This window comes from Lissotriton helveticus, chromosome 8 (genome assembly GCF_964261635.1).
Source record: "Lissotriton helveticus chromosome 8, aLisHel1.1, whole genome shotgun sequence".
NCBI classification, from domain to species: domain Eukaryota; kingdom Metazoa; phylum Chordata; class Amphibia; order Caudata; family Salamandridae; genus Lissotriton; species Lissotriton helveticus.
In genome coordinates, this window is record NC_136069.1 from 1,172,404,863 (window position 1) to 1,172,981,578 (window position 576,716).

At 44.3% G+C, this 576,716-nt stretch overlaps 1 protein-coding gene across 1 annotated transcript; it reads right to left on the reverse strand.

Annotated features, from left to right (window-relative positions):
- Positions 1-60,142: 60,142 nt before the first annotated feature.
- On the reverse strand, positions 60,143-468,690 carry LOC144773203 (granulocyte-macrophage colony-stimulating factor receptor subunit alpha-like). The gene is made up of 11 exons (XM_078658092.1): positions 468,564-468,690; positions 323,145-323,250; positions 313,182-313,342; positions 285,578-285,707; positions 210,211-210,331; positions 209,944-210,125; positions 152,255-152,397; positions 100,892-101,048; positions 85,408-85,501; positions 66,072-66,162; positions 60,143-62,030 (listed from the first exon to the last, which is right to left on the reverse strand). The coding sequence occupies exons 1-11, from the start codon at positions 468,570-468,572 to the stop codon at positions 61,935-61,937; spliced, it is 1,290 nt and encodes a 429-aa protein (XP_078514218.1). The 5' UTR covers positions 468,573-468,690; the 3' UTR covers positions 60,143-61,934.
- Positions 468,691-576,716: the final 108,026 nt, after the last annotated feature.

The following is a 576,716-nucleotide window of genomic DNA, read 5'->3' on the forward strand; positions in this document are numbered from 1 at the left end:
AAAAATTAATTAACAATTAATTCAAAATAAATACCAATAAATAAATTAAAATATTTAATTACAATTAAATTACTTCCCACCCTATTCCCCTATAAATCCACAACCCGATATGGGAAATACATTTATAAAATTAACATAATTATCAATTAATCAATTAATAAAAATTAATTACCAATTAAAATTTAATTAATTACCAATTAACAATTATTTAACAATTAATCCAAGATAAATACCAATAAATAAATTAAAATATTTAATTAATTATAATTAAATTACTTCCCACCCTCTTCCCCTATAAACCCACAACCCGCTTTGGAAAATATATTAATAAAATTAACATAATTATCAATTAATAAATAAAGTTGAATTAATTGCCAATTAAAATTTAATTAATTACCAATTAAAAATGTATTAACAATGAATTAAAAATAAATACCAATAAATAAATTTAAATATTTAATTAATTGTTATTAAATTACTTCCCACCCTATTCCTCTATAAACCCACAACCTGCCACGGAATTAAATTACGCAAAAATTAAATAACATAAAATTCATTACTTAAAATAAATTATAAAATAAATATACACTTTTCACACATATACTAACATACAAAACACTTTAAAAAATTTGATATTATTAAACATTCGATATATTTAATACCTATATTATATACTTCGATATTTTGACTTTCTATATTTATGAAAATTTATATTAAATTACTTACCTTAAATTCGATATTTTTGTTGACTATATTCTGTCCATTCGATATTTTGTCCATTCTATATTTTCACTTCGATTTTAGTGCTATTCTACATTTATGATTCAATATTTTGTCTGTATACCCTTTTGTGATATATGGGGATAAGCCTTTTCATCTACATATAACCATTATTCACTCTGTCTTTCCGAACTTAAAAAAGCCTCTTTCAGAAGACTGTTAGGATTAAAAGAGTAACGCTATGATCCGTGTAAAGAGGGCGTGGTATTGTGATTCTCATTTCAAAATGGTTGGTCTGCATCATCCTTCTCAAGAGAGAGCTGAATAGGCCATGTCTTGTTACTGGGGGGCATATTTACAAGCCCCTTGCGCAGCCGATGCCTCACCTTTTGTTACACTCCAGCGGCGCAGTGTGATGCTCCATATTTGCAAGGTCACGTAAAGACACTCTACGTGGATTTCCATGGCCTTGTAAAGATGGCCCTATTCACGCAGCACTTTGTGTGAAAGGGGCGTGCCATGGGTGTTCCCATGAAACACCCATGGATTCTGACGTATTCCCAGATTTACAACATTTTTAAACCTGGAAATGCATCAGAATTCTACACCTCCCCAGGGGAGGCGCAACCAGGTGCAACAAGGAGAAATATTTCTCCTCTGTTTTTCCCCTTTCTATGCATGCTTCATTCTGCAGCATGCATTGAAAGAGGAAAACACCTCACCTGATTGTTTTTGTGCAGGAAGGTGTCCCTTCCTGCACAAAAACAATCTCCCTTAAAATGCAGACACCCTTGCACCATGACGCAAGGGTGCCTGCGTTGGCGCATGGCAGCCAGTTATATGCCAGCGCAGGGGAAAGCACAGGGAAACAACACATTGTTTTAAATATGATGCATTCCTGTGCTTTGAAAGTGAAGCAGCACGGTGCAGCCAAATGGCTTGCAATGCCGAGTTGCGTCACTTTCTTGTAAATAAGGCCCTGGGTTTTTTACTCATGCATTGGGTCCAGAGGAAGAAACATTACACTTTGACCATAGGCACCCCAATGAGAATCAGTGACTGCAGGTGATTAGATAAAGGCAGTATTTTGAAGTTATGGCTACTGCAGTGTCTCTCATCTCTGTTTTAACTTAAACAAATTCACACAGGCTGCTAAGAACTTGAGTTTTCTGCAGTACACAACCAGGGTAAAACGGCAAACAGAGTACACCACTGTTCCCAGGGTTAAGTTGGAGAGCAGGTGGCTCCAAATTTCCATCCACCACTCTGGTAGTCATGTTCTTGGCACTCTAGTATAGACCATAGTTTTTCTGGCTCAGGTATGAAGCATTGGCTTCTGGATCCAGGTGTGCTACAAATTTAGTAGGCCTCAGTTCTATTCCATTCATCCATAGTGACAGGCATGTCCAGAGAAACGTCCTGCTGTGCAATGGAGACTAAAGGTACATCTCAATGAGGAAGACCAACAAGGAAGATATATGTCTAGAGCTGCATATGTTTCTGTTCAAAGGAAATGTGGCTCGTCATTGTCTCGACTGTCATTTGTGGAAGACACCATAAGTAATTTGCTTATGGTTGGTCCCACTCTACCATGGCTCAGTGAGCAAAGAAATGTATGGAAGGGGGTGCTACTCAGAGTAATTTCAGTGGTAAAGGTTTAATAAATCATTGAACCCATCTTCACTAATCAAAGACAATGGCCTTCATTTTAGCTTCAGTAAAGATTCCTTCAAGGATCTACTCTGTTACAGGACCTCTCCAAGTCTAAGGCCATCAGGATAACCAGTTTCTCCTGAGCATGACCATGTTGACAAACCATACGATTTTCCAGAAGTCTATCTGTTGCATATCACCCGTAAATCCAACCTAAGTAGGTTCTATCTTAGAGGGCATCGATTTGTTTTCATATAAGGAGGCTATCATCTTGGTGATGAATTCTACATATACACTAGGAAGAGCAAATTATGTTTCAAGGCAAAGTCCTGAACATATTTTCTAGTGCTTGCTATGAGTAAAAGAGTGTGGCCTCCACCACAAAACAATAGGTACCTTATTTGACTTAAGTCAGTAGGAGCCTAATTCTAAGTTTGGTGGTCCTCCTGCGGGCCGCCACGCCAGCGCTCTGCCTGAGGACCGCAAGCCCAAAGTGAGACCGCCTGCGGATTACGATAGTAATCCTTGGCGGGCGCGTGGGTGGGCTGTGGAGGTGTCATGGCAGTGCCTGTCTAAGGCTCAAAGGAGAGCTTTAGACAGGCACACCCGTGACACCACCGCAGCACGTTCCTGCATGGTGCAGCACGTACCATGTAGTGCATGCTGCACCATGCAGGAACTGGGGTGCAAATCTACAGGGGGGCACAAAACGTGCCCCCTGCATGCCCCCTAGGCCCAGAGGCCCCCTTAGTTGCCTCAACGCCAACCTTTTCATGGTGATCCTGGATCCTTGGTGGTTTGGGGGGTTCAGTAGCAGTTTGACCACCACAGTTGCAATGCAAGGGCACGGTGGCAGTGGTCGGTCCGCCACCACAACTTCGGCAGCCCTTGGTTACCAAACATTTATCCCTATCATGGGATCTGGAATGAAAAGATATCAAAAATATGCCCGGATCCAAGGATTTGCTCATCCCTAAGATAATACTACAGATGAGGATACCAGGACCATCATTTGGCAATAGTGATTCTCTATTTATTATTATATCGAAACCCCCATAGCAGAGCATTTTTGAATGCTTATTACCTGTGGAGTCATTTGGCAAAACCAATGTTTGATTCATTCATATTGACTCAAGCCTGGGTGTTTTGTGAAGGCCCATTAAGGGAGATATATGGAGTGTTCTAAAAGTGCTGCACTCCATGTTCATTTCCATTGGCAAAAACTGTGACAGTTATAGAAGAAAACGCAACATGAATTTTAACAAAACTTGCACAAAGTTAAGTTGTCTGGTCCCACTTGCGATCCGTTTTTTGCTTTGTTGAAAATCAGTTGAGCAATTTTAGGAAACATTGCAAAAAAACTAAGGGTCAAAGTAGGTAAACCTGTCTTGAAAGCTAGGCAGCCTTATTGGATTAGCCAAAGATGTCAATCAAATTCTAAAAAAATAAATGAATCAATTTAGCCAAGAATGTTTTACCTCAGTCCAATGTACATTGGCAGATATTAAGTATTTCCAAAGATCTTGATAAAAATGTTGGAGGAAGGTGAAAATTGTATTCACAAAATGGGGTCGTACACTGCTAATACACCAGCGGGATCGCCCCTAAGGACCATGGTAATTGTAGTACCGTTTTCTGCGATGCATCTTCTTTCGTATTCTCACGTATCTTCAAATCTTCGCCATCCCTGTACACGTGTTTCTGGGTATTTACCCCTCGTCAGCAGGGATTAGGCTATCTTCTGGGGTTGCTGCGTGCTGCCAAATATTACCAGGTATAGTACCACACAAAGGCACGCAGGTGCGGGATCCCGAGCTCGTCAGCACACGGCTCCAAGGAGCATAAACATTCACAAAATGGGGTCGCACACTGCTAATACACCAGCGGGATCGCCCCTAAGGACCATGGTAATTGTAGTACCGTTTTCTGCGATGCATCTTCTTTCGAATTCTCACGTATGTTCAAATCTTCGCCATCCCTGTACACGTGTTTCGGGGTATTTACCCCTCGTCAGCAGGGATTAGGCTATCTTCTGGGGTTGCTGCTTGCTGCCAAATATTACCAGGTATAGTACCACACAAAGGCACGCATGCTGATGAGGGGTAAATACCCCGAAACACGTGTCCAGGGATGGCGAAGATAGCGAAGATAGCAGAGAATCGAAAGAAGATGCATCGCGGAACACAAACTACACTTATCACAGTCCTTAGGGGCGATCCCGCTGGTGTGTGAGTAGTGTGCGACCCCACCCCCATTTGTAATGTTAAAGCTCCCTTAAGCAGTTGGCTGACGAGCCTGGGACCCCGCACCTGCGTGCCTGAGTGGTACTAAACCAGGCAATATTTGGCAGCCACCGGCAACCCCAGAACACGGCCTAATCCCTGCTGATGAAGGGTAAATACCCCGAAACACGTGTCCAGGGATGGCGAAGATAGCGAAGATAGCAGAGAATCGAAAGAAGATGCATCGCGGAAACGAACTAGACTTACCACAGTCCTTAGGGTCGATCCCGCTGGTGCGTGAGTAGTGTGCGACCCCACCCCCATTTGTAATGTTAAAGCTCCCTTGAGCAGTTGGCTGACGAGCCTGGGACCCCGCACCTGCGCGCCTGAGTGGTACTAAACCTGGCAATATTTGGCAGCCACCGGCAACCCCAGAACACGGCCTAATCCCTGCTGATGAGGGGTAAATACCCCGAAACACGTGTCCAGGGATGGCGAAGATAGCGAAGATAGCAGAGAATCGAAAGAAGATGCATCGCGGAAAACTAACTACACTTACCACAGTCCTTAGGGGCGATCCCGCTGGTGTTTGAGTAGTGTGCGACCCCACCCCCATTTGTAATGTTAAAGCTCCCTTGAGCAGTTGGCTGACGAGCCTGGGACCCCGCACCTGTGCGCCTGAGTGGTACTAAATCTGGCAATATTTGGCAGCCACCGGCAACCCCAGAACACGGCCTAATCCCTGCTGATGAGGGGTAAATACCCTGAAACACGTGTCCAGGGATGGCGAAGATAGCGAAGATAGCAGAGAATCTAAAGAAGATGCATCGCGGAACACGAACTACACTTACCACAGTCCTTAGGTGCGATCCCGCTGGTGTGTGAGTAGTGTGCGACCCCACCCCCATTTGTAATGTTAAAGCTCCCTTGAGCAGTTGGCTGACGAGCCTGGGACCCCGACCTGCGCGCCTGAGTGGTACTAAACCTGGCAATATTTGGCAGCCACCGGCAACCCCAGAACACGGCCTAATCCCTGCTGATGAGGGTTAAATACCCCGAAACACGTGTCCAGGGATGGCGAAGACAGCTAAGATAGCAGAGAATCGAAAAAAGATGCATCGCGGAACACGAACTACACTTACCACAGTCCTTAGGGGCGATCCTGCTGGTGTGCGAGTAGTGTGCGACCCCACCCCCATTTTTAAGGTGAAAATTGTAATTACCACCTTTCAAGGAAGCGAGGTGTTGAAGCCTGAGTGCTGGGAAAAACAATCAGAGCACACATGAATGGGAGGAAGAGGATCTAATGACAACAGGGAGGATGCAAGCAGTGGTGCCAAAGGGGTAGGCACTGTCATAACATATTACAAATAATCCCTCATTTTAGTTGTGAGATTTGCAGATCTTCCATTTGAAACTTAAATTGGACAACTAAAGAAACTGGATCTTGAATCCAGGCCCAGATTAGAGGATTCTTATCTGTGGATGAGTATATAAAAAAAAAATGAAAACTCACAGTTGACCTTTGAGGAGACTGAGATTGTTGCAATCCCCGTGGCTAGGCACAGTGCATTTTGTACATAAGACTACCATAAGACTGTTGTTCCATTTGCCCACCAGATATTTATCATTGCTCTATTTCTAAATTTACAACAATGATATAGCTCTTAACTACAAGGTCAAATGTCATTCATAGCTCAACCACTCATACTGGTATTGATCTGTCAGACTAATGCGCAAATATTAATTTTTTTTCTGTGTGTAAGATTTGATGTCTAATTCAGGTTTGTACCTTCTGAACATTAGGTCACTACCACCTAAGAATGAATCTGTGCGGATTCCAAAACTGTTTGCATTCTAACAGCTGTGCTTTTTATTTTCACTCAGTCCAATAATAGTAATCACACCCCCAACAATAGGAGTGTTTATAGAATACAATGATTTCTTTCATCACTGTAATTGTTCTCCCATTTTGAGAAATGCATTCATTGAAGTGGCAACTTTTGACCTATTCCTAGATAGAGAAATATGCTTATTTATTTGGTCATTGGTGCACATACTTATGTTTTTAATGTAATATCTTAAAATAATGTCACAGGAAGGGCCTTTACGCAGGAAGTTGATTTCTCTTTGAAACCTAACAATTAAGCAATGCATGAATTTGCTCTAATGTGTTTCCCAATTCAATAAAAAAGGAACTTCACTTGACGACTCAACATATTTAAAAGTACAACTTACAATGTCATCATGACACATAATGTCTTATTTTGTCAACTACAGGGAAAAGTTGCATTACTTTCAGGCCTGTTGTCATGTCACTTCTCGGAACCGCCAGCCTTAAACAAGCGATGGCAAAGACAATACGTCTCAACATTTGGCTGGCATTCCTGATCTATTCGCCTTACCAGTGGTTTTTATCGCTGCTGTTCAGCATGTTGTTCAGCATTGGCAAAAAAGAAAAAAAATGTTTTTGCCAATGCAGCATCAGCCAAAAAAAGTGTAATAAAATCTATGCTCATGCATTGTCATGCATGCATATGTATACATATAGCAACCCGCTGCAATGACTTATATGTGCACATGCATCATCTCCACACATGCACATTCATAAATGACTCGGCTTACTTTTTTCAAAATGTACCGCTCAAAAATCGCAGATGTCAACCTTGAAGTGGTAAATACAAAAAAATGTAACTCTGTGTGAAAGTGCATTTTAAAAACGTACAGGCCCAACAGCAACGTGTAGCTCCTGTACTCTCATTTATTAAAAAAAATTTTTTTTTATTTTTTTAACGGATGCTAAAAAGCATAACTGGACTGCGGGTAAGAAACAGAGGTACTGAAGGGGGGAATTCAACTTGAGGGTGAGTGGGGAAGGGGAGGGAGGAGGAAAATGACAAAAAATAAAAGCAAAACAATGGCCAGGTAGGGGAGGCAATAGAGGAAGGGAACAATGCAGATGGTGCAATGGAGCAGCTATTTGAGCAGGGAAAGTTCACACAAGAGACAGAGCAAGAAAACACATGCACTCCCATGAAGTGCTGAAAGAAAGAGTAAAAAGTAGTTCCATGAAGTGAGCATTGGAAATACACAAGTCACCAAATCGGAACACAGTAAAGGGGAAATGCTCCAGAAGTGGGACAAATAAAGAGCAGGGGGGTAAGCCATCAAATAAAAAGCATGGGAATGAGACAGTCAAGAAAGCCATCCACTCAAAAGCAAGGGACTCACCCAAAGTTCACTATAAGTATGTGTTTTTTTTTTACTTTAAATATTTTATTTAAGATTTTTGCAGGATGCAAGAAACAGCATACCATAATCTCATATTAAAATACAGGGCATATTGAAAAGCAAAGAGTTGCAATTTAGTGATGTTAAAGGCGATAGGTGAAATCTAGATTGAGTAGATTCCTACTTCACAAGACACAAGTTTCTATATCTTAACTTTAAAATATTCATGTGAGGGCCTTTTTAGTCATCTGATGGCACATTTCCTTTTAGGCTATCCGATGAGGATTAACGACCCCATCCTTGATGTCCTTGGGCCTGTATGCACAGGTAGCACACCTCTAACTCCCCTATTTTCCCCTTCAGGACATGTTTTAAATGGGAACTAGGATTTTCCACATGCATTTAGTCTATCAGTAACCAGTGCTGTTAGTCTGTCCATTGTGTGAGTGTTCCAGACTTTCATCCGCAATACAGATAACAGCAGGGAATTAGCAGTCTTCCAAGCATGTTATATAGTACTGTTGTCAGCTAAACAGAAATGTGTTGGCCCTTAACCCCTGGTCCTGTGAGCAGCTCCCCCAATGCTGCGGCCTAGTTCCACGAGGAAGGACGCCGCTCCCAGCCCTCGAGGCCTCCAGTTTGGCCCACTGGCAGCCACATTCCTTCTGGTCCGAGTCTATTTTACCCTCTAGTGTGGTGTAAGACTTTTGTTTCTGGTTTTTTTACTTTGATGACTTTACATTATTTCTGGGTTTATTTCAGCTCTTGTTTTATTACTTTACCGCCCACCAGCTCCCGTCATTTTCCCGCTCCTGCCGTTTCCTGCTCCCCGCACTCCTGCCTCCTGGACAGCCCGTTCTACCTCCCAGGACTACTTAAGGAGGCCGAGCAAGGCCGCTGCGCGGCCGCACTGCTGGCGCATCGGAGACGCACCAAAGGCAAGGCTGTCTGTGCACGTTGGTGCCTGGGCCATGCCCAACACCAGGAACCCTGGCCCCCACACATTCCCACAGATACACCACCACAGATATCCATGCCCTGGACCCTAGACTCAACAAATACTGCTGCCTTGCATAGCCTCACTCCACAGTGGGTCCTTTCTCTTGTGCCCGCTGCCAGTTCACCACAACCCTAGGACCAACTGACATCACAGGAACCAGTGCCACGCCATCCCCAGCGGCCGCAACCCCCCCTCCCTCCCGGAATGACTCAGCTGTCTCCTGATGAATGCCAGGTTGCTGTTCAAACATGGCACTGAAGTCTGGGACACCATCTCCACCCTTGCCCCCGACATAACCTTCATCACAGAGACCGGGCTCACCCCGCATCCACCCCGGACATCGCCATCGCAACACCCATCAGCTACAAGATGAAACACTACGACCCCGCCAAATGACATGGAGGCGGCATCGCCAGCATACACATTGAATCGATCATCTGCACCACCACCAACGAGGAGACCATGCCGATCATGGAACACATGAACTTACAGCTCCACCCTGATGACAAAACTACCATCAAAGGTACCCTTGCCTACAGACTCCCAGGACCACAAACTAGCCTCAGCGACAACAACGCTGAATTCATCACCCACTCGGCATCGAATCAACACATTGCATTTTCCTAGGAGACCTCAACTTCTACCTGGACAACCCCACAAACACCAACTCCACCGGCATCCTGGAACTTTTGGACAACATTGACCTCAAGCAACTGGTCACAGTGCCCATGCACAAATGAAGGATACAGTCTGGACTCCATCTTCACGTCCAGTAATAGAACTGGGTACAGCCACACCACTGAACTCATCTGGTTGGGCCACTCATCATACACCACCCCCAACCATCACAGCGCCCGCTTCTTCAGCTGGACCAGATGAGTTCAGTGGTGTGGCCGCCATCTTGGGTTGGAACAAGGGTAGCGCTCCAGTCTTGCAGCGCCTCCCGCCCTCCCAGGTACAAAACAGGCACCCTCCCTCGCGCGCATATACTCAGTGTGCTTTTACTTCTCCCCTGATGCGGAAAGCCGGGGGTCAGGCTGATTACTTTAAAAATTGTTTAAATTGTGTTTCATTTGCGCCGTCTCTTTCTGGGAAGATTAACTTTCCCCTTTTTAATTACACTTACTCCTGCCAGCGCAGCACCTAGAACCCTGGTCCACGCGCAGCGATTGGCAGCTGACGCGATCGGACACAGGGACGGCCGCTATCTTGGGTTGGAACAAGGGTAGCGCTCCAGTCTTGCGACGCCTCCCGCCATCCCAGGTACAAAACAGGCACCCTCCCTCGCGCGCTTTTACTCAGTGTGCTTTTACTTCTCCCCTGAGGCGGAAAGCCGGGGGTCAGGCTGATTACTTTAAAAATTGTTTAAATTGTGTTTCATTTGCGCCGTCTCTTTCTGGGAAGATTAACTTTCCCCTTTTTAATTACACTTACTCCTGCCCGCGCAGCACCTAGAACCCTGGTCCACGCGCAGCGATTGGCAGCTGACGCAATCGGACACAGGGACGGCCGCCATCTTGGGTTGGAACAAGGGTAGCGCTCCAGTCTTGCGACGCCTCCCGCCCTCCCAGGCACAAAACAGGCACCCTCCCTCGCGCGCATATACTCAGTGTGCTTTTACTTCTCCCCTGAGGCGGAAAGCCGGGGGTCAGGCTGATTACTTTAAAAATTGTTTAAATTGTGTTTCATTTGCGCCGTCTCTTTCTGGGAAGATTAACTTTCCCCTTTTTAATTACACTTACTCCTGCCCGCGCAGCACCTAGAACCATGGTCCACGCGCAGTGATTGGCAGCTGACGCGATCGGACACAGGGACGGCCGCCATCTTGGGTTGGAACAAGGGTAGCGCTCCAGTCTTGCGACGCCTCCCTGAAGTATCCGGATTGTAAATGATTAATCACCTCAAGGAGTATTATTAAAGAAGGATTTATTGAAGAGTATAAAAGATGTCTTGACGAGCCCACGCCAACCGCTGCACAGGAATCTCTGGAATACCTAAGCATAGGATTCCACATTCCAGTGCATGCGGTGGAATAGATAACTACATGCACGAGGATACAACACATCCCTCTTTCTAGAAAAGAAAAGAATTAATCACAATATAAGATTCATTTTAGGTAAACTGTGAAAGAACAAATTAGTAACAATTTGACAACTGACCTTAATGAAAGAAAATTACATAGCAGTTTGTTAGTGAGAAATCATACATCAACATTGTAATCTTTGTGCCAAAAGGGGGGTCTTCTTAGACGGGGAGAGCTCACACCTCGGGTGTAATAGGGAACAGGCTGATGAGAATGAGAGGAAACAGGAGGACGACATGAACTGGGAAAAGGAAGTGAGGTCCTTGGTTGATTAGGAGGACTGGAACTACCTAGGTGAGGTGGAACTCTGACAACTTTGGAAAGACTCCACACATTTCCGTCAGATAACTCTACAACTTGTCTACCTACTCTAACTACTAATAATGGGTCAGAAAAATGTGATACACCAGATCTAAGAAAACCAGATTTCCTCACTCGTACCCAATCACCAACCTTGCATGGATTGTTGGAAGACGCAGACACTACAGGTGGACAACGTCTGAGACGCTTATCTTTTACTAGATTCCACATCCAGGGTTGGCTTAAGTTACACACACCTTTCCTCCCCCTCATTTTCTCAAAAGGAGACAGATCACCATCAGACTTTGGAGTGTTCCGATAACTCCATAAAAGCTTCCTAACTGCCTCGTAGCAATTCTCACCATTGCACACAGCAAGTTGTAAACCCTCCTTGAGCACTCTGATCCACCTTTCTACCATGCCGTTACCTTGAGGATAATATACTGACGAACGTTTGTGTAAAATGCCATGGTTGCTGCAAAAAGTTTTCATCTCAGCAGAAGTGAACTGTGTGCCATTATCAGACAGGATAGAAGTGGGGAAACTTTCTTTTTCAAAGACTGATTTTAAAAAGTCGATAACTACCCTAGAAGATACATGGGGTACAAATTTCACTTCTGGCCAACTGGAGAACTGGTCTATCAGCACTACAGCATAAACCGGACTGTGACCTAAAGACATCGGACCAGCAATATCTACTGAAACACACTCCCAGGGTTTTGAAGGTCTCGAGACAGAATCATGTTGATATTTTATGGGTTTCTGTGATTTATCGCTCACACAACACTCAACGCAAGATCTTACTTTTTCCTCAATCAACCTGTCGACTCCAGGCCACCAAAATTCACTCCTTATTCTCCTCTTCATGCTGGACATGCCCGGATGACCCTCATGTGCCATGTCTAGAATAGTGTTTCTCAAACTGTGCGGCACAACCAAAAGCAAACCCCTCAATAAAATTTCACCCTGGATAGATAATTCTTGAGCCACATGAAAGTACGGTAATACATTGGGGGATAAATTGTTCTTGGAAGGCCAACCATTTTTGATAAAAGATAAAACATCCAAGTAGTCAGGATCACTATTACAAGCCAAGATCCAATCTTCTTCACGGATGCACCCATTGGAAACTTCGCAAATTGATACCACTTTGTCAGGATCATTATCAGGAGCAACAAGATTATCATCTTCTACAGGTAATCTAGAAAGAAAGTCAGCTAGGATATTTTTTGCACCAGGAATATACTCAACTGAGAAGTGAAAATCTTGTAATTTGTACTGCCATCTTGCAATTCTGGAGGTGGCTTTACTACATCCCTTGGTTGTAAAAAGGTCTACAAGGGGGCGATGGTCAGATCGTACAACAAAATCTGTGCCGTACACATATCTGCGAAAGTACTCAATACCCCACCAGCAAGCTAATGCTTCTTTTTCAAGAGTGGAATATTTTGATTCAGCACCCCGTAATGGTCTTGATGCGAAAGCAATTGTGACCAGAACACCACATTGCTTCTGCATCAGAACTGCCCCAATGCCAACATTGCTTGCATCTGTGACAATAAATGATTTACAATTTGTGTCAAACGGGGATAAGGCGGGAGCAGAGATAATAAATTTTTTTATAAAATTAAATTGACATTTGCAATGGTCATCCCAAATAAATTGTTGTTGGTTTTTCATCAACCTACGTAAGTGAGACGTTTTATCAGAGAATGTAGGAATGAACTTGGCATAATACTCAGCTAAACCGAGGAAAGATCTAAGTTGATCTTTATTAGCAGGTTCGGGTGCATTTTCTATTGCCTTAATTAAACTAGATTTGGGAGAGATGCCCTTTTTACTGATGGAATGGCCCAGGTAGTCTACAGAGTTTTTTCCAAACTTGCATTTTTCTTTGGTCAAAGTAAGACCATTGTCTTGTAAAATGGACAGAACTTTAAATAAAATCTCAGAGTGTTCGCATTCGTCTTTGCCAAAAACCAAGATGTCGTCTTGAAAATATAATACATTAGGGATATTTTTAAACATGTTGTGCATTACTCGCTGAAACACTGAGGACGCGGACACTAATCCGAAAGGCATTCTTTTATATCTGTAAGCACCCTCAGTGGTTATGAACGAAGTTAGATGTTTACTATCATCATGAAGGGCTATCTGATGGTATGCGTTGGATAAATCCAATGTGGTGAAAATAGATGCATCCTTAAGTTTAGAGAACATCTCTCCAATATTGGGTAGAGGATGTCTATCAACCCACACATTGGAATTTAAATCGCGCATATCCACACAAAGACGAATTTTTCCATTTGGTTTGTGCGCAACGACTACAGGCGAAAGCCACTCTGAGGATTCAATCTCTTCAATTACATCTAAGTCACATAATCTTTGAAGTTCTTTTTTTACAGATTCACGTAATGCTAAAGGTATGTTGCGTACTTTGTGTACTTTGGGAATGGCGTTATGTTTGAGGATGATTTTGTGCTTAAAATTTTTGAGCAAACCCAAATTGGGGGAAAAAACTTGTGGAAACAAAGTTTCCCATTTGTCGTCAGAAGTACCATCAACTGAATTAATGAAATCGGAATATCCTAACACTTGATCCGGATGGTTGGGATCAAGTTTCATCATTAATTCTCTCTGTTGTGGCCAACCTAATAAGCATGACCCATCTTTGGCAACATATACCTTAGCATGTATTGATTTGCCCTTAAATGACAAAGTGGAGGGAAAGTACCCAAATACTTCGATAGGTTTTTTACCATATCCCCTTAATTTTATGTCAGAGGGGAATAAAGATAAGACTTCAGGAAATTCTTTTAACAACACGTCATCTCCTATTAAAGTGTACTTAGCACCAGAATCTGCCATAACTTTTATAGATTTGGATCCAATCTGGAGCATGCAGAAAGGCGAGTCCTTTTTTTCTTCTCCAACTTCATAGATGGTGCAAATATCATCGTACTCGTCGTCATCAATGTCTACTGGTTGAACCTCCGAGAATCTAGGACGTCTATAGTTTGGATTAGAGTATCTTGGTTTGTTACGATTTTTGCACATTCTAGCGAAATGACCTCTGGATTTACAGTAATTGCAAAATTGTCCCATGGCGGGGCATCTCTTGTCTGTAGCCACGTGGCCTGGAAAACCACATTTGAAACAAACCACTTCTTTCCTGATATTTTGTTGTGAAGTAGAAGGAAACATTGGTTTGTTGGAAGGAAATTCAGATGGATTTTTCCTGAGATTCAGAATGGTCGAGACATTGGATTTTTCCAAAGAAGCATCTTTAGATTTCTTTTCGGTTAATTCCTTGATTCCCAATTTCATATCTTCAAATCGGTGTGCAATGTCGAGAGCCTTGGAGAGAGATAAATCTTTTGCATCGAGCAATTTCTCTTGGAGTTTCACGTCTGAGACGTTATGTACGAGCTGGTCCCTTACCATTTGATCGTGAAATTGTTGATAGTTGCACTTGGCAGCTAAAATCCTCAAATCTTTGACAAATGAATCAATTGGTTCAATGGGAAGTTGTTGTCTACTGAGAAATTTATGACGTGCCACGACCTCATTGACTTTTTTAATAAATTGTCTATCCAGTTGCATAATAGCATTTTCATACACGTCGGCTTCGTCTTCGGAGGAATTGTCTATATTTAAGGGAGGGAGATGAGAGAGCACCTGTCTTCCTTCTGCACCTAGTGAATGTTTGAGGATTGCAAGTTTGCGTTTGTCGGTATAATTCTCACCCCCAATGGCTTCTAGGTATGCTTCAAAACCTTCGCGCCACTGTTTCCATTCTAGGGGTGGTTCGCCAGGACTTGCTAAAAATGGAGGAGGAGCATTGAAACCCTCCATGAATTTAAGAACTATGAACAGAATGTAAGATGTTAATTTTATGAGTGAGACAGTGATGTCACAAATCACTATGATGTGAGTTCTTGAATAGTGGAAAAGAAAAACTTTTATATATTTTTTTTTTTTTTTTTTTTTTTATATGACAGTCATTGTGACATATTTGAAGTCTTTTGCAGGCTCAAGGTCGAGTTTTTCCTGAAGGATGGCTTTGTGACGTCACAAAGGCAGAAGAGTAATCAGCTTTGGAGCTTTCTGTGTTGGCGCCGCTTGCTTGTGCTGACGCTGCCGCTGCTCGCGCTGGGATTAGTGTTCTGAGCGCATGATGGTGCGCATGCGTCAACTCGCGCGCGTAGGCAAAGCGGAATACACACAAAAGTAATAAAATTCAGAACAGTCTCACCGCTTGTTCGTAGAAAAACGGGATTTTCAGCAGAGTGTGCCAGACTTCATGACGAGAGCTCCGCTGAAGTAAAGAAGGCTTTTCGGTAAGTGACGATGCCAACGGTATTCTTGGTCCGGAGTTACCGGGGCTGTGGGCTCATAAGGTCGCGTAGGTTCGTTTCTTCCTCCAAGTCGCCAGTGAAGTATCCGGATTGTAAATGATTAATCACCTCAAGGAGTATTATTAAAGAAGGATTTATTGAAGAGTATAAAAGATGTCTTGACGAGCCCACGCCAACCGCTGCACATGAATCTCTGGAATACCTAAGCATAGGTTTCCACATTCCAGTGCATGCGGTGGAATAGATAACTACATGCACGAGGATACAACACTCCCGCCCTCCCAGGTACAAAACAGGCACCCTCCCTCGCGCGCATATACTCAGTGTGCTTTTACTTCTCCCCTGAGGCGGAAAGCCAGGGGTCAGGCTGATTACTTTAAAAATTGTTTAAATTGAGTTTCATTTGCGCCGTCTCTTTCTGGGAAGATTAACTTTCCCCTTTTTAATTACACTTACTCCTGCCCGCGCAGCACCTAGAACCCTGGTCCACGCGCAGCGATTGGCAGCTGACGTGATCGGACACAGGGACGGCCACCATCTTGGGTTGGAACAAGGGTAGCGCTCCAGTCTTGCGACTCCTCCCGCCCTCCCAGGTACAAAACAGGCACCCTCCCTCGCGCGCATATACTCAGTGTGCTTTTACTTCTCCCCTGAGGTGGAAAGCCGGGGGTCAGGCTGATTACTTTAAAAATTGTTTAAATTGTGTTTCATTTGCGCCGTCTCTTTCTGGGAAGATTAACTTTCCCCTTTTTAATTACACTTACTCCTGCCCGCGCAGCACCTAGAACCCTGGTCCACGCGCAGCGATTGGCAGCTGACGCGATCGGACACAGGGACGGCCGCCATCTTGGGTTGGAACAAGGGTAGCGCTCCAGTCTTGCGACGCCTCCCGCCCTCCCAGGTACAAAACAGGCACCCTCCCTCGCGCGCATATACTCAGTGTGCTTTTACTTCTCCTCTGAGGCAGAAAGCCGGGGGTCAGGCTGATTACTTTAAAAATTGTTTAAATTGTGTTTCATTTGCGCCGTCTCTTTCTGGGAAGATTAACTTTCCCCTTTTTAATTACACGTACTCCTGCCCGCGCAGCACCGAGAACCCTGGTCCACGCGCAGCGATTGGCAGCTGACGCGATCGGACACAGGGACGGCCGCCATCTTGGGTTGGAACAAGGGTAGTGCTGCAGTCTTGCGACGCCTCCCACCCTCCTCCAGCAGTATATGAATAACAACAGGTCCCGTCCGCACAGAGGTCGGGCACAGCGGGCGCGACGATGGCGCGCCAAAGGCACGCCAAAGGAAAGCCCGTCTGCGCCCGTCCGGGCCAAGTTCGCGCCAGGCGTAGAAGGGGCTGGTCAATTCCAATCTGCCCGTCCTTACCAGGTAAGCGAGCTTATGAGATTCAATATGCCCATAGGCTGTCCTTGTAGGATTGATATGGTTAAAATCAGAGGACCATTCTCGTGCAGATCCTGTCAGTGGTCCTCACCCTGGGCTCCAGTCAAGACACAGTCCCCCCCAAATAATACTACTGCGACTACGTCACATTTCAAAGGGGGGCTGATAAACGCTCGCTCCATGGGCTGCCACAGTCAAGACCTAAATGATCTTATTGTAGACTCAAAATTAGACTGTCTCTTTATAACCGAGACATGGCTGACAGAGTCCAGCAACCCTGACGTATCAGTTGCTCTTCTACCTGGCTACACTATCTTCCGACAGGATAGATTGAAAGGAAAGGGAGGAGGAGTAGCGGTGGTGCTCAAAAGCCATATAAAATGTCACACCTTTACATTAGCTCCCCTAAAAGGGGTTGTAGGACTGGGCTTTTCGATCAAGCTAAATGAATCCTCTTCTTTTTCAGGCGGCTTGATTTATCGCCCTCCAGGTAGTGCCTTGGCGTTTTTAGACTCACTTAGTGACTCCTTAGGTCAATTCTTAGTTCGCTACCCACATTTTACATTTTTATGTGATTTTAACTTACAATTGGAATCTACATCTGATATATATGCACTGAATTTTCTCCAAACCTTGGAGATTTTCAACCTTCAACAAACAGTCACACAGCCCACCCATCAAGCCGGCCACACCTTGGACGGAATATGCACTAATTTTCCTCTCTTAGAGACTCAGCCGCCCGTCCCTCAGATTTGGTCAGACCACTTCTTGATTCCCTTTCACATTAAGCTCTCACAGCCCCAACCTTTAGTCAAACTGACTCATAATTTAGGGAACCATGTCAACTGGACACGAGTAGAGGCTAACTTTAAGCTCAACCCTATCGTTGATGCACTTATCCCCATCATGCCTGGTGACGTTGTCCAGGGCTCCAAATGCTTTCATACGTGGATGCAACAGGAGATTAAGGACAGAGTTCCACGCAATCGTCCCCAAGGAAAAGGGAAAAAAGGGAAGATAAATGCCCCCTGGTTCACACCTGAGCTAGCAAAAATCCATCTATTATGCAAAAAAAAGAACGTAGCTGGCGAAAAACCTATGACCCGACAGAAAGAAGTCTATACACCCGGCAGAGGAAAACTATCAAAATAGCCAAGAAGAATTTTTACATCAATGCTATCAATACAGCCAAACAAAAACAAAAAACGTTATTCTCCATTGTTAAGTCATTTACCCATCCTAGAGCCCTACAACCAGAAATCCCACCTTCCTTAGAGTTCTGCAATCAGATTGCGGATTTCTTTGAAGAAAAAATCTCATTAATACAAAAGGATTTCCAAGCTCCTTGTCAAGCCTTGTTTGCTATTCCACCGGACTGTGGAGAGAACCCGAAGGGCTGTCTTAGAACTTTTACCCCGGTTACGCTCCTCCAGACCCGGGAGGCAATCATGGCATGTAAATCGGGTGCCCCCTCGGATTCATGTCCCCCTAGAATCCTTCACCAATTAATTGAGGTTGTCAATCCCATCATAAATAAGATTGTTAATGCTTCCCTGAGTGCTGGCGTTGTGCCCAGCGAATGGAAACATGCAATCGTGAAACCTCTCATGAAAAAAGCAAATAAATTCCCTACAGACCTTACTAATTTACGCCCAATTTCACTCCTCCCCGTTCTGGGTAAGATCACCGAACAAATGGTCTATAAAGAATAAAAAAATTACGTTGACACACATCATATCCTTCACCTTCAGCAATCGGGTTTCCGTTCACACCACTCTACGGAATCTGCCCTGATTGAACTTACCGATTCAATAAAGCTATTACCAGATCAAGGGAAGAACGCCGTCCTGATCTTACTAGATCTCACGGCGGCGTTCGATACCATCTCCCACTCCCTACTGACAGACTTAGGGATATAGGAATTACAGATGTTGCATTGGATTGGATAATCTCCTTCCTGGCAGACAGATCCCAGACCATCTCTTTGGGCACTTTTCTTTCCAAAGAGAAGAAGGTACATTCTGGAGTCCCTCAGGGCTCAATATTAAGCCCTTTATTGTTCAACATCTATATGGTCCCTCTCATCTCTTTAATTGAGTCATACGGCATATTAGTGACATCATATGCCGATGACACTCAGCTTATTGTTCCCTTGGAGAACAACTCTACAGATGCTGAGCTGAATCTGAAGAAGTGTTTAAGAGATGTCTTCTGCTGGATGGATCACAACCATCTTAAATGCAACACCAGTAAGACGGAAATTCTCCCCATGGGTAAAAACCCCCAATTCTGCCCCAGCAAATGGTGGCCTGAGGACATCCCTGCACCGCCGCAAGTAGTTGCATCAGCGAGGAATTTTGGCGTCCTATTTGACGCCGAATTATCCTTCGACCAACATGTCAGGAATGTTGCAGGAAGCTGCTTTAATATCATTAAGTCACTGAAAAAGTTCTTTGACTTTCTACCCATAGATTCAAGAAAGGCAGTGGCTTTAATCCTTGCACGTCTTGATTACTGTGACGGTCTGATGGCAGGCGTTAAAAAGAAAAACACCCTCAGAAAAATCCAAGGCGTGCAGCACGCAGCGGCTAGACTTGTTCTCAAGCTACCCAGGAGATCATCTGCCTCGGCCGCCCTCAAAAGCCTTCGTTGGCTACCACTCCCCAAAAGAATATTGTTTAAAATCTTAATTATAGCTTTCCGTGCATTCAATTGCACTGGCCCGGCCTACCTTATTAAACGATTCCCACACTACAATCCTGTAAGGACCTTAAGATCCTCAGGTCAGAATCTGATCAAGCAGTTAAAATTCAAACTTAAGACTAAAGGAGGCAAGTCTTTATCATTTCTATCTGCCAAAGCGTGGAATTCAATTCCCAACCATCTCAGATCCCTAACTCAGGAAAACCAATTTAGAAAGCAACTTAAAACATGGATTTATTCTCTCCCTGACGATCACGTAATGTCCTTCATATAGTCTCCTATCCTTTCTGATTCTTGCTCACTGTTTATTTAGCGCCAGGATGCTCCTTTCGGAGCGATTGTTTGCGCTTTAGAAATATATAAATATACAAATATATATGTACAAATATACAAGGTCACTCAGCACCAATGGACTGACGCCCTCAGAATCACCCAGCCTAACGTCACCACAGACGTGAAAAAGGCAGTAGAGAACTTCAAAGCCTGGATCACTAGCACCACCGAGCAAGTCATTCCCACGAACCAGCTAGAATGCACAGATCCACCAAACAATCCAGCTGGTACACCCCAGAACTCGGCACATTGAAACGCAGATGCAAACAACTGGAAAGTAAGTGGCGAACTAGGAGGGAAAACATGGATCGAGCCACCTTCAAGTCGGCCTCAACAACTACCAATGCCAGCTCAAAGCTGTGAAAAAAGGAGGCTTGACACACCGGATCAAGACCAGTGCCAACCAAACCAAGGAACCCTTCACCATCGTCAGACAGTTCACCTGCCTGTCAGCCACTGAAAACTCAATCCAATCCTCACAGGAACTCTGCGACGCCCTCGCAGACCACTTCTACAACAAGATAACAACCATCCACAGAAACATTGATCCCCAACCCACCGAGGTCTGTGGTATATAAATAAATAATACCGGATCTAGGTTTTACTGGACATAGCAATAACAGATAGCTCAATAAATAAGAGTCAAGATTCGAGGTAGTAGGAGTTTGCAGGTTTAATACAGCATAAAGGACAGGAACAGGACAACCTGCACAGGAATGGGATGGCAGAGCCCGGCAGGGGGGCAGGATTGGACTGGCAAGGCCCGACAGCTGCCGGGGCTGGATCTGGGATGAGCGCGCTAACTTTAATAACAGTACACAAGCATATATACTAAAACAGTTGCATTACAATACATATGATAGGCGGAGCAGTGGGTGTGGTCAATAGCAGTCGCGAAAGATAAGGGTGAAAGTGGGTGTAACAAGAGGCGTATACATAGACATGTGATGTAAACGTAACAGAATATGTCATAAATGGGGCAGAAACATGGAGGGGGCTACCTAAGGAGCCGGGACCTCTAACCTAATGGTGCGCGCAAACTGACAATGACGTGTTACTAGGAGAAGCTGGGGGCTATGACTTCTGCGCTAGGAGCAGAGACTGAAGTCTGGAGAGTCAGGGCAACATGTACCTACCACTATCTAGTATCTGATGTTTAGAGAACATGTTGATATAAACTAAGAGTCAGGAGGGGAGAGGCTAACAGACTCTAAGACTGGAGCATGCATTATTCTACATGTAGTGCGTGATGAAGAATATTAAATGTCCATTAATACAGTATTTCTCTTACATGGAGACGTAAAGGCTAGACTGTGACGGAAACTATTGATGCGATTCAGTAGCTAAGGAATGCAGAGAAGGAGGGCTGGACTGATAACTAGAATCATAACATACTCTTGGCAGACTGGAGGCAGAGCCAGGCCGAACCGGGCACTGTGAGGCAGGAAGTAAGTGAAGGGTCAGGAATACAGGTGGGGGCTGTATCGCTCCTCAGCGAGGGCTCAGGAGACAGGAGCTGAATCTGGTGTCCGGGCCCTTTTGAGGCCTAGAAACGGGGACTTTACAATGAAATAACGTGCACACTGGGAAACGTGGCAACATAACTTTACATAGGCCTAATACTCGTAGTATTCACGAGAACTGGAAACTGGCATACTAGGGATGGACACAACTATAATTGCGTCTTTAATCGATCATGGGGAATACATATGCATATTAATCATGCACATACAACATAGGATGGGGAACACGTAGGGACACAGAACATGGCAAAATTTACTTTTCCACATTCCCTCCTTGTCACTACGTTTCCATCAGGAAACATCAATATTCATGATACCATCTATCATTTCATACAGTATCATTTGCTCGTCTCGAATCTTCTTGGAACGGGATTTAGAACGGGACTTGGGACTAGGAACACAAGAGGTAGCACAAATGCCACATATCGCAGGGCCACATTGTATACAGAGGCAGCAACTGAATATGATTGCTACTGCAATACCTAGAAAGGACAAGACTTTCCATCCCCAGGCGGAAATTATATTCCAGAACCAACCGGACCATGTCCAGGTGCCTGGATCCTGGTGTAACATATGGGCAATTTTATGGAGTCTGGTTATAGCTGAATAAACAGACGGCGTGTTATTTGGAATGAAAATGCAGCAACTAGATCCGATGACTCTACAAGCCCCGCCCCTATCGGCCAGTATGACGTCAAGGACGAGACGATTCTGTAGCACGACAATTCTCATAAAGGATTGTTCTTCGGTTAAGTTACTTAGAGCAGAAGTAGTCTCAATCACTACTGCTTCGAGAGTTCTGGTTAATCTACGTATCAGTTTACTATTTACAACAGTACCTAAATACGGGAAGACACCTTTATTGATATCTATATATTGTTCTAGAGCAGTTTCAGTGTAATCGACAATCGGGAGGTCTCTCTTGTGTCTAGTATGTACTAGGTGGGAATTCCTATGATAGTCAGGTGGGGCTAGGAAAACTGGAGGCAGTAGGAAGGCAATGTAACAGGTTCCCTCCCAATCGAGGGGCAGACGAACATATGCGGTCTGACCACAAACAAAATAAGAATAACGTGAAGCTTTAAAAATAGATTTCCTACTGTCACTATACTTGACAATAGTAGTACAATCACTATGTCCTACATGTACGGAACCATTCTTTCTGACACATAATTCGCCTTTAACTGGTAGTACTGACATAGCAGGTAAGTCTGGAGTAGTATCAGACTGGACATTCAGGACCATGAAATTCGAAGAATAATTACCTAAGTTATAAACTTCGTTCTCTAGATCTAACCCTGTTCTATGGGAAAGACCTTGCTTGTCTGGAAAACATGTACTGTTAAGAAAAGACATATCTGTTGAGGATGACGTTAACGTGGACCATGCTCCACATGAACCATTATGTGAAAATGGATAAGGAAAGAGTGGCAGAACTCCCTTCGGTGTCTGGAAAGGGGGGAGTCGACCACACACCCAACAATTGGTGGCATTGCTGGTCTGGTGTGAATAATGTAACATGCGGATAAAGGAATTATTACGCATAGCGAGACGATAAGAGAGTTCATGAGGAGGCAGATCACTAAACGTGTGCTCTACTGTAGCTGTAGCAATAGAAGACTTATTTACATGAGAAACTGGAAAATACAAATAAAAAGCATAACTTGTGCAGGTAGTCATAAGGCTGAGAAACAATATGAAACTTAGAAAAACGATACATCGGATTGAGTTTTGACTAACTCTCTCACTATGGGGGTCTATTTTATACATGTCAGAAACCGGTCTAACCGTTTCACCTAGGGGAGGACTTAGACAATCAAACTGGCTGACTTATTTTACTAGACCTTAACTTTTGCTTATACTCCTGTTGCGGAGTTTTCTCTAACAGGGAGGGTTCAGTATCATTGTCTTTTGCGGGACAGTCCTTGAGAACAGTACTTTGGCAATTTTTCAAATCTTCAGGAATGTTCTTGGACACAGTCTTTAAACCATAAATTTTTTTTCACATGAGACAGGTGGACCCAGCCCTTCCTGCCTTCCAGCTTGACGGCAGTACGGGTGGCCAAGAGGACCTGTCGTGGCTCTTTCCAACGAGGCTCCAGCGGACTTGAACGATCAAAGTTCCTCACAAGAACCAAACATCCGGGAACGATTTCATGCGGTGCCACCTCGGTATTGTCTGGAAATGCGGCAGCAACCTGTGAACGACAAGAGTGTAGGGCAGACATCAAGGAAGCTAGGTAATGTGTCAGCATATTACTTGAAACATCTGTAATACTTCGGGGTCTAGGTGTACCCCACATATTAGGGGGGCGGCCGAATACGACCTCATACGGGGACAGACCTGATCTGGAATGTGCGACCATGCGCATATAAAACAGAGCGACTGGCAGAGCTACTAGCCAGTCTACACCTTTTTCTTTACAAATCTTAGCAATACGGATTTTCAGGGTCTGGTTATGTCTCTCTACGAGACCGGCTGCTTCTGGATGGCGTACACAATGGAACTTCCACTGGTACCCTAACAAAAGGGAAACGTGTTTCATAAGCTCAGATGAGAATGGCTGGCCGTTATCAGAATATACGACCCTAGGGAGTCCATAACGGGGGAAGAACTCACGAACCAACTGCTTGGCAGTGGTCGCGGCTGTGTAATCTGGGACTGGATATGCTTCTGTCCACCTGGACAAAGCGCATACAACTACAAGGACATACTTGAAACCTCGACATCGCTCCATCTGAATATAATCCATCTGGAGGACTTCAAAAGGGTGGTCAGGGGGCTGAAATCCACCTCGTTCCACCGGGACACTTTTACCTGGATTGAACTGGCAACATATCATACAGGTACGGACTTTCTGCTTGGCTGCAGCTCGTAAATGCTTGTTGAACCAAATGTTCTGGATACTGTCTAACATAGCTTTTTCTCCTAAATGTGCTGGACTATGTGCGGTATTGATAATGACTTGAACCATAGAGTCGGGGAGAAACCATGTGGCTTTACCCTTCGTTACCCAACCCTGATCTGTCTGGACCCCTCCTTGTTCGGACCATTTCTTGATTTCATCGGGAGTAGCATGTAACTGGATATCTATGACATCTTGAGTAGGGTCCTTAACTGTCATGCATGTAGTCGGATCTGGAGTATGTGTCTGTGTCGGATTAACTGAAATGTCTGGAGTCTGTGCTGTAAGCTTGGCTGTGCGATCTGCTAGATCATTACCTTGGGAAACAATGTCTGTAACTTTCGTGTGTGCTTTGCATTTCATGATGGCAATGAATGTCGGTAAATGTATAGCATCTAACAGAGCTTGAATAAGGAGACCATGCTGAATCTTGGTTCCATGAGAAGTCATGAAACCTCTCTCCTGCCAGAGCACTCCGAAGTCGTGTACAACTCCAAATGCGTAGCGTGAATCTGTATAAACATTAACTTTCAGGTTCTTGGCGTGTATGCATGCTTGTGTCAGAGCAACTAGCTCTGCTGCTTGAGCAGACAGGGTGTCAATACGGTGTGTTTCTATAACTTCAGTGTCAGTAGTCACTGCATACGCGGCTACTAGTTCTCCTGTACTTGTTCTCATACATGAACCATCCACATAAAGTGTTAGGTCGGGATCTGGTAATGGAATATCTGTCAGATCTTGTCTTGGCTTGGTCATAATATTAACTACTTCCACACAGTCGTGTGTGGCAGGATTCGAATTAACTGACGGTAACAATGTAGCGGGATTTAGAACGTTGCAGCGTCTGATTTCTATGTGTGGCTGGAACAGTGTCAGTTCATAACCTGTTAAACGTGCAATTGTCAAGTGCTGAGTCTGTGTTCGGTTTAAAAGAACTTCCACAGAGTGTGGAACTTGTACTGTCAAGGAATGTCCTAATACTATGGAATCACTTTGTCTGATAGCTAGTGCTGTGGCTGCAACTGACTTAAGGCACGCAGGCAGAGCCTGGGCTACAGGATCTAGTGTGCTCGAAAAATAAGCACAAGGCTTGTATTGTCCTGCTTGATCTTGTGTGAGAACAGATAATGCTGTACCTTCACGTTCTGTGACGAAAAGTGTAAAAGGCTTACTGTAGTTCGGTGTAGCTAGAACTGGAGCTTGGCATAAAGCTTTCTTTAACTCATTGAAACTAAGTGTATGTTCAGATGTCCAAGGGAGAACAGTCGATACGGCTGCCTCCTGTGTCGTTAACTGTATTAGTGGTTTAGCTAGAAATGCATACTGAGGAATCCATTGTCTGCAATAAGAAGTGAGGCCGATAAAAGCACGTACCTCCTTCTGTGTCTTGGGCTGAGGAAGACTTGCTATTAACTGGATACGGTCTGGTGTCAACTGCCTACCCCACTTGGACAGTAAGTGGCCTAAGTAGATCACTTGCTGGACACAGAATTGAAGCTTCGAAGGGGACACCTTGTGCCCCATCTCGGCAAGGAAATACAAGACTGTAAGTGATGCTCGCTCGCAAGCACGTTCAGAACGGGCTGTGATCAGTAGATCATCGACATACTGGAGCAGGGCAGTGTCAGCTGGCATGTGAATGTTGTCTAGTTGTCTCTTAAGTGCTTGACTGTAAATACTAGGACTTTCTGTGAAACCTTGAGGAGCTCGTGTGAATTTATAGCTTCTTCCATTTAAACAAAATCCGAAAAGAAACTGGCTGTCTGGATGAATGGGGACACTGAAAAACGCGTTCTTGAGGTCTATGACTGTGAAAAATATTGCCTCGGAATCAATGGCTGTCAATAGGGAAGAAATATCTGGAACAACTGGGTACTGGGGAATAATACATTTATTGAGTTCTCGAAGGTCAATCACTAATCGATATACTGGGGGTGCATTTGGATCAGTACGTTTCATGACTGGAATGATCGGAGAATTACATACATTGGAGTCAGTTTCTACAACTACTCCTTGAGCCATGAGCTCGTCAATAATTTTGGATAAGGCTGCTACAGCCTCAGGTGGCAATCTGTATTGTCTGATTCGTGGTAACACTACACCTGGTTTGAGAGTCACACGATGGGGTGTGATTTGCATAAAGCCTACATCAGTTGGACCTTGCGCCCATAGATGCTGCGGGACATTAGACAATCTTGGATCAAAATCTCGTAATACATAGTGACCCTTGAAGTCACGTAAAAACAATCGTATTCCCTCTGGGGAGCAGCAAATAACTGCACCTAATTCTTTCAGTGTCTTAATGCCTAACAAATTTTCTGGACATGACTTAGTAAGTAATAGATCAGTAGTGCGGGACAATGGACCTACTTCTAGAGTAACTGGCTTAGATATCTCGTTTACAATAGGCTTTCCTGAAAATCCAAGGGAAATATTTCTAGAGCCTGAGAGCGGAGCCCCTGGAACTTCGGCGTGACTAATGGTCGTCCTACTTGCCCCTGTATCAATCAGAAACTTTCTGTCTTTCCCTAATACTTGACTATGAACATAGGGACCTTCTTGATCTACAGGAATCTCGATGAGAGGCAAGCCTACCTCCCTCTCTAGGCTGTTTCATGAATATGGCTGATACTCTGGGTACTCGGACTGTGCATACTGGTACATCTGCTGTGTAACATGCTGTGTTGCAGCAATAGGCTGCGGTGCTGGAACTGTCTGTTGTGCATTCTGTAGCTGAGAAGTCTGTGAAACTTGTTCTTGTCTAGGCGGACGTGGTCTTTCTTTAGTTTTACCAGTAGCTATATTGTGTTTCAGAACTGCACACTCGTTTATAAAATGACCTGGCTGTTTACAATAATTGCATGTCCCTTTAACGGGAGCTGCAGGATGACTGGCTTGAATCGGACCCCTCTTCTGACTGTCTTGAGGAACAGATTGTGCAACTAGTACTTTCATTTTCGTGTCTTTCATACGTTTTCTCTCGTGTTCTTGCTCTTCTCTGATTCTATTCTGGTGGTACTGGAGCATCTGTAACATCTGGGACGGGGTACTAGCTTGCCATGTACTTTCGACTTTCAAAACTCGATTCTTAACTTGTGGACTTGAATTCTCGACTAATTTGGTAACAAAAAGATGAGGGTATGACTCACTACTTGTCTTGAGGCCACTGTTTATAATAAAACATTTCTCAAATCTAGAATAAAAATCACTAGTGTCTTCGTCTTGTTTCTGTTTACAGGCTGAGATTGCATCCCAGTCTTCCTTTTTAGTGGCTAACAATCTGGGCAAAACTTGTATTAACAATTCAGGTAATTCTTTACATTTCTCTCCAAGACCGGTACCTGGTACTCGTATCTTATCTTCAGCTTCTAGAACTGTCCAATCGATCTTTTTCTCTCCCACCTCCCAGTCTTTTTCCTTGAGTTTCTCGTATACCCCTGCGGGCAACAGGACCTTTAACATTTTAATAATATCTGGATACGTGTATTCTCCCATACGAAGCATGTCTTTTAATTCTCGGTGGAACCCTGCTGGATCTTTGTCGTGACAGGGAATTAATTTCTTCATTTCTAAGAGTTCCATCTTTGTAATCGGGGTGTAAACAAACACTCGTTGCATTTCACCATCTGTTGTCCTGACTGGGTGTACTTCTCGTAACGGGTTCTGTCTATCTATGTAAAACGGTTTACTTTCTGGAGGTGAAACATGAACAAAATGCGGGTTCAAAAACATACTATATTTGTGACGCTGTTCTAGAATGACATTAATTAAATCGGTACCTAAACCTTTCCATCTATACTGGAGTAACTCGTTCAGGACATCATGTAACGGACCTGGATCAGAATGTTGACCCTCATACAGAGTAATGAGGTGCTGGACCATATACATACCCACCAGTCGTTGCTCGGCTGGGGGCAGTTTCAGAAACATTTGTGCCACTATTTCGTCTGGAAAAGTGGTAGAATCAGTAATCCATCGGACTGCTGATCGGGCTAGTTCTTGTTCATGCATAGTACTTAACTCACTATAACCGATTCGTGATTTCAGAATATGATCGGTAGCTTGAAATACTTGTTCTAGAGAACCTTGTTCTGGTGCTGGATGATGAAAAACTGACTTGTGTTCTAGGCGTAAATGGCGGTCTGGAAATCTAGATTTTCCTACATACGCTATTCTGGCGAGATTCTCGTCCTCTACCTCTTCAGTAGAAGAGTCATTCTCTTTCTCGCTTACTTGTGCTGCTTTACGTTGTTCGTGTAACTTTATTATTTCCTTACGGATTCTCTTGTACATACTCTCTATACTACTGATAGTTCTGTGTTTACCCTCGGCTATATTATCACTCCACCTTGTCAGGATTCTCATTTCGGCTGGATCTTTGGTCGGATAATCTTGTTCCCTTATTAAACAATTAATCAGAAACTTTAATAGCATGAGCTGGATCTCAGCTTTCCTTTGAGACATGGCTTCGCCAATACTTTCTGGATCATCCCCTGTACGGATGAAACGATATATTCTGTCTAGATCTTCTTTCATGTCTGGTAGGGTGTCCAAATACCCGGTCACCCGTCTTACACGTATGGAATATATGACTGTACTATCATCACCTGCGACTGGATCATAGCGGCATTCAGTAAGAGCTCGTCGGATATCTGCAACGGACTTATATTTGGGCGTACGCTGTAACGCACATTCATGTAACTCGACTAACGTTAAACGTTGGTGTGGTGGCGGGGTACCAGGAGGACCTCCTCCTGCGGCCCCTAAACTGGAATCGTCGACTGATACTCTTCGTGCTGGCAGAGTGGCGGGAAATTGTAATGTAGGCTGGACCGGGGGTACCGTAGCAGGTACTCCGGTGTCTGGAGGAGCAGGAATGGCATGATTTACAGGGACTGGCGGAACAGGATTTGCATATTCTGGGACTGTGTCGTCCAAATAGGACGAGATGAAAATATCAGCTGCGGTCGGTTTGTGACGCAGCTTGGTCGGAACTAATGGTGGCGGAAAATTACTGGATGCCTCCGGGGTCGCTTTTGGCAAGCCCTCGGCAAGAAGAGGATACATACCCTTAATAAGGGCATTTCTCTGTCTGTCTGACTGTTCGGTTTTAACTCGTTCACCTATCTCGATCAATTCCCTTTCATGGGCTCTTTCTAAGGATTCTCTACTTAATTCTGACTTCCTGATTTCTTTTTCGGTTCTTTTATGAGATTCTTTGCGCCATAACTCGATGGCATCTTTCTGTGACTGTCTGGCTTTCTTTTTCCATAATGCTTCTTCTACTCGCATGATGCACTCGGCATCCCACGTGCCTGATACAGGCCATCTATACTTTTCTTCTAACTCTTTGGTGTACTCTACCCATAAATCTAGATATAATATGGCACTTATGCCATGCTTCTGATACATAAAATGACCTGGACTGTCCCTAGGCGGGACAGGAACTGCTTCTTCTAACAGACCTTTTCTAGTTCTTAACTGACGTAGTTTGGAAAACCACGGCATGACTGGACTGTAATCTAGACACAATACAATACAAAATGAACACGATAATTACACCACTCTCATACCACGACATTAAAATACATGAAGAACATTTAAAATAACAGTTCGAACAGAATACTACCTGGAATACGGAAAACAGAATACATGAATTTCTCGAGAACAGAACTGACTTAGAACAGAAACTAGATGCACTGCTGAAACAGTACGAAACTTACCGGTCTCATAAAGAGACACGTCAGGACCCGCATCCACCGGAGTGGACACTTCGTTTTGGGATCTGTGTACCACCAAACCCCACGGACCAGAGACAATTAGATTGACCCTGTCTAGATACTACCCCAGCAACGGTACTCACCGGGCAGCAAGAACGGAAGGCCTCGGACTGGACTGGACTGCTTCGACGCCGGACGGACGAACTTCGGACTTCAGTTACGGGTGGGCCTCCGGATACCTCGGACCTTGGACTCTCGGCTTGGGCTCTGGTCGGGACTCGCCGCGTTCCTCCACCGCCTCGTCTGGATGCTGGACCGCAACCTCCGTCTCCTCCGTGGGCCTGAGGGATACTTGAAGCAGAAATATCTGCACGTGCACGGTATGGTTCCGTCACGGCTGCAGAGGATCAGGGGGCATACGTGGCTTCACCGGCGCGTGGGGAAAGGGCAAGTCCCTGTTCGGGCGCCATTATGTGGTATATAAATAAATAATACCGGATCTAGGTTTTACTGGACATAGCAATAACAGATAGCTCAATAAATAAGAGTCAAGATTCGAGGTAGTAGGAGTTTGCAGGTTTAATACAGCATAAAGGACAGGAACAGGACAACCTGCACAGGAATGGGATGGCAGAGCCCGGCAGGGGGGCAGGATTGGACTGGCAAGGCCCGACAGCTGCCGGGGCTGGATCTGGGATGAGCGCGCTAACTTTAATAACAGTACACAAGCATATATACTAAAACAGTTGCATTACAATACATATGATAGGCGGAGCAGTGGGTGTGGTCAATAGCAGTCGCGAAAGATAAGGGTGAAAGTGGGTGTAACAAGAGGCGTATACATAGACATGTGATGTAAACGTAACAGAATATGTCATAAATGGGGCGGAAACATGGAGGGGGCTACCTAAGGAGCCGGGACCTCTAACCTAATGGTGCGCGCAAACTGACAATGACGTGTTACTAGGAGAAGCTGGGGGCTATGACTTCTGCGCTAGGAGCAGAGACTGAAGTCTGGAGAGTCAGGGCAACATGTACCTACCACTATCTAGTATCTGATGTTTAGAGAACATGTTGATATAAACTAAGAGTCAGGAGGGGAGAGGCTAACAGACTCTAAGACTGGAGCATGCATTATTCTACATGTAGTGCGTGATGAAGAATATTAAATGACCATTAATACAGTATTTCTCTTACATGGAGACGTAAAGGCTAGACTGTGACGGAAACTATTGATGCGATTCAGTAGCTAAGGAATGCAGAGAAGGAGGGCTGGACTGATAACTAGAATCATAACATACTCTTAGCAGACTGGAGGCAGAGCCAGGCCGAACCGGGCACTGTGAGGCAGGAAGTAAGTGAAGGGTCAGGAATACAGGTGGGGGCTGTATTGCTCCTCAGCGAGGGCTCAGGAGACAGGAGCTGAATCTGGTGTCCGGGCCCTTTTGAGGCCTAGAAACGGGGACTTTACAATGAAATAACGTGCACACTGGGAAACGTGGCAACGTAACTTTACATAGGCCTAATACTCGTAGTATTCACGAGAACTGGAAACTGGCATACTAGGGATGGACACAACTATAATTGCGTCTTTAATCGATCATGGGGAATACATATGCATATTAATCATGCACATACAACATAGGATGGGGAACACGTAGGGACACAGAACATGGCAAAATTTACTTTTCCACAGGTCGATTGAGTGGCAATTCAACATTAGAAATTGCTCTGATATGGGATAACACTTCTTTTCAGAATGACTTTACGCCTATGCAGGGCCACCACATCTGAAAATAGGAGCCCCACTTGTCAAATTTCCTTCAGCAAAGATCTGAGATATTAAACACTGGGGCATATTTACTAGAAAATGTCAGAGCGCAGAGCTGCGCCAAATTTGGCAGCACTGCGCTCCGACATTTTCAAAATGCAGAGATGCTCCATATTTATAACAATATAGCACACCCCTGTGTTACCCTAGCGCTGGTGCTAAAATTAGCTGCCTAGCGCCAACGCAGGCAACCTTGCACTATAATGCAAGGGTGCCTATGTTGCAGGGAATTATTGTTTATGTGCAGGAAGGTGTCCCTTCCTGCACGTAAACAATCCATAATGGCTATTTGTTACTTCTCTGTGTGCTGCATTGAGCAGCACACATAGAAGTAGCCAATCATAATTTTTTAAGGATTGTTCATGTGCAGGAAGGGACACTTTCCTGCACATAAGCAATCATTAATGGGTTTTTGCTCTTTCTATGTGTGCTGAAGGATGCAGCACACATAGAAAAAACAAAAACAATGAGAAATACAACTATTTATTCTCATGCGCTATTCCAACGCCTGCTCTTGCATGTACCATTGCTTTTAATCTGACAGGGGTGAAACATTATCTAGTGAGTATTTTATAGACATAATCTTTGTACTGTGAACAGGTGGATATTTTGTTATCCATTTCCAAATTTATGTACATGTTTCCTCTGACAATTCATTGTGTAAGTCTTCCTCCCACTGTGATGTATAGCTATATTGAGTGTGAAGTGGTAAGTAGCCCAAAATGTATCTATTCAGGAGATTCCTTTCTTCTGAATGCACTGTGTGAAAATCTGTTCTAGTAGTGTTCTCTCATGACTTCCCCCTTCCTTCATCTTTGGCAAATTCATGCAAAGTAGTTCTGCCTGCCATGAAGCGTCGAAGGGCTGGACGGATGTCACCGTGTCCTTTTTTTCATTTTAATGAGAGTTCATTTTTGGTATAAGGAGAAAATCTTGGCAAAGGAGATCAGCATGACAGACTTCTATAGACATGGATTCTCGACAAAGTCGATCATTTTGTTTGCAAGCTCCTGAATCTTTATACATGGTATAGCTCAGCCTCACCCCCGGTACAACAGCTTTCGTAGCGTCCCATAAAATGGCAGGTGAAGCAGAGTACTGATTCTCCACCTAATGGTCTTGTCCCATTTGGATTTGACACATGTCAAAGACTTAATGCAGCAACAGTTCTGGTTTGGCTGTTGTGCCCAGAAGCACATATCAAGTGATATCCTGGAGCAGTGGTTCTTAACCTTTTGACTTCTGAAGACCCCCCCTGAATCATTACTGAAATCCCGGGACCCCCAATGAATTAATTCTAGAAGCCAGGGACAACCTACCTAAGCAAGTTTAACAATGTAAACCTCAAAACAATACACATAAATACAGAAACAAGTATACATCAAACAAATATTGCAATATTATATTTAATTCATTACAAAATGTAGAAAAAAAACAAAATTTTAATGGGATGGTTAGAACCTTTCTAAATGTTATATCTAGGTGGGATCCCAGTAGTGGGCTACAGCTGAACTATCCCCACCCTTCTATTTTCTGTTTTGTTTTTACTATGCCGTATTAATGTCAGTGTCTAGAATGAAGCTCAGAGAGCTGGTCGTGGCACTCAGGCGCACAGACCTGTGGGTCTGTGTTGTAACAATGAAGCAACCAAGCTGGTTAGGTTTAGGCCCCTGACAGGAAAGTCATAGCCATTGAGGTAGGCGAGGAAGGAAGGACGATGACAGAGCAGCTTCTTCATTCAGAAAATTCGTGGAATGAGGAAAGTTTTTTTAAATAAAGCACTATCAAGGGCTCCTTTGATGATAGTCATAGGACAGACCTGGTGACATGCCTGATATGGTTGAGTCTTCCCTAGGAGTAGTAAATTGCTACTTGAGAGGGAGCTACCCAGAGACTTAGGCCCCTGGGCTGGGCTACAAGATCTTTCTATGGGTAACTGTTTTAATTGGCTCCTGGTGGCTGGCTGAAAATTGGCGGCAAGTAGGATGGACAGCTTAGCTCCTAGGGCCTGATTAAGATTGCAATGTGCAAACCACTGCTTACAAATTGAGTACCAAGTTTTTGCAAATGTAAAAGATTTTTGTGAACCTGCCTATGTACTTACTACAAGGTGTCTCCTTTAACGTACTTGGGGCATTTTTGCTGAACCCTTGGTTGCTGTTAGCTGTTAGCCTTCTCGTGTCCCTGCCTGCAGCATCCCGCCGCCGCATTCAGATCATCACGGCCGCCGTAAGGAGGACTGCAATCTCCAGGGGGCAAAGCGGCACAAGCCGCGCACGTGATTTCCCGCGCCCGGAGGCGCTTATAATCGGACAGACTCCCGGTGGAGCGGGTGTCTCCTTCAACGTACTTGGGCCATTTTTGCTGAACCCTTGGTTGCTGTTAGCCTTCTCGTGTCCCTGCCTGAAGCCCTCCCGCCGCCGCATTCAGATCATCGCGGCCGCCGTAAGGAGGACTGCAATCTCCAGGGGGCAAAGCGGCACAAGCCGCACACGTGATTTCCCGCGCCCGGAGGCGCTTATAATCGGACAGACTCCCGGTGGAGCGGGTGTCTCCTTCAACGTACTTGGGGCATTTTTGCTGAACCCTTGGTTGCTGCTAGCCTTCTCGTGTCCCTGCCTGCAGCCCTCCCGCCGCGGCATTCAGATCATCGCGGCCGCCGTGAGGAGGACTGCAATCTCCAGGGGGCATAGCGGCACAAGCCGCGCACGCAATTTCCCGCGCCCGGAGGCGCTTAAAATCGGACACACTCCTCGCATCGCGGGAATGCGCATGGGACACGCCGGGCTAAGCCCGGGCAAAGGGCGGGCCGTCTGTGGCCGTCCGGGGCTGGCCAAGGCTGGCCTGGGCCATCTCTCTTGGTCCTATGATTTACTGGACTTACAGTAAGGCTTCTTATTGTGCAGTAATTGGTTTGATTTACGTTTGTACTGTTTACTAGACATTTATAGTGCTCAGTAATGAATACCATCCCGAGCTTAGGGCGGAAGTCATCAATTGGTGGCTCTGTCAGAGGGACACTAGATGCCTTCATCACAAGGGCTGCTTCAGTATTGGAGAAATAAATAGCCCTTACTGAGAGACGAATATCGACTGAATGGCAAACAAAACGTTCGTCCCTGGGGGCTATAAACCAAGCTAAAACGCCCACATATACAGTTGATAACAGTGATCAATCAAGAGATATAGGCATCCCTTTGCTATTGCAAGATTCTCCAGCCCACCCATTGATTCATAGGGATCCAATTTTGTCTGATACTACGTTAGACTCCTTATTGGAAACTTCACCGGAAGACTCATTGTGTGAAATTCTTAGCAATGGTACTTCTAAAAATACCATAAGCGATAAACATACAGGGACGGGTATTCCCCAAAAAAGGAAGAGGGGGGGCACAAAACAAAGGGGAAACAGAGCTAAATCCTGTAGATCCACCAATACCCCCAAGAAAAACAAAGGTTTTTCCTCAAGTGAAACGAATAAGGGGGATCTAATAACAGTCCCACTTCAAGATCTAATGAGCAATATAGAACACTTACTCAAAGCCCTGTTGCTACCCATAGTGGAAAGAGTCAGGTGTATAAACGAGCAACTTGGGTCCATTACTGATATTGTAACCACCAATTCTATCAAATTAAAGGGGTTGTTACCTAGACAATCCTCTTCAAAAGATTTGGAGGTGAGAGCAGGTCAGACTACTCTCACTAATAATAAAAATATCATTAAGCCAATTTCCAAAGTCCATGATAGAATAACCAGCACACAGATCCTGAACACGGCCCTAGATCTCACCAGACAAAAGGAAATAGTCAAAAATAGACCTCCTATAACAAAAGATAATAAAATCGAGGACAAAAAATCGAACACCCCCGATAATGATAGCCAGGTAGCGGGGCCTTCAATTTGCATTGATCTACCACCTGAGGCAGAACCTCTTGTAATTATACTGAGAGGAGTCCCTTTACTCCCTGCAGGGAAATTTGAGAGCTACCAGACCCTTAAGAAAAAAGCCATGTATTGGCTAAGGGCAAATAGACCACTTCCCCCTCACTTCCCCCTCACTTCGATGGCGATATTATAAATGTTAGAAGGGCGTCCTGGGTAGGGAGGAGGCCAAAAGACATTCCTGGAGATATTATTATAATAAACTTTCGAGACTGGAGAGTGATAAACCATATTTATGATTGGTATTGCGATGGCTATGAGGGGGGTATACCTGCAAGATCGTTGAGCTATATTTATCCGAGGTCCCTAGTGGCTAATCCATGGAGACATGGAAATTATGCCTCCCGCAACGCCAGGCCTCCCACATTTAACATCCCCATTCATAACAGATTCTCCTTACTTATGAGGATGGAGGGGGTTGATTGACTGCCATCTGAGAATACCAAGCTCATGGGGATCTTTAAGCCTCTCATAACCTGAGTCCCGAAGAAAGATCTAAAGGGAATCAATGTCACATTGACAAGCAGTAGTGTAGAGGAAGTAACAAACACTAATGAGGTCAGAACTATGGCGGTTACTCAAAAAATTCTATCTAGCAAATTACCTACTATACGTCAAGACCCGAGAGTGGAGACCTTGATTAATAGATTCTGCCACTCCAGAAAATAAAGTAACTCTCAAGACCTATTCATTGTCTCCTGGAACATTGCAGGATTAAATAGAAATTTGGTGGATCCAAATTGGCTTTCTTTTATAGAAACGTACGACATTATAATCCTACAGGAGACTTGGATGCTAGAAAACCCCCACATGGTAGGATATAAAATGTATGGGGTTGAGGCAAAACGTTCACCAAAAGGCAGACCTTCTGGAGGCCTAGTTATCTGGGCCCGTGTAACCGTGTAAGTTGAAATTACTCCTTTAGAGATTGATTCCCAAGATATACTGGGCCTAAAGTTTAGAAGCAAAGAAGACGAAGTTACATATCTCTTTAATGTTTATAATAGGCCATCGCCCTCACAGGGTCTCTCGAATGTTATCAACCAGCTTAATTGTGTCTTAGATACCCTGGGAGATAGCCCAAGGATATTCATTGCTGGTGACTTTAACTGTAACTTTGAGCCGGTATATGGATTTGATGATCTGATGGAGCAACAGGATCAGGCATACAACATTCCTCCTTTGGGGAGTGAAAAACAGGTCAAATGCACTGTAGCAGTGACTCAGCTTTTAGGACTAACCTTGGCCCATAATCTCAGATCTTGCAATGGCCGCCTTCCTTCTGATAGACCTAAGGCTTACACGTTTTCCAGAGGGATTTCTCAAAGTCATATAGATTATATGATGGTATCGTTAAGCTGTTGGAGCTGTTTGTTTGACTTTAAAATAGTCACTAGAACAGAGAGTGATCACTTATCCTTGACCTTGAGGACCTCCCCTGAACTCCTATCTATAGCGAATCCTATAATCAATAATTGCGGCACCTTAGATGACCAGATAATGTTAAAAAAGAATGACCGTGTTATAAAATGGCCCAACATCTTAGGGGATGAAGGGGCATTGACTAAAATTTACCTTGCCTTCTCAGAAACATTATCCAAGTATACCGAGGACAACTAAGCATTAATCCTAACATCTGATTTACATGGTGAGTTGGTAAAAGCACTCGGTCCTATACTTAGTAAAGTAATTCAAACTAAAAAGGGAAAGGCAAGTGGAAGGGTCAGTAATGGAAAACCCTGGTACTCTATAAGGATTGTCGTACAGCAAAGGCGGAGCTAATAGTAGCAATAAAAGGAAAAGATTTACCCAAAATTAAGTTACTAAGGTGTGCATACAATCAAACAATTGTTGCCGCCAAAAGAGCCTGGGATGAGGAGATATGGGAGGGGCTTATTAGAGTATCCAAGATAAAAGATCAGGCAGGGTTTTGGAATTTAATGATGAAAGGAAATAGGGCTGGTAGCAAACAGCGTGACCTATTTCTAGATGAGGACACCTGGGTCAATCATTTCTCCAAGCTCTACTCTGAACTAAAAAATAATGAATATGATGTCAACAATTTAGAGTTGACGGGGGACATGATTGAGTCAGCGAAGGCAGCCAACTTACATTTTACATTAAAGGAGACAAACTATGTTATTAAAACCTTAAAATCTGGTAAAGCTCCGGGAATAGACAAAATCTCCACAGATCTTCTAAAACATGATCTGGTAATCTGGGTCCCTTATATGAACGCCCTATGTAATGCCATAGCAAACTTTGACCCAATACCGAAATCATGGAGGGGGGCGGAGATGGTCGCAAATTTAAAAAGGAGAATAGACTGGATCCGGCGAACTATCGTCCGTTCAGTCTTATAGACATTCCACAAAAAATATATGCAAGACATATCTTGTTGCGCCTATCGTCCTGGATCGAAGAAGTGGACTTGCTAACAAAATATCAAGCAGGGTTCCGAAAAAAGATTAGTACAATCGACCAGGTCTTTAGGTTTTTATGTCTATGTTGGAAGTATGTTAAGGTCAGACACAGTTCATTGTATGTAGCATTCATGGACCTAAGATCTGCTTTCGATTTGGTTCCTAGAAACAAACTCTGGACCCACTTAAGCGACTTAGGAGTGCCCATTGAACTATTAGTACAAATAATTAGAATTCATGAAAATAATTTTGCAAAAGTGAGATGGGGCCCCGAGGAGAACTCACCAGAGAGATTCCGGTGAAGCGTGGAGTGCGACAAGGTTGCGTGCTCACGCCAACCTTGTTCTCCCTATACGTAAATGATATTCCCTCCTTCCTTGAAGAAAGCAACAGTGATTCGCCCAAGCTAGGGAGGGAGGCAATCCCTGCATTACTTTTTGCAGACGACACCATTCTAATATCACAAACTCCAAGTGGGTTCCAAAATTTGATAAACTCTTTCCACTTATACTGTACCAAAAAGGGTCTTGAGATCAATCCGAGCAAAACAAAGTATTTGTCTATCAACCCTCGTAAATCTTTTTTAAAAAAGTTGGAACTTCAAGGCCAAAGACTAGAATACGTAAATAGCTTTAATTATTTAGGTATCACGTTAGATTCTAAAATGACGTGGAAACCCCAACTAGAAAAAAACAAATTAATCCTGCTCCAAAATTCTATGCTGATAATGAAGAAACATGGAGGGAGTACCTCGAAGGCTATATCACCTGCCATTGAGGTCTACTAGTGCAAGGCACAATCTGCAGCCCTCTATGGAGCAGAACTTTGGGGCCCTAATAGCAAACGTAACTTTGAAGTGGGAGAGAATGACTTTTTGCGAAGGTTACTATTGTTACCAAGAAGAACACCATTGGTACCTGTCTTTTTGGATATTAACTTAAAACGCACTGATAGTCTAGTAGTGCTACGCCCCCTTATGTATTGGATTAGAATCTGGACCACCGATGAGCTTGTTCATTACAGACTGGGCCTACAAGAGTTAATGCCCTTTGGTATTTTAAAGGATATCCCTTGGCTTAAGCATATTGCCACCTGGTTTAAAAAAATAGGTCTATTAATTTACTGGGAAAAGCCGGAGGAGCTAACCAAATCCTGTAGTAAAATAGTAAAGAGACGATTTTGGGATTATCAATGCGAAACCCAACTACAGGATGCTAGTCTAGGACCTTTATCCTTGAGGTTCCTCCAGTTTAAAGATCAGCCTAAATTCAAATCTTTTTTAGATTAAGTTTTTCCCCCGGTGGCAAAATCTTTATACCTTAAATTTAGATACGGGGCCCTACAGACTAATGTTACAAAATCAAAATGGGGCAAAAAGTCTCTTGACAAAGACGCAGATAAATGCAGTTTCTGTAAAAACGTCACACTGGTAAAGGAAAATGTTCCACACATTTTATTTTTTTGCCCGGCATATAAACACTTGAGGGACAGGTGGATCAAACCCCTATGTAATAATCTTAAAATAAGACACTATAAGGAGGCTGAACGAATCCTTACATCTGATACTGCGCGACAGATAGTATTTTGTGTGTCTAGATTTCTTAGTTAGTGGATAGTATATAGACTGTTCCAACATTTGCTTCTAACATATAAATTGCGTCTATTAAATTGATTGACTGTTAAATAGTACATTTTCTGCATTTCCCAATTCACTGAATAGCAACAGTTTTTTAACTATAATAGGAATGTATGAATCAAAAACTTGATATACCCCCGTTTATTAACTATTCGATGTAAATATTTTAACGTTTTTTCTCTCTTAGCATTTTTAGAAATTCTTGATGGATTGTGTAAATCTCTCCCCCACCCATGATACAGGCTTTTGTCAACTACTTATAATCTTCTTGCTGTGATGATGATCTTTAATTTTTAATGTGATGTTCTTATATTATGTACTTTTATGGTTTAGAAAAAACCGAAATAACGTTTTTTGATTTGATTTGACTTACTACAAGGTCACTTCACAAAATTCCAAATAGTGGTTTGCATTCTGACCTCCCTGAACAATATGCATGAGGTAGACCACAAATTGCGACTCACTACGATTGGATGCCATCACAGGGATGGTAGCCTGCTGGTTTCAGCAGACCACTATGTCTTTGATCACAATTAAAGTACGCTTTTTAAAATGCAGCCAATATTTCTTAAAGGAACAGGGTTGCATTTAAAAAGAAAAGTTTAACTTTTGTGTGTATTTGAGTTGGAAGTGAACCCCTGGACCACTGCCTTATCTCCAACAAACTTTATTTATATTCACATGAGGAAGGGAGAGCTCTTCCAATACCTCTTCAAGTTTTTGCAGAAGCCCTTTTAGATACGCCAGAGTGATGCTCTACGACATTTGTAATATAGTACAAGCCGTAGGAGCAAACGTAGGCCGCAACTGAAACCTGTGTGGTATGGTATTTCTAACAATGTCCATTAGAGATATCAGTTTAAGGTGTATGTAGTCAGTCAGGTAATGTACTGAATAGAAATCGTCAGCTAGTAAATGACATCCAGTAGATAAAGAGTAAACAATTTTGCCCATGTATGCAGATTAATAGGCAAACATGTTTTAACCATAAGTATATAAAAGAGAAAAACATAGACATATAATTAGATAACTTTCTCAACAGAACACCATTCTAGTATTGACAATCAAATACGAAATGTAGTACAAAAGAACAAATTGGTATAGGCAATATACTTATAAACATTAAAAAAATCACAGAACAATAATTACTCAAGTCCATATAATTTAAGCATTGCACTGTGTTATAGCAAATATAACACTTAACTTTTGCTGTCTATATCTCCAACTGTGTTTAGGCCCAGACGCTAGTTGAAGGATCATCGTTAGAGAGGACAGTTTCGAGCGGAACGCTGGTAACGTTTATGTAACATAAACAATAATAGAACAATAGTTATTTGCAAGAAGTCACGGCCACCTGAAACAAAAAAAACAAATAAAAAAACAACTCAACGGATGAGAGAGGGACCTATAATTCCACTCACAATTCAAAGATACCTATAAAAATCAAATGAAAAAAACAGGGGGGTCTATTAGGAAGGCGGGCGGAAAACCTCCCCGATCGCTATGGTAGCGGGAAAAGACTGCCCGCAAGGACCCCGGCATGACCACGGGTCCAACTAGGATGGTCCGTAGTCAAAATTGGACCACAGTGGTCGGATTCTGGAGATTAAGACTGCGGCGGTTGCTGCTGCCAGCAGCACTGCCCGATGTTAGAAGAAGCATGTCCTGCATCTCCTTGCACTGCGTGACAGGCACTGCACAGTGCCTGCCACCTGGTACAGGGACATGTAGGGGTACCATGGGTAACCTCCAGTGCACCCACACACACCCCCCAACACATTGGGGGCCCGCAATGGGCCCCCGGAGACATTCTTCGAATGCTTTTCCATGGCGGTTCCACCACAGCGGAAAGGCTGGCTACCCCCGGCATCATAATCATGCCGGCGGTGCTTGGCCCTGATCCGCCACAATTGTACTGGTCCAGCTCTGCCCGCCAGACAAGCGGGCGGACTGCAACCGCCGGAAAAGTGGCGGGTGGTAAATCACACCGCTGCGGTCACAACCGCGATGCTAATCGGATAGGCGGTTTTCCGGGTTTCGATCGCGGGTGGATGGCCGCCATCTTAATTGACCCCCTACTGTGAATTTTTTTTATTTAAACCACATACGATTTAAAACACAAAATTGAAGGGTATTTACATGAGCAACCAAAGGAATGGAGAGATGAAAGTTACTAACTCCCACTCGACCCACATGAGGGGGAGGTAGCCATAAATCCTGAAAAAAAGGCAAGTAGACCATGAGAAAGTAGAAACCAAACCACATGCTAATTGAAAGAGTAATAATTTTGTGTTCCTTACAAATTAATGAAAAAACTAAATATGGTATGAATTTGAAGAAAAACGACAGAAAAGTTAGTCAAGGTGGTACCTGGACTGGAAATCCAATTGCAAGTCAGCAAACAGAAGAAATCTGGAACCATAAATGCGTGTAAACAAGTATGTAGACGCTGAGTTTCTCTGAAGCAGAGTGGTGGCAAAAGGTCCAATGCCTAGGAGTTCCCAAACAATGGGGACCAAAGTGAATAAGTGACAGTAAGTGAGTAGTGAAGTATTAGGTCAAAGCAGGAGGTGGTGGTGATTCTAGCTATGCGCTAGAGTCATTCCATAACTAAAACAAGCTTTGGTAAAACAATAGATTTGGACATGGCAAGATGGTGCAATGATTCATTTCTTTAGTGCAAACATATGCCACAAAAATAAAACTGAAATATGCTGTCAGTCAAACATGGCCGCAATATGCTTGCAATAAAAATTAACATTTAAATAACTTTAAAATAACAAGCCTTTAATTTGCACCCTTTGGTTAATAGTATTATTTGTGAAGGAGACCAGAAAAAAATCACTACCTAACCAGTCAGCAGTTACAATTTTACAATGTCACTTAAAGACTTTTGAACAGCAACTTTAAAAGAAGTCTGACAAAAAATCACTGTGAAATCTGGGCACCCTAAGTGCAGGCAAAATAAACAGCTGGTTTCTAAATCAAATTTAAACCTGCTTTGTCGCTAAAAAGAAAGGAACTATTTATAGGTGGAGTGAATCAGTGGGGATAGGCTCTGTGCAGTCACTCAAAGGGAAAGGAGCCAATTGGCGAAGTAGCCTGACCCATTGCCCCTTTCTGTATGCGGTGGATAGTGCAGCAAAATGTGATTGCAATTTAATAGATCACTGGATGAAGCCAACTGACCAAAGGCTATTCTATTTATGTGTATAAATAAAAATAGTCTGCCATAACAGCAAAGCTGTCTCAAAGGCCAGACCTTAACAAAAATAACACAATAGAGGGCTTGTAAGGCATTGTTGTGGTGTGACACTGGTTTGCAACCTTACAGTGAGGTGGATGGTTATGCCTCAGACTAGCCCATTATCTCAATCCAGTAGATGGGTAAGGAGGGGGACACTCATGCTAGAGGTATTGGCCCTGTTAGAAGAACTAATGAGTGGCAGGAGAAATATGGTGACTGCATTAGGCACCTGAGCAGATATTACATAATGGGTGCACTGTCCCTGTTTGCGCCACGGCACACTTTTAATCAGGTGTGCCGGCACAAATGGAAGCAGTGCGCCCTTTTACAAGCAATGTGCTACCCCCAGGGTAGCCTGAACGTACGCTGCACTAGTGCATTAGTGAAATACAGAGAGGCTGTTTCAATCAGCTGCTCCAGATTTCTCTGTGCAGGCAGTACCCACCTACACTTTTAAAGAGGAAACAGAGATTCTCCTGCTGATTGGTGCAGCGAATGACTGCAACCTCCTACAGGAAGATGTCTGGGTGCTCCCGTGCAGGGGTCGCACTCACAGCCTCTTTGCCTCTGTGCCCATGTCTATAAGAGTTGCAAAAAACACAGTTGATGGACAGAATGTAGAACAATGTCATACATTCACCCCAGTACAAAGATCTGGGCCTAAATCCATCGTTTTTTTGCACTCCACACCACCCTGGGTTAGACACTGGCTATATGCAAATCAGCTCTGACCCTGTGCCTCATGGGAACAGTCCAGTCCGAACTACCAAGCCATGTCTTTCCCAGACCGGAATCAAGCATCCAAGGACCGGTTTCTGGCTATCAGCCTTCATCAGCCTGGATAGCTTGACTCCAGTGGTGTGGAGAGCCTGGGACTCACGTCTGAGCATACCCAGCACACTCCGGGTGAAAATTGCAAAAAACATAGTTGATGGACAGAATGTAGAACAATGTCATACATTCACCCCAGTACAAAGATCTGGGCCTAAATCCGTCGTTTTTTTGCACTCCACACCACCCTGGGTTAGACACTGGCTATATGCAAATCAGCTCTGACCTTGTGCCTCATGGGAACAGTCCAGTCCGAACTACCAAGCCATGTCTTTCCCAGACCGGAATCAAGCATCCAAAGACCGGTTTCTGGCTATCAGCCTTCATCAGCCTGGATAGCTTGACTCCAGTGGTGTGGAGAGCCTGGGACTCACGTCTGAGCATACCCAGCACACTCCGGGTGAAAATTGCAAAAAACACAGTTGATGGACAGAATGTAGAACAATGTCATACATTCACCCCAGTACAAAGATCTGGGCCTAAATCCATCGTTTTTTTTCACTCCACACCACCCTGGGTTAGACACTGGCTAAATGCAAATCAGCTCTGACCCTGTGCCTCATGGGAACAGTCCAGTCCGAACTACCAAGCCATGTCTTTCCCAGACCGGAATCAAGCATCCAAGGACCGGTTTCTGGCTATCAGCCTTCATCAGCCTGGATAGCTTGACTCCAGTGGTGTGGAGAGCCTGGGACTCACGTCTGAGCATACCCAGCACACTCCGGGTGAAAATTGCAAAAAACACAGTTGATGGACAGAATGTAGAACAATGTCATACATTCACCCCAGTACAAAGATCTGGGCCTAAATCCATCGTTTTTTTCACTCCACACCACCCTGGGTTAGACACTGGCTATATGCAAATCAGCTCTGACCCTGTGCCTCATGGGAACAGTCCAGTCCGAACTACCAAGCCATGTCTTTCCCAGACCGGAATCAAGCATCCAAGGACCGGTTTCTGGCTATCAGCCTTCATCAGCCTGGATAGCTTGACTCCAGTGGTGTGGAGAGCCTGGGACTCACGTCTGAGCATACCCAGCACACTCCGGGTGAAAATTGCAAAAAACACAGTTGATGGACAGAATGTAGAACAATGTCATACATTCACCCCAGTACAAAGATCTGGGCCTAAATCCATCGTTTTTTTGCACTCCACACCACCCTGGGTTAGACACTGGCTATATGCAAATCAGCTCTGACCCTGTGCCTCATGGGAACAGTCCAGTCCGAACTACCAAGCCATGTCTTTCCCAGACCGGAATCAAGCATCCAAGGACCGGTTTCTGGCTATCAGCCTTCATCAGCCTGGATAGCTTGACTCCAGTGGTGTGGAGAGCCTGGGACTCACGTCTGAGCATGCCCAGCACACTCCGGGTGAAAATTGCAAAAAACACAGTTGATGGACAGAATGTAGAACAATGTCATACATTCACCCCAGTACAGAGATCTGGGCCAAAATCCATCGTTTTTTTGCACTCCACACCACCCTGGGTTAGACACTGGCTATATGCAAATCAGCTCTGACCCTGTGCCTCATGGGAACAGTCCAGTCCGAACTACCAAGCCATGTCTTTCCCAGACCGGAATCAAGCATCCAAGGACCGGTTTCTGGCTATCAGCCTTCATCAGCCTGGATAGCTTGACTCCAGTGGTGTGGAGAGCCTGGGACTCACGTCTGAGCATACCCAGCACACTCCGGGTGAAAATTGCAAAAAACACAGTTGATGGACAGAATGTAGAACAATGTCATACATTCACCCCAGTACAAAGATCTGGGCCTAAATCCATCGTTTTTTTGCACTCCACACCACCCTGGGTTAGACACTGGCTATATGCAAATCAGCTCTGACCCTGTGCCTCATGGGAACAGTCCAGTCCGAACTACCAAGCCATGTCTTTCCCAGACCGGAATCAAGCATCCAAGGACCGGTTTCTGGCTATCAGCCTTCATCAGCCTGGATAGCTTGACTCCAGTGGTGTGGAGAGCCTGGGACTCACGTCTGAGCATACCCAGCACACTCCGGGTGAAAATTGCAAAAAACACAGTTGATGGACAGAATGTAGAACAATGTCATACATTCACCCCAGTACCAAGATCTGGGCCTAAATCCATCGTTTTTTTGCACTCCACACCACCCTGGGTTAGACACTGGCTATATGCAAATCAGCTCTGACCCTGTGCCTCATGGGAACAGTCCGGTCCGAACTACCAAGCCATGTCTTTCCCAGACCGGAATCAAGCATCCAAGGACCGGTTTCTGGCTATCAGCCTTCATCAGCCTGGATAGCTTGACTCCAGTGGTGTGGAGAGCCTGGGACTCACGTCTGAGCATACCCAGCACACTCCGGGTGAAAATTGCAAAAAACACAGTTGATGGACAGAATGTAGAACAATGTCATACATTCACCCCAGTACAAAGATCACAATGTCTGAAATGGGGTGGCTGAGTGGGCTAAAGAATGGTGATGGTTTAAACCCAGATCAGTTGACTGGGGGTGGGTGTTTGATTTGCTCAAACGCTCCGTCCATCATATCCTTTTGTATCGCCATGTCTATAAGAGGGCGCAGGCCCAGAGGCAAAGTATCATGGGGCCACACCCCCACGCTAATGAGTGAACACCCCCTGATGATAGCCCCCCTCTCTATGTGCACCAGCACCATCTGAATTAAAGATAGTGTAAAATTGTCAGTGCCTTCTTCTCTAATATGACAGTGTCCCAAGGTGCCAAACATGGGTGCACATGCCAGTTGGGCTTCGAAGCACTGTTTGTATTCCGTCCCTTGGGACGCACAAAATGAAGAGGCAAAGTAAATGCTGCAAATTGAAGGGTGGATCCAAGCATCTATGTCCCACAGTGCTTAACGACCCTGCTAATGAAATTAATACGTTGTAAGACAATGCATGGTAATCAATATTAATCATCCTGAAAAAGGCCATCACAAGTAACCCACTTAATTGAGCAGACAAGCGCAGGAAATGAACAGGGGAATTGGAATTTTCCCTTTGCACAACTTTAGTGGGTTTTGTTCTGGTATCCTGGTCTTTTGATTCATATCTTCTAACCATGCAAGGGTGTTTGTACTACTGTCGGGCATAATTGGTTTTTATGGGTACCATCTGTCACTATTAGTTTTGATTATTGCATTTCAACACAAGTACCATCCCCCATCAAGGAGCATCCCCTCACTCAATTTTTGCTGGTCACTTTTTGATTTAATGCTCTATGTGTCTTTAGTCCCACTCCCCTTTTTAGGTCTCGCCTGCGATTACAGCGCGAAAAGCGCTGTCTCGCTGCGAGACCTATAGTCACCGGCTCAGCTTCCCAGGAGACAAGAGATGGCCACGCGCATCTTCAAGAATCGGATCGGAGCGGGCCGTGCGCGCGTGAACACGCGCTCCATTGAGCAGGCCGGAATTAGCTTACAATGCGCGCTTAGACAGTGAACTTTTGACGTTAGCTTTTTATTTTTTTTATTTTTAGCTTTCAGTTTCCTTAGCTTTCAGTTTCGTTCTTACTTCTGTCCAGCTGACTCTGTAAGGTTTATGGTGTCTAGTTAAAAGCAAGTGGCGCGTTGCTGGCACTAGTAAATGTCACACACACACACACGCACGCAACAGCCACACTCACGCATGCATGCACACACACACACACGCGCGCGCGCGCGCAGGCACACACACGCACACACACACACGGTCCTCATCGCTGCTGTTGGGGACAATCGCCGGGTCCTCGGCTCCCGATGGATGGGCCGGCGGGGGCGACGCGGCCAGGGGCTCCTGAGCAGGGACAGACTGACAACTTCCAGCCTGCTAACTTTCTGCTGCTCCGGCGGGACCTGCGGTGTGCTGCGGGAATGGCGGCTGCGGTGCACGGGTGGGGAAGGACGGCGGCTGCGCAGGATTCGTAGCCCCTGCCCTTCAGCCGCCTCTGGGGCTCCGCCCTGGTAGCACGCCATTGGCTGAGCGCCCCTCAGCGCTGGCTCATTTGTGAATGCATGAGCCCCCGTTGTCGCCTGTCTGGTTTTTCATTCTATTGTACCTGTGTGCACGAGACTGTGCTGTCAAATAATAAATATGAAAAATATATCGCAAAGCCACAAAGTTGTACTGTTGGCTCGTGTAATGGCCATTTGTTGGTTCTGAATAATGCTTGTGGAATTGTGTAGAAAACATCAACGACAGCCGTATTTAGGGTGTTTATATTTAGCCTGCCTTCTAACTGGGAAGCGATGTGGCCTTATACCTGCAGTGTTCCATGTGTCTGCTTACTAAGAAGGTATGGGCTGTGTTTGTCAAATAACATACGCTCGCGCAGCCTCCTCCCGCTCCATCAGAACAGAGGAGCACACGCGACGCACAGTTGCCCCAATCACATCGTGCGCGCTGCACTAATTGCCATCCGTGCGCACTTTTCTGGGGTCCCCGAGCAGTTGCTGAACTCAGGCTTCCATGCGGGTGGCAGTCGGTGACAGACTCGGCTCGGGGCGGGGACTCGCAGCCGCTGCGCGCTTCACAGCGCCGGAGATGCGCGATTTGGAGAGTGGGCGCAGCTGCCCGCAGGGCTCCTGATGACTGCCAGCCCCGCGCAGAGAAGGGGACAGTCACTGCCGTCACAGGGCACGGCGGGCACCAACATGACGGAGCTGAGCAGCAGGAAGGAATGCTTCAAGAAGCATCGATGGCTTTAGCTTCACCATCGGTAAGAAGTTTGCACCTGCTGCCGTCCCACTCTGCGGTGTTTAGTTGTTGTACTGCGTGGAACATGGCAACATGCATCGATTGACAGATGGTTTCGTGTGTAGTTTGTCTCAAAAATTGGCGCACTGCCAGCTTTTTTTGTGTGAGTTTTTCCATTTATTAAAGTTCAAATGAATATGTCGCTTCACCAGTGAATTTGTGTAAATCGCTGTTTGACAAGGATTAAACATGTTGCTTTGTTTACATTCTGCCCCCCATTAACCCTCTTATTTGAGCAGCCAATATTCTTATGCGCTCACCTGCATGTGTGAAATTTCTGCAAATGAAAACAACGAGCAGATTCCACAACCTCAAGCTGTTGAAATTACAGCCCTGTAATCAGACAGCAAATGTATGCGCACTGCCATCAGCCGTGCTTCCTGGGTGCCGTGGGCTAGGCGACTTTGCTCAGGCGGGCTAATGCTTAATGAAAAGCTGATGTTGATAAGGGCTTGATCATGTTTGGATGTATTACATTTATTAGTTGCCTGGAGCGCTTGTTTTAAACGTGACGCTTGATTGCTATTTTTTCCTTACTTATACGTCAGCCTCATTCGGGGTTTCGGGATAATTTATGCAAAGCAAATGATGTGTGAAACTTCCGTAACATGCTCTTTGGAGAGAACAACTACAAGGTATCACAAGGCTTGATTTGTGAAGCCAGAGCTGTATAGCTGTTGTTTTCAACAACATGTATGTTGAGTAGAGCTTCTGTGTTCGCCGCACGGTTTGTGGGTACCCTTTGGGGATAGCCTAGTTGAAGATGTCCAGCAGTTCCCTGCTCTACTGACCCATGGTGTAGTATCCTGTATATTATGTATATGCAGATTTCCCACTACTCCATCTGTAGAACACTCTGGTGTGATGTCATTTGGAGTGTTGATCTATGAAGCTGTCAGTTGGAGTAGGGCTGAGTACCTAGCTGGGTACTCCTGGTGGGGCTATCTACTGATGTACTACTGATCTCCATCTATCTTCAATAAATCTACATAAATATTACCAACTAGCGTGGAGTCAGTTACTACACATGGCAAGGGTGATCAGAATTTGAAAAACAAAACATTTCATAAACATAGAAGTAGGACTAAAGTTTCACATTAACTGTAGGGGACAGAAATGACTCAAGACACTGTACAAACGACCAGGCACTGAGGGGAATACATTAAATGCTACTTTTACTCAAAGCATCATCTGAGTTTATTACATTGTCTTCTGAAAAGGATGGTGGTAAATCCTGCACTGTAGCACATAAAAGCTTGCCCCTCTCTTTGTTGTATTGATCCTCTTTAAAACACAGAATATGTGCTGAATTTTGTAACATTTGCTAGGACAGATGGTGAAAGCCCTGCATTGTTCTGGCAAATCCGGGACATCTGGTCACCCTACCCATGGCATTCTGCTCGCCTGATGTGCACATTATGCATTGTCCACTAAAAACTGGAGAAACTCGCCTATATCTGTAGTATCATGCTCATGTGTGAGTGGCCTTCCTTGACCTACAGAAGCCAGTACATGTTGAGCTGATTATACAATGTATTTTTGGCAAATATCACTTTTTGTGCTTCATATCTACAAGTGAACTGGTGGTTTTGTTTTTATTTCTTTGGGCAACAATATGAAGTTGACCACTTCTAGGTACTTTTCACTGTTAATATTTCACTTCTGTTCTTGTTATTACCTTCCCTCGTTCTACTCAGTTAACTGGGTTACTCGTGGTCCCCTTTCTTGGATGGCTGTTCTTGTACAATGTATTATTTTGACCCTTTTTTAGCCAATAAAATATTGTCCGCTAGTTGGAGGGGTCTCTGAGAAATAATGCATCAGAGAGGGATAAGAATGTGGAAAGAGAGGAAATACTGAAGATTAAAGAGAGAGACAAGGGGCAGATTTACTGAGGTTTTGCGTTGGAGTTGCTTCATTTTTATGGCGCAGCTCGACACAAAATGATTTTTGGGCATTTGCCCAGCCACGCAAAGTCGCTTTGCATAGTTTAGTAAATACAATGTAAAATAAGACAGTGTATATTGCTCTCTTGAGTTAATGTGCATTGGGAAGGAGTTCCATGGGTGGAGCATGGGCGTTCCAATGAATCCACCCACATTTATTGGCTCATTCTCAGATTTACTAAAGATAGTAAACCTGGGGAGGTGCCAAAAAGAAAAAGAAACCTCCTTTGCAATTGCGGTAAATGCTGTTTAAAGATAGTGTTGAGGTTGTATTTTGTGAATTCCATTTTTATTTTACTGAGCAATAGCATCAGTTCATTTTGAATGCTTCTAGTTGCAGCACGTAGAAATTGTGGGAAACATCATTAACAACGCGGACAGTACACCCCGATGCTGTCACATCACGGTTGTTACAACAACCACGATGTTACCACGCTATGCCATTACAACGCAAGTCTTTACATCGACTTGCGCTAGATGGCGTGCTAACATTCAAATTGTGTAGTTTACTATCCCAACACCTTCCCAACTGATAAGTGGACTGGAGTTGGAATAGTAAATTACACTTTTATAATGTTAGCACGCCACCTAGCGCAAGTCGATGTAAAGACTTGCGTTGTAAAGGCATAGCGTGGTAACATCGCAGTCGTTGTAACGACCGCGATGTAACAGCACGCGTTGTAATAACACGCGTTGTAACATCATACATCCGAAATTGTAGTGTGTTCCATTGAAATAATTAGATTAAAAGCAACACTTTTTTATTTTCATTTTGAACAGGTAGAATAAAAATAACTGATACAATCATCAACACACTTTAATCACATTTCCAATAGTGACATTAAATACCGGTATACCCTTAACCTTATCACTTTAACCCTATACCATATACCCTGACCCCTATGCTTCAAACCCTTTGCCCAATATGGCACTCTCTTCACTCTATAACCTTAACCCTGTGCCCAATCTCTTTAACTCAATTCATAAACCAATGCCTTAATCAATATACTCTGTGCTATATACCCTTAACATTATACTCCTGTTCCGTTTTCTATAACACCTATTCTCTATACCCCAAAGCCCTAGCCCTTAACGCCTTCATTTATGTTAGTAAACACTTTATGAAGTGTTCTTTTATAAGAACTTTAAAGCTTGAGAAGTATTATTTTTAGATGAGTTATTTTCAAAGTTTTGAAGCAATACCATGTCAGTCAAAACAACAAGGCACCAAACTTCCCTTAAAAATCAGGAAGTAGTAAAACCAAGCAGAACAAGCAGAGCCAAGGAATGAGATCATCTGCTAGAAGTAAAAAAACATCAGGGACTCAAATGCATAGCAAATGAGCATAGAGTGCAACTTAAAATTAAATAATAAAATACGTTGCAACACATCACGTCTTTCCAAGAGCTGCCTTATATGTGCTTGAAACAGCAACTGACATCAAAGGAAGAAATTCTGCAACATCTTGAATTGAGTTACTCCGGTAACTTCCATTCGACTGACCACCACCTTGGGAAGGATGTATGACGATACGACGCGTACCGTCACAACGCGTGCTGTTACAACGCGTTTTTTACAACGCAAGTCGTGACAACGACTTGCGTTGGGGGGGGCGCGGATCGAGAATAGTTTAATTTACTATTCTAACACCTGTCCCCGTGGACACTAGGGAAGGTGTTGGAATAGTAAATATACTATTCTTAATCCTGTAGGGCCCTCCAGCGCAAGTCGTGGTTACGACTTGCGTTGTAAAGGACGCGTCGCAACAGCACTGCGTTGAAACATCCGCTGTGTAAAGGATGTTTCCCCCTTGGGAAGGGTAATTTTTTATGGTTCAGTTCCGCTCCTCTTTGAAAATTCATGGTGTTAGTTTCACCTCGAAGTTTGACATCCAGTGCACCATGCAGCATTCCGAATCCATGCTGCTGCTGCCCGTGCTCTGTGCTACTTGCAACCCTCTGGAAGACTCTCCAGGTCTGGACAAGTGTAGAAGCGATGGAGCTGCTATTGCTGTGAGGGAGTTCCACATCGGACTAGACACGGCGGGCTATATTTACAATCAATCAATCAATACATTTATAGAGCGCACTACTCACCCGTAGGGTCTCAAGGCGCTAGGAGGGGGGGGTGCCGTTACTGCTCGAACAGCCAGGTCTTGAGCTTCTTCCTGAAGGAGAGGTGGTCTTGGGTCAGGCGCAGGTCGGTCGGGAGGGAGTTCCAGGTCTTGGCGGCCAGGTAGGAGAAGGACCTTCCTCCTGTTGTCGCTCTTCGGATGCGTGGGACGGCGGCGAGTGCGTGGCTGGATGATCTGAGGTGGCGCTTGGGAGCGTAGAAGTTGATACGGTTGTTGAGGTAGCTCGGGCCTTGGTCGTGTAGGGCATTGTGTGCGTGGGTGAGGAGACGGAAGGTGATTCTTTTGCTGACGGGGAGCCAGTGCAGGTCTCTCAGATGTCCGGAGATGTGGCTGTTTCGTGGGATGTCGAGGATGAGTCTGGCTGAGGCGTTCTGGATCCGCTGGAGTCTCTTCTGGAGCTTGGCGGTGGTTCCGGCGTAGAGGGCGTTGCCGTAGTCCAGTCGGCTGGTGACGAGGGCCTGGGTGACAGTCTTCCTGGTCTCGGTGGGGATCCACCAGAAGATCTTCCGTAGCATGCGTAGGATGTTGAAGCATGACGAGGAGACGGCGTTGACTTGTCTGGTCATGGAGAGGGAGGAGTCCAGGATGAAGCCCAGGTTGCGTGCGTGGTCCGTCGGTTTGGGTGCGGTGCCCAGGGCGGGGGGCCACCAGGAGTCGTCCCAGGCGGAGGGCGAGGGGCCCAGGATGAGGACCTCCGTCTTGTCCGAGTTCAGTTTCAGGCGGCTGGTCGTCATCCACTCGGCTACATCTCTCATCCCTTCGTGCAGGTTGGCTCTGGCGGCGGCGGGGTCGTTGGTCAGGGAGAGGATCAGCTGGGTGTCGTCAGCGTAGGAGATTATGTTGAGGTTGTGTTGGCGTGCGATGGCCGCGAGGGGGCTCATGTAGACGTTGAAGAGGGTGGGACTCAACGAGGATCCTTGAGGGACGCCGCAGATGACTTCGGTGGCCTCTGATTTGTACGGTGGTAGGCGGACTCTCTGTGTTCTTCCGTCGAGGAAGGAGGTGATCCATTCCAGTGCCTTCTCCTGGATTCCGATGTTGCTGAGGCGCTGCACTAGGGTGCGGTGGCAGACAGTGTCGAATGCCGCGGAGAGGTCCAGGAGGATGAGGGCCGCTGTTTCTCCGTTGTCCATCAGGGTTCGGATGTCATCGGTGGCGGCGATGAGGGCGGGCTCGGTGCTGTGGTTGGCTCGGAAGCCGGACTGTGAGGGGTCGAGGGATCCATTCGTCTCGAGGAAGGCGGCCAGCTGCTTGTTGACGGTCTTTTCGATGACTTTGGCCGGGAACGGGAGGAGCGAGATGGGACGGTAATTCTTGAGTTCGGTTGGGTCCGCTGTAGGTTTCTTGAGTAGAGCGCTGAGCGCAATTAAAGTGACTCAGTGCGTGCCCTAAGCTATTTGGCTGCGCCGCACTGAGTCACTTTCAAAGCATGGTGCTGCCTTTCTGCTGTTAGCGCCGGGACGCCCCTTGGCTGGGGCAGCTGTTGCTCTCTACAAATGTTTTAAATAGAAATAGAAATTTACAACAATCTGTCGCATCCCTGTGCTTTCTCCTGTGCTGGTGCACAATCGACTGCCATGCACCGGCACATGCACCCTTGCACCATGATGCAAGGATGCCTGGGTTGTGGGAAGATTGTTTTTGTGCAGGAAGGGACACCTTCCTGCACAAAAACAATCAATTGAGGTGATTTCCTCTTTCCATCCATGCTGTAAAATGCAGCACGCAGTAAAAGAGAAAAAAACTAGGAGAAATGTAAATATTTCTCTTTGTTGCACCTCGCTACGCCACCCCTGGGGTGATGTAGCATTCTGACTTATTTGCAGGTCTGCGATTTCTCGTTAATCTGGAAATGCATCAGAATATATGGGTGTTGCGTGGGAACACCCTCAGCAACACCCATGTCACGCCCCTTACACACAAAGGGGTCCATTAGGATGGCGGGCGGACTTTGTCCGCCCACCACCCTAACGGAGATCGGGACCGCCCGCCATAAGGGCGGGGGTCCCGTTGTGGGTATTAGGATGTGCCCGCCACAGTGGCGGGCACATCCTATATGTTTTGCATTGTGGCGGGCGGTGCTCTCTGCACCGCCCGCCACTATGCAAAACATATGTTGACGCATTTCAAGATGCAAAGCGGCAGGCACCGCTTTGCATATGTACATGTGGGGGGGTACCATAGGTACCCCCCGTGTGCCCCCCGACAGTGTTGACAACCTGGGGGCCCTGCAGGGGGCCCCCGCAGCAATCTCCGCCTGCCTTTCCGTGGCGGCATTGCCGCCGCGGAAAGGCCCCTACTTTGTGCCATGGTAATATGGCTGGCGGTGTCCATTGGACACCGCCACCATATTAATCTATTACCGCGGCGGTAAAGCGGCAGACGGTCTTTCCGTCCGCCGCTGTCCCCTCCGCCATCCTAATCTGGCGGAGGGGAAAACGAGAGTGCTTGTCGGGCAGATTGCCTCCGCCAGGGTGGCGGTTGCCACCGCCACCCTGGCGGAGGCAATCCGCCCGACATACTAATGGACCCCAAAGTGTGGTGGCCAGCTAAAGCAGCGATAAGGGGCTTGATAATATGCCCTTGTGAATTCCCATAGAAGCCCAGGTTTGATGTCCTTCACACATGAACCTGGGCTTCTATCGGAATTCACAAGGACATATTACCAAGCCCTGTATTGCCGCTTTAGTGGTAGTTTCTGGCCGCTAAAGCAGAGATAATGTTATCGCCCTCTTGATAATATGGCCCTCTGAGTCTCATTACAAGTTGTATGGTACTGCTCTGGGATGGTAAATCCACATGCACCATTTACATTACCTTGATTAGTAACACTTCACCAGTACCGTGCAACTATGAGTTGAATCTCAAGGAATGGAGAGATCGAGTGAGGAACAGGATTTACTGGGCGTAAAACCACACAGAAATCCCAGTTCCATGGGGTTTACCAGATATATTTACCAGGTTCACTAAGCAGGTGGTAAATGTATGTCAGTGCGTATATGTGAGGTGGAGATGGAGCGTTGACGTGGGAGTAAGGGAGGGAAGAGGGAGATAACGTCTTAGTGGCTGAAGCATTAAATTCACCCCGATGCCAGAACAAAAATCAGCGAATGAGGGTTGTCTGTGGCTGCAGCCAAAGTCTGATTCGATTTTACCAGACAGAATGACTGCCAAGGAAAATTGAGCCCACTCGTGAGCAGGTGGATCAGAATTGCGTACGTTAATTCCTTTTCGCCAGACTCATAATCAGGGCCTTGGTCTCTGTTCTGAGGTTCTGAAGACACTGCTGGTTGCATATGCACCTTTCTACATACATAGAATATCCTGGCACTGCAAAGGATTGGATAGGGCAGAACCATTGTTCTGGTCTAGAGAAGAAAAATGCTGCAGAGAGAGCAAACCTAGGGTGACAACATCTGGGGTTCAGGTGTGAGCAGGAACAAGAGTCTAGTAAGTTGCACTTTTCAGACAAGCTGGGATTGGACTGTGGGTGATATTTTTCTGTCACTAGTATGTGGCAGAGCAAAATAAAATGACTACGTATCACCGGTGGAGTATGGTGCTTAGAGGGCTGATGCAACGTGTGCTTTTATTCCTTGTTTGACTGCTATGCTAATGCACCTTTTTCCTGATTTACAAAGTGTCCTAGTATCTTGTTGTAAACACCCTCACATCACTAAGAAAACCGATACAGCTTGACACATTTTAATGGGGAGTTAGAACACATCCAGTGCTTAATTTGAGCTGGTGGTTTTCAGTGCTCAGCACCAGCGCTTTTCATGAGCACCAGTTAAGGACACATTCATTTGCAGGGAGATTAAGTGATTTGCCCAGAACCTCAGGATGTTGAGCACAAGGCGAGATTCGAACCTGGTTCCCCAGCACAGACGTCGACACCACATCCTCTCTCCAATTTCATGTTTAGTAGTTGGTTCTGTTTTAGGCGGCACTAATAGGAAAAATGGGCAGGTGCATACTGCCTCCTGAGGAGAACCCTGGAACCTATTGTTTCACAAATTAACCACTGAACATATCACTCTTTCTGATAAGATAGCTTGAGTATTTAAAAGTTGCTTGCTGTGCTTCTTTCGGAGATCTATGGATAACCTCAGGTTCACATCCATACTCTACAGACTCAGTCTTTCATCCATCTGAGATCAATAAACTAAGAACAATTGATGATGTTAACAATGTCTGTCAGATCCCATCTTCATAACCTGCATTCTCTCGCCTCAGAATCTTTAACCAACAGTTAAAGCCATGGCTATCTTAAGACTTGACTTTGGCTCTGCCATCCCCATCAGTCTCCCAAAACACAGAATAACTGCAATCAGAGCTTATTTTCTTGATACAGCTGCTAGGCCTCTCACCAACACTAAAACAAGCATTGGCAAAGCCAGTAGGTCTGGCCTTTCGGATAGCTGCAGTACCCCAAGTCAGTGCTAGACTTCCCCCTCTACTCAGATGAGAAAACCTAAATATTCTTTCACATAGCTGTGGGAGTGTGGTTTTAAAATAAAAATGTACTTACACACTTCTGCTACTCTAATGAATGGCACTTTGTTTCTTCAGGATAAATTACTATGCAAATGTTGGTCAATATTGCAACTTTCAATAAATGTGTTGATTAATATGAAACACATGTGCCGACAATGATGGGTAGTTGCAGTCACTGGGGCTTTTCTGTGCCTTACGAAACTAGTTTTAAGTGGCACTCTAGGTGTGTTCCAGTGTATTGTATTTGCATATAATAAAGCCTGCCTATGGATGAACTGTGCTGATCCACAGCCTATGGTTGTAGGAAGAAGCAAAAGATCAACATTCTTTGGATAAACAATACAGACCTTTGATGAAAGGTCCTTTTATTCATGGATATGTAGGCTTTTTTTTTATCTTGAGGCTGACAAGACATTCACAAACCGGTATTTTCTCAATTCATTACTGGATGGCCCTCTCCAATCATATGCAAAAGCCGGAAAAGTCTTTCCCAAAGCTGTAGTACTTCAAGTGGTTAATAAGTGTCCCTCAAGTCAGATCTAACTACTTGAAGTCCTCACAAAGCTGCAGTATTTTAAGCTGTTACTAGTAGTAACTCTTGAGTAAGATGCTACTACTTGAAATGTTTTTCACAAAGTTGAGGAGAGTGGCTTCATCATATTCATTTGCATATACACTTTTGCTTCATTCTTGATGTGTTTTTCTGTTCCATAGGATAAAAAATGTCAAAATTGGTTTATGATGTTGTCAATATCTCAGCATTCAATACATTTCTTGATTGTTATTGAAGTACGCGATGACATCCTACTATACATAGGTACTAGCAGTTACTAGTAAAAACCAGTGCCTTTAAATTTCTAACCTATTTTTTTTTTAGGTAGGTGTATACATGTGGTCAAGCAAAATGCAGACCCTCAAAGTGATGTTATCCAGTAGCTGAAGTGGGTTGACCCATTGTCCTGTGCGTAGTGGGAGGAAACATAATATCAGTGACACTTAAGCATCTCAATGGATATAGGATGTTGACTAAAAGGTCCTCTATATTAATGTATTTTATTATTTTGTGGGGAAAAAATAATGATAGTGTGAGAGCATTTTACCATACAGAGGAAATAATGCACTTTATAATAAATGTACAGAATTAATGTGTAGGCTTTAATGAAAAAAGAAATGCGTTTAAATGCACAAATTGTAGTAGGCAACCCTATTTACTCATACTAGGCCTGAATAGCAGAAGCAACAATTCCCTCATGGGAAAGTAGTTTAAACAAAAGAATGAATCATGTGTAGTCCAGAAGAAGACGACTGCAAAGTGCAACATTGATAAAATGTGATGTCTACCTCTCCTATTTGGTTCACTTGTTCCACATTACTCTGAGACTCTACTGAGTTTTTTGGACGTCTCTTTATGAGAAGTTCTGCTTGATAGATTATTGTTTATTGAGCTTTATGCTTGTACTCTCTCTCGCTCTCTCTCTCAAACTAGAACTCTTTATGGGTTTTGACTGTCTGACACCTTTTCATCCCATTCCTAGAATAGTGACTCTTTCCTTTATTAAACATCTGTTAAACCTATTAATTTGATATATTGATGGCTATTTTTGATTATTGACAAAACTAATGATTGATATTGATGAAATTGAATGCTGATTCTAATAAAGATGAATGACTAAAATACTGTATTAATAAAAGCCTTTAACTCATAACAAACTCTCATTATTGACTAAAAATAGATTAGTGATTGTGATAATAATTTCATGGGATGATCAGCTCCTGATTAATCTAAGCCAATGTCAAAGATCCGGCGACCTAACTAGTGGGTATTTCTCCTGAATAGTTGGTACCTTATATCGAAAACCGATAATTCAACATATATTCCCTTTCCAGCAATAGCAAAAAAGCTAAGCCTGTCTTTAGGCCATATCTATAATGGTATCATATTGCCCACCTATTGCCTACCTCAAATGTCTCCTGATTGAGATTGCTGTTCCGTGAGATCAGCACATCCGACTTACAAATCTTGGAATATTCACACTTCCACTTTTATCTGTGTTTCAAGGTTCTTGCGCACTAAAAACCAAGTCAGAAGGCAAAATCTGGAAAGCCTGTCCTCCTCTCTTCAATTGTTGAGAGAATCTTAAAGAATATGCTACTTGTGAAACATCTGCTTCTAGATTCCTCGTCGCACAACATCTGCACACCTTGCAAAGCAGCTTCTTGCTCTCAGTTCTCCTGCTCCTGGGTGGGGATTGTCTCCTGTTAGACTTCTCTCTACTTATGGGCTGTTACCTCACTCCACATTATTTAACACTGCTTGTAAGGTTACTTTCTTGGTCTCATATTAATTGACTCGTTCCTTATCCTGGGCTTTTAACCAGATTAGACTCTCCCCACCCCTTTTAGCTCAACACTTGGCACTTCATGATGCCATTGGCCACTTTTGCTTATTGTTGTTTAGTGCCTTATATGACTGAATACTGCACTTTTTATTACCCTGCCAGAATGATAACAAATACATGTTACGTGTTGTAGATAGATAGATAGATAGATAGATAGATAGATAGATAGATAGATAGATAGACGCACGGACAGACCGACTGTCAGACAGACAGACAGACAGACAGATGTAGTTTTACTAAAACGAAAGTGATAAGCAGTGCTGTGAATATTTATAGATGGCACTCTATGCTCCACAAGGATGGAGAAAGCATGATTTCGTGTGTAAGCATGCTGGTAAGAAAAACATGAAGGAGGCAATGAAACTCACATTTTTTGCTAATGTAAGATTTTTATTAAATAAAAAAAGAATCTAACAAATGTTGTTAAATCTCCCTCCATGACCAGAATATACAACTCTAATAATACAACAACTGTATTCATATTTTTAGTTCTCTTGCATATTAATGAAATAATTATTCATTGTTTTCTTTCCGAGAAATAAAGTTTGACTTTTGTAAACTGATGATAAAAGACAAGGAAGCAGGAGGTGGATAGGGGAATATCAATCAGAAATTGTTCAGTCTAAGATTTAGGTCTCAACTTCCAGTCCAGATGAACTAACTCGGGGGTGAAAGAATATTTGGTTGCAATCTGCAGACAATTGCAGGTGACAGGTTGAATTCCAGTGAGTTGAATGAGGGGTCTAGGTGCCTGCTTCAGACATCGAAGTGTAATTTGCATGACCCATGCTCCACAGCCTGTAGATGGATGAGGTTGTTAACAAATCTGCAATGCAAATCAGGTGAGAAGTTGTAATGCTAGCAAGAGAGCTCAGATGCCTAATTTTGCATTGGATTTTCTGTTAACCCCTTGCCTGCGGGGCTAATTCCCCCGCTGTGCTTGGGGGGGGGGACGCACAGCGCCCCGGTGCTCATGACGAGCTCAGCTCGTCATGAGCCAAGGTGGCCGTGTGCTCATGACGAGCTGAGCTCGTCACGGCCACACCCGTTTCTTCAGAACGTTCAGCACAGCGGGGGAATTAGTACAGCGTGCGAGTGTTCTAACCTTATGACGAGCTGAGCTCGTCATGAGCAAACGGCCACCGTGGCTCATGACGAGCTGAGCTCGTCATGAGCATGGGAGGGGTTAAAGAAAACCCGTTTTTAAGATCGCTGCTGAAGCCAATGCATTTGTAGTGATGTCTGGTGAACTTTTTGTAATTTACCACCCTAACATGGTGAAGATGTGAAAAAGTGTGCACCTTGCAAAAAAAAAAAAGAAAGCATACAGTCCAGAGACACTTTGCAGCTGCTGGACCCTCAAAAGACCAGTAAAGAAAGACTAAAATATTAAAATGCGGTTGGGCGGGGAGTGGGACAGGGAACATTGAGGAGTTAGGAAGGAGAGTAAAAAGAGTGTGCTGTGGGTGAGAGTAAAGGAACAAATGGAAGAGAGTGGGGACAGGTACACTCCCATGTAGTCCTTTTCGCAGAAGAAAAAAGAGACTTCTTAAGTCAGCAGTGCAAGAATACGACTCATCCAGCGCTCCTAGTTGAGACAAACACAAAAATATGGAAGAATGTCATTGATCAAAAGCAGATAACCGAGACAGACAACGAAGGCATCCATTCCTGATCAAGGAATTGATCCAAAGCCCACTTTAATTACTTGCTATGTGTTGGAAATAATAGATCTACCACAGGTAGATAAAGCTTCCTATAGCTTGAGACCAAAAATGGCGGCTGAGTGAGGTCTGCTCAATGAGGGAATGACACGTGCAACAACCAATGGCAGTGTGAGGCCTGACCTTACACCTCTCTCTTTCTCTCTTTCTCTCTCTCTCTCTCTTTGGACAGCTCATAATTCCGCTTGGAGACAGCTGTACCCTACGTTTAGAGAACAAGGTTCATTACTGGCCCCTGCATTATCTCTATGTTCACAACACATCCAAATATAATTTACATATTTCCTCTCAAACACAGGCAAACAGCACAGAGGTGATGGATGTGAATGCGTGGATGAGTCGGAACCATGACACCTAGAATGAAAAGATAATTTTCTATAACTTAAATCTTCTGTGTCAAATGAATGGAATTGGAGTTGGCAAACTCCTCTGTCCTGTTAATTTTGCAGGCAAGTGTTTTCTTCGATCAATGTCAGAAAGGTTTCTTCTGGTTCATCTTTTTCAAGAAGTGATCCATGCGCCACATATTCATTCTGAAAGAAGGAAAAATCACATTACTCCCCATAGTAATAACCTGAAAGTTTATCTTCTTTAAGAGTCACTTTATATGGTTTAAAACAAACCGTGGCATAGCCTACAGTTCTGATGTTTCTATTGTCAAGAGATTGAAAGGAGGAAACAGAGGAAGGAAAAGAAGATGAGAAGAGGAAGCAAAGTGAGAACAGAAAGAGGGAAAAGGAAAGGGAATGCTAAGAAGAGAAGAACAAATGAGAAGGGTGAAAGAAAGCAGAGGGAGAGAAAATCAGGTATTTGGGAATCAAAGAGTCAAGAAGTGAAAAATAAAAATAAAAAAAGGAATAGAAAAAAGTGAAAAAGAAATAAAACATCGTCAGAAAGGGGTGTGGCCATGCTACGAGGAATGCTCCCAGTTTGCTGTGCTTCCTTCAGTGGGCTTGTGACAAACCCCAGCCTTTTTGTGACTTGTTTGTTTAGTGCTGACATGGTATGTCATGGGGGGAGGTGTGAAGGGTGGGTTGTTTGGACAAATCCAGGCTCCCTGTACTCAGAGCTAAGTGGTGCGGAGGCAAAGAGGTGGATGCTGCTGTTCTGCTGCTTGTCAGCAGAATCTGCTGGTCATGCCCTTTTAATGCACAAATGCAAAAATAACAATTGATGGACAGAATGCAGTGCAATGTCATACATGTACCCCAGTACAGAGATCTAGGTCTAAATCCATTGTTTTTTTGCTCCCCATGCCATTCCAGTTTGAACCCAGCCATATGCAAATCAGTCCTGACCCTGCGCCCAATGGGAACAGTCCAGCCCGAACTGGCAGGCCAGGTCCTCCCTGGACTGGAAACAAGTATCCTAGGACCAGTTTCAGGGTTTCACCCCTCATCAGCCAGGGTAGCAGATCTCTTCACTGGGGGTGAATGTTTGATTTGCTCTACATTCCGTCCATCATCTGTGTGTCTTTTGCTTTCTCGCCCTAAGTGTGCCGGGTATGCCCAGACGTGTGTCCCGGGTTCACTGTGCTACTGGATTCAAGCTAGCCTGGCTGATGAGGGGTGATGCCCCGAAAGTGGTCCCAGGATGCTTGTTTCTGGTCTAGGGTGGGAATGGTTTGGCAGTTTGGGCTGGACCGTTCCCAAGAGGCACAGGGTTAAGACTGATTTGCATATGGCTGGGTCTAAACTGACGTGGTATGGTTAGCAAAAGAATGATGGATTTAACTCAGATCTCTTGACTGGGGATGAATGTTTGATTTGCTCTGCATTCCGTCCATCATCTATGTGTCTTTTGCTTTTAATGCACAAGGCATGCCAATTACAGCACCTCTCTGTCATAGAATCACCTCAGTAGAACTGCTTTAGGGGCTTCATAACAATGTCTTTACACCTTCACTATGCTAGGATTTATATCTTTGGGAATGTGACAAGCCCCACATTGTCCATAGCTGTACATTTCTCTGAAAGACAGGGCAATGCTTCATGCTGTAAAATGATCAAGCCGTTCCTTCAGCCAAGTGATTTTAATCAGATCCTTGCGAAGGCCTTGGTGCTTTTGGGAATTGACTACCTGAACTTCATGTTGGTGGATATGCCTACTTATTTGCTAACCTCCACTCAGCAGCAAGGGCCTCAGTGTCATGCAAGTAGGATATACCAAAGAATCACTCCTGGACTTCCTTCCAATGCAAGTTCCCTGCCCTTTTGTCATGAGGTGAGGTGAAAGGGCTACCCACTCGAAATTAATGGGTCTTTGGGTGAAGTAGCTGTAAAAGTGATACGCTGCATGGGTTACAATGCCTTTCAAAAGTAGCTGGGTCCAGTGTTCATTTTCAACCACTGTATGGTGCAGAACAGACAACTGCGGATGGAATCATCTGTCATGAAATTTCAGAAAAGTGGGAAACTCATAATGTCTTGCAACTTGGAGAGACTACTATGATCAGAGATGCGAAAAATGTCTTCACTATTGCATTCCACACATCTGTAGCTTATCCAAGGTAGGATTTAAAACTACATACAGCCAAGGGTTGCAGATGAACCACCTCAACTGCAACATCTGTCAAAGAGGACCACTTTTGGTTCAGAAGGGTCTTTTGTAGCTTTTTTGTCAGTTGCAAGCACTTCTCTTGAACATCCTACTTCTGTGCCAGTACAAAGTGAGCAATATGAACATTTTGCCATCTGGGCACTATGATAGTCGTGCTGAGTGGTGATGTGATATTGTTGAACATGGACGTGACTCCCTTCAGCCTTGTTCATGTTCCTTTTTTGCTCTTTAGTGTTGACCTTTCTGCTTCTCAACCCATTTTTGGCACTTCCTTCAGCCACCTGCTTGTTTAAAAATAGAAGAGATGTATGAACGGTAGCCCTAGTCTTTTATATGTGTGTCTAGTGTTCGCAAAAATGTAACCTTTGATTTTTTTAAAAATGTTTATAAGCACCAAATGCAAAAAAACTGAACATCATTTTTAAATTTGATTGTGACAAAATGTTGGCTCTTAAAAGAGCCTGTAGGTGAGAAAAAGTATAGACAGTATGACTGAGGAAGAGCAGGATGCACACCATTTCTGCACTTCCTATATCTGTTAAGCAAATAACTCTCTTCTGAAGAAGTACTGTGTGTTGAAATGCAAGCTAAGTTGATTGGGACTGCTAAAACTGAAGTCACCAACGTGTGCAGTCATAATGAGGTTCTCCAAGACTGTTCTCCAAGCTATACCACTTAGCCTACTGTTGGCTCAAAAGATCAATGAATAACCCAAAATCCAACACATAGGAGCAATGACACAAAACATCTTGTGACATCCTTTGCAACTTCTAATGAAGAGAAGAAATGCATTTTTTTGGGGTGGGGGGAACACTTCAGAAATAAGCTGTGAAACACTGATTCCCACAAGTCACCTGACTGGCTCAATAGAATCCACATATGATAACAAACAACCCATTCACATAAGCTACATTGTGAGTGGTCATTCTAAACCAATGACTACTGCAAATGTATCAGTATACGAACCAGCAGATCACATTTTTATAAATATTCCAAATAGACATTGAAACTCTTTAAAAAAAAATTAAAGTTGAAGAGGTGTTAAGATTCAGCAAAATATAAAAAGACAGGAAATTCAAAAGCCTTCATCCTTACATTTCACCAATGACATACATATTCAAGCTTAACCTCCAGCCACATTACAGTGCCTGTAACATGCAATTGGATGGGAAATATGCATTTCAATTGTTCTTATTTTTTTTATGAGATATGCATTGTTTGATGAGGCATGATTATTTAATTTTGGTTGTTGTAATGGTTAATGTTGTAAAAGGTGTAAATTGGTGTCCAAATAATACTAATAAACTGATCAATAGTCAGAAATAATGTATCTATTACACAGTTTTATTATATATTGTTAGTTTTTTGTTTAGGGTGTGCCACAGTACTGTTGTAAAGGTCACTGTGGCATAAGCAGTTTCGGATCTGGCTTAAATATATGATTTTAATTGCCGGCATACAATTGTACCACTCTGTATGTAGAAATGAAATGTGAATTTCATTAAAATAATGTTTTGTGAAAAAATTTAATGCGCTGTGTATCAAAAAGTGACATTTTTGACACTGTGTAACATTTTGAATATGATGAGGAGAATAGAGGTAGGTGAAACCTGCTGTTTGGATGTGAGTATGAATATATGATAGATAATGATGTATAGAAGACCAAAATATCCATTTAATTGTATTACACATGTTTAATGGTATGTGTGGATGGGTATTAAAGGAGGACTTTAAATATATTTAGGTTAATGTTGCATAGAAGTTATATGGTTTTTAAATGTATACATTATTCATAGTATGGAATGAGAATTAAGAGTAGGTGACTATGTCAAAAGCAAAAGATAAGGGCAAAGGTTAACTTCTGCATTTCCTGTTTTTTGTAGGTCTTTAGCATAGCCAATGTCAATGTATTAGTCATTCTTAAGGCTCCTTCAGATTTAGTTTTTTAGATTTTATTTGTTCAGCACTGGGTTTTAATGGCAGCTTGAAGAAGATGCACAATCAGTATAGCATACCTGAAATTCCTTATCATAAAACTGAATAAGGTCTTTGAATCCCTTTTTGGGGTCTGGGATTGGTGGAAATAATTTCTGTTGTAACCGATACCTGAAGAAATGAAACAGATTTAGAAGGTGAAGTCACTGAATGTAGCATGTGGCTTCGTCACTTTCAATTTACTTCAATGTTTTGTTTCAAGTCTACTTCACATAGTTTCCTTTTCAAACTGTGTCAATAAATAACATCATGGTAACAACAAACTGACTTCTAATGCTTGTTGCACACTACTACAAACAATGAATATGTACCTTCCTCCATATACTTTATCTACTACTGCCATGCATGTTTTTTTCCAATGCCTTCCAGTGAGCATATCCACCACCACATGGCCTAGGATTATTAATATTACCCATGATGTGAATAGTGAAGTAAACAACACAAATACAGATGTCTACATGAATTATCTTCGCACATATCCAGCATGGGTCCTTTGCAGCATTTTGCCGACCAGGACTGGGACTCAAGGGCGTGGGGCAAGGGTTGGCCCCTTCAAGGAATGTCAGTGCCTCCCAAGTCCCATGGTAAAGCATAGGCCTTCTGATTGGCTGGCTGTAGCACTGATTCAGGCTCCTAAGCCCATGCTGAATTCAACCAATGAGAAGGTAGTTCACTTGTGTCCTGGCCCAATAAGTACAGTTGCCATTTTGTGCCCTGCATGATGTGTTATCTGTGATATTTCGGATTTCAGTTTTCATTTAGTCACGTACAATCAGAATTAAGTAATTGAAGAATGTAATAAGTCTAAAGAACATGGCAATAGGTATTTAACTGCTAATATACTGCAATGTCACTTCTTGGAGGCAAAAGGGTGATATCTCATAAATAAATGTTTCTGAGCTGTAGGCTTACGGTAAACACAAGGAGATGATGGACGAAGCGCTGAAACTTTTCAGACACTCACCCCCAGTCACAGATCTGGGTTGAATCCATCATCATTCTTTAGCACATTTCGCCACCCCAGTTCAGACACAGCTATATGCAAATCAGTCTTGGCCCTGTGCCTCGAGGGAACAGTCCAGCCCAAACTGCCAAGCCATGTCTTCCCTGGACCAGAAACAAGCATCCTGGGACCGGTTTCGGCGTAACATCCGTCTTCAACCAGGCTAGCTTGAATCCAGTGGCAAAGTGAGAAAGGGACCTATGTCTGGGCATACCCTGCCAACTTAGGGCGAACAAAGCAAACACAAGGAGATGATGGAGGGAGCGCTGAAACTTTTCAGACACTCACCCCCCAGTCACAGATCTGGGTTGAATCCATCATCATTCTTTAGCTCACTTCGCCACCCCAGTTCAGATACAGCTATAGGCAAATCAGTCTTGGCCCTGTGCCTCATGGGAACAGTCCAGCCTGAACTGCCAAGCTGGGCCGGAAACAAGCATCCTGGGACCGGTTTCAGAGTAGCACCCCTCTTCATCCAGGCTAGCTTGAATCCAGTTGTAAAGTGAGCAAGGGCGGTACAAAAGGGGGTGGTGATGGACGGAGCATCAGAACCAATCAAACACTCACACCCAGTCAAAAGATCTGGGTTTGATCCATCACCGTTTTTTAGCCCACTCTGCCACCCCAGTTCAGACATGGTTATATGCAAATCAGTCTGACCCTGTGCCTCATGGGAACAGTCCAGCCCGAAATGCCAAGCCATGCCTTCCCTGGACCGGAAACAAGCTTCCGAGGACCAGTTTCTGGCATTCCAGCCGTCTTCAGCCCGGCTTGCTTGAATCCAGTGGCAAAGTGAGCAAGGGACTCACGTCTGAGCATACCCTGCCACACTTATGGTGGCCAAAAGCTGTACAAAAGGGGGTGGTGATGGACGGAGCATCAGAACCAATCAAACACTCACACCCAGTCAAAAGATCTGGGTTTGATCCATCACCGTTCTTTGGCCCACTCTGCCACCCCAGTTCAGACATGGCTATATGCAAATCAGTCTGACCCTGTGACTCATGGGAACAGTCCAGCCCGAACTGCCAAGCCATGCTTTCCCTGGACCGGAAACAAGCTTCCGAGGACCGGTTTCTGGCATTCCAGCCGTCTTCAGCCCGGCTTGCTTGAATCCAGTGGCAAAGTGAGCAAGGGACTCACGTCTGAGCATACCCTGCCACACTTATGGCGGCCAAAAGCGGTACAAAAGAGGCTGGACTAATCCCATGAGGCACAGGGTCAGACTGATTTGCATATAGCCATGTCTGAACTAGGGTGGCATGGTGGGCTAAAAAACGGTAATGGATTAAACCCAGATCTTTTGACTGGGTGTGAGTGTTTGATTGGTTCAGATTCTCCGTCCATTACCACCCCCTTTTGTACCGCTTTTGGCCGCCATAAGTGTGGCAGGGTATGCTCAGACGTGAGTCCCTTGCTCACTTTGCCACTGGATTCAAGCAAGCCGGGCTGAAGACGGCTGCAATGCCAGAAACCGGTCCTCGGAAGCTTGTTTACGGTCCAGGGAAGGCATGGCTTGGCAGTTCGGGCTGGACTGTTCCCATGAGGCACAGGGTCAGACTGATTTGCATATAGCCATGTCTGAACTGGGGTGGCAGAGTGGGCTAAAAAACGGTAATGGATTAAACCCAGATCTTTTGACTGGGTGTGAGTGTTTGATTGGTTCAGATGCTCCGTCCATTACCACCCCCTTTTGTACTGCAAAGTGAGCAAGGGACCCACGTCTGGGCATACCCTGCCAACTTAGGGCGAACAAAGCAAACAAAAGGAGATGATGGACAGAGCGCTGAAACTTTTCAGACTCCCTTAATTTTATGCAGGTGCATCTGGTCAGGATTAGGGGTCATTTCAGTGTAGTTGGCTGAGAGGCAACTATTCTAGGAAAAATTTGCAAAGGAGATGACAAATGTTATTGTTTGCACAGATGTGACGACATCTAAACGGGAAAAGTTAATGTCAGAAGGAGGGGACAGGGGATTAAAAGAAAACAGATGAAGCTAGTGGCAGGCCATGCTGTAGCCAGAGAGAAGAGAATGATTGACCACAAGCGGAACCAGAGTATCAATGATTGGTTGTGCATGATGCAAACAAAGACGTCCCACAAAAGGAAGAAAATGAAACAGATGTGTAATATAATGTTCAAAACATAAGAGAGGCTAGCAAGTGTAAGTAAGAAAAAAGGTTTAGAGTGCTAAGATAAAGTGAAACCAATTGAGCAACAATTTTGGTAGAGTAGAGGGGGAGAAAAACAGAGTATAGATGGGAAAGGAGTGACAAAAACGATGTAGCAAAAGAGAGGAGACACAGAGATAGGATGCACGTTCCCTGTGTTTAAGTAGCTAATGGAGGGCTCCGAAACAGAATTCAGAAATCTGTGAGCCAAATTGGTACAATAATAAAGACAATCAGATAAAGGAGCAAAGAGGAGAGATGAGTGGTGTATGAGAGGATCCAGGGCAGAAGAAGTAGAATTGGCACCAGTGAGAAGTGGTCACTTGAGGTTCCAAACATGGAGCAAATGAGGGGCACAGTGAGGGGGGATGTTGAAGAAAAATGGTACAGGTAGAGTTAAAGAACAAAGGAAAAAAGGGTGAAAAAGGACAACCAGGTAAATCCAGTGTGGCGAGCCTAAAGTGAATGAGCAAGGGGCATGGAGGTGGATGCTGGTTAAATATATTGATGGCCAATGGTGGGTGAGAAGCAACAGAGAAAATATATTTATTGGAAATATAGTTGGTAAAAAAACACAGACAGAAAATGCAGCATACAAAAATGCAGTGTGAATTACAATTGCCATTGTAAGTAGCAATTGTCAGGTGAAAGGGATAGTGAGGGTGTGTTCCATTTCCCTTGCATTCAAAAGAATGTGATCAATGTTTTAACACTACTGTGGTTACACAGCACTGAATGGTTACTAAATGACGAGAGCAGATGGTAAATATTTGCAAAGTAGTAACGTTCTACTTACATTTTGTGAGCGACAACTGCGAGTATTAGTGAGGGGATGACAACAATCACAATGACAAGGCAAGCACAGGTATTGTTGCAAACCCACATTATGATTTGCAAAACCTGCTTGTGATTTCATGATGTCTGAGTAAATTGCAAACTAGTTTGTAGCACTCCATTGTACCCCAGTAACAAATGGAACGTACCTTTAATTGTTACTGGAGAACAATGTCAATGCAGCAAAAGACAGTATGAGTGAAACAAGAATGTGAGGGCGCCCTCTGTCAGTTGCAATCTGCTCTAATAGTCCTATTCATTAAACAAGGCCCTTGTGATATTGTTAAACCTAACATCCATGGTGTGGTATTCACCGAAAACATTTGCCTTCACTCCTCCTGTATGATGAATTAGTTTTTGGTGCGTTTAGGACTCTGATCACTTTACCACTACCATCCAGTCCTAAAGTGCTAGTACCCTCTTCCCAAAACATGGTAAAATTGGTTTACACCTAATAGGCACATTTAGCTTAGTTGTAAGTTTCTAATAAATGGTACTTCATGTACCCAGGGCCAGTAAATTAAATGCTACTAGTGGGCTGTAGCATTCAATATGCCACCCACTAAGGTAGCCTTTTAAAAGATGTCTCAGAACTGCCACTGCAGTCTGTTGTGCATTTCTAAACTACCATTTTGACTTTGAAAAATAAACCTTTTGCCAGACCCAAACCTTCCTTCTTAATACTTATAAGTCACCTGTAGGACAGGCTCTAAAGGGTCATAGAACAAGGTGCTATGTATTTAAAAAATAGAACATGTGTGCTTAAGTTGTGTATGTGCTGGGATAGTGAAAAACTCCTAAAGTTGTTTTTCACCATTTTAAAGCCTATCTCTCCCATTGACTAACATGAGGTACCTGATTACATGTAATTACTAAAGTTTGATTGGGAGCAGATAAAAATATAGTTTTTACACTCAAATGTGATAGAAAATCCTTTTTAATGGCAAAGTTGGATTTTAAGTCACAATTCTGAAAACTACACTTTTAGAAAGCTGGCATTATCTATGCAGTTGTGCCTTCTGCCAGCGTCCTGGGTCACATGATTGGGAATGGCTCTGCTGTTAGGATTTGCCTATTCCTGCCAGCCAATCAGACTAAGGGGACTGAAAGTAGACAAGATGGGCCATCCTGCCTATATGGTTGGGGGCAGAGCTGTTCTCTGCCATCCTTATACTTCAGAGGGCTTGCCTCCAGCACACATAAAGAAACCTGTCACCAGTTGTTTGTCACCAGAGACTTCTTGGAGACTTGATAGGGGAAGGGAACATTTTCCAGAACCAGATGTGTGGGTAGAAAAGTGACCTCCACTTCAAAGACCACCAGATCTAAATATTGGACTTCCAGAGCGTCTCCTTAGTACACTCCTCGACCTGTGGACATTACAGAGGAACAACTGCTTTGATCCCCAGAGGAATGTCCTGCTGCTTGAGGCCAGCCTTGCTCCCCAGAGGACTGCCAGGTTTCTGGAGCCCTCCATTGTTCCCCGGAGGATTGCCCTTCTGCTTGAGACCTGACTTATTTCCCACAGGACTGACCTGCTGCATGAGGCCTACCTTGTCCCCAGAGGACTGTCCTACTGCTTGAGGCCTGCCCTGATCTCTGAGAAGCAAGAATGGACCTGCTCCCTTCATCCCAAGGTAAGCTATGTGACGGCAAAGGTCAGTTGGCTGACCTTATGTTCTTATCTACAGGGACACAACAAACTACAGAAGGCTCCCTGCAACTGCCCAGCTGACCTGCTGTACTGGGCCTGTGCGAACCTGCAACTGGACCTACCTGTACCCTGTTGGCATCTGCTATAGTGAGTCCCTGATCCCAAAGAGGTGTCTCCCCAGGCCCTGGACCCTAGACTGGCATCAGAGTGCACTCCTCTTCATGAAAGGAAGAAATCCAGGCGCTTTATGCTCTTTTAATCGGGAACTGGCCTGTTGGTGCTGAGACTCTGCCGCCTGCGATGACCGCGAATGCATAGCTCTAGTGAGCCTGGCTCTTTGAGCTACAGCTACCACCAGCGATAACTGGCAATGCAAGATCTGCACTTCATGCTACAGCAACTACAGCCCACAGTGACTGCCAACTCTAAGCCCCAGCAATGACCATCTGTGATGCCCAACTATATTTTCACGCTGCAGCAACAAAGATCCATGACGCCAGGCCGGCTCTTCATGCTACAGTGATGACCATCCATGGCCCTCTCCCTGCTCCTATCAGCCTTCTCCACCACAAGCTGAACTCGTTGCACTGGACCTCGAGAAGGTAACTTTTTCAGCATGGCTAATATGGTCCCTCTATCCAGCCCACGCTCCAGTGTGGTCGAGCTGAACTTTTAGGTGCTATACCTACCTAACGCTTTGAAATTACATATCATATTTTTCGTGTGTTGTGTTTTCACTTTATTACGATTTCTGTGGTGCATAAATACTTTACACTTTGCCTCCAAGTTTAGCCTGACTGCTTTTGTGCCAAGCTACCAGAGGATTAAGCACAGGTTAATTTAGTGACTTTTGTGGTTCACCCTGACAAGGATTGTGGTTGCTGCTTGAGTAGAGTTTTCACTGCCCTCCCCCCACGAATAACTTGATTTCTTACTGATATATATCTGAAAAATAACCAGTATGGAAAGGAAAGACTTTCTACTCAACTAGAAAAGAAGCAGTTTCTAATGTTATTGTCTCGATCATTGCAGTTAACAGTGCACAATGACAGATCTTGTGCTATGTTGATAGGAGTCAGCTCATAAGAGCTGCTAGTGGGTGCAGAGGTAAAGTGATTTCCTCATTTGCATTAGGGCAAGATCCAAAGCAAATGAGGGAACACCCTCTCATAATAGCATTGGCACTATATGTGCCCTCAATATCACTAACGTTTACACACGAGTGTCTGCTGTGCCTCCTGAAATACCATAGTACCATTGGGGCCCAAAAAGTTGGTCCACATGAGTGTTGCCTCCCTGGGACATTATGCGTAATACAGCCCTGTATGTGTCACTAAGGTGGGGCCTGTTCTGTTACTAAAGGTATGTTCTTATTGCACTAACTAAAGGGCTTAGGAGCAGTAGTTCAATTATGACTTAGTTGGTCCATCACAAACCATATATAATATGTCTAGGAAACACTGTTGTGCTTTAATATTAGTTTTAATGGTGCATGTTGAAAACAATATACGTTTCAGGACCTGTTTGCAAAGTGTGGTAAAATATTTCACTGCCAAAGATATCAGCAAATTCTTCAGGACATATAAACCCTAGAACAAGTGCAGGGTATCTCCTAGGAAACCTTTGTATGCCCCAATATGTTTTGCCACCTTTGTATGTGAGACTCCAGCTGGGGAAATGTGAAACAATTACCCAAGCAGGGTCAAATTGAAGTAATCTGGACCTTTAAATATTGTGGGGCTCAAATAAGGTACTGCTCTCAGTATGAGAGAGGAGGGAGCTGGTACGAATGCAATGAGCTAGGCTTATAGGTCCTGAAAATTTGATCACAAAAGCATATACCTGCATTTGCAATATAATTATTGTATGCTATACATGTCCCAGAAGAATTTAATATGTCACATAGCAACCAGCCTTCAAGAGTAAGCCTGACTGTTCGATTTCACCGCCACTTAACATCAAAGGCTAAATGAGGTATATCAAAATTCAGTGAGTCAGGAATGCTATCTGACACTTGTTGTTTTAGAAACAACGGCAATACTTGTTGCAAGGAACTCTTAAGGGTATAATAACATGGGGATAGTGTCCAATGAACGTCACTTTTAGCAACGTTCTGGTGGCGCTATCCCCTGCTCCATATTTACAAAGTGTTGTTAAGCCACTTTTTGCAGGTTAACAGTGCCTTGTAAATACAGTCACTTTAGAACGCATCACTTAGCATGAAAGGGGCGTGCAATGGGTATTGCTGTGGAGGCTCCACCGCAACACCCATTGCTTTTTGGCACTGCCCCAGATGTACAAGGATCTGTAAATCTGAGCCAGGGCCAAAGACTAACACCATACAAAAGCAGGCGTTAGAATGATGAATCGAGGAGAAATACTTTTATTTCTCCTCATTTTTGCTTTTCTATGCGTGCTGCATTCTGTTGCACACGTGTAAAGAGCAAAATGCCATTAATGATTGTTTATGTGCAGGAAGGTGTCCCTTTCTGCACATAAACAATCATTAAGTAATGACGATTTACTACTATGTGTGCTGCATTCTACAGCACACTTAGAAGTAACAAATTGCCATTATGAATTGTTTATGTGCAGGAAGGGACACCTTCCTGCACATAAACAATCATTCCCTGCAACGTAGGCCCCTTGCACTATGGTGCAAGTTTGCCTGCGTTGGCACCAGGCAGCTAATTATAGTCCCAGCACCAGGGAAAACGCAGGGGTGCACCGTACCTTTGTAAATAAGATGCATCCCAGCGTTTTGGAAATTTCGGAGAGCGGCACTGCCAAATTTGGCGCAGCTCTGTGCTCTGACATTTCTTTGTAAATATGCCCCTTAGTTGCCCAGAATTCCCAAGTGCCCTAATAAACTATTAGTCTTGATTGATGGATTTCAGGGAAACTACTTGTCTTTCTATAGTGGGAAAGATACCATGCCTGGGGAGTCGGTCTAGATTCTGTAAACCTCTTGATGACGGGCTCCAGCTGGTCATAGCCCCACCATCCAGACTGCTCCACCCCCCACATCTCTCTCCTCTGTATACCCTCAATCTAATCCCTCTGGAAAGTGATCCTTTACTTTGTACCTAGGTTTCCACTAAATGCATCCCCAGGTACACCTAGATCATACCTTATTATTTATTGCTCTAAGAGAGGGACATTTTCTCTTTTAAGGAACAAGTACCCAGAAAGTCTGCAGAGTCAGGATATTTCAATGCATAACAAGTTATGCACATTATTTTGGAGCTGATGTTATTCACTGAGTGTTGGTGCACAGTACCAAATGTCACAGCAATAAGTAAACAAATCATTGTTGCTAGTGAGCCACATCACACATAACTGTCATTGTTTCATACGTTCCTCAGAGGCAAATATGCACTGGTAAAGGACAGCTCAGCATGAATTGTGATTCTAAAGAGATGTCCTTTGTAGCGGATCCCACACAAAAGATCAAGGGGTAGATTTTTTATTAAATACACGGAACGCAGCGTAGCACCCAAAGAGGCTGCACAGGGAGCAGGAGAGCTCCACATCTTCAGAGATATGGCTCTCTCCTCCCCTCTCCCTAGCACCGGTGCGCATTTCAGCTGCTGAGCGCCAGGCGCACACCTTAGCGCCATAGTGCTAGGGTGTGTGAGTGAGTCTATCATAGGTTTTGTACAGGAAGTGTGCTCTTCCTGTACAAAACACCATGCCTAGACAAGTTTAAAGCTTTTCCCACTTTGTATGTTTGCAGCACAGTGCAGCACGAATGTAAAGCGGGAAAAGAAAAACATTTCTCTTTTTTGTGGTGTTACCTTTTGGTGCAAAACCCTGTCTGCAATTCTTTGTAGGTAGGGTTTTGCGTCAAAAGGCATGGGTGGTTGCATGGGAACGCCCATGTAACCACCAGTGTAACGCCCGCTTGGCGCTAAGTAACGCAAAGCAGTGCTTTGCCTTCCTTTGTGCTACTTTTAAGGCACTTTCCAGCAGAAAACAAGTTTTGCGCTGGAAAGTAAATTCCCTTTGGTTAGTGTCACCTTTGTAACGCAACCCAGCGATTGATATTTGAAAATCTACCCCCAAGTTGTCATCAGGGAGCATGTATATATTATCCTCGCCGCGCAATTGGGAACCGTCAGAAGGTTAGAGTGATAGACTCATTCTAGTTTAATTTAGCACATCAGCGTTTTGACTCATAAAAAAGCTAATTTCTCAATGCAATTCTGCAGAGAAAGAATGGGTGAAGTAAGTGTCCTGCCCATCCATAGTGAGCACTTTGGGTCCGGTCAGCTTAACCCAGGGAAATATAGCTGAGCTTGAAAGCACACTGGTAGAGAACTGAGAAATGTTGCTCAAACAACTTCTATTTGATAAAGTGAAACAAAATCACTAATAGGGCGAAGAGTGATCTGGCACAAAAAGGCTATCAACTATAATTTACCTCATCACTATTCCTGATTCAGCACAGGCATGTGCACTCTGCAGCAATTATCTTTTACTGTGGGTATGGGGCCCCCAAATGGGAATGTGCTGCACTCCAACAGAGGACATTGGGGATCACTTTCAAAAGAATTAGCACTCCCAACCCCCCCAGAACTATTTTGGGGGCATTTAGCACATTTGCATTCATGCAAAAAATACCTATCTATTCCAGCCCCTAATGGAACGGATTGGTCCTACTGTCCTACACCAAGGATACTGCTGGGTTCTGTGCCAGCCCTGGGACATTCCTACCAGGCAAGGTCCTTTCCCAGGGTAGCCCCTTTCCACACCCAGGGTTTATAATCAAAAGGCTCCTTCAAGGCATCCTCCACTGCAGCATTCTCCATTCTGGCACATTCTTCCAGAACATTCTTTCTGCCACAGATCATGAAGCAGCTGCCCTACACTACCCTTTAGAGGAAGTATGCAGCACTTCCATCTAGAAGAGTCATAAGGAGCATGCACTCAGGTCTGGTACCCTATAAAGAGTGGCATCAACACCCATGGTCTGATAACAGCACTCACCAGAGCACTCCCTGTGGAGAGAGAGACAGGTTGAGAGAAAGAGAGACTTGTATCAAAAATAAATAGTGAGAAATTAAAGTTGAATAGCAACATGCATGTTACAGGGTGACACATTAGCTCAATCAGTAAACACAGAGATGAACAGACGAACTAGTTGATGTCAGAACCCTGTTCAGAGAGCCATGGGTGATGCAGGGGTTACTTGTCCCAACCGTGGGGTTTTAGGCATTTTACTCCTGATGTCTCGTGGCCTGATCTACTGTTGATTCTGAGCAACTCGGCCAAGTACGCTTTCAGCACTTGACTCTCAGGAGTAGCGTGCTTCGAACAGTACAAGGCTCCCTCAGTGGGGATGTGTGGATACAGGGGGTGAACACTGGCTCACAACTCAACACACACAGAGCTGCAGCCAGAAATGATTGTCCAGCCAAATACTTACTTCATGAAAAAAGAGTGTTTATGTTACCACTAACTACAAAGAGAAATATGACATTCACAAACAACTACACAGGCCCCCTGAGGTCAGGGCTCCTGGGTCCCACTCTCTCCTTGCTCATAGAAATGGTGGTTACTCCCCATTTACTATAGGCGACATTCAGGGTGTTAGAACTATCATCCTTAGGGTGGTCTTCGCCCCCAAACATTTTGACTTTGCCTCCCATTTCTTTGCTGTATCATTTTGTTGGTGTTAGGACTCGGCACACTTTACCACTACTAATGTGCTTCGCCCCTAAACTAGGTAACATTGGCATGTACTTAATTGGCATATTTAACTGACTTGTAAGTCCCTTGTACATTTGTATACCATACACCTAGGGCCTGTAAGCTAAATGCTACTAGTGGGCCTGCAGCCCTTATTGTGCCACCCACACCTGCCCCCTTTTCCAACCTGTCTCAGGCCTGCCATTGCAGGGCCTGTGTGTGCTGGTTACTGCCACTGCGACTTGGCATTTAAAACCACTTGCCAAGCTTCAATGTCCCCTTTTAGTGCCCATCAGTCACCCCCAAGATAGGCCCTACTTGACCCTAAGGGCATGGTGCTGTGTAACTAAATGGCAGGACATAAACTTGAATGCTTTACATGTTCTGGCAGAGAAAACAGCTAAATAAGTTGTTTACTGCTGTGAGATCTACCCCTCTCGTAGGCTAGTATTGGCAATTCCCTTATACATCTTTAAGTGGTAATTCCTTATCAGAGAGGAGTAGCTTTAATATGTTTGGTAGGTATGGTTGGAACAGTGATGATATATCCTCTTTAATGGTAATGTTGGATTTATTATTACCATTTTATAAATGCCACTTTTAGAAAGTGGAAATTTCTCTGCTCTTAACTTTGCTTTGTGTGCTGCAGCCTGTCTCCAATCCACATCAGGCCTGGGTGACAACTACACTTTGTGCATACTCGCTAGACACTCACAACACAGGAAGGGCTAGGTGTGACAGGGGATACATCTACATACTGATAGCCTTCCTGGGCAGGGAGGAGTTGCCTACACTCTTTGCAAAGTCAAACAGAGTCCCAACAGAATGATTAAAGCGTTTACATCGATAAGATATACAGGGCATCTACAAGCATTTAGAACCAAACATAATTCCTAGGCATTCCATTGATAGAGAAGGGGCCAGTTTTAGCTACTCTAGAACCACATATCATGTATTTAGTTTTAGAAATATGAATTTCCAAATCCGAATTGTCCATAAAGGCGACATAACTATCAATTAAAATACTCAAACAATTAGGGAAGCAAAACCTCAGACAGAATCATCTGCATAAAACAGGGCCTGTACTGAAACGGACTTAATATTGGGCAAATCCTTCCCCGAAGTTTGCAGGCAGTCGTTCAAGCCAATTATGTGAAGAAGAAACAAGATGGGCGCCAGGAGAGAGCTTTGGAGCTCACCTCACTGTAAGAAAACAACCAATTCAGCATCAAGCCCCGGGATTAATAGGATTTTTCATAATTTACTACTTTTAACTCTGTCAAAGGCACTGCTTAAATCCCTAAAATAAAGGATCAGCGCCCCCCTTGTCTGTTGCATATTTGTTAATAATAAAATAGAGGATAAAGCATTGTTCTATGGTACCAGGCCCCTCTCTGAACCCATATTGCAGTGGAGAAATCACTTGGTTTAGGCCAGCCCAGCCAGCCCAGCTCTCAATCCTACTGAGGATAATACACTGAATTATTTTGACCGTTGAGTCTAACAGAGAGATTGGCCTACAACAACAGGAATCTTGTCAACACCCTTTCTTATATACGGGAATGATCACAGTGGTATGCCAAGAACATGGGAAGCCACTAATGACGGCACGGTAAACCACATTGGTAATACCGGGTGCCCAAAACTCGATGTTCTCCTTGTAGAGATCCATCAGAACCCCATCAGGCCCGGGGGCCTTCTTCAATGGAATGGCCCTTATTGCCTCAGTCACCACAGTTAAATCAAATGTAATTTTTTATGGAAAAGACAGCGGTAATTTCTACAGGGCTACAACCTATAGAGCCCAAGTAGGAATACATGAATTTAAAATGCTTTATCCGGAACTCTGCACTAATATTTGCCCCTAATCCATCAGTCTGAGCTTCAATGATTTTAGGTCAATTATTGATTTTCCAGTAGCCCCTGGCGCCCTTTGCTGCTGTTGCTTGCACAAGCTTGTCCAAAATTTCTTGTTTGACTACCAATTTTCTGGCACAAATAGATTTTTTATACTCAACTTGACAAGCAGCCAATTTAACCCTGTTCTTAGGAACAGATTTAAGGGCTTCCTTTAGCCGTTTGTTAGCTGCCCTGCATTCCTCATTAAACCGATCTCGATTGAGTTTGTTACTAACAGGCACAGGACACAGTAGACTAGTCTTAAGGTTACTGTTCAGGGAGAGGAAAGCTTGAACAATCAAATCGCTAGACTGGTTTAACGACAGAAGATGTTCCATGAATAAGGGTAAATTTGTTTTGATAATTGCACCAAGAAATATGACGAGTCCGCATCTTGTCACCAGACCCGTAACCTATTATCATGTGAGGTAATACCCATTAGTCCATTTAGTGCAGGAGAGTGAACTGTTGCCAGGAGATTGGAAGAAAATTCAATGGGGTTATGATCACTAAAAACACTTGATGAAATAGCTACTGATTGAGCTAAAGTGCCCATAAGGGGAGGGATAAAGATATAATCTATGATCATATCCGACCCTTATTAGTAAAGGTAGGAGTTTCAGTGTCAATGTCTTCCGGTAATTCAACTGTGTTATACAACCCACATTCTAGTACGTACTTATATAGCTTTTCACCCCTTCGGTCAGTATTGCCGGTCATATAATCCTTCTGATATGCTTGAAAAGGCTGAAGCACTGTGTGGTTGTAGCCCAGTTTGGCATTAAAATCCCTCCCAATCAAAATATTTAAATGATTAAACCTTGAAAAAGAATGAACCACCCAGAGCATTTCTAAGCCTGCTTGATTTATAGGCACAGGAATAATCACAAGATCACAAGTTATTTGGATGAAAGCCATTAAACCTCCTTTTACTCTTCCTCTTCCTCTTTTGAATCTGTGGGATGAAATGCAAAAACTCTGGTTGCCGGTCCAAGTGAGATGTTCAAGCCACCAGGTTTCTTGAAGTAGGATAAGATCAACATTTTTAACATAGGTAATACAATTCTCATCGTCTAACTTGGACATCAAACCTGACACAATCCAACAAATCCGTTTCAGCAGGGGACCTGAGCTACCGCCCCTTATATGGCTGAGCAACGTAGTGATGGTGACTTGATTATCAGGCTGTGTGCAACTACGCCTCGCTGGACGAAGTTTTGTTTTTAACGAAAACATTGATTGTTGACGTGGACTGGGCACGTTATATCGGTCTTGTTCGCATTTCCAAACCGCAAAACAAGAAGGTTAATCGCAAGTATCTGTCACACATGAATCATACGATAGGTGACGACAATTGGACAAACAGGCGGTCACAATTCTGAAAAGATTGAAGGTCCTGAAGATAGCCTTAAGGATTTTTAACAAATATAAGGCTGAAACGTCGACTTTCCTGTTCACATCTCTTGACTCAGATTGGTTGTGTACAGCGATATCTTTGTGTACAGTCAGCAAGATAGGCTGTTATTTATTTATATAGAGTGGAACACAACGCAAGTGGATCTTAAGAAGAATTCATTTATTTCTTGTCCATTTGTTTATTGTAGATTTATTTTCATTGTTTTTTATAAAACTGTACCCTTCATGTTGAAAACTTTATATAAAATGAATTTTTCATAAAATCTATTTCCCGTGTAGCCCATTTGTCATTGAGTAGTTACCACTCTGTCAAAGTTGTAAGTGACATAACTAGTTGAATAACAGGTTTCAATTGATATAAGTTGCTCTCAAGTTGTTTAAATATTCATCGACCAATTACCTGTGACTTAGGTATTACTAAATAAATCCCCTTGCTGGCACCTTACTATATTGAATTTAAGCCCAAGCTCACAAGGGTATATTGGGTCACCCACCTCTATACAACTGTTTGCAGTTGCGGCTGCTCCCGCGAACCAGCAGTGGGCGGGGGGGAATGAGGGTGAGGAGGAGAAAACAAAAAATAAGAAAAATTACTTACATTTCGGCTGGCCAGTTGGCCGGCTGCCGCCTCTCTTCGGTCCTCTTCCAGGCTTTGTTGGAGCAGGAAGCAGGATAGGCTTCCCTAAGCCAATCACAATGCTGTAATGCATTGTTGTGATTAGTCTGAGCTCCGTGGTTCGGCGCTCAGATGGGGAATGGAGGCTTGGGAATGTTCTCCACCCTGGCTGTAAAGCAGCTGGGTGGAGAACATGCAAAGTGTGCATGATTGTTTGGCCGGCCCCAGAGGGCCGGCCAAACATTTGTGTGCACTAAGGAGGGTGCCAGCACTCATTTCCCCTGCACAGCCTAGTCCGGCCCGACAAAACTGCCCCAGCACAGAAAATTAAATTGATAATAACATCTCGTTATTATCATTTTATTTTTCCTTTTTTGCTGTGCTGAAAAAAGGCAATGGGGTGACGCACCTCTGCCTTAGCGGCGGAGCCTCACTTGGCTGTGTGACCTCTGTTAACTGACTGCAGGGGAATACTAAGGAGGCAGAAATGTCAGCGGCCTGCAAGTCTGGTTGGGATCTTTCGCTAAGGGATTCGGACCAACTATGCACAGTTGAAATAACCAATGCGCCAATGACATGAACCCATATCATTAAAATCCATCAGATGTGTAAAATGATAGTTACAAGGAATGCTAGGATCTTCTAACTGAGAAGGAGCTTGTGCCCTGAATAAAGAGGTAGGAGTCTAGCCCATTTGTAACTGTCTATAGAAAAAGCCCAAGGGCAAAAAGCTTATATTTTCCTCCATATCCAAAATCCAATGATGTTGGGAAAGCAACCGCTTGGCAAAGATCGAATGTCTAATGTTTATGATCATGCAATCACCACAAACTAACTTGGTTGCTGGCCCAATCCAGTCAGCCTTTCGTACCATAAGGGTATTGATGCAGTCCCAGACATTGAAATTCGACCGATCTATGAGCCAGTGAAAAACTTTTTTTTTTAAACGCATAGTAGACTCTGATTTAGATTCTCTAACTTCGCCATGTTGATCATGATGACAACAAAAGGACAGCTTTTAGGAGGGAGAATTATGCGCGGAAATAATGTTTCGGCCTTAGGTCAGAGGTAGGAAGTGGGTAGTTACAATCGGGTACATTAGCCACTCTGACAGAGGTAACAAGGGGAACATGCCTCTCAGGAGGCCTACAGAAAGATGTTTGAGTGATATAGTATCCAACTGAATAACACATCCACCACTCAAACTACTTTCATATTTCACTATGCTAATTTTCAACACTAATCCTTTATGGGTTACGGAGTAGCGTGCTACTCGCCAATAAAGTGCTTCAACACCCCCATCAGGGTTACAAGCACCATATAAATGCAAACCTTTTCCCTGTTCTACCTCTCCCCAACCCTTCTCAATCCAAATAACTGACTAACATATCCACCACTCAAATTACTTTCATATTTCACTATACTAATTCAACACTAATCCTCATGGGTTCCAGAGTAGCTTGTTACTCACCAAAAAAAGCGCTTCAAACACCATCAGGGGTAGCAAGCGCTATATAAATACAAACCTCTTCCCCTCTATTATCCTGCCGCAACCCTTCTTAATCCAAATAACTGAATAACATCCACCACTCAAATGACTTCATATTTCACTACACTCATTTTCAACACTAATCCTTTATGGGTTCCGGAGTAGCGTGCTACTTGCCAGAAAAGCCCTTCAACACCCATCAGGGGTAACAAGTGCTATATAAATGCAAACCTTTCTCCCCCTTCTATCCCTCCGCTATCCTTCTGACTCCAAATAACTGACTAATATCCACCACTCAAATTACTTTCATATTTTACCATACTAATTCACCACTAATCCTTTATGGGTTTCTGGAGTAGCGTGCTACTGCCCCACCCCCGCAAAAAAAAGGCGCTTCAACACCCCATCGGGGGTAACAAGCGCTATATAAATGCAACCTTTCTCCCCCTTCTATCCCTCCGCTATCCTTCTGACTCCAAATAACTGACTAATATCCACCACTCAAATTACTTTCATATTTTACCATACTAATTCACCACTAATCCTTTATGGGTTTCTGGAGTAGCGTGCTACTGCCCCACCCCCGCCAAAAAAAGGCGCTTCAACACCCCATCGGGGGTAACAAGCGCTATATAAATGCAAACCTTTTTTCCTCTTCTATCCTTCCGAATTCAAATAATTGACTAACCTATCCACCACTTAAATTACTTTCATATTTCACTATACTAATACAACACTAATCCTTTATGGGTCCCAGAGTAGCGTGCTACTCGCCGAAAAAACGATTTGACACCTCATCTGGGGTAGTAAGCGCTATATAAATGCAATTACAATTACAATATGCTTAACTGAAGTAGGTATACCCCCAGGTATATTGGACTTAGACTCAGATGTCAGCGCCACGGCTAGGGTAATAGAGGAAGATGTTTCGGCGGAGGAGGGCATAATATGGTGTTGACAGACTCTAGTAATCTTGGCAATTGCAGCATGAAGTTTAACACGTTTTTCCATGAGGGACGCAAGGCAATAATTAAGAACAGCTACATATTTGGAGAAAAACTGAGCCCATACAGAGTCATCATAGATGCTAGGGAGACGATAATCCATAGCAACAGGGAGGCCAGAGGTATTATTGAGCATCTCTTTGAGTCCAGACGTAATATGCTTAGATTTCCTCTTACACTTAGCGGCAGGGGTGCTAATATGACGCATCTGCTGAGCTGATGGTTCCTGGACAATACCAGAAGGCATAGAATTGGACAGTTCAACCACATTAGTCAAATGGGCCACAAGCTCCCCCTGGGCAACAGAACAAAGGTCAGTTGGCATAGACATATTTGCTGAGCCAGCTAAATCCAATGACAGACGCCTTTTCGCAAAATCTATTTCCCTACTAATAACACCGACTGCTCTAGCCAAGAAGGTGTCTATGGTCGAAGTGTTAAGGCCCAAAGTGGTTTTGGGGTTTAGGACATTGCTTTTTCATATGACATATACCGAAAAGCCCAACGGCAGGAAGGCCACACTCCAAACTGCGGGGAATGAGCAAGTAAACAGGCATGTAGATTGTACAGCAAAGCATAATACCAAAGCTTTCACTGGAGCCCCAAAAAAGTATCCCCGAACAGCATCAAAAAGAAAGCAAATAAGACACCTTACATCTTTAGGGCCATAGATAGAAAAGGCGTCTTATGAGAAAACCAAGAGGGTTGCCTGACCCAGCCTCCAGTGGCAACGGATGGGTGCAGACGGGCTCGCTTTCGGCCCAGTCTTTGATCGGCATGTGCCCGGGTGTGTCCCATACTGCAGGGGCTGCAGCATCCTTTAAATGCTGGCTCCCCAGCCTCCAACCAATCAGCGACCGGACTCCAAGTCCTCGGGACTTGGAGTCCGGTCGCAGGCTCATGGAAGAAGCAGGCTGGTGTGTAAATAGTGCTGTGAGGATTAGAAAAATCCTACCTGACATGCATGCAGATTGTATTTGATCAAATGATTATTCCTTTTTAAAGCGTTTTTGTATTTATTGTTTTATGTTATCTTTTATGATTATGAAATACTACTCGATTAAAGATTATTTGAACTTGAACAAATCATCATGTTATGCTTCATTTCCATGGCTAAAACTTTGACTCAAAGGTATATACTTCACCAGTTCCCACCCAGGGATATCAGTATTCATCACATGTGGTAAAAATTCTTCCACTCTCATAATGAGGGTTTGGATCGATTAAAACAAGACCAGAGTTGTCCCAGAGCTTTTAAAAGATGAAAGGTCAAAAGGTAAAGTACAACATTCAACAATATTAAAGCATCAGGCAAATCAAGGAGAAATGAAAAACAAAAGACACTTTGATGTCATGCTTAATGATTTATAGAAGAAACAAAGAGACATGCAGTTTGAAATTGAACAGATGAAACCTGACTAAGAAAAATTAGAAAAGAAGACAGGTTAGATTTTTAAACTGAGTTAAAATGTGTATGGAAACAATAAGATGCGTACAAGCAAAAACACAAAATACATCTGAATATGAAGAATACCACAGTAGGAGCAATTAATACATTTAAATAGCATGTTTGCTTACCTGCTACAGATGAAAGCAATGACCACTGATATTAGTACAATCCCAACTGCTAAGAGTATTAACATATGTGTGTAGTGGAAAGCTGAAGGATTACCTAGGAAAAACAATGAAGGAAATTGATATTAAACACTTTGATGGCAGATAATCCTAATCTAATTTACAGAACGATTAATACCTAATCAGGTTTACCAAAGCTTATTTCCCCAAAATAAAAGGACTGCGTTTAGCTAATTAATCAATGACCACTTGGGACACGCTTAAGGAAGAGAACAATAGACAGATCGAAAGGAGGAACTATTTTATTGCTAAGAAGTAGTTTTACTTACTGGTAATCTTCATTATCCCCAAGGCAGATGGTAGATACTCAAAACTATGATTCAAAGGAGTACGGTTTGGCATAATGATGATCATTGGTGGGTGATCAGACCCTTCTTTATCCCTCTTCTCACCATGTAAGATACATTGAACCACCAGAATCCACGCATGCTACAACACATCATAAATGTGGACAGGGGATTGACGGTAACACAAAATTCAGATTCTCTTAACCAAAATAACCAGCTACTTCAACCATGAAACATAATCCTTGTTGCACAATCAAGGTATTCGGATAAGACCATATGTGCATCAGCAAGCGGAACACTCTTTGTTTTTCCTCGTGCATCACTCCTTCATATTGTTGACCAATCCTTAATAGAGGAAGGAAACAAAACCTTTGTTAACAATGACCTTCTTCTCCTCATAGAAGTATCACATATGGGAGGAAAAGGCAAAGCAACAGCTCTGACTCTATGAACAAGGTATGGTCCGCACCCACAGAACCAGGAGGTCCATGAACTTCATGAAAAACAAGAAAAAGAGTTGTAGACAGTGGACTGTTACCAGCTTGTTTAGGAAAGATCCGAATTTCATACCTCATTCTTCCTCTGTACTACTTTTACTTAACTTTTATGTACATTAAATTACATATTTATAGAAAAGGGGTGCATATATCTACAATAAATCTAAGAAAATACATTAAATAAATAGTCAGGATTTGGTACAATGTGATTTATGGGTTCTCCAGTAAATATAGGAAAACATATAAATTACTAGTCAAAGAAACTACAAATTCGGTTGTTCTCTTACCGGGAATATCAGGGATATTATACGAATTATTTTTTTTATGCAATCTACAATTGTGTCAATCACATTGAGAACCTGCCATTTTCACTAGACCCACGTCCTCCTACTAAGGGTGAAAAAGATGACGTGCAAGGTGATAATCTAACACGAACGGATGCAAAATTGGTTAGTTGCAATTAGGGATATTCAGGAAGTTAAAGCAGCTCGGACTAGGAATCCTTCAATTTTTCTAGATCTCCTGCAAACGGGATTTGGAGTTTAGCCCAATATTTCTCCTAAAAAAATATGTCAAATCCAAATTGTGCGCCACTTCCCTGACCGCTACCAAGTATTTTTTCTAGCTATACGACACACTGGCTTCTCTGCAGAGGGCAATTATACTAGCAAAAGATTATCTGTTTCCCCAACAATAACATCTAGAGACATATTTACAAGAACTGACGCATCTGTATCAATGCATCAGATTTCTTATGCCTGCCGCAAATGCCCTAATGGCAACATGGATGCGCTGTATTTACAATGCAGTGCTTCATGGTCTTTAGACTGACGCAATTCCAACAATGCGTCAGAACACAGAGGCCAGTCCTATGTTAAAAGCTCTGCGTCAATATTTACGTCTGGTTTGAGAAGGCATAGGGATTTTGACGCAGTCAACTTGTAGAGTGATGCACTAAAACGTTGTACATTTCACTGCGTCAGTTCTACATGGCTTGTAATATGGGAACGCCAACCATGCCCACAATATACCTGGTGCAGGTACAATGTGATGTAGGCCTCTACAAACTGATGCATTGGGCCCAATGTGTCAGTTTGTAAATATGGTGGGTTATTTACAGGCCCCTTGAGTCATTGGTGCAACATACAAAATGGCATGCCGGCAGCACAAGGGGCTTGTACATAGCCTCATGGAGCAGAGTGGAGATTGTGCTGTAGCGTAGAAAATAATTACACTGCAGTGGTGCTGTCTCCTTGTACAAATGCCCAAATGTGTGTCTTGATGAAAGCAGCTGCATACTTTGGCCAAGCAAGCAACATGTCACATCCTCTGCAGATGAGAGACATTTCTGTTGATTTTTAACAAGTGTAGAATGCTTTTTAACCTTTGTATATTTGTTATGCCTGTACTATTTAATAGGAACTGTTCTATTCTTCAGCCAATTCTTTGCCATTTGATCAAATGCTATTTTCACCTGCCTTTTCATTTCACTCAGAGACTAATACACACCACACACACACACACACACACACACACACACACACACACACACACACACACACACACACACACACACACACACACACACACACACACACACACACACACACACACACACACACACACACACACACACACACACACACACACACACACACACACACACACACACACACACACACACACACACACACACACACACACACACACACACACACACACACACACACACACACACACACACACACACACACACACACACACACACACACACACACACACACACACACACACACACACACACACACACACACACACACACACACACACACACACACACACACACACACACACACACACACACACACACACACACACACACACACACACACACACACACATATATATAGTAGTTTAGGTTGCACAGTAAACAGGATTGTGGGTCAGCAGGACTACAATAACAGTAAAAGTGGCAGGATATACTATCAGCACATATAAAAAACATTAGGAAAAAACAGACTAGTGACATCTTGTAGGGTCTAAAGTAGAGGTGGGTATGTTTTTAGTACGCCCAAGTAATCAAACAAAATCATAGTATTTCATCCGGTAGAAAAAGTCAACTGAAGTTTCCAGACCCCACCTGATTCAATAAGGTGAAGTGAAGCTTCCTCACCCAGCGCGAGCTGAGCCTCCAGAAACAAGGAATCTTCATTACAGTTGCTTCCCTGTAGGCTGCCTCCAGCCCTAAGAGATGAGTGGAGGGGGGCAGCAAGACCTTCTTTGCTGGGGGTGGGTGTGTTGGGCAGAAGGACTTTGCCTCTGGTGGGTGTGATGGCAGTGGGACTTTGCCTTCCTTCAGTGTGAGAGTAGGTGGGTGTCAGTGAGCTGCTGTCGGATTTTATTGCCATTGGAGGGGAAGGTGTGTGTTATTGCTAGAGAAGTTGACCATTTGGGTCAGGATTGATTTGTGAGAATTCTAATATGGAATCTAATGTGCTATGTTTCGAAGGTTCCAGTTTCAGTGTTGGTTGAGAGTGAGCCATGTGCACTTCCCCATCTCTTTCTCTCCCCAATAAATATATGTCTCAACTACTCTGGCTTGGATTACATTGATACTACAATTATGATGATGACTCAGCTTTTACTGAGTAATCCCTGTGATGATAATTTACAGAGACTGAAGGTCTTTCAAGTAAATACTTTTATTCTCAAAGAAAGAATAAGGCACACAGGCCAACGCCACGGAAACAAAGTAACTCCACCTATCTCCCGATCGTTAAAACAAGCATTCTCAACATAAACCCTTTGAATGCAAGTTTAGAATCCTAAATTACTATGACGCATGCATGAGATCAATGACATTCCAAGAACAACACGTACTTGCCCCATGCAACAATCCCTCATGCTCCCAAGTACTGTACTTTCTCTGTGAATAGCTCTTTTTGCCTTAATTACAGCTACGGCTTGTACCATAGTACACAGGGGTTTGAGGATTGCTTCAAATTAGTGTATTGGGAGTCAAGGATTCTGTTGTATATTCTCACTTGGTTCAATATGACTACTTGGTGTCTGTAGTCCTTTCTTAGTGTTCCTACCTTCTCTATCTCCCATAGTACCTAAGTGTGTTCTATCTGATGTGTGGGGATTCCAACCTTGGCAGTTCATCTGGTCAGCTGTGGGGTTTTACTGCTCTGCTGTCTAACTTAATAAATATATCTTAAATAACCTGAAGACGTGTCCTGCTACCTACTTAATCTATTTACAACAGATTCATTACCTAATTTCGGTAATCCTGCGGTGTTGGGACTGTGTGCTCATTCTTGACCATTTCACCTGATTGGAGGTTCTGCTCGCGTTCCCTTCTTTCCACCATTGCTATTGTTTTGTGGTTGCTGAGCTGTGTGAGGCATGTGCAAGGTGTTGTATTTTTGGAGAGCGTGGGCTTCTTGTCTCCTAGCTTGCTTTGTTGATGATGTACACTGTTCTAGTTGGTCAAATCTGCAAGGTTCTTTCTGGCGCTAGCCTCACCTTCGGCCTTCCTGCAGCCTGTGGACTACCTACCGCACCATCTGGAGGATTCATATACATATAACAGTGGTTAATTTGTTAGAAACGAAGTGCTGGTGTTCTCGTCAGGAGGCAGCTTGCACCAGCCTATTCCTCCTGTTAGCCTGCCTAAATCAGAACCAACTGCTAACCATGAAAGTGCGGAGAGGATGTGGCATAATGACCAGAGCTGCAGACTTCAGAGCTGGGGAACCAGGTTTGAGTCTTGATTCGGGGAAAATATCTTAATCTCCCTGTAAATGAATGTGTCCTTAGCTGGTGCTCTTGAAAAGTGTCAGTGTTGATGATTAAGTGCCTGGTACTTACCACTGGCTCAAATTAAGCACTTCATATAGATTTATCTTCACTCAGTACTTATTATCTGCATCAACATAATGAGGCTCTTCTGGGCACAGCTACCAGAGCCTTCATGTCATGCAAACACAATGCCACACAAGGGTCACGTTTATTTTTTCTGACATGTAAAAATCTCCTGATATTTAAGTTCCTACTCTGTGTATCTCAAACCAAACTCTCTACAGCAGTGCTTCGCACAATCCACTTTTTAGTATGACAAACTTTTGCGACCTGCCTACCTTTAATGGACATGAATGCGTGAATTTTTTAATGCATCTACAGGACCGTGTGGTACTGCATTGTCATTTACAGACAGCATATTTTCAGTTGAAATGATCATTAAATGTGCACAGACATGCAGTTCTTCTGATAAAACTATATTCCACATAAATTATGCTGCTTAGAAATCAGTCACCAAGATAAGTGTTTTGATTTTTTCTGATCCTTTCAAAATCTTTGTTTCCATCGCTCTTCAGAATTACGCAAAATGTGCTTCATTCTTGCTTTCTTAACAGCTGAATATTAACAGTTCATTTACAAATATTTAGATTTTGTTGTATGTTATGAAAAAATCACACCCTACAGCCTTTCCTTTCACACTTCATGTACCCCAACAAGATAATCACATCATTCACTTTACTTTTCTTTCTCTGACTAAAAAGTGAGAGGAGGTTGTACACACCCATCCCATTTTCAAACAAGCATGGGCAAAGCCAATAGGTTATGCCAATGGAAAATCTATTGTCTTTTTCAATGTTTTCATAAATGTTGCCCACATGCTTTATTTACAGATACAGGTCTATACGACGCTGCACTGAGGAGGAGGAGGAATTCCAGTTCGTTTCAGAGACACAACTGGCAGAAAACAACACAATATTACCATTTTGCATGTACAACATTTTGTAGTGTAATGCTGCATACAGCTGCACTGTTCCCTCCGGGTTGATTCGTATCCATAAAGAAAGTAACTGACATTAAGCACAGCTGTAAGAGTGGGGAGGGGATGGGAGAAAATAAATCGACAGAACACACTCCAAATCTGAGCATTTCTGTATATCTGGTAGATGCTTAAAAAATCACAAAGATACAGCATAACCCAAGCAGGCAATAATCGGGTAAAGCTGACACTCCCTGCAAGTTTTGTGCAGCTCTCACAATGGTCATGTATCCGCCACACAAATTCCCTGCCTCGTGCAAGTGCACACCTCTGATGTGTGACACAGCCACGGTCGGCAAGGGCCCATGGTAGCCAGCGGCATTGACCACTATCCTACTGCCTGCCTTGAATTCTCAGGGCGAGGAACCGGGATGCATTTTAGTTGTAAAAATGTTTGCACAGAATCACAGAATGTTGAACAGACACCGAGATTCAAACCTGTTCTCCAATTTCAAAGTGACAGCTCTGACTGTAATGCCAAAACCTCTCTCCTTCCACGCCTGGTGTGATTTGGAGTTAAATTGCACTTTTTTTCAGATTTGGTCATTTATAAAACTCACCCAAAACAAAAGCAAGGTTCTGCACGTTTTTTTGCAGTTCTTTATATTGCTAAAAAAAAAAAACAGACTAATGCAAGATTTTCAAAATCCAGTGACAGTGTAATCGTATTTTGTACCTCGCACGACTATGCACAAACACAGACATCTAGCTGTAAAGCAAGACCTAGAGCTCTTACCCGAGCAGGCATCAAGTTCAAACTGCACTCACAAAGGGGCATATCTACAACAAACTGTGATAAACATCGCAGTGAGCGCTTAGGGCGAATTTGTTTAACGCCGGCTATCGTCGGATGTAATCGCCAAGAAAACGCGTTATAATCAACGCATATCTCAACAGCGATAAACAATCCGGCGAATGTGGGCATATGTGCAATTATTGCTGGAAATCCAGCGATAAAAGCACAGCGCAATGGCAAACCTTGTTAATAGGGCAGGGTGTGCTTATCCAGAGAATCCACCTCCCGTAGGAAATAATGGCTAGGTAAGATTAAAAGCAGGCGTAATGAAACCTGCGATAAGCGCAGTTAGCGCTACTTTTATAATCGCTTCGCAGGTTAGCGAGCAGATTGCTGATAGGAGAAATGTCTGTTAGCGACATTATCAACGTTATTTTGGTGAGGTACGCCCACTTTGCATATCATTAGAGATGCAAAGCCGGGCGATACGGGAAAGAGCGCAGAGGCATGGAACACGTGCTAGCGTGTCCTTGCTGATAGTGCGATACAATTATTGCCGCTTTTAGCCCAAAAACGGACGCTAAAGCGGCGATAATTGTATTGCGGCTCCTTGCTGATATGCCCCAAAGTGAGGGATTTGATAAAACCAAGCCCTGTGCAAACAAGGTATCAGCTTTCTCTCTTAGAACTAGGTGGGCTCTAGAAACAAAGCGCAAAGTGTTCTTAAAACTGAATGTTAGCTACATACACCGATAAGTGATGGCAGATTAATGGTGAAGAGAAAACTAATGTTAGGTAGGGGGGATCTGTGGATGAGACACCAACTGGAGGTGCTAGTTAGCAGTTAACTAAAGAAAGAACAAAGTGCAACACTTGGTATAAAAAAACAAGAAACAACTTACTAAGCTTAACGCTCAGTCTAAAACTATACGAAGAACTCGCACCCAAAAAATGAATGTTAAAAATATTCCAGAACTATATTTAAATTGTTAAGAAGCACATCAGAACAAAACTCATGCAGTCAGCCAACATGTTTGCTCAAAAAGTAAAAGTAGGTAAAAAAAAAGCAGATGAAAAGTTAATAAGCATTGGCAAAGCCAATAGGTCTGGACAATCTGAGAGCTGTAGGCGTTGTCAATGTTAATGCGTTTCAGTACTACCTATAATTAGAGGCAGTCCACAAAATAAATAACACAGTCAAGTCACAGAACTATCAGGGGCACACTTTCTTTTTGTTTCACACCAATTCTGGGTAGGTATAAGATCCAGAGTCAATAATGCACATGCATTGCACTGAATTGTGTTTTATGTTTTTTTTAGGTTTGACAAAGTCGACAGCGTTTATAATATTTTGAATACACACAAGACAGTGTGGGTTTTACTAAGCTGCTCTCGCGTATGTTAATAACCATTGAAGGGCTGCTGACAAATAGGCTAATGAAGCCGTATCTAAATACAAAATAATGATCTTTGTTCAATTTATTACTGTATTTAAGATAGAAATTCACATTTTAAGACAAAACAAGGTTAAAGGGGTACAGTATAGACATGAAGTGCTGAGGTGAAAATCAGTCATTGGAAAATGATATGATGCCATAGTGAAATACTGGACATATAGAACTGTTGCTGTGACAACATTGAGAAATGTGGTTACGAAATGAATAATGAACTATTGAGAGGAAAATAAAACTACATTGAAAATATAGCAGTAAAACACTCCAAGTACAAACATTTTAAGATTCTATAAACTTGGCCCTGGAAGCTGCTCTCTGTAGCCGCCATTTTGGGAAAACACTGCACTTCTAGCTGGGTGGCCAGTTGCTGGTCTCAGATACCAACTCTTAAACAGCAGACGAAGTCCAATAAAAAAAAGTAGTAAAACTATGATGCTGCATGCAATGGAGGCGGGGTCAGTGAGTGTGGGGGTAGGGTCAAAGGTGTTGCACAAAAAACAAAATATTCTATATGTTTTTTGGGGTGTTTCACCGTCTGGTAGCTACATATAAAATAATGTGCAGCTTAATTGAAAATTTTATTTTAAAACGTTGATACAGTGGTAAATGCACCATAGTACATTAAAAAACCTTTATTAGTTAATGCCCCTTAGACATTTGTGTGTAACCAGAGAGCCACAGAATTAAATCTTTGGTTGGGGAAGTGGAGAATAGTGACTTGTGTATTTTATAGTACAACGAGGCCGCAGCCAGTGACAGAAAGCACTGTGAACATGTAAGTCATTATTTTAAACTTGCATTACACACAGTACAGGATAGACTCCTACAAAATATAAAGAAAGGTTTAAGGTAAAATGCTTCTTCCAAAATAAAGATTTTAGTAATAAACTGACTGTGCATAATACAATTATTTTTATATAACTGTCCCTTCAACGCCTCAGGGGTAGTAAGTGCTACATAAATACAGTTATTAAAAGCTCACACTTCACGGGAAACATCCTTTACAACGAAACTTTTACAACGCAGTGCTTTTACAACGCAGGTTTTACAACGAAAACCATTACAACGCATTGCTCTGGGGGGCGCTCTAGGATAGGGAATAGATTTAATTTACTATCCAACACCTTCCCTAGTGTCCACATGGACTGGAATTAAATTAAACTATTCACTATCCAGCACCCCAAAGCGCTATGCGTTGTAAAGGTTTGCGTTGTAAAAACTGCGTTGTAACAACATGAGTGGTAAAAGCATGCGTTGTAACGTCATACATCCACACTTCACAGCTCAGTTGTTAGTTTTTTACACTACGACTTAAAAAAAAATGTTTGTCATCCCAAGGCTTCAAGTGATTTGATCAATTAAAGCCAGTACTTTATCCCAAGCATCCCTTACGTTTGCAGATTACCCTTTACATATGCAGATTAGCTTGTTAAGCACATTTGAATTTCTTTCTGGCAAGCAGGCACCCTGACAGGAAGGCTTGTTTAGCTGAATGTCCGGCTTTGGTTTCACAGCACAGGAGACTCCCTGAATAACACTTTAGCTGAAGCATTGAAACAATAGGAATTAAGCGTTCTGGGACAGTTGTCATTTTATAAAACGTAGGGGAACTTTTTTTCATAAATCAAAAAAGTCCCAATGAATAAATAAATAAATAGTAAGAAGCACTGTCTCACATTCCTCACAGATTATTTGGCAAAGAAAGTGGAGGTTAGCTTGTTTCTCGTTCTGAGACATAAACCATTACAGCATTATACATCGTGGCCTCGGTTCTTGGGCAAACAGCCTACCTCCCCCGATCCTCCAGCGGAGATAGCTTATTAGCAACATCTCATCAACACAGCTACTCTCTGCTCTGCTTTGTGCATCCTGTTAAAAATAAAAAACAAGCACTGCACGCTGTACAAAGAGCAGAACCATGTGCATGGCAGCATATGCAAAGTAACATCTAGGTGTGGGAGAGACGAGTAATCTGCTGGAGGGAACAACAAAAAGAGGTAAAGGGTGATGGAGGAGAGGTCAACAGCGAAGGAAGGGGAGAGGGAGTGCAAACAATGACGGGAAGCATCATGTCACTTAGTTGGCGAAGAAGAAAAGGTACTGTTTGCTATGAGGACAGAGAGGCTTGGTGGGCTAAGGGACTTATTTGTATGCAAGGAGGCTTCTCTCTGGGCCATCGCTACATTTACGCTTTTGAAAAGCAACAGAAAAACAACAAACCCAAATCACATGGGGCCTCATTTATGAGAAGTGTCGCATTGCTGTGACAAAGCAGCGATGCAACACATCTCAGTGCACCCTCCTTTGCGACACCAAGGATGCACAGTAGTTAGAGTACGGGGCATCGTGTTGCAAGGAGTAACCGATACGTCAGTATTACTGACGTATCTGTATGCGCAAAAGTTGCGGATTTCTGGGGTGTGTCTGAAAACAGACGCAACTCCAGCAATGTGTCCTTTCACATGGGGCAAGCCCCATTTCAATGCACCACTTCTATGAGGCTCTGATGCGGGGGAATGCCTGACGCAGGTATAATGTAGAGCAGGGTTATAGGAAGTGTCACTAAAAGTGTTGCAACGGCGGCGTAAATGTGAATCAAGTGCTCATAAATAAAGCCCTTAATATTTAATTGAATCAATGGAACAGCATCACATGCATTTCTCAGCTGTGAGCGAACAGATTATGCGGCACACATGCCAGGATTAGCCCGCCAACCCAAGTCCCCAGTTCTGGATTTCACTATGCACCTCTGTACAAAACCATGGAAGCAACACTTGCAGCAGCTTGGTGGGGTTAATGTTACGATATCGATACCTCAAATCGAAAGAAAATAAAGTTGGTGATCTGCTATTAAAAAGTTCTCAAGTTTGCTTTTCAAGTTAGCAATTCCGAATCTATGATCTCTAATGCTCAGAAACTGAAATCACCCAGAAGTAGGTAACCAAGGAACAGAGCACTACACAAAAACATTGACAAGTTTGGGTGAGAAGGGAGGCAGGAGGCGTTTTCCCGGCTGTTCGAAGAATGTAAACTAAGTAGCCGTGCACCCCGAGCAGCAGCAACACTAACATTTAAGCAATCACTTTGAAGTCAGAGAAAGAAAAAGTACTCTTGGAAAACAGCGTCTATCATTTGATCTCAGTCCTTCAATGCACCGCAAATGTGACAAAGGAAAAAAGAGTCCTGAAAACATTTCCTAAAATAAAAACATGGGATGGATATGAGTAATTGGTCCCTGCTCTCAGGGAGGGCTAAACACAGGAAGAGGAATGATGCAGGCATCTTTGAAGCGCAGCAAATGTGACGAGATAAATAATGAATTTAAAGGCATCTTTATTTATTGCGTGGACTTTTGCAACTCACCAAAAATTGGGCCAGTGGAACGCAACACCCCGGTGGGTTGCGACCCAGAGTTTGGGAAAAAGTGCTCTATAGAGATTTCAAAACTCTTACAAATTGTTCATCAAGTTAACCAATGTGTATACAATACAGCAATGTGTATACTTCAGCAGATTCTTTGGAATCAATCAGCATTAAGGATACTTCAATGGTGTACTGTACAGTGAACTGCACGCAATAAGAGGTTCCATGTGTTTCCTCAGTGACCTGCACAATTTACGGCATCTTCAAAGTCATAATGTTTTTTAATTCATGATCTTTGGTGTTTGTAAAGTACATTTCACTATTACATCAACGTGCAATCTGTCACACCTCCCGCACCATTTTTACATGATCCGTAGGAGCCACCGATGATGTGGCAATTTTGGATTGGCTCCTTTAATGCATATTTAAGCACTACAGAGGGTTACAGATATCAACATCACAGAAAAATAAATCTATTGTTCTAATAATTAGGAGAAGGGCATACTTGAACATGTGCCTGACTACACACCCACTCAAAATGAAGGCTTAGATGAATATCAGATTGTTAGTCAGCAATTTGAGTCATATTTTGAAGGGAAAAAGAACCTAGTTCTTTATCATCCCAAATTTCCACTACAGTATTAAGCCCCAATGAATGAATTGACTTATGTTACAAAAATGAATGAGTTTTGCCTTGCTCGCTGTGCCACTGGATTCAAGTTAGCCTGGCTGATGAGGGGGGTGATATCCTGAAACCGGTCATAGGAAGCTGCTTTTCGGTCCAGGTAGGACCTGACCTGGCAGCTCAGGCTGGACTGTTCCCATGAGGAGCAGAGTCAAGACTGATTTGCATATGGCTGAGTCCAAACTGGAGTGGCATAGTGAGCAAAAGAACTATGGATTAAATGCAAATCTCTTGACTGGAGGTGAGTGGCTGAAAAGTTCATCACTCTGTCCTTCATCTTGTTGTGTTGGCTATGTTCGCCCTAAGTGGCCACGGGTAGGTCCAGACGTGGGTCCCTTGCTCGCTATGCCACTGGATTCAGGCTAGCCTAGCTGTTGAGGGTTGATACCCTGAAACAAGTCCCAGGATGCATGTTTCAGGTCCTGGGAGGAGTTGGCCAGGCAGTTCGGCCTGGACTGTTCCAATAAGGAGAAGGGTCAAGACTGATTTGCATGTGGCTGAGTCCAAACTGGGGTGGCACAGTGAGCAAAAGAACGATGGATTAAACCCAGATCTCTTTACTGGGGGTGAGTGGCTGAAAAGTTCCAGCACTCCGTCCATCATCTTGTTGTGTTTGCTAAAATAAACCTTATGTCGCGCCCAAGCCTTCCTTTTTAATACCCTAGGGTAGGCCCTAGATAGCCCACAGGGCAGGGTGCAATGTATCTAAGGAGTTGGACATGTACTTTTAAGTTTTAGATGTCCTGGTAGTGACAAACTTTGAAATTCGTTTTCACTACTGCAAGGCCTAGCTCTGCATAGGATAACATAGGAGTTACCTTATTACATGGTATAAGTCTAATTTCCAAATGTGAGGAGATAACAAGTTCATGTCTGGTATCTCTGGAGTCACAATTTAAAATCCGAACTTATGTTGAAATCAGATTTAAAATTTTAATTCTGAAAATGCTACTTTTAGAAAGTTGGCATTTTCCTGCCTTAGCCATTTAGTGCCTGTAGCCTGTCTCTGGTCGCATGACTGGGTGTAGTTGACAATTGTACTTTTTGTATTCCTTCTAGACAGCCAAACACAATAGGGAACTTAGGTGTGCCTGGATGAGTTATTACTGGCAGGATGGAAGGGAGGAGCTGGGCAAAGCCTCTTTACACCTGAGTAGGCTGTGCCCTGCCTCCACACAAAGCGCAGCATACCCCATGTAGTTAGTCTAGAGCCAGGACAGGGAAGGTAGGATGCCTGGGGACTTCAAATATAAACCTCCAGAAGTTTCTCACCAGCTTCAAAGACACAAGACAAAAACAATAAAAATCACAAACTGAATTGGAAAAATAGAGTAGAATTGAATAAACAAAATGGCAAAAATCCAATAAGGGGAACTGTAGATAGGAATTGTTGAAGTTGTAAGTAGTAATAGTGCCAAGAAGCTTAAAGTACCAATGATAGTCAATGGCCAAGGTAGACTGGGGCCTAAATGCAATTTGAGGCTGGTTCTGGTGGACCCTGCGTCAGTCACTTATCCTTTGCGTCCTAGTCCACCACAGGAGTACACTTCTAAATCCCCCTGGATCACAGGGGAGGAACTTAGAGACTCACAAGGTGTCAGGCAGAGACGTGGGAGTGGTCAGAGGGCTGCTTCTTGGGTAGATTTTCTACTCGAGCTACAACAAAATCAACTTGCATGGCCACGTGCTTTTGCAAACCACGTGTTGCCATTAGTGCAGCTTTTCATCCCAGACTGCATTACTGGTGTTAAATTGCAGTGCAAACAACACAAAGTGCAATTTTTCTGTTACATAAAAACTTTGCAGAATTCCGCAGAGTAAGATTCTGTGAGCTCCGCCTATCCCCAATGGCTACACAAGAACTGTCTTGGCATCCTGTTCCCTTGCTTTCAAATGTGCCCGAATTGCAACATTAGGTTTAGCAGGCCTGTCAAGCATGTTTTGACAGTGTGGTGTCAACAGGATGGGCACATCCCCGCCATTCTGCTGATCTCAAAGGAGTCAATACTGTCCATTTAGGTTGACCTCTCAATCACAGTGACCTATTGCGGATTTCACATCTCAGTCACAACTAATTCAGATCACACACAGGCAGGGAGAAGCTGAAAAATTAGGCCTGGGCAGAGCTTTGATCACGCTAAAGTAATCAAAGTAATTTCAGTAATTCTGTGTTAGTCTGATGTAGAATTACCAATAAATAAGCAATCATTACTTTTCCTCACATAATTAAGAGTGATTGGGGAGAAAATCGAGCTTGCTATTTGTGTCCCATTGCATTTAGAGCTGTTTCTTAGCCCAAAACACATCCTTGTGTCCATTTTAGCTGCAAAAGGGCACTGTTGCACTAAGAAATAGCACTAAACGCAGAATTACTCTTCTCACATAATTCAACGTAATCGTGCTGAATTATTGAGTAATTCCATGTGATTACGCTACACGGAATTACGCGATTTATGCCCACCCCTAATTTTAATCTGGTTTTCTACATAGGACAGCTAAGGCTTCTGCAGCGAAAATAGCTTTTTGATGCTAGTCACTGCTAAGACATGTTAACATTATATTTTTACACATCCTACGTTTAAGTACCATGCACCCTGTCTTGTGGGTTACAAGGTATACTACCAAAGTCAGGCTACAATGGTATGCCTGAAGCCATGTTTGCACTGCCACGCTAGTGGAATGCACAGTAGGTGCTGTAGTCCATTAGTGGCTTCCCCACCATGGGTAAACCCTATACAATATACAAGGAACTTAAAGTTAATTAAATATGCCCAACTAGAGTTATGCCAATTCGGCCATGTTCAAAAGGGATATGTAGACACTTTCATACTGGTTAGAAGGGGTATAGTGCACAGAGTTCTAACACCAGCAAAAAGATAGGGTCCAGCAAAAGGCCAAAAATTTGGCATGACCACACAGAAAGGCAACTTTCCAACTCTGCTTCAATATGTTTCCCTATGCAAGAGGTGTTGCTTTCTTGACAAAAACAATCCTACATGTAATGGAGGCTCCCTTGCACCACAGCGCAAGGGTGCCTGTGTTGGCACTAGGCTGCAATGAATGCACCAGTGCAAGGAGTGGTCAGGAATGCGTTATATCTTGATTGATGTGGTGCATTCCTTCGCTTTCACGCAACGTAGTGCAACAGATTGTGTTGCTGCGTTGTGTGAAAAAATCATAACTCTGGGCCTTATTGTCTTTTCGCAAGCAACTGCATTCCTGCGTGATGACAAATGTGTCTCCATATTCACTGTCACCCCTAAGAGAGTCTAAGGGCAACTGTGTCCCTGAGTGAACCATTTACTGAGGCAGTCTTCCATACTTTAAAGCTCTTTCAGCTTGAAAAAAGGCAAATTGTATAACAAGTGATATATCAAGTGAATCCATAGAAGAACTAGGTACCAATCCCCTTCTAGTATTCTATATAGCACACATGATACCGATTCACAAAACAGAGTAAATGTCAATATCTAGAACAAATAAACGAATGTAAGATAAAGGTGTTTAGAGATAAGTGCAAACAGTTCTCCCTAAGATGAAAGGGGTGTTCAAACGTAGACCTTACCAAAAATAACTTCCTCGCTCCATTCACCCCATTCAAGAGCCATATCACAACCTTTTTCTTGAGTGGCTTGTCTTGCCCTCATTTGCAACACGTAGCTTTTAAGTATGTTAAAACCTTGAACTGTGAACTTTGTGTCCTTGCGTACTATGGTCTTTACCTAGAAAAGGAAATGAAATAACAGTGAATTGAATAGTTGTCGATTATTGTTAGTGTTGGGTGTGTATTCACAGTTTGTTAATCGCTTTAATTTAAAATGTTTGCATGTAAAGTAAACTCTATTTCTATTTTCTATTTCTCCTTACACAAGTATAGAAGAATGCAATGAAGCATCAAAAGATGGCAGCCAAGAAAAAGTGTTACTGCAATTGTAATTGAACTATATAGCGCTTACTACCCCTGATGAGACATTAAAGCGCGAAGGTGAAATACATGTAGCACACGCATCGTGTTAATTTAGATTTTATGAATTAAATCAGAATACTTACACATACATGTGTCCTACTATTGCATATTTAGGTACAATTCGGAAGGAAAGCAAAAGGCTTTATGAACTGTACTTTTAAACCAAAAAAATCAGAGAAACAACGATTTTAATAAATATATTTAAATTGGAAAACAGGAGACAGCAAAATATGTTGCTTTTGTGATCTACTCATAAAAGTATCCAGAGCAATATCAAAAGGAGACCAATTCTAAAACAATTAAAGTTGACCTACTTGTTTCTCGAAGTGAAATTGAAAACTTAACCTCAGTACATGGGCAAAGTTGATCTTCTGACATGGACGTACAGACAAATGTGTTAAGTTTGGTTTGACGAGGTGGGGAAAGACAGCCTTTTAAATATCATGTGAAATAGCTATAGTTTACCAATAAAAGCGTAATATTTGTAAGCGGGTATTTTGGTGAATTTTGACAAATGGAGAATTAAAGCACATTTTTGCTCAGACATTGCAACAGCTGACAAGTAGTATTCATCAACTCATATATTTTCTCTGGAAAACCAAAATTTTCTGAAAAGACAAGAATTGCCAACAGATTATTCCAAACCGACTGAGTAAACGGGAATTTAAAATAGTTTGTTGTACTCAAGAAAATATGTAAATTTGAAACCTTAAAATGGATATTTTCTAAATAGCATGGAATGTTAAATTGAAGGTGGTGTCATGGCAATTTGAGTGTTCTATCACCAATCACATTATTGTATAACCAATCTAATTTTTTTAAATCCTAATGACTGCCATTTATGGACGATGGGCATTGTAGTATGGATTTAAATTACTCACCCTTTGCCAGAGTCTACATTAACCTCTAAAAACACATTCAGAATGGGCATTCTTTCCAAATTGAACTTCTTATTCTGCTGTTTGCCCAACCGAAACATGTCCTTTTCAAAGAGCAAAAAAAGATTTGTAATAAAAATAAAAAATGTTTCAAAGCAGTATATTAAAATTATGTGTTTGTATCCCCAATAGATGATTGGAATTTTGACCTGCAGTTCAATATTTGAGTTTCTGAAGAAGAGGTTCATAATTTCAATCATAAAAGTGTCTAAGAGAAATCGAAACTGCTGTGCCAAGATTTCTCTTAGATTTCATGTTGACATAAATCCAAATATAATGGAAAAACACTATTTTAATTACAGTTATTGCTTGTATTTTATACAGTGTTTCGTCCTGCACTTCTGTCATTTCTATGCACCGTAAATGACAGGTGTGGTTATGTTCAAGTGTAATTGTGTGTAATCTATCAACATCTCGCGGATGGGAGACTGGGTGTGGTTTGCCAGGGTTTGAACATGTGAACCAAAGATCACTGGATGGCGTCAGGGATGAGCATTCATTTGTTGGCCCATCATGCTGACAAGTTAATTCTACTTTTAATAAACAGTAGGGTTTGTGCTCAGCGCTTAATTTATTTCTTGAGCCAAAGGTCTGTCTGTGTTTTCACAAAAATGTGTCAAGCCAAGATAACTCAGCTTTTGTGTTAAAGAATATACAGTTTATCGGGAAATGGTTTTTTTAGGGCACAGTCAAACATAACTTTAATTTTATTAGCATTTACTTCGTGTAGACTGAGTTTCATATATTCCTCTATCATTTGAACAACGTTTACCATATATTTTTTGTCATACTTTTATCAAACAAAGCAATATGTTCAGCTTGGAGTCTTATCTTGAGAAGCCAGCTCTTTTCACATCACTCTTGAACCTGAGGGGAAAGTCTGGTTTGTTTGTAACAGTTAAAGGCTTGGTAAATAGAGCCAATAGTAAGGGGAAGCCCAGCCAAGCCTGACTTAGCCCAAATGTTATTTGTCCTTTAATCACACCTTGAGTAAAGAAATTCTTTTGAAGAGTTTTTGGCAATTTGGTGAACTGGGAAGGAAATTACATATTTGGTGCACACACATACACCCACACAAACACACGCACATACACATACACATACACACGCACCCACACACACACACACTGCTTTTGCCTCTGGCCCATTCAACAAGCAAGGGCAGCACGTGATGAATGAGGACCTGCTGTGTGAATTTGCAAAAAGTGGTTGTAAATTGTGCACCAATTTGTTGTAACTGGAAAATAATTTCTTGAACTGACCTATGTACTAACAGGTTGGTTCACAAACTTGTAAATCATAATATGTCATAATCAGGTCTACTGCATCAATATTCATGAAGCTGTTTGCAAATTGGGACTCACTATTGATTGGATGCCATCACAGGGATTTCGGCCTGTTGGGGTCAGTAGAAAACGTGTCTGTGATCACATTTTAATAAAGTAAACTTTTATTTAAATGAAGCCCATTTACCTTCAAGGAAACTGGGTTGCATTTAAAAAGAAAGGTTTTTTTTTTAATTTGTGGGCAGTGGTAACCTTGAGTCCTTCCCTACCCAACTAGGAAGTCAGTAACCTTTCAATGTTTGCAACCAGATACAAAACAATGATACCTACTATAACGAATTGCTATTTAGAAGGGATGCTCTAACATGCCCCGTCCCAAATAGCAATCAATATGCCTTTCAAATTTGTGAATTGAGGGGGGCGTGGCCAGCAGCCAACGATGGCGGCGGTGTAAAAGGCGAGCTCCGTAGCTGAGGCGGCCTCCTTCACCATCCGATCACTTATCCGCCGAACAATTGACATTTCCGGGAAGGTGCCGACACCCAGGACCGGGCGGTGCAAGCGGAGACCAGCTACTTCCAAATCCGACGGTGTGGCAGTCGGTTCCGAGTGCGACCAGGTTGGGCCGCTGGTGCCTGTTGGAGCCGGGGAGTCGCCTGCGGTGCAGAGCGGACCGGAAGTCCGCCGCAGGAGGGGAGACGCCGCCGGAAGTGCCCGCTTGGAGACGGGAAACAGACCTGAAGGTGACCGGGAGGCGGCTGCAGCACCGGTGTGGTCTCCTCGGACGTAGCGGACGTGCAGCTGAGGGTCCCAGCTCTGGATGATCCTGTGCCGAGGGTGGCTCCCCTGCTCGCGTGGTCCCGGCGCTTGCGCCCGAGAGAGCGAGGGGGCTGCAGACGCTCCCCTGGGTGCCCGCCCCGCTGGGGCAAAGACTGGTTGACTCATTAGGCGGAGCGGACCGCTGTGAACCTGAAAGAGAGACAGTCGTCCCTGTGGGGGAGGGGTGTGCTGCCGGACGACGGGACCTTCTACGCCGCCATATTTACCGGCGCCTGGCACGCCGCAATCGCCACGTGCTGCCCCCTGGGGGCATACCCAGGTCCGGGAGGCCCAGTGTCCAGTTGGGAGCGGAGAGACACGGTGGTGGAGCGGGTCACACGGCGCAACGCAAAACGAGTTGATGGCCGGGCTGGGACAGCTCCGTTAGGGTTCGAGCACACACATAGCTCGTACCTCTGGTGGCGCCTGCCACTGAGACATTGAGAGGTCGATACCGGCTTTGACTACCGATACCGGGAGGCCCGAGGTTGGGGTGGAACGAAGGGCCCCGGACCGTGCGCACTCCGCTGCCCGCGGCTTACCCCCCGTAATACCAGTGGGCGATCAAAGGGACTACGGATAGCACTACAGGCCCGGCTGGCAAAGTATAGCAGCGTGGACACGACACGTCCCCAGGGGCTACCGCGGGAGCGACATATCACTGGATCCCACACTGCCGGAGGCTCTACAAGGGAAGAAGGTCTGCACACCCGTTGTCTCTGAGTCACAGACACACTCCGAATGGCTGGTAAGGGCGCCAAGGGCGGAGCAGCGCAAGCCAGGCTGGAAAAATATGCCTACGACCGGGCCTCCTCCTCCTCACAGGAGCCCAAGACACCACCGGGCAAGGCGGTGGAGGCGGCGGGCACCAAGAAGGCGACCATTGATGATGTCATGAAGGCCCTGGCCCAAGTTCAGATGACGGTGGGTTCTATATCGTCCGAAATCACACTCATAAGGGCGGACTTCCATAAGATGTCTGAGAAAGTGCAATCAATGGAGGTGGTGACCAAATCACTGGTGGAGGATGTCGCGGAACTACAAACGAGCATGGAGAGGATCACGAGGGAGAACAAGGCCCTACGCGACAAGCTGGATGATCAAGAAGGGCGCTCAAGACGGAACAACATTCGCATCGTCGGGGTTCCGGAGTCGGAGGGTACGAGAGCTATGGATCTGTATGTGGAGGAACTCATCCAAAAACACCTGCGACCAAAAGGACTCTCTACCTTCTTCACAGTAGAAAGAGCGCACCGGGTTCCCGGAGGCCGACCCAAACAGGGAGCTACCCCAAGACCAATAATAGCTCGCCTCTTCAACTTCAGAGACAGAGATGCGATCCTGCAGGCGGCCAGGAACTCCCCACCGGTCCGAATCCATAACACTACGGTTGCATTCTTCCCGGACTATACTGCGGAGGTCGCACGACGACGTAGAACCTTTTTTGAAGTAAAGAAAGAACTCAGAGCCAGAGAAATTCCCTATTCCATGCTTTTTCCTGCTAAACTCAGGATAGTGGCGAACAATAAGACTTGGTTCTTTGAATCACCCGAAACTGCGCAGAAATGGCTAGAGGGATGGAGGCCGGTGACCCGCCCGCGCCGATCCAACAGGACGACCATGCACAGCGATGACGATTCCCATCTGAATTCCCAGGCGTCTGGGGGAGAAAGTGAACGCCGTTCACCTCTGCACGATATTCCGGAAACAGACAACACGGAAGAATAATTCTGCCACACGAACGCCTTTTCCAGTTCAACTGCTTTGCTGGCCGGGCGTGCCGCCATGGACACTGGACGAGGGACCTCCGGAACTGAAAAAGGGGGTCGCTGACTACGGAGGGTCCTTCACCCCAGCGTGCAAGTACTATGTTTGGGGAAGGGTCCAAGCACTCTGCTGAGTTGGGGGGGCGGGCAGTTTTGAGTCCGTTGAGCAGGGGGGCAGGGTGGGGGGGAGTTGGGGGGGGGAGGTTTTTTGTTTTCAGGTTGGTCACACGGTTATAGATTGGAAATACATGGCATATGTGTATCGCTTAGCAGGTTTTAGGCAACACGATCGGGCTCCATCAGAGCATAGCGATTGTGAATACAGGAATGTACTCTATGGCGGAACGGTCTCAGGTTGATACTGGGAGGGGGGACGCGGAAGTGAGGCGGGTGCCACAATTGGGTGTCATGTCATGGAACGTACGGGGTTTGGGGGACAAAGTCAAGAGGGGGCTAGTACTGCAATGTATACGGCGCTTTAATCCAGCCTTGGTCCTACTGCAGGAGACATCTAACGGGCACGGCCACGCGGGCCCTGGACAGGAAGGGTTACAGTATGGTTGCCCATGCAGAGTTCACTAGGGGTTCCCGGGGTGCGGGTATCCTCATGCACCGATCCTCGGGATTCATCGTTCAATCCACGAAAACGGACTCGCAGGGCCGGTTTGCGGCTGTGCATGGTCAGTGGGAGGGGAGGCCATTGAATGCAGTCTCTGTCTATATTCCGCCGGCACTGCACGCGATTGCCCTTCCTGATTTAGGAAAATTTCTGCTAGAACTGCCTGAGGGTGATCTGATCTTGGGAGGGGACTTTAATGCTGTGGCACATAACACACGTGATAGATTTCCGGTGCGTGCGCAGGACCCTGGGCCCTCCCGCCTGCATGGTTTCCTGGAAGCACAAGGTCTGGTGGACCTCTGGAGGCACTTTCATCCGGAGGATCAACAATATACATTTCATTCGGCGGTCCATGACAGTCTGTCACGGATTGACTATCTCCTAACACTGGGACACAGCCTCCTCACTATTACTGATGTACATATTAGACCCAGGGGAGTTTCAGACCACTCACCATTGACACTAATCGTCTCCAACCCCGAGCGGACCCGAACACGCATATTCCCGATCTACCCCGGGTACCTTAAAGTGCCTCTGATAACCAAAAAGCTGAGGGAGGGTACTACAGCGTACTTTGCCGAGAACGAGGGATCAGTGGAATCTCCCACCACCCTATGGGAAGCCTATAAAACGGTCCTTAGGGGACAGGCCATTTCCATTATAGCTAGTCATAAACGTACACAAAAGCAGGAACTTGTAGCCCTTGAGAACGACCTAGACAGAGCTAACACCAACCATGCAACTAATCCGACCACTGACACGCGACATGCACTGCACTTATGTCAACGGCGTCACACTGATTATCTACGTAGTAGGGTGTTAGATAACTTAGCGGCCACAAACCAGAGAATATACGAAGTGGGCGACAAGGCCGGCAGACTCCTTGCATGGCTGGACAGGAAGAGAGGCGGACAAAAGAACATACTTCATCTGAAAGATAGCGAGGGTCTAGTGCAAACACACCCTTCTGTAATAGTTGAACTAATGGCTGACCACTTCCAAGCGGTCTACACACCTGACGTGGAGGTTACCCCGGAGATGGCAGAGACATCTCTTGTGGGGATACCTACCCGCACTCTGTCACAGGCCGACGTGGATGAACTGGAGATGGACTTGTCCTCTGGTGAGCTCCAAGCGGCTATAACAGCCCTGCATTCGGGAAAAGCTGTGGGTCCCAATGGGATACCAATAGAATGGTACAAGATAATGTCAGACACGCTCTCTACGCCCCTCCTCAATATGTTTCAGGACAGTTTGGAGCGAGGTCAACTACCGCCCGACCAGCGAGCGGCGACCATAGTAACAATTCCTAAACCCGGCAAGCCGCCTGAGAATTGCGGTTCGTACCGCCCGATTTCTCTCTTGAACGCCGAGACTAAAATCTTGGCAAAAGTACTGGCCAACCGGCTGCTGCCGCATCTCGAGCATTTGATCCATCCTGACCAATCAGGATTCATGCCACATAGAAGCACGGCGATGAACTTGAGGCGACTGCATGGGGTAATGGCGCGGGCGCCGATGTTGACAGAACCGGCGGCGATCCTCTCGCTCGACGCCAAGATGGCATTTGATATGGTAGAATGGAGTTACCTGTTTGCGGTCTTGGGACATATGGGATTTGGCCCGAAATTTATAGCGTGGATCAAATTACTGTACCAAGACCCAGTAGCGCGAGTATTGGCTAATGGTCGTCTCTCCAGAGAAATATCGCTGAAGAGGGGTACGAGGCAGGGCTGCCCGCTCTCACCGCTAATTTTTGCCTTGGTCCTGGAACCGTTGGCCACGGTCATTAGGACTACCCGACTGCTGAGAGGCGTGCGATGGGGGGATGGTTGGGAGGACAGGGTGTCATTATATGCGGATGACATGCTGGTCTATGTGATGGACTTGCCGATAAGTATACCGGCACTACTGGCGCTGTGCGAACAACATGGGAAGGCTTCGGGCTATACAATCAACTGGACGAAATCGATACTCTACATGCTCAATGGCGCGGCGCCGGACCTGGGTGACAGCTGTCCATTGTTACTGGCGGATGTAACCTTCCGCTATCTGGGGATCCATGTTACGCGGGACCATGGTACTTTCCGAAACCTGAACCTTCGACCGTTGCTCGAACGATTGAAATCAGATGTGCGCCATTGGAGCACCCTCCCCTTGACGCTCTTAGGGAGAGCAGCGCTGTTCAAGATGATGGCGCTGCCCCGTTTCCTTTATGTCCTAGAGAATACACCAGCGATAGTCCCGGTGCAGTTCTTCAGGCAGGTCTCTAATCAAATATCGAGCCTCCTGTGGGGGACCAAGCCAGCAAGAGTGGCACAATTGAAGTTGATCAGGGATTGGTACAGTGGGGGGATAGCACTCCCAAGCTTGGAACTCTACTACTGGGCGGCTCACCTTAAGGTGATTAACCGGTGGTTACATAGCCCGCAGGATGACCCGGCACTTTTAGCGGATAGGAAACAACTTGGAGCTGCCACCCTGCTGGCCCCACTCTATGATAAAGGGCTGCTTAAGAAACTGGTAGGACCCACTAGACACACAGTGACGCTGTGGCATAAAGCCCAAGCACGACTGAAATGGGATGGAGTGCTCACACGCATGACGCCGTTGTGGGACTCCAAAGCCCTGGGTAGCCTACGACACAGCAAGGGATTTGACCAATGGGACACCATCGGGATCTCAGCGGTTGGAGACCTGTGGGTGGGGGGGGAAGTGGTACCATTCGCGACGCTCAGGGAACAGTATGACATGGGAGCAACAGAGACTTACCGTTACATACAGATCCGGCACGCTTTGTTGGCAGCACTAGAACCCGGTGCCACGGTCCCAGAGTCGGCTCCCTTAGAGGACCGACTGTTGACAGATTACATGGAAAACAAGGCTACTTCACTCACCTATCGTAAATTACTGAACAACCTGCCAGACCCATTAAAGAAATTAAAAGAGGCATGGGAGGAGGACATAGGGGAATTAGATGAGAATTGCTGGAATGCCGCACTGGCATCCCCCAGGGAGGCCGGAATATCAGCAAGGTTTAGACTAGTGCAATTTAAGATACTACATCGAGTCTACTACACACGCACTCTGCTTCACAAAATACACAGGGCCGACCATCCGCACTGCCTGCGCAAATGCGGAGCGCTAGGGACCCTGTTCCACACACTTTGGGAATGCCCTCATGTAATGACATACTGGAGGAGAGTCACACGCACTATGGCTCAAACTCTACAGGTGACCATTGCACCTGAGCCCAGGCTCTGCTTACTTAATGTGTGGGGCCCTACTGATTTGTCGACATATGGGAGGCAGTGGGTAGGTATAGGTATGATGTTGGCAAAACGCGATATAGCGCAAAAGTGGGGGGCGGAGGCAACACCCACCCTGGCCCAATGGTGTAAGAATATGGACATGATCATGGTAACGGAAAGGGCGGTGTATAAACAAAGATCTAACCCACGCAAGTGGAATAAATTATGGCTGCCCTGGAATGCCTATAGAGGGGATACATGCGAGCCTCTACCAGAGGAAGAAGACATGGATAGCTCGGGGGAAGATGACGAGGAAAGCTAGAGCTGAGAGGAGATGTTGGGCGCTGGTAGTGGGTGGGATATGACATTTTGTGCATGCCTGTTGGAGATACCTTTCATAATAATCATATGACGTATAGCTTGTACTACTGCTTAGCTATTATACACTGTGATGTTGACTGTCGGAAATGATGCCGGATATCTACTCAGTGACCCTTTTTTTCTTAGTTCTTAGTTATTAAAACAGAAAATGTAAGGTGCATTCAAGGTTAATTATGGCTGAATGTTGAAGCCACATTGATAACTGTCGATAAGTCTCTTCGTGAATATTGCACTACAACAATAAAAATATTTAAAAAAAAAAAAATAATTGTGAATTGATGGCTTTGCAACCACAAAATTGCTTTGTACATCTGGCCTCTAATCTCTTAATAGTAAGCATTGTACTATTGATTTATGTCCTTTTGAACAGCTCAGTCATCTGGTGTTTCCTGTAAGTATGGTGGTCTTCTGTCCTTTGCATTGTTTCTGGTAAGCTGCTCCTTAGCTCTCATCTCCGGAACACAGCGGCAAGAATCTCATCTACCCCTTAGTATCAGGATGGTAGTATTCTAAATGACACACTGGTCCTCATCGACCTTGCTTGTCCATGCTTCACAAATACACCAAAGAGAGGCATTGCCTTTAAAGTACATGCTGGAAAAGACACAGTAATGTCCACCCTTTCGTCAGCGATAGCCAAAGCAGAATTGCCAACACCAGGGTTGTATGAATCAATGAATGAATACACACATATAGCGCATGGGTACCCGAGGGCATCCCAGCGCTTAATGTGGTGCCTCGGTCAACAGAACACACCTCAAGAGAAAAGGAAGGTTTTAAGCTGTTTCCTGAACCTAAAGTAGTTAGGATCCAGGCGGATATGCTCAGGGATTCGGTTCCATAACTTGGCTGCATTGTATGAGAACCACCGGCCTCCTGTACAAACTCGCTTAATCATGGGCACTATGAGTAAGCGTTTATGGTTAGATCTCAGCATCCTATTGGGGTGATAAAGTTGAACCATGGACTGGCTGAATGGGGAGCCTTTTGCAGAGATGGCTTTGTGAACAATGCACATCGCCTTAAAGCTAATTCTGGCCTGAATGGGGAGTCAGTGCAGACTGGTAAGGGCTGGTTTGGCTGAACTGCGTTTAGATATGTTTATTAATAGGCGGGCAGCACAGTTCTGAACAATTTGTAGTCTGTGGGGGTTCCCTGGGGTGCTCCTAGATACACTGCGTTTGCATAGTCCAGTCGCGAGAGTACCAGCACTTGGACTAACACCCGTCTAGCATCAAAAGGAAGAAGAGGAAGAATATGCCTTATCATCCTGATAAGTCCATAACAACTAGCTACAACTTTACGAGCCTGTACTTTTAAATCTAGCTTACAGTCGAGCCATATTCCCAGACTCTTAATCTGTTTTTTTGGTACAGGTGGGGGGCCCAGACAGCTGGGCCAGGATGCATCAATACTGGCAGGGACAGTATGCCCAAGGAGCATAAGGTCTGTTTTGGCTCCGTTCAGTTTCAAAAATGACTTATCCATCCATTCGGAGATATTTTCCAAGGATTATGTGAGACCCGGCTCAGATTTGTCCTTCTGACTAAGGGAAACCACTAATTGCATGTCGTTGGCGTAAGTGACGATCCGGATTCCCCAAGGATACACCAATTCAGCCAAAGAACTCATGTAAATGTTAAACATGGTGTGACTTAATGATGATCCTTGGGGAACTCCACACTGCAAAGGGATCTGCTCGGAGGCAGCTTCGCCTTCATAAACACAGAAGCAACGATTTTCGAGTAAGGACTCGAGCCAGTTCAACGCAACTTCTGCCACACCCGCCTCCTTAAGTCTTTGAACCATAAGTTGGCGGTTGACAGTGTTGAAGGCTGCGCTGAGTTTCGCTGCCCTGTTGGCATCTAAATCCTGTCTGAGAGGGATGCAGACACTTATTGTTTTCCAAGAATGGTGACAGGACCAAATTGACATATTTTTCAGCTAACTTGCTGATTCCTGGCAGCAAGGAAATGGGCCGATAATTAGCCCAATCCTCAGGGTCTTTTTTAATAGTGCCTTGACCCTAGACTGTTTCCAAAGAGGGGGCACCACTCCGCAAAGGAGGGAGGAGTTTATCACATCCCGTATGACTGGGGAAACTATTTCTGGAATTAGATTTAGAATAGACGGAGGAGCAGGGTCTGTGGGAGAGCCCGATTTCAATTGTCTGAGGAGTTCCTGCGTAGATGATAAGTAAAGAGGGGGCAACTCTTCCAACAGGGTTGGCTGTTTCGGGATAGCGCAGTCATTGATGGGATTGGGATGTAAAAAAGTCTTATAGATCTGTTGGACTTTGGCCGAGAAATATTCTGCAATTTCATCACACCATTGCTGGGAACTATCAGGGGCAGAAAAAGGGTTGGGAGGTGTGAGGAGAGCTTTTGTGATTTTAACATTTTCACCGGGGGAATTGGCTGCGAAGACAATCTTATTGTGGTAATAGTTCGATTGAGCAGCTTTTATTTCTTTTTTGTACAGTTTAATTGCCTCTCTGTATTTGGCTTTATTAATTGCAGAGAAATCAGTTCTCCAATCTCCTTTCACATTTTTTGCACGTTTGTTTAAGTTGCGTCCGTTTCTGAGAATACCAGGCTTTTTTATTAATTCCCACTCAATGGAAGGATTCTTTCCTGGAAAGCACTGTATCTAGAGAACATTCAAGCCAGTTATTATAATTAATATTGGCAATAATGGGGTTAACATGCGGTGAGGGGACTGAAATATTTAACTTGGTGATCCAATTTTCAACCGGTAATTTAGACCATGTGCGACTGCAGTTTTTTAAATTTTTGCAAAAGGCAACAGGGGGTCAGATAGTGCCCAAGTAATTGAAAGTAATAAATGGTCTGACCAGGGGACTAGAATAGGATCAGACACCGTAAGATTCTGTAAATTGGTAAAAATAGGGTGAAGCAAATGGCCTTAATCATGGGAAGGGCCATTCACTTTTTGCTTAAGTTGAAATGTGTCCAAGCCTTCAATAAGATCAAGAGTGGTGTTAGAAGACAGTTCATCGAAATGTATATTAAAATCACCCAGGATTGAAAAATGTGATAAGGGGCTCGCCAGATTGGCAGCAGTATCTGGGAGATCCTTACAAAAATGAGTATATACGCCTGGGGGACGATATATTAAAATTACTGAAAAGCTATTGGTAGGTGAAAAGCTGATTGAGAAAGCTAAACTCTCACAGTCAGGTAAGGTGCAATTAGTAGACCTGCATCTAAAAATATTTTTGTAAATGATGCTAATACCCCCACCTCGACTGCCCTCTCGGTCTTGCCTCAAAATGACATAGTTTGGAGGAAGAGCTCGGACAATGGCATGATCCGACTCCTTATTTAACTAAGTTTTGGTGAAAAACAGAACATCTGGGCTATTGTCCTCAATAAGTAAATGTATCTCAGTAGCGTGTTTAGGTAAGGATCGGCAATTCAGAAGTAACATTTTGATCTTATTGTTATCGTCCATAATTCCATGGGGTATAAGAGTGGGACAAAAGTTAAAATCACAGCGAGGGCAAGGAGAGCTCATCTTATCTGGCAGCAAAGCATGAGACCACTCACTTTTAGTCTTACCTCTAAGTTTGGTAAGCTGTTCCATGTTATAATTATGGCTGACTGAGGGGAATTCAACAGGGGTCCTGGCCCCTGGGCCCGGTCTGGCGTGGACGGGCGCTGACGGGCTTGCCATTGGCGCGCCAGCGGCGCGCTCGCTGGTGCCGTTTTTAATTTGTAGATTTCTCTGGCTGTCTGGTTTTAAAGATGCTGGGATCTCTGTGCAGTGAATTCCAGCAGCCCTTTTTAAACAGAGTTACATTATACGTGTCTCAACGGGTTGATAACTGCCAACACCATCCTCTGAACATCCTCTGGAAGTATTATTTAGCTATTCAGACATTTCATTACTCTTAGAATTTGAAAACAAACAAATGATAGGAAATGCAAATAATTTTAAGAAAGGTATACAGTCAGTCAACAATGTAAAAAATGCTATTCATCAACATTTAATCTTTTCAAAGTTCTCGCCTACAGACAGGTTGTTGAAGTCCTAATGTTTCTAATATATTGCAAATAATTTAGAGCGGGCTTTGGATCAGCCTCTTGCTCTAAATCGGAAGGCTTTGATGCCCATCTCACTTGCCTGCTCCAGCTTAAATGGCTTTACTCCCTATTCTTGTGTTCGTCCCGCCGACAATTATTTCAGTGTAACAGTGTTTCGTTTGGATGATGTATGATTGTATTATTGCATGGCTGATGTTAGACCTTGCTTTGCAGTGTTTAGGAGGGGCAATTTCCCATCCCTCTTGTTCTGCTTCTCCTCTTCTCCTATCCGACTCTCTTTAACTCCCCCATTCCCACCTACCATCCAGCCTCGCCTTGTCCAGACCCTTGCTCACTTTGCACCTCCTATCATACTATCAGTAGGCAGCCATCTTAATATACTTTTTTGACCATTTCAAAATGTCCGGCTTCACGAGTGTATGTGCACGCATGCACAGCGGGCATCTTTAAATGGCTATTGTTTTACTTTACCAAATCCCATGCAAAGGTGACTGCACCTGCACTCATGGTAGCCATCTTTTAATTATTTTTTTTTCAAGCGTTTTGAATAATCAATACAGAACAAAGATATTAAAGACAAGAGGAAAACCAAAACCAAGAATACATTAAAACTAAGATGAAATAATAAATACAAATAGGGAAAATTGCAGTCATAGCAGTATACATTACATTCAGTACATGTCTACATACTTATATTACATCTTGCATTGGCGGAAAACATTACATGTTAATCTCGTCCTGGGTGTCTATACTGTGGTTTCTTTTTTCGTTCATATTTCAGGCACATTACATCACGGTGAATTTGCCTAAAGTATAATCTGGCTGCGTTCTACATCTTGACTTTTTACTCCATCTGGGTATGTACAAAGCATAGTCACTCCTTTAACTCTGCTGTAAGCTGATATATCTATTCTTACTGTTGATTTCCTCATTCCCCTGCAACCTCCCGCCTCTCTGGTGTGTCTGGTATGGTCTCTGGAGTCGAGAGAAGATAAGTCTTCAGGGGCCTAGAGGAGGGTTCGAGTAATTTTGCATAAGTGAGAGCCCGCTCCTGCCATGTTATCATAACCAGGAGCCACTCTTTAACCCCTTGCGTGCTCGTGACGGAACCGTTCCGTCACGAGCCTCGGGTGGGCTGTGCTGGTGACGGAACGGTTCCGTCACGGCCCGCTCGTTGCGCCTGCGCGGCGCGAATTCCGCGCCTGCGCTGAGCATTCTATTAGGCGGGCGGGGCCGTGACGGAACCGTTCCGTCACAAGCACAGCCCACCCGAGGTGTAAGAAACCCGCCCATTCTAGTCCACAAGGTGCACGCCTGTTGTTATCGCTTAGGTGGAGCTTGTATAACCTGGCCGGTGTATAATACAATCGGTGTAGGAATTTCTAATGTATTATTCTTAGCCTGCTATTGGCCGAGATGCACCCCGTCTGTTTGCAGCAATATTCCCATTGCTTGACCGATGTTGGTGTGCCAAGTTCCTCCTCCCATGCTGTTGGGGATGATACCTGGGGTGTTTTTTTAGTGCTTTTTTTGTAAATATTTTTTATTGCCATTTTATATAATGATCGAGATTACACTCTCCACAGTTACATATCCATAGGAAGAGCATCCTATAACATATTGTACTCATCGGTTTCTGTTCACGATGCATTATTCATGCATCTCTGGGACATAACATGCATTGCCATCACAGTCTCTTTTTCAGAACTATTTATCTCCACAGTGACCATCCCCTCTAAGTCTGCTATACAAACAAATTGCTCAATGATTGCATAGGAGAAAATAAAAGCCATATAAAGAAAAAGGAAAAACAAAAGGAACAGATTCCATATCATCACACAAAAAAACACACAACTACAACTAATGATAAACTACCAGGGGTCTTCAATCAGCACAAACATCTGCCACAAGTTAACCAACGCTACTTTGAGATCGGGGGGTAGCCAAGGGGGCGGGGGGGGGGGGAATAAAAGGGAGATAAAGCCAATAAAGCTCCAAACCAACAGGGGCTACACCTAGTCCTTAATCCAATCAATGGTACATCCTATTCGTGGCCTGGTACAAGAGGGCCGACCTCTCCCGGTCTCTAAGAACTCCGACACACCTACTCATCTCACAACAGTCACCTAGCCTTTAAAGTGCGTGCACCTCTCCCAGCCCTACAGAATCAGTTGAAATAGTGTGTGAGGTCTGTTTGCGTACGTTCCATGTATCCCATGCCCTCACTATGTCCGCCCAAGGCTCTGCCAGTGGTTTACGCCGCTTTGTAATCGTATCTTCTTCAATCAAAGCCTTTTCTTCTGCTCTAGCCCAGCAGGAAACATCATCTTCCCAGTTCACCAATAAGGGAGACTGCTTCGCCTTCCATCTGAGAGCTATTCTCCTCTTAGCCAAGAGAAAAGCCAAATCTATAAATCTATGACCCAGTCTTTTGGATTTGGGGCTCAGGAATAGGCCTAAGAGGCAAACCTCCGGAGAGCACTTCAGATTCCAAGACAAAATCCTGTTAATCATGTCGACAATCTTAGGCCAATAATCTTTAAGCCCAGGATAGGCCCTAACCATGTGGTCAAAATCAGCATCCCTCTGTGAACATCTGGCACAGGCCTGGTCTTCACTCCCTTATATCACGTTTAGCCGGTGTGGGGTAAGATAGGTTCTATGGAGCATATTGAATTGTATAAACTTAAAAGCTGCATTCCTAGACAACTTTTTTGGGCCACCTAAAACCTTCTTCCACTCCCTCGGTGAGCTGCCTGTTCAAGGTACCCTCCCACCTCTCTTGCAGGCGAGGTAATGGTCGAAGCGTTATTTCCATTATTGCCAGATAGAGCCACTTCACCAGGTGTCCCGCAGAGCCAAACGACACCATTGCCTGAAGAGTCGCATGGGTGACTGACTCTTTCACATCTGACCCCCATAGTTCCACCAGTGCACCCGTACCTTATGGTAGTTCAGAAACTCGTGGTATTCCAGAAATTAATCCAACAGGAGAAATTCACCATCACGGTAACAGTCTCCAACCGTCTGTATTCCCGTGTCTTCCCAGCTCTGCCGCTGCCTCTGCGGAAGGGACCCATTCCTACCTGTGGGAGCCCCACAAGAGGAATACTTGGTGCATAGAGTGGCGCATCTTTGGACCATGCCGTACATCTATCCCAGCACTTCCCTGCCACCAAAAGTAGCTTCCCCATATGTTTGATCCTCTGGCAACGGTTGAGCATCCTAGGAAGCAGGACCATTTCTGCGGTGCCAGCGGGCAGTGATAATATATCTAATCCTCTTCCATCAAGCCACCTGGCCATCCATTGAAGCTGTGCCACCAAATAGTAGGCCTCCAAATCAGGGCCCCCAATCCTCCTCCCGCGAGTAGATTTCGCAAAGTCTGCAGAGATACTCTATTGCGTCCGCCATCCCACACCAGGTCCCTCAATATAGCATCCAAGGTCCTAAACCAACTCTTTGGTATCACCACCGGTAAATTAACAAAATAATATAGGAGTCATGGTAACACCACCATTTTTGACAGCGCCACCCTAGCCATAACTGGAAGTTTGAGCATGTGCCAATAGGCCACGTTCTCCCGTAGAGCTCTCAGAGCACTACCCAGGTTCCCCTCAAAAAGGTCCACCCGAGTATGATAAATCTGAATCTCCAGGTATTTAAAGGAGGCCGATGCCCATTCCAAGTCCAGGGGAGGGTCAGAGGCCTCGAACGGCAGGACGCAACAGGAACACATAGGTCTTTCTCTTATTAAGAAGTAATCCCAAAAGCTCAGCAAATTCCTCTAAGATGCGTAGCACTAACTGGATGCTGCTAGCCCCATCCCTTAGGTAAATTAGTACATCGTCTGCATATCGTGATACTATATGGCAGGTCCCATCAAGAGCCACCCCTCGTTTTTCACTTTCTTGCCTAAATCGTTCTGACAACTGACAACGGTTCCATTGCTAAAGCAAAGAGCAATGGCGTCAGTGGACATTCCTGGTGGGTTCCACTGTTAATGGAATAAGAGGCCGACAGTGTGCTGCCTGTGCGCACTCGAGCTCTAGGATTTGCATACAAGAGGCAAACCTAGTTTAACCACCCTACTCTCATCTGCATCTTCCCCATTACTCCTAGTAAAAAATCCCAGTGGAGGGAATCAAAGGCCTTTTCCAGGTCCACTGCCACCACCACTGCATCAGGGTAGTCTCCCAGGTACTTATGAAATAGGAAACTTATAGTCACCGCAGGTTATTAGATGTGGAATGTGAGGGGATAAAACCGCTTTGGTCTATGTGGACCAATCGCTGCATGTGCGGTAAGAGCCTGGTTGCCAATGCCCTGCTCAAAATTTTAAAATCCACGTTTAACATTGCCAAAGGCCTAAACTCTGTCACCTCTGCATGATCTTTCTTGGTCTTTGGTAAGGGAATCACCAGTGCTTCCCTAATGGAGGGCAGTAGTTGCTTCTCCTGGTGTGCAGCCGCATACATCCAATCCAACCTCGGGGCTAATATATCCACAAAGGCCGCATAAAATTAGTCCGGAAGGCCATCGGGCCCAGGTGTTTTCCCCGTGTCATTTCCTTGATGGCTGTCCTGATTTCATTTGCCTTAACTAGTAACGCCGAGTCCCGTGAGTCCCGGTCCAGTCCCTGTTACCACAGCCCATCTAAATATGCCTGTAATATGTCTCCTAGGTTAACTACAGGTGGCCCATAGAGTTTCTCATAATACTCCCGGAACACATCATTGATGGCTCTCGGAAAGCAGAGAACCTGTCCATCTATGTCTGTAATACTAGGAATTGGACTTCCCCTACCTTCTGGTCTAATCAACCAGGCCAAGAGCCTCCCTGCCTTACCCTCCTCTTCCTGTTGGTTTGCTTGGTAACTTCAAAAGTCTAGTGCCCGTAGCCTAACCCACATGGAATTGTAAAGGCTCCTCACATCCACTAATTTACTCGGTGCCTTAGTCCCTCTCTCTATCTTTCTATCCAATACCAGAATCTGAGCTTCCGGTTCTTCTAGCTCTTGGGGTAATCACTTTTCTAGCTCCCACCACCTGTCCCAAGCATTGCCCTCTGGCTACCACTTTAAATGCATCCCACTCCACCAAGGGGGAGCTAGTGGTACCCTGGTTCTCAGCAAAATAGGCGACTAGAGCTACAAACAGAAGTTGCCTAAATCCATCATCTTCCAACAGGGCAGGGTCCAATCTCCACATTGTGATTAGGGCCCTGTCTGGAGTAGGGGTGTTGGACCCGGCCTCGTGGCGTGGGCCGCCCCTGCTCCTCCGCACCCTGTTAGCGTAGCCCTGCACCCTGAGTTCCCTGCGCAGCACCCCGTTAGCATAGCCTGCACCCCGAGCCCTGGTCGTCCTGCTCCCTGTACGCCCAGACCCCGTAACCGACGACCAGCCCCGCTTATCCTGTCCCAGCTCCGAGCGCCTACAACCTGCATGCCCCACAAGGCCCGGCAGCCATTTTCCCTTCCAGAGATCCCTGTCTCCCTGGGCCTAGCGTGACCCCGGCCCCAGCGAAACCCAGACTCCAAGGGCGCGCCAGTCCCGGCTGGGGGGTAAAGGGCTCCCCGAGTGAGATAAGCCAGGGAGTTTCGATGGCACCTCCGGCCTCCCCTGAGAGACTGGTTTCTGTCACACCTCTGGCCTTCCCCTGGGGGCCAGTTTCGATTGCACCTCTGGCCTCCCCGAGTGCTGGCTCCAGACCCGCTGGGCGTCTGGGAATCCCCGGACGCATCTTCCAAAGAGATCAAAGAGCCAACCGCCGGACCTTGCCAAGGACCAGCCCCCAAGGCATGAGACCTCCCCCTGCGAGGGTCCGGACATCAAAGGGCTAATGGACTATATCAGGGCCCGCCCGACAACTAGCGGGCAGTTGTATCTTGGACCTGAAGCCTGCTGATCTGATTGCGGCTGACCCTAAGAGGAACTCATCTTGAATCGCTGAGCCCTGCTGACGCTGTCGCGGCTCCTTCTTCGCAACACAGAACTGAACCACCTGAGCCCTGCTGACGCTGTCTCGGCTCGAGCTTGAACTCGTAACCATCGAAGCCCTGCTGACGCTGTCGGGGCTCGTCCTCTCTAAGACCTCGGAGCCCTGCTGACGCTGTCGCGGCTCGAGCTTGAACTTGTGACCACCTGAGCCCTGCTGACGCTGTCGCGGCTCCTCAAGAACTTCTCCGGATCGAGCCCTGCTGACCTCGTCGCGGCTCGAGGAGTACTCTGGTCCGGCTGGACCATCGAGACCACCATCACGACCCAAGCCGACTCGACGTGAGAGAAGCCGCCAGTACGACCATCATCTACCGTATCCCCCAGCTCGAAGATTGAGAGCCGTGTGCAGGGTACGCCTCGTAATGGCCCAAAGGCTAAAAGACTGTCCCGCTTCCCTCTTCCCGAATCCTCAAAGACTTTGTGATCCCTTGATCATTTTGTACATAAGAGTGCTACTTTCTTTTACTGCTTATAAAGAACTTGTTACTTAAATCGAACGGTGTGGTGTCCGTTCGTAAGTGTGGTGTGAGCGCAGTGTGTACGATCCTAGACCCGAAGTCCTCCCCGGTGGGGACCTCACGATAATACTCGGCAAGATCTGTGGAAGAGGTGGGTCCCGGGGTCGTCGGGTGAGCACAACCTGGCCCTGTGAGATCGCCCCTTCCAACATTGGTGGCAGCGTTGCGATAAGAACCTACGTTTAGGGATCGTACAGTACTGACACACTACCCGAACGAAGAACAACCATGAGCCTCACGAACGACGAGACCACCTTCCGGATGGAGCTTCTGGGAGACTATTCGCACGGAGAGCTGAAGTAATTCTGCAAACATCACCACATCCCGACAACGGGATTAAGCACCAAAGAAGACTTTCAACAAGCCCTGACAGCCTGGGTGGAGGCCGGAACACAACCTCCACCGCCGACGGAAGTCGGTGGAGAGGGAGCGCCCCTGACCGAAACCCATGCCCCAGAGCATGAGAGAGCAGAATCCCCGACGCGGAGTCCCAGCATGGAGAGAGGTCTGTCCCAAGAAGAGATGACAGACCGAGAACGCAACCGAAACCACAAGCTAGAACTAGCGCGTCTGAAGATAGACGGAGAACTCAAGCTGGCTGAGAAGAAGCTAGCCATCGAGCAGCTGCGGCTGTAAGGAGAACTGGAGGAGAAGAAACTCCAGAGAGAACCCGAAGGGAAAAGACTCCAGCTGGAGCACGAGCGCGTCCTGAAGGAGATCGAACTGAAGGCCAGGAGCGACGACAACAGAACATCGGGGACCCGAGAGTCCGTTCCCCCGGTGGAACCCAAGGTCCACATCCCCAAGGATGTGGTTAAAGAATATTATAAGAACGATGATATCCAGCAGTGGTTTAAGGCCTACGAAGTTGCCATGGCCTCTCACCGAGTCCCGCGGACGGATTGGGGGGCCAGGCTGTGGGGTCGAATCCTGAGTGAAGGGAGAGACACCCTGCTCGATCTACCGTCCTCTGAACAAACCTCATACAGCCACATGAAAGAAGCCCTCCTCACAAGGTACGGGCTCACCCCAGAAATGTACCGACAAAGGTTTCGAGACTGCAAAAAGATCCCCGGCACCACATTGGTTGAATATGTGAATTTCTACAGACGGGCCCTGGAAGGGTGGATCAAGGGCAGCAAAGTATCCACCTTCGAGGGGCTCATCGACCTCATTGCTTACGAACATTTGTCCACCAATTGCTTTGTGGAACACCGGCAGCACCTCCTGGACAGCAAGTTGGCTGACCCCCGGAAACTGGCCGTCGAGGCCGATCGCTGGGTGAGCACCAGAGTGCCCCGGGGGCCCGGAGGAGACGCTGGTTGAAACTAACAGGGACCTTCCCGCCCGAGGGGAGGGGGGGTCAGAGTAGACAGAGGGGGTCCCAGGTAGGGTCCCCGCGCAGTCCCCCCAGAAACCAGCCAGGCACCTCGCCTCCCACAGCGCGCGCAGGGTTCCCTCCAGCCAAACCAGGGCACCGAGTCAGCCAAGCATGCTTTCATAGCCAGCAACCAGGGCACTATGCCAATGACCCCCGATGCCCCCTGTTCAAGAAACACGTTGCTGCGGGTCCCCCAGCACGCCAGATGGCCTCTGTAGCCCTAGAAGAGGAAGGGGAGGAGGAGTTTGAGGGGGCTGACCCCGCCGCAATGATGTTGGTCTCCCTGGGTAATAGGGAAATGGTCCCCGGAGCCCCCCTGGCAGACAACACGGAAAAGTACAGACAACAGGTGACCGTCAATGGCCATCACATAGGGGCGCTCCGAGACACCGGGGCCAGTATCACCGCAGTGAAATGTCACTTGGTCACCGAAGCCCAGATTGTTCCCCACATTTCCTGCAGGGTAATCGCAGCTGACAACTCCGTCCGCACCTGCCGGATCGCTCAGGTCCCGTTCGAGTGGGGGGGCGTCTCCGGAGAGTTGCGAGTAGCGGTCCGCACCGACATGCCCGTGGACCGCCTGCTCGGCAACGATCTAGAGAGTTCCCCATGGAAGCGGGTTGAACGAAAGACCCACCTGGAGATGGTGGGCCTGCCCGAATGGGCCTGTGTGAGCATCCGGTCCATGACCGCCCGGGTGGCCATCTCCGAGAGGGCGAACCCTGAGAATGCACAACCAGCCCCCGAGGACCCCGAGGTCCCCGAGTCTTCTGGAACCCCCGAGCTGTCCCCCGGAGAGAGCACTCCCCCCGACGCCGGTCCCCTCGGCCCGGACGTCGAACAGACCCCGAGCCTGGACGACCTTCCTGAGCTGGCCCAGTGGCGCCAGGAAGAAGGACCGTCCCGAGAAGAGTTTTGCCTCGAACAGACCTACTGTCCGTCCTTGGATGGGCCGCGGCAGCAGGCCGCCGCCCAGGCCGCCAGTGACCAGTCCGGCTCCCACCTTGTGTATTAGGAAAACGGCCTCCTCTACAGCGAGCAAAAGACTGCCGAGCTAGGGTCAGCCTGGGTGCTGGTGGTACCCCTACGCTTCTGCGGCTTCCTCCTGAACCTGGCCCACGACGTCCCCTTGGCAGGACACTTAGGGCAAGACAAGACGTATCACCGCCTGGTTACGCACTTCTACTGGCCGGGCATGCGCTCCGATGTGGAGGCCCACTGCAAATCCTGCCCCACGTGTCAGTCCAGCGGGAAGAGCGGAGGAAGGCGCAAGGCCCCCCTCCAACCCTTCCCCGTGGTCAGTACCCCCTTTGAATGGGTGGGAATCGATATCGGGGGCCCTCTCGACCCCCGGACCTCCCTAGGTCACCGATTTATCCTTGTCTTGGTGGACCATGCCACCCGCTACCCAGAAGCCATTCCCCTCCGAACGGTAACGGCCCCCGTAGTGGGGCGGGCCCTCATGGGGATATTCTCTCGGGTGGGATTCCCCCGAGAAGTCGTAAGCGACCGAGGGACCAACTTCATCTCGAAATACATGAAGTCCCTCTGGCAACAATGTGGGGTGACGTACAAGTTCACCACCCCATACCACCCCCAAGGTAACGGCCTGGTTGAACGATTCAACCGGACCCTCAAGGGAATGATCATGGGTCTCGAAGAGCCCCTGAGGCGTAAGTGGGACGTCCTCCTTCCCTGTCTCCTCTTCACGTACCAGGAAGTGCCCCAGAAATCCTTGGGGTTTAGCCCCTTCGAGCTGCTCTACGGGCACCCCGTCAGGGGGCCCCTCAGCCTGGTCAAGGAAGGATGGGAGACGGCGGCCCCAGAGCCCCCTCCGGATGTGTTTCGATACATCCTAGCCCTCAGGAACCAGACTCGGAAGTTCCGAGAACTGGCCGAGACAAACCTCGAGGCCAGTCAAGAAGAAATGAAACGGTGGTATGACCAGAATGCCACTCTGGTTGAGTTTCAGCCCGGACAGCAGGTCTGGGTGATGGCCCGCGTGGAACCCTGTGCCCTGCTAGACAAGTGGACAGGCCCCTTCAAAGTGGTGGAGCACAAGAGCCAGGTGACCTGTCTCATCGATGTGCAGTCCCCTAGGAACCCCTTGAGGGTCCTCCATGTGAACCGCCTCAAACCCCACTTCGCCCGGTCCGAGTTGAGCTTGCTCCTCGCCACGGACGATGGAGAGGAAGAGGAAATGGAGCCTCTACCCGATCTCCTGTGCGCCAAAGACAAAGATGGCTCCCTAGAGGGAGTGAGTCTCTCCTCCTCCCTCTCCTCCGAGCAGCGCGAGGACTGTCGCCAGTTACTGGGACAATTCTCTGACCTTTTTTCCCTCATCCCCGGCGTCACCAGCTGGTGCGTCCACGACGTGGACACCGGGGAAAGTCCACCGGTACGGCACAGAGCCTACCGCGTCCCCGACAGAGTCCGGGCCTGCATCAAGGCCGAGGTATCAAAGATGCTAGCCCTAGGAGTGGTCGAAGCCTCCGACAGCCCATGGGCTAGCCCCCTGGTCCTGGTTCCGAAGGCAGCCACCCCTGGTGCTGTTCCCGAGCTGAGGTTCTGCGTTGACTACCGCGGGCTCAATGCAGTCACCAGAACCGATGCGCATCCCATCCCCCGAGCAGACGAGCTTATTGATCGCCTGGGGGCTGCCCGCTTCCTCAGCACGGTCGACCTGACCAGCGGATACTGGCAGATCACCCTCACAGAAGGGGCTAGGGAGCGATCCGCTTTTTCCACCCCGGATGGTCACTACCATTTCGGGGTGATGCCCTTCGGGATGAAAAACGCCCCCGCCACCTTCCAGAGGCTGGTCAACCAGGTACTGGCTGGGTTGGAAGAGTTCAGCGCTGCGTATCTGGACGATATCGCAGTTTACAGTTCCCACTGGACCGAGCACCTCCAGCACCTCTGGGCGGTGCTGATGACCCTGAGGAGGGCCGGTCTCACCATTAAGGCGAGCAAGTGCCAGATCGGACAAGGGTCCGTAATCTACCTCGGGCACCAGGTCGGAAGCGGCCTCGTAGCCCCCCTACAGCCCAAGATCGATGCAATCGTGGCCTGGGAGGCACCCACGACCCAGACGGAAGTGCGGGCCTTCCTAGGGCTCACGGGGTACTACCGAAGGTTCATAAAAGGGTACGGCAGCATCATAGTCCCCCTCACGGAGTTAACCTCCAAAAGCTAGCCGAAGAAAGTCAGCTGGACCCCCGCCTGCCAAGAGGCGTTCGAAACCTTGAAAGACGCCATGTGTACTGCCCTAGTCCTACAGGCCCCCGACTACTCCCGAGAATTTGTAGTCCAGACGGACGCGTCCGAGCATGGCATCGGAGCCGTTCTGTCCCAGGTGAACGGGAGCGGCCTAGACCAACCAGTGGCATTCATTAGCCGGAGGCTACCTCCTCGAGAACAAAGGTGGAGCACCATCGAGCGGGAGGCCTTCGCGGTGGTTTGGGCCCTGAAGAAGCTGAGGCCCTACCTGTTCGGTACTCACTTCCGGGTCCAGACCGACCACCGACCCCTCCGGTGGCTAATGCAGATGAGAGGGGAGAATCCCAAATTGTTGCGCTGGTCCATCTCCCTCCAGGGGATGGATTTCACTGTTGAACACCGGCCGGGTGTTGACCACGCCAACGCAGACGGCCTGTCCCGATTTTTCCGCCTCAGCGAAGAGAACCCCCAAGAGGATGGGTAGTTCTCCCTGCCTTCAGCTGGGGGGGACGCGTGTTGGACCCGGCCTCGTGGCGTGGGCCGCCCCTGCTCCTCCGCACCCTGTTAGCGTAGCCCTGCACCCTGAGTTCCCTGCGCAGCACACCGTTAGCATAGCCTGCACCCCGAGCCCTGGTCGTCCTGCTCCCTGTACGCCCAGACCCCGTAACCGACGACCAGCCCCGCTTATCCCATCCCACTCCCGGCTCCGAGCGCCTACAACCTGCATGCCCAAAAGGCCCGGCAGCCATTTTCCCTTCCAGAGATCCCTGTCTCCCTGGGCCTAGCGTGACCCCGGCCCCAGCGAAACCCAGACTCCAAGGGCGCGCCAGTCCCGGCTGGGGGGTAAAGGGCTCCCCGAGTGAGATAAGCCTGGGAGTTTCGATGGCACCTCCGGCCTCCCCTGAGAGACTGATTTCTGTCACACCTCTGGCCTTCCCCTGGGGGCCAGTTCGATTGCACCTCTGGCCTCCCCGAGTGCTGGCTCCAGACCTGCTGGGCGTCTGGGAATCCCCGGACACATCTTCCAAAGAGATCAAAGAGCCAACCCCTGGACCTCGCCATGGACCAGCCCCCAAGGCATGAGACCTCCGCCTGCGAGGGTCCGGACATCAAAGGGCTAATGGACTATATCAGGGCCCGCCCGACAACTAGCGGGCAGTTGTATCTTGGACCTGAAGCCTGCTGATCTGATCGCGGCTGACCCTAAGAGGAACTCATCTTGAATCGCTGAGCCCTGCTGACGCTGTTGCGGCTCCTTCTTCGCAACACGGAACTGAACCACCTGAGCCCTGCTGACGCTGACGCGGCTCGAGCTTGAACTCGTAACCATCGAAGCCCTGCTGACGCTGTCGCGGCTCGTCCTCTCTAAGACCTCGGAGCCCTGCTGACGCTGTCGCGGCTCGAGCTTGAACTTGTGACCACCTGAGCCCTGCTGACGCTGTCGCGGCTCCTCAAGAACTTCTCCGGATCGAGCCCTGCTGACCTCGTCGTGGCTCGAGGAGTACTCTGGTCCGGCTGGACCATCGAGACCACCATCACGACCCAAGCTGACTCGACGTGAGAGAAGCCGCCAGTCCGACCATCATCTACCGTATCCCCCGGCTCGAGGATTGAGAGCCGTGCGCAGGGTACGCCTCGTACTGGCCCAATGGCTAAAAGACTGTCCCGCTTGCCTCTTCCCGAATCCTCAAAGACTTTGTGATCCCTCGATCATTTTGTACATAAGAGTGCTACTTTCTTTTACTGCTTATAAAGAACTTGTTACTGAAATCCAACGGTGTGGTGTCCGTTCGTAAGTGTGGTGTGAGCGCATTGTGTACGATCCTGGACCCGAAGTCCTCCCCGGTGGGGACCTCGCGATAATACTCGGCAAGATCTGTGGGAGAGGTGGGTCCCGGGGTGGTCGGGTGAGCACAACCTGGCCCTCTGAGATCGCCCCTTCCAACAAGGGGCAAATCATAGCAGTAAGGGACTATGTCAGAAAGAGATCTATCGAGGTATTCAGCCCCAGACAGCATCGGGACAAGGTTATCGCAACATATCTAGTTGTGTGTGCAAATCATATAGGTGGGAGTAGTAGGAGTATTCACTCTGTCAAGCATTATGAAGTCTCCAGAAGTCTATTAAGTCCCACCCCGCAGTCCAGTTCCTGAGTCCTCTAGCTATAGCGGCAACGAGTGTACCCCGTAGTGGAGGAGTGGTTCTATCCATCCTATATCGTACACACAATTAAAGTCTCCTCCTAGTATCAGGTCCTCATGTGCCACCCCTGATAGTGCTCCAGAAAGCAGTTCCAGGAAGGGAATCTGGTCACGGTTTGGTGCATATATGCTTCTCAATGTTAGTTCCCTGATCTTCAATTTGCCTTTGATCACAACAAACCTCACGTCTGCATCTATTATTTTCCGGGAGAGCTGGAAGGGGACCCCTGGCTTGACCCTAAGAGGAACTCATCTTGAATCGCTGAGCCCTGCTGACGCTGTCACGGCTCCTTCTTCGCAACACGGAACTGAACCACCTGAGCCCTGCTGACGCTGTCGCGGCTCGAGCTTGAACTCGTAACCATCGAAGCCCTGCTGACGCTGTCGCGGCTCATCCTCTCTAAGACCTCGGAGCCCTGCTGATGCTGTCGCGGCTCGAGCTTGAACTTGTGACCACCTGAGCCCTGCTGACGCTGTCGCGGCTCCTCGAGAACTTCTCCGGATCGAGCCCTGCTGACCTCGTCGCGCTCGAGGAGTACTCTGGTCCGGCTGGACCATCGAGACCACCATCACGACCCAAGCCGACTCGACGTGAGAGAAGCCGCCAGTACGACCATCATCTACCGTATCCCCCGGCTCGAGGATTGAGAGCCGTGCGCAGGGTACGCCTCGTACTGGCCGAAAGGCTAAAAGACTGTCCCGCTTCCCTCTTCCCGAATCCTCAAAGACTTTGTGATCCCTCGATCATTTTGTACATAAGAGTGCTACTTTCTTTTACTGCTTATAAAGAACTTGTTACTAAAATCCAACGGTGTGGTGTCCGTTCGAAAGTGTGGTGTGAGCGCAGTTTGTACGATCCTAGACCCGAAGTCCTCCCCGGTGGGGACCTCACGATAATACTCGGCAAGATCTGTGGGAGAGGTGGGTCCCGGGGTGGTCGGGTGAGCACAACCTGGCCCTCTGAGATCGCCCCTTCCAACAAGGGGCAAATCATAGCAGTAAGGGACTATGTCAGAAAGAGATCTATCGAGGTATTCAGCCCCAGACAGCATCGGGACAAGGTTATCGCAACATATCTAGTTGTGTGTGCAAATCATATAGGTGGGAGTAGTAGGAGTATTCACTCTGTCAAGCATTATGAAGTCTCCAGACGTCTATTAAGTCCCACCCCGCAGTCCAGTTCCTGAGTCCTCTAGCTATAGCGGCAACGAGTGTACCCCGTAGTGGAGGAGTGGTTCTATCCATCCTATATCGTACACACAATTAAAGTCTCCTCCTAGTATCAGGTCCTCATGTGCCACCCCTTGCTAGTGTTCCAGAAAGCAGTTCCAGGAAGGGAATCTGGTCACGGTTTGGTGCATATATGCTTCTCAATGTTAGTTCCCTGACCTTCAATTTGCCTTTGATCACAACAAACCTCACGTCTGCATCTATTATTTTCCGGGAGAGCTGGAAGGGGACCCCTGGCTTGATCCACACAAGCACACTTCTTGCAAAAGCCGAATAAGTAGTTGTGAATAGTTGCCCACTCTACCTCCGTCTCAACCTGGTTACCTCCAATTCTGTTAAATGGGTCTCTTGCAGCATTACCACATGTGTTCCCCTGCATCTGATATAGTGCAGGATACTGTAACGCTTGGAGGGCGAGCCCATACTCCAAACATTCCAAGTGAGGAGCTTAAACTCCTCAGCCTGACTAATATATCATGTCATCAATCAGCATAGTGTCCCCCCTGCACCCCCTCCAGAGCATCAGCTGGAAGAATAATCCCAGACCTCCTGGCATGTAACAGCAAACCCAACAATTCAACTCCCCAACCCATGAACGGAATGACAACGGTCAGCTGCCAAGTCTTGCAAAAAGATTGCATGATTCTAAACTACAGCAATTAAGGCCCAAAGCCACTAGCACAAGGATCTATGGGGGAGGGTGACTATCTCACGTAATACCCAACAAAATACAGATATGCATACTGGGCGCCTTAGCCTAGATTGGCCATTCCACCCAGTGCCCAAGAGTGCCTCCCGGCCACCCACCGCACCCCCTCTTTATATACTCCCACTGTGAGGAAGAAAAATCAGATGTGGCTAAAAACAACTCCGGAATATGGCCACCCGACTCAATAGAGCAGAAGAGGAAAGGATATAGGGGAAAGAAAGGGATCATCAGACACAAATCACTTCATTTCATCTGCTGTTTGAGGAATCACAACTGGTAAACAGACACTGCCACTACAGGACGTGTCTGAGTCTGAACCATCAGCTTCTCATTTCGACCCCGAACCTCTTTCCGACGACGACCTCCTGCTTCGCATCATGACAGCAACTGCCTGTAGCGCTTCTGAGCTCTCCGTCGCTGTTCGTGACAGGTTCAGCCTCCTAACAGTCCTCCACCTTTGGCGCCTCCGGAACCTCTTCCCAGTGTCTCTGGCTCTGATCGATCGACCCTCTCCCTGTTGTATGGGTTAACCTTCCGTTTTATAGGCCTCGATCCACTCTCAGGCAGACTTGGGGTCCGTACCGAACTGGGTTGTCTCCTCCAGCATGATCTTGAACCGGGCCGGCAACATCAGAGAATATTGGATCCCCTCCACATGCAGGGCCTTCTTGAGTTCAACGAACGTGGTACGGCGTCTCTGGACCACGAGTGTATAATCAGGGAACAGAGACACCTTATTGTTCTCAATTGTGTATGGCAACTCCGAGCATGCCCTCTGCAACAACAGATCTCTGTCTCAGAAGTGAAGCAGTCTGGCCATCACAGGGAGCAGCGGCCTTACTGGTGCAGCGGCCTGGTGGTCACAGGTGAGCTCTTTCCAGGGTATAGAACTGAGACAGCCCCTCTGGTGTCACCAACTCACGGAGCCATGCCTCCAGGTATTTGAACATGTCTTGGCCCTCTACTCCTTCTGGTAAACCTAGAACCCTCATGTTGTTTCTCTGGTTTCGCCTCTCTGCGTCTTCCGCTCACTGCTCCTGTAGGTTAACCCCACTGGAGAGTTCTCCCACCTGCTCAGTCAAGGCCTGCTGCGCTGTGGCGAGCACCTCCAGTGTTGATTCAGTTTGTTTCACTCTGGCCGCCAATTTGGCGGCCAGAGTTTCTGTGCAATTGTTCTTACCTGCACCTCTGAATGTGTTTCTATGTATCATGTGTTATGCTTTTATACCTATACCCCTAAATGTATTGTGATGCTTAGGTGGTTGTTCCTCCTAGTACAGGTGTTGCTAGTGAGTTCCTGGTTCCCTTCGTAATATTTTCCTAAGGTGGTTAGGGTTGCGTAGGTGGTACTTACCTGTTACCAGTGATTACTGGTTGTGTGCTCTTTTTTGTGCTACAAGTTATTATATGTGCAATGTCCTAAGTGCTAATTCTAACAAGTATCCTAGTTCTAAAAGTGCTTATTCCTGACAGTGGTCCATGTGGCCCTGTCCTGTACATACATCCCCTGTAAATTCTGCCCGTGCCTGTTGGCACATTGTAAAGTGTGTGTTTTTATCTAATGTGTTTGGTATAATACAAAGGCTATTTTTATATATAACCTTGTGTGGAGTTTCCTTTGTGGTGGGCCTTGGGTGTTGTTGCTGGGTGCGCGCGCAAACACTTAACTTACATTGCCTCCGGGATAAGCCTTACTGCTTGCGTCACGTTGCCTAGAGGGTGAGCAGGGGTAATCTTTGGCGTGTAACTCCCTTGCCCTGACTAGAGTGGTGGTTTCTACCTGGCTTTGGCGCAAGCCTCAGCCAACCGAAAAAATCCAATTTCTAACAGTGAGCATTTGCATCGTAGTGAGTCACAATAGCTGCAGGTACCTTCTCATCTCACCACCAGAAAGTCCTACGACAAAGTACCACCAAATTCACAGCATGGCAGAGAACAGCGCGGGCTGCAATCCCTGAAGAGGTTTCTTCAAGTTTTAGTTAAGTCTACGTGCCCCAGTTTAAAAGGAACATTCCTTTCACGAGCCTGCCTAGTGTTCAGTACACCTCCCTCACTCACCCAGTGGTGCGTCGCCCTGCCATGCCAAAGTCCTTCTTACCCCAGTCTTCCAGCTACTGGGCCGATCCGCCTCTTTGTGCAGCCAAGGAGTACGTACCAGTCTCCAGCGGTCCCCTTACATCCAGAGTCTCCTGCGGATTAACGTTGGTGCTGCCCAGCACCATTCACCCAGGCGGCACTGTCACTCCAGGCCGCCCAGCCAGCCAGTCAGATCTGACAGGAGGCGTCATCACTGTGGGCCTGGATGCCACCCGGCACAACTCATGTGGCCCGCAGTCGTAGCTGCCATTCACCAACCTGGGGCAAGGTAGGATCTGACAGATCTGCTCTCAGCACCACTCCACCTCCCACTGTCTTCGCTGTGTCAGTCCCACCTGCCTCCGCTCATCCTCCTGTCTATCTCCGCAATGAGCGGCAGGATAACCTGGCCTCACCGGCCGCACCAGTTGCTCATTGAGCTTTCGAGCAGCAACAAGGATCGGAGATCCACCTCTGAGCGCCACCACAGTCAGCAAGGAGGCCCAGGCAAGAACAGCCTCCTCCAACCAAAATATGAAGGAGGCTGTTGTATTGTCCGCAACAAGGTCCACTCCCGGGATCTTCCATGCCTCCTACACGGTAGCGTCTCTCCCAGGAAATACGAACAGGCCAATTACAGGCACCAAGTCTACCGCCTCAGCTGGCCCCAGCTGGACCCCGTTCACCAACAGTGCATTGAACAGTGCGTCAGGCTCCAGAATCCACGGCTCGTCCTCCGCAGGCAATATCCAACACCTGCCTCAGGCCACCTCTCATCTTCCTGCTCCGTCTCCACTGCAGGCCGCCATCTTTGCTGCAGCCTCGCCAACCCCGCGTCGCTCGGCCACCACTCCCTGCTCGTTGCTGGAACCGTAAAAGACAGGACCGGGGTCGGCACGCCACTGCTACCGCTGAAACCGCTTTCTTATCCTGGACCCATTTGAGTCAGCCACCGGTAAGAATCTCTGCTCTCTTGGGATTTCTCAGTCAGCCAGTGCATTTAATCTAGCCCCAGTCTCAATATGAGCCTTACATGTGCTTTTCACCTCTCTCCACCCTTACAACTGCGTGCACTAATTGGTGTGTACATTCAGCAACAGCCCTACGGGTAAGCATTTTTGCTTTCCTAATTTACCTAACCCGCCCTCGTCCCTTCCTTCCCCCCCAGACCCCTCCCCTCCTTGCCCCCCCCGCCCCCCTTACCCTTCATCTCCTTCGCCCGGCTACCATTCACTCCCCTCCCGGTTCCTCTTCCATTCCCCTACCCTCACCCCTTTCGAGCTACTTAACTTTGGTAAAATGGAACAACCTTTCCTTCACATTTATCAGATTAATTCCTGATTCTACAATGAAGACTTGTCCTCAATATTCAGACCTGGATTCTGCCTACCTAATTGAAAGGTAGAACCCTTTTTTTCGCTTTTGCTTTACTCTTCACGATCTTAATTCTTTTTCTTGGAATAAGGGTACTAAACTCTATCTATTCCTCTTCTTTTACTCTATAGAGCACAGAATTCCATTTAAGTAACCAATGTCCTGATGATGACCTAAAGTCATAAAGGTTGAAACGCCGTCGACCTTGCAACGCCAATTGCAGCTTTCCTTCTCTCCTTTTGTTTGGTCAATTTGTGAATAATAAATGTAATTTTTGTAGATATATGTAAATAGTGTATTTTGACCATTTGTATGCTAATTGTTTATCTTATGCCGCCTCACGTTGTCACATAATCACTTGTGTCACTGCGCCGTTCATTCACCTTCACTTTGCCAGTACACTCTTGGTTATTCTTGGTTACTGTAATTTATTTTGCCAAATGTGCTCTTTACATGCAAAATAATAATTTTGTATTACTCTTTGGTCTCCCTTGTCCCTTCTTTCCCTGTTGCATTGTGATTAATTCACCTGTAATTTGTCCGTCTATAAGATATCCTTGATGAGACACTGTATCATTGATATTACCACAGTCAGCAAGGCGGCCCAGGCAAGAACAGCCTCCTCCAATCAAAATATGAAGGAGGCTGTTGTATTGTCCGCAACAAGGTCCGCTCCCGGGATCTTCCATGCCTCCTACACGGTAGCATCTCTCCCAGGAAATACGAACAGGCCAATTACAGGCACCAAGTCTACCGCCTCAGCTGGCCCCAGCTGGACCCCGTTCACCAACAGTGCATTGAACACTGCGTCAGGCTCCAGAATCCACGGATCGTCCCCCGCAGGCAATATCCAACACCTGCCTCAGGCCGCCTCTCATCTTCCTGCTTCGTCTCCACTGCAGGCCGCTATCTTGCTGCAGCCTCGCCAACCCCGCGTCGCTCCGCCACCACTCCCTGCTCGTTGCTGGAACGGTAAAAGACAGGACCGGGATCCCCAGCACCTCCGGCAGGTCAGGCCCCCCGAAGCCCACCTCTGGGCACGGGCGTAATCAACAAAAAGTCAGGATAATTAGCCTGGCTGGCGCAGAGCTCTCAGCTCAGGCGTCCTCCATCAACGGCTCCTAAGCCCGCCCCTCGTGTTTTTATAGCACTTTCTGTATTATGATATATGCGCAAAGTCACATGTCAGGGTGGTTCGTTCTTCATCACAGCCTAGGTTTTGTTCTCCTTTACTGTCAATCTTAACCCCATAGTTGGGCCCTAGCGGGGCTCAGTTGTTTACCCTACACGCATAACTCTGTTTACCTGACCACAGCACTGCTTTTATGGGGCTATGGGCATGGATCCCATCTACTAGTTATAATCGATGCTGGTAACATTTGTGACATTGTCCTAAATTACTCTAAAACACTCCACCCACTTGGGGTTGGGGTCATAGTTAACGGGCATTTTTTATCCAGTTGACAATATGTTCCTGAATCCTTCTGAAACTTTTAATGCTTAGTATCTGTTCAGTGCATACAGGTAATTTACCTATGAAGCGCTTGCTCCTGTAGGACTGATTATGCACCACGTTGTCACTGCACCAGTCAGGGAACCTCTTTTACCACAATTTACCCCGTCATCGGGCCGGTACAGGCCCCCTGACTACTTGCACGTCTAATCCAGCATCCTTAACAACGTGGTAGCCACGCTCTACCACACCCCTTCTGAGTGTGATGGCGCTGGTCACGTGACGGTGTGACCACGCCTCCCATCACATACCTGGAAGAGCCCACTGCTGCCTCTCGGTTAAAACAGCGAGGAAATACCATTCTGGAGGATCCTCGGGTTGCCGATTCGGATCTTGAAATAGGCGAAGCCCAGTAACCCTCTGTTACTGGGCTTCACATAGTGAGTATTTCAGACACTATGCGGGTGAGCTCTGCTCTTCTCCACCTTTAACCCCTTTCTTTCTACGGGCTGCACGATCGCTCTAACATGCCATCCCGTTTACCTTTTCACCTGTGAATAGAGCCAGCACCTTGACCCCGGCTTCCATGAGGCACGTTATTTTGCGTTTCTAGTAAGCCCCCCTTTCTCCTCATTTACGATTCACGGCAGTTCCATTTTTACGCTCTTAACAAGCATGCATGCTTTTACTTGATTGTACGCTCTCACCATTTGTCTGAGAGCGTAGACACCCACTCTAAATGAATGTTGAATGTGGTTTGTAATTTGTCATTTGTATTCATGGACTGATCATGAATCCTGAGTGATTGTGCGACTGGCATAATATCACTTCATGGTGCCTCACATTTAGTCTAAGGGCGTAGACACCCACTTTAAATGAATGTTGATTGTGGGTTGCAATACATTATCATGGGCTGATTATGAATCCTGAGTGATTGTGCGACTGGCAAATATCACTCTATGGTGCCTTACTATTTGTGGGGCACACCACGTTGTTATTACTAGTAGTCACCAGACACATCTTGTGTATTTTCACATTCAATACACTGGATTGTGGATAAGAGGAGCACTCATTATTTTCTCTAAGGCACATTTTATGCAATTTATTTGTTTTGCATGTGATTGTTTGTTTGTCTTTCAGAAATTTCTCTTTCGACAATTGAAGAGAGGGTGTCTGGCTGTGAGTACATGGTTTGGTTCTGTAGTGATCAAGGGTAGGGTACACCTTAGCGTGTGTAGACCACCCGGGTCACGTCACCTGGTCCTGATGAAAACCTGGTATTATCACCATCAGGTTGAAACATGTAGACCATGTTTCACTTCTTATCACTATCAAGATAGCGGAGGTCAATTTAACCGAGTACGGCATCTCTACAAAATTTTTTATTTTGTCCAGTTGCTCCAGATTAAAGACTTTGACGGAGTTAAAGCTGGCCAATTTTTAATTCACCTTTTTCACTTACTTACACCATGAAAAAACCTGCTCCACTGTAATCAGGTGTTGAAGCACACCCGGATAGCACTCAGCTATTTGGGTGGGACCCCTATGAGGAAGCATGTCACCAACTAGATTGGTGAGTGAGGGGTCTTCTTAAAAAGAAGAAATTCTCCTTTTTGTGCACCTCCCCCTATACCTCTGAGACATTGTTGTGTCTCCAGGGTGTACTCCTTCAACTGTTTGCTAACTATACTATAAGGGGACCAGGAGTATTCCCTTCAAGAAAACCCTTTCTCTCTCCTTTGTTGTTTGATAGTCTGTGTGAAGTATGTCATGTAACAATGGGAGAGTCTGAGGCTCTTGTGGGAAGTCTGGGGTGATGGCCTGAGCGCTTTGTCTAAGTCTGACGAACATAAATAGTTCCATCGCAGTGGGGTTATTGTCACAGAAAAACAGTTCTTTTGTAAGGCACTCGCCAGCTACATAGATATCTCCCCACTTTTTAATCTGGACTGGTCCAAGACTTGTCTGTATAACCTTTCGTAAGTGACTTGTAAGTCTGAATGGTACTCTATTGGCAGGTGAGGGGAGTGTAGCATCTGCATATCTAGTCTGGCAGCTATTTTCATCCACACCATATTGGTACATGATACCATCAAGGGGTTGGCTTCTCGCTGTTTTGGCAGTGTAGAGATAAATCCTGACAGGAGCATGGGGTGCATGTAACCCATTTCTACTGCTAAACGTGGCATGAAGGGGGGTGGGTGAAACCAGTACACCGCGTAATGCGCTTGTGCGCAATGATAGTATAGTTCGAGATCGGATATCTCGAATCATCCTTGTGAGAATGGGAGAGTACTTCCCACTTACGTCTCGGTTGTTTGCCTCCCATGTCAATCAGATCATTTGAGTTCACAGAGCTTTGAAATATGCTTTTCCTGGGTTGTATGGGATGTTTGTGAAGAAATAAAGCATTTTGGCCAGTATGGCCATTTTTATTAGTGATATCCTTCCTGCCATGGACAGTGGCATCTCGATCCAGCGAGTTATAGAATCTGTTAGAGTGTCTAAGGTTTTGCCATAGTTTGTGCACATCAATTCACTTTTGTCCCTTGTAACCTTAATCCCAAAGTATTTTACTTCTGTCTCGTTCCATTCCAGGGGTAGTCCAGGGCATAGGGTGTGACCTTGTCAGTAAGGGGGAATATGCTTGACTTTGTCCAATTTATGTTTATGCCCGAATACTCCCAGAATTCAGTAATTTCTTTTAAAAGTGGATTCAGATTTTCCTGTGGGTCCTATGGTAGCCATCTTTGAAGGTTGAAGTTTCAAGTTTATTTATTATGCTTGATTAATTAAAACCGTTGCATACAAACGATAAAAAACATTCTTGTGTTAAAATTGTTCTATAATAAATGGTTTTACATCGTATTAAAATAGTACAAATTATTAAAACATTCTGTACATTAGCCTTGCTCATTACTAATATTATTTTGAGTATGGTTATTCTTGTTACGATCCATTCAGTTCATATGAAGCTTAGTCATTTTGCGGCTCTTTCTTTGACGGAGATTTGTTAAAATGTAACAAAATGCATTCAAAGATACTTCATTTTTTATGTGAGTATCTCACTAAAAGGAGATTTGGGTTTCAAGACAGCAGAATACATTTAAATCCTTCAATGGTCTCATTTAGAGCACTTCAGAGTTGTACTCTGTAACTTAGCCCTCTCCACAATTACCAGTAATGGGGTTATCAGTAACTTGGAGGGGCAGAGTGATTGGGTATTATATAAGGGACCCCGAGGGGCCCTGAATATAAGGAATTAGTTGAAGAATCTATAATTCACGTCTAGATTGCTCTAGTTTTTCATTATTTCCTATGCTTTTCACTTGGAGACTTTCTTTGCTACTAGCAGGAGGAAACTTTGCTTGAAAGACAGAAGATCCAGGTTACACAGCCCTCATCTCATTTTTTTTGTTTTGAAAATCGTTTTTATTAGTATTTCATTGTATAATGCAGTACATATGAATCAGTTTGTTGTAAACGTATTTAGGACCCTATTTAAATATTCCCGATGTATGCCCTTATGTGGTTATATCGAATCATATCCTTATAAAGGCATAAGAATCATACCCATATTAAGTCATAGCCAATGCAGTCCAAATACGGCAAGGCTACTCCCATAGACTCCTAGAAGGCACAACGCGTTCTTAAACAAACCAAGCCTCCAGCAGCCCGGGAATTCCCCCTGCTTCTGTATTGATTTGTCCTAGAACTCCTGGAGTCCTGAAAGAACTGCGAGTTCTTAGTGACTTCTTATGTCCAACCTTACGTCAAACTCGGCACCTTCCAGGTATAAATATACCAGCATCTGCCTTAGCAAAACACACGATGGTTTGAAGCAGATCGGCTATCTACTTGCCCGACGCCCTGCTGTAGCGAGTGCCGAAGGAAGCCGACCCTCCCATTGACACACTGAGAGAGACGCTGTCTTTTCTCCTGCTGAGAAATCCAGCTCCAGTGTTTCCAAGTCACCCTTGCGGGTTGCTGGGAGATCGAGTCCTGAGAGAGAGATACAAGACCTCCTTCATTCTATAACAAAGGTACGGAGCTGATTAGACCCTTAGAGAATTCTTGATTCAGATTCTTGGCAGGAACTATCGTAACTCAAACTGCAGCACACTTACTCCTTCCCACATACTAGGCTTAGGTTAGGTACACCGAGGTAGGCGCATCTTAGAAGCACCAGTTGAGTACATTTAGTCATGATTTTATCATTGTATATATTTGATCTATTTTAAATACCGTATGGCTCAGAAACCATACCATGCTTTTTCAGTATTATTTAATAATACTCCTTTTACTGTACGCACTTTACTTTATGACAAGTATTGCAATTGTAGCAATTCACTTCTCTTGCATGAGAAAGAAGACTGTTCAATAAATAACCTCTTTTATTGAAACCGCCCGTCTTTCTGTTCCTCTGCACTTCTGGTGAAACTAAGCATGCACGATTGACTGAGTAAAATAGCTATCTATTGTTTCCGCGACTCTGGAGGTATACTACGTATTCTGGAGGGAGCAAAGTTGTCATGTTTTTGCGGTTGTCAGAAACTAATCCCTTCTTGTGTACTCGAGAAAGTTTCTAGTGACCTCTGAGCTAGCTGGCATTCATAATTGAGTCTAACATATTCAATAGAGACCTAGTCGACCTAAGTCCTACGTCTAAGCTATTGTTTTTGTTATTCCAATGCGCAGAGCCTATTGGGAATATAGGAACTACACTACATGGCGCCCAACGTTTGGTAAGGCGATCATTTAATGCTAAATACTAGAGTAACTCAGTCGTGCTTTTCACACAGACCCCTTTTTCCCATAAAAACTCCAATAGACATCTGGAGTGGGTGAAAGGTTGTAATCCGCCAAAACTTAGTAGGACGAGAATCCTATGCATTAGTTTATGGTTTAGTCAACATTGAAGGATACAGTGTTCCAAAATATTGTGCACCTAATCTTTGTTTCCTTGAAACGTGCTCTGCAAACTTTCTGTCAGCAAAAATTAGCAGCTCAAGCAGTCTTAAATGACACAGCTCTCCAACAAAATGACCCGGATGCTATATTCATCCCGGCAAATATAAGGAAAACCATAACTATAAAACTTATAGAAAATGGAGTATCATCAAGAGGTGGTACAGTCATATTTGTGGTAGAGGCCCATGAATATCGGCAGACAGAGGTATTCTATTCATGGATAACTTTTCCAGCAGCAAATGCTGTGACACACGAGTTCCACTACTACAAAACAGAGGACCCTCCAGAGGAATACGTCCCTTTCGAGGACGTTGAAATTCCACTAACTTACCAAGAGCATCAGCTCTGGTTTAATGGCGCCCTAAAACATCAAAATCACATTACCAGGCTCGGTCCACTAGGTAGACCAGGAGCCACATGGCCGGTTCTAGACAGCTATACACCGCATCCTGACATTGAAAAAATGTCAAACGGAGAACTTTTAGTTCAGCTAAAACAATTAATCAAAATACATAGACAATTGGTCCAATATGTCATGCGGACTTTAACAGTTCAAACAGCAATAAAAATTCCACAGCACACCCCTCACCAGGGGAACACAAATAAAATTACACCACAGACTCTACTATCAGTCATTGGCAAATTACCAGCAAAACGGGAACAAATTCCGTTATGGTTAGCCTAGAAAATCACTCAAATAGAGGCGGTATTTCCTGATACTACACCTCATGTGAAACACAGAATTCTGACTATCTGTCTTCCAATGGGGATCTCACCACATGTGGGGGACTGTGACACTTGGGGCACAGTCTTTGCTTCGATTTACACAAAAACACATGGTGTTCCGTCCATGGCGGTTATACCAGACGTACTAAGACAGATTCAAAATGAATACGGTCCAGAACCTGCTTTAACTCTAGGTATGAAATTACTAAAAGACTTTAAGCAAGTCTCGGCTATATTACTAGCCAACATAAAAGGAGAAGCAGCATCTGTGGCGATCCGCCAAAAATTAAAAGAAACAGATATAGCAGAACAACCTTTTGAACTTACCAGAAAAATTGAAAAATCCTATGAAGAATTAGGTAGAGATAGTTTGGGTGGGAAACCACTAAAACCACAACTAACTGAAAATCCTGAAAAAAGTTTTATTGAGAATAATCTCATTACTACAAAAAAAGAAGTGGGAGGGTAATAAACAAATCACTCCCAGAGAAAAACAGTTTCAGTCCAGAGGAAGGTCTCCCCAATGGAGAAATAGATCTCCAGGACGAGGGGACAGGTCTCCACAACAGGAGCCCTCTGAAAAAAGATACAACCTCAGAAATAGGGATAACTTAAGAAAACCTGACAGATATCAAGATAATGATACACGTCCCTCTCGATCTTTTCAGACTTCCTCACAGAAATTGGAAAGAAGAGGACGGTCAGAACATAAAGAAGAGCGCGTCAAGTCCAAAGACAAGGAACCTGCTCCTCAAAGTAAAAAATTACAATTTCCTAAAAAAGAAGGTAGCTAGTATTAAAATACAACATGCCGAGGATTCTGAGGACACAACTCAAGAACGGAGAATGGGCCCAGACAATGCTAGACAGCGCTGCAGAAGTAACCATAGCTCGCAAGATCCTGATGAATCTTCTGGAGACAGTGGACATGAATGAATACATTCAGGTGGAAACTGCAGACACCAGAGTTAGTGTACCCCATAAATTATATGAAATAACATCACGTATAGAAGGGGACAAAACTAGGAAAATAAGAGGTCTCTTTTTGGAGAATCTTTCTAAAGGCTATGATATCCTTCTAGCAGAGAATGACTGGCCACCAGAGTTTGTCAGGGAGTGCCCACATGGCGAAGAAATGATTATGCCTGCCTTCTCAAATCACATTCCAATTCATAAAAAATACACATATGCTAGAAAATGGGCAGTGGCCCAAGCCCCTGCATTATATAAAAATCATGTAGGATGGGATGAGGATTCTCCTCACCATAAAATTCAGTTAAAAAATCAACCTACTGCACAGAGGCAGTATCCTGTTAAGCAAGAAGCTAAAAAACAAGTCAGGGAGATCTTAGATCAGCTTGAATACCAGGGGGTGATTGAAACATGCACTTCACAAATGAACAACCCTTTGTTTCCTGTCTCCAAATCAGACGATTCATATCATCTAGTTTTGGATTACAGACACCTAAACTCTTGTTGCAAACATTTGCAGTACAAAACTCACACAGTGCAGCACTAATGAATAACATCGTGCGCAAAAAATATAAAACAACATTAGATATTTCAAATGGTTTCTTCTGTAAAAACATTGCACCAGAAAGCAGGTATTTGACCGCTTTCTCCAGTATGGGGGCACAAAAGCAATTTTGCCGTCTCCCACAGGGATTCAAGAACAGCCCAGGATTATTTTCAGCCAGGGTAACAGAATTACTACAAATATATGATGATGAGGCATTATCTTTTGTCGATGACATCTATCTTACAGACGATGACCTGGAGACACACTTGAAAAGAGTGAACACCATTATACTTGGGTTCGCATTTGAAGGGTACAAATTCAACTTCAAAAATCACGAATTGCCCACCTCACTGTCCTATTTTTAGGATATGAGTTATCAAGTGAAGGCAAAAGCCTAGCAGACAACTTCTTAGAAAAGTGTGCAGTACTCCAAGCTCCAAAAACGCTGAAAAACTTACAATCAATTCTAGGTTTTCTGAATTTCGGAAGAACTTACATTCTAAATTATGCGGAGAGGGTTAAACCACTCTACGAATTAATAAAACCTGATTTCAAACCAATTAATTGGACTCAGAAACACACAAAAATGTTACGATCAATACAAACAGACATCTTAACTAAAACAAAAATACAAACACACGTAAACGAACGCAACCTTGTAATCCGAGTCATCCCAGGGAGATGCGGATTTACGTACCTGACCTCTAATGAGGGAGAAACGGTACCAATAGCTTATAAATCACACTTGTACACACAAGCTGAAATGAAATTCAGTTCTACGGAAAAAGTTCTGACTACGGTCCAAACTACTGTAGCAAAAGAAAGAGCCCTAGCCCAAGGCAAGAGTATATCTGTTTTAACAGCAATATCAGCCCTTGAGGCAGTAACAAGACTGAGCATTCCAAATGCTATGGCATTGGATCCAAAATGGATACAATGGGTTAATTCACTTGCTGCAACAGACGTGATACACGCATTTGATCCCAAAATGAAAAAACTAGAACATCTAGAATACGAACATGAATGTCCTCTGTCGATCGAAATTCTGCCTCTCGAACAGTATACCTGTGTAATCTACACAGACGTATCTGCACAACACTAAGTTGCGGATAAACAGGTTTACAATGCAGCGGGCGCGATTGTTAAAGGTCGCTGGCGCTTAGGTAAATTTAGACCAATGGTCACTAAAACTGAATCAATCAGAAAATGTACAGCTCAGCGAGCTGAACTACAAGCTTAAAAAATGGCGCTTGAGAATGCTGATCGCGAATTCCCCACACTAATAGTGTGCGATTCGTATTTCTGCGTCCAATAAATTAATGCAGACCTGGATTGGAAATGGTTACAAAGATGAGATAGGTGCCACAATCAAACATAGGAAACTATGGGAACAAGTAGTTATTTTACAGAAAGAACTACAAAAGACTCACGTGATACATACGCAGAGTCTTCGACGTGATGGCGTTCACGTTGCAGGGAATTTATTGGCTAACAGAGCCACAACGGCAGCGGGCCAACCGGCTTCCGTAGCTACAAAAAAGCGTTCAAAAAACAAATAGATGGAGAAACCATGCTGGCAGTAAAAGCCTCATTAAAAGGCGACTATACATCATTACCTCTAAACTATCCACTCAACAATACATACATAATTGATGCGAACTCCGTTCCTTTTTCTCAAATCCCTGGAGTGGGGGACAGAGTAATTCCAAACACGAACCGGAGAGCTTACTTGATTCAAGAAGCACACATGGGAATGGGTCTGAGGCACCAAGAGATCCTGAAATCTCTAATAGAATTGCAATCACAATACTGGTGGCCGGGGATGAGCGTGCACATTTATAACTTTGCAATGGATTGTCAGGACTGCAATAGAGATCGCAGTTGTGAACCGGACCAGATACCAGCCCAGACACCTCTGTTAGACAGCATTAGGCTATCTACACGTAGACGTCCACACGGAAAAATGCGATCCCATAAATATTAAGACGAGATTCATTTGGATGTGGCCCCAGCGCTCGGCTGACGCCAGAACTGTTATAAAAGATTTGTGAGTCTTTATCGGCACATATGCAATTGGCATGCTACATTCTGACCAGGGTCCTGCGTTTAGCTCACGAGCTTACAAGGAGGCCATGGCCAGCTTGGGCATTGCATTGCGGTACTCTAGTCCATTCCATCCTGCGGGAAATGCGGTAGTGGTGAGAAAAAACCGTGACATAAAGCAATCTATAACAGCGAGGGTATTAGGTTCGGGTGATGGGTGGGTCAAACATATAATAAGTGTCCAACGTAGTCTTAATAATCTGCCAAGACATTCTCTGGGTGGAATCACTCCGTATGAACTTTTGTTTGGTACTAGAATGTTAATTGAAGACCTTGCTAGTCAGACTTCAGTGGTGGAACAAAAAACCTTTGATATCAAAGATCGTTTGGCTGTTTTACAGGACTTAAATGAAACAAGAAGAAGTCTAAGTAACACAAAGCTAAAGCCAACGGCCACTGGAGAAAAACCACCTGTCCCAGCAAGACCTGTCTGGATTCCAAAGATTGGGGATCTGGTCAGAGAAAAGATCGCGGTGAAGAAGGAATTTGGGCCTTCTTACAGAAAAGCTGTACAAGCCTTGGCAATCAGCGGAACAAGATCAGTAGCACTACCGCCCCTTGCTGGTAAAAAGGAGAACAGAGTTGTATCAATCAACCTGGTAAAACCACAATCATGTGGCCAATAATAAGTAGTAGGCCCAGTGGACTCCCAAGAAGTAGCAGAAGACCAAACCTTGCTACAATTCAAGAGGTTCAAACTGAGAGACTAATCACATTTGATAAACCTGCAGTGAATAGAGAAGGACTATGCAACCTTGAAATATCCACACCAGTTCAAGGTTTCTTTAAGTGACGTTGTATCACCTAGTACTTTCTCTGATGATTGGGACTTTGAAACTATTAATAATATGATGTCAGACTTAGAAATATCAGAAAAATTTACAGAACATGATTATTTAGAAGGTTCATCAGATTATGAAGAAATGTATTGCTTTAATCATTATGGGCACCACTAGTTGCATAAATCTGCTAATCATAGAAATATTTTCACTTATACACTTATAATCAGTGGGAACATTGTCCAACACCACTAAAAGGCAGCTCGAAAACATTTTATGAGAAATTCCCATACTTCTCAAGGTGTAATAACACTGATCCAGAAACGTTTTATGTTAAGATTGTAAATAAAACAGGAATGAAAAACAGGTTGACAAATACTAAACTGATATATTCTACAACATTTTATGAAAAATTGTCTACATTTGTTTTTGAATTTTGGAAAAACAACATTGAGACAAAAACAATCTGGGGTACCAAAGACTGTCAGGTACCAGGTTTAGAATCATTATTTAGAGCCTGCATGATCCCAGAGCAGATAATGTTCCTGAATGACACCATTCAACAAACAAACTGTCTTGGCCTAGCCAGGATAAAGGACCTAAACAAACCGTCTATACCAAAGCCCAAACCTGATAGTAATAGCACTACAGATACGGAGATAGACGTATCCCATATTTTACACCAAAACAGAACTAATCCTGATTGGAGAAAATGGTTGATCTGGCCCACAGACACTAATAACTGTCAAGATAGATTCCTGAACAAACCACTGGGGTTCAAACAGAACAGGCCAGACCCAAGATATTCCCAGAGACAACATGCAGGGATAGTAACAACATACAGTGTAGGAAAACTATGCCTCGAATGGCTACAGAAATCCACACTACCTGAAATTAGGCAACACTTGACCTTACTTAAAGAAGGTGCTGACTTGCGAGATTTCTTATTGGGACCTCGCAAACAGCGTCAAAAACGTTTCATATACGCCGGTATATACGCTGCTTACAACGAAGCTTGTAAAGTAACGCAAATTGAAACTGCTGAAAAAATACGAGAAATTGATCGTATTAATTTGGAAAAATCACTGTCTGTAGTGGACAATGGGTTAACGACTCTGTCCTCCAGAATTTATTCACTGGACAGCATTGTATCATCTGCTATTGATATAATAGAACAGGATATGCTAATGTTACAACATGGCCAGTCCCAATTACGTTCTATTGTACAGTTAGGCTGGACGTTACAAAATCTCCCTTCAGGCTACGTGTCATGGCGTCTAATCAACACAACGTCATTATTTTCTATCTTTAACCTTACTGATAAAGAAATCTCTTTGGCACAAAGACAGGCAGACTATACGGTGCTGAGCATTGAAAAACTAGAAAGATTGCCATTGACAGTATCGGAAAGACCTGTCATTGAATGGATAATACATGGCACCATTACAATGCCGATAACGACTTGTCAGTTTCAATATTGCCAAAAGCACATACCAGCGGGCCTGTATGAAAGGTTGGATAAAGGGTACATCAAGTCAACCTGGAATTTACCTTACACACATAGATGTTGGAGTGGGGGGAAAAAAGAGGTATTTCTTAGTGGTAACAACTGTCAGAATTCACTGAGCGGTACACTTCTGTGTCAAGGAATTAACTTGCATGGAGCCTGCGAAGGTTCATCAAATAACCTTTCATGCCACCTGCAAGGCACCCCTGCTACACAAATAGAGCTTTTTTCAGACGACTTTCCAACGGCAGTTACATTATGATAAGTGACCGCAGATGTTGTGGCATGATGCCAGGAAGGGCCTTTCTCGTCAGTGTTACATCCAGGGTCACTTGCTGTATGCAAGTATTGTATCCAGACAGCAAACCAGACAAGGAGGCAACGATATGGCCGTCTCTGAATATCTCTTCTATTTGAATTGATACTTTAAGCAGAATGAAGTCTATTATTTTACAAACAACTCTTCCTTTAACCTCGTCTAGAGAAACGTATGATCTGCAAGTTGCAAGGACAGCAGCAGAGATACATGCATTATTATCGGCAAATTGGCCCATGTATTTCGTAGAAATGGTAAGCCAAATCTTAAACATGTCTGATACCAGTGGCTTTGCACATGTATTTAAGACAATTTCTTCGGGACTATTAGCACCCTTTGAAGCAGTCCTGAGCATCTTCCCGAATTTCTTCCATTCTGTGTTCGGCGGCCTGCCTCTCATCCTGGGACTCGTAGCAGGAATCTTATTTTTGTTCCTTCTGCTCCGTTATGGCAAGTCCAGTCACAGACAAAACTCAGGATACAATGGAAGAAACGCTCCTAGCAATGAGATACCGACATAGGATTACTAAAGTCCTCGGCTTGGCTCGGCTAAGAGATCTGAATACTACCTGGTTTCTTTCATTCAGAACAATCTGGCAAGATTGCATCCTACCTGTTCTACGATGCCTGCTCTGCGGAGAAGAATGCGTGTTAGACGTCTGTCTCACACTTCCATCAACAGTACCTATGGATATCGATGCTTTGCTTGGTTCGGTAATGGCTCATGCAACGTGTTGTCCCCAGCGGCTACCTATTCTGATGACGGCATTCGTTGAGACCTCACCATTACGATTAGGTGACGGTGGGGTACGAGATGAAAGCGGCACACAGGTACAACCTTCTGTGACCATTGCTGATCTAGACACCGATGACGGCAATGCATCTCACATATGCACTATTTCTACTTTTGAGTTAATGTTCTCCCCTAACAACGAGAATAGCTTTTGAAAACACAAGCACACAGCGTTCCCTGAACTCTGAATTCGACCTTCAGTTTTGATAAACAGAACTTCTAAAAAACTGTGGAACTATTTTTTCACAGTTAGCGAAATAATTTTTTTCCCAATTTCCCAAAATATTTACCTTTTTGGCACATGATACTCTGCTTAAAGTAGAACTATTCTTAGAGAACAAGATTTCTATTTTTGAAAAACTCTAGAGACAATATTTTGATTTAGCCTGTAGCACATGTACAGTATCGTATAAATATGTGATGAAATGGTCTCGACCTTCTCTTCTGTATTAAGAGCCATTTCATAAATGTAATTTTCGTGATTCATTCAGTCAACATTCCAATGTACAAATATATGCATTATCTGAATGATACCACAGCTTACAAAACATACAGTATACTACTCATTTTCGTGTATATACCATTTCAAATGCATTTGATGTATTTTGGGGTGGGATGGAAAACACATGCATTGTTATATGTTTAAAATTGCTTAGTATTTAGTAATGATGGACATTATACGTGGAGTGGGTGTTGTAAAAGTATCTAGGACCCTATTTAAATATTCCCGATTTATGCCCTTATGTGGTTATATCAAATCATATCCTTATAAAGGCATAAGAATCATACCCATATTAAGTCATAGCCAATGCAGTCCAAATACGGCAAGGCTACTCCCATAGACTCCTAGAAGGCACAACGCGTTCTTAAACAAACCAAGCCTCCAGCAGCCCGGGAATTCCCCCTGCTTCTGTATTGATTTGTCCTAGAACTCCTGGAGTCCTGAAAGAACTCGAGTTCTTAGTGACGTCTTATGTCCAACCTTACGTCAAACTCGGCACCTTCCAGGTATAAATATACCAGCATCTGCCTTAGCAAAACACACGGTGGTTTGAAGCAGATCGGCTATCTACTTGCTTGACGCCCTGCTGTAGCGAGTGTCGAAGGAAGCCGACCCTCCCACAGACGCACTGAGAGAGACGCTGTCTTTTCTCCTGCCGAGAAATCCAGCTCCATTGTTTCCCTGTCACCCTTGCGGGTTGCTGGGAGATCGAGTCCTGAGAGAGAGATACAAGACCTCCTTCATTCTATAACCAAGGTACGGAGCTGATTAGACCCATAGAGAGTTCTTGATTCAGATTCTTGGCAGAAACTATCTTAACTCAAACTGCAGCTCACTTACTCCTTCCCACGTACTAGGCTTAGGTTAGGTACACCGGGGTAGGCGTATCTTAGAAGCACCAGTTGAGTATGTTTAGTCATGATTTTATCATTGTATACATTTGATCTATTTTAAACACCATATGGCTCAGAAACCATACCATGCTTTTACAGTATTATTTCATAATACTCCTTTTACTGTACGCACTTTACTTTATGACAAGTATTGCAATTGTAGCAATTCACTTCTCTTGCATGAGAAAGAAGACTGTTCAATAAATAACCTCTTTTATTGAAAATGCCCGTCTCTCTGTTTCTCTGCACTTCTGGTGAAACTAAGCATGCACGATTGACTGAGTAAAATAGCTATCTATTGTTTCCGCGACTCTGGAGGTATACTCCTTATTCTGGAGGGAGCAAAGTTGTCATGTTTATGCGGTTGTCAGAAACTAAACCCTTCTTGTATACTCGAGAAAGTTTCTACTGACCTCTGAGCTAGCTGGCTTTCATAATTAAGTCTAACATATTCAATAGAGACCTAGCCGACCTAAGTCCTACGTCTAAGCTAACGTTTATGTTATTCCAATGCGCAGAGGCTATTGGGAATATAGGAACTACACCACAGTTATCACAATAATAAACATCATGCTACTTGTACACCATGGCATTAATTATAGCCATTTCATAGCGTATAACCTATCCAACATTTCAGTAGGTAGTTTCGCTGATGCGAGGAGGCACATGGGTATAAAGCATGTGTCCATGAGAGATGGTTTGTGGCTTGTACTGAAGACCGGGCATAAGCTTGCCTTGTAGGTGACTTAATGCTACACTTGAGAATAACGATCTGAACTCTTCTAAACTGGAGGGTAGAATAGGGGTACAATGTGTCTATATTGGCGTCGCATAATATGGGCCAGCGGGTTAAGACATCCAGATTATGCTTCTGGGTGCGTGGTGCAGAGAAGGGAAGGGAAAGGGCATCAGACTGGAAGTGATATATGGACCGAATACCCGGGCGAATGCATAATGATATTACACGATCATGTTGAGCACGGTATGTTATAACGCAGGCTTTACAACGCAAGTCGTTTCAACGACTTGTGCTGGAGGGCGCTGGACTTAGGGATAGTACGATTTACTATTCCAACACCAGTCTACGTACAGTAGGGAAGGTGTTGGAATAGTAAATCTTACTATTCCTTAGCTTACAGCGCCATCCAGCGCAAGTCGTTAAAACGACTTTCGTTGTGAAGCCTGCATTGTAAACCTACCGCGGTGAAACGCCCGCGTAGTAAAGGTCGTCCCTCCCTCGGGCTACTATCCCTGGCCAAACAGGTGCCTAACATGCAGAGGGACTGCAGTGGATTTCCACGGTGTGTGCATACATTGCGGGGGAACGGGCGCTCTGGGACGATGGCTCCTCCGTCGCTTCCTGTTTATAGGAGTGTAATAGGATAGCCCATTAACAGCCCTCATCTCATAATGAGGGCCTATTTTCGAGAGTCTCTGGTTTGCTTCCTCACATACCTCACATTCCATCAAACCCAGTCGACATTTTTATGCTCTCTTGATATTAAGCCATGATTGTTCTTTAGGGTAAATTTTTAATTCTGTATTTTTTCAAAGCCATGAATCAAGTGTGTAAAAGTATGGTTATATTCAAATTGATGCTGTGTACATCTCCAGAGTAGACATTGCTAAAGTTCTCTTAAATGAACAGCTCATAACTATTATTTTTTCACGTATTTTCCCAAACATGCATCTTGCCCATGTTCTTTCTTATGATGATTTAGAACAAGGGTATACTCCGGAGAGATAAAAAGCACAGGGATACTACGTTTTCTGGACCTCGTCTTAATAGTAGCCAAACGTCTCATTACGAATCACTGGAAATCCTGTGAACCGCCATCTATCATGGCCTGGTCACATTCCATCCTCAACTGAGCTAGAGCCAAAGGAGCGTCTCTCCGCAGGGAGGACTCCCTACGACTGCGTAAATACCCCATTTTATCCAACTGGGACCAGCCGCGGTCGGTAGTAGGTGTACATGCAGGGCGGTGACGTGGGGAGGGGGAGGGGCAGGGTGGGGGGTAGTACTCTATGGATTACGGAGCTTTACAGGTAAGTAAACATATAAATAAATAAACCGAATTTCGTTGCGCGCACTGCCTCCCATTTGGGGAGGCAGTGCGCGCAACATAATTTGTTTTATTTACTTATATGTTTACTTACCTGTAAAGCTCCGTAACCCATAGATTACTACCCCCCACCCTGCCCCTCCCCCTCCCCACATCACCGCCCTGCATGTACACCTACTACCTACCGCGGCTGACTGGGACGTGATCTTGAATGCCCTCCAAACTGCATTATATCCCGAGATGGACACCAGTGAAACATATAAATAAATAAAATGAATTTCGTTGCGCGCACTGCATCGCATTTGGGGATGCAGTGCACGCAACAAAATTTGTTTTATTTATTTATATGTTTACTTACCTGTAAAGCTCCGTATTCCATAGATTACTACCCCCCACCATGCCCCTCCACCTCCCCACGTCACGGCACTGCATGTACACCTACTACCTACCGCGGGTGACTGGGACGTGATCTTGAATGCCCTCCAAACTGCATTATATCCCGAGATGGACACCAGTGATACTACTGAACTATGACTCATACGTGACCAGGCATTCCTACCCAGGTCACATTATTAGTATCTGTACTGTTTGTGTTTATCTTGAGATATTTACTACATGACGCTTGATTTACATTGTGGAGATGGTAACTCACCCAAGGCGAATTGGAATGGTATTGAGAGACAGCGAACCCTCCTTGTGTCTCCCTTACCCTCACCCCGCCTTGTCCTACCCCTTCCCATAATGTTTACGCTTGATCCCTCTGAGCTATCTGTTTGCTCATAGTTAATTAACATACATGTCACTGCCATGGAGTGTTATAGTCAATGCAGTTGTACACTGACCGCTTGCTTAGGGATATGACTATCTTTCCTATGTTGCTCTGTGTATGATAGTCGCTTACAAATCCAGGGGATGCATACCCCTTCAGACCAATCGTAATATATCCCTAAACGTGTCGTATATTGTATTCAGAGTTAATTAACAAACACCCTTGTCTTTTAATTACACCTGATTTGCACTATAACTGCATTATGTAAAAATCCTAATAAACAGATCTAACAAAAAAATGGTGATTTAGACCAAATTGTAATTTCCGTTATATCTTTAAAAACCAAAATTCTTAACCCATTGACTGCATTCAGACACTTTTTACACGGAGTAAAGGATTTTTTTTGTATTCATGGCCAAGGATAGTGAACTTATAGGATGTTATTTACTATGTGTTATGAGTTTAAATTCCAACAATTTGAATGTTTGATGAAATGAAGACCTACACTTAATTTATTCAGTTTAATTTAATCCAATTTATGCACACTTTGCCTTGCCCACCGCTCAGTAGTGTTGTGGGAGGCATGCTGGAGAACTTGTTAGCACCTTTTAGCAAAAGAACGCACTAGTGATTTCATTCCAACTCATGGTGCATTTTTGCTGAAAAGCAGGGACAAAAATCAAAATTAATCCGTCAGAAAATCATTCACAGAGTGCTGATATTCTCTTACCTCGCTGTTTTTGCTCTTTATGATGAATTCATACTCAAAGCACGCATCTGCGGCGGGATAATTTGTTTTTGGCGTTTCCCACTTTAGTGTCAAAGTATCAGACCCCGGTAACACTGTGATGTTTCTGGGAGGATTCATCCTTTCTGAAATAAAATATTTGGTAAAATATTTGTTTACCTGTTTCACTAGTGTAATTAAAGAAAACGTAGATGTATTTCTGACTATCATAGACTACCATTGAAGTAGACAATGGCCTACAAATGAAATTTACTATACAAATAGGTATACAGACATAAATGATGAAAACTATGTCAATCAAAAAATTACTATATAAACATGCAGTGTTCAAATTTTAATTACAAAGTGCTTAAATTGATAAAGCGCAAATAAAGCAATGTCCTACATGTCTTCGTATGTAAAAACTTTGGCCCTGATTCACAACGTTTTTTTTCTCCTATCTTAGACCTGAGTTACACCTGAATATTCAGGCCTGATTCCCAAGCATTTTCTGTGAGTAATATCCATGAGAAACTTGGTTACTCAATATCATGTCTTACTTCTAGAATAACCCTGGAGCAGGACATACCTACTTCTAGAATACATTTTGTAAACCAGGTCCATAGTTTGCTTTTTGAGTTCATATTCGATATTCAGAAAATGATCAACGGACATCTTAGGTCTGTTAAGGGAACAAAAAATAAATGTTCTTCTTTGCCGTGTTTATAATTTATGTCATGCAAATAAGAGATACCAACATTGGCAAAGTAACTTTGATAAGGACAGGCAGAAAAACAAGCACTAGCAAAGCAAATTAGACTTGTCTTTAAGAGGAGTTAGCCAACCTTTTAGCTTCCTTGTTTCTGATCCGGATCAGAATCAGGAAAAAAGCAATCCTTATTGCACATGCTGGGCATACCTCCAGTATCTGTGACTCCAGCGGCGGGGAATCCAGGACATTTTTCCATGCCACTGTAATGAGGGCCTTGGAGTGCATTGGAATGTCTATTTGATTATTTGTATGTGTTCTTGCAAAGGCACAATAGAAACTTGAAACATGATACATGTGTCCCGTATGTGCATCCTAAAACTGGGATTGTTTGATTGATATCCTTATCACAGGCTTGGCTTCTGAGGGTGGGGGTCAATATTACCGTTTCAGATCTTGAAGATGGTGATGCCATACAGTCACCTCAGAACATGAAACTTATGGTAAGAGACATTTCAAGACTGGTGGTTGAATCATTTTTAGAATTTCCAGTTACTTTGAATGATCAATCTATGCACTTAGGAACTTTTGCATTTCAGATTTGGTTCTGACTGAAGAGTGACATTTCAATATCTCAGGGTGTTGGGAAATCTAAATTCTGCTTTTATCACTGAGAAAAAATATATGTTTAGTCTAGAAATAGTAGTGTCTCATGTGATGAAACACATACTCACTGCATTTTTTTGAATGATGCTAATTATGATCCAATGACGTAATGTTGGATGTATCCAGGTTGGACTTTTTTTCTGATAGACTGATATGACTCAAGTGAAAGAAAAGGTTCAATCCTTGATAAAGAAATATGCTGCCATTACTAGTGTACATTTTGATGCATTCTAATATCTATATTAACTTGTCGGTTATTATCCCAAAGTTCAATTACCCCTTTAGCACATGCCTCAACTGTAGACATATATGAAACTCCTGTTTGTGAAGCTCATATACCTCTAACTTTCTTACATGTCATCAGTGAGCCCTGATTCTACAGTTCTCTCAATACCGAAAACACAATGGGATCCCACCTTCTGAATCCCTAGCACTTCCCTTTCTCTTGTGGGGGTGAATACACCCAAGCAGCATTTCAATCGATAATTTATCTTTTCACTCAATGATGGTTGTGGTTTCCTCAAAGTGTTGATCATAGTTCCAGGGGCATCTCATCTAGTTTATGACCTTATAGCACATGCAGGTAAATCTTCTTTCCATCAGGTCCTGTTTGAGGTGAACTGCCTAGTCTGCCTGGGCTGGGAATAATCAACCATTAATAACTGCCTGATGTAAAGTAACCCTGGGTGGAGTTGCGCTACGTGAAACTCCGCGAAGTGGAAAAAAAACTCTGCTGCGATACGCAGAGCTCCGCAAGCAGCGGAGTGGGATAGAAAAATGCCGAACACAGTGATTTTCAGTGCCAGATGCTTGTCCGCACTATGCAATCATAGCGAACGGCACCATGCACAGTGCAATCGGGCACTGCTTTCCTTTCTGCGGCTCGAGTAGATTTTAACTCGAGCGGCAGCTTCCTCAACACGAATGGGCAGTTTCTCAACGCGAGCAGTCGCAAGCATACGTGACCACTTGCAATGAGAACCCTGACCCCCCCGCATTGAGGAATCTCGCCGGGAGGTTTATTTTCCACGCTCGCGCTCGCCAACTTGATGTTGACGATCACAAACGAGGAAAAATCTCGCTGGGAGCTGGATTTTCTTAGTTTGAGCTTGCCAACTTGACGTGATGAATGAGAGCAAGGAAAAAACTCCACTCCACAACGTGGCAGAGTTTTTGGGAACTCCGCAAGCTCTGCGTAACATAGAGTGCGGCAAACTCCGCGAGCGGAGCAGAGTTCACCGCCCAGGCTTACTGTAAAGGCCAATAATAACCTTGAAGGCTTTGTAGCCTTACCAGTCCTTGAAAGACACGTTGACAGAGTGTCTCCAGGGCCACTGTATCCACTTTGCTATCCCATAGATATTCTTTTTTTCTAATACAATTTAAATTTTTTATTGCTTTATTTACAGTACAAACATTTATCTCGGTGTGATCGACGCCCACAATTTTATGCAATCAATAACAAGTTCTTTGCACCTAAGCCACAGCTCGTCTTAATCTAAAATGATCAGCTTAAAATTATCAATATACAAACCCATTAGAGAGAGACTCATTTCCTCAATTTCCCCACTCCTAATCTGAGAGGCAATAAAGTGACAGTGTAATAGCAGCACAAAAAAAATAACCAACGGAAAAAATAATAGAAGGCGGGGCACATGCCAGCCTGCTTAAATCTCAGAGGCAAAAGCTGATTAATAGCAGTGCAAGACAATACCTGTATATACACAACTTAATAACGATTGACATTCTTTGTCCTAATGCCCTGACTTTTCGTAATCTCATATTATAATTTTTTCAGACTAAATTTATAAATCCACATAACAATCTACAATAAATGAAATATATTAAGCAATATAAAGTGACAATGTAATAACAGTTTTAGCCTCTAACCGACAATTAATAAAGTGACAAATGCCAGGTGGGACCCTTAGCCCCCACCCATTACAAAAAAATATATACCTCGATAAAGTGGCGTTGCAAAATGTCATACACTTTTAAACGGTCACAAAGTCATTAATTGAGAACTAACGGTGTCCTAAGAGCCAAATATCCCCTAAATGACTGATAATATAAAGTGACTGTGCGGGAACAAATAAAATGCACTCTTTTTTTCCTTCCACAATAATGTCAAGATAAAAGAATGACAATGAAAATGGCTTACATTTAGCAGTCCAGCAGCCAATCGCCAGATAAAGTGTAAGTGCAATAACCATAAATGCCAGAATTATCACAGTAGTGCCAAAGAGTCTATCTCAGTTTTCAATCACCACATCTTGCGCGTCTTCCCCAAACAATACCCCCCAGATTCTTTTACAGCATTGTAGCTTACCAGAGATATTCCTGGGTGAACTCTCTACTTCACCTCCTTCTCCAAGGATCCCAAATGGTGGATTCTGCATTATGTATAGAGGCAAAAACCCATTTTGAAAAAGTCCACTCTACCCAAAATCAAAGGTCAACTCCCCTCCAGGCCAGGCCAAGGTAACCTCCAAGTTCTGGGTGACTGAGCCAGATTGGGGAACCAAAAGCAGCCTTTGCAAAAATGCTCGAATCAGACGCGCTCACTTCCTGTCCATGATCTGCTTCTCTCTTTCTCCACTTTCACTTCTCTGTCTTTGATCTTTCGCTCTGTCTCCTTCCCTCTCTTTTTCTTTCTCTTGTAAATCCCCTGTGCCTGTTGGTATAACCCTCAAGTACCTAGGGAAAGTCACTTAGGCACCAGCAGCAGCTCTGGGCTCTCAAAACCAGATCCAGTGGTTCCATCCCAAAGGAGAAATGCACAGTGGAATAAAAGACTAGTAGTGCCTTGCTGGGGGAGAAATTTGGATTTGCTCTTCATTGTTCACCCTGAATAGGCAACAGCATGGAACGACAGTCTTCTCTGTTTAAGAACTGCACAATAATATTTTCCAATTGAACCTCAGCCCGTAATATCTCTAAAATATTTCAAGCATATCCAACTGTGTGGGAATTTACCACTGATGTAATTACATGCAAACAACATGCAGTCTGTTTTTTTCTTGTAGTTCTATATAGGCAAATGCGACCCACAGATATCAGCACGGTTTACAGGAGCACCCGTTGCAGATGGACACATTCATTTTAGGCATGGGGAGATTAAGTGATTTGTCGAGAATCGCAGGATGATTGAGTCTTCCACCAGGCTAGAACCTGGTTCTCCAGCTTCAAAGTTGGCCGATCTAGCCGTTAAGGCGCATCTTCATTTTATCTGTGATACAATGAGATTTCTTCCTCCTCCCCATCTAGCCACCACAACACTTTCACTGCGGTGTCACCCACCTTGGAAAGCATTCATTTCCTTCAACCTTCTGAGAATAAATTTCCACTTCAAGTACTCAAAAGCCTTCTCCTCATCCAGTACTAGGATTGCAAATAGCACTGGCAAACGTGAACCAGTATCATCCTAAGGATTTTGGGGCCCAGGGCAAGAAATAATTTTGGGCCCTTGTTTTGCAACAATTTAGAATTTGTTAATACATTTTTGCTATATTTCATTGAGTGTTAAAGATTAAGATACAAAAATACACAGAAGTGAGCTAGAGAGAAAGTTCACTTTCCCAGAGCGGCCCATGGAAGGCTGGGGCCCAGGGCAATTGCCCACTTTGCCCATGCCTTAAAAAGTCTCTGACATGAGCACCTTCCTAGGCGATTATGCAGTTGTCGGATAGTTAGGCATGTTGCGCACCCCCGCACTAGATAGATTGATCAGGGTGCACTAACCTGGAAACAATCTTTCTAAATCTGCCCTCTTTCATTCTAGCTAGTAATTTGATTTCCACATTTAATGCGACCCACACTTGACACTCAATTTCCCTTCCTTTGGTAATAATGTATCTAATTTCCTTTTTACAGTTTGGTTGTTCCCCCTCTAGACACCTGTAATAAAATGCATATTTACTCAAGAGTAATAACATATTACAGAAGAGTTGCGATTTCATAAAGCCTCTTGCCAGAGCAAGCCGCCAAAGTGAAATGCAAGCCATGAAACAATATTGCTGCTGTTTAAAAATGAAAACGAGAATGTATTTTTCTAAAAATGAACAGGGATCACCATTTAGAATATAGTTATGGCAATATGTTTCTTTTTAAAGAACCTCTCTGCATGTAACTACTCATTCTGGTCTACAGCCCTTTTTATTTTGATTTACATTTAACTGATTCAAATATATTTTTGCAACAAACTACTAAATGCATGTGGTGTATTTAATTTTGCTCTACAAATTCTGCTTTCATTCTTCATGTCTCCACCCATACTATTTCTTTCCTATAAAGAAGCAACACACCAAGGATTTTGGCAGTTTATGGGAAGGGTGATGGTGAGGTCATGTATTATAAGGAATAAATTAAGAGTAAGTTGCAAGTCACCTCTAAATTCCATTACCTCATAAAGGAGATTGTCCTTCAGCCTCCCTCCTCTGTAAGGCCACAGAACCCTTCGGTAGCTTGCAATATCCTTACACTGTATGGCAGAGGTACTTTATCCCACATTTTGCATGTCACAAGTCAATCAGTAGTTATCCTTTTTTACACCTCCTTAAATATTTTTGGTAGACTTTGGAGAATACTTGATCCAGTTTGCTGACACATGTTTGATAGACTTTTGAGTTCAAGAGTTTTGTCCGACTGCATCTGCCAATTTATGTCCTGCTCCCTTATATCCTTTTCTTAAATATCCCTATCTGTATTTGAGAAAGCTGGCAAAGCCAAATACTGAAGGAACTCACCTTCCATTCTCTCTTCCTCTCCTGGTAGACATCCTCGTTATAGTTCACAAGCCCCTGCATTACATCCCTACAGCATGTGCCAAAGCCCTGCCTGCCTTCTTGACAGAGTCAATGTATCGAGATTGTTGCTCCCTCATTCACTTTTTGGCCTAATCACCAACCTCATGCATCCATCACTGGGACGTGATATATTGCATGTGTGTTGCATCTAGAGGCTGTCATACTTTTCTCGCATCCTTTCTAATGTTAGAAAGGTATCTTTCTTTTTCCTGCCATCCATATAGTGATGGAGCGAGGTAGCAAACGCAAAATTTTGTGTACCCCTCTCGAAATTAATGTCCCATAACGTTAATATTTACTAATTGTATGTTTAAGTGAAATTAACCAACCATAGAGTAAGATGCACACATTATTTTTATTATTATACACTGGAATACTAACTTTGCTTGCATGTTGCAATAAAAACTAGCTAATATGTATTGTTACTGTGTTGTGAATTAATGTGCAGCTTAACAATAGACAAAACGCAATTTAAATGTGCTTATTGTATTCGTTTGTGCTGTGGAGTGGTCGAAAATGTAAGTATAAAATGCATTCATGTAGCTTATTCTGCTAGTTAACAACTAATGGGAAACATTAGGATGGTGGGAGGTAAACAGAATGGGTTTTAATTCAATAATTAACATGAATTTGTGTTTGTTTCTGTGATAGTTCCAAAAGTGGCTTCTGAGGCCTAAGTTAAAATGGACGTTCGGGTAAACAGTGAGCAAGAGCTGGGCAGCGCAGGCCGCCAAAACCTGCAAGTCAGAGTGAACTGCCTGTGCTCGAGGAGGTTCAAGGCTGCCTTAGCCCGGAACCTAGGATGAGTGCCAAACATGGACGCGTGGACGTTGTGATCATGGGAAAGAGTGCCGATGTATCTACTAGAAGAACTAGTTACGCTATGGACTGTCTTAAAACAAAGACCCTTTATTTTTCTGCTGAACCATCGAGAAAATGATGTTGTAATGGTGAGATGATGCTCACCCACCCTAAAATTGTCCAATGAGAGTATGAAAAAGTAGTTATAGATACTTTTTAGATAGATTAAGTTAGAGAATTAGGGTATAAAAACCCCTGGATTTGACTAGAAGGGGTTGCTTTTTCGATTTCATCTGGAAGTGCTGCCCAACTGATGACCGATTCCTGGATGTAAGACTCTAATGATTTTTTCACTTGTTTGCTTTGTAGGATTGAACGATAAGATGAGGGTGTTAGTTAGGGATGTTAGGAGAGAATGAATTTGGAACTATCTGTTCTTTTCTAAACTTTAACTGTTTTCTAAACTAAAGCGATTTTCCTGAGTTCTAATTAAAAGGATCATTTTGAAATAAAGTTTAAGATTTTCTGAATAAAGAATTTACTAATGCATAAATGTCAGACATAGTAAAGTTTTGCTGTTAATAAAATTGGGAAAATAGAATTTTAAAAGCTGGTCTTGTGATTTTCCTATGCCTAATTTTCTTTCTAGCAGATTCAGTGCCACAATGGTGGTGTGTCTGAATAAATTAAAAGTTTGACTAAATCCATGGTAAAGTATAATAATCTGCAGGTGTAAATAATAAATAGTTAAATAGGTTTAGACGCTCCACCAAATGTTACAGCATTTCTCCATTGCGATTCACCAAAGCCTTGAAGCCAAGTGTAAGTGAACAGGGTAAATGCGCAGTGTTATGGGCCCCACTGATGCATGATTTGTGTGTTTTAAAGGTTTTAGGGAAATGGTGAGCATTGATTAGAAATGATTTCTGGAGCCGCGATGTAGCTGTTATAACTTGGTAGCAGAGTAGTGGTTGCTAAGGAAATTAGCTAAGGTTATGTATAAAGTACTATATACAATTTGATGCATAGATTTATGACTAATATCTGTTGAGTTTGTATTACATTATATGTAGTCCTGAAAAGGCTTCCAAGTGTTGGGTGAAGCCAGTGCCTCTGTCTGCAGACGGAGGAAGTGTGGCAAGGTAAAGTCGCACAGCGAATTAGTCTGTTTCAAAAAAGGAGTATCGCCGAATACTGCGGTGGTATCGCCGTATATCACTGTTTAGGGACCTTAGGTATGAAAGGATAAATGGATAGTGAGGACAGTCTATGAAATCTCAGCCTTCAAGTATAGGGATCATTCCGAGCATCCTGATTAAAACTTACTGCTGGGAGAATAGTAGGACTCAACCCGAGCGTGAAAGAAGGGTAAAGGAGCGGCGTCTACTTTACTAACGATAGAGGAATTCTGTGGTGGGATAGATGGACGAGCTGCCTACTGGTAAAACAGAGTTCATGTGTATATGAATAGGGTTTTCCGTATGAACGTGTGTAAATGATATTGCAATACGCGTTCAAGTGAAACTCTGGGGTTGTCTCTAAGGAGGTGAAAAAGATCTCTGTATGTGCTTTCCTAGAGAAACAAGTTCGTTTTTGCCTGATAGAAGGTTAAGGCCAGTAGTGTTGCTTTATCAACGAGTCTAAAAATTCTGAGGAGATAAGCGTTGTCTACCCCGGTTACAAAATACTTGTGTGATTGAAAATTCTATCATTTTATTAGCGAAACAGATTAGTGGAATTGTTTTGGGTAAGTTACTAGCTGATTTTGTAAAATATCTTGTAAATACGGCTTCTTGAAAAAAATCCTGTAAAGGAGGGGTCAGTCGGCGCTGCAGAAGCCAGAGCGCAGGTGACGTCAAAAGTGTCACATGGATTGGTCCGCGTGACCAAGACAGAGTAGGAGCTGATTGGTTCATCACAGAAAGCAGCAAAAGCTATTGGTTAAGCACTATAGTGACGTATCGTGTTCTATCTGGTGCATTAGTGCGAACCGAGCTGTGATAGGTTGGTGTTACGGAATCAGCAACAGAGTAGTACGCGATCTTTTGAAAGCAGGGAAAAGTTACCGAAAATGTCATACTACTATTATGATGATGACAAGAAGAAAGCTTCATGGTTTAAAAAGTTGAAAAACGTGTTCGTAAAAGACAAAGAGGTAGTTACGAGAGAGGGAAAAATACTTTCTTCACCGAAAAACGCCTGCTTCCTATATGTTGACAAAATATGGTTACCATACTTGTGTTTGGTTGGAAAATTGGGTACACTATACCAAGGATGATGGTGTGTTAGCCTTTCCAGAAGGAGGATCATTTGATTTGGCTATTTTGAGGAATTTGAGAGACAAAATGATGAAACTTGAACCAAGACCCAGACCAACCCAATTTGAAGCATTGGTTGAGAAGGAAGATGAGATGCATCAAATGGAAAGTGAAAGGTTGAGTAGGCATCTTAGACCAAGAGGTAGAGGTAGAGATTTGTGGGGAGAAACATATGAGACTGGAATGCGAAGATGGAGGAATGGAAGTATGTGCGATGGTATGTATCCAGTTAGATTAGTAGAAGAATATGAGGGACGAAAAAGTACAGAAAAGAAAAAGAATACTGAATTAGGAAATCAAAGCTATGGTGAAAGTGAATCGGAGGATGCTGTTTTAGAAGATATATTAAATAGAAGACAACCCCCGTATCAACCAAGTTATTTATGGACTACACCAAATGCCCTGATGACAGAAGAAAGAATAAATGAAACGCCAAAACAACCATCAAAATTCAGAGATTTTCCTGAAAGAGTAGAAACAAGATATGTCCCGAGTACACCGATAGGAGAAGCTAGAATTACAGAAACTCCTGTACAAAGTAATGATTCACATAGAATTGTGCAAAGTGCGGAAAGACGAAGTAATGAACAGCCATGTATGTCCGATTATGAGCGTTCTGCACAAGAATTGATCCAAAACCTTACTAAAAACATGGAAGCTGTAACTGTACCTGTAACAATAGGACCTGTGATACCAGTATTTGAAGATCAGAAAATAAAAGAGCCGAGATTAACCATTCCATTACAGCAAAGTCTACAGAGAGCAAAAGAGAGTACTTATCCTGATTTATCAGAAATAAGGCAGAATATAAATGTAAATCCACCAGAATTAACTTTTAATCAAAATTTGTCATGAGGAATCCCAACAGGAATAGAATCTGACTCTGCCACTCCAGAGAGGAGTGCAGACAAAATAGATTTAACGCAAACACCTATGGGACCATCAGAAAGAGAGTTGAGTGAATGGATAAAGACGTTAAAATTAAAAGAGCAGGAATTAAAAATATTGGATGTAGCTAAATTAAAAATAGATATGGAAGAATTAATAATTGGAACAATTGGGACAGACAGATTAAAAACTTACCAGGATGATGAGCTCATGTTTTTATGTAAAAGTATAACATGGAGAGCTAAAACAATGTATGACCAACTAGAAGAAGTGGCAAGTGAATGTGGAATAGATTTTTCCAAAATAAAGTCATTGCAGAAAACATATCGAGTAGATTTTGCAGAAAGAGACATTAAAAATATGAACACTGCAGGAAGACAAGCTCAGATAAAAGATTTGATTGTGTTGTTGCACAAATGGAGTGATGTAGGTAAATGGAGAGTCAAGAGGGCAAAGAAGAAAGAAGAAAATAGTGATACATCTACCTTGGCTTTCCCCATTAAAGAAAAGGGAAAAGTGGCAACTGAATTCTCTATGAGAGAAATTCCTGGAGGAGGATATGTACATGTTCCTTGGAGCAGACAAGATATATTATCATTTACGAATGATTTCCCTAGACTGAGAGAAAAACCAGAAGAGTGGTATCGGCAAGTTGACAGATTTGTAAAGGTGTCGAAGGTATTGTGGATTGATTTAGATGGATTATTTGACATAGTGGTGCCAACAGATTTCTGGACAGAATGTAAAATATCTGTGGATTGGCCAAGGGAGGAGTATCCCAGAGATGAGAAAACTGGAGCTCCATCACCAGATGTGATGAGGAAGTATGAACAGGTGATAGTGTGGTTGAAAAATAAAATCCCTCCAAAAGAAACTGATAAAGATAGATAGGACTACCCAGGAGCCGAAGGAAACTGTGCATTCATTTTATGAAAGGTTGTTGTTGGTTTTCAAACAGTATAGTGGTTATGAGGAATTAAATGAAAAGGATATGAGCCATTTTGTGTATAGGTTTGTATATGGATTAAGACCAGAAATTTCAGATATGATTAGACATAGTATGATGGATTGGCAATCGAGCTCAGTAGATAAGGTACTGAGACAAGCAAAAATATTGTAGTGAGGAGATTGATGCAAAACAAAAGAAGTTGAAAGAGAAAGCCATGTGGGCACAAGTAAAAGTAGCAGAACAACAAGTAGCACAGATGGAGAATAAGAATGCAGGGGATCAAGGTGGATTTAAAGGCAAACCTAAATTGGTAGGGAATATTGATGAATTGAAAAAGAAAATGCCATGTTTCAATTGCAGCAAGATAGGGCATTGGAAACGCGAGTGTAAATGTCCGCCTAGAGTTAATGGGGAACATACATCATTGAATCCGCAGGTGCAGTTTGAGGTAAATCAGCAGCAACCACAGCAGCAGCAGATAGCAAATCAGCAAAGTCAGGTGCCGCAACCGCCACTGCCATACAGTGGGAATCAGCAGAGATACAGTGCAGATACACGATTCAGCGGAGGTGAGCAGGTAAAAAGACCGCAAAGAGTAAATGCGTGTCCTCAATATTGGTTGCAAGAAGAGAATGGCAGTGAGCTGGATGAAAGTTTCTGACGGTGCCTGAGGGAGGAAGAAGAGTGAATGCTTGGAGCCACTCTTGAGGTAGATCAGTCAGGTCCATTTGTGAGCGGAAAGGTGAACGATGTGGAAATAACCTTCCTAGTGGACACTGGTGCTACCCGTTCTACTGTTAGATCAGTGGAAATTCAAAATCTTCCTCTCTCGGGTGAGACAATTCAGGTTGTAGGTGTAGCTAATAGACAAATAAATACTCCTTTGACAAAACCAGTTGAAATAGAGATTGGAACATACAAAGATATGCATCGGTTCGTGGTATGCAACAGCAGTCCTGTTAATTTGCTAGGCAGGGATATATTGTGTAAAATGAACTGTGCCATATACTGTTCACCAGGTGGCATAGAATTGCAAACTCCAGATGAAGATAGTTTGTATAAATTGATAATGCTCATGATTGAGGCAGAACAGAATAAGCTGTTTCCTGTTTTTGATAAAGAGAAAATTCCTATTGAACTGAAAGAGGCAGTGAAAGAAAGCGTGTAGGATTTCACTGGAAAAGATATAGGTTTGATGAAAGGGGTTGATCCTGTGAAAGTGTCTATAAAAGAAGGTGCAAGTTACCCGAATATACCTCAATATAAAATGACTGCTGAGGTAATTGAAGGAATTACTCCAGTAATTGACAAAATGATTGAGCAGGGAATTCTAAGAGAAATTGAGAGTAGTCCTTGTAATTCACCAATTATGGGATTGAAAAAGCCAAATGGAACATTTAGAATTGTGCAGGACCTGAGAAAGATTAATAAAAGTGTTGTCCCATGTTGTCCAATTGTTCCGAATCCAGCAGTGATTTTGTACCAAATACCTCATGATGCAGAATGGTACACAGTGATTGATTTGTGCAATGCGTTCTTTACTGTTCCAAGCATTCTGAAAGCCAACCAATTTTTACGTTTCGTTTCCAAAATCGTATCCTAGCATGGTGTAGAATTCCACAAGGGTACACTGAGAGTCCATCGATTTTTAATCAGCTGTTAAAGAAATCATTAGAAAATTTGAGCATGCCTGGAGAATCTGTGTTAGTACAGTATATTGATGATCATTTGGTTGCATCAAAAACAAAGGATGCCTGTATAACTGATACAGTAGCATTGTTGAATCATCTGGCTGAGGAGGGACACAAAGTGTCTCCATCAAAATTACAGTTTTGTCAAAAAGAAGTACAGTATTTAGGCCACAAGATTGCTAAAGGAATTAGACAGGTCACAATTGAAAGAATTAAAATGATACAGGGAATGCAGCCACCTAAAACTCAAAGACAGGTAAGAATGTTCTTAGGAATGGTAGGTTACTGTTGACAGTGGATAAGTGGATTTTCCTTGATTGCAAAACCATTGCAGAGACTGACAAAGGCAGACATCAGAGACCCTATTGTTCTGACCAAAACAGAGATGGAAGCATTTGAACAGCTAAAAACTAACTGCCAGATTCATCAAAGACCCGTTTTGCGAGTCTTTAATAGCGATTCATAAGGAATCGCTATTAAGGACTTGCAAAACGGGATTCATGTAGGAATTGCTAAATAAATTGCGATTCCTACACATTCCTTATTTGCGATTAGCAAATTGCTAATCGCAAATAAGGATGCGATTTCAAGGGTGCAGGGGTTCCAAAGGACACCCTGTAGCACCCCTGAAATGTGAATTTACACTGATGTTGTGCACACACATGTCCAAAGGACATGTGTGTGTGTGACATGCAACTTAGAAAAATGCCTTAAAATGCATTTTTCTAAGTTTTTGGTATTTACCACGAGGTTTGACTTCGTGGTAAATAGCGGTCCTAAATTGGGAATTCGCTATTTTTAAATGTTTCCTGAATAGCATTTAAGGAATCTCTAATAGAGATTCATTAAATGCTAATCCTCGCATATTTGCGAATTCTTTATTAGCGATTTTTGCATTTGGGATGATGAATCCCAAATGCAAATATTGCACTCGCAAAGGGCCAGATTCTCAGAATCTGGCCCTTTTGCGAGCGCATTTCGCTTGATGAATCTGGCTGTTCGTTGTGTGAAGCACCAGCTTTGGGAATGCCTGATTACGAAAAAGAATTTGAACTGTACTGCAGTGAGCGAGAAGGATGTGCTTTATCAGTATTGATTCAAAGACATGGAAAAATGAGAAAACCAATTGCGTATTTCTCAGCTGTTTTGGACCCTGTTGCAAGGGCTTTGCCAGGTTGTCTGAAAGCAGTAGCAGCAACCAGTGTAAGTCTGGAGCAAAGTGAAGGAATTGTGAAGGGATTTCCTGTGAGGGTGTATGTACCTCATTCAGTGGAGATTCTCCTCACAAGAGCAAAGACCCAGTACATGACTAACATCAGAATGACACGTTATGAGAAAATAATTTTGGGAGCTGAGAATGTGACAATTGCAAGATGTGTGAATGTCAACCCATCAACATTGTTACCTGATACAATTGAAGCAGAAGTGAAAGGTGAGCTTGATCACAAGTGTTTGGATGTTCTGGAATATTGTACAAAGCCTCGTCCAGACATTAAAGATGAACCATTGCTCGAATCAGATTTTGTAATGTTTGTGGATGGATCATGCTTGAGAACGGACAGTGGTGTTCTAAGTGCTGCATATGCTGTTTGTACAGTGGCAGAAGTGCTGGAAGCATCTTGTCTGAAAGGAATTCATTCTGCTCAGATAGCGGAGTTGATTGCTTTGATACGAGCATGTGAGTTGGGAAAAGAGGTGAAAGTAACCATAGTGACTGATAGTCAATATGGTTATGGAGTTGTTCATGATTATAGACAGCGTTGGTCCCAAAGAAGATATTTGACCTCTGCAGGAACACCCATTCGGAATGCAGAGTTTGCAAATACACTGATAGACGTGATACAGTTACCTGAAAAATTGGCTGTGGTAAAATGTTCGGCTCATAAAAAGGGTCAGGATTATATCACCAGAGGAAACAGTTACGCTGATGCAATTGCAAAACATTGTGCAAAGAATCAAATTTCAATCAATCAGAAAAAAACTGAAGAACATGTTCCAAGTCCATTAATGCTAACCACTGTAGTTGAAACTTGGAAGGAAGTGAAGCAGATGCAGGAAGAGGCAGGAGCAGAGGAAAAAGATATTTGGCTAAAATCAGGTAGTAGACAAAGGGAGGAAGATGAAATTTGGGTTTATAAAGATGAAAGACTAATGCCTGATAGCATGATTTCAGATATGGCCGGAATGTACCATTGCCAAGCCCATATAAGTAGAGATGCTATGATTCGTCTCTTCAGACAGACTTGGTATAATCCTAAATTCAGAATGATTGCTGAAAGCCTGTGTCAAAGATGCTTAGTCTGTCAGCAATTTAATCCAAACAGAAAAACTGTTGTAAGCTTGGGAAACATAGGACGGGAGGGTGGCCCATTCACAAGAGTTCAAATGGATTTTGTTGAGCTACCTCCATGCAACAGACTCAGATATGTTCTTGTGATAATCTGTTTGTTCTTTCGATGGGTAGAAGCTTTCCCCACACGGAGAAATGATGGATTAACTGTTGTTAAACTGTTCTTGCGTGAGATAATACCACGTTTCGGGTTTCCGGTGACGATTGAATCGGACAGAGGCCCGCATTTCCAAAATGAGTTAATGCAGATGATCTGTGAAGCTCTGGACATTCGCCAGAAGCTACATTGTGCATATAGACCTGAGGCTTCAGGAGTAGTTGAACAAGTAAATGGAACAATTAAAAACAGAATTGCAAAAATGTGTTTGGCAACAGGGATGGAGTGGCCTGATGCTTTGCCACTTGTTTTAATGACACTGAGAAGCATTCCTGACAGAAAAACTGGATTAAGTCCACATGAGATCTTGATGGGCAGGGTGATGAGACAGGCCTATGTACCAGTTGATAAGTTGTTAACAATAAATGATGACATCATACTGGATTACTGCAAAAATCTGTCTGATGTGGTAACTTCTGTGCTCCACCAGGTGGGAACTGAATCAAATTCCAAAGAGAGAAAAACAGCTCATGATCTAGTCCCTGGGGACTGGGTACGAGTGAAAGTTCATCGCAGAAGGAATTGTTTGGTACCAAGGTGGCAAAGACCACGTCAAGTTATCTTGGTCAGTACTACCGCAGTTAAGTGTGCTGGACTGAAAAGGTGGGTTCATGCTAGTCACACCATCCGTGTGCCTGAACCTGAATACCCATACGACGGTGAAAGTACAACTGACTGTGAGTCTGAAGGTGTACCAGAAAAGGATCCAGATATTGAAGATCGACAGGAACGTCGACATCTGAAAGTATCAGAAGCCAGTTCTGCGTCTGAAGGTGAAGGTGAAAGGGAGATTGTTGAAATACCAGATTCAGAAGATCAATCTGAAGATCGGGAATCGGTGAAGACAAGCACCAGTAAAGACGCTAAAGAAAGTGAAGAGAAAGTTGCTGAAAAGGAGAAAACTGAAAAGCAATCTGAAGACTCTGAAAGCAGGAACGGAAATCCTGAAACTGGGGAAGAGGAAGTAACTCACGACAAGGATGAGATTCCAAGTACCAGTTATGAAGGTGTTCCTAATAGAGTAACAGTAGAGAAAACTGAAACCGATGAAGACAAAGACATTGTGAAGATCATAATAAATGATACAGTAGAAGACACTGAAAGTGAAACTGATGACAGTGCAGAAGAAACTCCATTAAGAAAAAGCCCAAGAAAAAGAGCGTGGATAGTGGAGCAAAACACAATAGAGCCGAAGACTAAGAAAGTCTGCAAAGGAGACAATTGGCCTAAAGGAGCTGGAGGATTAAGATTCAAAATAGTAAATAAAACAAAAGAGCAAGAAGATCAAGTGAACGAAATTACCAGTCAGAAAGAAACACTGGGAAAGAAAATAGAGACTATTCAAAGGCCAAAAAGAGTAAGACGTCCAAATCAGAGATACAAATCACCTGAGTGGACATATATTGTCCTGCCACCAATTGTTGAAGTTAATAGCAGTCAAGAACATCTGTACAACCCAAAACCAATTGGGAAAAGTGAGTAAAGAAGTCAACTAAGAAATGGAAAGTTAGGTGTTCAAAATTATGTGATATTAAAGTAAAAAGTCTAAAGTCCTGTGAGACGGATATTGTAAATATAGGAGAGGTCGGAGTTGACAAAAGGTCGAAGGAAACTTGCTAGAAAAATCTAATTATAAGTATAATTTAGAATAGTAATTGACACAAGGTCGAAGAAAACTTGTTAGTGTGGTGAGTGGTGTGTAACTTGTAAGTGACATAAGGTCGAAGAAACGGTGTTAGGGAAGATGACAGTGAATAATCACAAAACGAAATGTTCTATTTTTAGAAAATGGTGTAGATGCTTTACAATATGTATGGGGTTGTTGATTATATTGTGGATAATATTAGCTATTGTGATTCCTTTCCAAAGCGATTTAACAAAACTAAAACCGAATGTGAGTTCAAGTAAGCCAATTGAGAAAGAAAAAGTGCATGAGACTTATGTGTACAAGCCAGAGTTGCATCAAGATAGATCTTTCAGTGATTTCACTAAAAACACTTTTTCGAAGTTATTGCTTGAATATATTAAAACTATGAATGTTGATGACTGTTATGTTTGTGTAAAACTGCCAGCATCAGTGTCAGAAGGGGTGACATATCACCACCTTCCTCTTACATATGGAGTAACTTGTAGTGTAATTGCAAGTTTGTTTTACAAGACTGGGAAATTGGAATATAATTATTCCAATGTAGATGAAATATTTGCAAAGTTAAAGATTGACAATACGTTAAATAAAAGAAAACATGCAGAGGTAATGGTAGAATATTTTTTAGAAGTAGATGAATTAACGCATGAGTACGCTTTTAATCATAATTTGACATGTAAAATGAGAGTTGAGGAGAAAACATTCCTAAACATAGTTGAGGAAAGAAGAATTGCTTACAAACGAAATGAGAAAATTAAACATGCAAAGTCAAAATATTATACATTTGATGATGAGAATATTGAGGACAAGAATGTGAATGTAGCAATCAATATAGATGCACCAATGTTGTGAAAATGTTGTATTAGAAGAGACAACTCAATGTATGACAATTATTTTGTGGGTGCAAGTCAATGTGAAGATACCTATAGAATTATAGGGGGTTGGGGATTTAAAGGAGGAAATGGTCCTGTTTTTCCTGGAATTTATTTCATTTGTGGGAATAGAGCCTATTATAGACTACCGGACCATTTGTATGGGACAAGTTATGTGGGTTTGGTCTTTCCTAAAAATTTTCATGTAGATAGAGGTACTAATGGGAAGCATGAGATAGGTGATGTATTTGGAGCACTGATACGCAGTGGGAATTTCGTTCAATGCAAATAGAATCAGAAAATTGTCCACAATTGTTGATCGATTATCAACAGAGACAGCAGGAGGATTCCTGATGGTCAATACTGAAATGATTGCTATGAGAGCTATGGTTATGCAAAATCGACTTGCCCTTGATATAATTTTAGCAAAAGAGGGAGGAGTCTGTGGAATTTTGAAAGTCCAACATTGTTGTCCTTATATTCCAGATAAAAGTCAGAATATTGAAAAGTATATTATAAATATTACAGATTTGCATAGAGAAATTGAACAACTGGAGGTTGAAGGTGTCCTTGAAAGGCTGGGTAAAAGTTTCTCAGCAATCAAGCATTGGTTTCAAGAAATAGGTTGTTCAATTATAGGTAAAATACTAATACCGATAACAATCTTAGTGATAGTAATCGTTATGATAAGGTTATGCTGCATATACAAAGGTAGGAGAGATTTTAGAAAGTCAATAAGGAAAAGGAATGAAGAACAACAGGCACGAATGAGAGAAAAGAACGAAATAGAAATGGAAGAAATCAAAGAAAAGTTTTTCAAAGACTCAAAGGAGAAAGAGACATAAGTATAGATGACATTAACAAAAAGAAATTGAAACATGTTCTGCTAAATTTTCCAAAATTTTGAGAGTTATTTGGTGATAAAATCACCAGATGAGGGAATTGATGGAGCGAGGTGGCAAACGCTAAATTTTGTGTACCCCTCTCGAAATTAATGTCCCATAACGTTAATATTTACTAATTGTATGTTTTGTGAAATTAACCAAGCATAGAGTAAGATGCACACATTATTTTTATTATTATACACGGGAAAACTAACTTTGCTTGCATGTTGCAATAAAAACTAGCTAATATGTATTGATACTGTGTTGTGAATTAATGTGCAGCTTAACAATAGACAAAACGCAATTTAAATGTGCTTATTGTATTCGTTTGTGCTGTGGAGTGGTCAAAAATGTAAGTATAAAATGCATTCATGTAGCTTATTCTGCTAGGTAACAACTAATGGGAAACATTAGAATGGTGGGAGGTAAACAGAATGGGTTTTAATTCAATAATTAACATGAATTTGTGTTTGTTTCTGTGATAGTTTCAAAAGTGGCTTCTGAGGCCTAAGTTAAAATGGACGTTCGGGTAAACAGTGAGCAAGAGCTGGACAGCACAGGTGTGCCAAAACCTGCAAGTCAGAGTGAACTGCCTGTGCTCGATGAGGTTCAAGGCTGCCTTAGCCCGGAACCTAGGATGAGTGCCAAACATGGACGCTTGGACGTTGTGATCATGGGAAAGAGTGCCGATGTATCTACTAGAAGAAATAGTTACGCTATGGACTGTCTTAAAACAAAGACCCTTTATTTTTCTGCTGAACCATCGAGAAAATTATGTTGTAATGGTGAGATGATGCTCACCCACCCCGAAATTGTCCAATGAGAGTTTAAAAAAGTAGTTATAGATACTTTTTAGATAGATTAAGTTTGAGAATTAGGGTATAAAAACCCCTGGATTTGACTAGAAGGGGTCGCTTTTTCGATTTCATCTGGAAGTGCTGCCCGACTGATTACCGATTCCTGGATGTAAGACTCTAATGATTTTTTTACTTGTTTGCTTTGTAGGATTGAAGGATAAGATGAGGGTGTTAGTTAGGGATGTTAGGAGAGAATGAATTTGGAACTATCTGTTCTTTGCTAAACTTTATCTGTTTTCCAAACTAAAGCGATTTTCCTGAGTTCTAATTAAAATTATCATTTTGAAATAAAGTTTAAGATTTTCTGAATAAAGAATTTACTAATGCATACATTTCAGACATAATAAAGTTTTGCTGTTAATAAAATTGGGAAAATGGAATTTTAAAAGCTGGTCTTGTGATTTTCCTACGCCTAATTTTCTTTCTAGCAGATCCATTGCCACAATGGTGGTGTGTCTGAATAAATTTAAAGTTTGACTAAACCCATGGTAAAGTATAATAATCTGCAGGTGTAAATAATAAATAGTTAAATAGGTTTAGACGCTCCACCAAATGTTACAGCATTTCTCCATTGCGATTCACCAAAGCCTTGAAGCCAAGTGTTAGTGAACAGGGTAAATGCGCAGTGTTATGGGCCCCACTGATGCATGATTTGTGTGTTTTACAGGTTTCAGGGAAATGGTGAGTATTGATTAGAAATGATTTCTGGAGCCGCGCTGTAGCAATAGTACCTCTCTGTGTGTGCGGGCGGGGGTGCTCTTCCTTAGACTAAAAAAAAAAATATATAATTTTTTTTAGAATTTATGTTGGATGAACTATCTCATCTACATTCGATGTTAATTTAATTTTTTTGCTTCTGCCTGTAGAAGGCAGTGGTGATCCAAGGTGGCAATTCAAATGAAAATATTTGTAGACAACACACTACTGCCATCTTCAGGCATAAAATGACAAATTAAATTATCAGCGAGTGAAGACAAGATATTTTATATAATGTCAACACAAATACATAAATTGGGACTTGAAATGAATTACTGCAAGATTAATTCGAAAGTAATTGATTGGCCCTAAATAAATACATGGAACCATTTTTTAACCTTCTAAGTTTGGGTGTCGGCCAACACTGGAGAGGTGTTTAAAAAGCTCCTCTGGTGCTCTGTACCAGAGGGAGTTCCTCCTTTATTTATTTTTACATCAGGCTGCTTGAGAAGAGCTTCCAGAGGAACCTGTTTTTTTTTAATTTCAAAGAATTTTTTATAAAATTTTATAAATCATACAAAGAATACAAAGTAAATGATAATAATAAACAAAGAATACAAAGTAAATAACATTAATAAACAAATATGTTCCTCAAGTGCCTTGCCATGGTTAGCGCAATGATGACGCAGTTATGTACTGGTGGTTAGCCAAGCATAGGTATCACGTAAATGGTAATAAGTGGTAATACAAGAGCTCTTCATTGTAGATATATTAAGCAAGTGAGTAAGTACAGTAGTAAGTACAGTACAGTACAGGAGCAACGTACAGTTCAGGGACATCATTGCAATTAAATCATACTTTAAAAATGTACATTAGAAATTACATTATGTAGAAATGAGCCTGTTTTCACGGGGGTCATATGAGAAGGAGAAGGCATTAACGTCCATGATCCTAGGATCCAGAGCGCCTAGTAGAACATAGGAAAATTCTCTGGCAGGGGTTATTTTGAAAGTTTTGCCTATGTATTCATAGATCCTATCCCAGTATGTTTGTAGTGTGGGGCACTCGAAGAGCATATGGGCCAGGTTACCAACGTTAGAGTTACAGTTCACATTTCTTATGAGATTTACGAGGTTTTGGTGATAAGAGTTTGTATACCTTATAGACTGTGTGTCCTGACCTTAGCAGCTGTGACAACTTTGCGTCTATTGATGGATCGGAGGGTTTAATTGAGCGTGCCGTGAGGAGAGATTTTAGTTTTAGGAATTTATAAAAGTCTATCGGGTGTAGCCCGTGGCGTGATTGAAGTGCGGAGAAAGGCAGTGGAAGAGTTCCGTCATGGGATTTCCTTGGCAAGATGGCGCCTGCGACCGCGGACGTGTAAGACGGCGTTCCTTGCTGCTCCCACTTAGCGGTTTTAGTGGATACAATGTTGTAGCTTCACAGTCGTGTTTATACAGTGCTACAGTTTCTAGCCAGCTTACCGTGATTTGAAGCCGCGGTATTCTACTGTTCTGAAGCCCCTTTTCGAGCTTGGAGTTTGCGGCGTCCAGCGGTGTCCGGTGTCCGGCAGCGTGTTTCTTTCCTTCTCTTCCGGAGTTACCGAGCCTTTCAAATCGCCGCTTTGAGTCTGGGAGATTTGGGGCGAGAGTCTCGGCGTCTTGTTGGTGTTTGGTGGTCACGGTTACAAAGAAGGAGTTTGCTCGAAAAGTGAGCGCGGTTATAACTGCAGAACCGCAGAAGCGGAGTATCGAGTGGCGAGCAATATGCCACCAAAGGGCGGACGAGGGAGATCCCGCGCTCTGGAGAATTCAGCTCCTCTGGCTCCTCCTCAAGACCCAGGTTTTGTAGCTGGTGTAACAACCGTTGAGGAGAGGAGGGGAGTTGAAGCAGGCAGGGGTGCTGGCAGTCTAGAGGTGAGCAAAACTGATATTTTTGAAAAAACCTGCTGTAAATGTTGAACGGGGAAGTTATTGAAGCCACTGAAGAAGGGAATGTGGTACAAGAGGCAAAGAAGACCCCAGCTATCCTGGAGATTTTCTCTATTAGCAAAGAGAGACGATGCGGTAAACAGCAACAACCCCCCCTGTCTCTACCTCCATTACCTCTAGGTGAAGGAACTGTGCTCCCGCTACCTGTTGCTAAGAGCTCAGCTATAGTTCCAAATGTACAGGCAGTGGCTCAGATTTCAAATCAACTGATAAACGAGGCAGACATTTCTTTGGAGGAGATATTGGCTACTGCTTCCTCGGAACGAGCGATGTCTAGGCATGATAGTATGGCAGCTTCTTCGTCTAATACAGAGGGGGCAGGCGGCAGTATAGTAAATATGACTGGGACTCAAATACATGATGCGGACTCTGGGGACTACTATTCATTATCTGAGCAATCAATGTCATCATGTGAGGATTTAGTACATCAGTATGCTGCCCAAATGAGTATGAACGAGAAAGTGGTCATACTCGCCTGCTATTGGAAGAGTTAGCTGACCAAACTAATCAAACTGACACAGTCCGTAGGAAGCTAGACCTGACGCTGATGGAGGGCGGATTGAATGCAGAAGGTTTGGGTCGGACAGTAACATTTACAATCCCTGAAGAAGATATTTCTCTCTCCCTGATTTACCAGTCAATCATGTCCTTTTGCACTGAAACAAGGGAGGAGAATCAAAGAACACAGAATATCTGTAGGAAACTTCAGAATACAGTACGTAGAATGGTGAAATCTCAAGCGGATTTTGTTGCCCGGGTCAATGAGGTTGAGACGAGGATTTCTACATTGGAAGATGATTTGCTTCAACAAAAAACAATGACTGCCTTGTTGCAGGCAGTGAGGGATGATTCAGCATGGAAGTTGGCGGATATAGAAAATCGGGCTAGACGGAACAATTTGCGCATCCTGCAGATCCCAGAAGGAACAGAAGGTCAAGATCCTTGTCGCTTCATCGTGGAACTATTTAAAAAAGCTTTCCCGGAACTTTCAAAATGGGATTGGGACCGTGAGGTTGAAAGGGCACATCGTTTTTCTTTTTTTGTGACGTATTCTTCCTAATGCAGATCTCTCAAAGGAAAAACCCAGGGCTTTTCTTATTTCACTCAATAGCTTTTTTGGCAAGGGTAGAGGTTTTTCGGCTTGCTCGTCCCTATAAGAAAAGGTCTGGGGTGGATTTTGAATTCTTTGTCCAACCTGATTTTTGTAGATACACTGTGGAATTGAGATGGCAGTTACGCAAATTAATTGCCCAGTTTCAAGGTAAAGGTGCACAGTCTTTTTTGCTGAACCCAGCAAAACTGAAAGTAGTTTATAAAGAACGTATATATTTTTTTACTACTGAGGGCTCAGCAAAAAAATTTCTACAATCTATTTAATAAGGGATAACTGGTGTATCTTGTAGTTGCAACAAAGTATAGTTAATGATTATATAGATACAGGAATGCATTGGTATATTGTTTAGTCTTTGGGTTCTAATCTATTATGCTCGTTTTTGTATGCCATTGTACTCCTGTGTGTAGTTAGAGTTGTGGGAGTTAGCAAGGGGGTACACGCTACTCTCCACCTACAGGACTATTAGTCCTAAAGCCTTGTTTAAGGGGGGGGGGCTTCGTCAGGTAGGGTGGGGGGGTCGGGTGATGGGTCACTAAGGTGGAGGGAAAAGGGGGGGAAATCCACAGCTAATGAAAAAATGAATAAAACAGAAAGTTGGCAAATGCAAATATATTATTTAGGTTTTTGTTGCCCTCAATATTGGGAGATGGCCTCTATATTCAGATTGTTCTTCCAATTAACATGGCAGTAACTTGGGGTTAAAATGTACACTTGGAATGTTTCTGGTCTAAACAGCTGGAGTAAAAGGAATCGTGTGACCGCTGAGCTTCGTAACATCCAGCCTGATGTGGTTTGTCTCCAGGAGTTAAAGAACAAGGAATGTCCCAAATTGCTGGACAAAATCATCCTATATGTGTGTCAATATTGAGAGACAGCATGCGATACTCTCAGTGGGAAAGGCAAAGTTATGTATACTATTTTTAACAACCAATGGCATCCGTAAACAGTCAATTCACAAACAGGTAATTCATAGAGGCAAGGGAAATTAATAAAAGTAATCAAAAAACATGTTTTGGTAACCAAAATAAGTGAAATTTATTACACAATTTTATAACAATTCATATAAAAATCCATTAAAAACACATCACATAAGTTAAAAGATTTTTCTTCAAATATATAGTAAAACAAGAAGAATCAAACAAGGTCGACGCGGCGTTTCGGCTTTCTTTTAGTATGCCTTCATCAGGACTGATTCTAAACAGATAAAACATTGAGAACACAAAGTTACCAGCCATTTTCAAATTTGAGCAAGTTCAGCCTCTTTTGTACACACACAATACATTGTAATCATGGTTTTCCCCATGATTACAATGTATTGTGTGTGTACAAAAGAGGCTGAACTTGCTCAAATTTGAAAATGGCTGGTAACTTTGTGTTCTCAATGTTTTATCTGTTTAGAATCAGTCCTGATGAAGGCATACTAAAAGAAAGCCGAAACGCCGCGTCGACCTTGTTTGATTCTTCTTGTTTTACTATATATTTGAAGAAAAATCTTTTAACTTATGTGATGTGTTTTTAATGGATTTTTATATGAATTGTTATAAAATTGTGTAATAAATTTCACTTATTTTGGTTACCAAAACATGTTTTTTGATTACTTTTATTAATTTCCCTTGCCTCTATGAATTACCTGTTTGTGAATTGACTGTTTACGGATGCCATTGGTTGTTAAAAATAGTATACATAACTTTGCCTTTCCCACTGAGAGTATCGCATGCTGTCTCTCAATATTGACACACATATAGGATGATTTTGTCCAGCAATTTGGGACATTCCTTGTTCTTTAACTCCCGTTTTTCCCCCCAGTCCCTAAACAATTCTGCGAGGGGTCCTCCTTCTTTTTATTATAGTTTGTCTCCAGGAGACACATGTACCCTGGACACAAAGGGCACTATTAGAAAATCTAGGCTACTCATTAATAGTAGCTTCTCATCAATCATCTATGATTAGAGGAGTAGCAATTTTAGTTAAAGAGAATAGGGTTATAACGACACGAAGTCTAGCAGATAAATGTGGAAGGTGGGCCATTGCGCAATGTTTGTTTGGGAGTGTAAGGATTACAATCTGTACTGTATATGGGTCTAACTTAGATGAAGCTTCTACATTGGAAGAGTTGAATTTGGAATTAGCATCATGGGGTGCACCTCTTATACTTTGTGGCGATATGAATATTAACCTAACGAATTCAGAATTGCAAGAAGGTCCAAGAAGGTATAAAGGGTGGAAACCTCGTGTCTTTAAAGCTCTGTATGATTTTATTAATGATCATGCATTAATTGATCTTTGGAGTTATTCGAAGTCAGTATGTCCTGGATTCACTTATTATTCGAATCCCCACAAGAAATGTGCGCGTTTAGATTACTTTTTTTTGTCTTCTTCTTTGAAAGATGAGGCCTCAATTCAAGTTTTTCCGAGGATTACGTCTGACCATTCGCCGATTTTAATGACATCAAAGGTTAAGATTCAATGCCCACCAATAAGGTCGTTTTCATTTGACCGTAAACTCTGTGCAAACGAGAGTGTTAAAGAACAGTTGGCCAGATGGATTAACACATTTTTTATTAACAATAGAAATTCAACCCATTGTTCTATTGTTTGGGATTCATTCAAGGCAAGCTTTAGGGGGGAAGTCTTAAGTTTTGTCTATGGGCAAAATCGAATGAAAAAGGTTGAGATGCGTGCATTATATGCACAGTTAAAGGAGCCTGAGGGAAAACTAGTGGAAGGTGTTAGACTAGGGGCAAATAATATCGAAGAGTGCGAAGAATTTACTGAACAGGTCAGGGCTAAAATTCAAGGGATTTGGAATATGGAGAACGCACGTAAATACTTAGTTAATAAAAAACAAATGCTGAGTATGGAGAATCGGTGGGCCGCTGTTTGGCATGGAAGTTACGTAGGAAAGAAGCTATGGGCAGGATTAAAGCTTTGAAAGATAGAGATGGGGTGACGTGCCAAGAATCCGAAGGGATTCTATCAATCTTTCATAGATTTTATTCTGACCTATACACTGCACAATCGCAAGATCATAGATATTTTTTTTACTTAACGGAAGGGATTTTGAAACACTTAGACCGTAATGAAATATCAGTACTGGAAGAGCCAATTACTATGGAAGAGTTGGAGATAGCAGTTAAAGGTTTAGCTTCAGGAAAAGCTGCTGGACCAGACAGATTACCCGGGGAGATTTATAAGCTCTTCTTTGGTATAATTAAAGCTGATATGCTTTATACTTTTAGGGCTGCACAAGTGGGAGGGGCACCGAAGTCATGGGCTGAAGCTACCATAGTAGTATTTAATAAGAAAGGTAAAGATCCAGAGTTAGTAGGTTCATACAGGCCAATATCATTATTGAATTGTGATAGCAAGATCTATTCAAAAATATTGGCCACTCGTCTCTCTAGAGTCATTGCTTCACTGGTATCGCGAATGCAACATGGTTTCATATCAGGTCGCAGTACCATCTATCACTTTAACAAGGTAGGGACATTATTTGATATTGCACAAGTGGAAAAACGTGAACTGGGTCTGATTTTATTGGACGCAGAGAAAGCGTTCGATTGTGTGGAATGGACATATTTGTGGGAATTAATGCGACTTTCAGGTTTCGGTCAACGCTTTCTTACCGCTATCCAGGTGTTATATACTTTACCAGTAGCTAAATTTCCATGATGGGTCTAATGTCTGAAACAGTTAATATTACCAGGGGCACTAGACAAGGGTGCCCCTCTTCACCATTACTATTTGCACTTTATATTAATCCGTTTATTGAGTTATTGGTTAATAATGTTCGGATCAAACCATTCTTAGTACAGAATATCCCATACACAGTATTCGCGTATGCGGATGATGTCGCAATAGCTTCATCAGATCATTTTCTAGCATTACAAGAGATAGAACGATTGTCGATAATTTTTGGCCAAGATTCAGGGTATAAATTGAATGCAACTAAAACAAATTTTAATCTCAGATTCTATTACAACGAATGATGTACGAGTGGAAAAGGAAGTAACATATTTAGGTATAAAAATTCGATCATCCACACAGGAAATTTTGGATGCCAATTGCGGATCATTGGTGGGTAATATTCGGAATTCACTGGATAAATGGTCACGATTACATCTTACACTCATTGGTAGGGTGAATGTTATTAAGATGAATGAGTTAGCCAAGGTATTGTATTTATTCAGAGCAGTTCCTTCAGAATTTACTGCATTTCAACTTCAACAATTACAAGCCATTTGTTCAAAATTCATTTGGACCCCGGGGAAGCCAAGAAGGGCTATGAGATTCTTAACTTTACCGATCGATTGAGCGGGGGGGGGGGGGTTAGCTATGCCTGATTTTGTGTTATATTTTTATACATGTTTTTTGTTATGGATGCGGATAATGTTGACCGGAGAAGATATACTTTATGAGGCAGAAGCTCCTTCAATCTATCAAATGTTGCTAGGATCAGAAGCCAGACAATCTTTATTTAAAGAAGTAGATGGGAGCTACTTTAAACGTACTAGGTTTAAGGTTCTATTATCAGCATTCAATGTGTGGAAAAAGGTCAGGAAATTATGTCAAGTGGGGAAAATATCTTGGTATACCCCCACTAATGCTATTAAATTGTTACCTCCTATTTTTGGGGATGTGGCGTGTACAAGGGGTTACACAATTGGGGGACTTTATAGGGACAGATGGGGCATTAATGTCTTATGCTGATTTATCCCGATTGTTTAATTTGCCGAAACAACAATTAATTAAATATTTACAAATGCGCAATTTCATGATGCGGCAAAGGATTGTATTTATCTCCAACTTAGTTATAAACGCCACACAACGGCAGGTAAAAATTGGTGAGGTATACCAGCTATCATTGACATATAGGAAAGATGATCTACAAAAAAAAGTTGATAAATGGTCTGAAATTCTAGGGGTTGAGATTCCATCGCTAGATCATGTTATTACTTTATCGAAAGAATCGTTACTCTCTGCCAATTTGCGGGTGCAATGTTACAAAACTCTTTTTAATTTATATTATACCCCGGACATGATGGGAAATGTTTCCGATGTAGCGTTGATGATGCGGATATGTTACATATTTTCGTAAGTTGTGGGAAGTTGAGTATTTTTACAGCTAATCTTGAAAAATTCTTCAGTGACATGATTGGCAAACTGATTGTTATAACTGCTGTAACTATGCTGTTGGGATCGGATGTGCAATTCAGGAGGGGTGGAGCTTGCTTTAAATAAAAAACGCAAGATTGGTAGGGACATATGGGGCCCCTTTGCTGATTGTATGAATGTACCTGCATGAAGCAAGAATTTTACGGATTCATGTACTGTTTTTTTTTATTATGCTGTGGAATAAAAAAAAAAAAAAAAGGAAGAGTTCCGTCATAGGGGTCTTTGACTAGGTTTATGCCGTGCTTAGGCCAATACACCCAATGGAGCATCCCTTCATTAATCTTCAGGCTCGGGTTGCGCCAGAGAGAGAAAAAGTTTGATTTATTCATTTTTATTGTGGAGGAGTGTTCCAGGCGAAGTAGTGCTCTTTTAGTATTGAGCAAAATGTATTTTGAGTGAGGGAGGGAGGATATGTCCATGGTGAGAAGAGGGGGCAAAGGCATGTTGTTTATGATCGATCTTTCTATGTCCAGCCATACTGGGGTGTAGTCGGATGGCGGAAGTAGCCAGTTAGATCCCTGTTTACAAAGATACGCAGTTAGATAGTTCCTGAAGTTTGGAAGACCAAGACCACCTTTTTCTTTTGGTAGTTGAAGTTTCTTCATAGATATTCTGGGTCTCTTACCTTGCCACAGGAACGTGTTAAAAAGTTTATAGAATTTACATAGGAAATCATTTGAAAACGTCATGGGTAGCATGGCTAGATAGTTGACAAGAGGATTAATCATCATTTTTAATGTCTCAGCTCTCCCCTACCATGTTAAAAATGTTGGTGACCAGTCATCTAGTAGCGAAGAGATTTTTTTGAAGATGGCAGTTTTTTTTGGTCTGAGGGTGGTGACCAGATCTTTCGTGAAATCCAAGCCTAAGTATTTAAAGCACTTAGGCTGCCATAAGAGACCCAAGTTACCCATAATCTCTTTCCCACCTAGGTTGTTCAGGAGTTTCACCTCCGTCTTATCTTTATTCAACCTATAGCCAGATACTCTAGCAAAGTCATCGATTGAGGACATAAGTACGGGAATAGCAGCTTCCGCATTCTCAGAGACAACTAACACGTCGTCGGCGTAAGCAGTAATTTTAACCGTGCATTCTTTGAAGTGAATTCCTGTAATCTGTTGATTGTTCCTAAACTGGAATAAGAAAGGCTCAATTGCAAGGAGGAATAGAGAGGGTGAAAGAGGGCAGCCTTGTCTTGTACCCTGATGTAATTTGAAGGGGGATGAGAGGCATCCTCCCGCTCGCACCCTAGCTGAGGGGTTAGAATATAGTGCCATTATCATACGTTTAAAATGTTCTCCCAGATTAAAGTTGTCCAGTGTCGCTTCCCAGTAGGCCCAATCAACTTTGTTGAAAGCCTTCTCTGCGTCTAGTGTGATAGCAACTGTTGGTGAGTCAGTGAGCTTAGCTTTCTTCAGGACATGAGCAAGGATGCAAGTATTGTCACTAGACAGTATGTTTTTTAAAAAAACGACTTGCGATGGATGAATACATTTGGGTAAAGAAATTTGAAGGCGTTTGGCGAGGATCATGGCATTAATTTTACAGTCAAGGTTGATTAGCGATATTGGCCTGTAGTTTTTAGGGAGAGTGGGGTCTTTCCCATCTTTTGGGATTACAGCTATAATAGCCTCTGCTGGGGTCCCATTAATCTGGCCAGAGTCACTGAATTCTTTGAAGAGATTTAACAGCGGAGAAGACAATGTAGAGGAGAAGCATTTGTAGAATTTGGCATCAAACCCATCAGGTCCCGGTGCTTTCCCCACTTTCAGGGCCCTTATTGAATTCTCAATTTCTGATGGAATAATTGGGCTGTTTATTTCATTTTTTTCGTCCTCAGAGAGGGCTGGTAGTATACATTTATCTAAGTATTCCTGTGTTTTTGTGTTATCTATATCCTGGTTTTTACTATATAGGTCTTTATAAAAATCCTTAAAGGTTTCCGCAATTTTCTCAGGATCAGAGTGGGCCATACCATTACTGTCAATTAGATTTTTAATGGTGTACTTTTCCATTTTAAACTTTAAGTATGCGGCTAGGCACATCCCTGCTTTGTTGGTTTCACATAAGATAATGCTCTTGTGTTTTTTAACTATATTTCAGCTCTATTACTGACTATTCTATTGTACTCTTATTTCTTCCTCACTATTTCATTCAAGACCAGGGAATCTCTGGACAATACATGTTTTTCTTCTAACATAGCAATCTCTTTTTCCAGCCTCTCTAGATTACTGTTGGTGTCCCTATTCATGGCAGTTCTGATTTTAATGATCTCTCCTCTAGCGACGCTCTTCAGCGCCTCCCACCTTGTCAAATCAGACGTGTCTCCTATTTTGTTATCTCGGAGGTAGTTCTGTATCGCACTATCAATGACTTGTCTATGAGATTCTTTTTCTAGGACTTCATTATTAAGTCTCCAGATTGTTTTTTATTTTTTAGGGCTTTGGGTCAGATATGGATAGACTAATGCATGAGTAATCTGAGATCACTCTTGGTTTGATTGAGGTTTGTTTGATCCTGTTAAGGGCATTGTTTGAGATGAGTAGATAGTCAAAACGTGAGTAGGAATTATGTGGGGATGAGTAGAACGTATATTCTCTTCCTGTGGGGTTTTGTAGTCTCCACGTGTCAACCAAGTTAAAGGGTGTGCAGAGATTTATAAGTGCTTTGTGGAGTTATTAGCGTGAAAAGGACAATGTGAATCCCTATCAAGAGCCAGGTCCATGGGTAGGTTAAAATCTCCCGCTAATATGTGCATAGCATTGTCTGGAATTGTGTCAATTTGCTTACTTAGTTCTTCCCAAAAGTCTGAACCATCCCTATTGAGTGCGTAAATATTAGTAATGTAAAATTCTGTGTTGTCCTTGTTCAATTTTGTTGTGATCCACTTCCCTTTAGTGTCAGATGTGCTTACCACATCAATGTTTGATTTTTTAGCTACCAAAGTCAGGACACCGTTTTTCTTCCCTGTTGCCTCCGAGCCAGCAACATCACTGTAATACCCATTTCTAAGTGTATTAAACTGCTTGGAGTCGATCTTCGTTTCCTGGAGTAGGAAAACGTCTCACTTTCATTTATGAAGGTAATGCAGGATCTTCTTTCTTTTAACAGGGTGGTTTAAGCCCTTGACGTTCAGTGAGACTATCTTGAGGTTGTTAAAGGTTGAAGTACCTTGAGGGTTTTGCAGCATCATAGGTATATTAAAAAGATTGCTATACAATCTTTAACTCTTGTCCATTTTTTGTAGCGTGTGATGTTTACTCCATGTGTGGGCGGTGATGCTATTCCCATTTAGTATTTGCAGTGAAGTTAGTGGACACAGTTGCACGGTGTTGATTAGCCCTCGGTGTATGTCATGTATATGAGGCTTACCACCTAAACAGGCACCACGTGCAAATTCAATACCATTCAAAGGGATGTTCTCTATACTATGATTTTTGTAAACAAGGTTATCATCGGGGAACATTGCATACATGATTAATAGATATATTGCATAAAGGATTAATAGGATAACACCGTGAGCTACAGAGCAGCACCATGTTTTGAGAAAATTTAACCTGGAGCTTAGATATGAAGATACACCATGAACATTGTGTATGCAAAGCATGTCTACCAACGTAATACCTTCCAAAGTAGTATTATCTGCACATGAAGGACTGGCACTGCGACAGTCACTGCAAGAAACATAACAGGAGGAAAGAGGCAAGGCACTTGAGTAAAAAAGACAAATATGGCAAAAACAGCAAATACGAAGGCACACAGTGAAAAGTAACATAAGAAAAACAAGGTCCAAAACCCTACCCCTACCCACCCTCACCCCAAACCCTCCCTTCCCACCCTGAACATATTTGTCAGGCATAGTGACAGGAGAAGAGAGCTCCCTTCCCATGGTAGCCAACCAATAAGAGTTGAACGAGTGGGGCCATGGCGTTGCTTTAAGAGTAGCGAATTGTAACATTTAGAAACAAGAACTGAGTACTGGATGAGGTTAAATCGTAGTATGGGACACTGTAAGGGAACATTGTAATGCACAATGTGCATAAAGTGCCACAGTGTATGCATATCGCCATTTATTGGTAATTAGTCGTGTAACACCTTATTAGTCTTATTAGCCATGTAGCACCTTATGAGCCATGTAGCACCTTATGAGGCAAGTTTGGGCAAACCCAACGTTTTGGAATACGTAACGAGAGACAATTATGGATATCTACTCGGTTTAACATTAACATAAACAATTTACCTGGTTATCTGAGATCAGGAACAGAGCACATTTACATTAGGTGATACTGATGGAGTATCCCTGTACAGGCAAGTCTGTCAACCTTATAATAAATATTGTTTAAGGACCGAAAATACTAGCCCTTGGGCCCCTTGAGCATGTGGACTAGCCTGTGGTATGTGGAGTTGCCCAAGAGCCTAAGAGCATGCAGACAGTTGTATCAAACAGTCACATCTAATCATTAGAGCATTAACTAGCATTAACTTGCATTAACTAGGACAAGGCGCTCAAGGGCCTGAAGAGCCTTTGAAGGAAGATCCCGGGGTTGCTGTGTCCATCGATTGGGCATCTGGACCCTCAGGGAATGCTTTTAGTTGTAGGGGATCAGTGAAAAAGTGTGGAGTTCCTTGAATCATTACTCGAAATCTTGCTGGTCCTGCAAGCCCAAATTTGTAGTTCAAATTTTGTAATCTTGGACGGAGTTCTAGGAATCCTTTCCTAGTGTCTACCGTTTACTTGATGTAGTCCTAAGAAATAAAAATTCTATTGCTCTTCCAAAAGATATGTTTGTTTTTGCGCATAAAGGCCAGGATCTGTTCTACATGCTGGTAGCGGAGAGGCTTGCAAACAATTGGTCTTGGTGTTTTCTGGTTTGACGCAATTCTAGTTGGGACCCGATGGGCCCTGTCGAATTCCAGAGGCTTGCTAAAGGACAAGTTAGTCCTCTGCGTGAACCATCTTTCCAAGAAGGTGATATATGAACCAGAGTGATCCTCCTCTCCTTCCGGTATTCCAAAAATTCTTAGGTTCCCCCTTCTATTCCTGTCTTCGAGCCCTGACAGCCGTTTCGTTAGAGAGTCCGTTGCGTTAGTCAGGTTTTTGAGGGATTAGCATATTTTATTTTCTGTGTCCTGTAGTTGGCTAATTCTACTCTCCGTTTCCTATAATCTGACGTTAGTTTCTCTAATGTCCATCCTAATTGCGGAGATTTCTTCCTTCGTTGACTTTGCCAGATTGTGAACCTCTGCCAGTTTGTTTAATATGGTGGTCATTGTTGCGTTAATGTCGCGTTTACCTTTTGTAGGCGAATCGGGATTTGGAGGTTCAGCTTTGAGTCTTTTGAGGTTCTTGGTATCTTTGTCACCCATTTTGGCGTTGATCGCTGTTGCTGTGAAGTGTGCCTGGTACACGTAGTACACGGTGTCTAATTGGCTACGTCGTGTGTCTTGGTTTACCGGACTGCCCTGACTGCTTAGGCTGGGTAGCAGTCTTGTTTGTAGCTTGTGGCTTGTAGCTTGTGTGATAAAAGACTGTGGGCTTCTAGATTGTGTCCTGCTGCCTATAGACTGTGGATTGGTTCTCCTAACCACTTGGGTTGGTCTGCTTGAGGACTGCTTGCAGCTTGTAGCCTGTAGATTATAGCCTGTAGATTGTAGCCGTAGGTTGTAGCCTGTTCCTTGTAGTTAGTATCTTGTAGAATTGTAGATTGTCGAACTTAGTTTGTCGAGCGTGTAAGAAACATGTACATTATAGTCTGTAGATTGTACCCTGTATTTTGTAGCCTGAAGCCTGTGTCCTTGTAACTGGTCTCTTGCAGTTTGTAGATTTGTCGTAGACTGTAGAGTGTAGGCTATAGGCTGTTTTATATTTCTGTTTGAGGCCTGTTTAGACTGTTGGGTGAAGGCTGTTAGATGTAGACTGTAGGAGGAGCCTAACTACTGTTGCGTATAACCACTGCTTACTACTGTTGCATGTAAACGGTGCCACTCAGCAGCAATTCATCAATTCAGTAGCAGGCAGTTCTACAGCAAGGCCCATCAAGGACCAGCAACACAGGCAGCACAGGCTTGAAGGAGAACTGGTCTAGAAATTTTAAGACCTGTCTATAGCAATGGCCATCTTAAAGTCAGGCAAACTTGATGCTAGGGTTATGCTTCCTTATAGTAGCAGCCATTTTGAAGTCAGGCAACACTCAAATATTTGACATTTGCCAGTAAAAAGAACATTTTTCAAAACAGTTGACAACGTATTGACTCCTAGTTCCTGATCTATGCAGGTTATTATTGTTGTGCCTTAATGTGCCATTAGCCCCACACGTTGTACAATTTTATAACAGATTGTAACTATTGTGCCGATTTCGCCATTTTGCCGATTTTACCACGATTTCGTGTGGGCACACCTCGAGCTGCTCAGTTGTTGGGGAAGATAGCGCTCAGGTTTTCAAATGCTAAAATGCTCTACTTATTGTCTATCGTTGCTAAAATTTATAAGAGTTATGTCGATTTATAACAATTATAACAATTACAACAATTGTGCCGATCTTGCCGCCATTTTGAGTGGGCTCATAGTGGTCTGCATTGTGGTGAGCTCACAAACAAAATGTGCTGCTATTGCGCTGTTGTGCCATTGCGCTTCGATATAGTGTGAATTACAGCTATATTCCGGTGCTGTGCTGTGCGCTGAGGTGGGCTTTAGAGGCACACCCAACTATTGAGAGCTCACAGTACGCCCGCCATTTTGAGTGCGAGCGCGCGCAGCCTTACTTGAAAAAGAATGATGTAGAAGTAAAGTTCCTGCAGGTGAATGAGTGTCTTTAAGTCGCTGCCGATACAGCAGTTGTTTAGTATTGCCCCTGACACTCTTGCGGGGTTGATTCTGGTCATTCTTCTGTTCTCTTCAGCCCACTCCCTCAGTCTCTGTAGAGCTGTGGCTCGATGCGGACAGATATGTTCCCGTGCGAGGCTGAACTATGCCATGCTGGGTATCACCCTTCTAGAGGCTCCAATACTCCTCAGACGACACCAGTGCATTCCCCCATACATTCCGACACTATATTCGCGCCAGGGATGGCATCGGTCCAAGCGGAATACAGTTAAAAGTGCAGACTTGAGCTACACCATGGGAGGAGACGAAGGCTCACGCCGCCATCTTCGCCGACGTACAAACCACGCCGTTTGTTTTTGTCGTAAACTGTGAAGATCAGCCCACATCACACTGATGTTGTTACAGTAAAGTGAAAGTAAAACGAACCGATGCACTGCATCAGTGCTTGGGTGACATATCTCGGCCCCCTGAGCACTGATTGCTTTGGGAGAGGTTTCCAATGGTTCCCCTGCCCAGTTATTTCCTGCTTGAGGATCACCACAGGAGAGCAATCCTCAAGCAGGGATCCGCCTACGAGGCACCAGGGATGGGGAGAGCGGCCCATTAGGCAAGAGCTTGTGCTCCCCCCCAGCACCTTTGTATATTTCAGTCTTTCTGTCCCCCTGGGGAGCGGATGAGGGTAATTCCCCTCAAAGCCCACTAGACAGCAGGGAATCTTTCTTTCTAAAATATATGCTCCCCGTGTGGCATATGGAGGTGATTACGCCCAACCTGCCCCTCTCATGAAAGCCCACTACACACCATAGAAAAAAATACATTATATATATATATATATATATATATATATATATATATATATATATATATATATATATATTACCTACTGGCGGTCGCCAGTAGGTATATATAGTTAGGATTTTTTCTCTATGGGTTTTTTGAAAATTCTATGTCTAATAACTTTGGCGTTTGTGGACGGAATCGGCTGAAATTTTCAGGAAAATGGCACATTTTGTTTCTGAGCAGCCCTTGAAAATTTGGGGGGGGTTCGTCCAGTGGGGGCCGAGAAAAAAGGGGGGTCCCAAAACGTGTTTTTAACATTGAGTTTTCCATAGGGCGGTTGGCCTCACTTTTAGCCCGAACGGCTGAATGGATTTGCACGAAACTTGGCAAAATTGTAGGGACTGGTAGCCCGATGTGCCTTTTGTAGGTCTCAATATATGTGCTCCAGTGGATTTTGAGAAATTAACGTTTAAAAAAAGATATATATCTGTAACAGCGGACCGGTTAGCGCTCTGGTTCGCGGACTTTTCGCGCAACGGAGCTTTGTGAAGCGAAGCTGATTGGTTCTCCGGCGTCTGTCAACATTCCAAACAGTCCGTAGCGGCCGCCATCTTGTCTCTCGGTAGGATCGAGAGACAAGAGGAGGTCAAAACAAAGGGGGAAATAACTATAAGGGGGCATAGTAGATCCTCGCTGACCCCCTAGGTTTGATGTGGAGGTTTTAAAAGGGCCCCGCGGGGCAAAAAAAAATAATAATAATAATAATCGAACGGCTGAATGGATTTGCACGAAACTTGGCAAAATTGTAGGGACTGGTAGCCCGATGTGCCTTTGCTAGGTCTCAATATATGTGCTTCAGTGGATTTTGAGAAATTAACGTTCAAAAAAAGATATATATCTGTAACAGCGCACCGCTTCGCGTACTTTTCGCGTTACGGAGCTTTGCGAAGCGAAGCTGATTGGCTCTCCGGTGTCTGTAAACATTCCAAACAGTACGTAGCGGCCGCCATCTTGTCTCTCGGTAGGATCGAGAGACAAGAGGAGGCCAAAGCGAAGGGGCAAATGACCATAAGGGGGCATAGTAGATCCTCGCTGACCCCCTAGGTTTGATGTGGAGGTTTTAAAAGGGCCCCGCGGGGCAAAAAAAATAATAATAATAATAATCGAACGGCTGATGACCATAAGGGGGCATAGTAGATCCTCGCTGACCCCCTAGGTTTGATGTGGAGGTTTTAAAAGGGCCCCGCGGGGCAAAAAAAAATAATAATAATAATAATAATCGAACGGCTGAATGGATTTGCACGAAACTTGGTAAAATATTAGGGACTGGTAGCCCGATGTGCCTTTGCTATGTCTCAATATATGTGCTTCAGTGCATTTTGAGAAATTAACGTTCAAAAACAAGATATATATCTGTAACAGCGCTCCGCTTCGCGGAGATAAAATTATATGTGTATTACCTAGCTGTTGCTAACACCAGTTAGCGACGGCTAGTAGGAGATAGCGACCATCTTGGGTCCCACTTTGCATGTGAGTGATATTTATCACTAATGACATGCAAAGTGGGCATGCCAAGATGTTAGCGACTGGAAACAGTCGCTAACATCGCTATCTCCTATTATCAACTTTTGGAAATATTCGAGATAAGCGCGAATATCTCCAAAAAGTAACAGCTGCCCTGAGCAGTTCTTAGCCATGTTATCCAATGGGAGGTGGATAACATGGCTAAGAGCATTAGCTCGGTAATGCATGAATATCGCGGAGTTTTCAGCGACATTAATGCATTGCGCTCGTTTTTTATCGTATTTGCGATAAACCTTGATAATAGCAAGGTTTATCTGCGATAATTTCTGACGGTAAAAAAATCTTTGCAATGCATCGTTAGGGATAAATATCGCTTAACTTTGGTAATATGCCCCAACGTCTGTTAACGTTCGATTCGAAGGAAATCAGGAATTGTTGAAAAACATTGTGTGCGCCATCTTGTCTTTTTTCAAATGCCACACTTTTGTCGTGCACGGCAGCCATTTTAGATGCCTTGACCAGATCCACTCTGTGAACGCTGTCGATCCTTAGCATGGCTCCCCACCCTCGCAAGCATCTCCCCCAGGCAGTGGTCACCCCCGCTCTCTGTTTTATGCATGGGTAATAAACCTCCCCCCATCTGCGCTGTTCTTCCCTGAGAATCACACCCTGTGCCCGCCCGACACCTCCCTTTCGCCCTATTCACTACCGCACCCTCTGACACTCCTTTTCCTCTGTGTCCGATTGTCCAGGCCGGTCCTAGGCTATCAGCTAGCCCTGCAGATGTAGTTTATGGCCACAGCTGTAAAGAATCACCCGTCTTCAAAGGAGTTATAGTAGATCAAGGCCCACACTCGATGAGATCCGTCACAGCAGAAGCGTTGCTATTATCTGAAAACAATTCTGTATTGTGATTGGGGAGGGGACCGAGCGTGAAGCGGAAGATTCCAGGGATGACTCTTTGTACATCAAAGTTTTTACAATTATGTGTCACATTAAAAATATATAGCACTCCGACAAAGTAGTAAGATTATAAAACTTTAATAATTTATAAATATATACAAGAAAACAAAAATAGTAATAACATATAAACATTTTTAGAGAAAAACAACGAAGTAGCGGTCGGCTGTGCGAATAGTCCCAACGCAGCACAACGTCCAGATTTCCGGCGTGGGGCGTCGCGGGGGGTGGGTGATCAGTAGCAAACTGTTGTGCGAATAGTTCCAAGGCAGCAGAACGCGCCGAAATCTAGATGACACAAAAGTGATGTCTAGTAAGTTGCCACCCAGCAAATAACGGCGTGGGGCGTCGCGGGGGGTGGGTCATCAGTAGCAAACTGTTGTGCGAATAGTTCCAAGGCAGCAGAACGATGGCACCAAGGTGATGTCCAGTAAGTTGCCGCACTGGTTTTGGTATCCTACAATGCTGCTCCGAATAACGGCGTGGAGCGCCCCGGGGGAGGCGGCGTGAACGGGCCTCTCCAGGTGGAGTCTCGTCTGTTGTAGTGGGGCGCCCCTTTACCGTTTCAGTTGCCATTCCGTCCGCTTTTGGTCCACTGTGTCAAAATCCGCCATTCAGCTGAGTTGCGCCCACTCTTGCGGTGCAGCGATAGGCGGCTGTCACAGGACTCTCAAAATGGCGGCAGGCTGTTTCCTTTTTGGGCCTGGTCCACTGAAATGGCCCTGGGACACCTTGGAAATCGGACGCTTGTCTGCTAGGTCTTGGACCCCATTCTCGAAAGCGTCCCCTCCGCCTTGAGAATTCATCAAAAGTTTTGGGGGCCCCGACTCCTGCAGGCTTCTGGTGGGGAGCGGCTGCCATGATTGCTCGCGGAATGACCACGACGGAGCTACGAGATGGTGGTGCTCTCATGGTGACGCCAGCTTCAGTCTGAAACATCCAGAAACAAGGTGGGGCTTTCATCGTTTGGGGGAAAAAAAAAGTTTTCATCCAATGAAAAGTGTTGTTTTTAGGTCATATGATCAAGCCTTCCATCATTAGGAAACCAAAAGTAAAATGAACCAATGAAAAGTTTTATAAACAAGTCACATGACCTGTTATGCGGCATAGGGTATAAAATGCGGAGAAAATACGTTGGCACGTGAGGCGGCGTCAGTAGCGGACCGATGTGCGAATAGGCCGAAGGCAATACAACGCGCCAAGATCCGGATGGCATCGAGGTGGTGTCATAGTTGAGAGTTCTGAGCAGCGGTTGTAACACTGTCTGAAGCTTATTTGCAGCTGCTGCAGCTTCACTACGCGCCAAGATCCGGATGGCACCGAGGTGGTGTGTAGGAAGTTGCCGCACTGGTGTGGCCATCCTACAATGCTGAAAGTCGGCGTGGGGCGCCCCGTTGGCCTGTGAGTTTGCGTCAGTAGCGGACCGATGTGCGAATAGGCCGAAGGCAGCACAACGCGCCAAGATCCGGATGGCACCGAGGTGGTGTCTAGTAAGTTGTCGCACTTCTGTGGCCATCCTACAATGTTGAAAGTCGGCGTGGGGCGCCCCGTTGGCCTGTGAGATGGTGTCAGTAGCGGACTGATGTGTGAATGGGGCCAAAGGCAGCGCAACAATATTTTCTACTATATTTCCGGTGTAGAAGAGACCACAAGGCGCTGAGATGCCAAGATCCGGATGGCACCGAGGTGGTGTGTAGCAAGTTGCCGCACTGGTGTGGCCATCCTACAATGCTGAAAGTCGGCGTGGGGCGCCCCGTTGGCCTGTGAGATGGCGTCAGTAGCGGACCGATGTGCGAATAGGCCGAAGGCAGCACAACAATATTTTCTGACTGACACCACAAGGCGCTGAGATGCCAAGATCCGGATGGCACCGAGGTGATGTCTAAGTTGCGGACTGATGTGCGAATGGGGCCAAAGGCAGCGTAACAATATTTTTTGTATGGAAGATACCACTAGGCGTTGAGATGCCAAGATTCGGATGGCACTGAGGTGATGTCTAGCAAGTTGGTGTGGTCATCCTACAATGCTGAAACTCGGCGTGGGTCACCCCATTAGCCTGTGAGATGGCGTCAGTAGCGGACCGATGTGCGAATAGGCCGAAGGCATCACAACGCGCCAAGATCCGGATGTCACCGTGGTGGTTTCATAGTTGAGAGGCACTTCATCTGCAGTGGGGCGCCGAGATCCGGATGGCACCGAGGTGATGTCTAGCAAGTTGCTGTACTGGTGTGGTCATCCTACAATGCTGAAACTCGGCGTGGGTCGCCCCATTAGCCTGTGAGATGGCGTCAGTAGCGGACCGATGTGCGAATAGGCCGAAGGCAGCACAACGCGCCAAGATCCGGATGTCACCGTGGTGGTTTCATAGTTGAGAGGCACTTCATCTGCAGTGGGGCGCCGAGATCCGGATGGCACCGAGGTGATGTCTAGCAAGTTGCTGTACTGGTGTGGTCATCCTACAATGCTGAAACTCGGCGTGGGTCGCCCCATTAGCCTGTGAGATGGCGTCAGTAGCGGACCGATGTGCGAATAGGCCGAAGGCAGCACAACGCGCCAAGATCCGGATGTCACCGTGGTGGTTTCATAGTTGAGAGGCACTTCATCTGCAGTGGGGCGCCGAGATCCGGATGGCACCGAGGTGATGTCTAGCAAGTTGCTGTACTTGTGTGGTCATCCTACAATGCTGAAACTCGGCGTGGGTCGCCCCATTAGCCTGTGAGATAGCAGTTCTTTGGATTTGGGCCTGGCTCGTCTGCTGTAGTGGGGCGCCCCTTTACCGTTTCAGTTGCCATTCAGCTGAGTTTCGGCTGCTCTTGATGCTACAGCGACAGGCGGCTGCAACAGGACTCTCAAAATGGCGGCCTGTTCTTTGGATTTGGGCCTGGTCCACTAAAATGGCCCTGGGACACCTTAGAACTCGGACGCTCGATTTTTTTTTCCTTTCCTGTACATGCAAAAAAAGGTAAATGCCCGGTACGTTACACGCTTCATCTGCCACGATGAACTCTCTAGAGGAACCGAAAAAAAATATAGTTGTGGTAACTATACCATGCATCGTCATATGGAGAGGTGGCACCAATTAATTATAGTGCTGCATAAAAGAGAGATTTGGAGGAGAACCCCTGACCTGCTAGTACATTCATCAAAGAAGTGGCACTGAGAGCTTCAGAGGCAAGGGAAACGGTCCCAAATATTTAGAAGAACTTTGGAAAGATTAAAATGACATGTTTAGATTGTGGCAAATTTATTTCATGTGGACATCTGAGTGTTACTCTAATAAATACAGCATATGAACATCATCATAGTCGATGGTTGGTAGAGACATTTTGACTATATCCTGGACCTGCCCGTCCTCGCCCAAAATGGCGCCAGAATAAATGGGACTCGTAACTCCTTGTTGTGTACTGGTTGCAGAACCTTGAAATCACGAGATACGTATGCAGTTTTGAAGCACATGGCGGGCGGGGACGAGAATTGATTGAATATTTCGACATCCCTATTGATATTAAGTTCTGATGTGTTATTGATTACTGTACTGTTGAAAGTTCGAATTAACGTCACCCATGGTACTTGCCCGCAAATGTATATCTAGATAATTTTATTGTAACTGGCCCTGTCGTATTTTAATTATAAAATGTACGTCCACCGATTCCGTAACTGTTAGACACCTTAGTTCTTGCAACCTAATGGCCCGCCCGTTACGTTCCTCTACAGTGTAAATGTCTATTCATCATATACGATTACAGTTTGCTCCGTGGCCGGCCCACGTGGTTATAGGCTCGTATTTGTATAATGAAATTTTCACAATAAAGGTTTTTAAAAGAAAACATGGTAGTAGTATATACATTGGTAAAGTTTTTAATAATAGTCACTGTTTTAGAATCATTAAAAGGCAAGTGAAATAAAGCAGACCAATTACATGAAGGGTAAAAGGTATAATACGAAGGAACGCAGTAAAGATAAATGGTCAAGGGCTGTTGTGTTTTCTATTCCTGCAACATAAAGTGATCGATAAGAATCTCATATTCAGGCGTATCGGCGACTAAGACAGCAGGTCGACCCTCTTTTGCTCAACGGCTCCGTCATGGGACGAAGAAACGCTCTTTTTCTCGAAAAAAGAATATATTTTACTTGCAGGACAGTTGTAAAATTTCCGGGAAAGTACATTAGCCTGGAACATTATAACATATATTTAAGAAAAAATAATGTTCGGAAGTAATGAAAAGCGTAATTTTTAGGTCATATGACCAAGCCTTTCATCAATACAATAAGAAAAGTAAAATGAACCAATGAAAAGTTTTATTAACAAGTCACATGACTTGTTATGCTTACGTTACGCGCTGCGCGCCCCGGATGACTTCCGGATGCGCTAACGCGGCGCGTCATATGACGCATTACGCGACAACGCAGGTACAGAATATAGTCAAAATGTCTCCACCAACCAGCGGTCGGAACACAACCCCTTTCAGCAGGCTAAATAGTTCTGTTAAATGACAACAGAAGGGACAGGCAACAAGAACCATCAGTCAAAGAGGGGAGGGCTAGTTCTTCTCTACCGGGTTACATTGGGGCGCTACCGGAACTGATCGAATTGGTAGTCTACAGTGTTTCTGGATGTTTCAGACTGAAGCTGGGGTTAGCATGAGAGCAGCACCATTTCGTAGCTCCGTCGTGGTCATTCCGCAACCAATCATGGCAGCCGTTCTTTATCGTTATTTTGGGCGGGGTGGGTGGCGGAGCAGAGCTGTTTTGCAGCCATCATTGTGTGGAGTTCAGTTCATCTCACTAGTTTTGTATTTGTCATGAGGGGTTGTTCCTAATGTTTCTATTTTAGCGAGGTCAAAAAGAGATCCCATTAGTGGCCTACTGATTTTGCTCGATTCCTTTTCTTTTTTTTTACACGATTTTTCGTTATCTGCAAAGACTAAACAGAGTATTGCGACTCTGTGTTTGTTTGTAAATAGAGAATGAACCAAAGAGAACTAATTCTAAAACAGTAAATACTTGGATAACAATGAATCAAATGGAGAGAGAAGCAGGCACGACGGATTACAATGGGGGCAAAGACCTGCGTTAACTACCTTTCACTATCTGCAAAGAGAGAGTACTCCTAATAGAAATGAGGGGGGGGGGCACCATTCAAAGCAGATCAGTGTGCATAAACACGAAAATGTTTTCACTTACCACGTACTTGACATTCGACAGCTTATGATATTTGCTATTAAAAAACCATTGAAATTCACTGAAAAAACCATAGGTTATAGACCATATATAGTTAGGAATTAGCATTTACAAAACCTTGAAAATTCACTGAAAAAACCATAGGTTATAGACCATATATAGTTAGGAATTAGCATTTAAAAAACCTTATTTTACTCACACAAAACCATTGAAATTCCATATATAGTTAGTTGCACTAACTATATATCGCGCACCTGCAATCCACTGCTGATGATGTCACATATTACATCATTCATGACATGGTCAGTGACATCACTGATGACATCACTGATGACATCTCAAATGACATCACTGATGACATCACTGATGACATCTCAAATGACATCACTGATGACATGATGACACACCAATACCAGTTACTACATACGCACTCACTGATTCCTACGTCTACACACACATTCACTCATTCACCCATACAATCACTCATACATACAGTCACTTATTATTACAACACTATCATATGCACTCATACACCTATGCAGACAGTCACACACTGCCACTCATCCATGGAGTTACTCACACACCAAGTCAGTCCTGTAAAGAATCAATCACACTTCCATTTCTTCATCTATACAGTTAAACACAGAACACCATACTTCAGTGACATCACTGATGACATCACTAATGACATCTGAAATGACATCACTGATGACATCTCAAATGACATCACTGATGACATCATGACACACCAATACCAGTTACTACATACGCACTCACTGATTCGTACGTCTACACACACATTCATTCATTCACCTATACAATTACTCATACATACAGTCACTTATTATTAGAACACTATCATATGCACTCATACACCTAGTCAGTCCTGTAAAGAATCAATCACACTTCGATTTCCTCATTTATAGTTAAACACAGAACACCATACTTTTCACACATATACTAACACATACTTACTCTCTTATACAATCACTGATACAAGTACACATTGATATGCACAGAGTCACACACCTCCCAGCCAGCCACACACACACTCAGTCTTCCATACATCCAGTCATTCTTCAATATGTAAAACGTATTTAAACTTTACAAAAACACACAGACACTAGATGATGTCATCAGTGATGTCATCAGTGATGTCACTGACCATGTCATGAATGATGTAATATGTGACATCATCAGCAGTGGATTGCAGGTGCGCGATATATAGTTAGTGCAACTAACTATATATGGAATTTCAATGGTTGTGTGAGTAAAATAAGGTTTTTTAAATGCTAATTCCTAACTATATATGGTCTATAACCTATGGTTTTTTCAGTGAATATATATATATATTACCTACTGGCGGTCGCCAGTAGGTATATATAGTTAGGATTTTTTCTCTATGGGTTTTTTGAAAATTCTATGTCTAATAACTTTGGCGTTTGTGGACGGAATTGGCTGAAATTTTCAGGAAAATGGCACATTTTGTTTCTGAGCAGCCCTTGAAAATTTGGGGGGGGTTCGTCAAGGGGGGGCCGAGAAAAAAGGGGGGTCCCAAAACGTGTTTTTAACATTGAGTTTTCCATAGGGCGGTTGGCCTCACTTTTAGCCCGAACGGCTGAATGGATTTGCACGAAACTTGGCAAAATTGTAGGGACTGGTAGCCCGATGTGCCTTTTGTAGGTCTCAATATATGTGCTCCAGTGGATTTTGAGAAATTAACGTTTAAAAAAAGATATATATCTGTAACAGCGGACCGGGCAGCGTCCTAGGACGCGTACTTTTCGCGCAACGGAGCTTTGTGAAGCGAAGCTGATTGGTTCTCCGGCGTCTGTCAACATTCCAAACAGTCCGTAGCGGCCGCCATCTTGTCTCTCGGTAGGATCGAGAGACAAGAGGAGGCCAAAGCGAAGGGGCAAATGACCATAAGGGGGAATAGTAGATCCTCGCTGACCCCCTAGGTTTGATGTGGAGGTTTTAAAAGGGCCCCGCGGGGCAAAAAAAAATAATAATAATAATAATCGAACACCTGAATGGATTTGCACGAAACTTGGCAAAATATTAGGGACTGGTAGCCCGATGTGCCTTTGCTAGGTCTCAATATATGTGCTCCAGTGGATTTTGAGAAATTAACGTTCAAAAAAAGATATATATCTGTAACAGCGCTCCGCTTCGCGTACTTTTCGCGTTACGGAGCTTTGCGAAGCTGATTGGTTCTCCGGCGTCTGTCAACATTCCAAACAGTCCGTAGCGGCCGCCATCTTGTCTCTCGGTAGGATTGAGAGACAAGAGGAGGCCAAAGCGAAGGGGGAAATGACCATAAGGGGGCATAGTAGATCCTTCCTGACCTCTTAGGTTTGATGTACCATTTTGCCAAGTTTGGTGTAATTCCGTTCAGCCATTCAGGCTGTAGACGTATGTAAATGTCCTATGGAAAATTGCATGGGGAAAACACATTTGAAAGTGTTGAAATTTAGAACCAATTAAAATGTTACTTTGGTTTTGTATTTGTGTGTGATGAAAGTTAATTGGTTATGTATATATGTCAAATGAGAGGAAACCACAGCCATTTTGTGATACTACTGTCTGAGGTACATTTGTGAGGAATTTTTGGTGGTGAATTTCTGGTGTTTGATTTACACAGTACTAACACTTCTGCTACTTTTAAAAAGGTGAGTTGTTAATTTGTAAGGGGAACTATGTTGTACACTTGAAGATAATTTGAAAAATGTTTTCTGTTATTTATTTGCAGTCCTTCTGTTATACTAAATACTTGATGAAGTTAGTTTTATATTATGTATTACTAAAAACGATAAATGAAAGTGATTATTTTTTTCTGCAATTTACAGCAAGCAATTTCAAAATAAAATGGCTCACAATGAAGAGACCGTGGCAATTTCTTTTGAATTGTCCACTACATTGATTGAAATTGAGAGCACCAATAATGAAATATTGTCACAAGGAGGACATGACTTGTATGATTCCATTAGATTGATTGAAATGGACAGCACCAAGAATGAAATATTGTCACAAGGAGATGACTTGAATGATTCCACTACATTGATTGAAATTGAGAGCACCAATAATGAAATATTGTCACAAGGAGGAGATGGCTTGTATGATTCCATTAGATTGATTGAAATGGACAGGACCAATAATGAAATATTGTCACAAGGAGGAGATGACTTGAATGATTCCACTACATTGATTGAAATTGAGAGCACCAATAATGAAATATTGTCACGAGGAGATGACTTGAATGATTCCACTACATTGATTGAAATGGACAGCACCAATAATGAAATATTGTCAGAAGGAGGAGATGACTTGAATGATTTTTTTGATCAATCTCTTGATGGCGAATTTATCGAGTGTTTGGAGACCATAGAGTTACAAGAATCATCATTGCAGACTTTTAATGAGGAGATTCCAGATGAGATGATTGAAGAGGAAATTACTGATGAGGACATGTTACTAGTTGTTTCAAATTTAGAAAATTTTGAAGAATAAATTTATATTTAGAAATCAAAAATTGTTTGAGACATTATTTATTTTTATTTTTAATTTATGAGGTTGTAGCGAAGTGATTGTAGTATAAAATGAGACTTATAGTATAGAGTGCAACATTTTTATGTTACATGGTAAGTTTACTCATATTTACTTCCCTTCTGCCACTATATTATCTCCAATGTGTATTTGACATGTCTTCTTCATCTCCGGCCTCCTTTCTCTCACTGTGTGTCTCCGATGCATCTTATCGCTGGTATTTTGTGTAATTACAGAAGAGAGTAAAATAAAATAGTTCGGAACGTGAAAAGGGGGCAAAGTAGAGTACTCCTCACCCCCTAGGCCTTTTTAGGCGGTCCCAAAAGGATCAGTTTCTGCTTTCCTGAGAGATTATGGTATGAGTTCCATATACCACAATAACTTGCATTACAACATGCAAGATATCTATCTCCTATTACCAACTTTTGGAGATATTCGCGCTAAGCGCGAATATCTCCAAAAAGTAACACCTGCCCTGAGCAGTTCTTAGCCATGTTATCCAATGGGAGGTGGATAACATGGCTAAGAGTATTAGCTCGGTAATGCATGAATATCGCTGAGTTTTTAGCGATATTCATGCATTGCGGCCGTTTATTATCGCATTTGCGATAAACCTTGATAATAGTAAGGTTTATCTTCGATAATTTCTGACGATGCTTAGTGGTAAAAAATTGGTTGGTAAGCATCGTTAGCGATAAATATCGCTTAACTTTGGTAATATGCCCCAACGTCTGTTAACGTTCGATTCGAAGGAAATGAGGAAGTGTTGAAAAACATTGTCTGCGCCATCTTGCCTTTTTTGAAATGCCACACTTTTGTCGTGCACGGCAGCCATTTTAGATGTCTTGACCAGACCCACTCTCTGCACGCTGTCGATTCGTAGCATGGCTCCTCACCCTCGCAAGCATCTTCCCCAGGCACTGGTCACCCCCGCTCTCTGTCTTATGCATGGGCAATAAACCTCCCCCCATCTGCGCTGCTCTTCCCTGAGAATCACACTGTGCCCGCCCGACACCTCCCTTTCGCCCTATTCACTACCGCACCCTCTGACACTCCTCTTCCTCTGTGTCCGATTGTCCAGGCTATCAGCTAGCCCTGCAGATGTAGTTTATGGCCCCAGCTGTAAAGAATCACCCCTCTTCAAAGGAGTTATAGTAGATCAAGGCCCACACCCGATGAGATCCGTCACACCACACGTGTTCCTACTATCTGAAAACTATCCTGTATTGTGATTGGGGAGGGGACCGAGCCTGAAGCGGAAGATTCCAGGAATGACTCTTTGTACATCAAAGTTTTTACAATTATGTGTCACATAAAAAATATATAGCACTCCAACAAAGTAGTAGGAATATAAAACTTTAATAACATATAAATATATACAACAAAACAAAAACAGTAATAGATTTATTGAAATTGACAGCACCAATAATGAAATATTCTTGTCAGTAGCGGTCTGTTGTGCGAATAGTTCCAAGGCAGCAGAACGCGCTGAAATCTGGATGTCACGAAGGTGATGTCTAGCAAGTTGCCGCCCAGCAAATAACGGCGTGGGGCGCCGCGGGGGTGAGTGAGTCCAGTAGGCACCACAGCTATTCTTACCGGCATTGCAGAATTACTGCTGGGGACAATGCCTGTGCTGGAGCAGGGTCACAGCAGAAACAAAAAGGATTCTGTTGAAGATGTTGTTGGTTTTCAATTTGAAAACAGTTCTGGTGTCAACTGCTATGCTAATGTAGTGGTTAATGTTTTGTTTTCTCTAGAAAATGTAAAAGAGGGGGAGGCAGTCCAAAGTTCCGTTAAAAGGGCAAAGGAAAGGATCGGTGGTTTGAACTATCAGTCAAAAAGGGGAGGGGGTGCAACAATTTTTCCTACCGGGTCACACTGTGCTTTCACCGGAAGTGAGGTCTGCAGGATTCTAGTAATTCAAAGTGAGGCTGGCGCCGACGTCCCGCGGATACAGTTTCGTCACTCCACGGGTGATCATGGCAGTCATTCCCCATCGGGGGTGGGAGACTCCCGCGGCTCCTCTAGAATCTTCAAGGTCGTGGAGGACTACGGTGGTGGAGTCAACCAGTGACCGGGCCATTTCTTTATGCTGGGCCCGCTCTTGCCAGGTCGACCGCCATTTTGAGAGTTCGGTAGCTACTGGCGATCGCGGGGTCAAATGAACGGACGGGCTCCACCCTGCCGGGCGAGACGTTGCAGCATGGCCACAGTGGAAGAACTCTTTTCCGGGCGCCTGGACCGCTGAGGGTGCAGCTGGGAAGCCTACACTGGGGAGGCGGGAGAGGCCTGTTCGCACCGTCTCTCCCTCCCAGTGCACCCCACGGCGTCTCGCTTGAGATTTGTTATGGCCGGACCAGGCGATGAGGACGAGGGGGGGGTCGGAGGCATGTGCAAGACATCCCCCCCCAGTGTTGTCGCAGCCATTATAAAAGAAAGAAGTGTCCCGTCCGTCTTCGGGCCGGGCTTCCGGTGGATGTCGGCCGGACGCCCCTGGCTCTGGCCCCATGAACGGGTTTCTTGGTTTATCGGCTGCAGCCGGATTCCGTCGGCCTCGGCCCCCCGACCGTTGGTGGCCGGACCGGAAGAGCATGTGGCGGGACTACCTGCAACTCTCAAGGGCCACCGCGGCCGGACTGGGAGAGAGAGGGGAGGGTCGAGGAGACATTCCCCCCCCATGCAACTGTTCAGCGTTGTAAAGGCAATCCCCTGGCCGGGTCCCGCTGGTCTCGGCCTCTCCTCCGGCTACACCCTACGTTAGGATCTCCTGGCCGAGGCGTGGCAGCAGGACCTGCCTTATATGGGCTGCTCCCGGCTGGGCGTAGCCGGAACCCTGCCCCACCTTGGAAGTTTCCAGAGTGGGGGCGGATGTTCTACTGACTTGCATTTTCCCTAGTCTATCGATTTTTTTGGCGTGGCAGGCGGTGGGACAGCGAGGGGTGATTTGGTTTCTCTTACTGTTTTTCTGGTCTCTCACCACTGGCATATTTTAACGTTTTCTTGTTTCTAGGACATTAATAGGTTTTATCATTACGTTATGTTATCGTTTCTTTGTTCGTTGTTTAATAAAAGTTCATGTTCATCAGTGGCCTACTGATTTTCGTTTTCCTATTCTTTTCTTTCCAGGTTGTTTCATGCTAAAGTTTCTGTTAACAGGATACAGTGATCACTTCGTTATTATTGCATATGTCCTTTTCACTAGGGGTGCTCTCTGGTCGGGCCAGATGACGTATGTCTAGTAAATGGTCCGGGTGAAACAGGTGCATCAATCAGTGGGGATAGGCATGATAGATTACAACGGGGGAGAAAGGTCCGCATTACGTACCCTTTCACTACTTGCAAAGATTTTCCTACGTTTATTTGCAAACAGGGAATACCTCCAAAAAGAACTAATTCCCAAACAGTCAATGTTCGGACAATCAATCAATCAATGAGGAATGAAATAGGTACGACGTGTTAAAGGCTTGCGTTACCTACCCTTCACTATCTGCAAAGGGAGAGAGAATATTCCTATTCTTCCTCGTTTGCAGGTAGAGAAGATCCTTAAGAGAATTAACATCGAACAATTCAATGCTCGATTGAAACAATCAACAAGGGGTACTGTGAACACAAATGAACGCCGCTTATGTACATACGCATTGCTATTTTCAACAGGTTGTTCCTAATGTTTCTATTTTAGCGAGGTCAAAAAGAGATCCCATTAGTGGCCTACTGATTTTGCTCGATTCCTTTTGTTTTTTTACACGATTTTTCGCTATCTGCAAAGACTAAACAGAGTATTGCGACTCTGTGCTTGTTTGTAAATAGAGAATGAACCAAAGAGAACAATCAATCAAATGGAGAGAGAAGCAGGCACGACGGATTACAAAGGGGGAAAGGGCTGCGTTAACTACCCTTCACTATCTGCAAAGAGAGAGTACTCCTAATAGAAATGAGGGGTGGGGGGCAGCAATCAAAGCAGATCAGTGTGCATAAACACGAAAAAAAAAATTCTTACCACGTACTTGACATTCGACAGCTTATGATATTTGCTATTAAAAAACCATTGAAATTCACTGAAAAAACCATAGGTTATAGACCATATATAGTTAGGAATTAGCATTTACAAAACCTTGAAAATTCACTGAAAAAACCATAGGTTATAGACCATATATAGTTAGGAATTAGCATTTAAAAAACCTTATTTTACTCACACAAAACCATTGAAATTCCATATATAGTTAGTTGCACTAACTATATATTGCGCACCCGCAATCCACTGCTGATGATGTCACATATTACATCATTCATGACATGGTCAGTGACATCACTGATGACATCACTGATGACATCTCAAATGACATCACTGATGACATCTCATTTGACATCAATGACCACATCACTGATGATATCATTCATGTGACAATACAATGCATCTCCTCACATTTTAATATAACCTCTGTTTCACCCAGTGTTAAAAACAGAGTATAATTTTTGAAACCATTGACACACCAATACTAGTTACTACATACGTACTCACTGATTCCTACGTCTACACACACATTCACTCATTCACCCATACAATCATTCATACATACAATCACTCATGTTTACAACACAATCATATGCACTCATACACCTATACAGACACTCACACTCTGCCACTCATCCATGGAGTTACTCACACACCTAGTCAGTCCTGTAAAGAATCAATCACACTTCCATTTTCTACTCTATACAGTTAAACATAGAGCACCTTACGTTTTCAACCATATACTAACACATACTTACTCTCTTATACAATCATTGATACAAGTACACATTGATCTGTACAGAGTCACACACCTCCCATCCAGCCACACACACACTCAGTCTCCCATGCAAATACTTGGGCAATCAATCAATAACCCATATAGTTACTCATATAGCTACTGATCAACACATGCAGCAGTTTACAGAACAACAGACATAATGATGCACAAATTAAGACAGTTTAGTCACTAACCCATGCACTCAGTGAGACACATTTAATCACTCACTCATACATTCAGTCATGCACCTACTAAATCCTTCGTCCAGACACTTATACATCCACTCATTCTTCAATATGTAAGACATATTTTAACTTTACAGAAACATAGTCACTGGATGTTGTCATCAGTGATGTCACTGACCATGTCATGAATGATGTAATATGTGACATCATCAGCAGTGGATTGCGGGTGCGCAATATATAGTTAGTGCAACTAACTATATATGGAATTTCAATGGTTTTGTGTGAGTAAAATAAGGTTTTTTAAATGCTAATTCCTAACTATATATGGTCTATAACCTATGGTTTTTTCAGTGAATTTTCAAGGTTTTGTAAATGCTAATTCCTAACTATATATGGTCTATAACCTATGGTTTTTTCAGTGAATATATATATATATGGGCATGGCCATACCCCCACTGCCAAAACAGTTCCAGTCTGGGTATAAGGTTCCGTCCATGCTGTTTAATATACCACTCGATAACTTGGAAAATAACTTGTGGAGATGCGAAATGCTGCAAAGTTTTGAGCACCTTTTATCTGATTGCTTGTAAAAACCACTGTAAGGCAAGGTGCATGCTCCAGGCTTTGAATAGGCATCCGCTGAATGAAGTAGGAAGGATCTTTTGTCCTTGCCTTACCTAGGTCAGTCCAGTTTCAGGGTTGGTCTGTGGCCTGAGACGTTTGGTGACTGGCAAAGGGTATGACCAAGCTGCACACCTTAGAAATAAAGATGGGCTGCCTCCCTAATGCACATCCTGTGCCTTATTTATACTGGTATGCAAGTGCCGAGCAACAGCATCTGAGGCAAGACGTCATCTAGAACCGAATCCAGAAATACAGATTACAGTTCTCCTGTGGGTGCGCTTCCAAGTAACTGTGGCACACCTAAAGCAAATGCACGTTTGATCTGATTGGCTTCCTGCAACCGGTGAGCATTTTAAGAACCCAGGTACAAATGTAGATCTAGGCATAAACGGAGAGACTAGAGAGGTGCCAGTTGGACTACAGGACGACCTTTACATGGATCTCTTTTTGGGGAATGACTATAGACGCTAGGGTCCAGAAGAGGCTGTAATCATGACAGTGCATGCCACCACTGTCGTGTCCTCGTTGTGGGCACCACACAGGACAATGATCCACAGGACACAGGTTGGTATAATTACGTTTCTTTATTGTTATCTTAGTTGCAGCTGGTCGTATCCACGTCCGTCCCCTTGGTCGCCCTGGTCTGGTCTGCCCCCTTCCTGTCCCCTGACCGGATGTCGTGTCTGGTGACCTGGTCACCTCCCTCATGACCCACAGGGTCCTAGTGTCCTGTCCTCTGTCCCTGCTTGTCAGGTCGCCACATCTCCCCCTTTGTTATAAACAAAATATTCATGATGTTCCTTTCCTGACCATTTCCGCCCCTTCAGTCCTTGACTGCATTTGCTTGTTGTGGTGATGACGAAAGAGAGAGAGAGAGAGAGAGAGAGAGAGAGAGAGAGAGAGAGAGAGAGATGTTTTGTCCGTCTCGTCGACCCTTCTCCCCAGTCTCTGCTTCCTACTTTTTTCTACATACTTTCTTTGTTTCCTTGCTTTCTTTCTTTGATTGTCCATATCTGCCATCAGCTTTGTTCCTGCTTTTCTGTTGTCCTCCGTCTGCTCTCAGTGCGCCACACGCTCTTTTTCTTCGTCGTTGCTTTCCCCTTTTTGCCTTGTTTCTGTTCTTCCATGGTCCTCCTTCTGCTCCCTTTTTGTCAGTCTCTCGTCGTCTTTGTCGTTGTTCTCGGCCCTCTGTTTTGCTTCGCGTTCCTTTCTTTCTACCGCCGCCCTTTGTTGTATTTGTTCCTTCAATCACTCTTTTTTGTTCTCTTCCTCTTTTTTGTTCTCTTCCTCTTTCTTTGTTCCCTGAGTCTTCTCTTTGCTTGTTCTCAGCAGGTCTATTATTTTTGTTATATATCATCGTTATAAGGCCCATCGTTTTCGCTGTGCTGTTGCTCATCAGGCATGGCCCTGGGACATCGCCTTGTAGAACATGAATGTCTTCTCTTTTTATTGTGTCCTTGTATCTCAGTTCCTCTGTGAACTTTCCGCAGTTTGTTATTTCTTTCCTTGCCCCCCAGGTAAAAACCTTTACCTGGGACGCTCTCAGGGCCGGCTTTATTTCCATTCTCTCGTATTCCGATATACACATGACATTGCATGTTGCACCACTGTCCAGTATAAAGTCTGTTTCATGCGCTCCTACTCTTATCTTTGCTTCGTCCATCTTTCTTCTGGTGCTTCTGTCTGCTGGCTGTGTTGTCTCTCCTGTTTCTTCTTCCTCGCTCCGCTCGATGCGCACCTCCGACATGTGGTATAGTCTTTCCACTTTCACTTCTTCCTCTTCTTCGCCTGACCCTCGTGATGAACTTCTCCTTTCATTGTTGATGTATCTGACATGTCTTGCTGTCGATTCCTGTTGTCTTCCCGTTCTCCCCTTGTCGTCTCCTCTGAATTGTGCGCCTTGGCACATGCTGGCGTAGTGATTTCTTCCACCACATCTTCTGCATGTCTGGCCAAATGCTGGGCATGGACCTCGGTGTGGAAATTCCATTCCACACTTGTAGCATGTTCCTTCAGGTCGTCTCCTCTCTTTTTGTTCCCTCCGGTCATTCTTCCATCGGTCTGTGCGATATCTGTTTGTTGTAAAGTGTGCGTTTTCTACTTCAACGCTTTTCCCTCTTTCCATTTCTTTGGCATGTTCCGTTGCTCTCGCCTCTGCTCTTGCTAGGGACAGGATGTTCTCCAATGAGGTCGGTTCCTTTAGTATTCTTGCTCTGAATCCGGTGTCACGACAGCCCTCTATGATCCGTAGTCTTATTGCTTGCTCGTTATCAAATTTGTCAAACTCACAATGTGTTACCAACTTTCTTAGCCTTGTTGCGAAGTCGTCTAGTGTTTCGCCGACTTGTTGACAGGCAATGGTAAAAGTATATCATTCAAAATCAATGTTGCGCTGTGGGTCGAATTTGGCTGTTAGACATTTCTTTAGTTGGTCATATGTTTTTGTTTCCTCGGTAGGCAGTGTCACCAGGAGTTCTTCAACGTCATCCCCTGCTAGGTTCAACAGTAATCCTCGTTTCTTTCCATCTGCTACATCGGTATCATCTACATATCTTTCAAATCGTCTGATCCATTTCTCCCACCTTATTCCTGTTTGTGGCTCCGACAAGTTGAAAGGTAGTGGTGTCCTGTATTGCGCGCTGGGCTTTGGATCTGCCATTCTTTCCTTCTTCCTTTTATTTGTACTCTTTCTTTTCTTTCCTTTGTCTTCTCCTTTTCTTATTTTCTTTATTTTATTTTCTTGGCTTCTTTATTTTTATTTTATTTTTATTTTTTTTATTTTTCCTTTTCTTTATTTGGCCTCTTCTGGGCTTTCTTGGTCCTTTTTCTTTGTGTTATTTCTTCTGTCTTTTCTTTATTTGGCCTCTTCTGGGCTTCTTGGTCCTTTTTCCTTGTCTTTCTGCCTTCTGCCTTTTTGTTTTATATCTTTATGTCTCCTTGTTTTATTTCTTTGTCTTCTCCTTTTCTTATTTTCTTTATTTTCTTTTCTTTCCTTTTTCTTCTTATATATATTTCTGCCTTTATTTTCACTTTCAGTGCCCTTAATTCTTGTGTGCGCTTTCTTTAGTCTCTTTTTCACCTTTATTTCCTTTATTTCTCTTGTTTTCTATTTTTCGCGCTGTGCCTGACTCTTTAAAATGGCCGCCGCCGTTTCCTTCAATCTGATTGGCTCCTGCGCCTGCTCTTAAGCCGGTGTTCTCGCGAGGCTTCGCGTCCAATCAACGCGATGCCTGACTCCAAAATGGCCGCCGTCTTTTTCTTCGTGGTGATTGGTTCTCACGCCTGATTTGGAGATGGCCGCCGAGACTCTCGCGAGAGCTCGCGCCAATTCCCTTTTACTTCGCGCTTTCTGCTACACAGCGCTTACCGGAGTCAGCGGTCTTCGTCTCCCCATCAGTCGGGGTGGGCTCCCGCGTTGAAGGCACTTCCTCTTCTTTCCTCACGACGCGATCCAGGGTGGGCTCCTGAATCGAAATCTCGAATGGGCACACGTCGATCCCACCTTCGTCGCCAGTTGTCGTGTCCTCGTTGTGGGCACCACACAGGACAATGATCCACAGGACACAGGTTGGTATAATTACGTTTCTTTATTGTTATCTTAGTTGCAGCTGGTCATATCCACGTCCGTCCCCTTGGTCGCCTAGGCTGGTCTGCCCCCTTCCTGTCCCCTGACCGGATGTCGTGTCTGGTGACCTGGTCACCTCCCTCATGACCCACAGGGTCCTAGTGTCCTGTCCTCTGTCCCTGCTTGTCAGGTCGCCACAACCACCAGAGCAGATACAAGAAGTCTTAAAGGAAATAGCAGCCAATCTGTAGTTTGAAGAACATATAGGGTCTTTCTGAGGTTACATGAATCTTTGTAACATGCTGTTCATGTTACAGGTATGCATGATACAGGTATTTATTTATGTTTTAAATAAATTTGATCTTGCTTCGCGCCCACAATCCGCGATCCATGATGCTCCCCCCTCTTTGGTGACCAATTTAGGTCTTGGAAGGGGGTTGATCCACTTAACGTACAATTTCAAACAATGAATCTACTTTGAATATTTTATGTACTATTAAAAGAAAACGTCAGAGATACATTTCTGGACTATAAGCACATTCATCTGCAATAAGGACAGGGGCATATGGATTAATAACAACTTTATAACAGCTGGCAGTTTGCAAACAGAACAAGATACAGAGCCAGGCAAGGCCAGGCTCAAGCGTCTGACTACAGGGTCATAGGCAACAGTTTGATATGGCATTTAGTCAAGAAAAGGAGCAAGTAAAGTTGAGTCCTCATCAAGGCTTTCTTGTTTATCCTCCTCCATACATTCTTCCTAGGACTGTTTTTAAGATTAGTCGGTGATGATGTGATCTGCATCTCACAAGTTTGAATCTCAACAGGGCCCTATAAGTCTTTTATTCTTCCAAGGTCCATGAATTCAGTAGCATTACACTGGGTGACAGTAACACCAATTATTTATAGCGCTTAGAAGATGCAATGCTGCAGTATAAAGGCATGACATAAAAAATGCATTATTATCGTTTCAGAAAACTAGGTGTAAATTTAAAAATAAAATTGCTATAACATTTTACAGAAAAACAGTTAAAATGTCTGCTTTACACCTGCAAATTCATTTGTAAGCTGGCTGGAGATACATTTGCAGGTCACTGTAACATGTTGCCCTCCCAATGAAGCAATCAAAATGAATGTTATTACCTGTTTTAGAAGGCTTGAACCAATGATCAATAAACTGGATGTTTGACTTGTTGCTTGACCCTTCAACGATTAAATATGTCCTCTTATTGAAGTTTATTGTCAAATCTTGAAAGCGACAAGTAATGTGTCCTCCCCGGGCATCCTTTATATAGTGAGTGCAGCTTTCCGTTTTCTTATTCTGCCTGCTCGAGGTAAAGAGATTTAAGTAGGGAGATAGGATTGCCAGAAACATGATTTCTGTTGCTTCTAAGAAAATGTGGTATATACCTTAAAGAAAGGCGATACAGTGTGTCATCCGGGGCTTCGAGGCCTGCTCGAAAAGTGCAGTTCATTGATGACGTGTTGTAAGCCACACAAGATACATTTTCAGCTGCTGTTCCCTTCTTGCCTGAAAAGAGATGATGTTTTAGAACAGGGGTCTCTAACTTGTTCTGTAATAAGAGCTACTTTTGTTCAATGAGAATCGCCCTGAGCGTCTAATAATATGAAAGTTCTAATAGCCACCACTTCAGACAGTAGTACATTAGTGACCACCATATGCACGATTACGATCAGTGACCAACTTAGTGCATCAGGCACGGAGTAATGTAAAAAATAATACCAATAATATCTCCCCAATACCGCACAATTTATCATTCAAGTATCAAATGTTAATATATTGTGAAAATTCACAATTTTTTCTCCGAACAGCAAGATTATGATTTCTGAAATTACACACATTTTTGTCTCAGTCAACATGCTTTTATTCGAGAAATAAATATCATAAAAAGACACAGATACAATACAATACATATGTAAATAAAGTTCATTACACACTTCAGAATTTAAAATTTTCCTCAATTAAGGATTTTTAAAAATCTTCAGAAATCAGTTAACACATAAAATAATTTACCAATTCATTTATATAGTGCAAAATAAAATAGCCCTCAAGTGCCCTCGTAATCAAGCTAATGAACTAGGGGCACCTAACCTCTTCTTATTGATTCGCACTCCAGCTGCTAAAAAGCTAGCGACTTGAAAAGTGACACGATCACTACTCAGCCGTATCAAAAACAAGAGGGCAGGCCTGACCTGGATAAACCTCGCCTCCCTTAAAATTGGCAATAAGTACTTTTTCCTAATATCTGAGTAGTGCTCGCAGAACATAATAAAATGTAAAGTGTCTTGTGCGGAGAAATTGTCGCAGTTGCAGGGGACAGAATTATCAGGTGGGCCCCATTTTACAAAGGTACCCAAAGAAAAATAGATTAAATTAAAACGAAATCTGATTAACAAGTACCGGTGAAAGGGACGTGTTACTAGATTCAGATAGGGCTCAAGTCCCGGGGTACTAGCTAGAACATAGTTAGCTCTTACAGTAGGCTTTCTCATTTCTCTTTCCTCCCTCTCGAGTGAAAGGAGGTTTAACATAGCAATTTTTATCTGGTTTACGTCTTCTTTCTTTATAAGCTCAGGGGAGGAATAGAGCACCGATCGACCCAGTTTTAAAAGTGAGGATTTTATGTAAGCCAGCCATAGGATCTTGTTGGCTCTATCCAAGATAAGGCAATCTTTTAGGATCAAATGATTTAATGATAATTCCTGGTTTAACCAGGTCTTAAGCCAACAAGTCACTGGGGCAAGTTTCAGTGTATCAGTTACATACCCCAGCCCCAACTCCATATGGATAGAAAAAGTAGGGGTGGACTGTGGCACAGAAAGTAAAGATCTTAAAAATGTATTTTCGGCCATTTGAATTTGCTCCTGCGACGTGTAACCCTAAATAGCTGATCCGTAAGCAGAGATTGCTAGGCACTTAGATTTATACACCTTTAAGATTGCCTCCATAGGTCTGGCCCCCAGTCGTTTTGTAAAACCCATGAGGGCAGAGGTGGATCTTGCCAGAGCGTTCCTTTTATATTTCTGTTGGGGGCCCCAGGTCCCTCTTTCGTCAAAGAGGAGCCCTAAGTATGTAAAGATAGGCACCCTTTTTACCTCAGCTCCACGGCAGAAAAAGGTTTTCACCCTTTTCTTTCTACTGTAATCCCCCACAATCATCACCTGAGATTTTTTTGTATTAATTTTCAGGTTCAAAGACTCCATAAAATTGCCAAAAGAGTCCAATAATTTTTTCAAGCCCACCCCTGAGCGAGCCAGAAGGACGGCGTCATCCGCGTAAAGGAGAACCGGGATAACAGTTTCTCCGAAACGCGGGACGTCCAGGGATGCCTCCCTTAGAGCAGGCTCTAATGCGTTGATGTATAACTTAAATAGGAGAGGCGCCAATATACATCCCTGCCTAAGCCCCTTTTCTGATTTAAAATAGCTAGTACATCTCCCATCCTGGGTAACCCTAACAGAAGCTAAAAGTCCACAATGTAGATCAGCTAAAAATGTAACAAGTGGGGGGTCAATTCCTAAGTCCAGCAATATTTGCCACAGCTTTGACCTGTTGACCAGGTCGAAGGCTGTTGAGAGATCCATAAACCCCTAGGGTGCTTCTCTTAGATCTAAAGCCATATTGGGCATTTGAGAGGATCCCTCTGCCATCCATCCAATCTGTCAATTTAAACAAAATGACTCTTCCCATAATTTTGACTGCAGAGTCTAATAAGGAGGTAGGCCTATAACAGGAGGGATCTCCCCTTTGGCCCTTTTTAAAAACCGGAATGATGATAGATTTGGCCCATGAGGCGGGGAATAAGTTTAGACCTGAAGCATTAAAAACGTTTGTCAAAATCTTGGCCCAAAATTTAGGGGCACTCTTGTACAGATCGGCAGGTACCCCGTCGGGGCCCGGTGCCTTATTCTTCCTTGTCTCTTGGATAGCTCTTTCCACGTCCGCAACTTCGAATGCCATAGGGGCAACTACTTGTGGGAAAGAGATCGTCGTTACGGGGATCTCCTCATCATTGGACCCATAAATGCACCCAAAATGGGATAACCACCGATCATCAGGGATATTACATTCTAATGGTGAATTATCCTCACCTGAAAAGAACGGTTGATTTATGATCGACCAAAATTTCCCGCTATCCCTCAAGACCTCAGCTGATAGAAGTTTACCCCAAGCCTCTTCTTTAATCTGCTGCTTCCTGGCCTGTATAGCCTGTTTATAGGTTTTCCTTCAGCTTGATATCTGTTCCTTATTTCTAGGGTTTACTTTCAGGGCGTTAAGGAGGACAGAATGTGCCTTGGCGCAGCTACTATCAAACCATCTTTTAATATTAGGTCTGGTAGGTCTCGCTGTGGTGGTCAGATTGATGTTTATTTGTTTGCAGATGACATCAAAGGCCCCCACAATTCTTATACTAGAAGCCATGGTATCTAAACAAATGGCGATCGGCGATCTCAGTGTCTATCTTCGACAGAAGTTCCAGCAAGAAGCTTTCTGGGACCACCCTCGTCCATTTTATTCTTCTACCTTGGTCTTTTAATGTCATATCATTGACCCCCTGAACCTGAGAGTCATTAAACCCCAGAAGATCACCTGATGCCAGCTCTAAAAGCACTGGGTTATGATCACTATAGACCGAAACCCCAACCTTGTATGATAAAACCTTGGATAAAACTAGGACTGACAGAAATATGTAGTCTATAACAGTGCCTGCGTTTCTACCTTTGAATGTTGGGGCCCTTGGTCCTCCTTCGACACACCCAGATTCATAAAGATTCATGGAGGCCAAGAGATTCTCAAGGGCCTCCCCTTGCTTAGTGTGTTCAAAATGTGTGAGGACCGCGAATGGAGGATCTTCCAATTCATCCATTAAACATTGTTGACCACAGGGATGAATATTAAAATCCCCCATAAGGATCATTTCAAACGTATTGTGATTAGCCCTATATGATTGACAAAAGTCCTCTAAACAATCTAAATATTGATTTGGGGAAACTTTCTAAATTGGGTTATAAAAATTAAAAAATACCAAATTAGGCAATTGTGGCACTGCCAGCTCTACTATCAGGCAGTTATGGGAGCCTGACTCAAGCTGTCTTAGGGTACCCTTCAACTTAAGTGTAAAGAAGAGTGCTAAGCCACCCTTAGGTCTACCCGCCATGCTCAGTTTAGCAGGAATATAAAAGTGGGTATACCCATCTAACGAAAAACTGTTTATTGTGTCCCACGTTTCCTGGAGAGCGATTATATGAAAAGATTTTAACTCTCCCAGCCAGTTCTCATCCCTGCTTTTTGACCTTATTCCCGCAGTGTTCCAACTTATTATTCGGCAGAGGGGAACTTGTGACTGGGCACCTACATCCGCACAAAATGAAGTGCCCAGTCAGTCGATCTCCTCCAATTGAGACAGGGGGGGAAATCGATTAGTCAAGGTTAGGCCCATCTCCTGTGGAATATCGCTCCCCATATTACTATTCACGGTCATTATAGGCACCCGTGATAGGGGGGCATCCGTTTGAGAAAAGGCGGGGATTTCACCTGTCAGTAAGGCGGGATCCCTTGTCTGAACTCGAGAAGGAATGGAGATAGATCTAGTACTTCTCTGCAAAGCAGGTGGGGGGTAGAAATAGCCTAATGGCAAAGATCTAATCCCTGTATTAGGCAGCTCAGAGCCATCCCAGAACAGACAGTCTGCTACATCCCGTTTGTTAACATTTACCACTATGCAGTCTCCTGCAATGGCCTTTGGACGATGGCCAACCAGCCTACCCTCTGACCATACTGATATGAGTGGATATATCACATGACCCACTTGCATTATGGGAGCACCATTTCTGAGATTTTATTAGGAGCTCCTGGGTGGTCTCTCTACAACTTGTGTCTAGCGGGGGCACTCCTGTTAAAACAGCTACTAAAGGGACTGCTTCAGGGGGAAGGTGCAGTGTAAACTCACTGGGTATCATAGATTGTATATTTGAGTTCTGGCAACTTTCAGATAACTTTATCTCTTTAGCCTTAGTATTATTATCTGCTTTAGGGAATTGGGTCGAAGATATTCCCAGTGAATTCACATTTCCCCTTACTGTTACCAAACTAGATTTAACCTGGGAAATACATGACCTGGCATTTAGAGGACAACCAACCTGCCTTACTGTAGTTACATTGGGTACTGTCTGAGTATGCATTGCTACAACTTGTTGTTCTCGAGACTCTTTAATAAAAGAGTCAATAGCATCACATCTCTTCATAAGTCCTGAAACACAAGTATTGAGCGTGTCCACATTGTCTTTGGTGATTCCCACTAGGACAGGTTCAATATGCGTGGAAAACATTTCTTCTAACAGGCCATTTATTTTGTTTAAAACGATTTCTTCAAAGGGGCTAGGCGTGATGGTGGTATTATTTGCCTTTCTGGTGCATTTCTTTGTACTGTGTCTCCCCTTAGGCTGATGGGCCTTTGGACCAGATTGCTCTTCTACATGAGACGAGGGGACCGTGCTGCCCTCGCTAGGACCCTCCACAGGGATATCTGCTGGGTTACCCAAACTAAGATGTTCATTTGGTAGTGCCGGGGGCTCAGGGTAAGTTCATGCGTGGACTTTTCAGCACAAGATGGCCCAGGTTCCAAAGTACCTGAGGGATTCAAACCCAGTTCTCTTTCGGCGCTTGCAATTTCTTTACTAATAACTCCCACAGCTGTAGTTAAGCAAGAAATTATTGAGTCCGATTTCCGTGGAGCTTTCGCCTTTTGTTCCCCTTGACCCCCTACATTTAGATGTTTTCTCCTACCCATCTGAAGGCGTTAGTGGTGTGGCCCGTCCCGTCCTCCTCTGGCCTCTGACAGCCACAGACGGACCCGCCCTTGTCCCAGGCTTCTCCCGGCGCAACCCGCGCAAGTTCCGAGAAGCGGGAGGGGTTCCGGTGTTTAATGGCGCCTCCAGGCGCAGGCAGTGACGTCCCGTGTGCGCCTCTGTCCCTGGGGCACCTGGGAACTGTAGTCCCTTGCTGTGGTGATGGTCTGGCCGTTGCCCTCACGGCGCTATGGAAAGAGCACGTGGTCTCAATGTGAACTGAGCCGTTGCCCTCACGTCGTGTGTGACTCTGCGTGCAGTCCAAAAATGCCCCCCAGGGAGTGCTCGGCGCTCCGGTGTTTAATGGTGCCTCAGGGCGCAGGCAGTGACGTCCCGGGTGCGCCTCCGTCTCTGGGGCACCTGGGAACTGTAGTCCCTTGCTGTGGTGATGGTCCGGCCGTTGCCCTCACGGCGCTATGGAAAGAGCAGGTGAGCAGGTGGTCTCAATGTGAACTGAGCCGAAGCTCTCACGGCGCGTGTGACTCTGCGTGCAGTCCAAAAATGCCCCCCAGAGAGCGCTTGGCGCTCCGGGGTTTAATGGCGCCTCCTGGCGCAGGCAGTGACGCCCCAGGTGCGCCTCCGTCCCTGGGGCACCTGGTTACTGTAGTCCCTTGCTGTGGTGATGGTCCGGCCGTTGCCCTCACGGCGCTATGGAAAGAGCAGGTGAGCAGGTGGTCTCAATGTGAACTGAGCCGTTGCCCTTACGGCGCGTGTGACTCTGCGTGCAGTCTGAAAATGCCCTACATTTTTGTCTCAAATACACACTTTTCAATGTTGGTATATATAATGGTAGCTGCTACTTGGCGGGGGTGAAAAACAAATCACTTACCAGCAGGCCGGCCGCCACCTCTCGGTCCTCTTCGGTCGACTCCAGAAGCAGGAAGCACACAGGCTCCCAGACGACCAGGGGCGGCCTTAGGCATGTGCAAGCTGTGCACCTGCACAGGGCCACCAAACCCCAGGGGCCACCACGTCAATATATATCCTTAATATAAGAATCCTCTGAGGATGGATACATATTCACTGGCCTCCACGCTCCGCCTGGACCCCCTCTTCCAGGGCCCCCTACCTACGCTCCCTGCCCAGGACCGCCATGAGCCTAGAGCCGCCCCTGAGATGACCCTAGCCAATCATGACTCTGCTGTCACAAGAATGACAGCAGTGGCATGATTAGTTTGAGCGTCATGCTTCGACGCTCAGACAAGGACGGGGAGCCTGTGGATGTTCTCCACCCAGGCTGAGCAATACAGCCAGTTGGAGAATATGCCAATTTGATTTAACATGTCCCACCCCCGCACAGCAGACACGCGCAGCGGGCGCACCGCCGGTGCGCCAAAGGCAAGCCCGTCTGTGCCCGTCCGCGCCATGATGGTGACTTCTGTTACAACAGGGAGCAGCTTTTGGGGTTTAGAGGCGAGAGGAGGAATATGTGCATGCATATTATGTCTATGGAAAAGGAAAATAATTGTTGCCCTGTCTGTGATTTTAGCTTTAAGCTTCCTGATCCTTTCCCCTCAGAAGTTGGAAAAGGCAAATCCTTATCTCTGCTACTTCTTAACTGTCCATCCCTTCCTAAGCATGCAAGCGAAATCTATTTATTGTTAGAAGAGAGGAGCCCTGATGCTCTCTTACAGAAACATGGACCAGCATGGCCTCTGATGCTGACGTAGTCCAGGCTCTCCTGCCTAACTACACCATTTTCAGATAAGATCGTGATAGTGGCCGGGGTGGAGGAATTGCCATTTTATATAAAAATACCTATAGTTGTAGATCGACTAGATATTTTTTATCGGACTGTGAGAGCTTCTCTTTTGGTATTAGCTTCTCTCTCACCTGTACTTTTTAAGGAATTCTTTCATATCGCCCACCGGGAGCATTTGGCAACTTCTGTAATGATCTCCCAGATACCGCCAAAAATGGGGCTAGCCTTGCTCCCAATTTTTCGATCTTGGGTGATTTTAATATTCACTTTGATGAACCCAACATCTCCCCTTCACAAGACCTTATGGCAGGCCATGAAGCCTTTGAACTGAAACAAATTGTGACTGGCCCAACCCACAAATTAGTGCATTTGCTTGATCCTCTTTTTACTAATCTCGACAACATCACCTTGGCTGAGACCATCATAGTACCCTGGTCGGGACCATTATTTACTATCTTTTGTCTGGACCCCTCGAGATCTGTCACAACCATCGATCAGGACAAAAAAGCTTGGTCGTACCTGGTCCTAACTCCCAGTTGAAAGATGGGCAACTAATCTCGAAAACTCCACCCCTGTACTTTGCCCAAATCCTACGATGGCGAATGATAATTATAACAGTTGGTTGGAGTCTTCTTTGGACTTCGCTCTCCCTAAGAAAGAATTTTGCCATCGAGTTGGCTCTAACAAAAAAGCGTGGTATTCCCACAAACTCAGACTGCTTGAACAATCATGCAAGCAGTCTGAAAGGAAATGGAGGAAAGACTTTTCTGATGCCAGCAAGTGCAATTATAGAGCAGCACTTAGGCTCTATAAAAATGAAATAAAAGCTGCTCAAACAAGCTACTATCATGAAAACATTGCCTCTGCATCCAACTCCCATAGGGAAATTTTTTACATTTTTAAATCCCTGATCACTTCTCCCGGTCCTCATAGTGAACCGGTGAATGCCCAAAAACGATGCGATGAAATAGCACATTTTTTCGCCACAAAAGTTTTTAACATCTATTCACTGATCCAACAAAATGATCCAGATGTACCATTACCTTTACCCTGTCAACGAGCTAGGTTGGAGGAATTTGCTCCGCTCACACTACCCAACCTGCAGAAACTTCTGAGGGAACTTAAATCGGGATCTCCGGCCGACTCTGCGCCTCCTTCCATTCTTTTTTTTTTTTTTTTTTTTAAACCTTTATTTATACAGAAGTGTACACCGCTATTTAGCCGAACATCCCGGGGGCACGGCAGCATATCGAAAAGCATATTATCATGGCACACATCGTTCACAGTTCCGGATAAGTGAGGTTCAATTTTACCATTAAATCAGGATGACATCAATAACGTAAAAGCTGAGGGAGGAGCCTAGCTCGCGACCGAGATGGCCGCGCTTTAGCTCGGCTCCGTTCGCCCGCCTGTGTTTTTCACTTTTATCCTGCATTTATCCTGCCCCGGGAAGCCCTCCTTGCTGTGTGGTACTACTACGATGCACTGCAGGCACTTACCACTTGTTCCGGTTGTCCTGGCTGCTGTGGGTCCGGTGCAGTGCCCCCGACCATTCCCGGGACTCGAGAGCGGACTGGCCTGATTCTTCGTCCCGGCTCCTGGGCCGGATGCAGCCTGCGGGCTTGCCCTTCGGGGCGCACTGGAGGTGATTGGAGGGCCGCTGTTCGTGTGAGCCGGAGGTTCCTGGCTGAGAGACTCCTGTGTGGCGGCAGCCTTGGATGGTGACGCTGCCCTTCATTATTGGGGTTCCTCGTGTGTTCAGCTTCCTCCCCCTTTGTTCTCCGGTCCGGCCATTTTGTTCTTTGCCGCCCGGACTCGGAGATCGGGACTGGCGACATTGGGGGGCCGGCGAATCCCCTTCTTCTGGTGGCCCCCCTTCCTGTCCGGGGTGTTCTTCTGCCTGTCGGCGGGACTTCATCTGCTTGACTGCCGCCCCGGCGGAGGTTGTTGGCCGCGCGGCCTGTTCGGGCTCTCAAGATGGCGACCAACCCCATTTGTTTGGGCCGGGCCCGGACGAGCACTGGGGGCCCGCCGCAAGGCCCGGGTGTCGGATACTGTGAAGGTTTTCCTGCACTTAAGGGGATCTTACACATCCTGCTATCCTGGCGGCTCTCGGTGGCCGCGCCACTCCTGGCTCTGGAGACGGTTCCTCACTGCGGGCCTCCCGGGCCCCCACGACCGGATGAGGCATTGATATCGCGGGGTGTGGCTGGTACTCTCCTGGCGGACTCGGTCCCGGCTGCCGCCCCGGAGGTGCGTAACCTGATGGCGCCTTCTCCTCCTGTGCTGCCTCCTCTGCCCTTGGCCCGGGAGCTGGATTTTGTTTTGCCGGACTTTCATGATTCTCCTGGTCCCTCTCAATCACCACTGCCCGATGACGTCTCCTGTGCCGGCCCGGATGGGTCGGTTTTTATGGATATATCCTTGGAACTGTGCCTGCATCGTTTGCTACATTCTGTGATTTTCCTGGATCTTCCGTGCTTTTCTTCCTGTGACTTTTTTGGACTGCCGTTGGTCTCTCCTGCTGCCTGCCTTCTGTTCTTTCTGGCAGGGTCCTCGTTGGATCGGACCCTTATTGCTTTGGATAAAAAGGGTCAGGGCTGATGAAAACTGACTCTTATATGCGGTAGCTCATGAACGGCTTGGATGATCTCTGTGTCCTGATATGGTTCGGTGTAACTGGTTAGTGCTCCTGGACTTTGGCCTGATACTCTTTGGCTTCCCGAGGACTTGGACCTTTAACCCGGGCGGGTGGATGGGTGCGTTTACTCCTGTCTTTGGCCCTCCCCCGTGTGTATGTTTGTATGTCTTTACTCCCTTCTTTCCTTCCCTTCCTTCCCCCCCCCCTTTTTTTGTCTTTTAATTCCAACTTTTCTTGCTCCACTATATTTCGGGTTCTACTTAGGGCGACAGGCACGCTGCGGGGGGGGTAGGCCGTAGCCTTCTGCAGGGGTGCAGGGTGGGCTTAAGGGTGGGTGGGGGGGGTCTGTTTGTGTCGGGGGGTCTTTTTCCCCCCTTATTTTCCCCTTTTTTGTTCTATGGCTCTTGTGTATTCACTTTTTCGGGACTCTGTCACCTCGTGTCTCCCCCGGGGGTTTTCTGTCCTTCTTCCGGTGTGTGGCTGATTGTGGTTCGCTGCCTATTCTGGTATCGTGTTTCTGTTACATCGCATGCCGGTCTTATTGTCCTGTTTTTCCCCCTGGGGGTGCATGGTCTGGCGGGTGTTCCTTTTGTTGTCTTTTTCTCCCTCTTTCCCTTCCTCCTTTATGGAGGTTCCCTCTTTCCGTTGGGGTGCGTATTGCGTAGTCTTTGTGATGGGGTTTTTGACCACGTCTTCTTTGTTCGGGTAGGGGCGGAGGTGAGTGAGCTCGATTGATTGTTGCCACTGTCGCTATTTGATGGCCTGATTCTGTTTCTGTCCTTTGCTAGATTTGATTATATGGTTTCATTTTCTTACGTTGTGTCTATAAAATGGCGGCTTGCCACGGTCCCTCCCTTTGGTCCCCTCCCCGTGCTAGAAAATTAACCTTTATTATCCTGCTCTTGCTGAACGCTCGATGGTTTTTATTGCTTCACCAGTGCTCCTGATGTTATATCCTGTGCAGATCTTCTTTTTGTATGCTGGTTATTTGACCATTCTGTTCTGGCCAGCCCGTGGGGTTGTAGGCCAGTATTTGTGAGCTTTCATTGTTCAATAAAGGTTTTAAAAAAAAAAATAAAAATAACGTAAAAGCTGCAGTATAACTTAAAGAGACGTGGGTGTCGGGAGCCTAACCGTAGGATATAGTCATACATCGGACGAACCAAACCAAAAGTTCCGCATATTGAGACGACTACAAAGAAGGTATGGGTCACATAGCAGAGAATCAGGATATACGTGCATTAAAATATTACGAGCACCGAATAGACGCCCGCCCAAGTACATCAACAATGCAGCAACAGTTAAGACATGAATCACAACAAATCAATGAAAACTCAGGGAATTATCCAATAGACCGATCCCACATCCGAAGAAAGAAGGAAAGAAAAAGGAAAACCAAAAGAGCGAAGGAAAAAGGCCATAGAAACACAAAAAAGAAAAATAATAAACCCCAACCCCCAACCCCCCACCCCGCACACCTGTAGATGGCTACGGCCAACCCCCCTAGCAGCGTGCCTGTCGCCCAGTAACTAAACCCGAAATATAGAAGAAAGAGGAAAAAGAATAAAGAGGAAAATAAGGATCCGAAATATAACTGTGAGGGAGGAGCCAGAGGATATAATCAAACACTTCGGCCACGACCCTCCCCCGACCAACAATTGAATAAGTATCAACTCAGTACTACATCTTCACATACAGCAAGAACCACAGGGAGGGGGAGGAGGGAGAGATCGTAACGTTTCACCGTGTCGAGAATACAAACATCAATGCAACGGGCAGGTAGTCCAGCAGACTATCATGTCGTGTAACTCACCCCCAACCCTTCCTGATCACGAAACCAACCCAATAAAGGATAATGTGGAGCGGACCACCCAACAAAAAATAATCATAACGTAGGCCAGAGTCACGACAATGATATAAATTAGGTAGAGCTTTCGTACGGTGGGAATACAAAAAGTCAATTAAGCAAGTCAATTGTAGCAGTAACAACAAGGCAAGCAAAGGCAAGCCGGAGTCCAGGTGCGCAGTTCGATAGTACAATGGTAACCCTCCAGAACAAAAGTTCGAATCCAACGAAGCGGGAGCAAACAGTGGCCCACCATGAGTCCCAGGTACTTGGGCAGGAGCAGATCTCCGCGGCTTGTGGAAGTCCTCAAAAGCCAGGCGACGAGGAAGCAGAGGATCAAAAGTCACCGGCCCAGCAAGCGGCCGAAGAACAACAACAGCAACTCCTGGCGCAGCCGAAGGGGGTGAGGCAATGGCGGCATCAGGACGACAGGGGTGCATAATAGAGCGGCGGCCCAAAATGGCGGCGAGCCGCACGGGGTCAGCAGAGGCACCGGGGGCCAAGACAGCGTACAATGACAACAAGGCGTCCAGGACATCTCCGGGCGTGGGCGCCCGAGTACACACCCAGGCCTCTGCACAATCCGGCCGGCAAGGAGCATCGGTGCAGAGCGGAGTACCCCCCACGTTGTCGGCAGCCATCTTGTGAGTTTCGCCGCCCCACACTTCACCGTGGGCCCCCAAACAGTTCCCAAATGTAGGACTTTACAGACCCCCGGAGGCTCCCAACAACAAAGGGGTGGCTGAGTGAACTAAAGAATGGTGATGGATTAAACCCAGATCAGTTGACTGGGGGTGAGTGTTTGATTTGTTCAAACGCTCCGTCCATCATCCCCTTTTGTATCGCTTTGTTCGCCCTAAGTGTGGCAGGGTATACTCAGACGTGAGTCCCTTGTTCACTTGGCCACTGGATTCAAGATAGCCTGGCTTATGAGGATTATGAATCTGAAACCGGTCCCAGGATGCTTGTTTCCGGTCCAGGGAAGACATGGCTTGGCAGTTCGGGCTGGTCTGTTCCCATAAGGCACAGGGTCAGACTGATTTGAATATAGCCATGTCTGAACTGGGGTGGCTGAGTGAACTAAAGAATGGTGATGGATTAAACCCAGATCAGTTGACTGGGGGTGAGTGTTTGATTTGTTCAAACGCTCCGTCCATCATCCCCTTTTGTATCGCTTTGTTCGCCCTAAGTGTGGCAGGGTATACTCAGACGTGAGTCCCTTGTTCACTTGGCCACTGGATTCAAGATAGCCTGGCTGATGAGGATTATGAATCCGAAACCGGTCCCAGGATGCTTGTTTCCGGTCCAGGGAAGACATGGCTTGGCAGTTCGGGCTGGACTGTTCCCATAAGGCACAGGGTCAGACTGATTTGCATATAGCCATGTCTGAACTGGGGTGGCTGAGTGAACTAAAGAATGGTGATGGATTAAACCCAGATCAGTTGACTGGGGGTGAGTGTTTGATTTGTTCAAACGCTCCGTCCATCATCCCATTTTGTATCGCTTTGTTCGCCCTAAGTGTGGCCGGGTATACTCAGACGTGAGTCCCTTGTTCACTTGGCCACTGGATTCAAGATAGCCTGGCTGATGAGGATTATGAATCCGAAACCGGTCCCAGGATGCTTGTTTCCGGTCCAGGGAAGACATGGCTTGGCAGTTCGGGCTGGACTGTTCCCATAAGGCACAGGGTCAGACTGATTTGCATATAGCCATGTCTGAACTGGGGTGGCTGAGTGAACTAAAGAATGGTGATGGATTAAACCCAGATCAGTTGACTGGGGGTGAGTGTTTGATTTGTTCAAACGCTCCGTCCATCATCCCCTTTTGTATCGCTTTGTTCGCCCTAAGTGTGGCAGGGTATACTCAGACGTGAGTCCCTTGTTCACTTGGCCACTGGATTCAAAATAGCCTGGCTGATGAGGATTATGAATCCGAAACCGGTCCCAGGATGCTTGTTTCCGGTCCAGGGAAGACATGGCTTGGCAGTTCGGGCTGGACTGTTCCCATAAGGCACAGGGTCAGACTGATTTGCATATAGCCATGTCTGAACTGGGGTGGCTGAGTGAACTAAAGAATGGTGATGGATTAAACCCAGATCAGTTGACTGGGGGTGAGTGTTTGATTTGTTCAAACGCTCCGTCCATCATCCCCTTTTGTATCGCTTTGTTCGCCCTAAGTGTGGCAGGGTATACTCAGACGTGAGTCCCTTGTTCACTTGGCCACTGGATTCAAGATAGCCTGGCTGATGAGGATTATGAATCCGAAACCGGTCCCAGGATGCTTGTTTCCGGTCCAGGGAAGACATGGCTTGGCAGTTCGGGCTGGACTGTTCCCATTAGGCACAGGGTCAGACTGATTTGCATATAGCCATGTCTGAACTGGGGTGGCTGAGTGAACTAAAGAATGGTGATGGATTAAACCCAGATCAGTTGACTGGGGGTGAGTGTTTGATTTGTTCAAACGCTCCGTCCATCATCCCCTTTTGTATCGCTTTGTTCGCCCTAAGTGTGGCCGGGTATACTCAGACGTGAGTCCCTTGTTCACTTGGCCACTGGATTCAAGATAGCCTGGCTGATGAGGATTATGAATCCAAAACCGGTCCCAGGATGCTTGTTTCCGGTCCAGGGAAGACATGGCTTGGCAGTTCGGGCTGGACTGTTCCCATAAGGCACAGGGTCAGACTGATTTGCATATAGCCATGTCTGAACTGGGGTGGCTGAGTGAACTAAAGAATGGTGATGGATTAAACCCAGATCAGTTGACTGGGGGTGAGTGTTTGATTTGTTCAAACGCTCCGTCCATCATCCCCTTTTGTATCGCTTTGTTCGCCCTAAGTGTGACAGGGTACACTCAGACATGAGTCCCTTGTTCACTTGGCCACTGGACTCAAGATAGCCTGGCTGATGAGGATTATGAATCCGAAACCGGTCCCAGGATGCTTGTTTCCGGTCCAGGGAAGACATGGCTTGGCAGTTCGGGCTGGACTGTTCCCATAAGGCACAGGGTCAGACTGATTTGCATATAGCCATGTCTGAACTGGGGTGGCTGAGTGAACTAAAGAATGGTGATGGATTAAACCCAGATCAGTTGACTGGGGGTGAGTGTTTGATTTGTTCAAACGCTCCGTCCATCATCCCCTTTTGTATCGCTTTGTTCGCCCTAAGTGTGGCAGGGTATACTCAGACGTGAGTCCCTTGTTCACTTGGCCACTGGATTCAAGATAGCCTGGCTGATGAGGATTATGAATCCGAAACCGGTCCCAGGATGCTTGTTTCCGGTCCAGGGAAGACATGGCTTGGCAGTTCGGGCTGGACTGTTCCCATAAGGCACAGGGTCAGACTGATTTGCATATAGCCATGTCTGAACTGGGGTGGCTGAGTGAACTAAAGAATGGTGATGGATTAAACCCAGATCAGTTGACTGGGGGTGAGTGTTTGATTTGTTCAAACGCTCCGTCCATCATCCCCTTTTGTATCGCTTTGTTCGCCCTAAGTGTGGCAGGGTATACTCAGACGTGAGTCGCTTGTTCACTTGGCCACTGGATTCAAGATAGCCTGGCTGATGAGGATTATGAATCCGAAACAGGTCCCAGGATGCTTGTTTCCGGTCCAGGGAAGACATGGCTTGGCAGTTCGGGCTGGACTGTTTCCATAAGGCACAGGGTCAGACTGATTTGCATATAGCCATGTCTGAACTGGGGTGGCTGAGTGAACTAAAGAATGGTGATGGATTAAACCCAGATCAGTTGACTGGGGGTGAGTGTTTGATTTGTTCAAACGCTCCGTCCATCATCCCCTTTTGTATCGCTTTGTTCGCCCTAAGTGTGGCAGGGTATACTCAGACGTGAGTCCCTTGTTCACTTGGCCACTGGATTCAAGATAGCCTGGCTGATGAGGATTATGAATCCGAAACCGGTCCCAGGATGCTTGTTTCCGGTCCAGGGAAGACATGGCTTGGCAGTTCGGGCTGGACTGTTCCCATAAGGCACAGGGTCAGACTGATTTGCATATAGCCATATCTGAACTGGGGTGGCTGAGTGAACTAAAGAATGGTGATGGATTAAACCCAGATCAGTTGACTGGGGGTGAGTGTTTGATTTGTTCAAACGCTCCGTCCATCATCCTCTTTTGTATCGCTTTGTTCGCCCTAAGTGTGGCTGGGTATACTCAGACGTGAGTCCCTTGTTCACTTGGCCACTGGATTCAAGATAGCCTGGCTGATGAGGATTATGAATCCGAAACCGGTCCCAGGATGCTTGTTTCCGGTCCAGGGAAGACATGGCTTGGCAGTTCGGGCTGGACTGTTCCCATAAGGCACAGGGTCAGACTGATTTGCATATAGCCATGTCTGAACTGGGGTGGCTGAGTGAACTAAAGAATGGTGATGGATTAAACCCAGATCAGTTGACTGGGGGTGAGTGTTTGATTTGTTCAAACGCTCCGTCCATCATCCCCTTTTGTATCGCTTTGTTCGCCCTAAGTGTGGCAGGGTATACTCAGACGTGAGTCCCTTGTTCACTTGGCCACTGGATTCAAGATAGCCTGGCTGATGAGGATTATGAATCCGAAACCGGTCCCAGGATGCTTGTTTCCGGTCCAGGGAAGACATGGCTTGGCAGTTCGGGCTGGACTGTTCCCATAAGGCACAGGGTCAGACTGATTTGCATATAGCCATGTCTGAACTGGGGTGGCTGAGTGAACTAAAGAATGGTGATGGATTAAACCCAGATCAGTTGACTGGGGGTGAGTGTTTGATTTGTTCAAACGCTCCGTCCATCATCCCCTTTTGTATCGCTTTGTTCGCCCTAAGTGTGGCAGGGTATACTCAGACGTGAGTCCCTTGTTCACTTGGCCACTGGATTCAAGATAGCCTGGCTGATGAGGATTATGAATCCGAAACCGGTCCCAGGATGCTTGTTTCCGGTCCATGGAAGACATGGCTTGGCAGTTCGGGCTGGACTGTTCCCATAAGGCACAGGGTCAGACTGATTTGCATATAGCCATGTCTGAGCTGGGGTGGCTGAGTGAACTAAAGAATGGTGATGGATTAAACCCAGATCAGTTGACTGGGGGTGAGTGTTTGATTTGTTCAAACGCTCCGTCCATCATCCCCTTTTGTATCGCTTTGTTCGCCCTAAGTGTGGCAGGGTATACTCAGACGTGAGTCCCTTGTTCACTTGGCCACTGGATTCAAGATAGCCTGGCTGATGAGGATTATGAATCCGAAACCGGTCCCAGGATGCTTGTTTCCGGTCCAGGGACGACATGGCTTGGCAGTTCGGGCTGGACTGTTCCCATAAGGCACAGGGTCAGACTGATTTGCATATAGCCATGTCTGAACTGGGGTGGCTCAGTGAACTAAAGAATGGTGATGGATTAAACCCAGATCAGTTGACTGGGGGTGAGTGTTTGATTTGTTCAAACGCTCCGTCCATCATCCCCTTTTGTATCGCGTCACGATTCTAGTGACATGAATCTGACCTCTTGTCTGGTTAAAGTATCTGAGTGGATGGATTTGTCTTTTCTTAGACTTAATGGCTCCAAGACATAAATCATGATACTAGTACATGTGCCCCCTGTGAATTTAGACCCCTTGTGGCCTAGCTGTCTTGGTCCTCCTCCTCCACCAAAGAAACAAATTAAGAGTTTGAGTGTGTGGTTGGACCCTAATCTTAACTTCTCAGTGCAATCGCGTAAAGTCACCGCTACCTGCTATGGTCTGCTCATATTCATAAGGAAGATTTTGCCTCTCCTTCCTTTTGAAGCTAGGCGTATGTTGGTTCAAGCCCTTATCTTATGGCGGCTTGACTACTCCAATGCTGTGTATCTGGGCGCACCACAAGGAACTATTAAGATTTCACAGACTGTCCAGAATTGTGCGGCCCGTCTTCCAATGAATGTTCCAAAGCGGAATTCTGCTAAGTCAGCCCTTTGTCAGTTGCACTGGCTTCCAGTGCAGCAAAGAATTTTGTTTAAGGCCATGTGCACTGTTCATAAGTCCACCACTGGCAACGGACCCCCTCTGATTCAGTATATGCTGCAATTATATCATGCCCCCCGGATACTTAGATCTAACAATAAAAAACTTTTGGCAGTCTCAAGGATTAAACGGGCACGGATGGGAGGTCGACGTTTCCCCCTCCAGGCGGCTACATTTTGGAACCAGCTCCCTGACCTTATCCGCCTTGAGCCTAACTATCTCCGTTTCAGGAAACAGCTGAAAACCATTCTTTTTCCATGATCAGTGAAGAATGATTGGGTGTCATAAGATGCGCTGGGATGCCCTCGGGTAGCCATGCGCTATACAAGTGCGTATTCATTCATTCAGTAGGTGTGCCCAGAGGAGAATTAGCAAGGTGGTCAATGCATATCATGTGAACCAAACGTTTGTATTCTTGCAGCGGCGGTTTCTTTATGAGGACTGGGAAGAGTTGGCCCTCACCTGTCCACTGCTTGCAGTGCAAAGTGTTAAAGATAAAATGGCAATTAAATTATTTCATTGCCATTTTATTTTTAACCAAGAGGCGCCATGGCCGCCAACCTGCCTCCAATCCCAGAGGTCGTGTCCTCTGCTGCCAATTGGCAGCAGGAGGACTGGAGTAGTGGTGGTCACGCACTTCAAAGTGAACATGTTACTTTGGCCGGTGGTCTTGCACTGGATAAAGTGACATGCGCAGTTTGAAGCTGTCCACCCTACCAAGCACAGGCCTCTAGGGCCTGAAGGAGAGTTTGGCCAACCAGCTCCATCCAATCTTGGCGCTGCTCTCATGTAGTATGAGAGCAACTCCAGGATTGGTTAGGGGGGGGTCTTCCATCCCCAGACTTCGAAGGACAGCAAGGAGGACATGGAGCTCAGGGGTAAATACACTTTCGTTTTATTTAATGAATATAATGTGTAATGCATGTAGTTTGTTTTATTTTGGAGGGAGGGGAGTTTTTATTTCGGCTTTTGAGGGAGGATTTTTTTTAGTATGGGAAAATTTGTTTTGTGTTGTTTTAGATGGTGTGGCACTTTGCTCACCTCACCACTTTGAAAGGTCACCAGCCGCTCCAGTAACCTCGTGGGTATTCACATAACTTTTTCATGTGTTTCTAAGTGGTGCAGAAAATGTGGGAAAGGGTACGACACCCCCTCACCCCCATTTTGAAGGAGAAGTGAGTAAAGGGGATTCTACTCATGGAAAACAATGATCATGTGAATAACAAAATTTTTTAAAGTCATGCTTCCCATTCTGGGAACAGACATGTACATATCACATAAATACCATCACTGTAACACGCACTTTATGAAACATTGCACTGAATATGACTGGAGCCACAAAGGGAAACACACTCGATATTATGCAAGACACACATTTGTGGGCCAAGATTTTTGAAGTACCCATTTGGAAATCGAGTGTCACGCACATATATCACAGCTTCAATACTCCCAAATGGGGTAATCTACCACCTCTGCTGCTACATCAAAAAATGAGTCATAGCTGTCCAGAAAAGGGAAATGACAAAGCACAGGAATTGTTTTTGCTTAAGCTGTTTTTTCATCAATCTTTGGCACAACCGCGGTTTACAGTAAAGCTTTAGGAAATGAACAACCGTTCAGAAAGCTGCAACCAGAGTCCCACCATCTGGCCCCAGCGCTTACTGCCTCTCCCATAGGCGACCCTGCAAGCTCTCTCTGTGTCTCATACCTGAGGAGATGAGCCCTCCTCAAGGATCCTTGGCGGTGACCCTCGCCTGCATCTACCTCTGCATCCACGATCTACCGGACATTTGCAGTGCCTTATTGTGAGGTGCCCACCCTGACGACAACAACTCGGGAGGTAGGGTCGCTGGCTGCTCGCTGATTCCTAGCGGAGCCTCCCGCTAACATATCGCACCAACAGCGTCAACATGGCCTCACCACCTGGCGCAAGCTCACCCCCACGGAGTCGGCTGACCGCAAGCTCTCCAAGATGGCGACGCGCCTGCGGCTGGCCTCCAGCGTCATCTTCCACCTGGACTCCCACCTTCTCTCCTGGACTTCTTGACTTCTTGTTCCGTCCTGGCCGACACCTTGCTGCTGTTTTCGGACAGTTTTTCTGGACTCTAGCCCTCCTTCCTTTCCGTCGCCCTTTAACCCCTTATCCCCGTGGTTGATTCTGCTTTCCCTTCTCTCCTTACCCCTGCATCCCTCCCACCCTCCCTTTGTGCCTTAGAGTATATCCAGTCATATCCCTCCCTATGTATATAGAGATAACTCTAATCACTAGTATATGCAGTAGACCGTTGTGCTCTCTTCCCTTTCTAGGTGACTCTTAGAGTATATCCATGTGTATCCCCTCCCTATGTATATAGAGATAACTCTAATCACTAGTATATGCAGTAGACCGTTGTGCTCTCTTCCATTTCTAGGTGACTCTTAGAGTATATCCATGTGTATCCCCTCCCTATGTATATAGAGATAACTCTAATCACTAGTATATGCAGTAGACCGTTGTGCTCTCTTCCATTTCTATGTGACTCTTAGAGTATATCCATGTGTATCCCCTCCCTATGTATATAGAGATAACTCTAACAACTAGTTGCCTATGTTTATATCCATGTGTATCCCTTCCCTATGTATATAGAGATAGCTCTAATCACTAGAATATGTAGTAGTCCGCGTTGCTCTCTGCCCTTCCTATGTGACTTTTAGAGTATATCCAGTCTTACCCCTTCCCTATGTATATAGAGATAACTCTAATCACTGGTTTATGCAGGAGTCCGCTGTGCTTTCTACCATTCCTATGTGACTCTTAGAGTATATCCACGTGTATCCCCTCCCTAAGTAGATAGAGATATCACTAGTATATGCCTAGACTTTATCCATTTGTATCTCCTCCTTGTGTGACTCTATCTCTTGTACATTTGAATCTTTTTTATGTCTGTACCTTTTTATAACGCATGTAATCCTAAGTCTTTTTATAACGCATGTAACCCTCAATCCGTATGTTTCAACTGGTTCTTATGTAAGTCAACAATTTGCAAATTATTTTTGTACCGTCAGTCCTTATGTTTGAAACTGGGTCCTATGTAAAGCGCTCTGACACCTTCGGGTAAAGTTCGCGCTATATAAAATCGCATAAATAAATAAATAAATAAATGTACAACAGCATCCAAACAGAGCTATTAGGCTCTGCCAGGAATACATCCAATGGTTCCAGTCACGCAATATTCGTTGACTAATCTTAAAATGTGTACGCTTTGTTTCACACGCAATCAGTCCAAAGATTCTGAATTAAATAAGAATTAGATATGATAAAAAAATACAGGCCATAAAAAACATGTTTAACTCAACAACAAAAACGTAAAGAATTACTTTTGTTCTCGATTCTAGCTCAAACAAAGATTTATCGAATCAATGTAGGCGTTGTTTTTGGTAAATATTCCCATAGTCAGGTTGTGTTTTTTGTGAATATCCACTCGTCAGGATAAAATGCCCCCTTTACTTCGACTTTTGTTTCAGGTGCCTTGGAAAGGAGTTTCCTCCTGAATTAGGATTATCAAATATGAGATAGGGGCCGCCAGACTACTCTGGTCAAGATGGCCACTCTTCAAAGAGGATCTCCACCCCCATCCCACAACCCGTGCATTTAATCCGTAATGGTCACCTTCATCTGCAATACCTCTCTGAGGGCCACATGTATCAACCAAGTTTGGGTTCGCAAATGGGCGGATTCCGCTTGCGAACATAAAAAAGGCTTTTTACATGTATCAAATCATTTTTTGCCATTCGGTATTTGGAAGGGGCGTGTTTAGGGCATCCCTTCCAAATAGCAAATCCTAAAGGCATGTTTGAATGTTTTGTGACCGTGAATGCGGTCTCAAAACATTACAAAACAGAATGGTATGCTGATCCTACTGGATTAATACAGGTAGATGTATATGTAAAACAGTAAGTGTGCTCACTTGAGGCAGGAAAAAAGTATCCTCCTTTTGAAAAGGGACCCTTATACACCCAGTCAGCTAGGTGTCTTGCTTCATCATTGGGTCTGCTCCTTGTCGGGCCGGCGCTGCAATACCCGACCCGCGCCCATGATGGGGCCTATTAGCGGAGATCTTTTTTCCTGGCCGTTGGGTGCAGTGCATGTGAGGGCCGTAGTGAGTGTAGATGTGAAAAGTGTGTGACTAAAACAGGAAGTAAAGGTCCACTCAGAACAACTTTAATGAATGTGGCCTCTATATTTTTGAAGTATCCATTTGGAAATCGAGTGTCACACACATATATCACAGCTGCAATACTCCCAAATGGGGTAATCTACCACCTCTGCTGCTCAATCAAAAATGAGTGTCATAGCTTTCCAGAAAGAGGAAATGACAAAGCACAGGAATTGTTTTTGCTTAAGCTGTTTTTTCAACAATCTTTGGCACAATCGCGGTTTACAGTAAAGCGTTAGGAAATTAACAACCGTTCAGAAAGCAACGACCAGACTCCCATGAGGTACAGCAGCATCCAAACAGTGCTAGGAATACATCCAGTGGTTTCAGTCACACAATATTCGTTGACTAATCAATCAATCAATCAATCACAATACTTTATTTGGTATGAAAAAATACCATAAAAGTACAAATAAAATACAGAACAATAAGACAGCTTAAAATGGTACATATTCAGTTCATCCATGATTAACAACCCTCCCCCCACATCAAATTCATTCTTAGGACCATTCGAGTGTAGTGTAGTTCCTATATTCCCAATAGGCTCTGCGCATTGGAATAATATAAACAGCAGTGTAGACGTAGGACTGAGGTCGACTCAGTCTCTACTGACTATATTAGACTTAATTAATTTTGCCAGCTAGCTCAGAGGTCACTAGAAACTTTCTCGAGTAAACAAGGAGGAGTTTAACTTCCCTGGATAGACAAGAAGGGATTAGCTTCTGACAACCATAAAACATGACAACTTTGCTCCCTCAGAATATGAGTGTATCTCTAGTGTCGTGTAAAAACAATAGACAGCTATTTCACTCAGTCAATTGTGCATACGTAGTTTCACCAGAGGGAAGAGAAATAGAGAGACCGGCGTTTTCAATAAAAGGTGTTATTTTTTGAGCAGTCTTCTTTCTCATGCAAGAGAAATGAATTGCCACAATTGCAATACTTATAGTAAAGTAAAGTGCGTACAGTAAAAGGAGTATTATAAAATAATACTGTTCAAGCATTGATATGGTTTCTTAGCCATATGATACTTTAAAATAGATAAATAAATAGCTTGTAGTGTCTTTAGTGGACCACTAAAGACATCCCTTTGGGCACACCTTGTTCTCCTCTTGTTACAAAAGAAGATTCCAAACTACGGTTCCTTTTGTTATTTACGTATTTATTTTCAGTGTTCTTTTTTTATTATTTGTTGCAATTGATTTTTTGTTAAGTATTTCATCATACTTCAATCGGCGACACAGTTTCATTTCAAATCCAATGCATTTCGGGCGTATAAACACCGCCCTTCATCAGGGAATCAACACTACAAACAAAATGTAACAGTCATGAGTAGGTATACTGTGTGAACGTCAGATTTATCTAATCACCACCCCTTTTATACTGAACGAAAAACTAATATACAACTGTGTGTGTGTTATCGATATCACCAATTGCTACCTTTAGTGCCCGTTACTGTACCAACACATGTCCTCACTATTGTGCATCACTTACGTGTCGCGTGTTTGCTTCATTCATAAATTGCTGTAACACAAAAACCAATAACCACTGTCAGGCTACTGGACGAGTATTAATTCGCCCCTCATAAAAGTTTCTACCAGATGCTGTTTAACTTCCTCTTTAAAACTAACCTGAATCGTAGAGTAACAGCTTTTCCTCCTTGCCGCCTGGCTTGCAACAACATCCTGACGGATTGCTCACCCTTAAACAAACAACAAGGTCCGCTATAGGACGAAGTTCCGATCACGTGATCACTAACCCTTTCAGTTTCTGCAAGTTCCGTGTTAGTGTGTCTAATGCAATAATCCAATAGTTCATCATGGGAGCTACATGCCAATGTCTCAATATAAGTGAATACCCGGTCCTAGTTGTGAAATGTAAAAAACAACAAACAAAATTAAAACAACATGGGAATTGAACCCCTCATACCTGGACAAGGCCAAGCTCAAAAAGGAGACCCCGGAGAGGAAAGAATAAAAGAAAAAGACAAAGAGAAGGAACACCCCAATACAAGGAGCACCACGGTACCAAGGAAAGAAAAGGAAAAGAAAAAGACTCAAACCTAAACAAACTGGTCATAAACATCAGTGACTACCAACCTAGTAAATATGAACTTAACCTGCTACAAAGAGGAACATCGTTTGTACCCACGACTAACACGGATTTATTGGAACTTCAGGGGAGTTTTTTTTAACTCATGCGGAAATTAAGACTACGTCATTTTTTTGACAATGTACTTCCCCAACAAGACAAAGCACTTGATGACCAGCTATGCGGATTACGAGCCACTAGTACTTTCCAAGCTCCAGTGAGCCACAAGACTTTGGACATTTTCGAAAAAATGGTTAAACAAGACCTATCACATTTAAAATGTGACAAGCATATCAAGAAAAACATCATTCAGAAGGACATGGATTGCTTAAAAAAGTTGGCCGCTAATCCAAACTTACGGTTCACTAAAGCTGACAAGGGTGGAGCCCTAATCATTATGAATGAATCTATGTATGAGAAGAAAGTCTTGGAACATATTTCAGACAAAAACACCTATATGCAGTTGAGTGGTAATCCCACAATGGAATTCTCCAAGAGTTTAGGTGTCATCATTGAAAGAGCTTATGAAATGGGTGTCATCAATATAAAAACAAGAAACTTTCTCATTAAACCAAATCCCAAAAGTGCGGTATTTTACATGATACCGAAAATACACAAAAATCTATTGGATCCACCATTACGCCCGATCGTGTCGACACGAGGAAGCATCCACGAACCTATAGGCCAACTACTAGACAGACATTTACAACCTACGGTAAAAAATATGAGAACGTATGTCAAAGATACGACAGATTTCCTACTAAAATTGGAGAGTATAACAATAGAACCGGAAGAATCTCTCATCATGTGCACAGCAGACGTACGTTCCCTATATACCTCGATACCACATTTGCTGGGAATGGAAGCCATAGAGAAAGCTTTACTAAACACTGATCTGAGTCGTGAATTACAAACATTTCTAATGGAGCTTATGAGATACACATTGTACCAAAGCTATTTTAGATACAAAGACTCATGGTACCAACAGCTCACAGGAACAGCCATGGGAAATTTGGCGGCGCCTGTATACGCCAACATCTTTATGCAGGACTACGAAGAAACCAATATTTTCTCTAAAAAAATATGGCAAGACAACATCAAATTCATGGTGCGATACATTGATGATATATTCATCATGTGGAAATCATCAAAAGAATTATTGCAGTCTGCTCTATATGAATTTAATGAAATGGACAACCGGATACAACTGACTTGGGACATCTCAGACACCACAGTAATGTTTTTGGATGTTAGAATAACACTTACGGAAAAAGGATTAGAAACCAGCTTGTACCGAAAAGAAACGTATAGAAACAACATGTTACATTTCACAAGCTTTCATCAACCTAGTCTCAAAAAGCATTTACCTTTTTCACAGATGACAAGAGTGAAGAGAATTACATCGGACAGCACTAAAGTAGACACAACATTGGAAGAAATGACAACAAGATTTTTTAACAGAGGATACCCAAAAGAAGTCATAGAGAATGCAAAAAAAAGGGTAAATGCTATTGAAAGAAGAGACCTCTTGAAACCAACATTTAAACAGACAGAAGCTCGGATTGTAGCAGTATCCAAGTATTCTACTCAAAGCCACAATTTCAAGAAAATAATCACCAAACATTGGAAGATGCTTAAGCTGGAACCAGACTTTCAGAAATCTTTTGAGCAAACACCATTATTTGCCCACACTAGAGCTCAAAATTTGGGGGAAATTTTGAAACAACGTCCACCTGAGATCAAAACATATAAAGGCACGAAACCATGCCTAAACTGTGGGAATTGCAACAGTATCATCAAAGGCAATAAAATAAATCACCCCATGAAAGGACATGAGATCAAACTAAGGGTAAATGCGACATGCGAAACCAAAAATGTAATCTATGCATTGAAATGTCCATGCGGTAAATTATATATTGGTAAGACTGAAAGGAGCGTTAAGACAAGATTAACGGAGCACAAGTCAAATATTCGGATGAAAAACACCAAATCATCAGTGGCCTCACACTTTATGGAGGCGCAGCACAACATATCCCAATTGAAATATATGATACTGGAGACAGTGGAAAAGACTGAAGGAAGGGATAATACTAGATTTATGCTGCAACGAGAAAATTTCTGGATTCACAAATTAAGCACCCAGAGTCCGGATGGGCTCAATGAACGTATGGAACTGTCTTGTTACCTTTAATAGACTCTTTGAGTTATACTCCTTATTCTGGTAAAAAGAAACCTGCAAAGTTGAATTTTAAATGTTGAAGTATGAGTTAATAATGCATCTACTGTGTAACCATGTCATTCCACCGCACACACATCAATTTCGTTACAGTGACAGCTCACTAGCTTGGAGATCGATGTTTTGACTTCCAGGTATGAGGGGTTCAATTACCATGTTGTTTTAATTTTGTTTGTTGTTTTTTACATTTCACAACTAGGACCGGGTATTCACTTATATTGAGACATTGGCATGTAGCTCCCATGATGAACTATTGGATTATTGCATTAGACACGCTAACACGGAACTCGTAGAAACTGATAGGGTTAGTGATCACGTGATCGGAACTTCGTCCTATAGCGGACCTTGTTGTTTGTTTAAGGGTGAGCAATCCGTCAGGATGTTGTTGCAAGCCAGGCGGCAAGGAGGAAAAGCTGTTACTCTACGATTCAGGTTAGTTTTAAAGAGGAAGTTAAACAGCATCTGGTAGAAACTTTTATGAGGGGCGAATTAATACTCGTCCAGTAGCCTGACAGTGGTTATTGGTTTTTGTGTTACAGCAATTTAGGAATGAAGCAAACACGCGACACATAAGTGATGCACAATAGTGAGGACATGTGTTGGTACAGTCACGGGCACTAAAGGTAGCAATTGGTGATATCGATAACACACACACAGTTGTATATTAGTTTTTCGTTCAGTATAAAAGGGGTGGTGATTAGATAAATCTGACGTTCACACAGTATACCTACTCATGACTGTTACATTTTGTTTGTAGTGTTGATTCCCTGATGAAGGGCGGTGTTTATACGCCCGAAATGCATTGGATTTGAAATGAAACTGTGTCGCCGATTGAAGTATGATGAAATACTTAACAAAAAATCAATTGCAACAAATAATAAAAAAAGAACACTGAAAATAGATACGTAAATAACGAAAGGAACCGTAGTTTGGAATCTTCTTTTGTAACAAGAGGAGAACAAGGTGTGCCCAAAGAGATGTCTTTAGTGGTCCACTAAAGACACTACAAGCTATTCGTTTATCAGGCGCCCAGGGAATTTGGCTGCCACCTACGGAGCACCCACAACAGATTAACCCACACAGTATAAGAGTTGGAGCTGTGCACTGATCCCTAGTCAAAACTTTAAAATAGATAAAATATATACATACATAAATACATTGACTAACGTACTCAACTGGTGCATCCAATCTACGCCTACCCCGGTGTACCTGACCTAAGCCTAATACGTGGGAAGGAGTAAGTAAGTAGCAGTTTAAGTTAAGTTGGTTTTGCCAAGCATCTGAGTCAAGAATTCTCTTTAAGGGTTTAGTCAGCTCCGTACCTGGGTAACAGAAAGCAGGAGGTCTGGTATCTCTTTCTCAGGACTGGATATCCCAGCAACCCGCAAAGGCGGCTGAAAACACCGGAGCTGGATTTTCTCGGCTGGAGAAAAAGACAGCGTCTCTTTCAGTGCGTCAAAGGGGAGGGGCGGCGTCCGTGGGCTCTCGCATCAGCTGGGCTCTCGGGCAAGTAGATAGCCGCTCTGCTTCAAACCACCCTGTGTTTGCTTAAGGCAACGTTGGTATATTTATACCTGAAAGGTGCCGGGTTTGACGTAAGATTGGACATAAGACGTCAATAAAGATGTCACTAAAAACTGGCCGTTCTTTCAGTGCTCACAGGAGTTCTAGGACAAATCAAAACAGAAGCATGTGGATTTCCCAGGTTGTTGGAGGTTTGCTTTGTTTAAAGAACGCGTTGTACTCTCTAGAAGTCTGGGGAAGTAGCCTTGCTTAATTTGGACTGCATGGGCTACAACTAAATATGGATAAGATTCTTATGCCTTTATAAGGATATTATTTATTATAGCCATACAAGGGCATAAATTAGGAATATTGAATTAGGGTCCTAGATAGAAATACAACACCCACTCCACGATCTAATGTCCCTCATTACTAAAACTAAGCAATAGTAAACATATTATGGTGCATGTGTTTTCCAATCCACCCCAAAATACATACTTTGCATTTGAAATGGTATGTGGCAAATACACGAAAATGAGTATTGGTACTGTACGCTTTTCAAGCAGTGGTATCATTCAGTTAAAATGTAAATATATATCAGCTGAACGATTTGCGAAAATTACAGATGAAATGGCTCTGAATACAGAAAAGAAGGTCGAGACCATTCCATCACATATTAATACAAATGCTGTACATGTGCTAGAGGCTGAGGTAAAATATTGTCTCTAGAGGTCTTAAAAATAGAAGCTCTGTTCTCTAAGAATAGTTCTACTTTAAGCAGAGTACATGTGCCAGAAAAAGGTAAATATTTTGGAAGTGAAAAAAAAATAAAAATTCGTTTTCGGGGGAAAAAATAGTTCCAAATGTTTTCAGTAGCTTTTGTTTATCAAAGCTGAAGGCCGAATTCAGAGTTCAGGGAACGCTGTGTGCTTGTTGCTTAAAAAGTTATTCTTTCTGTTCAGGGGAGAACATAATTTCAGACAGACTCGCAAAAAATTGGTCTACGACATCAGGTGAAAGTTCGACCAAGTTTGAAAATGCCGAAACAGTGCATGTGTGAGAATGATTGCTATCATCGATGTCAGGATCAGCAATGCTCACAGAAGGTTGTACCTGTGTGATGCTGCTCTCATCTCGTACTCCACTGCCACATACTCGTAGTGGTGAAGTCTCAATGAATGCCATCATCAGAATGGGTAGCCGCTGGGGACAACACAATGCATGAGCCGTTACAGGAACTAGCAAGGTATCTGTATCCATTGGTACTGCTGATGGTAGTGTAAGACAGACGTCCAACACGCATTCTTCTCCGCATAGCATACATCGAAGCACAGGTAAGATGAAATTTTGACAGATAGGTCTGAATGAAAGAAACCAGGTCATATTCAGATCTCTTAGCCAGGCTAATCCGAGGACTTTAGTTATGCGGTCCCGATAGCGTATAGCTAGGATAGTTTCTTCCATCGTTACTGGAGTCTTGTCTGCGACTTGGCTTGCCATATCGGAGCAGAAGGATCAAAAATAAAATTCCTGCCTAGAGTCCCAAAAGTAGAGGTAGGCCGCCAAAGACAGAATGGACAAAATTGGGAAAAATGCCCAGAACTGTTTCGAAGGGTGTTAACAGTCCCGAAAAAATTGTCTTAAATACATGTGCGATGCCAATGGTATCTGACATGTTTAAAATTTGGCTTAGCATTTCTACGAAATGCACAGGGCAATTTGTTGATGAAAGGGAATGTATCTCTGCCGTTGTCCTTGCAACTTGCAGATCATACGTTTCTTTGGACGAGGTCAAAGGCACAGTTGTCTGTAAAAGAATAGACTTCATTCTGCTTAAAGTATCAATTTGAATAGAAGAGATATTCAAATAGGGCCATATTGCCGCCTCCATGTCTGGAGTGCTGTTTGGATACAATACTTGCATACAGCAAGTGACCATGGAACTAACGCTTACGAGATAGGCTTTCCCTGGCACCATGCCACAACAGCTGTGGTCATTTATTAGAATATAGCTCCCGTTAGAAAGCTGTCTAAAGAATGGCTCTATCTGTGTTGCAGGAGTGCCGTGCAGGTGGCATGAAAGGTTATTCGAAGACCCTTCGCAGGCCCCATGCAAGTTAATACCTTGACACAGAAGTGTACCGCTTAGTGATCTTTTACAATTTTTACCACTAAGAAATACATCCTTTTTCTTTTCACTGTAACATGTGTGTGTATAAGGTAATTTCCATGTTGACTTGATGTACCCTTTACCCAACCTTTCATACTGGCCCGCTGGTATTTACTCTTGGCAATATTTAAATTGGAAAGTTGTTATCGGGATTGTAATTATTCCGTGTATTATCCATTCAATGACCGGTCTTTCTGACATTGTCAATGGTAATCTCTCAAGTTTTTCAATGCTCAGAATCGTATAGTCTGCTCCTTTTTGTGCCAAACTGATTTGTTTATCAGTAAGGTTAAAGATAGAGAATAATGACGTTGTGTTGATTAAACGCCATGGTACGTAGCCTGAACGCAGATTTTGCAACGTCCAGCCAAGCTGTACAATAGAACGTAATTGGGACTGACCATGTTGTAACATTAGTAAGTCCTGCTCTATTATATCAATAGCAGATGATACAATACTGTCCAGTGAATATATTCTGGAGGACAGAGTCGTTAACCCATTGTCCACAACAGAAAGTGATTTTTCCAAATTAATACGATCAATTTCTCGTATTTTTTCTGCTGTTTCAATTTGCATTACTTTCCAAGCTTCGTTGTACGCAGCGTGTATACCGGCCGCTATGAAACGCTTTTGACACTGTTTGCGTGGCCCCAGAATTAAATCACGCAAGTCAGCACCGTCTTTAAGTAAAGTCAAGTGTTGCTTAATTTCTGCCAGTGTGGATTTTTGTAGCCATTCGAGGCATAGTTTCCCTACACTGTATGTTGTAACTATCCCTGGATGTTGTCTCTGGGAGTATCTTGGGTCTGGCCTGGTCATTTTGAACCCCTGTATTTTGTTCAGGAATCTATCTTGACAGTTATTTGTGTCTGTGGGCCAGATCAACCATTTCTTCCAATCAGGATGTGTTCTGTTTTGGTATAAAATATGGGATACGTCTATCTCCATATCAGTAGTGCTATTACTATCAGGTATGGGCTTTGGAATAGACGGTCTGTTTAAGTCTTTAATTTTGGCTAGGCCAAGACTGGTAGTCTATTGAATGGTGTCATTCAAGAATATTAATTGTTCTGGGATCATGCAGGCTCTAAACAATGTTTCTAAACCTTGGACCTGCCATTCTTTTGTACCCCAGATGGTTTTTGTTTCAATGTTGTTTTTTCAGAATTCAAAACCAAATGTAATCATTTTTTCATAAAATGTTTCAGAATAGATCAATTTAGTATTTGTCAGCATTGTTTGCATTCCTGTCTTATTTAACATTTTAAAATAAAATGTTTCTGCATCACTTGTGTTAAACCCTGAGAAGTATGGGAATTTCTCATAAAACGTTTTTGAGCTGCTTTTAGGCGGTGTTGTACAATGTTCCCATTGATTATAATTAAAAACATTTCTAGGTTGAGCAGATTTATGCAAATCATGATGACCAAAATGATTATAGCAATACATTTCTTCATAATTTGATGAACCCTGTAAATAATCATGTTCTGTGAATTTGGCTGACATTACTAAATCTTACATCATATTATTAATATTTTCAAAGTCCCAACCATCAGAAAAAGTACTTGGTGTTACAAAGTCACTTAATGAAACCTTGAACTGATGTGGATATTTCAAGAGCTCAATCGGGCCAAAAATGTCAAATTCAGTTCTGTCCCACGCTACCCCACCGGGTATTGGATTGGCTGTGACGTTCACCGATGATAGTTCTCTTTTCTCGATGTGAGATGACTTGTGAGGCTTTAGGACCAAGTTGATGTTCTGACTTGCTGTGTCCATTGTACTGTATTTTCCTTCAATGACTTTTCCCAAACAAAGAACCATGATGAGCCAAAGCAGGAGGAAAAGTACACCTAACACAATCCAAAATTCAATCCATGGAGAAATCAGATAGGTTTCTTTGAGTTGAGTTGATGAATGAGTTCAGTTACTTTGTCTTTGAAAGTTTTTGTTGCTGGCGTTTCTTCAGGTTCGTTTGGATCTTCAGAAAAGTCATCGAAATTGATGAAGTAGCCAGATGCAGTTCGTCAATTGTTGGAATTGCTTCAGAATTTTCATTTGCTTTTGGATTTTTCTTTGTTTCATTAGCATAGTCTGAGGCTACATCGTTGTAGACTGGTGTTTCTTGACGAACTGTTGCAATTTGGGTTTCAAGAGGCATAAGTTCCATGGCTTTGTTGCATAGTCCTTTTTTATTCACTGCAGGTTTATCGAAAGTGATTAGTCTCTCAGTTTGAACCTCTTGTATTATAGCAAATTTTGGTACTCTGCTATCTCTTGGGAGTCCACTGGGCCTACTACTTATTATTGGCCACATGATTGTGGTTTTACCAGGTCGATGGATACAACTCGGTTCTCCTTTTTACCAGCAAGGGGCGGTAGTACAACTGATCTTGTTCCGCTGACAGCTAAGACAGGTACTGCTTTTCTGTAAGAAGGCCCAAATTCCTTCTTTACCACAATCTTCTCTCTGACCAGATCCCCAATCTTTGGAATCCAGACAGGTCTTGCTGGGACAGGTGGTTTTTCTTCAGTGGCTGTTGGCTGTTGCTTTAACTTTATGTTGCTCAGGTTTCGTCTTGTTTCATTTAAGTCCTGTAAAACAGCCAAACGGTCTTTGATATCAAAGCATTTTTCTTCTACCACTGAAGTGTGACTATCAAGGTCCTGAATGTGCATTCTAGTACCGAACAATAGTTCGTACGGACTGAGACCTTTTAGAGAATTTCTTGGCAAATTATTAAGACTACGTTGGACACTTGTTAAATGTTGGACCCACCCATCACCCGAACCTAATAACCTCGCCGTTATAGATTGCTTTATGTCCCGTTTTTTTCTTTCCACTACCGCATTTCCCTCAGGATGGAAGGGACAAGAGTACCGCAATGCAATGCCCATGCTGGTCATGGCCTCCTTATAAGCCCGAGAGCTAAAAGCAGGACCCTGGTCAGAAAGTAGCATGCCAATTGCGTATGTGCCGATAAGGACTCGCAAATCTTTTATAACAGTTCTGGCGTCAGCCGAGCGCTGGTGTCTACATTTTAAGTGAATCTAGTCTTAAACATAAATGGGACGCATTTCTCCGGCTGGATTTTTGCGTATAGATAGCATTATGCTTTCTAAAAGAAGGATCCTGGCAATACTCCGGTCGGTTCGCGACTGCGATCTCTCTTGCAGTTTTGACAGCCCATTGCAAATTTGTAAAATTGCAGGCTCATTCCCGGCCACCAGTATTCTGATTGTAATTCTTTCAGAGATTCCTTGATCTCTTGGTGCCTTAGACCCAATCCCATGTGTGCCGCTTCAATCAAGAAGACTCTCCTGTTCGTGTTTGGAATTACTCTGTCCCCCACTCCAGGGTTTTGAGCAAAAGGAACGGAGTTTGCATCAATTATGTATGTATAATTTAGTGGATAGTTCACAGGTAATGCTGCATAGTCGCCTTTTGAAGACGCTTTTACCGCTAGCATCGTGTCCCGTCTATGTATTTTTTTGAACGCTTTTTTGTGGCTACGGAAGCCGGTTGAGCTGCTTCCGCTGTGGCTCTGTGAGCCAATGACTTCCCTACAACATGAACGCCATCACGTTGATGCCTCAGTGTATGTATCACGTGAGTCTTTTGTAGTTCTTTCTGCAAAAGAACTACCTAGTCCCAAAGCTTTTTATGCTTTATTGTGGCACCTGTGTCATCTTTGTAATCGTTTTAAACCCAGTTCTGCAAGTCATTATTGTAAGACTTGACGCAGTAATGCAAATCGCACACTATTAGTGTGGGGAATTCGCGATCGGCATTTTCAAGCGCCATCTTTAAAGATCTTATTTCAGCTCGCTGAGTTGAACATTTTCTGAGTGATTCAGTTTTGGTAATTAATGGTCTGAATTTACCAAAGCGCCAGCGACCTTTAACAATCGCGCACGCTGCGTTGTAGGATTTTTTCTCTACATCGTAGTGTTGTGCAGATCTGTCCATGTAGATTACACATGTGTATTGTTCGAGAGGCAGAATTTCGATTGGCAGAGGATATTCTTCTTCATATTCTAGATTTTCTAGTTTTTTCATTTTCGGGTTAAAATAGTACTTCACGTCTTCTGCAGCAAGAGAATTTTCCCATTGTATCCATTTTGGATCTAATGCCACAGCAGTCAAATTGCGTGGACTCGTTAATGCCTCAAGGGCTGATTCTGCTGTTAAAACAGTTATCCTTCTGCCTTGAAATGGTCGGTTACTTCACATATTTTGACGGACTTTTCATCATTCAATTATAAAGGTACACACAAGAATCAAGTATCTTTGAGACTGAATTTAATTCAGCTGTACGCATAAGTATCCAAAACTTTCACAAGTATTATATTTCATTTCATACAATACAGTTTCTGAAATTTTCACTCTTTTCACTTTTAGCTAACATGTCTGTTTGCAATGATCTTAAAATTTCTGTGTGTTTCTGAGTCCAATTGATTGGTTTGAAATCAGGTTTTATTAATTCATAGAGAGGTTTAATCCTCTCTGCATAATTTAGAATGTATGTTCTTCCGAAATTCAGGAAACCTAGTATTGATTGTAAGTTTTTCAGCGTTTTAGGTGCTTGGAGTACAGCGCACTTCTCTAAGAAGTTGTCTGCTAGGCTTTTGCCTTCACTTGATAATTCATATCCTAAAAATAGGACAGTTAGATGGGCAATTCGTGACTTTTTAAAGTTGAATTTGTAACCCTCAGCTGAGAACCCAAGTATTATGGTGTTCACTCTTTTCAAGTGAGTATCCAGGTCATCATCTGTGAGATAGATGTCGTCGACATAGGATAATGCCTCATCATCATATATTTGTAGTAACTCTGTTACTCTTGCTGAGAATAATCCTGGGCTATTCTTGAATCCCTGTGGGAGTCGACAGAAGTGTTTTTGTGACCCCATTATTGAGAAAGCGGTCAAATACCTGCTCTCACGTGCAATGTTTTGACAAAAGAATCCATTAGAGATGTCTAATGGCGTTTTGTATTTTTTGCGCACGATGTTATTCATTAGCGCTGCACTGTGTGAGTTTTGTACTGCAAATGTTTTGCAACAGAAGTTTAAGTGTCTGTAATCCAAAACTAGACGATATGAATCGTCTGGCTTGGAGACAGGAAACAAAGGATTGTTCATTTGTGAGGTGCATGTTTCAATCACACCCTGGTATTCAAGTTGATCTAAGATCTCCCTGACTTGCTTTTTAGATTCTTGTTTAACTGGGTACTGCCTTTGTGCAGTGGGTTGACTTTTTAACTGGATTTTGTGAGGACGAGAGTCCTCATCCCATCCTACATGATTTTTATATAATGCAGGAGCTTGGGCTACTGCCCATTTTCTTGCTAATTTATATTTTTTATGAATTGGAATATGATTTGAGAAGGCAGGCATAATCATTTCATCCCCATGAGGGCACTCCCTGACAAACTCTGGTGGCCAGTCTTTCTCAGCTAACAGGATGTCATAGCCTTTCGAAAGGTTATCCCAAAAGAGACCCCTTACTTTCCTAGTCTTATCTCCCTCTATACGTAACGTTATTTCGTATATTTTATGAGGTTTGCTAACTCTGGTATCTGCAGTTTCCACTTGAATGTATTCATTCGAGTCCACTGTCTCCAGAAGATTCATCGGGATCTTGCGAGCTATGGTCACTTCTGCTGCGCAGTCTAGCATTGTCTGGGCCCACTCTCCGTTTTTCAGTTGTGTCCTCAGTATCCTCGGCATGTTTAATTATTTTAATACTGGCTACCTTCTTTCTTGGAAATTGTCATTTTTTACTTTGATGAGCAGGTTCCTTGTCTTTGGACTTGACGTGCTCTTCCTTGTGTTCTGACCGTCCTCTTCTTTCCGATTTCTGTGAGGAAGTCTGAAAAGATTAAAAGATTGAGAGGGATGTGTATCATTATTTGTGCGGAGAAGTGTGGCTCAGGGGTTAGAGGCAGCAGACCCGGAAGCTGAGATCGGTCCTGGACCAGGGTTCAATTCCCCGCCTCGGCGGGTCTTGGGCTAAAAAATTCCACGGACTCGATAATTCTCGCCCCGGTGCCTCCTCGACTCACGGGTTCACACTCTGCGACTCTGGGCAATAGCTTGCTTAATCTCCACAACGGCCCCTCGCGGCGGGATGCCTGACTTTCACCTTGTGGATACCCTGCTATCTCACAGGGGAATACCAGGAAGGGTTCCCTAAGCAAGCGCCGGGAAACCCACTGTGGGTAGCTGTGCGCTATATAAGCTCAACTACATTTACATTTACATTTACATTATCTTGATATCTTTCAGGTTTTCTCAATTTATCCCTATCTCTAAGGTTGTATCTTTTCTCAGAGGGCTCCCTCTGCGGAGACTTGTGTCCTTGGTCCGGAGATCTTTCTCTCCGTTGAGGAGACCTTCCTCTGGACTGGAAACGTTTTTCTTTGGGAGTGGATTGTTTATTACCATCCCAACTCTTTTTTGGAGTATTTAGATTATTTTTATTAATGTTTTTTCAGGATTTTCAGTTAGTTGGGGTTTTACTGGTTTCCCACCCAAACTATCTCTTCCTAGTTCTTCATAGGATTTTTCTATGATTCTGGCAAGTTCAAAAGGTTGTTCTGCTATATCTGTTTCTTTCAATTTCTGGCGGATCGCCACAGATGCTGCTTCTCCTTTTATGTTGGCTAATAATATAGCCGAGACCTGCTTGAAGTCTTTCAGTAATTTCATACCCAGAGTTAAAGCAGGTTCTGGACCGTATTCATTTTGAATCTGTCTTAACACATCTGGTATTACCGCCATGGACGGAACACCATGCGTTTTTGTGTAGATGGAAGCGAAGACTGTGCCCCAAGTGTCACAGTCCTCCACATGCGGTGCGATCCCCATTGGAAGACAGATAGTCAGAATTCTATGTTTCTCAGTAGGAGTAGTATCAGGAAATACTGCCTCTATTTGAGTGATTTTTTGTGCTAACCAGAATGGAATTTGTTCCCGATTTGAGGGTATTTTACCAAGACATGATTGTATGTTCTGTGGTGTAATTTTGTTTGTGTTCCCCTGATGAGGGGTCAGCTGTGGAATGTTAATTGCTGGTTGGACTGTTGAAGTCCACATTACATATTGGACTAATTGTCTATGTATTTTAATTAGTATTTTTAGCTGAGCTAAAAGTTCCTGGTCTGACATTTTATCAATGTCTGGATGTGGTGTGTAGCTGGCTAGAACCGGCCACGTTGCTCCTGGTCTACCTAGTGGACCGAGCCTGGTGATGTGATTTTGATGTTTTAGGGCCCCTTTAAACTAGAGCAGGTGCTCTTGGTAATTTTAGTGGGATTTCAACCTCCTCGAAAGGAGTGTATTCATCCGGAGGTTCCTCTATTTTGTAATAGTGGAATTCTTTTGTAACAGCGTTTGCTGCTGGAAAGTGTATCCATGAATAGAATACCTCTGTCTGCCGATATTCATGGGCCTCTACCACGAATATGACTGTACCACCTAGTGATGATAGTCCATTTTCTATAAGTTTAATAGTTATAGTTTTTCTTACATTTACCGGAATGATTATAGCATTCGGGTCATTTTCTTGGAGACTTGTGTCATCCGCTAGGAGTTGAGCTGCTATTCTAGCTGCCTCCCTTTCGTCTTCACTTTCTACCATTTTTACTGACAGAAAGTTTTTTGTTGCAGATCAAGTATCAAGTTTCAAGGGAAACAAAGGTTAGGTGCACAATATTTTGGAACACTGTATCCTTCAACGTTGACTAAACCAAAAACTATACATAGGATTCTCATCCTACTAAGTTCCGGCGGATTTTAACCTTTTACCTACTCCAGACGTCTTTTTGGAGTATTTACGGGAAAAAAAGGGTCTGTGTGAAAAAGCACGACTGAGTTACTCTAACGTCTTGCGTTAGATTTATCGCCTTACCAAACGTTGGGCGCCATGTAGTGTAGTTCCTATATTCCCAATAGGCTCTGCGCATTGGAATAATATAAACAGCAGTGTAGACGTAGGACTGAGGTCGACTAGGTCTCTACTGACTATATTAGACTTAATTAATTTTGCCAGCTAGCTCAGAGGTCACTAGAAACTTTCTCGAGTAAACAAGGAGGAGTTTAACTTCCCTGGATAGACAAGAAGGGATTAGCTTCTGACAACATAAAACATGTCAACTTTGCTCCCTCAGAATAAGAGTATATCTCTAGAGTTGTGCGAAAACAATAGACAGCTATTTCACTCAGTCAATTGTGCATACTTAGTTTCACCAGAGGGCAGAGAAATAGAGAGACGGGCGTTTTCAATAAAAGGTGTTATTTATTGAGCAGTCTTCTTTCTCATGCAAGAGAAATGAATTGCCACAATTGCAATACTTATAGTAAAGTAAAGTGCGTACAGTAAAAGGAGTATTATAAAATAATACTGTAAAAGCATTGATATGGTTTCTTAGCCATATGATACTTTAAAATAGATAAAATATATACATACATAAATACATTGACTAACGTACTCAACTGGTGCTTCTAATCTACGCCTACCCCAGTGTACCTGACCTAAGCCTAATACGTGGGAATGAGTAAGTAAGTAGCAGTTTAAGTTAAGTAGGGTTTGCAAAGAATCTGAGTCAAGAATTCTCTTTAAGGGTTTAGTCAGCTCCATACCTGGGTAATAGAAAGCAGGAGGTCTGGTATCTCTTTCTCAGGACTCGATATCCCAGCAACCCGCAAGGGCGGCTGAAAACACCGGAGCTGGATTTTCTCACCTGGAGAAAAAGACAGCGTCTCTCTCAGTGCGTCAAAGGGGAGGGGCGGCGTCCATGGGCTCTCTCATCAGCTGGGCTCTCGGGCAAGTAGATAGCCGCTCTGCTCCAAACCACCGTGTGTTTGCTTAAGGCAACGTTGGTATATTTATACCTGAAAGGTGCCGGGTTTGACGTAAGGTTGGACATAAGACGTCAATAAAGATGTCACTAAGAACTGGCTGTTCTTTCAGTGCTCACAGGAGTTCTAGGACAAATCAAAACAGAAGCATGGGGATTACCCAGGTTGCTGGAGGTTTGCTTTGTTTAAAGAACGCGTTGTACTCTCTAGGAGTCTGGGGAAGTAGCCTTGCTTAATTTGGACTGCATGGGCTACGACTAAATATGGATATGATTGTTATGCCTTTATAAGGATACTAGCAGCCCGTCCCGACGTTGTCCGGGTAGACTTTGCTAGAGTAGTCAACCGCATTGACGCTCCTCCCCCACCTGCTTTGCCGCTTCTCCCTCTCCCTCAACTTGCAGAGCCCCCATTCACCGGGACTTCCTCTGCTTGCTGCTAATTACTCTTGGGTTTGCAATATAGAGTCCCTCCCACTGGTGGCTGAACTCTGCCTCCGAGCGCCAGTATTATAGCAAAAACCAGCTTTGATTACTGAGTACGTTTGGGGCCCCTTCCCACTCACACCGGGACTTCCTCTGCTTGCTGCCAATTACTCTTGGGTTTGCAATATAGAGTCCCTCCCACTGGTGCCTGAACTCTGCCTCCGAGCGCCAGTATTATAGCAAAAACCAGCTTTGATTACTGAGTACGTTCGGGGTCCCTTCCCACTCACACTGTGTCCGGGTTTTTCTGCCAATAAGTCAAATTACCTCCCCGCATGTCGGCTGTAGCATCGCCGCTCCTCTCCCACCTCCCACTGGTGCCTGAACTCTGCCTCCGAGCACCAGTATTATAAGAAAAACCAGCTTTGATTACCGAGTACGTTCGGGGCCCCTTCCCACTCACACCGTGTCCGGGTATTTCTGCCAAGAAATCAAATTACCTCCCCGCATGTCGGGTGAAGCATCGCCGCTCCTCCCCCACCTGCTTTGCCGCTTCTCCCCGCGCTGGTCACTCCAATGTCGGGTCTCGGTCCCGCGCTGCCGCTCCTCCCCGCATGTCGGGTGTGGGTCCCTTGCTCCTTCCAGCGCTCCCACCAGCATAGCCGCTCCTCCCCGCGCTGGGCACTCCAATGTTGTGTGTCGGTCCTGCGCCGCCGCTCCTCCCCGCATGTCGGGTGTGGGTCCCTTGCTCCTTCCTGCGCTCCGTTCCGGAAAAGCGAACGTCGCGTTGACGTGACATCACGCCCACACGCCATTGCGCCTCTCTCAAGCGTTGTGACGCCGCCGTACGCCGCGTGCAATCACTGAATGCATACGCCCATATGGACTACTTTTCCCCTAACGTTCCCCCCCTAATGTATATGGTGTGGTGCTCTATAGCCTATGTCCATCTCCTTGACCTCCCCTTTCCAACGCTGTATTGGGTGTTGTGATTGGTGGTGTACTTTTCGAGTTTACCTGGCTCAAAGGACACAGTTCTCTCTTTATAATAGTATTATAGATTATTTATTATAGCCATACAAGGGCATACATTAGGAATATTGAATTAGGGTCCTAGATAGAAATACAACACGAGGACACATATGTTTACCTAGTACCCCTCGTTGTTCTGAGCCTGACAGCTGCCCTTAAAAAATTGGCGGTACAGAACAGGGTTATTGCATCTGTGGACAATTTTAAAAATAACAGGGCCACCCTTGCACGTTTAAATCTGGCATTCTTTAAAATACTTTTTAAAAAGAAACTCCTGGGTTGCGAATAAAAAGGACATAGTAAAACAAAGTGAAGGGTATCCTGTGGAGACTGAAGGTCGCAGCCACACGGGCCCTTCTCCTCTATAGACGAGGTATAACCTGCCGGGTCAGCGAATAAATGGTGCAAAAGATTAAGCCTAAACTGCGTCATTATAAATCTGTTGTTGGCATTATGAAAATAAGATAAGTAAAACTCAATACCCACGCATGTTTTGGTCAGAAGATATTCCCTCACTGTCGGCTTAATCATCTCCTTATATTCCCTAAGTGTTATGGCATGCTTGAGAAACCGGTCCTTAACCAGGGCCTTATCCTGCATAGATATTTTTGTAGGATTATTAAAAAGATCTGCGCATCCTATACCTTCTAGAGTCTCCTTCACATACTTGAGCCATGGAATATTCAGCCCCCGGTTGCTGGCAAGGCAGTCTACTATGATCTGCCTGTTAAATGTGGCCTCCGTATTGGCCCAGATTTTTACCTAGCCGACTAGGGGGTTGACTTCTAACCTGTCCTTGATGTAACTGAGGCCAAGTTCTTCGTGAATAATGTGAAAAGGTGTACTATGAGGCACTTTCAGTAAGCACCAAAGATACCTCTTTTCCTCTATTTGTAGATGCTGCAATCAACAAATCCCCATACCTCGCTTCCATAGAGTACTTTGGCACAACATATAGAAATGTATCATCTCAAAATTTGCTCCGGTGACCAACGGCCTAGCCTTCATTCAAAATTTATGATTGACCCAGAGCAACTAGCTAACGTACAGCATTTGTCCTCTAAAAGATCTTTAAAATGTAAACGTCCATCAAAAAAATCCCCAGGTACGAAAAAGAATGCACCTTTCCCAAGCGGTGAAAGCCAATCATGTAATCATACTTTTTGCTTGTTTTTTTGCCAACTTCCATGATGAGCGACTTGGATAGATTGGGGGACAGGTTCAAGTTTTCCATAAAGGAAACAAAGCCGTCTATCAGACCCTGAAGCCCTTTGGATGTGCGGGCAAGGAGAACCGTGTTATCCGCATAAAGCAGGACAGGAATCCTTCTTCCAATCCTCGGTGTGTCAACCGTTAAAGTGCAAAGGGCCTGATCTAAACTATTTATGTACAAGGTGAATAAAAAAGGGGCCAGAATCCAACCCTGTCTGACCCCGCTTAAGCATGGGAACGGGTCGGTGGTACTTCCCTCCTGATTGTATCTAACTGTAGCGGTAGTATTCTGATGCAAAACTTTTAAGATGTTAATAAGACCGGGGTTCACGCCAAGGCCACTCATGATTTCCCATAATTTCATGCGATTGACTCGGTCAAAAGCCGCCGTCAAGTCCATGAATGCCAGGTACACAATTTCTTGGCTAGCAATAGTGTACTTGGCTGCCAATAAATATAAGTTAGGGCATTCATCGGTGGTTGACTTTCCTGGCCTAAAGCCATATATTGGTTGTCAGTTATGATGTGCTGGTCCACAGCCCAATCCATTAATCGACTGAGGATAACCTGTCCTAAAAAGTTTGCTGACATGTCAATTGAGGAAATGGGACATAACAAAGTGGGCTATCCTTGTTGCCATTTTTTTGAAAATGGGTACAATCTTCGCTGTGGACCAGGATGGCGGCATGCCCATGTCTACCGCTGCATTAATGACTCTGGTCAAGATTGGTGCCCAAAAATCTACTTTGCTCAACAAAAAGATCCGGTGGGATCCAGTCAGGACCCGGAGCCTTATTCCCGGCCAGGCCTTCAATCCCTGCCTTGATCTCACTCAGAGAGAAAATTGTTTGGTTGCTGATCTGCTCCCCCCATCATCCTCCGACTGGGCCTGAGGTACTGGGTTTTTAAGAACCGGTACAGAACCGGTAACCCAGCGGTGCCAGGGGATCAACACACCAGAGACCTCGGGTTCTCCTGAGTCAGACCCACAGAAACTTCAGAGTCTTCCAGGTGAAGTCAAAGATTAGTTTATTGGCTGCAACCAAGGTGACAGGGTCCTAGAAGTACAATACCAGTATATTCAGGAGACTGCACACTTTCACAAAGTTAGGCTTCTCTTCTTATACACAATATTCACCCTTGGGCAAAACATTCCTTGGGTGCGTGGTATTTCATTTATGGTTACTGATTACCAAAGAAAGCAGAGTCATGATGACATGTACATATTTCACGTAGTGCTGCCCATAACAAATCATCCGGCAAGGCCCAACATTTCATCAGATATCGCTGGACCCCTAATAAAAATGGTCACCTCCCCACCATAAAATAAGTGAGGAAAAGGAGTGGAGAAAGATGTGAGCGAGATATGGCAGGTGTGCGTGCTGAAATGGCTTTATGGCCGGTTGGGCCTAGATACTATCTGGCTCGGCCACTGGGAGGGAACTGACCTAACGAGCTCGGCCTGGGGCAATGGTTCTAACTTGTACTGGGGTCGGGAAGAAGTCGATTAAGGAGTATGTGTCCTTGTGGAATCAAATTCGACTGGATTAAGGCTTATGTAGAGGGCAACATGCAGCTAAGGGTTTAGAGGGCAAATGGCGATTTCGAGGCGAAATCGTCACTCGAATATGCCGAAAATACATGTACTTGATGTACTCGTCATTCTCGGTCTTTTGATACCAAATTCGTCCTATTTCGACGAAGTTTTTATTCTCGAGTCCGGTACTATTACGGATCCATATTTTTCAGAACCACAGACCCTCCTTTTGCCCTTACATAGGCAATTAATCTATCCTCATGTTAATCTGAGTCCAGATCTATATTCCTAAAGTCATTGAGATGTTGCTGCAACATCATTCTAGTGCTGAGTTCATGTCTTGACACAGGCTTCCTTACACATGATGTAGCACAGAGGCCACATATTGCAGGAGCACACTGTATACATAGACAGAACAGGAAAAGAATGGCTAAGACCATCCCAATGACCATCAGAATTTTCCATCCCCAGGCAGATGTCAGTCCCCAGAACCATCCCATTAATGACCAATCTCCTTTATCCACATGAATAGATTCGGAAATCTTATGTAGTTTGGAGATGGCCCCGTACACTGTTGGAGCATTATCTGGAATAAAAATGCAACAACTGGACTGGATCAATTTGCATACTCCACCCCGGTCCGCAAGTATTACATCCAAAGCGACCCGGTTCTGAAGGGTCATTAGTCGATCCGACTGGAGCTCAGCAGTCAGGTTACTAAGGGCACCAGCAGTTTCAATCACGGTGGATTCAACTACCCTTGTCAATTGCCTTATGTTTCTGCTGTTAACCATGGCTCCCCAGAACGGCAGAATACCCATTGCAAAGTCACCAAATTCTTGACCAGCAGTGTCTTCTTTACTAAAAACACCTCTAACTACCCTTGTCCGATGGTAATCCGCCGCTGCTGTGTAGGTGGGAGGTAACAGGAATGAAACAAAACATGAGCCCGAGAAGTCAGGGGGCAACCATGTATAGGCTCTATCGTGGCAGATAAAGTAAGTACCCTTTGCGGCTGAAAAGGCAGGGGAAGTCTGAGATCCAAAAACGTACGTTTCTGTGCAGACACTCTTCCCTAGCTGAGCTCTGGGATTCCTACCAATACCTTGTAGACATAGGTGACCTTGATGGGGGACGATCCAGATAGGGGACGATCTCTTAGCTTGCTGTTTCTCACTTAATGTAGCGCCATATCCGGTCACATTCCAACCTACATATGCAAGTATCTCATCATCCGGGGTATCTTCGTAAGAAGTTACTTCCTTGATCATGTCAACTATACCCTTGACTAGGGCGCTAGTCTTGAGGTTGTCTTTTACAGAACGTAGGGGTTGGATTTCTCGTGCATATATGAACATTGTCCTATATGCCCACACTGACCCATTGCGACTAAATGGTAGGACCAAATAGGGGATACCTCTATCCGTGGTGTGGGGCATGAGACCACACACCCAACAGTTGGTTGTGTTCATTACAAGTTGGTGTTGGTGTAATAGCTGAACGAAGGAGTTATTAAGGAACTCTAATCTCCTACTTGATTCGTGGTCAGGCAAAGAGTGGAAAGAATGAGAGGAAACAGTAGGGGGAGGTATGGGCGATGCAGTAGGCGTGAATGTCACATGAAAAGAGAATAAACATAGCTTATCAAAAACACCATTACGCTAAATAGCATAAAAATACACATTATTATAAAATGTTTCTTTCTCATTGTTTTCAAAAGTCTCTGCTTAAAGTTCATTTGTTTGGCAGTTCTCTCCACATCAGGAAACTCCATCCTCTCTAAGGTGCTGCCCGCGGCGGTAGGTTGTTTCTGCTAAAGGATGCTTCCGTCAGTCTAGGGTGGCTCCCTTCGACCAACTGGAACCAGCAACCTATTGTTGTCAGCTGCACCCAAAAGTCTTTAATCAACCGCGACCCTAGCAGCGGAACCCGGATGGCGGTTCGAAAAAACAAAAATAAGCAAGTTACCTAGATGGGAGAATCTGTACTTTCAAAAATAGCATTTTGGAAAAAAACTTATTCTTTTATTAGTCCACAGGTTGTTCTCTCGGATCATAAAAATAAATCACTTTTACTTTTAGTCTGTTTTTCTTGGTCGCAAATTATAGTGTCTTTTCCCGGTTATTGTCTGGTCCGGAAATAGTAGCTCAGGTTCCACAGAGTTCAATTGTTCTGATGGCGGCGTAGTTTCTTGAAAAATGTTCTCACTGTCACAATCACGTTTAGCTTCCTTTACACGTTCATTAGTTGTGCGCTTTGAGTCAGTGCCTCCTGTCCGGACCCATTGGTCATGTGGCAGAGGGAAAGGTATTTTCTTACAATGGATCCCGTGGACCCAATTGGCCTTCCCCTCCACTCTAACGGTCGACCTTGTAGACAGGAGGACGAGGTGTGGTCCGGTCCATCTGGGCTGGTCGTTTCTTGTCCTCTGGAAATTCTTGACCAGTACCCAGGAGCCGGGGTCAATGGAGTGACCCGGTGTCTCGGAAACCGGAGGCAAGGTGTTGTGGACCTGTTGATATAAAACACGCAATTTAGCCGTCAATTCATACAGATAGTCGAGCAAAATGGGGTGTTGCAGCTCGCTAAACTTCGTGGGCCTAGGCGCTCCCCATATGTTGGCTGGCCGACCAAAGATTATTTCATAGGGGCTGAGTTTCATTCGCGAATGCACAGTCATTCTGGTGGATAGGAGTGCTAAGGGTAGAGCGTCAGGCCATTTAAGACCCGTGCTCGCTTGGATTTTGGCCAATTTAAGTTTAAGCGTGCCATTGTAACATTCCACTAATCCAGCTGATTGGGGGTGATTTGCAGCGTGGAACTTCTGACTAATACCTAGCCCTTCACACACTCGTTTCATCACACAACCCACAAATTCACTTCCGTTGTCCGACCAGACCATTCTAGGCATTCCGAATCTGGGGAAGAACTCTTTCACAAGGGCTTTCGCTGTGGACAAGGCAGTATTGTCCCTTAGGGGATAGGCTTCTACCCACCTTGAGAAGGCGCAAACAACCACGAGCACATATTTTAAGTTGTTGCACCTCTCCATGTGTATGAAATCTAGCTGCAAAACCTCGAACGGATACGTAGGAGGTGCAAAATGACCAGCTGGAGTTGGGGTTCCCCTACCAGGATTGTGCTTCAGACATACCATGCAATTCTTGACGACGTTCTCTGCACACTTGGGAATCCCTGAATTCTTCCACACTGGGGCCAACAAGTCGCAAATCCCTTTCGCGCTGATATGGGCCATCCCATGAGCCATTGTAACCACTGCAGGCACATATGCGTCGGGTAACAACCATCTCTGTTGCTCTGTCGATTCAATCCAAAAACCATTTGCATCCATTCTCCCGGTACTTTCTCTCCACATGCTTAACTCTTTCTCCGTGGCCTCAGCTTGGATGGACTTCACACTTTCTATCGTGTCTTCACATATTCCAACATCATCAGTCCATCTTTCTGGGCTCGCAACATACATTCGGCTCATCACATTCTTTGCCGTTTCTTTAGCAGTTTCATCAGCAAATGCATTTCCACGACCAACATCATCAATCACTTTCTTGTGTGCACTACATTTCACGACCGCTACTTTCAGGGGCAACGTCAGTGATTCAAGAAGCTCATTCACCAGCTGACCATGCTGAATCTTAGCTCCATGCGAAGTCAGGAACCCACGTTCTCTCCACAGTCGTCCAAAACTGTGAGCCACTCCAAAAGCATACTGACTGTCGGTATAGACAGTCACTTTCATTCCTTTTGATAACACACATGCTCTCGTTAACACCACGAGTTCGGCGGCTTGAGCTGAACCATGTGGTATTCGCGCAGTTTCAACGATTGTGTGCAAAGTTGTGACAGCATACGCTGTAGTCACGTTACCATTTGGGAGTTTAAAGCATGAACCATCCACCCATAATGTACCATCACATTCGGCGAGAAGAGTATCGAATAGATCAACTCTCCCTTTTGTCTCCTCCTCCGTTCTGAGGAAACAATCGTGCTGTTCTGAAGCATCCGATTCCTCAGCAATTGGTAACAAGGTGGCTATGTTCAGAGTACTGCACCTTTTGATGTGCACATGGCTTGCTAGTAGTGTCAATTCATAACTGGACAGTCGAGCACTAGTTAAGTGCTGTGTCTTGGTCCTATTTAACAATGTGTCTACTGCATGCGGGACCATCACGATTAGTGTATTATTCATTACTAGCCCTGCAGACTGTCGAATAGAAACAGCTGCTGCTGCTGTGGCCCTTAGACAACTTGGCAATGCTCGTGCTACCGGATCCAAAGTTGACGAAAAATAGGCGCATGGCCGCTGTCTATCTCCGCATAACTGAGTCAGCACGGACAATGCACAACCCTCCTTCTCGTGGACATATAATGTGAAAGGTTTACTGTAGTTGGGGTTACCTAACACAGGGGCCGAACATAATGCTGTGCGTAATTCGAGAAAACTTTTCTGACACTCATCAGACCAAGGAATGGGATTGGGTGTATTTGTACACGTTAGTGCCAATAAGGGTTTGGCTAATAACGAAAAATTTGGAATCCACTGTCTACAGTACGATGTAATGCCCAAGAAAGCGCGTACTTCTCTCTGCGTTCTTGGCACATTTAATTTCGCTATTGCCTGAATTCTTTCTGGGGTCAGTTTCCTTCCCTCCTTCGATAAGAGATGACCTAAGTAGGTCACTTCTTGTCGGCAATATTGGAGCTTGGAAAGTGACACCTTGTGATGCAGATCACATAGATGACGCAGTAATGTCAACGTGGCCATTTTACATATTTTCTCAGTATCCGCAGCTATGAGCAAATCGTCCACGTACTGTACGAGAGTGGAACCTTTGGGCAAAACCATTGCGTCGAGCTGACTTTTCAGAGCTTGACTGTATATTGAGGGGCTTTCACAGTAGCCTTGAGGAGCGCGTTTAAAGCGGAAACTGCGACCACCTAAACTAAAGGAAAAAATATCCCTGCTTTCCTCAGCAATCGGGATACTGAAGAAAGCATTCTTCAGGTCAATCACCGAAAACCAGGATGCAGAGGCTGGAATCATAGTCAATAATGTTGTAATGTCGGGGACAACTGGGAATTGTGGCACCACTATCTTATTTACTTCCCTAAGATCAATCACAAATCTATACACTGGTGGCTGAGAAGGGTCAGTTCGTTTTAAAACAGGCAGAACAGGACTATTGCAAACATTTCCTCGTGTTTCCTCAATTACGTCTTTCTCAATTAACTCGTAAACAATCGCTAGCAAAGCTTTTTCGCCCTCATTGGATATTCTGTATTGGGGAATTCGTGGCATTTTGACATTCGACTTCAATGTTACAACATATGGTGGAATTTCTAAAAGACCGACATCATTCGGACCAGTAGCCCAAATAATATCTGGCAGAAGTGCCAATTCTGCTGGAAGCGTATTTCTCGACAAATATATGGGAGAAACCACTTTCTTACCTAAAGTCAGTTGTACTCCTGAGGGAGAACAGTACAAAGTCGCATACAATCGTTTTAGCAAATCTAATCCTAGCAAATTTTCACCACAACCTGTTGTCAAAATAAGGGGTGCTTCGAATTCACAAGGACCAACAGAAAGAGATAAAGGGTCAGAAATCGGATTTCTAACCGGGGCGCCAGAAAAACCTACGGAAACGTTCATTTCGCCAGACAAAGGTGCGCCAGGGAGTTTGGAGTGCATAATAGAACTCTTTGTAGCACCAGTATCCAACAGAAAAGGTTCTGACACACCCGATGTAATCACCTCAACGTAAGGTCCACTCTGATCTACTGGAACTGAAACAACTCCCTCTCCTTGTCTAAGGCTATCCTAGCAATCATTATTCTCCCACTGCTCATTTTCTGTGTAATACTCATCGACGTAGTATTGAGCTGTCCTGTCAGATACGTTATTTTGCTGGTCAAACCTGTTCATAGAGTTTTGTGGTGGAAGGGGACGTGCGTCCTGAGGGGTGTTTCCACACCCTCTACCTCTAGGCGCTTGCTGACTACCACGACCTCTTACGCCAGAAAATTCATTTGTACGTTGCGGTAGGGCAGGACAGTCATATTTGTAATGACCCTCTTGTTTGCAGTATAAACACTGATTGGGACCTACGCGGTTTTGATCGTAATCGAATCTCTGCAAGTTTCTCTGAGGCTGCTGAAAAGTGTTCCGGTAGTGATTCCGACCATTGTTATTTTTATTACCACCACCACGTGGCGGATAGGCTTGCTGTAGCAAAACCTTCGTTTTGAGTTCTCTAGTTTTCTTCTCTACTTTATCTTTCTCATCCTTGTCTCTATTCTCATAGTACTGTGCGGTAGCTAATATCTGGGCTGAAGATGAGACTGCCCAAGAACTTTCTGAATCTTTTAACTTCCTACATAAGTCTGGAAGTAGATTGTGCACAAATTTATCGACAAACAATCTCTGGCCACCTTCTGTGGTCATGTCTTGACCGCTGTGGTCAATGAATGTTTCTTCAAATCTGGTGAAGAAATCTGACACAGTTTCTTCTTTCTTTTGCTTGCATGCAGATAACTTATCCCAATTTACGCGTATTGCAGGCATTATTGTTTTCATGTAATCTACTATTCTACCAGGTAGTTCCGCTATCAGAGGCTCAGGCTTGGCACCACCAACTTGTCGTGCATCTGCAACAGTAATATTAGCCCACGTGTCACCTAATTCCTGGTCGTGATCTTCATGACGAATTTTTCCCCATAAAGGCTGTGGAACAACGTTCCCGAATAACATATCGATATCGGCTAAATTCATAATGCATGACCCAGCAGTTTGCGACAATTCTTTATAGTACCCTGCAGGATTTTTACGCGGATCTGGTAGTGTTTGTTTGAGTGCTAAAACTTCAGCTCACTTCCATGGAACATGTACCCATACTCGGTGAAAGTGGGGCAGGACAGGTGGGACAGCTGTCGCGTCACCCTCTCTCCATTGTGGGGGAACTTCTCTCATAGGGTATTGTCGTGCCTTTTTCCTACTAGATGCACTAGATTCCGATGGTGACCCAGAAGTACTTCCCTTACTTCGATATGATAATAGCATTTCAACTGCTTCTTCTACATCGGGACCTATAATCATACCCAGACTAAACTTAAACCTTATACGACACATCTCTTGTGGGAGGCAATCCTGATCATTGTCTTCTAAATCTTCGCAAAGAAAAACACACATCTGTTCGAACACATATCTCTGTGTCGCTGTTTCCCATTGATGGAAAACTTCCATGACAGACTGTAAATCATATTTTGCAGTGTCCAAGACCCATTTCCGAGCTAAACTATTCAGGGAATCTCTCTCCTGATAATCGGGCAGTTGACTTCGCAACTGTCTTCTTCCTATGTTAGGGGTCGTAGCAGGCGACCCGAAAAGGGGTAAAAGAAGATTAGTAACAGTGCTGGCCATTTTCTGCTGAAGGGAAGGTGAAACGGAAGAACAAACAGATGAAAGAACGGGGTGAGATAAAGCGGATGCAGAGATGGCAGAAGAGGTATGAGGAATAATAGATGTGGTACTAGGCAAAATCATAGAAGGGGCATTAGGAGTTGTAGAAAGTACAGTAGGCAAAATCGTAGAAAACACAGGTGAAACAGAAGTGGTCGGTGGGCCTGGAGGAGGCTGCACCGAAGAAGTAGGAGCCAGCTGAAGAACAGCTGGTGGGTGCTGTGGAAAAGCCAGAGGCGCAGCTTGTGCAACTAAAGGTTGCGGGGGTGCTGTAGCATTCTGCGCATAGGGCGGTGGTGAAGTTAATAAGTGCGACATTAATTGGTCTTTTTCACGCTCTTTTACTGTCCCTTGCTGAAAAGACGGCAAAACTGGATAGCACTTATCTATTGCCATTTTACGTTGCCTGCGCAATTGTTCACTTATCTGATCTTCCTCATTATCTTTAAACTGCACGGCAGCTTGCATTACTGAAAGTCCCTCTTCTCTCTTATTTTTCTTAGCTAATTTAATTTCTTTTTGTTTGGCTTCTTTGCGCCATATGCGGAAAGAGTCAAACATCGCCGGCCGGGCTTTCTTTTTGAAGAGCTTAACTTCAAGGTTGTCTAAAATTTCAGAATCAAAGCTACCATATTGGGGCCATTTTAAAACACCGTCTTTCCTAGTGTATTTAATCCATACCTCGTTGTAAACGATGGGGCCTACTCCATGTTTAACGTATAGCTCGTAAGTCGGAGTTCCAACTGGAGGAACCGGACATGAGTCCTCCAATCGGGAGTCCCTATTATTATTACCAAGACAAAACAAATTCCCGAGTCTAAGACTAGGCATCCTTTCTCTCTAGTCTAGTTCCAAAACTTCAAAGGAGTTATCAATTACGATATTGCTCGTGAAAACACGAATCCTTCGGTTATGGTGCTTGCAAGAACCAATAAAAACCTTTATGTATCTCTAAGATAACAAAAAGTAAGTCCAGCTAAGGACTAGGAGACGCTCCACTTATACTTAACTGAAAAAATATCGATGGCTTCACCAGAAGACTCGTCTCAGCGTTTCGCTCTACCGAAAATTTCAAGGGTCCAACATCAGGGCGATAGCCAGGGCAGCAGTCCTTGTAGCCGTCGAGAAGCGGGGAACCTCGCAGTAAAGACCTTCGGACCACGTCGACATGCAGGGGTCGATGAGGTGGTGGGCCCTCCTCCGGAATTTTCACACGAAGCTCCTCACGATCTTCAGGCTGATTGGTACCACTGGAATCGCCCCAACGCTGGGCGCCAATTGAGGTACTGGGTTTTTAAGAACCGGTACAGAACCGGTAACCCAGCGGTGCCAGGGGATCAACACACCAGAGACCTCGGGTTCTCCTGAGTCAGACCCACAGAAACTTCAGAGTCTTCCAGGTGAAGTCAAAGATTAGTTTATTGGCTGCAACCAAGGTGACAGGGTCCTAGAAGTACAATACCAGTATATTCAGGAGACTGCACACTTTCACAAAGTTAGGCTTCTCTTCTTATACACAATATTCACCCTTGGGCAAAACATTCCTTGGGTGCATGGTATTTCATTTATGGTTACTGATTACCAAAGAAAGCAGAGTCATGATGACATGTACATATTTCACGTCGTGCTGCCCATAACAAATCATCCGGCAAGGCCCAACATTTCATCAGATATCGCTGGACCCCTAATAAAAATGGTCACCTCCCCACCATAAAATAAGTGAGGAAAAGGAGTGGAGAAAGATGTGAGCGAGATATGGCAGGTGTGCGTGCTGAAATGGCTTTATGGCCGGTTGGGCCTAGATACTATCTGGCTCGGCCACTGGGAGGGAACTGACCTAACGAGCTCGGCCTGGGGCAATGGTTCTAACTTGTACTGGGGTCGGGAAGAAGTCGATTAAGGAGTATGTGTCCTTGTGGAATCAAATTCGACTGGATTAAGGCTTATGAAGAGGGCAACATGCAGCTAAGGGTTTAGAGGGCAAATGGCGATTTCGAGGCGAAATCGTCACTCGAATATGCCGAAAATACATGTACTTGATGTACTCGTCATTCTCGGTCTTTTGATACCAAATTCGTCCTATTTCGACGAAGTTTTTATTCTCGAGTCCGGTACTATTACGGATCCATATTTTTCAGAACCACAGGCCTCAGCTGGGCAGTGGTTATAGAGCCCATAAAAATGCTCATGCATTGACTCAGGCAGGATATTATTTGCTACTCTGGGTTTATTTGCCTCTCGGAAGCAAGAATCGTTTATAACTTTCCAAAAGGCAGTTGTATCCTTTAGCTCTATTGCTTCCCTTAGGTCCTCCCAAACCTGATTTTGTAGTTTGTTTTTACAGGCTTTTACTGCCAATTTGTAATTTATCCTACAGAGAGTCACCCTGCTCTTGTCTCTTGGGGAGGATTTTAGAGTGACTTTCAGCTCTCTCAGGGCACGAGAGCACTGTTGGTCAAACCACCTTGGATCATTCGGTCTAGCTTTAAGTGTTGTGGTCCTAAGCAGACCGTTACGTAATTGGGCAACACCCTCAAATGCCCTAACTAGTTCAACCCCCTCCACGTTTGGGTCTAGACCGTCTGCAATGAGCTGTTCACCATCTTTCACTAAGGCTCTATAAAAAGCTTCGCCATTACCCTGTGACCACCTCAACCTCCTGCCTTGGTCTGTGGCACATGCCCCCCCCCACTCTGGGTGGGTCCTTGCAGAGATTTAGCTCCACTAGGGGCATGCCTAGGGTAGTGTGGTCACTGAAGATACCCAGACATATTTTAAAACCTGTTACCCATTTTTTAAGTGTTTTGGAAACAAAGATAAAATCAATAAAAGAGACACTTCCTCTGCCTTTGAATGTGGGCTGTACCCTTTTATCCTTCCCAACTTCAACCAGATCCATGGTGTGAGTAAGGGCATGTGTATTTAGTAACTTGGATAGCACCCTTCCTTCCTTTGTATGTTCCATGTGCGGTCCCTCTTCCAAAGTACATGATGACCAGTCCCCTACATCAACTTTCAAATTTGGACACAAATGGCAGTTAAAATCGCCAGCTAGAACCAAGTCAGGCTTCAACACCCGTTGCTCCTGTATGCGAGCGAGCCTACTCTCCAACTCATCCACTCTTGCGGTACTCTGGCCCGGTGAGATCGCATTATAAAAATTAATAAAAATTAACTTGTGGCTCTTGTTATAAAACCTAAGCCCCAACATGAAGTCTGAGTTCCAACCTAAATCAGACCACCTGCCCTGTAGGCTGAGATCGACATATATGATCAGCCCTCCCCTAGCTCTCCCTGACACTGCCTTACACCTGGTACAAAATAGGTTTTGTAACCCTCAAGGTGGAAGGTGCTGCTCTCTTTTTCCCATGTTTCCTGTTAACAGATGACTTGGAATTTCCTAATATAAACTAGCCAGTCAACATTTTTAAAGTTGGCAGATAAACCTGCTATGTTCCAGGAAACTATTTTAAAGTCTCTCTGGGTGAGTCTGTCTAGACTGTCTGATGGGGAATAGGATTGAGATCCATGGGGTTCCATGATTGGGTGATTGTACTCTTACGTCCATTCTGGGAACAGACATGTACATATCACATAAATACCATCACTGTAACACACACTTTATGAAACATTGCACTGAATATGACTGGAGCCACAAAGGGAAACACACTCGATATTATGCAAGACACACATTTGTGGGCCAAGATTTTTGAAGTACCCATTTGGAAATCGAGTGTCACGCACATATATCACAGCTTCAATACTCCCACATGGGGTAATCTACCACCTCTCCTGCTACATCAAAAAATGAGTGTCATAGCGGTCCAGAAAAGGGAAATGACAAAGCACAGGAATTGTTTTTGCTCAACCTTTTTCTTCATCAATCTTTAGCACAACCGCGGTTTACAGTAAAGCTTTAGGAAATGAATACATCCAATGGTTTCAGTCACGCATTATTCGTTGACTAATCTTAAAATGTGTACGCTTTGTTTCACACGCAATCAGCCCAAAGATTCTGAATTAAATAAGAATTAGATATGATAAAAAAATACAGGACATAAAAAAACATGCTTAACTCAACAACAAAAACGTAAAGAATCACTTTTGTTCTTGATTCTAGCTCAAACAAAGATTTATCGAATCAATTTAGGCGTTGTTTTTGGTAAATATTCCCATAGTCAGGTTGTGTTTTTTGTGAATATCCACTAGTCAGGATAAAATGCCCCCTTTACTTCGACTTTTGTTTCAGGTGCCTTGGAAAGGAGTTTCCTCCTGAATTAGGATTATAAAATATGAGATAGGGGCCGCCAGACTACTCTGGTCAAGATGGCCGCTCTTCAAAGAGGATCTCCACCCCCATCCCACAACCCGTGCATTTAATCCGTAATGGTCACCTTTATCTGCAATACTTCTCTGAGGGCCACATGTATCAACCAATTTTGGGTTCGCAAATGGGCGGATTCCGCTTGCGAACGTAAAAAAGGCTTTTTACATGTATCAAATCATTTTTTGCCATTCGGCATTTGGAAGGTGCGTGTTTAGGGCATCCCTTCCAAATAGCAAATCCTAATGGCATGTTTGAATGTTTTGTGACCGTGAATGCGGTCTCAAAACATTACAAAACAGAATGGTATGCTGTTCCTACTGGATTAATACAGGTAGATGTATATGTAAAACAGAAGTGTGCTCACTTGAGGCAGGAAAAAAGTATCCTCCTTTTGGAAAGGGACCCTCATACACCCAGTCAGCTAGGTGTCTTGCTTCATCATTGGGTCTGCTCCTTGTCGGGCCAGCGCTGCAATACCCGATCCGCACCCATGATGGGGCCTTTTAGCGGAGATCTTTTTTCCTGGCCGTTGGGTACAGTGCATGTGAGGGCAGTAGTGAGTGTAGATGTGAAAAGTGTGTGCCTAAAACAGGAAGTAAAGGTCCACTCAGAACAACTTTAATGAATGTGGCCTCTATCCTGATTAAAATGACAATGCGCACACCCCTGCTCTAAGATTGCAGGATACTACGCTTAGAAATCAGGCATTGGGAAAGAGTTTCCTCCTGAATTAGGATTATAAAATATGAGATAGGGGGCCGCCAGACTGTTCTAGTCAAGATGACCGCTCTTCAAAGAGGCTCTTCACCCCCATCCCACAACCTGTGCATTTAATCCGTAATGGTCACCTTCATCTGCAATACTTCTCAGAGGGCCACATGTATCAACCAATTTTGCGTTTGCAAATGGGCGGACTCCGTTTGCGAAAGTAAAAAAGGCTTTTTACATCTATCAAAACATATTTTGCCATTTGGTATTTGGAAGGAGCGTGTTTAGGGCATCCCTTCCAAATAGCAAATCCTAATGGCATGTTTGAATGTTTTTTGACCGTGAATGCAGTCTCAAAAGATTTGCAATTTACCACCTATTAGGTGGTAACCCATTCGCAAATGGGAAGGGCTTCCCAAGAGACCCCTTCCCCTTTGGGAAAGGTTGTAAAAACATTTTAAGAGCAGGCAGTGGTCCCAGGGACCACTCACTGTCTGTTGTTAAAACATTTTAAGAAAACTTTTCAATATTTTTTTTTAAACGCAACTCATTTTTTTTTTATGAAAACGAGCTGCATTTAAAAAAAAAAAGATTGTTTTATTTAAAAGCAATTATGGACATGGTGGTCCGTTAACCCCAGCAGGCCACCATCCCCGTGATTGTAGCGATTCCTAGAAGGTCCTAAATTGCATGGAGTTTCATACATTGGAAATTGCGATTACCTGATTGCGATTCTCAGAAAATCACAATTAGGTAATCGCAATTTTCAAATTTGACACATGGCCCTAAGGGCTCAACCCGACCCTGCTATCTAGTTAGAGAACCCTGCATGCCGGTTCTAGCCCCTGGGAAGTGCGGCCACTATAATGGAGGACACCCACTGTCTATCAGGCCCTGGGGCTCAGTGAAAGAGGAGACAAAGAGGAGGAAAACACCCAGGGTCCAGCACAGTGGTGGTTGGGCCTGGCGGCTGGGACAAAGGCCTTTTTGAAGAGGTACACAGGGCCTCGCCAGGCTTGTGAGTGGCTAGTTTGCCATACTACTGTTGTGATGCCAACCACCTTGTGAGGCGGGGGCTCAGTGGGACTCAAACTGAGGATCCTGAGGGCTGAATATGAAACAGGCGGCATCTGCCAGGGGCAGAAATATATGTGCTGCACTAAGGGAAGAAGCCTGAGTGCTTCTTCCCTTAGTGCTCTTTGGGCGCAACTCTGAGAAGGGACTGAGGAGAAGTGGTGCCCTTACATGCACATCATAGTGGCTACTGTTCATTTTAGTATGCAACACCCCTGTTAGGCTCATAGGGGCTGTGCAAAGTGCAGGCCGGCTGAAAGCACTCAATCTCCTCTGTTCTGATCTGGGTGCCAGAGCCTGAAGCACAGGAATGGGTAAAACTGATCACAATCAAGCCAAAATTACATCTGAGTAAAAAATACTTGTTGGAGGCCATCGAGGAGGAGGAGAGGGCACAGGTGAACTCTAAAGCTACCGGAGAGGACTCTGATGATATTAATGTGAAGCCCTCCTATTGAAAATATGGCATAGTCTGCAAACAATGGATCCCTAAATTGACATCCTAGCGAGTTGACCACATCCAAGAATGCCTGGATATGTTTCCAGAGTGGATAGATGACTTAGAAAGGCACATGTCTGACTTGGAGGATGATGTTGAGATGCAGACGAAGGAAGTACAACAACTGAAGAACATATTGGCACTTACATATGTCAAAAATGAAGATTTAGAAGTGCAGTCACGCTGTAATAATCTGTGTATTCTTAGCATCCCAGAATCCACAAATATTGACAAAAAATGCTGATTGAACTGTTTGTGGCTGCAAATTTATTCTCTATGTTCATTGTGAAACACACACATTGGGTCCTGAGCGCCTGTCTTTCCCAGGGAGCTCCCCCCAGGTCCATCATTGCCAGGGTGCTCGATTATAGAGACTGGGAAGCTGTGCTGAGGCTGGCATGAAAAAAACTAGACTTGAATTATGAGGTACCCAGCATATCTCTGTTCCCAGCATTGACTATTACGGTCCAGGATAACAGAAGGGCATTTATGCCAGTTAAGAAACAGCTGAAAAAGCTGGAGGTGGACTACACAAGACGATATCCCACAGGATCAAGCACAACACAAAGCTATTTTTCTATACAGATTTTAAGGAGACTATGTCCTTGTTGTGCACATTCCAATAGAACCAGATTTCAATGTGGATTACAACTCGCAAATTTTGGACAAAAATAACTGAAGATATGATTGTATTTGCATCCTTAGCATCTAAAAGTGATAATATAGAATGATGGCAGGTGTGTAGCACAAACCTATAGTTTGCTTGAAGCAGAAGATTTGGTGAGGATGAGATGTGGCAGCAAAGTGTGTATTTACTGTACTATACTGAGTCGTTCGGATGGGATAGGGATTATATTTATGTACGACTAGACAATTCTGAAGCATGGAGATTCTTACAACCCTGGGGTGGGTGACATTCAATGGCAGAGTTTAAGGGTGGGGAGCATTGGTGTGGTTGGGTCTGCATCCTGGAGGGTCACTAGGGCCCTCATGCCTGCATTGTACGGTGTAGATGGTTTGGTATCTCTTGAGTAGAATTCATGCTGTTTCTTGGGAGAAATGATCTCACTGTTAATTGGGATTTACAGTATTGGTCAGGGGTACATTCTAGGAGGTTGTTTATCAAGCCTGAGCAAAAGGGAATTTTGGTCTATCAGTGTATGTCTTTATATTGGAACTTGAGAAATGGGACAAAATCAAGTAAAGCTGTGATGGAGAGTGTGCCACTGTATTTCCCAAATCTCTGCTTTCCATTGACAAGTTCACAACATCTTTGTAACAGATCAATACAATTGATGATATGGAACATTAAGGGCTTAAATAGTTGAAAGAAGGCCAAATACGTGCATATTTGAAAAGATATGGTATAGATATCACCTATTTGCAGGCAAATCATCTGATAGTTGGATGTACTTCAAATTTACTATGGAAAAGGGTGCACATAAATAGTTTGCCTCCTATACTATACACTCTCAAGAAGGGCAATTTTTGTAAGGTGTTCTGTATAATTTCGTCCCTCAGCTACCATTCCAGATCCAGAGGACAGATATATATTAGTGCACAAAATGTTTGGGAATAACCTCCTGATGTTCATAAACTTGTATGGACCTAACACAGACACCCTGTCCTTTTTTGATAAAATAATGCAGCACAGTGATACATTAGATAATCACACTATGTGGGATGGAATTGTAGCACTATTCTAGATATGGCCAAAGATACATCTATAGCATATTTTCACTCACTCCCCATTGTTGCTCATGCAATACACAGGATAATGCGAATCATTCAGTGGTGGACGTATGACACCATAAATATCTTTACAAGTTGTATTAATCAGTCCTTGAAGCGCAGTCATGTGTTGATTTCTGGCTGGCTACTTAAGATGCCTGTACTAGATGCATTGAAACCACCATACCCCCTTGTACAAGGATCATTCATCAGTTACAGTCAAGCTGGTTATAGACCCTCTATCTAAAGGATATCGCCTACTGGTGTTCCTATCTAGTGCTCTTTTGGACAGGGTATAAAAGGACAAAGTCAGCCAGGGGTATGAGTACTACTTTTCCTTAAATGAGGGATTAGTGGCTACTGTTTCTGTACTAAGGGAGGCATTTAATGCCTATATTAGGGTCCTCTGTATATCAGAACAATTCAGTACATTGAAATTATTATGAGGCACCCTCAATGGGGTAGAAAAAGACTTGAATGGACTGGAGGGGGAGCACTTTCAGCCACATGCACCTCAAACACTGGTCTTTTTTCATAGCAGATTGTTGAAATTCATGGAGGAGGCACATAGAGAGGTTGTGTACCTGGTAAAATATGCTCAAGCTAGGCAATGTGGGGAGTGTGAGCCAGCCGCACATTAGCTAAATTGCTATCCCAGAGTTAGGCCTCCAGAAGCATACTATGTGTGATGGGTGAGGATGGAATCAGGTGTACAACTACTCCTGATATCTTGGCTAAATGAACTAACTTCTATACTGCTTTGAATAGGGATGGTAATGAGAGCTCCAGAGACCAAGTGCTTGCATACCTGTCAGAAGCCATGCTTGCATGGCTGGAAACTCATGAGAGGGAGCCCCTACATCAGCCATGTATGGTTGATGAAATTAAAGAAACGATCTAGGTATTACCCAGTGGGAGGGTACCCGATATATATGGCCTGACCACTGAATTGTTCAACAAATATGCTGATATATTTACTCTTCGCCTTCTGGTGGTGTGTGGAGAAGCTAGGGACAGGGGAGTTTTGCGCACTACTATACGGAAGGTCGCTATAGCACTTTTGCTGACATCTGGTAAGCTGTCAGATGATGGTGCTTCATACTACCCTTTTTCTCTAATACATTCCAATACTAACATTTTCTGCAAAAATCATTGCAAAAAGACTGCAGCCTTACATGAGGGGATTGGTCCTGCCTGAGCAGTTGGTCTTTGTTCCTGATAGGTCAACCTCAGATATTTTACGAACATTATTCTCTCTTACACAACAGGTTGACCCAGATCTCTTGACGGTATTACTGGACGTGCATAAGGCATTTGTGTTCCTGTCTTGGCCTTACATGTTTGCTGTACTTAGGACCATGTGATTGAGGGAGGGCTTGGTGGGATGACTTTAATTACTATATAAAAATCCGAGTGCCCATTTGCAGGTCAATGGCTGTCTCTCCTCCCCAGGGGCGTAACACAGGCCCCCGCAGGCCCCCGCGGTGCAGGGGCCCCAAACTCCAGGGTGCCCCCTCAGCACAATACTCGGGCTGCAGAGCTCCTGATTGAGCCCAGAGGGGGCCCTTTAAGTGCCTTGCGGGGATGCCCCCTCGAGTTTTGTTACGCCAGTGCTCCTCCCCCATTTGGACTAAAAGAAGTATGTGGCAGAGATGATCCTAATCCCTACTAAATTTTGTGCCAGCCACAGAACCTCTGATTGAAATACTTAAAGAGAAGCATTCTCAGAGAGGGCCCTGGATAGCTAAGAAGAGGTATCTGGTTTCCTTCTACCCAGATGGTACTATACTCTCTGTAAAGGACATGCTGGACAATCTTTCCATGCTAGTGAGGCAGCTCATATGATTTAGTCGCTTCTCCAGGCTGAAAATTCATTGGAGCACATCTCAGATAAATCCCACCACCTCCATCACCCCCATTACTGGTAAACTGAACAAAGATTTTCCGTTGGAGTAGTGTGAACATCAGGTTCATTACCTGGATATAAACGTCCATAGAAGCCCAGAACTGGCTCTCTGTGAGAATTACGGTCCAGTAGTTTACAAAATTACAGGACTAGGCTGATAAAAAATGTGAGCTCCCTCTACCAATGGCTGGACAGATTACAGTATTAAAGGTGATTTTCTTACCTAGTCTAGTATATCTGTTTATCAATATGCCACTTCCCCCAATGAAAGCTTTAACTGCATTTGCTGATATTGAGTTACCAATGGGCGAGAAAGCAGTTGAGGGTGACTTGGGACACCATGACATAGCCCAGGAAGGGGAGGGCAGGAGGTGGGCATGTGGCTATTCCCAACCTGAACATTACTACTAGGTGGCCAAGGCTAAATATGTTTTTGACTGGCTTTGCCAAAAGTGCTGACTCCCATCAAATAATATAGAGCATGATATAGCAGAGTACACCCCATTAACCACAGTGATAGTCCGCCAGAACCACAATTACAGTTCAGCACAGTGGCATGTATGGTATAAGCCTGGCATAGGATAGCTGATATTGCAAGATTGGAGAGACAGTACTTCCTGCTGCTCCCTATTTTCAATAATCCACTGGTACCGGTCATGTCTGAACCAAAGGCACATCAATAACTCAATTGCCTGAAAATATGGACAAAGGGCGACTTATTTGTGCTGAAGGTGTTTATATCCTTTGAACTATTTAAACAATGGAGGACTTCACTTTTGGATATCTTTCTATACTCCAGACTCAATTACACATTGAAAGATATTTTTCCTGGATTCCCAGTTACAACCACCTATATTATTAGCTTTCTCTCTGGAGATGACTCAGCAAACCCATGAGGTTTAACAGCTAGACTCTATGAGGTGGCTTCTGAGGCTAGAAAGGTGTCAGAGGTAGGTGCGCGAAGCCGCTTGAAAGGGGACTTAGGTTGAAAATTTCAGATGTGATGAGGCAATATTGTTGCATTCAAACTTAGAAAGCTTTTCTTACTAGCCTGCATAGATGAGTCCATTTTAACATTCTACATAAAGCATACTACCCACTGGAGGGTCTTAATGCAATTAGGCTGGTGACTGACCCAGCTCGCCCCAGGTGTCTCCATTCCAGCGCAGATAATATCCGCTTAGCATGGGCATGTCTACAGATCCTGCTTTTCTGAAAGCAGGTGTTTGGACACTATCCAGGATGATAGCAACCAGGTGGTCATGCATATCTGCACAAACAGGGGGTAGGGAACATTCCCAGTAATGACTATCAGTAGGCAGCCTCTGTATTGAGTCCTGTTGGATGTCAAGGATGTCCATCAGTATGCAGATGACAGTCAGTTCTACCTGAAGGTGTCCACTTGATATGACACTGATCATCTGAGGAACTGCCTCACCGCGATTTAATCTTGGCTGCCAATTGCCTGCCCCAAGTTCAATCCTACAAAACTGTGCTGATCATGAGTGAGAGCAGCAACAAGTGTAATTGTGTCCCTCAACAATGAACTTGGACAATTAACTTCATGAATTGCCAACACCTCTAAAAATCGTAGCATCCCCATAGAGGGCACCCTTAGCTTCATGACCCACATAGAACACATGATGAAAACTTCCTGGCACCAACAATCTCTGCTCTGCAAAGTGAAGGCTTCCTACTCAAAGCAGATCTCAAATCTGCCATCCAAACATTCCTCTTGTCCTAACACGATAGAGGCAACATTCTTTGAATTAGCATCCCAGTGACGCATCTGGAGCACCAGGAGATCAACCTCCATTTTGCATCCCACATGGTTAAAGGTCTATGGAAGTATAATAGAGTGACACCTACATTTGGCTTCTTCTGCCTAAGACTGGCTGTGTGTGATCTACAAAGAGTACAATTCAAGCACCTCACCACACCTTGCAATCAAGATTACAATCTTTAGTGAATAGTCAAACACCCGCAGCCTCAGCACTGCAAGACTTAAAACCAGAAAGTGAAGATAGGAGAAGATGAAGCATCAGGCATTCTCCTGCTATGTGCTGAAATACTGGAACTCTATCCAAGTTCACATCTGAATTACTCTTAAAGTCCTCCTCCCATTTTGATTGCCAGGTTACGAGACCCCCCTAAAGTGAACAACGTCTTCTGCTCAACCTTGTCTTAGATATTGTGGCCCTCCTTTACTCATCTCCAGTGCGGCCACACTCATTACTGTAAACCTCACCCCACATACGTCATGTATCTCCCACTGCCTATTCTCTTATGTAACTAACTTGTGCCTCTTCCTCTATTGTAACTGGTCCCACTTCAGTAGTACTTTGTTATTTGTAGTTCACATATAATTCGTACACATGAATATATACACTGCACTCTATTAAGCTGCATGCTGCCAACACTGTCCGATGACACAACCCTTCGTGGCAATAAACACACCAACAGTGCTTACTTACATTGCAAACTCTGATGCTGCAGTCTGACAGCGACCACATTGGTCCAGTTCATACTGATATTTCTTGATATTACACCATGCTGGAAATACCCAATGATGTTACACACTCCTACCAAACACTCCAACGCTGCACACTAACACCGTCCTTCGTGTCATTCTGATAATGCAGACCCTAACTATAGTGAAATCCTTTGAAAGGCACAATGTTAGAAATGGAATTTCTGGTTGGCTATGGCTTGCGCTAAAGCCAGGCAGAAACCACCACTCTAGTCAGGGCAAGGGAGTTACACACTGAAGATAACCCCTGCTCACCCCCTCGGTAGCTTGGCATAAGCAGTCAGGCTTATCCCAGAGGAAATGTGTAAAGCGTTTGCGCAACACACACACAGCAGCAACACACTAGGCACACCACAAAAGGAACTCCACAAAAGGTTATATGAAAAATAGTCTTTGTATTATCATAAACACATTAGAAACAAAATCACACATTTACACTGTGCCAACTGGCACTAGGTAATATTCATAGGGGATTATATACAGGACCAGGCCAATCGGGCCACGGTCAGAACCATCAGAACAGGTAAGTAAATACAAAACACAATCAGTAACTACCTGTTCCATAATGACCTATGCATTATCACATTAGCATTAGACACCATCCTAAAATATCATAGCATGACATTAGGCATGACCACATTAGCGTTAGACACCCTCCTAAGCATAAACACATTACTCATTAGGCCTCACCAGCATAAAGACCTTATGCGATAACCTCATGAGCATAAACATCATTAGAGGCATAAATCAGGGTGCATAAATCACATTTGGCTACAAAAATTAAAGAGCTCCCTTTCCTTGCTTTTGTACAAAATGAGGCTAAGTGCCTCTTACAGTTCTTAATGTGAGATATTTACCATTCTATTTTTTATTTCGTCAGTCTAAAGTAGGTTACCAAAAAGGAATTTATTCTGTATTTCAAAACAACATTAATCACAATTAAAACAGGAAAAACCCGGACATTTAGAGTCTATTCATTATCTATTTTATTTGCTAAAAAGCATGAATTCATTGCACATAACACATCATTACAAACATATCAATTTTCATATAATAAAAATAAATCAATTACAATAAAATACAAAATTGTTAAAAAAGTTCTGTCGAAGCGGCGTTTTGGTGTTCAGATGAAGATCGTCACCTTCTTCAGGACTATACTTTCAAATTAAAACATCTTATTAGACTGGGTGTAGAAACTGCTTCTATTGGGTTCTTGAATATTCGCTTGGGTTTTCGTTAGTTTAAATTAGAAGAAAAACTGGATAATTAAATTCTCCTGCCTTTATCAATGGGCTTCAGAGTCTCATATAATCCAATGTGTCAGTTTCAATCTTATTGAGTCAATACCTTTCCACTTAAGATAATTCTTGTTTTTAATAAATCACATTTGGCACATCAATCATAAATCACACTAGGGCCATGCGCCCTACCACCCTACAACTGACCTCCGGGCCAACTACCCTTCTCGGAGGGCTCAAATGCCCTATGTCCAAAATGTCAGTGCTGGCTGCCAGTGCAGCAGAATCCCAACAGTGCTCCATTGCACAGGCCTAAATGTGGCAGCTGCTGCTAATTGGGGTGCAGCTTTGCAGAAAGCTGTAGGCACTGGCACTCACTGTGCCCTCTGGAGCCCCCACTGGGACTCTCTACAACGCATGTGGCCAACGTTGCAGCTGCCCGCACTGGTGTGGCTCAGCTGTGAAGATACTGAGTGCACTGGCACTCACTGTGCCCTCTGGGCCCCCCTGGGGCTCTCTCAAGCAAAACATGCCCCCAGCATTGCAGCGCTCCCCTGTCTGGTGGGGCAGCTGTGGCAAAATGCCTGAGCCCCACTCTGGGACTCTGAAAACCAAAAGTGCGGTCAAACATTGCAGCTGTCTGCGCTGGTGTGGTGCAGCTGTAAATAAAATAAAGAGGCCTGCCAGCGCCTCTGGAGCTCCGCTCTGGGACTCCTTAAACAAGATTTGCCCCCATCGTTGGAGCAGCCCGCTCCCTTTGCGTGACCGCTCAAGCACTGTGCCTTGACTGGCACTAACACACTGTGGCCGCCAAGAAATGCCCCCAAGCCCCACGGGGACTTTGTGAAACAAATGCAGCCTCCCGCAACAGATCAGCCCCCACTCACCGGGACTCTTCCGACTGCCCTCCGGTCTGCCGAAGGCAGGGAGAAAGGCACCAACACTGTGCATCGAGCGGCCACGCTCTCCTGACTTCACCCGGGACTTATACATGAGGCCGGACCACGAGGGCACGGTGGGGTCCCGCTGGACCCAGCCTCTCCTGCTTGCCGGCATACGCGGGCTCTCCTCCTTCTTCCGAGAGTCTAGCCGACAACAGCCGCACATCTCAGCACCTCCTCACTTCTGGTTGGCCCGCCCACAGTCAGGGATGGGCACCAGACTTCCTGATTTCTCCGGTGCTCCTATTCCCTGGGATGCGGCAGTGATTTACTTATCGGGCAAATGAGGGTTGGACACCCGCCCTCAAAAGAAAAAAAAAAGCGTGGTGGGCACCCGCTCGCAAATAAATCACGGAAGCGGTATGGTCATCAGCTATTATTAACAGCATAAAGAGGGGTGGGCACTAGCTGTTTTTAGCACAACCAGCGGGGTGGGCTTCCGCTGAGTTTCACTGCAAAATGCCAGGTGGGCTCCCATTCCTTTCCCAACAACGCGGGGTGGGCACCCGCTCCCCATGCTGGGCAGGGGACTCTTCAGGCTGCAGCCCAGCACTGCAACTCAGAAACAGAAGCACTCCACGAGGGACTAGGTCCCTCAAGGAATCCAGCAGGCAGGAACAACAAGTCCCTAAGGTTTAGGGGGGCACACAGGGCCCTCCAGCAGGGGGTCAAGTCCCCATGATGGTTCCTCCTGGGTCCCAACAGCAGCAAGCCCCCAAAGGTCCAGGAACAGCACCAGAAACATGAGGTCACAGCCCCTACATTTACACCACATTTTACTTTGTCTACAGAGCACAGGGTTTGGGGGACCAGCTATAACTGGTTCTGGAGCACTCTGGTTACAGTGCTCACACCCTTCTTTTGGAGATTGGGGCTCGGCCATCAGACACACCACAGGGGGGCGGAGCCAGCATTCACTAGGGTAGGCGCAATCCTATTCAGGGACCAGGGACTTCTCCTCCCAACACTCCAAATGCAGATGTCCCATTCAGCCTAGCGCTGACTCACCCTGCCCCTCCTGGAGTCACACACATCTCACCAGCCCCTGTCACTCAAATGTCAGACATGCAATTTACATCAGGCAGGCAGACACATAGCACACAGAAATGCCAACTTCTAAAAGTGGCATTTCTAAACTAGTTATAATAAATCTGCGCACACCATTGCGTAGCATTTATTATCACTATTCCAAACATACCAAACTTGACCATGCTGCGCCTCTCATTATCAGGGATTACCAATGAAACACGTATCAGGGAATCCCCAATGCATTCCTATGGGAGGGCAGCCCCACACTAGTGAGAAACCAAAATGGCTGTTTGTCACTACCAGGACATGTCACACACTTAAGTTACATGTCCTATCTTTTACCTACAATGCACCCTGCCGATAGGGCTAGCTAGGGCCTACCTTAGGGGTGACTGACATGTAGTAAAAAGGGGGGTCACGTACGTGGCACACACTTTAGGTGCCACATCACAGCAGCAGTGACACTGTGCGCACAGGTCCTGCAATGGCAGAGGCCTGAGATAGGTTTGCAAGGCTTCTTTGGTGGGTGGCAAAATCAGCGCTGCAAGCCCACCAGTAGCATTGAATCTACCAGCCCTGGGTATATTAGATACCACTTTGCAAGGGACTGACAGGTAAATAAAATAGGCCAAACAGGTGTAGACCAAGCTTACCACCTTTATCACAGAGAGCACACACACTTTATACTGAATAGCAGTGCTAAAGTGCTCAGAGTCCTAAAACCACCAACACCAGGTCAGAACAAAAATGCTAGGAGAAAGGCAAAAAGTTTAGGGATGACCCTGCAAAAAGGACCAAGTCCAACACACATGTGATTCATTTGGTTTTGGTGGCAAAACTATTATATCACTCCTACACCCTGTATCTGTGCTTTATACAATGGTGCAAAACATTTGCAATCAGAAAGTATGTGTGTCTAATTGACAGCCATGACAACGTCACAATAACATTTAGCGCATCTTTAAACAGGGCTCATGTGTATCAGTTCTGTTCAGCTGGCCTCAGCCACTCATTTAAGGTTCACAGTGAAAAAAATTAGGTAATATGACATACTGGGGACTTCTTACACCAGTACTGACTCCGCAAATCCATACAAACCAAACATACGATAACATATGTGTGTACTAAAACATTCACATCCAGTCACAGATATGGGTTAAATACATAATTTTTCAGTTCACCATGCCATACCCGTTTGGACCTAGCCATATCCAAATCAGTCTTGACCCTGCTCCCCTTGAGAACAGTTCAGCCCAAACTGCCTGGCCAGTTACTCTTTGGACTGGAAAACAAGCATCCTGGGATGGGTTTCAGGCTATCTCCCCTCATCAGGCAGGCAAGCTTAAATCCAGGGGCATAGCAAGCACGGGACCCACTTCTGGGCATACCCTTCTCACTTAGGACAACTATAGCAGCACAAATAGGTGATGGACAGAATGCTGGACATTGTCAAACATTCTCCCCCAGTCACAGATCTGGGTTAAATCCATTATTTTTTGCTCACCATGCCATAACAGTTTGGATCCAGCCATATGCAAATCAGTCTTGCCCCTGCTCCCCATGGGAACAGTCCAGCCCGAACTGCCAGGCCAGGTCCTCCTTGGACAGGAAAACAAGTATCCTGAGACCGGTTTTGGGGTATCACCCCTCATCAGACAGGCTAGCTTGAAATCAGTTGCGAAGTGACACAGGACCCATGTCTGGGCATACCCTCACACTTAAGGACAACAGACACGCCTGATCTAAACCACAGATAGAGCAGGGTCTGACCGTACACGCTGACACTTCCCAATAACAATACTAACCCTAGCACTGCCCACCTAAAAGCTACAGAGATGACAGTGCAGACCCTGACACTGCATACACTGAAATAGTACATATCCTGATGCTGCACATGTCCCACTGAAACACTGTCAACTGTGATCCAAAAAATCCTGATACTGCACATTGTAACATCAATGCCCATGTTGAAATTGAAGACCTTAGCACACCACACTGAACCTACACATAATGGGCCCGATTCACAACGGTAAAATAAGGCCAAAGTCTTTTGGTATTTAAATAAAATGCATCTACTACTCGTAAATGCCCTTTGTGAATACCAAAAGTCGTAAAGTTCAACTTTCATCTCAATTTACCTATGTGAATCGGGCAAATTGACACTAGAAGCCTGACACTGACAAACATTACACGTTTCACCATGACTCAACATAACTGACAGTGCGAACGCTGCCGTCTGACATGGGTTCTCCCCCCAAAAAATCCCAAACAGTAAAAAGCCTGGGAGTGACTCTCAATGAGGATCTTACCTTGAAATCTCAAATTGGAACAGTGGTTTCCTCTGGTTTTTTCCAATTGAGGAAGATCAGGAAAATAGCACACCTCCTCACTGATCTGGCTTTAATTCAGGTAGTCAGTGCTTTAGTTCTCTCTCATATTGATTTCTCAAATGGCCTCTATCTGGGTTCACCTATTGGTCAACTTAGAAGACTGCAATACCTGCAGAATCAAGCTGCTAGACTAATCTGCAAGGTACCTAAATGGGAATCAATTAGATTAGGACTAGAGAACTTGCACTGGTTGCCCGTGGCACAGAGAGCCACATTCAAGGTAGGCTGCATTGTGTTCAAGGCCTTGGAGGGTAAGGGCCCAATGTTTATCAGACAACTGATAGGGAGATATAGTCCCCCACGCAGCTTGAGATCAGCTCATAAAGACCTACTTGAGGTCCCTCGTTTCAAAAAGAAACGACAGGGAGGTAGCAGTTTTCAATTCTTAGCTGCTTCCTTGTGGAATTCCCTTCCTTTGACTCTGCGACATAGCAGGGATCTTCTCGCCTTTAGAAAGGCATTTAAAACTTTCCTTTTTACACAGGCCTATTTGAAATAGCGATTTTCTTTTTTATGCTTTGTTATGTTTTGATTCTCTCCTCAGCGCCAAGAAGCTCTTGGGCGTACGCGCGCTTTACAAGCATTAAATAACATAACATAACATAACATAACGCTGACGCTACAGACATCGACATTCCTACTCTACAACTACCCTACACCACAAAGAGCGCCACTGCTCTATAAAACTGTACATCTCGACACAGTCTATCACAACATAGTCTTTGCTGTCATTGCATAGCAGGATTCAATAGCAATAGTGATTGTGGAAATACCAGATTCAGAAGATCAATCTGAAGATCGAGAATCGGTAAAGACAGACACCAGTAAAGACACAAAAGAAAGTGAAGAGAAAGCCGTTGAAAAGGAGAAAACTGAAAAGCAAGCTGTAAACTCTGAAAGCAGGAACGGAAATCCTGAGACTGGGGAAAAGGAAGTAACTCACGATAAGGATGAGATTCCAAGTACCAGTTATGAAACTGTTCCTAACAGAGTAGCAGAAGAGAAAACTGAGTCTGATGAAGACAAAGACATTGTGAAAATATTAATCAATGATACAGTTGAAGATACTGAAAGTGAAACTGATGACAGTGCAGACGAAACTCCATTAAGGAAAAGCCCAAGAAAAAGAGCTTGGAGAGTGGAGCATAACACAGTAGAGCCAAAGATTAAGAAAGTCTGCAAAGGAGACAACTGGCCTAAGGAAACCGGTGGATTGAGATTTAAAATAGTGAACAAAACAAAAGAACCAGAAGAGCAAGTGAATGAGATTACTAGCCAGAAAGAAACACTGGGAAAGAAAATAAAAACTATTCAAAGGCCAAAAAAAGTAAGACGTCCGAATCAGAGGCATAAACCGCCTGAGTGGACGTATATTGTCCTACCACCAATTGTTGAGGTTTATAGCAGTCAAGAAAACCTGTACAACCCAAAGATGATTGGGAAAAGTGAGTAAAGAAGTCAACTTTAGAAAAAGGGATAGGTGCTCAAAGTATATGATATTAAAGTAAAAAGTCTGAAGTCCTGTGAGACGGATATTGTAAATATAGAAGAGGTCGGAGTTGACATAAGGTCGAAGAAAAATTGTTAGAAGAACCTAACTATAGTATAATCTAGAATAGGATTGACACAAGGTCGAAGAAAATTTGTTAGTGAATTGAATAGTGTGCAACTTGCAAGTGACATAAGGTCGAAGAAAACTTGTTAGTGAAAAATGGCAATGAATAACCATAAAACGAAATGTTCTATTTTTAGAAAATGGTGTAGATGTTGTTCAATATGTATGGGATTGTTGATAGTATTGTGGGTAATTTTAGCTATTGTAATTCCTTTCCAAGAAAATCTAACACATTTTTAACTAAAGGTGAGTTCAAATAAGCCAAGTGAGAAAGAAAAAGTTTATGAGACCCATGTGTACAAACCAGAGTGGCATCAAGATAAGTCAATTAGTGACTTTACGAAAAACACTTTTTCAAAGTTGTTACTTGAGTACATTAAGACTATGAATGTTGATGATTGTTATGTTGTGTAAAATTGCCAGCATCAGTGTCAGAAGGGGTGACCTATCACCACCTTCCTCTTACATATGGAGTAACTTGTAGTGTAATTGCGAGTTTGTTTTATCAGAGAGGAAAATTGGAATATCATTATTCCAATGTAGATTAAATATTTGCTAAATTAAAAATTGATCGTACATTGAATAAAAGAAAACCTGCAAAGGAAATGGGAGAATATTTCTTAGAATTAGATGAGTTAACACATGAGTATGATTTTAACAATAACTTGACATGCAAAATGAGAATTAAAGAAAAGGCATTTTTAAATATGGTTGAGGAAAGAAGGATTGCTTACAAACGAAATGAGAAAATGAAACATGCGAAATCTAAATATTTTACATTTGATGAGGAGACTATTGAGGGTAAAAATGTGAATGTCGCCATTAATATAGATGCTCCAATGTTAGGGAAATTTTGTATTAGAGGAGACAATTCAATGTATGATAATTATTTTGTGAGTGCAAGTCAATGCAAAGATACCTATAGAATTATAGGGGGTTGGGGATTTAAAGGAGGAGATGATCCTGCTTTTCCTGGAATGTATTTTATTTGTGTGAATAGAGCTTATTATAGGTTACCAGACCATTGGTATGGGACATGTTATGTGGGTTTGGTCTGTCCTAAAAAATTTCATGTAGATAGAGGTACTAATGGAAAGCATGAGATAGGTAAAGTTCTAAGTCGAAAAAGAAGAGAGAGTGTGTTAAAAATAATAGGTGATCTATTAGGAGTACTGATACCAGCAATGAGAATTTCGTTTAATGCAAATAGAATCAGAAAATTGTCTACAATAGTTGATCGATTATCAACAGACACAGCAGGAGGATTCCTGATGGTTAACACTGAAATGGTTGCTATGAGAGAGCTATGGTCATGCAAAATCGACTTGCCTTTGATATCGTTTTAGCAAAAGATGGAGACGTCTGTGGGATTTTAAAAGTGCAACATTGTTGTACTTATATCCCAGATAAAAGTCAGAATATTGAAAAGTATATTATAAATATTACAGATTTGCATAAAGAAATTGAACCACTGGAGGTTGAATGTGTCCTTGAAAAGCTAGGTAAAAGTTTCTCAGCAATTAAGCATTGGTTCCAAGAAATAGGTAGTTCAATTATAGGTAAAATATTAATTCCGATAACAATTTTATTGATAGTGATTTTCCTGATAAGATTATGTTGTATATATAAAGGGAGAAGTGATTTTAGAAAAGCGATAAAGAGAACAAATCAAGAATGAAAAGCAAGGGAAAGAGAAAAGAATGAAATAGAAATGGAAGAAATAAGAGAGAAGATTTTCAAAGATTCAAAGGAGAAAGATACTAGAGTATAGATGATACTAACTGAAGAATTCGAAACATGTTCTGCTAAATTTTCCAAATATTTTAGAGATGTTTGGTGATAAAATCACCAGATGAGGGAATTGATGGAGCAAGGTGGCAAAACAAAATTTTGTGTACCCCTTGTGAAATCAATGTTGCATAACGTTAACATTTACTAATGGTGTGTTGTGGTAAAATAATCAACCATAGTATAAATTGCACAGTACACGAACATTTGGGGATACTAATTTTGCATGCATGAGTAAAATAATTAACTAATTTGTGTTTTTATTGTGTTGTGAACTAATGCACAGCTTAAAGATAAATAAACGCAATATGAATATGCTTATGGTACACGTTATTGTGCTAAAAATCATCGGATATGTGAGTATGAAATGCATTTATGTGGCTTACCTGCCAGGTAATAACTAATATTGAAACATTAGTACGGTGGGAGGTAAACAGAAGGGTTTCATTACCAAAAATTAACATGAATTTGTGTTTGTTTCTATGATAGTTCCAAAAGTGGCCTCTGAGGCCTATAAAATCCGGTTACTCTGGCTAACTGAGAGCAAATGATGGACTGAGCATGCGTGCCTAAAGCCTGCAGCAAGAGTGACCATTAATGAAATGGGGTAACCCAAACGATCTAGGACCTGGGTAAATAGCGATATTATAAAACAATGGTCCAAAGACTATTATTCCAAGGTGTCACAATTGGTCAACAATTTCATACTTCATTGGTAGAGTATAATAATCTACTCTTAATCAATAGATTGGATAATCTCACAACGCAACAGCAAAACAAGTATTCAGTGGTGATTTATTTATTTTTCTACCACTCTTGAATGATGTAAATAATTATTAGAATACATCTGGGTCATGTTGGTTGCCCCAAGCGGAGCGTGCGAAAATAGAAAGAAGTGATAAAGTTCTGTGATAAGAAAAGAAAGGAATTGCAAAGATAAGTGACATAAAAACACAATTGTTATATTATACACAAGGATCCTTAGTCATCCCTACACTAGGACCTGGCCTTCCATAAGTCAAACGTTAATTATAAGGTCATTCTGAAACCTATATTGGTAATTGTGGTGCACGGGGGAGTAACAATATATAGGTCCAGGTAAATATTAAATGAGCGTTGACGTTTCGACTCGGCTTCTGGCCTCCCGATGATTTAAACCTGGGCCTTGCGAATCTTCATCAGGACTGTAACGGGCAACATTACACCAATGGGTGACCCTACAAGACAAAAATGTTTTTGTCTAAGACAGCTGTTGCCAAATAAAGTCGTTCAAGTCAAGTAAAAGAACAAGGGTCGATAGCTTACCCTAGTGATGAAGAAGATTCTGATATGTTTTTCTTTTTTGCTCGATCAATAAATGAGACGTCCTCCTAGAATACAATAGTTTCATGAGGACTTAAAATCCCAAACCGCAGCCTCATACCAATTGTGGAGAAAGGGTTGAAAAGGGATTACCTTGTTATACGTGTATCAGATGGAAGAATCAATCAGGGCTTGTTCAAACAGAAGTTTGCATAACGGTTCTCTATGGAAAAACCAGTGAGCTTAGTTATCCAGGGTCACTACCGGTTAAACCACTGACAACAAACATCATAATAAAATTACAATTACCTGTATTTATCAGTGGTATCAAATACTAAAATTCTATTAGTGACCTCGGGTAGGTGTAGTTAATTGAAAGTGTCCCTTCCAGCTGGTGCCGATATCATTTGTGGCTGAAAAGGGGAAAGTGCCTTAATTTAGATTATCATACAGTGCACAAACTTCATCAAGATGAGAAATTCAAATATTCAATATGAAGTAGTTTGAAAGCAGACCGCTTACCTAATTTTTAAGAATCCACAACAGAGGGGAAAGCATAAATTCAGAATATCCCCTTCGGGTTATAAACGAACGTGCCAGCAAGAGTGAGCTGCCTGTACTCGGATGGGAAGTTCAAGGCTGCATTGCCCTCAAGTTAGGATGATTGCCAAAATATGGACGGTCAAGTGTTCTAAACGTGAGAGAATTACTCGACGTTGTGAGTGAAGGAAGTGACCAGGCCAGACACTGTTTAAAACAAAAGACTATTATATTTCTGCTGGTTCACTGTGAGTTCGATGTCGTAATGGTGAGAAGATGCTCATCCACCCCAAATTGTCCAATCAGAACCCGAATTGGTGATGTTAGATACTTTTTAAATAGATTAAGTTAAGAAATTAGTGTATAAAAACCCCTGGTTTTACTTAGAGGGGGTCGCTCTTTCGATTTCCTCTCGAAGTGCTGCCGGACTGAAGATCGATTCTTGGATGTAAGAAACTCTTAACTTTTCCTGTTTGTTTTTTCCAGGATATAAGGATAAGATGAGGGCGTTAGTTAGGGATGTTAGGAGAGAATGAATTTGGAACTATCTGTTCTTTGCTAAACTTTTAACTGATTTCTAAATAAACGACTTTTTCTGAGCTCTAAATAAGATGATCATTTTGTAATAAAGATTAAGATTTTTACTTAATAAAGAATTCATTAATGCATAAATGACAGACATATTAAAGTTTTGCTTTTAATAAAATTGGGAAAATTGAAAATTAAAGCCGGTCTTGTGATTTTCCTACGCCTAATTTTCTTTCTAGCAGATCCATTGCCACTATGGTGGTGCATCTGAATAAGATCTGTAATATTTGAATAAAACCATGGTAAAATGTATAAAATTGTAGGTGTAAATGATAACTGATTAAACAGACTTAGACACTCCACCTAATGTTACAGCATTTCTCCATTTCGTTTCACCAAATTCCTTGAAGCCAAGCTGTAAGTGAATAGAGTAAAAGTGCAGTATTATGGGCCCACTGATGAATGTTCGAAAGTTTCAGGGAAATGGTAAGTGATGATTAGAAATGAACCTCTCAAATACCTAGGCACTAGATATTACAACTCTGCCACATTGCCACAAAATGTTCATCATTGTCCCCATCATGGACGGCTGGATTGATTGGCACATCTTTTTGTGGATTGTTACTATTTTTCACCAAATCACAGCATATGAATAGTTACATCCTATGTGGTCCATCATCTGATTGAAATAATAAGTTGTTTTATGTTTCAACCAACCTTTATACCTGGTCCGAAGTCACCCAAAGCAAAACAAGTTCAAAGGCACAACCACCAAATAGTTGGGTCAGTGTTTTTAAATAAATGTATTTTATTACGTTTCTCAATAGCACCCATCATTGTGCAACTGTACCTTCTGGAACATATTGTATTTCTCCTCCAAGGTTAATTGTCTCTGTACCATTTGTTATGACGATTTGTAGTGATATGCCCTTGTGTAGCTCCTCTTTCGTCTCCCCAAACTCTGCGTAACAGTCCTGTAACTAAATCAAATGAAAGTTACATCCATTGCCCGGATTTATTCAGGACAAAATGAACACATATCCCATAAGTGACGTCATCTTTAGTTAGACACTATCTGCCTTAGCTACTCTGTAGCGTGTAAACAGAGCTCCACAATGAGTAATTCTCATTCAGATGTCGTTAAGTGATTCATAACATGGAGCTGAGTTCAGGTCAACCAGAGCACTCATGGGCATTGCAGGATTCAATTCATTTCAGCTTCAGACCCTTGGAGTTGAAGCCGGCAAACAATGGTAGGGCTTCACACTCATACACACACAATATATCTCCCCCCACTGTGAAGCACAGAGTGGGGTCTGCAACACAAGCAAAGCAGGTAGTTGTTTTGCAGGCCCCTCTTGGGTCAGCTATAATGTGTGCGTGTGTGTGCGGATGCATGAGGGCGCATGCGCGCACGCATGCATGGGGGTGCATACGTGCGCGCATGCACTCACACGCACATGTGCTCACACTGGGTCAGGAAAATAGGTCAGCGGTAGGTGCAATGCCTCGAATGAGGAAATGTTGGAGCAAGAGTGGATGTATGCAAGATTGAAATGGGAGTAAACCCCAGTGGGAGAGATAAGGGATCAGCATAGGTGCCTTGCTTGCGGGGGAGGTGGGTGTTAAGTGTGCACCTGTGTATCGGTGTGTATATATACATGACAGACTTGTACTTGTTCCTATGCTCTGTGGATAATCACTGACATTCGGGACTGCCTTTGGCATCTAGTGAAATGCTGGTTGGGAAGGTCATCTGAGGGCAATATCTTGAACACTCTCACTTAAATGTGGTCCTAGTACAATGGTGATAATTATGCTACTGGACATCTGTTGGGCATTCTCGGTCTACTAGTGCCCACCTCTGGCATAACGGTGGCATTCCCAGGCATAATGGTGTATTTTGAATGTCATTAATCTCAGGCATTATGGGGCGTGGCTTAAGCGCCGATGTAGGTGGAAGCGGGACTCTGGAGCTCCTCCGCGCCCGCCTCTCTCCGACCCATATCCTGACCCCCGGCTTGAACCCCGGACCTCCAGGCGCACATAGGAGGGTCTAGGGAGTACAAGGGACGATATTGGCGGCCCTGGAAGCCCCGTGGCTGCCTGAAACAGTCTCCCTACACGGAGCAGAGCGGCCGGAGGGGCGAGCGCCTAAAACGGCGGCTGGTGTCCCTGCCTGCTCTGCCTGACGGAGAGGAGCCGCCGTAGGTGAGGAGCGCAGGAGGGCATAAGAAATAGCCCACATTGCAGCAGAGGTCCCCCAGTGTTGGAAGTAGTGGGGGGGCTCCACCTGGCATCGTGGTGTGGGAGCGACCTGAGGGCGACGTGATATCGGCCTGCCTGACCCCAAGATGGCGCCGCCCGCGTAACGGAGGCGGCACTGGCTCTAACGGCCACGGGGACCCCGGACCATTGCTGCGAGTTGGGTCTGCCCTACTGCTGAGGCGGAGACCCCGATACCCCTCGCCCTGGAGAGAGTGACACCTGAATCCAACACAGGCCGGCGGAGAGTTGACTTCGGCGGTGGGGCACACGGAGCCGGCAGGGATTGCCGATCACATAGGAGAGGCTCCCGGGCTGATCGTGGTGAGGGGACACTGCCTGGCCAGGGACGGCGGACCACTGGGCGCCCGCGTGCTAGAGGCTGACCTGGGGCTAGTGCTCGGAGGCGCCGAATGAACTACGACTCCCCGGTGAGGGGGGGCTCACCCTAAGTCCGGAGTGGAGATCCTGGTGCCCCTCCCCTCTTCCTGGGGGAACGACGCCCGGTCCCCGGGGTTGCTGGCTGACTGGAGCGCCGCCTGGTGAGGGCGGCGAAGGTGAGGGGGTGCAGAGCGGCTACAGAGGGGCCGGGACAACGACCGACGGTGCTTTGGGTCCCTGGGGTTCGCAGAAGAGGCGCACCAGCCTTGCCACTCGGCAGAATGGCGAGAGGAGGCAAAAAGAAGGGCTTCGACGCACTGAAACTGGATGACCCGGGGCACCCCTTGGAGGAGGAGGTGCCGGCGCCTGGCCCGGGGAGCTCGACCCGCCCACGAGATCCGTCCCTGGGTGATATCATGCAGGCGATAGTAGCATCGCGGGAAGCTCTTGGAAAACGAATGGACACCATCGGGTCGGATCTGTCCCTCTTGAAGGACGACCACACAAAGCTGAAGGAGCGGATGACGACCTCGGAGGTAACCCTGAAGGACCTACCTGGGGAGGTGGCTACTCTACGAACCTCTCTGGCGGAGGTGGTGCAGAAAGTTCGAGTGCTGGAACTCAGGGCCGAGGACAGCGAAGGGCGCTCCAGGCATAACAACCTCCGCCTCGTGGGTGTCCCGGAAAAAGCGGAGGGCCAGGATACGGTCTCGTACTTGGAGAGTTGGTTGCGGACTGAGGTGGCCCCGGAGGGGCTTTCCCCTTTTTTTGCCCTGGAACGCGCCCACAGAGTCCCGGCACGCCCGCCCAAACCGGGAGACCAGCCGAGACCAATGGTGATGCGCCTCCTGCATTTCCGGGATCGCGACCACATTCTACAGAGGGCCAGGGACCTGCCGGACTTGCAAATTGACAACAGCAAGATTATGGTTTTCCCGGACTTCACCAGAGACGTACAAAGACAAAGGGCCTCTTTCATGGCGGTCAAGCGGAAACTGAGATCGTTGCAACTGCCCTATGCTATGTTGTTCCCGGCCCGGCTGAGGGTCATCGCTGGAGGGCACACTCACTTCTTCCTCACGCCGCAGGAGGCTTGGAGCTGGCTGGATACTAGGGGGGAGTCCGGCGCAGATATACCCCCGGCAACCTCGCCTGGAGGGCGCTCTGCTGGAACGACTCCGACGCGGAGGGCTGGCTCCCCATCGGGATGGCAGCGGGAAAGAGCTAAGTCGGTGCTGGCGGTGGCGGCCATCAGCCAGGGAGACGCCAGCCCTGCCAGTAGTGCATCGGAACAGTGGAAGAACAGTGCCCTCAGTCCTGGCTCCAGTAGTGTGCACGATCTTTCGGAGACGGACCTACCGGTGGTGACTCCCCAAACAGGAGACGGAATCCTTAGCTGAAGTGGATTGGTGGACACTGGACACGTTTGCGAGGTACTGGGCTGTGGGCTGAGGCTGCCTCTGGGCGCTGTGTGGCGAGATATGGCTGCCTCCTGAGACTTGTCACTGAGCTATAGGGGGGGGGCTGAGCCGTGGGGGTCCTTCTGAATGTCCCATAGGGGAGGGGGGGGGGTGCGGGGCTTCGGGCCTCTCTGGGTCGGCGTCCTGGCCACCCTAGCCCTCTTTTGCTGAGATACACTTAATTTGCTAGAGTTTGGATGGGGATTCCATGTTGGTTGTCTGTCCTGGGGAGTGGGAGTTGGGGAAGTTTAGTTGATCAGGTTGGGGGGGATGGGGGTGGGACCTGGGCGTGTCGGGGGGGTTGCTGAGAGAGTGGATGAAGCACGATGGGATCTACAATGGGACCCGACCTAGGATACAAATGTCTCACGTGGAATGTACGAGGGATGCATACCATGCATAGGCGTCACAAGATTCACTCCTATCTAGTTAGACGGGGCATTCATTTCGCCTTCCTCCAGGAAACACACCTATTTACTAAGGAGGGGAAGGCGCTGCAAAGGAGATGGAGGGGGCAGGTCTACCACACTGATTACTCCGCATATGCTAGGGGGGTGGCCATCTGGATAAGGGCGGGGGTACCGTTCCAATGCACACAGCAACTAATAGACCCAGAGGGGAGGTATGTTATGGTGCGAGGCAAACTGGATGGGAGGGACCTGACATTGGGTTGTCTGTATGCCCCAAATGTCGACCAACCTGCCTTTCTCTCCTTGCTGTCCAACAAACTGGCCCCGTTCTTAGTGGAACCATTGCTCCTTGGAGGGGACTTTAATAGCGTGACTGACACTGCATTGGACAGATCGCACCCACCTCTACCGAATGCACCGGCTAGCAAACTGGCGCTTGCGCGTTCTGCCTGGCAATCCCAATGGGACCTCGTTGACTCATGGAGAGCTAATCACCCGTCAGATAGAGACTACTCATTTTTTTCCGCCCTCCATGACTTACACGTTCGCATAGATGCCTTCCTGTGCTCCCAGGACGTGCACGCAGAGGTGTGCCACAGTGAGTATCTTACGCGCACGATCTCCGATCACAACCCGCTACTTGTGCACCTACGCTGGTCGCAGCGTCGCCCACGAATCTCTGCCTGGAAGCTGCGCCCAGAGGCGCTAGATGATCAGCTCTTCCGATCCACAATAGCCTCGAACATCGAGGAGTACTTTCAGGTCAATGCGGGCACCGCGGGTTCAGCCGCGATTGAATGGGACGCCTTCAAACGGTAGTGCGGGGACAGTGTATTGCGACGGCGTCGGGAGTTAGGAGGACCTTACTGGCAGACGTTACACGGGAGGACGAGAAACTACGGGTGCTGGAGAGAGCAAGGCCTGAGCGGCCGGACACTCACGAGGCCTTACTTGAGGCGCGGGAGCTGGTGGCGGCGACGGTGGAGCGTCTCCGGTGCTTCGACTACAAGGCCTATCTCACACACGCGCACTCGGAGCGTGATAAAACGGGAGCTCTTTTGGCCTGGCTGGCCAACCCAGCTCGTCAGAGCTCGGTCATTCTTGAACTCAGAGATCACTCGGGAGTGGCGCGATTTGACCAGCAGGGGATTAATGAGATATTCTACGAGTACTACACGGAGCTTTATCGTAGCCGGGTCCTACCGTCAGTGGACGACTTCCAGGGATTCCTGGAGGGTCTAGACTTGCCGGAGCTGGTGGAGGAGGATGCGAAGCTGCTCGGGAGCAAGATTGAGGAGAGGGAGGTGAGAGTCGCCATCAAGAGTATGGCAAGGAACAAGACACCGGGCTCTGACGGGCTCCCCACGGAGTTCTATCTCACCTACGTCGACCTCTTGGCGCCCCGACTAACGTGGCTTTACAATGAGGCGAAACGGATGGGCAGCCTTCCGGTGACCACTGGCGAAGCGCTTATCGTCCCATTACTAAAACCGGGCAAGCAGCCATGGGACAGGGCGGCATATCGTCCATTGTCCATGCTCAATTTAGACTATAAGATTTTGAGAAAAATCTTGGCATCCCGCTTGCTCCCCCATATGTCCACGTTGATCCACGCGGACCAATCCGGCTTTATCCCGACCCGCAACACAACGCTCAATATACGAAGGCTCCTGCATGTCTTGGAGGCTGACACCTATGACGAGGATGAGGCGGCGGTGTTCGCAGTTGACATGGAGAAGGCCTTTGACAGCCTAGAATGGCCTTACCTTTTCCATGTCATGCGCACAATGGGACTAGGCGAGGGCTTCATAGATTGGACAATACTGCTCTACCGGAATGCAACGGCGAGGGTCCGGACTGGCAGAATTATCTCTGAGATGTGAGCGGTGGGTAGGGGCACCCGACAGGGGTGCCCGCTCTCCCCCCTGTTGTTTGCCATAGCGGTCGAACCCCTTGAGGCGCGAGCCCGGCTGGGACAGGCATATCAGGGGTTGGATGTCTATGGACAGGTACACCACATCGCATTGTATGCTGATGACCTGCTGATGTTCTTGGCGGACTCGGCTGCTTCTCTGCGAGGGGCTAAGTCCCTCCTACAATCGCTGAGTAGGGTGTCTGGCCTCCGGGTGAACTGGACGAAGTCCTACCTGTTCCCGGCCCGCCCACGTAGAATGTGTCCGCAGTCCACAGACGGAGTGACATGGGAGGAGAGGAGTCTGCGCTACCTAGGTACATCGATCTTCCATGATAAGGCAGACATCCTTGAGGGCAATATTGGGTCGGCGATCAGGCTCACTAAGGTGAACTTCGACTTCTGGAGCACGCTCCCATTGTCACTAATGGGGAGGGTGGCGCTCCTTAAGATGGTGACCCTGCCACGACTGCTCTATTTTTTCAGGACCCTCCCGATCTGGATCCCGGTGAGCTACTTCCACCGACTGAGGTCGATGGTGATTGGCTTTCTGTGGGGAGCGGGCAGGCGCAGGGTGGCGCACGTTACACTTCTCCGTCCTAGAGCAGAAGGGGGACTAGCTGTGCCAGATTACGAGCTATACTACCTGGCGACTCAACTGCAATGGCTGACACAATGGGTCGCGAGAGCCAGGAGAGGGGAGGACGGATCAGGGGAGCCGGCGGGACCGGTTCAGGTGTTATCCCGGATTGTTCTGGGACTCCCGATGGGAGATTTCCACCTCACCCAGGAATTTGCGACGGCCAGGAAATGTTGGAATAGATATCTCCGGAGGGGCCGCATCGCAGTTCCGTACGCACCTGAGATCCCGCTCAAGCTGTGTGGGGCACTCCCGCATAGGGGCTCATGGCACCGATTGGAAAGCTGGGGACTGCAAGGGCTGAAGTCCATGGGAGACCTTTACGAGGATGGGGTGCTGCTGCCTTTTGACCTCTTGAGAGATCGCTTTGAACTGGCGGGGGGGACTTCCTCCTGCATTCGGCACTGACAAGGGCAATCCGCAAGCATTGGAAAACGAGCATGACAGAACCGCCACTGTCTTTGGGATGCCAATATGTAGTGATGATGGCGGGGACGATCAAAGCTGTTACGTGCCTGTATAGGCGCATGGTCTCGGAGGCTATCACCACACTGCTGTCTCTGAAGGCAAAATGGGAGGCTGACCTGCTGATGGAGATCCCTGAGGAGGCGTGGTCTAGCATAGTGGAACGGGCCCGGAACGGGACGCGCAACGCTAGGTTTCAGCTGGTGCACTTTTATGTCCTGCATAGGGCCTACCTGACTCCTGACAAACTGCATAAATATTTCCCGACCCATCCGGAGGCCTGCCCGCGGTGCCCGGCGGACTTGGCTGATTTCCAGCACATGTTCTGGTCCTGTCCAGAGTTAAGTTCCTTCTGGCAGGAGGTAGTAGATAGCCTGACAGAGGTTACGGAGAGGGACTTGCAACTCACCATGGCGCACTGCATCCTACATTGGTTCCCACACACATCAAAGAACAAAATTACGAGCAAGTTTCTGGACCTGGGTCTGCTGTTAGCGAAACGTTCCATAACATCCCAATAGAAAGCGAGCAGGGGCCCCTCTATAGAGAGATGGAAAGCTGAGCTTAAAAAATGGGCCCGATGTGAGGGGGAGCTCCGTTTGCGGGCTGCGCTTCGAGTGGGCACTGACATTGCTCTGGAGAGGGCCAGGGCGTGGGAAAGGTTGGTCTTAGACCTCACACTTGTGGACCTGGATGATGAAGACACCTCCGCGCCTAGTCCTGACCCGGCGGCGCCGCCGCCTGTGGTGGTGGTGATATAGCCTCCCTCCCTTGTTTCCCTACTTCCTACGTGATGACTGGCAATTTTTGTTGCTTACTCCTGATGGTCTGTTTAGGGTCTGGTTTGGTCGGGTTGGATGAAAGCTCGCACTGGTGGTACTCTGGCACGCCTGGGGGAGTGGGGGGCAGGGAGGGGGGCGGAGGGGGTAGGACTAGGGGTGGGGCTGGGAGAGTTGGGCAAGAGGGGGGATGTTGTTCAGAGATGGAGGGGAGGGTCTAGCCGGTTTGTTAAGGAATTGCGGGAATGGGGGGGGTGAGAGGAACGAAAAGCAGCCCTGACATCTTCCGGACCACTGGATGTTGCTGAACCATACTGCCTTTTCCAGCTCATGACTTTCTCCGTTCTTGCGCCGCTCGACCTCCGGGGTGTGAGCTAAATGGCTGTGTGACACATGTACTGGAGATTCATACTTACGACAGATAACGGTTGGAATGGTATATATGATCTGCTTGTACAACTTATTTTGCTGCAATAAAAAGATATTTCCCCCCCAAAAATTTTTTTTTATCTCAGGCATTATGTAGTTCAATTCGAGCATAGTACAGGTCGTACGTCAAACACGGCAACTGACACCCCTTGAGTTGTTCAGTACTCTCCTTTGCTGCAAACTAGTGAAACAAAGCCGACAACCAAGAGCAACACAAGGTATGTTATTGTGAGCGTTGCAGTGAATTCAAATGGGTTTTTTTGTTCCTTGAATCATATCTAATCTATAACTTTTATTTGTTCAGTGAATTTCTGGATTTTTTGGGGTATGCTGTGTGTGACATCTGGTCATGGGTTGTTGAGAACTGGCCTGTGTGTGATTATTTGGAATTGGACCAGGAATGCGGGGACCCAGGGGGAGTGAGGCGCGAGCTGGTCTCCCCCTTGGTAACTTCGCATGATGAAATGGGCCACAGTTTTAGATAGGTTCAGGTAGGTAAGTGGGTGGGGTTTAGCTGTAGGTTTTATATGGTGTGTTTGGGGCGGGAAGTTATTAGCTGAGGTAGTGCCCAGGTGGTTAGGTCATTTTCTGAACCATCCACCCACCCATGTTTTTTCCTTTAGGACAGCTAAAGAATTCTTGCATTGATTTCAGTATTATGTTATGAAATTTGACTGAGCTGGCCAAATTGAACAAGCCTGTTTATTTTGAAAAAAGGGTATTCTGCCGCTGTAAAACAGGTTATAGCCTTTGAATTTAGCTAGGTTTTTTTTTTAGGGGGCTGGACAGTCTGAAGCGGGCTTATCCATCCCTCGAGGGGAGGACAGAACACAGGGGAGGTGAAGAGTAAATGATGTGGCTTTGAACAACACGGGACCAGATCGCTCTTCATGGGGGGAGATCGTGAGATTGGGGTATGCAAGGAAAAGGTGGGGAAGGACGGAATAATTGCGAAAGGTGGAAGACTATGGGGTTTATTGAAATAATGTTGAGCTATTGGGGATTTTTAAGGGTGGAGGGAATGATTAGAATTTCTCATGTTTTAGTGAGTTTGAATTATTTACATTGTTTGTACCAATTAAGTTTATGCTATATACCTGTCTTAAAAAAATTGCCTTTTTTGCTATATTAAAGTGTACGTGACATATTTTGCAACCATGAATGCTGGGATTGGCTCCTGTCCATGGAACCCTAATCTCACCAAGGTTCCATGGCAGCCTCCCGGGTGACTGATGTGAGGAAGCAGTTGCCTCCCTGACTGTGGCTGAGGTGTAGATAATAAACTGGTGATTCACCTGACTCCGTGTGGTGCCTCTCCATTGTGTCTGAAAACTACTGTTATACTGTGCACAACTTTTCATTTTTACAGCCAAACCAACACACCATGGACAGCCGTGCACCTAACCCGTAAAGCCATCCACTCCTGCTGCTCACGGCTTAAGACTTTTGGACTTGCGCAGCCAGGGCCAGATGGAGGGCCTTCACTCGCCCTGTCCTTCAATCTTGCTTTTAGTTGTGCCGTATATGAGTATTCATTTTTCGTGTGTACTTGAAACCCACAAATTCAGAGAGATCCACAAGTTTGTGAAAATGGTGCCCATTTCGATTTCCTAAATAGTGGCCTCGTGTTTGTGGATTTGTGCATATTTAAAAGTTTACTGCCTGCTAGTAATGATCTTCTCATAATGTGGTTGATTTTGTACATGCTGCCAGATACCCTTTTACTCATTTTTGTGGCTTACAACTGTTCATCGGGTCTCCCCTTTTCTGTCAGTGTTTTGCAGGGTGAGAAACTTTCACATTTTTGCGAATTTGTGTGTTTCAAGACGGCAAATAAAAATAATAATGCCCATTCACCAGCCAGATAAATTTCTTAAAAATTCAAATGTGATTGACAGAACTCGCAAGTTTCTAGCTCACAAGTTTAAGGGGCAGAGATATCTTTCAATTGAAACTCTTCTATTTCTATGCTCGCCCAACACATTTCAGAAAAGACTATCTCAAATCGATAGATTTACACCAAATGGAAAAAAGCATCCTTTCAGAATAAAGTTCTGCTTTCTTACATAGGTTGGTGTAAATCTGTTCATTTATTTGGATGGTGCGACAGTTTGACTGTATTAAATGCAGAAATGCAGTGGTATTAAAATCCATATTTCACAGGACTAGTGAAATATGGAAAATATTTACATGGTACCTGTGAAACATGGCTTTATTGTAATAACCTCGCAAACCACTGTGCAGCGTTTTACCATTGCCAGGGCCAGGGATTATGTGAAAACACAAAACCAAGTTATGTGGCAAAGTTATTTAAATCATGTGGCAAGAAAAGGCAAATTATGTGGCACATTCTTTGGCACTATTATGTCGACTCATTGGAACTAAACACAGCATTTTTGTTTAAATCTGCAAATGATGCTGAAATTATGTAGCAGGTATGGTAAATCCATAATTATGCAGTACATGCCACATACTGTCATAATTCCATTGTCCCTGGGTTGTTTTATGAAAAATCCATCCATGATATAAGTATAGCCCAGTACTTTAAATAATACAATCTTGCATGCCTTTATTACACTAAATTAAGTGGTATAAAAAACTATTTTTCAACGGGACCCATGATATATATCCCCTCGAGATCGCTGAGCCACTGAACTGCCCCCAGCTCCATCGCGCTATCTGGGGACTCCCACCGCGGCCCGGAGCTGTTCGCGCCCTGCTGAGGCGCCTGAGGAATCCTCTCCCTGTGACCGCAGCTCCAGCGCCGCACGTAGAAAACCCCGGGATGCGCTGTGCCTGCCAGCGCTGCTGTCCGCCACCGCGCTGTACCCGGCGCTCCCCCATCGGAGCCAGCGCCGGCATTGTGCCCCCTTCAGCGGCCCTCGGACCCCGGAGAGGGCCGCCGCACCGAGTCCACTAGGCCGCGTTGGGCCTGAAGTCCTCGTCCCCCTCCTCATGTGACAGGGGCGCCCGGCCTCATCATTGGCCGCGCCCCCGCCCCTGCTGACGTCGTCGGAAGAAAGGCGGGAACACCCCCGCGAGCCACGCTGCCATTGGCGGCAGCAGGCGCGGCATTGGCGGCCGCAGGCTCGCCCGCCTAAGGAAGCCTGCCGATTGGTCCTGGGCCCGGGAAGCCTCTGGAGGCCCGGGACCGAGATTGGAGCTCGCTCCGGGCTAATCAGTGCGCGAGTGCCCCCCCACACGCCGGAGCAAACCCGGAGGGGCGACATAGCCCCACAAGGCCCAAAGACCACCGGAGTGCTCAGGAAGAGCACAAGCCTCCCGGTGGCCATACCAGCCGCCATCAGTCGACGCAAGGGGCCCGGGTAGGCCCATAGAAACAGGTAACCCCTCTGGGAAGGAGGGCGGGCCGCTTGAGTGAACGCGGGGCCTCTGGAGGACCGGAGAGAGGCCCGAGATCGCCCCTCTCTGAGGGAGACTGTTGTTGGCCCGGTTGTGCCCGCAGGGCTTCTGAGACTGGGCGAGAGCCCCCAATAAGAACTAGGTGACTGCCCAGTCAAACGAGTAACCCCCTTTCTAGAGGGAATGATATTGGCTGACATGCCCTGTTCAGTTGAAGTGTTTATGTCTGGCCCCTACAATGAATAGTCTGGCCTGATGCACTGTTTGCCTACCTGATGAGACGTTGAGTAACTTCTAGAAGAAGGGGGTTACAGATGGTTAATGAAATGTTTACTGTTGCTAATGAAATGTTTTACCTTTAAGGAAAAGGTGGCCTGACCTCCAAAGAGTTTTACTATTGCCTAATGAGTTGGTTATTGCTGACGCATGACATGGTTATTCCTGCTAATGGGACTGAGGCAAATGTTCACCCTTGCTTGGTGAGGAGTTGGTTGAAATGCTCACCTTGCGCCTCGAATGTAATGGTAATGATTGAATTGCTCCACTCTAATGAAATGAGCTATGGCTACGGTGATTATTGATGGCTCTACATGAAATGTACTTGAATGTCTCTTAATGAATTCCCTGCAGGGGCGGGCTTCATGAAATGTTCATAGTGATAAGCTACAGTGATTATTGAATTGCACCCCTGATGAAATGTTTTAATAGGTGAAGGTATTGAGCGATTGACTACCCTGTCTTTTACCCCGGATAAAAGCATATTGTTTTAAATCACAGCTCACTGGTGTGGACTCAGTCTGTGCGTACACTTATTGTCTCAGTGGATGTGTGTGCTGTGTAGTCACTTAACACCTGAGCTTTTGGGTGCCTACCTGCTCGTGCCAGGCTACCCCAGGGGAACTGGTGACCCCAGTTCCTCCAATTGGTGGCGAGCAGTGGGATTCAGGACCTGTGACTATACAGCACCCTCCAGTGGGACAGAGTGCGCTGCATTTAGACTGGACACCTATCGTGCCTACAAGCTTGTTCAATTGACCCCCCCACTGTCTAGCCTGTAGAGTGTGTAGGGACCTGTGTTGACCCAGTATTGTACCCACGTCCTAGTATCTTTCCTTGATTTTATCTGGGTCCCCACCTGGCAAAATGGAGTTCCAGCTAGCCGACCTGGAAGAGTACACAGTGGTGCAGCTAAGGGAATTTTGTCAGGGTATGGGGGTGCCGGTTGGGCGGAGAGCCGCAAAGGAAGAACTCCGTACCGCCTTGAGGGCATGGGTAAGGGCCCATCCAGAGGGGAGAGGGGATGGGGAACAGGAGGGACAGGTCACACAAGGGGAGGCGGACACTCCAGAAGACCCAGGCCTGCTCAACATTGATATGTCTAACAATGTGTTGCCAGGAAGATGTTCCGGGGCAGGGAGTAGTGTATCCAGGGGGAGTACGTCGTCGCAGGAGTATGAGGACAGGAGGGAGGAGAGGCGATTGAAGTGGGAGCTTGCCAAACTAGAGCACGAGAGGGAGAGAGAAAGGGAAGATAAGAAGCTTGCTTTGGAAGAAAAAAGGTTAGCAATGGAGGAAAGGAAGTTGGCACGAGCTCCAGCTTAAAGAAATTGAGCTGCGAGCATTGCAATTGGGTGCGCCAGGAAGTCCTAATAGTGGCAGCATACAAGGGGCTCAACAGGAGCCCAGATTTTGGTTACCCAAGGAGGTGATAGCGAGCTACATACAGGGGGATGACATTGCCAGTTGGTTGGAGGCGTATGAAGTGGCCTTGACAGCCCATGGGGTACCTGAGAAACACTGGGGAGGTGGCCTGTACTGTTACATACCTCCCAACGTCAGGGACACCCTCCTGTACTTGGATAAGGTGGACCAGTTCAGGTATTCCACCATGAAGGAGGCGCTCATTAAAAAGTTTGGCCTCAACCCCGAAAGGTACCGCCAGAAGTTCCGTGGCAGCCGTAAGCTGTCCACGCAGAATTGGGTGGATTTTTTTGACTATGCCCGTAAGGCTCTGGATGGTTGGGTGCGTGGCAGCGAGGTGCATGATTATGAGGGCCTGTAAAATCTTTTTTTGAGAGAGCACCTCTTGGATAAGTGTTTTCCGGAGCTGCGCCAACATCAGGTGGACCGCAAGCTGACTGATCCCCGTGAGCTTGCGGAGGAGGCGGATACTTGGGTCAGCACCCGGGTGTCACACAAGGGCCCCGGGGGACATGGCCTGAAAGGCGGACAGGGCGTCCCCCAGAAGAAAGAGGGGGGAGATAAAAAGAAGGAGTTCTCACGAGGCCCACAAACTAGACAGTTTGGGAGAGGAGTAGGTACCCCACCTCAGTCCAGTTCCCCAAAGCCCACTTACCCTGACAAGAGTCAGCAGCCAAAAGTTGTCCGTTGCTATGAATGCGGGGAGGTTGGACACTACAAGGGAGATGCCCAGTGTCGCAAACGACCCCCAGCCCCCACAGGTGGCAAGAGTCCCGGGGTGGCTAGTGTAGCGCTTGGGATTGAGCTGCCCCTAGATAGGGAAGGGGAGTGGACAGGCCTGACCCTGGTTTCACTTGGGGATAGAGAGATGGTCCCAGTGACGCCCTTACCATCGAATACTGCTAAGTACCAGCAGAGGGTGAAGGTCAATGGGGAGGAGGTGGACGCTTTGAGGGACACAGGCGCCAGCATGACCACTGTAGTGAGGCGGCTGGTGTCCCCTGAGCAGGTAGTACCTGATGTGTTCCATCCGGCCGTGTTGTCTGACAGCAGTCTGAGCTACTATCCCGTGGCTCAGGTTCCCTTTGAGTGGGGAGGAGTTAGAGGCCCGTTGAGAGTTGCGATAAGCCCTGCCTTGCCTGTGGACTGTCTGCTAGGAAACGACCTGGAACATACCGCCTGGAAGGAAGTGGAGTTTAAGGCCCACACTGAGATGCTGGGGTTACCAGGGTGGACTTGTCGGCGCAAAAGGAGTGCCCCACGCTTGAAGGCATGCGGCGACATGCCGAAACCCAAGCAACTGATCAGGAGACCGGCAGTTTTCACGTGTACTGTGAGGATGGCCTCCTTTACAGTGAGCCTAAGGTTCCGGTGCATGGATCCTCGAGGGCCTTAGTGATCCCCCAATGCTACCGGGCCTTCTTATTGGAATTGGCGCATGAAATACCCTTGGCTGGACACCTGGGCCAGGTCAAGACCTTTGCAAGGCTAGTCCCCCATTTTTATTGGCCCAGGATGAGAGTTGCCTCTGACACCTTCTGCAAGACCTGCAAGACTTGCCAGGCAAGTGGCAAGACGGGGACCAAAGTGAAGGCCCCTTTGGAACCGCTCCCGGTGGTCGGGACCCCTTTTGAGCGGGTCGGAATCGACATTGTTGGGCCGTTGGACCCTCCGACCTCTGCGGGACACCGGTTCATCTTGGTATTAGTGGACCACGCCACTCGGTACCCGGAGGCTATTCCTCTGAGGATCGTCACTGCACCTGTGGTGGCACGGGCCCTGATGGGGATATTTACCAGAGTGGGATTCCCCAAGGTCGTGGTGTCGGACAGGGGCACAAACTTCATGTCGGCCTACATGCAGGCCATTTGGAAGGAGTGCGGAGTGACCTATCGGTTCTCCACTCCTTACCACCCCCAGACTAACGGGCTCGTAGAGCGCTTCAACAAGACCTTGAAGGGGATGATCCGGAGCCTGCCAGAGGACTTGAGGCGGAAATGGGACATCCTCCTCCCTTGCCTGCTGTTTTCATACCGTGAGGTACCACAGAAGGGAGTCGGGTTCAGCCCCTTCGAACTGCTCTATGGCCATCCCGTTAGGGGGCCCCTCAGCCTTGTCAAGGAGGGGTGGGAGAAGACTTCGAAGAAGCTTCCCCGTGATGTCTTCAGTTACATGCTGGCGTTCCGCAGCCAGATGGCCAAGCTGTGGAAGGAAGCCTCAGACAACTTGGAGGCTAGCCAAGCCGTCATGAAGGAGTGGTATGACCGCAACGCTCGGACGGTGGAGTTGGACGCTGGACAGAAGGTGTGGGTCATGGAGCCTGGGGAGCTTAGCGCCCTCCAGGATCGGTGGACTGGTCCGTACAAAATTGTGGAGCGTCGAGGCCAGACCACCTACGTCGTGGATTTGAAGACCCCCCGACAGCCCCATTGGGTGCTCCACGTCAACCGCCTGAAACCTCACCATGAGCGATCGGAGCTTGCTCTCCTCATGGTGACGGATGGGAGCGAGGAGGAGAGAGAGCCTCTTCCTGACCTTCTGGCGGCCCAGGAGAAGGATGGTTCAGTGGAGGGAGTTGTCCTCTCCCCATCCTTGACCCCAGAGCAACAGAGGGACTGCCGCCAGGTATTGGCGCAGCACGCCTTGTTGTTCTCCCTCACGCCTGGAATTACACATCTGTGTACCCATGATGTGGACACAGGGGACAGTCCGCCAGTAAAAACCAAGTCTTACCGGCTGTCCGAGAAAGTGAAGAACAGCATCCAGGGTGAGGTGTCCAAAATGCTGGAGCTGGGGGTGATTGAACCTTCCAGCAGCCCGTGGGCTAGTCCGGTCGTGCTGGTGCCGAAAGCTGCCCCACCGGGCACCACACCAGATCTTCGGTTCTGTGTGGACTATCGGGGTTTGAACTCTGTCACCAAGACAGACGCTCACCCGATCCCATGGGCAGACGAGCTGATCGACCGGCTGGGAGCAGCCCGGTACCTCAGCACCATTGATCTAACCTCAGGGTACTGGCAGATTGCCATGGCCGATGGAGTGAAGGAGAAGACAGCGTTCTCACCCCCGAGAGCCACTTTCAATTCAGAGTGATGCCCTTCGGGCTCAAGAATGCTCCGGCCACTTTCCAGCGGTTGGTGAACCGGGTGCTGTCTGGCCTGGAGTCCTTCTCAGCGGCGTACCTGGATGACATAGCTGTCTTCAGTAGCACCTGGGAGGACCATCTGCAGCATCTCCAGGAGGTGCTGCAGGCTTTGCAACGTGCTGGCCTGACCATCAAGGCTAGCAAGTGCCAGATTGGACAGGGATCTGTCGTCTACCTGGGACATCTGGTGGGCGGAGGTAAGGTGCAACCCCTCCAGGCCAAAATTGAGACCATCATGGCCTGGGAGCCCCCCAAAACCCAAACTGAGGTCCGAGCTTTCCTCGGCCTCACTGGATACTACCGCAGGTTCGTCAAGGGATATGGTACCATCGTAGCCCCCTTGACCGAGTTGAGGTCCAAGAAGCAGCCACGCAAAGTGGTCTGGACGGCTGCTTGCCAGGAGGCATCTGAAACACTGAAGCGCGTGATGTGCACCGCTCCGGTGCTGGCCACTCCTGACTTCCAGAAAGAATTCATCGTGCAGACGGATGCCTCAGAGCACGGCGTAGGCGCTGTGCTTTCGCAACTCAACAACGACGGCCAAGACCAACCTGTGGCCTTCATCTCCAGAAGATTCCTCCCTCGGGAACGGCGATGGAGTACTATCGAGCGAGAAGCCTTCGCTGTGGTCTGGGCCTTAAAGAAGTTGAGGCCATACATTTTTGGCTCTCACTTCCTGATTCAAACCGACCACCGACCCCTTCGCTGGCTCATGCAGATGAGAGGCGAAAATCCTAAGTTACTAAGGTGGTCCATTTCCCTACAGGGGATGGACTTTAGGGTGGACATCGGCCCGGAGTTGACCACGCCAATGCTGATGGTCTCTCCCGGTTTTTCCGCCTTAGTGACGAGAACTCCCTAGAGGTTGGGTATGGTAGCTCTCCCCTCTTTCGGCTGGGGGGGACGCATGCTAGACCTGTCAGCCCTAGCGTGGTCCTACCCTATTTTTTTTCGCCCTTGCCTTATTTTTCCCACCTTCTTTTTGTTGGCCTTAGGGCTCCGGGCACCTTCCCATTGCTAATCAATGCTAATCAATGCTAAGGGGCAGGTGCTCTCTACTTCAAACATGGCTGCCACTGGCCCCTGCTACTGCAGCGTGGTCTTTTTCTAGTAGTACCCTAGTTGCCAGGAGCTGGCTGGGACCCCAAACATTGTTGCAATGCCAGCCTTCCATCGCCTGCCCATAGATAGAGTGGGGAAGCTCCTGGAACCTTCCAGAAGAGAGGCGGAGCCTATTTTTACCACCTTAGAGAGTGGTCACCTGACTTGGGCATATATAAGGAAGGGAGGGAAACTTTTTAGTCAGTTGGGGCATCACTGACCTGGGGGACCCACACAGGAGATTTAGGCGGTAGGGCCTAGTCAGGGACCTATGCCACTGGGAGTGACAGGGCTTAGGTGCTGCCTTCCAAGTAGAGTGAGGAACCCTGAACTAGCCCACTGATCTGGCCCGGTGGGAGGGGAACCCATGGACCATCTAAAGTGATCTGCTGACAAGCCCTCAACTCCAACTCCCGCCCCTCCTCAAGGAACCAAGACCCTGCTTCACAAGGGCGCAGGAACCAACAAGCGCCGAGAAGACCCCCTTTCTGTGAACCCAAGGACTACTGGGGATCAACCAGGTACAGGGCTGTGTCCACTCCGCGCCCTTTTCCTCAACCTGGGCCCCTGTGCTGTCCTGCTGAACTCCCCCTGACTGAACTGCCTGAATTGCTGTCTTGCCTGACCTTATCTGGCTACTCCACGCTAGCTCCCTGAGCTGACTGAACTGCCTGTGGCCTGAGGCGCTGTGTTAATTGCCCCCCTGAGAAGCACTGCAATTCGCTCCCTGCTGACTGACCCGAGCGCCGTGAAACCCCCGGCGCTAGACCCCTCGAGATCGCTGAGCCACTGAACTGCCCCCAGCTACATCGCGCTATCTGGGGACTCACCACCGTGGCCCGGAGCTGTTCGCGCCATGCTGAGGCGCCTGAGGAATCCTCTCCCTGTGACCGCGGCTCCAGCGGCGCACGTAGAAAACCCCGGGACGCGCTGTGCCTGCCAGCGCTGCTGTCCGCCACCGCGCTGTGCCCGGCGCTCCCCCATCGGAGCCAGCGCCGACATTGTGCCCCCCTCGGCGGCCCTCGGAGCCCGGAGAGGGCCGCCGCACCGAGTCCACTAGACCGCGCTGGGCCTGAAGTCCTTGTCCCCCTCCTCACGTGACGGGGGCGCCCGGCCTCATCATTGGCCGCGCCCCCGCCCCTGCTGACGTCGTCGGAAGAAAGGCGGGAATGCCCCGCGAGCGGGTGCACCCGCCTACGGAAACCTGCCAATTGGTCCTGGGCCCGGGAAGCCTCTGGAGGCCCGGGACCGAGATTGGAGCTCGCGCCGGGCACCATCAGTGCGCGAGTGCCCCCCCCCCCACACGCCGGAGCAAACCCAGAGGGGCGCCATAGCCCCACAAGGCCCAAAGACCACCGGAGGGCTCAGGAAGAGCACAAGCCCCCCGGTGGCCATACCAGCCGCCATCAGCCGACGCAAGGGGCCCGGGTAGGCCTGAAGAAACAGGTAACCCCTCGGGGAAGGAGGGCGGGCCGCTTGAGTGAACGCGAGGACTCTGGAGGACTGGAGAGAGGCCCGAGATCGCACCTCTCCGAGGGAGACTGTTGTTGGCCCGGTTGTGCCCGCAGGGCTTCTGAGACTGGGCGAGAGCCCCCAGTAAGAACTAGGTGACTGCCCAGTCAAATGAGTAACCCCCTTTCTAGAGGGAATGATATTGGCTGACGTGCCCTGTTCAGTTGAAGTGTTTATGTCTGGCCCCTACAATGAATAGTCTGGCCTGATGCACTGTTTGCCTACCTGATGAGACGTTGAGTAACTTCTAGAAGAAGGGGGTTACAGGTGGTTAATGAAATGTTTACTGTTGCTAATGAAATGTTTTACCTTTAAGGAAAAGATGGCCTGACCTTCAAAGAGTTTTACTATTGCCTAATGAGTTGGTTATTGCTGACGCATGACATGGTTATTCCTGCTAATGGGACTGAGGCAAATGTTCACCCTTGCTTGGTGAGGAGTTGATTGAAATGCTCACCTTGCGCCTCGAATGTAATGGTAATGATTGAATTGCTCCACTCTAATGAAATGAGCTATGGCTACGGTGATTATTGATGGCTCTACATGAAATGTACTTGAATGTCTCTTAATGTATTCCCTGCAGGGGCGGGCTTCATGAAATGTTCATGGTGATAAGCTACAGTGATTATTGAATTGCACCCCTGATGAAATGTTTTAATAGGTGAAGGTATTGAGCGATTGACTACCCTGCATTTTACCCCAGATAAAAGCATATTGTTTTAAATCACAGCTCACTGGTGTGGACTCAGTCTGTGCGTACACTTATCGTCTCAGTGGATGTGTGTGGTGTGTAGTCACTTAACACCTGAGCTTTCGGGTGCCTACCTGCTCGTGCCAGGCTACCCCCGGGAAACTGGGGTAAGGCTCTCACCTTAAGGACTTTGATACTGTTAGATATCTCTGCCTGATATAGGCAGCACTGTACAGCTCTATGACCTCAAACGTCAGGTGAGAGAAACACTCACGTGAGTTCGGCAGCAGTCTACACTCATGCTATCAAAGCAGAGAATTTGTTCTCTTTGGAGGAAGAGTGTACTCTCAGATTGCTAGTGATATTTTACCCAAAATGTTGGCCTCCAGCTTCCCAGCAGAGCACTGCTCTTTGGTGTATCAAAGTGAGAGAGAATACGCCCAGGAGCACGCTCAGGTGAAGACTTGCCCAAGAGTGGGCCTGTCTGTGCCCATCCACGTCTGAACAAGACCGTGCCAGCCCAAACCTCCTTTGCCTAATCTGCAAATTTTTGAACATCATGGAATGAAGTCAGCCTTCAGAGGACACATTTGAAGTATATTCGGTGGCAGAACCACAGAACCACAAGGCCCATAATTCTTGCTACACCCCAGAAGACTAAAATATACAAAAAGGTGATGAATGAAATGCCTGAATTATTCTCAGCCACTGGAAATTACTCGGGCTGCATCTCAATCTATTGTTATTGTGCACACTATTTCACTTAGTTTGGACCCAACTTATATGCAAATCAGTCTTGACCATGCTTCAATCAGAGCTATCTATCCCAAACTGCCCCAGAGAAGGGGCTTGCAAATTGGCACTGTTCAGCCAAAAGCGGGCACATTTGCTCCTGTCAGATTCCGGAGGAGGCCGGGCTCCTCCTTTTACATTTCCAAATTTGAAGAGTAAGATGGGTAAGTGAAAATCCCCTTGTCCCCCTGGCTCTGTTGCTCCGAGGGGATCCTGGAAATGTCCCTCTATCATCTCATTTCTTAACTCAGAAGATGGGGCTTTAAATGAAGAAATTCAATGGGTGGAGGAAAAATTGGGAAAAGGGGTAAACATATACAATTGCCATTACTGCCCAACTCACGGGGGAGAAGAGTAGGGAAGAATCAGGATTGGTATTTAAGAAACCACACAGAGGCTCCCCATTATGGATGGATTTCCAATAGGTAGTCGCAGTGGATGAGGTTCATCATAACCCAGTTACCTACCCTTCGGAATCCATTCAGCTTGCAAGGAAAAAGAAAAAGAAGGATATGGGTGTTAGAAAGAGGGCAGATAGTCTGGGGGCTAGACCTTCCAAGGGCACCAATGTCCCTTCAGAAATTGGGCACTCACAAAATCATGATATAAACACAGACTTAACACGAACATTGAGTATTTTAAAGATGCATATTGAAACCTTGATGAATAATTTTTATGAGAGGGTTGAAATTTTAAATACAAGTGTTGTGGAAGGTTTATAGGATATAATAACCAAGTTAGAATCTTTTATCAAGAACCTGGGCCTCTCTTTAGTAGGGAAAACAAAACCAGGGCCTCATAATCCGTGCACCTCCTCGCAATCACTAAATGTGCCCCGTGGTAATCATAACAATTTGGCTCAGAATTAACCCTTCATTATCCATTCAAGCAATACTAACAGAACAGAAATTTCTAGGTGTATTACACAAGGTAGACTCTTGTACACTTCAACAGGCGTCTCGGATGAGAGGGGTTCGTTTTCTAGGAAGGACAAGGCTCTTCATAACCTAGACCCTCCCACCCACATCCAGTGGGATTGAACCACATTGAGAACTGGAGATAGGAATGGTAGTTTTCCCATTACTTCCCCCGTTAGAGTATTGAACCCTAAAAATAGGCCACATCTCCCCCTGAGTCCACCCCATTGGTGGCCATTCTTACTAGAGTTCCGAAACTGAGACCAGAACCGAGAAACTAATCTCCAACTCAAAAATAAAGTTGTCCATTGGTGTTACAGGCAGATGGAGGGAGGTAATCTTCTGACCTCTCATATCAACAGGGTCACTACAGCTGTCTGAGATCCTACCATTTGGTACTGGTGTAACCTGTCTGCTATTCGTAAATCAGAGGAGTTGCAGGGTAAAGATTGAGCGACACAGCGTGTTAAATTGTATCAGGCATCATTATGTACATGCGGTGCTCCAAGGACAGAAAGGAGCCACAAGCCCCTTCCCACACTTGAGGATTTTTTTCCCCAAAGTACAATACAAAATCAGTCCTGAGCACTCAATAATAAATCAAAATTTCAAAATCCACACATGTTCATCCTTGTAAGGATTCTTTCTTATAATTGTTGCTGTCTTCAAATTTTTCATGCAGCAAATATCACACCTTGATGTTTCAATCCAAATCATATATGTCCAATGACATTTCAAACATGTAGCCAACACATGTGTTGTCTTTAGAAATTAACCAACTAATTCGTCAGGGCTACAAAAGAAAAGGGGGAGGAAATATTTCCATGATTGCTCCTTATTGGCACTTCTTATATATACTGTTCCATCACCATTGTGAACATTAGTGTCCTTCCTTCTGGTAAAATAATTGCCACAAGTGTTGCATGCAGTGCAACCTCCTAATTGGGAAAGGGCTCAAAGTTAAAGAAAGAGTTATCAGATGTGACATTCTATGTTCGTGTGCAAAACACCTCCCAGCGCAAAATATAATAAAAGGTAAATAAGAAAAAGTTGTACAAGTAGAATCCCCTACTTGTATCTTAGTAAATAAATCACCAAAAGTTGAAGTATTGGTCTACTGTCTGTAGAGGTCCTATGCCTTACCCTAATGTCATATTCCAGACAAATCTTCCAAATTGAGCATCGTGTATACTAGGTCCCCTATAACTAAAGACAAATAAGAGTCACATCAGTACTGGAATATCCCTCAAAGGTAAAATAAGTATATCTTCAGTATGACCACAGTTATTATCAGAAAATATATATTAATATTATGACCACCATATACATTTTCTGTGTGTCTCAGTCGTTCCATTCCATTATATACGAGTAATCATTAAGGTTCCATATTGTCTCTGAAACGTAATTACAAATATAAAGGGTCAGTCCCTTCCTAGACAGTATCTCACAAAATGATTTAAAAAAATATAAGACCGGAAATCAAAACCAGAATATTGTGTAGCAGACAAACGTGATTGGCAAAATAATTGTGGTAAATACCCCCAGTGCTATACCCAACTGATCTTGTAACAACAAATCTTCCTGCAGATCAGTATATACACATATTTACAAACCCGTTGTCCAAGTATAAGAGCATCCAAGGAATCAAAAATCTTATGTAAAGACTACTGGAGTGTAGCCATATTAAAGTGGTGAATCATAATGCATTATATAAAAGGAACATAAAGTTTATATAAATCGGGTGTAGTCTCACATTGTAGTTTGTAATATTATTAGTGTGATCAATCTGTAATGAGCATGCAATATCAGTAAATGCATGTAAGAAGACCTGGCAAATATATTAGGTATTGTTCACATTATTAGAACAATGCCTGAGACGGCGTAACAATATTTGTAATGTCCGTACGTACCTAATGTATATACTGGTTCCTCATTTGATGGGCATGATTATTTGTGGTATAAGCAGTCATTCCTCATGTAAAGGTTCAATATTTGGCGGCTAAACTCTATATTTCGAATATAATTAAATGTAAGTCAGCTAAATCCGTTACATATGATGTAGTAATAACTAGGATAGATAAGAGGACCTAACGGTATGCATCAGGACAATTCTATATGTATATTAGCGAAATCTTACAGATATTTAATCAGGCCGGTCAATCAATCTGCTATTATATGGGGCAATATATCAGGTCACTAACTCATTAGGAAATACTATAGAGCAATAGAGCATGTCTTTAGAAGTAATATAGCAAAGTGAGTCTATCTTAATTAGTATAGGTTAAAATGAAAATTATCATAGAGGTCACATGTGAAAAATATATTATAGATTAGTATGAATGTAAATTCTTATAAAATACTAGTTATTACTTAAATCAGGTGCCCATGAAATACTGTAGTTCATAATCAAAATTCAAACCCATTTCAGCAGCATGCAATCTCATTATCTAGCGTGCCTCACATTGATGTAACCTAAATTCTTGGTTACCTCGTCTTGCAACCCCTTGTATTGTTTCAATCCCATGCAACCTACGGCTCAGGTGTGTAACCAGAGCCTCACAATCTTTTGCATGTGCTGCAATGGGGTATCTGTCATCATGTTGCTTAAGTGCTCTAAAATGTTCTGCAATACGTTCCTTGAGCGACCTAAATATACTTCCCAGATATATTTTCTGATATTTACAAATCACAGCACACACAACAAACTTGATGGTACAATCAATGTGTGTGCATATCTCAAATACTTTACACTTGTTATGAGCAAATTCAGTAATACCATCGATAGCTAGTCTGCACAGACTGCAATGTCGACATTTAAACGATCCAATGGTCCTCCTGTTTATCCAAGAGTCACACACCTGTTGTTTGGGGTAACTTGGACTAATGATGTTACGTATAGTATTACCTCTACGGAATGTGACCCCAGGTGAGTTGGTTATAAAAGGTTTTAGTGTCTGGGCCTCTGTAAGTAAGTGCCAATGGCGCCTTAACATGTTAAATACCTTATTTGAGTGTGGGTGATAATTCATAATCACACTCACTAGTGTCTTGTTGTTACTTTGAGCCTTCTTGGTTTGTTTGAGAGTGTCAGTGCGTTTAAGTGCATGTGCCTTCTTACATGCCATTGAGACTGTTTCCTTGGCATATCCTCGTAAGTAGAGGCGTTTCTCAATTTCATTGATATTGTGCTGATATTCTATTTCAGTACTACAATTACGCCTAGCCCTTACCATTTCCCCATATGGGATTGTATCTTTTTGGCATTTAGGGTGAGATCTATTCATGTGGAGCGAGGCATTTCAGGTAGAAGCCTTGTGGAAGATGTGTGGCACTGCGGCTAGGGTGCCTGACTCCGGACTACGTGGTTCACAGTTCGATCCCTGGTGCCGGCAGCAGGATAGCCCAGCATCATGTGACTCTGGGCAATAGCTTGCTTAATCTTCCTGACGGCCCCCAGCGCCGGGACACCACTTCGGAGGTAGCTGTGCGCTTTACTGGTATTTCATTACAAACACTGATATTTCATTTCTGAATATCTTGCTTTTAATCTTGCTTCCACTGATACATAGTTCCACATCTAGGAAAACTAATCTTTCTTGCTTATGTTCCATTGTGAAGGTCATATTATAAGGATTATCATTCATAAACATATGAGTTCATAACATTATCAGTTCTCCAAAACCACCCATCCAGATCATCAGACAGTAGTCTATATAACGACTCCAATAGTGTATATATTTTTTCCATTTCACGCCCAGTGGACCCCAGATGCGCACCCCCTCGAACCATCCCATGAACAGGTTGGCGAAAAAAGGCGCAAATCTGGATCCCATCGCAGTCCCGCTGCTCTGTTTATATCAACCTCCATTAAAAAGAAATACATTGTTCTCCAGTATGAGTTGTGACATGTCTATTAGCATATTTGAGTGCCACTTAAATTCAATTGATCTCCTGTAACAAAGGTATTTCATAGCCATAATCCCATAATGGTACAGTATATTCGTATACAACAATACTACATCCATAGGAACAAGGATCATACAGTCCTCCCATGTTACTCATTAAGAATATTTCATAGATGTTTGGTGCCCCTGATGTGTGATGGGAGATTGGAAACAGTGGGGCGCCAGAAAATGTCAACAAACTCGGATAGTCGGTCAGTCGGACCCCCGATTCCTGGGATGATAGGTTTTTCTGTGGAAAGAGGGAATCCTTATGCATTTTTGGTAGTGTATAATGGCAGGGTAATCTAGGATGGTCCTCTAATAAATAGTGGTATTCTTCATCACTAAGAGAGCTTTGTTCTTGCCAGCATTTCAAGTTAGAAATAATACAATTGGAAATCCCTAGCAAAGTATTAAAATCCAATTTCTGATAACATGTAGTGTCATCCAATTTTCTATGAATTTCATCATCATGCATATTTTTATCCATTACGACTATATTCCCCCTTTTATCTGCTTCTCTTATCACCAAACTGTGGTCTAATCTCAGTTCTTTCAGTGCCCTGTACTATTTTGGGGTAATATTATAATGATGATATTTTGTCTTCATTTTTGTCTGATTCCGTTTATTGTTCCAACCATCTAACTCTTTCAGAACAGCATTATAAAATAAATCAATATTATTGCCACTAGATAGTTGATGAGTCAATTTTGATTTCTTTTTAAGACTACTACTCCCACTTAGGTCTGTACATAATTCCATATCTTGTAGTACTTTATGAATGGTTATAGTGTCATCTTCACATTCCGTAATGGAAAGTAATATTGCTGTATCATAAACATTTTGTATTGACATATCCCCAACCATAGTCATTTGTGCATGCACTTTATTCGATACAGGATTTGTAACAAAGAATTTCTTTAATTTAAGCTGTCTGACAAATTTATATATATCAATCTTGGTACCGATAATGTCATATACAGAAGTTGGACAGAAATTTATACCCTTTTTAAGCACTGAACTCATATAATTTGTTAACAATTTACTTGATAAATTCAGAACTTGAACATTCAAAGCAGGATTCATAGTCATTATTTGTTCTTGTTCCAAGATCTAGTCTGCATCCCTCGTCTTTCTTTTGGTCCACCCTCTGCCTCTCGTTCCCCTCCTTGTTTTGCCAAAACCTGCCCTCTTGTTCTGGAACGCACATCTTTGTTCCCCATCCTGATCCTCAATACCTCCGTTAAAAAAAGTAATGCCTGCAGTTAAGTTAGATGTACTCTCTCCAGCATCCTCTTCTCCACTTCTTGAGATGTTACTGGAGGATGTGGCACCTTTTTCACTCATCAATGGTGTCTTACTTCTTTCTTTGTTTGAATCTTGCTTGACTAAGTGATCAAAACGTTTGGCAAAAGCAAAAACTCTTAAGTAGTCTATTTCGTCCCTCTTAATCTTCCTAGCTTTTCTCTGTTTGATGTCCTCTTCAAATCTGGTAAGAATCTCATCAAGAATATCTTAATTTGTTTGGTAGCTTCTGGTGAGTTAAGATCCAAAATCTCCTTTTCAATGGTATCCACTTCTATAAGTTTAGTAACTTTCCTTTCTGCACTTTCAATCAGTATGTTAATCAATTTAAATGAATTGCTGGTTAGTTATTTTTCCCAAACTAGTAATAGAACTTCGTCCAAGTCATCATACATTGAAAAAATCGGGGAGCATATTCCCTGTGGTATTCTATTTGAGGGTCGCACCATCCCACCATTTCGAAATCTCCGACTTCCTGTCTAGTCTAACACATTTTGTCTTGAGTCCCTCCCTAGGTTTAGGAGTACCTGTGTAACTGCTTTGTTAACTGTTATGCCTTCACTAAGATTCTTAAATAGGTCCTCAGCAACTTTATCTCGGTTCTCCCTTGAGCTTATCTTTTCTTGCCTATTGGCTAACATGTAATGTTGCAAACCCTATACAATATTAGTAAATCAGAGGAGTGGCAGGGTAAAGATTGTGCAAAACAGTGTGTTAAAGTGTATCAGGCATCATATTTACATGCGGTGCTCCAAGGACAGAAGGGAGCCACAAAACCCTTCCCACACATGAAGAATCTTTTTTCCCAAAATACAATATACCTGTCTGCTATCTGAACCTGTAATCTGTCTGTAACCCGAGCACTAACACTGCTGTATGGCTCTGATACATCTGCCTAGCAATGCTCCAAGGGCCCCAGAAGAAAGTTGGATTTGCTTGCCACAGTCTCTCACTCGATGGCATTCACCACAGGTATTTACGCCCAACTGCTTTCAAAGATCCCCAGTCACCCCTGATTGCTAGTTTTTGATATTCAGAGATCTCATGACCTAACAAGCCAATCAACTCTGTCCATTTTTAGGTGTTGTCAAGATTGTTTTGTATTTAGCTAGTATCAGCTTGTAATGGAACAGTAAATAACATTGATCGATCTGAATACCCTATAAAACAATGATGAAGATTATTTAAAGCATTACATACATCACTGTTTTATTAATTTTATTATAAAGAAAATACTTTACTTTAAGCTTGCGGCTCCACCCATAGAATTCAGGTGATGTGATTTCAACCTCATACTTGTAGTTCAGCATGTCCTCAGTGATGTTGCAGTCCCAGGTCAAATTCAGTATGCCCAGAGTTGTTCCCATATGCACTCTTAAATTGGTTGGGAGGAGAGCCTGACCTGAAAGAAGTTCATAAAAATGCGATCAAAGAAGTAGAGATCAAGGAAATACACTAAAAACAAAAATATGTTTGTTTAAACCTGACAACTTTCCAAAACGTTGTTATGACTGAATTATTAAATCCTTACAGCTGGCTACAGTGGGCTATACTGATTAACAATCCTGAACCTGAGTAATAGGACCAAACTGCAGACGAGGGCCTATAACGATGTAGAGGGCCATTAAAAACCAGTATAGTCTGAGGTAGAAGGACTATAAGGCTTTTAGAACATTTCTTTCCACTGAGGGTAGAATGTTCTAAATTAAAAAGGAGGAAACAGAAAGACAAACATTGGAGCTGAAGCAGAAGGCTAATAATGCAGGCTATTATTAGCCCTGAGTCACTTAATTGTCTTCAATAGAGCTCTCAACATTGTAATGTTCGAATACAGCCTTATTGTCCACCGCTGAGGGCTATACCGAATGTTTTTCTTTTATATATATTTCTTTTTATTAATTAAGAACACAGGAAAAAGCAACAACAGGTGTCTTATTTCACGGAATGAACTACAAGTGTACATACATTTGGCGAGAATTAGACGGGTAATCCCCAAGGCATAGGCTAAAGCATGAAATAAAACTGGAGTGCGGCCGTATAAAATGCAATAAGTTCAAATCCAGTCTAACCGACATTGTTCAAAAGTCCACCACCCATAGGTACCAGGAGTATCGTGTTTGAGGCACTTTCGAGTGACAGGAGAAGTTAGTAAGAAGAGCAGTGGACAAAGCGACTACCGCACCCAGCTCGCAGCAATTAAAAGGCCATGCATTGTAAGAAACCGTGTAAACGCTACGACCCCCAGGGCCCGTCCGCCCACCGAGCAGGATAACCATTTAGGAAGGCACCCATTTTCAGGATATGAATAGGATTCAAAGACATAAAACAAAAACAAAGACAATACAATAAACCCCTCCACCCACCCTGCACCCCTGCATATGGCTATCGCCTAACCCCAACTAGCAGTGTGCCTGTCGCCCCAACTAACTAATACTAAAAGTAGTAAAATGGAGGAGGAAATCGTCATACAGGCTCCTAGACTCCCCCCCAACCCCCTGCCAGAAGAAAACAACCCCTACAGTACAGTAAAAAAAAAAACTCAGGATACACAGACAAAACGAATAGAGGAAGTTACAGGCACCGCCCATCCTCCCACAAGCAGCTGCACCAGCGATCATTTTGCAGACAATGGCGTCCACATGCGAGTGTAGTGCGCTGATGGCGGCCAGTACGGTCTTCAGCGACAGCTCACACTCCGTCTGGCCCGTCTCGGCACCCTCAGTTACAAACATGGTCTCTTCCCCGGAAACCCGGGTATCTCCGGGGGAACAAGCGAGAGCGGAGCTGACAGTTGCGGAGGGCGACTTAACGATGAAACTACAGCAATCTGTACTCCGCTACCGCGAGCGAGGACCCCAACCCACCGTATCCCGGGGGACGGCAAACCGGGACTCCGGGACGGGGACCCCCGCCCACAGCCTCCAACGTGTCCAGTCACCACTCGTACGATGTTAACCAGACCAAATGACCGCCATCAGTACCGGACAAGGATAACCTTCACTGCGAGGGACCGGACCCAAGTCGAGTCCCACGGCCGATGTTGTTCAACTGAAACCCGGCAGGGCCAGTACTGGAGGCCCCGGCTCACAAGCTGGACTAGGCCGGGAATTAGAACACGGTATAACTCCGTCAATCAGGCCGATAAAATTCTCGGGATTTCACCTTCAAGCTCTGCAACTATTCATCCACACGGAGGTCGGGCGTAAAATCAGGATATGTGCCAGGATCATCCGGCTGAAAACGGAGGTCGGCGGAGCCGGGAGCTCACGCCGCCATCTTAGTTGCAGCGTAGCTCTCCCCCCTATACCGAATGTTAAAGGCCCTGAACCTCATAGGTCTGAGCCACAGGCGAAGGCTTATAACAAGGAAGAGGGCTTTTAAATAGAACATTCAACCTACTGAGGGTAGTGTTCTAAATTAAAGAGAGAGAAACAGAAATATAAACATTGGAATGTTGGAGTAGAAGGCTTACACCAGCCATTATTAGCCTTGAGTCACTTCATTGTCTTCAATGGACCTCTCAACACTGCAATGAAATAATAATATTTAGAAATGTACTTCTTTAGTATAGTCACTCAATGAACGGTTTCATACCTAACCTCCACATGCATTGACGGAAATCAATTACAAAAGGTTTGTTTCAACTGTAAATCACCTGTTATTTACTCTGATGCATTCCTGTGTGCAAACGTAGCAGCATTTTATATAACATTAGCCCACATTTAGCAAAAGAATTTCTGTATGATCAAGAGAAGACATGACTTGATACATCAAGCATTTTCTTAAAAACAGCAGTGCAAACTAAATGCAGCTCAGGAATACATCAACAGATAGCCCAAGCCACAGCAGCTTCATAGATACTCTCTAGAAGGTGGCGACTCTCACAATTTCAACAGATACAGCACCATGGCTGGTGGCCTCAGGTGAAGCACTCGGCTTGCACAAGTAAAAGGGTGACTAGATTTGTTTACAGCAAACTCCAAACTTAACCCCTTCCACGCTGATGACGAGCTGGGCTCGTCATGGCGTAGCCTCCTCGCACGCTGATGACGAGCCCAGCTCGTCACGTAAAGTGCGCTTTGAAAAATCTCAGCGTAAGAGCGGAATTCCGCCCGCACGCATGCGGTTAAGGTGCCCATGTGAAACACTGGAACATCCATTTCCAGCACCCTTTTAGGTGTGGTGATAGGCAAGTCCTTTTGATTTCACTAAAATGATATATATTGTCAGTCATTCAAAAACTTTATTCGGTCATTACGGCCATCAAAGTGCAAAGAAGTACAAAGTAGTGGATTCACTAACACATACATTGCCTTAATTCATTCTACAAACAAAGTTAACTGACGGATTCAAATATATCAACTTCATAAAAATGGTTAAAATTGGGACGTAGGGTGGCAAGTATGCCGGATAAAAGGTTCACTCATATTGGTAGCCTACGGGAATTACATAAAAGTGCAAATGCATGTAAAAGTACATTATTTAAATCATAGCATTATTGCATTATGAGTACAACGTCTGTATTCCAGTTAGGTGGCTCCATCAATTAAAACAGCTAGACTGACAATAAAAACAACGATTTGTAAAGGAGCAATACATTGATAAAAATCTTCAAGCAGGTAGAATAACACCTGGATAGAAATACACTAAGGAGGATGCTCTCACAGATTGGACCTCTTGAAGAGATCGAAAAAAAGGTGGAAGTGCGTTCAGTGCAAGGGTACCATGTTGCATACATATTGAGGAGACCAATGGGGGCACAGCTTACATTATTGGTCACTTAGGTCTGTTAAAAAAGAAGTGGTGGCTCGGGTAAATAAAGCAACAATATGTAAAAGAGTAATTCAGTAATGTTGCCATAGTACAAAAAGAGCCCAAGGGATGCTGTGCAGATAACCCTTGTTCATAATCACAGAGGCATGGTCCCAAAGTCAATGCTATCAGAATGTGTGGCATAAGCTATGACTATAGGCTAACTAAGATAGGGATTGAGTTAAAAGCTGTAAATACGGTTGAGCCGTTCTTCAGTACGAGCCTCCTAGTGAACCACATTTTCCCCAGGAATTTGGCTACTGCGCAAGCTATTAGTGGCCTGGAATCTGTTTTTAAAATGCGTAGCACCTTTTGGTGGCACTGGATACCCTTCTGCCTGCAGACAGGGGCTAGCCATTTAAGCCTTTGGGTTTCGCACAGTGGACATGCAAAAAAAAACACGTTTAATCGTCTCGTGGACTCCTGGGCAACAAGGATAGCAGCACAATGCATCCGTGGGCCCCCGTTGGCAGTCCGCATTAAACGATTTCAAAGGGAGGGTACCAATTCTAAACAGAATGTTCAGCTTTCTATCACCCGGGATGGTGATGACCTCCATATACTGCTCATGCATGCCTAGTAGCTTAAACTCTAAAAAATCTGTTATGAGATGGCCTCCTGTTGTCAGTGTGGCATTTCTCTGATTCACACCGTTCTAATAATGGGTCTTAACCCAGTCTCTACTAGGCAGCAAGCTAGCATCGGGCTCAACCCACAAATTCCTCAGGCCTATCGCGGAAAGCAGTGTTTCTATATTGCTAAACCACCCATTTTTTTTTAAACCGACCTAGGATAAGGACTTCTTTAAGGGCAGCTACATAGTGGGTGAGCTCAGGTGTTTGTTTGAAATGCAGCCAGAAAAGAAGGGGGTGTAGTCTTGCTTTGTCCACTATGGTGGTTCTGCCAATGTCAAGCCTTTGAGGAAGGAGCGGGGTACTCGCAGAGCGACCTCAAGAATTTGTTTTCTGTGCGGAGAAGGCCCTCTAAATTGTCGAACCTCCAGACTTCAGCCCTGTAGAGAGCTGAACCTACCACCTTCAGATTATATATCCCGAGCGGAGCTGCTATCGGCCTTGTTTGCGAAGCCCTATGTGCCTTAACCAATGCCCCTGTGGTTTTCCTCTGCTGAAGGATTCGTTTTGAGATGTGGTGAATCCAGGACATTTTCGCCGCAAGAGTTACACCCAAATAATCAAAGGTGTCCACTCTCTCCAAAGGGGTCCACCCAGCAGCAGTTTACCCCTGAACAATGTGTGGTGGTTCATCAGCCTAAGCTTTGTTTTTGAGGCATTGACTTCCAGTCCTCTCAATCCACAGCAGGCCATGAAACGGTCAAATAGCAGCTGGAGGCCACTGGGGGTTTTAGAGACCAGCGGAGTGTCATCCGCAAACAATAACGTTGTTATTTTTACTCTCCCTATTGTGGGGGCATCTGCGTGGACCTCTGCTAGGTACTTCACCACTCCATTTATAGAAAGCGAAAATTGGGTGGGGGCTAAGACACAGCCCTGCCATACTCCTCTGACAACTTTAATTGAGTCTAATATATATATTTACATGGGCTTTCAGCCAGCCCTCTTCATCTATTAGTATGTTGTTGTGTCATTCACATGTTTCTTCCCCCTTCTACAGCATGCAACCTGGGGCAGAGCTTCAGCCTACTTCATCCATTGGCTAATTTTACTGTAAGAAATGACATTCTGCTCTTTAACAAGCCCATCCACACACAAAGTAATTCCCTTCAGTGCTAGGAACCAAACAAATTATTTAGCTTTTTTATTTTGATAAGTGCCTGGCAGCTCCTCATCAATAAAGTTTTGGGAAAAAACAAAACAAGCATTAACAAAACCAAATGGCTGGCATCCAACGCACATTCTATTGCATTTGGCAAAGCGTTCTTAATTATTGTGCATCTCTATGTGCGCAAGAAAAACATATATATATAGGTGCATGCACGCTATATTTCTCCACGTATTTACTTGGAATTTGTTAACACCGTTTTTCAGATTAGTAGTACTAAGTAATAGAAGTATTATAAAGATGCCAATTTTATCTCCACCAATGTCAAAGAAAGTCTGAGATGGCTGCAATTAGCTTTGGACCTATGATCCCTAGACATACCTCTACCTACCACAGCAGCAACATTAGCCCACTGAGGTACCATACCAAATATGTCTGAGGTCTACATGTCCACTGGTGAAAAAAAATCTTAGGGCCTAACGTGCCTGTTTCAAACATCTGTGTGAATCTAAAAAGTCATAGGTTGTAATACAAGTTAGTAAAGAAGAGGTTAATATATGTTTGCTGCAGAGATCGGTGTTTAATCTGCAAGCCACTCGCTTGAAGCATCATTAAGTAGTTTAGAGCAGTTGTTCTTTACGTGTGTACTGAGGACCCCTGGGGGTCCTTAAGGCCAAGTCAGAGGGTCCGCGACTGTTTACAGAATATACAAATAAAGAAGCAAAATTGAAAATGTGAAAACGTTTTCTGTATTTGATTGTGAATTGAACAAAATATTTAAATTTTTTAGTATTTGTTTGGTGTATAATTGCTTTTGTTTTTTTGTGAATTCTTTTGAAGTTCTACTCCTAGAACTTTCTCAAGCTGAATTGCCTAGCATTCAATGATGACTCACTGGAGGTCCCCAGGTTTCAGTAGTTACTCAGCTGGGCTCCACAGAAATGAAAATGCTAAGAACTGTGTGCTTCCTGGTGCTAACAGGTTCAAATTTCCATTACGCTAGCTCAGTGGGTCCATGCCTTTTTTTGCAGAGAAACAAATAGACTTTGCATGAGAGAAGTTGAATCATGGCATAAAAGGTAAGTTGGTTATGCCCCCTGCAAGAAATCAAGTAAAAGCAAAGCTTAATTTTTTATACTAGCAGGCCTAATTGAAAAATGTGTTCTAATGTGAGAAACAATGTGTTGGTTTACAATTAGCACCTATTTTAAGTGCCAAAATATTCAGTTTGCATTATGTACTATATACATTGTAATGTGTGCTATAAAATACACAAATACGATATTTTAGTACAATTATGGCCATATTCATGAATCCTTAAAATGCTTTCCTCTTGAAGAGAAAAGACAACAAATCTTGAAGCAATGTCTCTGTCTTCACTGTCTTAGCTTTTCGTTTAAATATTTTGGCATTTTAGGCAAGGTCCTTGAGAAGGTACAATGCTTTCACGTGTGTGCTTATGCATATTCACCTGGGATGTTAGTGTGCATCGTGTATCTCTGGATACCCAGATGCGACATTCGATCTAGAGGGTAGGTGCAGAGACATTTTAAGGCATGCACAAAGTGAACATTTACCCAGGGCCACCACCTTCCAAGGGGAGGCCCTGGGAATGTGATTCCTCTCTCTGTCTAAGTTTATTTCTCTACTTCAACCTCTCTCCTTCGCTCTCGACTTTTACCTCTGACTCTCTGGGACCAGGGCTAGACATATTTCAGTGTGACCCCATTTCAGGAAGCATAACCTTTAATGGCATCATGTAATTTTGAAAAAGCAGAAAATGGGTAATGAAATGCGCAAGTATTCGATAAAGGGGCCCCCAAAATATGTCTTGCCAAGAGCCCCAAAAATCCTCAAGATAACACTGGGTAGGTGTGACATTATCCAGCTATTTGCCATTTGGGTGCCGCCGAGGGTGGTGTTCGGGTTGGTGTGGATCTGGAAGTGGTGATGTTCCATTGTTGTCATTGGGTCATCAGAGTGGGTGGTCAGGCGGAGGGTGTTTTTGAGGATGATGGCCGGCCTGGTCAGTTGAGGTGGGCTGATTGTGCAGCTGTCGGGAATGGTAGTAACAATGTCCGGCCAGAGCTGGGGTTTGTCCAGGTTTTTGTGAGGAAGGTGTTGTCAGGAGAGATGGAGTCTAGGAGGTCCCAGATTTCTGTGGTGTGTTTGTGGAGGGAGCGCACGTTGAGGAGGATGCAGCTGAGCTGGTCGGGTCCTCTGTTGGTCGGTTGAGTGGCAGGAGGAGCTGGTGTGCGTCGGTGGGACATGGTGCAGCTGTAGTTTCAGGAGGAGAAGGGTTCTTGGGTGACCTTCAATGATGCAAGGTAGCAGGTGGGGTGGCATCCGGTGTTGAGCTAGAGTAGGGTGCTGCTGTCATATGCTGGAAGGTCCGAGGACCAGGGTCTATGGTGCTGAGGGACAGAAAGAAAAAGCAGAAAAGTCAGAAAAAAACAGAAAATAGAGAGACAGAGGGCAGTCCAGCAGAATAGCAGTGACGCTTTACCACTAGACTACCAGGGATGAGGTGCAGGCGGTGCCTGCGGGTGAATGAGGGCCTCGAACCACTGACCAAAGGGTCAGGAGATCAGCAGCAGGGAGCTCATGGGCAGCAGCTACCAGGTGGAGCTGCACAAGGAAAGGAGCAGTCCACTGAAAAGTCAGTGGACTGCACCTTCACTGCACAGCGGCTGCCACTAAGTAGTGTGCAGGGGGGCTGGACAGCTTGGAGGCGGGAAATGGGGAAAGCGGGAAAGTGGCACTGGAGGCGGGCAGAGGGGGGCAGGGATCACAGAGTAAAAAAACTGCAAAGGGCACAAGGAGAGAAGAGAAAAAAGTGCAGAATGGGTGAAAGGGACAGACAGAACAAGCAGAAAAGCCAGAAAAAAGCAGAAGATAGAGAGACAGAGGGCAGTCCAGCAGTAGAGCAGTGATGCGCTAACGACCAGGGATGAGGGAAAAAACTGCAGTACAGTCAGGAAAAAAGCAGTGAGAAAGGCAGCACAAAGCAGAAAAAAAGAGAGACAGAGGGCAGTCCAGCAGCAGGCGTTCAAGAAAACAGTCAGCATGAGCATGAGTCAGCATTCTCTAAAATAAATGAAATACACATATGAATCACACTAAATACCTACCCCACTTGTCAGTGTAAGGACAAGATTGCGTAAGATAATGCACCTATGACATTGGCAAATCCCATACTACTGCTACAACATCAAAACTGCACTACATGTTTGCCAATTCACCAAACTCCAATTACAAGACCAGTAATGTCACATACCAGATACAGCTCCATTCTTTTAGTGATACACCCACAAGATGCTTGTGATGCTAAAGGGTCGATCCTCTACTGCCTTTTTTTTTTTAGAGGAAAGTCCCTTTGGTGTGCCTGTCTATCCAAGGATGTGAATTCACCAAAATGCCAGGGGCAGCATAAGTCACATCACATGACCGTTGACATTCGACCTTCACTTTCACTCACACACATTCTTACACACATTCACACTTACACATATGCTCTTTCAAATAAACACACTCTCATCCACAAGCACACACACTACATAAATGTAAAATCATTTTCTACTTACCTCAGCTGCCATGGAAAGTCATATTTAAGCTAATTATATCCCTTTTTCTATTACACTTATAGTGAATAATATATCATAATTCACAATTCGTGTAATAAAAAATATACAAAAAACAAAGACAGTAGAGCATAAACAATGTCATTAAGCAGGGCCGGACTGGCCATTGTGAGCACCGGGCATTTACCCGTTAGGCTGCTAGGGTGGGGGCCGGTTTTGTTACCGGGTGCTGGCAATATCGACCCCCTGTAACAAAATCGGCCGAAACCGGCCGTTGCAAACAGCTCGGCCACACCCTTTCTCCTCCACAGGGCAGCCGGCCAAGCAGGTTGCCAGGGCCCGTTTTGGTTCCCAGTCTGGCCCTGTCATTAAGGAAGAACTACCACTGTGTTCCTGGCACTGGATTTTTTTTGGGTTGAAGATTAATATAGCGCAACCTCGACCCGAAGGTATTGGAGCGCTTTATATGAGCACAAGTTACGTCACACAAGGACACATTAATTTTTTTTGTTATTTTTTATTTTTTGGGTAGGCACAGGGAGATTAAGTGATTTGCCAAGAATCACAGAATGTGGAGTCGACTCCAAGGCTTAAACCTTAGTTTCCCAACTCCAAAGTCGCCAGTCTAGCCATGAGACCCCATCCTCTCCCAAGAGGATGTGGCTTTGCCACCTCTGAGTTCAAGGGTTGCAAAGGCAGTGCATAGGTTGCAAGGGACAAGCCATGGGTCGCAGCTGTGATGGCTGGCGACTCCTAAATGACGTCCATGTGTCGATCACTTTAAACCATCAAGCTACTGATAATATTGTGTACGCCAAGCGGCTCGCCTGCTTCTGGCGATGGGTTGCTGCCAAAATACAAATTCAGCATTACAACAGCTTTGGCAAACTAACAGATATGGCTTATAATTGAAACTGCAAGTCTGACCCACTAGCTTTTCTACTGCTTATTTTATATAAATGAGACACAATTCTGCAAAAGAAGAACTGTCTAATGTGTGTTACTCATATAAAGTAATACATGATGCATTCTTTAAATAAATAAAATTGAACATAGCCATGTCATGCTTACCATCAACAACCTGAGAGAGAATGCACACAGGAATACACAGTGTAAGTCCCCAAATCCAAGAAACTGGCCTGGCTGCTCTGCGCCTGCTCCGCTGTCTTCGTTCCCACTTCAGATCAAAAACATATACCAGAAATTAAAGAAATGTATAGCAAACAAAGAAAAGGCAGATAGTCTACAAAAATACATTTTCATTGCAACTGGTATAGATAAATCACAACTACTTCAGTAGTAAGTATAGAGTGTTGGGGAAACATCGTTTACAACGCAGGGATTACATCGCGATGCTTTTACAATGCGGTTTTCACAACGCATGTCGTTACAACGACTTGCGCTGGATGGCGCTCTAGGACAAGGAATAGTATAATTTAGTATCCAACACCTTCCCTACTGTATGTAGACTGGAGTTGGAATAGTAAATTATACTACTCCTAAGTCCAGCGCCCTCCAACGCAAGTAGTTGTAACGACTTGCATTGTAAAAACCGCGATGTAAATGTATGAGTTGTAACGTCATACATCCGAGTGTTGCATTTCACCACTCCTGATTCACAGAGAATATGTTTCTGAATTGAAGATTTTGTACTTAGTAATAACATTCTCAAGGTGAAGAGTTTTAGGTTTAAATCATTTGATTGAGTGAGACCAACAATTTGACAAATGCATCTCACAGTGCTCACCTCAACATCAATTACCTACATTACATACCATAACATGCTTATTTGTAAAGCACACGCTCACTCAGAAGAGTATTTTGGCACGGAACAACAGATGTTTATTGTCACCCAACTCAATGGTACTCATTTTATCGACCTCAGAAAGATGAAAGGCTGAGTGGACCCGCCAGGATTTGAACATGGGACCATGAGGTTGAACACAGGCCCCTACAGTGGGCCCATTATTCCACTAAGCCTCCAGACCCGGCATTAACAACCACAGAACGTCAAGATCATGGTCTTTCAAGAATAACATTGCTCCAAGTCAAAAATGCGACCAATATTTATCGCTACAAGGAATTGAACAATTAGGAAAGAGAACATTGGGGGGAGAAACAAGGCAAAATGGGGCAGGAACATATAGGAGGATGTTCAGGAAGTGTAGGGGGAGAAACACTCCTTGAAACATAATCCATATCTTTCACATTCCAAGGAAAAAGAAAAGGTCTTTGTTGCATCCATGTGGTGCACCTAAGCCATCCAGGAGGATCAGCTGGAAATCATAAACTGACAGTCTCTCCAATACCATTGCTTCGTTGTCCCATATTTGTCTTGTCCCCAACTCTCAATGACTCCAAGAAACTACACGCTGCCTCAACAAACCTCTTTCTGTTCCTCAACACTCTTGGCTGTAGCGGGTATCGAAGGGAGGGCAATACTCCAGCTTCCAGCAACATTTTCCGCCCCGCCGATAGATCCATGCCGCATGCGTGGGTGCCCATGCAAGGTCAGGTAAGAGGAGAGTCCACCAAACTTGTACTTGAATGTTCTGTTTTAAGAAATCTCCTTCTTGAGCACTGGGCTTGTGCAGTGCGGGATCAGAGAGGCTGATGGAACCTCCACCACCTGTAGTTCAAGTCCAGTACGCCATCCATAGCTGAACTCCAGTACCCAATGCTGGTTGTTCTTTGGGCATTTTCCAAGAATTCCACCCTCTCTTCTAGGGCTCTCCATGTCTCACTGGATCTACCCTAATGTCAGCCTAATTACTTACCACAAAGTCCACATGGTCCAGTCGACCCTCCAACATCTACACATTAGAAGCTAACATGCTAACCCTGTTTCCATCCGCCATGCGCCACTTCTCTATGCCGTCAAATTGGGCCTCCCTTGTTCTTGTGATTTTCTCTACCCCAGCCAATTTACGTAAAGTCGTCTCCAGATTTGCCATCATGAATCACTCTCCCTTTGCCAGATCACTCTAAGTTGAAGAATCATCTCCATTGTCATCACTGGGTTCCATTATTTCTATGTGGAGTGGGCAGAAAAATCTATTTTTCACTTTGTTTCTTGCCACAATGTCTCTTATGTATATAGTGCCACCGGCTCCCTACAAACTATTCTTACCAGAGATTGATGTCCCCAGTCCCTACTACCCTGCAAAAGTACTGTGCTGGGTAGGGATCCTGCCAGAACCTCGGCTCAGGCCAAATGGAGGCACGCCTCAGTGTGATAAGGGATTAATTTCTAGCAGGTTTCAGGCTATACCACTACCGCAGGACATCCTTCAAGCCCCCTCCTGCCACAAGTGAGCTTGTGCAGCACGCACTGGTGCAACCTCCAGATGCCACCTTGAAATCTCCATCAGAGGAAGAGCTGACCTCGGCCTTCCATTTATCATCGCTGCAGGTAAACCTGCCAAGTGACGGGCAATTGCACATTCTGCTGACCCTTGGCCACTGATGGTCTGTTCTTGCTTTTAAGGGAACCCCAGAAATCACTACAGGTGAACTGTTCATGGAGCCAAAATCAAGGTGGCCATCTCAGATGCCGTCCAAGCCCACTCTCTGAAAAGCTTGTCTATAAAATTATTAGCACACTAATACACTGCACCAGTATATATCGGCCACTACCCCAAATTTCTGCAGGTAAAACCTGCTGGAATTTAAGAGGGGGAAAATATACAGTATTTAAAGTAACTTGCAGATTTTGAAGCCGTAAACTCCAAAATTCACATGTTAGTCCCCTAAAGCATAAATTACGTGAAAATTATCAAACACCCCCATGTCAGATGTTGATCAACTACAATAGATATTGCATCCAAATGAGACTACTCATAACCCAGCCTTGTGTATTTTGTTTTCTGCTTTTAGGAGAATCATACAAATACATTATTTTAGACCAAACAAGTCCATACTGGTCATCCTAACGAACATATTGGGGACGCTAATACAATAATTTGAGAGTGCCCACACACACATAACTTGATGCAGTTCCACGATGTGTGAAGAAGTTTCAAACACCCAAGCAGTTTTGTGGTTTTGTCTTTGTTTTTGCTTACAAATCTTTTTCAGGTGCCGTTGAAGTTAGTGCAGGTTTGGGGGCCACCAACGACAGAGGAGTTGTTGGAGTGTTTAATGAGGGGGCATGACCCGCTTACCTCATTTACGCCTATGGATCACCAGTGATTTTTCTTTGGAGGTGAGAAAGAGCGACAAGCGAGATATACACCTCTGCTTGGTAGCATCCAGACTTTGTGCATGTACAGACTTTTTGGCAGCACCAAGGAATCAACTAAGGGCCTCATTATGATGTTGGGCGGAAAGCCTCCGACTGATAGTCGGATTCTCCTAGACCATCTCAAAAACCATCCGTCAGACTCAGTCGAAAACAATTCTGACCGACCAAATACGATGCTCGTGGTCAGAAGTGGAACGGCTCGGTCATTCTGAATCGGTTCCAACTGGCAAAAAGAGAATCCGAGTAGATCGGAGCCGATTCGTACAGCTCTACGGACATCGTTTCTGACCGACCGATTGCCATGTCGGATTCTGACAGCCATTCCAACTCAGTCTGTCCAATGCGAAAAGGCTGTTGGAAACTGACTTTGGGGGCATCTAGCAGGCCCCCCTTAATCCTGAAGCCTACGGTTGGGGGTCATGGGGGTACCCAAGGGGCCACCCTTTAAAATCAAGAACTGTGTGGCAGGCAGCATGGTGTCCCCTAGACAGGGTGCAAGGTTTTTCCGCAGACACCCCTTTTCCCCATAGGAGCCTGTGTTGTCGGTCGGAACACAGGCTTCCATAGAAGTCAATGGGAGTCCTTCCGACCAGTGTTCGGAAGCATCCTAATCAATCGTGTGGAACCGCTGATCGTTAGTCGGTCGGAACCGAATCCGACATCACAATGAGGCCCTAAATGTGCAAGTTCCTTTTTTAAGACCATACAAATAATGCCTGTATATGATTTTTATGAAACAACAATGCAGTATTGGAAAGACGCTATTGTGGCAGTACATACATTATACTGCAATAAGAATTGAATCATGGGAAATGTAGTGTGAAACACCCAGACACGTGACAAAATTGCTATTAAAACACCTGAGACTTGGCAGTGTTGTTACTTACCTTTGAACAAGGCATCCAACCGAAGCGTGTCAGGGTGAACAACGAGCTACTGTAGCCTGCGCCAGTTTATAACCAAATGTTGTTATCTCCGGATCTGGCCTGTGGCACTTTTTCTCTTTGGATATATACATATATGTGTATGTATATAGATGTGTGTGTATATATATATATGTATTCACTGAAAAAACCATAGGTTTCAGGAGTTATATAGTTAGGAATTAGCTTTTAAAAAACCTTTGAAATTCACTCAAAAAACTATACGTTTTAGTGGTGTTATAGTTAGCTGGACATTTTACTCATACAAAACCATTGAAATTGCTCCTATATAGTTAGTTGTACTAACTATATTTCGCGCACCCGCAATCCACTGCTGATGATGTCACATATTAGATCATTCATGACATGGTCAGTGACATCACTGATGACATCTCAAGCTGGGTATGCTCAGACGTGAGTCCCAGGCTCTCCACACCACTGGAGTCAAGCTATCCAGGCTGAATGAAGGCTGATAGCCAGAAACCGGTCCATGGATGCTTGATTCCGGTCTGGGAAAGACATGGCTTGGTAGTTCGGACTGGACTGTTCCCATGAGGCACAGGGTCAGAGCTGATTTGCATATAGCCAGTGTCTAACCCAGGGTGGTGTGGAGGGCAAAAAAACGATGGATTTAGGCCCTGATCCTTGTACTGGGGTGAATGTATGACATTGTTCTACATTCTATCCATCAACTGTGTTTTTCTAACATATATATAGCCCAATGTAGCCCAATATATATTTTTTCAAAGATAATTTTCGTAAAAACCACTGGAGCACATATCTTGAGACATAGCAAAGGCACATCTTTAGAACACTCTGGGACATTCTGTCATTGGGCTATAGTTGGGCTACATCTGGTTGATATTTGGGCTACATTTGTTTTTTTTGTCTCTGGTGGCCATCTTTGGGCTACATTGTGCTACACTGGGCTACATTGGGTTACATTTGGGCTCTAACATATATATAGCCCAATGTACCCCAATATATATTTTTTCAAAGTTAATTTTCGTAAAAACCACTGGAGCTCATATCTTGAGACATAGCAAAGGCACATCGGGCTACCAGTCCCTACAATTTTGCCAAGGTTGGTGGAAAACCATTCAGCCTTTCGGGCTAAAAGTGAGTCCAACCGCCCAATGGAAATTAACATGGGGAAAACACGTTTTGGGACCCCCCTTTTATCTCGATCCCCGCTTGAAGAATCCCCCCCACACTTTCAGGGAAGGACCGGAGCGCCGCGAGGCAAAGTTAAGGAAAATTTCAGGAAGATTCCTCAACCGGCGCCAAAGTTATTCCCAATAGAATGTTGCGATTTCCCTATGGAAAACAGTCCTAACTATATATACCTACTGGCTATCGCCAGTAGGTAATATATATATATATACATATATATATATGATCCAAAGTAGCCCACTTTAAGACCTCCGGGTGCTCTGCAGCAGTGCAATCGAAGGGCGGCAGAGCCAAGCCGCCATTTAATCGAACTCCGTTTCCCTGAAGGGTAGCTTTCTTCGTGCACTCCCAGGCTCCACAATAATATCAGCAGTCGATTTTGGTGATTGTTAAGTTTATTAACAGCAAGCCAGCATCACCTTACGCGTTTCGGTCTCTTCGGAGACCTTGCTCACAGGACTGTCGGTCACCATATTTTTTACGTGATTTAAATAAAGTGCACAGAAAAAAAAACAATGACATAATTTCCTGTTTCCTTCACAGGGCATTATAGGACATGTAGTTTATAGCGAATTCTGCCTAAGTTGGTTGTTTCATCTACATAGTAATTCACAATTTAATCGTCCTAATATGATATACTGATTCCTGCCCTCTGGCGGGCCCAGCTCATATGTTCAGTACATCTCACACTGAGTGCACTTTGCACTGTGTAATATTCAAAGTGGTATTTGTCTCATTTTGACAATAATTTAATTAGTATTTATTGCTATAAATTTTCATCTTGCAGCGATTGAATACTCACATAAGCACAGAACGTTATCATTTTAACATTTTAACATTTTTGTGCCCTCCAGTGGGCAAATGCATACTAGTGTGAGACCATTTTACTGTACCGACAATATCTAGCCTTTTGCTGGAGAATTTGACCATAAGTTTCTTATATCTTCCCACCCTGTGGTAGCACATCAAGGTCAAGATTAAGAACAATTAGTGAAAAAAGTGAAAAAAGTTTGAAAATACAAAATTAAAAATTAAAAATGAATCATGGACGTCAGTTGTGTACGCTCCCTGATCTAATCCTTACGAGGAAATTTATGACTGTTCAAGGTAATAGTTCAAAGGTGATAATGTAATTCTTCATCCTGATTTAATCCATGCGGGTTTAGGGTACGGAAGTTCATGATGTGCTTACATTCTTTCTGTCTCATAGTTATTTCACGATCTCCCCCTCTTGGGTGTGAACCCACACTTTCTACAACGTAAAGTTTGAGTTCCTTCCAGTTGCCACTATGTTCCTTCTCCATATGCTTGGCAACCGCGTTGCTCCTGTCCGTATTGATGTTTGCACGAACAGTTCCAGTATGCGTTTTTTTATTTCGCATTTAGTGCTCCCTACGTATTTAAGAGAGCACGGACATTCCATTATATAAATAACAATTAGGCTTTTGCAGTTTATTAATTGTTGAATCTTCCATATTCCCTTGTTTGCCATTGTGACTTTACAATTTGAGCATTTATAGAAGCCTTTAGGTTTCAACCATGTTTCAGTTTTTTTTGGGGCTGAAAATGGCTATGGACTAGTTGGTCCCTTAGGTTAATTGATCTTCTGTAGGTTATATTCGGATGGTCCCCTACAATTTCTGATGTTGTTGTGTCCAAATGTAATATATGCCAATTCTTTCGCAAAATGTTCATTAGTTGTTGGTTGGCTGTGGTATAGGTAGTGATGAATCTTATTTTTTTGTCATCATCAGTTGTAGCCAATTGTTTCTCTTTTAGTAGTTCTGTTCTGTTCATTAACTGGGTTCGATTTAGAGCAACTTTAATGCTTCCAGGGTTGTATTTTCTTTTTTCAAATCTCGCTGTTGCTTGTTTCTGGTGATTTAACCAATCTTCCTCCCTTGAGCAGATTCTTTTTATTCTGGGGAACTCCACATATGGAATATTTTTGATTAAACTGGATTGATGGAAACTTTGAGCATGGAGTACCGGGTTAGTAGGTGTACTTTTGCGATGCAACGTGTGGTATGTACCTGGTTGTTCTTGATGAAGATTTCAGTGTCCAAAAATACCACTTTCTGGTCGCTGATTTCATATGTAAATTTGAGGCCAAAATCAGATTCATTCAATATTTTAAAATATTGTTCAAATTCTTCCCTGGTTCCATCCCAAATCAATAGTAAATTGTCAATATATCTTAACCATGCTATGGTTTTGGTTACGAAGTGATCCTTTTCATGGTTCCATGCCCAGGTCTGTTCCCATAATCCCATGGTTAAGCACGCGTATGATGGACTAAAGGAAAAACCCATCGCGGTTCCTTTTGATTGGCAATAGATTTCATCCCCAAACATGAATACATTTTGTTTTAGACACATTCCAATCATTTCCAACAGCATATCATTGTGGTTAGTAAATTGAATGCTTCAGTCCATTAGGAAATGCTTACATGCTCTTAATCCAATTTTGTTCTGGATGTTTGAATATAATGATATCACATCCATTGTGATTAGTTGATATGTGGACTGCCACTGAGTTTCTTGCAGTCGTCTTAGCAGATCACCTGTGTCTTGAATGTATGAGGTTAGTCCTTTCACATACAGTAGAAGGAAGACATCTAAACAGTTTGCCACAGGTTCTAATAGTGCCCCCTTGGCCGAGATTATCGGTCTCCCTGGTGGTTTCGTGGGGTGTTTATGAATCTTGGGAAGAAAATAGATCGTTGCCATTTTTGGATATGGTGTTTTCAAGTATTTACATTCATCTTCATCCAGTAATTTCATTTTGAGCCAATTGTCAAGTTTCACATCCAATTCTTCCTCCCATGTTGGTGAGGGTTAGATTTCAATTTTTCGCAATACTCTTTGTTGCAAAGTTGGGAGTGTGCCTCTCGCATGTATGCCTCTTTTTCTAGGATGATGACATTTCCCCCTTTGTCAGCCATTTTTATTTCAATGGTATCATCTTTTTTTAGAGTGTTCAATGCATTACGTTCTTCACTTGTAAGGTTGTCTTTTTTTTTAGTTGATAGAGATCCTTTATCACACACTCATGAAACGTGTCAATTCTGTTTCCTGGTGGTAGTTGCGGATAGAATTTAGATTGTGGCTTTTTCTGCGAGCTGCCAGCCCCTAACTGTGCACAGTATGAGCGTAGCTCCCTTCCACTGTATCCAGGGTCTTGATCTAATTCCATTAAGTTGACATAATGTTCTGCATCATGTGCTGGTAATTCCATATCAGGATCTGTTCTGTTCTTCTTATGTTTAGCCATGTTTGGATTATCCGCAAATAGTTTCGCCAGTTTGATTTTACGCACGTATTTGTATAGATCTATCCGTGTTTCCGCTAGATCTATTTTGTTGGTTGGACAGAAGTTCAAACCCCGTTTTAACAATTTTAATTCTAATTCCGTGAGGACTTTTGAGGAAAGGTTGATCACCTGCAACTCCTGATCTTGATTTGTCAGAGTTGTAGCATAATTTTGATCCACTAATTCCATTTCTGCCGCGTGCTTCTGGTCATTGTTCCCACTCGGTTTGCGCCAGAATTTTGTCCCGCACTTCCGCTTGCCTCTTCTGTTCTGTTTCCGCGAGTGTTTCCACGTCCTCTTCCCCTCCCTCTGTTGTTTGCCATTGGTGACATCAGTGATTTCTCCCAATTCTTCTGGTGTAGTGCCAGTTTCATTTCTTCTAAAAAAAGAGCATTTTGATCTTACATCTCTTTGTTCCCCTTCTCCTTCACTCACACTGGCTTCTGTTGAGGTTAGCGAGGACACACTTCCAGTGTTGGCAGAGAGGTCCAATGTTTCATTTTGTTTAAATCTGTCATATTTTCTTGCGTATGTGAAGATGCGGCGCTCCTGGTAGTCTTCCTTGTCTCTTTGAAATTTCGACTGTTTTCTCTTTTGTACAGTCTCCTCATGTTTCTCAATGTAATGTTCCAGCTCTTCCTTACATTTTTTCATTTCGGGGTTCAAATCCACTGTAGACAATTCTTTTTTCAATTCCTTCAGTTGTTTTGTGGTTCTTTCCAAGGCTATTTCTATATGTTTTATTAAGATTATCATTAATCCTAATGAAGATTGTAGAATGTATTCGCCCCATTCGCTCAATAGCTCGTTACTTGTGTCCTGGTGGTTAGGCATCAAATTAATACGTAAACCGCATGGCACGCGTTTTACTTCTATATACTTTCTCAGTGACGCCATCTCCCACCATTTATTGATTTCTTTTTTTGAAAGTTTTTCCCAAGTGCGCAATTTATTTATTTATTTTTTTTAATTATTTTTTATTAATGCACACAAAATAAATCATAAAACACATATAAAAAATACACTGGGTTCCATCTCAAAGCACAGTACAAAGAAAAACGCCCTCTTGATCAATTCAAGTACATCAAATAATAATAACATATGGGTTCAGGGATCTTCCGTTGCCTCTGGGGGGTGCATATATCGCCCCTATACAGATTCCAGGGCCCCCAAATTTTGCCCCATTTCTTGGGCCTCCCTCTGGCTACATACACTGCCCGCTCTCTGAACATACACCAGTCCAAGTCTTCCAGCCATTTTCCGATCATAGGCGGCTGAATCGCCCCCCACATTTGAGCGATATTACGCTTAGCAACCCCACATGCCAACGTGGCCCACACCTTTCCATGGGAAGAGATGTCAGTTAGCTCCCAAACATTCAGGAGACACCGCAGCGCCTCCAACTCAAAACTCACTCCCCACACCTCCCGCACCTTGGCGTGAACAGCGGACCAGTACTCCCGAATGAGAGCACAGTCCCATAGCATATGGAAAAACGTACCAATCTTGCCACATCCTCTCTTGCACACACCGCTCTCAGCCAAACCCATTCGCACCATTCGTGGGCCAGTCACATAACTGCGATGGAGGATCTTTAGTTGAGCCAGCCAGAGTCTCATTTGAATTACAACGACCCTAGGAGAGGATACGGCCTCCCTCTAGTCTTCATCATCTAGGAGCAATCCATCAGCAGTCCATTGGTCTCTGAGAACCATGAGGGGATCCTCTTTATAGTTAACCAGTTTTTTATAAATCAGGGAGATCGTTTTTGTTGGAAGATGACCGTCCAACACTCGATCCTCCAACGGGGATGCCTCCGGGAGCGTTGCTTCCTGGGGAACACCGGCCAACAGCGCATGCCTAATCAGGAGGTAGCGAAACCTCTCGTTCCCATGCAGTTGATACCGTTCCTGCAACGTTTCAAACAGGAGGATTCCATTCTTACCCCAGAGCTCACCTACTCGGGAAATCCCGATGAGGTCCCATTTGTCAAAACCCTTAGACTTCCATAAACTTCCCAAGCGTTCGGAATTCCAGATGGGTTTGGCCAACGTAATCTTCCCCTCCCACTTAAGGGAGCGATTGGCCTCATGCCAGACCTGTACAGCAACCGCCGTTGGCCCCACCAAGGGAAAACGCCCACGCCTAGTAAACTAGTATACTAGTGCCCTAGTAAACTCCCCCCGGGAACCTGACCGCGGTCCATAGCATAGCCAGGATCCAGCGGTGAACCGTAGATGGCATGATTAACTGCCGCCAGCTGTGACGCCCAGTAATACTTGCGGATATTGGGCAGACCGATCCCCCCGTTGTACCAGGGCAGCGTCAATTTCGCAAATGCAATTCGGGGTCTACCATCCCAAAGAAGCTGTCTCTGGAGAGACTCAACCTCCCTGAAATACGACGAGGGAACCGGATTCAATGAGTTCTGAAGTGCGTACAGAAAACGAGGCAGAGCCATCATCTTAAACAGGACTGCACGGCCGAGAAGGGAGAGAGGAAGCGATTTCCATTGAGACACATCGCGTCGGAGCCGGCCCAGGGGCGGCAACAAGTTATTGGAGTATCTACTCTGGGGATCCAAGGATATAAAGACGCCAAGATATTTGAACCCCACCATTTCCAGTCTAACCGGACAACCCGGGGGAACCCCTGGAGGATCTCCACTTAAGACAAAAAGGACCGACTTCGCCCAGTTAATGGTGAAGCCGGAATACCCACCAAACACCTCCAGGACATCCCAAAAAACTATGAGCGAAGTTCGAGGGGAGGTCAGATACAACAAAATGTCGTCCGCATAAAGCGATATCTTATCCTCCCACTCGGGTGTCCACCGGAGCCCCCTAATCAACCTGTCCCAACGGACCCAGGCTGCCAGCGGCTCGAGCGCCAATGCAAATAACAGCGGGGACAGAGGACATCCCTGCTTGGTGCCCCTCCCCAAAGCAAAGTCAGCCGATCGGTGGTTATTGACGACTACTCGGGCCAATGGACCAGAATATAAAAGTCGGACCCAGGACACGAACTCCGGCGAAAAACTCATCTTCTCCAGGACAGCGAAAAGATAGGGCCATTCCACTCTATCGAATGCCATAGTGGCATCCAGAGATAGTAAAACCGTTGGCTCGTGAATATGAGCTGCCCCTCCCAGGACCCCATGCAGCCTGCGTAGATTGAGAGCCGTATTCCGGCGAGGCATAAAACCTGACTGGTCCGGATGAACCAGCGTCATAATGACCTTTACAAGTCGGGTCGCCAATAATTTTGCCAAGACTTTTGGGTCAGCATTTAACAATGAGATCGGCCGATACGAAGAACACTCTGTCGTCGGCTTGCCTTCCTTGTGCAGGACTATGATATTCGCCACACGTTGATCGTATGGGAGCTGACCCCACTCCTTACTCTCCACAAACATACCTCTGACGAAGGGAGCCAACTTATTTGCGTTTACTTTATAAAGTTCAACGGGGAGCCCATTAGGACCGGAAGCCTTACCAGAACAAACCCCTCTAATAGCCTGCGCCACTTCGTCGTCTGTGAGGGGAGAGTCAAGAAACTCCCTGTCCTCCTCCGAAAGAGCGGGCATCGGAATGTCCCGAATCATGTCCGTGTTTTCGGACTCCGAATAGTTACATTCGGCCGCATACACCTTCCTATAGTAGGTAGCAAACGCATCCACAATCTCCTGTGGACTCGTGATTCTATCCGAACCAGTGGGCTGCAGCATCGGAACCGACCGCGACGCCCAGTCCCCTTTCTCCAACCAAGCTATCAGCTTCCCAGCCTTGTCCCCGTGCTCATACACCCTACTCTGAGTATCTGCCAGCTGAGACCTCGCACTATCTCGGGCCAGACTCCGATACTCATCCCTGAGGAGACGCAGGCAATGCAGTCCCTCCAGGGTGGAGGCAAGCGACATCTCCCTTCCAGAACAAGCAACTCTGATTCCACCCTATCAATCGCAGCGCGCCCCTCCTTTTTCTTCCCAGAAATATACGAGAGCAGTTCCCCTCTCAGGACAGTTTTATACGCTTCCCATAGGGAGCATTTGGAGTCCACCGATTCTACGTTCTCTTGAAAATATCTATCGGCCACACGCACTATCTCCTTCTTAGCCGCTGGGTCTCAGAACCACCAAGCACTAATAGGAGCGACCCTGGCCACATCACGCCCGCCAAGGTCTAAACTGATCCAAACAGGTGAATGATCAAAGACCCCCTAGCCAAGTGCCGCACCTCCAGAATACAAGCAGCCTGAGCCGCAGGCACCAGTACATAATCTATTCTGGAGAGGGATTTGTGCGCGGCCGAGACATGAGTGTATTGAGAATCACCGGGGTTTTAAAGCCTCCATCCATCAATCAGTCCAACAGTTTCCACAAAATCAGCCAACCACTTCCGGGACGACAACAACTCACGAGCCGGACACCTATCAACCTGCCCATCCATAACTGCATTAAAATCGCCACCAACAATCAACAACCCGACAGGCAACGCCAAAAAAATCTTACACAGATCCTGAAAGGTATCAGCCTGAAGGGCCGGAGGAACATAAACAGACAAAAGGGTTACAGTTCTCTCCTCCCACAGCCCCGAAATGCCGACATATCTACCCCTATTATCGGTCCAGGTGGACTGTATGGCCAGAGGGAAGGTGTTCTTAACCAAAATCCCGACCCCTCTCGACCCAGTTGTAAAGCCAGCATGCGCAACCAACTTATAGCCCCCCCTGTGGAGAGCCATACATCGCCTTCCCATAAGATGGGTTTCCTGCAATAACACCACATGTGGGGAGTGCCTCCGAATCAACTGGCCCACCATACCCCTCTTGATCTTATCCCCCAACCCATTCACATTCCAACTCAAGGCGGAGAGCCCAACCGCCCCTTTAACGGAGGACATCACCATTCCAAGGAAAAACAAAATAGCGTGAAAAAAACCCACATACAATGATACAAAAACAGACCCCGAACACCCCCACCCCCCCTCCCTGCACCCCTGCTTACAGCTTACGCTCATCCCCAACTCGCAGTGTGCCTGTCACCCCCAACTAACATACGCTAGCCTAAGATTAAATTACAACAACACAGCTTCCCCTGTAAAAACAATTCAAACGAGAAAAGCAAACTATACTATGCTAAACAGGGGATTCAAATATTTGCTCATGTGGAGCCAAAAGCTACTTAAGAGTCATAGCGAGTCCCCACGGCCACACATTTACACACTCATTGTTCTTCCGCCTCCACCACATCACCTGTCCCGGACTCCAGCCCATGGGAGCTGTCCAGCCAGTCTGCCGCCACCTCAGGATTGTCAAAAAAACAAGTCCTACCATTCAGTTCCACTCGCAGACGGGCCGGATACAGCATTGCATATTTCACACCCTTGTCCCTCAGTCTCCTCTTGACTGACAAAAAGCCCTGCCGTTGTTTCTGTACCAGCTGGGTGAAATCCGGGAAGAAGAGGAGGGATGCGTTCTCGAACACCAACAGGCCCGAGGTACGAGCCGCCTGAAGAATAACATCCCGGTCTCGGAAGTTAAGAACTCTGGCTATCATGGGACGGGGTTCACCCCAGGTCTGGGTCTCCCACTCGGGACCCTGTGTGCCCGCTCAATTGTAAAGAAGTTGCTCAGGCCTTTAGGCTTCAAGTACTTGAGGACGAGATTCTCCACAAACAAATCTGGCGTAGGACTCTCTGACTTCTTTGGCACACCTAAAATGTGGATGTTATTGCGCCGTTCCCGCCCTTCATGTTCATCGAGCTTAAGGTCAGTAAGATCCCTTGACTTCTGAAGATCCCGCACCTCCTGCTGCAACGTGTTGACATCGTCGATAAGACTCGTGGCCTTCACCTACAGAATTTGACTTTCTCGCTGGTTTTTGTGAGGTCTTCCCGCAAAAGTCCCATTTCAATGGTGACAGTATCTAATTTGCCGTCCATTGTCTCCATTTTCTGACCCAAGGACGTATGCACTCCCGTGATCGCGGCCATAAGATCCGCCATAGTAGGCTCTGCAGTCCCAGGGATATCCTCCGGACCCCCCCGCAGACCCCTGCTTGGTCTCACCCGGCGATCCCTTTGGGAAAGTATAGCAATCCAGTTTATTAGATTGGATTTGCCTGGCCCCTCTCGACGACTTGGGCCCGGTTTATCTGAGTATCAACTGCTCCCTCAACACCGCTACCTTCCCAGAAAGCTGGAAACATGCCGAACTCAGTGCCCTCCTGAAGAAACCTACAGCAGACCCCACTGAACTTAAGAACTACCGCCCCATCTCGCTCCTCCCATTCCCTGCCAAAGTCATAGAGAAGACCGTCAATAGTCAACTCGCTGCCTTCCTTGAGTCTAACGGCTCCCTTGACCCCTCACAGTCTGGCTTCCGAGCCAAACACAGCACCGAGACCGCCCTCATCGCAGCCACAGACAACATCGGAACACTACTCGACAACGGGGAAACAGCTGCCCTCATCCTCCTGGACCTCTCCGCAGCGTTTGACACAGTCTGTCATAGCACCCTTGTACAACGCCTTAGCAACGTCGGGATACAAGAAAAAGCATTGGATTGGATCATCTCGTTCCGTGCCGGAAGAACCCAGAGAGTCCGCCTCCCCCCCTTCAGTTCAGAGGCCACCGAAGTCATCTGCGGCATACCACAAGGATCATCGCTCAGCCCCACCCTCTTCAACATCTACATGAGCCCCCTCGCATCCATCGCACGCCAGCACAACCTCAACAACATCTCCTACGCTGATGACACACAGCTGATCCTCTCCCTCACCAAAGACCCAAATACCGCCAAAACCAACCTACACGAAGGAATGAAAGACGTAGCCGAATGGATGAAGAACAGACGCTTAAAACTGAATTCTGACAAGACGGAAGTCCTCATCCTAGGATCATCCCCCTCTGCATGGGACGACTCATGGTGGCCACCAGCCCTAGGCAGCGCACCAAAACCAACGGACCATGCTCGCAACCTGGGATTCATTCTAGACTCCTCCCTCTCGATGACCAGACAAGTCAACGCCGTCTCATCATCATGCCTTTAACACCTTACGCATGCTCCGAAAGATCTTCCGATGGATCCCCACCGAAACAAGAAAGTCGGTCACCCATGCACTTGTCACAAGCCAACTGGACTACGGAAACACCCTCTACGCCTCTACGCCGGAACCACAGCCAAATTACAGAAAAAACTCCGCATTCAGAACGCCTCCGCCCGACTCATCCTAGACATACCCCGCCACAATCACATATCCGGTCACCTGAGAGACCTTCACTGGCTCCCCGTCAACAAGAGAATAACGTTTCGCCTTCTCACCCACACACACAAGGCCCTCTACGACCTAGGACCCAGATACCACGCGCCTGACCTTTTACACCCCCACCCGCCAACTACGTTCGTCCAATCAAGCCCTCGCCGCTATTCCACACATCCGAAGAACCACCATGGGAGGAAGATCATTCTCCTACTTAGCGGCCAAAACCTGGAATTCTCTCCCCACCCACCTCCGCCTTACACAGAACCACCTTTCCTTCAGAAAACTACTCAAAACTTGGCTATTTGATAAGTAGCGATCCCCCCTCCCTCAAGCGCCTTGAGACCCTCTGGGTGAGTTGTGCGCTATACAAATGTTGACTTGACTTGACTTGACTTGAGTCCACTCTCGCCACCATCACACCACTCGATAAGCAGCCCACCGCCGCGCCTCCACCTTCAGACAGACAGCGCCTCAGCGGTATCCGAATCAGGATGGGCCCAGGGTCACCACCGTCGTCAACGTCCAGCCCTCACTGGTAGACCACTCCAGAACACCCCCAGGCCTCGCCGGGGGACGAGACCACCAATCTCCTCGAGGGCAGGTCCAGACAGCAATCTCACCCACGGCCTCTCAAAATGACCCGTGGCGAGATCCACCACCGCAACGGCCAAGGCCCGGGAGGAAGCGGCTCTCTGCCCCCCTCTCACCATTGCTCCCAATCAAAGAGCAGATAGCAAAATATGAAAGAAATCACAATGGCAAACAAGGGAATATGGAAGATTCAACAATTAATAAACTGCAAAAGCCAATTTGTTATTTATATAATGGAATGTCCGTGCTCTCTTAAATACGTAGGGAGCACTAAAAGCAAATTAAAAAACGCATACTGGAACATGTTCGTGCAACCATCAATACGGACAGGAGCAATGCGGTTGCCAAGCATATGGAGACGGAACATAGTGGCAACTGGAAGGAACTCAAACTTTACGCTGTAGAAAGTGTGGGTTCACACCCAAGAGGGGGAGATCGTGAAATAACTATGAGACAGAAAGAATCGAAGCACATCATGAACTTCCGTACCCTAAGCCCGCATGGATTAAATCAGGATGAAGAATTACATTATCACCTTTGAACTATCACCTTGAACAGTCATAAATTTCCTCGTTAGGATTAGATCAGGGAGCGTACACAACTGACCTCCATCATTAATTTAACATTTTTAATTTTCAAACTTTTTTCACTAATTGTTCTTAATCTTGACCTTGATGTGCTACCACAGGGCAGGAAGATATAAGAAATTTATGATCAAATTCTCCAGCATAAGGCTAGATATTGTCGGTACAGTAAAATGGTCTCTCACTAGTATGCATTTGCCCACTGGAGGGCACAAAAATGTTAAAATGATAAAGTTCTGTGCTTATGAGAGTATTCAGATCGCTGCAAGATGAACATTTACAGCAGTAAATACTAATTGAATTATTGTCAAAATGAGACAAATGCCACTTTGAATATTACACAGTGCAAAGTGCACACAGTGTGAGATGTACTGAACATATGAGCTTGGCCCACCAGAGGGCAGGAATCAGTATATCATATTAGGACGATTAAATTGTGAATTACTATGTAGATGAAACAACCAACTTAGGCAGAATTCGCTATAAACTACATGTCCCACAATGCCCTGTGAAGGAAACAGGAAATTATGTCATTGTTTTGGGTTTTTTTCTGTGCACTTTATTTAAATCATGTAAAAAATAGGGTGACCGACAGTCCTGTGAGCAAGGTCTCCGGAGAGACCAAAACGCAAAAGGTGATGCTGGCTTGCTGTTAATAAACTTAACAATCACCAAAATCGACTGCTGATATTATTGTGGAGCCTGGGAGTGCACGAAGAAAGCTACCCTTCGGGGAAACGGAGTTCGATTATATTACCTACTGGCGGTCGCCAGTAGGTATATATAGTTAGGATTTTTTCTCTATGGGTTTTTTGAAAATTCTATGTCTAATAACTTTGGCGTTTGTGGACGGAATCGGCTGAAATTTTCAGGAAAATGGCACATTTTGTTTCTGAGCAGCCCTTGAAAATTTGGGGGGGGTTCGTCCAGTGGGGGCCGAGAAAAAAGGGGGGTCCCAAAACGTGTTTTTAACATTGAGTTTTCCATAGGGCGGTTGGCCTCACTTTTAGCCCGAACGGCTGAATGGATTTGCACGAAACTTGGCAAAATTGTAGGGACTGGTAGCCCGATGTGCCTTTTGTAGGTCTCAATATATGTGCTCCAGTGGATTTTGAGAAATTAACGTTTAAAAAAAGATATATATCTGTAACAGCGGACCGGTTAGCGCTCTGGTTCGCGGACTTTTCGCGCAACGGAGCTTTGTGAAGCGAAGCTGATTGGTTCTCCGGCGTCTGTCAACATTCCAAACAGTCCGTAGCGGCCGCCATCTTGTCTCTCGGTAGGATCGAGAGACAAGAGGAGGTCAAAACAAAGGGGGAAATAACTATAAGGGGGCATAGTAGATCCTCGCTGACCCCCTAGGTTTGATGTGGAGGTTTTAAAAGGGCCCCGCGGGGCAAAAAAAAATAATAATAATAATAATCGAACGGCTGAATGGATTTGCACGAAACTTGGCAAAATTGTAGGGACTGGTAGCCCGATGTGCCTTTGCTAGGTCTCAATATATGTGCTTCAGTGGATTTTGAGAAATTAACGTTCAAAAAAAGATATATATCTGTAACAGCGCACCGCTTCGCGTACTTTTCGCGTTACGGAGCTTTGCGAAGCGAAGCTGATTGGCTCTCCGGTGTCTGTAAACATTCCAAACAGTACGTAGCGGCCGCCATCTTGTCTCTCGGTAGGATCGAGAGACAAGAGGAGGCCAAAGCGAAGGGGCAAATGACCATAAGGGGGCATAGTAGATCCTCGCTGACCCCCTAGGTTTGATGTGGAGGTTTTAAAAGGGCCCCGCGGGGCAAAAAAAAAAATAATAATAATAATCGAACGGCTGATGACCATAAGGGGGCATAGTAGATCCTCGCTGACCCCCTAGGTTTGATGTGGAGGTTTTAAAAGGGCCCCGCGGGGCAAAAAAAAATAATAATAATAATAATCGAACGGCTGAATGGATTTGCACGAAACTTGGTAAAATATTAGGGACTGGTAGCCCGATGTGCCTTTGCTATGTCTCAATATATGTGCTTCAGTGCATTTTGAGAAATTAACGTTCAAAAACAAGATATATATCTGTAACAGCGCTCCGCTTCGCGGAGATAAAATTATATGTGTATTACCTAGCTGTTGCTAACACCAGTTAGCGACGGCTAGTAGGAGATAGCGACCATCTTGGGTCCCACTTTGCATGTGAGTGATATTTATCACTAATGACATGCAAAGTGGGCATGCCAAGATGTTAGCGACTGGAAACAGTCGCTAACATCGCTATCTCCTATTATCAACTTTTGGAAATATTCGAGATAAGCGCGAATATCTCCAAAAAGTAACAGCTGCCCTGAGCAGTTCTTAGCCATGTTATCCAATGGGAGGTGGATAACATGGCTAAGAGCATTAGCTCGGTAATGCATGAATATCGCGGAGTTTTCAGCGACATTAATGCATTGCGCTCGTTTTTTATCGTATTTGCGATAAACCTTGATAATAGCAAGGTTTATCTGCGATAATTTCTGACGGTAAAAAAATCGTTGCTAAGCATCGTTAGGGATAAATATCGCTTAACCTTGGTAATATGCCCCAACGTCTGTTAACGTTCGATTCGAAGGAAATCAGGAATTGTTGAAAAACATTGTGTGCGCCATCTTGTCTTTTTTCAAATGCCACACTTTTGTCGTGCACGGCAGCCATTTTAGATGCCTTGACCAGATCCACTCTGTGAACGCTGTCGATCCTTAGCATGGCTCCCCACCCTCGCAAGCATCTCCCCCAGGCAGTGGTCACCCCCGCTCTCTGTTTTATGCATGGGTAATAAACCTCCCCCCATCTGCGCTGTTCTTCCCTGAGAATCACACCCTGTGCCCGCCCGACACCTCCCTTTCGCCCTATTCACTACCGCACCCTCTGACACTCCTTTTCCTCTGTGTCCGATTGTCCAGGCCGGTCCTAGGCTATCAGCTAGCCCTGCAGATGTAGTTTATGGCCACAGCTGTAAAGAATCACCCGTCTTCAAAGGAGTTATAGTAGATCAAGGCCCACACTCGATGAGATCCGTCACAGCAGAAGCGTTGCTATTATCTGAAAACCATTCTGTATTGTGATTGGGGAGGGGACCGAGCGTGAAGCGGAAGATTCCAGGGATGACTCTTTGTACATCAAAGTTTTTACAATTATGTGTCACATTAAAAATATATAGCACTCCGACAAAGTAGTAAGATTATAAAACTTTAATAATTTATAAATATATACAAGAAAACAAAAATAGTAATAACATATAAACATTTTTAGAGAAAAACAACGAAGTAGCGGTCGGCTGTGCGAATAGTCCCAACGCAGCACAACGTCCAGATTTCCGGCGTGGGGCGTCGCGGGGGGTGGGTGATCAGTAGCAAACTGTTGTGCGAATAGTTCCAAGGCAGCAGAACGCGCCGAAATCTAGATGACACAAAAGTGATGTCTAGTAAGTTGCCACCCAGCAAATAACGGCGTGGGGCGTCGCGGGGGGTGGGTCATCAGTAGCAAACTGTTGTGCGAATAGTTCCAAGGCAGCAGAACGATGGCACCAAGGTGATGTCCAGTAAGTTGCCGCACTGGTTTTGGTATCCTACAATGCTGCTCCGAATAACGGCGTGGGGCGCCCCGGGGGAGGCGGCGTGAACGGGCCTCTCCAGGTGGAGTCTCGTCTGTTGTAGTGGGGCGCCCCTTTACCGTTTCAGTTGCCATTCCGTCCGCTTTTGGTCCACTGTGTCAAAATCCGCCATTCAGCTGAGTTGCGCCCACTCTTGCGGTGCAGCGATAGGCGGCTGTCACAGGACTCTCAAAATGGCGGCAGGCTGTTTCCTTTTTGGGCCTGGTCCACTGAAATGGCCCTGGGACACCTTGGAAATCGGACGCTTGTCTGCTAGGTCTTGGACCCCATTCTCGAAAGCGTCCCCTCCGCCTTGAGAATTCATCAAAAGTTTTGGGGGCCCCGACTCCTGCAGGCTTCTGGTGGGGAGCGGCTGCCATGATTGCTCGCGGAATGACCACGACGGAGCTACGAGATGGTGGTGCTCTCATGGTGACGCCAGCTTCAGTCTGAAACATCCAGAAACAAGGTGGGGCTTTCATCGTTTGGGGGAAAAAAAAAGTTTTCATCCAATGAAAAGTGTTGTTTTTAGGTCATATGATCAAGCCTTCCATCATTAGGAAACCAAAAGTAAAATGAACCAATGAAAAGTTTTATAAACAAGTCACATGACCTGTTATGCGGCATAGGGTATAAAATGCGGAGAAAATACGTTGGCACGTGAGGCGGCGTCAGTAGCGGACCGATGTGCGAATAGGCCGAAGGCAATACAACGCGCCAAGATCCGGATGGCATCGAGGTGGTGTCATAGTTGAGAGTTCTGAGCAGCGGTTGTAACACTGTCTGAAGCTTATTTGCAGCTGCTGCAGCTTCACTACGCGCCAAGATCCGGATGGCACCGAGGTGGTGTGTAGGAAGTTGCCGCACTGGTGTGGCCATCCTACAATGCTGAAAGTCGGCGTGGGGCGCCCCGTTGGCCTGTGAGTTTGCGTCAGTAGCGGACCGATGTGCGAATAGGCCGAAGGCAGCACAACGCGCCAAGATCCGGATGGCACCGAGGTGGTGTCTAGTAAGTTGTCGCACTTCTGTGGCCATCCTACAATGTTGAAAGTCGGCGTGGGGCGCCCCGTTGGCCTGTGAGATGGTGTCAGTAGCGGACTGATGTGTGAATGGGGCCAAAGGCAGCGCAACAATATTTTCTACTATATTTCCGGTGTAGAAGAGACCACAAGGCGCTGAGATGCCAAGATCCGGATGGCACCGAGGTGGTGTCTTGCAAGTTGTGGTACTGGTGTGGCCATCCTACAATGCTGAAAGTCGGCGTGGGGCGCCCCGTTGGCCTGTGAGATGGCGTCAGTAGCGGACCGATGTGCGAATAGGCCGAAGGCAGCACAACAATATTTTCTGACTGACACCACAAGGCGCTGAGATGCCAAGATCCGGATGGCACCGAGGTGATGTCTAAGTTGCGGACTGATGTGCGAATGGGGCCAAAGGCAGCGTAACAATATTTTTTGTATGGAAGATACCACTAGGCGTTGAGATGCCAAGATTCGGATGGCACTGAGGTGATGTCTAGCAAGTTGGTGTGGTCATCCTACAATGCTGAAACTCGGCGTGGGTCACCCCATTAGCCTGTGAGATGGCGTCAGTAGCGGACCGATGTGCGAATAGGCCGAAGGCAGCACAACGCGCCAAGATCCGGATGTCACCGTGGTGGTTTCATAGTTGAGAGGCACTTCATCTGCAGTGGGGCGCCGAGATCCGGATGGCACCGAGGTGATGTCTAGCAAGTTGCTGTACTGGTGTGGTCATCCTACAATGCTGAAACTCGGCGTGGGTCGCCCCATTAGCCTGTGAGATGGCGTCAGTAGCGGACCGATGTGCGAATAGGCCGAAGGCAGCACAACGCGCCAAGATCCGGATGTCACCGTGGTGGTTTCATAGTTGAGAGGCACTTCATCTGCAGTGGGGCGCCGAGATCCGGATGGCACCGAGGTGATGTCTAGCAAGTTGCTGTACTGGTGTGGTCATCCTACAATGCTGAAACTCGGCGTGGGTCGCCCCATTAGCCTGTGAGATGGCGTCAGTAGCGGACCGATGTGCGAATAGGCCGAAGGCAGCACAACGCGCCAAGATCCGGATGTCACCGTGGTGGTTTCATAGTTGAGAGGCACTTCATCTGCAGTGGGGCGCCGAGATCCGGATGGCACCGAGGTGATGTCTAGCAAGTTGCTGTACTTGTGTGGTCATCCTACAATGCTGAAACTCGGCGTGGGTCGCCCCATTAGCCTGTGAGATAGCAGTTCTTTGGATTTGGGCCTGGCTCGTCTGCTGTAGTGGGGCGCCCCTTTACCGTTTCAGTTGCCATTCAGCTGAGTTTCGGCTGCTCTTGATGCTACAGCGACAGGCGGCTGCAACAGGACTCTCAAAATGGCGGCCTGTTCTTTGGATTTGGGCCTGGTCCACTAAAATGGCCCTGGGACACCTTAGAACTCGGACGCTCGATTTTTTTTTCCTTTCCTGTACATGCAAAAAAAGGTAAATGCCCGGTACGTTACACGCTTCATCTGCCACGATGAACTCTCTAGAGGAACCGAAAAAAAATATAGTTGTGGTAACTATACCATGCATTGTCATATGGAGAGGTGGCACCAATTAATTATAGTGCTGCATAAAAGAGAGATTTGGAGGAGAACCCCTGACCTGCTAGTACATTCATCAAAGAAGTGGCACTGAGAGCTTCAGAGGCAAGGGAAACGGTCCCAAATATTTAGAAGAACTTTGGAAAGATTAAAATGACATGTTTAGATTGTGGCAAATTTATTTCATGTGGACATCTGAGTGTTACTCTAATAAATACAGCATATGAACATCATCATAGTCGATGGTTGGTAGAGACATTTTGACTATATCCTGGACCTGCCCGTCCTCGCCCAAAATGGCGCCAGAATAAATGGGACTCGTAACTCCTTGTTGTGTACTGGTTGCAGAACCTTGAAATCACGAGATACGTATGCAGTTTTGAAGCACATGGCGGGCGGGGACGAGAATTGATTGAATATTTCGACATCCCTATTGATATTAAGTTCTGATGTGTTATTGATTACTGTACTGTTGAAAGTTCGAATTAACGTCACCCATGGTACTTGCCCGCAAATGTATATCTAGATAATTTTATTGTAACTGGCCCTGTCGTATTTTAATTATAAAATGTACGTCCACCGATTCCGTAACTGTTAGACACCTTAGTTCTTGCAACCTAATGGCCCGCCCGTTACGTTCCTCTACAGTGTAAATGTCTATTTATCATATACGATTACAGTTTGCTCCGTGGCCGGCCCACGTGGTTATAGGCTCGTATTTGTATAATGAAATTTTCACAATAAAGGTTTTTAAAAGAAAACATGGTAGTAGTATATACATTGGTAAAGTTTTTAATAATAGTCACTGTTTTAGAATCATTAAAAGGCAAGTGAAATAAAGCAGACCAATTACATGAAGGGTAAAAGGTATAATACGAAGGAACGCAGTAAAGATAAATGGTCAAGGGCTGTTGTGTTTTCTATTCCTGCAACATAAAGTGATCGATAAGAATCTCATATTCAGGCGTATCGGCGACTAAGACAGCAGGTCGACCCTCTTTTGCTCAACGGCTCCGTCATGGGACGAAGAAACGCTCTTTTTCTCGAAAAAAGAATATATTTTACTTGCAGGACAGTTGTAAAATTTCCGGGAAAGTACATTAGCCTGGAACATTATAACATATATTTAAGAAAAAATAATGTTCGGAAGTAATGAAAAGCGTAATTTTTAGGTCATATGACCAAGCCTTTCATCATTACAATAAGAAAAGTAAAATGAACCAATGAAAAGTTTTATTAACAAGTCACATGACTTGTTATGCTTACGTTACGCGCTGCGCGCCCCGGATGACTTCCGGATGCGCTAACGCGGCGCGTCATATGACGCATTACGCGACAACGCAGGTACAGAATATAGTCAAAATGTCTCCACCAACCAGCGGTCGGAACACAACCCCTTTCAGCAGGCTAAATAGTTCTGTTAAATGACAACAGAAGGGACAGGCAACAAGAACCATCAGTCAAAGAGGGGAGGGCTAGTTCTTCTCTACCGGGTTACATTGGGGCGCTACCGGAACTGATCGAATTGGTAGTCTACAGTGTTTCTGGATGTTTCAGACTGAAGCTGGGGTTAGCATGAGAGCAGCACCATTTCGTAGCTCCGTCGTGGTCATTCCGCAACCAATCATGGCAGCCGTTCTTTATCGTTATTTTGGGCGGGGTGGGTGGCGGAGCAGAGCTGTTTTGCAGCCATCATTGTGTGGAGTTCAGTTCATCTCACTAGTTTTGTATTTGTCATGAGGGGTTGTTCCTAATGTTTCTATTTTAGCGAGGTCAAAAAGAGATCCCATTAGTGGCCTACTGATTTTGCTCGATTCCTTTTCTTTTTTTTTACACGATTTTTCGTTATCTGCAAAGACTAAACAGAGTATTGCGACTCTGTGTTTGTTTGTAAATAGAGAATGAACCAAAGAGAACTAATTCTAAAACAGTAAATACTTGGATAACAATGAATCAAATGGAGAGAGAAGCAGGCACGACGGATTACAATGGGGGCAAAGACCTGCGTTAACTACCTTTCACTATCTGCAAAGAGAGAGTACTCCTAATAGAAATGAGGGGGGGGGGCACCATTCAAAGCAGATCAGTGTGCATAAACACGAAAATGTTTTCACTTACCACGTACTTGACATTCGACAGCTTATGATATTTGCTATTAAAAAACCATTGAAATTCACTGAAAAAACCATAGGTTATAGACCATATATAGTTAGGAATTAGCATTTACAAAACCTTGAAAATTCACTGAAAAAACCATAGGTTATAGACCATATATAGTTAGGAATTAGCATTTAAAAAACCTTATTTTACTCACACAAAACCATTGAAATTCCATATATAGTTAGTTGCACTAACTATATATCGCGCACCTGCAATCCACTGCTGATGATGTCACATATTACATCATTCATGACATGGTCAGTGACATCACTGATGACATCACTGATGACATCTCAAATGACATCACTGATGACATCACTGATGACAACATCCAGTGACTGTATGTTTCTGTAAAGTTAAAATGTGTCTTACATATTGAAGAATGAGTGGAAGTATAAGTGTCTGGACAAAGGATTTAGTAGGTGCATGACTGAATGCATGAGTGAGTGATTAAATGTGTCTCACTGAGTGCATGGGTTAGTGACTAAAGTGTCTTAATTTGTGCATCATTATGTCTGTTGTTCTGTAAACTGCTGCATGTTTTGATCAGTAGCTATATGATTAACTATATGGGTTACTGATTGATTGTCCAAGTATTTGTATGGGAGACTGAGTGTGTGTGTGGCTGGCTGGGAGGTGTGTGACTCTGTGCAGATCAATGTGTACTTGTATCAATGATTGTATAACAAGGTAAGTATGTGTTAGTATATGTTTGAAAATGTAAGGTGCTCTATGTTTAACTGTATAGACAAGAAAATGGAAGTGTCATTGATTCTTTACAGGACTGACTAGGTGTGTGAGTAACTCCATGGATGAGTGGCAGACTGTGAGTGTCTGTATAGGTGTATGAGTGCATATGATAGTGTTGTAAAGATGAGTGATTGTATGTATGAATGATAGTATGGGTGAATGAGTGAAGGTGTGTGTAGACGTAGGAATCAGTGAGTGCGTATGTAGTAACTAGTATTGGTGTGTCAATGGTTTCAAAAATTATATTCTGTATTTAACACTGGGTGAAACAGAGGTTATATTAAAATGTGAGGAGATGCATTGTATTGTCACATGAATGATATCATCAGTGATGTGGTCATTGATGTCAAATGAGATGTCATCAGTGATGTCATCAGTGATGTCATTTGAGATGTCATCAGTGATGTCATCAGTGATGTCACTGACCATGTCATGAATGATGTAATATGTGACATCATCAGCAGTGGATTGCAGGTGCGCGATATATAGTTAGTGCAACTAACTATATATGGAATTTCAATGGTTTTGTGTGAGTAAAATAAGGTTTTTTAAATGCTAATTCCTAACTATATATGGTCTATAACCTATGGTTTTTTCAGTGAATATATATATATATATATATATATATCCAAATGCGAAAGCCGAACAGTTGAGGCGCCGCACACGAACGTGTTAAAATCTTCTTTATTGGCAAGTTGCAAGGAAACCAGCATCACTTTCAACAGCACATTAACTTCTCCAAACATGTTTCGGGCTGCATAGCCCATGGTCACCGGAGTCAAAAGAGGCACAGATGCACGATGTTTCCCGCTATTCTTGTAGCGAGGATCACAGTCCCGCCCAGTGGGCGTGCCCAAGGCTGCATTCTGATCGCTGTAGTGTAAGTAAAAACCATAGTGGAATGCCGCCGTGTCTCCAATTCAATTTCAAAACCTAAGGTAGGTAGCTGCCCCCAAGAACGGTTGCTACTTGCCAGTGTCTCTTGCCAACACTATCACGTCGTTCCACTGTGGCTGCCCCTTTCACAGCGTGCTGGAGCTGCAGCTTAGCAGCGGGGCGCCTCGCGACACAGGCAGGGCCGCAATATATATCCAAATGCGAAAGCCGAACAGTTGAGGCGCCGCACACGAACGTGTTAAAACCTTCTTTATTGGCAAGTTGCAAGGAAACCAGCATCACTTTCAACAGCACATTAACTTCTCCAAACATGTTTCGGGCTGCATAGCCCTTGGTCACCGGAGTCAAAGGAGGCACAGCTGCACAATGTTTCCCGCTATTCTTGTAGCGAGGATCATAGTTCTGCCCAGTGGGCGTGCCCAAGGCTGCATTCTGGTCGCTGTAGTGTATAGTATATATTACCTACTGGCGGTCGCCAGTAGGTATATATAGTTAGGATTTTTTCTCTATGGGTTTTTTGAAAATTCTATGTCTAATAACTTTGCCGTTTGTGGACGGAATTGGCTGAAATTTTCAGGAAAATGGCACATTTTGTTTCTGAGCAGCCTTTGAAAATTTGGGGGGGGTTCGTCAAGGGGGGGCCGAGAAAAAAGGGGGGTCCCAAAACGCGTTTTTCCCATGTTAATTTCCATAGGGCGGTTGGCCTCACTTTTAGCCCGAACGGCTGAATGGATTTGCACGAAACTTGGCAAAATTGTAGGGACTGGTAGCCCGATGTGCCTTTTGTAGGTCTCAATATATGTGCTCCAGTGGATTTTGAGAAATTAACGTTTCAAAAAAAGATATATATCTGTAAGCGCGGACCAGGCAGCGGTCTGGTTCGCGGACTTTTCGCGCAACGGAGCTTTGTGAAGCGAAGCTGATTGGTTCTCCGGCGTCTGTCAACATTCCAAACAGTCCGTAGCGGCCGCCATCTTGTCTCTCGGTAGGATCGAGAGACAAGAGGAGGCGAAAGCGAAGGGGCAAATGACCATAAGGGGGAATAGTAGATCCTCGCTGACCCCCTAGGTTTGATGTGGAGGTTTTAAAAGGGCCCCGCGGGGCAAAAAAAAAAATAATAATAATAATCGAACGGCTGAATGGATTTGCACGAAACTTGGCAAAATTGTAGGGACTGGTAGCCCGATGTGCCTTTGCTAGGTCTCAATATATGTGCTCCAGTGGATTTTGAGAAATTAACGTTCAAAAAAAGATATATATCTGTAACAGCGCTCCGCTTCGCGTACTTTTCGCGTTACGGAGGTTTGCGAAGCTGATTGGTTTTTCGGCGTCTGTAAACATTCCAAACAGTCCGTAGCGGCCGCCATCTTGTCTCTCGGTAGGATCGAGAGACAAGAGGAGGCCAAAGCGAAGGGGCAAATGACCATAAGGGGGCATAGTAGATCGTCCCTGACCCCCTAGGTTTGATGTGGAGGCTTTGAAAGGTTCTCGCAGGGCAAAAAAATATATACCGTTTTTTTAGTTTTTTTGCGTGGAGTGCGCTCGGTTCGCGAACCGGGAAGCGTTCTGGGGAGCGTACTTTCTTGAAAATTAGTGAAAAAAGTTAGAGTACAATAATAATTGTGAGTGATCAGATGTAGGGTAGCTCTGAGAAGAGCTTTTGGGTTTATGGTACATTTAGGTACTTATAAGTAGGTACCAATGCACATTCTTAAATTCAGAGTGAAAACTCTGTTGCCCTCATCTGAGAAGTGAACTCCATCTCCTCTGTAGATATCTTGCATGTAGTAACGCAAGTTATTGTTGTACAGGGAGCCCATTCCATGGTCTCTCATGTAAGCTGAAACAGATTTGTTTACATGCTTCCTCGATTTCTCAATTTGTGGACAAAATTGGTTCGACCACCTCCATTTCTGTCTTTGGCATATATTTGAATATACCAAGGCAGTCTGAGGAAAAAGTGCCATCAATTGCTCAAAGGTGTCCTTTAAAAGCATTTCCAGACCTACCCCAGTCAAAGTGCCCAAATCATTACCTCCACAGTGCACAATTAACAGGTCAGGTTTTGGCAAATGCATAAAGGTTTTCACCAATGGTATCAATTGGTGACATTTTAATCCTCTGTGGCCAAACCACTTAATTTCCACATCTTGTAAATTGAGGTTAGGTAAATTCCTGTTTTCAGCGTACCTTTGAGCCCAATAGATGTAGCTATGTCCAACAATCCAGACAGAAAACATGGCGAGAGAAGGTTCTCCTGCAGTCAGATGAAGTGTGGCAATGAAATGGCAGTTGAAAAAATGAGAGTGTAAAATGAAAAAAACTGAGGAGTTTCTGTGTTAATGAAGCAGTAAGAGTGATTGGTGGATTTTGATTGCTGAAAACAGAAAGTTAGTGTGCATGGATGAGTTCGTTGAAAGATGTATTTTGAGTGGCGAAGAAAAAATCATTAAATGAAAGAATGCTTTGGATATGCAGGTGCACTGAGAGTTCAGAGTTCAATTGCAACATTGTTGTGTGAGAGGTCTTGCAAGAGGTGGTTGCTATGCAGAAAAAGTAGAGAGGGGGCAGAGGGGGGAAGGGTTTTGCTTTGAAAAAAAGTGAGGGAAGAGTTTTGATTGGGTGACATGAGAGATCTGTGTGAGGAATTACAGCATTTCTGTGCTTTTGATAGCTGCAGACTCTGGAGTGCATACCTTTTGCTCTGCTGAAGACAAATTGGTGTGTTTCTGAGACTGTTTTGAAACTCAAAGTACTTGCTAAGGTGAGAAAAAATTTCTTTAATTTAGATAGAAAATAGTGTGCTTTAAGGAGAAAATTATGAAGAAAGTTGTGTTTTTCAAATGTTGCTTTGTCTCAAGTGTTTCACAAATAGATTTTGTTTGTTTGAGAAATTGTAATTGGAGAAAATGTGAAGTATTAGTACTGACAGGGCTTTTATGTGCATAGGAGCTGTGGAGTGTTTTCAAATTATGACTTGTAAATCGTTTTTGAGAAAAAGCAATGGTTTTAATATTGATGAGAAGGACATAATGGTGTCTGCTTCTTTATAAGGTAATTGAGAGTCTTTCCCATTTCAATGTAAGAAGTTTGTCTGTGGAGCAAATTGCTTGTAAATATGCTCCCACCTGTGCATGGCAAATTTAGATTTTGAATGTTTCCGTTACATAGGCATGTTAAAGGTGACTGAAACATGCTGCAAAGGCAATCAAAAAATGCTTTTATGTGTCTTAAGGACATTTTAAGTCATTTCCCCATGTGCAGTGTTTTCAAATTATGAGTTGAAAATCGTTTTTGAGGTAAAGGAATGTTTTCAAAATTTATGTGCGCCATATGACCCCAAATTTTTTTTTCAGGGGTGCAGCAGGGTGTTCTTGAGATACCCCTGCACCGTCGGAAAAATTCGTAATTTGCGATGAGGTAATTGCTAATCGCAAATTGCACCTTCATTCCTATGGGCCTCCTGCTGCATGGAAATGAATGGGTAATCTTGCTGAAATGCAAAGTCGAATCTGTATTTAAAAGGGTCTGCACCTCTGTACGGGTGTTCGCTATGTGAAGCACGAAAGTTTCACGGGCCGAACTCAAGGCCACCTCTCTCTGAGACAAAAGAGCTCTTATTCTTGCCATGCTGTTGAAATGTGCTCCCAAGGTTGGTATTTGTGGCCAGATTGAAAACTCCCTATGTTCATGTGTGGGAGGAAATAGAACATTTCTGCAGCAAATAACCCGTTCATTTACTGTTACGATAAAATGAATACTTTTAATTAACCCAGAACAATCTTCATTATTGAGCATCAAATAACTACCATTTTCCAAGAACTTGAACGTGGGGATGATAGCAGGAACTGGCGTGCCTTGCAACACGCAAGCCATATTTGGTCGGTGTTTGTTGCATGAACCGTGTAACTGTCTGTGCCTACACATTAGTGAATGATCTGGCGTCTCAGTGCATTCCTCTCCATTCAGATAAAGTTCTTGATCATCTTTGAAAATCTGTATGTGTATGGAAGCGACCAGACTTGATGAAGAAAACCACTACCTAAAGGTTAATAACGACCTATTGGTATATATTTCATACAATTTGAAAACTTATATAAAGCAAAAGGCAACGTTATTAAACCGTGGATAAGGCACGTTGCCAAAGCAGTCAACCTTTTGGATTTATACTGGAAATGTTAAAGGAAGAATTACGGAGTAGGGCCTGTAAATCTTTAATAGACAACGAGTAAAATTACTCCAACCATCGTATTCCTCTAACTCCGGGATAGTAGGGGTGTTTAATTTTTTAGAAGTAGCCAATCCAAAGCATTTGGTCTGGGAAATTGTTTCATTCACAAACAACATATGTTTTGGGATGAGACATGCACGGTGGAAAGCCTCAGTGCCTTGTACCTGCCAGGTTCGTGAACCCCAAACTGATGTAGATCCTGGATATTTTTACTCTGTATTACGTTAGCATGGTCTCATTACTGGTTTAAACGCCATTTTTCCTTTTTTGTAACTTCTGCACACGACACTTAGTTGTTGCTTTAGCTTTCAGCCTACCTGCGTCAAGATCTATGCCTGCTTCAAGCAGGCGCAGGGTTTTGATGTAGCTTTGTCCTATCTGATTGTAAATGCGGCACACCGTGGGTGGCAGAGCAGCGGTGCACGTTAACTGGTGCATCCCTGGGGATGTGCTAGTTAATATAAATCTGCCCCTTTACATTTAATTATGTGCAGGGGACACAGAGTAGGTGAGGTTTATCCAAGGTTAAGAAGAGATGAGTCCTGTTCAGTGAAAAATTGAAGATAGGCTTCAGTATATTATATACTTAAGTAGTGTGTTAAGTTTTTGATGACTGTTATTAATTTACTGTTGGGTAATAGTGGTTAATAACATTTTTTATTATATTTTACCACAGATTCAACTGCACATTATTTCAAGATTTTAGGATGCCTAGCAAAGAAAGAGTAAGAAAGGCTGGAAAACGTCAAAGACAGCAGGAGCATGGAATATTGCAGCAGTCCTCTAACAAAAAGATTTGTCAAGTCACCAAGAAAGCACCGGGTAAGAGTCGAAAAACAGTCATAAGAAATATGTGTAGTAAAAAAAATATTACTACAGAAAATGTTTCACTCCAGAAAAGGAGACCGAATTCAAATGGTAAGGAAAGGCCAATGAGAAATGTTACTGCTAGAGTAAGAGATAACTCTATGCATGAAAGTAGAAGGAAACAACAGTTTAGGGATATTCGTAAACGAATGTTCCGCAACAGGATAATTGGGAATTTGTTAAAAAATATTAAGAAAGGTCAGCAGAAAGTGGTTTTTTATAAGAGAAAAAAAATAGTTGAGAAAGTTATTGATCAGGCCTTTGAAATTAAACGTAAGTTATTTATTTTGACAATCAATAGAATTAGGAAGCTAAACAAGGTAATTTATGATTTCAAAAGAAATAGTAGATGGAAGAGAATAGTTAATCGTAGTAATTTTTGTGAAGTTTTTTCTGGAGAATGGATGCATAGTTCAAGCTCTGAGGCATTTTTTAATGAGGAGAGTTATTTCCAGGATAATGATTTGGTGCATGCAGTTGACACCAGTGGTCGAGCTTATGAAGTGAAAGATGGTTGTCCAGTTGAAAAAGAAAAACTTGTGAGAACAGAGATAGAAGAGGTGTTAGGTAATGAGGTTTTAGGGAGACGTCCTAAGGGTCCTGTGTACACCTGGAAGTGTAGTAGTATTTGCAGTGTACGACAGGATTCCATCAATTTGCTTTGTGATTTTATACGGTCATTTAGTAAGAAAAGTTTGAAGCAGAAAATGAAGTTGTTGCAAGAATTAGATCCTTGCAGAGTGAGAGAAGTGATAGGTTTGCATGGTCATTCACTGGCTTGTCTTTCCAGGAGAGTATGCCAGAGTGTTTTTCATCATTTCAGGATGCTAGCAGTGCATCATAATAAAGTGAGGAAATTAGTTAGAATGTTGTATTATGCTAAGAGTCCAGCAATTATGCTAAAACAATTATGCGCTGCTCTTTTGCATGGTTCTGAAATAGATGTGAAAAATATATGTGAAGAAATTGAGTTTTGTTACTTTGGAAGTAAAGAGGAGAATGTTGAAATTGACCAAGAAGAAGAGAGTAATGTGGAAGATAGTGTACAGGTTTCCAGTACAGATAATTTCCAGAGGGAAATTGCGACGTTTGAGGTGAAATCAAGTGAGAGGCCAAATTTCACTTGTGTGTGTTGTCGACGCACTTATTATAAGAATCAGACTAAGTTAGTGGATTTATATGGAAAAAGTGAAAGGGAAAATAATAGTGAATGGAAGGATTTTACAACATACTTGATGGTAGAAAATTGTTTTGATTTGGGATTGGATCAACGTGTGTGTACTTATTGTTGTAACAAATTAAATCAAAACCAGATGCCTGCTAGAGCAGTTCATAATAATCTGGAATTGGTTGAAATTCCTTCTGAATTGAAGGATTTAAATACTTATGAATCTATTTTGATTCAAAGTATCCATCCCTTTCAGGCTATTGTAAGAATGGAGCCAAAGACAGGGAAATTGCCTCCATCAGATTTACAGAGAGGATTAAAGGGAAGAGTTGTTTATTTGCCTCTAGATTTGAAGAAAAACATTAACACAATTGGAGTAGAAAAAGTGGAAGAGGAACCTCTGGTTATCTTAGTTAATGGGGTTCCGACAAAGAATAAGAAAATATGGCAAGATTTAGTAGATGTTAGGAAAGTCAAAAGGGCAACATTGTATTTGAAAAAATATAATAAATACTATAAAAATGTATATGTTGCAGAAGAGGAAGTAAGTGAGGAAGAGGATAGCGATTTGTGTGCTGGTCAAATTGAGAAAGTAGAACCCTGTACTAGTGAAGAAATATATGAACATTATAGTGTTCATCCTTTGCATTCCAAGGAAGTCATGGGGAATGCTATTGAGTTGTTTCAAATGAAACAAGCGAAAGGGAGTCCCATTAGTGTTTGGGAGGAAAGTTTGGAAGCTCGGTGTTTCCCACAGCTTTTTCCAACAGGTCAGGGAGGAAGATATGATGAGCGACCTCATCAAATTCCTGCTTCTGAATACCGGACTTTGCGATTGTATGCAGGAGATCCTAGGTTTCGACAATGCATTCCTTATTTGTTTCATCTCCTGTTTGAAATCGATCTGTCTGGACTGTCATATGCAGTGAACCACATCTTGAAAAGTGGTATACACATGCAAAAGATCTCGGCAAGTGACTTTATGGATAAAGTCAATGTCCAAGACAGCATTTTGGATTCTCACCTGATTAATCTCATGGCGTGTCAGCGTGGTACTAATGAGTACTGGTACCGTCGTCATGGTGATTTAAAATGTATGCTGAGGAACTTAGGAACTCCCACATGGTTCCTCACTTTGAGCTGTGCTGAGTATGGCTGGGAAGACTTACTTGAATTTCTACGAGAGGCAAATGCTAACGTAGAAAACATCGAATTCAAGACACCCGGAGAACTGTGCTCTTTGGATCCAGTCAATGTATGTAGGTACTTCAATCATAGATTTGAAGGTATGATGTCTTTCATCATGAATAAGAAGAATCCACCTCTTGGAGAGGTGTTGGATTTCTTCTGGAGGAAGGAGTACCAAGCAAGAGGTGCTCCTCATATACATATGTTGCTGTGGATCAAGGATGCACCTAAATTTGGAACGGATGCAGACGACTCAGTGATGAGTTTCATAGAACAGTATTCTACGTGTGCTGTTCCAAACGCAAAGGAGAAAAAAAGCCTAAGAGAAAAAGTTCTACGTTTCCAAAGCCATCGATGTGGAAAGTACTGTCGTCGTAAATTCCGGAACAAAGACAAGTTCTACACCAAATGTCGTTTCGGCTTTCCACGATCGGTGATTTCTAAAGGAAGAGTGAACAGTTTGATGTCTTCGCTGCGACATAATGTGATGAAGAAATCACCTAAAAACACATACAATTTGAAGAGGAACGAAGAGTCTAAGTACATCAACGACTACAACCCGGTGATTTTGTCCATGTGGAATGCTAACATGGATATACAGTTTGTGGCTGATAACTGTATGGCTGTGGCTAGGTATGTGACATCTTACATCACCAAAAAAGAGAAGACAGAATTGAAGGATATGTGGGAGGACATTTCCCATGAAAAGAGCCTCAGCAAGAAGTTGTACAGTTTCAGTCTGAAGATGTTGTCGCATCGAGAAATCGGAGCTTACGAATGTTCTGACCGGTTGTCTTCAGCAAGTCTCTATGCCAAGTCCAGGAGTATCGTTTGGGCGAGTGTTGGTCTTGCTGCAACGCGTAATCGAGTTCTGAAACCTGTGCGGGAAATTGAGTATTTGGCGGAAAAGGAGCCAAACAGTACCGACATTTTGAAGAGCAACATGTTGGATACATATTATCCAAATCGAAGCAGTCACCTCGAGAATGTTTGTCTGTATGAGGTTCTGCAAAATTACATATTCAAGAGGAACATCAAAGAAGATACTGAGAAAGGAGTGTATGCTGTAATAGGAAGTGAGGGATGTCTGGTCAAGCAAAGAAAATGCCACTTGATAAACCATCGAAAATTGAGTGGCGAATCTCCTGAAAAAAAGGAGTTTTTCTATTTAGCACTTTTGCAACTTTTTAAGCCTTGGCGTGCAGAAGAGGAACTGCTTGGAGATTTCCTCTGTTACGAAGACTCTTTCAATGCTGCCAAGGAGACCATAGAATGTCCTGCTTTTCCCAAATATGTAGAAATGTTGAATGTGGAAATTGAGCAGGAAGCAACGATTGCAGCCGAGATTGCCAGAGACAGTTCTCAGGACAGTCAGAGTTCTGCTTCATTGAGTCAGGATCCACTAGGAGGACCTCTTATCGAAAATGAAGCTGCCACTGCTATGAATGAAGTGGAAAGAGCCATGGCACATGCTCAGGAGGATGCGGTTAACTTAGAAGAGTTGGAAAGACAACTCAACGTTGAGCAGAGGAAAATATATGACGAACTTACCATGCAAATTGATCATGGATTAAGTCATGATAAGAAAGAGTGCTCATGTACGTCGTTGAAGCCTGTCCGACTGTACGTGAGTGGAGAAGCGGGAACTGGAAAAAGTTTCCTTATTAAAGCAATTTCATGTTATTTGCAGGAAAGGACAGAGTCATCGCTGTCTTGTGTTGTCACCGCTCCAACTGGACTGGCAGCACATAACATTAAAGGGATTACTTTACATCGTTTACTGATGCTGCCAGTGGAGCATGACAACAAATTAGAATATCACAAGCTATCTGGAGATGCTTGTTTTGAAGTTTCAAGAGTCTTGAGGAAAATGAAACTTCTTATCATTGACGAAGTAAGCATGGTTTCCAATGTTATGCTTGCCTTTGTGCATTTGAGAATGCAAGAAGTTCTCAAAACAGAGTATGATGTGTTATTTGGTGGCAAACACATCATTGTTTTTGGAGATCTTCTGCAGCTGACACCAGTGAAAGGGCAACCTGTGTTCAAAATGCTCACGCATGAAGATACCAGGAAGTGCTTAGGGAGTATTGGCAACGTCAATATATGGTTAAACTTCAATTATGCTGAACTGCATGAAAATATGCGTCAGGCAAAGGATGAAGTTTACAAGACTATTCTACAAGATGTTAGAATTGGAAAAGTGACCGAGCATGGGAAAGAAGCTTTACATGCACGATTACTGACAAATTTATATCCAGACGAAGATGTTGTGCCTGAGAATATTTTTCAGAAAGTTACTGAGAAAAAATCTGGAATATGTTTGATGCCAACTCTTGCAGAATGTGCCAAATTCAACAACAAAATGTTGCATTTAGAAAAGCAAGAGATTGTGAAATTGGAAGCTATTGACAGAGTGGAGCATATGGGATCAACAATTATTTTGTCTGAGAATCTGAAAACAAAATTGGATTCATTAGAGAAGAGTATATCTAAAACTGCGGGTTTTGAAAAGACTCTGAATGTGTGCTTGAACTGCCGTATAATTTTAAGAAGGAATTTACATGTTGAAAGAGGTCTGGTAAATGGATCAATGGGTAATGTTGTTGATTTTGTGAAATACAGAAATAGAGATGGAATTGAATTTTTAAAAATTAAATTTGATGGCATTGAGGAAGTACAGCTAATTGCTCGTTGTTCTGCTAGATTTTTGCTTGTAAAAGACTTATATGTTCGTCGTAAGCAGTTTCCTGTTTGCTTGGCATATGCGGTGACAATCCATAAATCGCAAGGTTTAAGTGTAGACTGTGCATTGGTGAATATTGGCAGTTCTGTGTTCAAGGAGGGTATGGCATATGTGGCATTGTCACGAGTTAGGACTTTATCGGGATTGTACTTGATTGAGTGTGATGTCACAAACATTTGTGCGGATCTAGATTGTGTTAAGGAATACAATAGGTTGAGAAGAGAGTATGCGCCACATTTGCCTCAGTATCCTTTGTTTGAGAAACGTGTGGTAGGCCGGAAACGAAGAAATGTGACCAATACTGGGGAGGTTGTAGCAAAAAGACGAAAAGTTGATGAACCTGAAATTATAAGCAGAAACAAAAAGGATTCTGTTGAAGATGTTGTTGGTTTTCAATTTGAAAACAGTTCTGGTGTCAACTGCTATGCTAATGTAGTGGTTAATGTTGTCTTTTCTCTAGAAACTTTAAAAGAACAGATTGTGGTCAATTCGGATCAAAGATTTTGCAGTTTGTTAAATTCTGTGTTAGAGAAATGTAGCACTGATAGAACAAACATAGAAAGTGTGTCTGAAATTCGAAATCTGTTAGACAGATGTTCAGGCCAAACACAATTCTCTCAAAATAGTCAGCAAGATTGTCAGGAGTTTTTAATGTATATGCTTGATGTATTGCATGATGAAGGTGTAGATGTAGATCACCTGTTTGGGCTTTCTTATCAATGGCAGCATGACTGCGAGAACTGTAGGGTATCAGCTACTACTAGTGTAGACTCAGAAAGATTTATATATTTAACTTTGCCAGACAGTAAATCAGTCTCTTTTAATAAGCTAGTAAAAGCAGCTGATCACAACATGGAGTGTAGCCAATGTAAATCTGAAATGATGTCCACTTTATTTATACGAACATATGGCCAGTATGTCATTTTAATGTTCCAACGATGTAGGCCTGATGGAACAAAATTGACAACTTTAATTAAAAATTTTGTGGCTTCACAGTTGTCAATATCAGGAAGGACTTTTGTAACTGTAGCAATTATATATCATGATGGTCCTTCAATAACATCAGGACATTATACAGCTTATTTAAAGTGTAGAAATGGCTGGTCATTCTGCAATGATTCTGTTTTAATTTTCACAAAAAAATTGCCATATGACCTTAAAAACTCTTACCTGGTGTTTTTAAAACCAAAATTTTAGGGAAAGAATCTCGGGATGTGCTCTGAGGAATTTCAAGAAGTTCTTATGGCTCCTACACTATTTGGCCTTGAGGATAAGTGTAGTACAGAGACATAACTTCTAACCATAAGACTGGACGTCATGGAAAAATAACTGCACTTTGAATGAGTTCAGAAAAACTATTTCTTTTTATAAGCTAATTGAAGCAGCGAATCAAAACATGGAGTAGAGGGAATGTAAGTCTGCAATGCTGTCTACTGTTTTACATTGCTTTGTGATTAAAAGTGATGTAGAGAATTAAATAATTGTACTAGTCATAAAGGTAGTGTAAGTCTGCTTCATAGTAAGCAGTATCAGTGTGATAGGAAATGTAGAACATGATTGAGCAAGAAGGGGAAGATATTACTAGTCCAGGATTGTGTAAATGATCTTCAACATTTTAATTCTGAAAGTTGCGGAAATGCGAAAAGACGGGATTGGCTTACAAGAAATCCAAGAGTTATACATGGCTCTGACACGATTTGGCCTTGTGGAATCGTGTGGTAGAGAGCGAGAAGTCATTTATTGTATGTAACATGTTTTTGAAAACGATGGAGGTTTTCTTTCAGAAAGTGGCGGGTTGAAAGTAATAACAGCACAACAGAGTGTAAGCTGTTCATAGGACATCCTTGGCCGTCATGGAAAGTAAGTTAACTTTAAGGAGTTCTGAATTCTGATTTGTAATGTATGGGTTTTTTAAACACAATCATTTTGATTGTGTTTTTTTTTCCCCGCTGTTATATGATGAATACCTTCAAGTCACTGTTTTAGTGAAATTTGATACATTCTGAGAACAGCAAAAATAAACCATTTAACATGTATAATTAATTCTGTTCTGTTTGCATTTATGATGTACATGTAGAACTGTGTAGGAGGCATGGAGAAGGTGAGGCTTCTGTCAGTGTCAAAGTTGTTGCATACAGTGCTCATATTCTACGTAGTCTTTTATATTTCATTACTTTAACTGTTTCTGACAGATCTAAAAATTTTTTTTTTAAAAGAACAGTAAGTATAAGGGAAGGAAACAGACAGTTATGTTAAAAGAAACACAGCTATAGGGAATAAACTAGGGATACTGTTACCCGCAATCCTCTGCTGATGATGTCACTGAGCATGTCATGAATGATGTAATATGTGACATCATCAGCAGTGGATTACGGGTAATAGTATCTCTAGTTTACTCCCCTATAGCTGTCTTTCTTTTAACATAACTGTCTGTTTCCTTCCCTTATACTTACTGTTCTTTTTTATAAAAAAAATTTTTTGGTTCGCTTCCGGTTCGCGTACCGGGGAGCGAACTGGGAAGCGAACTAAGAGAAATAGAGGTTGGCACAGTTGCAAATATTGTACCAATTTTTTTATAACGGGGAGGTAGTTCTGAAAAGAACTTTTTTTTAAATTGTTTTTGTTGTTTTATATTTTTTTTATTATTTTTCTGAACATTTTTTTTACTTTTTTTGAATTTTTCTGAACAGTTTTATATTTTTTTTGTTTTTTTTTCGGAGGGGGCAACGAAAACGATTCATTGTAAAGGGCTCAACAGGAGGAAGAAAACAAAAAAAAGAATTTATTGTTTGGTGAGTTTCGGACAAACATGAGCATGATTGTTAATAGCTCTGTTGATCAGAGTGATGCTACTTTCTGCGTAGCAAATGATTCCACTGCAATGTACGCAGACTTGTTTTACTTCACGAAATCTCGTTTGTATATTTGGCACCATCTCCCTGCCCTCTGGTCCCGTTACTTCCGGTACAACAGATCTTCTGGCCATAATAGGGAGATTATCTAGGTCGTCCTGTTCCTCTTCTTCCTCTTCTTGCTGAATTATAACTTTAGCAGGTGGTCCACTCTTCCTTGGATGTGGTGGAGGTGGTGGGGAAGCACCAGCTGAAGCTAGTAAAGAAGCCATTGCTCACTGGTAACAAAGGGTCTTTCTCTCACAATGATGAAAGTCAGAGTGAGGAAAGAAGGAGGGATTTTCACCATTTGGGAAAAAAAATAGTTCTCAACCAATGAAAAGTGTTCATTTTAGATCATATGACCTAGTCTTACATCATTAGGAAACCGAAAGTGAAATGAACCAATGAAAAGTGTTATTACCAAGTCACATGACCTGCTGTGTTTACGTTACGCGCTTTGCAGGGCCTCCCGGTTTGCTTCCAGAAACCTGTGCTTTGCGACTCGGTAAGCGTACGAGTTCGCTAACGTAGCACGTCATATGACGTATCACGCGACAACGCGAAACGTCATGCGGACGGGAGGCGTCACGATGTTGTTTTCTAACGCGGCAGTTGCGGTAAAGAAACGTTTACCGGCTCGCGGTCTATTTCGCGGCATCAAGGTCAGCTAACGGGAAGCTTCCCGATTCGCGAAGCGGGAACGAAGAAAAAAAAATATTTAAAAAAAAAAATTATTCATAAACATATAAAATATATTTTTGGATTTAAAGAAGAATACATTTTACAGCTACAGATATTAGCTGTTAAAAAACCAATGAAATTCACTGAAAAAACCATAGGTTATAGACCATATATAGTTAGGAATTAGCATTTACAAAACCTTGAAAATTCACTGAAAAAAACATAGGTTATAGACCATATATAGTTAGGAATTAGCATTTAAAAAACCTTATTTTACTCACACAAAACCATTGAAATTCCATATATAGTTAGTTGCACTAACTATATATCGCGCACCCGTAATCCACTGCTGATGATGTCACATATTACATCATTCATGACATGGTCAGTGACATCACTGATGACATCACTGATGACATCTCAAATGACATCACTGATGATATCTCATTTGACATCAATGGTCACATCAATGATGATATCATTAATGTGACAATACAATGCATCTCCTCACACTTTAATATAACCTCTGTTACACCCAGTGTTAAATACAGAGTATAATTTTTGAAACCATTGACACACCAATACTAGTTACTACATACCCACTCACTGATTCCTACGTCTACACACACATTCACTCATTCACCCATACAATCATTCATACATACAATCACTCATCTTTACAACACTATCATATGCACTCATACACCTATACAGACACTCACACTCTGCCACTCATCCATGGAGTTACTCACACACCTAGTCAGTCCTGTAAAGAATCAATCACAGTTCCATTTTCTAATCTACACAGTTAAACATAGAGTACCTTACATTTTAAAACATATACTAACACATACTTACTCTCTTATAGAATCACTGATACAAGTACACATTGATCTGCACAGAGTCACACACCTCCCAGCCAGTCATACACACACTCAGTCTCCCATACAAATACTTGTGCAACCAATCAATAACCCATATAGCTACTTATATAGCTACTGATCAACACATGCAGCAGCTTGCACAACAACAGACATGCTGATGCACACTTTCAGACAGTTTAGTCACTAACCCGTGCATTTAGTAAGACGCATTTAATCACTCACTCATACAGTCAATCACGCACCTACTAAAACCTTCATTGAGACACTTATACATCCACTCATTCTTCAATATGTAAAACATATTTAAACTTTACAGAAACACATAATCACTGGATGTTGTCATCAGTGATGTCATTTGAGATGTCATCAGTGATGTCATCAGTGATGTCACTGACCATGTCATGAATGATGTAATATGTGACATCATCAGCAGTGGATTACGGGTGCGCGATATATAGTTAGTGCAACTAACTATATATGGAATTTCAATGGTTTTGTGTGAGTAAAATAAGGTTTTTTAAATGCTAATTCCTAACTATATATGGTCTATAACCTATGGTTTTTTCAGTGAATTTTCAAGGTTTTGTAAATGCTAATTCCTAACTATATATGGTCTATAACCTATGGTTTTTTCAGTGAATATATATATACATACATATATATATTCACTGAAAAAACCATAGGTTATAGACCATATATAGTTAGGAATTAGCATTTACAAAACCTTGAAAATTCACTGAAAAAACCATAGGTTATACACCATATATAGTTAGGAATTAGCATTTAAAAAACCTTATTTTACTCACACAAAACCATTGAAATTCCATATATAGTTAGTTGCACTAACTATATATCGCGCACCCGCAATCCACTGCTGATCATGTCACATATTACATCATTCATGACATGGTCAGTGACATCACTGATGACATCACTGATGACATCTCAAATGACATCACTGATGAGATCACTGATGACATCATCCAGTGACTGTGTGTTTCTGTAAAGTTTAAATATGTTTTACATATTGAAGAATGAGTAGATGTATAAGTGTCTGGACGAAGGATTTAGTAGGTGCATGACTGAATGTATGAGTGAGTGATTAAATGTGTCTCACTGAGTGCATGGGTTAGTGACTAAACTGTCTTAATTTGTGCATCATTATGTCTGTTGTTCTGTAAACTGCTGCATGTGTTGATCAGTAGCTATATGATTAACTATATGGGTTATTGATTGATTGTCCAAGTATTTGTATAGGAGACTGAGTGTGTGTGTGGCTGGCTGGGAGGTGTGTGACTCTGTGCAGATCAATGTGTACTTGTATCAATGATTGTATAAGAAAGTAAGTATGTGTTAGTATATGTTTGAAAATGTAAGGTGCTCTATGTTTAACTGTATAGACAAGAAAATGGAAGTGTGATTGATTCTTTACAGGACTGACTAGGTGTGTGAGTAACTCCATGGATGAGTGGCAGAGTGTAAGTGTCTGTATAGGTGTATGAGTGCATATGATAGTGTTGTAAAGATGAGTGATTGTATGTATGAATGATTGTATGGGTGAATGAGTGAATGTGTGTGTAGACGTAGGAATCAGTGAGTACGTATGTAGTAACTAGTATTGGTGTGTCAATGGTTTCAAAAATTATACTCTGTATTTAACACTGGGTGAAACAGAGGTTATATTAAAACGTGAGGAGATGCATTGTATTGTCACATGAATGATATCATCAGTGATGTGGTCATTGATGTCAAATGAGATGTCATCAGTGATCTCATCAGTGATGTCATTTGAGATGTCATCAGTGATGTCATCAGTGATGTCACTGACCATGTCATGAATGATGTAATATGTGACATGATCAGCAGTGGATTGCGGGTGCGCGATATATAGTTAGTGCAACTAACTATATATGGAATTTCAATGGTTTTGTGTGAGTAAAATAAGGTTTTTTAAATGCTAATTCCTAACTATATATGGTGTATAACCTATGGTTTTTTCAGTGAATTTTCAAGGTTTTGTAAATGCTAATTCCTAACTATATATGGTCTATAACCTATGGTTTTTTCAGTGAATTTCAATGGTTTTTTAATAGCAAATATCATAAGCTGTCGAATGTCAAGTACGTGGTAAGTAAAAACATTTTCGTGTTTATGCACACTGATCTGCTTTGAATGCTGCCCCCCACCCCTCATTTCTATTAGGAGTACTCTCTCTTTGCAGATAGTGAAGGGTAGTTTTTTTTTTTTTTTTTTTTTTTTTTTTTTTTTTCATAAACCTTTATTTGAGTATGCAATAAAATACAAGGATGGGCCTACAACCACACGGGCCAGCCGCTAAAGAGGAGAAAATACACAATATACACTTCCGTAGCGGTAACGATCAATCGTCAATGCAATACTCCATATAATATACAGAACAAAAACAGATTTTGTTTTATAAAAAAGAACAGACACACAAAAAAGGCGAAAGTGTATTATTGAAGGTCAGCCCAAAGGACGGGAGGGGACAGCAACAAAAATGGAATCAAAGCTATAAGCTCCAAAGAGCCCGGATGGGGGGGGGGACGGGGCACGAAGGAGAAAAAGAAGGGGGGGGGGGGAGCCGGAAAACCAGCACAACCCCTATATGCAAGGTTCCAAGAACGCTCGCCTAAGGAGACCGGGAAAGCTCAATGTCATCCACAAGGGGAGGAGTACAGATGGCACCACGATATTCATTCCATTGACCCCACACCCTGGTCCATGCCCTGGGTCTGCCCCTAGCCACGTAGACAGTCTTCTCACGGAACATAGACCAATCCATGTTGTCTTCCCATTTCGATAGTTCAGGGGGCTTGGAGGCCCCCCAAAGTTGAGCAATATCTCGCTTCGCAACCATATAACCCAGGGTGGCCCACCTAGTCTGGGCCACCGAGCAGTCAGTGGGCTCCCAAACATTCAAAAGACAACGACGAGGTTCCGGACACAAGGACACCCCTGTCACCACAGCCATAACCTCAAGCACAGCCGTCCAGTAAGCAACCACCATCGGGCATTCCCAAAGAATATGTAGGAAAGTCGCACTCAAACCACATCCACGCTTACACAACCCATCGGAAGAAAAACCCATCACAAGCAAACGAGGTCCCGTAACATACACCCGATGAAGGATCTTCAATTGGACCAAACGGAGACGAGCCGGGATAGCCACCTCTTTAGGAGAAGAGAGGGCCGACTGCCAATCCTCGTCATCAAGCTCCAAACCATCACGAACCCACGCCTCCCGAAGTCGGACCAACAGATCAGTCCGATTATTAATCAGTTTCTTATAAATCAGGGAGATAGTGCTGTCAGGAAGATGTCCGTCAAGGACACGGTCTTCAAGGGGGGAAGAATCAGGCGGAATCTCACCAGGAGCAAATACAGCGGTCAAGGCGTGCCTAAGCTGTAGGTATCGAAAGAATTCCCGACCACTCAAGCCATATTCAGCCTGGAGGGCCTGAAATGTTCGCACAGAGCCCTTGGAATACACATCTCCCACTTTAGAAATTCCAATCATGTCCCAGCGATCGAAACCCTTGGTAGACCAAAGACCGCCCAGACGTTCGGAAGCATAAAGCGGCGTGGCTAACGTCAAGCGATCCTCCCAGCCCAGGCTCCGAGTCGCGGCCCGCCACACCGCCAAAGCAATCGACGTAGGACCCACAAGATGGCGCCCAGCAGGGCGAGAGTAAAGCACTCTGTTAAAGTCACCTCCCGGAAGCTGAAGTCTATCCATCTCAAACGCCGGATTACTACCCGGCGAGAACATGATGTGGTTGATAGCGGACAAGTGTGAGGCCCAATAATACCTCTTAATATCGGGGAGTGCAATGCCACCGTCATACCAAGGAATGGAAAGCTTAGCAAGAGCAATACGCGGGCGTCCATCCCAGACAAGTTGTCTCTGAAGGGTCTCAATCTCCCGAAAATAGGATTGAGGGACAGGATCATAATAATTCTGGAGAGCGTAAAGAAACCTCGGTAACGACATCATCTTAAACAGGGCAGCCCGACCAAGGGGAGACAAGGGAAGCCTGCGCCAACGAGCAACGTCCAAACGCAGTCGAAGCAACGGAGGAAGGAGATTACGATCAAAGCGAAGAGATGAGTCCAGAGTAACGAAAACTCCCAAGTATTTGAAACCATCCCGGGCCACCTGAAGAGGGAGCCTGCTCGGTAATGGAGGCAAGACACCAGACAAAACATACACACAGGACTTGGTCCAATTGATTACGAGGCCCGAGTTAGCACCAAAGGACACAAGAACGTCAAATAAAACAGATAAAGACTTACGAGGGGAGGTAAGATACAAGAGGATATCGTCCGCATAGAGCGAGACTCGGTCTTCGAAGTCCGGTTCCCAGCGGAGCCAGGCCGCCAACGGCTCAAGGGCGAGCGCAAACAGTAGCGGGGACAAGGGGCAACCCTGGCGGGTGCCCCTGCCCAGGGGGAAGGGAGCAGACACCCTACCATTCACAACAACCTGCGCCAAAGGTTCCGCATACAATAACTTAATCCAGCTAATAAACTCGCACCCGAAACCGAATTTCTCAAGAGTCGCCCATAAATAAGGCCACTCCACAGTATCAAAGGCCATGGAGGCATCCAAGGACGCCAAAATGGCCGGTTCAGTCAGTAGCCCCGCCCTCGCTATCACGCCGTGAAGACGACGTAGATTCAAAGCAGTGTTGCGATGTGGGATAAAACCAGATTGATCCGGATGAACTAAGTCCCCAAGAACCGACAGGAGTCGGGTCGCCAAGAGTTTCGCCAGAACCTTGGGTTCAACATTTAACAGGGAGATGGGTCTATATGAGGAACAAAGGTCGCGAGGTTTACCGTCTTTAGGGATGACGACTATCGTCGCCAAACGCTGATCATAGGGAAGGAGGTTACGCTCACGTGATTCCAAAAACATATCGCGGAGATATGGCGCCATTTTATCGGGTCGCAACTTGTACAACTCAATAGGCAAACCATTTGGACCCAACGCCTTGCCCGAACGGAGCGAACGAATGGCAGTAGCTATTTCATCAACCGTAAAGGGGGAGTCCAAAGCGATACGGTCCAAATCAGAGACACAGGGCAATGCAATATCACGCAAAAGGAGGCGAGAGTCAGCCACATCCCTCACAGACACAGGAGCATACACAACACGGAAATGTTCCGCAAAACGATCTACAATGGCAATCGGATCAATCACATTCTCACCACTCGCAGACTGAATCACAGGCACCACACGATTAGCTCTTTCTTTCTTGTCCAACCACGCCAGGAGTTTACCCGCCTTATCACCAACATCATACAATCTGCCTTGTTGCTCACGAAACATCACTTTTGCAGCGTCAGTAACTAGGGATTTATATGCAAACTGTTTTAGACCCAGGGCATGAAGTTTCTCAGGCGTGACACCAGATCCCAACTCGTCCTCCAAGGCAGAAATTTCCCCCTCGAGGTCCACTACCTCCCTCTTCCCGGCTTTCTTAGCTTCAACAATCAAAGAAAGGGCCTGTCCACGAATCACAGTTTTGAAGGCTTCCCACAGGGACACCGCCGAAGGGACCGACCCCTCGTTTTCCAGGAAATAAGCATCTATGGACTTGAGCAAGAGGGCACGAGTCTCAGGGGAGGAGAGATACCATGGGTTAATGGGAGCCACTCGGCCCACTGCCTCTATCCCAACCTCAAAACGAAGCCAGAGCGGCGAGTGGTCAGAGATGCCCCTTGGCAAATGTATAATCTCACGGACCGCCGACGACTGGGCAGCGGGCATCAGGAAATAATCTAGCCGAGATAGGCTACCATGGGCACCAGAGTGAAAAGTGTATTGAAGCTGAGTAGGATGTAACAATCGCCAGCAGTCCACAAGGCCAAAAGTATCCAAAAACCCACCCAACCAACGCTGGGCATGCGGGGTATCCCTGGGGGGATGGCGAGAAAGCACTGAATTAAAGTCACCGGCAAGAAAGAGTACACTATCAGGAAGGTCCAACAAGACACGGCCTAAATCAGTGAAAGTAGCAGTTTGCAAGCCTGGGGGGACATAAACATTAAAGAGGGACAGGGTGCGGCCCTCATATCTACCCACCAGAACAATATATCTCCCACGATCATCCCGAATCACCTCATCTATCGCCAGAGGGAGGGAGTTACGAACAAGGATACCCACACCCCTGGATCCTGAAGTAAACCCCGAGTGTGCCACCAGGCTGTAGCCCCATCTATTCATTGCATTACATACATTCCCAATCAAATGGGTCTCTTGCAGGAAAACAATGTCCGGTGACAAACGCCTTATATATTTCAACACCACACTGCGCTTGATGCGATCTCCCAGGCCATTAACGTTCCAGGAAACAAATTTCAACCCCCTACCCCCCATCCCACCCACCCGAGCCAGGACCCCCCATCCAAGAGCTAGACATCAGAAACATCAGTAAAGACAGAAGCAATTCGCCTTGAAAACAACACACAAAAAAATAAGAACTTCCCATCCCCCCTCCCCCAAGCTGAAAGGAAACACCCCCCACCCTGCACCCCTGCAAAAAGCTAAAGAGCCACCCCAACCTGCAGTGTGCCTGTCGCCCCATAACCCCTAGTCTACACAAAGACCCCGGAGGAGGAAAGGTCTCCGTTCCACCCGCCCCCAGACTACAGTAAGAGCAAGAATCAACACACAAAAAATAAATAATCACATTGCAGAGGTACGCCGGCCACCACTCCTGGGAACGTATTCAAAACGAGACATCAGAGTCAAACAATCAGATCTCCACACCACCTTCGGCACCACCAGGGTGAGCGGCAGACTCAGTCTCAGGAGGACGGTCAGGCAAGGAGTCCAGCCAGTCATTAACAGCATCCGGTCTATCAAAGAACAGAGTACGCTCATTATACTCGACACGAAGTCTGGTGGGGAAAAGCATAGCATAGCGTAGACCCCGATCTCGAAGACGTTTCTTAGCACCACGAAACTCCATCCGTTGTCTTTGAACCTGTTGGGAGAAGTCCGGGTAGAAGTTCACTGTGGCATTCTCGAAGGCCACCGGGCCCTTCACCCGTGAGGCCTGCAGGATAGCGTCCCGATCCCTATAATGAAACAGTTTAGCCACAATAGGCCTTGGCGGAGCACCCGGCTTAACTTTGCCCCCCGGGACACGATGTGCGCGTTCAACCGTGAAAAATTTGGTAAGCCCGGAGGGGGCAAGATGGTTTAAAATCAGACCCTCAACCAGGAGATCAACAGAGTGGGGTTCAGGGTTTTCCGGTACACCAACCAGGCGAACATTGCAGCGACGTGCCCTGTTTTCAAAATCCTCCAGGCGTCGGGTCATGAAGTCGTTCACCCGACGAAGATTCCCAACCTCTGTCTGGAGCTCCGAGACGTCTTTCGTGAGGCTAGATGATTTAATATCCAATGACTGCACCCTCTCATTCGTCTTGCCGAGATCAGCACGAATCAGATTCACCTCAATGGCCACGGTGTCAAGTTTGTGGGCCAAGGCCTCGTACTGAAGGCCGGTGGATTCCCTCACTCCCGAGATGGCGCCCATGATATCCTGTAGGGAAGGCTCCGCCGACTCTTCCAAAATTCGTACAGACGCCGTACTGTGGCCAGGTAGGGCAGCTCCGGGGGACCCCTTAGATTGAGTATAACGGTCCATGACGTTCGTCTGAACCGGCGCTCCGCGCAGAGGTGTTTTCGTCTTGCGCGTTTCTCTGTCCCCTCTGCCCGCCATTTCGAAGATGCGTCACGGGACAAGCCACCAGGGTCGACGGGCCAAACACCCAAAACTCAGGATCAAAAGTACACCAAAAAGAAGGGCTCAACTCGGGAGGAGGCCACCAAACCAGCAAATAGACAAGAGGAAAGCCCCGTGTCCGAACTGTCTCCAAGTCTCAGCCAAGCGCGATACGCACACTCGTGGCACAGGTCGAGACAGAATCGAAACCGAAACTCAGGAAGGGGGTCTCACAAGGCCAGATCTCCTGCCGTTGTTGTTCAATTCCAGGACGGCCACAGATCTGCACCCCGTCCCGGGCGCACCTCAAGGGCGGAGCCCAAAAGTTCAGACCACCGTAGCTCAGGAGTACGAGATCCAAAGCAAATTCCGAAAAGTGCCAGGGTAATCAGCCAAACGTCCTCTACTTGAATTCTTACAAGAAATCAGGATCTAGTCAGGATAAATCGCCGGGAGCGGCGAGGGTCCGGAGAGCGCTGTGCTCAAGCGGCCATCACGGATGCCCGCCAAGCTCCTCCCCCCAGTGAAGGGTAGTTAACGCAGCCCTTTGCCCCCTTTGTAATCCGTCGTGCCTGCTTCTCTCTCCATTTGATTGATTGTTCTCTTTGGTTCATTCTCTATTTACAAACAAGCACAGAGTCGCAATACTCTGTTTAGTCTTTGCAGATAGCGAAAAATCGTGTAAAAAAACAAAAGGAATCGAGCAAAATCAGTAGGCCACTAATGGGATCTCTTTTTGACCTCGCTAAAATAGAAACATTAGGAACAACCTGTTGAAAATAGCAATGCGTATGTACATAAGCGGCGTTCATTTGTGTTCACAGTACCCCTTGTTGATTGTTTGAATCGAGCATTGAATTGTTCGAAGTTAATTCTCTTAAGGATCTTCTCTGCCTGCAAACGAGGAAGAATAGGAATATTCTCTCTCCCTTTGCAGATAGTGAAGGGTAGGTAACGCAAGCCTTTAACACGTCATACCTATTTCATTCCTCATTGATTGATTGATTGTCCGAACATTGACTGTTTGGGAATTAGTTCTTTTTGGAGGTATTCCCTGTTTGCAAATAAACGTAGGAAAATCTTTGCAAGTAGTGAAAGGGTACGTAATGCGGACCTTTCTCCCCCGTTGTAATCTGTCATGCCTATCTACTCCCCACTGATTGATGCACCTGTTTCACCCGGACCATTTACTAGAGATACGTCATCTGGCCCGACCAGAGAGCACCCCTAGTGAAAAGGACATATGCAATAATAACGAAGTGATCACTGTATCCTGTTAACAGAAACTTTAGCATGAAACAACCTGGAAAGAAAAGAATAGGAAAACGAAAATCAGTAGGCCACTGATGAACATGAACTTTTATTAAACAACGAACAAAGAAACGATAACATAACGTAATGATAAAACCTATTAATGTCCTAGAAACAAGAAAACGTTAAAATATGCCAGTGGTGAGAGACCAGAAAAACAGTAAGAGAAACCAAATCACCCCACCGCCTGCCACGCCAAAAAAATCGATAGACTAGGGAAAATGCAAGTCAGTAGAACATCCGCCCCCACTCTGGAAACTTCCAAGGTGGGGCAGGGTTCCGGCTACGCCCAGCCAGGAGCAGCCCATATAAGGCAGGTCCTGCTGCCACGCCTCGGCCAGGAGATCCTAACGTAGGGTGTAGCCGGAGGAGAGGCCGAGGCCAGCGGGACCCGGCCAGGGGATTGCCTTTACAACGCTGAACAGTTGCAGGGGGGGGGAATGTCTCCTCGACCCTCCCCTCTCTCTCCCAGTCCGGCCGCGGTGGCCCTTGAGAGTTGCAGGTAGTCCCGCCACATGCTCTTCCGGTCCGGCCACCAACGGTCGGGGGGCCGAGGCCGACGGGATCCGGCTGCAGCCGATAAACCAAGAAACCCGTTCATGGGGCCAGAGCCAGGGGCGTCCGGCCGACATCTACCGGAAGCCCGGCCCGAAGACGGACGGGACACTTCTTCTTTCTTGAATAATGGCTGCGACAACACTGGGGGGGGATGTCTTGCACATGCCTCCGACCCCCCCCCCCCTCGTCCTCATCGCCTGGTCCGGCCATAACAAATCTCAAGCGAGACGCCGTGGGGTGCACTGGGAGGGAGAGACGGTGCGAACAGGCCTCTCCCGCCTCCCCAGGTGGAGGCTTCCCAGCTGCACCCTCAGCGCTCCAGGGGCCCGGAAAAGGGTTCTTCCACTGTGGCCATGCTGCAACGTCTCGCCCGGCAGGGTGGAGCCCGTCCGCTCATGTGACCCCGCGATCGCCGGTAGCTGCCGAACTCTCAAAATGGCGGTCGACCTGGCATGAGCGGGCCCAGCATAAAGAAATGGCCCGGTCACTGGTTGACTCCACCACCGTAGTCCTCCACGACCTTGAAGATTCTAGAGGAGCCGCGGGAGTCTCCGACCCCCGATGGGGAATGACTGCCATGATCGCCCGTGGAGTGACGAAACTGTATCCGCGGGACGTCGGCGCTCCCATGCTGGCGCCAGCCTCACTTTGAATTACTAGAATCCTGCAGACCTCACTTCCGGTGAAAGCACAGTGTGACCCGGTAGGAAAAATTATTGCACCCCCTCCCCTTTTTGACTGATAGTTCAAACCACCGATCCTTTCCTTTGCCCTTTTAACGGAACTTTGGACTGCCTCCCCCTCTTTTACATTTTCTAGAGAAAACAAAACATTAACCACTACATTAGCATAGCAGTTGACACCAGAACTGTTTTCAAATTGAAAACCAACAACATCTTCAACAGAATCCTTTTTGTTTCTGCTGTGACCCTGCTACAGCACAGGCATTGTCCCCAGCAGTAATTCTGCAATGCCGGTAAGAATAGCTGTGGTGCCTACTGGACTCACTCACCCCGCGGCGCCCCATGCCGTTATTTGCTGGGCGGCAACTTACTAGACATCACCTTCGTGCCATCTAGATTTCAGCGCGTTCTGCTGCCTTGGAACTATTCGCACAACAGACCGCTACTGACAAGAATATTTCATTATTGGTGCTGTCAATTTCAATAAATCTATTGGATAATTCAAAAGAAATTGCCACGGTCTCTTCGTTGTTTAAATGTTTTTACTGTTTTTGTTTTGTTGTGTATATTAATATGTTATTAAAGTTTTATATTCCTACTACTTTGTTGGAGTGCTATATATTTTTAATGTGACACATAATTGTAAAAACTTTGATGTACAAAGAGTCATTCCTGGAATCTTCCGCTTCAGGCTCGGTCCCCTCCCCAATCACAATACAGGATGGTTTTCAGATAGTAGGAACACGTGTGGTGTGACGGATCTCATCGGGTGTGGGCCTTGATCTACTATAACTCCTTTGAAGAGGGGTGATTCTTTACAGCTGGGGCCATAAACTACATCTGCAGGGCTAGCTGATAGCCTGGACAATCGGACACAGAGGAAGAGGAGTGTCAGAGGGTGCGGTAGTGAATAGGGCGAAAGGGAGGTGTCGGGCGGGCACAGAGTGTGATTCTCAGGGAAGAGCAGCGCAGATGGGGGGAGGTTTATTGCCCATGCATAAGACAGAGAGCGGTGGTGACCAGTGCCTGGGGAAGATGCTTGCGTGGGTGAGGAGCCATGCTACGAATCGACAGCGTGCAGAGAGTGGGTCTGGTCAAGACATCTAAAATGGCTGCCGTGCACGACAAAAGTGTGGCATTTCAAAAAAGGCAAGATGGCGCAGACAATGTTTTTCAACACTTCCTCATTTCCTTCGAATCGAACGTTAACAGACGTTGGGGCATATTACCAAAGTTAAGCGATATTTATCGCTAACGATGCTTACCAACGAATTTTTTACCACTAAGCATCGTCAGAAATTATCGAAGATAAACCTTGCTATTATCAAGGTTTATCGCAAATGCGATAATAAACGGCCGCAATGCATGAATATCGCTAAAAACTCAACGATATTCATGCATTACCGAGCTAATGCTCTTAGCCATGTTATCCACCTCCCATTGGATAACATGGCTAAGAACTGCTCAGGGCAGGTGTTACTTTTTGGAGATATTCGCGCTTAGCGCGAATATCTCCAAAAGTTGGTAATAGGAGATAGATATCTTGCATGTTGTAATGCAAGTTATTGTGGTATATGGAACTCATACCATAATCTCTCAGGAAAGCAGAAACTGATCCTTTTGGGACCGCCTAAAAAGGCCTAGGGGGTGAGGAGTACTCTACTTTGCCCCCTTTTCACGTTCCGAACTATTTTATTTTACTCTCTTCTGTAATTACACAAAATAGCAGCGATAAGATGCATCGGAGACACACAGTGAGAGAAAGGAGGCCGGAGATGAAGAAGAGATGTCAAATACACATTGGAGATAATATAGTGGCAGAAGGGAAGTAAATATGAGTAAACTTACCATGTAACATAAAAATGTTGCACTCTATACTATAAGTCTCATTTTATACTACAATCACTTCGCTACAACCTCATAAATTAAAAATAAAAATGAATAATGTCTCAAACAATTTTTGATTTCTAAATATAAATTTATTCTTCAGAATTTTCTAAATTTAAAAGAACTAGTAACATGTCCTCATCAGCAATGTCCTCATGAAAAGTCTCCAATGATGATTCTTGTAACGCTATGGTCTCCAAACACTCGATAAATTCGCCATCAAGAGATTGATCAAAAAAATCATTCAAGTCATCTCCTCCTTGTGACAATATTTCATTATTGGTGCTGTCAATTTCAATCAATGTAGTGGAATCATTCAAGTCATCTCCTCGTGACAATATTTCATTATTGGTGCTCTCAATTTCAATCAATGTAGTGGAATCATTCAAGTCATCTCCTCCTTGTGACAATATTTCATTATTGGTGCTGTCCATTTCAATCAATCTAATGGAATCATACAAGTCATCTCCTCCTTGTGACAATATTTCATTATTGGTGCTCTCAATTTCAATCAATGTAGTGGAATCATTCAAGTCATCTCCTTGTGACAATATTTCATTCTTGGTGCTGTCCATTTCAATCAATCTAATGGAATCATACAAGTCATGTCCTCCTTGTGACAATATTTCATTATTGGTGCTCTCAATTTCAATCAATGTAGTGGACAATTCAAAAGAAATTGCCACGGTCTCTTCATTGTGAGCCATTTTATTTTGAAATTGCTTGCTGTAAATTGCAGAAAAAAATAATCACTTTCATTTATCGTTTTTAGTAATACATAATATAAAACTAACTTTATCAAGTATTTAGTATAACAGAAGGACTGCAAATAAATAACAGAAAACATTTTTCAAATTATCTTCAAGTGTACAACATAGTTCCCCTTACAAATTAACAACTCACCTTTTTAAAAGTAGGAGAAGTGTTAGTACTGTGTAAATCAAACACCAGAAATTCACCACCAAAAATTCCTCACAAATGTACCTCAGACAGTAGTATCACAAAATGGCTGTGGTTTCCTCTCATTTGAAATATATACATAACCAATTACCTTTCATCACACACAAATACAAAACCAAAGTAACATTTTAATTGGTTCTAAATTTCAACACTCTCAAATGTGTTTTCCCCATGCAATTTTCCATAGGACATTTACATTACATACGTCTACAGCCTGAATGGCTGAACGGAATTACACCAAACTTGGCAAAATGGTACATCAAACCTAAGAGGTCAGGAAGGATCTACTATGCCCCCTTATGGTCATTTCCCCCTTCGCTTTGGCCTCCTCTCAATCCTACCGAGAGACAAGATGGCGGCCGCTACGGACTGTTTGGAATGTTGACAGACGCCGGAGAACCAATCAGCTTCGCAAAGCTCCGTAACGCAAAAAGTACGCGAAGCGGAGCGCTGTTACAGATATATATCTTTTTTTGAACGTTAATTTCTCAAAATCCACTGGAGCACATATATTGAGACCTAGCAAAGGCACATCGGGCTACCAGTCCCTAATATTTTGCCAAGTTTCGTGCAAATCCATTCAGCCGTTCGATTATTATTATTATTTTTTTTTTTGCCCCGCGGGGCCCTTTTAAAACCTCCACATCAAACGTAGGGGGTCAGCGAGGATCTACTATTCCCCCTTATGGTCATTTGCCCCTTCGCTTTGGCCTCCTCTTGTCTCTCGATCCTACCGAGAGACAAGATGGCGGCCGCTACGGACTGTTTGGAATGTTGACAGACGCCGGAGAACCAATCAGCTTCGCTTCACAAAGTTCCGTTGCGCGAAAAGTACGCGTCCTGGAGCGCTGCCCGGTCCGCTGTTACAGATATATATCTTTTTTTAAACGTTAATTTCTCAAAATCCACTGGAGCACATATATTGAGACCTACAAAAGGCACATCGGGCTACCAGTCCCTACAATTTTGCCAAGTTTCGTGCAAATCCATTCAGCCGTTCGGGCTAAAAGTGAGGCCAACCGCCCTATGGAAAACTCAATGTTAAAAACACGTTTTGGGACCCCCCTTTTTTCTCAGCCCCCCCTTGACGAACCCCCCCCAAATTTTCAAGGGCTGCTCAGAAACAAAATGTGCCATTTTCCTGAAAATTTCAGCCAATTCCGTCCACAAACGCCAAAGTTATTAGACATAGAATTTTCAAAAAACCCATAGAGAAAAAATCCTAACTATATATACCTACTGGCGACCGCCAGTAGGTAATATATATATATATATATATATATATATATATATATATATATATATATATATATATATATATATATATATATATATATATATATATATATATATATTATATATATGGTAACTGACTAGCGTCTGTTTCATTTCATGTGACACATGCATACACACAAATAATTAGATGCATTTAAAGCAGCATTCCAGCAAGACTCATATGTGTGTGGGCGTGTTTATGTATAGGGGTAAGTTGATATGTATGTTTGTTTGTATGTGGCAGTACTCTTGCCTGCACCAAAGCTCGGGCTGGTTTATGGATGTAGAGAGGGTACAAGTGCACCTGTCTGTGTTCATCTAATTGAAACATAAAACCTCAGTGCTCAGTTTTAATTCTGCACTCTCAGGGGTCTATTCACAGCCTGCATTTTGTAGTGCATTTAGTAGTACTATAATAGTACTGCCAAAGTACTAAAAAATGCTATTCACAAATCTACGAGTGTTCATCTCCATCTCTAACTCTCCATCTTTACTATGGGGAGAACCTAACACATGTAAGTTTACTACTTAGTAGTAATTGTGGAAGGGGTAAAGGGGAGTGTCTGCAAAAATAGGTATACTTACTACTAAACGTGACAGGTTTAGGGGGGACTAAGGATGGGTTGAGGGAGAGTGGGGAGTTTAGGGAGGGATAATTACCCACCCACAAAAAAGTAAGCCCATTGCTATTGATTTCAAGATTTAAGCACTATTTCCCTGTGAGAGACCTGTGCTCAGCATCTGCCTTGCTTGTCGCTCTTTCTAGATTTTGATGCGCTAGGCACAAAGGCCTCTCCTTTGCGGTACTAGCCAGTGGCTTGTGTAAGTGGGTGCCTCTTTTTCTTTGCACTATTGCAAGGCTCTCAAAACGTATATTTCTTCATCTTAGCTGAATAGTGCGGTCAGTCTTACCTTTTAGTCCCCAGCGCAGGGACACTCCTCTGAGCAGTTGTGCGCTCTATAAATCCCTTATTATTAATTAATTAAATCATGCTATTCACAAACTGCACTTACAAAGTTACTATAGCCAAAAAAGGTCCCAAAAGAATAATAAATTACTCCATCTCCGAGCTGGAATAAATCCTGTACTCAACATGGCCAATCACTGTTACTGCAACATTCTCCCATAGAAAATATTGAGGTAAGGACTTAAAATAAGGCCCCCATAAGAAATCAAGGTACTTTAAATTAAAATATTTAATATTGTTAAAAGTATAACTAAATATAAGTTAATGTTAAAATAAACCTACAAAATAATACATATTTCTTATTTATTTGCATTTACATCACTTTTATTAATCATTAATGCATAATAAAAATATGTTTTACTTAAGGTGGGAACCTATTTTTTAATTAAAATTTTAACAAAACATTGTTAATTAATTTAATATATTTAAATCAATTAAATATGTAAATAAACATTAAATTAATTGTGCTATAGCATTTTTTTCTTTTGTTGTACCTTTTAAAATAAATATATAACATGAATTCAGATTAATATTTCACATACAAATAATTGTATTCTTTTTTTTTTTTTTTTTAAAGCTTTAGAATTTTCCCCAATGCTTTAGGATAGGGAGACAGCACAGTCAGGGTGGAAATCTCACTATAATAAAGTATGAAGAAAATGTAAAAAAGTATTTCAACCTTTACAATAAACTTTACAATAAACTATTAGCCTGTTTTTATGACAATTATTACCATACATTAATTGTATATGCTTAATTTAAAAGTAGGACAAAATAGTAAAATGCTAGGGAACTACTAACTTTTTTCGAACTCAATCTGTAATTAATTTAAATATATGGATTTCAATACAAATATTTTCCTGAAGTTTAAACATAAATTCCCACCTAAAGTAAAATAATATTTTACTTTGTATTAATAATGATTAACAGTGATGTTCAGAAGTAATCAAAAGTAATTCAATATTTTAATAAAAAATAATGTTACATTAATTTTTAATTTCAATATAGATTAAGTATTTTTATGACTGCATAATACATGTGTACTTTTTTTTAATATTCCCAACATTAAATGACATTGTTTTACATTTTTAACTATTTTAAATAATGTAATTTAATTCACAATTATTTTCTCTGGGATTTAAAGCCTCTACCTCCATTATTTCCTATGGAAGAGTGTTGCGGTATTAGTGTTTGTTCATGTGTGGTGCTGGACTTACTACTGATTCTTTCATGTGGTGTAAACGTGTTAAGTCCACACCCCTGAGTAACTTTACAGTGAAAATAGTAAACTTACTCAAAGGTGTAAGAGTAAATTACACTTGTAATTTACTAACAAGTGTAAGTTACATTTATAAATACCCCTGTGAGTAAGTAAAAGGAATGAATTTTGAGTAGGCTGGTTTTTAACAACTGTATACTGCAATTGGACAATATTTGTATATGAAGATTATATGGAACTGATGGATGTCTTAGAGTGACCAAGTTGCAATTAGACATAAGGTTTTTGATGATTGTGATACCCCTAATCGGTTATAATCTATTATATTTATGTTCTTTTGTAGACTTTCAGTTTCAGTTTATAAACTTTATTTCGGTTGTTAAAAAAAACATAAAAGTTAGGCTAAGTATACAATTAACAGATAACAACAGCCAGCTTATTGGTGATACAGCCATAAAAACATAAGTTTCACACCTGGAAACAACAATAATTTGATAATAAATAAATTATAAAAACCCTTAAAACCAATCCACAACAGGCTCATTAATAATAAAATACAATACAATCGTCTTCAATTTACAAAGGTACACGAGGTGTAAATCACATATAAAATTATTCAATAAGTTAATGGTTCACATGATATTATGGAATCAAGCACATAAACTTTTTTACAATTATTTCAAATTTTTGCATCTAATCACCCATACCCAACCTAAGAATTTAGCGGTTCCAACCACAATTGGGCCTTTAACAGAACATTTTAAAATTCTGAAGGCCTCTAGGCAAGAACTTGTACCCAAATTGGCACAAATAGGTTTGAGCCATTTTTTTCTGGGTGCGATATACGCTTGACAAACAAAAAGGACGTGGATCATTGTTTCTTTAACGTCAGGACAGAAGGGACAATCGCTATACTTTGCCATACACCATTTAGTGGTGAAAGAATGTAGAGGCAAGGTTCCGACCCTAAACTGATGAAAAAGTTTTCTGTCGCGAGTGGACGTGATGAGATCCCAATATCCCTCCCATTTAGTTTCATGTTTTATATCAATAAAAGCCTTAGTCAGTGAACCACATGAACAGACTGAAAACCGCTTCATGGTAATATGATTCCAATACGCTGCCTTCAGCTCCATTTTACTAGGGAAAATACTTCCCATAGGAGTATCCCACAGGTGTTTCAGCTCTAGATCATATAAAAGGTTCTTTATGGTAGTAAACCAAAGGATCGTGTGATTTGTATCCGTATCCCTAACCTCTAGGACTGCCTGGGCATAATGCTCAAGTTCAGGGGTAACCCAGAGCCGTCTCCAGTAAGCTAACAACCTATATCTTGCCACATCTCTAATTGATTGACAGCCCAAATCCAAAAGGAGAGGAACTGTCGGTGTAGATTGGGGGAGACCAATGATGGACCGGAAAAATTTATTCTGGCCCAACACTAGTTTGTTCAGATTGGAATGGCCCCACAATTCTACTCCATATAAAATAGATGAGCCTATCTTGTTGTTATATATATGTAAGACTGGGGCTATTAGTTTGGTATATGACCTTTTGTGCTCTCTGAGCAAAACACCAGAAAGTTGGACGTGTTTTATAGTGAGACAATCTAATTGAGCTTTCCAGTTAAGTTTCCTATCTATTAAAACCCCTAGGTATGTAAATGTCTCCAATTGTTCGAGAGACCCATCACTCATCTTTACATCCCCGACGATATTCTTTGAATGGTGCAGCACCATGTATTTAGTTTTGTCGACGTTAACTATTAAATCGTGGTCTGCACAAAACTCTTCAAACCTTGTGAGAGCTCGCTGAAGGCCCTGTCTAGTTTTTGATAATATCAGAGTATCGTCAGCGAACATTAGAAGAGGGGTCTTGTTGCCAGCTAAACACGGATCATCAGTGGGATAATCTTTAAAATAATTTACCACCCCATTTATATAAATGGAGAAGAGGGTTGGTGCAAGGACACATCCCTGCCTCACCCCCTTATCCACCGGGAACTTTTCCGTAGTTCGACCTGCTGCATCGTACCTGACCTGGGCATAATTCTTTGTATGCAGTTTGACCACCATAGCTAAAAGCTCCAGTGGTAGGCCCAGTTTCAAAAGGTTTAACCAAAGCTTAGGACGAGGAACCATGTCGAATGCTGACTTCAGGTCAACAAAGGCAGCGTAAATCACCCCTTTCGCGAGTGTAACTGTTCGCCAGTATATTAAAATAAATTTTAAGACCTGGTCCACAGTGCCAATTGATTGTCGGAACCCTGCTTGAAGATTGGAGATGATATTTGAATCCTCCAACCATTCCTGAATTCTACCTAAGACCACCCTGGCAATAACTTTTTGAACACAGTCAATCAGACTTATGGGCCTGTAATTGCTAGGGTGCGAACGATCACCTTTTTTAAAGACCGGTAAGATAACCGCACCTGCCCAGGAACTTGGGAGAGAAGCGCCTTGGGCAATAGCATTAAGAAGCAATTGGATATACAGTGCCCAGGAGTCTACAGCATGTAAAAATACGTCAGCAGGGATACAATCCAGCCCCGGAGCTCTACCTCTGGGAACCTGAAGGAGAGCAGTTTCTACTTCTTTTTTGGTAAAAATTGCTATAGGGACATTAGAAGGCATCACAAAAGGTGCTAAATCTAATTGACTGACTGCAAACTTGCCCTTGTAATGGTCTATCCATAAATCAGGGGACACATTGTTAGATGGTATATTGCTATGGTCCCTGTTACCCCACTTGACTATATGCCAGAAGGCAGTCATGTCCCTTTGTAGACTTTCAATGAACTATCATTTTTTAATTTGAAGGAGGTTTATACCCAAAATCATTGTACTGAAGACGGTGATTGATATTTGTTTAAGTCCAGTGAAATATGTCAACGCATTTTGCACGCGGAATCCGACTACAACGAGAGACTGTAGATGAAGAATATTGACTTCATCAGGACTCGTATTTCATAAGAATTGACGGAGCAGCGCTTGTAACAGATTGATTAACATTGTTTTTGAGGGTGCTCCATTTGATGTTTTATCTTCTATTACATTATGCCCTGTTTTAGTGTGATTTGTTGCACTGACATTTCTGAGGGGGAGCCTGAAAGGGACTGTCTTATAATTGTGATATTGCTTTTTAACTGATATATGAAAACATCTTGTATATGTACCATGAGAATATGATATAAAAATCTGAGTGCTTATATGTGGCTTTTATATTTCTACCTTGGTGGTATTTGTTAAAAACAGCTGGACCCCAATTCGATGTGGGAAGATTTTACTAACTGTGTGGTGTGGCTGAGTGATTGATAGCATACATTGTGCGACATATCGGCTCCAAGGGGAGATGATTTTCATTCTACTAGTAAGTAAATAGTCCCAGTTCTAACATTGCTTTAAAGTTAGTGACACTTTCTTACATTTCTGCCGCAAATTATATGAGGCTCAAGGTCTTGTCAGACGTCATTTATTCATCCCATTTTGCTCTAGGAAGCTCTACTGCAATGCTATATCATGCATGATAAAAGTATAACAAAAAAGTGACCACAACCACAGTTGCAAACCTCAGAAGTTTTCACAGCGTCAGATAGCCTGTGATAAAAATTGGCGCAACTTCCCTTTTCTCACAAGTCAGAAAATAATTTACTACCATCATGCAGAAGAAAACAGAAGTAGGGTACCTGGGCTAAATTTGTCTCTGTTTCCAAGTCATCTTGCCTTTGTTTGCACATCCATTTCACAATTCTGCTGGCTCATCTATGTAATATTGTGCAGCTAACTTGGGGGCATATTTAGAAGGAAAGTGGCGGAGCTTGTCTTTAACCCTAGAAGGCTAACGACATGCTACGTCACTTAAGAAACGCAGGACTGCACCACATTCACAAGAATATGGTGCAGCCCTGCATTTCCCCCAGCGCTGGCGATAACTTCATCAGCCTAGTGCCAACACTGGCACCCTTGCACTATAGTGCAAGGGTGTCTGTGTTGAGACGAAGATTGTTTATATGCAGGAAGGTCTCCCTTAAATGCACATAAACAATCTTGGGATCCCGTTTTTTAACTTCTATGTGTGCTGCTGGTGAACAACCTTTACAACGAAACTATTACAACGCACTACCATTACAACGCGGTCATTACACCGCAAACCATTACAACGCCTTGCGCTGGGGGGCGCTCTAGGATAGGGAATACGTTTAATTTTCTATCCAACACCTTCCCTAGTGTCCACGGGGACTGGAGTTGGAATAGAAAATTATACTTACCACTATCCAGCACCTCTAAGCGCTATGCGTTGTAAAGGTTTGCGATGTAAAAACCGCGTTGTAAAGGCAGGTGTTGTAATAGCCTGCGTTGTAACGTCATACATCCGTGCTGCTTAATGCACCACATATAGAAGTTGCAAAAATGCATTTTTTTAAAGGATTGTTTATGTACAAGGAAGGGGGACCTTCCTGCACATAAACAATCATAGGCAATTTGCTGTTTCTATGTGTGCTGCACAAGGCAGAACACATGGAAACAGCAAAAATGAGGAGAAATAAAGCATTACTCCTTGTTTCGCCTGTTTAAGACCAGGTTTCCCTGGCCTTCATTATGGTGCTGCCCTTGTCAGTAGGAGGTAGAGTCAAAATTAATGAGTGTTGCAGTGGAATGCCCACCACAACACCCATTGCCCGCCCCTTTCACGCTAAATACAGCGTGAAAGGGTGCCTTATTTACAAGGCAGCGTTAAGCCACGTTAAGTGGCTTAACGCTGCCTTGTAAATAATGCAAAGCTGCTATCATCACCATAACGTCACTAAAAGTGATGTTTTGGTGTTGATGCGGGCTTGTAAATATGCCCCTTGGCGGGAAATGTATAATAGTTTAATAAGGCACCATGCAATGGTGGCACCCTGTTGGCGGTAAGGGGGCCTAGTCCACGGACTCTGAGGGGCACTGAAACAGGCAGAAACAAGACAGTTGTTTCACAGAATGTGAAGCTGTCTGTGCTTCTCCAGCCTGCCATGTGCATTGAGTCTCCTAAGGCCAGCTCCTAAAATGTTGTATGTTCAACCAGAGCCAAGGCCCAACCTGTGCTACAAAATTCTTCTTGGAACATGAAGTGTTTGAATTCAGGTGGCTCTTATTCAGAGCTTTATTTGAGCCACTGCTTCCGGTGCTCTGCACCAGCATTTAATTGTCTGCACCAACACTTATACCAGTGTGCCACATGGTGGCGATGTTTGTCTGATTTAGTGTTGTGCACAACAAAAGCTGTTTATTAATTCATCCTACATTAAAAAAAATTAATACCTGCCTACCAAGACATTCTTATAGCTTTGGGGGGCTGAAATAGTCTGAATTGTCATGCTTAGGAGTTTGATGTTTAGTAGTTGTGTTGGACTGTAATTGGCAGCGCTGGCAGGAGAAATAAACGGTGCAAGATGCAGTGGTCTCCTAACGAGGGCCCTGGCACTTACGTTTTTTACAGATTGAACACTGCTCTTATTTAGTTTCCAGTCTCCTGAATGCTACAGCAGGAATGCCACAGTGCTGTATATTCAAAATTGCCATGCCAGCACTTGCATACCACATTGGCATAATGTAAAAACAACAAGGGATTAAAGCAGAGAAGATGCAAAGATGGCTGATGGTTTTGTTAAATCTCGGGTGGCTGTTGGAGGGGGTGGGATTATGTTTGGCTGTGAGACACCCTGCAGTGACCGGCAGCAGAATGTTGTACGTTGTACTTTTACAGGATCTATTTTCATCATCACTTGATTGTTCTTTCATTTTTACTTCTTCCTGGAGGAGTGTGGAGGAAGGCTGAGTAAGAGGAGAAGGAGTGAAGAGGGAGTAGGAGGAGTGAGCAGTGTAAAGTGCCACCCGGCCTCTACTATACAATGTATCGCACATTCACCCAGGAGGCCAGGCTCGCTCGATCATCGTGGTTCTTCGGAAAGACCAGGCAGTACCAAGTGTCTGTGTGCACTTCTGTGAAGCGTGGTTGTTCTAGGCCCAGACGGCACATACGAAGAGTTGACTTTGGCCCTTTTCAAGCAGGAGGAGCGGGAGTAATGAAGAATAGTCTGGGAGAAAGGGGGAGCCAGGGGCGGCCTTAGGCATGTGCAAGCTGTGCACCTGCACAGGGCCACCAAACCCCAGGGGCCGCCACGCCAATATATATCCTTAATATAATAATCCTCTGAGCAGGGGCGGCCTTAGGCATGTGCAAGCTGTGCACCTGCACAGGGCCACCAAACCCCAGGGGCCACCACGCCAATATATATCCTTAATATAATAATCCTCTGAGGATGAATACATATTTGCGTGGTGGCTCCTGACAGGGATTTGACGGCCTCCGGCTCTGTTCCACTTCCAAACACCCTGACCCCCCCTCTTCACTGGCCTCCGCGATCTGCCCCGCCCAGACCCCCTCTTCCGGGGCCCCCTACCTACGCTCCCTGCCCAGGGCCACCATGGGCCTAGAGCCGCCCCTGCTCTGAGGATGGATACATATTTGCGTGGCGTCCCCTGGCAGGGATTTGGCGGCCTCCGGCTCTGTTCCACTTCCAAACACCCAGACCCCGCACCTCTTCACTGGCCTCCGCGCCTGCGTTCCTCCGGGGGCCCCCTACCTGTTCCTCCGGGGGCCCCCTTCCTATGCTCCCTGCCCAGGGCCGCCATGAGCCTAGAGCTGCCCCTGGGGGAGCGAGGATGAGGAGTATGGAGCATGCGCAAAGAGGGACATCGAGAACGGTGAGGGATGATGAAGAGTCATGACGTCCTGAAAAGGATGGTCTATGTGTGATATCTCTGAAAAGTTATGCCCATCCACGGCCAACAATGGAAAGCTAAAGCTGGGCTTACATTTTGAAGTTAAAGGGTCCACGTCACAGCTACACTAAAAGGCTATTTTAGATAAAGAATACTGTGGAGATAACCTGTAGGGAAAGAAATAAGTGAGAAAATGCAGCTTTTGTCCCATTTTGAGGGAAAGCTCTTACAAACCCAATAGGCCCAATATGGAGGCTGGTGTAAGAAACGTTGCCAGGGCTACATTTTGAGTTTCAACCTGGGTCTGTCTGTGTGCAGGTTTTTGGGTGGCATTGGGAGGCTGAGGTAGGCAGCAGCGGTACTTTGGTTGAAGCCAGGGCAAAAATGCTGCAAGCGACAGCAGCCGCCTTGCCCATCCGAAGCCCAGATATTGAAATGGCCCAGGCACCCCCCTTCTCTGAGGCAGTCAGCCAGCAGGAAACTGTAAGAGCTGCTAGAGGAAATGAAAAAAGACGATAACCAGCCTATCTGTTGATGTTCTTGCAGTGAGCTGAGAATGCAGCACTTCCAGTAATACATTATAGACAGCACAAGAAGGAAATGGGTTTCTGGCAGTGATGTGGAAAGAATGCACTTGAACTTAGGTGAAAATGATGCACTTTTGCCTTACCTTGATGTTGCAATAATCTGGCAAATAATCTACATGGTAATCTGGTAGGGCCTCCTCGGCAATTATACTCTGATGTGCCACGTGTTCACCTTACTACTGCCACTTTAACACCCAAATAAAGAAATAAGCAACGGAAAGGTGACCATCAACCTTTACAAAGTGCCTTTCACTGTGCGGCATGAAGTGTTGCCACGTTTTTAGCAACTTTTAATCCGTTTGAGCCAGAAATAACATTTTTTCTGAAATCTGCAGATTATGCAGTACATGATAAACGATGTGGCAAATGCAGCAAATCAATAATTATGTGGAAAACGCTGCAGTTGCAAAATTGCATAATTCCAGTGGCCCTGGCTATGAGAGATCACTGGACCGTTCTTTACTGGGGAATAATGGTGTTAAAAGGCTTTGGATATTTTAGTATTTGGAGACCATCATGAGATCTGCATATGTGTTATTACTGGTATATTAATGCATTATGCAAATCGGTATTGAGGTGCAATGCACGACCTCGCTAGAAGTCTCTGTGGTGGGCTAGCTTCTCAAGTTGCAGGCCGGGATAGATGTCAAGTGTAAGAGCTCTGTGAATGCCACCAGGCTGTGCGAGCAGTACATGGGGCAAGCCAACATTTGATTGTTGTGCACAGATATATTATGGTTGGGCCTTGGCTCAGGGGGCTTCGTCTAAGCATATTTGACTATGTCTGGGATGTAAACACTTCAATTGGACTTTTGGAGACTGCAATTTGACCTTGCAAGAGCATGAGGAAGTATTCGGAGAATGTAATTGGGTATTCGAAGATGTTCCTGGACATCAAAGCAGTGGCGGCTCCTCCACTATGGCAGAGGAGCACCTCCCCCTCCAGCAGCCAAATAGATGAAAAATAAAACGATAATAAAAGCTTGTTAATATTATAGTTTCATTTTTGGCTGTCGGAGTCGAGCCTTGGGGGCGGGGGCAGAGATGACAGGCTGGTGGAGGAGTGTTTTGCACTGTAATCAGTGCGCATGATGGTTTGGCCGGCCGTCTCAGGACGGCCAATCTGACATGCGCACTGAAGCTCTCTCCAACCCCAGCTGTGTTGCTGGATTGGAGAGATCAGGCACAGGCTCCCAGTTTACCTGGGAACACAAATCTGTAATGTTGTAGGGCCCTAGGCCCTCATGCATACATAATCACGACACAGACACTATTAGTTACTGGGTAGAACTGGCCCAGGGCACTTGCACGCGGACTATTATTGTCAGGGTCACATGTCCTGTGATGCCTGTGCTGGATGGGTGTGGGGTGGGGTGTAAGCCAGCCCTCTGGGAGTGGCTGGTAGCATAACAACTTGACCAGTGACCAGCAGGTCACTACAGAACCCATGGCGCTGAGGCCAATCAAATGCATGAAAGCAGCATCAGGATTGGCCACAGGGGATTCTGGGAGCCTGTCCCTGCAGTGCAGAGAGCCAGATCAGAGCGTTGGAGCCAGATCAGAGCATGAATGCAGGTAAGTTCAATATTTTTTATTTTGTTGTCCTTCCCCAGTTGCCCCCTCCCCTTGCCCAGATACTGGACGCGTTACTGCATCATAGGATGTGCATGTGCATATGATCGTCAAGACTTTGATAATTTAACTCTGTATGCCAGTACTGTGTCCCATATGATATATGCACTTGGGTAGGTGTTTGATGTGACTCTTGCATATCATTCTAGCACTCTAGTTAACATATATTTGGTAAGTAAACAATATTTTTGTTTGTCTTGGTGACGTTTCGTGAATGTAGTGAAGTTTCAAATATTGTGAGTTTCCCTCAGTGATGCCACATCCTGTGATATAATCAAGGTAAAAGGTAACATGATGTAAATTCCCATGATGCTAAAGGAGTTAAAGTTTGCATAACATCCCGCCCTGTGATGTCACTGGATTCTCAAAGTGCGTGACTTGCCATTACTGCTAGCCCTGGGACTCGGCACAAAAATGTTTTAATTTTCGTACGTGTTTTGATTGTTCATTTGAGGCCCTTATCCATAAGACAAAAAGCGAGACGTACTATATTTCCCTTATAAGATATCCATAAAAATAAAAAATAAAATAAAAGCAATACAATAAAATATCGACTATCTGATCAGCATGTGTAAATAATCCAATGGTGCGTGGGGTCATCTGATCTCGCCCCACAGTGTTGTAAAAGTTTCACACTCCTCTCACAATAGTTTTTTAAACCTGCTGATTTCATTAAATAAAACTTAAGTGCAAAGTAAATATGTGGGGGCATATTACCAACAACTAGCGATATTTATCGCTAAATGGGCTTAGCGAGTATTTTTTTAACGCCAAGCATCACCAGATATTATCGCAGAGATAACGTGCTATTAGCAACGTTTATCTCTAAAGCGACAAAATATCCGGCGTTAGCGGTGAAATGCATGAATATCGCTGGTAATCCAGCGATATTCACACATTATCCCTAATGAGGACTTAGCCATAATATCCAACTCCCATTGGATATAATGGCTAAGAACTGGTCTGAGCAGGCGTTAGTTTTTGGAGACATTCACGCTTAGCGCAAATATTTCCATTGCTACGCCTGCCTTGCTAATAGGCGATAGCAACGTTAGCGACTGCTTTCAGTTGCTAACAGGTTGGGTACGCCCACTTTGCATGTCATTAGCGATAAATATCGCTGACATGCAAAGCGGGCCCCAAACCGCTCGCTATCGCTTAAAAGCTGTCGCTAACTGCTGTTAGCGACAGCTTGCTAATAGGGCGATAGACTTATCGCCGCTTAGCGGCCGAAAACGGCCGCTAAAGCGGCGATAATCACATATCGCCCGCCTTGGTAATATGCCCCGTAATTTCTTGGGCTCATTTAAAGTCCTCCTTACTCCTGGTTAAGATTGATGTACTGAACATCCCTCTGACATCTTGTATGTTCTTAAGCAGGCGAACACCGAGAGAGTACAATGCCTTTTTCAAGCAGTTGTTTAGGGAACAAGTTCTCATGAAACCTACAATTTTTGGAAAACCGGATGCTGCTGTTCTATAGAAAATGTTTATAAAATGATTTTATTTCAGCATTAATAAAGAGGATTTGTTTTCATTCCAAAACGCGGTACAGGTTTGAGAATGTAGTACAATGTATAATGTATCTCTTCACTTACATGAGTCCTTCCCCGCATAAGTAAAACAGCAGACACTGTACTGATTAACATTTTTTTAAGAAATGATATTGATCTGCAAATTGACCTTTTGTTTGCAAAAAGAAAGAAATGGTCTAGTTCAGGCTTTTCCAATGAGTAGCTTGTAGGCTACTGGTAGCTCTCCAGCTACCCAGTAAATCCCCTGTGTGTAGCCAAGCCAACTAAATTAGAAGCTTTTGCTTGGTTGAATTAATATATGTATGCCGAAATTGAAGTGTGTATTTGAGAGGAAAATGTGTGCATTTTCAGAACTTGAGAGCTGATGTTTGGGGAAACTTAATACCAATATTAATATGGTGGCAGGACATTCCAGCTATGGCTTTTATGCATTACCCATATAGAGGCATACCACTTTGGCAAAGCATTTTTTTACATTACTGCTTGGAACCATACCTGATGCACTCACATGGCTGGTAATCTTGCATTTGGAGGCCACTAATGTAAACTTGTCTGATGTGGTCATTATTAAAACTCTAATAATATTAGTAGCTCAGGATGATTTTCATTGAACATAAGTAGCTCTTATTACAGAAAAGGTTGGAGACCCCTGATTTAGTTCAAACATCTTTTCAGTTGAATCAACAAACATGTTTTCTATGCAAGTCTTCCAACTCTTAGCTGTAGCTTTTGTCAAAATCCTAACCAACCTGAAATTATCAGCGGTCCAGCAGGATCATGGATAAAGGTATTTGTAGCACAAACACTAAAGTTGTGTTGAGGAAAGAACCGAAGAAGCTCCCCATAACACAAAATATAAATCACAGGGAATTAACAGTGCCCTTCATGCGTTGACAGTATCTGTACAATTTTGACACTGTACTGCACTCCGTGCGTTTCAGCTAGGCTTGAGTTATACAAATACCCCATTTAAACTTACATCTCATACATCATGTCTGGAGTTTGAATAGCTAAAGTAACATATCAATACAGACCACTTGAATGAACAAAAATACTTATATATTGGGGCCTTACTTAATATGGGTCCTCCATCACAAATGGGACAGATATCCAATCCACCTTAGTACACGTTCATTATATCCTAATGCATTTGCGATAAGGCAGGCGGGATATTTCCCCAAAATGTGACAGAGTACCCGTCCACCAAACTCTAAATCAGGCCAGTGATCACATATAGTATAATGAAGTAAAACTCTGCTTTCAAATATAAGAAGCTCAAACTAATAGTTAGTAATATTTAATAATTCTTAAAGGATTTTCAATGTATTTAGGTCCTCTAAAGCAACCTCAATAAAGTGCTAAAACTACATCAGAATTATTACATTGCTCATTTAGTAATATATCGATAACAATAATACATATTGTAAATACATCAGTTCTATACAGCAGCTTTGAAATTGTAAATTATACAATCTAGATCAGCTTGCTTGAGAAGCATTACGGAAGTCCTTCTCCTCACATCATAAGACATAGGAGAATTCGATAGACGTAACCAAAGTTGAGTATACAATTTAAACAGTCTCGTGGGAAGTACGATCAAACGCGTTCTGAAGATTTTACAAAAAAGCATTCGAATAGTAAGCAGTCTACTGATATTTGCCTGGTCGTGTGCAAAGGGCCCAAGAGAGGTTCTGTGAAATTCTTATCGAGGTATAGTATCCCAAATGTATGCCCCCCAGTGTGATATCAGTATGCAAACATCTAAAATGATTAGGATAAAGGAAACACAGAGTTGAATCTCTTACAATGTAATTGCATCCACTGACTCCAAATAAACACTCCCATCCAGTGTCAGGAGCAGTTTCCTGATATGTGTTGCAGTCCCTGCCGTGTTTGAAAAGTAGTGGTAGGGCGGGGGTGACTCGATGTCACTTATCTGAAGGGCCGCCGCCTCTCCTCCGTCCAATGTAGGAAACATGAAGCACACAGGTTCCCAGACTCTCTTAAGCCAATCACAATGCTACTGTCACTATCATGACAGAAGCATCGCGATTGGTCTGAGCGTCCTGGTTCAGCGCTCAGACAGGGAGTGGCAGCTTGTGCGTGTTCTGCCCGTGTTCTGTGCAATATAGCCGGGTGGAAAACATGCTAAGTGCGAATGACGGTTTGGCCTCCCCAAGGCAGCCGGCCAAATCATCATCCGCACTTAAGTGCCCATTACACTACTCCTTCACTCTCTCTCTGTGACCCAGTCCGCCCTGCCCTAACCTGTCTCGGACTCCATAGAGAAAAACAAAATGATAATAGCGTAACTTTTTTAACGTTGCGTTATTATCATTTTATTTTTATTTTTACACTCACTGGAGGAGCCGCCGTTGAATTGTGTTTTCCAGGGAGGAACACTACTTTCTGGGAGTCTAAACATCATCATATTGCCATTACACCTACAGGCTGAGTAACTTTATTAAATTACTCAACCGGTAGATCTCAAGAGATCTCCACTCAACCTTGTTTACTTGAAGTAGGAGCAAAACATATATTTTGGGTACATGTTTTTTAATTTGCAAAAATTATTGCATTAAGCTGGGGTGCTCGCTCAGTGAACTAATGGATCTGTCGCAGTAATCTGGGTTTGACTCTGTGGTCACAGGTTCAAATCCCTAATGGTTCCTCCAGCCCCTGTTACTTGATACCTGCTTGGAAACATTTGCAACTCTGCTAAGTTCCCTTACCTGTCGCCGCTACTGGGGTGAGTCCTGGTTTCCTTGGGGGGCCGCCGCACTCGCGAAGTCGTCCCGAGTGCCGCAGAGAGCCGCCATTCCGGGACACAGCGCTAGGAGACTACATCTCCCATCATCCCTAGCACCAATCAGCCTGGTCACACACACCTGGAGGTGCATAAAACAGCCAAAGCGTCACCGCAGCGCAGGAGCCCCTGTTACTTGATACCTGCTTGGAACCATTTGCAACTCTGCTAAGTTCCCTTACCTGTCGCCGCTAGTGGGGAGAGTCCTGGTTTCCTTGGGGGGCCACCGCACTCGCGAAGTTGTCCCGAGTGCCGCAGAGAGCCGCCATTCCCGGGACACATCGCTAGGAGACTACATCTCCCATCATCCCTTGCACCAATCAGCCTGGTCACATGCACCTGGAGGTGCATAAAACAGCCAAAGCGCCACCGCAGCGCGGGACGCGTGCGGGCATGCCCGGGCCAAGGGCAGGCCCATCCGCGCCCGTCTGCGACTGGAAGAGGCTGGGCTGGGCCACGCCTCTTTCATTTGGGCCTTCTCATTATAAGAAAAAAGGAACTCTAAAAAGAAAAGACACTGGGATCAGTAAGCAAGACTTTTATTTTGTTTCTGGGTGGGAACTGTTTTAAGGGCTGTTGTTATAAATTTTCCCTGTTTTGGGTTTAGTCAGCAATAATGAATAAGGGTCAAACCAAAGGGGGTCTAGGGCTCGTGGGGACCCTTGACGCTTTCTTTATCAGGGCTGAAACCGAATACGCCAGGAGATTGAGAACACTCAAAAAAGGCTGTCTTTAGATTTTAACCAGCCCCTCATGGAATCTTTACAGCAGGGGTTGAACACTGTAGTAAACACTACGGAAATAAGAGGGACTCAAATCACTCATGAGGCACAAGTTCATTCCCTAGCCCAAGTATCCAGAGCTTTGGAGGATTCACCCCCTATTGAGGTAAATGTATCCTCAATTCAGCCAACCCCCATAAAAGCTCTTACTCGTCAACAACGTTTAGCCCAAGTAGGGAATGGAGGGGCTGTCACTGGTACCAGCACATCATCAAAGAAAAGGAAGGCAGGTAGTATTCCACTCACTATACAGCAGGCAATCAAGGTACTCAAAACTAAAAATACCCAAGGGAGGAAGGGTCACCTACAAAACACTGTCACTCTTGGTGGAAATAAGCAATGTAATGCTAGTCCAGAGTATCCCTCTCTGCAGGTTCAGCTTGATACAGAAAATCGCATTATATTGAAACTAGAAGAGAAACTACAGTCTATGCTTAAACCTATCCTCATAAAACTTGAGGACATAGACTGTAGGTTGTGTAAGATTGAGACCCATTTAATGTCAACGCAGGGCACCCCAGCGGGAGAAGGGCCAAAAGGGTTAGTTGAGAGGACTAGTGATGAAGCCAGGGGACAGAATACACCATGTTGGGGGTCCTCTATAGGGCAAAATGGTAATAGCCAAGCCCCTAATGTTGAGAAATGTACCACTGATATTGCTCAGGTAAATAAAAGCTGCCCCCCAGATCCAAACATGGGTGCTCCTCATTGCCCGTCACAAAGAGTTAACCATCAACCAAACCGAGTTAACCAGTTTAACCTACCACCTGAGGCTACTCCGCTTACAGTCATTTTAACGAATGTCCCCCCTCTGCAGCAAGGCATGGAGGAACATTGGTCCTCCCTTAGAAATAAGGCCCTTCATTTCCTTGATAAATAAACTGGGTTGGGCAGTTGTCTCTTCAGAGACTTTAAAATGACTCGAAGAATTCTTTGGATTGAGGATTCTACGAAATCAAGTAGAGGGGATTGTGTGGTGCTTAATTTTGGCTCCCCGCAACTTGTTAAATTAATTTTTGAGAGGGCAGGGACAAGGAACATAAGGAGTGTAGGCATTAACATTGTACCCTTAGGGTTCTTTTACCGTAATACAGCCCCATTGGAAAGAAGCGGGATAGGACAGATTAGTAGGGCACAAACCCAGGGCCCAAATGAATTCTTAATACCAACACAAAATAGATTTGAGTCATTTACCAGCCTCAAGGAGATAGATTGACTGAGTCCCCTAGTGCCAGTAGGCATCACCATACCCAGTAGGATAGTCGCAAAAAAAGAGCCCCCTGTAATCAGTGTCCCAATGACAACGATCGAAGTAGGAACAAGGCTACTAAGTTGGAACATTGCTGGGCTAAGTAATAAGGCAGAAAACATCATCTGGAGGGACTGCCTTACAGGGTGTGACATTATTGGGCTACAAGCGACCTGGGACTCAAAAAATACCTTTTGTTTGGGCGGTTACATGGCATTCTGGTCACCAGCAGTTGCATCCTCAATGGGGAGGGCCAAGGGAGGGCTGCTGACCTTAATTTCTCTTAAAATCAAGGGCACTTATACAAAAGTGGAAACTGGCTCGCCTTATTGTCTGGCGGTCCAAATTCAAACCAAGGATGCTGGCATTTGGCTCATTCTTAACTTCTATAATTCTTTTGACAGAGTTTTTTATAATGAACACTTAGTTTGTCTACATAATGTTTTGGAACTATATAGTAAAAAAACTGTAAATTCCTCTGGTTTTTTGTGCTGGGTGATTTTAATGTTCACTGCTGTAAAGGTAATTGTTTTGTTTGGGATACCTTAGGGCCAACCGACCAAGAGAATTCACACTTTACGCATTCACCACAGGGATCTTATTTGGAGGAATTACTGGTTGAAAATAATCTGATATACCCAAAGTTTGATGAAGGGGATATCCCCACTTTTAAGGGCAGAGGACCTGGGTCCACCATAGATTATATTTTTGCGAGTATAGCACTGTCTGATAGGGTAAGTGGGTACAGTGTTTCCTGGTCCAATTTTAGTGACCATAACCCTGTTACCCTGTCCCTGGCAGACGATTTAAAGAAAAAGGAGAAACAAAACAAGACAATGGGTAACTTAGACATACGGTCTACTGATCAAGCTCGCTGACTTAAATGGTGTCGGGTGGTTGCTCATGAGTTTCATGACAACTTGGTAGCCCATGTTGGTCCCGAAATGTTTATCTGTATGACAGAGGGCATGAGGGACGAGGAGGTCGTGATGGCTTTTACTAAAATCTGTACCCAAATTGATAGGGACCTCAAATAGTCAGGTAAAGATCGTGAAAAGGTTGGGGAGAGATGGTTCAACCATAATTGTTCCGTAGCCCATCGGAGGTTACTGGTCGCACTGAAATCCATTTCACCGGATAAACCAGTTATAGCCAGTTTAAGGAAAACATATAAAGCGGCCTTAAATACCCGGAAGAAGGAAATTAGGGAGGAGGCCTGGAATGAGCTGCTATCTATTGACGTGATAAAAATAGCGCCAAATTTTGGTCTGTGATAAATAGGCCCTTTTTCCAGGATTCTCACAATAGTGAACTTGACTGTGGCATTCAGGAACAGGTCTGGTACAACCATTTTAAACAAGTTTATGATGGGGAAGATTCCCGTACTAACCTGGACTTTCATATTGATGAATATGCCCTATCCTTCACGGAGGGTGAGGTAACTAAGGCTATACTGTTAATGACGAGCAATAAGGCCCCGGGGCCGCACGGAGTGCCGGCTGACCTCTTCAAATCCGATATTAAGATATGGTCAAGGATTTTGTATAATGTCTTTGTCAATGCCTGTCATCTGGGCCTGCCTAATACTTGGGCAAAATCTGTCATAGTACCTATTTTTAAAAAAGGTAATATAGGGGACCCCAGTTGTTACCGCCCAATATCCCTTATCGATTCTGTAAAGACGAGGCGCAGACAGGTGTTGGAGGTCAAAGGTTTATTGTAGAAAAGAGAGCCGCCCAGCTTGAAGGGGAGACGAGCAGCTGCAACTGCCACGCAGGGAATCAAGGAGTAGAATGCCAGAGCATAGGAACACCACAGGTGACATCATAGAGTTTAGTAATGGAATCACAACAATTAGTACCTAAAGCAGATCACCACACACCTCCCCCCTTTTTGAAGAAAAAAAAACAAAAGAAGAAGAAAAAAAAACAATCCTGTGGGTAAAATAACAATAAAAAAACAGATTAAATGTAATCACGAAACTTGTTTGGTCTAACAGTCGCTCTGGAACTTTTCCTTAAACTATTCCCAACATCGACAATTTTAGGAGAAAGAACAGTTGCACGGGAAGGATCTTTAGCAACACGAGAAGTGCTCCACCAATTACCATTAGACAATTTGACAGCATTTTTGCGAACTTCCACAACCTGTTGAGAGTCAAGAAATTTTGAGAAACCTTTTTTTACAGTGACAGGATTCTTAATTCTAACCCAATCACCCGCACGAATACTGGGAAAGGACTTTTTGCATAATTGTTCATTATTAGGCAGAGAATTTGAAGATTTTTTGTTAGCACATTGCCAAACCTCTTCCAAATCACAGCCCCGGTGGAAACTTTTAGCCATCCAAAAAGGGAAAGCTTGGGAGCAAGCTTTCCTTCCTCTCATGAGTTCGAAAGGAGAGAAACCAGTGGCAACATGAGGGGAAATGCGATAAGACCAAATGAGATCTCTTACAGCTTGAAAAATACAATTGCCTGACCTGAAAGCAGCTTGCACACATTCAACAATGACTCTATTGAATCTTTCGGTCTTGCCGTTGCTCTGGGGATGATACAAGGGAGTTCTAGTGTGTTTAATACAGCAATTTTTTAAGAAAATACCCATTTCTTTGGAAATAAATTGTACACCGTTGTCGGTGAGAATTTCTTCCGGACAACCCTCCCTCAAAAATATTTTACTCAAACAATCAATGACACTTTTAGAGTTGGGAACATTAATAGGTTCAACTTCAACCCATCTGGAAAGATGATCAACAAGGACCAAGAAATATTTGGAAGTATTGGGAAGAACATGAAATGGACCTAGAAAATCCAGACCAATTTTCTGCCAGGCTCTGATAGGAGGAGGAACAACAGAATCACTAACACCTTCTAAAACAAGGACCTTATCACTGGTGTTGCATCGTGTACAAACTTTGATGGCTTCAACAATTTGATTGTCCATTTTAGGCCACCAAAAATTCGATCTGACATTTCTCTTGGTAATGGTGGCTCCTAGGTGTCCAGAATGTGCATCAGCAATTATTTTCTCCCGATAAACAGAAGGAGGAATACATTTATTGCCTCTAACAACTTTACCATTTTCTAAAGAAAGTTCTGAATTAATTTTCCAATAAATCTGAAGTTCGGGAGAAAGAGATTTTTCTTTGGGCCAACCCTTTTGAATGAAAGAAGATACATCTTTAAGTACAACATCATTTTCAACTGCTTTGATCCAATCACTTTCAGCAAAGGAAATGGAATCTTCGGAAATGTTAGCCACAAAGCATTCTTCAATCTCATTTTCCCAATCATTTTCATCAGAATCTTGTATAGGTAATCTGGACAAACAATCTGCCCGTTTGTTTTTGCCACCTGGAATGTAAATAACTTTGAAATTGAACTCTAATAATTTAGTAGAAAGCCTAGCCAATCGTGCAGTGGTACGTTTGATATTTCTGCCTGACAAGATATCGACAAGGGGTCGATGGTCGGTCTGAAGAACAAATGGTCGGCCCCATAAGTAAGATTTGAATTTCTCAACGCTCCAAGCGCACGCTAGGAGCTCTTTCTCTATGACTGAATATTTTCTTTCAACAGGACGAAGGGTCCTGGAGGCAAACCCCACTGTAAATTCCTTTCCATAAGCCAATTGAGAAAGGACAGCTCCTAAGCCATATTCACAGGCGTCAACAGTGACCACAGTTTCTCTATCACCATTGAAAGGCTGAAGAGCAGGGGCTTTAGTAATATGCTCTTTAATCAGCAGAAAACCTCTTTCACATTCATCAGACCAGCTGAAGGTAGCGCCTTTTTTAAGTAGAAGTCTAAAACATTCAGTAGTTTTGGCATAGTCTTTCATGAATTTGGAGTAAAACTCACAAAGACCGAGAAAGGACAAAAGTTGTTCTTTGTTAGAGGGAGGGGGAGCTTCAATAATGCTTTTGACTAAACCTGGTCTGGGTTTAATGCCATTTTCGGAAATTATATGACCACGATATTCTACCTCTCTGGTTTTGAATATACATTTACTCTTCTGTAAAGTTACACCTCTTTGTTCTAAAATATTGAAAACTTGGTCAATGGCTTTCTCATGTTCAATCTCAGTTTGAGTAAAAATGAGAATGTCATCTTGGAAAACGACTACATTAGAGAGTCCTTCAAACATTTCAGACATAATTCGCTGAAAGACAGCAGCGGCAGAAGCCAGGCCAAAAGGAAGACGACAAAATTGGAAAACACCATCAGGCGTTACAAAAGCAGTGAGATGTCGTGAGAGAGGATGCAATTCAATTTGGTGGTAAGCTGCTTTAAGATCAAGTTTGGAAAACCAAGTAGAAGAGCCCACCTTGGCTATCAAATCTTCAATACGGGGAAGAGGAAAACCATCGACCCAGATGGCCTCATTAAGACTGCGTAAATCCACACACAAACTAAGGTCACCAGACCTCTTCCTGGCCAAAACAATGGGAGAAAGCCATAACGTGGATTCTACTTTCTCAATGATTCCTTGTTCACATAGTGACTTAAGATGTTTAGATAAATCATTTCTAATGCTAAGTGGGACATTTCTAAGTTTGTGTTTGATTGGAGTAATGTTGACTTTGACCTTAATGAAATGCTGAAAATTGGTGATTTTACCAAGGCGATCTTCAAAAATTTTCTCATATTTACTTTCCCACCATTTACCATTTAAAATGTTGCATACAGGAACGGGAGGTGGAGGTATGGAACAAGGAGAATTACACCCTTCAATAAATACAGGATTAGGTAGACCAGGTTTGATGGTAATACCGAATTCAGCCTGATGTAGGAGACCGAGGACATTAATGCCTCGTTTAGCAACATAAACCTTCCCTTTAATATGTTTATTAAAAATTGAGATTTCAGCCCAGAAGTATCCTAAGAGATTAATTCTGCTCCCTTCAAAAGCTACAGTCAGAACATCAGGAGGAAGTAAACACTTGTCTCGCCAAAAATGAGAGTATTTGTCATGAGAAACGATAGTAATGCGAGCCCCAGTGTCTACAAGTAATTGAACATGATAATTATCGATGATGGTGTCGACTTCGGGATCAGGAACATGAAGTGTAAAGCTGGAGTCATCACTATTTTTTACCACAACAACATATTCTTGAGTAGTTACATCACAATCAGGATATTCAGTGGAAAGCATTGGGGAATTTAAATCGGAAAAAGAATCATTCTCATTCATAACACATCGCACATTGCCTCTTCTACCTCTCATGCAAACCTTTGAGAAGTGACCATTTTTGCCACATTGGCTGCATTGTTGATTAACAGCAGGACAATTTTTGAAATTAGAAACATGGTAAGAAGAACCACATCTGAAACAAAAAGTACTTTGACTAAATTGTCTATTAGGCATAAAAGGTCTTCTGGTACCCATTCTTCTAAAATAACCACGTGAATCACGGGGAATGAAGTTAGGTGTCTTGATAGAAACAGGCATTTTGGTGGAGACTGCACCTGAAATAGAAGTGTTAGAAAGAGAAACTTCTAATTGTTTAGAATCCTCTAAAGATGTCTCTATACTTTTAGCTGTATCGATAGCTTTATCTAGAGAAGGATCTTTGCAAGATAATAATTTCCCTTGAATTTGTTTGCAAGAGCAACGGGCAATTAGTTGATCCCTAATAAGTTGTGAGGTGAAATTTTCAAATTCACATTTGGAAGCGAGGATTTTCAAGGCAGTAACAAAGGTGTCGATGCTTTCTTCAGGTTTTTGAGCTCTGGTGAAAAATTTATAACGATGTACAACCATGTTTTTAGTTTTGACAAAATATTTGTCTAGTTTGGCTATAGCTATATCAAATTCATCTGGAGCTTCACCAGGAGGTGGAGTATAAGGGGGTAAATGGTCAAAAACATTTTGGCCTTCTACGCCAAGATGATAATACATAAGATTTTTTTTTCTTTCTGCACGATATCTTAGGCCATCAATAGCACCTAAATAAGCCATGAAGGATCTCAACCAGAGTTTCCATTCAAGAGGAGGATCGCCAGGAGTCTGGAGAAATGGAGCTGGAGCAGTAACGCTTTGCATTGTAAAATCCTCTATTTTCTCTTATTAATTGAAGCGAGAAAAAAAATAAGTAAAAGTTTTAACGTGTAGAGAAGCTGTGCACACCAGCGTGAAGGTATCACTTTAGAAGGTGAAGGCTGTGTGCATTTCAGTAAGTAGATGTCACTTTAAAAAGTAAAAGCTTGTATGCATTAGCATGAATACAAAGTTTTTTTTTTTAATGTATATATATATAGTTGTGCACATCAGCGTATCAGAGCAGGAACAACAAAATTATTTGTTGTGTGCGCAAGCTGTGCACATCAGCGTGTGAATAGAGAATTGCTGTGTGCATCAGCGAAGATGTAGAATTTCTGGCTGGTTGGCTGTGCACGAAAGAAACAATAAAGACTTGAGAGCAGCAGATGGAGCCTTTGTGACGACAGAGACAATGAAGGCTTGGAAGCTGCAACCGAGTCTTTTGTGTGAAGGCTTTGTGACGTGAGAAACGTCGTGCCGCAAGAGCGTGGTTGTGACGCGGCCGAATGACAAGCAGCGTGGACGTCTGTGGTAACAAGCGTCTATGGCAACCAGCGTCTATGGCAACCAGCAAGCGTGAGGCGTGATGACGTTGGGTTGATATCCGTTAGAACGTCATCAAAACAAAGCGCAGCTCGTAGAGGAAGGAGCAGGTAAAGGAGATGCGCGCAATGCGGGAAAAGCCAAATAAATAACAAAAAAGAGTCACAACCTGCGGAACAAGCTGGCAGGAATAATGCGCGTTGGTATATGAAAGATCGTGCGCTGTTAGGCTGGGCGTATATCAAGTTTAATTAGAAACAGTATAAACATAGCAGGGAAAAATCCTGCAGCTGTGACGGCTCTCAGTGAGTACGGCAGGCAAGGCAATAATTTGAAAAAGTACTCACGTACTCGTCGATTGTGAAGGAAATGTCGTCAGTTTCACAGCGCTAAGTGTCCTTACTTTCACAGCGCTTCACTCGAGGATATTCGTCGTAGAAGTTTAGATAACAGCAGAAAAACAGCTGACCATCCTCTGTCGCCAATGTAAAGACGAGGCGCAGACAGGTGTTGGAGGTCAAAGGTTTATTGTAGAAAAGAGAGCCGCCCAGCTTGAAGGGGAGACGAGCAGCTGCAACTGCCACGCAGGGAATCAAGGAGTAGAATGCCAGAGCATAGGAACACCACAGGTGACATCATAGAGTTTAGTAATGGAATCACAACAATTAGTAACTAAAGCAGATCACCACAGATTCCTCAGTCAAGGTCCTGGGAAGGGTGGTGTTAAGTAATTTAACTGATTGGTTGGAGGAGACAGGTACACTCTCAGCCCTGCAGTACGGTTTTAGAAAGGGGATGGGCACAATAGACCAATATTTAAATTTGCAATTATTAATTGGGAAATACACAGTTGCCAAGAAGGGTGCGCTCTACTTGGCTTTTATGGACCTGTCCTCGGCCTTTGACCGAGTGAACAGGTCCAAACTGTGGCCCATGCTCCTTACCCTAGGAATTGACAAAAATATTGTCCATTCCCTAGCTGATTTACATAGAGACTTATCTGCCACCGTGAGGTACGATCAGGGGGGCAACTGTACTGAAGGAATTCCTGTTGTAAATGGAGTTAGGCAGGGGTGCATTTTGGCACCTCTGCTTTTTACCTTATACATTAAAAATTTGGACTCCATTTTATGTGCCTCATGCAAAGACATTCCCCGTGCTGGTGAACGAATGGTTCCGGCACTCCTCTATGCGGATGATGCCGCTTTGCTAGCCAGAACCGCGGTGGGACTCCAACTACTCTTAAACTCCTTTGCGGCCTTTATGAGATCATTGGACCTCACTGTAAATTTTTCTAAATCTCATGTAATGGCGATTGGATATGGAACTACTAGTATAAAAAATCTTCATCGTGAGGGTAATACATTAACCAGGGTATCCACCTTCCCATACTTGGGGGTCCTATTTGATGATCATGGTTCCAGGGGAGCCCACATTTTTGCAAAAAAGAATGTTCTGATAAGAGCCACAGCGGGCGTTTTAGGCTTCGCTCGCAAACTTGGAGCCAGACCAATAAAGGCCCTTTTGCAGATATACAGAGCCAAATGTGTATCTCTTGCAATGTACGGGGCTGATTTGTGGGGCATTAGGAATGTGAAGTCCATTCAGATGGTCGAAGACAAGCTCCTTAAGAAAGTCCTATCTGTCCCGCAGTCAACAGCCAGTTACATTGCCCATCAAGAATGCGGAATAGATTTTGTAGAAGACTCTATTGCTGTGGCACCATTGTTAAAATGGATAGCAACCTGGTTAAACCCAGAGCTGGTGCTAAATCACAAAATTATGAAAGATTGTATGGCACTTGATCAAGGACGCAGCATTCCCTGGCTTAATTATGTCCATAATCTATCAGTGAAGCTGGGGAGACCAGAATTATATAACTCACCAGATAGGTTGACGAGGGGGGACACAAAATGGACCAAAGAAATGTATCGGCGAATAACAACCATGCAAGAGAGGAGAGGGAATTAGCAAAACCAACAGTAAGGGCTCATCAACTGCGAAAGACCACCCTGTCCTTGGAACCATATCTGCATATTGTCACAAACCCCAATCACCGATTCATGTTGACTAGATTTAGACTAGATCAATTTCATTTTCTCCTTGGTGATGTACCAGGATGGAAGAGGGTTGAAGATCTCGGGGCTTGCACATGTGACAAATTCCCTGGGCAGGATATTATGCACTTTATTTTCTTTTGTGAGCACCTTAGTGGTATTCGGAAACGATTTATTTTCCCAATTATAGCAAAAAAGGGTTTTGTACAAGTTAGGCCAGCTCTACTCTACCTGCAGTTATTGTCACATGTATTTGAAATTTTTAATATCGCTAATTTTTTGTCTGCAGCTGTAAGAATCCTAAGGATTAATTAAGGCCAAATTGTGTATATTGCAATTAATTGGTGTGGTAAAACACTACCGTAGATTGGGGGTCTGAAGGGAACAAGTTTAAAGACTAGTGGGTGTGTATTCCCTTAATATCAACTAAATACCAAAAAGCACACCTTTAGTCACATCCATGTGTATTAAGTCAGTTTTTCAGATTTTACCTTAACTCTCTCAAACCTAGGTGAAGTGATACATATCACACTTAAAGGGGAAAAGGCATCCCTTAAGGATAAGACCCCTCACTCACCCGAGGGTGACATGCTTCATCATATGGGGCCTCCTTACCAGAATTGAAAACCTAGTCAACACTGGGAGCTACTACTTCAAGTATTTAAGGAAGGAGCTCAGAGATTTTTTTTGGAGAAGGATGGTAATCCTATATGTGAGATGATGGGTGTAGTGAGGTTAGCAGCGCTGTGTGAGAAAATAGAGGGTGAATTAAAACTGCCTAGGTAGACTACACTGTTATTCACTTTATTCTATAACAATTAATATGCTTTCTCTTTCATTAGTACAAAGACAACACTTCGGGATAAACGTTCACTACACTCTACAAATACTGATGGTGTGCAGTTTTTTCTGTTTACCTAATGTTCATCACGTGATGTGGCAGGGCTGGGAGAGGGTCAATCAGCCCCAGCACATGGTGTGACTGACTCTAGCCACCTCCCTCACCCTTTCTGATGCAAGACTGATTGATATATAACTGAGTCTGCCCTAGCACAGCCAGACTGTCAGAGGTGATCCTGACAAGTGCCCAGCTCTACTAATCTTTCTGTAAATATAAATGCCAGCATTTGTAAAGCCCATAGCAACCTCCGGAGAGGTGTGCCGCCGCTGGGGGCCGCCAGGATTAAGTAAGCTATTGCCCAGAGTCACATGGTGCTGGGTTAACCTGCCACCGGAGCCAGGGATCGAACCGTGAACCCTGTGGTCCTGAGTCAGGCACCCTGGCCGCTGCACCACACCTCTTCCACTCCCCCCTCTGTGACTTGAGAATACATCTGGAACACCCCTGCCCACCTTTGAAGGGATAATATCTGTCATGTGGGTGATCCTAAATCCCCTTGTATGACCATTCAGATGTGATCCTGCTATGAGACTGAATATTCTTCTGTCCCGTCAGTGGTAATTCTGATATGTGATAGGCCCTGCTCCAAGTCTGTTAGCCTTTCAAAGATGATCCTAGCAGATACCTGCAGTGGTGCCAAGATGCTCCAATTTATGTGTGCTATCTTTCATCGGTCTAGGCTATTTAGTCAGCAGTGTACTGTCTTCTGGGATGTGTGGTTTTGTGAAGCCCTATTTGCTTCTAAACCACAGATACCTGGCGCTTTAGCACAATATATGACCACTATGCAGATATGTGACTGACTGCTCCCTAGCTCCATCAACCTTTCAGAGGCAGGAGAGGCAGTCATGCAGGCACTTAAATAAAAATTATGTTATAAGCAGCACACATCAGACAAGTTTTATCTAAGTAAATAAGTAATTACTACGTATATACCGAAATGACAACTATGAGCGTTACATTCCCATACTTATATCCATGGGGTGCTTGAATTCTAGCTCAACACACGCCAAAGAAGTCAGAACCAGGTCACTGACAACTGACTCTCAAAAGTTCTCAAGGTTCCAAGGCTGGAGAAGTTCTACACGTTTAAAAGTTCAATTTCAAAAGGACACTGTGCCTGTTGAAGTGTTTTATGAGTAAAGTGGCCAAAGTATTCAACCCCAATACACTTTTGCAGCGGCTGCCCCTCTATCAAGGAAGAGGAGCGCCGCACCCCCCTGCCACCACCCGCAATAAAACTCTAATAATCAATTAATCAATCAATCATGCCATTTGTATAGCGCACTACTCACCCGGGAGGGTCTCAAGGCGCTTGGGGGGAGGGGTATGCTACTGCTCGAACAGCCAGGTCTTGAGTTGTTTCCTGAAGGCGAGATGGTCCTGGGTCAGCCGAAGGTGGATGGGGAGGGAGTTCCAAGTCTTGGCAGCCAGGTAAGAGAAGGATCTTCCTCCGGCGGTGGCTCTTCGGATGCGTGGTACGGCTGCGAGGGCGAGGCTGGTGGACCGTAGCTGGCGGGTGGGCGTGTAGAAGGTCAGGCGGTCGTTGAGGTACTTGGGGCCCAGGTCGTGGAGAGACTTGTGTGCGTGGGTGAGGAGCCGGAACGTGATCCTCTTGTCGACGGGGAGCCAGTGCAGGTTCCTCAGGTGGCTGGAGATGTGGCTGCGTCGGGGGACATCCAGGATGAGTCAGGCAGAGGCGTTCTGGATGTGCTGGAGTCTTTTCTGTAGCTTGGCTGTGGTTCCGGCGTAGAGGGCGTTTCCGTAGTCCAGTCGGCTGGTGACGAGTGCCTGGGTGACAGTCTTCCTGGTCTTGGTCGGGATCCAGCGGAAGATCTTGCGAAGCATACGCAGGGTGTTGAAGCACGATGAGGAGACGGCGTTGACTTGTCTGGTCATCGAGAGGGAGGGGTCCAGGATGAAGCCCAGGTTGCGTGCGTGGTCGGTTGGCTTGGGTGCGGTGCCCAGGGCTGGGGGCCACCAGGAGTCGTCCCAGGCGGAGGGCGAAGATCCCAGGATGAGGACTTCCGTCTTGTCCGAGTTCAGTTTCAGGCAGCTGTCCTTCATCCACTCGGCGACGTCTTTCATCCCTTCGTGTAGGCAGGTTCTGGCGGTGTCGGGGTCTCTGGTGAGGGAGAGGATCAGCTGGGTGTCGTCGGCGTAAGAGATGATGTTGAGGTTGTGCTGGCATGCGATGGCTGCAAGAGGTTTCATGTAGATGTTGAAGAGGGTGGGGCTGAGTGAAGATCCTTGCGGGACACCGCAGATGACTTTGGTGGCCTCGGAGCGAAACGGGGGGAGGCGGACTCTTTGTGTTCTTCCGACGAGGAACGAGATGATCCACTCCAGTGCCTTCTCTTGGATACCGATGTTGCTGAGGCGCTCGACTAGGGTGCGGTGGCAGACCGTGTCGAACGCAGCGGAGAGGTCCAGGAGGATGAGGGCGACTGTTTCCCCCTTGTCGAGCTGGGTCCGGATGTCGTCGGTGGCTGCGATGAGGGCGGTCTCGGTGCTGTGGTTGGCTCTGAAGCCAGACTGCGAGGGGTCGAGGGATCCGTTCGTCTCGAGGAAGGCGGTCAGCTGTCTGTTGACGATCTTCTCGATGACTTTAGCAGGAAAAGGGAGGAGCGAGATGGGGCGGAAGTTTTTGAGATCGGTGGGGTCCGCTGTAGGTTTCTTCAGGAGGGCGCTGATCTCGGCGTGCTTCCAGCTCTCCGGGAAGGTGGCGGTGTTTAAGGAGGCGTTGATGATGTTCCGGAGTTGGGGTGCGATGGTGGAGTCGGCCTTGTTGAAGACGTGGTGTGGACAGGGGTCGGTCGGTGATCCGGAGTGGATGGTGTTCATCGTGCGGGCTGTGTCTTCGGTGGTCACCGTGGTCCAGGTGCGAAGGGTAGCGGTGGGGGGCGTTGGTTCGACGGTGGGGTGCGTGGGTGGGGCGCCGAAGCTGTTGTGGATGTCGGCGATCTTGCGGTGGAAGAACGAGGCGAGGGAGTCGCAGAGGTCTTGTGACGGAGTGATGTCGTTGGTACCGGTGCTGGGGTTGGAGAACTCCTTGACGATAGTGAAGAGCTCTTTGCTGTCGTGGGCGTTGTTGTCCAGTCGTTCCTTCAGGGATTTCTTCTTGGTGGTGCGGATGAGCTGGTGGTGCTTGCGGGTAGCGTGTTTGAGGGCGGTCATGTTGTCGGTGGTCCGGTCGAGGAGCCAGGCTTTCTCGAGGGTTCGGCAGGTCTTCTTGGAGTCCTTGAGGTCGTCGGTGAACCAGGATGCCTTCTTGCTTCTGAGTCTGCTGGGAGGGTTCTTTCGTGGCGCGAGGTCGTCCGCGCAGGCGGTCAGCCACTGTGTGAAGTTGCGGGCTGCTTCGTTGGGATCCGTTGTGTTGGCGGGTGGGCTCTGGCTGAGGGAGGTGGTGAGCTGGTCTGCGGTGATCTTGTTCCAATTCCTGTAAGGTACCTGTTGCGGGTGGTGGTGGGTCGTGGTTCTTTTGAAGCTGAAGTGGACGCAGCTGTGGTCGGTCCAGTGGAGTCCGGTGGCGTGGCTGAAGGTGATGTACTTGCTGGAAGAGAAGACGGGATCAAGCGTGTGGCCGGCGTAGTGGGTGGGGGTGTTGACCAGTTGCTTGAGTCCGAGGTTGGCGAGGTTTTCCAGCAGGGCGGTGGTGTTGCGGTCCTTGTTGTTCTCCAGGTGGAAGTTGAGGTCCCCGAGGAGGATGTAGTCAGTGGAGGGGAGGGCGTGCGGGCTGATGAAGTCTGTGATGTCTTAGCTGAATTGTGTGCGTGGTCCCGGGGGTCTGTAGACGAGGGTGCCTCTGAGGCTCGTCTTAGGGTCGGTGTGAATCTGGAAGTGGAGATGTTCGGCTGCGGCGAAGGAGTCGTTGGCGTCGGTCGTGATGCGGATGGTGTTCCTGTGGACGATGGCGATGCCACCTCCGGTCTGGTTGATGCGGTCCCTCCTGATGATCTTGTACCCGTCCGGGATGGCGATGGCAATGTCGGGTGCAGAGGAGGCGTTCATCCAGGTTTCCGTGAGGAAGGCGACGTCCGGTGATGTAGCGTCGAGGAGGTTCCAGATTTCCACGGCGTGTCTGTGGACGGAGCGGGTGTTGATCAGGATGCACTTGAGGTGGTTGCTGCTGGTGTTTGTCTTGGCGGGTGCGGGGCAGGTTCGGAGGCAGGTGAACTTGCAGGTGCAGCAGGTGAAGGGTCCGTGGGTGCGTCTCGGGGTGGCTCGGCAGCAGGCGTGGGTCCGGCCGGCATTGAGTGCGTTGAGAGTGGCGGCGTCGTAGGTCAGTCGGGTCGTCTTGCCTCGGCGGGGAGGGCCAGGGGTCCTGGCGCTGGGCGTGGGCCAGGCGCGGACGGGCGCAGACGGGCTTACCTTTGGCGCACCTTCAGCGCTCAATCGGCGCTCCCGCTGCGCGCGTCCGCTGCGCGGTCGCTCTGGGGGCGTCATAAGTAAGGAGCCGGGAGGGGAGCAGCTGGGTGGCGGGAGCGGGGCGGCGAATGGAATCACAGGGGGGCGGGCCGCAGGGAGGCAGCGGCGGGAAATTCCAAGAAGCAGCGGGCAGCGGGAAATTCCCAGGAGCAGCGGGAAATTCCCAGGAGCAGCGGGCAGCGAGCGAAGGAATCTGCAGGCAGGAGGCGGCAAAGGCAGGCAGGAGCGGCAGCAGTGAGTGGGGCGACCAAGCCCTGTGGAGGGCTGAGCGGTCACACTCTGTGGTCCCCTACGGTCCCCTTAAGTAAGGAGCCGGGAGGGAGGAGCAGCTGGGTGGCGGGAGCGGGGCAGCGAATGGAATCACAGGGGGGCGGGGCCGCAGGGAGGCAGCGGCGGGAAATTCCAAGAAGCAGCGGGCAGCGGGAAAATCCCAGGAGCAGCGGGAAATTCCCAGGAGCAGCGGGCAGCGAGCAAAGGAATCTGCAGGCAGGAGGCGGCAAAGGTAGGCAGGAGCGGCAGCAGTGAGTGGGGCGACCAAGCCCTGTGGAGGGCTGAGCGGTAACCCATTGTATTATTTCATTTTAATCCCCCTGGAACCGCCCCCAGGACTCCGACGAGTCTTGGCAGCGGGTCCAGGGGGATGACACTGTGGTGGGGGAATGGTAGTGCACTCCTTTGTCCCTTCACTGCGCATGAGGTGTTTGGCCAGCCGTTTCAGGGCGCCCAAACATCTCCTGTGATCTAATGGTTGGCTTCATTGTCTCTCTCATTTGTTTGCTTCCTATCTGTTACCTTGTGTGGGCTTTCCTTTCTTGTGTTTGTCCCTCCCCTTGTGTCCTTCCTCTGCTAATTGTTCGGGTGCTACTTCTTTCTTTTTACTTATGCTCTAGATGACATGAGAATGCATGTTTTCCCACTGTCTTCCTAGTGTGCTTCTCTTCCCCCTCTGTGTTGTGCTTTCTTGTGTTGCCTGTGTCCTTCCATCCTGCCAACCTTCTGTTGCTCTCTTGCCAGTTAACTTTTCCTCCCCAATACACACTGCTCTCTCTCCCTGTTAACTTGCTTTTTTCCCTTCATCCTCTGTGTTGCTTCCCCTCCATCTGTGCCCCAATGTTGCTGCCACCTCGCCCACTGTTTTGTTTCCTCACCCTCCTGTTGCTTTCCCCACTCCCTCCTCTGTGATTCTGTCCCCCTGACCTCCATATTGCTTACACTGCCCCCCACATTGCGGTCTCTCACCTGTGTTTCTCCCTTTGCACTCGACTCCCAGACAAGCTGAAGATATTTGGATCTGCTTCATTACAGAGCAAATGACCTACACACATTTTGAATCAACTTCATGTGGACTAAATACTGCAGCTTCACTTCTAAAGAAATGCAGTGGCATCAAGTGCTCCAGGACCTAGAATCACGGCCTGAAGAGTCACAGTGGAGGACGTAAGGCCCTCAGCTTTTTTTCACTGAAGTGTTTGGCTCCTTCTTCTGACATGTACTACCAGCTGTGCTCTTGCCCGCCCAGAAACACTGCAAAGTGACTGCTGCGGGAGAGCAAAGTGGTCTCTCCTACTTTCTGCTCCACAAATGTTTTATTTGACTCCATCGACTCCACAGTTTTACATCACTGCAATTTTAAGGTCTCATCTATGACACAGTTTTAGCTGGCTGTAGGCAAATGCCTATTGTGGACCACATTGTTTTAATTGGGACTCTAAAGGCCATGATATAAATAACCAAGTGTGTGGCTGAAAATATGTGCATGTTGCAACATACAACACATCAATACACATATGCTGCAAACAAGCCAAACTTATTGGCTTTGTAAGTGTTTTTTTTTATCAGTTTGGTAAAAAATGAGTAGCAGCAATGATTTTGCTGTAAGTAATTAAAATCAGTAATTACAAATGGTACATATGCGGCCATCACTATCTGTGCACCGGAGTGAGACCAACCATTGGATGGCAATAGTAATCTGAACACTGTTATGGCCCACTGACTCACACTGCCTCCAGAGCTCTCAATTGCGCCTATTATGAACACCCTCCCACAACCAGAAATTCCCCAGAAAACTATATGTTATCAGGGAGAGCCCAAATAACCCAAAAAATACCTGGACTTACAATGAATCATGAAAACTTTCGGTTCTCCATAGGGATAGATTGACCAAGTAACATGCTGGCAGTGTCCATCGTACTCCGCTTTAGAAGAAGGTTGACACTTTTCAGTCAGCGAAATTGGGCTATTATATGGCTATTATAAGGTTGTGTGACAATATTCTATATATTTGCTAATACTTTAATTAGAAACTGGTATCTGATAGGTCTAGTCCCTGTTGTCACGCTGAAGTCGAGCGCGCTGAGAGGGAGTGTACTTAGTTGAGCAGGCATTAAGTATTGTCCGTACACCGCACATGCGAGATGAGACACCATGACATTTTTGCGCCTACAAGAAACATAAAATCACCAATCTTGACAACCGTGGAAGCTTTGTCATTGCCATGCCTGCTTCATCTAATTAGGAGTTCCCATATGGATTACTGAAGATTTGTTGATACCACATACCAAGGAAAAATACAGATTCCACTTACACCTATGCAGTTACCTTGCTTTTTGCTATTTGAACTACCTCTGGGCATACGATGAACACTACAAGCATGTGACAACACTACTATGTGAAAAATTGTAGAAGTGCTGTGTGTTAATACTGAATCATGAACCTTGAGAAACAGGTCTACTCTATACAATATGTGAAACTAAAGTGTTACTAAAGGAGTCTCATAACACAAATTTTCAGGTCAAAATACAGCACTATTTTTACTGTGGACAGATACCTGCATCAACCATATATATAAAGTAGGTTGTGCAGACTATGGACCTCATTTATGAGGCCCTGCCGGAACTTTTGCTCCGCCGAAACATCACTTTTTTGACATTCCAGTGGCTCAATGGGCCACTGGCATATTTATAAGGCCACGTAAAGCCAGGTTACGTGACTTTTCATGGCCTTTTATATGTGCCCCTTTCATGCAGAAAACTGAGTAAAAGGGGCGTTCCATGGGTGTTGCTGTGGAATCGGACAGATTTCCAGAGTTACAAGAAATTGTAAACCTGGGAATGCATCAGAACCTAAGGCTACCCCAGGGGTGCCACCTTAGGGAGGCGCAACAAGGAGAAATGTTTTAATTTGTCATTGTGCTTTCCTTTTTCTCTGTGTGCTGCAGCACACACAGAAAAAGGAAATTGTCTGAATTGATTGATTTTGTGCAGGAAGGTGTCCCTTCCTGCACAAAATCAATCAGTCCCACAACGCAGGCACCCTTGCACCGTGGTGCAAAGGTGCCTGCGTTGGCGCATGGCAGGCCATTGGGCACCGGCGCTGGTGAAAAGGACAAGAATGCACCGTATCACATAGATATGGTGCATTTCTTCCCTTTTCTCTTGAAGTAGGGCAGCGCAGCAAGATTCTGCGCTGCCCTACGTCAAAAACTCATAAATGAGGCCCTATGTCCTCTTTGAGGACCTCTTGTTTTCATGAATCCATGATTCTGTCACCAGCCCGAAGTCTAATTCAGTTAGGGTGATAACAAAAGCCTTATTAGCTGTGTTGACACATCACTTTTAATTCCTGTGTGTGACAGAGAATGTACTATCTCTATAGACAGCTCACATTTACTACTCTTGTCTGAAGTGCATCCTCCTTGAAACACAGAGCTTGTATAAAATCATTAATGTGTTTCAAAAAAGAAGAAAATTACTTACGTGAACTGGTAATAGTTTTAAATGTCAACTGATTTATACGCCTCTGTCCCTAAAAGTCAGCAACCAAAATTACATTTTTGTGCATATTGTTCAAGTAGTAACTTGCCCAATGGAAAAGTACAAAACACAAACAACTCAGAGCTGTCAAAATGAAGTAAAATGTGAAGACATCGTGAGGGCGTTGGGAGCGACATTTCTTATGTGAAATCTGAACAAAAGGGTTCAGTAATTAGAAGCTAGAATCCGTGTGAACATATTCTACTGTTCTGGACTACTTAGTTCTGTCCTGGAGTGATCACTCATTTGTTTAAGTTAAAGTCATGACAAGGATGATTTAAAAGTGGCTCACCTTTACCTCTCTTTGGGAGTAAATTAAAATAGGAACTGATAGAACACGTGTTGAAGATAACACTTTATTGATAAATACCCCCACTCACTAATAAGAATATTTAAGGCTGTATATCAAGCTTGTAAGAATTAATATTATCTAAAATTGTTTAATAAAGTTTGAGAAATATAGATTTATGTGAGAAAGTACCCCCAGCTGTATATTACAAGGATATTGCAAGTCAGAAAGGAGTTCCGAAACCATAATGAGGCACAAGGGTGAAGGGCAAGTTCCTTTATAAGATCATGTAACGCCAAATGACCTGCATTATCCTTATAATATACAGAAGGTGTACTTTATTCCTTATATCGGAGAATGCTGTCTTGCCACACAAAGGTCACAGGGGAGTCTGGGAGCCTGTGCTGCAGTGGAGCCAGAGAGGAGCAGAAGAGCAGTGATGCAGTGGGTGACAGGTAATTTATTTTTGTTTGCTTGGGGATTTCTTATGTATTTTCTCGTCCTCCGCCCGCCCACCACTCTTCCCTGATAACAGTCGACACGGGCTGCAAACTTATTAGTGGTTAGAAAGAATTAAGAAAATTGTGCAAAAGTGAAAAGCAAATGACAATTAGGCCAGAAGAGGTTTTACAGAGGCATAGAATACAGAGTCAGAGTCGAAACCACTGGAACTGTTGAAATAATTTGCCACATTACTCATCATAATAAAGTGATATGTGCAAGAGTCTACCGGAGGTAGAGATGTGTCAATTACAGCAGAATAAAATTAACGAGAACCGAGTCAGCTGAAGAGAGGCGTCATGCTTCATGAATGTGACTTCAGACGTGCAACGGTTTCTAAAAATTATAATTATTACAAAATCGTTAGTATACGTGTGTATTGATGTACAGGTAGACAAGCTAAACATACCAGTTCACCAGATTCCCAAAAGGCATCTAGCCAGGAAAATCCCATGAACATTTGTATTTATTTATTAATGGTTGCAGTTGCCTAAAAAACAATCATAGTTCGAGAGTGAAGCTGTGTACAGATAGAAGATGTGAAACGAAAAATTACAAGAGTCTAAACTGCTTTGTAGGGTGGTCACAGCTGGTTTGCTTTGTCTAAAGTTTACAAATCTAGGAGCAGATGTTTCAAAGCAATTTTTAGTCGCAAACGCTGCGATTCGCAAAAAAGCAGCGTTTGCGACAAAAAATTCGCTAAACGGTGAGTATGAAGGAAATTGCATAGCAAAATTAAGGAATCGCAAATTTTGCGATTCCTTAATTTTGCGTAAGCATTTAAGGAATCGCAAATTGCGATTTATTAAATGCTATGCATCAAGCATTCAATTATTGCAATTTTCCTTAAGAAATCGCAAATTACCACCAACTTCAAGTTGGTGGTAATTTGCGATTTCTTTCACAAATGCACTTTTTGGCAGTTGTGAAGGTGCCATATGGTGCACATACATGCCCTTAGGGCATGTATGTACGCCATATGCGCACACATGTAAATTTCAGGGGTGCATCAGGGTGTCCTTATGACACCCTTGCACCCTTGAAATTATTCTCAATTTGCAATTCTCAAATTGCGAATCGCAAATTGAGAATAACTTCACATTCATTCCTATGGGCCTCCTGGCCCATAGAAATGAATGGGAAATTATTCCTTAATTGCGATTAGCAATTTGCTAAAAATCACAATTCGCAATTAAGGAATTTTAAGAAATCGCTAAAAAATTGTGACATTTTATATACATACCATTTTGCAATTCTCAAATAGAGATTCTCAAAAAATCGCTATATGAGAATCGCAAATAGGTATTTTGATACATCTGCCCCCTAGTCGCCACTTGTGGATGAGCTCCTTTCAAACAGAAAATAGGTTAGTTTTTTAAACCAGATAAAAAGGACAGTAACCACTTCCTGCATCCTATAAGTAAAGGAGATCAAATGATCTGCGGTCACTTTCCAGGTTTGTATCTACAAAGCCGGCATTCTGAAAAGGGGGGGCCCTCGGCCCCCCCGCACGCATGGCGGCGCGGCGACCGTCTCACCTCCTCTCCCGGGTCCTTCGACGGTGGGGGCGTGCCCTGGGGGCGCGGCCCACCGCCGATTGGCCGGCGCCCCTCCTGACCCGGATTCAATGGACTGGTTCCGGGTCGGGGGGGGCGGGCGTTAGGAGGGGCCACCCGGCCCCTCGGGAATAAGAGGTAGGGAGCGCCCAGGAGACCCCCTTGTCCCTGGACGCTCCCTCGCTGAACGTTGTGCCCCGCGTTCGGGGCTTCTTTGTTTTATTGAATTTTTCCCTTTTGTTTTGCAGGTGGAAAGCGGATCTGGATATTTGCGGCGCGGAGCACCGAGGACTGGAGCCGACAGCGTGAATTTTTCGTTTTGTCTTCCAGAAGGCCAGCAGCGTCGAGCAAGAGCCAGCAGCGTCGAGCAAGAGCCAGCCGCGTCGCGAGATTGACGGCCCAGCCGCGTGGGGTCAGCCGACGGGGAGATCTGCGTCTCCAAGGGACGCGAGGCGGCAGCAGAGGCGGCGGGAACAGAGGCACTTTGCCCAGGCTTGGTTTTAGTTCTAAAGCGGCGCGCACGGCGACCGCATAAGGTATTTGGGGCACGGGCAGGGACAAGCTGTGGACCGGCTATAAGGAGTAGAGCGCGGGTCCGGTTTGCCGTCCACAAGAAGTAGAGCGCGGGTACGGTTTACTGTCCATTGGGGGGAGGAGCGGGGGCCGAGAAGGCTGCATCCGCGAGTGCTCGTAGAGCAATTTTGGTGTGTTTTCTTCCATTGGCAAGCGAAGCAGGGTCGACCAGGGCAGCACCTGGATGGGAGACCCCATTTAAAGCAATCGGTAATAGGAAGAGAAATAATTGCAATTTTTAACAAAAGTGAATGCATTTTCATAAAACGGGCTGCAGAATTCTTTACAATTGTAAGAGAAAGTGAATTGATGTTTATAGATCTTTGGATGCTGCATTGATTTGTATTATTGGAAACTGCTAATGAAGGTGTAGTTGCAAGTAGGTAGGGAATTCACTGTTGGCTATAATTCTGTCCCGGAGGGAATTTGTATTTGTCTATCTCTGAATTAAACGGATTTAGGAGTGCACATCCCAACAGGGTGGTAGGGGGGGAGTGCAAGCCTCCATTATTTTAAAACAAAGGTTTTTTCCCTACAATCTGCCCCCCTCTTTGTTAATACAAGGTGGTAATACGTATCTTTATTTCAGACATTTAACGGCACTACTGGTGCAATCCACTCACAGAGAGGGACGTAAGGACGGTAAACGCACGGCCTGGTGTGATTCGTGATCGCGGACCAATACCACCAGCGGACACGCAGGACTAGTCGGTAAGAGGGGTACGGGGGGCTAGCATTCATAGCTCCTGGTGGCCGCCGGGTGGGTCTACATTAGGTTTACTCACCCCTTACATAAGCGGACAAGCCGCTAGTGTTGCGGTCGCCGTTGCATGGTGCTGAAAGCCCCCTGGTGACCCTCCATCTGAAAGGTACACACAGTTGACCTGTTGGGAACTAAGTAGGCAGCGGGTGTTGTTTGGGGTAAGCGTCATGCCAGGTCCAAGGGGTGGAAAAAGGGGGTCCAACATGGAGGCTATGATGCGGGCTATGATGCGGGAGATGAGCGACATTAAGCAACAGCTAGGACAAATTAAGGAGCGGGAAGCCCGGTTGGAGGACAGAGAGGGCGAGGCACCGGGCCCGTCCGGGAGACCGATCCGCAAGAGGGTGGCACCAGTGCCAAGAGGGGAATTTGTCACCCCGCAAGGGAAACCTAGGTCCAAAAGACCCAAGGAGGCGGTCCCCACCCCAGGCCCAGTGGATCCGTTACCAGCCGCACCGCCCGCGGTGGTCCCACCCCCGCATGTGCCTACACCCATTGCCCCTGTGGTGCCGGTGCCGGCAGGTCAACCAGTAGACGCTGGGTCTGCTCCCGCACCGGTACCCACATTCCCGGGTACAGGCTGGCCTCACCCGGCGCCCGCCCTGCCACCTGTGCCAGGACCATCGGGCATAACCCCAGTGGTACCTGTTGTCCCGGGGGGTACTGTAAATTCAATGCCACCCGAATTCGTATCTCAGTTAACGGCCATGATGCCATGGCTCCAAAAAGGGGGAGCCTTCCCGAATTCTGCAGACCATGCGGCAGAGGCGGCAAGGTTTGTAGAAAAAATCAGATCGGCACCGATCGCCGACAGTGTTGCATTGCCAATTTCTTCTCCCCTTGCAGGTACAAGTGTTCCCCAGCTGGACGGAGTTAAAGGGCAGCCGCCCACGGTGCCCGCACTTGGTAAGGAAGTGGCATTGCCGCTCTTGGGGGACGGTGTGATACCTTCCAGGAGCGAAAATCTAGCTCAGCATGTGTCATTAGCTGTGAAGGAAATGATTTGGGCTGATAAATACGTGTACATTTATTCTTTATTGCTGGATAATAGGGAAATGGAGCAGGCGAAAGCACTGAAAGAGTGGATGCTCCCAAGTGAATGGAGGGCGCAGTGTACTAGATTCAGGGTTGAGGAGAATCTCAATAATTGGATGCAAGCATGGGCCGTTTTCACTGCAATTAAGGCTGAGCGTCCTCCAGATCTGCAGGCTGCATTGGCTTGCTACTCGAGCAGGATTGTGGGGTGGAGTCAACAGTATTCTGGGGAAGCATGGAAGGGTTATGATGTCAATTTTAGGAAGGCATTGGAATTCAATAGATCATTGCCATGGGACTCGGTGGATTCCATGGCTTGGCACAAGCAGTTCTCTGACACTGCACCTCCCCCTCAGTTCGGTGCGGTCAAGGTGTTCACTAGACCGCAGCAGCCCTTTCGGCCCCCCCAAACGAGTGAAATACCTGGGAAATTTAGGGCAGGTGGGCCAGAGAAGAAAGGGGTGTGCTGGGATTTTAATAGGCGCACCTGCACAAGGGCCGCGTGTAAGTTTAGGCATGCATGTTCCTCCTGTGGGCACCCCTCTCATCCAGAAACTGCCTGTAGGTCCAAGCAAGGTAACACAGGACAGAGGGGTAGGGGAAAGCCATTATAAGTCAGACAGATTACGCCCCCCCACTCCAGTGGATGTGGTGGCAATGATTCCATTGTTGAACAGATACCCTGACCACAAAGCGGCCACCCTACTCCAGGAAGGTTTTTCTAAAGGTTTTAGGATCCCGGCCGGGGGATACACAGGCAGTGCGCACTGTAGAAATCAATTATCGGTCAAACACAATCCGGCTGTTGTGGCCGCCAAAATTGACAAGGAGCTTTCCTTAGGCAGGATAACTGGCCCTTTTTCTGCAGTGCCAGTACCCAATTTTGTGTGTTCCCCACTGGGAGTTGTCCCCAAGAAAGAGAAGGGGCAATTCAGATTGATTCATAACCTATCAGCACCAAAGGGGGCGTCACTGAATGATGCCATTGACGAAGGTATCTGTAGTGTTAAGTACGCCTCTTTTGATCAGGCTGTTACCTTATTGCAGGCCACTGGACCCGGGGCGCTGATGGCGAAATCAGACATAGAATCCGCCTTCCGCCTCCTCCCAGTCCACCCGGCGGACCAGCATCTTTTAGGTTTCACCTTTAGGGATAGGTTCTACATGGACAAATGCATGCCTATGGGTTGTTCTATTTCTTGCGCCTACTTTGAGATGTTTAGTTCATTTCTTGAATGGGCCATGAGACAAGTGACGGGCCATCAGAGGGTCATGCATTACTTAGATGATTTCCTCTTCCTCGGTACAGCGGGTTCTCAGGAGTGCGCACTGGCATTGCAGGAATTTTGCGTGCTCATGCGGGCTTTTGGGGTCCCGCTTGCGCCTGGGAAGACGGTGGGCCCGACCACCTGCTTGGAATTTCTGGGCATCGAGATTGACTCAATGGAGAGATGTTTTAGACTACCTAGGGACAAGGTGTGCAAATTCAAGACATCGCTACAGTTATGCCTCCGGAAGGAGAAGGTCACTTTGCAGCAATTACAGGAAGTGGTAGGGCAACTGAATTTCGCGCTAAGAATCATCCCAATGGCTCGCCCCTTTTCTCGCTCCATCGCGCACGCGATGAAGGGGCTGAGGGAAAAGCACCACCGCACGCGCCTATCGTCTGAAATTCGCCAGGATATGCTTATTTGGATGGCATTCCTGGAGGATTTTAACGGTAGGGTGGTCTGGCCCGACCCGCTCATGACATCAGCGGAGTTGGGACTATGGACTGATGCGGCCGGTAGTGTGGGCTTTGGTGCCATCCTAGGGAATAGGTGGGTCGCTCAACAATGGCCAGAGGAATGGAACACATGGGGTTTGCTTAGCAACATTGGCTTCCTGGAACTTTTTCCAATATGGGTGGCACTGATGGTTTGGCCCGAACACCTATGTAACCAATCAGTGGTGTTTTGGTCGGATAACATGACAGTGGTGGAATGTATCAATCAGCAGGGGGCGCGGTGTCCTTTCATACTTCGTCTGATCAAGGAAATTGTTCTGCGGTGCCTTAAACTGAATGCTAATTTTAGAGCCAAACATGTCCCTGGTGTTTTAAACAATGCTGCTGACTCCCTTTCTCGCTTCAAAATGCAGGTTTTCAGGGAACATCTCCCCACAGCAGACCCCTCGCCAGCACACTTCCCAGCAGTACTTTGGCAGATTGGTGCCCCAGATTACAAGACCTCGTGGTCGCTAGCCTAGCCCCCAGGACCAAGACGGCGTACGAAGGGGCGTTTCTGTCTTATTGTTCTTTCTTGGGGCCACAGTGGGAAGTGCTTTGGGCGAAGGAGGATGGGTTTGCAGCCTATTTAGAATGGATGCACAAAGAGGGGCGCTCAGTAGCAGCGGCAACCAGACATAGGGCAGCAGTGTCATTCTTCGCTCAAGCGAGGGGCTTCCGAGATCCCACTAATACCTTTATGATACGCAAGGCTTTAAGGGGATGGCGCCGTATTCAGGGACACCAGAAGGATAAGAGGAAGCCCATGGGGTTGGCCCGGCTAACAGCCTTACTGGGCATGATGGAGATTGTGTGTAACTCGGAGTGGGAAGTGCTTCTGTTTAGGGCGGCATTCTCCCTGGCATTTTATGGGGCACTGAGAATTAGTGAACTTGTGGCAGGATCCAAGTCTGACATACTAGGTGGCTTGCAGAAAGCGGGGGTGACGATAAGGGGTGACACCATGTGGGTGATTATCCAGAAATCAAAGACCGATCAAGAAGCTAGGGGTCACACCATAGTTCTGCAACGGGCCCCCGCCAATCCGTGCTGCCCGGTGAGGCACGTAGAATCACTCATGGGACTATTGGTCGGTTCGGCGGGCAGGGCGTTGCTCTGTCACGCCGACGGGAGCCCCTTGACCAGGTATCAATTCAGGAGAGTGTTCGAAATAGGGGTTACAAAAGTGGGTCTTGATCCTAGAGATTTTGGATCTCATTCCTTCAGGATTGGGGCAGCAACTGAGGCGGTGGCGGGGGGCCTCCCAGTGGAAAGAGTGAAGACAATTGGGAGGTGGTCGTCAGACTGCTATAAACGTTATGTTCGGATTGACATGCTATGATTACTTGTCACTCACGCTTGGTCTCTTTCCGCTCTTTTACAGTTTCTCAGACCTGTTACGCAGGGGAGGAATTTGTCGTCGGGCACCGCCAATATTCATCGGCACGGAGCGGCGAACAGGAAACAACAAAGAACAATGTCTGGATTGTCGGTCATTCGTATGTGAAGCGAGCAGAATGTGTCTTCCTGTCAGGTGACAAGAAGGAAAGGGCGGCACAACTAGGGCTGAATATCACGTTCTTTGGCAGGGGAGGGTTGTGTCTTCACGAGTTCAGGGGATTCTTCCAAGGGCTGTTAGCACGCCAGCGGGCTCCACCGTCAGTGGTGATACTTCACCTTGGGGAGAACGATTTGGCAACACTGGGCAGGCGCATCTTGATTGAGGAGATTATCTCAACAGCGGGTTGGATAGCTAGGACCTGCCCCGGGTGCACACTAGTATGGTCACAACTAATACCTCGACTTCAGTGGCGGGGGGGTCATTCGGTCAGGGCGTTGAATCACTCGGTAAAGAGGATCAACACACGGTTGGATAGGTTGTTTCGAACCCCCGTGTTACAGTCAATACCTCATGGGTGCATCTGGGGTCACAAGTATTACTTGAAGGACGGGGTTCATTTGACAGAAGAGGGTAATGTCCTATGGTCTGACAATATCTGGGCTTGGCTAGAGGGCTGGGATAGGAGGAGTGTGTCCTTAGGCAGGGGCTAGAGGGGGAGGCCAGATCGTCGGTTAACAATACTGGCCTGTGGCGGTAAGGTCATTATCGGTGAGCACATATTTGAGGTCTGAGGGGGCGGGCATCATCCTATGGAGGTTCCCGCCCGGGGGGAGGGGCCTGCGGGCCACTCCCAGTACTCCAGGGGCAAGGTAATATGCAAAGGAGCGCGGGTAGGAGTAGTTCACGCTTTCCTTAGGCTGGTAGCCACCCCGCGCGCGTGGACTCATGACGCCACCGGCGCAGAGTAAGGGCCCTCCTTTAGTGGGTAAATGGAGTTTGGGGCGTAGACCGGGCAATTCCCGGGGTAACACTGCGCATGCGCACTTCTATGGGGGAGGCGCAGCTTGTAGGACCTGACACCGGTAGTGACCCTGCCATATGGCCAGAAATGTACAAAAATCAAGATAGGATGTTTAGTTTAAGCTAGGAACAACTTGTATTAGAGTTTTGTTAAGGTCAGGCTCTCAAACTTGTTGATAACAATTGTATAACTGAATGTCCTGCTGATTTTTGTATTCATTGTTGATTATGCAATTAAACCTTTTTTAATTTCATACTTTAATAAATACGGCCGGGCGACTAGCGCCCGCCTTCCAAAAAGTAAAACACGTCTCGTGTCCACGTTCCTGGGTGTTGGGTGCCGGATTGGGGGGGAGGCGGCAGCTAGTCGCTGACCATGTGAAAAGGGGGGGCCCTCGGCCCCCCCGCACGCATGGCGGCGCGGCGACCGTCTCACCTCCTCTCCCGGGTCCTTCGACGGTGGGGGCGTGCCCTGGGGGCGCGGCCCACCGCCGATTGGCCGGCGCCCCTCCTGACCCGGATTCAATGGACTGGTTCCGGGTCGGGGGGGGCGGGCGTTAGGAGGGGCCACCCGGCCCCTCGGGAATAAGAGGTAGGGAGCGCCCAGGAGACCCCCTTGTCCCTGGACGCTCCCTCGCTGAACGTTGTGCCCCGCGTTCGGGGCTTCTTTGTTTCCCACCCACCATCCCTTGGTACAAAGTTTAAGCAGCGTTATGTCCGGTTTAATGGTAAGTTTCAAAGGTATGGACCGCGGGAGAGAGTAGGCTGTTGTTGTATTTTGTGATCTGTTGTTAGGACTTTTTCCCCTTTGTAGGAAAGTGATGTGTAAAGTGAACTGTACTTGAAGATATGTGTCTTTAGGCCTTTTTTCCCTTTGTAGCTATACGTTGATATTGTAATTTTGAATAACATGTGTGAACCGAATTGTAATTTTATGCCATGTGTCGTTAGGCCTTTTTCCCCTTTAACTATGCGTGGATACTGTTATTTATTAGCCAGTGTAGTTGTCCTTTAGAATTTTTTCCATAGGTCGTCGTATTTATTAGGTATGGGGCATGCGGTAAGGTCATTATCGGTGAGCACATATTTGAGGTCTGAGGGGGCGGGCATCATCCTATGGAGGTTCCCGCCCGGGGGGAGGGGCCTGCGGGCCACTCCCAGTACTCCAGGGGCAAGGTAATATGCAAAGGAGCGCGGGTAGGAGTAGTTCACGCTTTCCTTAGGCTGGTAGCCACCCCGCGCGCGTGGACTCATGACGCCACCGGCGCAGAGTAAGGGCCCTCCTTTAGTGGGTAAATGGAGTTTGGGGCGTAGACCGGGCAATTCCCGGGGTAACACTGCGCATGCGCACTTCTATGGGGGAGGCGCAGCTTGTAGGACCTGACACCGGTAGTGACCCTGCCATATGGCCAGAAATGTACAAAAATCAAGATAGGATGTTTAGTTTAAGCTAGGAACAACTTGTATTAGAGTTTTGTTAAGGTCAGGCTCTCAAACTTGTTGATAACAATTGTATAACTGAATGTCCTGCTGATTTTTGTATTCATTGTTGATTATGCAATTAAACCTTTTTTAATTTCATACTTTAATAAATACGGCCGGGCGCTAGCGCCCGCCTTCCAAAAAGTAAAACACGTCTCGTGTCCACGTTCCTGGGTGTTGGGTGCCGGATTGGGGGGGAGGCGGCAGCTAGTCGCTGACCATGTTGGTACTCACGCGTTGAGCCCACCTGGAAAGTAAATCCGATGCTGGGATGTGGCCAAGGTGTAGCTGCATTAATCTTAGTTTAAAGTAAGCTGGGTAAATGTCAGAGCATGCTTGCGCGCAGACTTATTTATAACTAATGATTACGAACCATGCATGGCTTCCCCATTGGAACTGTTGCTTTGTCTTCATGAAAGGAAAATTGGTTCACGTGTTTATTTATTACACTTTTGAAAATAGAGAAGGGAATTTCATATTCCTACATCCCCTGGGCCTGTAAAACTGTTACAGCACATGTGAGGTAGATGTACCAGGGTTTTTTGATTAAAAGGATCCCAAATGTATTTCTGCACAGAACTAATATTTAAGAGAGTTTTATTTGGGTGATTTTTAGTTAGAAGTAATATTTCCAAAACGCCAGTTCCAAGGCTATGTGTTAACCCAATAGGTTAAACTCCTTTCTAATTGGAGACTGACTAGGATGAGCTTTGTGCGGGATTAAATAAGGACCTGTATATTGCATTGCGACATATTACAAAATTATCCAAGTTTGGCGGGAAAAGCCTCAGCTCCCTCTGCAAGTGTGGAAATTAACTCGGCCTTTGTAACTTACAGTATAGATAGTGACGAGGGTTTGTTGTTGACCTCAATAAACCGTTAAATGCGAAATATACTGAGAACACCTGGGGGCATATGTACAACAGAATGGCGGAGCGTGGCGTTAAGCAAAACTTGCTAATGCCACGCTCCGCCATTCTGAAAACGCAGGGATGCACTGTATTTACAAAGATACTGTGCACCCCTGTGTTTCAACTAGCGCTGGCCCTAAATTAAGCTGCCTAGCGCCAAAGCAGGCACCAACGCACCATAGTGCAAGGTTGCCTGCGTCGGGGAGAATGATTCTTCATGTGCAGGAAAGTGTCCCTTCCTGCACATAAAGAATCACAAATGGTGTTTTGCTGTTTCTATGTGTGCTGCACAATGAGGCACACATAGAAACAGCAAAAACGAGGAGAAATAAAGCATTTCTCCTCATTTCGCTATGTTAAGACCTGGTTTCCCAGGTCTTAATTTTGGTGCTGCCCCATATTTTTGCCACCGTTGTAAATATGGGGCAGCGTCAAAATCAAAGCCCACCGCACCACCCATTGCCCACCCCTTTCACGCTAAGTATAGCGTGAAAGGGTGCCTTATTTTCAAGGCGGCATAAGGCCAAGTTGTGACTTAACGCCACCTTGTAAATAAGGAAAAGCTCCTTTCGCCACAGGAACGTCGTAAAAAGTGACGTTCCTGTAGGGATAAGGGTTTGTAAATATGCCCCTTTGTTTTAACAAGTTCAGATGTTGTCAATGGACACGTCTTTCTTCAAACCAGACTCCTAGATAGTTATATTTCGATTTTTTTTTCAGTTGGTTGATTGTCTTAAGGTGCTACATGGTTTATATATCTTCCCGCCAAAGACAACTACTTTCGTTATGCTAAAGATGACAAACATACAATCTGAAAAGCAGAAAGAAGCCAACATAACTAACAATTTCTGAAGGCACACACCTTTGTGATTTAAGAACCCTTATCATCAACATAGTGATGAGTCAAGAGTCAGTTTTTGGTGGATGGGATTCAACAGCATCAAGTTGGAGACTCAGGTTCACAATAAACAAATAAAACAACAACGGGGAAAAAACACATCCTTGCTTGAGGCCTCAGTATGTTTTGAGCCTGGAGGAGAGTGACTAATTCGCACTGAGCTTGACCTTGAACCAGGTGGCCAAATAAAGTAACTGAATGGATCAAAGCAGAGCCATCTGTCCAGATTTTTCCATAGATTGTTTCTGTTGATGTGGTCAAATGCTGTGGTACAATAAACTAAGCTAGTATATAATGTAATTTTAATAGTTATAGACTTCTCAATCAGCATGGCTAGAGATACCAAGTTATCAGTGGTGCACTCCGCCGCACAGAAACCAAAGACAGGATTGTAATTAGGTTTTGTTTCTAAGACTCCAGGGGGCCTATTTTACAAGCCCCTAACGCCACCCGGGCTGCATTTTTTCTGACGCTCTGGTGGTGCTGCTCTCAACCCCATATTTACACTTAATGTGGCTTAACGCCACCTTGTAAATATGCCCCTTTCATCAGCAGTCCGCTGCGGCATAGAGGCGGGCAATGGGTGCTGTAGTGGGCGTTCCGCCACAACACACATTGCTTTTTGATGCTGCCCCATATTTATAACGATGGGGCAGAGCCAAAAACTAAGATCAGGGAATACCTGGTCTTAGGATGGCAATACAAGAACAAATCATTAATTTCTCCTCATTTATTGCTCTTTCAATGTGTGCTGCATTGTGCAGCACACATAGAAAGAGCAAATCGCCTTTAAAGATTGTTTATGTGAAGTTAGGTGTCCCTTCCTGCACATAAAGAATCACCCCTGTAGCGCAGGCACCCTTGCAGCATGGGGCAAGGGTGCCTGCGCTTGCACTAGGCAGCGTTTTTAGTACCAGCGCTTGGGGAAACGCAGGGGTGCGCCGTATTTTTGTAAATACAGTGCCTTTTATTGTAACTATCCCTTCAGTTCCTTCAACAACGAATTTCGCAAAATACTTTGACTCTACTTCTTGCAAAGCAATCCGTATACAGCAACTTAGTTTCCGAAGTGGAACCTTTTGAAATACTGTCTCATATATAAAGCCGCACCAAGAGTCTGGGATAGTCATTGAGGTTAAACAATGTAAAAATAAACAGTGAAAGGTTGGGGCCCAGGAATCACTGTCAGGTTTATATAGCAGGGGCGGCTCCTCCGCTATGGCAGAGGAGTGTCGCACCACTGCTTTCTCGCAGTGCGAGAAGCCAACACATAAAATGGTAATAACTTTCAGTTATTACCATTTTATGTTTGCTTTGCGGGCCGGCGGGTAGGCGGGGTTACTGCTCTGCTCTCTGGGCAGGGCAAGGGAGGAGTGGTTTGCCCATTCCTGAGTGCGCAAAGACTGTTTGGTCGGCCCTCTCGGGCCATCCAAACCAGCCATGAGCACTTTGCCCTTCTCTGTGCATGGAGAATATGCACACCCCTCTAGCCTCTGGCTGAGCGCCGTGTCACGGTGCTCCAGACAAATTACAACGCTGCATGCAGCGTTGTGATTGGCTTAGTGGAGGGAGCCTGGCTGCCTGCTTCCTGTTCCTGTTAGACCCCTGAGGCGGAAGCCGGGGGCTCTATCGGCTTTACCTGTTTTTAATAATATTAAGTACATTGCCTATTATTTGCGTCGTTCGCTACAAGTAGACACACATACTTGTGGTGTTTTTAAAAAAAAAACATTTGTGGTGCTATTATACCTTGTACCCGTTTCCCATTTCTTAAAACAATCGTGGAGTTATCATACCTTGTACCCGGATCCCCTGTGCAGCCGATTAGGTGCTGACGTGGAGGGACCAGGACAGGGGCTCACAGCCGCCATCTTGGGAGGACTAGGGGTTGCAGTCTAGCTGCAGGACGCCTCCCGCCCTCCCGGGTTACTTAAACGGCGTGAAACCCGCAGCGCGCTGACTAACATTGTGTCTGCTCAACCCCTGAGGCGGAAGCCGGGGGCTCTATCGGCTTTACCTGTTTTTAATAATATTAAGTACATTGCCTATTATTTGCGTCGTTCGCTACAAGTAGACTCACATACTTGTGGTGTTTTTAAAAAAAAAAACATTTGTGGTGCTATTATACCTTGTACCCGTTTCCCATTTCTTAAAACAATTGTGGAGTTATCATACCTTGTACCCGGATCCCCTGTGCAGCCGATTAGGTGCTGACGTGGAGGGACCGGGACAGGGGCTCACAGCCGCCATCTTGGGAGGACTAGGGGTTGCAGTCTAGCTGCAGGACGCCTCCCGCCCTCCCGGGTTACTTAAATGGCGTGAAACCCGCAGCGCGCTGACTAACATTGTGTCTGCTCAACCCCTAAGGCGGAAGCCGGGGCTCTATCGGCTTTACCTGTTTTTAATAATATTAAGTACATTGCCTATTATTTGCGTCGTTCACTACAAGTAGACTCACATACTTGTGGTGTTTTTAAAAAAAAAACATTTGTGGTGCTATTATACCTTGTACCCGTTTCCCATTTCTTAAAACAATTGTGGAGTTATCATACCTTGTACCCGGATCCCCTGTGCAGGCGATTAGGTGCTGACGTGGAGGGACCGGGACAGGGGCTCACAGCCGCCATCTTGGGAGGACTAGGGGTTGCAGTCTAGCTGCAGGACGCCTCCCACCCTCCTTAACACCGTATAAAGGTCACATGTATTCCCGTCCGCGCAGCGGGCGCGCCGGCGGCCCGCCGAAGGCGCGCCAAAGGCAAGCCCGTCTGCGCCCGTCCGCTCCCGATCGGGACCAGGGGCCACCCCCCCTGTTCATTCAACGAGACAGAGGACGATGTATAGCATGGACCTTTTATACCAGCTCTGCCCCCTGTGTTAACAAGCTGTCGTCATCACATACACCCCCTGGAGATTCCCCGGCTCTGCCCTTATTGCAAGACTGAGCTTACCAGATCATCAGCCAAGCCAGATGTAAGGGATTACCGCATGTTTCTTCTCAATTGCAGGCCACTCCCAAAGCACAGCTTAGAAATATCCCTGCTGCTAGATGAACACACGCCGGATGCAGTCTTTTTGACTGACACTTGGATGGCTCAAGACTCTCAGCCTGCCGTGGTGCAAGCCCTTATACCAGGCTACCAGATAGCCCGCGTAGATCGATCCCAGGGTAAAGGTGGAGGGCTTGCTATTATCTATAAGGACATTTACGTATGCCGTTGTTTGACGGAGTCTATTGCTGATTGTGAAAGTATGCCCTTTGTTATTGAATTTTCCCCAAACAATAGTTTTACAGGTATTCTTATTTACCGCCCCCCTGGATCCATTAGACAGTTTCAAACAGCCCTTCCATCTGTTGCGGCTGAACTGGTTACATCTCCCTCAAATTTTACTTTACTTGGAGATTTTAATGTCCATTTTGATAACTTCGCAGATACTGCTGCCACAGAAATGATAGCTAGTTTAGCGGCTATCCAATTGGAGCAACTTGTTCCATCCCCAACGCATGTTAAAGGTCATCTTTTAGACCCAATCTTTAGCAACTGTGAACATCTTAAAGTAGGTACCATCAGCTGTCTCCCCTGGACAGATCACTTTTTGATTCCTTTTACTTGGACTACCTATAAATCTCCAGCTTCTACCCTTATCCCGCGTAAAACCCGAAATTGGTCCAAACTTCAGGTTGATAAGTGGACCAATACCCTCATCACCACTAGACCTTCACCTTCTTGCGATCCTTCTGTCAACAACAACTTGTATAATAATTGGATCACTACCTCCTTGGACTCCATACTCCCTCTTCGTACCTCTGGCTCAAAAAGACAGCAAAAAACTGCACCCTGGTATACTGAAGAGCTCAGGGACAAAAAACGTCTATGTAAGAGATTGGAGAGAAAATGGCGCATGACCTATGACTTCACGGATAAGGCCATCTATAGGGAAGCCATTAGGACCTATAAATCCGTGATAAAAACTACACAATCAGCCTACTATAATGAAAAGATAACACTGGCTAAGTCCAAGCCTAAGGAGATTTATCAGATAGTGAAAACTCTGATAAAGCCTCCACCTCACTCGGCAGGCAATGGCAACTCACTCTCTCGATGCAATGAGCTGGCTGACTTTTTTTTCCATAAAGTCAACTCAATCTATCTCTCCTTTTTGGTCCCAGCTGTGGAATCAGCTAGTCTAAGTCCTGATTTGGCCTCAGATACAGAAGGTCCCCGTCAAAACAATCTTGACCATCTTCCTTTGCTGCACCTGGAAATACTCGAGTCCCTAGTACATCAAATAAAATCTGGCTCCCCGTGCGACCCTGCTCTTCCAGGCGTGCTGGTTTTGGCCAACAAGGCCCTCCTCCCCACACTCATGGAGTTGTTGAACTCTTCCATTGTGAGTGGGACGGTACCTCCGGCTTGGAAGCATGCCATGGTACGGGCATTGCTGAAGAAACCTGCTCTTGACCCGGGCAATCTCAGCAACTATCGCCCGATCTCCTTGCTTCCCTGGGTTACCAAGATCCTCGAGAGACACATTAACATCGCTCTAACTCAGTTTCTCGAGGATAACCATCTGCTTGATATCTCCCAGATGGGTTTCCGCCCCAAACATGGGACGGAGACTGCCCTGCTGGCCGTGACAAAGGAGGCGAGGCGGATTCTGGATCGGGGTGGATCAGTGGCAGTGATCCTCCTCGACCTGAGTGCCGCTTTCGATACGGTAAACCATGAAATCCTTTTAAACCGTCTCGCCGACCTGGGCATATCAGGAGAAGCCCTGACTTGGTTCAGGTCCTTTCTAACTGATCGAACCTTTCAGGTCTTTGATGGTATATCTGTCTCGTCAAGCAAGCCTCTGGGCTGTGGAGTGCCACAGGGCTCTTCATTGAGCCCTACGCTCTTCAATGCATATATGAGACCACTGGCTGGGATTGTTCGTCCGCATGGTATTAACATCATTTCCTATGCGGACGACACCCAGCTAGTGGTCTCCCTTGTGCAGAAGAGTGGCCCCCAACCACAGTCCAATCTAACAACGTGCTTGGAACAGGTTAAGAGCTGGATGACGAAGTCTTGTTTGAAGCTCAATGATGACAAAACGGAGCTTATGCTCCTGGGCCCGGCAGCCCCCTCCACCTTGGAGCTGCTGTGGTCAGTCAGCATGGGTGCAGCTCCCACTCCCAGAGAGAACATCAAAAGTCTGGGGGTATGGTTAGACAAATCATTGACCCTCAATACACAGGCGACTAAGGTATCGGCAACCTGCTTTGGCCTCCTTAGGATGATAAAAAGGATTCTTCCACTTCTTCCTTTTGAGGCCAGGCAGATAGTTATACAGGGCCTTATTCAATCTCGCCTTGACTTCAATAACGCCTTGTACCTTGGGGTGCCAGAGTATAGTCTACAAAAACTTCAACGGACCCAAAATTGTGCAGCCCGAACTTTGCTTGGAATTTCACGCAGAATCCCAACAAAGCCTGGGTTAAGAGCTCTGCACTGGCTTCTGATTAGGGAGAGAGTGAAGTTTAAATCTATGTGTATTGCTCATCAAGCTTTTTGGAAATCGGGTCCTGAAATCAGTCAGTCCCTGATCTCACTTTATCAACACAACAAAACGCTCCGTTCATCGTCTGCTTTCCTGGCCAAGATCCCCAGAATTCATAGAGCTAGAGCAGGAGGTCGTTCTTTTTCCTACAACGCCTCTAAGTTGTGGAACACTCTCCCCTTGTATTTGAGAACTAACCCCAACCTGCTGAGCTTTCGCAAACAGCTCAAGACGTTTCTTTTTTATTAATTAGATCCCTGTTTTCTCTTTCTTTGAAGGCACATTTCTTAGTCTTAGCGCCTGGACGCCTCAGGGCAGCTGTAGCGCTTAATAAAACTTCTTTTCATTTCATTTCATTTCATTTTCATTTCATTTCAGAGGCAGGAGAGCAGGAGCAGTGAAGACGTGGGACCCGTCAGAAAGTAAGGTTTTAATTTTGATTTTTCAAAATTATGATCCCCGGACCTCCCCTGCACGTGGCACCCCCACTACACCCCCCGCATGCGCGAGCCATGGCGGCCGCTACTGTTATATAGGACGGTTGGCAGACCATTTGTGCCCAGGGCACTATCAGATCTACTTTTCCTGATGGTTTCCTGTATTTTTTGCAGAGTACACTCTACTGAAGCAGGGGGTACCCTCAAAGATGTGTTATTACACCCCTTAGATTGAAGCAAAGACCCTCATGTAATGCAGCAATGTGGGTTAGTAATGCATCATGTAGGGTAGTTATTACTTTGCGGTTGGACATGGGCTTTTTCTTTCCTGTTTATGAGCTGCCAACATTTCCTATGATTTTTATGTGAGCAGGTGGCAAACAGTTCCAAATGGTGTATGTATTCCTGGCTCTTTTCACCTACCAAATGGTTCTTTTTTAGCCTTTGCGTAGTGCCTTGATATTTTATGACTGTGTGACGTCATGGCCATTTACATAATTGTCTGATCTCCTTGTTTATCATTGACCTTTTACCCAGCATAGTTTTGGAGTACCAGGAGTTCACTCATTTGGAGGTACAAATATGCTTTCCTGAAGGATCCTCCTTTAAGCGCAAACTTACAATTGTTTCTGCATTTGCTGCCCGGCTGGTATAATGTCAGGTCCAAAAAATGAGGGAGAAATTTGGCTTTTCCGTGTTACGCAGACTTTTAGCATTAAAGTTCCAGATTATTTTCTTCAGTATTTCCTAACCTACCTTTACCGTGACAACATTTTCATTATGCTATTCCTATTTGTGATACCAAATACTGGCAGATATGATAACTTTTGTATACTGAAGTATGTAGCATAAGAGAATACCTGAAGAGACGCAATGATGTAATCTTATACTGGCAAACTATTGACTGATTGGTAAGTGTAGGACAACAGGTGGTCGCTTGCGAACTGACCACATAGTGCTCGAAGACCTAAACTACATAGAAAGAACAAGCATGAAAACCAGGTCAGTGAACCGGCTCCCTATCCTTTCCCTTTTGCGGTTGCGAATTGGCTCAATAGGACGCCTTTAAGGTATAGTAAATCAGTGTGACCTGTGGTTTTTTCAAGGTGAGATTTTATCACTGTCTAGAAGGCCTGCACCACATAAGAAGGCCAAACCATGCCTGAAAGGCCTTCGTCGCCAGCACCACATCTGGGGCATGCTAAGGTGGCATGGCAGTGAATTAGGCCTAGTCTCTTCAGGATGAGATAAAGTGTATGTAAAAAGTGGATTTGTTGTAGACGGAGAATCGGATTTCTGGAGACTTGGATGTGATAGGCAATTGGAAATGGCCTTGTCCAACATCCCAAGATCACTTATCCCTTAGTGGCTGGAGGTCCTCATCAAGGTCCTCATGCAGGTTCCGATACAGAAGGTTGACATCACTCCCAACAATAGTTTCTTCTAGAATTCCATGCTTAACCTAAGTGAGCTCATGGCTTTCCAATAATAGCTTCAATTACATCAGATCATGACGGACTTGAATGCCCAGGCTTTTAAAAGAGGACAATTCCCACTAGAGTCGTCCAACCTGAAAATATCGGGGGAGCCCCCACCGGTGTCCGGCTTGACAAAAAAAGCACAGAATTTGCTAAATTGACCTGGAGCAAGGAAAGACACCCAAAGTCATGCAGAAACTGTTGCACACAACGTTGTTTCTTGCCATTTGATGTTGGATTAATGTAATAGTTAATTAATAAGAGAGATCTGCATACCAAAGTCTCAGTTTTAAATTAAAATCACTAACAAAGATGAATTAGCAATATTGATTATGTTTACTTTATATTCTTGAGCAGTTGCGATGTAAGTGGCCAGACCGCCTCTAGCATGGCCGAATTTAGAGCCGCAGCAAGCCAACACCAACTGTCCTGGTGGACGCCACTCTTGACCACTTTGCTAAACTTGCAGCACCTGTCTTGTCAGAGGTCCCAGGTGATAGCTATTAATGGCTTGTCGCAGTAAGAGCTTGTTTCATGTATGCAAGGATTTCTAACGATAGAGTTGTAAGAGCTGTTGCTTGAGGTTGTAAGACATGTTGTTCTGGGTGGCAGGAGCATTATTATTTTTTTTTTTATTTAGTGTTTTATAGAGCGCAAACTTGACTGTTAGGGTATCAGAGCGCTTTTCAAGGGTCATAGACTTATACAAGGTTAAGCATCACATAATATTCACACAGTGCAGGAAATATGATGAATAGAGGACAAGTATTTACAGATTATATTTACAATTACACAAAAACAGGGCACCAGTTATCTTGGGGAAAAACAAGGTGGTCAGGAGGGAGGCCAAAACCGGACGTTAGCCAGGGTCTCAGTGGTGGAAGGTGGCAACAGTTAAACAAGGAATGTACCCATAAGGTAGGTTTTGGCTTCCTTCTTGAAGCGTGCCAGCGAAGGGATTCTTCTAACGGTGGGTGGGAGAGAGTTCCATATTCGTGGTGCTGCCCCGGAGAAGGCTCGGTTGTACGTTTTTTTCTTCCGAAAACATGCAGGTTGGAGGAGGAGGTCGCTAGCAGACCGGGAGATTCTGCTTCCTCCATAAATCACAAGTTTCTGTGCAAGATATGCCGGGGAGTTTGCCTATAGCGCCTTGTGCGTGATGCATGCCAGTTTCAGCTGTATCCTGGCCTCGAAAGGAAGCCAGTTCAGAGCTTTCAGGTGTGGAGTAATGTGGTTGAACTTCCTTGTGCCAGTAAGTCGTCTGGCGGTCGCGTTGAGGCAGGCTTTCATAGGTGCCAGGGAGGTCAAGGGTAACCCAGAGAGAGTGCAACAGCCATATTCCAGTCTATAGATGACAAGAGCTTGGACTGCCATTTTTAGGTCAAGAGTGTCAAGGAAGGGTTTCAGTTTCCTTAGTTAGCTCAGGTGGAACCTGGCTGATTTGGCCATCGAGTTGATGTGATCTCGCATGTTTAGATTGGATGGAACGTGGTGGGCTAACTGATCCCGCCACTGCAACATGTGGTGATCCTGGGCGTCCGTGCCCCAAACCTAGCTGCAATGAATGAGGTGGATATGGCCCTCATTAGTCATCTTTTTTTGGCTGCGTGACAACTCATAGCATGCTCATGGAGGCAGACTTCGGCCCCATCAATAGCTCAGTGGTTTTCCGGGTGTGGCATGTGCTGGCTATGGAGCGGCTTTCACACAACATAGCGAATACTGAAAAGAAATTCCAGCGCATTTGGCAGCCTCTGCTCTCTTATCTCATGCGCATCGAATTCACATGCTTTAGCCCCCCGAAGCTCAGAGCCCTCCAACTCTTCCCAAGCGACTGAAGGCTGCTTGAACCCCAGCTTGATGGTAGCTCGGCCGTGGTGGGATTTTTAGCTGATTTCCCCATCGACATCGTCCCCTTCCCCTTTCTTCCACCTGCGTAATATGTGAAGCCCCTACATCATATGACATATTAAGACCTGTATAGTTATTGTCACTTTTTTATTATTGCTCTCCTCTTTCTACTACAGCTGCCCTGGCAGTGCCTTTACCGGCATACATATACACTTAGCCTTCTGGACCCAGAGGGGATTTGGAGCTTTTATGAGTGGCCTGGTGTTTGCTGTCCCTGAGGGTCGCTGTCCACACCTCCTGATCTCACATGCTAGTTGCCTCCGTTTGTGGCCTTGGACACTTGACTTACCGAGCACATGTTGACACAAGATGATTTTAAGTCCCCAATGGCTCTTGTACTGTTCCACACCTTAATCAACCCTTGATGGAATGTTTCATTTGACGCGGCCGTCCCAAAGTGGTTGTAGGCGGCTTGCTGTGTACCCTTATACTGCTATGCTTACTATTTCATTGCGCTGCCGGCCCGCATAGGGTTGTAGGCACGATGCCGTGTTCAGTAGTTTCTACCTGCAATAAAGGTTTTTGAAACAGAAAAAAAAGAAAAGAAAAGAATGGATAGAACAGCCGTCTAGCAAAAACAACAGGCGTTCTGTGGTGGCTTGTTTTAATGGAAGTCGAAAATCTCCAGCGGGACGAAGCCAGGGCTCCACAAGGCAACATACAAGAAGGAACCGTCTAACAGGTTTTGCTGCTGAAGAAAAGAATGTAGAAGGAGCTGCAGCGAAGTCAGGCCTATTGACGATGCACCTAGGGTGGATCAGCAGAAAGGTAGGTCCCAGTCTCCTCTTTGTTCTCAGAGAACGTTTTGGCAGAAATTGTATTATAAGTCCCTGGTTTGGGATTTGGGCTATCTGGACACCTTTAGCGCCATTTCAAAGGGACCAGGGCTGGAGGGGCACCACTTGGAGGGTTAACCTACTCAGGATGGGTCCAGTAGTGGGTTTAAGATGGTTGGAGTCTTTTTTGTTCCTGAGGCTCTGATCAAGGGGTCAGCCAACTAGTCCTTGGAGTCACTTCGAAACTCTTGGGTTCAAGCAGGAAATCAGGTCTAAAGCAGCAGGGCAGTCCTCTGAGGGCACAGGGCAAGCTTCAGGCAGCAGTGCAGTCCTCTTGGTGCAGAAGGGCAGTCCTCTGAAGTACACAGCAGGCCACAGGAAGCAGGACAGGTGTATGAGAGTCCTTCCTCAGGTCCAAATGTGAACTGAAGAGTGAGTCTGAGGGTCCTATGTTTATACCTGAAGCCAGCTTTTGGAAGAAACTTCTGGAGTCCCCCCTTAAGCAGCAGAAGTGTCTAGAATTTCCTGCTCCCTGCCCTGGTCCCAGTCTGTCAGCCGTCACAATAGGTTAGTGTGAAGTTCTTTGTTTGTGAGCTGAGGCAATACCTTTGAAATACAAGTGGGCGGTGTACAGCTCTACCCCCAACCCCATCCTGCTTTGGATGGGCCATCGTGCCAACCTCCAGTCCCTCTACTGTGTGGCTGTCTGGGAGGAATACATAACGGCCACCTACCAACTATACCTAGTCATGTCACCCAGGAGGTAGACTGCAGGCACCAACTGGTTAGGACAAGAAAATGCCAGCTTTCTAAAAGTGGTAGTTTCAGAATTGTGACATAAAATCCGACTTTACTATTAATGAGGATTTTAAATAAAAATTCCTTAGACACCAAACATGATATTTCTATCTGCTCCCAAACAAAAGTTATCTCTTATTGAATGTAATAAGGTAACCTTATGTTATCCTATGGGAGAGGTAGGCCTGACAGTGACGGAAAACGAATGTGTGAGTATTTAAAAAGTTGGACATATACGTTTTGAGTTTTACATGTCCTGGTACTGAAAAAACTCACAAATTTATTTTTCACTACCATGACATGTAAAACTTAAACGTACATGTACAATGTATTAAATACAAGGGCCCCTATAGGCTGTTTAGGGCCCACCACAGGAGTGACCTATTTGTATTAAAACTTTAGTTTTTTACTTGGCAAAATGGTTATTTTGCCAAGTCAAATAAGCTGTTTAAACTGCACAGTAGGCTGCAAATGGCAGGTAGGAGACAGGTTTAAGAGGCTACTTAAATGGTTCACACAATAAGTGCTGCAGGCCCACCAGTAACATTTAATTTACCAGCCCTGGGTATATGCAACACCACTTTACTAGGGACTTATAAGTAAATTAAATATGCCAATCACGTGTAAGTCAGTTTTACCGTGTTTTAGGGAGCCAGCACAGGCACTTTAGCACTGGTTGGCAGTGGTAAACTGCACAAACCTCTACGGTCAACAAAAATGAATTCAGAAAAATAGGAGGGGAGTCGGCTAAAGATTTGGGGGAAGACCACTCTAAGGCTGGCAGGTCTAATGGTTTTGCATGTTAGAGAGTTCAGTAGTTTAAGCACCCACTGCGAAGATCAGTGGCAGATCACTTCAGAAACTTGAAACAGTAAACTCAGCCTTACAACATTCCAAGAACAACAACGAAAAAGTACTGAATTTGGAAATAGCAACACTTATTATGTATAGCACAGTAAAATGTGTGTTAGCTAGCTATTGCTTTAAAAGATCATTTTGACTGTGTGGCCAACCATCATGGCCGAACGGACGTAACTCTACTCGGCTTTGTGCCAAGCCTGAAGATTTTACGCAGTTCTGAGGCATTTTACCGCCCACAAAAGCTCCCAACCGGGTCCCCCACGCTGCTGGACAACGGGGGACCCATTTTTGGTGATGAAAGGGCTTTAGACTCCGTCTGCAGAGCGCTGTTGTGAGGTCCGGGCCCGAGGGCGCAATTCTAGATGGCAGCCCGGCCTCAGGAGGAGTTCGGCGGTGATCCCCGTGTGGAGGGTCACTAACTAGCAGAATGGAAACCGGCGGTGTAGTGTAGTTCCTATATTCCCAATAGGCTCTGCGCATTGGAGTAATATATCCTGCAGCTTAGACGTAGGACTTAAGTTGACTAGGTCTCTGCCGAATATATTAGACTTAATTGTGAGTGCCAGCTAGCTCAGAGGTCACTAGAAACTTTCTTGAAAGTACAAGAAGGGATTAGTCTCTGACAACCATATAACATGACAACTTTGTTTCCCCAGAATGAAACTTATCACTAGAGTCGCGGAAACAATAGACGGCTATTTCACTCAGTCAGATGTGCATGCTTCGTTTCACCAGAGTTGCTCAGAAATAGAGAGAGGGGCGTTTTCAATAAAAGTATTTATTGAACAGTCTTATTTCTTAAGCATAAGAAATGCACTGCTACAATTCAAATGCTGGTTAAGAAGTACAATGCATATAATACAAATAGTATTATAAAATAGTACTGTAAGAGCATGATATGGTTTCTAAGCCATAAAAATAGAATACATTAAAATGCAAAAAATACATACAGTGATAAAATAGTGGCTAAAAGTACTCAACTGGTGCTTCTAAAATACGCCTACCTAACCTAAGTCTAGTGCGAGGGAGGCGTAAGTGGGGTGTAGCTTAAGTCTAGTAATTTTCTGCCAAGAATCTGTTCCAAGAATTCTCTAAGGGTCTAATCAGCTCCGTACCTTGGTTTCAGAATGATAGAGGTCTTGTATCTCTCTCTCAGGACTTGATCTCCCAGCAACCCGCAAGGATAGCCTGGAAACACCGGAGCTGGATTTCTCGGCAAGAGAAAAGACAGCATCTTCTCAGTGCGTCAGTTGGAGGGTCGGCTTCCTTCGGCACGTGCAGCAGCAGGGCGTCGGGCAAGTAGTTAGTCGAGCTGCTCCTAAACCACTGTGTGTTTGACTGGGCAAATGTAGGCATATTTATACTTTGAAGGTGCCGAGTTTGACGTAAGATTGGACAAAATATCGTCACTAGTACCTCAGCTCCTTGAAAACTCCAGGAGTTCTTGGATAAATTAGTATTCAAGCGGGGGAAGTCCCTGACTGCTGAAGGCTGATTTTTCCAAGAAATCGTTGTGGATTCTCGGAGTTTAGTGGAAGTAGCCATAACGTATTTGGGCTGCATAGGCTAAGACTAAATAAAGTAATGATTCCTATGCCTATATAAGGATTGGGTGAATTTTACCTATATATGGGCATGAATCGGGAAAATTACACTAGGGTCCTAGATTCCTACATAACAGCGGGAGGAAGTGGCCGTGACCGCGATGAGCAGCTATGAATGGGGTTTGACTCGCGGACCCACCTAATGATTTGAACGAGATCTATCACCGCCGCAGCCCGTCCAAGTACATCAAATCCCCCGCATGGTCGCCAAGGTGAGGAGTGGGGGCCCATAATTTGAAGAGGAGGACCCCATGAGAAGCAATATCCAGCACACTGCAACCGGGAACCCTGATCTGCCTGCATCTGCAGAGGAGCCCTGGATCTGAGTTGCCTGACCCTAACATGGCAGGGGTCAGGTGGCCTCAGGCTTTAAAAATACAGCCTCGTGACTGGGCCTCAGAGCAGACCCCCTGCATATCAATGCTTGTTCTAACCTGGGGTAGCCACCCAGAGCCCCGAGAGGCATCCAGTGTGAGCCGGTGGTGAATGGTTGGAGCATGGGGTGCCCCAATTGCTGTATCTGTTGAGGAGCCCTGGAGCTGGGTTGCCTGACCCTTATATGGCAAGGGTCAGGCAGCCTCAGTCATAAAAATACAGCCTCGTGACTAGACCTCAGAGCAGGCCCCTTACATATCTACGCCTGTTTTTACCTGTGGAAGCCACCCGGAACCCTGAGAACGGGGCCCGATGCACAGACTCGGCCAATGATCTGAGCGCAATTTATCACCGCCGCAGCCCGTCCAAGTACAGCAAATCTCCTGCATGGTCCATAAGGTAAGGAGTGGGGGCCCATAAATTGAGGAGGAGTACCCCAGGAGAATCAACTCAGCACACTGCACACGGGAGCGCGGGGGCCCTGATCTTCCTGCATTTGCAGACGTGCCCTGGAGCTGAGTTGCCTGATTCTAACATGGCGGAGGTCAGGGGGCCTCAGGCTTAAGAAATACAACCTCATGACTGGGCCTCAGAGCAGACCCCCTGCATATCAATGCCTGTTCTAACCTAGGGTAGCCACCCAGAGCCCCAAGAGACATCCATTGTGAGACCGTGGTATGTGGGTGGAGCATGGGGTGGCCCTATTGCTGTGAGTCGGGGGCCCCAGGCATCGGCGCTGCACAGCAAGATCTTTACGCCTTCTCACTGAGTTTCCACACTGCTTTGTCAACACCTCACTACAGGGGGGCCTCGGGCTGACACAGCGCCCTGGTCCTTATGCCGCCAAAAAAAAGCGCAATACACTAAAGTTTCCAACTACTTCACCCCAACCACCTCAGGCGCGGATAAAGAACGGAAGGCCCCTATGGGCGGAGACATGGTGCTTTCAAGGGAGGACCTGATGGTGTCGCTGAGGGAGTGCAAAAAGGAGCACAGAGAGGATATTAAGACGGATAGAAGGGCCTCGTTTGACGCTTTTAAAGCAGAGATGGGAGGAAAATTGATGGCTCTGCATGCAGATGTGGACTTGTTTGCAACTTAGACCTGGAACCGAAGTGCCAGGAACTGGCTGATCGCGTGCAGCCTCTGGCAGAAGGCTCTTCTGGCCTACGCAACCAACTTACGACTATGATACTCAAGTGCGAGGACCTTGAGAATCGCTCCCGATGCGATAACTTCTGGGTGAGGAGCCTGGAGGAAGGCTGCAAAGGCCCTGACCTGGAGGCTTTCATGGTGGGGATGTTTGCATCAGTGCTGGGAGAGAATGGCCCGGAGGTGAGGCTCAAGAGGGTCCACAGGGTGGGGGCGCGACCACCAGGAGACTCCAGAAAACCCAGGGATGTACTGGCAACATTCAGCTCTTTCAAAATCAAAGAACTGATTCTCCAGAAATCAGGTGCTCTTGAAAAAATAAAGATTCAGAATGTTTCCTGTTGGTTTTTTCAAGATGTGGCTCAAGCAACACTTGCTCGTAGCCAGAAGTTCCGGCTGATCACAGAAGCCCTAAGGGAGCGCAAAATAAAGTAAAGCTGGACATATCTCTTTGGCCTGGCCTTTTCGTTGGACAGCAAAAGCTTCCATTGTACGGAATTCGAGGAAGCAGCAGCCATCCTGGGCATTGAAATCTCCACCCAGAAGCAGTCGAAGGGAGCAGGAGACACAGGAACAGACTCACAAATGGAGAGACGCGACGGAGGTGCATGGCTGCAACAGAGAAGAGGCGGCAAGAAAACGACGGTATGACACACGAAGAGACTCTGTGTTCTGGTAAAACTTTGAACTGTAGACACAGCCTAGCGAAGTACTGTGGCGCTCAGAATTCAAGGGGGTCTGACCCCATTCGAAATTGACACTGAGTTACTCAGCCTACACAGAGGCTTGGGAATTGGAATTGAATTGCTTTATTTAACAGTTAATTAAAACACCCAATATAACATTTCCTTCTTAAAAACGTTTAAAAACTTAATTACACATATGTTTTTGGAAGAAAAAGGTGATTAAAACCCTATACAGTCATCGTACTCGTTTGCATTGTCTGTGGTCCACCTATGGAATTAAAATGTGCCTCAAAGGGCTAGTGCGCGCTTTGACTTGTCGGGACCTTGCGGACTAGTTCTTAGTTGGTGGGTTGTTGCGTACTGTTTGTCACCACGCCTTGTGATTGATTTATAAGTCTTGTGGACACAGTATCAAAGAACTTCGTCAGTCTGCAATTTAGCTGGACCTCTTCAGGTTTAAAGCATATCAACACAGCTTCCCTGCAGCTTGTTATGCCTTTTTGTTTCCAGAGTGGTCGAAGTAAGGCGCGCCTTATGTCTATCAGGTTAGGGCAGATACAGATTATGTGTAATAAGTCCTCATTCCTTGATCTGCATAGTCGGCAAAGATGTTCTTCTGGCCTCCTTTTCCATGGTGCCAAATGGGGTAGAATTGGTATGATTCCGAAACGCAGGTTTAAAAATGTATCTTTTGTCTTCCGTGTGAGACCCATTTTCAGGTATTCCTGCGGTTCAAGGGAATTATAATCTTTCAGCACAGCCCACCCATGCGCCCTCTTGGCCAGGGTTTCTTTAACTTCGATAGATGAAATCAGTGTAGTAACTTTTGTTACCAGCTTTTTAAAGCTATTGTTGTCAGCCGATGACTCCCAAAGGCTGGTTAAATCCAGATATTCCAATGAATTCAGAAGGTATTTCATGGCGGGTGAGTTTGGTCATATTGACAGTTCTGTCCATAGATGAGCGTTTAGGGTTCCTTGCTCCGCGCCTTTGATTTTGCGCCAGCATTTTATATAGGCGCCTCTTCTCTCAACCGTTTGTTTAATACCGAATTCAAGGCGAATTTGGGCAGGGGACACATAGTTTGGCAGATGGAAAATTGCCCTGTATGCTCTACTGATTGTTTTGTCTAGAACGTTGGCGTCTTTCCCTTGCATAGGTTCACTACCGTATGTAAGCATAGGCTGCAGGCGTGCTCTAATCACCTGTAGGAGGGGTCAAACGATCGATCAGGGAGAGCTTTCTTTAGCGGCTTCATTGAGAACTGGAATGTGGTGCCCTTCCGCGCTATGGCCTCTAGCTGGGGTTTGAACGAGCCTCTGCTGTCAAGTAATATGCCAAGATATTTATATTTGGTGGCTCGATCCAGCCTCTGTCCATCCAGGAACCATGCCAGTTTCTTTGCTTTGTTGTAATTTACTGACATGACCTTAGTTTTGTTTAGGTTATTTTTCAAAGCGTTGTTTATTGAAAATGTGTTGGTTGTATCCAAGAGGTGTTGCAGTCCAATTGGGGACTGACTTATTAAGACCAAGTCATCCGCGTAAAGGAGATTTAATAGTGAGGTGTCTCCCAGCCGTGGCGAGTGAGAGTTGGTTTTATCCAATTCTCCAGGCAGGTCTGCTAGGAAAAGGTTAAACAACATGGGAGCAAGGACGCATCCTTGCTTTAGACCCTTAGTGGTGTTAATTTGCCTTGAAAGATGCGTCCTGCTACCAAGTTTGATCTTGACCCAAGTGTTGGTATGGAGTAGTATCAGCTGCTGCAGGAGTGGCCCCGGTATCCCCCAGTTGTCCAGTTTCTGCAGAGTTTGCCTTGGTCAACATGATCAAACGCCACACTGTAATCTATGAAACATAGAAATAGTGAGCTCTTGATTGTCTTGGCAGCGTCTGTCAATAGGGTTAACGCCATGATGTTTGTGGTTGTGCCTTGTCCTCTGCAGAATCCGGTTTGATTTATGGGGATGATGTGATTTAGGGTTGCCCAAGATGTTAGTTCCTCCAAGAGGAGACCTGCATAGTCCTTTGCCTCTGTATCTATTAGGGCAATAAGACGGTAATTACTTGGATTGCTCCTTTTGCCCTGTTTGTGGATCGGGCTGAGTATAGATCCTCTCCAGGTTAAGGGGCAAATCGCCGTTTCCCTAACTTCCAGAAAAAGAGGCACCAGTATCTCGCTCCAGAAGTTGGCTTTGTGTTTGTACATTATTGGTGGGACTCCATTGGGCCTGGGTGCACCTTCCAATTTCCCTTTAGATATTTGTAACTTAAAACTGACTGCTGTAACTGTATGTTTTTTGACCTCACTCCTTGATGGTGCTGTAAAACTTACTGTACCTTCTTTCACCAGCGTTGCCGGATTGCACGAGGTCTTCGCAGTAGTGATGTCTTCGGTTGCATTTATTCGATGGATGTGTGTTGTTTGCCTGTTGCTCATTGTGTTCTTCGTGGTTGTAGGATTTTCTCCTCTTGGTGAGCCCCCCTCTGAGTTTGTTCCGTTAAAGTGTGTTGATAGATAGTTTGCCCATTCGTGTTCAGGTATGTGGGAGTTTATTCCATTATGGTTTGGGAATTGAAGGCTTTGAACTCTTTTCCAGAACCTGGCGCTGTTCTTCTGTTTTGAATCGTATACGATTTTCGCCCAGAGGTCCTCATTAGTTTGCCTTTTCTTTTCCCAGATGGACTTGTTGCGCCGAGTCTTTAGGGATCGCAGCACCTCGTGTAGGGCATCGTTGTTTGGTTGAATACGGAGCTTCCTAAGGATCTGGTTTATTTCCTGTTTTAGTTTTTTTTATCTCTGGTGAGGTTACTTTCGCTTTTGTGTAAGTTGGTGTGATGGTTTTTTGCAATGTGGTGAATTTTGTTCCAAGTTCTGTTACAAATTCTTCCCAAGCCTCTAGAGGGCTAGTTGACGAGCTTTTGATCCGATGCAAGATTGTTTTTGCGTTCATAGTTAGCTCTTCTACTTTATTGGTCTTGCACCTTATCCCTCTGAAGTTGGTGGTGTGCTCCGTGCTGACGGTTTTTCTTACTTCCAGGTCTTTCCCTCAGATGACTTGTAGTGCCACTTCCTGTGGTAGGTGGTCACTTTGGCCGTTTAAACCGATCTTGAAAGAGCTAATACCATTAAACAAAGGAAGTGTTGCGAGAGTGAAGTTGAGGTGCGAGGAGTTACTTGAGGAAAAATACGTAAGTGCTGGAGGTGTGTCCTCTGCAAATCGACCATTTAAAACCCTCAGGTTTAACTGCTCTAGGTCTCTTAATAGCTGTTTTGAGCAACTTGTTTGCTTATTGAGAGTGGCTGAGGCTTGGGTAGGGATTCCCCAGGCGATATTGAGGTCCTGTACTGTTTCGTCATCCGAAAATATTTCCGAAGAGTTGGAGGTTAAAGTCACCTGCCAGGAGTAAGTTCTCCATTTCTCTTACTTCCATGAGTCTTGCCACCTCGGTGACCAGGTCTCTTGCCCCTTTTAATCTATGCTTGGGGTGTAAATATATATTTATTATGTATAATTGTTGGACGATCTGATTTTTTTTTATCGTTATTGCAATTGCCTGTAAGGCACTTGGGGGTGTAATTTTTGCCTTTATTAGTTCCATTTTTCCTATGGTAAGTATTGAGGCGGGCGATGCCAAGCCTCCTTGGCTGTGAATATAAGCCGAGCATCGAATGGTAGGGTGGATTTGGGTTGAGTATCCTTGTATAGAGAACTCTTTCTCCTCCCAGGTTTCTTGGAGTAAAATCAGGTCGAATGATTTTGTGTTTCTGGGTCGTCTAGTTTGCTTGTCAGACCATTTATATTCCAACTACATATTTTTGTTTTTGAAGTTTCGGCTTTTATGGAAGGCTGGCTTGGTATCCTTTGTCACTTTACGAGGCCTGCAGTTATTGTCCGCCGTATTTTTGCCCAGTTTGGATCAGATTGCTCGGCTGTCAAGGGTATTAGGTTGTTATTCGGTCATGGGGAGATACTGCGTGCTCCTTTTAGAATTGATTTGACTCTTGGCGGATATTATGTATTAGTTCCTTATAGGAATGGGGTGGGATAAGCTGGTCTTTTTTCCGGTTCCAGTTTTATTCCCCATTTGGAGAATTTTTGCGTTTCGCCTAGGATTAGGCGTACTACGTCTTTTGTTTTCCATACCGACTTTGTTATTTCGCTATCTCGTTTGTCAGACGAAGAGTGAAATTCAATTGCTAGCAGATCTGCTGTGTTAATGTGTGATAGGCTATCGATTGAGTGGATGAGTCTTAATATATTTCCCCTGTTTAGGGTGTCCACTCTTCCTCTGGATTTGAACTCGGGAATGAACAGAATAATGTCTGTCTCCTTTGTTTCAGGGGACGGTGTACGCCGGTGTGCTATTGACATGTTGACAGTATATAGGGGTTCTTCATTATGTAGCGCATCGTTGTTTGTAGTGATTATTCCGTGTTGAGCCAGGGTGGTGGGCTCCATATGAGGATTGGCTCTGTGTGTTGACTGGCTGGTGCTTATTTCGTCTAAGTTGAGTAGGGTCAAACCCTCTGGGGCCTGCTCTGCGGCGTATATTCCATGTTGCGTTAATTGCGATGATGCTATTAGCTGTGTTTCTTCCTTTCTCCTACCTGTACACCGCATGTCATATGCGGACTCTGTTGCAGAAGTAAGTTGCTTATTATTAACTGAGGCCATGTCTTTCTGCTCAGGTTGTTTGCCGGTTACCTTTTTGGGTTGTGTCAATGAAGTGGTCTCTGCTAGTTTCAGAGTCGTTGTAACAGTTGATTAGGTGTCTGTGGGAGATGGCTTCTTTTCCTCCATGAGCTTCTCATTGTTTCGTATTTCTTCTTTGTCCCCAGGCATTGTGATTGACTCGATCGCATTGGTGCAACACGCACCTGTTGTCTTTCTGTTCCTGCCCTTCCTTTTTTGTTTACGACGGGCACGTGTGTTCATGGATGACTCCGTGCCATCCCTATCATTAATTGAGTTGTTCAAGAGGGAGTTGTCACAAGCTTTTTTGGGTTTTGGGGACGAGTCTCCTTGCCTGATGGAGGTGCGATGGAAATTACCAACAGGTGCTTTTTCGCTGAGACCTGTACTTCTAGTCTTGGCCTCTGCAATTAGGTGCGTTGTTTTATTTCCTTTCAAGTCCACCAGGAGGTTCCCCAATATTGTTGGCAGTGTTGATAGCTTGTCGATTATTGGGGAGCAGATGCATTCGGTTCTTATTATTTGTGAGAGTTTGGCTGCTTCTTGCCCTCTTTTTATAAGGCCATTGAGGTCTTCTAGTTTATTTTCTATCTCTGAGGTAGCGTTTGCTAGTGCCTGGAGGATGGTCAGCTGCATGTCCAGTTTGTCTGATTGGTACTGCAGTGCTGTAGCTGACAGTTGGATTGTGTTTCATAGGTTTACCCAAAATGCATTGGTGGGACCGTTACTCCCTTCGATATGTGGGGAGGCCATCTCTTCTGTGGAGCTGTTGTGGGTAGGTCTTACGTTGCATGAGGCCACTAGGTCCTCCCATTCTTGTGATGCCAGAAAGGTCATGTCGCTGTCTGGTATGCTCAAGTCCGCTGTTGGCAGATGTGGGGAGTGAGTTGGTAAATCGACGGTCCTTTGCTGTTCCTCGGGTATTGGTTTGCCATGATGTGCGGCTAATTGCTTATTAGGGGAACACTTTGTCACAAGGGGTGTTGCGGTTGCTCCTTCCTTTTTACGCTCAAGATTCTGATGTGATTGGGAAATTTGAGAAGGGGGTGAATCTTCACTCGGATCGTTAACCCACTGGTGCTTAGGGAGATCTTCAAGTTGAGCGACCCACTTGTTCTCTTTGTCCTTCTCGTTCACGGGTGTGAGCCCCCTGAGGCTCTTTACCAGGTGCCCTACTTGTGAAGGAGAGTTGATTTGGCCCCTGTCCACCGCAATTGTTTCTACGGTATTGCCGTTTTGTCCCCCTTGTGCTCCTTCCCCTGTTCTAGTTTTCAAATGGGTTATTGTCTCCGTTTCTGTTTGGTAGTTGTGTATTTCAGGGACCGTTATTCCTGGCGCTTGGGGTGTATGGCGTACTGTTTTTAGCTGAGGTTCCGCTACATCCGGTCGCAGTGGGGATTGTAGACCAGTTATGACGTCATTGCTTGAGTAGATTACATTCCCGGGATCTTTGATAAAAGTGAATTTTGTGTAGATTTTTGGCTGATAGAGACTTGTGCGCTTTGTTGAAAATTGTGCATCTATGTCTATGTCCACAATCTTGTCCATTTTTTTCTTTTTCGATCCTTTGGGGGTTCCATGAGGCTGGTTTCCGTCTCTTAAGTCCATTGCAGGTAACAGGTTCTTTACTCGGTTGTCCTTCGGACAGGCCGTTGGGCAGACTTTTGTTTCTTGGGTGTCGGCTTTACAGACGGTGTCATTGTCCTCGATGTTACTCCCGCTGGGGCTGTAGTCTCCTGGAGCTTCTTTACCCCTATGGTTTGCGTGTACGACTGCCTTCTTTTTTGATTTGAGGGATGGCGTTGTGAGGGATCTTCTTACTCTTCTAGACCTCATGAAAGTACCCCTACCACAGGCTCCTGACTCCTTACGTGTTTCCTTAGGTCCCCTACGAGGAGCAGTGGACTTTTCTAGACCTCAAGCTCGAGGAGGGGAGGTATGGCGGTCCTGGTTCCCTGATTCCCTTTATACGTCAGTGGGGTCTTCTTGTCTCTGCTTGTCATTTCCCAGTACTACTGGTGCTGTGCTGTGCTGTGCTGTAGTCTCCTCCTTGTGTGCTTCCTTAATCCTCCTTGCACCTCCTTGTCACCCTGTACCCCCTTGTAGGTAAGTTTGAGGCACTTGGATCTGGGGGTCTAGGGTCTGAGAATTGGTGTGGACCAACACGGCGTAGGCCCAACTCCGCCCACTTCAAGTGCTGGCAGTGCTTGGCTCTGGTGTCTCTAATGGTGTAATGGCTCAATGGGGCCCCCAGGCATCAAGTGTCAGTGGGGGGGCAATACAATACAGGACAGTACAGGAGCAAAGGCTTGCCTATTTCTCCTCCTGTGTCCTACTGGGAGGGGGGGCTTCCGTGGCTGATGAGAGCTGAGAGCTGACTTCACTCGCCCCTCACCCCCCTCCACTCCGCTCCGCTCCCGTCTGCTCTGCTCTAATCCACTCCAGCAGTAGGAGGGCAGAGGGGGGGGGAGTGTGAATGGGCACTGTGTTGAATCTCCCGCTCTTGTGTGCAAACCCCAGGGGCTTACCGCCACTTTCCTGTGGCAGGAGCCGGGAGCCATGGTGGTGATGCGGTAGTGATGTCCTCAGTACCCCGCTCGCTCGGTCCCCACTTGCCGGCGCTGCTGTGCGGCTGGGGTCCGTACAGTTCAGGGATGGCAGTAGGCGCGGAGGACACGGCGGCTCGGCGGCTTGATGAAGGGTTGAAAAGTTCGCTTTTGCGGGCAGCACTCCACACTCAACACGCCGCACACCGCTCGCTGCAACAACTGCTTCGATTTCCCTCGCTCAGCCCTCGCAGCTCCTCGCAAAACACGGACTGGCTTGAAGGGTTACGCATGTAAGAGAGGGAAAAGATATAACTTTTAGTCTTTTCTGACAACAAATAATGGCTAATTCTAAAATCATATCAACTAGCTGTGGCGAGGGCCCAGGTGCCGGAAATGGGTCCGCCCCAGGAGATGCGCAAGTTGAGGTTCTCTTCTGAGACAGAGCACATCGGAGCTCATCGTTCTAGTTCACACATGTTGTTGTTGAGGATATTTTGGTATCACAGAACTTTTCGGTCGGACTATGTGGCCTGGGTCAGGGTGAGGGGGCTTGGGAGGAGTGGAGGAGCCTGCAGTTTTCATAGGCAAACTCTGAGGGGCAGATGGGAGATTTTCTTTATGAATAATGTTGGTTAACTGTTTATCTTGGAATTTGAGGGGACTTAACTCCCCTAAGAGGCATAGCATGTGGAAGTTTATATTAGATCATAATGTAAGAATTGCGGCCCAACAAGAAACCCACCTTCCATAAAAAGATGAACAGCGGCTGAAACACAGGGCCTTCCCACAGATTGTTCGTTTATCCGCACACACGAAACACAATGGGGTGGCTATCCTCTTCCACTCCTCTGTCCCGTTTCTCGTTCAGGATCCCAAATCAGACAAGACAGGGAGATTCCTGATGATCAGGGGTGAGCTGAGAGGTAGATCATGCACTTTTACAACACGCTACGCAATTATTTAGCAAGACACTTAAATCAGCATTGCAGGGCTTGGGTCTTTTGGACGCTTGGAGGGGTCTTAATCGTTCAACAAGGGACTTCTACTTTTTCTCCCACTCTCACAGGACCTACTCCAGAATAGATCATGCATTCATTAGCCAATCCCTACTTGACACGCTCTCAGGATGCCAGTTCCATCCGATTTGTCTCTAAGATCATGCCCCTATAGAGTTAGTGCTAGATTGCCCCCGTGTGCTAAACACCCCAGATGGTACTTCCCTAACTTTCTCAGCAGGGATCGTCTCCTTAGGGATGACTTAAGAAAAGCAATCATAATTCTTTGACTTTAACGACCCCGCACAGAATTCTCTTGCCAATAATTGGGATGCCTTCAAAGCGGTCATACAGAGGAAGTACATCGAATTGGCAACCACATAAAAAAAATTAACGTAAGGGGGAGAGAATAGTCACACAGCTAAAAGGAAAATTACAAGCGATTTACACCAATGGGGCGGAAAAAACTATCCTGCAACTACAAGCCTGAAGTTACGAAGGGGGAAACAAAGTGGGAGCCCTCTTAGCAAGACAACTTACAGCGAAGCAGGAAAAAGTGTATTTAGCGCAGATTGTGGATAAAGATGGGACATCTCAGAAAAGTGAGGAGGGGAAGGCCAGAGCCTTTGGGGATTTCTACCAGGCCCTCTAAACTGCGGACCCCTTGGTTGTTGATGACCAAAAGAAATACTTAGAAGCGCTCGTATTACCACAGATCTCAGCATCCATGAATGAGGACTTAAGTAGACCTATTTCCTGTAAGGAGGTACAAATGGCAATAGACACACTTAAATTGCAAAAAGCTCCTGGCCCTGATGGCTTAAATGCTCACTTCTATCGTACTTTCACCCCCGAGCTTTTTCCCCGTTTGGGGTCCTTATTTAATGATATTGCAGCCACGCAACAGGTGACCCTCTCCATGGGGGAAGCGTTAATCTCAGTTATCCCCAAGCCAGGAAAGGACCGTACAAATAGTGCCTCTTCCAGGCCTATTGCGCTCCTGAACTTAGATGTCAAATTATACTCTAATATTCTGGCCACACGCTTAGAGAATGTCATGCTGTATCTCATTAAGGCGGATCAAGCAGTGTTCATTAAGTGGAGGCAAACACAAGACAATCTGAAGAGAGTGGTACACATCTTCGAAAAAGTGCAGAAGAAAAACATCCCTGCAGCCCTTCAGTCGCTAGATGCGGAGAAGGCCTTTGATTGGGTTTTAACAACACCTTTGTAGGCATGGTGTGGGCTAACTACTCCACTTCTCGATCGCGGGTTCTGGTAAATGGGATAGCTTTGGAAACCTTTGGACTCTAGCAGGGTTCAAGACAGGTTTGCCTGCTATCCCCCCTGCTCTTTGCCCTCAGTATTGAACCCATCGCGGAACGAATCAGGGACAATCCAGACATAGGTGGGGTACCCTTTGGGACAGACAACACAAAATCTCCCTCTTCACAGATGATATGTTGCTCCCAATCACAAGGCTGTTGTCCTCTCTCCCGGCCATCCAAAATGAGCTCACCTCCTTCGAAAAGGCCTTGGGGTTTAAAGTCCTATCTCCTCAACCTGACACTACCCAGGGAAACCAAGAGAGCTGTGGAAGAACTGACCATTTTTCAAATGATTCATAAAGACATCACGTATCTGTGCGTTAAACTTACCCCTAAGCTATCGACCCTCTATGGGGCTAATTATCCTCCCTTGCTGCAGCAGCTTAAGGCGGATCTGACCAGGTGGAGAACCTCCTATACCTCCTGGATAGGACGTATTAATGGCGTTAAAATGAATGTGCTTCTCAGGCTGCTTTACTTCTTTCTGGGCCTAAAAATACCGGTGGAAAGAGCTCTATTTGTTGACCTGACAAAGATGATCACGAAGTTCATTTGGAAGGGGCAAAGGGCACGTTTATCCTACCATCTGCTCACTAAGGCGAGAGTGGAAGAGGGATTAGCACTAACGGACTTCTTGGGCTATGATAGGGCGGCACAACTCAGTGTGATCACAGATTGGGCCCTTTGTGAATCGGGAAAACTCTGGCTCCATATGGACCGTCAAATAGTGGGTAGTATGATCTGGGACCTCCTCTGGAAGTCAAAACAAAATCGGCCATTAAATGCTTATATTAGTACCCCCACAGCTACCACTGTGCAGGTGTGGGATGACCTTAACAGATCAGTGTCCCTGACCACCTTCCCTTCTCCCTACACCCCCATTCAATTTAATCTCGAGTTCCCACCGGCTCATCAGGAGGGTCCGTTAGAAGCTTGGCGGGAGGGGGGTTGCCTTATGATCTCGGATCCTTTTAGGGGGAAGAACTTGACCTTTGAGGAATGCACCAAAACTTTTAAGCTTCAGCCCGCTGAAAAATTCCATTATATACAACTCAAACACTAAATACAACAACCTCAGATCCGGTTAGCCGCAACCAGAGACTTACTACCAATTAAAAAATTTGCTCCATCGGGGCATCCTCGAGGGGGACCATCTCTTTCCTTTAATCACTCATACGGATGCTGAGTCCCCGCTCCAACCCTAGACACCAAAGATTTTGGGATTCTCTTCTTACTACTCCACAGGGGGAAAAACAATGGGGCTCCTTGTATAAGGACATTTCCAAATACAATTGCTCCATGTTTCTAAGAGAGACTCACTATAAAATTATGTACGAGTGGTATTTGCAGCCCAAGAAGTTGAGAAAAATATTCCCTAACACCTCCAATAGATGTTGTAGAGTTTTGTTTTTGAGTTATGTGGGAAGAATGGTTGTGGGTGGGAGTCGCAAGTGTCAATTAGATAAGACCCACGCTGGAAGTAAAAAAAAAGAAAAGAAAACAATGTCTTATTGGTCAACTTCACCTTCCTCTAGATGAGGTACATAAAGATTGTTGTTATCTCAGGTCGAGTCCTAGTACACAAGAGGAACATGTCATTTGAGTTTCCTGTATCTCTTGATCTGGAAGATATGCTGGTGCCTCCCACCACTGTTTGTTTTGTATGTGTTTCCAAAACTGAAACCAATAAAAACATTTTGAAATAAAAGGTAATTTTATTTTTCCTATTTATGACATCACTCCTCAAATCTTCATTAACTACTGTTGTAGTTAATAAATGATCACCACACAAGGAACAAGCTTGTTCTAACTGGCAATCTTTTGGGACAATTATATATATTTTGTCTAACACCTTTTACAAAGTGTGGTATAGTGGGAGTGCCAGGAGTAAGACCCAAGCCTCCCGTATTTGAAGTCGTCAATCTGCCTCCCCAGACTTCATCTGCGTGTTGCTCCACTGACACAAGATCACAAAGTGTAGTGTATAATAACATGTGAGTTAAAAAAATGGCAATAAACTGAGGCTTTTCTTCCAAAGTTAAACTGCTGAGATCTGAGCCAGTGAGATCCGGAAAGACACCACCACAAAGGCAACTTGTGTTTCTTTAACTGTCAGATACCAGACATTTCAATTCACAAAATGCTGCCATGTACTACACAAGATTGTTCTTTGTCTCATGGTCACACAGTAAAGATGCTGTGAGGACGCAGCTAACCCAAGAATTAAAACTGAGACAAACCTCGTTACTGGCCCTGTACTCCCGATTTCTGAACAAAAGGATTATTGCAGTTAGCGGAATGCCCAAGAATAGACTGCAGGAGATGGAGAGATGTGGTAGATGCTACACAGACCAAACCTTTACCAATGAGAAGGTTGATTGGAACTTCCAGTTGTCTGTAGTGATCAAGTTGCCATTTACGTGTTAATTATTGAAATCGGGCCTACATTAGTGCTGGAACAATTTTCAGAGTGGGGTGCTGCTATGCAAAGCACACTATCCCCTGCGAGGGTATCCTGGCACTGAGCAGGCATGTGTGCCTAGCCCTGCCTAGCAAAGGATAGGTAGTTGAAAAGCCAGGTCCTCAGCTTATTCTGGAATTCAAGAAGAGACTCTTTTGTGGAATAGGAGGTCATTCCAAGCTGTAGAAGCAGTGTAAGAGAACACCTCTCCTGATCTGGTCCTGTGTAAGCATGGGATGTGTGTGAATAGGGGACCTATGGAGAGGAGAAGTCTGAGTTGTTAGTAGAAGAGATGCGACTGTTTAGGTGGGTGGACTTGAGTTCTGTGGTGCCTTGAATGTGTGTGTGAGTAGTTGAATTGAGCTTGTTTGTGTATTAGGAACCAGTGAATGTTGCATCACTGAACTCATAGGGATTGTGAAAAATCCAAGCATCACATTCAAAATAGGTGTTGTAAATGAGCCACTCCCACTGAGAAAGATGGTAAGGGTGTAGTATGTGTCTGGTGTTGCTATTTGGAGCACACTGTCACAAATATATCACATCAGCATAGTGTCATAGGTCACTGTCATTTACAGACAGCACATCTTTTCATTGAAATGACAACTAAATTTGCATAGACACAGTTTTACTGATAAAACTATTTAGCGCACAAATGATAATGTCTGGAAATAGGGTTTGAGTGAATAGTTGTCATTTACACTTCACAAAGTAGAGTGTATTGATTTGTTTGGATCCTATTAAAATCGTTGTTTCCATCACTCTTCAGAATTAGGAAAAAAGTGCTTCATTTGAGCTTTTTGTGTGTGTTAGAAGAAAACGGCAACCAACGGTCTTCACTTTCAAACCTTGTCACCTAGTTTACTTTACAAAATCCTCACACTTTGTAGAAAGAGAAAGAAAAATAAATACAAGTCTTGTGCTAAAAGAATAATCAGTAATTTGTCATTGACTGACATTTGACCTCTTTCTTTTCACCATACCAAATGTAAAAAATGTAAAAAGATGTGAAAAGATAAAATAAAATAAAATCTAAAGTCATCTTCAATGCACCTTCGGAACTCCAGCATGGTTATTTTGGGGGTGCCACATCTCTACTTCCAGAGCCTTTGTCGAGCCCGAAAAAGGTGAAGTATTCCCAAATTCCTCAGAGCTGTTTCTGATACTGGCTGGTCGGTAATAGGCAGGGCACAAGTTGGGGATACATATGGGTGGGCGGTGTACTCCAACTATTTTCACGGGGTAGACAATGTTCACTCTGTCAAGAAGTTGGGCACCATTGTAAAATCTGCTGAACTTGTCCCGGAGTAATTTTTAAACTCCAGGACACACTCAGCACCACCTGCACATTGTCTGCAGTCAGGAGCACCAGCAAGAGTGCAGGCTGGTTTGTTACTTTAATTTCCAACTGGCCTCAAAAAGCCAAATTCAAGTGGCCATGAGGCCTCCTTTTGTTTGAGTATCCTGGCTGGGAGTTATCGGAGCCTCACATCTAGATGCAAATGTAGTGGAGGGGAAACAAAGGTACACAGCTTGTTAGCATTTCACACATACTTAAGAGAGGCATGCTTTTGACTTTCCTCAGCCCTTGTTTATAAGAGTTATGCATATACTGTAAGAAAGTCAGATGTGTTGGCCTGTTCCAGTATTAACAAAAAATAACAATTTAAATACCAGTTAGAAATTGAGTTTCAGGTTGGCAGAGAATGGCACTCTGTCCATGCAGAAACCACAATCCTAGTCATGGCAAGTCACAACAAACTTCTGCTCATTCTCTGGTATCTTTGCACAGAGCAGTCAGGCTTAACTCAAGAGACAAAGTGTAAAGTATTTGTGCAACACTTCATAAAATAACACAGCGAAAACACCACTCAAAAGACTCACGCAGTGGATGATATGTGTTGAGTTTCTCCATGCAATTGCAGTGATGCGTTGGTTCCGAATGCGAAGTGCTGGTTCCGGATGCAATGTGTGGTTGCTGCTCCTGCAGTAGGCAATGCATCAATTCCGAAGGCAACGTGCTGCTTCCAGGGACAATACGCCGTGTATGCTCCATGCAATGACAAGATGCGCTGGATCCGAATCATGCAAAGGCGAAGATGCACTGGTTCCGATAAGGATGTGTGGGTTCTAGATGAAGAAGCACCATAAGCCTCACTTCCAAGGGTCCAGGACTGGGTTGGCACCACTTGACAGGACAGACTCACAGCTTGCAGAGTCCTGGTGCAGTTGCAGGTAGTTGAAGTCGTTAATATCCCTGAGACTTAGAACAGGAGGCAAACCAGCAAGCCCTTGGAGTCACTCTAGGTTCAAGTGATGCAGGTTCAGTCCTCTTCATCCAGGCAGGAGAACATCAGTGAGCAGGACAGCTCAGCAAGGCAGGAGCACTACAATTCAGAGTCCAGGACAGGAGCAGTCCAGTAGAGTGGCACAGCAGTTCTTCTTCCTGGCAGAGTAGTCACAGGCAGTGGCGACCTTCACTAACAAAGGGGGGGGGGGGGGGTACTGTTATATTCCTTATAGGTACCATAATGTAGGCCTCGGAAAACTTGTTTCCCTTCACCTATATTCTCTCCATACATTACATTTGTCACAATTTACAGGGACTGACCTTTTACCTAGATATTACACTGCATTCAGAACGCAGGTTTTCCCTAGTTTGAAATCTCATACATTATGCATGAAGATTCTTGGAACCACAGCAGGACTGCCATCTCCTGTATAAAATCTATGTCTAAAGCTCATGCCCAGCGTCATCCTTAGGCCGACACAGTAATACAACGAGGTAGGACCACTGTAAGCTAGTTGGTACAAAAGGGCCAACATACCCTGTGGGGTTGATTAGAGTTTGTCTGACACCAATCCTATTGTGTATGTTGTCGAAACACGTAGTTCCTGTATACTTTTTATAGGAACTACATGACATGGTGCCACTAACGTTGGTTGGGTACTTATTTAACAGTAGAATCTGAGTAGTTCAGTTGTGCTATTCTCAGAAATCCCCATTCACAAAACACCAGAGACTTCTGGAGTGGGTGGGCTAAACTCTGCCACAGCTGAGTAGGCAAAAACTCCTATTTATTGGCTGGTGGTTAATCAAGCTTGAAGGACACAGTGTTCCTAAAAGTGTGCAAAACACCTTATCTTAAGTTTTATTGAAAAGTTCATCTTCTCTAAACAATGACTGAAGACGCGGATAACACGGAAAGAGTTGTGCAAAACTTGAACCTCTCGCATGAAGAAGAAAATGCAGATGCAATTTACATTGCAGAAAATATTAGAAATGCAGTCACCCTGAAACTGCTTGTGTATGGTTTAACACCTAGGGGTGGCGTAGTCGCTTACGTGATAGAGGTACACGAATCATACAGAACAGAGGTATTTTATTTGTGAGTTACATTCCCAGCAGCAAATGCAAGCCCAAAAACATTTCACTTCAACACAGAAGGGGATGTACCAACGGAATACTGTCCGTATGAGGACATTGAGGTTCCGCTCACAAACCAGTAACACTTATACTGGTTTAAAGGTGCCCTACCCCATATAAGAGGCAGAGTAAGACTCGGTCCGCTCAGAATAGAAGGAGCAACATGGCCAATAGTAGCAGCCTACATACCACATCCTGACATTGAAACAATGCCAGGACCAGACTTACTCATACTTCACAAAGAAGTAATAAAACTTTACAGAAACATGACTCAATTTGTTGTGAGGACACTTACAGTCCAGCAAGCGATGGTAATAACAAATAGAGCTCACGTTCAAAACACAGCAACTGAAATGACACCACAAACATTATACGCTGAACTACCATAAGTAACACGGCATGATCAGTGGATGGCTCGCAGTAAGTCACCCAACAAGGGACACAAGAGAGCCCTGTCAGCTAAGGCATGCAGTGATCATCTAAACTGGCTTGGGGGAATATCGGAAAGGGGACTACGAGCTACTACAGAGCTCCACAATGCCTGTCCCCAAGATGGCCGCCCTGACACTGAACCAGCACTGGTAACACATCACATATCAGAGTCCTCCACAGAGACTGCAACCAAGTTGACTGTTCTAGTACGGAAGCATAAGACAAAGAACAACTGAAAAGTCTCACTAACCACCACTGGGCAATCAGTCTGCGAGTAAACGAGGGGCTCTGGAATGCCTGACCCCCAGATGGCTGCATGGAAGTAGTACTTCCCACCGATGAACAGACTGCACTGGTGAGTCCCTTCACCCTAAATGCCCCCTATACACCCTGTACCTGCGGATCTCAGCAAGAACAAGTAACGAAGGCCCCCGTATCACAGATCCCGCCCCACCCCAATCCTAATGCACTCAGGGCTGACCCTAAAATGGCTGCCAAAAAGGCTTCAGCATAATAGAGACAGCATAGACACCCTACTCCTCAGAGAGATACACTCAGCTATGCCCACCTCTAATGCTCCCCACCGACCTCACTATAATGCAACGCTGGCCCGCCTATGCTCTACCTCTTTCCACTCAGATACCTCAGCTCTACTTCTTTCAATTTAACCCCACTGACGAGTCACCGACCAACCCTAAAAAAGGGCCTGGTCCACCCAACTCTGCTGCCAGACTCATTAATCTCTAATCGACGTTAGCAATGTTTGTGACATTAGCCAGCCACATCCCTATCTCGCTACACCTAACCACCCATTCTGCCTGACCACCCGGGGGCTAACCCAAAGAAATCTGGTGGGTTACATAACTCGTAATTCAAAGGCTAGACAACAGCAACAATCTCGCACCCTTCCCGAAACAAAACGACACAAGCCCCACCGCTCTTACTCTCTTCCTGTCCCCAGGGACCGCGTGTTGGTAGCCAGCCAACCAACCCATAGAGAAGCTGCCTGACCTCGCTATCAGTCCCGTCCACCACTATAACCCACCCGACCCTTGTGTTAGCGTGACACACCTAGCCTGAAAGGAACTATCCCCACCGCCAACTTAGATAAAATGCCTTCTACCACGCCAACCTACGCCAGCCCCCTCACCTCAACCTACGTAAAATGCATGGCCCGAACTCCTTCTCGATTAGTCTCCCCCTCAACCTCTCACCCAAAGCGAAAAATACCTCAAACACAAACTGATCAGGCAATACCAAGAGTCACTATTTGCTGACATATATCACTGCTCCTCCAAAGGTCAAGTAAAAATGGATCTCATTTTTCACACGGAAATGCCCAACAAGTGGAATTCCATCCTCAGATCACAACTCCACATTACTAAAAATACCAATACACCCCATAGCTGCAAACTATCATTCTCTATCCCAAACCGCATGGCGCGATGCGGGAACACCTCTGTGACCATCTACTCCAACGGCACAGTCCTGATTCAAGCTAACAATGACAACCTTGAGGAATTTGACTTCCTCTACCCCTCACTGCAGACTGACGCCATTCACACACATCCCCCTCCCATCGCAACCCTTCTATCCGGACACCCAGTACCCCCAGCAGATCACCCACACCATTCATGCGCCCGCCATCACAAACCCATACGCTCCACCTCGAGCCACCACCAGCACCTCTAGCACCAAGAACAAGGCTTCCCCTACCCCGCCGTCCGTCCCCTCAAACAGCCCCCGTGCATAACCCCCTTCAAGCAATACCGTTCAACCGCAAATCTCAGTGTAAGTCTTCCAACAACCTTCCTATACCCACCTGCAAAAGAAAGCAATTACCACATGACCTCGCGCCCAATCCCAGAGCCCTAACTGACACCACAACAACTACCAGAAGGCAACACAAAAGCATCAGGCCTTTTCCCCTCCAGGAAGACCATGCCCAGAATCCACCGCCCCCCCAAGAGAAGACGGGGCGCCAGCTCTCCCTGCTTGAAAGCCAATTGGCTATTATAATACAGGGCTTTAACGAAATCCTAAACAACCTCGCTACACTCCACAAGCCCTCCATAAACCCCCACTGTACTCCCACCATCCCCAACCATACACACCAAAGGCTCCCCAAGGCTCCGGGACCCAGTAGGACCCCATCCCCCTCTCTATCCATACACTGAGGCCTAATAGAACTATGGAAGTTATGTCCTCTGATGAAGGGACCGAGCTGGCCTCCTCGTACACCACCCCTTCTACATCCCTCAAGCCTCGATTCAGGTAATCACTGGATTCAGAAGAGATCACTCCACTCTGAAACCCCCTAGACCCCCAGCCTTTCTCATCAACATCCCCACTGCTCCTCTTAGAAAATAAACAAAAAAGCGACACCCCCTACCAACTGCATCCTCATAAACTGAGATCAGCCACTAAACATGCCACAGAGCTAGTTGAATCCATCCTCAGCCATGACATAGACATAGCCTTCATCACCGAGACTTGGCTAAATGGCAGCTCGCCTCCAACCATGGATACTCTCGTACCCCCGGGCTTCTCAATCATCAACAAAGATAGAAAAGACCAAAAAGGTGGGGGTCTAGCAATCATTCACAACAACAACTTGTCCATGACCGAAATTGACACCTTCAACTATAACACCTTTGAATGCCTAACTGCCAACATTAACACCAGCAACAACAAAATACTACACTGCCATCTCCTATACCATCCCCCAGGCAACACCACCATGTTCACTAAACACCTGTCAGACCTGGTCGCTCACTGCTCTCTGCGTGACAACAACAACCTAATTCTGGGCGACCTTAACCTGTACTGGAATGATAAAAACAGCTCACCAATACAAAACCTGAACGAGCTATTACATAACAACAACCTTACCGAGCACTGCTTAGAAGAAAGTCGTAAAAAAGGGGCAGCCCTTGATCGATCATCGCCCAACGTGACGCAATCACAATAGACCAGATCCTACTGGTTGACTGGTCAGACTACCACTTAATCCTATTCCACATCACGCAACCGATCATGTGCCAACCTTCCATCCAAGACCCCCCCACATGGGTGAGAAACCTAACACAGATCAACATAGTCGACTTAGAAGAAAAAATAAGCACCCTCCTGCCCATCTCCCCAGACGGTCTCTCCACAACAGAACTCACATCCCACTACAACACAACTATGTCGTCCGTCTTAGACCAACTAGCCGCCCTGAAACTGAAAAAAAACTGAAATATCCCCTCCAGATCCTGGTTCAACAAGGACATTAACGACGAAAGGAGACAACTTAGAGCTACAGAACGTCTATGGAGAAACAATCCCTCCACTAACCTCTGCGAGCAACTCAAAACAGCCCAAAGGAACTATAAAAAACATATCAACAATGAAATGCTCTTTAACATCATCAGGCAACATCATCAGGCAACAAACTTCCAAGACCTCTGCGACCCCAGTCCAGGCCTCCAAATACCAGTGTGACAACTTCGACAACTTCTTCAACGACAAAATCACCAAGATTGAGCTGTCACTACACATCAACCTCAATCTCTCCTGCAAAAACTTATCCCCAACTGTCAAAACCACCAGGAGCTTGCTCGCAGCGAAAGCCTGGATATCCTTTGACCCCATACCTGAAGCTGAGATTCTCAAAGTAATCTCCTCCTCTAAGCCCTCATCCCACATCATCGACCCTGTACCTACCCAATTGACCAAAAAGCTGAAACTCTCCTTTGCCCCACTATGGTGCGAAATCATAAACAGCTCCTTGAAAACCAGCATAATTTCAGACTGCCTCAAAGTCGGCCAAGTCAGGCCACTATTGAAAAAGCCAGGCCTAGACACCAACAATCTGAACAACTTCAGACCTGTTTCCAACCTCCCCTTCCTAGCCAAAATCCTCAAAAAGTGCTTCTCCTACAACTGAATCAGCACATTGACAACATCAACCTGCTAGACCACCACCAATCGGGCTTCAGAAAAGGCTGTAGCACCACAACCGTGATCCTTAGCATCTTGGATGACATCCTCAAGTCCCTTGATAATGACCAATGCTGCCTACTCATCCTCCTAAACCTATCGGCAGCCTTTGACATGGTTGATCACAATCTACTCATCAAGGCTCTCAAAGACCGAGTAGGTGCGGACGAGGTGGTCCTACAATGGTGCTCCTCCTTCTTTCACAAAAGCTCCCAAATGATAAAAATCAAATCCTCCACGTCCGACCTACACCCCGTCAACAGAGGTGTCCCCCAAGGCTCAGTGCTCTCCCCTCAACTGTTCAACAAATAAATGGAACCTCTCACCACCATTCTGAAATAAGCCAGCATCCCCTTCCACCTATATGCAGACGACACCCAGATCTACTTGGAAACCTCCTCCATTAACGACATTCTAAGACTCAACAACACTCTTAGAGAAGTTCAACAATGGCTATCAACAAACCACCTTAAACTCAATCAAGACAAAACCAAAATCCTTCCATCTCCAACAAAGAACAAAAATCCTCAAATTGTAGAGTGGCTGAAAGCAATCGATGCTCTCAACGGTAACCTCACGCTGGCTAACTCGGTAAAATCTCTAGGAATCCCCCTTGACCAAAAACTAAGCATGACCAAACACATTAAGATCCTTGCAAAGAGTGCCTTCCTCAATCTGAAGCTTCTCAACAAAATTAAACCCTTCATCCCGTCCATGGATCTCAAACAAGCCACCCAATCACTGGTGTTATCTAGACTTGACTATGGGAACGCAGTACTCTCCGGTACAGCTCGTTCCCACTTAGCGCCACTCTGAGAACTAAAATGGCTCCGAGTGGAAATGCATGCCAGCATTAGAACTGCCTGCCTCATGCACAAAGCCCTTCACACAGGGAAAACGGAATACCTGGCCTCCAAACTCAAGAAAGTCGGCCAGACAAGAAACCTCGGGAGCTCCAACTCCCTCTTACTCATTCCTCTGAAAACACACAAACAAAAAAACGCAGCATGATCCTTCGCTGGAAACGCACCCAAAATCTGGAACTCAATCCCAGCCGATATCAGGACTATCGCTTCCTTCATAAAATTCTAAAGACTCCTAAAAGACCTCTACCTCAACCATGCCTTCCCGAACTGAGAACCGCCGCCGAAATGCACATGCCTGCACTCTGCAGCCACCAGGCAATGCTTCTCCACAACCTACCCCTTCCTGCACTTTACAGACCCTTGTCAATGTTCCACCACTACCTACCTCATCCCCGCTCCCTAACCCCCTCCTCGTTCACCTCCTCTCGGAGAGAGGTTTGCCCAAGACTTTGTGCACGCATCGAGACTACCTCAAGACCTCTTTACCTCAATGACGCATATCACACTGGGCCTTTCGAACATTTATGCTTACCTTTGCTTCTTTTATGTGATTTCTCCCCTATATCTGCTGTAAAGCGCTCCAATACCCTCGGGTCTTGCCAGCGCTATATAAAACCTCTTAAATAAATAAAATAAATAAACATGCAGTAATGGGTAAGATACCCGCAAAACGTGAACAAATGCCATTCTCGATAGCTCAGAAAATAACACAGCTAGAAGCAGTATTCCCAAATACTAGGCTTTATGAAAAACGCAGAATGCTGACAATCTGCTTGCCCATGGGGATAACACCACAAATAGAGGATTGTACCTCATGGGGTACAGTTTTTGCTGCCATATATACCAGATCTCATGGTATCTCGTCATTAGCAGTAATACCTTGGTAAGAGGAGATTATAGTGGCACTGTGAGCTAGTTGGTAAAAAAAGGGCCAACATACCCGGTGGGGGTGATCAGAGTTTGTCTGCCTCCAATCCTACAGTGTATGTTGTCTAAGCGCACAGATCCTGTATACTTTTCATATGAAGTACACGACAGCACAAGGGTGGGGAGGGAAAGCGTGCGGCGTGGGGAGGATGCGTTAATAAAAGAAAACTGACCTGAAGCTGCTGGCCACCTCCGGCGTTGCATAGCTCCTGCTGGCATCTTCTTGGTCCCAGCAGCCCCTGGGACAGAGACTCCCATCCAATCCCCGTGCTGCAGAGCAGAGCATGGATTGGACTGAGCAGGCAGGAAAGACATCCCGCTCAGGTCATTGAGTCTGTGGGGTTTCTCCATCCCGGCTGCTGAATGCAGCCAGGCTGGAGAAACCTAAGTGTGCATGTATGTTTTGGTCGGCCTGAGACTCTGGCAAAACACATATGCGTACTTAGGGAGTGCACGAGCACTCCTCCTCTCCATGCCCAGACCCTCCCATAACAACCTGGCCCAGAGCCAGCAAACGAAAAATAAAATGATGCTAGAGCATCGTTTTGTTTTTTTGTTTGCTGGCTCTGCGCCAGGCGGTGGGACGGCGCTAGCTGACTTTGCTGCAGAGTTTTATGCATTTGAGGTGGAGACATCTGCAGTCATAAATCCAGTTAAGCCTGTCAGCTGTCTTTTATGAATTGCTGGCAAGTGTACATGGAGGTATTTTCTGGCATAAACACATCTATACAGTCAAAAATACCTTTGTGAACCAGGCCCTCTATGTCTTCCATATTATTAAACTTAAAGCGTTTCCAAACAGTGCCTTTCCTGAAAAAACTTCCAATATGCACTAATTGCACCAATTCATAGAGGTAGTGTCAAAAATACAGCAGACAAAATAAAGACAGAAAACAATGCAAGACAGAAACAATGACCAGAAAATATTACATGTGATGTTTCCACCAAAAACAGGAGGAAAATTTGGCTTGAAAAACACCAAACATTATTACTTATATCAAAATGTGCTGGTAGTTGTAGTGTGATGGGGTACTGGGTGTATGATGTATGTATGTGGTATTTCTATAGCGCAGACTTCCCCAAAAGGCAGCAAAGCACTGTACAGGGTCAAATACATACATAAAGTTAACGTGCAATAAGAAAGGTAGCTTTGTGGATGGTTACAGAACTGTGATGCAGTGTTCTTTAAAGAGGTGTATCTTCAACTCTTTCCTAAATTGAGCAGTGTTGAGATGGTCCTGGTGGATACCTGGATGCTATTCCTCAACCAGGGTGCAAGGTTTGGATTTAATTGTTTACGTTTCTTAGGCTGCAGTTTGCTTTCCTGGTTGCGGGTGTGCAAGGAACCACCACAGATGGCGAGCTTTTCTAATATATAACTGGGGAGCTGCCAGTGGAGTGGTGCATGAGCCTCTGAGAGGACAGCAGAATGGTACCAAGGGGTGGTGATGGAGGACACCTCCTCCCTATGCACCCATAATAATGGAGATTAAAGACACTGATAAAATGGACAGATTCACAAACCTTGTTCTATGACTAGTTGAATCTTATAGTAGTTGCAGAAGCAATTTTTCCTGTTTACCCAAGCCTGATTCACCAAGAACTTTCTTTGAGTACTTTTATGAAAAATAAATTTTTGGGTAAAAACTGTGAGTGAGCAAGGCTTACTGCTGGACATGTATGAGTAGTCAAACCTGCACTTGGAATAAAACACAGCTACTGATAGAACAAGTTTGTGAATTGCACCCAAACATTTCAATAAACACATTAGTTCCATTCTGAATTTGAATAAGAGTAGCTATATGAGATCACACAAGGAACACATATAATTAGATGTATGTCAATACTTTGCCTTCATTACGACCGGTTACTCCTTTTTAGGACTTAGGTATTACAAATTTTAACTGGAATACTGTGAGTTTTTCACCTGGACACTTTGTAATTTTTGTATTTTAGATACCCCAGATGAAGGGATCATTCCCGAAATGCATTGGGTACTTTTAAATCGTGACTTGAGGAAACGTTTACTCTCCTATGCTACCAAAAAAAAAACCTTGCAGGGCAATAGGAATGTATGAAACGAATTGAAAGTATTGTGGAAAAAGGTGAAAAGAAATGGATGAAACTGTGATAAACAGAGATGAAATTGAGATATTGATTAATTGGATTAATTCGTACTTGTGGCTGTGCAGCTTGAACGGGCACCAGACCAGGTTCCAATTTGTTTGCATAAACTTTCTAGCGCAATGGGTGGACTGCGTTCAAGCTTGCACGCTGTTACAGCTCCGAAGTAGCTGAGCATCTAAGCTTGAAATAATTTGAGTACATTGGTGTGCAGTCTACCACCATAAAAGGTTCACCTGGACTTGTGCCAGAATCCGAGATTGGAATACAAGTATTGGATCTGTTCCTTTCTCACAGGAAGATTGCAAAGGGGTAGGCTACCACTCTTCACATCGGAGACCAAGAAACTGATTTGTGGAGTCCCACAGGGATCATCCCTCAGCCCTCCCCTTTTCAACATATACATGACACCGTCATCTCCTCTGCTGATGACATCCAACTCATCTTCTCCCTGATGGATAGACAATCACCACCACAACCAGCTTCACCAACTGCATGACCATGGTAGCAGACTGGATGTGAACCAACTGCCTGAAACTCAACTTCGAATGGACGGAAGTACTGGTCTTCAGCAACAAGACCTCACCATCGGATTGCACCTGGTGGCAGTCAGAGCTAGGGCCAACACCCACAGGCCACGCAAGAAATAAAGCGACAATTCTAGATGACAAGTTCAACATGATGGCTCAATGAACTCAGTGTGCACCTCCTGCTTCCACATCCTACACTTGCAGAGCAAGATCCTGCCTCAAAATAACAGATGGACTGTCTTGCAGCCTGGACTATGGCAACACTCTCTACTTTGGAATCTTCAAACAACTTCTACACAGACTCCAGACCATCCAGAAGACGGCTGCAATACTCATACTCTACCGCCCATGCGCACTCACTCTACACTGCACCACAGGAAGCTTCACTGGATCCCCATTCACAAGTGCAGCCAATTCAAACTTCTCACACACACATACAAAAGCCCTACACAACAGAGAACCAGAATACCTAAACAGACGCATACACTTTCACCAACCCACCCGGCACCTATGCATTCCCTCACTTTCACTCGCACACACTCCCTGCATACTCAAAAGTAAAAATGGAGGTGTTCATTTTCCTACAATCCACCCAAGCCATGGATCAACCTCCCTGAACATATCAGAGCCTCCACCTCACTTCTTGAATTATGCAAGAAGCTGAAGACCTGGCTCTTCATATAAGCACCTTGGGGGCCACACACCTACGCACCTGCCCAAGCACCAGAATACACTCTCGGGCGATTAGTGTAGTATACATTCAACATAAAATAGCATTTCAACTGCTCAAAGCAGGTGAAATGACCAGGTTGAAAACAGCTTGCACATGAGGGAAAATGCAGAATAGGTGCAGAGACACCAATTTTCACAAGTTATTCACAAATGGCAAGACATTCCCTCAACCCAGAAGTAGGACACCCGCAGTATTGTTACTGCCAGGTGTAAAAATAAGGAGGCAGTATCCTCACACCCCTTCTAACGGGAGTCTTACTAACGGAAACATGAGTGACAAATTAGAGAGGTAAAAGGATGCATGCAATATCAACATTCTTTGTAGCACTAACCTCTCTGTTCCTCATCATCACAACAAACTCCTCTGACTTTGCTAATGCTCTATCAGTAGAATAGCTTCTGGGGAGGTGTTTGGGGCGTTACACCCTCTCCTAATAAATGTATTATCTGGTTAGTAGTTAGGTACAGGTGTTTTTAGTCGGGAATGATGAGGCATCTGTCTGATTTCACCTTGCATTTTTACAGACACACACAGACAGAAAAACACACTTGCATGTACACTCTCTCTCTCGTTTGTTTTGAGGGTCTTAAAAAATATCGCTTATTTTGCTAAATATTGTGTTTTAAATACCTCCTATAACCCGCATTCCTCCCCCCTGCCTTTTAAGCCCCCCTCATTCCCTGCTTCTTATGTAACATATTTTAATATGGTATGCCAGCATGCTAGTTGGAAAATCTGACGCTCACACCGCCCAATCGTATTGACTAAACTACGCCTGTGAGTGCTAAATTCGATTTCAGAAGCAATGGGCGTCTTTATCACTGCCCATATCAGTATGAAGGGCATCGTAAGAACAAAAACAATTCAAATAATATCAAAAAGTCATTTTAGCCTTCAACTTCTCTCTCTTGAGTTGTGGTGCCCTTAAAATAGGAGTGAGGGGGGGGGGCTGTCTATCTCCCCCTTTTACGTTGCTATTACTGGTGCCTGTGAGCACACACTCCACCACTTCACATTAACACAAAAACCATCAATTATTCCAGGCTACGACTCTTTTACTAATTATGTCCAGGTTGTATAAATCTATCTCAGTGCGAGGGATCTTTTGAGGAAACACGACTGCCCACTGACACAAAAGAATTGTAGAATAATGGAAAAAATACCTCACTCATCTTTGAGCCTCTCTATTCGTCAAGAAGCAGCAGCCATCAAGTTCTCTGAAAACTAATTTTAGGATTAGAATCGTGCGCGTAAATCGTCGCATGGTCCTTTTATCCTCTTCCTGGCTTAAAGGAAATGCTGCAAGTATTCCACTTCTACGTAATCACGCCACGCCCAAGTCAGTTTCCTCATTCTCATTAAAAACTGCATGCTGTGAAAATATTCATAAGCTGACCCGGCTCACAGCATCCGCTTGTTGACTGGCTGCAGTGTCGGTTTGTAAGAACTGAGAAGGTCACATCCAGAAAAATATTACCTTTTCACTTCGACACTGTGCCATGTTTTAGTGAGTAGAAATATGTTCCCCGTAGCATGATTAATTTGAGTAATTTACTATTGAGGTTAAAGATAGTCTCAGCACAGTATTATTTGAGCACCCATAAACTACCAGTCTTGACGTCGCTTCTCTTTCAATGTATTAATTAAGAGAGGGCGTTCCAGAAAATAATTAGCAATGTGGCGTATGGAAACATTGCTTGCTGTGTGCTTGCTTTATAAATAATGTTAATTTTTTTCAGAACATCCAATGAATGAAACGTTGCTATGAAAATCCGTCCATCCATCACGAAATTCCAGCGAGCATCACATTTTCAGTCACTCTATTGTGTTAAATATAGACAATCCACAAATGTGCAAGTGTGATCGAAATGTTTCAACCAATTAGAAGGGCGCGGTGCTTGGTTCTTCCTCAGGATGGGACCTAAAAGGTATCACTCAGATTTCTAAAATGGTGGTTTCAGGCTCCAACCGGTCTTTTATTCCACCTGGCATTTCCCCACTAGGCGGAGCGCTTGGAGGACAGTTTTGAAAGCCCAGGGTCGTGTCTGGGGTGTGTGTCACTTTATGTGGCTCCTCGAAGTTAATTGCAGCAGGCAAAGGGAGGCTTCAAGAGAGATAGGAGGAGAGGGAAGGCGGGGGAAGGTGAATAGTAATGAGAAAGAGAGAGGAGAAAAGGAGAGAGAGCGAGAATGGATGGATGGAAATAGAGAGATTGAACAGTCAAGAAGGCTAAAAGAGTGGGGGTGGTTTGAGCAGGTTTGCCAGGGCTGCTTTGTTTCCCCAGTCTGGTGTACGAAGAGATATTGGTGCACACAAAAACTGTTTTAAGCGATATAATAAGTTGTGTGAATAAGTCCGCAGTTGTTTTCATACATTAGTAATGTATTTGCTCCAGATACAGGATAATAGCCAATAGCCAACAAAGGTTTCTTCTGATGGCCTTTCTCAAGGCATAAGTTATGTTGTGGACATAGTTAGAACGTGATCGGTGGTATGTTTGATAGGGTATAGGCGCCTCCAGGTAATTGCACTTTATATTTTGTGTGATCAACACATGCAGCAGTTTACAGAACAACAGACATAATGATGCACAAATTAAGACAGTTTAGTCACTAACCCATGCACTCAGTGAGACACATTTAATCACTCACTCATACAGTTAGTCATGCACCTACTAAATCCTTCGTCCAGACACTTACACATCCACTCAATCTTCAATATGTAAGACATATTTAAACTTTACAGAAACAAAAAATCACTGGATGTTGTTATCAGTCATGTCATCAGTGATGTCATTTGAGATGTCATCAGTGATGTCATCAGTGATGTCACTGACCATGTCATGAATGATGTAATATGTGACATCCTCAGCAGTGGATTGCGGGTGCGCGATATATAGTTAGTGCAACTAACTATATATGGAATATATATATATATATATATATATATACACACCACAAACGTGACCCGAAGGTATCAGAGAGCTTTACAGGAGCACCAGTTGCACTACAGACTGACACATTAATTTCTAGGCACGGGGAGATTAAGTGATTTGCCCAGAATCACAGGTTGTTGGAGCCATCCCCCAGACTCAAACCTGGTTCCCCAGCTCCAAAGTCAGTCACACTAGCGTTAAGCCACATCTGAAGATAAAGTTTAATTCACTGGACGTATCAAAACACAAGGCAAAATTAACCCATAGACCAATTGAACCTTCTTAGTGTCCTTTTTCAGTGAATCATCGATGCTAAATTCTTTTACCTGGAGCAGCCTGTGCCTCTTTCGCCTTTCTCTAGAAAGACAAATCTCAACAGAAAGGCTCAAGTATGTGTTGTAGCTTCATCGTTTTCATTTCATTTCCAGTATTAGTACTCATTCCAATTCATGAACGGTTTTCTTAGGTTAGTATCCAGATAAACTTTTCTTCATTTATTCGATTCAAATTTGGACGCTATTCTGATCTACCATATCTTCTTCAATTCTTCATTGGAGGTAGCACCATTAATATTATTGTGTCCACTAGAGTCAATCTCAAAAAAGATCAGATGTAAAATATCCTTAATTTTGTGAAGCTGATCCCAAACTGCATTTAAAAGCCCTTAATACTCCTTTAGTAACTGATTTTAAGAGTGAATCCATTCCTGGAGTGTTAAAGGCATGTTGAATAGTATTTAATGTTTTAATAAACACTGTCAGCTAAACAAATTGTAATACCTGTGCTACTTGTGACGCACTATGTGATGCCCATAATGTTCAATATTCAGTTGTTGCTATGAATGTTTTATCTTGCCCTAATATTAATGAAGCTATACTGGCTAGCTTGTCAAGGTTGAATCCAAGATCTTGTTAGTATTAGCACAAAAGAGCCATATAGTTGCCTTTTGGAGTGGTAGAAATAATTCCTATTCATAACATTCAACCACTTCACTCACAATTATTATATAGCTACATACTTATTTCAAAGAGCAGTATGGTGGTACAAATTCAGTTAGCTATTCAGGTTCAATTGCTGTATGTAGCGTTACGTTTCTCTGTAGAAATGCATTCATTGTGCATCATAATTTGCTTTCAATGCTTACCACATTGACTGAAGCATTCTTCTATACTTAAAAAAAAGTTTGTTTTTCTAGTAAACAATGCACACAGTAAGTAATTTTCCAGGGAAAATAAAATATACAGTAGCATTCCCCCAATCTATTCTACCACCCCATTTCTCTTTTCTGTGAACAGCCCTTAAGCCGTTAAACATTGATTGACGCAGAAATGTTTTTGCGGGCAAGCAATGTCACCATTTTCAAATAGTGTAAGGGGAGATAGTTCAACTTCCTGTACCAAGGCCAAGTTACATATCTAATCTTGTTTACTTATGGCTCATTGTTTAGAATCTACACCATAACCATCAAACATTGTGGCATTGGTAAAGGTCCATGATACCCTGAGGGTTTTCAGCATCTGTAAAGATGATTGCAAGATTTCTACTATATTGCTCTTTTCTTTATAATTCTCTTGTGTGTCTTGTACAACTTTAAATGTAGATGATAATTCTGATAGTGAATACATTCCAAGTATGACTACAACCCCTTAGCTGCTGAGGCTTGTCAATTCTAGTACTGAGCCCTTTTTGTGGTAGTAGGGGCACTTTGTAGTTAAGCTTTCATAATTTTTTTCCACAAGTGATTTGCAGGCCTAATTTGCACCCTTTTCCCCCCACATTTTGGTGACTCCAAAGGTACCCAGGGGTTGTGGCTTCTCTTGGAGGAAACAGAGGAAGTAACTCAAATATAGCAGCACTTTAGGCGTTTTTGGAGAAATTGGAAAATGCTGTGCATGAAAGCATGTTTTTTTCGAAAAATGGCATCAAGAAAAGGTTTGCTGTGCTAAGAACACCATCTTTCTAAACAAGTAGAGTTTGAAAAGGTTTTTTTCCACAGTTTGAACATTTTTCTAAGTGGTAGTGAGTTTTTCCTATTTTTTTTCATCCTACTTGGAGTTTTTGGTGGAAATACCTGTGCAACACATGATTAAATACGGAAAGTTCTACATTTCTTAAAAGTAATTAATCTTCTGAATTCATCAAAGCGTACTTTTTTTGTAATTTCGTCATGGTTTACACAAAGAAAACAATTGTAGGATCAAACATATTGCAAAAACTAAGACAAAAGAAATAGCTGACAATATTTTCTTCAGGACTTCTTTGCTCCGATGGCTCCACTGCAACTCAACAAAACCAACTACACCCAGATATTTCTGAAAGCTAGGCAATTAGGGAAATCCATTTGGTGGGACTCAACTAGATCCAAATACATTTTCTTAGAATGTTCTCTAAGCGTCAAACTTTGGCTACAAATAAACATTTTCCTCATATTTCTGAAAGGAAACAATAGACATCTGTGGTGATTCACAACATTCCTACACCATGTATTCTCCGTTTTTCCGATAAAATGGCATCCCACTTGTGTGGTTAGGCCTAGCAAGTATGGCAGTAAAGGCCCAAAAACACAACAGGAAGACATCAAATTTTCGTCATTAAATCAACCCATTTTGGCAATCTGGGGAGCAGCAGTTTTTCAGCCTTGGCAGCCTGCCGCCCAGTGAGACAAACTAAACACGTGCATTTCTGAAAACACAGAGGGGAGTCAAGGGTGGTGCATCCCACTACCCTTGCCTTGCCTAGGATGCCCTGCAAATCACAAACGTTGGCTAACATCACACATGTTACAGATATTTCTGAGGGAAAGTTCTGAAATATGTGGGGGAGCATAAAATTCCCTCCACCCAGCATTCCCAGACTTCTCCCAATAAAAAGGTACCCGATCTTTATGAGTGGGCTTAGCATCTGCGACAGACACGGGGAAAGCAGGGACCATTGAAACACTATACTGATTTTTATGGTCACCATTTCATCTGTTCTCATCAAAGACACTATGCTGAGCCACACACATGGGGACTGTTTTTATTAGGATAAATGTGAGAACATGACTGTAGCCAAAGTTTGGTGTTTACAGGGCATTCAGAAAATGTAGCATGAGCCAAGAAAGCCAAAACCCAGGATTTTGCCTGGGTCTCTAGTTTTCAGAAATGCTCAGGGTTCATAGGGTTCAATGGCAGCCGGGTAATTGAGATCCCGAATTGTGCAGCTATTTAACATGGCAAGTGAGAAGAAATTAGCACTAACCACCCTCTCTGTCAATCCATATGGGATTCAAAAGAATCCAAATGTCCTCTCAGCTGCTATGACATGGGGATGCTTAAAGCTCTGAGGTCAGGACAGTCTGCCACCATCCAATTATTTTGTTTAAATATCCTTGGCATCCAGTGCGCTTTTTGCTCTCCTGTTGGGCCCGTTCTGGGCCAATGCCTGGCAGGCTACCTGACTGCATTTTTTTGGTCAATTAACCCTTGGTTTCTAATGTGCTTTCTGCCCCCTTTCCATGGGGTGCAGATTTGGGGACACCACTCTCTTTACTCCCTGGGGAGGGCAATAAGACTGCTGAGGCTATAATGGAGTGTGGACCAAGCCCTCGCCCCTTTTTTGTCCAATAAACCCCTGGTGTTTACATGGCTTTCTGACACCTGGGCAAAGGGGGGCATATAGACTGTATTGCCCTTTCTGGAATGGGGTCATGGCCTGATGCCAGGTTAGGCCGCCCCAATCCCACTTCTTTATCTTTCATTACCTTTTTCTCTAGTGCTCAGTGAGCTTTATGCCCCTCTGGGGCCAGATTGGAGTAAAAACCCCAATCTGAACACCCTCATCACTTCTGCACAGTGCCTTGTTATAGTGAGCAGAAATATATTCCCCATAGCGTGATCAATAATTTGAAAAATTTACTATTAAGGTTAAAGACAGTCTCGACTCAACATTATTGGAGCACCTGTAAATGACCAGTCTTGATGGCACTGCTCCTTCACTGCAATAACAATAACGATCAGAAGGGGTTCCAGCAAATGAGTAACAACGGTGTTTATGAAAACATTACTTACTGTGTGCTTGTGATACAAATAATGTTACATTGTCAGAATATGAAATCAATGTTAGATTGCTATTAATGACCGTCAACCCATCACAAAGTTCTAACAAGAGTATCACATTTTCAGTCACTCTGTTTTGTGAAATATAGACAGTCCACAAATGTGCAAGCATGATCAAAATGTTTCATCTCATTAGGGAGGCTTCGTGATGAGTTCTTCCACTGGATGGGATCTAGAAAGTATCACTGAGATTTCTAAAGTGGTGGTGATCAGACCCAGACAAGCCTTTTTTCCACTGGGCACTTCCCCAATGAGGTAGAGCCCTTGGAGGCCGGATTTGAAAGCCCTGGGCCACTTCTGGTGCCTCAAGGGGGAGGGGGTTAGAAAGACCGTATTGCCTCTTTTGAGGAGGGGACATGGACCGTTGTCAAGGTGGGCTGCTTTTCCCCCTTAGTTGAAGACTATTGGAGTGTAGTGGGTTTTCCGCCTCCCCCATCAGGCAGATTGGGGGTAAGCACCACCTATCTGCCCCCCAAGGGGGAATGAAAGACTTGCCCTGCCCCTGTGGTCATCCCCCTCTCTCAGCCTCCCTGGTGTCTAGTGGGTGGATCTGTGCTTGGTGATCAGGGTCCCTGGATGATCCACAAGCCGGGATCCACTTGATAGAGGTACCTCTGTATATGGGAGATTGTTCCCTTTCCAGCAGTACCTGTTCTGCACAGATCGGTGCTCAGGAGGTGGTTATGCCCCTGAGCACCATTCAGAGTAAAATCGAACTGCACCATCTGCTTTCACTTTATATTTACTGTGATGTCAGCTTGCTGTGCATCACAGTAAACAAAATAAACAAATTCAGGTGCAGGGGAAGCTTTTCCATTGCATCCTGACTTTTATTTAAAAAAAGAAATCCTCTGGTGCAAGCACCAGAAGGACTTTTTTAGCCCTGTGGATGACAAACTGCATCAGCTACACTAGAGACGTAGTGTGGCTAACACGAATGGTTTATCAGCCACACTAAAGTGGCTAATAGTAGTGAAACCAAAACAGAAAAACACGAGTCAGGTTTGAGTAATTCTGGTTGTAGAAATAAGTACATATTTTTTGAGGGACTTGAAAATAGGAAATGTGGCTACAACCTCAGGTCTATTGTATCACAGCTTGTTACAGTACATCTGTTTAAACAGTACATACCTTAGTAATTTCTGTGTTCAGAAATGACTGGACTCCAGAGCTCTGCGAAGTTTTTTTTCTATGTTTTTGAACATGTCCTTGTCCCAGTCACTGGCAAAAGGTCCCGGTGAAAGGATTTCATCTAGGGTGAGATGAAAAGTGTGGGAAAAGTGACTATTTTACTCAGTCAATTGTGCATGCTTCGATTCACCAGAGGTGCTGAGAAAATAGAGAGACGGGCGTTTTCAATAAAAAGTATTTATTGAACAGTCTTCTTCTCGAGCATAAGAAATGTACTGCTACAATTGTAATACTGGTTATAAAGTACAAGGCATATAATACGATAAGTATTATAAAGTAGTACTGTAAAAGCATGATATGGTTTCTGAGCCATAAAATACCTAAAATACATAAAATACATACAGTGATAAAATAATGACTAAAAGTACTCAACTGGTGCTTCTAAAATATGCCTACCCCGGTGTACCTAACCTAAGTCTAGTACAAGGGAAGAAGTAAATGAGGTGTAGCCTAAGTTTAGTATTCTTTGCCAAGAATCTATTCCAAGAATTCTCTTAAGGGTCTAATCAGCTCCGTACCTTGGTTTTAGAATGAAAGAGGTCTTGTATCTCTTTCTCAGGACTCTATTTCCGAGCAACCCGCAAGGATAGCCTGGAAACACTGGAGATGGATTTCTCGGCAGGAGAAAAGACATCGACTCTCAGTGCATCAGCTGGAGGGGCGGCTTCCTTCGGCACTTGCTGCTGCAGGGCGTCGGGCAAGTAGTTATTCGATCTGCTCCAAACCACTGTGTGTTTATCTGGGCAAATGTAGGCATATTTATACCTTGAAGGTGCCGAGTTTGACGTATGATTGGACATAATAACGTCACTCAAAGACTCAATTCTTTGAAAACTCCATGATTTCCTAGATAAATTAGTATTCAGGCGAGGGGAAGTCCCTAGCTGCTGAAGGCGGTTTTCTCTAAGAAATCGTTGTTGATTCTCGGAACTTAGTGGAAATAGCCATGCCGTATTTGGGCTGCATAGGCTCAGTCTAAATATGGTAATGATTTCTATGCCTATATAAGGATCGGGTAATTTATACCTATATATAGGCATGAATCGGGAAAATTACACTAGGGTCCTAGATTCCTACACAACACCCATTCCACGATATTAAGTTCAATAAAACTAAATGTATAAGCACTGAACATATCTAAGGCAAGTGTTTACAATCCCACCCAAAATACAAATTGCATTTGAAAGGTTTGTTCACATGAAATGAGTATAAACTGTATGAAAAAAATAGGTCTCAACCGATATGAAGCATAGTATGAGAGCATACATTCGAACTTTTATGAAAGACGAAATTACATTCATGAAATGTCTCTAAGGTACAGAAAAAAGGTTGAGACTATCCCATAGCATAATATTTAAACTGTTTCGTTGTTAGGATAAGGCCAAATATTGTCATTTAGGACGTTTTCAAAAGAAATCTTGTTGGCTAAGAATAGTTCTACTTTAAGCAGATTACTCTGTGCCAACAAGTTCTATTCTGGAAAAAGTTAAATTTGTTAGACAGTTTGTTTTTGAAAAACGAAGTCCGAATTTCAGAGTTCAGGGAACGCTGTGTGAATTAATCAAAAGTTATTCTCGGTGTCAGGAGAAAACATCAGATCGTCTAGGCTGGCAAAGAAACCGTCTACCATAGTAGGGGAAAGTGTGCATAGATGAGGATCCTCGCCGTCAGCGTTTGATGCATTAGCAATGTCCGCAGTAGGTGGTACCTGTGTGCCTGTAGTGTCCCGTATCTCACCCTCAGTTAGACTTGCCGGTGAGACATCAATGAATGCCGTCATCAGAATGGGCAGCCGCTGGGGGCAACACGATGCATGTGTCGTTACCGGACCTAGCAAAGCGTCAACATCTGATGGCAGGACTGATGGTAGTGTAGGACAAATGTCCAACACGCATTCCTCTCCGCAAAGCAGGCATCGCAGAACAGGTAAGATGCAATCTTGCCAGATTGGTCTGAACGAAAGGAACCAAGTTGTGTTCCGATCCCTTAAATGAGCCAAGCCAAGAATCTGTGTAATTCTCGCACGATACCTCATGGCAGGGGGGGCTTGTTCCATGGTAGTCTGGGTATCGCTGGTGACTGGACTTGCCATATCGGAGCAGAAGGAATAAAAATAGAATTCCTGCTACGAGTCCCAAGATGAGAGGCAGGCCGCCGAACACAGAGTGTACAAAATTTGGAAAAATGCAGAGGACTGCTTCAAATGGTGCTAACAGTCCCGAAAAATTTGTCTTAAATACAAGTGTGATACCACTGGTATCAGACATATTAAGGATTTGACTTAACATTTCTGCGAAATGTACTGGGCAGTTTGTTGATAATAATGCATGTATCTCTGCAGAAATCCTTGCAACTTGCAGATCATACGTTTCTCTATACGAGGTCATTGGCACAGTTTTTTGTAAAAGAATGACTTTCATTCTGCTTAAGTGAAGGCCATAACGCCGTCTCCCTTTCTGTCTTGCTTTTTGGATACAATACTTGCATATAACAAGTGACCCTGGATGACACACTAACTAGATACACTTTTCCTGGCAATATGCCACAACAGCTGTGGTCATTGAGCACAACGTAGCTGCCATTGGATAGCTGCCTGAAAATTGGTTCTATCACTGTGGAGGGTGAACCGTGCAGGTGGCATGAAAGGTTATTTGCAGAACCTTCGCAGGCGCCGTGTAAATTAATACCTTGGCACAAAAGTGTACCGCATAGTGAGTTCTTACAATTTTTATCACTAAGGAATACCTCCTTTCCCCCATTCCAACATTTGTGTGTGTAAGGTAAAGTCCAGGTCGACTTAATGTATTCTTTACCCAACCTTTCATACAGGCCCGCTGGTATATGCTGTAGACAATACTGAAATTGGAAAATCGTCACTGGTATCGTGATGGTGCCATGTATTATCCATTCAATGACAGGTTTCTCAGAAACTGTCAATGGTAATCTTTCCAGTTTCTCAATGCTCAGCACCGTATAGTCTGCTCCTTTTTGTGCCAAAAATATTTGTTTATCTGTAAGGTTAAACACAGTAAACAATGACGTGGTATTGATTAAACGCCATGGCACGTAGCCTGAACGGAGATTTTGTAACGTCCAACCTAGCAGCATTATAGAACGTAATTGAGACTGGCCATGTAACATTAGCAAGTCTTGCTCTATTATGTCAATTGCAGAGGATCCAATGCTGTCCAAAAAATATATTCTGGAGGACAGAGTCATTAACCCGTTGTCCACTACAGAGAGGCTTTTCTCTAAATTGATACAAGCAATTTCTCGTATTCTTTCTGCAGTTTCCATTTGCGTTATTTTCCATGCTTCGTTGTAAGCAGCGTATATACCGGCGTATATGAAACGTTTTTGATGTGGTTTGCGAGGCCCCATTAACCCCTTCCATGCTCATGACGAGCTGAGCTCGTCATGAGTTGCGCCGCTCGCATGCTCATGACGAGCTCAGCTCGTCATGTCACGCGGCTTTTGTAAAAAAGCCGCACAGCGCGAAAATCGCGGCCGCACTCATGCGGTTAAGAAATCTCGCAAATCATTGCCTTCTTTAAGTAAAGATAAGTGTTGTTTGATTTCTGGAAGTGTAGATTTATGTAGCCACTCAAGGCATAGCTTTCCTACACTGTAAGTAGTTACTATCCCTGGATGTTGTCTCTGGGAGTATCTTGGATCTGGCCTATTCACTGTGAACCCTTGTGTTCAGGGATCTATCTTGACAGTTATTTGTGTCTGTGGGCCAGATTGACCATTTTTTCCAATCAGGATTAGTTCGGTTTTGAATTAAAATCTGTTTTACGTCTACCTCCTCACCCGCAGAGTTATTGCTGTCAGGTGAGGGCTTCGGTATGGACGGTTTGTTTAAATCTTTTATCTTAGCCAGGCCAAGACAAGAACTTTGTTGAACAGTGTCATTTAAAAACATTATTTGTTCTGGTATAATGTAGGCTCTGAACAAGGCTTCTAAACCTTGCACCTGCCAACCTTTTGTGCCCCAGACAGTTTTTGTCTCAATGTTGTCTTTCCAAAAGTCAAAACCTAATGTAGGCAGCTGAGCATAAAAGTTTGCAAAATAAATGTGTTTAGTATTGGTCAGCATTGTTTTCATTCCTGTCTTATTCCCATTTTTAAAATAAAACGTTTCTGGATTTGTAGCATTAAAATCCTGAGAAGTACGGAAATGTGTTCATAAAATGTTTTTGAGCTACCCCTTGGTGGCGTTGGACAATGTTCCCATTGATTATAAGTAAAAACATTTCTAGGGTTTGCAAATTCATGCAAATAATGATGACCATAATGATTAAAACAATACATTTGTTCATAATCTGATGAACCTTCTAGGTATTCATGTTCTGAGAATGTAGCTGACATTTCTAAATCTGTCATCATGTTATTAACAGTTTCAAAGTCCTAATCATCAGAAAATGTGCTGGGTGCGACAAAGTCACTTAAAGAAACCTTAAACTGGTGTAGAATCTTCAGCAGTTCCACCGGGCCATAAATGTCATAATCAGTTCTGTCCCATGCTATACCACCAGGTATAGGAACGGCTGTGATGTTTACTGATGACAGGTCTCTTCTTTCACGATGAGATGATTTGTGAGGTTTCAGGAGCAAGTTGATTTTCTTACTTACTGTGTCCATTGTACTGTATTTTCCATCTATCATCCTTCCCAAACCTAACACAAGTATGAGCCAAAGCAGGAGAAAAAGTACACCTAACACAATCCAAAACTCAACCCATGGTGAAACCAGATATGTTTTCTCAAGTTGATGAAAGAGTTCTGTTATTTTTTCTTTGAAAGTTTTATTTGCTGGTGTTGCTTCAGGTTCACTGGGATCCTCAGAGAAGGTATCAAAGTTGATGAAGTAGCCAGAGGAACTTCTGTCAATTGTTGGAATAGCATCAGGATTGTTCGGAAACTTTGGAGCTGCTTCTTCCTTTGTCATATTTGTATAGTCAGAGGCTACATCATTGTAGACAGGTGTTTCTTGACGAACCGTTATTTGGGTATCCAGAGAAACAAGTTCCATGGCTTTGCTGCATAGTCCTTATTTTCCTACTGCAGGTATATCAAAGGTGATAAGTCTTTCAGTTTGAACCTCTTGGATAGTACCAAGATTTGGTTGTCTGCTACATCTTGGGAGTCCACTGGGCCTACTACATGATGTGGTTTGACCAGGTCGATGGACACAACTCTGTTCTCCCTTTTACCAGCAAGGGGCGGTAGTAACACTGATCTTGTTCCGTGGATAGCTAAGACAGGTACTGCTTTTCTGTAAGAAGGCCCAAATTCCTTCTTTTCCTCGATCTTTTCCCTGACTAGATCCCCAATCTTTGGAATCCAAACAGGTCTTGCTGGGACAGGTGGTTTTTCTTCAGTGGTCGTTTGCTTCTGTATTGTGTTACTCAGACTTCTTCTTGTTTCATTTAGGTCCTGTAAAACAGCCAAACGATCTTTGACATCAAAAGGTTTTTGGTCCACCACTGAAGTTTGACAGTCGAGGTCTTCGATTATCATTCTAGTACCAAATAGTAATTCATATGGAGTGATTCCCCCCAGAGAATTTCTTGGCAGATTGTTGCTACTACGTTGGACACTTATTAGATGTTTGACCCACCCATCACCCGAACCTAATACCTTAGCTGTTATGTATTGCTTTATGTCACGGTTTTTTCTTTCCACTACCGCATTACCCTCAGCATGGAAGGGACTAGAATACTGCAATGCATCGCCCAAGCTAGCCATGGCCTCTTTGAAAGCTCGAGAGCTAAACGCAGGACCCTGGTCAGAATGTAGCGTGCCGATTGCGTATGTGCCGATAAACACTCGCAAATCCTTTATAACAGTTCTGGCGTCAGCCGAGCGCTGGGGCCACATCCAAATAAATCTTGTTTTAATATTTGTGGGATCGCGTACGTCTACGGCGACGTCTGCGTGTAGAAAGCCTGATGCTGTCTAACAAGGGTGTCTGGACTGGGCTGGCTATACCGTAGTCAGGTACCTGGTGGTTGTCGAAGCTATGATCTTTGTAATAGGTGTCACAGTTAATTCCGAATTTGTAAACTTCGACGCTCATTCCCGCCACCAGTACATCTCTTCTAATTCTATTAGAGATTCTAAGATCCCTTGATGTCTCAGACCCTCTCCCATATGTGCTTCGTGAACCAACGCACCTCTCTCGTTCCTGTTTGGAATTACTCTGTCCCCCACTCCAGGGATTCGAGCAAAAGGAACGGAGTTTGCATCAATTATGTATGTATTACCGAGTGGATAGATTACAAGTAACGCTGCATAGCTACGTTCCATTGAGGCTTTGACTGCTAGCATTGTGTTTCACCGGCTATTACTCTTTTCAAGCGAGGGATTGTAGCTACGGAAGCTGTTTGCACAGCTGCCTTCGCGGCTTCACCAGCCAATGAATTCCCTGCAACGTGAACGCCATCACGCTGATGACTCAGTGTATGAATCAAGTGAGTCTTTTGTAGTTCTTTCTGTAATAGAACTACTTGTTCCCAAAGCATTTTATGTTTGATTGTGCCACCTTTTGTATTTTTGAAACCGTTTCGAGACCAGTACTGCAAGTGCTCGTTGTAAGATTCAACGCAGAAATATGAATCGCACACTATCAGTGTGGGGAATTCGCGATCGGTATTTTCAAGCCCCATCTTGAAAGCCTGTAGTTCAGCTCACTGAGCTCTACAGTCTCCGAGTGATTGAGTTTTAGTGACCATAGGTCTAAATTTACCTTTGCGCCAGCGACATTTAACAATCGTGCCCGCAGCACTATAGGCTTGTTTACCTCCAATTGCGGCCTGTACTGATCCGTCTGTATAAATTATACATCCGTAATGTTATAAAGGCAGAATCTCGGTCAGCAGAGGACATTCGTATTCGTATTGTAGGAATTCTTGGGTCTTCAAGTAGGGGTCAAAGACGTATTCAACGTCTGTTGCAGCAAGAGAATTAACCCATTGTATCCATCTCGGATGTAAAGCTTTAGCATTGGGAATGCTTGCTTTCGTCACTGCCTTTAAGGCAGGTACAGGTGTAACGATCATTATGCGTTTACCCTGTGCGAGAGCTCTCTCTTTTGCAACTGCAGTTTGAACCACTGTCAGAATTTTTTCTGTAGAAGTGAATTCTATTTCAGCTTGTGTGTACAAGTGTGATTTGTATGCTATTGGTACCTTTTCACCTTCATTAAAGGTCAGGTATGTGAATCCGCATCTCCCTGGGATGATTCGGATCACAAGATTGTGCACATTATCGCGTGTTTCTAACTGTGTTTTTGCTAACATCTCTGTTTGCACTGAATGCAAACTTTCTGTATGGTTTTGAGTTCAATTTGTTGGTTTGAAATCAGGTTTGATTAGTTTGTAGAGGTTTAACCCTTTCTGCGTAATTCAGAACATAAGTTCTTCAGAGATTCAGGAAACCTAGAATTGACTGTAAGTTCTTCAGCTTCTTTGGAGGTTGGAGCAGCGCACATTTCTCTAGGAAGTAGGCTGCCAGGCTTTTGCCTTCACTTGAAAATTTGTATCCTAAGAATAGTACGCTGAGATGGGCAATTCGTGGTTTCTTAAAATCGAATTTGTACCCTTCAGAAGCGACCCCAAGTATTATGGTGTTCACTCTTTTCAAGTGCACGTCCAAATCATCGTCTGTAAGATAGATGTCATCGGCATAAGATAATGCCTCATCATCGTACATTTGTAATAACTATGTTACTCTGGCTGAAAATAACCCTGGACTATTCTTGAATCCTTGGGGGAGACAAAAAAATTGTCCCTGTGTCTCCATAATTGAGAAAGCGGTCAAATGCTTGCTTTCAGGTGCAATGTTTTGACAGAAAAACCCATTCGAAATATCGAATGTGGTTTTATATTTTTTACGCACTATGTTATTCATCAGTGCTGCACTGTGTGCATTTTGTACTGCAAATGTTTTGCAACGGGAGTTTAAGTGTCTGTAATCCAAAACTAGACGATATAAATTGTCTGGTTTGGAGACAGGAGACAAAGGATTGTTCATTGACGAGGTGCATATTTCAATCACCCCTTGGTATTCAAGTTGATTTAAAATCACCTTGACTTATTTTTTAGCTTCTTGCTTAACTGGATACTGCCTCTGTGCAGTAGGTTGATTTTGTAACTGGATTTTATGGCGAGGAGAGTCCTCATCCCATCCCACATGATTTTGATATAATGCTGGAGCCTGGGCCACAGCCCATTTTCTGGCATAGGTGTATTTTTTATGAATAGGACTATGATTTGAGAAGGCTGGCATTATTATCTCTTCGCCATGTGGGCACTCCCAGACAAATTCAGGTGGCCAGTCTTGTTCAGCTAGAAGAATGTCATAACCCGTAGATAGCTTCTCCCAAAAGAGTGCTTTTATTTTTCTAGGTATGTCCCCCTCCATCCGGAGTGTTATTTCATATAACTTGTGGGGTACACTAACCCTGGTGTCGGCAGTTTCAACTTGAATGCATTCATTCAAGTCCACTGTCACCAGATGATTCTTCAGGATCCTGCGAGCTATAGTCACTTCAGCTGCGCTGTCTAGCATTGCCTGGGCCCACTCCCCGTTCTTGAGTTGTGTCCTCAAGATCCTCGGCATGTCTGATCTTTACGCTTGCTACCTGCTTCTTGGTGAATTGAGTTTTCTTATTTTTAGGAACGTGCTGTTCGTCTTTGGACTTCACGTGTTCTTCTTTTTGTTCTGATCGTCCTCTCGGATTTCTGCGAGGAAGTCTAAAAGGTACGAGAGGAATGTGTATCAGTATCTTGATATCTATCAATGTTTCTCAATTTATCCCTATTTCTGAGGTTATATCTTTTTTCAGAGGGCTCCCGTTGTGGAGACCTACCCCCCCCCCGTTGGGGAGATCTTCCTCTGGACTGAGAACGCTTCTCTTTAGGAAGTGTCTGTTTAGTATTTTCCCACTTCTTTTTAGGGGTAGTGAGATTATTTTTAATAAAAATCTTTTCAGGATTTTCTGTTAGTTGGGGTTTTAATGGTTTCCCACCCAAACTATCTCTACCTAGTTCTTCATAAGATTTTTTAATAATTCTTGCAAGCTCATATGGTTGGTCTGTTATATCTGTTTCTTTTAGCTTTTGGCGGATTGCCACGGATGCTGCTTCACCGTTGATGTTGGCTAATAGTATAGCCGAGACCGGTTTGAAATCTTTTAGTAATTTCATACCAAGATTTAAGGCAGGTTCTGGTCCGTATTCATTTTGAATCTGTCTCAGAACGTCTGGTATTACCGCCATGGAAGGAACACCATGTGTTTTTGTGTAGATTGAAGCAAAGACTGTACCCCAAGTGTCACAGTCCTCCACATGTGGTGCTATCCCCATTAGTAAACAGATTGTCAGAATCCTGTGTTTCTCATGAGGTGTACTATCAGGGAATACTGCCTCAATTTGAGTAATTGTTTGAGCTAACCAGAACGGAATTTGTTCCTCTTTGCGGGCAATTTACCAATGACTGACTGTATAGTCTGTGGTGTGATTTTGTTTGTGTTCCCTTGGTGAGGGGTGTGCTGTGGAATCCTCACAGTAGGTTGGACTGTTAAGGTCTGCATGACATATTGAACCAATTGTCTATGTATTTTAATTAACTGTTTTAGCTGTACTAACAGTTCTGGACCTGTCATGTTTTCAATGTCAGGTTGTGGTGTATAGCTGGCTAGTACCGGCCTTGTCGCTCCTGGTCTAGCTAGTGGAAGGAGCCTGGTTATTTGATTTTGATGTTGTAGGGCGCCTTTAAACCAGAACTGATGCTCTTGGTAAGTTAATGGAATTTCAACGTCCTCGTAAGGAACGTATTCCGTTGGAGGTTCCTCTACTTTCTAGTAGTGGAACTCGTTGTCCCTCCATCTGCTAGAGGAAAGTGAATCCAAGAATAGAACACTTCTGTCTGCCGATATTCATGTGCCTCTATAACAAATATTACTTTACCACCTCTCACTGATACTCCATTATTTATGAGTTTGTAAGTCATAGTTTTTCTTACATTTACCGGGATGATTATAGCATCCGGGTCATTCTGTAGGATATTTCTGTCTTCTAAAACTGCTTGAGCTGCAGCTGCAGCTAATTCTTCGTCAGTAATCATTATTTTACTGGCTGAAGAGTTTGCAGAACAAGTTTCAAGGAAACAAAGATTATTTGCACAATATTTTGGAACACTGTATCCTTCAACGTTGAACAAACCAAAAACTAATACATAGTATTTTTCGACCTACTCAGTTTTGGCGGATTTTATCCTTTCACCCACTCCAGACGTCTATTGGAGTATTTTACAGGAAAAGGGGTCTGTGTGAAAAGCACGACTGAGTTACTCTAGTATCTAGCGTTAAATTATCGCCTTACCAAACGTTGGGCGCCATGTAGTGTAGTTCCTATATTCGCATTGGAATAATATATCCTGTAGATTAGACGTAGGACTGAGGTCAACTAGGTCTCTACCGGATCTATTAGACTTAATTGTGAGTGCCAGCTAGCTCAGAGGTCACTAGAAACTTTCTCGAATTCACAAGAAGGGATTCGTTTCTGACAACCGCATAAACATGACAGCTTTGTTTCCCAAGAATAAGAAATCAATCTCCAGAGTCGCGGAAACAATAGATAACTATTTTACTCAGTCAATCGTGCATGCTTCGTTTCACCAGAGGTGCTGAGAAAATAGAGAGACGGGCGTTTTCAATAAAAAGTATTTATTGAACAGTCTTCTTTCTTGAGCATAAGAAATGTACTGCTACAATTGTAATACTGGTTATAAAGTACAAGGCATATAATACGATAAGTATTATAAAGCAGTACAGTAAAAGCATGATATGGTTCCTAAGCCATAAAATACATAAAATACATACAGTGATAAAATAATGACTATAAGTACTCAACTGGTGCTTCTAAAATATGCCTACCCCGGTGTACCTAACCTAAGTCTAGTACAAAGTAAGTGAGGTGTAGCCTAAGTTTAGTATTCTTTGCCAAGAATCTATTCCAAGAATTCTCTTGCGGGTCTAATCAGCTCCGTACCTTGGTTTTAGAATGAAGGAGGTCTTGTATCTGTTATGTTATTGGGTAAGCTCAGCTACTCGGACAGAGTGTCCCGGCGCTATACAGATCAGCCGAGAGGCATCCAGGGAGACACATGCAAACTATTGTCCGAATAACCAGGTGTTAAGCCCCTTCCTGAAAGACAACAGGTTGTCAAGTTTCCTGAGGGCCAAAGGAAGGTTATTCCAGAGTTTAGGGGCCAGCTGTCTATAAGAACGACCTCCAATGCGTGCTTATTGGTTACAGGCACGATGGCCAGTGCTTGCGAGGCGGATTGGAGAGATCTGGAAGGAAAATAGAATCATACTCTTTTCCTTAGATACTCAGCACCAATGCCGTGTAGAGACTTGAAGGCCAAGATCAGAGTTTTAAAATGAATACGTTTCCGCACAGGCAGCCAATGGAGTGAGTTTAGTAGAACCGAAGTATGGGCTGTACGGCTAAGGCCATAAATGGCTTGTGCCACCGCATTCTGTACTGATTGGAGGCGGGTGAGGAGGTAATCCGGAAGGCCCAGGTATAGAACGTTGGCGTAATCCAACCTGGAGCCAAGCAGAGCCTGAACCGTTATCCTCCTGTGGCTGAGGGAAAGAAAGGAAAGAAATTTCCTGAGAGTTCGTAGCAGACCAAAACACTGGCCGACTACATTAAGAATCTGGGGTTTGAGGGTCATGCCTAGATTCCTAGCCAGAGGTGCTGCAGAGGCAGGGGGGTACATATTTGAAGGCCACCAAGATTTCCAAAGAGCATCAGGAGGGCAACCAAAAAAATGGATCTCAGATTTGTCCGAGTTGCATCTCAGCTGAACAACTTGCAAACAAGAAAAGACGGCCTCAAGACAGCTCCTAATGGAATCGCCTGCGAAATCGATATTCTTATCACAGGTGAACAGGAGCTGAGTGTCGTCAGCATAAGACACAATCCGGGCGCCGAAAGATTCAACCAAATCGGCCAAAGGAGATAAATAAATATTGAAGAGAGTGGGGCTCAGCACCGACCCCTGAGGCACTCCCACGTTCAAAGGGGGTATGGTGGCAGTGAACGGGGGCCCATATCGATTGATGGCGATCCGAAAGGAAGGACACGAACCAATTGAATACCGTCCCTCTCAGTCCAATCTCCTGGAGTCTTGCAAGAAGACGCCGGTGAGGGACGGTATCAAAGGCCGCCGATAAGTCAAGAAGGACCAGCATTGCCTTCCCTCCATTGCCCAGAACATCCTTAATTGACTCTGTGACTTCCAGCAGTGCAGTTTCGGTGCTCAGATTGGAACAAAAACCCGACTGAGTGCAATGAAGAATGTCACAGGTTTCGAGGTAGCTCGAGAGTGTGGAGTGAACATGCTTTTCCACAATTTTAGCAAAAGCGGGAAGCAGCGAGATCGGTCTGTAATTAGAATGATCTAGGGGGTCCAAATTAGGCTTTTTTAATAGAGAAAGGATGTGAGCCCTTTTCCATGCACTAGGAACTGTGCCCGTTTCAAGAGAGGCATTGAGAAGAGGATTGATAATGGGGTTTATCACATGCGCCAGCTTGGCCAAGATCTTCGCTGGATAGGGATCTGATGGAGAACCTGACTTTAATTTGAGCAATAGATCAAGTGATGATTGAGGGGATAAAGGAGGAAAAAAAGAGAGCATTTGCCTCTCCGGGCAGGAGCCAATAAGGGAGGAATCCAGGCTAAGTTCGCATCTAGGGGCAGCAGGAGAAAAGAATGCCTGAATGTTCAAGATCTTAGTAGCGAAAAAACTGGCAAGTTGATTAACCCATGACTCAGTGGGAGGGAATTTAACGGATAAGGAAATAGGGGAGGTGAATTCCCTGACTATATAAAAAATTTCTTTACTGGTGTTAGCAGCTATTTCTAATCTTTTGGAAAAATGCAACTTTTTCTCTACAACAATTGCAGTATGGTAGCCTTTGATAAGGGCCCTATATGTCTCTTTAAATGAGGGGGTCATAATTTTTTCACCACGCTCTTTAGGCTTTCTTGCAGCACCTTCTGGTCTCATGAAGCACCGAGATGAACCATGGAGCCGACCCCCGCTGATCTTTTTTAGGCTGGATAGAAGGGGGGCTAACTCATCGAGGCGCTGCGTGAGCCAGGCCTGGAAGAGAGCTAGGTCACTCACTAGCTCTCCTGTAAATAGGCAGGGGTGGGACACTAAGGACTGCTCCAACATGCCAGCCGTGAGACGGTGATAAGGGCGGGAAGTTGCGGACTGGAAGCCAGCACCCCCGCTGGCTGCTTTGGATATGCCCAAAATATCAAATTTTAATAGGAAGTGATCTGTCCAGATCAGGGGCAGGGGAGGGGAAGACATGATGGGCAAAGAAGAAAAGATCTGATCAAGGGTGTGGCCTTTGTTATGGGTGGCCGCGGAGATATAAGGTGACAAACTAAATGTGCTAGTGACATCCTCAAGTTTCACAGTATCAGCTGAGCAAGTATCATCCATATGTATATTAAAGTCCCCAAGTAGTAGACAGTGCTTATATTTCATAGTTAGTGGGGCCAAAGCTGAATGCAAAGAGCCTAAATGGCCAGGAGGTTTATAGAGCAATAACCCGGCACACGCGTGATGGGGAGAGAGGGACCAACAGAAACCCAGTTATTCCGCCCCCAAAATGTCCTCCGTAACCACCACCGAGCATGTGTAGCGCCTGTCCACCACCATGGCAACTCCCCCACCTCTGCCCAGCACCCAATCTTCTCACCATGAAATAGTTGGGAGGAAGAGCCATAGAAATATCAGGGCTGGAAGAGTCGCCTAACCAGGTCTCTGTCAAAAATAGGCATGTAGGCTTGTGCTCCATGAGCAGATTGAACACATCTAACGCATGTTTGCCCAGAGATCGAGTATTTAATAACATGCAGGAAAAGTTGTTTTGATGTTTTTCTCTAAGCGACACCCGAACGGGAGAGCCCGAAGCACATGCAATATCCTTACAGCATATGGGGATCTGAGTTGTCCATCCCCAACATGCACACCTTAGGGCCTCCGAAAGACTAATCTGGAGCAAGGGACAATGGCGGTAAGCATCCCCCCTTAAAGTAAGTAATTGCTTAGAGTCATAGTTAATCAAGTTAGGTGGCCCTACTACTTGGAATCCACTAGAAGGGCCTAGCCCGGCCAACTCCGGGACGCGGACGGGCGCAGACGGGCTTACCTTAGGTGCACCTTTGGCGCACAAGGGGCGCGCCCGCTGCACTCGTCCGCTGCACGTCCTCGGGGGCATTCTAGTTAAATGGAGAGGAACGAAGGTCACGGGACGCGAAACATCAGCGCGCTGACCTGCTTCCCCCCACAGATGGCGGCCGCGCTGCACCGGAGCGTGAGACTGCAGCCCCGAGTCAGGTAAGGCTGTAGAACACTCCCAGTGACATCCGCGCTTAAGGCAAAATGAGGCAGTAGCTTAGATACACACTGTCCCCAAAAAAGAATAAAAACATACAGTAGTATTCAATCACACTGCACGATTTTAAAAGGATAAAAAATACAGGATTCACTTTTTTAAACAAAAGTAGCATGCGTATTCCCGGCTGTGCCTCAGGAACTGACTAACACGGCGAGGGGAGCCCGACCTTTTGAGCCCACAGGACGCGAAACACTAGCGCGCTGACCTGATTCCCCCCACAGATGGCGGCCGCGCTGCATGGGAGCGTGAGACTGCAGCCCCGAGTCAGGTAAGGCCGTAGAACGCTCCCAGTGACGTCTGCGCTTAAGGCAAAATGAGGCAGTAGCTTAGATACACACTGTCCCCAAAAAAGAATAAAAACATACAGTAGTATTCAATCACACTGCACGATTTTAAAAGGATAAAAATACAGGATTCAAATTTTTAAACAAAGTAGCATGCGTGTTCCCGGCTGTGCCTCAGGAACTGAAGCTCTTTCTCAGGACTCGATTTCCCAGCGACCCGCAAGGGTAGCCTGGAAACACTGGAGCTGGATTTCTCGGCAGGAGAAAAGACAGCGTCTCTCAGTGCGTCAGCTGGAGGGTCGGCTTCCTTCTGCACTTGCTGCTGCAGGGCGTCGGGCAAGTAGTTAGTCGATCTGCTCCAAACCACTGTGTGTTTGTCTGGGCAAATGTAGGCATATTTATACCTTGAAGGTGCCGAGTTTGACGTATGATTGAACATAATAACATCACTGAAAGACTCAATTCTTTGAAAACTCCATGATTTCCTAGATAAATTAGTATTCAGGCGAGGGGAAGTCCCTAGCTGCTGGGGGCGGGTTTCTCTAAGAAATCGTTGTTGATTCTGGGAACTTAGTGGAAGTAGCCATGCCGTATTTGGGCTGCATAGGCTCAGTCTAAATATGGTAATGATTTCTATGCCTATATAAGGATCGAGTAATTTATACCTATATATGGGCATGAATCGGGAAAATTACACTAGGTCCTAGATTCCTACACAATAGCACTTGTGGTGTATGCAGCAGGGTGACTATCGAAATAACAGCAGACATACTCCTGGTATAAATGTGCAGTCCCCTTTGCTTGCCTAACTATACTGTGATGTAATGTAAATTATCTGGCATGATTGAGCTGCTTCCGTTGGTGGGAAGATAGGTGGTGGCATTTTTAGGAAGGTTTTGTTAACTGGCACATCTTCCCCTTGGAAACTCAGTCAAAATACACTGAGTCATTCACTCACTTGTATCTGTCATCTCTATATGGCAATCAATTACAGCCCAAATATAACCAAAATTAAGTACCACAGTACTGTTGAGTTAGTAAGATATTCAATATCATCACTTATGGAATTATTCCAAAATGAAGTGTCCTCTGTTGAAAAAATATATTTTCTTTTTGCACAATAAAACTATTGCAGATATGATTGGTGGCCCCAATTTGTAACTGGTGGTACCACTGATCTGCGGAGTTGTGGAGATCCTGGCTGGTAATATTTTTCATTAACTAATGTTCATGAAGAAAGATTCATGTTCTACGGTGGTAATTCCGAATTTATGTTTTATCAGGTGTTACTTGTTTTATTGTACATTTATATGGGAGATATCAATTTGTTCTGAAGAAGGTGGTAAACATTTGTTTCATGGACCACCAAAACGTGTTGATGTATAATTCAAACTAAATCTGCTATAGATGATGAACACTTGGAAAATCATGTATCCTGAAAAATGATCTGCACAGATTGGTAGTGTATAAACACTCATGCAGTTATCTTACGTGCTCTCCCCTCTTTGTGATATATGTTTTCAATTTGTTTTTTTAAAATTCTGATTAGTTAGGTCTCGCTGAGCCAATGCGCTTGCGCATTGCTGGCGAGATTCTAGTAAGCGGACCGAAAAGTTTGCCAAAACTGCGGATTAGCCACAGTACATGTTAGACAGGCGCGTGCACGAGGCCAGCCACATCACACACCACCATTTGTCTGTGCCTCGGCATCAGACTTCAAAGCCTGCCGCTCCCCCGCCCCCGGCATCAGACTTCAAAGGAATGCGCTCCCGCTCCCCGCCACAGCAATGCCGCAAGCTTGTTTCACTTTCAGCACGGAAGACTTGCCTGCTTTGCCAAAGCTTGTCTCTGATTTTTTATCACTCTCCGTATTTGCACCTCTGTTCATCTTATTATAAATAGATAATTCTTCTCTCTGGCTAGCTGGTTATCGGCGGCGTCACCTCATGCCTTTGCGTGTTTCCCACTTCACCAAGTGTGTGTCTATTTGTTTTGTGCTTGTCTCTCTCTTCGTCCCCCCCTCCTCCACTGCAGGCTCAGCATAAGATAATGCGCCATACTGCTCTGCTGCGCTGTGCCGGTCTCAGCTCCCCCCTCTCACCCCCACCCCCTTACAGCAGCCGCTCTAATGCCATTGAAAGGCAAGACTTGCCTGCTTTGCCAAAGCTTGTTGAGTGCTATGTTGAGTTCTCTTGCACTCCGTTTACAGATCTATATTTACCACTTACATGCTTGATCATGCATTAAATGTTGAGATTCCCACTTAAATTTCCCGAGCAGTTTATTTAACTAACACATATGGCAGTTCACACGCACACACACACAGGCATGTGCTTTCTATTCAGCAAGCTGTTACTCTGTGTCATTATTTCAGGTACATCCTCCCAAACGTTTTCTCACTTTTCCACCGATTAGCCGGGCTTTTGTCAGAGGTACATCTTTGTACTCACAGATCAAAGGGAAGTAAATGGACGCGCGTCACTCATTATTCCATGTCAGAATGCCTTTTTTTTCTTCATTGTTGCTTATCCTACATTACTTGTTTTCCTTCCACACAGAGAATATGCAGCATTGTCTCCATTATTTAGAAATTACTTTAAGAGGCCGCATTTGGCATCCAGGTCACATTGCATCAATTTCGTCAGCAGAAAATACCTTTTCACCTTTTCGGTAACAACAAAATGGGAGTTCCTGGATATCATCCACCCTGTATCATTGAATACTTGTGTCTGAATCCTTATCTGACGGTATATAGTTACAAAAAACATGTTTCAGTCCAAAACTACTATTTGAAACCATAAATTGCAACATCACAGTTTTTGTGTAAATCACAAGTCGGTGTAGTTAAAGAATAATTTGCATAAACTGAAAACTGTGGCTCGAACCAAAGCATACTTCATTTGAACTTCTATCTGCCTCCAAGTAGAAGACGAAACTGTTTCAGCACAACAACAAAAACCACAGTGTATTTTATGTGTCAACTCGCCTCTTCCTATTAGGCGCGATTTTCAGTGACTTCTGGTTTTTCATCAAACAAAATGGTAGAACTTTTACATGTGCTTGTAAGTACATTTAACGGTAGAATTCCCAGCCTGCTTAAAGTTGTTGACTGTAAAATCTAGACTAGCTAAAATTCCTCCCATGGCAACTCCTTTTCAGATAGAATTGTTGCCCTCCAAACATATGATGCAAATTCCTCTTAGAACTAATCAAGTGAAATTTAAACGGGAAGACGTCTCAATGCCTCTCACCACTCTCCCCTCTCACCACTCTCCCCATCTCACCTCTTCCCTCTCACACCACTCTCCCCTCTCACACCACTCTCCCCTCTCACACCACTCTCCCCTCTCACACCACTCTCCCCTCTCACACCACTTTCTCCTCTCACATCACTCTCCCCTCTCATCACTCTCCCCTCTCACCACTCTTCTCTGTCCCCTCTTCCCTCTCTCCTCTCTCCTCACCCTCCTCACTCGCCTCTCTCTCCTCTCTCTCCTCTCTCCTCTCACTCCTCTCTCCCCACTCTCCCCACTCTCCCCACTTTCCCCTCTCCCACTCTCACCACTCTCACCACTCTCACCACTTTCACCACTCTCTGCCCTCTCACCACTCTGCCCTCTCACCACTCACCACTCTCATCACTCCCCCCACTCACCACTCTGGCTGCTCACCACTCTCCCCACTCTCATCGCTCTCCCCACTCACCACCCTCCCCTCTCCCCTCTCACCCCTCTCCCCTCTCACCACTCTCCCCTCTCACCACTCTCTCTCCCCTCTCACCCCTCTCACCACTCGCCCCTCTCACCACTCTCCCCTCTCACCACTCTCCCCTCTCCCCTCTCACCACTCTACCCTCTCACTACTCTACCCTCTCACCACTCTACACTCTCACTACTCTACCCTCTCAACACTCTACCCTCTCAACACTCTACCCTCTCAACACTCTACCCTCTAACCCATCTCCCCTCTCACCCCTCTCCCGACTCTCCCCCCTCTCATCACTCTCCCTTCTCACCACTCTCCCCTCTACACTATCACCACTCTCCGCTTTCACCACTCCCCTTTCACCACTCTCCCCTTTCACCACTCTCCCCTCTCACCACTCTCCCCTCTCACCACTCTCCACTCTCTCCCCTCCCCTTTCCCATCTCTCTCCTCTCCCCTCTTCTCTCCCATCTCTCCTCAAGTACACACAATTGTCAATGAGCAATTACACTGCACTCTATGCAACATACACTCCAAATGCCACGCAGTGCCACATAATTACATGCTACATATTTACACTGCGCTCAACGCAACATACACTCCAAATACCACTCAGTGTCACATAATTACACACCACATAATTACACTGCACTCTATGCAACATACACTCCAAATACCACTCAGTGGCACATAATTACACTGCACTCAATGCAACATACACTACAAATACCACTTAGTGCTACATAATTACACGCCACATAATTACACTGCCCTCAATGCAACATACACTCCAAATACCACTCAGTGCCACATAGTTACACGCCACATAATTACACTGCACTCAATGCAACATACACTCCAAATACCACTCAGTGCCACATAATTACATTCCACATAATTACTGTAATCAATGCAACATACACTCCAAATACCACTCAGTGCCACATAATTACACACCACATAATTACACTATACTGAATACAACATACACTCCAGACAATACTACTCAGTGCCACATAATTCTATGCTACATAATTACACTGCGCTCAACGCAACATACACTCCAAATACCACTCAGTGCCACATAATTACACACCCCATAATTACACTGCACTCAATGCAACATACACTCCAAATACCACTCAGTGCCACATAATTACACGCCACATAATTACACTGCACTCAATGCAACATACACTCCAAATACCACTCAGTGCCACATAATTACATGCCACATAATTACACTCTACTGAATGCAACACACACTCCACACAATACCACTCAGTGCCACATAATTATATGCTACATAATTACACTGCACTCAATGCAACATACACTCCAAACAATATCACTCAGTGCCACATAATTACACACCACACAATTACTCTACTGAATACAACATACACTCCACGCAATACCACTCAGTGCCACATAATTATATACTACATAATTACACTGCGCTCAATGCAACATACACTCCAAATACCACTCAGTGCCACATAATTACACACCACATAATTACACTCTACTGAATGCAACACACATTTCACACAATACCACTTAGTGCCACATAATTATATGCTACATAATTACAATGCAACATACACTCCAAATACCACTCAGTGCCACATAATTACACGCCACAATTACACTATCTATCTATCTATCGCCCTCACTCTATCTATCGCCCTCTATCTATCTATCTATCTATCACCCTCTATCTATCTATCTATCTGTCTATCTATCTATCTATCGCCCTCACTCTACCCATCACCCTCACTCTATCTATCTATCGCCCTCACTCTATATATCTTTTGCCCTCACTCTATCTATCGTCCTCACTCTATCTATCTATCTATCGCCCTCACTCTATATATTGCCCTCCCTCTAGCTATCTATTGCACTCACTCTATCTATCGCATCACCACAGCATCACTCAGGGGCACCACAACATCACTATGCGCTACCACAGCATCACTGAACACCACAGCATCACTCGTCGCCACCACAACATCACTCAGCACCACCACAGCATCAATCTGTGCAACCATTCAACAACAGCTGGTTCAAATATGTTCTCTCAATGTTTCAAGCTTTATTACAAATGTCACAAAAAGATATTAATATTTCACATCTGTTCTTGGATTTTCGTCACAATAAAATACACTGAACATAATCTTCACAAAAGTTATTTACAAAAGTTTAAGCTATTGCCATTATAAATTACAATAACTTTGATTTAAGTAGTAATTATTAAAAAAATTAAAAGCCTTTGTTATTTGTAATATCAATACATCCAAGACACGTAAATACAACACATATTGCATTACAAATGCTACAGGGTTCACATTTGCGAAAGTTACAACTATTGGCATTGTAAATGACAAAGCTATTAATTTCGCTATTGTCAAACCCAACACATAAATAAAAAATGTGTCATTTACAATACCAATAGCTCAAACTTTCCTAATGCGAGACCTATTGCATTGCAAATGCTTGTTTTTAATATATAATGTAATTCGATTTTGAATTGGTGCTATAGAATAAAGCTTCAGTTTTATCATGTAAAAAGGAAACAAATTATGACATAGGATGATTCATTTTGGCTGCAATATAATAAGTTGTGATATTAGAGATCTTACCAATTCGACATTACTGTGGTACTTAATTTTGGTAATATTGGGGTTGTAAATGAGTGCCATATGGAGATGACAGATACAAGTGAGTGAATTTTGACTGAGTTCTCAAGGGAAGATTTTTCGACTTGGTAAGCCATTTGTGGTGGCCTGTCCCATTTGGTGTGAGACCCCTCTCTCTTTCTTTAACTGATGCTTACATCTCTGTCTTAAGGAGGTTAGCTGCAGTATGCTTTTTTGAAGGATTCACTGATCAATTGATCCATGATCAATTTGTTTGTCAATGTAGAGACAAACGGACCAGACAAAAGTTACTAGCGATGGGCAATCCCACATTAGAGGAAACCATCAAGGTGGCTAAAAGCATCAAAATGTCCATTGTTTCTCTATAGGAACTTGAAGATAAACATTCAGAGCTCATAGGCGCTGTTGGGTAGATTAACCTAAACAGAAGAATGCACGTAATAGTAATGGTATCAATTTCAAAAGTAAAGCTAGGAATTCTAAATTCAATTAACAGGAACACATGTTTGAGATGTGGAAATGTTCCCTATCCCAGGGGTGGGAGGTGTCCTGCAAGCAATGTTACATGTAACTATTGTAAAAAGATTGGGCATTTTGCTAAAGTGTGTTTAAAACTCAAAAATTCTAAAAAAATCTGTTGTATGTGCCATTGAATCTGAAGAGGAATCAGACACTGAAGTTATTTCTGTTGTTACAGACGATTTTGTGTGCGGTCAAAGTGATACTAATGCAATAGTGACTGGTGATCCTTCTAAGTGTGTAGACCCTATTGCTGAAGTGTGTGTTGGTGGAAAAGTACTTACGCTATTGATTGATTCTGGGGCCAGGATCACCATGATTTTCAGAAATTATTCGAAGAGACTTGGGGTGGAAGAACGTTAGCACCACCTGAACGGGGTCCTGTCTCTTATGAAGGACGTTGTATGGAGTTACTAGATTTCATCGAAGATGAAATGGCATTTAAGGGTAGGAAGATAAGAGGAAAAGTTTATTTTGCTGTTAAAGGCCTAAACATTCTTGGTTGGTTACACCAGGGACTTTTTGGAATAATATTAAAACCAGAAGCCGAAGAACAGATTGTAGTTGCCAGTTGTGATGACAGTGGACGAAAATGGAAGAGAGATTTTCCTTCTGTTTTTTGTGAGATGCTGGGCAAAATTCATGGTTTCAAACATAAAATAATAGTGAAAGAGAATGCGATTCCAGTCAAACACAAACTCAGGGGGGTTCCATCTAGAGTGAGAGATGATCTTGACATAGAGTTGAAGAGTCTGAAGGGATCATTGAGCCCACTGAGCCTTCATTGTGGTTGTCTCCTTTGGTTGTGGCCTGAAAATGGTTTGGACAGCTTAGAGAACGTGTGGACTTAAGGTCTCTTAATAAAAAGATCTGGGTTGGTTCTCATCCCCTGCCTAAGATCAATGACTTGTTTGCATGCATCAAGGGAGCCAAGTACTTTCCCAAACTAGATCTGACATGTGCATATCACCAGATAGAGTTACATCCCTAATCTCGTCATTTAACAGCATTCATTTCTCCCCTAGGTACGTTTCAATACCGACGGATGCCCTTTGGTTTGGCATCCACCGCTTCTGTTTGATGCAGGATTTGTTGAAGGGAGTTGATAGAGTTCTGGTTTTCCAAAACGATGTTTTGATTTTTGCTAAGGGAGGTTCTTCTCTTGATGCCACATTAAGTAAAGTTCTAGAAATTTTTCAGAAAAAAGGAGTTGTTTTAAAATCCAAAAATGTACATTTTTTGTACTGAGGTCAAATATTTAGGCCATCTTCTCATTCAAGAAGGTGCCAAACCCAGACAAGGTTTGCTTGAGGCAATAATCAATGCACATGCACCTGTTGACAAAGTTGGGGTAAAATCCCTTCTGGGATTATGTGAATATTATTCTCATTTTGTTCCTGATTTTGCCACCATAGTTCGTTTTATCAGCAATTTACTTAAGAAAGGTGTAAAGTTTGTTTGGTCAGAAGAGTGTGTTTCTGCATTTCATCTCATGAAGTCTTTGTTGAGTGATGGAAATGCGCTCAAACCTTTTGATTCTACTGTACCTTACTATATTACTGTTGATGCGAGCCAAGTTGGACTTGGAGCTATTTTAACCCAAAGGATAGGTGACAGTGAAAACACAGTGGCGTTTGCATCTAGACTTCTAAGAGATGATGTAATACAATACTCAGTTAATGAAAAGAGCTCCTAGCTTGCCTTTGGGCCATTGAGAAGTTTCGCCCGTATATTTGGTGCAAACATTTTAGTCTTCTCACAGATCTCAAACCACTGGTGTCTATTGTAAGTGCTGGTGTCAATATGTAAAAAACACAATTGATGGACAGAATGTAGAACAATGTCATACATTCACCCCAGTACAAGGATCTGGGCCTAAATCCATCGTTTTTTTGCACTCCACACCACCCTGGGTTAGACACTGGCTATATGCAAATCAGCTCTGACCCTGTGCCTCATGGGAACAGTCCAGTCCGAACTACCAAGCCATGTCTTTCCCAGACCGGAATCAAGCATCCAAGGACCGGTTTCTGGCTATCAGCCTTCATCAGCCTGGATAGCTTGACTCCAGTGGTGTGGAGAGCCTGGGACTCACGTCTGAGCATCCCCAGCCCACTCGGGGTGAAATTGCAAAAAACACAGTTGATGGACAGAATGTAGAACAATGTCATACATTCATCCCAGTACAAGGATCTGGGCCTAAATCCATCGTTTTTTTGCACTCCACACCACCCTGGGTTAGACACTGGCTATATGCAAATCAGCTCTGACCCTGTGCCTCATGGGAACAGTCCAGTCCGAACTACCAAGCCATGTCTTTCCCAGACCGGAATCAAGCATCCAAGGACCGGTTTCTGGCTATCAGCCTTCATCAGCCTGGATAGCTTGACTCCAGTGGTGTGGAGAGCCCGGGACTCACGTCTGAGCATCCCCAGCCCACTCGGGGTGAAATTGCAAAAAACACAGTTTTTGAAATTATTTTGGCCACCATAAGTGTGGAAGGGTATGCTCAGACGTGAGTCCCTTGCTCACTGCACCATCAGGATTCAAGCAAGCCGGGCCGAAGACGGCTGTAATGCCAGAAACCGGTCCCCGGAAGCTTGTTTCCTTTCCAGTGAAGAATTGGCTTGGTAGTTTGGTCTGCCCTGTTCCCATGATGCACTGGGCCAGGGACAGACTAATTTGCATATAGCCAGGTTCTGAACTGGGATGGTGCAGTGAGCTAAATAACGGTGATGGATCATGCCCTGATCTGTTGACTGGGTAGGAGTGTTCTGATTAACTCAGATACTCTGTCCATCACCACCCCCTTTTTGAAATTTTTTTGGCCACCATAAGTGTGGAAGGGTATGCTCAGACGTGAGTCCCTTGCTCACTGCACCATCAGGATTCAAGCAAGCCGGGCCGAAGACGGCTGTACTGCCAGAAACCGGTCCCCGGAAGCTTGTTTCCTTTCCAGTGAAGAATTGGCTTGGTAGTTTGGTCTGCCCTGTTCCCATGATGCACTGGGCCAGGGACAGACTAATTTGCATATAGCCAGGTTCTGAACTGGGATGGTGCAGTGAGCTAAAAAATGGTGATGGATCAAGACCTGATCTGTTGACTGGGTAGGAGTGTTCTGATTAACTCAGATAATCTGTCCATCACCACCCCCTTTTTGAAATTATTTTGGCCACCATAAGTGTGGAAGGGTATGCTCAGACGTGAGTCCCTTGCTCACTGCACCATCAGGATTCAAGCAAGCCGGGCCGAAGACGGCTGTAATGCCAGAAACCGGTCCCCGGAAGCTTGTTTCCTTTCCAGTGAAGAATTGGCTTGGTAGTTTGGTCTGCCCTGTTCCCATGATGCACTGGGCCATGGACAGACTAATTTGCATATAGCCAGGTTCTGAACTGGAATGGTGCAGTGAGCTAAAAAACGATGATGGATCAAGTCCTGATCTGTTGACTGGGTAGGAGTGTTCTGATTAACTCAGATACTCTGTCCATCACCACCCCCTTTTTGAAATTATTTTGGCCACCATAAGTGTGGAAGGGTATGCTCAGACGTGAGTCCCTTGCTCACTGCACCATCAGGATTCTAACAAGCCGGGCCGAAGACGGCTGTAATGCCAGAAACCGGTCCCCGGAAGCTTGTTTCCTTTCCAGTGAAGAATTGGCTTGGTAGTTTGGTCTGCCCTGTTCCCATGATGCACTGGGCCAGGGACAGACTAATTTGCATATAGCCAGGTTCTGAACTGGGATGGTGCAGTGAGCTAAAAAACGGTGATGGATCAAGCCCTGATCTGTTGACTGGGTAGGAGTGTTCTGATTAACTCAGATACTCTGTCCATCACCACCCCTTTTTGAAATTATTTTGGCCACCATAAGTGTGGAAGGGTATGCTCAGACGTGAGTCCCTTGCTCACTGCACCATCAGGATTCAAGCAAGCCGGGCCGAAGACGGCTGTAATGCCAGAAACCGGTCCCCGGAAGCTTGTTTCCTTTCCAGTGAAGAATTGGCTTGGTAGTTTGGTCTGCCCTGTTCCCATGATGCACTGGGCCAGGGACAGACTAATTTGCATATAGCCAGGTTCTGAACTGGGATGGTGCAGTGAGCTAAAAAACGGTGATGGATCAAGCCCTGATCTGTTGACTGGGTAGGAGTGTTCTGATTAACTCAGATACTCTGTCCATCACCACCCCCTTTTTGAAATTATTTTGGCCACCATAAGTGTGGAAGGGTATGCTCAAACGGGAGTCCCTTGCTCACTGCACCATCAGGATTCAAGCAAGCCGGGCCGAAGACGGCTGTAATGCCAGAAACCGGTCCCCGGAAGCTTGTTTCTTTTCCAGTGAAGAATTGGCTTGGTAGTTTGGTCTGCCCTGTTCCCATGATGCACTGGGCCAGGGACAGACTAATTTGCATATAGCCAGGTTCTGAACTGGGATGGTGCAGTGAGCTAAAAAACGGTGATGGATCAAGCCCTGATCTGTTGACTGGGTAGGAGTGTTCTGATTAACTCAGATACTCTGTCCATCACCACCCCCTTTTTGAAATTATTTTGGCCACCATAAGTGTGGAAGGGTATGCTCAAACGGGAGTCCCTTGCTCACTGCACCATCAGGATTCAAGCAAGCCGGGCCGAAGACGGCTGTAATTCCAGAAACCGGTCCCCGGAAGCTTGTTTCTTTTCCAGTGAAGAATTGGCTTGGTAGTTTGGTCTGCCCTGTTCCCATGATGCACTGGGCCAGGGACAGGCTAATTTGCATATAGCCAGGTTCTGAACTGGGATGGTGCAGTGAGCTAAAAAACGGTGATGGATCAAGCCCTGATCTGTTGACTGGGTAGGAGTGTTCTGATTAACTCAGATACTCTGTCCATCACCACCCCCTTTTTGAAATTATTTTGGCCACCATAAGTGTGGAAGGGTATGCTCAAACGTGAGTCCCTTGCTCACTGCACCATCAGGATTCAAGCAAGCCGGGCCGAAGACGGCTGTAATGCCAGAAACCGGTCCCCGGAAGCTTGTTTCTTTTCCAGTGAAGAATTGGCTTGGTAGTTTGGTCTGCCCTGTTCCCATGATGCACTGGGCCAGGGACAGACTAATTTGCATATAGCCAGGTTCTGAACTGGGATGGTGCAGTGAGCTAAAAAACGGTGATAGATCAAGCCCTGATCTGTTGACTGGGTAGGAGTGTTCTGATTAACTCAGATACTCTGTCCATCACCACCCCCTTTTTGAAATTATGGTGTCAATATGTGTTGTACACCCATGATTTCAATAATGGTGTCCAGGTTGTTGCAATACCATTTTGATGTGTCTCACATTGCCGGTGGGAAGAATGGTAGGGCTGATGTTCTATCTCGTTTTCCTCAGAAGAAAGATGAGAGTGATGAGGTTGTTTTTAGTGATTTGTGTGAAGAAGACTGCGATGATTGTTTTGTGGCTGCTTTAGATTTACCTGAACCTGCTATGAGCTCTGAGGAGGAATGGAAAAATGCATTGAATGAAGATGTCTTGCTTCAACAAGTTTGTGAATTTGTAATAAAAGGTTGGCCCCTTGAAAAGGTCCTGTCTCTTTTGCTACAACCTTATTGAAAAGTTGAAGGAAAAAATTCTATTGAAGATGGCATTTTGTTGAGAGGTGATAAATTTGTGCCTCCCCATATTTTACATTCTGTCATTATTAAACATGCTCATGAAGGACATTTGGGTGCAACAGTTACCAACTATGTGTCCGAGAAAAATTTTGGTGGCCAAGAATGGATGTTGAGATCGAAGAAATTGTTACTAACTATTGTGTGTGTGGTGCTGCTGATAAGAGCTGAAAGTTGTGACTCCTCCTTTATTGCCTATTGAGTGTCCTTCGGGCCATGGATGAAACTAGGCATTGATGTCATGGGTCCTTTTAACAATTTGTCTTGTGGCCATAGATTTGTTCTTGTACTTATGGACTACAGTTCTAGATGGCCTGAAGTTAAGTTTGTGAGAGAAGCCAATGCTTTTAGAATTGTCCCATTTCTAGGTGAGGTTTCCCTGAGACTCTTGTCTCTGACAATGGCACCCAATTTGTGAGTGTTGAAGTTGAAAATGTTCTTGCTTCTTGTGGAATAAAACATTCTAAAAGCTCTTTATACCATCCCCAGACAAATGGTCTCGTTAAGAGGTTGAATAGGGTGGTTGGTGAGTTCATCAAGTGGGCTAAGTCTGAGAATCATCATCTCGTTAAATCTGTGAACATCATGTTGTAGTTTTACAGAACCACTCCACATTCCTCAACTAAAGTCTTGCCTTTTGAGTTACTCAGAGGACGCAAAGCCAACACCAGTTTCAAGCCCGGATGGATGAATAAATGGCTCAAAGCAGGATCTGGTGTAGAAAAACGTATGGACATTGTTTGTGTAAATTTGTATGAGTCTCAAATGAAACAGAAAATCTGGGACAACCATGAGAAAAGTGTCAAAACGGTTCCTTTGTTGGTTGGTGACATGGTCAGAATAAAAACTTAAATTCATGTTAAAAAAGGAGAGAATAAATTTGGTAAGCCTATTAAAGTTGTTAAGATTGGAAATAATGCTGTTCAGGTTATGGGTGGGCATTGGTGGAACATGCCAAAATTGTCAAAGTAAAGACTCCCATCAGTAGCAGACCTGCTATGGCTAATGGAGATCTTGTCAGTGATGTTGGGGATGTACATGTTGGTCTTAGGAGGAGCTCAAGGGTTCCTGTCACTCCTAAGAGGTTTCGGGAGTAAGTCCTGTATTTTTTCTGCCTATTGTTTTCTACTTTTTGTTTTTGTTGTTTTAGGAGAAGGGAAGGTATGTGTTATATCCTGTCTCTGTGAAGGAGCGCTGCACTCTATTACCTGAGGCACAAGTTGTGGAGTGCTGCATTCCTATACAGAGTTCTTGGGTTCCTGGGTGATGGGGCTGCTTCTGTGGGCATTCTCAGAATGGGTATATTGAAAGAGTTGACATTTGATGCTAACTTGTTTTGGTGAAGCTGCTGTTCAAGACTCCACAACCATGTAGCTGTTGAATAAATACTTCAACTTACCTTGTCTACGAGTTCATCACTACATACTACATAATTGCGGAGTCACTATTGGCATCAGTAGCCACCAATAATGCTCATTTGAAATCTGGAGAAATGCTGAAACTCTTTTTATGAGCTGGAAACATCCTCTCATTAGATGCTCTAACTAATTCATATCAGGCAGATTCATTTGACATATCTTGATTCTCCACTTCTGTTATCATAACTTTAACAAGCTATCTTGACCTAGAAAGTAATTATACTGTGCTAGGAAACCAAAAAATGTGAGGCTGTTTTGCTGCAATCTGAGTATATTCCTGAGTCAGTTTTGGTTCAGCTACAACTTTCTGAGCCTGTATTGCAGATTTCACAGCTTGGTTAAGGCAAACCTGTCTTTTGGGTGGATTGACTTACTCTGGTGGTTGGTCAGGTATGTGCTCTACATCCACCAATGGAAGAGGACTTATGAAAGCAGCTAACCTCACACAGAGCTAGCTCCTGCAAGAATGGTTGAAATCATTGGATTCCAAATGTGTTAAATATACATGGTAATCATCTACACAAAAAATCCGAAATACATATTACTGTAACAGAAATATTTGCACTCAAAGATCTCTTAACATCCATGCACATCCAGAAAGGAAGAAATCTAATGACAACGGAGTGGCTTAAGATTTTAATGTGATTCTGAGAATGAATGATTGGTTCCGTTTAGTGCAGAAGGCAATTGTACATACTTAATCTGTACTCTGAAATAAAGGAGAGGCTTACCAAGCAAAAGTAAGTGTACAGAGTCATAAGCTGCATTAGTAATGTAGTGTTGCAGCGCGGCTCCAGAAATTCTCTGTAAAACCATCACCTTATCCCAGAGAGCTATTCAAACATTACTCATCAGTGGGGCCCATAACACTGCGAGTCACTCATACTCACATTTACCTTGCTCCGAGGATTCGGTGAAGACCAAAGGAAAGCTGCTGGATTATAGCGGAGTGTCTAAATTAATACTAACTTTTTGTAAATTATATACATCTGCAGTTTATTTTCAGTTACCATGGTTTGATTTAAGAAACATTTAAACACACCACCATTATTTGTCAATAGATCTGCTTATAAAAGTTAACTAAAGGACAACAAGATCAGCTTAATTCTCCATTCATTTATTTTTTATTTAGAAACTTAATCTACTAGCATGACCTCTATTTTATTAACCCTAATTAATGTAAATTAAAACATCAATAACCTGAAAAGAATTTTTTTTAAAATGCAAAACATTTATATTTATTAGCATAGCAGTTTGGAAAATAAGCAAAATTTCATATTACCAAGATTTCAGAACATGGACATCAGCAGAAGGACAGAATAGTTCCCAAAGAAACACCCCTCTATCTCGCTCGATGTTCACCTCCCATAGGACTTCGCACCCATTCAAAAGTTAAAGTTCCGAAAAATTTCAAAGTCCTTGTGCCATAAAAAAGGTTTTGCAGTCCGGCAGCATGTCGGGGTGCAAAGATAAAATCGAAAAGCAAGCTTTTTTCTTACTTCCAAACGTCCTCTTTTATACCCTTTTTCACTAACTTATCTATCTAAAAGTTGTAACTTTGGGGTAATAGACTGTCCGGATTGGTCGATTTGAGGGGTGGATGAGCATAACCTCATCACCTTATGTTCAATTTCCGCAATGTCATCGTTATAATTTAGAAAATAAGGTTTCTATTGTTCATAGCATTCTTCTTCAGCTTGTGTCCTTTAATTTGATATTCAACGCCCGATTCCCACGCTCACGATGCTGACACTCAAAAAAGTTGGCATTCATTCTAGTAGCCAGGCCACACTGCCCTTGACCCATTTTTCACAGGCACAGGCTGCTCGCACTCCCCTTGAGTTCTGTCACACATGCGCACATCGGCGCAAACTCGGAGTCGCGGTCAGCTTCCATTTTTGTGGACCACATAGGCCACAAAAGGGAACCATTATAGAAACAAACACAAATAAATGTTAAAATTTAGAAATAAAACCCTTCTGTTTACCTCTCCTTATTCTAAGATATCCCAATTAGTTATCACCTAGCAATATAAGCTACACATAAGCACATTTTACTCACCATTCTCCATCATTTATGCCACAATAAGACAAACAAAAAGCATATTCATGCAATTTTCAATTAGATTATAACAAATGCACAAAGATTAGGCATGACAACATTACACAATTAGTAGATTATGGTTCGCAATACATGCAATGTAGTATCCCACGTGTGTTTGTGTATGTGCATTCTATTCTATGTTGGTTAATTTCAAAATCACACGATTAATTCATGTTACTGTTACTGTTATGGAGAAGTGACTTCCCGAGAGGTATACAAAAAATTTTGTTTCCAACCTCGCTCCATCAACTCCCTCCTTTCAAGATTTATCACCAAATAACTCCCAAAAATGTTTACATTTTAATCTCAACATGTTTCAAATTATTTTAATTAGTATGAGTTACACTCTAGTTTCTTCTACCTTCTTTCTATCTTGATAAAGTTTTTCTTTGAACTCTTCCATCTCAATATCACCTTTTTCTCATTCTCTGTCTTGTTTCTCTCCATCACTCTCTTTATAGATCTTTTGACATTTCTTCTTTTTCTAAATTGACAACTTAGTCTTAAAATTAAAATTACTATTATTATTATTGTTACTGTAATTAGCACTATCCCTATAATAGATCTACCTATTTCATAAAACCAATTTTTAACTGCTGAAAAACTTCTACCAAGTTTCTCAAGCACACCATCAACCTCCAGTGGTTCAACCTCCTTATGCAATTCTGTAAGATTTGTAATATATCTTTTAATGTTTTGACTTTTGTCTGGAATGGAGGTATAACAATGTTACACCTTTAAAATTCCACAAACCCCTCCTTCTTTTGCCAAAATTATGTCCAGAGCAAGTCGATTTTGCATCACTATATTTCTCATAGCAACCATTTCAGAATTTACCATTAAAAATCCTCCAGCTGTGTCTGTTGATAAACGATCTACTATAGTTGATAATTTTCGAATTCTGTTTGCATTAAAGGATATACCCACTGCTGGTATCAGTGCTCCAAAAACATCACCTATTATTTCTATCACACTTTCTCTTTTTCTACGACTTAAAGGTTTACCGATTTCCTGAATTCCATTAGTACCTCTATCTACATGGAAAATTTTAAGGAAAGACCAAGCCTATGTAACAGTACCCGTACCAGTGGTCTGGTAATTTATAATAAGCTTTGTTCCCGCACAGAAAATAGATACCAGGAAAAACTGGATCATTACCACCTTTAAATTCCCAACCCCTTTTATGATATAGGTATCTTCACATTGACTCGCTCCCACAAAATAATTATCATACACAGTGTTATCTCTCCGAATACATAATTTCCCTAATATTGGTGTATCTATATTTATGACCACATTCACATTATGTCCCTCAATATTATCATCCTCAAACGTCCACATTGTAGATTTAGTTCGTTTCACTTTTTCTTTTCTCTTGAATGGTAATCTTCTTTCCTCAACCATATTTAAAAAGACTTTCTCTTAATTTCTCATTTTCAAGTCAAATTATGTTTAAATGCATAATCATGTGTCAATTCTTGTGTTTCTAGAAAATATTCTCCAAAAACTTTGGCAGGCTAAATTTGATTCAATTCAGCTACAATTTTCAGTTTTGCAAATACATCATCAGAATCTGAATAATAATATTCAAACTTCCCTGTTCTATAAAATAAACTTGTTCATACACTACATGTAACTCCATAGGTTAATGGAAGCTGGTGATAAGTTACACCCTCTGACACAGATGCTGGAAATTTCTCACAGACATAGCAGTCGCTGGCATCCATGGTCCTCACATACTCATAATAACCTTGAAAATGTATTTCGAGAGAAATCACTGATAGAGCTATCTTGATGAATTTTAGGCCTATATATACATGCACTTTATCATTTTTCAAATCATTATTCTTTTCTTTCATATTCTCATTTGCTTTCATTTTTTCAAAGTCTAGTCTAAAAGGAATAATAATAGCTAGAATCAACCATATCAACATTAATAATCCAGTACATATTAACCACAATCTACACCATTTTCTAAAAATGGAACACTTTGATTGGGCTACTTCATTAGTAGCTATTTTTTTATGTTTTACACAGCAATTTTCACAATCTTTTCACCCTTATATTGTCTCTTTTTCTGCCTTTATTTTACACTTACAATGTTCTTTCCCATCAAGATTTCACATCTTGTTTTTCTGATACACTTTTCTTTTTCACAGTTTTCAAAATTGTTCAAGTATTTCTTTTCTTTCTTTTGAATCACAGTTAACTCACTTTCTTTGTCTTCACCTTGGCCACTCAAGTTTTCTTGGCTGCTATTTACTTCACTTATTGGAGGCAATATCACATAAGTCCACTCAGGTGACTTGTATTTTTGATTTGGTCTCCTCACTCTTTTTGGCCTTTGCACAATCTCTATTTTCTTTCCCAACAACTCCTTTTGACTGGTTATTTTGTTTACTTGATCTTCTGGTACTTTCGATTTTATTAACCAGTTTAAATTTCAATCGATCAGTTCCTTTAGGCCAATTATATCCTTTTCAAACTCTTTTGTTTCAGGTTCAACAGTGTTATGTTCCACTCTCCAAGCTCTTTTTCTTGAACTTCTCCTTAATAGAGTTTCATCATCACTGTCATCAGTCTCAATTTCAGATCTCTCTTTAATTTTATTTATGATGAACTTTATGATGTCTGATTCATTTTCTGAACTTGTTTTTTCTTTGGTCAGTACTTTCACTCTGTTAGGAACTTCTCCATAGCTGGTACTTGGAAGCTCATCCTCATCGTGAGTTATCTCCTTTTCACCAGTTTCAAGAATTCGGTTCCTGCTTTCAGACTGTCCTTCAATATTTTCTTGACTACCAGTTCTATCTTCACTTTGCTCAGTGTCCTTACTGGTATCAGTTTCTACCAAATCTTGACTTACAGGTCGCTCTTCAAAATTTGGTATTTCAACAGTTTCACTTTCTCCTTCAGACGCAGAACTAGTATCCGATATCTCCAGATGTCGACGAACAGGTCGAGCATCAGTATCTGGATCTTTTTCTGGTTTCACTTTCAGAGTCTCAGTCAGTTGTGCTTTCACTCTCGTCTTGTGGATTTTCAGGCTCAGGCACACGGATGGTGTGGATGGCATGTACCCATCTTTTTACACCAGCACATTTCACTGCAGTCGTGCTAACCAGTATAACTTGTCTGGGCTTCTGCCAATGAGGCACTAAACAGTTTCTTCTCCTGTGAACTTTTATCCGAACCCAATCTCCAGGGACTAGATCATGAGCTGGATGTTTTTCTTTCGTGTTTGCCTCAGTTCCCACCTGATGGAACACAGAAATTACCACGTCAGACAGACTTTTTCAGTAATCCAGTATGATATCATCATTAATAGTTAACAGTTTATCAACTGGCACAAATGCTTGTCTCATCACTTTTCCCATCAAAATCTCATGCAGACTTAATCCTGTCCTTTTATCAGGTATGCTCCTCAAGGTCATCTGAACAAGTGGCAAAGCATCAGGCCATTTCAGTCCAGTGGCCAAACACATTTTTGCAATTCTGTTTTTTATTGTTCCATTTACTTATTCAACTACCCCTGAAGCCTCTGGTCTGTAAGCACAGTGTAATTTCTGACGAATGTCCAGTACTTCGCAAATCATCTGCATCAATTCATTGTGAAAGTGTGTTCCACGATCTGTCTCAATAGTTACTGGGAAACTGTAGCGTGATATTATCTCACGCAGCAATCGTTTTGCAACAGTTACTCCATCGTTCCTCCTGGTTGGGAAAGCCTCCACCCACCGTGAAAACAGACAAATAATCACAAGTACATATTGAAGTCTGTTACAGGGTGGCAGTTCTATGAAATCTAATTGCTTTCGGGTAAATGGACCTCCCTCCCGTCCTATGGTTCCTAAACTAACAACTGTTTTTCTCCTTGGATTTAATTGCTGACAAACAAGACACCTCTGGCACAGACTTTCGGCAATCATCCTAAACTTAGGATTATACCATGTCTGTCTAAACAGTCTGATCATTGAGTCCCTTCCAATGTGAGATTGACCATGGTACATTCGGGCCATATTTGAAATCATGTTATCAGGCATTACTGGTCTTTCATCTTTATAAACCCAAATTTCATCCTCTTCTCTCTGTCTACATCCTGTTTTAAGCAGTTGTCCTTCTCTTCTTCACTAGCTTCTTCCTGCATTTGTCTGACTTCCTGCCAAGTCTCAACTACTGTGGTTAGCATTAAAGGACTTGAAACATGTTCAGTTTGTCTGTCCCGATTTATAGATGCAAGATTTTTGGCACAGTATTTTGCAATTGAATGTACATACCTATTACCTCTGGTGACATAATCATTCCCCTTCTTGTGAGCTGCACATTTCACAAGAGCAATTTTATCAGGTAATTGAATTGCATCTCACAAATTCAGCATTTCTACTGGGGGATCCTGCAGAAGTCATATAACCTCTTTGGGACCACAGTTGACCATAAACATGGACAAGCCCAAATCCATACTGACCGTCAGTCACTACGGTGACCCTTATCTCTTTTCCCAGTTCACATGCTCGAATCAAAGCAATCAACTCTCCTATTTGAGCAAAAAAGATTCCTTTCAGACAAGATGCTTCTAGGACATCTACCACTGTACATACAGCGTATGCAGCACTCAGAGCACCTTCATCTGTTCTTAAGCATGAGCCATCAACAAACATTACAAAATGAGATTTAGGTAATAGTTCATCCTTGATGTCAGGCCTTGGTTTGGTACAATATTCAAGAACATCCAATCATTTGTGATCAACTTCATTTCTTACTTCCACGTCCATAACATCAGGTAGCAGTGTAAATGGATTCACAATCACAAATCGTGAAATTGTAACATTATCTGCACCTAAGATTGTTTTCTCATATTTTGTCATTCTATTATTGGTGAGGTACTGTGTTTTTGTCCTAGTGAGGAGAATCTTCACCGAACGAGGTACATATACTCTCAAAGGAAATCCCATCACTATACCTTCACTTAGTTCCAAAATCGCACTTGTGGCAGCTACTGCTTTTAAACATCCAGGCAATGCCCTTGCAACTGGATCTAAAACAGCTGAGAAATATGCAATTGGCTTTTTCAGTTTTCCATGTCTTTGAATCAGAACTTATAATGCACATCCTTATCTCTCACTGTAATACAGTTCGAACTCTTTTTCAAAGTCAGACATTCCTAATGCGGGTGCTTCACATAAACTGGTTTTTAGTTGCTCGAAAGCTTCCATTTCTGCTTTATTCAGTACTATGGGATCTTTTACATCTGCTTTATTCAACCTCTGTAAAGGCTTTGCTATTAGTGAGAATCCACTAATCCATTGTCGACAGTAACCTACCATTCCTAGAAACACTCACATGTCTCTGAGTTTTTGGAGGTTGCATTCCTTGTATCATTTTAATTCTTTTTATTGTGATTTGTCTAATTCCTTTAGCACTCTTATGACCTAAATATTGTACTTCTTTCTGACAAAACTGTAATTTTGAGGGGGACACCATATGTCCTTCTGCCAAATGATTTAGCAATGCAACTGTGTCTGAAACACATGCATCTTTTGTTTTGGATACCACTAACAGGTCATCAATGTATTGAACAAGAACTGATTCTCCAGGCATGCGTAAACTCTCTAATGATTTCTTTAGCAATTGATTAAAGATAGATGGACTCTCAGTATACCCCTGAAGAATTCGGCACCATGCCAAAATACGGTCTCCAAACCGGAACGCAAATATTGGCTGGCTCTCAGGATGTAATGGAACCGTAAAGAACGCATTACATAGGTCAATGACTTTATACCATTCTGCATCATGTGGAATCTGGTATAGAATTACTGCTGGGTTTGGCACAATTGGACAACATGGAACAACAATTTTATTAACCTTTCTCAAATCCTGTACTATTCTGAACGTTCCATTTTATTTATCACATGGGTTATTCCTTCAATTATTTCAGCTGTCATTTTGTATTGAGGAATGTTTGGGTAACTCACTCCTTCTTTTACTGAAACTTTCACAGGATCTACAATTTTTATTAATCCAATCTCTTCTCCTGTGAAATACCACACTCATTCTTTGACTACCTCTTTCAATTCAACAGGTATCTTTTTTCAGTCAAACACGGGGAACATACTATTCTTCTCTGATTCTATCAGTGACATGGTCATTTTATACAAGCTATCTTCATCTGGGGTTTGGAGCTCAATGCCATCTGGTGAACAGTAAATGGCACAGTTAATTTTTCACAGAATATCCCTACCAAGAAGGTTAACAGGACTACTGTCACACACCACAAATTGGTGCATGTCTTTGAAATTTCCAATTTCTACTTCAACTGGTTTTGTTAGGGATGTTTTGGTCTGCCTGTTTGCTACACCTACAACTTGGATATGTTTTCCAGAGAGAGGAAGATTTTGGACTTCTACTGATCTAACAGTAGAACGGGTAGCACCTGTGTCTACTAGGAAAGTCATATTTACATCATTCACCTTCCCATTCACAAAAGGACCAGATTGATCTACCTCTAGAGTAGCACCAAGTACGCACTCTTCTCCCTCTCTCAGGCACCGTCAGAAACTGTCGTCCGACTCACGCCCATCTTCCTTCAACCAATACTGCGGACTCACACTCACTCTTGGATTTCTTATTACCTGTTCTCCTCCACAAAATCCTGTCTCTGCACTGCATTTCTGTAGATTTACACTGTGTGAAGGTGGAGGTTGTGGCACTTAACTTTGTTGGGTAACTATCTGCTGCTGTGGCGATGGTTGTTGAATTACCTCATTCTGCACCTGCGAATTCAATGATGTATTTTCGACATTAACCTTTGGTGGATACTTACACTCTTTCCTCCAATGCCCTATCCTGCCGCAATTATGACACGGATATTTCTTCTTTAGCTCATCCAAATTTCCCGTTAATTTTGTTTTATTGAAATTTCCTTTCATTCTGCTCTGATTTCCTTCTGCATCTTTATTTTATAATTGAGCTACTTGATGTTCCACATCTTTTACTTGTGTCCACATTGCTTTTTCTTTAACCTTTCTTTGTTTTACTTCAATTTCATCACTACAGTATGTTGCATGTCTCAAGACGTCATCAACGGAACAGGATTGCCATCCCATCAGATTATGCTTGATCATGTCCCCTATTTGTGGTCTTAATCCAAATACAAAGGGGTATACAAAATGACTCATATCTTTTTCATTCAACTCCTCATATCCACTGTACTGTTTAAACACTAATAACAGTCTCTCATAAAATGCATGCACTGATTCTTTTGGTTCTTGCAATGTTCTGTCAATCTTTACCCAATCTGTCTCTTTTGGTGGGATTTTATTTTTCAGGAATACTATTACTTGTTCATATTTTTGCATTACTTCAGGTCCAGGAGCACCTGTTACTTTATCTCGTGGATATTCAGTTTTAGGCCAATCCACAGTAATTTTGCATTCAGACCATAGATCTGATGGTACCAATATGTCAAACAATCCATCCAAATCCTCCCATAATACCTTTGAAACTTTCACAAATCTATCCACCTGTCGATACCACTCTACGGGTTTTTCTCTTAATCTGGGGAAATCCTTCGTAAATATTAATATATCCGGTCTAGACCAAGGAGCATGTGCATATCCTCCTCCTGGTATTTCTCTCATAGGGAATTCATTTACTACAGTTTCCTTTTCTCTTACCGGGAATGCTAATGTTGATTTATCATTACTCTCTTTTCTTTTTTTTGCCCAGATCACTTTCCACTTGTCGATGTCTCCCCATTTTCTCAGCAATACAATCAATTCTTTTATTTGAGTTATTCTTCCTGCAGTATTCATATTTTCAATGTTTTTTCTGTAAAAAAAACATTGAAAATATGCAACGCTTTATACTTTGTAAAATCTACATCCAACTCACTTGCCAATCCTTCAAATCAATCAGGCATATTTTTGGTTTTCCAAGTAATGCTTTTACACATAAACATTAATTCATTATCCTGGTATGTTTTAAATCTATCTGTTCCAATTGTTCCAATTATTAATTCTTCCATGTCAATTTTCAGTCTAGCCTCCTCTAATACTTTTGGTTCATTTTCTTTTACTTTCAAAGTTTTAATCCAATCATTTAATTCCTGTTCTGTTGGTCCTACTGGGGATTGTGACAAATCGATTTTCTCTATACTTTTCTAAGGAGTAACAGAATCGGATTCCGCACCAGTTGGAAACCTATACGGAAGACTTTGATTGAAAGTTAAATGAGGCGGTGTCACATGACTAGCACTCCTAACTTCTGACAAATCTGGATAAACTTTTTCTCTCACTTTTTGCAAACTCTGATTCAAAGGAATAGTTAAAGACGGTTCTTTTATTTTCTGTTTTTCAAATACTGGGATTACAGGACCTATTGTTACTGGGACAGTTACAGCTTCTATATTTTTAGTGAGTTATTGTACCTTTTCAGTTAACTCATTTGTTGAACGTATATATTCAGCGGTATTCGGTTGTTCTCCAGTTTGCCTCTCAACTCTAATCACATTTCCTCTAATTTCACCACTTTGCTTAGGTGTACCAGTAAGTCTGGTTTCCATTAATGGGGCATCAGAATCATATTTCATTTCTACTCTTTCTGGAAGATATTTGAAATTTGAAAATCCTTTTGGGGTTTCTGCAAACCTATCCTCCATCAGTGGAGCATTTGGGCTTGTACTTATAGAACTTGGTTGATATGGTGATGGTCTTCTATTTTTTTTTTATATATATTTTTATTGATAATAAAACAAGAGGAGAAAATACCATATCGGGCATCATACAGCAGAACACATTACAGCGGTGAACGAGCAAATAGACTGAAAAAATACATACCAATTAAAAGGCATCTGAAAGTCAACAATACAGGTATATAACTGGAGCAAAACAGTACGTTGCAGATCACAAACAGCCACAGTCTTCAGAGCCAGCTCACCCGTAAATCAGGATAATAGAAATCAAATACTTGACACCCGAATATGAGTAACAGAGCAACTCAGGATAATATGCCACCTCTCTTGTAAAAAGGAAAAAGGGAAAGAAGAAAAGGCCATAGAAACAAAATAAAGGAAAAACAAAAAAAAACATCCCCCCACCCTGCACCCCTGCAGATGGCTACGGCCTAACCCCACTAGCAGCGTGCCTGTCGCCCACTAAACTAAGCCCCAAAGATAGGGAAAAGGTGGAGGAGGAAATGTTATACAGGCTCCCGGACTCCCCTCCCCCCCATCAGAAGCAAACAACCCCTACCTTCATACATAGCGATTTAAAGAAAATAAGTAAACAAACAGATAGGGGAAGTTATAAAAAAAACCCGCCCAACTGCCGGAGCAATAGAGGCAGCAAGTCCCGTATCAAACAAAGTCATTGTACCGAACCCAGACAGTCAAACTCAGCCCTGGCCCTTCCGATACCTCGTACGAACACCATCTGGCAGAATCACCATATTAGCAGGAGAGTCAAAACGTTTTAGTGAAGTGAAAACAATACAGCCAGAGAGGGTAAAAAATGTTAGGTCTCGAAGTCCACCAACCATACGGAAGTCAATCCAAAAAGTACTGAAGGAAATCTCCAGGAGTAAAAGAGCGGATGGGTCCATCAAGGGTGGTGGCACTGTTGATTGTGCTAAATGTTCAGAAGGTCCAATCTCGTACAACTTTGCTCGTGCGTCGACAAATGGCACCAGTTGACGTTTCTGTTCAGGGTCCTCCGTTCGGGTTAAACCAAGCTTCGCGGGAAACGCTGTTGTTTCAGGTTTAGCAAAGGGTCGGAGTCCGGTCTCAGACACATAGTCTCAATCCTTGCGGCCAGTTTGTAGAAAATGGACTCCTTTGCGAATGAAGAGCCCAAATGGCGGCCATAACGGTCCTCAGCGACGGCATACACTCCGTCCGATCCATCTCCACTCGCCCGATGACAAAGCAGATCTTTAACCCCGGAGGCCGTCTACTCCAGGGAAGCAGGCAGGAGCGGGGCAGACGGAAACAGCGGACGACACGTTGATTTAGCGATCTTTACACTGCCACCGCAGGCGAGGATCCCACCCGTAGACCCCGGGAAGGCAGCAGGGTCCCCGGGACCTGGACTCCCACCTACAGCCGCAGACACGTCTTGTCGCCTTCCTTTCAATATCAACCGGAACCCAGGACCGCCATCAGTATCGACCAGGATAAACCTAACTTCGGTGAGACCGGACTCCGTCTAGGCCCCGCGGCCGATGTTATTTAACTGAAACCCGGCTGGGTCAGTACTCGAGGCCCCGACTCAAAAGCTGGGGTAGGCCGAAAATGGAAGACGGTGTAACTTCGTCAATCGGGTCGATAGAAACTCCGGGATTGCACCCCCGGACTCAGCAACAATTCAGACACACGGGAGTCGGGCGCGAGTCCAGGATTAATTTCAGGATATATCCGCAGACGACGGAGGTCGGCGGAGCCGGGAGCTTATGCGGCCATCTTGGTTGCTAGCGTAGCTCCTCCGATGGTCTTCTATTTAATATCTCCTCCAGCACTGCATACTCTGATTCACAATCCTCATAACTTTTCCTTTCTGTCTCCACATTATTTCTTTTCTCTATGCATTTCCGTCCAATCCCTTCATCAACCATTCTAACCGGATACATCCCATCACACATTAGCATTTCTCTATCTCCGCATTCTATTCTCATGAGTTTCTATCAAAAATACACAAACTCTATTCTTTGGCCCTATATAATCCTCAAACCTTTCTCGCTCCAAATCATGCATCTCATCTTCCCACTCAGCCAATGCTTCAAATTGAGTCGGTCTAAGTCTTGGTTCAAGCTTCATCATTTTGTCTCTCAGATTTCTTAATACTGCAAGACTGAAATATCCTACTTCTGGAAAAGCTAATGGACCATCATTCTTGGTATATCTAGCCCAATTTTCTAACCATATACATGGATGGTAGCCGTATTTTGTCATCATGTATGATGCAGGCGTTTTAGACGGAGGAAGCAATTTTTCCTCTCTTGTCTCAAGTGTCTTATCCTTTTTAAACACATTTTTCAATTTTTGGAACCATGTAAATTTTTCTTTCTCCACTCCATAATAAAACTCAATTTTCCTGTTAAATTCCTGACTTTTAAAACAATCGCGCACTCTTCCGAAAACTGTTTTGTTACACCAGCCTATCACAGCGCGGTTCACACTAACACACCAATTAGAACAAGGCACGTTTCGTTTGTTCTCAACCAATTATTTTGCTGCTTTAACTGATGCACCAATCAGCCCTTACTCTGTCTTGGTCACGCGGACCAATCCCAGCGCAACACTTTTGTCGTCAGCCCTGCTTCGGCTTCTGCAGCTTTGACTGACCCCTCCTTTACAAAATGTATCGGCACACTGTATTTACACCTTTATACAACTAAAATCAGTTAGTAACCACATAAAACAACTCCATTTGTCTGTTTCCCTAAAGCCAAAGTGATAGTTTCCTCAATCACACAAGTATTCTGTATTTCAAGGAGACAGCACTTACCTCTTCTCTACCACAGAATTTTAGTTTTGCCGGTAAAATAGCACTTCCCTCTACCTTACCCTTCTCTCAAGCTCAGGTTAAACTCTATTACTCTCTCAGGTTAAGTTTTAAGCCAGAATACGTAATGATCCCTGTACTCAAGTCAAAGATTTCACAGGTTGCCTTCGCTTTACATTCACCACTTTTACGCGTAAAGGTCCCTAAACTTGTAACATACGACAATGTCACCACTTTGAAACAGACTATGCGATGTGCGACTTCACTTGCCACACTTCCTCTGCCTGCAGACAGAGTGACCAGCTTCCCACACTTTCCGGAAGCCTTTTCCAGACTACAGATAATGCAATACAAACTCCACAGATGTTAGTCATAAATTCTGTACATAGAAATTCCATAGACTTTTGCCTATACATTATATATCCTAGTTAACCCAATAGCAACAATCCTCTGCTACCACGTAATTAACTGTTGCAGCACGGCTCCAGAAATTCTCTGTAAAACCATCACCTTATCTCAGAGAGCTATTCAAACATTACTCATCAGTGGGGCCCATAACACTGTGAGTCACTCATACACACATTTACCTTGCTCCGAGGATTCGGTGAAGACCAAAGGAGAGCTGCTGGATTATAGCTGAGAGTCTAAATTAATACTACATTTTTGTACATTATATACATCTGCAGTTTATTTTCTATTTCCATGGTTTGATTTAAGAAACATTTAAACACACCACCATTATTTGTCAATGTCTGCTAGTAAAAGTTACCTAAACGACAACAAGACCAGCTTAATTCTTCATTTATTTAATGTTTATTTAGAGACTTAATCTCCTAGCATGACCTCTATTTTATTAACCCTAATTAATGTAAATTAAAACATCAATAACCTGAAAAGAAAAAAATTTTAAATTCAAAACACTTATATTTATTAGCATAGCAGTTTGGAAAATAAGCAAAATTTCATATTATCAAGATTTCAGAATACGGACATTAGCAGAAAGACAGAATAGTTCCCAAAGAAACACCTCTCTATCTCTCTCGATGTTCACCTTCCATAGGACTCCGCACCCATTAAAAAGTTACAGTTCAGAAAAATGTCAAAGTCGTTGCGCCATAGAAAAAGGTTTCGCAGTCCGGCAGCATGTCGCGGTGCAAAGATAAAATCGAAAAGCAAGCTTTTTTCATACTTCCAAACGTCCTCTTTTATACCCTTTTTCACTAACTTATCTATCTAAAAGTTGTAACTTTGGAGTAATAGACTGTCCGGATTGGTCGATTTGAGGGGTGGATGAGCATAACCTCATCACCTTATTGTTCAATTTCCGCAGAGTGATCGTTATAATTTAGAAAATAAGGTTTCTATTGTTCATAGCATTCTTCTTCCGCTTGTGTCCTTTAATTTGATATTCAGCGCTCGATTCCCACGTTCATGATCCTGACATTCAATAAAAAGTTGGCATTCATTCTAGTAGCCAGGCCACACTGTCCTTGACCCATTCTGCACAGGCACAGGCTGCTCACGCTCTCCTCGAGTTCTGTCACACATGCGCACATCGTCGCAAACTCGGAGTCGCGGTCAGCTTCCATTTTTGTGGGCCACATAGGCCTCAATTGGGAACTATTATAGAAACAAACACAAATAAATGTTAAAATTTAGAAATAAAGCCCTTCTGTTTACCTCCCCTTATTCTAATATATCCCAATTAGTTATTACCTAGCAATTTAAGCTACACATAAGCATATTTTATTCACCATTCTCCATCATTTATGCACAATAAGACAAACAAAAAGCACATTCATGCAATTTTCGATTAGATTATAACAAATGCACACAGATTAGACATGACAATATTACACAATTAGTAGATTATGGTTTGCAATACATGCAATTTAGTATCCCACATGTGTTTGTGTATGTGCATTCTATTCTATGTTGGTTAGTTTCAAAACTACACGATTAATTCATGTTACTGTTATGGAGAAGTGACTTCACGAGAGGTATACAAACATTTTTGTTTCCAAACTCGCTCCATCGGTAGCTATATGACAACACTGGTTAGTTATAGTTAGGACCAAGTTTCTATAGAAAAAGCATTTTTTGGGTTACTAATTACTTTGGAGCAGTTTGACAAATCTTTATGAAACTTTCCCAAAAAAAGTCACATCCACCTCATCTCTTTCCTGTAAAGTTTTGGGGTGATCCATCAACCAGGGACCAAGAAAAAGCGGGGTCCCCAATTAATTTTTCCATAGGACAATTAAGCACACCTACAGCCAAAACTAGCAATGGAATTACACCAAATTTGGCAGAATGCTAGTTCTTGGTCCTGAAAGTGTGCTTTTTGTGATCTGGTGTAAATCCGTTTAGTAGTTTTGGAGAAATTAAGGCTCATTTCACTAGCGGAGGATCTACATAGTCAACAGATCTCAGGATGAGATCGGATTGACTCCCACCACATCAAGAAAGATGTGGCGGCAGCCATGTTAGGACTTGGGGACTTGGTCCACTGTCCTAGTTTAAAGTAAAAAATAAGATATAGGGGGCAAGGTTTCTCTAGGCCTGGTGGGAGTGGGGTCCCAAAGGGATCTCCTTGGAACCAATAACTCACACCCCCACCATGCACTGCTTACGACCTCACATATTACACCACTCATGTCATGTTCTCTGATATCATTGATAACATGACTGTAACATCTGAAATGACATCATTGATGACAACACTGTGCATGGAGGGGTCACCTTAGGTAACAAGTTATAGTTGCTTGAGATAGCTATAACTGGTGAATTTCAGTGCTTTTGTTAGTTTAAAACAGTAAGAAGTGGCAGCCTGAAAGGTAGACACATGTCCATGCCAAGAAGGTTAAAGCACCAAACTCTCCTGGCCCCATCCAGAGCCATTCACTTCGAGACCTGGATGACATTGATCAGATTGCCTTGATGTTGGGCCCACTGTAATTTCAGATTCCAATGCAGAGTATGCATGTGCCACCTGGCACAGCTGATGAGGAGGATGCAGGAGCCTAGTAGGGCGAGAAGCCTCCGAGCTGCTCTCATAATGGTCAAGGACAGATTCTGAAACATTGCAATCATTGCACAGATTTCACAGGCTCCTAGTGGCGAAGGGAAAGTCCGGGGACTCCGCTATGTGTAGAATTACCCCCATTTAATGCAAGCCTCTTCAAAGAAGTCAGGTGGGACTTAGACTCATCAATAGTAAACCCCTGTCACACAAAAGAGGTTCACTGTCACCCTGAAGTGGTATACAATTGACTGTGGCAAGCCCCCCATCAACAGTGAGTCCTGGACGTGCAGGAATACTTGTATTTGCAACCCCCAAAGAGTGGCAAGTACCACAGCCACATCTTTCAAGAACATCTAAAGGAGTGCCAATTAGGCCAGAGGGGAACACATCAAACTGAAAAAAAGCTCCTTAACTACTTTTAACCTAAGATTAAGTCTGTGGGATTGCTGGAAGGGTATATGAAAATACCTGCCCCCCAGGTCCAGGAGCAGACGGGATCTGAGCCAACATGAGGATTTTGAATTTGTCCTGCAGGTAGGAGTTCAGAGGTCTAGAATAGGTCTGAGGCCTGCAGTCTTTCTTCAGAATGAGGAAATAGTAAAAGTAACAACCCTCTGCCCTTTCCAAGACCGGAACACTCTCAATAGTAGCCTAGAGAGCAAAAAACACACCTCCTGTAACAGAATGAACAGGTGCTAGTCCGAAATTTGCTCTGGCATGGGAGAAATAGCAGCAGGGCAGAAAGAAAGGAAGGGGCATACCTTTTTGAAAGATCTGCAAGATCCAATGGTCGGAAGCGGTGAATTGCCAACCCTGAAGGAAATGTTGAAGCTGCTTCCACTAGTTAGACATGCACCACTAAGTGTAAACTAAAGAGGCGTGGAGACTGCTGTTGCAGGGGAAAAAGAACTGGACTGCTGATGCCCCAACTAGGCCACTGCCTGCCTGTCAAACCAAGGTCTTTAAAAGACTGGGGCAGCGGCGGTTCCTCCATGGGGGCGTTTGGGCGCCGCCCCCCCTGCTTTCTCGCCGTGCGAGAAGGCAGAAACAAATGGTAGTTATTGCCGTAATATAACTACCATTTGTGATTTGTTTCTGCCTTCTCGCACGGCGAGAAAGCAGAACTTCCTGGTTTAGAGTGGGTGATGTGTTACTCGAGGGCAGAGAGAAAATGACGTAGGTGGGGCAGCCGGCCACACCAATCAAAAACGCGGCGGTGGAGAGGGAGGCTGCCTGCCGCGCAGCCTTCCTGATGACGTGCTGCAGGACTTGAAAATGAGGACGGCAGGAGTCGGGACGGAGTCTCCGCACGGTAAGTTTAGTTTACTTTATTTTATTTTATATATATATTGGTTTTGTTTCCAAACCCCTCCGCCTCCCCTGTCTTTTCCATGTTAATAAAGGCAGTACACGCTCTCTTTTCCGGCAATAGTCTTTCTCGAGCCACGCCGATCATGAATATTTACCGGCGGGCCTACGTTTAATGTAATCACCATGCCGGGGTATAAATCCACAGATATAATTGCTTCAGGTTGCACTTTGAAAGAGGGATCATAGGAAGTTTGGGTGCCCTGATTGAGATGTACTTAACGTTATGTTGTTATGCTCTTTATTCTTTACACCCTCCTGTCGCACTGTAGAGGCCCATTTAGTAACCTTAGAGATAGGTATGAGTGAGACGTGGGCTATATCTATGGAAGATTCAAACTGGGTCAATGTATGTAAATACCCAAAGGAGGAAGCGGAAGCCATTAGAGCGGGCGGATGATTGGTACAGTTTGAAAACCTACCTCGGGCATACTACTATACCTGAGCCGCGCCCGACTGCACTGTATCGGGAAGCTGTACATTATTAAGTGCCAAAGAGGGGTGTAGAGGGGTGTGGTCAGGAGTAGATTCTTTTTGCATGTATTTGTGCGTGATTGTAGTTGCACGTGCAGGTATGTATGTGTAAGACTGGGGAGGATGGGGTGATGGTCGAGAATAGGAGTGGAGTAGACCAATCTGCCAAAGTCCTCCTCATCTGCTGCTCTAATGTATGTGGGCAAACTCCAGTCGCCCCTGCGAAAGAGCCGGCTGCACTGAAGTCAACTGCCTTAAAGTAGCTGCTCCCCTGCCGCTATAACCAATCACTCTGGATTCTACACCTCCCAGGAAACTGGCATGGTGTAGACTGACTGACACAATAATACACATTAATACACAACTACTAATAACATGCATATTCGCCAGTTACACAATATGCTCCTATCTCGTGACGAGTCAATGCATGCTTTAACTCCCTATATGTATCAGTTATAACACACCACGATTTAAACATGCATCAAGTATATCATGCTACAAAATAATTAGATCAAACTTTTAAACCCTAGCCAACACAATTATGAAATAAAAGCATGTTGTCTAATAATCTGCTCATTAGGAATTGCACTGGTGTGCTGTGGTTTGCACTGCTGTATGGTGGTATGCTGAGTGTAATGGTTTATAAAGGTGTGCAACTGTTTGCACAGGCATATAATGGTCTCTTCTGGTGCACAAACATAATAGCTGGAAATTATGCAGCATGTTTTGTGCTGCTATGTGGTTTTTTGCACTGCTGCACTAATAATACTTGTGCTGTGTGTAATGCTTTACAGTAATGTGCTGTGTTTGGGATTTCCACATAATAGTCTGCAATGCTGTGTAATAATGTTACAGAATAATTTTGCTCTGCACTTGTTTGTGATGGCAAGAGCTGGTCTGGGTGAGCTCTGGTATGATTTGTATTGGCTCTTCACGGGGTGACCGGATATTTGGTCAGTTGCGCATTTAACTTGTCTGGCATGGGTAAAGAGTGCCATTACGTTCACTAGTCTCGGATGATTTACGCAGGTGTGTCACAGTTTAGTGTGGCGTGTTTTGGAGTGATAAACTTGTGCCAGTTTTCAGGCACGTGTTCAGATGTTCACTAGTGCAGCGGTACAGTGGTCTGTGGGTGTTTGCACAGCTGTGCTGTGGTTTCTGAGGAGGTTTCACCCTGTGTACGTTTACTTTTCTCGGATTAGACTTTGCTGGGTCCTAAGCAAGTGATCTGTGTGTAAGCGACACCGGTTCCACCAGGCGCTAGAGCTGTGATGGTTACAGAGTGGATGGCTGTGCTGTAGTATGTTCCCTAGGACACTCATCTACTTGTGAACTTGCACCCTGAGAGGGTCGCTGCATTTGTTTGACATTCTATACACCGTGTTTGTCATTCCTGATCTCTGTTAAATTGTTGTCTCTGCCAGCTTCATGTAAATATTGCTGGTGGGCACAGCCTCTAGCTCAGGCCTGTCCAGTGTCGGTCCAGGAGGGCCGAATCCATGCTAGATTTTCTGAATAGCCCCAGACGTAATCAGTAATTTCCATTTCAATCCAGGAAATGCATGTTTAGATCACATGGCTATTGGCTAACCTAACCATGTCATGTATCTGGCTCTCCTTAATTTATGTTGTACACTGCGGCTCAATATCTACACCATTCACCACAAGGAGCATTTGTTTACTTGGGACCAGGAGCCGACATGCAATGCTGGCAATGTCTAAACACCTTCAGCCAATCCCTATAGTATGAGCAAAGCATTGCTTACTCACGCTTGCATGAATACCCATAAGGAGGGATCCGCTCATCAGCCAATCCCAATGAGCTAAAGCTGGCTGACACATGCTTGCAAGAATACCCATGAAGAGGGATCCACTCATCAGCCAATCCTAACGAGCTAAAGCTTGGCTGACTCACGCCTATGTTATATGACAGCTCTTTAATAATGTAATACCTGCAGTTTCACAATTGCTTTATTAACCTTCCTGCTTTCTCAAATTTGCTTGAAAATGCACCATTTTTCCACTATTTTTTCAAAATTTTCTCAGGGGGAAATCCCCCCGAACCCCCCTTAGGGGGTTCGGGCTCGCTCGCTACGGTGCAGTATGATTATCAGTTTCCGGCGCACCACTTTCAAATGTCACCAGCCGCCACTGGACTGGGGACTCTGCTAGAGTTGTTCTCTGTCCCTGCTCTGCCCTGGTAGATGTTCCCAGGGCTCACCTCTTTACCATCACTTCGGTCACAGTTGCTGACAGGGGAAGGCATCCTGACATATCTATAAAGCGCATCCTCTACCCCCGCAGCACGGGACACGCCAGGCCGCGTGCCCGGGCCAAGAGCATGCCTGTTTGCACCCGTCCGCAGCCGGACGAAGCTGGGCTGGTCCCCCACTCCTGGTTCGTGGAACAAAGAAAACAGTAGCAGGCTTCTATTAACCCCCTTTAATAAAATGGAAATGGCCATCAAGCTCTGTGAGAAAGGGGAGCAAAACTGCAGGAGCTTGCACACCAATAACAAACTATTTAACTAAAGCTATGGGTTTAATTAGTAGTGAAATAGTGAACGCAGGGAAACGTTCAGCCGTTACCAAGTCAGCTTTGAATGCAGTCATAAAAGAAGCCAGGACAGAAATAGTGAGTCTAGAATGCGGAACAAATATCACTAGCCGGCCAGTGGAAAATACGTGTACCCTGCCTAATTCGATCAAGGCACCCTGTGTATCGAAATCCCCATTAGAGATATCTGTTCTGTCATATAGTTCCAAACTGATTTCCCCTCCTGCAAAAAAAGCAAACAGCCAACAGAAGTGGTATTAACAAGGCAAAACATCCAGGCTAAAACGGCTAAGCCTAAAACGAGGCATGAAAAAGTACAAGGGGCGGATGACAAATTAGTGCCAAATAATTTTTAAAACCTGGAGGGTTTATTTTTAAAATCTTCATGCCAAAATAGACACTATTGAAAGAAGAGTAATAGCTGAAATAAAAATGGTCAAGAATGATGTTGAACTGATTGGGTAAATGGTTGAAGATCTAACATCCCCAGACAAGGTCCTTGGTGCAATCTACCTTATTGAATCAGCTAATAGGGAGCCTACGGGACATTCTTCAAGCTGAGTGGCCAACAATACTTCATCTGGTTCCGCTGTGCCGTATCAAATAAGGGAGAATAGAACTATATGCGCAAAAACATCTGAGCCTGCCCGAACAAACCCCATCAATAATACTAATGGTGTCAGAGAAGTTACAACCTTTAGACCTATGAGGAACCCCCAGGACACTTTGCATCTATTACCTCAGGCAACGCCTCATACAATTATTTTGAAAGACATACCAAAGTTGGCGTCCAAGGCCAAAGAAATATGGAGGGACTTGAAGAACAAGGTTGTTTATTGATTCACAAAGAACAGTAATTGTAGTATAAATCTTCTTTATCAGGAAATTATTATGATAAGAAGAGTAAACTGGGTTGGCTCCTTGAGGAAGCACTGCCAAGGGAAATGTATTGTTGTAAACTTCTGCTCCTCTATAACGGTTGAAGCATTGCTCAGAGAATTTTATCACAGGCAAAGAATGATAGTGAAATGAGCAGGTGTTATTGTAGAAGTATCACTTTTTTCATTGTTTTTATAAACCAGATGTTGAACAACCTACCAATACTAAAAAACACACACATACAGATTGGCACACAACACTATCAATATCAAATAGATTTGCACCACTCAGAAGATGTAGTGAACTTGACTGACTGCATAAGATCTTAAGGTTTTAACAAATGATATATAACAAGATACGTCTCTCTTGTCTCTTAATATATTGAGTATTTGTTTATTAAGTGCACCAATGATGTAATCAAGTAATATGCAATGTGTCTAATAATGTTCTTTTCAAGAAAATACCAGGAAGGGGTATTATGTCTTGTAGTTAGTTTTATATAAATTAGACACTAAGTTACAATTTGGCACATGGAGTCTATACATATGTATGTTTTTTATAATTTTATTAGATATGTTATGAGTAATTTACATTCATTGTCTTAATATAGGGAGTTTTTTCTGCAATGAAATATTCTGTCCTGATGATGGTCTACATGACGATTGCCCTCTAGACCGAAACGTCGACACTTCATCCATCATCTCCAGTCGCGTTGCTTTGGCACCAACACACGACCACTCTTTATTAATTATTTTTGGTTGTTTGTTCAATCCACCAGGAGTTGATGTTTTTCTGTTATGAATTGCAGTGAAACGTTTGTCTACCTCAGTTCATAACTATTGCCTTGATTTATTTCCTATTTTTGTCTTCCCGATTATTTGAGTAAATATACATTCTTTGAAACTTTCATCTCTGTGTGCTCTATTTGCTTACCTTCCCATTGATTTACTTCAAATACATAATTAAGCTAGATATCCTGTGGATTCTTTTTGAGTGTGTTACCCTAGTACGACTCACAACTTAGTTTAATCTCTGTGTGAATAAAATCCCTTGTAGCATACCTTGACTTTAATCATACAGTGCCCAAGCCTACAAGGGTTTATTGGGTTTTCCCCTGCTTACAACACAATGCATAAGATCTCAACACAAGAAATGTACACAAATTTGAGTATACAAATGCCCTCAGTAACTAGAACTAGTCCCGAGATTGCTATAAAAAAGACCCAGTTGTATACAAACAGTTGTATACAAATTTGGTTATTGCAACACGTAATACATTTGGGATTAGAAATAAGATGGAGGATGAAACCTGGCTTGATATGGGTAAAAACTGCCATTTAATTACTTTACAATAAACTTGGCATACTAAGGGGGAAATTCTCAAGAATGTGTGATAATTATTGCAAAATAAGCTTAACGCATCTCTTCACACCGCAGTCTATCATGGGAAAATAACGCTGTGTTAACGTTGTATTCTCAACTCGGCAGTAACATGCGATAGTGTCATGATAACGCATCAAATGTCAGCGATAAGGTCACCGGGACAGCGATAAAAGGGTAAACCCCAACGCAAAAAAAGTTGTGATGGGCCCAACCGAAATAAAAAAATCAGCAATAATCTTCCCCAGGCCTGCAATTCACACACGTCAGGCAGGAAAAATCACTATAAAAGTAGATAAAAAAACATACAAACAAAAGCCAAACAACAGCGAAGCACACGGAGGTAGCCAGAGCAAGTACAGAGCACAACCAGAACCCCACAAGCCCCGGCGGTGGACCAGCCGGGGACCTCGGGGTCATGAAATGGCACGGACAAGAAGATTAGGAAGAAGCGGTTCAGTCCGCAGGAAAACAGGATCCTGACAACGGAGGTGGTAGAACACCATCAACTACTGTTTGTCACCTCCACTGTGTCATTGACAACAAAAAATGGAATATGGCAGGCCATCGTGGACAAGGTGAATGCAGTCGGAGAGCTGAAGAGGACAATGGAAGAGGTCAAGAGGCACTGGAATGATGTGAAGCGCAACACCAAGCAGAAACTCGCCAACAACCGATGGGTAGCAATGCAGACGGGAGGTGGGTGTCTTCCGCCACAAGAGGACCTGAACGAGATGGAGGAAATGGTGTCCACAGTCATCAGTGGGGAGACGGTGGCAGGAGTGGGGGGGACCAGACACTGCTCAACATGACCGGACACAACAGCACCAGGGTAAAGACCAGGGACTGGAGGGACGGGGAGAGATGGGCACAATGGCACACACACAAAATTAAGTAGAGCACATCTGCAGACAAACCATGCCCCAGACCCCCAACTCCCACCAAGAGACTAATGTACCCAAGTATGCAACATCTCAGCACTGGATAAGCACAGAAGTCAAAGGGACACCGCATGAAAGGGAGAAGGGGCAGCAAAAACAGTGCTGCAGGGGCGACTGCACCAAAATGCTGAACACATGATGGAGCAGATTTCATCTGCAGTCATGCATTGTTTTATTTTTTGTGCTTCAGACAGGCTGCATTTAAATTGCCACGCACATTTTGGTGCAGGTTAAAAACATGGCACATGAAAAACCTGAAAGTGAGGCCTATTCACTTCAGTCTGAAAATGCTTTTGCTGAATTAACATGTGTTTTTTTGCAATGTAGAGAAAAGTGGCCTTTTTACCTTTGAAGATAAATTGAATGTGTTTCTCTCTTCCCAGCTCATCCCATGCAATCTAAAATCAACTATTCCTGTCTTAATAGACTTTGACTTGTTGCATATTTTGATAAACATTTTCAGTTAAGAACACCTCTTTTTATAATGTGTGTGAATTAATAATGCACTTGGGAAACATAATGGACTGATTTACATGAAATTAATATTATCTTTGTGTTTGTTTTATTTTTGGGGCCTACACAAAACATGGCTGCCTGTGAATCCATCAAGGCTATGACTTGCAATTTAATGAGAAGGGAGCATGCGCAGACTGTGGCAGCTTTCCTCATGACAAAAAGTCAAGGACAACCTGAACTGTACATTTTTGTAACTGTGCCAATGTACCAGTTAGTTAAAAGTATCCGTTCTGACTACGCTGTGGAAGGAAGGATGAATTAGAATGAAACATTTTTCCTAGTAAATGTTGCAAATGTTTATAAATGTAGTTATGCACGTATGCTTCTTTTGTTAAAAACTGGTGAAGTCAGGTTTTTAGAATGAGTCAGGGGAGTGTGACCTCATGCCATCATGACTGACCAATCACGTAAAGGTTCTACTGAAAGAAGCTACATCTTTGTGTACTCTGCCAACAATTAGGGTATAAATACTGTCCTCTCTGGATGGGGGCTGCCACTTTTTTTTTTCTCAGCTCAGCTGGCTTCTATGGGTTAGGTACGAGAAACGTCTCGGGAGATTGCTGAAGGGCAGGTTTGTGTCCGACGAGATTATGGGGAAGGTTTCTTGCTTCCACGTCATATCTTGGCACATCAGGCCGCATTCCTTTGAGGTCTTGTGAAGGGCGGGCTGTCTCCCTCCTTTTTGCTCTTTAGACACAGAGATGCACATGAGCAGCAACAGATAGAAAGGCTCTTTAGATTAGATGCTAAACTTTAAGTTATTGTTTTGACTAATTAATTAGGTCTAAAAGATTTATTTGTTTTATGCATTTATTTCTCTTAATGGGAGATGTTTTGCAAACTATTTAATTATTGATTAGCTTTGCAAGACTATTTTTTCTTAGAAACTCTTTAAGAATTGTGACTGAAATTTTGCGCCACATTTTTCATAACTACATGTAATGCTTATATGCAGACTGTAATGTGTTCTGTATTATTGATATTTTTCCTGTTTTCCAAATTCTGTAACCTGATTGATATTTTACTAATGAATAAAGGATCAGAGAAAAATTAACTTTTGACTAGAAAATAAAACCCTTTAAAATACTCAACAACTCTCTTTATTGGCTTACAATAATAATTGTATTTTGACTGTTCATCTTTATTTAAAGTCTCCTGAAGGTAATACATGGTGTGAAGGGCCCAACATCTTTTGAGCGGTAAAATTAGAGGTAGCATGAGGGTTTTGCATTGAGAAACTACCAGAAGAAATTACCGTCTCCATCAGTTTTTGGTAATCAGAGGATGGTTATTATTGATTAGTTTGGTGATTAGTAATTATTGATTTCACCATCAACTACTCAACTAATGGATCATTGACCTTAAGAGGGAAATAAAATAATTGCCCAAGTTAGATAAATGTCCAAGTCCTGATTCCTGACTCCAATGCTCAGAACCTGAAGACTGGCAAAGCAGTACTGGCAGGTGATGCAAGAAGTGGTGTGAGTATCAATAGGGTTGTGAAATGTTGTTAATATGCTAGCATGTATTTTTGAAGTGTTGAAAATAGTAAGGATTTTTATTGTTGGTGAAATTTGCTCATTTTGAATTGATGGTGTTATTGATTATATTGGTAATTTCATAGGACATAATTTTGTGGTTATTGATTACATGTTTTAACTCTTCATGTTAAGTTAGTGTCTTGTTCTATGTTGTCTGGAACACGCAGGTATGCACACCTGTGGAATCCCGGGAAGGAATAGGTGGTAAATGGAAGCCACACTGCACTGAGGTTACTTGTCTGTTGGAATAACACTGAGAAGCTAGGTAGGGCTGGCAGTGTTAAATTAGGGACTATTTTCTGTGTGTGTGATTGATAGCAAAGAGTTCGCTGGTGAAACTTTGGTCTGATATCACCTAGAAAGGGTCACACCAAAGGAGTAGCAGGTTCTGTCTGAGCTTGATTGACAGCAAAAGGGTTCGCTGGTGAAACTTTGGACTAAGATATATCCTAAAGGATAAGTCCAAAGGAGTAGCAGGTTCTTCTGAGCTTGAGTGAAAGGTAAGCGGAAGGGATTTACCTGTAGTGTTTGAAGAGTAAACAGAAGGTCTTACTTTGTGGAGAGTAAGCGGAATGTGTTACTCGCAGTGAATATAATTCTATCCTTTATTTAGCACAACAGACAGAGTAGCGAATGTATTTATGTTGTTACTAACAGAGTTATTGATTAAGAAAATATTTCTGTAAGATTTTGTGGAGGGTCAGTGGTAGGAGTAAAACTGACTAAAATTAAGACTGACAGCTTTGGAGAAAAGAAATTACATTGAACTATTGCAAAAATGAAATTGTTTGAAGGTTTAAAGAAGCTGTTAGGAGGTAAAGTGAAAAATTCGTTTTTTATTGGTGATGCTCCTGAAGGAACACCTGTGCATTTTATGTCTACCAATTTGGGACATAATACATGTATGTGGGTTCACCAATGGTGCAAGATTACTGAAAAAGAAGGTGCTTTGAGATTTCCAAAAGATGGTACTTTTGAATTGCAAATTATTGACAAATTAAGGGAAGTGTTATGTGAAATAAAGACACCATCTAAAGCTGCACAATTTGAGGCCTTAGGAATGTGGGAAAAATCAGCAAGAGAGAAAGCAAGTGAGGATGAAAAGGTAAAGCACCATATACAGGAGAAGGGAATTAATGCTGACAAAGAGCTTCAAATAAATAATGATTCAGGGGATGAAATAATGGATGAATTGTTAACTGAGTGTCTACCACTTTATGTGGTTCCCATGAAAAAGACTGAAAATAGTGCACCAGTAAATACTACAGGGGTTACTGCTTCTGTTGAACAGAGAGAAATACAAACTGAGATAAATGTGCAGACATTTTATATTGAACCATTACCTGTTGATTCAGTACTGACAGTGATACCTCCAGGTGTTACTGCTTCAAATGTGCCTGATTCAGTCCAAGAATTGCAAACTGCAGATGCACAGATAATGCCTAGGAAAATTATGACTGTCCCAATTAATATGGGCCCTACTGAAAAGGTGCAAAGGGCTGCAGAAGGAGTGATTATGGCAGGGTTTAGTTCAGAAACTCAGAACACACAGATTATTGAACAGAAAGTACACCAAGCACTGAAAGGTGAGAGAAAAATGGTATTTACAACATCTGCAGCCCAGGATAAAATAAATGTATTTGAAAATGGGATTTCTCAAACCTGCTCAGAGGAAGCAGCAGTGATTAAAAATATAGAGAACATGGGAGAACATAACAACACAGGCCCTGAAAAAGAGAAACAGCTCAGTGTTTTAAATTCAACATTTGAACATGAAGAAATGAACTGTCCCTGCTGTTTAAATCATGAAAATGTGAACCAGTGTCAAGAAAAAGAATTAATTTCCCTGAGTATGGAAACAGCTACATGTTCATTAACTACACATAATGGACTGACAGATTTGGCTCAAAAATATGAAACTGATGTTTCAGGAAGTTTTCCATTTCAGAAAAGTTTCAGGGTACACCTGGATGATGAAGCAGATGAGAAAATGTATTCTTCAGGAATGCAATTGCACATTGCAGAAATAAAATATATTTTCAAATGCAATGGGTTTGAGAAATTAGGAGACAAGTGGGCAAGAAAACATGAGAAGAAAAAGAAACCACCAGACCTAGCAAGGAAAATGGATAAGGAAAAGAAGCCACCAGGTTTAGTTGAGAAAAATAATAAGCAGAATGAGGGAGAAGCTTTTGCTTACTCATTGAGAGAAATGGTGGGAGAAGTGCATGTTCTTATGCCACAGAATAAAAGTGAACTTGCAGCATTTCTGAACACAATACCACAACTGAGAGACACATTTATGCTGTGGTACCCACAAGTTGATGGATTTGATGAAATATTGAAAGAGTTGTGCATTAATTTGGAAATGTTCTTTTATATTGCCATGCTGACTAAATTGTGGTTTGAATCTAAAGTTGTTGTTCAAGGGCCAGGTGAGGAGACAGTGAAAAGGGTTTGCATGAATGCGCCATCATTTTCTGTTGTAATGGAGAAAAACATAGCAGTGATTACTTTCCTGAAGGGCAGAGTGCCAGCAAAGGATGTTGATTGGGTATAGATTAAAAGAACACAGGATGGAAGTAAAGGTGTTTTGGTTCGTGCAAATTCAGGTATGGATGTTGTACTGCTGGAAAACGTGTCCATTTGCCATCTTTATAACAGATTTGAGCATTGGAAGAAGAAAACTAAATTTAAACATGATGCACAAAAACATGGAGAATTCCAGATGCAAAATATGCCAGCTAAGCAAATGCAAATGTCAGTTCAGAAACAGGTACCTATGGCAGGAATTTTTCAAGCACAGATGGTCCCACAAAATGTGGAAAATGCTAACATTAATTTAAATAGGTTGTCCAGAGCAAATGGGAATTATTTCCTGAGAAAAAAATCAGAATCCAGTCCAACAGGTTGCTGTGTTTGCAAATGAGAGTTTTAACACTCACAATTCAGAATTTACCAAGTCCATTGTGAAGGCAGTGGAAAGTCCAGATTTAGTTGCAGGAGTTTTAAACAAAGAAATTACAAACAAAGTTTTAGAAGAATTTGCCCCAAAATTAGGCCCATTTGTGGAAGATTGCAAAACTGCTGTTTGTGACTCAGGCCTAGCAGGAAAACAATTATTTTGCAAATTAAGCAGCACAGATTACTGTACACCAGATAATGCTATTTTTCAGATTCCTGATGAGGATGTACATTTTAAAATGGCCCAACAAGAGACAGCTGTAGCATTATTTTCAGAAAAGACAGTTGAAAAATTACCTTCTGCTTTGGAAAAAATAATAAACACAGAAATAAGAGAGTTCACAGAGAAGGATGCCAGGTTAATAACATGTGCAGAACATGTCTTATTAAAATTTGAACCAGATGACACGTATTCAGGAACACAATCAGTAGCAGGAATTTTACCAATAAAAGGATTTTTGATGGAATTGATTAGAAGTTTGTGTAACTTTCTGATCACGGGTTCACAGAAAATAAATGAAAAGAACAAAAAAGTGCAGGAGATTAAAAGCATATTTTTTCCATGTTGTCCTGTGGTACCGAATCCAGCCAATATATTTTTTCACATTCCATGTGGTGAAGAATGGCTTATTTTTATTGGTTTTTGCAAAGCTCATGTCACAGTGCCATTGCATGAGAATAGTCAGGAGTACTGTCAAAAAGAAGATGAATGTCTGGGACACAAAATTGGAAAGGGAGGTAGAAAGGTGTCACCAGAGAAGGTGGAAATAATTTCCAAGATGAATACACCTCAGATTCAGAAAGAAGTCCAGAACTTTTTGGGAATGGTTAGCTGCTGTAGAGAGTGGTTACTAAACCTTTCCCTAGTGGCTAAGCCTTTACTGAGGCTGACACACTCAGGTGTGTCTGATCCGCTTCCATTGGACAACAACTGCACAAAAGCATTCCTAGAGTTGAAAGAGAAAAAATGGCGCGCCCCAGCACTAGGAATGAAAGTTTATTAGAAAGAAAATACACTAATTTGCAGTGAGAGGGAGGGCTGCGCTCTCTCATTGCTTATTCAAAAAGATGAATGTTTTCAAAGGTCTGTGATGTATTGCCCAATGGCTTTTGACCCTAACTTCACAGAAATGTCAGCAAATGAATTGGATTATGATGAAAATGAATATGAGTGTCTAAATATCATGAAAATATGCATAAAGCCAAATTCAGACTTGAAGGATGAACATCTGAGTCAGCCCAACAGTGTCCTTTTTGTAGATGGCCCAAGTTTGAAAGGTGACACATTAAAAGCAGCACATGCTGTGCTCCTTATACATGATGTTGTCAAAGCTTCATGGCTTTTAGTAATTACCCCAGCCCAAAATTCGAAATTGATTGCCCTTACCATAACATGCAGTATATCTGCTCAATTGGGAGTCACTGTAGTCATGGGAGAGAGAAATGCTAATTCAGTTGCACAAATTTGTGTTCTGTTAGCATGTACATTCTATGGAATCTTCACAGTTAAATTTAAAGAGGCTCAAGAAAATGTTTTTGAAGCAGCACAACAGGGTTGTATCAGAACTGTTTTTGAGAAAAATGACAACTGCAAAGTGGCAAATGTGGTATTGCAAAGACTGATGCCCAGGTATAGATTGCCAGTTTCTCTGAAATCAGATCATAATGTGGTCTCAAAGATAATGAGTGCAGAACAACAGAACAAGAAATGGATTGTAGCTATCTGCCTGAAGTGTCACGCATAATAAAGCAACACAATGGCAGCACTGAGTTACCTTTTGCAAAAGACTGTGTTTCAGCAACACTAAAGTGGCTTGAAAATGCATATGCAAATGCACTTGTGGAAAACACTGAGGAGAACACTAGCCATTGCTGTGTAGGTCTGGTTGATGTACAGTGTGCAGTTTCTCACCAGATTGCAGCTGCTACACAAGATCTGCATAATGGATGGTGCAACGGTTTTGATCTGAGAGATGCTGTGGTGAAACATCTGAATCTGATCAAAGTGAAAATAAGAGTGAAAGGCCTTGGTTGAAAAAGTGCAAAGGATTGATGGTGCTCTGCCAGAGTTTCTCAGCACCTAAGTAGTCTAATTTGCATGGAAAAAGTACAGAATGCCACACTTTATGAGCCATTCTGATGGCAAGCTGATGACACAGAGCAAAGAAATGCTGAAACTGTCATGTTGAATTCCTTTTTTATTATTTTAGTTACTTATTTTAAAGAAGACTAACTGTTCCAAGAAGCTACTTACAGATCTCTGCACTAAAACATTTGAGCTTGGCTATATATGATCTGATTACAGACCAAACTTGTGTTTGCCTTAGAAATAGAAGTAACATTCTTATATGCTCAGCTTTTGCAATTTAAAAAAATAAATAAATTAAAAAAAATAATAATAATAATAATTGTCACTTGTGAAATGAAATATGTGTGATGAATTATAAATCATTTTATTATGATTTGAATAATCAGAAGGGTGGATTGATGGAGCAGATTTCATCTGCAGTAATGCATTGTTTTATTTTTTGTGCTTCAGACAGGCTGCATTTAAATTGCCACGCACATTTTGGTGCAGGTTAAAAACATGGCACATGAAAAACCTGAAAGTGAGGCCTATTCACTTCAGTCTGAAAATGCTTTTGCTGAATTAACATGTGTTTTTTTGCAATGTAGAGAAAAGTGGCCTTTTTACCTTTGAAGATAAATTGAATGTGTTTCTCTCTTCCCAGTTCATCCCATGCAATCTAAAATCAACTATTCCTGTCTTAATAGACTTTGACTTGTTGCATATTTTGATAAACATTTTCAGTTAATAACACCTCTTTTTATAATGTGTGTGAATTAATAATGCACTTGGGAAACATAATGGACTGATTTACATGAAATTAATATTATCTTTGTGTTTGTTTTATTTTTGGGGCCTACACAAAACATGGCTGCCTGTGAATCCATCAAGGCTATGACTTGCAATTTAATGAGAAGGGAGCATGCGCAGACTGTGGCAGCTTTCCTCATGACAAAAAGTCAAGGACAACCTGAACTGTAAATTTTTGTAACTGTGCCAATGTACCAGTTAGTTAAAAGTATCCGTTCTGACTACGCTGTGGAAGGAAGGATGAATTAGAATGAAACATTTTTCCTAGTAAATGTTGCAAATGTTTATAAATGTAGTTATGCACGTATGCTTCTTTTGTTAAAAACTGGTGAAGTCAGGTTTTTAGAATGAGTCAGGGGAGTGTGACCTCATGCCATCATGACTGACCAATCACGTAAAGGTTCTACTGAAAGAAGCTACATCTTTGTGTACTCTGCCAACAATTAGGGTATAAATACTGTCCTCTCTGGATGGGGGCTGCCACTTTTTTTTTCTCAGCTCAGCTGGCTTCTATGGGTTAGGTACGAGAAACGTCTCGGGAGATTGCTGAAGGGCAGGTTTGCGTCCGAGGAGATTCAGGGGGAGGTTTCTTGCTTCCACGTCATATCTTGGCACATCAGGCCGCATTCCTTTGAGGTCTTGTGAAGGGCGGGCTGTCTCCCTCCTTTTTGCTCTTTAGACACAGAGATGCACATGAGCAGCAACAGATAGAAAGGCTCTTTAGATTAGATGCTAAACTTTAAGTTATTGTTTTGACTAATTAATTAGGTCTAAAAGATTTATTTGTTTTATGCATTTATTTCTCTTAATGGGAGATGTTTTGCAAACTATTTAATTATTGATTAGCTTTGCAAGACTATTTTTTCTTAGAAACTCTTTAAGAATTGTGACTGAAATTTTGCGCCACATTTTTCATAACTACATGTAATGCTTATATGCAGACTGTAATGTGTTCTGTATTATTGATATTTTTCCTGTTTTCCAAATTCTGTAACCTGATTGATATTTTACTAATGAATAAAGGGTCAGAGAAAAATTAACTTTTGACTAGAAAATAAAACCCTTTAAAATACTCAACAACTCTCTTTATTGGCTTACAATAATAATTGTATTTTGACTGTTCATCTTTATTTAAAGTCTCCTGAAGGTAATACATGGTTTGAAGGGCCCAACATCTTTTGAGCGGTAAAATTAGAGGTAGCATGAGGGTTTTGCATTGAGAAACTACCAGAAGAAATTACCGTCTCCATCACACACACATAACAGGCAGAGCACATCAACATTGACAACAATGTGGTACAAACTCCAACACGTCCACAACAGAACAGAGGACACAACTGGTGCCGCTTGTGTGTAGAAACTGGCCAATCACATTTGGCATTGAAGGGAAATGTGAGATGATAATGTACAAGTACAAATACACATCCGTGATGGGGTCGAAATGTCCACTGTCCCGCATCAAATAGGCAGCTCCTCCCAAACAGTCACAATGTACACTGTCATGCAGTCTGAATGTAAACATGTACAATGCGTCAACATACGTGTGAACACAATGTTTAACTGCATCTCCCCTTCACATTGCAGAAGGAAATTCAACGCCTTCAGCAGAGCAGGCCGAACCTCTCTTCTCTGATGAGGAAGAGGACCCCCCACCTTCGACCCGACGCCCTCCAACAGCTCATGGACAGCCTACGCAACACACATCCAGCAGCATGGCTGCCCAGCTGCTACGAGGAGACCCCATCCCCTGCACAGACCACACAGCAGGCAGCACACACCACCACAGCTGTCTCCTAGGACCCCCACGAAGAACACATGGTCTTCCAACGCGTAGTGTTGGGGTGCCAGGAGAAGCTGGCTGAACAGGTGCGGGTGGGGTTCGACCGCATGGCAGCCAAACTAGATGCCATACGTGGGTGTCTAAGTCCCATCAGGGACCACTCACAGTCCCTAACGAACACCCACAGTCTGCTCCATGCTCTCCAACGAACCATGGCTGACATCGCCGGAGTCCTGACTGTGAGACAAGAACAACTGTCTAGTCAGAGTGGCTCCAACGATGTCACCCAGGAGTTGGGACACATGCGGAGGATCATGGAGAACATTGAGCGGACGCAGGCGGAAAGAGCCGCTGCCACAGCTGCACACCAGCAAAAGGTAGCTGGGTTCCTCAATGCCCTAAAGACCCTCCTCATGGCATTGCTGCCACAAGGCCTTGCGCTGATGCATTCTGCTGCTACCACTCCATCCACATCTACGCCCCCTGAAGTGTCAGTGCGGCAGACATTCCACCTCCGGCCACTGATGTGTCACTGCCACACAGTGCTGGGGACAGAACACCAGCACCCACCCGTGAGGCACATGAAACAGCAGAGGTTGAAGATGCAGATGAATCTGCCTTTTTGGTAAGAAGGATGCACTAGCATTCATCTCCGCCATAGGGACGGTTTCTGCTTTGTTCTGCCCTCTGCATCATCACCTTACACTGTCCCCCCATACACTCTGCAACACTCACCTTGGACCTCGACATGGACTGCCATATTCGGTTTGGTCACCAATGAGACAGCAGTCAGACTGCAGACTGAGCTCTTCCCCTTCCGTTGAACTTGTCAATCCCTGAAGGACTCTGGCTGGCCCTCCATGTGCCAACAATGTAAAGTGGGGTTTGCATGGCCCTGTTCTGCTCCAGCTACAACACTCCACTGAATGTGCATTAAACATTCATATTCACACAGATGTGTCATGTCTATGATCTTTCAAGTGTGGAAGTATGTATGAATGTAGGGTCAGTGATTCCACCTTGCGTCCATGTTGCTCATATTGTGGGACTTGGGTCACAGGGTGATACCTTGCCGATTGTCTGGGTGGCTCAGGCACTACAAAAGGGACACAAGCATTAGTTACTGCCTTGTCCAGCCCAGGATGGAACCATGCTAAGAGCCCCGTGGTCATTGTTCACACCCTTACGCTGGACTGGCATACGCCAGGCCAGCCCACTACGCTTACAGGGGGGGGACGACTATACTACATGCCCCAGGTCTTCCTTGTAGTGATCTGCTGATCACAGGTCTAGTTGTCAGCATGCCACAGCCGCTCCCTCGCGGTGATTTACACCCACACCACACCCATCCAGCACAGGCGTCACAGAACATGTGACCCTGCAATAAAAAGTGCCGGGCGCACATGCTGGACGCCATTTCCACTCTCTATCTGGGTGTATCCGTGTGATTATTATTTATGCATGAGGGCCTAGGGCCCTGCCACATCAAATTCCCCAGTGCCAGAGGTAACATGATGGCATTTGCACCACAAGACTCAATCATAAAGGGTCCATGACTTGCGGGGCACAGACTTGGTGGCACTGGATACATTGTGGCCGGCACAGGCACACCGCCACGGGATGGTGACTTTCAGTGCACTGAGGTAGGGCCACCTTAAGTGCTGAGCGGGTGTGCAGACTGCGATGATGCCCCGTCCTGGCGGTCCGGACTGGTAAGGATTTGTGTGAACCCTGCTAGACCGCAGTGTAGGCCTGAGCCAGCGGGCAGTGCTGGCCTACCGGCACGTGGTGTTGCCTCGCGGGACACAGAGTTAGTGGCACCTAAAGGGCTGAGCGGGTGTGCAGTCTGCGATGATGCTGTGTGCACTGATATGAACTCTGCCATAGCGAAATCTGTGTGACCTGGTGGCCCGCGGAGCAGGGCTACATGATGTGGAGGGTGCCATGTTCCCGGGCCCCGGGCTTGGGGCTTGCACCGGCACGTGGTGGGCCCTCTTGGGGACAGGTTAGTGGAGGAAGGTGAGCAGTGAGGCCTGGGTGCGCTGGGGCGGGCAGTCATTGCTGGGCGGAGGGAGGGGCTGGGGTGCAGCAGCCTGGGTGCGGAGGGGGGGCAGTCACCGCTGGGCGGCAGGAGGGGCTGGGGTGCAGCAGCCTGGGTGTGCAGGGGTGGGCAAGCAATGATGGCGTGTGCAATTTTATGTACTCTGCCATTCATAAATCTGGACTCTGTTTCAGATAAGGGACCTGGTGGACTGCAGTGTATACAGGCACGTGGTTAGAGACACACCGGTGGCAGCAGGTGAGCAGTGAGTCCTGGGTCCGCAGTGTCGGTACTCTCTCTCCCTCTTCCTCTCTTCTTTTCACTGTCTCTATCTCCCCTCTCTTTCTCTCTCTCTCTCTCTCTCTCTCTCTCCCTCTCTTTCTCTCTCTCTCTCTTCCTCTCTCCCTCTCTTTCGCTCTCCCTCCCTCTCTTTCTCTCTCTCTCTTTCTCTTGCTCTCCCTCTCTCTCTCTCTCCCTCTCTTTCTCTCTCTTTCTCTCTCCCTCTCTTTCTCTCTCTCCCTCTCTTTCTCTCTCTTTCTCTCTCTCTCCCTCTCTTTCTCTCTCTCTCCCTTACTTTCTCTCTCTCTGCCTCTCTTTCCGTTTCCCTCTCTTTATCTCCCTCCCTCTCTTTCTCTTTCTCTCTCCCTCTCTTTCTCTCTCCCTCTCTTTCTCTCTCCCTCTTTCGTTCTCTCACTCTCCCTCCCTCTCTCCCTCCCTCTCCCTCCCTCTCTCTCCCTCTCTCTCTCTCTCTCTTTCTCTCTCTCTCTCTCTCTCTCTCTCTGTCGCTCTCTCTCTGTCCTTTGATGAGCGCATGACACACCTTCTTATCTAGAATTTTTTCTTGCAGGCTGTGACCTATGGATTGTCCTGGGAAGACCTGCCATGACTCTTCAGAATAGTTGTTTTGAGTTTATTTGAATGTTTTGTTTGGTGATTCAAAGTTGAATGAGTCACTCTCCTTTTTTTGACAACACATTCATGTAAAGTGCTGTGATTGTGCGACATCAGGCGAATTGTTTTGTTCATGGTTTCGTGAAGTTGATGTAACATATCTTTGTCCGTGGGGGGTGCCTGCGGAAGGGCCCCTGGGAGGGGGGGCGGGTGGGGGTCCTGAGGGTGGGAGCAGTGGGTCTTGTTGCCCTCTTGGGTGTCCGAGCTGCATGATCAGTAGCTCCATGGCATCTGTTGTTATTCAGGTGTGGCTCTGGGCTGGGCTCCCTTTTCTGGTGCAGGTTGTAGTCCGACTTTACACCAGGTAATAGCAGGTGTTAAATTCCTGCTGCTAACGCGCCTTATCGCCTGTTTTGGGATCTTATCGCTAATATGGCTGGTCATTGAGAATGTTGCGGAGTGGTGTTCTTGCGGCCTTTTGCACGAGAACGCCTACTTTGCATCTCATTAGCGATAGTTGCCGGGGTCATCTGTGGCGATGTTTTTTGCGGCTGCTATTGCAGGTGAACTGGTGATATGGCTGTTAGCACCAGCTTGTGAATGGGGCGATAAATGTATCGCCACTTTGGCTCCGATAAAGTGCTGATAGCTTGGAAATATGTCTTTGAGAATATGTCCCTAAGGCTTTTTATATCGAGGGGTACTCTTCTGGCATAACACCAAAAACCCCTTCCCAAAATGGAAGGGCATAAGGAGCATTGACCACCTTGATTTCTGTCACATCTCCGCTGATTCTCAAAAAACATATACCAAGTAGCTGTTTTTTCCAATTGCTATGGTTTCAGACTATTGAAAAGTTGAGTATATTGTTAATTAACGTCTACAATAATATTTTCGATAATACCAGAAACAAAGTTGTCATGGCTTTAGAAAAGGAGTTCAATATAATGCAAAAATGCATTAAAAGTGATTGTGTATATATTTGTAGAAAATGTGATGTTCTAGAAGGGGAAGGTTGGGGATATAGGGATGAATATGATGAAGTACACCCTCATTTTCCTCATAATCGCTATAGTGAGACAATTAATGGAATAATACACAAGTATAACTTAGAGTTTTAGGAGCAATTAAGTGTAGAAGGAAAAGTTGTTGCTCCCGTATATGAAGGCTATAGACATACTTCAATTATTGATCATATTTTGGTCTCAGAATTTGGCCTAGGATTGATAGAAAAATTTGAGGTTGTAAAAAGCCCACTTAGTGATCAACATTTGCTACTTTTGACCCTTAGACTTATGACAACTTATAAGGAGAGGGTTTGTTTAGTCACAGACACTGAAACTCAGCATTAAATGGTTGGGTGTTGACCCGTCCTCCTTTCTGGATAAAATAGTGCATGAAACCACCAAGATATTAAAATCTGTATGGAGGGGAATTCTACTGACCCACATATTAATATGGACTTTTGTAATATTACAGATGCAATAGCAGAAAATCTAAAAATTTGTAATAAGAAGAACTTCAAGAAAAGCTTTAGCTGGTTTGACCACCAGTGTACATAAGCAAGCCAGGATCTTAACCCTAGAAATAGTGAAAATATTAAAACCTTGAGGAAGTCTTATAAACAGGCCTTAAACAAAACAAGAGTAGCAATACAGGAGGAAGCCTGGGGAAAACTAGTACAGGCAGAAGATACACGGGACGTAACACTATTTCGGAAAACAAGAAATCACCCCTTTTTCAAAGATCAAACCTCTGTTAATATAGAGACCCTAGTGCAATCTTCAGATTGGTGGAGTCATGTTGGTGATATATTTAGTCCGAAAAATTATAGTCTATTAGTTTATGATAAAAAAACTTGGAATAACAGGTTGTCCAAACTTGATGCCCATTACCTTGGATGAGATAACAGTTGCTTCAGAGAAATGCTCTTATGGGAAGGCACCTGGTTCCGAAGGGGTACCCATAGACACCTTTAAATCGGATATTCACTTTTGGGCTCCAATCTTGCTAAGAGGGTGTAATGCATCAGCAGGTGGATTTTTGCCCAAACCCTGGACAGAAAGCGGTATTGTTCCGATCGTCAAGAAGGGAGATGGGGGAGGCGAGATGCTATTGTCCTATATCTCTTCTTGACTCACCCTCTAAACTGATGGACAGAGTCTTTTTGGAAAGACTAGAAAATTGGGTGAATGATAATTCAGCGATTACAAAATCCCAATATGGGTTTAGAAGAGAGGTAGGGACTATACAGCAGTGTATAAACCTTCATCTCATTATTAGTAAATATACTCTCTTTAAGAGTGGCCACCTTAATTTATGTTTTGTAAATTTAACAAGTGTGTTTGAGTTGGTCAATCACACAAAATTATGGCTGACACTTGATAAGATGGGTGCCCCAGTGAGATTATTATTTATTTATCACAAACCTAAAAACATCTATCTGCCAGGGTACAATACGGGATAATAGGCGAGTGTACGCCACGTTTTAGGGTTACACGTGGGATTAGACAAGGTTGTTTCCTTGCTCCGTTGTTGTTTTCCCTCTATGTTAAAGGGTTTGACGAGTCATTACAAAAGTTGAATACTGATGCCCCTAATGTAGGCAAACGTTTAACCCCTGTATTATTGTACGCAGATGATTCGATCCTGTTGTCCAGAATGGCAATGGTCGTCAGTGCCTAATCAAGAACTTCTCTGCAAACATGGAAGAAAAAGATCTAAAGTTAAATCTTAAAAAAACATTTACAAAGGTATATGGGAAAGGGAAACCAAAAAGTAGAATACACAATGTAAAGAAAGAAGCAATAGACGAAACCTACATTTTTACGTCCTTGGGCATACATTTTACAACTAAAGGTCATTGAGGGTCGCAGATAGAAATATATAAATTACATTTTTTACCGTCAATAGAGGCCATTTCAAGATTTACTGCCAAGCTGAGGAACAAGCCAATAAGAAAGATTTTGACCCTTTACAAGAGCAAGTGTTTAACTGGAACTTGCTATGGCGCTGCATTATGGTGCATGACTAATTGTGCCTCACTTCAGATTCAAGAGAACATCTTCCTCAGGAGATTACTAGCAGTTCCAAATGTAACTCCTTCTTATATAGTACATAAGGAGTTATCAGTTCTCTATACTGAGGACTGTATCAGTGTTACCCTCTTATTGTCTGGCATGGGATTTAGAGTAAAAGCGGAACTGAATTTACTCAGGATATCATAGCCGATTGTTTGGCCCTTGTTTGCAGCAAAAAGTCCCATGTCTGGCACATGTCAACAAACTCCTTAAGGAGTTTGATGAGAATACTGATAGTAGTGACCCCATGAAAGATGTACATTCCAGTAAGAAGGAATTGACATTGGGATTTATAGGGGCTAGAGAATCCCTAAGAGAAATTTGTCAATGCGCAAAACCCAAAATTAAGGTTTATTGTGAAGGGCCATTTGAGAAAGACATACAAAAATATCTGCTCTGGGCACTAAACCGACAACACAGATTGTACCTTACCAGACTAAGATTGGGTAATTTTTTAACCCCTTCAGTGCAATGGACGGCGGGGGGCCGTCCGACGCACCAGTGCTCATGGGCTTTGGACAGCCCCTGGACATCCTCGCACATGGAAGAGGGAATCCCTTTGGTGCGGGCACCAGAGGGATTCTCTTCCACCCCCAACAGCATCAGGAGCTGGGGAAGAGCTTCCCCAGCTCCCGAGGCTGTAGTTTTGGTTTCCCTGAAATGACGATCAGCGCGCACGTATTCGGGTCCAACCAGGCTGAAGTAATTCACAATCCTAAAATAGCCATAGAAACGCAAAGCAAGGCTCCACCAACCTATCCTATCTTACATTCTTGCACCCCCAATAAAAATCAGTGTCGGAGGTATGGATACCTTCAACTTTAGCATATCATAAAACAATCTAGTCATTTCATTTTTCAGAGTTGAAAAAGCTCCACATGATGCAAACATATGTACTATATATGCTGCATATAAAGAGCAATGGGAGCAACAAGTTCCTTTACCTTCCCCCTCATTCTGCAATCCTATACGGTGTGTAATATAAAAAGAAAATGTCTTATAGAACTGGACTTGTAAACTTGCCGGCATTATAACAGTGTGCTAGTGAAAAAGATCTAAGGAATACTGTTTCCAATATCTCCAAGTTTTCTTGCCATATTGGGGAATATTTTCCTCGATCATCTTTCATTACTGAGTTCAATAGATGGTCCTGATTCAGCATTTATTCTGGCCAATCAGTCTGTCCACTAGGTCAATTTTAGGAAACCTGATGATTCTCTTCCCTTACGCTGCAAGAAGTCTCTTTTTAGGAGGAATTTAAAAAATCCCTCTGACTGATATCAAACTCAGTTCTAAGTTCTTCAAATGAGGCAATACCAATTGGGGATTAAAAAGCCCCCACTCTATTCAGACCAGCATTAATCCATGTATGCATGTATTGATCCCCGAAAATATCCAGTAGATTATTATTATCCTGAAGGGGCATATAGAAATTCAATCTACCTATTCTCAATAATCTACAAACAGCCATCCAAACCTTAAATGCACCTAAAAGAGTCTTAAATCGCACTCTCTTGTAGCAGCTGAATTCCAGCTGGTGCCTGAAATATCCACAAGCCTCCACGGTGATCAAAGGTTCAAAGAGAGAAGGAATATGGTTCTCAGCTCCTCGGCTCTGCAGTTCCTGTAATAAAACAGTGCTATACTGTAAAGGAGTGGCCCAAAAGTATAATTTAAGGTTAGGTAAAGCCCACTCACCCCTCTCTCTTGGAAGCAAGAGGAACGTCAGTGATCTTCTTGGTGCCGAGTAAGTACATAAAAATCTTGAAAATATATCAAGCTTCTTCAGCCACTGGTTTGAGAACTCTAATGGGATAGCCCTGAAAAAATACAACATTTTGGGGGAAAAGATCATCATCACAATATTACACCTGCCTACCAGGGAGAGACGTAATTTATTTAATCTACAGAGCTCTTTTTTGGACTTCCCAATGAGAGGAACAAGATTTTCTTTAATAATTTCATCTAGGCTGGCTGTGATACTAACACCGAAATAGACTGCATTTTGAACCACTCAATTATCCACCAGAAGTGTCTTGTCATTAATAAAAATGTGTGTCTTGTCTTTATTTAAGGCGTATCGGGGGACAGTCCCAAAACTTAAGGCTTCTATATCATCAGCATATGCCAATATCTTGGTGTCATACCCTTGTGCTTGTATTGGATGAATTTCCATGTTGTTCTCCAATCTGCGTATGAACAGATCAATGTAAATTGCAAATAATAGCAGGGAGCGCAGACAGCCTTGTCGTCATTAAAAAAGGATCTGACTTTGCGGTGGAGCGTGCTCATAGAATTCCAGGTGGGAAGCCCAAGCTTGGTGCCGCTCCGAGGCCTATAATAGCCAGGATTTTAAATTTCTGAGACAGAGACGCTATCCTGCAGGCCTCCCGTACTAATGGTCCCACTAAGTTTGAAAATGTGTCGATTAGTTTCTATCCGGACTTCACGCAGGCGGTGCAGAAGCAACGTATGGGCTTTACGGGGGTGAAAAGGCGCCTCAGGGACATGGAACTGAAATATACCATGCTTTTTCCGGCTCGCTTGAGGATTGAACATAATGAATGTGCATTTTTCTTTGATTGCCCCGAGGTGGCCAGTGACTGGCTGGACAACCTGCCGACGCAACACACCAGCCCGGAGAGTTCGAGGGGCGCTGAGGGCGGCTTGGAAGAACAGGAGTAGTGAGTCGGTGCCGACGAGCCAATTTTTGGACGCTTTGCAGTGGCTCTGTGATAGCGATGTTTATACGTTGTAGATACCCGGGGGTGGGGGGATTCGGGACTCTTCCTCCTCAGGGGACGTTTTTCTCTCTCTTCTTGTAGGTTAGTTTAATGGGGCGACAGGCACACTGCAAGTTGGGGTGGCTTTTTGGTCTACCGCAGGGGTGCAGGGTGGGGGGTTGTGTGTTGAGGGTTCCTTGGGGGGGGGTGGGGGGTCTTTTCTTGTTTGCTTGTTTCGAGGCTCTGATTTGGTTGCTATTTTATCCTCTGTGCCTGTTTTGTGGCGGGGGGACTGTTTGTTCTTGTCTGGGATGGGAGGTAGGGGGCTGAGGGTGCTGAGCTGGAACGTTAATGGTCTCGGGGATAGGATAAAACGGGGGATAGTTTTACAGTATTTGAAGCGACACTCCCCGGATATCGTTTTACTACAGGAGACGCATCTTGTAGGAAATAAGTGCCACGCACTGAATAGACGAGGCTACCGCTTGGTGGCCCACTCTGGATTCACCACTGGATCGAGGGGGGCGGGTATCCTGGTTAGAAACTCCCTCCCCCTCGAAGTAGATGGCAAGGTGCTAGATGATAGGGGCCGCTATGCCGCTGTCGTGGGTCGATGGGAGGGGAAGACGATCTCCATTTTGTCTGTGTATGTTCCCCCTGGTCTACAGTCCACCACGTTTTCTGATTTGGGCGGGGTGGTTCTGGGACTCCCCGATGGCTTGCTGGTAGTGGGTGGCGATTTTAATTCGGTCGTCAGTGGAGAGGAGGATCGTAGTCCTCGTAGAACCCTCCCCACGTCGCAGTTATGGCTGGGGAATTTCTTGGACACATTGGGATTAGCGGATTGTTGGAGACAACTCCATCCTGGACAGCTCCAATACACCTTTTATTCAGGGGCTCATGGTAGTCTCTCAAGACTCGATTACGTCCTTATACCAGCGGCACAGATGGTCTCCGTGAGGGAAATTCGGCATTTGGCTAGGGGGATCTCAGACCACTCCCCACTCTGGCTCACTATTGACGTGCGGCTGGAGTCCGGGGGTCGGGTCGCTCCTATTAATCCGTGGCATCTTCGTAACCCCAACATTGGTACGGAAGTGGTTAAATGTATGGATTACTACTTTGCTGAGAATGAAGGGTCAGTATCCTCCCCTGTTTCCTTATGTGATCCGGGGTCAGACTCTCTCTTTGATTGCTAGCGAGAGGAGGCGCAGAACTATGGAAGTGGTACGTCTGGAAAACGATATCTCTGAGTTGGAGGAACGGATGGAGTCTGGAACTACGCCTGATAGCTTGCACTCCTTGGCGCTTAAACAGTCCGAATACAGAGCTCTGGTGACTGATGCGGCTAAGGCGATGAATCGTGAGCAACAGGAGCGCCTGTATGATGTGGGTGACAAGGCGGGGAAATTGATTGCTTGGCTTGACAGAAGGGATAGATTGAATCGGGTGGTGCCTGTTATTGAGCGAATGGATGGTGTGCGAGTGGTGGACCCGGTCGAGATAGTAGAGGTCTTTGCCCAGCACTTTCAGCAGGTTTACGCGCCGGTCTCGGACAGACCTGAGGAGGACTCGCACCTGTTGCTCCGCGATATAGTGTTGCCTAGTCTATCGGACTCGGACAGGGAGCTTCTGGAGGCGGATTTTTCTACCGATGAAGTAGCGCTCGCTATCCGTGCGCTTCGCTCTGGTAAGGCTTCGGGCCCGAACGGTATACCAGTCGAGCTGTATAAGCTGAGCCCCGACAAACTGGCGCCATACCTTCGTCGGACGTTTTTGGCATCGCGAGATCTCGGGCTTCTTCCCCGAGATCAGAGGCTGGCGTCTATTGTGGTCATCCATAAGGTTGGTAAGCCTCGTGAACACTGTTCGTCATATCGGCCGATCTCGCTTTTGAATGTGGAGCCCAAGGTCCTGGCTAAGATCTTGGCGAGCCGAATGGTTACGGTGATCGGCGATTTGGTACACCCAGATGAGTCCGGGTTTATCCCCCACCGCAATACCGCACTCAATCTTCGACGTCTTCATGGTGTCCTGGCAAGGGCGGGGTCTCTTGAGGAGTCGGCCATCTTGGTCTCACTTGACGCCTCGATGGCCTTCGATACGGTGGAATGGCCTCATCTGTGGGCTGCCCTTGCCAAGTTTGGCTTTGGTCCTAAGTTTATCGGGTGGGTTAGACTTTTATATGAACAACCGCTGGCTCAGGTGGTGGTCAACGGAAGGGCCTCGGATCCTTTTGTCCTTGGGCGTGGCACGGGGCAGGGTTGCCCTCTGTCGCCTCTCCTTTTCGCACTTGCTCTTGAACCCCTTGCCGCATGGCTCCGTTGGGAGCCCTCGCTCAGGGGCATATGATGGTCCCCTACCTTCGAGGATCGGGTGTCGCTTTATGCCGATGATATACTGTTGTACCTTACTTCTCCCCGTAAGTCTTTGGGTGTTCTGTTTGACGTCCTGAGTTCTTTCGGGAAGAACTCTGGTTTGGTTATCAACTGGGCTAAATCCTGCATTTATCCACTTACAGGTGGGACACCTTCTTTGCCCCGTGTCTGCCCTATACCTGTTTCCAGAGTTGGTTTCAAGTACTTGGGGATCTACATTTCTATGGACCCCAAAGTACGCTTTGAGCGAAATTTACTGCCTCCGCTTGCCCGGCTTCGGTCGGATGTGGCGGCGTGGTGTGGACTGCCTCTGTCCCCTTTGGGGAGAGCGGCCTTGTTTAAAATGATGTCTCTTCCCCGGTTCCTATACGCTATCCAAAACACGCTCGATCTGGTTCCTGCTGGCTATTTCCGTGAAATCGAGGGCCTCCAGAGAAAATTGGTTTGAAGCGAGCGGCCACGCATAGCATTGGCGAAATTGACTTTGCCCTGGTATGACGGCGGTATAGCTTTGCCTGATGTCAAACGCTATTATTGGGCGTCTCAGTTGAGTGCCAGCAATCATGCCATGCATGGTCCTGTTCCGAATCCCGCTTATGATATGGATAGGTGGCAACTGCCGGGGGGCGATTTTAATAGAGCGCTCTACTCCAGGACCGCCAGGAGGGATCTGACGGGCCCCACTGCGGTGGCGGTACGTGTATGGGAAAGTGCAACATCGGCCACGGGCTGGACTGATAAACTGACTAGGGCAACTCCCCTGTATGCAGCTGAGAGATTGGGTGGTCTGTGGTCCTCGAAGGGATTCGATAGATGGGACCTTATTGTTATCAGCAAAGTGGGCGATCTTTGGGCCACTGACAGAGTCAAAACTTTTGACGAACTAAAACGGGAGTATAAGTTGAGTGATAGGGAATATTTCCGATATCTTCAGGTCCGCCACGCACTTGATTCGGTCTTCCCAGCTGGTACTACGATCCCTGAGTCTTCTCCCCTGGAGGATAGAGTGCTGGATGGGCATGTCCCTGACAGCACTATCTCCCTTATATATAAAAAACTTATTAATGCACGTTCGGACCTTCTTATACAGCTAAGAGATGCATGGGTTGGTGACGGTCTGGAGTTGGACGATGAAGACTGGCAGGCTGCAATATCCTCCCCTAAAGAAGTCGCGATTCCGGCGCGTCTCCGACTGGTGCAGCTGAAGATTCTGCATCGTATCTATGTCACGGGTCCACGATTGATGCATATGGGTTATTCTGTGGATGGGTTATGTCGGCGTGGTTGTGGTCTGCTTGCTACCTTCCTCCACATTATATGGGAATGTCCGGTGGTAGTGGTTTTCTGGAATCGAGTGCATGCGGTGATGGGTGAGGTGACGGGTGTTGGGCTACTCCCCGAGGCCAGACGCTGTTTGCTGAATATTTAGGAACCGAATGACTGTACTGTTGCTCAGACTCAATGGGTCACGCTGGGCAACATGATTGCAAAGAGAGATATCGCTCAACTGTGGGGGTCTCATAGGACACCATTGGTCTCGACCTGGGAGGAGAACATGGACTGGTGCATGTTTAGAGAAAAAATTGTGTACATCTCCCGTGGTAGGCCCAAGAAGTGGGGAAGGATATGGGGTCAGTGGAACTCGTACCGTGGAGAGATCTGTGATCCTCCCCTTGCAGAACCCCCTGACATTCCACGATCTCCTTGACCGTACGTTTCGGTACTTTGATTTTCTGTTATTTGTGATGTACTGCTCACTCTCGATTCCCACTCCCCTATTCCGTGATTTCTTGATGCTTGCTTTTCATTTGTCTTCCCCCCTATCGCATGTAACAGTCCTTATATTGCTTGGTTTTGCCTCGATTTCTTTTTTGTGTCTTCTTTTTGTTGTTTATACATAGTAAAACATGAAACCTTGTATTTATCCTCGCCTGCCATGAGCTCCAGATAACATCGTGCTTTTACGCTAACAAAATAAAAATAAAAAAAAATAAAAAGGATCTGACAGTTCTCCAGATACAAATACACTGGCAACAGGTTTATAATACAGGGCTTTTCCTGCCTGGATAAACTCCATTCCAATACCCATTCTTTGCATAGTAGCCCAGTGACAGTGCCAGATGACCCTATCAAAATATTTCTCCTCATCTAGCAGAATCAAAGTCATAGGGTCCCCTGACACTTGTGCCATGTCAAAGAGTGAAATAACTCTTCTAATATGGTCTGTTGTGCCTCTCCCGGGGAAAACACCATGTTGCCATCTGTCTGAATTACCCAAGACAGACGTGTAGCTAAAATCCCAGAATACATTTTTGAGTCTCCGTTAATTAACGTGCTCGGACAACAGGAACCAAGTCAATGTCCGTGTCGGGGAGCCACGAGATATTTGATGCGGGCGACTGTGTAGACAGGCCCAATACGTAGCAAGCTTCTATCAAGGATCGAAGTTGATGGAGTTGATCATCTCAATGAAAGATCAGCCGGAAGGGCAACCCCCAGCTATAGGACACCTCCTTAGTGTGCAGAAAGTCGGCCATTGGCTTGAACTCCCTGCGGTGCTGTAGGGTAGGAAGGGATACAACATGGAGGTTGCCTTTCGTGAGGCACCTAAAGCTGACTGGTTGCTTGGATCTGGCAGCTCTCACAATGTCATCTTTTATCTGGAAGAGATGAACACAGGTAAGGACGGCTGCTGGCTTTACTGTGGGGCCTCGGGGTCAGTCAACGCTATTGACTGTCCAGAGGAAGTTCAGCATCAGTGTCCCAGGCGAGAATGTGATGAAAAAGTGCCTACGAGTATTCTCTAATGTCAGAGACCTCTGCCCCCGATGGGACTCTCCCTGAGGTGCAGTGTTGCAGCAGGATCTGTTTCCAAGGTCACGTATTGTGTGGTTCTGTAAAACAAATCTGCTTCCTCCATTCATGTCACAGCTTAAATTCTGTCATTATAGGAGAGACATTTTTCCTAACACAAGCTCAGAAAACGATTTTTGTAGTCTTTGGAAGACTGACAGGACTGGGAGCAGAGCTGCAGAACCAGAACCGACAAAGAACACAGAAAGGAACTGACATCAGAGCATACTGTGGTGTTTATATGCAGCACTTCTGGTGTAGCGTGAGGTTGCCTTGGAGCCTAGCATTGTTATCTGTTGATGTGCGGCAGTCATATCTGGGAGATTTTGTCAGATGCAGTCTGGCGCCTGGGTTATTCTAAAGGCGAAGACTCTGGTTAGAAGTATCCCTCAGAAAAGTTTGCTTCTTAGAAATAATTAACCAACTAATATTCATGAAACCTGTGACAACATTCTGCAACAGCTGAGTAATGAGGCAGGAAACTATCCACTTCGATTCTAAATCTAGCTACTCTTGGCTACTGACTGACTGATTGAGTATGTACATTTATCATAGCTGCAACCTTGCCAAAAAAGATAGTGCATGGATCACCTCATCTTTGATTGGCAATGACAAATGGATGCAGCTGGTCAGATGAACAGCCATGAACACATTGCTAGTACAACTTTTTTGCATGCCCACATTGACTAATAAAGTTAGAGTGAAGCACAATAGCCTTTACAGGCCAACTATAAACTTTAATTACTGCTGTTTAACCAGTGGCAACCAATTGTCGTCCTAGTCCCACCTTCAAGTGCTGTAGATTATTTTATATAGAACAAAACACAAACTGAATTGTTTTGGACACTTGATAAATGGTGTTAATTAACCTAGTAGGACAAAAGAAAAAAGGTACATGGTGATGTTGGTAGCGGAGGGTATTTTACTCAGATTGTACAAGGATCTCAGCAACAAACGCATGAACCCAATGCAAAATCTTATCAGCGCATGAACTAATGACCTACAGGGTACATGAAGTTCTTTGTACCCGAAACAACGTCTATAATTTAATTCACGATTCAAATCTGTGGCCATCAAATTACACTCACAGATCTGCAGTAAGTGCATTAACCACTTGAGCTTTCTTACCACTATTATACCTTAATTGGTATGTATAGATCCCTGCAAAAAGGTACCTTAACCTTCTTTCTTATAAAGAAAGCCAAAAAAAGGTTTAGTTACCCAACTGTGGATACGATCACAAAACATTTTCGATCAGCATTATTATGAGTCATTCATAGTAAATAGTGCAGTGTTTAGTACAAATATGCTTACCCACCATACCATAAATATGGATTTGAAGCAAACGTATTGTGAGGCAAGAGCCTTGGTGGATCTTTAAGCAGATAGAAATGAGGTTGCAGTACAAAAACACAAAGCATCACGACATTTCAATATTATATTTCAGAAACAGCAGTATTACAGCAAAACTCAAGAAAACAATGGTAACATAACAAAATTGCAACGCAATGAGACTAAAACACACGAAGACAGAACAAACAAAAGAAAACGCCATAAAGAAATCTCACCACACCACAGCAACACATTAAGAAGTCAACATAACAATACAAAAAGCACAACAAATGGTCAGCTAATCAAAAAGAGTGTATATTCGGACCCATTGGTCTTTAAACAGCATAAAATCCCACAAAAATTAGTCGTCATAAGAATGTATATATGCAATTAGACTTCCTAAAAGATATATAAACAATTAAAATCTTCTAATATAATTAATAAAACATAATCATCATAATAATATATGGATGAAATCTTATCTCAGACATACAAGGCAATCACTGTCATTCCCCCATAAAAAGGTTAAAACCAGATTACAAATGACAGACCTGCTAATAATCCAATAAAAACCTTTAAATGGCAACCATACAACTCCCTGAGGCGCAAGAAACATCCAGAAAATGCATATCCTTTAAAGAGTGCCACGGGTACAGATGCCATGTTTTTAAAAAAGCAGCCTTAAAATTGTTTTTTGAAGGGGTCAAAAAAATGTCCCAGCGGTGAGGGCTAAAGAACGTGCACAAAGTCGTACAACACGAGTAATTTTGGCACTCTGCTCCAGCTGCACTCAACTTCAGGTGGTGCCACCGCCACTGGGCCACTAAAAATAACACAACAACCTATACAGAAAGGAGCACAAAATCATTACGTTTTTCACAAGCAAAATGCTTGGTAATAGTTATTTTTAACATCACAGTTCAAGGACAGTCAATGAGGAGTTCTTACGTATATCCAATTTGTTATTTTATTTCATAAATCTATTGTTTTCATCAGAAACCTATCACAACAACATCCAGCTGACGCGTTTCATTCAATATGGACATCATCAAGGCTCCGTATGCCACATAAAACGCATGTTCCGTAATGCCAATTTTGGCTTAGATCACATGCTACGTGTTAAGGTCCTTATCTGTAGTCGTACACGTTCTCTCCAGACGTGTTTCAGTCCCCGGCCGGTTTGATAATTCCAGGAATCTATCTACCTAAGATTGATTTTGCAAAGATTTTCACCCACATCCAGCAGGTTAATCAGCCTGTAATTTGTATGGTCATTTGTATCCCTCCTCTTGTATCAGTATAATGATCGCCCCTTTCCAATTGTCTGGGAACTGGCCTTTGGCTAAAATTCTTGGAAAGGCTTGTGGAAGAATTTCGTCCACCAGTTGGCCCCGGTTTGAATTGTAATGGCAGGGAGGTCAGCTGGACCTGCCCCTGCCCCTGTAGTCAGATTTAGGATCAAGATGGTGTTTTTAATCATGGCCAGAGAGAATCAGGTTCTGATATCCTCATTCATCACATTCCATTCTATTTCTCGCATGCTACAACCCCCACTCTGTATATTTCTTTTAAATATTAAATCCATGCTTCTTCTCCCACCACACACTTCAATGCTCCCATCTCCTTGTATGAGCCCAGGTGCGCAAGCTTCCAAAACCTTTTTACATTTTTAGTTTCTATAGCTTCTAACAGATTTTCCCTGCAGCTCTCCTTATATGCTTTTTTTCGATATATGAACACTTTTTACACCCTGTGTTGGTATTCGGGAGGCCGACATACATCTCACGATCAAACTTTATCTTAAGGATTTTTACCCCTTTCCTGATTTGGGACTTTAACTTTCTACAGTCCCTGTTAAACCAATCATTTGCTTTCCTAGTGTTGGTCGGGGCCCTTTTCTTCATCTTCCTTTTCACATTTAAATCTACCCTTAGGCAGTGAACAACCTGATTAATTGTATTTTCTTACCATCTTGTACAGTTTGCAGAGGCTTGTGTTGGCTCTTGGTTCTGTTGGAAATTTGCTAATTTAGCCAGATAAACCTCTGTGATTCTGGTAGAGGGGTGCTGGGGTGATTGATCAATCTGTAGGGGTAAAACTGTTTCTCTAACCCTATTTAACCCCATGTTTATTTGCATATGCAGAGGATAGTGGTCACTTCCCTCTACTTTCAATACCTGGAACCTCCCGATTTTATCAAAGAACAAGGCATGCAGGAAGATATATCAACTGGGCAAAGTTGCAACCTCTTTTTAAATATCTGGTAAACAGGCCAGTTTGGATCCTTACGCCCATTAACACAAAATAATACTTTTGAGCACATGAATTTTCCTAATGCAATATGAAATGAAATGAATTGTATTTATATAGCGCACTTCTACCCTCAGGCCTCGTAGCGCTGTATTCATACCGCAGAGGAACCCTTCCTGGCTTTCCATGTGAAGTGTCCACTCCTGGGCACCCCCAAGGTGAAGCCAGGCATCCCCTGCGCTGCTGGGGCCGACGTGGAGATTAAGCAAGCTATTGCCCAGAGTCGCAGCGTGGGACCCATGATTAGAATAGGCACTGAGGCGAGAATATCAGGTCCAAGGAGTTTTTGAGCTCGAGACCCGCCGAGGCGGGAATCGAACCCTGGTCCTGGGCCAGAGCGTCGCATCAAGGTCTGCTGCTTCTAACCATTGAGCCACACTTCTCACGTATAGCTAATGTACTAGTGGGGAAACTAGCAGTATTAATATTAGAATTTGACAGTATCTCCTTTGATGAAGCAAAGCTTCGCATATTTTGCGACTTGCTGTATTCATGAACCTCGTATATGTGTAACAAGGTAATAATTGTTCGTCTTACTAACGTTATTTTATGTTTAAACAAGGTTCCCTGACGCTTGCCTATGTGTTTTACAAAAATAATTTACTCGAGTCATTTAAAATGTCTGCCGCTTGTATTTAGTTACTGCGCATGCGTCAGCCACACTCACGTGTCCTGACGTGTCTGCAGAGTTGGAGGGAAAATTATGCGCATGCGTAATACATAGCTTTGCCTATAACGTGGTACTGCTCGTGCCACTGCTCTCGTGACTGTTGATATGTAGCTAACATTTAGACTGCATAAGAATATTTCGTAGTGATAAGTTGAAAGAACAGACCCTGTGATGGATTTTCATTATATTATTTCTATGTATTAATTTGTTTTCGCTTACTTTTCATGTACCGCGGGGAATGGGGGTCTGACGGCACCAAAAGCCATCTTGGAGGTCCCTTCCACGCATGTGCGACTTTCTGGGGCACCGACAACTTTGGCTGATGGAACTCCGCCAGTTGGCAGTGATGAGCAAGATGCTCCTGAGAACTGACCTGCGAACTCGGCTGGACGAAATCATGTGTCCCTATTCCGTTACTTTGTACAATTGTCATTGTATTTCTGCGCAGTTTCTCATGGGAACCCCAATCTTGCTAGGCGGTACCCAGATATGTAAATGAAGCATCCAAATAGTGTGTTATGATTGGTGTGTTACCCAAATCCTATCTTAGGACCAATCCAAATTGAGGGATTCTGACACTTTGCAACATTAGGGGGTGGTACACTGTCCCAAAACTGTATATCTACCCTGGGTTCACCTAGGGAATTGTCCGACTTGTCTGGTTTAGCTGACCTGTCACTGACCCATCGCACTCAATAGGTGACTGAAGATACAGAGCGCTGCAGAGCACTCTGTCCGAAATTGACCATAGACTAAGGTTCTACTGAATCTTAAAGTGCTGGCGAAGCACTTTGCTGGGAGTTCGCTGACCCAATCGGGGTCTTGATCGATAGCTGCAGAGAGGGTGGAGCGCAGGCGTTGCTTCCAAACTGCGGGTGCGGTCCTGTCCTGAGCGGTCCTGTCCTGAGGGTTTGCTGTCCTGTCCTGAGGGTCCTGTCCTGATTCCTAATCCGAGGGTATCCTGTCCTGTCCTGGGTGTCCATTCTGCACCTGCTGTCCTTTGAGGGGTATCCTTCCTTGAGGGTTTCCTGTCCTTAACTGACCCGTGGCCAGGGTTTGGTTTCCACACCAGTCTAGGTAAATACTGCTCTAAATTCTTTAAACTTACACCTTTCTATTTTTCTGACTTTTGCTTTAATAAAGATACACCTTTGCATATGGTGATTTTTCCATGCTTTTGCCGCAACTATTGAAACATAAAGTCAATTGCATATTTTCATAACTTGTTCCTATGTTCCCCTACCTTTTAGAAATCATATTTTGCATTGCAGTTTGTCATTTTCTGATATGGTCTAGAACGGCCTTACTTAATTTGTCTAAAGAATCCTTACCCTGAATGCAAGTGGTGAATAGAATCCATTGTCCTGAGGTCACAGGCTTAAGGAAAGTTAGGTGCAGGTTAGGATAACCGGGAAGCACTAACTAGGGTTTTCTGAATACATGTGTGAATAAATGTTAGTAACAAGGTTCATTGGCAAAATTCCCATAGTGGCGTAACCTAGTACGGGTCACATCGGAAGAGTAGCAGGTTCCTCGGAGCTTGGTTGTAAGCAGAGGGGTCCGCTGGGAAACCTTAGACTCGGATATATCCCAGAGAAGTGGATGAGTTTAGGGGAATAACAGGTTCACCGATGCTAGAGTGAAGGGTAGGCGGAAGAGATCTACCCGCAGCGCGTGAAAAGTAAATGGAAGTAGTTTACTTGCAGTAAAAGAAATCTTTCTGTCTAGACACTTGAGCACTGTGGCGAATGTGTATTCGTTGTTAAATAACCAAGCACTGAGCACTTTAAAAGGAAAGAAAGTTTCCGTTACCTTGTGAAGGGAGGGAGTCAGCCGCGAAGCGTCTCTGACGTCACTCCGTGCCGCGCTGGGATTGGTAGAAACAGCGGGCGGGTAGCGGGGCTGGAATTGTAAAGGAGGGGTGAAGCGCCGAGGAGTGAGAACTGTCTCACGGAGGGGCCGCGCACCCATTGGGCGAAACTATTTGAACGCGTGCACCCCATTGGTCGCACGGAATTGCAAGGCGCACTCTGATTGGAGGTAACCTTGTAAACAGAATTAAGCGTAGAAATCGTATGTGGCACTCGTATTGTCCAGAGACTAGACCCGATCCGAGAAACCAAGGGTTTGAAAGGGATCAGTGGAAAGCCAATAGATACGATATTATGTACGGAGGAAAGAGAAAGATGTCCCTTGTAAATAGGGTAAAGAATTATTTCAAAACAGACAAACCGATTAAATCTAGAGAGGGCGTTATTGTCCCGCCACCGAATACTCCCGCCTCATTCATGATGTTTGACCGAGGGTACAATACCTGTGTGTGGTTGGAGAATTGGGTGAAGTACACAAAAGATGACGGAGTATTGGCTTTTCCGTTAGATGGTACTTTCAATGGCAGAATTTTATTTAATTTGAGAACCCGAATGAATGAATTACATCCCAGACCGAGACTAACGCAGTATGAGGCATTAGAGGAATGGGAGATTGAGGCTTTCGAAAGAGAGAAACCCCGGATGGACAAAGGTCTGACCAAGTGGTACCCCAGGCTGAAACAAGAGACCAGGGATAAAAGGATGAAACAGTGGAGACAGAGCATGATTGTTGAGGGTCTATTTCCCATGATGCCAGCAGGTAACCCTTCTGGGGGAGAGAAAAGGACAGAAAAGAGTAAGCATTGGGGAGCCCTTGGGGAGTCAGACGATGAATTGTTAGATGACATCTTTACGAGAAGCCCGCCACCTTATAATGAGGGAGCCCGACCTTCTGGTATATGAGACAATCCCCAGCGTCCAACTATTAAGGAGGAGGACAGATCCTTAGTTAGAGGGGGAGGTGGCCAGGTACTGCCCTATTTTGGAAACCCGGACCCGCGGAGGTACGAGATATGTATCCTAGAATGCCCGTGAGCCCGGAGGAAAAATATTCCCGTGAAAGAACGTTTTTCCCCCGACCTCTTTATGAGAACGAAGAGAAACCGTCAAGTTCAGGAGGGCCCTTTTTGCAGCCTCCATATGGGGAAGAGCGCAGGTCATTTGGCACAGGAACTTTGTTCCCGAAACCAAATTATGGTGGGGGACCGAGTGAAACGCATCCTACTGCCCCGAGTTTTACCCCTCACTTGACCCCACAGATAATACCTGACCGAACATTAGGAAGAGCACTAGATGAAAGGGAGCAAGAGGCCATAGCTAGACAGAGAACGGAAATAATTCAGAAAATCTCCCAGTTAAATACCAGTCCTGAAGCTTTGACTATTCCGGTAACAATTGGACCAGTGGTTCCGTTGTATGGGAATAATCAACGAAGCCTAAACTCTCCAGTTATGAACCCAGTAATGGCCCCGCCGAGGCAAGAGCCCCTACTGATAGACGATCAGTCCAGTGAGTGCGAGTCTGAAGTTGTGTTCTTGGACCTGCCAAATAAACAGAACGGAAAGGGAGTGCAGAGGAGGCAAAATCCTTTTAATGCGAAAGAAATTAAATTAGAATCAGCCTCAGGTACTAGGAGTGTCTCTCTGGTGACTCCGGAAGAAATTGAAAACTGGAGTCGTGAATTAGAAAGACAGACTCCGCAAACGAAACCTTTAGACCTGTACAAGCTGAGGGTAGAAATAGAGGAATTAATGGCAGGAAATGTGGGATTAGACAGATTGAATACCTATTCTGAAGAGGAGTTGCTGTTTATGTGTAAAAGCCTTACCCGGAGTACTAGGGTGCTCCACGAGAAACTGACAGACACCGCAGCTAGTATGGGAATAGATATATCGAGATCAAAGCCCTTGCAGAAACCATACCGAGCTGAGTTCTCAGACAAGGATTTAGAGAACTTGAATGTGTCAGGGAGGAAGCTGCAGATTAAAGAGTTACTTGCAGTTTTGCAAAAATGGGGAGACGTGGAAAGATGGAAAACGAGGTGGGCACGAAAGAAAGATGAGGCCCGATCCAGACAAGCGACCCCTGAGTTTCCTCTGAGAGAAGTAGATAAGCCCGAAACGTTATGCCCCATGCGGGAAGTACCGGGTGGGAGGTATGTGCACGTTCCATGGTCCAGACAGGATATTGTGTCCTTTACTAACGATTTTCCGAAACTGCGCGAGAAACCCGTTGAATGGTACCGGCAAGTGGAAAGGTTCGTAAAGGTGCAAAAATGCCTGTGGAAAGACCTGGATGGGTTTTTCGACATTGTGGTCCCGGTCGATCTATGGACCGAGTGTAAAATAGCCATAGCCTGGCCTAGTGAGGAGCACACAAGAGATAAAGAAACAGGGGAACCTTCAAAGGAAGTCATGAGAAAATATGAGCAGGTAATTCAGCACTTGAAAGAAAAGGTGCCCGCAAAGGAAACTGATTGGACCAGGATAGATAGAACAACGCAGGAAAGGGATGAGACAGTGCACTCCTATTATGAAAGGCTGCTGCAGGTGTTCAAAACCTACAGTGGTATAGATAACATCGAGATGAAGGATATGACACATTTCATTTACAGGTTTGTAAACGGTTTGAGGCCTGAAATTTGTCAGTGGATAAAAGATAACAAAATCTGTTGGCACTCCAAAAAGGTAGACGAGGTCCTGCGGTACGCAAAGTACTGCGAGGACGAAATGGCAGAAAAGAAAAAGGCTCTCAAAGAGAAAGTCATGTGGGCTCAGGTGAAGCTCGCAGAGCAGGAAAAGCAGTTGAGTAACATGGTCAAAAATGCTAAGAACGAAGGTCCTGGAGGAGGGGGAGGAGGTAAGCCCCGGCCCAAAATGAGCAGGGAGGAGGCTATGAAGAAATTTCCCTGCCATCAGTGCGGCGAAATTGGACACTGGCGTAACGAGTGTCCTTATTTACCTGACGATAACCCCAAAACACCTGATTTAACTCCACAGACGCAGAAAGAAAGACCAAGAAAGACTCAACCACAGGTAAAAACAGTTCAGGTGCCCCGAGCACCAAAGCAAGTATACAGGGGAAAACAGGCAGAGGGAGATGAGATAGAAGTCTGGGAAAGCAATGAGAACAGAAATGCAGCAACTTCGCAGTATCTTTTTAATGATACCTTCCTATGTGATGACCAATACTGACGGGGCCTGAGAGGGGAGGACGAGGAGTGCGTACTTAGCGCCTCCTTGCCGGTAGACCAGTCCGGACCATACATTGCAGGGAAGGTTGACGGAAATGATGTCACCTTTCTGTTGGACACTGGCGCTACCCGTTCTACTGTGAGAACAGTGGACGTTCCAAACCTACCCCTCTCGGGAGAAGCCATCCAAGTAGTGGGTGTATCTAATCAATTGATTAGTACTCCTGTTACCAAGCCCATGGAGATCTCAATTGGAAACTTTAAGGAAATGCATAGATTTGTCGTTTGCGACACCAGTCCAGTGAACTTGCTGGGACGTGATTTGCTGTGCAAAATGAACTGTACCATCTTTTGCACACCAAAGGGTGTTGAAATTCAGACCCCAGATGAAGACGGCATTTATAAATTAATGCTGATCAGACCGGACTCAGAGATTAAACGAATGACTGTACAGGATTTGCCCAAAGAACTCCAAGAAGCAGTGAAGCCAGAGGTGTGGGACTTTACTGGGAAAGATGTAGGGTTAATGAAAAATGTGGACCCCATACAGATAGCCATCAAGGACAATGCAGTATACCCCAATACTAAACCCTACAGAATGAATGCAGAACTGAGAGCTGGTGTTACCCTGGAAATACAGAAATTACTAGAAGGGAACATCATACAGGAGGTAATGAGTAGCCCATGTAACTCCCCGATTATGGGCATCAAGAAGCCTAGTGGCAAGTACAGGGTAGTGCAGGACCTGCGAAAAGTCAACAAAATAGTAGTCCCCTGCTGCCCTATAGTCCCGAACCCAGCAGTGATTCTGTATCAGATTCCCTGGGATGCTGAGTGGTTCACTGTGATAGACCTGTGTCATGCATTCTTTTCCATTCCCTTGCATCCAGATAGCAAATTTCTTTTCTCATTTGCCTTCAATGGTCACGTGTATGTCTGGAACCGGGTCCCTCAAGGGTATACAGAGAGCCCCTCTATCTTTAATCAGATCTTGAAAAAATGTTTGGAAACTTTGGTCTTACCTGGGAACTCTGTCTTAGTGCAATACATAGACGACCTCTTGGTGGCGTCTAAAAGTCATAAGGATTGTGTAATTGACACTATTGCCCTATTGAATCACCTGTGTGAAAAGGGACATAAAGTGGCCCCTGATAAGTTACAGTTTTGTGCAAAATCGGTAAAATATCTGGGACACCAGATAGAAAAAGGTGTCAGGAAAGTGACATCCGAAAGAGTGAGAATAATTCAAAAGATGCAGTTGCCCCGTACTCAGAAAGAGATCAGAATGTTCCTGGGTGTGATAGGATACTGCAGGCAATGGATTCTGGGATTTGCAGTCCTAGCTAGGCCCTTGATAAAAATGACCAAGAGAGGAACTCCAGATATTGTAGAATGGGATGATGAAAGCTTAACAGCCTTCTCCAAACTACGAGATTGTCTGTGTACAGCCCCTGCATTGGGAATGCCAGACTATTCTAAAGAATTTGCCCTATTCTGTGACACTCGCGATAATTGCGCGTTGTCTGTCCTAACTCAAGAACATGGCACAACCAGAAGGCCAGTGGCATATTTCTCTGCCACCCTGGATCCAGTGGCTGCTGGATTACCAGGTTGTCTGAAAGCAGTAGCTGCTACCTGCGCAAGTTTAGAGCAGAGTGAGTCCATTGTCATGGGACATCCGGTAACTGTGTATGTTCCACATGGAGTGGTAATTTTGCTGACCAGAACAAAAACTCAGTATCTCACCCCTAGTCGGCTGACTAAATACGAGAGGATTCTTGTGGGTGCTGCAAATGTAAACATTGTTCGGTGCAGTATTCTGAACCCAGCCACCTTACTCCCCGACCCAAAGGACATGGAAGGGGGGGTGGATGATGAGCATGATTGTATTGATCTTACGGAATTCAACACCAAGCCACGCCCGGACATAAAAGAAATGCCATTGCCTGAGTATGACAAAGAATTGTTTGTAGATGGTTCATGTCTAAGGCATGAACAAGGAGGCCTGAGTGCTGCCTATGCGGTAGTCTCCTTAGAAAAAATCGAAGAAGCAGGTTACCTGTATCACATAAAGTCTGCACAAGTAGCCGAATTGATTGCTATGATAAAAGCTTGCCAAATTGGGAAGAACTTACGCATAACAGTGTATACTGACAGTCAGTACTGTTATGGGGTTGTGCATGACTTTGGCCAATTGTGGCTACAAAGGGAGTTCCTGACTTCATCAGGTACCCCTATCCGAAATGGAAAAGTTGTTCAGGACCTTTTAGAGGCAATCCAGTTACCAAAGGAACTGGCAGTGGTAAAATGTGTTGCTCATAAGAAGAGCATGGACAAAGTATCACTGGGAAACGATTATGCTGATCGAGTGGCCCAATGGTGCGCCAGAGATCGGTATATCGTAAATCCAAAACGAGGGGGGCCAGGAACCAGCTGCCAACTTCAAGTGTTTGAAGAAGTGCCTACATGGGATGAAGTGAAAGAGTGGCAGCAGGCGGCACCTTGGCAAGAAAGAGAGAAGTGGAAGGAAGATGGCTGTCGACCAAGACGTGTGGATGGTGTCATTTTGGGCCCAACTGGTATGCCTGTGTTACCTAGACACTTACTTACATACATGAAGGATCACACATTGGTAGGGACGCCATGATTCTAGTGTTCCAACAGACTTGGTACAGTAAAAAGTTCAGGAAAGTAGCAGAGTCCCTCTGCCAGAGGTGCCTGTCATGTCAAAAGATGAACCCAGGGAAGAAAACTGTGGTGGAACTGGGCAAAATTGGGAGGTCCGGGGGTCCTTTTGTGAGAATACAGGTTGATTTCATCACCATGCCCCGTTGTGAAGGGAAGCGATACGTCCTTGTCATGGTCTGTTTATTTTCAAAGTGGGTGGAAGCTTTCCCTACTCCCCAAAATGACGCAAAAACAGTAGCTAAGTGTTTGTTGAAAGAACTTATACCTAGGTTTGGGGTTCCAGTCACTATTGAATCAGATCAAGGCTCACATTTTCAGAATGCAGTGATCGACGAACTCTGTAAAGCCTTTGGAATTTCCCAAAAGCTTCACTGTGCCTACCGTCCAGAGGCTTCTGGAGTAGTGGAACAAATAAATGGAACTATCAAAAACAGACTAGCAAAACTGTGTGATGCCTCTAAATTGACCTGGGTGAAGGCCCTGCCCCTGGTCCTGATGGGACTCAGAAGTGTTCCTGATCGCAAGACAGGCCTAAGTCCTCATGAAATCATTATGGGAAGAGTGATGAGACAAGCATGGGTGCCAGGAAGCAAACTGTTGAGTATTACTGATGATTTGGTGCTTGAATACTGCAAGAGATTGGGTGACCAAGTGCGTTCTATCTCTCGCCAGATCGGAGAAGACGCCATCCTCAATCCAACGACTCCTCTCCACAAACTGGTCCCAGGGGACTGGGTGAAGATAAAGAAGCATACTCGGAAGAGCTGCCTGGAGCCCAGGTGGGGAGAAAAACGTCAGGTGATCCTGGTAACCACCACAGCAGTAAAGTGTGCAGGAGTTCCACGCTGGGTACACGCCAGCCACACCCAGAAGGTACCACCAGACGAGGTGCCTGAAGCAGAAGGACATCCAGCAGAGGACTCTGCAGGAGCCAGGCCGGAAGTAGCTGACGACGTACAGCCCAGTACCAGTCGAGCTGCAGAATCAGCAGACGTTGGCCCAAGAATAGTTGATAACGAACTACCAAGAGCCCAGCCTGCTGAAGGGGTCCAAGAAGCTGAGCCAGAAGTAGCTGAAGACGAGCTGCCTAGCATATGGCCAGAGGAGTGGATTCCATTGATTGATCTCACTGAAGACCCTATTCGAACAAGTGAGAGACTTTGGGAAGGTAGAGAGTGGACTAGTCAGGAAAAGCAAGGCACAGGCGAAGAACCTCAGAATCTTGAGATTCACATCAAAACTGAGGAAGGAGAAGGTCAGACAGGGACAGAGCACGTGATTGATACAGAACAAGTGAATAATACTGAACAAGTGCCCGATACTGAACAAGTGAAGGATACAGAGCCAGCGTTTGATACTCCTCCACTGACTCCTGATATCGGGAAGGGACAGACTAGACATAGTGTAATAGTTCGAGCAGAAGAAAGTCCAGAGATCGAAGTGCTTGAACAGGATCAGATAGAATTAGGAGAACGTGTTCAGGAAACAGAAACAGAGACATTTGAAAAGCAAAAACAAAATTCACCTGAACAAGGCCAGATTAGTATCCAGGCAGAAGAAACAGATACGAGACCTGGAATTAGTCAAATAGAAGAAGAAGAAACTGAAACAGAATTGCCAACGGTTAATGAGAACAAAAGGGCAAGGGAAGGAAACGAAGTCCAAGTACCAATCAAAAGACTTAAGAAAAGAAAGCATCTTGAGCCTAGATTCATAAATTGAGACTAAGGATAAAGACGGTGGAAGAAAAACGTGCAGAAGAAAGGAGAAGTGCTCGCATAGCAGAGCAACAAGAAGGTACTTCCAAAAGAAGGAGTGAACGAATAAAAAGACAAAACAAGAAGTACAAGTCACCTGAATGGACACTTGTGTTGGAAGAACTTGAAGATCTTGATATAACTGACGTAAGCGACGGAGAGCCCGTCCCTGAGTACTCTGACGAAGAGGAAGAAGAGCCACCGTGAATTTGCACAAAGTAAGATACTGGTGTAAAAGTCACAAAGAGGGGTCGAGAAACTTCTTCTGAAGCCGAAATGTCTGATTCAAACGTGAATGGTAGCCCTAGTTGCAGTCGTTTCAAAACATGCTGCAAGGTATGTGTCTGTAGTATAGTTGTACTGATATTACTATGGATAGGACTAACAATTTTCATTCCCTTTGCTGTGAGTAAAGATACTAACATTGTCCCTACTGAAATTGTAAATACTGACAGTGAGGAGCTGACAACACAGAGTGTAGCAAGACATGAGAGAGCACTGAGACAAACAAAACAAGACTTAGAAGCATCAGATGAGGGAGGACTACATTATCATGGAGTTAAGAACAAGACACACTTAAATGTTTTTGCAAATTTGTTAATACACTATGTAGAGACTATGGAAATTGAAGATTGCTATGTCTGCATGAAGCTACCTACCTCTGTAGCTGAAGGCGTGACATACCATCACTTGCCGCTGACATATGGAATCTCCTGTAGCATTTTAGCTAGTTTATTTTACAAAAGAGGACCATTACAGTACTATTACTCTAACAATGACGTGATCTTTTCTGAACTTCCTATTCGTGGGAACTTGAATCCTGTACATACCAAAAGTGACACAATAAGATATATGGGAGACTACTTTCTGACTATAGGTAATATCGACATAGCTGACGCACACAGAGATAACTTGACTTGTTCTTTGCGTGAGCAGGAAAAGATGTTCCTGAACATGGCAGAGAAAAGGAGAATTAAAATACAAAAGAAGGCAAATGACGAAAGTCAGAGAAAACCAAGGTGGGCAGAGAACATGGAAGGCACCTCAACTGGTGGGGCGGGTCCTGCTCTGTTGCTGGATTTTGAAAAGAAAGGCAAGCTATGTCTTCACCGCGAGAAGACTAGCTATTATAATAACATTTTCATTGGTTCCAGTGAATGCGAACATAATTACAAGGTAATTGGAGGTTGGGGTTTCAAAAATGGGTCAGAGCCTGTGTTTCCTGGAATTTATTATATTTGTGGGGACAAGGCTTATTTCAAATTGCCGGATCACTGGTATGGAAGCTGCTATTTTGGCATTGTCTTCCCGAAAATATACCATGTGAATGGAGTTGCTGGAAGCAGTGAAAATACTAATGGCTTAGCGCGTAGTAAAAGGGAAAGTATAGGTGAGATTATGGGTAGTATTTTCAGTGCACTGATACCTGGAGTGGGAGTGGTTCTGAACACTCACAGAATTTGTAAACTGTCCACTATAGTGGATGTATTGTCTACTGAGACAGCTCATGGATTTCTGCTGGTCAATACCGAAATGGTTGCGATTAGATCAATGGTTTTGCAGAACAGACTTGCTCTTGACACCTTATTAGCGAAAGAGGGCGGGGTCTGCCGGATGTTGAAGGCGCAACATTGTTGCACTTATATTCCGGATAAAAGTGTACAGATCAAAAGATATGTGAAAAACATTACTAATTTGGCAAAGGAACTCAAACCACTCGAGGTTGATAGTGCCTGGAAGAGACTGGTAGATGGTCTCTCAAATGTAGGTCATTGGTTTGCTAACTTAGGTAAAAGCTTATTGTTCAAGGTACTGATGCCAATTGGAATTATAGGTCTCATCCTATTTTTCATATTTGTCTGCTGCAAGTGTCGCAAGCACACAAAGAAGTATGAAGTAAATGCAAGAGAAGTGAATGCAAGAGGAGTGAAACGGAGTGTGGATGAGCTCGAATTAGAAGAGGTGAATAATCAAATCTATAAAAAGGTGAAGAATTCTCACCCTACCAAAACTGAACGAGAAAAGCTGGAGCGATTGCTGGAAGAGATAGAGCTGTATAAAGTGTGAAAGAAAAGTTGGCATCTGGTTCGATTATATTTTGTGATGATAGTAAATATCATCAAAGAGGGGATTGATGAAGCAAAGCTTCGCATATTTTGCGACTTGCTGTATTCATGAACCTCGTATATGTGTAACAAGGTAATAATTGTTCGTCTTACTAACGTTATTTTATGTTTAAACAAGGTTCCCTGACGCTTGCCTATGTGTTTTACTAAAATAATTTACTCGAGTCATTTAAAATGTCTGCCGCTTGTATTTAGTTACTGCGCATGCGTCAGCCACACTCACGTGTCCTGACGTGTCTGCAGAGTTGGAGGGAAAATTATGCGCATGCGTAATACATAGCTTTGCCTATAACGTGGTACTGCTCGTGCCACTGCTCTCGTGACTGTTGATATGTAGCTAACATTTAGACTGCATAAGAATATTTCGTAGTGATAAGTTGAAAGAACAGACCCTGTGATGGATTTTCATTATATTATTTCTATGTATTAATTTGTTTTCGCTTACTTTTCATGTACCGCGGGAAATGGGGGTCTGACGGCACCAAAAGCCATCTTGGAGGTCCCTTCCACGCATGTGCGACTTTCTGGGGCACCGACAACCTTGGCTGATGGAACTCCGCCAGTTGGCAGTGATGAGCAAGATGCTCCTGAGAACTGACCTGCGAACTCGGCTGGACGAAATCATGTGTCCCTATTCCGTTACTTTGTACAATTGTCATTGTATTTCTGCGCAGTTTCTCATGGGAACCCCAATCTTGCTAGGCGGTACCCAGATATGTAAATGAAGCATCCAAATAGTGTGTTATGATTGGTGTGTTACCCAAATCCTATCTTAGGACCAATCCAAATTGAGGGATTCTGACACTTTGCAACATTAGGGGGTGGTACACTGTCCCAAAACTGTATATCTACCCTGGGTTCACCTAGGGAATTGTCCGACTTGTCTGGTTTAGCTGACCTGTCACTGACCCATCGCACTCAATAGGTGACTGAAGATACAGAGCGCTGCAGAGCACTCTGTCCGAAATTGACCATAGACTAAGGTTCTACTGAATCTTAAAGTGCTGGCGAAGCACTTTGCTGGGAGTTCGCTGACCCAATCGGGGTCTTGATCGATAGCTGCAGAGAGGGTGGAGCGCAGGCGTTGCTTCCAAACTGCGGGTGCGGTCCTGTCCTGAGCGGTCCTGTCCTGAGGGTTTGCTGTCCTGTCCTGAGGGTCCTGTCCTGATTCCTAATCCGAGGGTATCCTGTCCTGTCCTGGGTGTCCATTCTGCACCTGCTGTCCTTTGAGGGGTATCCTTCCTTGAGGGTTTCCTGTCCTTAACTGACCCGTGGCCAGGGTTTGGTTTCCACACCAGTCTAGGTAAATACTGCTCTAAATTCTTTAAACTTGCACCTTTCTATTTTTCTGACTTTTGCTTTAATAAAGATACACCTTTGCATATGGTGATATTTCCATGCTTTTGCCGCAACTATTGAAACATAAAGTCAATTGCATATTTTCATAACTTGTTCCTATGTTCCCCTACCTTTTAGAAATCATATTTTGCATTGCAGTTTGTCATTTTCTGATATGGTCTAGAACGGCCTTACTTAATTTGTCTAAAGAATCCTTACCCTGAATGCATAGCGTTATTTGTTGCATCTCATAATAGCGTTTCTATGATTACCCTGACTTTATTTCTCTATAGTTATGTACTTTTCATTATCTTGATTATTGATTGCCTCATTCTTGTAAACTTGATGATTAATGAAAACGAACTTTAGATAAACATTTTAAAACTTCCAGTTGTCCGTGGTCATTATACAACAGTATTGAATATCATTTGAATTTGCACTTGCTGCCTTTCCTTTTACAGCTAGGCCCCTGATCCATTGAGGTCATAGGTACCCGTATCGGTGGATGGTAAGTCGGGTACTCTGAGTAATAACGGTAGGGAACACACACAATTGGTAGCAGCCCGTGAAGTCGCCCTGTCAATGAGTAGTGTGAATTGAAAGTATATGGGCCCTGAAGCCGGAAACGGCGGAATCATTGGCTGGGTGACCTCGCGCGCTCTATCACCTTAAACAAGGGATTAGACTTTCTTGGGTCCAATCTATGGTTAAAATCTCCCATCAATATAATCAAATTTTTATGAAAATGGGCACACATATATTCCACGTCGTCCTTGAATCTCCTAAGTTCAGACCTACACTCTTCCTCACTACCCACCTGTATGTAAACAAATATTGGCATACAGTATCTCTTGTCTGGAATATAAGGATGTCCTGTGAAGGCCACCAAGTGTGGAGATAAAATCAACTGTCAACCAGATGCCGCAAATATTTTAATGTGATCTTTCTGGTTGGTGTTGAGCTTAAAAGGTGACTGTCTCTGTAAGTGAGAGGGTGTATCGGTCACCTATAGACCTGCTAATAAGCAAGGGGCTGTGTTATAAGCCAACATGTTTCATACCTCAGGTTGTCGTAGAGCAATCTGGTGGCATTTAGTCAGGACCCAATAATTGTGAAAACAGGTAGATGTGACCTAATCTCCACAGAGTGAGGAGCTCAATAACTCAAAGACCCACACCGTGCATAGGTAATAAGTAGATGGCTGACATCTTACCGCCGCTGGAGAGCACTGTTCTAATAAAGTGCTGTAGTTATGGTAACCCTCCAGAAATAAAGAGCAAACCGACCTTTCCGATTGCGAGGACGCCAACTCAGAGCGCAACTTGTCAACTCCGGAAAGTGCCCAGTAGCACCTATGCCGTTCCCGCCTCCGAAGGTAGTGCTCCACATACACTCCCCAAGTTTCCTCTCCCAGCCTCTCCTTGCCTGTACGCATTAAATCCCTTAAGTATGGTTCCATGGAGTTTAATTTTTAGGTCTTTAGCATTTTGTTTTGATCCTCTTAACGTGTTTATGGCCGCTTTTTCCCTACCACCTCATCCTTCCTTGGGCCTTTTCTAACTCTTTTTGTACAGGGGATGGGGAATATACTGTCTACCAATCGTTGGTTCTCCCTGCTTCTTTATCAATATTGCATGCTTGGGCACAAACATTTGGAGCACCATCCTCCTAAGAAATAGCCCTTTTCACTTGCCTGCGGTCATCATTACCCATTGTTTGCTGGTTTTCATTGACGTGCCTTACTAAGGTTGGCAAATAGCCCTTTATTTGCTTTTGTTCCCCTGTGATGATTGTGTCTTCTGTGATTTTAAAATGTCATTGCTCATCACGGTCACGTCTAGTAATAATGAAGAAATGGTCAAAATGGTCATGCAAAGTACAAAACACTAACACATACCCACCCAGTGCACCAACAGAACAAAACACCAATTCATCACACAACAGTACTTGAAAATACAATTCGGCAACACAAAAAAAGAAACACCAACCTACTGCAACAAGAACACTACACAATACAACCAAACAAAAATACCACACATCAAGACAACACAACAACACAGCTTAACAAATCAACAACACAATACTCCAACTTGATAAAATACCACACAATAAAAACATACCTAAAAAACACAACACAAACTGAATAGAACACAAGAATAGAACACACCATAACCCCACATCAAAACACACCAACACAACAGAGCAACAAACCAACACTACACAACGCTAAATACCACACCAACACGATGCACTATCATCCCAACAAAGCACAACTCAGAAAACACAAACCAAATAGGTTATCTCAGGTTGTGCTGCTAGAGTGTTGTACTGGTATTTTTTGTGTAATTCATGGTTATGGATTATTTTTATTCTGGTGCATATTGAGTTGTGCAGTTTTTCCACTGTTTTGTGGTTGCATTTTTCATGAGTTGGGTAGGAGGTCTTGAGGTTTCATGCTTTAGCTATTCGCTTTAGAAATACCTTGAATAGAATAAAGTCCTGCAGGCCATGGTGCTGCTGCTTTCCAAAACATTGAGAGCTGCCATTGGCTATAAAGGTTTGGTTTATATATCTGGGTGACACATTTCCACAAGTGTACCACATGGCAGAAGGGATCCTCCTAAAGACTTTCATTATTGATCTTCACTGCATGGCACCAGTGAGGTGAGAAAGTAGAGTAATAGATTAAAGCACTAAGCGTCATTCAAGAATTTTGCAACTGGCATGCAATATTGTGCTGAGGCAATCTTAGTTTCAGATAAACTATTCTCTGTCAGGAGCTCGAGAATACTGGATATAAAACCAATATATCCAGTTCAGTTTCAAAGCACATATCTGCAAAATCTCTTCATTGGGTATAAACAATGTGCCCGAAGAAAAGGGGGGAGAAGTGGGGAAGGTAAGTGGGTTTGTGAGGATTAGAGTTGTGTTGATAGTTTCAAGGGTTCAGTGTGGTCACAAAATAAGCAGTTGACATCACAGAGGCATATCATTTAGCCACATAAAAAAACACAATTTTTAACCTAGCCCTTATGATAAAACACAGTAACAATAATCTGTTGTTCTTGGGTAGGTGAAAAAACAAATGTCGACGTTTCAACCCCCGAATAGCATAGGTTGACTTCCACCTTACTATGGGGTCTTCCTCGGGACTCGGACGTGTGGCGGGAGTGGAATGGGGCACCTAGTGTAAATGAAAATACAATAAACTAACAAAAAATCACCTACTTAGGTAAAGGACGTAAAAGTTCCAAATAGTTACCAGGCAGCAATCCTGAATGTGGGGCTGAGTCAAGGGAAATAAGGGGGGCCCACAGGCTCCTAGTACCAGAGAGAGCGCTATCACCTGAAAAATAAGGTATGTGTATAAGTGGCCTACAGTTATGGGAATGCCACATACAGAAGGGCTTACACAATTGCCAGCTTAAAAGCATGTTATAAATTCATGTTATCAACTAGTCACATTTCTTCCATTAAGAGGAACCGAAAGTTTCCTCCACCAAGGCCGATAAAATTAACTGGTCATATGCATCAAAAATGTATAACAAAAGGCGACACGAGTAGATTAATCAGTTGATGCATAAAAATAGCCAAAGCACGAAGCGCTAGACGCAAGACATACGTTGGAAGATCATAAACAAAATACCTGTCCAAAGGTATGCACACTACTTTTTGTGAGGGCATGAAATCTAGAAAGAGAACATGGGAAAGGAAGATTTAATCTACCGTCCCGTGAAATATCAAACTGTACTCATTATTGAAACAAAAGAGACCAAAACTCACCGCTCCTCGGCGGTTCGGTAAACTCGAGAAAGACAGCCCCGTGCCTGAATCTGTAAAGATCAAGAACATAACGCATTCACCATTTGAATTCACTCACCCAAGGAACTGCAATCGTACTTCAAAAATGACAGAAGAAGTGCCAAAAAGCTTAAGAAATGCCACAAAACATACAGCGGGAAAGGAACTGTCAATCCTCAGGAGCCTATCACAGAGAGAGCCGGCGGGCAGGGAAAACTACTTAAATAAGCGTGCGCGTTCTGCGCGTGTCCCTGCAGCTGCTAGATGCTGACAGGGCACCACATCACCGCGTACCGGTGTCCATAGACAGTAAAGATAGACTATGCCACCATGGCTATTGTTACAAAGGGTCCCGGATAAAAACTAAATGGTTGTTATAATAGCCCTAAGCCAGTACGCTACGTTAGTATTTAATAAAGAACCTCCGAGACGGGGAACCAAGACTGGGATGTTATACCACTGTACTTGAATACACAAAATATGAAATGCATTAATGAGGAAGGCGCTTAGAGACTTGACTTGTGGTGGACACGGACGTACCACAGTACTGATCGGCAACATTTTAAACAATGAATTTCATCCACGATGAACACATTAAACAATATCCTACACACATGTTCAGGATCCCAGGCTATTATTGCAGAAACCGGAATTGGGCACATTAATCAGCACTCATAAAGTATAAGTGAGAAACATATCCTGTCTTGCAAAGTGGGTACATAGTTACAACCCCGTAACGTATTCAAGTTGTACCATATCATCCTGTAGATGGCAGCCAATAGAGAACATTTGATTGGGGCATGTTAGATACATTAAGCATGAGAGGGCAGAGGAGGCCTCAATATATATGACTTTGCATAATATTAACAGATAAACAAGTACAGCTAGAGTGTAGTTATGATATTGTAGATGTTCATCTGCTCATCCGTTGTTGACCTGCAATGGGACAAAAATACACATACAAAGCAATATTCCTCTCATTATTGGTTTCACAAGGTACTGCACTAGTCTGGGAAATAGTGGTTATGCAATAGACACTGGGGATCTATGACCTTCGCTAAATGTATAGTGTTGCACCTGCCTTCAAACCACTATTTTAACTGAGACATGCTAGCTGGGCATAACTGGCATCCTGTTCATTAAGCCCCTTATAAATGGAGTCAAAACGGGTAATCCATCTGCTTTCCCTGAGATTCAGGATGGATCCTATATTGCCTCCCCTTGGACCCATGGACACTTTCTCAAGGACGACCCATTGTAAATCCTCTGGACCACGATTGGCAGTTTTAAGTGGTCGACCGGTGGTGCTCCCTGGACATTACATCTTATTCTACTGCAGTGTTGCAGGACTCGTGCCTTGATCTTTTGCTGTGTTTGTCCTACAAAGATGAGCTCACAGGGGCAAGTGATGCAATAAATCACGTTATTGGTATTGCAATTAGTTAGTGATTTGAGAGCAACACTGTGTTTTGTTTATATGTGAATTGCTTAGTTTGTACAGTCATTTTGCAGGGTTTGCATTGTCTGCATCTAAAATGTCCTAGTGTCGCTGGTAAGTTCCACATTGTTTGTAGAGTGGGTGGTTCAGGACTGTCCAGAAAGGAACTAACCACATAGTCCCTAATGCTCTTTGCCTTTTTGAAAGAATGCATGGGGGGAGACGGTTGTTCGATGTCATCTGCATTCTGCAACCAAGCCCCAATATTTATTCACAATCTTGCGGATTGCATTACTCTGTGTGCAGTAGGTTGTTACACAAATCATTCTCTGGAGACTTTCATCGTTCTTATCCTGCACAGTGAGAAGTGCTTCACGGGGACTGTACCACGCCCTCTTTTGAGCTTTGTTGACCAGTCGTCTTGGATACCCCCTCTCCAAAAGTCTGGCACTTAGATCTTCAGATTCTCTGAAGGAATTCTCTTTTTTGGTACAATTCCTGCGTACTCGCAGAAATTGACCTACTGGTAAATTATCCCTTAGACCACGAGGGTGGTGGCTGTTGTAGCATAAAAATGATTTACGCTCTGCTGGTTTGCACTACAGAGTCGTAGATAATTTGTTATCTTCCTGAAAAATGGTGATGTCAAGAAAGTCCACTTGGTTATTGTCAGACTGCATTGTGAATTGGATGTCTTGGCTTTGCTGGTTAAGCCAGAGATTAAAGGAATCCAATTCCCCTTTGGTGCCTGTCCAGAGCATCAGCACATCGTCGATGTAGTGTCGCCACCACGTGACCTGGTTGTAGTAGGGATTACTCACATTCAGAACATGCTTATGCTCAAAATCATCCATAAAAATGATTGCTAGGTACGGCACGAAGGCTGCCCCCATTGCGACGCCCTTGGTCTGTAGATAAAAACAACCTTGGAAAATGAAAAAGTCCTTCATCATGGCGATGTTGAGTAAAGCACTAATGAACTTCGTAGGTACTGCCATGGGTGCAGAGCGTCTATCCAGTGCCTGCTGAATTACATCAAGGGCTTTAGTCTGTGGGATGCTAGTGTACAGTGACATGATATCACATGTTACTAGTAGTTGTTTCTCATAGTCAAAGGAGTGACCATCGACCAAGTTGATGGTCTGTAGTGTGTCTCTTAGGTATGTTTCTATTGTTTCGGCAATCGGTTTCAAAAAGATATCAATGTACTTACACAGTGGTTCCAAAATTGAGCCACATCCGGACACGATTGGTCTCCCAGGTGGTTCCTGCATACTCTTATCGATTTTCGGCAGAGTGTATATTGTAGGCTGCCGAGGGTGACTCTGGTTCAGGTAGCAAAATTCATGATCACTCAAGAAACCCTGCTCTTTGCCTTCCTTCGTCAGGGTAAGGATCTCAAGCACCAGATCTTTAGAGGGGTCAGTGCATAATTTCCGGTACCTTACACCATCACCAAGTTGGTTGAAGATCTCCAATTTATACTTCTCAGCGTCTTGTACCACAATTGCTCCCCCCTTATCTGCGGGTTTGATAACAATGGCTTTGTTATTCTTAAGTGTCATCAGGGCTTCTTTTTCTTCTCTGGAATGTCTTGTACACACATCTTTCAGCACAGTATGCTCATATGCAAGAATTTGGCTGGTCATTGAGTTAGATGGCAGGACGAAAGTGGAGGGTACATAGTTACAACCTTAGTCCTGTGTTAGATGTAGTTAAGGACGGTGGACTGTTCCTGAAGAAGTATCTTAGTCTGATCTTGCAAAAGAACTTCATAAGTTCAGTCTTAATACCAAAGTGATTAGGATGAGCAGTGGGCACAAAAGACAAACCCTTTCTAAGAATGTTTATCTCATCATCCGTCAAGACATATGAGGAGATGTTGACCACGGGGTTGGACCGTCTCTCTACCATCTGTAGACTTTCCTGCGAGTGACTATTACCCCATGGCTCTCTGGTGGGAAATGGACTTGTTTCTGG

Coding starts and splice junctions, on each gene's coding strand:
- LOC144773203 (XM_078658092.1), bottom strand. Junction 285,708..313,181: donor GGTGGAGCCGCAAGCTTAAA/GTAAAGTATTTT, acceptor CATTTGATTTAG/TTACAGGACTGTTACGCAGA. Junction 66,163..85,407: donor ATTGCTTTCATCTGTAGCAG/GTAAGCAAACAT, acceptor TCATTTCTTCAG/GTATCGGTTACAACAGAAAT.